The sequence below is a fragment of the Eretmochelys imbricata genome, chromosome 2 (assembly GCF_965152235.1).
Source record: "Eretmochelys imbricata isolate rEreImb1 chromosome 2, rEreImb1.hap1, whole genome shotgun sequence".
In the NCBI taxonomy this organism is placed as follows: Eukaryota; Metazoa; Chordata; order Testudines; family Cheloniidae; genus Eretmochelys; species Eretmochelys imbricata.
The window spans coordinates 221,376,415-221,898,741 of NC_135573.1; the positions used below are offsets into that span (position 1 = coordinate 221,376,415).

The following is a 522,327-nucleotide window of genomic DNA, read 5'->3' on the forward strand; positions in this document are numbered from 1 at the left end:
ATGTTATTCCACTCGCCAAGATGGAGTACCAGCAGCGCTGTAGCCGCGGAGTCAGAGCACTCTACGTGCCTTGCCAGTGTGGACGGGTAGTGAGCTAATGTGCCCGAGGCTCCTTTATTGAGCTGTAACTCGCAAGTGTAGCCAAGCCCTTAGTCTTTCTGTTAAAACACTGGAGTGGGAACCAATTCCTATGTCTGGAATAGCCTTCCTGAATGACCTTTGCTAAACCACTTGATCTTGGTGTGCCTAGGTTCCCTACAGATAAAAACTCTGTGTGGAACCAAGAATAAAAATGTCTGAGTCTCACACTCATGCAGAGTGGGACACCAAATGGTAGTACAAAGGGGTGGAGGGGAACACATCTGCTCTCTGGCAGCTGATTTGCCCTAGATGCTGAAATGAAGAGATTGCAGGAGAATCTTGGCTTCTATTTATTTTTTTTTAAAGTAAATTTCTAGCCCTCATGGTTTCAGAGAAAAGCTGGCAAACATGGAGTGAACCTAAAAGGCTTGGAAACCAAAAGAAAAGGACCCCAATGTTTATTATTTTAAAATCTCATGATTTTTATCTCATGATTTGAGGGAGGCCTGTCTGATGCTTTTTGAATAGTTGCAGGTTAGCAAAACTGGTTGTGCCTGTTTCCCTTGGGGACATGTAGTTTCCCTCATTGCTTTTTAATGGGAAATCTTTGACCATTTCTTATCATTGGAGACAAGGCTAAGATTCCCCCAAAGACTTGGGCACCTAACTGCCACTTTAGCTGCCTAAATTCCAGAATCAGGAATTCACAAATCCCCCACTCAGATGCCACCAAACCTTGTGGGTGCCTAAACTCCCCCAGCACCTCAATTTTTTCAGTAGAAGTTCCCTAGGTGTACGTGTGGTGCCTCAGGCTAGGTGTCTGCCTAAGCCCCGGTCTACACTACAGAATTAGGTAGACGTAAGGCAGCTTAGGTCAACCTAACTCTGTAAGTGTTCACACTAAAATGTAGCTCCTGCCGATGTAACTTGCCCACTACACCGACTTAATAACTCCACCTCTGTGAGGGCATGTCGACACTATGAAATCAGGTCGAATTTATAGAAGTCGGTTTATTAGAAATCATTTTTATATAGTCGATTCTGTGTGTCCCCACACAAAATGCTCAAAGTGCATTAAATGCATTAACTCGGCGGAGTGCTTCCACAGTAACTGAGGCTAGCGTCGACTTCCGGAGTGTTGCACTGTGGGTAGCTATCCCACAGTTCCTGCAGTCTCTGCTGCCCATTGGAATTCTGGGTTGAGATCCCAATGCCTGATGGGGCAAAAAACATTGTTGCGGGTGGTTCTGGGTACATGTCATCAGGCCCTCCCTCCGTCCCTTCCTCTGTGAAAGCACCAGCAGACAATCGTTTAGCACCTTTTTTCCTGAGTTGCCTGTGCAGATGCCATACCATGGCAAACATGGAGCCTGCTCAGCTCACTGTCACCGTATGTCTCCTGGGTGCTGGCAGACGTGGTACTGCATTGCTACACAGCAGCAACAACCCATTGACTTGTGGCAGCAGACGGTGCAATAGGTCTGAAAACCATCCTCATCATGTCTGAGGTGCTCCTGGCCGCCTTGGTAAGGTCGGTAAGAGCGCCTGGGCAGACATGGGCGCAGGGACTAAATTAGGAGTGACTCGACCAGGTCATTCTCTTTAGTCCTGCAGGCAGTCCTATTGTACCATCTTATGGTGAGCAGGCAGGAGATGAGGATGGCTAGTAGTCCTATTGCACCATCTTCTGCCAAGCAGCCAGGAGATGTGGATGGCTTACAGTCCTACTGCACCGTCTGCTGCCAGCCAAAGATGTAAAAGATAGATGGAGTGGATCAAAACAAGAAATAGACCAGATTTGTTTTGTATTCATTTTCTCCCCCTCCCCCTCCTGTGAAATCAATGGCTGACAGTCGTTTTGGTGAGGTCTGTCAGGGGCACCTTGAAAACCTTAATGGAGATTCAGTCCTGCCTGAAATACCAGAGGGATGGATAGCTTAGTGGGTTGAGCATTGGCCTGCTAAACCCAGAGTTTTGAGTTCAATCCTTGAGGGGGCCATTCTGTGTGACAGTTGTTTTTGTTTCTTCTTGATGTAAAGCCACCCCCTTTGTTGATTTTAATTCCCTGTAAGCCAACCCTGTAAGCCATGTCGCCAGTTGCCCCTCCCTACATCAGAGCAACGGCAGACAATCGTTCCGCCCCTTTTTTCTGTGCAGACGCCATACCATGGCAAGCATGGAGCCTGCTCAGATCACTTTGGCAATTAGGAGCACATTAAACACCACGCGCATTATCCAGCAGTATATGCAGCACCAGAACCTGGCAAAGCAAAACCGGGCAAGTAGGCGATGTCAGTGCGGTGACGAGAGCGATGAGGACATGGACACAGACTTCTCTCAAAGCACCGGCCCTGGCAATGTGGACATCATGGTGCTAATGGGGCAGGTTCATGTGGTGGAACGCTGATTCTGGGCCTGGGAAACAAGCACAGACTGGTGGGACCACATAGTGTTGCCGGTCTGGGACGATTCCCTGTGGCTGCAAAACTTTCGCATGCGTAAGCGCACTTTCATGGAACTTTTTGACTTGCTTTCCCCTGCCCTGAAGTGCATGAATACCAAGATGAGAGCAGCCCTCACAGTTGAGAAGCGAGTGGCAATAGCTTGCAATGCCAGACAGCTACCGGTCAGTCGGGAATCAATTTGGAGTGGGCAAATCTACTGTGGGGGCTGCTGTGATGCAAATAGCCAACGGAATCAAAGATCTGCTGATATCAAGGGTAGTGACCCTGGGAAATGTGCAGGTCATAGTGGATGGCTTTGCTGCAATGGGATTCCCTAACTGTGGTGAGGCAATAGATGGAACCCATATCCCTATCTTGGCACCGGAGCACCAAGCCGGTGAGTACATAAACCGCAAAGGGTACCTTTCAATAGTGCTGCAAGCACTGTTGGATCACAAGGGACATTTCACCAACATCAACGTGGAATGGCCGTGAAAGGTACATGACGCTCGCATCTTCAGGAACTCTGGTCTGTTTCAAAAGCTACAGGAAGGGACTTTATTCCCAGACCAGAAAATAACCTCTGGGGATGTTGAAATGCCTATAGTTATCCTTGGGGACCCAGCCTACCCCTTAATGCCATAGCTCATGAAGCTGTACACAGGCAGCCTGGACAGTCATCAGGAACTGTTCAGCTACAGGCTGAGCAAGGGCAGAATGGTGGTAGAATGTGCATTTGGATGTTTAAAAGCGTGCTGGCGCAGTTTACTGACTCGGTTAGACCTCAGCGAAACCAATATTCCCACTGTTATTACTGCTTGCTGTGCGCTCCACAATATCTGTGAGAATAAGGGGGAGACGTTCATGGCGGGGTGGGAGGTTGAGGCAAATCGTTTGGCTGCTGGTTATGCGCAGCCAGACACCAGGGCGGTTAGAAGAGCACAGGAGGGTGCGGTGCACATCAGAGAAGCTTTGAAAACCAGTTTCATGACTGGACAGGCTACGGTGTGAAAGTTCTGTTTGTTCCTCCTTGATGAAACCCCCTGCCCCTTGGTTCACTCTACTTCCCTGTAAGCTAACCACCCTCCCCTCCTCCCTTCGATCACTGCTTGCAGAGGCAATAAAGTCATTGTTGCTTCACATCCATGCATTCTTTATTAATTCATCACACAAATAGGGGGATAACTGCCAAGGTAGCCCGGGAGGGGTGGTGGAGGAGAGAAGCTCCGGGAGGGGTGGTGGAGGAGGGAAGGACAAGGCTACACAGCACTTTAAAAGTTTAAAACTTTAAAACTTACTGAATGCCAGCCTTCTGTTCCTTGGGCAATCCTCTGGGGTGGAGTGGCTGGGTGGCCAGAGGCCCCCCCACCGCGTTCTTGGGCGTCTGGGTGAGGAGGCTATGGAACTTCGGGAGGAGGGTGGTTGGTTACACAGGGGCTGTAGCGGCGGTCTGTGCTCCAGCTGCCTTTCCTGCAGCTCAACCATATGCTGGAGCATATTAGTTTGACCCTCCAGCAGCCTCAGCATTGAATCCTGCCTCCTCTCATCACGTTGCCGCCACCTTTCAGCTTCAGCCCTCTCCTCAGCCCGCCACCTCACCTCCAGGTCATTTTGTGCTTTCCTGCACTCTGACATTGTCTGCCTCCACGCATTTGTCTGTACTCTGTCAGTGTGGGAGGACAGCATGAGCTCAGAGAACATTTCATCACGAGTGCATTTTTTTTGCCTTCTAATCTTCACTAGCCTCTGGGAAGGAGAAGATCCTGTGATCCTTGAAACACATGCAGCTGGTGGAGAAAAAAAGGGACAGTGGTATTTAAAAAGACACATTTTATAGAACAATGGGTACACTCTTTCATGGTAAACCTTGCTGTTAACGTTACATACTTAGCACATGTGCTTTTGTTCCCAGGTTGCATTTTGCCTCCCCCCACCGCGTGGCTAGCAGCTCCCCCTCCCCGTGGCTAACAGCGGGGAACATTTCTGTTCAGCCACAGGCAAACAGCCCAGTAGGAATGGGCACCTCTGAATATCCCCTTAAGAAAAGCACCCTATTTCAACCAAGTGACCATGAATGATGTCACTCTCCTGAGGATAACACAGAGAGATAAAGAACGGATGTTGTTTGAATGCCAGCAAACATACACTGCAATGCTTTGTTGTACAATGATTCCCAAGTATGTGCTACTGGCTGGAGTGGTAAAGTGTCCTACCATGGTGGACGGAATAAGGCTTCCCTCCCCAGAAACCTTTCGCAAAGGCTTTGGGAGTACATCCAGGAGAGCCGCAAATGCCAGGGCAAACTAATCATTAAACATGCTTGTTTTTAAACCATGTATACTATTTTAAAAGGTACATTCACCAGAGATCCCTTCTCCGCCTGGTAGGTCCGAGAAGCAGCCTTGGGTGGGTTGTGGGGATACTGGCTCCAGGTCCAGGGTGAGAAACAGTTCCTGGCTCTCGGGAAAACTGGTTGCTTGCTTGCTGTGAGCTATCTACAACTTCATCATCATCTTCTTCATCCCCAAAACCTGCTTCCGTGTTGCCTGCATCTCCATTGAAGGAGTCAAACAATACGGTGGGGTATTGGTGGCTGAACCCTCTAAAATGGCATGCAGCTCATCATAGAAGCGGCATGTTTGGGGCTCTGACCCGGAGTGGCTGTTTGCCTCTCTGGTTTTCTGGTAGGCTTGCCTCAGCTCCTTCAGTTTCACGCGGCACTACTTCGGGACTGTCAAGGTTCCTTCCCCACTCTGAACTCTAGGGTATAGATGTGGGGACCTGCCTGAAAAACCCCCTAAGCTTATTTTTACCAGCTTAGGTTAAAACTTCCCCAATGTACAAACTATTTTACCTTTTGCCCTTGGACTTTATTGCTGCCACCACCAAGTGCCTAACATGGAAAGAGCCCACTTGGAAACGTCTTCCCACCCCCTCAAAAAAAAAAATCCTCCCAAACCCTACACCCCCTTTCCTGGGGAAGGCTTGATAAAAATCCTCACCAATTTGCATACGTGAACACAGACCCAAACCCTTGGATCTTAAGAACAATGAAAAAGCAATCAGGTTCTTAAAAGAAGAATTTTAATTGAAGAAAAAGTAAAAGAATCAACTCTGTAAAATCAGGATGGTAAATACCTTACAGGATAATCAGATTCAAAACATAGAGAATCCCTCTAGCCAAAACCTTAAGTTACAAAAAGACACAAAAACAGGAATATACATTCCATTCAGCACAACTTATTTTATCAGGCATTTAAACAAAACAGAATCTAACGCATATCTAACTAGATTGCTTATTAGCCCTTTACAGGAGTTCTAACCTGCATTCCTGCTCTGGTCCGGAAAAAAACAACGCACAGACCAAGAGAACCCTTTGTCCCTGTCTCCCGCCCCCCCAGCTTTGAAAGTATCTTGTCTCCTCATTGGTCATTTTGGTTAGGTGCCAGCGAGGTTATCTTTAGCTTCTTAACCCTCTACAGGTGAAAGGGTTTTTTCCTCTGGCCAGGAGGGATATAAAGGTGGTTAGCCTTCCCTTTATATTTATGACAGGGTCCCTTTTATGGCCTCTGTCCTTCATGCCCTGGGAGATTTTGACAAATGTTTTGGCATTTCGAAAACTGGAACGGAGTTCTGATAGCACGGATTCCTCTCCCCATACAGCGATCAGATCCTGTACCTCCCGTTTGGTCCATGCTGGAGCTCTTTTGCAATTCTGGGACTCCATCATAGTCATCTTTGCTGATGAGCTCTGCACTCACCTGCAGCTTGCCACCGCTGGCCAAACAGGAAATTGAAATTAAAAAGTTCGTGGGCCTTTTCCAGTGCATCTGAGTTGAGAGCGCTGTCCAGAGCGGTCACAATGGAGCACTCTGGGATAGCTCCTGGAGGCCAGTACTGTCTAATTGCATCCACAGTACCCCAAATTCGACCCGGCAAGACCGATTTCAGCGCTAATCCCCTTGTCGGGGGTGGAGTAAGGAAACTGATTTTAAGAGCCCTTTAAGTCGAAAAAAAGGGCTTTGTCGTGTGGACGGGTGCAGGGTTAAATCGATTTAACGCTGCTAAATTCGACCTCAACTCCTAGTGTAGACCAGGGCTGAGAGGCGCAGGGCTCAGGTCGATGTAGTTAGGGCGAGGTGGTCCTCAGCGTAGGCACGGCATTGCTTACACCAACTGTTGCTGCCTTTCAGAAGCCGTCCCATAACGTACCATGCCAACAGTGAAATGGGTGCCAGCGCTCCTGGCGAGGACAGACATCGCCGACACCAGGAGCCTAGTCTGGACGTGTAAAAGCGATTCAATTACTGCGGAGGCTGGACGTCGAGTTAATTCTGTAGCGACTTGCCCCAAGTTCCTGTGTGAATCTCGCCCAGGGTCTTTCTCCTGCGGCTGGTGTTTGCTAGGCTGGAGCTAGGAGCGACCCCTCGCCCGTTCTCTCCTGCGGAGCGTCGTCTGTCCCCGTTGCCAGCCCTAGCTCAGGGCTATCCCGGAGGCAGGGAGCTCAGCTCCGGCAGGCTCCCGGGCGGCAGGGCGAGGCGGAGCGAGCGAGCGGCGGGAGGCGGAGTTCCTGCCGCCATTAGCGGCCCCGAGGCTCTCGCAGCTGGGAGGGGAGGATTAGTGGCCGGGGGCGGAGCTCTGGAGACCGTCGCTGCGCTGCAGAGCTCGCTCAAAGGCGGGAGCGCTTGGTCCGCTTTGCGAGGGGGGCAGAGAGCTTCCTCCAGCGCGGAGCCATGGGGAAAGTGTTGGTGCTTGCTCTGGCCGGAATACTTGTAGCCCTCCTCGGGGAGAGGCTAATGGAGTTGCGGTAAGTGGCTCCAGCCCCACCTCAGGGAGCTGGCCCGAGCCGGGGCACCTTCGTCAGCTTTGTCCCATGGAGAGACTGGCGAGCTCTTAGGAGGCACGGGGACGTCCTGGGTCTGTGCGTCTAGCTCGTGCTTTCCTTCCCTAATGGGGGCAGGCGGAGGGGTGTTTCAACAACACAGCGTTCACGGCTTGAAATAGAACGGCCACGGGTGGGGAATCGAATTAGAAGTCACTCCAGTTTAGTGGGAGCTCTTTGGTCCCTCACGTTCTGACGAGCGCACCCCTTATTGCCCAGGGTTCTTTCTCCTTCTGCACGGGGAATGCAGAGCAGAAGTGCCATGAAGAGAAGGCTCGATTGTACATTCCTCCCGTGCCCTCATCGGCTGGCAAAGCTTGCCCGCGGGGTTCAGGCTGAGTGCAAAGCTGGCAGGAGCAAATCGGCTCAGGACGGAAGAGCCTGGCTTTGTAGAGCCTGGATCGCTGAGCAACTGAGATTACATAGCTGTTTAAAAAAGTGGTTGTCTGTCTTCCCAGGGGATTGCAGTTCATCTCGTTGTTTAGCATGGCATGCAGCTTTAGCAAAAGCCTGCACGTACAGAAATGCCACTGAATTTGTCAGAGGAAGAGAGGGGTTAATGAAAACTACCCTATTATCCAGCGGATGTAATCGGAGCGCTTGCTTTGTTTGCTCTTGTATTGGTCGTTCTAAGTCAGGCTTGAAACTAAACTTCAGAAATATTCGCCTCAGATAAATCAGATTTACAGTAGGGTGATGTCGTAGCTGGGTATGTCAAATCCTTTGCTAACTCGAGCTAACAGGGTCTGTGAAGTATGAACTTTAGCTTTGTTTACCTGCCTGTTCCTCTTCCAACAGAGATAACGACTGGGGGTATGTTGACACAGCTTCACACAATTTCACCAATCACTCATTTAAAAAAACCCTGTTTTGTTAAATAACTTCAATTGCAAAAATAAATAACTTTATTTTTTTTTAAGCCAGAACTTGTGAATAAACAGCCACTAGCAAACCAGTTTGTGTACTAGGTGGAACTGGAACCAGTATACTTTCAGTAAGGGAACAGTCAGTTTCAACTTTCAGATGAGTTGTTTTGAATAGTGAGATGAATACTAAAGGGAATCAAACCCTATTAAACCCTAGAAGTAGAGAGTACATATAGAAAGGCTAGTCAATACAATATTACAGAAGTAGCTTCTCTAGAAACATAACCATGTAACTTTAAAAGCGGCAAAGAGTCCTGTGCTCCAATACGCCTATTAGTCTGTAAGGTGCCACAGATCCAGACTAACATGGCTACCCCTCTGATACTTGATAGCATGTAACTTCAGTAACTTTAGACTAGAAAAGTGAATGTGGAATTACTTTGTTAGGCGACAGTGGAGTCATTATGCTGATAATAATGAGTGATGTAAAAATATTTTCAAGACCTCAAAGTAACAACATCGAAATGATTTAAATTTTAGATCTAACATGGCTAATTACAAAAAAACTTTTTACTACTTACTTTTGTACAGGGTAGAGTGCAATACAAGTGTATTAAGAGAAGTATTGTGTTTTGAACTAAATTCAGCTTAGCACTGATCCTACCACTAGTCTGAACACTAATTGGGAAGTTTATTGGCAACAAGAAACTGATACTGTTATGTCTCACAATATAGGGATCTTGATAAAGTTCTAGCATTCTCAGTTTATTTTTTGGGTGAGCTGTTTCAGAGCATAGTAAGTAGCAGGCCCCTGTCAAAAGCTGAATAAACAGGATTGAAATAATATTGAAAACTGGTAAAATAAAATTATATGCTAGAAATAGATCAAACTAAAAGCACTTTGTGAATATTGTATTTTTATAACTTTTTTTCTGGTGTGTGGATGTGCTGCTTTATAAGCCTGCTACATTGCAACCTTGCTAATACATCAGTACTAGTATCTGGAAATGTACAACTTCAGATAAGAGTTGAGATTGGTGTCTAGTTTCCTCTAATGTGTACTGGAAGGAGGAGATTGGAAAGTAAGATTTTTTTTTTCTTGATATCTCTCCACACCTGTCCCCCACTCCAAAAGAAAATGAAAATTAAGAAGTTCTCTATAGCTTTGCTGCTGTTCACATTAATCCCTTGAGTTCTGGCACATTCTGGTCTGGTTATATGATACTGAAAAGGGTCCTGTCAATGTCTGTCTTTTTTTCAAACACATTTAACAGAATTTCTAATATTCCTGGAGGTGAAAAGTGATTAATTTTTTACAAAATTGGTTTATGTATCATATTGTATTGCTAATATCTACAGCAATGGAAGCAGCTTATTCACATCCTATCTCTGCTGTGGGGTCTGAACATAGTAAGAGTTCACAGTATTCATAGACTTTTGCCTCCACTTCTTAAAAGAACAATTCTTGATGTAGCTGAACTGCTATATTTTCAGATATGTGATTGTTAAAGGCATTGACACTCTTCTTCTTTTCCTCTCGTTCTTATTATGCTTTAGTTTTAAAGATTCATAATAATAAGGTCCTGATCCAATGTCCACTGAAAACAATGATAAAGCTTCCACTGACTTCAGGACAAAGTTAGCATCTGCCAGAAGACTTGATGCAGAGAGTGTACTTTGAAAGCTTCTATAGCATTGAAAATGTGTTGTAGTTTTTAAACCATTTTTGTATTCCTCAGATGTAGAAGAAATAGATCTCAAGCAAGAAACTCTTTAAAACCAGTAGAAATGCTGTGATTGTCACACGAGGACGTTCAATGTTGCCCTTTTTGTGTTGATAGTGGTGGGGTAGGGGTTGGCTGGGAGTGTGTCCTAAGTTGTGGTTTTTTGAGAAGTTTCCAAGTGAATTTCCTAAAGAGATGAGGATCAGTTTCTCAGTTATAAATTTTAAGACATTAGTAGAAATGATAATATCCTTGAAGCCCAGGTTGCAAATTTCATGTGTCAACACTAAAGTTTTGCCAGCATTGATTCTAGTATACAACTGTTGACATTAGTGTCGCTAGAACATGTGAAAGCATCGCTGCCTTTGCTGATGCCATGCATCCTCCCTGTGAGAGGTTGCATCAGCAAAACCCACAGAGCAGGAAGCATAGGCATCCACCACACCAATGTTTGTCTCATTTTCTTGCAGGATGTTTTTGCAGTGCATTGTGGGATACCAGCATTCTCAGGGAATTATGGCAACTTGGGGCCAAGTTTCCAAAGTCTTTGTTCCATCTCACAATCTTTTTTCACACTGTTATTAAAATACCCTCTGGTCTTCTCATTGCTTTTCAATTTTCCTGCTATGTCACTGGGAGAAGCATAGATGCTGAAGAGATTAGAGGAGTTTTCATTGTTTTAGAGACTGAGTGAGTAATTCTTCTGTATTCTGAACTTCAGCTACCACCACTAGTAGTCCTACAGCAGAAAAAATGAGAATGACAGTCCCCAGTTGCTTCAGGCATTCGCTGACCAGTTACACACAGTGGAGAAATGCATCTGTACCTGTGAAATGAGAACCAAGTGGTGGGATTGGATAATGATGCAAATCTGGATGATCAGCAGTGGCCAGAGCACTTTTTGGACGTGGAAGGCCATGCTCCTGGAGGTGTGTGCCATCCTTGCCCCAGTCCTCCAGCTCAGGGATACAGAATGGGAGCTGCATTGACAGTGGAGACACGACTGGTGATTGTGCTCTGGAGGCTTGCAACTCTGGGCTGCTATTAGTCAGTAGTCAATCACCTTGGTGCTGGAAAATCTATGGTGAGGGGAAGTCAGTTATCCAGATGTGAAAATCCATTAAGTATATCCTGCTGCACAGGATTGTGACTCTGGGCAATGTGCAGGAAATAATAGAGGAATCTGCTGGAATGGGCTTCCCAAACAGGGGAGAGGGGGCAATATGTGGGACACACTTCCTGATTCTGCACCTCCCACCAGCTTGCTTCTGAGTACATAAATAGAAAGGGGAACTTTTCTATGTTTATGCAAGCATTGGTGGATCACAGGTGGACATTTCATTGGTGGATTCCTGTCCTTCCTGCTCTGTGGGTTTTGCTGATGCAGTCTCTCACAGTGAAGATGCATGGCATCAGCAAAGGCAGCGACGCTTTCACATGTTCTAGCTCAGGGGTGGGCAAACTTTTTGTCCCAAGAGCCATATCTGGGTGGGGAAATTGCATGTAGGGCCATGAATGTAGGGCTAGGGCAGGAGGTTGAGGTGCGGGAAGGAATATGCAGTGTGGGAGTGGGTGCGGCGTGCAAGAAGGGGCTCAGGGCAAGGGGTTGGGGTAGAGGAGGGGTGCGGGATGTATGAGGGGGCTCAGGGAAGGGGGTTGAGGTACAGGAGGGGGCGCACAGTGCGGGAAGGAGCTCAGGGCTGTGGTGCAGGGAGGGGTGTGAGGTGCAGCGGGGGCTCAGGGCAGGGGGTTGGGGTGCAGGAGGTATGTGGGGTGCTGCAGGGGGTTGGGGTGCAGGCAGGGGGCTCAGGGCAGGGAGTTGGGGTGCAGGAGGGGTTTGGGATCCAGCCTGGCGCAGCTTACCTGGAGTGGCTTCGGGATGACAGCGGTGCGCACTGGGGCCAAGGCAGGCTCCCGGCCCCGGCCCCGCACTGCTCTGGAAATTGGCCGGCACCCACGGAATGGGGAACTTCAGCCAATGGGAGCTTTGGGGGAGGTACCCACAGGCAAGGGCAGCGTGCGGAGCCCTCTGTCCCCTCTCCCCAGGGGCCGCAGGGATGTGGTGTCTGCCGCTTCTCATAGCAGTGCGGGGCCCATGGTGCCACAGGAGTGGCAATCCCACAGGCTGGATCCAAAGCCCTGAGGGGCCAGTTCCGGCCCTCGGGCTGTAGTTTGCCCACCCTAGTTCTAGCAACACTAATGTCAACAGCTGTATATTAGAAAAAATGCTGGCAAAACTTTAGTGTTGACCTAGCCTAGCAGATGATGATTGCCACCTGGGCTTCAAGGATATTATCAATTCAATTAGCATCAACGTTGGCTGATCAGAGAAGGTGCATGATGATCACATCTTCAAAAATACTGGACTTTTTTTTGAAAGTTGCAGTCAGGGACACTTTTCTCAGACTGGCGCATACACGTTGGTGGAGTTGAAATGCGAACAGTGATTCTCGGGCACCTCCCCTAACCTTTGTTTCCTTGGCTGGTGAAGCCCTAGATGGAAGCAAGGAAAGATTTAACTCCCACCTGAGCAGGTGCAGGATGACTGTTGAATGTGTGTTTGGTAGATTGAAAGGACGCTGGAGATGCCTCATGATTTGGTGTCATCGTTCTGGGCAACTGCACCCATATTCCCCCTCCATGGTCTATCAAGGGCTACCACTCTAGGCTCCCAACTAATCAGCCATCTCCCCTCTGGGGTAGATACTCACATCTCTCACTTGCCTGACCAAGGTTTTTCCAGGCAGTTCTCTGCCTACACTTTGATATTCCCAGCAAGCTAGGGTGCCTAAAAGGCCAGCTTCTGTGCTTTGCTTTCTCTCCAGAAGCTATAAGCAGTGTAGTTGCCAGCAGTTATAAGTTTGTTTAGAGTTACAAACATTTCAGAGTTATGAACACCTCCATTCCCAAGGTTTGTAACTCTGAGGTTCTACTATAGTCTGCCTGACTAATTACGGGAGCGCTTGCAAGATTTTTCACATTTTCTAATGCTCTGATATCGCATTCAGAATATATTTGTTTAGGTTTGCATTTAATGGATTTATGGTGATGGAAATTCTATCTTGCTACCAAAAGCTGCTGGTTACTAAATGGCTGTGATAGTTTCTTATTTTGCTGTTGACACATTTTTAAAATAAACTGGCTCTGGCAGTTTCAAAAGGGAATTCCTTTATTCTCTGTGCACATTTGGCTGCCATTTTGAAAGGGTCTGGAGGTGGTTTGGGGCCCACAAAGAAAGTAAAGAGAGAGAATTATGCTTTAATATAGCTATCTGAGCTCCTTTATCCATCCTCAATGGATTCTGTGTCTGGGTTGGGTCCATTAGTCTCTTGAACAGCTCTTGGCTCTCTTGGGGAGTCTGTATCCTCCTCATCTTCCTTCTCCACACTCTTGTCATTGTTGCACTGCTGGGGCTCCTTCCTCAGGTTCTCATGAGGCGTCCACTCTTACTTACAGATTGCTGGTGGGATCCCTGCAAGCATTGCATATAAGCATCAAGTATTAGGGGGTAGCCCCAGATCTTCTGTTGGCTTCCCTTCCCCATAGCCCGGCATTGCTGCTCATCACCTTTTTACCCCAGCTTCAGCATCTTCTTTGCAATAACCGAATACACCTCTATATTCCTGTGATTATTCCACAGCTGGGCTTGCACCACACCTCCCCAGAGGCCAAGGAAATCTAGGCCTTCTTTTCTAGACAAGGCAGCAGTGCAAAGCTTACCTGTAGCTTTACATGGAGCCACACCCGTATGCTTACAAAGGTAAGCTATTAGGAAGAACACAGCGGGTATTTTAAAGGAGGTCAGGCTTCTGGTCACTGTAACCCCTGAATAACTGATTTTAGAATTGTGACCAGAGCGGTCATTCTCGGTGGGTCATTGTGGGACTATGGCTGAAGGAAAAGGTAATGCAGCATCCATGAAGACGCTGGTACCAGGCCAATAGAGAGTTTATGCCATTTGGGGACGTGGTTTAACTTGGCTGACACAGAATCAGGGTGTTAGCAGCAGGACTTGGAATTGCACCTGGGTGCATACACAGACGTGCTAAAATAAGGCCAGTGTTACCAGCAAAACTTTGTAGTATAGACCTGGCTTTGGTATGTAGCTAAGTATTGGGAGCTGTATACGGTACAATAACACCCTACAGTCTATTTTCACATTGTCCTTCTGCTCAAGAAAACTGTTGCAAATGGCTGGTGAATCTGGGACATTTTTTTCTCTATCAGACAAGCAATATTAACATATGGCTTGGCTGTTTTGAAAGAGTGCTACATATTTTTGCAAAAAATCCTGGTCTTTCTGAGTTAATGAGACTGAAGTGATGAAGCAGGGGAAAAGTGAGAGCAAGTCAAGAATGCTGACGTTGCTGAAAAGCCGCACAGAATGAAGAAAGAAAATACATTAGTTAAATGACGATTTCTCTGGCCGCTTGTCTGGTGATCCAACATTTGCCTGAATTGCTCTTCAATGAGGATACAGGGAAAAATAATTATGTAAAAGATCGCTATATTCGCTCACTGGTAACTCTGAAGGTCTTACTGATCAAGCTGTATGTTCTGGCAACTCAAGTTTGGACAGTGGGAAGATAAAAGTTGCAGTCACAGGACTGTTTTGAAAACAGTTTTAAGTTTTTGTTTAACTTGAACCTGATCTCTCCCACCCCACCCCCCATCCCCTCTGAGTTCTTAATTTACCTAGGAACCATCTGAGTGAAAATCCACAAACTGATGATAATGCAATATTAGGTTGAGAATGTAAATGAATGCAAGTAAAGAGATTAAAAAATTACGGCTTCCACAGCAATGCTAACTAGGGTTGCCAGGTGTCTAGTTTTTGACCAGAATGGCCGGTCAAAAAGGACCCTGGCGGCTCCAGTCAGCACCACTGACCAGGCCATTAAAAGTCCAGTCAGCAGAGCATTGGGGTAGGCAGGCTTTCATCCCTACCTGGCTCTGCACAGCTCCTGCAAGTGGCAACATGTCCTTCTGGCTGTGGGGGCGGCCAGAGGGCTCTGCGTGCTGCTCCAACCCCGAGTGCTGGCTCCACTGCTCCCATTGGCTGGGAACCGCGGCCAGTGGGAGCTGCTCGGGAAGCACACAGGGCCCCCAGCACCTCCACCTAGGAGCCAGACGTGCTGGCTGCTTCCGGGACCCGTCTGAGGTAAGCGCTGCCCAGAGCCTGCACCCCAACCCTCAGCCGCAGCCCGGAGCCCCCTCCTGCACTCCCAACTGCTTAGCCCCAGCCTGGAGCCCCCTCTTGCACCCCAAACTCCTCATCTCTGGCCCCACCCCAGAGCCTGCACCCTCATCTGGATCCCTCACACCCTCCTGCACCCCAACTCTGTGCCCCAGCCCTGAGCCTCCTCTCACACTCCCAACCCCTCATCCCCGCTGTGATGCCCTGTACCTCAGGGGAATACCCTGCACCCCCCCCCCCCCAGCCATGATCATCCTATAATATGATTTTATATTGTGGTATCCAATGCAAAGTTTGTCGTGTGTCTTCGGAAAGCTCATGATACACTGAGCGTTGTTGTTATAGTAATTGTTTTACAGTAATGTTATAGGTTGTAATTTCATGTATATAGTTCTAAGGTTGAAAGTGTGTCCTCATGGCTTAAAACAGGCCCAAGCAAAACTCTTCAAGAGCAGAGGGGCAGTTCACACCTCATCAGGGCATGTATGGGACAAACCCAGCCCAGCCTCACAGGAATAAAGAACACTGGCCTAGGCAGTAACAAAGGATCTGTTGGCCTCTTGAGTTAGTCACCCCCTCCCCCTTTCCTTTGGTCAGTTTTGGGACTGCAATGAGGTAATGCTCATCTGACTCTGAAGAGGGGGAGGGCAAAGCCAAGAGGGAAGAAAGAACATGATAGAAAGGAGAGATGTTTGCCATGCTCTTCCTCTCTCTTCTACCTCCATCTACAGACATCACCACCAAGCGACTGAAGCATTGGTCAAAGGGGAGAGCCTGGCTGAAGGGCAACCAGCCAGCCTGTGGTGAGAAGCATCTAAGTGTGTAAGGGCATTGAAAGTGTTAAGATCACCTTAGAATGCATTTTGCTTTTATATCATTTGACCAAATCTGACTACTTGTGCTCTGATTTATAATCTTTGTAGTTAATAAATCTGTTTGTTTGTTCTGCCTGAAGCAGTGTGTTTGATTTGAAGCATGTCAGAGACTCCCCTTGGGATAACAAGCCTGGTACATATCAATTTCTGTTTCAATATAAATTTGCAGCATCCAGTGGGCATAACTGGACACTGCAAGATGGAGTTTCCTAGGGTTGTGTCTGGGACTGGAGATATTGTCTGTTGTCATTCGGTTGCACAATCCAAGGAGCAGCTTACATGCCAGAGGCTGTGGATGAACAGCCCAGGAGTGGGGGTTCTCACAGCAGAGCAGGGTAAGGCTGGCTCCCAGAGTCAAGGTTTGGCATGATCTAGCAGATCACTGGTCCGGATAACACCAGGGGAAGTGACACCCAGCCCCATCCCAGAGCTTGCAGTCCCAGCAGGAGCCCTCACCCCCTGTCCCAGCACAGTGAAAATGAGCAAGGGTGGGGGAGAGCGAGCGACGGAGGGCGGGGGCATAGTGTGAGTGGAGGGCAGGGCCTCAGAGAAGAGGCAAGGCAGGGGTGGGGCAAGAGTGTTCGTTTTTTGGCAATCAGAAAGTTGGCAATGCTAATGTCAACGATGTGGCTGTCTTCTAGTGTCTTGAAATGATCCTGCAGTTAAATATATGCCTTGATGTAGAAGTGCAATGCGGCTAGATGTTGCTATGGGATCTTTGATTCTTGAAATTCCTGACTCTTGATCATATACATTCTCAACTTTAATTGGAGGGGGAAGGAGATGGAAATGTTAGTGCAATAATTTCCTTTAAACAGAGAAACATTCTGGAACATTTATTTGACACCGTGCTCCTACTCAGACCCATTTGAATGTGGGGGTTGGGGACCACACCTTCAAACACACGAGTCCTAGTAGGGTGCATTTCATTCAGTGGCCATCTGTTTGTTTCTTACAATGGGAGGTGGGGGTGGTGGAGAAACAAGAGGTGAAGCTTTCTCATGACTAATATCCCCCTGCTGACCAGCATTCTGAAACTAGTTTTAGGGAGATTTGAGGGGGGCCGGAGCATGTGACACTTGCCTCCCTGAAGCTGCTGACTGTGCCTGGTGGACACAGCACCATTTTGGAGGCCATCAACATCCCCCTCCTGCAGCAGAACACAAGTGAGACAGCCTGACTGGCCAGTGCATATACGCACCCACCGGCTGCTTAGAGTTGCCAGGGGTCTGGTTTTTGACAGGAACGCCTGGTTGAAAAGGGACCCTGGCAGCTCTGGTCAGCACCGCTTTTGGCAGCGCAGCGGGGCTGGCTTGGCTCCAAGCGGCTCCCAGAAGCAGTGGCATGTCCGGCTCCTAGGTGCAGGGGCAGCCATGGGGGCTCTGTGCACTCCCACATCTCCAAATGCCGGCTCTGCAGCTCCCATGGCCAGGAAACCTAGCCAGTGGGAGCTGCAGGGGTGGCACCTATGAGCACGGGCAGCACATAGAGCCCCCTTGCCCTCCACCTAGGAGCTGGACATGCTGGCCACTTCGGGAGCCATCTGAGGTAAGCGCAGCCCAGAGCCCAAACCCCCTCCCATGCTCCAACTCCCTGCCCCAGGTTGGAACCCCCTACTGCATCCTAACTCCCTCCCAGAGCCCTCACCCCCTCCTGTACCCCAACTCCCTGCCCCAGCCTTGAGCCCCCTCCTGCACCATGAACTCATCATTTCTGGCTCCACCCCCAGTCAGAGTTCTCTCCCACTCCCGCACCCCAACCCCTTACCCCAGCCCGGTGAAAGTGAGGTGAGGGTGGGGGAGAGTGAGCGATGAAGAGAGAGCAGATGGAGTGAGTAGGGGCAGGGCCTCGGAGGGGGTGGAGCAGGCGTGGGGCCTCGGAAGGCATGGGGCAGAGGGTGAGGCAAGGGTGTTTGGTTTTGTGCAGTTAGAAAGTTGGCAACCATATGGCTACCGCCGGGGGCGGGGACTAGCTGCATGGGCCGCGCACGCACACTGACGCCCAACAAATAGAACATGGAGTACATCTGTCCCTCCCTCTTCCCCCTATAGATCAATTTAAGCCATATCACTGTTACAATATTTGTACTTAATGCATACTTGTGTATATGGTGCATATAATACATATTATTATGATCTATATTTATATGCTAGCCAGCATATATCAGTCAACACTGTTTCAGTTTGTAAAACTCTCTCTGATCTGTTACACTAAACTGTATTCTTTCCTCTTGCAGACGTAAGCTGAATGGCTCCAGAGAGGTGGAACCAGTGGAACTTCCCAACTGCCACCTTATTAAAGGAATTGGTATGTATGTGATAGGACTAAGTACTTTGTATTGGGAGCCTTGCTTTAAAGTCAGCTACTAAAGCCAGGTTTTAAAAAGCTGACTCTGGAAAAAATAATAATTGTGGCCTATAAATACTCTTTTTGCTATTGTGAATCCCCTGAACTCCAGTGGGAAAGAAAAGAGGCAGCAGACAGAAAATTCTGTTGTGAACAGCTGGATGTTCAGAATAGAAGGAAAACTTCAGTTAGTACCGAGATGGGAGGCTGTGTTAGTACATTGTCATTGTTTGTCTTTTCATAACCTTTGTCACAGTACCATGAAGACGGAGAGACCAACTAAAGCTCTGTTGCATATCTGAAATGCACACAGCGAGGTGTGGCCATGCTTATGGGACACGCCTTCAGATGCGTATCTGCTGGTAATACATTTCCTACAGGAGCTTCTGCAACTGTGAAGGCTTTCGGAGATCGCAACAGGCACAGAGTTAACTGGCGTGCTGATAAAAGCAAGCTGGCAAAATGCTGGGCGGAGTTGGTGGTTTTAAGATAAGAGTCCAGTCAAAGTGGATATGGAGAAGTAGAAAAGGAGCTTAGTATATAAGGTACATACAGCAGCATGCTCCCCTTTCTGACGTTATGGATCCCAAAGTTCAATGTAATGCATAATTTAACCTGAATATGCAAGTGAGCTATAACACTTGAAAGACAGAGCGTCCATGCTTGTGACTAGCCAAGTTAGGAAAAGGGGATTGCCATTACTTTCTATCTAGGACATGCCTGAAAATACTAAGCACTGAAGCTATTCTTCTGTGTGTGTTTGTGCAGACCTAAACACAGTCCCATGCAAATTAATTTAAATATGTGACCTGTTTATGAAGAAAACTAAAATGTAAATTTCTTCATCTCCTTTCCTTTCTAGAAACAAATTCAAAATGTTCAATATTTATGTGTAACATTTTGTTCTCTTAATTTAATATTTCTGTTGAGCACAAGGAAAACTGGGATTTATTTTTTAGCTAAATGAACAATTATAAATTCTCATGGCTGTTAGCCACTTAGCTACATGTTCTTTGGTTAAAATATCTCCTTCATATTTGAGATAGTGAGCTCAAGGTTGGCTTTTTTTATTTGTACAAACATTTCACATGTTGAAATCAGCCAGGTCAAAATAGGTTTAGCTGTTTTAAATGTTGAAGTTACCATTAACTTGTTTTCTTCCTATTTCAGAGCACTTATGAGTGGATTTGCTGATTTAAGAATACTAGGTTGCGGGGCGGGGGGGGAAATTAGGCCTATGTCTTGTTTAACAGGATCTTTCTAATGGCTGCTAAAACAAAATTCTAACAGGATTGTACTTATAAATATCTGTATATGGTTGAACTCCCTTGTCTATTTTTTGTGGAATGCTTTGCATCAGTTGGAATTTACAGCTTTTCCTCTGACCTAGCTGAGTCACACTGTTGACTTCACAAATCTCACTTCCTGAATGTTGCAGGGATCAAATGTCTTTCTGAACTCAAAATTATGTAGTTGAAGAAACGCAAGTAGAATTTTTTTTTGTGAGATAGTGGGGAGGGTAGGTCAGTAGAACTTATATTTGAAAACATTTCATTCTTTTGGGCTGAGCCCATATTTGTTAGAGGAAGAGGCAGAATATTAATTTCCCTTGATAATATTTCATGTAAAAGGTATTCTTGAGTTATCCCTTTAAACTGGTGTCTTTGCTCCCATTTGGGAAAAGCAAATGGGTCTTTACAAAACCTTTTGCAAAATACTCATTCTGTTCAGGAAGGTAGAACTCGAAATGGCAAAAACAATTTGATTAACTTCTGAACAAAATAATTAATTGTCCCTCACAAACCTCTTGGGGCCTGGTATTTATATGAAGATTAGCTGAATGCTGACGGCCCTCTTTTGCCCGGAGACTGGGGTTGAGAAATACACAATGTTACAGCTGTCCCCTGTACTCCTGTGTCATAATATTCCCAACCCTAGCTGAGCGCTTTGCTCAGGTGCATTCCTGTCATCTGCTGGTCCTCGGAGCAAAGTCAAAGCAAGAAAACAGACTCAGTGGCTCCAACATATCAGTGGGTGATTATTAATAGTAGCAGTATTCTTAGAACACCTGCAAGCCACAGTCATGGACCAGGACCCCATTGTGCTAGAGGCTGTATAAACACAGAACAAACGAGTAATGTCAAGAAGTTGCTGCAAATTAAAAAGTCAGCATGTTGATATGGCATTGAAAACATCACTCCAAAATTCACTTCACAGGATTGGGGCCCCAAATAATAGTCAGATGGCAGCACCAAGATAGTAGAGGTTGCATCACCACTTATGTTTAAAGATTGACCTTTCTAAGTCCTTTAAAATCAACATGCTTAGTTTGATTCTTTTGAACTGTGGTTTACCTCAGGAGGTGGCAGCACAGAGTTAGTGACCCAAAATTGGGCTCATTTGAGCTAGGAATTGTGGCGATATAAGCCCCCCAAAATGTCCATTTAAAAAAATAGTTTCTAGGTGGGTTCATCTTGCACAGAGCTGGAGATCAATCTATTGTTGTTATGGGGATCTAAAAGGTCTCCATTTTTCAAGTTTTACCCAAGGTAGTGCACGGTGCCCACTGAATCTTTGGGGGACTGAAATTTGGAATGGTGTTTAAGAACATGTTCACTTCTTTGCTTGTGTAGACAGGCAGTCTGGAAGTATTACATTGCACATGAACCAATAAATGTGTGTGTGGGGCGGGAACCATGAAGGCTTTTCTGCAACCACTTTGTTTGCCTGGATTGTTCAAGGGAACTTGCTGGCAACATTGTCCCTGGTGAACACCTTGCCACTGACCTTTCTAGTCTTAATCTTTGTACACCCATGCAATAAAGATTTAATAATTCATGTTGCTTGCTCTATTGTTCTATTATAATGTGTTTTATGGGGAGGTTTAATTGTGAACAAAGCAGAATAGTTAGCAGCTGGTCAAACCAAAACTTGGTGTGTGGGGAGTTGCGGGGAGGGGATGTGGGGGGGAGAGAGAGGGGTTGTGGCTATGGTGGGGGTGGGAAATGAGAATGGGTGGTAGGCTAGTCTAGGATTCGATGTTTGAGAAAATCTGTGTTTTACTAACCTTGGGGAAGTGGCTGCTTCCAGATCTCTGAGCAGATAAATGTGGTGGTTTCCAAAGATGCATAGCATGGAGGTTTGTAACTGACAGGTACCTTGACAACTGAGGAAAAAGAACTTTGTGCACTGACAAAATTGCCATTGTGTGGATTCTGGGTAATTCCTGGCTCATGAGGTTGCAGAAGTTTGCGAGAGAGCAAAGAGTATGCCAGGATATGGAGATTGCTGTTTACTGGCTAATTTGGGAGGGAAATGATCTGCATTGGCATCGTGTTTCACCCACCAGTGACTTATGAGGTTGTGATCTCCTGGATGTTGTGGTGATTTACTGAGGTGGAAATGATCTGGGCCTTATTCCTAGTGTGCACCTCATACAATGTATTAAAGCAGATTTGGATCTGTGGTCAGGAGCTGTGATCGTTTTCACTGATTTGGCTGAGCGTCTGAATAATTGCTACAGTGACAATATGAAAGCTATTAGTAAGCATTGGAAGAATATTAACTGGGAAATCAGAGGGTTCATGGCTGACTAGACAACGTGGACTGTACGGCATAGAAACATTACAAGCTCTGACCTCCTCCACGCTTTCTCAGAGATAGGGTATGTCCATTGGATGGGGTCAGAGGATTTTTCTCTCAAATGTAAAACTGTCGGTATTTTCCAACAGAAATCCTGTGTGTTTATTTCTCTCGCTGGCCCTGCCACAAATTCCACCCTCCAACCATTCTAAAACATGACCAGAAACACCACCCACTGTAACATATTTGTCCTTCCCTCTAGCCACTGCATGAGAGTTGGGTTATAGGTGGGGATGAGGGGAAAGGAATGGCAATCAACACATTTGTATACTAGGGAGTGGAAACTGCAGAGAGATGCATTCCCTGCTTGTGGTTGCAGGGGGGCTGGGTACAGTAGTGGGAGGGGCACAGGTCGGCAGGGTAATGCAGTGAATGGGTCAGGGCGTGGCTGGGGAGGTGTGTCAAAGTAGGGTTGGTGGGGCTCCAGCTGACTGGCTCAGTATGCAAATTGCAGGGCATGATATGTAGAGCTACCTAGATGGTTACTAATTCCTACCAACAACGTATCTTTTTCCTGTTTAAAAATAACCCTAGAAAATTCAATGTCAAAAAATAACATTACCACGGAGTTGAGGTTGCTTGGTGCGCGTGTCATCCCATTGCTGAATGGTGAGTTGAGCAAAACTCACACTTCTTAATTGCTCATGTCCTGCTTTTCAGGTTGTCCATGCAGTTTTAAGTTTGCCCCTTTCAGCAGTGCCCCAATACACCCTGTTAACACACATACCTTTTACTCTGCCGACCATTTTCTTTTCCTTTTGTCCTTTAATAGTGTTAGATGGCATTCTATGAGTGAGTGTGAATGGGCTGTAAAAAGAGGTGAAGAGCTTGTACACTTCAGCAATAGTGAGGCTGGCAGAGTAAAGGTTTTTGTGTTATTGGGGCATTGTTGAAAGAGGGCAGAGTTAAGGTTGCATGGGCAACCTTAACTCTGCATTTCCTAGTTTTCAGAAGTTTGAGTTTAGCTCAACTCATCTTTCTGCAAGGAAATGACATACCACCAACCTCCTCAACTCTACATTAACATAGTTTTTGCCACTGAATTCATAAAGGAAGCCAGGAAATTGAAACACTTCTACCAATCTGAGTAAAATTACTCACTTGTGTGTTTTCTGTTGGACTCAACCTTATATGGTTGCTCATGTGTTTGCAGGATCTGGCCCACAGTAATTACATTTAGGATATTTGCATGTGTATTTCGGTCTTTTTTTTCTTAAAATCCCCTAGTAAAATGTTGTAATATCTGTATTAATCTGCAAAACTAGATTAGTCAGTCTAGCCTCTTGAGTGATTACTTTATTCAGAGCCAAGATAGTCAATTTATCTTAAACTACTCATATTGTACATGGGAGAATGGAACAGCTGTTGATTAGGTTAAAAACCATTCACCAGTGGTGGTAGTTTTCCAAGTTACTGCAGGCTTGGTTTTGCTATCTAGTTCACTTTTGTTTGTTTTTCCACATAGAATTTCCCACTTCATGTTTTTAGACTCTTGTTCACTTTGCTTTCGAACGCCAACTTTAAAAAGAAAAAGTCAGAAATTAAATGTGGTGGAGGGGAAGGTTATTCTCTTAAATAAATTAAAAAAAAGGCAAATGTCTTTCAAGTTGGCATAACTGCACACCTGAATTGCAACCTTCAGTCCAAGGTGATCTTTTTAATTGTTAGAAATATACATCCTGGGTGGTAAAAGGGTACATTCCACTTGTGTTTACAGCTGGGCAAAATCAGGAATTGTTATATAACTGAACCAATTTGTTTTGCTTTTATTTGACCCCTTCTTGATGACCCCTTCATGTCTTTTTTTTATTATTTACAAGAATGTTTGCAGAAAGAAGTTTCATGAAACACTCAAGTGAGTGTTCATGTTGGAAGTGCTCTCATGACTGCCCCAAATCCTCTTCTAGATTTCTCTCCCTCTGTTCAAGAAAGTGCATCAATCAACCAGTGAGCTGAAACGGTGTTATAAGTGGGCCAGTTGTGCAGTGTGAATATCAAATACTTGTAACTAACAGTTTGTGAATAATCCATAGACTAACAAAGCTTAGTTTAAGCAATTCCTTGAACAACTGCAAATAGTGAACACGTTAGTAAAAAATCATGAGTTGTTTGTGTGTATCACAAAGAAAAGTGTACATTTGAATAGGTGATAGTTTGTGAATTGTTCACCTATTCTATTCCTATTACTGTCTCATAATTTGATCTTCATTAAGAATTCATGGAAATAATTATCTGAGGAGTTTCTCCTGATGAACTATCTATTGTTTTGTCTAACTTGTGTACGTTACCCTCAGAAACATGATGGAATTGTATCTCCTATCCTCAAGCAAGTGAATTTGAAGTTTCATTTAATGTAAATTTTGGTGCAAGTACAAAATAATTCCATATCCTGACAGAAGAAGGAAAAAATTACCTTTGTAGTAAATATTTCTAGGGTACTCATCACTGTAGGAAGTAACTGTGACAGTCTGGTCAGGGTTCAGGGGTGCAATCCAGGACCGGGGGGGGTTGTCACCACTTAACCGTAACCCTGGGTGCCTCACAATACTCTGTTGCCATAGCTCCCAACCTGGGCCACTTACAACAAGCTTATAAGCACGTGGGTCACACCCTGAGCGTCTGTGTGCTTACACAGCCCTGGTTCAGCAGCTCTGATCCCAACAGCCTGTCTGCAACCTCACTCTGGCTTCCACCAGCCTTAGTTACAACCAGGCAGATGACTCCAACACATTCCCAGTCCCGAATTTCCCCAAAACTGTGTGCCCTAAACCCCAGTGTTCTTCAAAGTTTGTGTTGCGACACAGTACTGGGTTGCAGCATGTAAGACACTCGGTCGCCTTGCTCGGCACCCAGGGACCCTAGCGGCTTTAGTCAGCACCACTGACAGGGACGTTAAAAGTCCCGTTGGTGATGCTGCCCAGCTAAGGCAGGCTAGTACCTACCTGTTCCGACACCACGCTGCTCCCCGGAAATGGCCAGAAGCAGGTCCAGCTTCTAGGAAGGGGGGGCCACAGGGCTCCGCGTGCTGCCTCCACCCTGAGCACTGGCTCCGCACTCCCACTGGCCGGTTCCCGGTCAATGGGAGCTTGCGGGGGGGCGGTGCCTTGTACGCCTCCGCCTAGGAGCTGGACCTGCTGCTGGCTGCTTCCAGGGCACAGGTAGTCCGCGGTGCCAGGGCAGGCGGGAAGCCTGCCTCTGCACCCTGACTGCCCTGCTGATCGGCTGCTGCCAGAGGTAAGTTTGAGTCCCAACCCCGAGCACCAATCCCCTGCCCCAGCCCTGAGCTCCCCCCAACCTGGAACCCTTTCCTGCCCCCCAACTCCCTCATCCCCGTTCCCACCTCAGAGCCTGCACCCCTAGCCCAGAGCCCTGATCCCCTCCTGCTCCCCAACTGCCTGCCCCAGCCCCGACCTCATCCCAGAGCCTGCACCCTCTCCTGCACCCCAAACCCCTGTCTTAGCCCTGAGCCCCTCCCACACCGCAAACCCCTCATCCCCAGCTCCATTGGGTCGCAGGCATCAACAATTTTCTTAAACTGGGTCCTCAGAAAAAAAGTTTGAAAACCACTGCACTAAAGTGTCCGGTCTTCTCCTGGACAGCTCAGAGAAATAATGTTTGTTGCACCTGTAAAGAGACAAACTGTTTCAGAGATTATTATCTAAACAGCGCACACAGTTGGTTCATCGTGAAAATAAACAAATGTATTAACAATAGGACTTAAGTGGTGTAAGTAAAAGGAACAAAGTTAGAAAGGGTTACAAGCAAATAAAAGTGAAAACACATGTCTAAAAGCGCATGTCTAATGTAACAAGGTGCAGGCTTTGTTCAAAATAGTTTCTCTCACCAGTCAATCATCTCCCAACTTGGCTCTTCTTATTTGCTTTCTCCACACTAGTCATGATTTTATAGACCTCTATCATATCCCCCCTTAGTCATCTCTTTTCCAAGATGAAAAGTCCCAGTCTTTTTAATCTCTCCTCATACGGAAGCGGTTCCATATCCCTAATTATTTCTGTTTCCCTTTTCTGTACCTTTTCTAGTTCCAATATATCTTTTTTTAGAGATGGGGCGACCACATCTACATGCAGTATTCAAGATGTGGGCATACCATGAATTTATATAGAGGCAATATGCTATTTTCTGTCTTATTAGCTAACCTTTTCCTAATGATTTCCTAACATCGTTAGCTTTTTTTGACTGCCACTGCACATTGAGTGGATGTTTTCAGAGAACTATCCACAATGACTTCCAAGATCTTTCTTGAGTGGTAACAGCTAATTTAGACTCCATCATTTTGTATGTATAGTTGGGATTATGTTTTCCAATGTGCATTACTTTGTATTTATGAACATTGAATTTCATCTGCCATTTTGTTGCCCAGTCACCCAGTTTTGTGGGATTCCTTTGTAACCCTTCACAGTCTGCTTTGGACTTAACTATCTTGAGTATCTGCAAATTTGGCCACCTCATTGTTTACTCCTTTTTCTAGATCATTTATGAATATGTTGAACAGTAGTGGTACCAGTACGGATCCCTGGCGGACAACACTATATTTACCTTTCTCCGTTCTGAAAACTGACCATTTATTCCTACCCTTTGTTTCCTTTCTTTTAACCAGATCCATGAGAGGACCTTCCCTCTTATCCCATGACAGCTTACTTTGCTTAAGAGTCTTTGGTGAGGGACCTTGTCAAAGGCTTTCTGAAAATCTAAGTACACTATATCCACTGGATCCCCCTTGTCCACATGCTTGTTGACCCCCTCAAAGAATTCTAATAGATTGGTGAGGCATGATTTCCCTTTACAAAAAACACATTGACTCTTCCCCAACAATAGTTCATGGATTATCATGTGTCTGATAATTCTGTTTACTATAGTTTCAACCAATTTGCCTACACTGAAGTTAGGCTTACCAGCTTTTAATTGCCGGGATCGCTTCTGGAGTAGTCTTCCTTTTTAAAAAAAAAAATTGTGTCACATTAGCTATCCTCCAGTCACCTGGTACAGAAACTGATTTGAATGATATATTACATACTAGTAGTTCTGCAATTTCACATTCGAGTTCCTTCAGAACTCTTTTGTGTGAATACCATCTGGTCCTGCTGACTTATTACTGTTTAATTTATCAGTTTGTTGCAAAACCTCCTCTAATGACACTTCAATCTGGGACAGTTCCTCAGATCTGTCATCTAAAAAGAATGGCTCAGGTTTGGGAATCTCCCTCACATTCTCAACCATGAAGACAGGTGCAAAAAATTCATTTAGTATCTCTGCAATGGCCTTATCTTCCTTGAGTGCTCCTTTAGGATCTTGATCGTCCAGTGGCCCCACTGGTTGTTCAGCAGGCTTCCTGCTTCTGATGTACTTAACATTTTTTAGCTGTTACTTTTTGAGTCTTTGGCTAGCTGTTCTTCCGAATTGTATTTTTTACATTTTTTTTTACAATTTTTCCACAAAAACACAAGGTGCTGGCTTCCCTTGTTGTCTCAGGTGAAAGACCTTTTCCTAGACAGATTTGCTTATCTATAGTTGGTTCCACAGACTTCAAACCCCATCCCCTTGGTTTGAAGGACCCATTTTTCTCAGCTTGCAAGGGCTCTGTTCCCTCATCGGTCTAGTGATGGTTGCCTAAAATGGCTTTCTGTCCTTGCTTCTATCTCCCAAAGTTCAATGACCTTGTTTCAGGAGTCAGGAAGCCCTCCTGTGTGCTCAGCTTCCTGTGCCCACCTGGACGCTGACCTCAGCTGTTCTTCCCTTCCTGTGGGCTTCCCATCTCCCCGGTACATTAAATGCGGTTTCCATTGTTTTGCTTTTACCATGCTTTAATTTACGTAGGAGACTGGATGGGAACAGTTCCTTCCTTTGTTCAGCCACACACATTCAAACATAATATCACTGAGTATTCATAATTCCTCTTATAGTATTAATACATGCCATTTACAATTATATTAATCACCAGTTTGTTACAGGCATTCATAAAATCTTACATGATACGCTAGCATTGTATTCAGTCAGTTGATTAATTTGCTTAAGTGAGGTTTAGACCCCCTGTCTCTCTAGTTCAGATAAACAAAGCTATCAAGCTAACAAGTGGGGAAGAGAGACAGTGGGACCACACCACAGCAAGGAAAATAAACTTTATCTGATATTGTTAGCCGACGGCCAAGGATGTTTGGTGAGGTGCCAGCTATGCCCGTTTATACCATCCGTGACTTTAACCGCTAGGACGCACTGTCCCTTCGCGGCGGGCAGCCCAGGCTAGGCTGACGGATGCCCCAAGGTCCTAACCACCCGTGACTTTAACTGCTAGAGCTCAGAGCTCCTTCGCAGCGGGCAGTCAATACTGACTGACAGGTGCCCCAATGGCAGCACTAAGAGCCTCTCCACACCCGTGACTTTAACTGCTAGAGCTCAGAGCTCCTTCGCAGCGGGCAGCCAGGATTGACTGACAGGTGCCCCAAGAGTTTGCCCCGTGGAGGCGGCACAACTCAACGCTAGGCTCTTAGTACTCTCACCTAATGGCCAGGCTTTAGAGCCAAAACGGCTGAGGTTCTTTAATTGTGTTGGCTGCTTTACAGTAAACCAGAGAAAACAAGTCAGGCTTATGCACAAATGGTTACCAAAATTTATTAAGCTAGATTCTAATCATGTGGTTACAAAATTGCTAGTGCCTACTTATTTAAATGTAGAGATGTTACACACGCAAACAAGTTACAAAACTGAAGCCACAATCCCAAAGAAAGAAAACAAAGTATAGAGCTCTATTTCAAAATATGTGTACACTAAAGATAGGAGATCAGGTGTGGGTGCTTCTTACCCTCCTTGCATCTCTCGATTCCAGCGGTGCCAAGCCAGGATCGGTCACTCAATTCCGCGGAAAGACGAATAAGGGACAAGGCGTAGGGACCCTCTTAGCTGCAGAAGCCTTGGGAGGCTGTCACTTATCTGACCAGCAGATAGATAGTGAAAAGCACTCAAAAATCATGGTGCTGTAGGTCCCCTACTTATACCTCTGTACTCCTTTATTCTCTTTCTCCTTTCTTATGCCAAATTGAGGCTGGTCTGTCTGGGTGACGCCAGCTTTCGCAAGAGTAGTTTACACTTGCAAGGGAGAGAAACAATAAGTGTCGACTACTGGACATTTCTTTTATCAGGGTAAATATTTTCCCAACTAGGATGTTGGTGTGTGTGCATCACGCTAGTTAGTAGGGGCTAAAAGCCATGTCTGTCACAGGGCCTCTGCCTGCTGTGAGCTTAATCGTTGTATCTGCCCCCAGAGGCACACTGTAGCAGCACACCTGTGCTTTCACAGCTTCAAAGGCTGTGCTGGAATATATGTTAAGTGCCCTGTTCCGGCTTCCTCCTGTGTTTCCAGCAATGCTGGTCTGAGGGGGGGGGGCTGGCTGTCTGGCTACAGATATGTGTAAATGCATTCTCATTGTCTTTGAGGCCAGGTCTACACTACAGATCTATATCGATATAACTAGGTCACTCCGGGGTGTGAAAAATCCATATCCCTGAGCGACGTAGTTATGCTGATCCTACATTGCACAATGATGTTAATAACCAGTGAGTTCTGAGCTTTCCAGTGACCTATCGAATGACCGCTTTTAGATCCAGATGATAACAATAGTGAGTTTCAGAGTAACAGCCGTGTTAGTCTGTATTCGCAAAAAGAAAAGGAGTACTTGTGGCACCTTAGAGACTAACCGATTTATTTGTTGGTTTATGAGTTGGTTTACACTGGGCTGGTCAGGCCAGGCCAGCTGAAACTCACTGCTAACTCTCTGGGTTCCTCTTACCCTCTGCCCTTGGACTGGTCTTATTGTGACAGTGACAAATATAGTAATTAAGTTTTATCAATTTTATTTAGATTTAACAATGTAAAAGATGCACAACCATAATGAAGCTCTAACAAATTTCCAATGGCCTCCAACAGCACTAAAAACTAATACATAAATTTAACTCCAGACAACCCCACACTTCCTCATCGAGGATTGCACCCTCCTCCTTCACTCCAGTACCCTGTCAAATCTCATATTGAGATTATACTTCATGCTGGGCAGCAAATGATTTACCTATCCCACAAATATGTTTGAGATTTCAAAATCCTCCCCCCCACCCTGAAATATTGGGATGAAATGTCAAAATCTCAACACACTTTTGCAAACTGGGGGAGAAAAAAAGTTAGTTTTGGACAACTATAATGTTTTGTTCTGATTCTGACCATTTTAATTTTTTTCTTACTATAATTAGCTAAACTTTTGAAACTGAAAGTAATCTCGGACTGGGAAAATGGAACTGTTTCATTTTGAAATGAAACTGACCGTTTTAAAACTTTAAAAATTTTCTTTTTTTTTTCCCCAAGTAAAAGAAATTGCTGAAATAGGCTCTTTCCTCTGAGAGACAAGGCAGGTGAGGTAATAATTTTTTATTTCTGTTGATGAGAGAGGCAAGCTTTCGAGCTTACACAGAGTTCATCTTCAGGTCTGGGAAACGTACTCAGCGTGTCACGGCTAAATACAAGTTGGAACAGATTGCTTAGCATAAGGAGTCAATGAACAGTTTTGGTTTTGAGGAATTGGCATTATCTGATGAAACATTTAGTTGAAAAATTCCAGACCAACTTTAATTACAGTAGTAGACTGCACTCACATTTTCTCCTTTCTGGGTCTGTCTGCTTGTATTGACTGTGGCTTTTAAATATGAGTCTAGGACTGACACTATCTACTTTTTGCTTCCAAAACAAAGCTTCTGTGTATGCTTTAATCATGGCTTGAGATAGTGAAGTTCTAAGCGAGAGAGACACGTCTTGCTGTATGTCTCCATCTCCACAATTGTCTATCTGAAGATAACGTCATCAAATGTCTGTCCAGCATTAATCCATCTTTTGGCTTGATGCTTGCATTTCCTTTTCTTCACATCTTGAATGGGCAGGCAGTGGTGGGAGGACTAAATGGAAGACTCATGATGATCATACACATGTACAGTGTCCCAATATTTGCTGAATTAGTTTTGTGGTTTATCTAGCTTCTGCATAATGCCATCTATGGGATTTTTGGGTGGGTTTTATAATTGCTTGTTTGTTGTGATATCAAACCTACCTTGGCTATGTAAATGCATTTTAGGTATTGTCTGCTTATTAACTTCCTCCATTATTTTTATAATTTCATCTTGTATTTCTGTACATGGAGATCAGTAAGAAGGATGCTTTAGGTTAGTTTTCCACAACCAGTCTTTACTGTAGCTATGAAATTGAATATACACATGAAAAATGGTTTGTGGGTGCTATCATACTCTACTTGCAATGTACATTTATGAGCGGATCTCTTCACAGGTCTTTCAGTGTAATGGTGATTGCAGGTGTATGCAAAGGCTGGACCTATTGATTGGGTTTGCTCATTCTGTACAATGATTTGATTGGTGCTGTGCTATCTCTGTGTATGTCCCAGTGATGGCTCCTAAAAACTGTGATCTCAGATAGTGGGATTGATGCATAGCAACTCTTGTTGGGAATCATACTGAGATCTTGCATGTGAATGCCATTTGTAGATAGTGACAGGAGTGCAGTAGGGATGCCAACTGTCTAATCACACAAAACCGAACACCCTGACCCTGCCCATGCCCCACCCCTTTTCTGAGGCCCTGCCCCACACACGCTCCATCCCCCCTCACTCACTCTCAACGGGCTGGAGCAGGGGGTTGGGGTGTAGGAGGGGGTGTGGGCTCCGGCTGGGAGTGGGATGAGGGGGTTGGGATGCAGGAGGGGACTCTAGGCTGGGGCAGGGAGCTAGGGTGCGGGGGCAGGGGGGGGGTTTGAGGGCTCCCTCTGGGAGTGGGGCTGGGGATGAGGGATTTGGGGTGCAGGAGGGGGCTCGGGGTAGGGGGTTGGGATGGGGGAGTGAGTGCAGGGTCCCGGCGGTGCTTATTGCAGCTCTGAGGAAATGGCTGCCAGGTCCCTGAGGCCTCTAGCTGCAAGGGCAGCCAGGTGGCTCTGTGTGGTGTGCGCTGCCTGCATACCCACAGGCGCTGCCCCAAAGCCTAGGGGCCACAGGGACCTGGCGGCCACTTCTGGGAGCAGCACAGAGCCAGGGAAGGTAGGGAGCCTGTCTTAGCCCCTGCTGCACTGCTGACTGGACTTTTGGCAGCCTGGTCAGCGGTCCCCACTGGACCCACCAGGGTCCCTTTTCTACAGGGCATTCCTGTTGAAAACTGGACACCTGGCAACCCTATTCAGGGCCATGGAACAGCGCACAGCATGGTGAATATATGAGGGCACTTTTCAGTCCCTTTGGCTGTTAGGAGCTGGTGGCCTGGGTAACTTTTGGGATAGTGTAGTAAACACTGCTAAACTTATTACAGGAAGTAGGGGTCCTGGAAAATATATCGCTCCTAAAGGTTCCAAAGGCCAAGAAAAGGCATCCACTTGAGATGGACCCAGGCACCCATGAGCCATATACGACCAGCCCCATGTCCTCCTAGAGCTCATTGTGGTGTGTCCGGCCATGGCAGGAGCAAAAAGGCTGCTCTGGCTAGAAATGTGTGAGCAAAGCTCAAACACTACGTGCTTGAAAAGTTCAGTGAAATTGTGCCAGAGAACAGGAAAGATGTCTGGGTCAAGACAAACTTGCATCACTGCAAGTGGAGGAGGACCAGTGGATTGCTGGCTAGCTTTGTGAAAAGACAAGCCCCCTAAACCAGCCACAAATTGTTCTATCTCTTTCCTGAATCTGACCATAGCAAGTAATTTGTTTTGGACTCAAATATTGTTGGTGGGTGTTTTGTGTTTTTTTTTTTTTTTTTTTTGTTCTCCTGCCAAATCATGTAGTTTGAATGCCAGTTACTGGCTTGCTTGCAAGCACTCTTTTGAATTCTCATTGTGTTTAATTTGAGTTCTTAGGTGTTGGTTCATGTAGCATTCACTCACTGGAAGTAGTTCGTTCTTTTTTTTTTGGTTCTGAATGCATTGAATGTTAGTTGCATTTTGTAATTTTATTTGAATTATTTGCCTGCAGAGGTATGTGCTTTGAATGCATCTAAGGTATTTGCAAAAGTATATATCCTGTTTTCTTTCTATTGATTTTCTTTTTATTTTTTTTTCCGTTGTACTGACAGTGCATGCACTTAAAATAAACAGGCTACTTTAAAACAGAATTCCTTTGCTTCCTTACTATGTGCAGTCAGCTGCCATTTTTTGGAAAGAGGAGGGCAGGGAAGGAAACGGGGACAACGTTTCTCAAGCTATGGAGGAAAAAAGTGCATTAATAGGGGCAGTAAATCACACCAATTAGAGCCCCTGTCCCTTTCCTCAGTGGGTTTTCTCTGGGTTCAGCTTGATCTTGAAGGGGTCTTGGTTGTCTTTGGGTTCTGAATCCTCCATGTCCCCATCCTCAACAAGCTCTTCCTCACTGTACAATTCTAGGGTGCCTTATTCTGGGTGTCACATGGTGTCTGCTGTCACTCACAGGTGTGATTCCCCGCTCAGAATGGCATCTAGCTCTGCATAGTAGAGACAGGTGTGGCGGGACAAACATTTTTTTTAAATTTTTTTAATTTTTTTGCTGCTTGGGCAGCGGAGTTCAAAATGTAGGAAATGCCAAGTTGAGATCTCTACATGCACTGGGTGGCTTAATTTGTGCTGTGATAGCACCTAATCACAGCAGCAGGGAGTTGACTGACAGGAGTGTGACTTCCCTTTCCTCTTCCCCCCCCCCTCCCTTTTATGCCTCTTGTTGTGTAAGGAGCATGTGACAGTGTTAAGAGCAGGATAGAAGCAGTAGTGAGAATAGAACATATTGTGAACTGCAGTGTGTGTGTGTGAACGCACATGTGTATATGCACATTGGGCTGGTGCAGCTCCTTTCTATTGCACCTCTGATGTAGTGGAAAGCCAGTTTAATCGGCCTTTATGTCGGTGTGATCCTGTGGTTGTGCAGAGCTGACATGGCCTCTTACTCACTGGAGCTGATGTTACAGGGGAAAAGAGGGCATGGCAAGATAAGTGTCTAGCTAGGTTGCCTATGTGCTACTCCTATCTTTGGTTACATTTTTGGACCCTGGTAGCTGTTGTAGCCTGGTATAAATTTAGAGAAGCCTGAGGACCGCTTTACCTTGTGACAAGAGGATCTGCCTGAAGGATTGGGAGTGCAAAGATGAACTTCAAGTCCCCTTTACAGCACCCCCCAGTGTGTGCTTTCTGCAGCTGGCTGTAGCTGAGGTTCTAATCTAATAGACATGTGGTTTTCCTATAGCATATAGTGGATGGCTTCCTTCCTTCAGTAAGTAAAGTCCATTCTTGGTCTAATCATGATGGGTGCATATCTTTGTCATCTATGCTCTTTTCTTCCACCCTCCGTGCTCTCTACAAACTTTATTTAATGAATGGTAGAGGCTTCCCCCAGCTCATAAATAGGATTGCCATGATTTCATTAGGATGATGTCCTAAAAATATTAAGACTCTATTGAAAAGTAATTCAGTTACAGTCCTGTATCCCATTATATATGTAATGTAAACATTACTCTGCTTGAACGGCTACAAAAAAGTATTAATACGTTTTCCTCGTTCATGGGCACATGGATAGGAGGGGGGTTTTTCAGCTCATGCTGGTGCTCTGTATGAGAGATACTCATAGCTGTCAGATTCCTCCTCTTTTATGTTACCTGATTTATAAACCTGATTTATGTTACCTGATTTATTCCATACCGTACCCTTGCAGTGAAATTCTGTATTTTGCTGTATAGAACATCTTAATTTTAAAATACTGTGTTCTTAAATCTTACCTCAGTTGGAGAAATGCAGTAATAGTTTTTTCCCAATAGAGGCTGGAGTTTCACTTAGAGAAAGGTCTGGTGAGACTTTTCTGAGGCCTGGAGAAGTGGGTTTTAAGTGCTGAATGCCTTATCCTTCAGAGGTCAGATTAGATGATCACAGTGGTCCCTTCTTTGTAATCTATGGATCTGTCCTCACTATCTGGGACATTTAGCATGTACTTAAACATGAACCTTACAGACATCATAACTTTTAGCATTTTTAGTCTTAATAAAGATTAAATAGTCCTTTCCTGCTGTAGGTACAATTTGAGAACCTCTGTCTTTCATTTCGCAGTTAGAGCTGGTTAGATACCCAGAGTAAAAATCGTTTGATCAATCAACAAGTTCTATTCAAAAGTGCATATATTCTACACCTCTTGGGTAACATCATGACGTTCTAGAGCAACTTTCAAAGATTTCCCCATCTTTGCTCAGCGCTATAAAACCCTATTATTAGTGCAAACATTGACAGCTATGAAATGACAGTGGAGCATTATGTGGCTTTTGTTGGCTGTAGTGAACCAGACCAATCCTCTAATGTAGCATTCACCATATTTAACTGAAAATGTGTCCCCTCCATATGAGCGTGCTAGGGTTCTGGTGGTTTGTTTCTGACCCTTGGCATTATTTCATGAGAGGGGGTTTGTGATCAGGAAAATCCTACTAATGAAGTTCTGCAATGCAAGATAAATGGGAGTAATCTTCAGTGAGCTGTAGTTCAAACACTGGAGAAACGCCTTCAACAAGGACAACTGAATGTAGAAAGCTTTCGTTTCAGTGTTGCCTCTCCCCTTGTAAGACACTAAAGACTAAAAATCTAATTGGTGATTTGAAGTAAGGAAGTTAGAATCCTGTTTTGTAAATCTCTGCTGTCCTAAAATGGTCTTATTCAGGATGGCTCAATGGAGGGTGCAGCACAATGCAAAAGCTTGCTGAACTCCCTCGACGTAGGCTGGACATATTTCTTTCATGGAGAAAGTACCTCTCAGGTACTCTGAGGCATCTTAGAAAGTATTAAAAAATTAAACACACACCTCCGTTCTCTTGCTAACAATTATTAAATCATCTTTTAAAGGCTTCCACCTCCCTCCCCAACTTTCCCACTCCTCATCTTTTTCTTGTGGTGTGACTTCCTTAGGTCTGATCTATGCTAGCGATTTTAAAGACTTCCCACCATTGTTATTATGAGTGAAGCTTCACCAGTGGTAGATGGGGATCTTGACTATCATGCCATCTAAATCTGTTCAGAGCAATAGCAACAATGAAAAACTTTCTGGAAAAAGGCCAAAATAGACACAGGCCTGTAGGAGTGGGATCATTGATCTATAGCTTTAATAATGTCTTCTGTAAAAGAACTACTCCCTCTTGTGCACACATAATGGATGAGGGAGGTTGTTTAGCAAAACTTAATCCAACAAATATTTGAATGGTAGTCACAAGTTTCTTGTCTAACTAGAAGGTAGTTGAGAAATGAATGGTCAATATTTGATTTGTTGTGCAATCTCTAAAAGGTAGTAATGAACACTTTAGTGCGTAGCTTTTTCTCTAGTTTATCTGCTTCATAAACTTGTAATTTAATTTTCCATTCCCAAACTTGGGAAAACTCCTTTGATTTTAGTGGAGATGAAATGATCACAGCTCATGATTTACTTGTTCACAAACCAGCATATTCTGCCAGCACAGTCTGTCTATAGTACTTATATGGCCCCCACCACTGTAGTATTGGAGCATCTCACAACACCCCTGTGAGGTAAGGAAATGCCATTATCCCCATTTTTACAGATGGGGAACTGAGCCACAGAGAGTAAGTGGCTTGGCCAGGGTCACACAGGTTGTTTGTGTTGGAGCAGGAATGGAAAAGCCCTAGTATAGTTTCTTGTCTAACAGCTGCTCTATTGATGAGTCTGCAGAGATTTTCCTCTTTAAGAAATGCAATACTTTCTGCAGGATCTTTAAATTTTCATTTTAAAGAATTGTTTAGAATTCTGTTTTGTGCTGGTCTCCTGAAAAATTGGAAAGGGTCCTGAGAGGAGCTACGAGAATGTGTGGTCTGGAAAAACACCCTTTACAATGAGACTAAAAGAGTTCAGTCTCTTTAGTATATTGAAGAGAAGGCTGAGGAATGACTTAAGGTCTTAAACTACCTACACAGGGAGAAGATCACTGACACCAGAGGATTTGTTATTCTAGCAGGCACAAGTGTTACAATATCCAGTGGCTGGAAGTTGAAGCTGGCAAAGTACAAATTGAAAATGAGACAAATTTTTAACGGTGAGGGCAGTTAACTACTGGAACAGCTTACAGATGTGGTAGATGCTCCATCACTTAGAGTCTTAACGTCAAGATTGGATGTCTGTCTTAATGAGATGCTCCGGCTCAGCCACATGTTATTGGGCTATTGGAACCGCTGGGTGAAATTCTATGGGCTGTTATGTAGACGGTTGGACTAGATAATTGTGTTGGTTCTGGCCTTAAAATCTATGGTCTACACTTGCAGTTAAACAGTGTTCATTGCTGGTTTCGCAGCTGATCTTATTGTCAGAAATGGATAAGTTTTCTAGTATAGACTAGGGTTCAGGTCAGAGGGGACTAGATAGCTAGGACAGAAGTGCACCTGGAGGTCAACCTTTCAAACACAAAATTCAGTGGTGCGGGGAGGAAGCACATGTCTGAGTTGTCAGACAAGCCTAGATCCTAGAGAGGGGGTAAACTTGAACAGTAACTTGGAATTTGTGCACTGTTGTTATTTTCAGTAGCTTCTGAAGGTTCTGCTAATTCTTTAGACACATGGTACGAGTAGCAGAGTAGCTGAAAACAGTATCCATTTGCTATCTCTTGAAAGTGGAATTATGTGAGAGAGAGAGAGGCAGCAAAGATTTGAGTAGAAAACACTTCCTGAATAAACCACTTCTCTGTCTGTCTTTGCAGAAAGAGGTTCAGAAGATATTGACATCCTTCCTGATGGTCTGGCTTTCATTAGCTCTGTAAGTACCTGGGCTCCTACCTCCCCACCCTATGCAGGTGCCTGAGTACTAATTTTTTCTGCACCGGAGTAACACCTGCAAATTGCAGGCTGAACATTTTTCTGTGCACACTGCTTCCTGGGAGTAATGCAGACTTAAGTTAGCTCAAACTATATTTCTTCCTACTTGGGGAAGTTCATTTCTTAACCTTGCAGAGTTGTTGTGGCTATTGTTATACAACCTTTATCATTGGCACATGTGATTTTACATTCTCCTGGTGCATTGCCAACCCAGAGTATTCAGCATTTGAGTCAGCCTCCCCAAATCAGGAGATAGACTTAAAAATCATGATTCCCTCCCCCCTTAAATTAACTTTTGGATTCTTTTTGCTTATTTCCTGGTTATTGAGCCCTTAGGGTTCACATATTCAAGCTTTTCTCCACAGCCATAAACACTAGGAACTGTGTTTTGCTACGTGAATGCTGAGAGTTTCATTCATGTGATTCCAGCAGCTGTCACTACTGGAAAAACAACCAATATTGCAATACGTGTGATAGCATCCATGTCGCCAACTCTCGCGATTTTGCCTAGAGGAACTGTACTAGGTATTAGGCAGTCTCCTTACCCATTCAGGTGCACTTAACTGTGACCATATTTTGTTTACCCATATTCTGAAAACTTTTTGAACAGATAGCCTGGATCAGTTCAGAGATTCCCTGTATTACCTTGCATGGTAGTGATGTTCCAAAGCTGCAGTCATCTGAGCTGTCTGAAAGCTAGGACGCTGTGTCCTGAAGAAATGTTAAACTGGGGGAACATGGAACTGAGAGACAGGAGCCAAAAGGGGTAGAGACAGGATGGATACAGGCCCTTAGAAGTCACTTGAGGTGGGGGGAGAAGAATGGGGGGAGGGAGGCAGGAAAGCTGGGGGGAGAGGTGCTTGTTTTGAAAGGGACCAGCACAGAGTAGCTGGGCACATATTGCAAGTGGGGATCTGCAATGTTGGGGTCAGAAGCCCTGTGTGGGTATGCAGCATTGTCTTGGGATAACCAGCACAGGGAAGGTAGATGCCTGGCGGGGTGGCTAGCGTCACAAGAAACAGGAGTGCTCAGACAGGGTCTGGGCAGAGCAGTAGTGGCTGGTGGCTATTGAGGGGAATTACCAGCAGTGAATGAGGGTGCTGGAGCAGCACTGTGGATGCGGTGGCAGTTTGTGGGGCGGAGTATTCAGAAAAACAATGGGGAAGGGATGTCTCTGGGATGCAGCAAAATGAGGGAGCTTCTTTGTGGAAGGGTGTCGCAGCAGCAGGTGGATGTGGAGAGGCAGTAGCACTGTGAGAATATTTGGTGGTGGTGGGGGCATCAGCAGTATATGGTGCAGAGCATGCACAAATGTGGCTGGGTTGCAACATGAGGAGGATGCAGGCAGCATAGTGAGAGAGTTAAGGAGGGATCAGTTGATTAGGGAGAGCATGACACAAAAAACAACAGGAAAGAGACGGGATTAGTACAGTTGTTGCTGTATCATGAGATGTATCCACAAACCAAAACAAAGAGTTAGTCTTGGCAGCTTTGTCAGGATCCTCTTAACTTTCTTGTTGTGTTTACTTAATCTTAAAGGGTTTAAAATATCCAGGGTTAAATAGCTTTGCTCCAGACAAGCCAGGTGAAATATTTCTGATGGATTTGAATGATGAAAACCCAAGAGCAATAGAACTGAGAATCAGCCGCGGGTTTGATCTGGCATCATTTAACCCTCATGGGATCAGCACGTACATAGACAAAGGTAAGAAGGCTGTTAAATGGAGACAAGAAATCTCAAACTAGAGATTTATTATAATTATTTATTATAGGTAAAACCCTTTGCTATCCCTGTCACCCTCCATGTTTCACCATCAGTAACCTGATACATGGGTGGGAGAAAAAAGTCTGATCCAGCAGGTCTTCGTATATTAAATCAAAAGAGCTGGCTGTTTGAGATTGTACATGTGTTTATATAAACTGACACACTCTGTCGTCTTCAAGATATTCAATATACGGGGCATATTTCTATAACTATGGAGAATGTGGGAAATGTCTGTATTTTTATGCATATTATGTGTGACTCAGTTTGTCCACTCACTTTTGTATTTTGGCCTAGTCCTACTTGGTCTCAAGGGGTTAACTTTTTTCCAGACAGATACATCAGGAGTGAAGGAATAAGCATTGAATGGAGTGGGCATGGGTCACTTATTTATGTCTGGGCTGGCATGAATGAACTATAAACACATGGATAGAGCTACCTTGGAACTCCAGTGGGGAACAGCACCAGACCATTATTTTTTTAATGACACCTGGTGTCTTGGAATATGGGTGGGTGATTACATATGTGACCACAAACTGAACACTGGGAAGGGCAGCACTCATGAAAACACCATCACTGGAACCTGAAACAAAGGACATAAGTGTTAAGGGGCGGGGAGAAGGAACTTGTTCTGCCTGTGGGAGAAGAGTATTCCAGTCTGGGACTGTTGCACAGCTGCAGGCATGCTGTCTGTCTTCCAGGCCAGGGCAAAGAGGGACCCTCCTAACCAAGAAAGGAAGAGCTGCCAGGTTAGGGGGGAGTTGTGTGTTTTAGCCTTTTCTTTACTATTTTAACAGGATGTCCCTGCACACTGGGTTCCTGAGGACTAATAAATGATGTCTTGTTTTGGAAAGGTTGTCTTGTGTCACTGCAAACACATTGGTTGTATAGCTCCCCAGAGGGGAAGCCTCCAAGAAGGGTTCAAGATCATTTGGACCTGCTGGAGGAGCTCCGGTGGGAAACGGGTGCTGAAGGCAGGGACCCAGTCTTTGAGCTGTGGGGCTCCCCCTTGATTAGAGGGGAGACCCATAAGATATCACTAAGGTCGCACTCCCAGAAAAACAGCAAAAGAGTTGGAGGCACAGCATGCCCTGTAATATCACCGCAGCAACCAGTTGCAGGTTTTGAACGCTTTACAGCATGGGTGTTTAGTAAGGGGAGTAGGAGAAGACAACTCAGTGTATGGAAATATAATGCCTCCATCACTGTTCAGATTCTGCAGTTCTGGTGCTATGAGCCTTAACTGAAACTCTGTTGCCCGGCTATAGAGCCTGTGCACAATGAGCATTTCTCTTCTAGCTCACTGCACAGTAGTGACCACAAAGGGAGACTGGCTTGTGGCTGAAATGAAGCGCTGGTTCCGCAGCTTTTTGGTACTGAATGACTGATAGACTGAAGGGTCTTCTACGGACAGAAAGAGCCTTTAGAGGATGCCACGTCTCTATCGGCATCCCCCGCCACCACCTCACAGGGGTGTTGAGTGTAAATACATCAAAAGGCGCTTATATACTACAGCGGTAGAGGTAGATAACATACCAGACACAGACATTTAAGCTGCCGTGTCCTTTTTGTGAAACTCAACAATTTTTCCACATTCTTTCTTTAGATGACTCCGTGTACCTCTTCGTTGTGAATCATCCGGAATTCAAGAGCACAGTTGAGGTGTTTAAATTTGTAGAAGATGAAAATGCTCTTGTACATCTAAAAACTATCCGCCACGAACTTCTGTCGAGGTACTGCATCCAAATCACAGCACCTGTCTCCATTTGGCTAAAGGCTGTTTTTGTTAAAGCTCAATTTATATTCAAGGAAATGTAAACCCTAGAGGACCTTTCCATTTTATGTTTTCCTGCTGCTTTCATCAGTACTTCACATCTGGATACTGCCAAGCTACTATGCTTCTCTCCCGTCTCCTTTGTAAGTTAAGGCGTGGATCCACAAAGGGATGTGGGTGCTTAAAAGCCCAGGTTTAGGTGTCTGTCAGCTTTAGGCACCACGGCAACCCACAAACCCCTGCCTAACAGCACAGGCACTTACATTCACTTGGCACCTACATTTTTGCTGTAAAAGTCCCTTAGTTTCTGCACCTGGGCATTTGGATGCCTAAGCCACTCTGATCGGGGGAAGATAGGTGGGGGGAACGCCTATCGTGCCTGCAAGACCCATTCCAGTAGGTGTGCTCAAAACACCCTTAACCCTATGCAAAACAAATGGGGGGTGGAAGAGACGGCAAACATCCCTTATAGCCTATTAGCCCAGTGGTTAGGGTTCCTACCTGAGATGTAGGAGACCCTAGTCCAAGAGGAGAAGGGATTTGAACAGGGGTCTCCCACCTCTCAAGTGAGTGCACTGGGCAGCGTGATTTTTTACAGTGCCTTGGCCCTATCCGTATTTAATTAAAGTGGAACTGCTTCAACAGGAGAGATTGAGAGAGACCCACATTGGAAAGGTTTCAGAGAAGCAGCCGTGTTAGTCTGTATTCGCAAAAAGAAAAGGAGGACTTGTGGCACCTTAGAGACTAACCAATTTATTTGAGCATGAGCTTTCCTGAGCTACAGCTCACTTCATCAGACATTGCATCCGATGAAGTGAGCTGTAGCTCATGAAAGCTTATGCTCAGAGAAATTGGTTAGTCTCTAAGGTGCCTCAAGTACTCCTTTTTCTTTTTTCCACATTGGAAAGTCTCATAGTTCAGCAGCTATGGCCCTCACCTCAGAGGTGAGGCTGCGCTTTAACATTGGTAGTGCAGACATACCCTAACTCAAGTTTTGTGTATTCCAGTGATTTTTTTCAAGGCTCCTATAAGCTAGGTGTTGCAATGCTAAGTCCCTTTGTGGATCTGGTCCTAAATGACTTCATTCCATATTTGGGAGTAAAATGTCACGAATCCTCCCAAACACTGAACCAACCCTGACCAGTGTGCTCAGGATGATAATGTCCTGCTGTCTGGACTGGATCATGAATGTGGGGTCCGGCCACAGGGCAGGCAGGAAATAGGGCACAAACACCACATTGGTTGTATGCTCTGTAATTAGATTTCACCAACCAAGTAACAAGTGTGAACTCCCCAGCCTTACCATGGAGTGACATACAGTCCCCTTGGGCTATCTTGTTGATCGGGCAAGCCTGCTTCAGTGATGGATGGTTCCTTCTACCAAAAATCACAACAATATTCAGATTGCTCCCATTCCCAGAGGACCAGTCATTTACCCTAAGTCAGTTGTACCCCACATCTCTCACCAAAGGCAACTCTGGTAGCGAGTCCTGTAATAAACTAACGAAAGATTTGTTAACTAGGAAAAGGAAATAAGAGTTAAATACAAGGTTAAAGCAGGTAACATACACGCACAAATGAGTTAGTCTTAGATGACAAAAGGTAATAGAAATTTCTATAATAAGCAAACTCCATATTTCCTTTAGGGCTAACTCAGGCAAAACAGCTGGGGGGGGTCTTCTGTTTGTGCTTAGTGATTCTTGCCCCTTTAGAGTCCAAAGCAAAAAGAACCCTGTTTCTCCGTGGGGGAGAAGAGGGTGACGGGGAGAGAGAGGGTGAGGAGTGCAATTAACAAAGTCTTTTCTTTGTCTCACAATGGCTCATTTGGTTTAAAAGGCAGCCTGTAGGAAGCCAGTTTTTGCATTAGAGAAAGATTCTCTCCTGTTTGAGTTACAGAGGTTTACAATTGAAATGCTCAATATAACTTTATACCCTGGGTTACAGATGTTATAAGTGAGATCAGTAGATGCACATCTGACAAGCATTTCATCAGGTCTAAACACATTCTTAACAACTTAAGATCTAGGTCAGGGATTCTCAAACTGTGGTCGAGACCCCAAAGTGTGTTGTGACCCCATTTTAATGGAGCCACCAGGGCTGGCATTAGACTTGCTGGGGCCTAGGACTGAAGGTAGAAGCCCAAGCACCATCACCTGGGGGCAAAGCCCGAGCCCAACCACCTGGGGCCAAGCCAAAGGGCTTCAGCCCTGGGTGGCAGGACTCAAGTTACAGGCCCCCCACCTGGGGCTGAAGCCCTTGGACTTTGGCTTCCCCGCCCTAGGTAGTGGGGCTTGAGCTTTGGCTTTGCCCTTCCCCTCTGAGCTGGTGGGGCTCGGGTAGGCTCAAACTTTTAATTTTTTTTTTTCCCCCTCCTGGGTTCATAAAGTAATTTTTGTTGTCAGAAGGGGGTTGCAGTGCAATGAAGTTTGAGAGTCCCTGGTCTAGGTTAAAATGCTAACACGCAGGTGAGCCAGACTGGTTTCTACCTATGCATTTGTCAGTGTTCAGTGAGGCCCAGGAGCCTTGGCATGAGCTAGCATCTGGTTTACCAGTGCCTCAGATACCAATTTAAGTTTGTTCAAAGCTGTATATGGCACCTCTCTCTGTTCTCTATTGTAATCCAGTTTCATACATAATTATAATTTTCACTACATGAACACTAATTCTCAAACCTCTGTAAAATTTGTTCACTCCATTTTCTTATTTCAGCTTGAATGATGTTGTGGCTCTGGGACCTGATCACTTCTACGCTACTAATGACCGCTATTTCTCTGACTCCATCTTGATGTACCTGGAGATGTTCTTGGGCTTGACCTGGTCAAATGTTGTCTACTACAGTCCAACAGAAGTTAAAGAGGTAGCCTCTGGGTTTTACTCAGCCAATGGAATTAACATTTCACCAGACAAAAAGTAAGTCTCTTTTGGTCTCCTTATACATTTAATGGACCAAATGATGAAAAGAAACTCAGACAATATTCCTGAATTTTACATGCAAATATTTGCATGTGCAGATTGTGTGGTTAGTCTTCTAAATTGACTTGTGGGTGTACATTTGGTTAGTTGACTGGGTGCTCTTTGTAAAATATGGTTGTAATAAGTAATCTGAAGTGATTATATAACTTTTATATAATTTTATTCAACTATTGGTGGTATTTTATCCAATAATATCAAAGAAATTACATTTTAACCAACCTGATACTTACATTTTTTTAAATGCTTGCAAGAATTAATGGATAATACTCCTCCTAAAATTGTAATAAGGGCAACTGTTCGTTTAACTTGTACAGACTACCACAGCCTGGGAGCCTGTTTCAGAGTGTAAACCATTTGTACAATTTGTGACTGGTATTTTTACAAAATATGTATTTGTGACACTATTGATCGGAGTCCTGGTTGTTACATTAAAAACACCTTGGAACACCAAGTACTTTAGCCATCTGTCTTGAGTTCAGTGTGTGGACAGCTTGGGATTCTTATAAGCATTTCAGAATATCAGTTTAAAGCTTCTAAAAATCAATGCTTACAAATAAAGAATCAATTTACTTTTACTTTTATCTCTGTGTAGACACCTTGTTAATAGACTCTTTCATTTGAAGGTATGTTTATGTTGCTGACCTGCTGGCTCATAGTATCCATGTTATGGAAAAACATGCTAACTGGAGTCTAACTCAATTGAAGGTAAGCAGTTTGCCACTTAGAACAAGAGCCTAATCCATGTTTGAAATGTAGTGTATACCCTTTAGGGAGCCTAGATCTCTCAATCATAGCCTGATTATGGGTAGAGAATGTGTTAATATACATGCAAACAAAACTGCTGGGGGGCTGTGGTTGGCTCTTGTGGTACTGCGGGGAGAGGTATTCCTGTGGAATTTCATGTGAGCCATTATTATTGTTCACTGCAGCCTAATACCAGCAACCCTAAAATGAACCTTGAGTTTGGCCCTGATCACGTTCTCCTTCGAGGCGTTATTGACCTGTTGATGCAGTTAGTGCTCATTCATTAATGCAGCCTGCAAACAGAGCAGCAAGTAGTATCTGACTGGGAAACAGAGGGCAATTTACAGAACATAAATATTCCAATTTTCCTGCCTGGGGATTTGGACATCTCCCTTTTTATGTCAATGGGAGTTACTTCCCTCCTGCCTAGAGATAATTGGTCCCCATAGCATACAAGGCAGGTGTTATGAGATGGTGGTAACACACCTGATATGCTAGGGTAATTATGGCTTGTGGTTGCTGTGGGCCTGTGGAACAGGCTGTAACATGTTTCACACATCTGTATTAGCTGAGGGGCTCCTGTTGTTGGTATTTCTGTAAATTGCCCCAAATGGTTTGGTTACTGTTCCCTGTATAATAATGGGATCTGGGGGTTAACACACAAACTGGGTAAAATTTCAGATCATGAAATAAATGCCTGTAGAGTGAATTAACAGGCGACCGTTCCAGCTAGGAACTCGGATGTTCTGATTTGGGAACCAATTCACCTAGCTATTTCTAATGCCAGCTTTTTAATGTCTCTTCAGCCACTCATGTCTCTTTCCCTCCCCCACACCTTCACAAAGGATCATAGAACCATAGAAACATAGGGCTGGAAGGGACCTCAAGAGATCATATAGTCTACCCTGCTCAGGCAGGATTAACTCTTTAACTCTTCCATATTTTCAATTTACTTTCCTTTCCATGGATTTCTTACTCAGACCTCAGATTCTGGAATTGGTTCTGCTGCATCTTGGTCCCCAGCATAAACCAGAGCAACCTCAGGGCTGCTCTGAAATACCAAGACTGTCAACACTCTTCCAAGGCCATTCCAGCAGCTGGGCATCAGCAGATGTAGAGATGTTCCATTCGCATTCCCTATACCAGGCGCTGAGTTGATGGTTTAGTAGCTGCTGCTATAGGATTTTCCCCGATGGTGGGGAAATTCTCAAGGGGCTGATTACTCCAGCTTTAAGGCTGCTTTAAGCCACTGGAGCAGCACAACCCAGCCAAAGAGGAGAAAGGATCTGGCCCACTATGCAGATGATCTATTTTTAATATTAAATATTTGTACATGATGCCACTGGCATGCATGTCATTGTACGTAGATATTCAAAGACATTGCCTCTGCCCTGAGGAATTTATAAGGAAGAGGCCTTTGTTTGGGTAGTTACCTGGAAATGGGAACATCTGCAGTTACATTGGATAAGATTATTTATGAATAAAAGTTTTGGAAAGGATAGAAACCCCTCTGGACAAGTTTTTCCATAATTGCCCAATTTCGACTTCTTACACTGGGGTTTCGCACTGAAGCATCAGGTGCCTGGCCACTGTTGGTGACAGGATATTGGACAAGAAGAACCATGGGTATGACCCAGTGTGGCAGCTGATAGCATCCCAGCAGATAACTTTCCCAAGGACAGCTTTCCTTTCCACCTGATCTGTGTCTTCTCCTTGCTGGCCCCAAGAGTCAGTCTCCTCTTTTCTTTTTGTTCCATTTTAATTCAGGTTGTCAGTCCTAGCTGGGAGGGACACTGCCAACTTTCATGCCTGTAACTTCCATGCCTGTAATGCACCATGCACACCTATATAAAAACATAAGGCTTGAAGGTGACTAGGGCTAATAATATGCCCCTTCCTTCAGCTCTAGAAGCTGGGAATGAGTTGCTGAAGCAAATATGTAAGTATTTATAATGTCCTCATCACCGTCGTATCTGGGCAGTACAGCAGATGGTGCATGTTGACAAAAGGTGTAGTGAGGGGAAAATCTTATGGTGGTTTCAGTCCAAATTTTTAAGTGTTACTGAAAGGCATAAATACCTTTGAGAAATATGCTGATTATGAATGAATAAAGAGAGGCTATAAATGAAGTTTGTGACTTCGACGTGTGTGTCACTGTGTTGGGTTCTCCCGTGTTTGATAGGTGCTGGAATTGGACACACTAGTCGATAACTTATCTGTTGATCCTTACACTGGGGATATTTGGGGAGGATGTCATCCCAATGGCATGAAGCTGCTCTTCTATGATCCTGAGAATCTTCCTGGTTCTGAGGTTAGTTTGACAGATTCTTTTGGTAAATTAGACCGTGTCTATACTGTAAAACTATATTGTTTTAACTAGAACAATATAACTAAAGTGGTACAACTGCGCCCTCTTCCCCCCCCCCCCGGTGTGGAAGTGTGGATGCAGTTATACAAGTATGAAAGTGTTTATACTGGTACAGATTATTCCGTTACGGGAAGGAGAATCAAATATTCTGGTGTAAGGTACCTTTATACTGGTATGACTGTGTCCACACTTGGGGTTGTACCAGAATAATTATTTCCATTAAAACAAACACATTTATCCCCCCCTCCCGACTCCATATTCCTAACCAAAATAGCTATACTAATACAAAATCTGTGTGTAGACAAGACATTGGAGTGTCTCTTCTAAAACAAAACAGAAGAACAATGCAGAGCTTTAAAGCAATACTTCAGTCTGGTTTCTATGGAATAGTGCTATCAGGCAGAAAAATCCACCATTGACGCTAATCTCTGTAGCATTTAATGGCGCTGAAGGAGAGAAACATTTCAGTTCTATCATATGGTATCTTTAGCCATAACCTCAAGGCACTGGTTATTGTGGATTATGTGAATCCAAGTTTTTTTTTGTTAACATTCCTGAATAAAACTAAATGCATCGGAATCAGGAAATAAGTTAAGCAGAAAGGCCCCTTTGGAAATCTCAGCTGGAGTTAAGCAACTGGCTTCCACTGACTTTCAATGGGAGTCATGGGTGTAATTCATTTAGGTCCCTTAGAAAATCCTAGCTGATATCCCCGATTCACCATTGCGTTACTCTGGACCGAGGCTCGAGTAACTGCACTGATATCTGAGGAGCTATGCTGACATTAACTGGAGTAGCGGTTAATCAGGCTCAGATAGTTCTTGAGAATGGGCACTACTTCAGTAGGTCACCTGAGAGAGCATGCTCCCTCTGGAGCGTAGACTTGCCAAAGCTGTGGTCCTCCTCGCTGCCTTCCCAGCAACATACAAGCAACAAGCCATGCCTTGACTTGCTAAAACACTTAGATACCAAGATGACAGAGATTTAAAGAGCTATCAATATGGAGTTCATCAGATAGTGATAAAACTTACCCAGTGGATGGCAGCTTACAGGACAGAGCAGAGAGTCTGATCTGCCCAGGGCCCCTGCCTTATTGTGGCTACACTCCCACTTTCCCAACAAGTTATGTTCGACATGCTGCACAGCTGTGACCTCTCAGCCACCCTCACTGAAACAATCCCTCCAGCTGCTTGGACCTTGATCCTAAATCCGTGCTGACTTCACCCTGGATTCTATGAACCACAAAGCAGAAAGTGCTTCTTCAGGTAGGGTGGTGGAAGGGCAGGACATATGTACAGTGAAGAAGATTGGGAAGGTGTGGGCTGCGGTCAGAAATAACTTAAAGTAGATGGGTCTGGAAAAAGTCACAGCCCGCTTTGCTTTTTTGACCTGCAAGATGGCAACTGCCCAGAGAGCACAGCTTACAGCCATGGAAAAGGTGATACATGGATGGGTAGGGTGGGATTTCCAAAAGCACTAAATTGAGGTAGGGAGCTCAAGTCCCATGGACTGACTTGTGCTTCTGTGTCATTTCAGTGCTTTTGGAAAATTCCACCCCTTAGCGAACGTTTCATATTAAAAGGAATTACCCATGCATAACCTTTCAGACTCCATTTCCCTCCTAACTAGTGGCTAGACTCCAAATTTACTTTAAGAGCTTGAACTCAGACCATTGTGAGCCTTGCCAGATAACATCTCCTAAAATGTCTCCGTAACCACCAGAAAAAATCTCCATCTGATCGTTCAATCAATTCCAGGCTGCTTTCTCTGCAGCTGCAGTCTAATTAAATGTTGATGAACTACATGTTTGGTGCTAGCTCAGTTTAATTGTATTCGTAAAAGAAATATTGCCTGACAATAGAGCAAGGCTAAATTTGTCCTTGTTCTTTCTCATTTACCCTTTAGATTTTATAATGGCTACTAGGGAGCTGCTTTCTGCAATCCTTGCTCTTGTGTGATTTCAGTGAGAATATACAGTTAAAATACCAACGGGAATACTTGAACAGTATGATGCTACTCAGTGTGAATAAGAGTGGCTGAATCTGGTCCTGTGAGTTTAAACCTTTTTAAAATTTGACAGATTGGAAAGGTTCAGAAAAGCACACCAAAAAGTCCTATCTATTTAGTTTAACAAAGAGATGGTTAAGAGGTGACTTGATCATGGTCTAAAAGTACCTAAAAAAAAGGACGAGTATTTCTGAATTAGGGTTTTTTTAATCTAGCAGACGAAGGTATTGAGCTGAAGCTAGACAAATACAGACTAAAAATGATGTGCACATTTTTAATAGTAAGCTTAAGTAGCTGTAGGAACAACTCACCTTGGGATGTGGTGGATTCTCCGTCACTTGAAGTCTTTTTTTTAAATCAAGACTGGAGAGCTTTCTGAACAGTCTGCTCTAGTTGTGAGCTTAATGCAGCAATCATTTGGTGAAATTCTATGACCTGTGTTATGCGGGAGCACAGATCTTAAGGTCAGAAGGGACCATTACGATGATCTAGCGTAAATTAATATGTCCTGTCTGTGCTGAACTCTGAACATCAGCGACTATAAAAGTAGGACACCTTCTATATTGACTGCCTGTAACTCTTCCCTCTTCAGGTAATCCGGATCCAGAACATTGTTTCTGCAAAACCTACCGTGACCCAGGTGTATGCTGAGAATGGCTCAGTGCTTCAGGGAAGTTCAGTTGCTGCAGTGCATTCTGGGAAACTGCTCATAGGCACAGTGTTCCACAGAGCTCTTTACTGCGAACTATAGTTCACACTGGATAGACTTTGTTAGGGGGGAGGGTTCAGTTTCTTTTAAATTGCTAATTCCAAGCTACATTGCCATAAGTCATGAAAATGTATTCCTCGCCTCAAGGAAATAACATAAGTTCTGTTCAGTAGTGAATGGAAATGGATTTAAAGATAAAAGAATGTGTGTGGGATTAATGTGGAAGATCCCAGGCCAATAACAAAGTGTGGACGTAAATTACAAATTCAACATTAAAAGAAAATAGCTGAAAATGAGTTGGTTCTTGGGTTACCGAGTGGGATCAGACTTCAGGGTTCTGTTTCTCTGGGAGAGTTGATGATCTGCCTAGTGTGTAAAAGAGTGGAGGCAGTGTTGAATAAACACGTCATTTCATGGTTTGGGTCACTAACCCAAGTGCTTTGGGGGGGGGCTCCTTTTCACCCCTCTGCCAATTTTCCCTATGCTGTCAGAAATCATTTGAAACCCATGTGTTGCCTTATCATGAACCTGTTCTCAGACATACTCTTGCCTGCATTGAGAGTATTAGGTGTATGATTTAAATAACCCTTCAAGGAATGAGTTCAAAAATCTCTACTTTCTGAAGAGGTCTGAAATGCCTTAACCAAACAGTGCCTTGGAGCCTGTGGTCTCTGCATACAGCCAGGGGAGGCCTTTAGCACAGAGAATGCAGTTTGTGCAGTATATGTTTAATTACCATGCTGTGTGAAACTGCCACTCACACCAAAGGATTCTACCAAACAAACTATTATAATGCTGTTTGCTTAGAATGACACAATCCACTCTGTGTAATCATTGTGAGGCTCGTATGACCTTTGTCTGCTAGCCAATATGCTACTCCACCTCCTCTAGGCTAAAGCATTCTGCTAATGTTTCTCTGGCAAGAAGAGAGGCAGTATGGTTTTGGAGAGTGAACTCTGGGACAGCTGTGTTGCTAGGGACAGGTTACTTAACCACTGTCTCGCCCTTTCTTCAGCTGTAGAGTGGGGGAGAGAGATGTCAAGGGCACAGAACAGTTATGAGGAATGACTGAAAATGTGAAAGCAGCATCACCTCAGTGCCAGCTGCCTGATCTGCAGTGGGGGAACGCTGTACTGTATCAGGAGCAAGTATCTAGGCAACCTGTCCTAAAGCTCTCTACCCATGGCTGGATGAGGATAGGTGGAGGGACTAGTAATATTCTAAACCAGGGGTAGGCAACCTATGACACGCAAGCTGATGTTCAGTGGCACTCTTACTGCCCGGGTCCTGGCCCCCGGTCCGGGGGGGAGGGGGCTCTGCATTTTAATTTAATTTTAAATGAGGTTCTTAAACATTTTAAAAACCTTATTTACTTTACATACAACAATAGTTTAGTTATCTATTATAGACTGAGAGACACCTTCCAAAAACATTAACATGGCTTACTGGCACGTGAAACCTTAAATCAGTGAATAAATGAAGACTTGGCCCACCACTTCTGAAAGGTGGCCGACCCCTGTTCTAAACCATGAGAGCAAAATGTCAGCCTCCCAGGTAGAATTCTAGCCTAGGGTTAAAAAAGGCCTGATGTATTATCAGCCAAAGAATAGAGAGAGCTGCTCTTGGTTCCCTTCCCTATTGCTACCCCTGCCTCCATGTTCAGGTTAGACTCTGCTTGCTCCAGATCCTCTCTGTGATGTCTGAGCCACTTTTCCAGACATGTCTAGCATCAGTGCTGCTAATGGGGAGAGAGCATTGGGCAAAGTGAGCAACTCGGGTGTGGATGCTACCAGTGAGTTACAAGGGGATAAAACAATTTTTTTTAAAATTTCCTGTACCATTACTAGGCTAGGTTGTTGTGACTTGCCGATCTAAGGAAGCTTTTAATTTCTGCACTACTAGATTACTTTCTAATCACAGCACAGTTTTTGGCAGCAGCAACTCCAGTCAGATGGAGAATGCATTGTTTTTACAGAAACACCTTAGGGCCTGCTGGGGTCTGGCTCAAGGGGGAATACAAAGCAACTGTATGGCCCCTCACTGGCTACTCTAGGGGTCATGCCAGCATGTGCAGAATCAATTCTGCACCCTTTCTCCACCAGTGGGCCCAAGCTCTAGTGGGGGTGGGGAGAGGCATGGCCAAGGCATTCCTGTGACCTGGCTATTTGCTCACTGCTGTAACAGCCCAATGGCTCATGGGAACCAGAGCACAGGTTAGGGCTGCCCCACCTCAACCACCCATGGAAGCTAACTAGAAGCCACATGTGCTTTCCTCAGAGCAGTGAAGAGCCTGGGTCTGGAACAGAGCGGAGGTGCCTTACATCTGGTGCAAACTGCATGTGCTCTGAGGAACTCTGCATCAGTACCAGCATGAACCTAACCCCAAATCCCAGAGAATGCACTGTGTGCTCCTTTGCCTTTATTTTAGGGGGAACAAACTGGCTCCCCCAGAAGCTTCTCTCCCTGCAGCATTTGTTTAATATGAACAGTAGGGAAAGCACAGCTTCCTCCTCCCCAACTTTTTCCAAACAACAAACTGGGCCCTTTTGGGGGAAGTACTAATAGAAAGTCACGTCTTCAAATATACTTCGTTCTGGAATATGCTCTAGTCTTGTGGTTAATTACTGTGTAAACAAAATTCTTATAAGGAAAAACATCACCTGAAATAAATAAAATGTTGATCTTTACAGTATTATGTTTCTGATGAGCAATATATTGATTTTTTTAATTTGAAATTGTGGCATCATAATACTCGGTGGCTCATTATCAACAACATTTAGCTTTACTACTCCCTGTGCTTTTCCTAATTCATTAATTGATGTACAGTGTCTAAAATGTTGTTGATTGTAAACCTGGTAACCATGAATGTTCTCATCTTTATTAAAAGAAATTACACCACAGAGTTCTTATACAAAATCTGATCCATCTTTAGATTTTACCTTCTTCAAATGAATGTAAAATGATTTGGAATCGTCGTTTTGTCCATTATCCTAATTTTTGGTCCTGGGTAAAATAAAGCCTGTATTGATCCTGGTTTTTATTTTAATTGTAGCTGTGTCTCTTCCTCACGGCTGGGGTATGTATGTTCTGCTGTCCGTCATGAATTCTAAGACGTAACAATGGAATGGGGAAAAATTAAATGAATAGCTACAGGCATTTATTTTTATATATATATATAAAGTAGTATCTCACAGTACATTAAAAATCATGCAAACACATTATCTTATGCTTACAAAACTCTTTAGCCTCTGAGGAGCCATGTGTTGTCAGTACCGGGGCCTTATGCTGCTCTGGCCATCTCATCTGGTCTGTCTTTTGTATAGGCACAAGATACGTGTCTGTCTGAACCCTGTAGGGTCCCAGTCACTAACTGTTTGCCCTGCTGTGAGGGGCACAGGGTTCCCTGTAGCTCCTGAGTTTTCTAGGTTAATCACTGGCAGTTGTACACAGCACTACCTTCAATATAGGCCCTGGTAGTGCCGTCTCAAAAAACTTAGTATAGAGTGACCTTTAAACACAGCTTAATTATACAACAGAAACACAGACATTAAACACAACTCTACATGTAAAGTGATTTCTAGCAGAAATCTCTAGCAACAGGACCAAATGACTCAGCCACATTTCAAGCCCGACCTACCGACGGTTCAAGTCTGTGTTTTCTGCATGCCATTTTTCCAGTTTCACTACTTGGCTGTGGCCTGGGCACACAGTCCTCTTACTTGCCTTCTACCCACATGCATTTTCTGCAAAGAACTACAGCACATGAAACTACTTATGTAAAGCTATGGCTGCAATCTGACATACAGCTGCTAAAATACATGGAAGAGGAGGAAGACCAGCCTATGCTTGTAGACAGTAAAACACTTCTACATGCCACCTCCTCCCTTGGGAGACTGAGGTCAGAAATTCCAAGTGATATCTGTCTTTGATCCCCTTTTAAAGCCCCCCTACAGTCCAAGTGGTAGATTTGTGGAACATACAATTTTCAACATAGCATAAGGTACCACTCACCAAACAGGACCAGCAGGAAATACTGATGAAAACTACACAGCAGATAGGAGGCGAGCCATTGCAGGACTATGGAGTAAATTGTATAGAACCCATTTGTGGTGGGGAGTGGCAGGAAGGATGGAGAGAAGCAACTGTGTTGAGGGGAGGTGGGCAGGATTGGAAGAGTGAGTTATACAATGTACCAATAAACAAGAACAGCATTAGTACCTTAGTTAAAATGATCCTTTCACCCTCTTGAGGTGGGGTGACCATGTTGCTGAAACATGACACTTGGTGACACCAGCTATTGGGAACCTTAGAGCCTGAACTCAGAACCTTTTCCATCCAGATTCAATGGTGACTATTTTGGTCCAGATACTGCCAGGAGTAACTCCATTGCAGTGATGGCCGTTACTTCTGCTATATACAGTTATTAAATTTGTGCTGAGCAGGAGAACAGCGCCATAAGGTGGTATGAGAAATGCCCATTACAATTTTCAGTTTGGTCACGAGTGAATTGACACGATACTGTACTTGCCTTACCAAAAGTGATACAGCTCTCTTTAAAAAGTTTTGCCATGGCCCCAACGATTTACGTTGCACTGAACTGCTAGTGGCCTATTTTCTAGGTCCACTTAGGAAGATCATATATGAGCAGATGTGTTACATTTCAAGACTGCATTAAGAAAAATCAGCCATATAATGCCATGGTGGTATGGTTTTTAACGAAATTGTGATGCACTGGGAATATGTCTCTACAATTTATGGCTGATATTGTGAAGTTGTATTATGAAAACAAACGGTCATGAATAACTATGTGTATGTTGTTCCGCCTCTGCTGACAGTTCTGTAGCTGGTACACACCCGACAGGGACAATGGAAAATACTTAAGGTTACTACTAACAGTACTTAGACCTCGGTATACTAAAAAACAGCTGCATCCTTACAAAGCCATTGTTAGCTTGAAGTGGAGACTCATCAGGAGCAGAACAAAGGCAGGGAGGTGACCAAGAGTTGTTTAAATAAGGGAACCCACTGGAACAGGGGTGTCAGTCAGGAAGCGTCAGGCAGGGTAAGGTCACACAAGCTGGGTGAGGGGCTTTGCAGGAGGGGAGAGCTCACCCATCATGTAACACCCTGCCTGCCTTCGTGGACACCAATGATCCCTAAGTACTCCCAACAGAAGACTGAGCCAGGTGGGCTTAGGAGCTCCATTTCCAAGGGGTAACAGACAGCCTCAGGGTCCAGGAAATGTTGCAGAGAGGCCAAGGGAGGAACCACTGTTGCAGCCTGCCAAGGTTCCAAAGGTTTAAACCACCCATGGGGGATCCAGAGCTCAGAGGCTTGGATTCCCTTCCCAGACATCCTAGTGGGTGGCCCACAAGAGGCACTCACTAGGACCTGTGATAAGAATCATGGAGTGTAATAAGATCAAACCTGAATCCTGAATGCTGCACCATTTGTCCTGATCTTCCAGCTAACAGATGAGTTTAAAATCAACTTTAGACTTGCTGGGAAAGGAAGAACGAACAATTATGTGAAAGCCACCACAAGCACAACTAAAGGCTTGCTTACAAGGAGAAATAGCCCAGAATAGCTAGCTTGCCATGTGGACACTTATTCTGCACTAAGAGTGCCTTTCTGTGGCTTAATCTTTTTTGGAATAGCTGTTGTGTTTTAAAGTCACATCCTATCTTATTCTGCAATAGACAGATCCTAACACATGGCAGTAGTTGTCCAAACTGGGTAACATCTTATTAATTCTGGAATGAATAACAGAGGCGTGAAGACTAAATAAAAATTCTTGTAACAAGTTTCAGTAGTTCTCTTTTTATTGCATTCGTTGTCTAACAATAATACTCATTGGCAAGAAATTTATTTACACTAACAAATTAATTTTAATCAAAGGTGATTGGGTTTTTTTAAATCTGTAAGAAAACAAAGGGCCACCATGATGTTTTGCTTTGAATGCCTCCAAATAACCAAATGTAAAGGAATGTTGTTTTTGGAAACTCAACAATCCAGAGAAGTACATATTAACCAAGCACAAGAGAACAAGCTCAGACAGGGCACTATTGTCTCTTCCATGCAGATGATTAGACACCAAGATGTACAAATGAAAAGTCCAGGATTACATGCAATTCATACACATTTGACCTTAAAAAAATTCTGAAGCATAACTATCTCCCTCTCTAAGATAAAAAGAAACAATAAAAGAAGCCAGTTTTTACAGTGGCGCACAGTGCATTTCTGTTTTTTAGCTGCCCAGTCTTTTAGCAATATGTATAACACTTGTTAGTTACCAGTGATTTATAAGTGCAACATCACTGAAAAATACAAAAGCAGGAGTTATGACAGTAAATGAGTCAGGGAAAGCAAATATATTTTGGGGAGGTTCACTGCGCACCATGTCATCTCCATTTGAGGAAGCTTATTTGTTCCTTATCGTCTTTCGTGCCATGTAATTCTTGTTTCTTCTGGACACTTCATCAATATTGTGAGTCTTCCTGCATTTACACCCACGTCTGCTCCCACTGTAGTCAATGGCAAAACTCACACTGAAAACAATAGGAGCAGGATTAGGCCCCTTTTTTTTGCTCAATTTGGGGTTGATCCTGTAAAATGCTAAGCACCTTCCTCCAAAGCCAAACAGTGCTGAAGGCCCTTAACATCGCACAAGATTAAGCCAGATAAACTAGGAGATTTGTGCCTAATAAAGAGTCCAAATTTCTGAAAGAAACAAGCAGCACAAAGAGCTAAAGGCAAAACCTCCCAACAAGACATACACATCCTCCCTTTAGTCATGATTTACTGGCTATAACAGAAGTCCCAGGCCCACTGCCAGGTAGTGAAAGAGGGCCTATCTTAGGGCCAGGAGGGAATCAGAGGGCTCAGTTTCATGACTGTGATATCACAGCTTTCAAATAGGACAGTTTTGAAAATGTAAGAAGATGCAATAAAACATATACAGAGCTTTGATGAAAAGGACTGTGCAACATGCACATGACGTCTAGCTAATGGTGTGATGACTGGATGAGTCACTTCTGACATCACAATCCTGCCCAATAATCAACTGCTCAAAGCTCTCCAAATAGACATCTAAGCTAAGTTTACAAAATGTACAAAAAGTTTTCTTGTAACACTAATTCTAATAAATCAATCCTGGCAAAAGAACACAAGGCCAACATGCAGAGAGATGTACAGAGGAACAGTCTGTATATGATTTTAATAAAAATTTTTGTTTAAAATCTTGTGATCCATCAAGTATATAAAACATAACATGAAAACTGTGAGTGAGGCCAAAAACACATCTGATCTATTATACAACTGGTACAAACTGCTAGAGCTTTGCTCTTATGAGTTTCATGATATTATCAGAATCCTTGATGTGCGTTTTATGTGTATGTAGCCCTAAAACTCACAGTTACCTACACATTAACTAATCTCTTCAATACAGTGTGTATATTTGTGTGTGTATATGTACACACACAAATGCAAAAGTATTTGTTAAAAAGCAAACCACAAGCCCCATCACTTAAACATTTTCATTTCTAGACATGCTCATTTCTTTCTTTCTGAATCATTGATAAAAAAAATTCTCTGTGAACTCTGCCCTTTCATTTGAACTGTTAAAGACTTCCAGGTTGCTCAAATACATGCTGTCTTTTTCAAACAACTTTCTATTTTTCAGAGTTTTGGACCAAGTTACAGGTTTTCTGAGATTTTAAAGCTTACGGAACAAAAGCTATAAACAAGTTTGCCTGCTCTCTGGTTGAGGCACAGCACAGGACTAGGCAAGTGCTATTAAAAGGCTCAATCCTTCCCTCACTGAACTCAATGACAAAACTCCAGTAGGAACAGGATCAGGTCCCAAAACAACAACATTTTGCTTGTCTCCCTCTCTGACACACAATTTTTCTATCCTTTTGAAAACACTGCTAAGGAATTGACACATAAACCTTGTTGTTGAAAACTGTCCTTAAATCCCAGATCTGGCACCCTGTACAAATCGCTCTTTAAGATACTTTTTAAAGAAATATGGCTACGCAAATACAAAACTTTCTTTCTGATTTTCAGTTCCATAGCACAGGATACTAGACTAGAACAGTATATCCCAGCCACACATATGCAAAATGATACCTATGCCTTCTTTGATTTCAAGGAACACAATCAGTACTCCTGCTGCTGAGCTTCTGTGGTGGGCATCATTGCCTCTGGTTGCCTGTCTTTAATGCAGCTGAGTGTGCTCTAACCAGCAACTGCTGATGAGTTAGACACCACACAATTGCACAGATGGCAGCAGGCGCTTGTGCGCGCAGTGGACGTGCGGAGACCCGAGGTTGCCAGATGATAAATATCCAAAATTCCCACTAACATCAATAGGAGTTGAGGACTGATGTGGCTTCTGAGAAATGCTGTTCTAGATCCTGTGAACACTCTTGCTTAGAAATGCAGCATTGTCTCAGCTCCATCATGGCACAATAAATGGTTACTGACATAAAAGCACCTACCCAAGCTGATATATAAACATAACCCAGCTCTGCACAGCTTTTGTTACTTTTTTGCTCCACTATTTAGTTTTACTCCATTAATTGTGATGGGCTTTATGTACATGAACATCACTAGCTCTGCTAAGGCGTCAGATGAAATGCAAAAACCGGTGGACAATACTAATCTGTATTATGCAACATTAAATGGACTGAGTTCCTCATTGCTTTGCACTTGATGTAATCATTTACACTGGTACACAGTGGGTGTCCGACATCCATCACCTAATCAGAATGAGAGCCTTTAGCACTCATTTGCCCAGATGCAAATGGCTCCATAAGGTGCCAGGCAATGGGGAATGAGCCCCATAAATATTTGGCAGTTTGTACAGAATAAACCATGGCCTTTTGTTGCAGAATGGTTTCAATGCTACTGCTGGATTTCAGAGCAGACACTAGCTTTTCGGGGGCTAAGGCTATGAAAGCACTTTTGTATCTTCTATTTCCTACATCTTAAAAATCCCACTCTCTGCCTCCTTCATTCAGTCTTTCACAGTCTTGATCACTAGAAGATGTGCATAAATACATAGACTAGGGCTGCCAAACCTATTGGCACTAGCAGATCCAGAACTTCCAGGACTCAGCTACCACATACAAAACAGGGTGAATGTTAGCTAACCAGCTAGCTGCGAGTGCACCAGCGCAGGAGAATAACTAACTGGGGTAGAGCTGGCGTAGGCTGTATGGCTGGATTAGAGATAATATGGCCAGAGTGCTGATGTGCTCCAGGGACACCAGGCTGCAGAATAGCCCCTAGGAAGCTAGCACACCTTACAGGATACCTGAGACTGCTCTAAATTACACATTGGGACCGGTGACTGGCTGCCCAGGGATCAGTAAGCCACAAAAGTAGCTTAGAGTCACATTTGTGGAAGATACCCTGCCAGCTAGGCTGGGAGCAGAAAATTCATCTATTCATTCAGTACAGGACATTTGTCCATTCTGTTCCTTCTTATGATAGAGGTAACACACTATTCTAAACTAGCATTGTTCTTAGGGGAAGCTTACAATGGGGTGGTTAAAGGCATTCTGAGTTTTTAATTAGATATGTAATGGGCAAACGCATATCATTTCTCAATATGGGAAAGAAAAATTGTGATAAACCTTTTATGGTCTTGTAGAAACAATAACAACTCAAACCATATTGGTCACAAACACTGTGATTGTGACATGATTGTGTGTGCCATACATCAATAACTATCTTTAATTAAACGGAATCTTAAAAACATACCTTACCATAGAAGGAAGATCAGAACTCAGATACTGCTTGGTCCACTTTGTTTTCATTAGTTACTCTGCATTTTATGCTTTTATTTTTAACTGATTAAACCTATTTTTAAAAGTTAGATTTTAAACTCAAATAATTACAAAAAGTTTAAATTCACCATTTAGCTCTGAAGTTTCTATAAAACAGTAAAAACAATAATTACTAGCATATAAATCAAATTAGCTATCTGCAGAATAAGAACCTGATTTACTATGAGGTTAACTACACGCTGTTCTAAACAGCAAGAATGAAAAATCAATGCATAACACACACAGTAGTCTGCCTTGGGTTTTTAAGAAAACAAAGAACATAAATAGAAAAACACACACAGTCTATTATATACAACCACTTAAAACATTACCATCATGTAAACATAATTTAAGGAGAAAATAATCATCTAATGAATTTATCAACATTGTATTTAAAATAGTATATTTCCAGTTTCTTCCAGATAACTTTCTCTTACCTAAATATAACTTCACAAGCTCCTAAAATAACTGAGCACTAGTTTCACCAGGTCGCCATGACACTGTAGTATAATTTGTCTCCTAGAAGGGAGATAGAAAGATTCAACTGAAGAGGTGATTTCTCCCCACAATTATATTTCTCCACTAATGGCCTCTTTTTCTCTCTGGCAGCATTAGGAAACACCAAGACCTACCAGAAATACCAACGCTGTTTTAATAGAGTGTCTTTCACAGCAGTTTCATTACTTTATGTCTGTAGATCAATGAAATATATACCAGAAACATGTAGAAAGTCGATTTGGAACCACAAAGGAAGCCATTACTAAATAGATTTGTCAGATTATTCGTACTGAATGAACTAAGTTGTATCTATTTACAAAGCTTTCTACAGGTAAAAATACTATTATTAAAAATGAAAATTTGACAAATGTTAGATAATATGAGCATAGCATCCCAGTTAAGATATTCTAGAACTCTGAGCTTCAGAAGAGCTTTTTTTTTAAAGGTAAATGTCAAAGTATATGATGGCGGAAAAAATCCCTTTAAAATCATTCAGCATTTGCAGTTAACTTTCAGTCTGCTGAACCTCCAAGTTTTTAATTTTGCATCAACAGCTAACTAAATAAGAGTTAACTGCTGGCATGACTGACTACACAGAGATTACTATTTACTTATTGACTTATGTCAATACCTATGGAATGCATTGAAGGGGACGGATGTTGCTATAACCTACAAATGCTACTACACAGTAAGCATTGACTACAAAGCAATAATGTAATATCTTCGTCTTCCCATTATGTAAGCTTGATCCATTGTCCTCCCATTCATTTGGTGAAATAAAGAAAATTTTAATAGAGGCTGCTAAGAGACTGTAATACCACACAGTGCCAGACTGTACTGTTTGCTTCATTAATAGACATATCTATAGACGAGAAATCTCTGAAGTATATAGCGCAACAGTCAATTTAAGCATTCCAAACATTCTGCCAAGTATGCCTCAAGGCAGAATTTTTAGTGGGGGTGTCCTCTGGACACTCTATTTAAAACAAGCAGTGCATGACAGGTTTGCATTTAGTCACCTTCTTCCATATTGTAACCTATATTAGTTGGCCTTGATATTAGCAAATCTTGTTTTTCTTTCAACAGCCTTATTTTTTTTTTTAAAGTGCACTTCATTGAAAACTGAAAGCCTTTAGCAGACTCAAATTTGGAGATCATTTCAGCAGATAGCAGTTGTGATTAGATCACAGCTCTGCAGGTCAGAGCACAAAGCTCACTGCCCCCAGCACTCAGTGAAGACGGAATCTGAAGATGTGGTGTTTTCCTTAAAAATACAACCCCCTCTAAACACCAGTTTTCTTTTCAGAATCTGTTTAAAAAGGAAGCTTTTAGTGTGTTACAGGAAAGTTTATCTGTACACCCCATGAACACAATGACCAGTGTACTCTAAAGATCTATCTGTTGTGCCAAGGTTAGAAAGTCAGCCTTGCTCAGATATCAGGAGGATAAATGTTACCCTCGGAACCCCTTGTAAACCAGCTTTGCCTCCTTTCTGTGTTAAATTACTGTACAGTTCCCAAGAGTGTCAACCTCCCCTCTTTTGCCCAGAAAGGATAGTGACTCTCCTGTCCTTATCTCCGGCATATAATTACAAGTCACTGAACAATTGCGTTTGCAAAACAGTTGCATTTCAAGGTACTGATGCACGCTGTAGCCTGTTCCAGCAGACAGAACTAAATATCAGTCATGTAAAAGAGCTGAGATTCCAGTTAGAAAGATGAGTCAATGGTAACAGATGTGGGAACAACTCGAGTTACCCAGATTCAAAAATCTCCACTGATCATTGCAATCAACCACCAGGGATCCTGTTCAAAATGTGGTTGTGATGCAATGGACCACATCCCTCTTTGTCACACTGGTTACCAAACAGAACTAGCCCAATACAAAATAGCCATTTGAAAGGAAATCCCCTCAATGTTTCTCCAAAATAGGATACCTAGCTTGCAAGTAACAACAATAAAATAATGGTTTTGGATTGTTCAGCAGATCAAAAATAAGAGCATGTATTGTAACTGCAGGAAAATGTAGTCACACAATATAAACTTCCCTATTCATTCTATTTATAGCATCATATTTGTGTACATATTCCTATGTAATGACCACAAGAAAATGGGAGGGGTACTGTAGACAACTTGAGTTTCTTTGCCTGAAGTGTCTCCACATTAACTAACATGGTAGTAGTTCTGGCTCATCATTGCTCATTAGCGCCCTCTGTTGCATCTGATGAAGACTTGTCTAGTTTCTTTGACTTCCTTTGAAGCCGCTCTTGTTCTTTCTTCCTAAGCTTTTCCCTTTGCTTTTCCATTTTTTCTTGAGCTTTTCGAGCTCTCTCGATGGACACTTTCATTTCCTTTAGCTTTTTTTTAATGATTGTTCTGTCCTGGGAGGATGTCATACCAAGGGCCTAATATTAAAGAAAGAAATACAATAAGAGAATTAAAGAATCCCATACCATTTCATTTATGGCCAAATTATGTAAATTAAATAATAACACAACTAAACTAGAAGACAGTGAAAAATGAACAAAGCTTGAGTTAAAGTCAGGTAGAAAATAGGAGTTCACGACATCAAGTTAGTGCACTGAAAATAATAACGCTTTGCCCTTCTATTGTATGATGCCTTCCACATAAGGAAATCAAACAACTTTATAGAATATTAAAGATTTTGATCAATTGAGAAACACAGGCACACAGAGGTTAAGTGATTTGCCCAGAGTCGCAGAAGTGTGTGGCAGAGCTAGGAACAGACTCGATATTTCCTAAATCCCAGCCTTTACTTTTGCCACAAGACCATTCTTTCTCCCATAAAAAATCCTGGAGATACAGAAAGGTTAAAACCCAAATTTTCAAATAGTTTGTAAATTTTGTGTGTCCAACTGAGACACTAAGGGCCTGAATTTCACATATACTGAGCCCCTATAACTCCAGTTTTTATTTTTTTATCAGCAATATGCTCGTGATTTCATTGCAATAAATTAATGCACACTTTATATATCAAAACTTTTAAACTATGTATCTAGTTCTAATATACTATCCACAGCCAACCCCCTTCCCTGATACATATGATAGACAAATGTGTGGTAGAAAGAGACTGATAAGGAAACATATAAATGGACTGATTAGAAAAGGCAAAGCTGTATAAGGCACTCTCTTCACCAGCAGTCCAATATTTAGGCTTGGAAGGATTTGATTTTTTTAAATCGGTAAATGTCAGTAAACGCTGATTTCACCATACACACACAAACTGGGGGAAAATATTTCCATTGGTAACAACAGGAATTAACAGATAGGCAAATTGAGAAAATGCTGCTTGAGAACTTATCAGAGGTTGATTTAAGGATATTTACTTTGTATATTTTGAAATGTGCTGTTAACAATTTGTGTTTTAACAGTTATAAAGCTTTAACTTCTTGAATCTCAATATATACACTCTCATTAAATAATTATTGTCTGACCCGCCCACCCATAATTTCCTGCAACTATGAAAATTTAAATCAATGCAAACTGGATAAAGTGCTTGACAATAAACAGATACTATTTGCTGAAATTATTTAAAAAACCTGAATTGTACCAAGCCTACCGATATTTTACCTCTACTTCTTGTGTGCTGATATTTACCATCCTACATGACTCGCATTTTTACAAAATGGAATTGGATGAGAAATATGTGCATGCAAATACCACTTAGGCACACAATTATCTGATCTGTACATGCAAATGTGGGTACACTGTGCACCCACATTTTTTGTGAAGCAAAAGGGTCTCAATTTCTTTAAAAAATGGATCTAAATGATTCTAGTAATACTCTGACCCTCTGTACCATATCTGTTATTATAGTCTGTCTTCATTCCATACACCATTCTTTTTTGTACTCCTAAGGAATTCTCTTTTTCTCTAAGAATATCTCCAGTGACAATAAATAACATTTGAAGTTTGTCCCCAAGACAGTCCATTACCTTAAGCTTACTCCCATCCAGCTGAAGGAGATGCTCTCCATTAATGTTTTGGGCGGTGAATTCAGAAACATACTGTTCAAAGTTGAGGCTCATTAACCAGTGGGAAACTTGCTGTATGCTCCATTCCTGAACAGCACGATTCTGACACTGACTGTGTTTAGGAGACTGTCCATCATCAAGGATCTGCGACAAAAATATGATGCAGTATAATTAAAAGGGCAAAACTGACTAGTAATGGCATATTGCTGCACATACTTGCAACGCTACTCTTGAGGTATTTGTACTATTTTCATTACAACACTTCAGTAGGGATACACCAGTATATTACAACACAACCTACCCAGATATCCATAGAGTGTAACAGAAATAGCTTGGTAATTCTAGTTTTCTGTATGCAGGCACAAGAAAAAGGAAGTCACAGACAATGACTGACTAGGGCTAGGTGGCACAATTCACAATGGGAAGATTCACATCCCCTCTCCAGGTTTTAATCTTTTAACATGTTTTTGGACAGAATGTTTTTAAGGATACACTGGAATTTTGTGGTCTACCTTAAAGGTGCATTACGGTATGTTTGGAAAGTTTAAAATATGAAATTCAAAAAATTAGAAAACCACTCCAAAATTCAAGATGATGACAATAAATAGCCGAAGTTATTATCTATGGAAGACTACAAGAAGACACACAGTAACAGTATAGAACAGACAGTGAGCCACATCCTCAGCCCCTGATCTGGCCGCTCTGTGAATGAAACAGCAGGAAAACTATGCTAAAGGAGACAGCGGGGGATTCCTGGGTGATGTAAAGCTGGCATAGCTAGCTCAGTGCCACCTGGTTTCCCTTCCTGTTCTGCATAGAGGGTATGCTCTTGTTGAGCTGGAACACATGATGCTCTGATCCATCCTTGGTCAGTGAAGCAGTTGCTATGGGACTGCTGCAGTTGGTGTTAATTTAGAACAGTCTTTAGACTGGTTTAAATTGCACTGGGGGCTGTTTCAGCCCCCAGCAGGCCCCTTGATTGAGGATGGGGAAAGATGGCATAAACCCTAAACCCTAAGCTTTTGCCTACTCTGCACCAAGCATGAGCTCAGCACAGCAGAGGATTCACTCCAGTGTACTTGTTCTGAAATGCAGCCCCCACAAGATACCTCAACAAACCACAAGGACTATAATTTGCTAAAAGCCTGAAAACTGCAGCAGGAGGGGTGACACCTGATAATAGCTCATCTTAACTAATTAGCCTCTTATAGTTTGTATGGAAACTTCCAACTCCTCTGTACGTATATATATCTTCTTCCTATATGTTCCATTCTATGCATCCGATGAAGTGGGCTGTAGCCCACGAAAGCTTATGCTCTATTAAATTTGTTAGTCTCTAAGGTGCCACAAGTACTCCTGTTCTTTTTGCGGATACAGACTAACACGGCTGCTACTCTGAAACCTGTGGGGTTGTGTTTGTGCTTTGACAGGGAGATTTGCCGCATAATAGAATAAGATCAGAAATGCAAATCTGCACATGAGACAACGCCACGCCACGGTCACACAGTCCACCACAAAGAGCTCACTAGTATCTCACCTCATCATCAATCATATCCAGGCTCTGAGTGAGGGAGCAACAAAGAAATGGGAAAGAAAAGCATTATAGAAACAAAATACAGAACATGTAACAACGTGCGAGAGAGTTCAGGCAAGGGCAGCACCGCGATTTGCAAACAGATCTGGTTATTGAAAAACAGATCACTTTTAAAACTATTTCCAAACCCAGAAAGGTTATGCTAAAAGCTTAACTACAAAGCACTCAATTTCCTAGTAAGAGCCTGTCCTGATCCTGCACCACTGATCAATGGGAGCTTTGCCAATGACTTCAATGGAAGCAGCAAAGACCCTTAATTTCTGGGGTACAAAGTGGAATAAGAATGTGTTCCACCCCTTGCTTATCATTCTTTTGCCTCACAAGTGGTTATGTCATCTCCAGCAAGGAGGTCTGTGGGAGAGGTTTCTAGCAGTGCCGCTAATAACCCCAGATCTGTAGCAGTCAGCAGTGAATGGCTGAAGACTGATCCAAGCAGCATCCCCTACAACAAGGGCTGGGTAGGTGTCCTCTGCAGCACCCACTGGACACACTGACTGATTCAGGAGCTGCTATTTATTATGAAGCAGAGGACGGAGAGGCCATTATTTTATTTTTATAGGCCTGTTGATATTAGATATTGCAGAGACAGCAAAGTTAAAGTATTAGGAGAGAGGGCTGAAAAAGAAAAATGGAAGCATTTTCAAACTTATCATTCGGCGTACTGGATACAGAGTATTATCTACACTAAAATACATAGTACAATAAGAATTATGTGAAATAATAAGAGAGCAAAAATATTTAATAATGTAAGTTTTAGTGAAATGTACTGTCAAAATGGAAAGATCATATAGAATGAATGAGTCTAAATGATCAGATCTTTACAGTTTGAAATTCTCATTAGTACAGACAATTTACACATGTCCACTGCCCAGTACTCTACCGTGGGCATAGTAAACATCTACTCTTAAACAGCAGCAATATTCCTACCATAGTGTCTATAGGACTTTTAGCCTTGCAAACTTAAATTTTGACAACTGTGGCTGTATGGAACAGTCATCTCCCTTTAAACACATGCAGAGCAGGCATTAATATTAATCTGTAATAATATATTAACATATATTAACAACAACAAACGTAAGTGCTCTAAGAATAATAGAAACAGATGTTTTGAAATCAAGCTCTCTAGAGCAAATCCTGGCATGTATCTCACACAAGAAAATATGGAGTTCACCACAACATTTTCAGTGGATTACAGGTTCTGTATTTATAAATAAAGATGCTCATCTGCACCTCATCTGGGTTCACATGTGAACTAGGCACGATCTTCTGCTTAGTGAGTCAGTGGTCCAGATCCTCAGCTAGTGTAAATAACTGTAGCTCCGCAGAAGAGCTGGCCCAGTGACTTTACCAAGCTTGTTTTAGGACCCCATTTTCAAAACACAGCTTCTGTTTGTGACATGTAATTTTGGCACCCAATCCAATGGGCATAATTTTTGCACACTAACACTTGTGCAAAGAAACAAAACAAGACAACCTCTGGTCAAAAAACAGCACAGAATTTAGGTCAACTCTATTGCACATGCACAAACCAAGCACAAATTGAATGCAAATGAAATATGCATGGTATAAAGTTTACACAATATAGACATGTGTAATAGTGTGCAAAAATTGCACAGACAGGTGATTTCTTTTACACATCACACACACAGAGGTTGGGTGGAGGTGCCTTTGAAGTTTCGTCCTTAAAATTCAATCATAAATGGCTTCACCAGCTGGTCTAACTATACCATACCTCTACAACCTAGCTAGCCCACACTCCATATTCCCTCAAAGGCATCCCAGTTATATTTATTTTAACATATGACATTAACAAGCTGTGTATATTGGTCCGTGTGCATGTACTTAAATGTAAATATAGGAAAAATATACAGAAATGAAATGGTGGCAAAGGCTTGGGTGCAGCATGTTTTAGGAATCCAATCGTATTTTGTTATTTCCCTTTTTTATTTCCTATATATACACTGAAGTATGAGAAATACTGTAATAAAAGGCAAATCAGGAATCAAATTCTTCTTTTCCAATTATGTTTTCTAGAAAATAACTATCATTTGAATACTTATTAAGAGAAATCCTATTGGAGAAAGAAATTAACTCTTGCCCGTTGTAAAAATGACAGAGACATACCTCATCTGATGATAATGCTAAGGAATGAGAGAAACCAGGGGTTTTCAGTTCTGCTCCTAAACCACTCAAATCAGCTGAGCTTGTGCTGCTGGGACTGAAATCATCAGTGAATGTGAAATTCTGCAGACAAAAAGATGGGTCAAAGTCAACATAAGATCATACATACACATCTTGTGGGAGACTTGCTTTTTCCCTCCAGGCTGGCATAGTTCAGGAGTGATTTCAATAATTTACTGAACCAATTATTATAAGGATGCCCAATCTTTATTACTGTTAATGTTTTGTGAAATAATATGTAATATGTCTATTACTGTGGTATTAGAGAGACCAACACAGCTACAAAAACAGTGCAAACAACATATTACTGTGGTATGTGTTTAAGAAACATTTTTGCCAGGTTAGTGTCTTAGTAACGAAGATGTGCGAGAGGAATTTCCAGGCTTCCGCTCAGAGATGACACTCCCTGCCCCTTCTGAGGCTGCCAACTTCACTGCTTCTCGTGGCTGATCAATAGCATTTGCAGCCTTCCAGGATGCCTGCCCTCCACACATTTAGGACAAACATAGCACATGCAGTTACGCAATGGGTAGGAGAGGGGGTGGATTATGAGGGAGAAATGAAAGTCACTATTGAAAAGGCAAGGAATCATTCTGTGAATCCATTTTGGACTGAGCCCTAAATAAACTCTTTCAGAAATGAGAGGTTCTTCCCTCTTTGCCTAAACCTTTAGATAAGACAGAAGGTAAAGGAGACCTTCCGATGTTAGGTGCTGCTATTCGCTGCAACAGTAACCACAAAATAGACATTTATTTTCCTTAAAAATGAAATGACAAATATTATACTTTATAGCAAAGGTGAGCAAAATATTACTCCATGATTCATATATATTCCTAGAAATCATAAAAATCACCACTGGGGAATACTACAATTGGCAACAGATCTGCATCAGAGTTTGGAAAACAGTTTAATTTCAAAACAACACAAAATATTAAGGAATTCCTGATGCGCCTGAGGGGCAATAAAAAAACAAGCAGATCCAGACTCCACATCCTTGGTGTTCAAATCCACAGATGAAAGTGCAATAATGTAAAAAGTGTAAGTCAGTGCAAAGAAACAAACAACAACAACAAAACCCACATGTTTTTCAACTAGCTCTTTTAAAAAATATGAAAAATATCAAGTCTTGACCTCCCTTTTTCTGCTGGAAGTCCCTCTGGAGAACTAGTGGGATAATGACATCACATGAAAATTGGGTACACTCATCTACTCTTTGTCCCTTTGAAAATCTCCCCCCACATACACTCAGTGTCACCTTTACGTGCCCTATCTTTGCTCAATCCAAATCAGGTAATCTTGTCTTTCTTTCCACATAACGGTAAGATTTTGTTTCCAGTCAGAGTTCTGCGATCTTGTAGATTCCTATGTAGGCCCTAAGGAATGGTAAATGCCCTTGAAAACTTTGAAAATTGCTACTGCATATGTGAAAAATTAATGTCACTTGGAGTCATGCTCCTGAAAAGGAGGGTCAGAACCACTTCAGTTTCTTTTCCAGCCCAATATAAATAGTGACGTGCACAGGCTATAACAAGGTATATTCTGCTAGAGAAATATTTCCCACAGATGAAAACAGATTAAACAACACAGGAAAGTTATGTACAATACATTTTAGGGCTATCATGCTGAAAGCTTTCATGCACATAGAAAGGAATCACAGAAATATTTTAAATAATTCATGTTTTTTACTTCAAATATCTTCAGAAATGGAATTAAATCTGATATCCAACATGTGCAACAGGCAGATTTGTTATTGTGGAGAAAAGGCAAATAACTGACAGTGAAGTCTGAAAGTGATCTCTTCCACCAACAAAAGTTGGTCCAATAAAAGATATTACCTCACCCACCTTGTCTCTCTAATATCCTGGGACCGACAGAGCTACAAAAACACTGCAAACAGTGTACATTATTGACATTTCTTAGTTTGCAAACATCTCACTTTGAGAGATTAAACAGAGTTTAGATACTCCCTCCCCTCGACAATCAGTCCTGAAAAATGCGGTAAAATATCTGTAATTTAATACACAAATCTAGCATTTGTTCTGTGGATAAAAATGCTATTTTCCACTGCTGCCATTTGGTATGGTGCAGCACATCATACCTATCTTACTCATAACATACATCAAAAGAGAGAGAGAATAAAAAAGGTATATACAATCTGGAATGGTAGTGTTAAAAATGCTGTGTTTTTACTGTACAATGAACACCATGCATTGTTTATTGCAGTATTACCACATTGGCTCTTTATTTCTCCTGAAGCATTGAGCTTCCCACATACTGGGAATAAGGTAGCTTTTGTTTTCTACCTTGGACCCTTTTTTAGCTGGACTTAGATTTTCAGAGGATGGTTCAGTTGAGCTGCTAGATGAAGGCAGGTTGCTGGAAGAATTGGATCCTCTGCCACTCTCTCCATACCATGTGAATGGTATGCTATGGGGGAGAGAGGAGGATCGCTCTGACATAGATGCATTGCTTGTTGAGCTCTCCAGCATCTCTCTAGTGGTCCTGTTTAACAGAAAGGAGCCAGGATCTGTGTTAGATTATAAAACTCAATAAACAAATTAATAATGATTTAAAATAACATAATTACAAAAAGAGCAATTACTTCTAAAAACATGGCTGAACACTAAAATAACTTGTAGGTATTGGTATTCTGAAAACATACCATTAGATAAAGGGAGAAAAGGGTAGTTTTTGAACTCAAGTTCTCTATATGTAATATCAGTATCCTGACATAAATCTTAAAGACTTTTCTATATTAAGTTTTTTTTAGGTAAACCTAATCAAATGATCAGCTTACCTTTGCTAAAACAAAAATAGAATTAATTGATTGTCATCATCGAGGAAAAGCTAACAGTTATAAGACTAAGGGTAAATTATTACCTCTATTGTGTCCAAGTGTGTTAGGTGTTTTATGGACAAGCTATAAAGTCTGGGCCTCTGCCCAAAGAATTTACATTCTAGAATCACTGGGGCTGCTGGGACCTAACTGAGGCCAGAATTTGGCCCACGGGGGTTGGCTATAATTTGAGATACCTTTTGAGCAGGATTTATGATAGCCTGTTTCAGAACTGAATGGTTCTATTGCTTTAAAATACATGTATTTAACTCTGCCCCTGGATCTCACAGCAAAATTCTGTATTTAGTTTCACCAGCATAGGTGCCAGAACTTGGGGTGCAGCAGCACCCCCTGGCTTGAAGTGATTTCCATCACAGAGAGGGTTTACAGTTTGGTTCAATGGCAATCAGCACCGCTACTATACAAATTGTTCCAGCGCCCCTGGCCACCAGTGTAAATCTGGCATAACTCCATTGGAATTAATGGAGTCCCCCGATCTTTATAGTGGTGTCAGAGCAGGATTTTAGCCCTCGTCTTTCTTATGCTTTTTATCTGTATATGCTGGGTATATTCCTAAGGCCTTGACACTTCAAAAGGCTCTTCTTTCATGCATACATATCATTTTAGTTGGTTACCCTAACTTTAGAATAATACAATCTAGATCAAGAGGGCTCATTAGGGCTAAAGAGCAGGCACATGGAGCTAATTATATTTTGTTGGGTGGAGACTTATTTGCGCTAATAAAATTTGGGTGTATTTATGATGATTGTACAGAACCTAGAGCCATATTTATTTTAAAAATTCAATTTCCAAATATCCCCATATATTAGCATGCTGCAGTATTTTTAAGAAGGGGAAGGAATACTTATCACTTCAAGCCTTCAAACTGATTTATAACCATTTACCTACTTACTAATCCTCAGCAGCTCTGTGAAGGAGGAAGTATTGCACCCATTTTACAGATAGAGAAACCGAGGCACAGAGAGGGTAAATGACTACCAAAGCAAGTTGGTGGCAGATGAGAACTGAACAGTGCCTGAGTGTTGTTTTTTCTGACCATACCATATCTCAAAGTACAGGCCATTTATACTAACTGAACTCTGGTACCAACCCAGAGAAATGCTGGACAAATGACCAGGTACATTTTTAAAAACACACAACTTCATATCGTAAAAAAAAGCAGCTTATTTAAAATACAGTAAGCAGAAAATGGATCAGCTGTTCTCTGGCTGGAGCAGACAAGCCTGATTGCTCGAGGCCAAATCTTTCCCATCCCTAGCCTCAACGAGTAGCCAGGTTTGGCATAAGGTCCACCCACAGCGGCAGAGCAGGAATCCCCCTCCCCAGTAAAGATGGCCATACACACAGTGGAAGATCAATCAGCCTCACTCTTGCTCCTCCCTTAAGCTCACCCCAGATCTTTCCCCAAATCTTGCTGTGCAGGGAAGAATACAGGTGTTCTCTACATTGCTGGGATGGATAACATGTAGGCTCATTCTGCTGCATGGGCAGGAGAACTCATGCTTCCTACCTTCATTGCAGAACTGAGGCAGTTCTGATTTATCTATGACCAGTGGTGGCCACGGAGGAGAGTACAATCTGTACAAATGCCAACAATGGCAAAATAGTACATGAAGCATGTATCTGAAAAAAGGATTAATTCTACTTCAATCAGTCACTCTACTGGAAATAAATCATTATAATAGGGATCGGTCTCTTGTGTTCAAAGAGCTTCCTCATCTTTGGATTCTAGGGAAAGCATCCTTCCCTAGAATCCAAAGATCTTGAGAAACAAATTCTTTAGAGTCAGAAACAAAGGAAAGTACAAGCAGTCTTTAAAACGTTACATAGTGATAAAAACGTTCCAGTTTACAGAAGTGTAATGAGAGTTGTAAAAGCTCATGAATTTTGAGAGAGGCAATATCAATCTTTGCCTTCAACAACTGAATCCAAAAGCAGGCATATTCAGCAGTGAAAAATGAAAGGCTAATAGAAATGAATGATCAGGTTATATTTCACTATTTACTGATTCTCAGTCTGCTCTTGACTATTTCTCACAGAAAGGAACAGATATTTTGTACAGTCAAATAAGAAAACAATTCTACTCTAGGGGTTATTTCTCACAGGCAAGGAAAGATTCATTTTTTTCCCTTTGGTTTATCATTCAAATGCTAAATAAACTCACTAAAGATTCTATATCTCTCACAGATACGCATCACTGCATACAGTTTTCTTTTACAAATTTCTCTTTTTCCCCAGAGACATACAGCAATATATAGCACAAGCTATACATAGCCTTAGAGAGGCACACAATGAGTCAGGTCCTCAGATGGTGTAAACAGATGTAGCTCCACTGATTTCAATGGAGCTGCAGTGATTTACCCCAAAATAGGACATGGCTAGCTACTCTCACTGACATCACTGGAAGTTGAGTGCACCAATCCAGAACATTATATTCAGTGCAACAATCCTCCTCTCAGATACAAGGTTAGAACTTTGGCTTAATGCTTGTAAAAAGTTTTAAGCTTATCTGTATGTTGGTTTTTCAGCAAAGTTCCACAAATCACTGTGTACATGCCCAAGTCAAAAAGATATTTCTGCAGAGAATTCACAGTTGGATGAATTTATTTACTTTGATTGTTCATTTATATTATTGTTTTTCTTTTGCATTTGTGTTGCTTTCTGCAAGTTTTGGATCAGGGTTTTTTTTTTATAGTTTTTAGAATGTATTATTCTACCATAACATTTCTGGCATTTAACTAAAAGGCTCACCCTTTCATGCCTGCAGCCATGCTACCTAGGTTTGGGATCTGGTCAGAGCTCCTCAGTACTTGCACAGGAGATCTTCAAGGAAAGTTCGCAAAGAGGTGTGGTGTTGCCACTTCTGGGTTTTTGAGTTTGAGTGAACAGAGGTGCTGAAGATGGTGTCTCATTAAGCAATTAATTCTAATATGTAATTTTCCTATGTATCTTCAAATTGTTATGAAGCTGTTCACTTTCTGAAACAAGCTGTTCTATCCGGCTGCTGCAAAATGTATTTAAGGTCTGCTGTCCTCCAACCCATCAAAGGCTGCTTTTCAGTGTTGTGTGAAACGTGTGTCAAGCTTTTAGGGTAAAGGGCCTCACATATATTTTATAGGGCAGTCGATTAACCACAGTTAACTCCCCAGGATTAACTCAAAAAATTAATTGCAATTAAAAAAGTTAAATCACAATTAATCACAGTTTTAATTGCACCGTTAAATAACAGAATACCAATTGAAATTTATTCAATATTTTTGGATATTATTCTAAATTTTCAAATATATTGATTTCAGTTACAACACAGAATACGTGTACAGTGCTCACTTTATTTTATTACAAATATTTGCACTGTAAAAATGATAAAAGAAATAGTATTTTTCAATGCAAGTAATACAAGTACTGTAATGCAATCTCTTTATCATGAAAGAGCAACTTACAAATGTAGATTTTTTTTGTTACATAACTGCACTCAAACACAAAACAATGTAAAGCTTTAGAGCCTATAAGTCCACTCAGTCCTACTTCTTGTTCAGCCAATCACTAAGACAAACAAGTTTCTTTACATTTACAGGAGATAATGCTGACTGCTTCTTATTTACAGTCACCTGAAAGTGAGAACAGGCATTCACATGGCACTTTTGTAGGCAGTATTGCAAGGTATTTACATGCCAGATATGCTAAACATTCATATGCCTCTTCATGCTTCGGCCACCATTCCAGAGGACATGCTTCCATGCTGATGATGCTCATTAAAAAAATAATACGTTAATTAAATTTGTGACTGAACTCCTTGTAGGAAAATTGTATGTCCCCTGCTCTGTTTTACCCATATTCTGCCATATATTTCATGTTATAGCAGTCTCGGATGATGACCCAGCACATGTTGTTCATTTTAAGAACACTTTCACTGCGGATTTCACAAAACGCAAAGAAGGTACCAATGTGAGATTTCTAAAGATAGCTACAGCACTCGACCCAAGGTTTACAAATCTGAAGTGCCTTGCTAAATCTGAGGGGGCCGAGGTATGGAGCATGCTTTGAGAAGTCTTAAAACTGCAACACTGATGCAGAAACTACAGAACCCGAACCACCAAAAAAGAAAATCGACCTTCTGCTGGTGGCATCTGACTCAGATGATGAAAATGAACATGCATCGGTCTGCACTGCTTTGGATTGTTATTGAGCAGAACCCATCATCAGCACAGGCACACGTCCTCCGGATTGGTGGTTGAAGCATGAAGGGGCATATGAATCTTTAGTGCATCTGGCACACAAATATCTTGCAATGCCGGCTACAATAGTGCCATGTGAGCGCCTGTTCTCACTTTCAGGTGACACTGTAAACAAAAAGTGGGAAGCATTATCTCCTGCATATGTAAACAAACTTATTTGTCTAAGTGATTGGCTGAACAAGAAGTAGGACTGAGTAGACTTGTAGTCTATAAAGTTTTACATTGTTGTATTTTTGAATGCAGTTATTTTTACATAATTACATAATTCTACATTTGTAAATTCAACATTCATGATAAAGAGATTGCACTACAGTATTTGTATTAGGTGAATTGAAAAATACCTTTTCTTTTGTTTTTTTTTTTACAGTGCAAATATTTTTAATCAAAAATAAATATAAAGTGAGCACTATATACTCTGTATTCTGTGTTGTAATTGAAATCAATATATTTGAAAATGTAGAAAACATCCAAAAATATTTAAATAAATGGTATTCTTTTGTTAACAGCGCAATTAATCATGATGAATTTTTTTAATCGCTTGACAGCCCTAATATTTTATATAGGTATGTGTGTGTGAATTATAATAATCTGTGTGTGCAACTTCCATCGTTGTCAATGGGAGCATAGGCCTATCTTGGGCATTATGTGGCTCAATCTATTTTTAGAGTATGAGCACTTATTATTTTGCTATTTGTTAAAATATCCTCTCATCAGTGTCAGTTTCTTCTTAAAAACAACTGGCTATAACAGGGATTCATGAAAGCTGGCCCCACGGGTATTACTTTATTTTAGCAATACACACAGGAAAGGTGGACTATCAGTGGTTTTATCTACTGGATAGCACAGTTTTGCCAAGGATTTTGGGATGAGACGGATTACATCCTTGTTGTTTTACCCATACCTGGTGCCACAGGCCACCCTAATGACTTCTCTCTCTTTCCATTTCTTGCCCTTGTGGGAACTCCTTCTCAAGGGAGCCCTATAACAAGATTACAGACCATCAACAAATGTCATTTGAAACTTAGCTTTCCATCCCCTTCTAATAAAAATCTAGTTTTAAAATAAAAAAATGCTTACCCAAGATCCACAAGCTTTCGCTTTATTTTTTCTGCCTGCCCCATAGTAGGGCTGGTTGCTCTTGATGATTGGGGACCTGTGTGACCACCTACAATATCTTTGTACATGAAAAAAAATATACATTATTATTTTATCTGATATTAAACAGTAACTCCAGAAGAGTTTGTGTACATGTGCATTTGTACATACATACACATTATATAGCTATATAAATAGTGGGGCATGTCATTTAATTAGATGCAACTACAGAAATAACGTCCCTTCTTTGAGAAGAAGTGGTAAAAATGATATAAGTAGTACCTCAATGAACTGCTTGGAAACTTGAGAGAAAGTACTGAGGGGAAAATGGGGGTGGGGGAGACTTATTTTAACTGGGTTTTAATGTAAGAATTTGTACTAAGGCAAGCCACATATAAGGCTAATAAGGAGAAATATGAAAAAAGCGCCATTTTAAAACTCCTGGAGGATCTATCTAATCTCTATTTTTGCAAAGAACAAGCTTTTGGGAGTATACTTTACTGTCAAAAATGGCTGTTGAATATCTGTTCTGAAAGACTCCAGTAGCTTTTGAGAACTGGATAATTTTTATGACAGGAGTGCCAAGAGATAATAAACTATTTTGTTTTCATGACCTGATTAAAGGAGACACTGTCAGCTTGTAATCTAGTCAATTTGTAAAAATGAGTTAAAAATAGCTTCCGTTTCTACACCTGCTCTGAGACCCTGTGGCAATCTCTGCCATTTTACAATCATATCTTTCCTCTCTCTGTTACTGTGTGATAACCCTAAAAAAACAAAACAAAAGGGGAAACAGATAACACAGCCCCTATAGTCAAAACAGTGAAACTGACTATACAAAAGTGCTGTAAAATACTTAAAGCAAACAAAATGAAAAAAATATAGCAGTTAAAAAAATTTCACACAAATGTGGGTGTGACTGAACATGTCTCTAAGTATTCTACAGGGAATGAATGAAGGTCAGCCATTCGTTTCCTTAGGTTTCTTCGTGACTTTTACAGTATAGTCTTACATCCTGATTCTGATCACATTTACACTGGTTCCACACTGGAACAACTCCATTGGCTTCAGTAGATATACTCCTGATTTCACTGGGGTAAATCAAGCTCTCAGAATTAAGAATAAATAAGCAAGCAAGTGTAACCCATACCTGCTTGGTGTGACACACCGTTCCCCTCTAGTGGCAGCTAAACCAGCTCGACATTGATGAGACTGCTACAGCTTTGGCTAAGAGACATGCGTCTTTTAGCTCATGCAGTAGAGGCTCACACGTTAAGATCCTAAGCTCCCAGGGTTTGATCCCGGCCGACGACGACCGGGGTCTGTTGACATTATACAAGCAAAAAACAAACTATCACAAGCACAGCTTTGCTCTCTAAGTCCCCTACCCTGCATGCTACTCATTCAAGGGGCTTTTCAGAGGCACAGGGCTGCACTGGCATGAACAGCTTGCAGAATCACTAAGGGCTTCCTCAAAAATAGTTTGCTGCAGTGCAGCAACTGAGAAACTTAAATATTTTACACTGAAAATAACATTTTGGCATTTTTTGTTCATGAAACCCAATGCACAAGCAACCCATGAGGCAGATGTGGCAGGCCACGAAATACAACACTCTAAAAACAAGTTGTTTTCAGTGACCATGGTTTATGCTTTACATAAGGCATTCATTAAGGTCTGACACCTGGCCTTATGCCAAAACTGAAAACGAGCATCAAATTCCCAAAAGGGGAGCCAAAGACTATACTCCTGGTGGAATTCTGTGCCACTGCGCATGTGCAGAATTCATGTCCCCTGAAGATTTTTTTCTCTGCAGAAAATAGATTCTGCTGGACAGGTACTGCAGTTACACTTTTTGCCAACCAGAGGCTGCTGTGGCACCAGATCAGAGGGCAGGCAGCTGTGGATAGGGAGGAGGAAAGGCTACTTTCCTCACAGCACCCTGCCCACGAGATCAGGTGAGGAGACACAGGATATAGAGGGACGGACAGTGTGGGGTACATGGGGCTGCTGAGTCGGCCCCAGTCACATTGACTGGGGTTCAGAAGTAGGGTAGCCATCTTTCTAATCACACAAAGCCAAACATCCTTGCCTCGCTTCTTCCCTGAGGCTCCAACCCTGTCCTGCTCACACCATCCCCCCTCCCTACATCGCTTGCTCTCCCCTACCCTCACTCACTTTCACCAGGCTGGGGCAGGAGCTTGGGGTATGAGTGGGGGTAAGGGCTCTGGGGTGGGGTCAGGGATGAGGATTTTGGGGTGCAGGAGGGGTGTGGGCTCTGGCTCCAGCAGGAGATGAGGGGTTTGGGATGCAGGAGGGGGCTCTGGGCTGGGGCAGAGGGTTGGGGTGCAGGAGGTGGTGCAGGGTATGGGGTGCGGAAGGGGGCTCAGGGCTGCGGCAGAGGGTTAGGGTGTGGGCTCTTGAAATGAGTTAGGGTATTGGAGAGGGTTCCAATCTGGGGCAGGGGGTACAGAGGAGGGTTCAGGGGGTCTATGACAGGCTCCCTGCCTGCCCTGGCTTTGCACAGCTCCCAGAAGTGGATGGCATGTCCCTACAGCCCTAGGCAGAAGAGCCAGGGGCCTCTATGCGCTGCCCACAGGCACTGCCCCGGAGTTCCCAGCCAATAGGTGCTGCGGAGCCAGCATTCGGGTGGGGGGCAGCACATGGAGCACCTTGGCTGTCTCTGTACCTAGGGACCACAGGTACATGGTGACCACTTCTGGGAGCTGCGCAGAGTCTGCCTTAGCCCCGCTGCACCGCCGACTGGACTTTCAGCAGCCAGGTCAGCAGAATTACCAGGATCCCTTTTTGACCAGCGTTCCAGTCGAAAACTGGAGACATGGCAACCCTATTCAGAAGGGCTAGAGGGAGGGGGGACAGACTGGGGGAGGGACACAGGAGCTAGTGGCGTGACAGCATTGAGCCATGGGCTGTTAAGTGGGGGTGCAGGGCCATATGGGGATAGGGGTTCAGGGACACATGGAGATATGGTGGCTGAATGGGGATGCAGGGCTACATGGGAACAGAGGAGTGGCTGAATGGAGGTGTAGGGACATGGGGACGGAGGGGAGGAGTGGTAGGTGGTAGTGAGGCTGCAGGGATATATGGGGATGGGTGTGCAGGGACACACTGGGACAGGAGCAGATGTGTCTGACTCAATGAGAGAGGCTAGGAGTAACCAGAGTCTGCATGGGGGAGGCTCTCCATCTCCCTAACAATCCCTCTCCTCCCGCTGCCAAAAGCATTCCATACTTCTCCCACCCACACCCAATAACCCCCCCCCAAGTTCACTCCCAGGCTCCTTCCCAGCAATTATTTCCCTCTCCCTCAGTTCTTCCATTACCCCTAACTCCTCCAAGCCTTTCCACTGCTTTTGAGGGGTGTGGGAAATATGGTTCTGTATTGTAGTTTAAATGAATATGACTCAAAGTTCTCTATTAATATGCCTAGTAAGGAATCTATTTGTCAAAAAACATTTCCTGCATCTTTTTTGCTGTCTGCATTGTTACAGACATACTTGCTGACAGGTATTTTGAAATAAATTACAAAAATAATTGAAACTGGCCTGATTATATTGTTATTTTGACAAATAAAATATGCAGAATTTTAAAATATTGGGCATAGAATTTTTAATTTTTTGGAGCAGAATTCCCCCAGGAGTAAGAGTGGTAGTACACAAAGCAGCAAAACACATGCCAAACTCTCTTGAGCAGCAATCCATCCTACAACAAAGGCTGATGAGACTACTATGCAATTTTTACCCCAGTGTACAGAAAATAGTTTTAAGGTGTCTCTTTTGTCTTTACTGTGTATTCTTGTCAGTTAACAGTTTTAAACTTTTCAGATTCTCAGTGAAAAGACTGCTGTGTATCCTTTAGCATTAGGAATTCCCAGACTAGTCCCCTTATTTTATCACTATTATTTAAAATCAGAATAAAATTGAACTGAATGAATCTACAATGTGTGTTGGGTTTGTGACAGGCAGTCAGGAAAGGGACAGAGTGAAAACACCAAAACACCAGCTACAAAACAGGATCAAATCCAGGTTGATATTCAATCCAACATTCACTTTAGTTTGAAATTGTGTCCCGATTTTGAAATGTTTTTTGCTATGTATGGAGAAGCCCAGTTTGTGCATTAGAATATCATCTATATCCATAACTCAAAGCAGAGAAACAAGCTGGGACAGAGATTTTTTGTACATTTTTCATTATTATAACAGAGTGCTTTGAGGATCTACCATGAAGAGAAGACAGTGAAAAAAGAACGAGAGGAAGAAGAGCAGAGCTGAAACGATTGGGGAGACAAACACTATGAAAGTTGTGAAACACACTTCAATTTTTTTAAAATAAAATATTACTAACAACTGAAAAACAAACATGGCTTTGCTGGATTATATATGTTTTGCGGGCAGTCCTGTAAACCCTTATTTATTTCCATAGGAAACAAGACTATTTTGGTGAGTTAGGATCTGCAGATAAGGATTTACACTGGTAATAAATTAATTCTAGATTTTAGAAGGAACTGGTCTTTTCCTAATTTAGAGTATACAAGAAATAGCCCCTTTTCACTCCATCACATATGTGGAGCTTCCCTACCTGCCTCCTGACTTTCAATCTTGCTGCCTGTTCACCTTCCAGAAGGATTCTCCCCCACCCCAGCCAACAGATACAGTTAGGGCCTTGACACAGTTCTATCGATCTGGCACAATTTATTCTGTCAGTGCTTTCTGTGTATACTGAAAACGTGTCTCTTTCTGAGAAAATCAGATGTTTCAGAATAGACTGAACTGGCACATTTTAACAACTTCCCATGTTATCCCTGCCAAAACTACCTGCCCTCCTCCTTGATAATAGGTTCATGAGGGCCTTGCATTCTGAAACTGTGAAATGGACAAGCCTTCTGAATGGAATACAGAAATGAACTGCCTACTTGTGCAATTGTCTGGCTGTCCCTGGCATCATGCAAGAGATATTATAAACTAACTAGTTTGGATATAAACAGATTGACTGAAAAGGATTAGATTGCATGCCATTATCTCCCAATAAATGTGCATGCCTGGATCATAATGCTGGAAGAACGTAAGACTGGACACATTGAGTCAGACCAATGGTCCATCTAGCCCAGTATTCTGTCTTCTGACAGTGACTGATGCCAGATGCTTCAGAGGGAATGAACAGAATAGGGCAATTATCCAGTGATGCATCAGCTGTTGTCCAGTCTCAGCATCTGGCAGTCAGAGGTTTAGGGACATCCAGAGAATGGTTTTGCTTTCCTGACCATATTGGCTAATAGACATAGATGGTCCTTTCCTCCATGAACTTATCTAACACCTTTTTGAACCCAGTTATACTTTTGTCCTTCACAACATCGCCTGGCAACAAGTTCCACAGGTTGACTGTGTGTTGCATGAAGAAATACTTCCTTTTGTTTTAAACCCACTGCCTATTAATTTCATCAGGTGGCCCCCTTGTACTTGTTATGTGAAGGGGCAAACAGCACTTCCTTCTTCACTTTCTCCAGACCATTCATGATTTTATAGGCCACTATCATAACCTCCCTTAGTTGTCTCTTTTCCAAGATGAAAAGTCTGAGTCTTTTTAATCTCTCCTCATATGGAAACTGTTCCATATCCCTAATCATGTTTATTACCATTTTTAATACCTTTTCCAATTCTAATATACATTTTTGAGATGGGGAGACCAGAACTGCACACAGTATTCAAGGGCATACCATGGATTCATATAGTGGCATTATAATATTTACTGTCTTATTATCTAATGCTTTCCTAACGGTTCCTAACATTGTTAGCTTTTTTGATCGCCACTACACATTGAGTGGATGTTTTCAGAGAACTATCCACAATGATCCAAGATCTCTTTCTTGCGTGATAACAGCTAATTTAGACCCGATCATTTTGTATACATCGTTGGAATGATATTTTCCTATATGTATTACTTTGCATTTATCAATATTGAATTTCATCTGTCAGTTTGTTGCCTAGCCACCCAGTTTTGGGAGATTGCTTTGTAGCTCTTTGCAGACAGCTTTGGACTTAACTAACTTGAGTAATTTTGTATCATTTGCAAACTTTGCCACCTCACTGTTTACCTCTTTTTCCAGATAATTTATGACTATGTTGAACAGCACTGGTCCTAGAACAGATGCGTGGGGGACACCACTATTTACCTCTCTCCATTCTGAAAACTATTCATTCCTGTCCTTTGTTTCCTGCCTTTTAACCAGTTACTGATCCATGAGAGGACCTTCCTTCTTACCCTATTATCTACTTACTTTGCTTCAGAGCTTTTGGTGAGGGATCTTGTCAAAGGCTTTCTGAAAGTTCAAGTATACTATGTTCACTGGATCACCCTGGTCCATATGTTTGCTGACCCCCTCAAAAAATTCTACTACATTGGTGAGGCATGATTTTCCTTTACAAAAGCCATGTTCACTCTTTTCATACCAAATCATGTTAATCTATGTGTCTGATAATTCTGTTCTTTACTATATTCCAACCAATTTGCCCGGTACTGAAATTAGGCTAACCAGCCTGTCATTGCCAGGACTGCTTTTGGAACCTTTTTAAAAAAATCGGCGTTATATTAGCTCACCTCTAGTCATCTGATACAGAGGCTTATTTAAGTGGGTTATACACCACAGTTAGTAGTTCTGCAAATTCATGTGTGTGTTTCTTCAGGACTTGTCACTAACTAGAATGCTACACAACATCCATACAGGTGTTTTATTAAACCAATCATACACAAAAAATATATTTGTATAACATTAGATAAATAGCAAATAATATATTAGTAGTTTATGATCAAACAGTGATTTCATAGATGTTTAAGGCCAGAGGAAACCAATATGATAATTTAATCTGACCTTGTGAATAACATCCTGCATATTTTCAAATATCAAAAGACTACATATTGGTCCTGGAAAATTAAGATTTCAATTTGTATTATTTCCTTTATTGTTATAATTAGGGATGTTATTTCTCTGATAGCACAGTAGCACAGAAATCTAATCCAATTAAACAATTATACTACATTTTCTCTTGGTGGCAAAGGAGATATTTCTAAAAATACTGGGGCAAATTTTCTGTGCTCATGATTCTATTTAAGTTATTGGAGATGTGCCATTCCCATAAGTGGTGTAATTGGCCCCAAGGACCGAATGTCTCTTTGATAATCTGTTTTGATCATGTTGTTTGGCTTTTTAGTATTTTGCTTAATTTTTTTAATGTTTTAATCTTACTTTAACTGGGTTTTGGTTGGCTGGTTTTTTAACGCCTAGTCATTTTGAAGGGGGCTGCTTTATAAACAAAAGCCCAGATCTTCAGCTACAGCTGAGCAGTACACAGTGTAATTCAGGGAAAGCACTACTCTAACTCACATCCACAGCTAACAGCACCAAGGAGCTGATCGAGACGCCCAGGCCTAGCTCTTCCCAGAACCACACTTCCGAAGCCAGCAGCAGTAGGGTAGGAGAAGTAGCTTTACAGAACCAGAGGATCCGTCAGTAACCACATCTGCTGTCTTTAGAGTGGGGATGCTGATATTGCTGTACAAAATAGCCACACCCCAAAAGAGAATCTGAGCTAGAACTATTCTAAAAAAAATTAGAAACTTAAACATAACTTTGGAATGTAATCTCTCTCATTATGTTGTAACTGCTTAGAGCTATGGCTTTTCATAACACTTCAGACAAATACTTGAAAGGTGCTATGTTCACTAACCAGAGTATACAGAGCGGTGTGATATTACAGGTTAAGTCGATAGCCACTTACCTACACAGGAGTGTGCATGCACATATGAGTACTCTCAGTCTCTAAAACAAACCCAGCTCAACCCACACCACAAACACAACAAGAGAATCTACTGTGTTTAGTTACTGGCCCATTTCCTGTACAATAAGAATTTTTAAGACTAGTTAACAATCAATTAAATGCTATTATAAAGCAGTCACTGGAACACCGGCTGCGAAACACTTGAGGAAATCGCTGTCCTGGAGAACTTATTAAATGTAAATGTTTCTGACTGAAACTAACTTGTTCTACTTTGATTTTAACATACTCATTAAACTCTAGTTACACACAGAAGCACTGGCTGTTCATATAAAGTTCATAGTGGGAAAAGCATATCACCTCTGTATCAACTAAATATATATTAGTTCCAGGACCTACAATGCAGGGAGAGGGCACTGAGTGGGCTTCAAATCCCCTTGTTACAATTAATGATGTCATTAAACACATCTAAAAAGACAATAGTAAAGAACGAAGGAGGGTTTACCATGCAAGTGCATATTCCACTAGATTTCGAGATCTAAAACCACCAGTTTCAGTCAAGTTTTCATCAAATGTAATTCTGAGGTCATGCAACACTTATGATTTCACCAATGAACATATTTACACAGAACTGCAGTTTTTTATCAGCCGAGATATTGCACTCAAGCTTGGGATTTTATTCCAATTTATCAGCTATCCCACAATTAGAGTACCATACACAAGGATATATCATAGGACTTTCTGGTGTCAAGTTCAGAATGCTGACGTTAGGGTTTATCTTTTCCAAACCCAGTATCTTGGTAAGAACCTGTTGGAGAGGGCCTTACTATCTATCATATTATGAAGGGGGAAAAACTTGACTCCTAATAAAACAATGGCAACATTTTTCAGCAGCAGATCAACAAAACCAGAGTAAGTATTTATTTTTAGTTAATTTAATCCAGTGAGTGTCTTTTATGAAGATGTTAAAGGTCCAGTCCTAAGTCCTTATTGGACAGAATTCCCATTGACATTAATGCTAGTTTTACTTGACTAATGATTAAGGAATGCCCAGATCTAAGTAAACAGAGACATTATAAGTTGAGATGCCTAAATCAGAAACATTGGCACTACACTGGAGTTGGAAAAGGAGTAGTACTTTGTACTATACTGTAGTTTTCAAAGTGCAGCACAACCAAACTAATCTTTGAAACATCTGCGTGAGCTACAAAAAATGCACTGTATCATTATCCCTATTTTACATCTCAGAAAACTGAGTTAGAAAACAGATGACTTGGCCAAAGCTTCGTAAAAAGCAATTAGAAATACTGAGTTTAGAACAGAGGAGTTTCTGGTTTTTGCTCTCTTGCTTAATTCAGAAGACCACATAACCTCTCATCTATTAACAAAACTACAACATCTATGCTATGCTCTTCTCAGGGGTGAAAGTAAGTTAAAGGACTTACCGGTATGCCGGAGTCCTGAGCGGGGGTGTGGCTTCAACCAGAAGAGGGGTAGCCTCAACCGGAAGAGGCAGGGCCTTAAATCCCCGGGCCCTTTAAATCTTGATTTAAAGGACCTGGGGCTCCAGCTGTGGTACTGGCGGTTGGGAGCCCCAGGCCCTTTAAATCATGCCCGAGCTACCAGCTGCAGAGGCGGTTGGGAGCCCCAGAGTTCGGGGGCAATTTAAAGGAACCAGGGTTCCAGCTGTCGCTACTGGAGCAGAGCCCCGGGCCCTTTAAATCACTGAGGAGCCCTGGGGACTCCTGGATGCCACTGCTACCCCGGGGCTCTGGCAGAGCTTTAAAGGGCCTGGGGCTCTGCTGTGGTAGCGGCTGCTGGATTCCTGAGCCCTTTAAATCCCTGCCTGAGCCCTGCTGCCCTAGCCCTGGGGTAGCGGCGGCCGGGCTACGTCGGGAATTTAAAGGGCCCTGGGGCTCCAGCCACTGCTACCACCCCGGCCCTTTAAATCCCCTCCGGAGCCCCGCCGCCGCTACCCTAGGGCTTTGGCACCAGAGCTCCAGCGGGGATTTAAAATGCCGGGGCCGTAGTGGCAGCTGGAGCTCTGGGGCCCTTTAAATCCCCGACAGAGCCCCGCCGCCGCTACCCCAGGGCTCGGGCAGCAGGGCTCAGGCGGGGATTTAAAGGGCCGGGGCAGTAGCAGCGGCTGGAGCTCCAGGGCCCTTTAAATCCCCGACGGAGCGCTGCCGCCGCTATCCCAAGGCTTTAAATTGCCATCTGGGAAAGCCGGTCCCAGAACGGTGCACCGGCTCTTGCCGGTATGCCGTACCAGGGCGTACCGGCTTACTTTCATCTCTGGCTCTTCTACATATAACCTCCACCATGAAACACAAGTACCAATATCCAACCCAAAGATTTTGAGTTAGTAACAGTTTGCACTAGTCTGGTATGCTCTACTCCTTAAGTAAGTGGAGCTGACTGAAACTTTTTGAATTTTGACTGTTTGAATCTCTTACATTTTCAAATTAAAAAAACAATAAACATGTGGGATAAAAATTCAGAAATACTTCTGTGATTTCCTCCTTCCTTTTTTCAACCATCTCAAGGGGAAAAAGAAGAAACAATTCTGGTCTTGACTTAATCTGTGTCCCTTCTACCTACCACCAAATGAAGAGAACTGCTAGCTTCTGACCAAGGTGTCTAAAAGAGGTTTTGAGAATAGGGCGAATTAGAGACTTAAGTGCTAATAAAACAAGAAGAGTGCACCACATAAATGTAAGTGAGCAAAGTGACGCACTGACTCATTTGTAAAAAATAATTATACCTTCGTCTTGTAAAACATTCCTGTTGGTTGGGTGATGCAAAGGAGATGTTTCAGAACTGTGACTGGATTTTGAAGGAGAGGAAAGTGGAGTGTCTCTCCGAGCATAATGGGAAAGCACACCTCCTTTGTGCTGCTGTCCTCCTTCTTGGTTTTCAGCTACGTTGTCAAATGAGAAGGCTGCACTGCTACCCACTGGGGAGAGGGAGGAAGCACCAGAATCTGATGCTGGTGAGGATGCTCTCACACATATGGGCAGAGGTGATTTTGAAATGTGCATGGGACTACTGTAACTGTCTGAAGGCTGTGGGTATAAGAGATTATAAAGCAAGTTATGCCATTTAGCAACCAATCAGAGCAACATTTATTTTGAACATGCAATCCTTTCATTTAACAACAGTTTGTAGAGCCGTCATATTTTTAAGCAATATTCTAGTAAGTCACACTGTTACCTTTTATATCACACATAGGTGTTTCATACTAATAATTTGCTTACAGGTTCAAGAGTCAGGGTCAGCAAAATCCAAGAGTAGATATTAAATTAACTGTCATTCACACAGAGAAACAAACAAATGCAGGATTCAAGTTTGCTTCTCCTCCCACATAAATTAAATGACCCGCTATGCATAGTGCTCGTTGTTAGTTCAAAGGGGGAAAACAATGAAGTGACCTATATAACAATAGCATAATACATGAAAATAAGACAGAAATTCTGCTGTTCCTGTGAGAAAAATGGATGTGCTGCCTCCAAGGCAACAGGACTTGCACACTGTTCAGACTGTTATCCAGAATATGTTGGCCACAGATGAATACATTCTACCTACACTAAAATGAAAGGATGAAGATACAGGATGAAACAAATCATAAGGGTCATCTAGCACATCATCCTATGAATAAGAGAAAGCAAAGGCCTTCTCACCTTTCGTTCAAGGCTGTCCTCTCCATCGGTCGAACTGATACTGTCATAGAGCCTTGTTCTAGTAGGTCTCTGCCGTTTATTCCTTACTGAAAGCTGGGCTCGAGTTTTCAGTGCTTTGGAGTCTAGCCTCTCTGTTTCTGGGACTGCTTCGTTGAAATCTATTTAAACAGGATTCAAAGACATTTAATAACATTCTTTGGATAAAATTAGCAATTTAACTCTTGTCAGATTACACACAGGCCTGATCTGCAAATGTATGTTCAAATGTCATGCACTTTTGCATGCCTTATTTGCATGTGCAATCACTGAAACTGGCCCTACAAATTTATGATATGAATGTAGAAAAAGCCAGGTATTTGCATAAGCTATTAGCAAATCTACAAATGCAATTTCAGTAACTGTGCATGGATATTAGGCACAAAGTTGCACACATTGAAAAATCAGACCCCGTAAATCAGTGCAATATTTTGTAAAGTCGTAACAATCAGTCATACCATAATATAACAGTCATAATACAAAACAATACATCATCCCATGGTGTCAAATACATAAGTGATACGTAATGGGGTGTAAACTAGACCTACTTACACTAACTTAGACTCCCTCATATCCACTCTATCCACATGCAAGGAAGTCCACACCATTGTAATTTACATAACTAAGAACAGCAAGAAGGCGTATATTAAAGTAACCTTCACCCATCTTTAATGTACACCTTCTTCCAGCTCCTTGGCAAATAAATTACACCAATTTAGACTCACAGGGCCAAATTACCTGCCCCTGGCCTGGTCCTTTTTGGCCACTCGAGCACTGCAAAGAGGTTGGAATCTGGCCACAGCTCGTCCATTAATAATTTCTCTGGCAAAGGGAAATTTTCAACTGGCATAAAAGCTCGATTTGCCAGTTGCTCAACCCAGCCACCTAAAGGTAGAGGAGCAGGATGATGGCAGGGCCTGTGCAGCTTAAGAATCAGAAAGCCGTAACAGATGCTGTCCTGTGCCAAGTTGATCTTGGCTCAGGAAAGAAGCTGCTCCCTCATGTGTGGGTGTAAACAGGCTAATGGTATCTGAGCATAAATGACGTCTGAGTGAGTGTAAATGAGTCTAACCTACATATAAAACTTATGAATTGGCCCTTATGTTTAAAAGAAACTCTAAGAAGACATTTCTCCATGTTGCAAACCTTTCCAGGGATTTGGCCAATTGTGTGTGTGTATACACAGTATATCTATGTGTTTGTTCTATAAAATGAGGAATCTGATTCATCAGACTGTTTTTAAATTCCTGCTGGTATGCAATACAATTCTGAGAGTTGCAATTTATTAGTCAAGTCAATAAAAGAAAGGAGGTGGCATGACTGAGGAATCCTGGAAATTGAAGGAGTTTGGTTTCCAGGTTTATGTTATGACAATACAAGCATGGCAATTCCATTCCCAACCCCATCTGCTCTGTGAACAAAAGCATTTTCTTCATGATCATTACCAACCACAGCTGCTGCTTTATGCCTCCCTGCCCCCTTTTGAATTGCTCCTCTCATCACCACACTGGATCTTCCCGTCTTATTCAGAACTCTTCCAAACATCAGAAGCCTTCTAAAGCAAAAAAACCAAATAACCCCCAACCAACCAAAAAACAAAACCAAACCCACCAGCACCCTAAAACCAATAGTCCTAGCACAATGGGGATTTAGGGTTACTGTAATATAAAGACATCCTCATCCTCACGTAGCCATGTGTCATTTGCTTCTTACCTTTCTGTAGTAGGATTCTGGAGAAGCCAGTCTTCACTCTGATCATCCCTTTAGCACAATCTCCTTAGCCACTTACAGGAGTTGACTGTTTCTGACCTTTCCCCCAGTAAAATGACTTCATAAGGTCATCAAGCAAGCGAATGTGACAGCTTTATGGGAAAACCTCAAGAGGTTTGAAATACAATTTCCATGCAAGAAAATGTCAAAGGTATTTCCTGAGTTTTGTCATGACAACACAAATAGAATGAAATGAATCATCTCAGGAGGGCCTATGAAAGGCCCTCTGTACCTTGGAAGCATTGCTTTGGCCTCGTAGGATAGAGGCACAGATGAAATGATCTTACAGGTGTGCCCATATGTGAGATGGAGGGGCATTTTGTGCCCATGTTGAAAAGCTGACAAAGGAGTTGCTGAAGATGGGCCATGAGAAAGACTCCTGGATCTGTCACTATGCTGACCAAGTGGCCCAAAACCCCCATGCAGGGTAGTAGTAGTTGTCCGATCCCACAGAGAGGAACAGCTACCCTAGAGGGCTGAATGCAGGTTGGGGAGGTGAACTCTACCACCCAACCCCTGTCAACCTCTCTGTACAAAGCCTTACCACTTGGGATTTTTACAGGGAGGGGTGAATTTCACCAACAGTCCTTATGAAGAGATTACAGACACATAATTATTAACACAGATAAAAAGAACTGGGTACCAGTACCCTCCCATCTTCCCTCCTCTCTTACACACATGTGAGTGCCTGCCTACCATGAAACTCTGTCAACCTAATTGTCAAATGGAAATGGAAGGTTAGCTCTTTTAGACCTTCTCTCTTCCCTCGACCATGGGCTGACCTACACCATATCTGGAGCACATGCTCAAAAATAACATTTCACAAAAAATGGAACAATGAAAGAACTACATTTTCACAAAAGACAAACCTGGGCTCAAAAGGTGATCCGCCCAAAAATGCCTTATGAACAAAGTGTATTAGTCAGCTTAAACTTAAATACATGACTCTCTCAACAAATTGTGTTAACAAAATTGCACTATTTCTAGAAAGCTTTTTATCTTTCACTTGAAAGAGGCCTGAATATTTTGGGAAAGAGTAATAAGATGCAATCAATCTTTTAAAATTTGTTCTCTTATTGCATGCCAAGAAAGAAAATAAATTCCTTACAGTTTCAATTTTCCCTCTCCCCACTAATCTCTCAAGCACAATCTGTATTAGAACCCACAAGCTTACTATACTCCTATATGTACAGTGCAAGAGTTGTGGTTTTGTCAATTACTGAGATGCTTTCTGGGACAAGTTCCAAGTCTGCATAGCCAAGTTGGTGAATTTCCCAATTTGATCTGCTTATAAAGACAGATAATAACCACAGCATTTATAACACTGTATTTAAATATATATTTCTCGTACAACTAGATAGTAACCAGGTGGAAATCTTGGCTGGGATAAACTGGTTCCTGTTCCAACCACTGCCGATCAGAGATCAGCAGAGGCCAAACTGTGCAATTCTTGAATGAGACACAAATATTTTATATACACAGAACTCAGTATATTAGTCTTTATTGTGTGTGTGTGTGTGTGGCGGGGGAAATGAGCACCTGTATATCTTGCAACTATTAAAGTGGGGTGAGTGTGCGTGTATGGCTTTGGTCAACCCAGTATGGCCATTCTTATGGCAAATCCTAAGGTACTTAATTAATTTTTTCTACTCAGGCACTCTCCTACTGAGATTGATAACAGTTTCCAATCTGACTAAGGACCTCAGGATCTGAGCTACAGTGAATTGCCTCAAAGCTTTTCAATAGATTTTCAGACCTTCTATACTGGGTTACATTGCACTAACCTTCGGATATACCAAAGTTATCAAGTGATCTCAAGTAGATTATCACCTCCTCATTTTCCTATGCTCTATTTAATTGGGCAGGAGAGATGTTATCACTATCCCATAGGGAGGGGTAAAAAGCAATCCTTTGCACCATCAAGTCACACTGAAACTGTAACATTAAGCAAGGTCAGCCGTGTAACTCTTTGTGCATTTCTCTGAAATAAACCACAAAGTGGCTTGGGGTCCTCCTCTTATTATAAGCAAACTTATGAAGCTAGTTGAAAATTTCACCTTCTACAAACACTGGAGTAATATGAAGCACTTACAGAGTCACACAGTCTTGGAAGTGATAATGGGAGCACTATTGATTTCAAGGGTATAAATGAAGGACATGATCCTGCAAACCCTGACTCATATGAGCAGACCCATTGGCGTTGCCTACACTAAAGAAATTTACTTTTCTATATGAACTTTTCTAACCCCCGGGAAAACTTGTAAAATACCTCATACAAAAGTGCTCCAACTGTCTTTAGTTTGCTCCAAAAACCATTTTCATTAGACTCGCTTTCAAGTCTAAGGACCATTTCAATATAAGGGGTTTCAACATGAACTGGTTTAGTGCTAGCATGGAGGGAAACAGCTCAACTAGCGCCTGCTGCAGTTCCTTAGCAGCTGGTTGTCTTTCAACTTCTCCCCAAATCCAGTGTTTCTGCAAGTTGTGTTAGGAAGGAGAGGTTACTTACCTGTACAGTAATGGGAGTTCTTCAAGTTGTTTTGTCCCTATGGATGCTCCACTTTAGGTGTGTGCATGCCCATGTCCTTCTGGTCCGAGACTTTTGTCAGCAATGTCCACAGGAGAGCAGGTGTGCTCTACATCTCCACGTGCTCCAGACTGAGAGCATAAAGGGAGAACCAGACTGCTGCCACTCCAGTTCCCTCTCAACCCTGATGTTCAGCAGGCAGGGATTCCAAAGCAGAGGGGAAAGGAGAGAGGGTAGCAGAGCACTCAGACAAAACATCTCAAAGAACTCTAGTTACTGTATAGGTAAGTAACCTCTCCTTTTTCTTTGCATTATTGTCCCTACGGATCCTGCACTTCAAGTGAATCCCAAGCAAAGCCTCAATTATGGAGGATGGTGCTGAAGAGGTGGATTCAGTATAGTTCAGAGAACAGCCTTCCCCAAGGCTATGTCTGCTCTGGAAGCATGAACGCATAGTCCTGAAAGAAGGTGTGCACAGATGACCAGGTAGCAGCTTTCGGTATGTCCGTGATGGGTATGCTCTTAACTAGAGGTAGAGGCAGACGGTGCCTGGCAGAATGGGCCATCACCTTAGATGAAGGGTGCACCCAAGAAGCTTCATAACAGGCCAACATCCATCCCGATACTGATTTAGATAGTCTTTGCGCAAAAACAGAGGCTCCCTTCTGCAAAGGCAACAAAAAAATCTAGGGGAGGTTCTACGTGGTTTAGGTAGGAAGTGAAGTTAGGGACAAGGAATCACTTTGTCCTGGCAGAATACTATGCATGGAGGACCAGCCGTAAGCATTCCCCATTCCTCAATCCTGCTGGCTGAAGTGATGGCTATGAGAAACGAGGTTTTGAAGAATAAATGGAGAAAGGAACAACTCCCAGTGGGTACAAAGGATGTTTCCCATTAGGTATCAAGAAGTAGAATAAGGTCCCAAAGCAGGGTAGGCTCTCTAACATGAAGGAAAAGATTGTTCAAGCTCTTGATGAGTGTCTCAGTGGTAGGATGAGCAATACTGAAAATCCTCAGAGTGGTAGATGAAAAGCTATAATGGCAACTAGGCTGACTTTAAGAGAGCTCATTGACAAGCCCAGCATTTACAAATTTAGCAGGTAATTGAGTGAGTGAGGTGAGACTCAGATACAGATAATGACCATGGGGTGCACCAGGACTGGAAACATTTCCACTTCTGCAGGTAAGTCTTGTGGCAGGTTTCCTGTTGTTCACCAGCACAGTCTGTAGCTCAAGAGAACAGACTCTCTCTAAGCCCCAGAGTATTGAGGAGCCAGACTTTGAGATGAAGTGAGGAGAGTCTGGAATGGGTTATGGTGCCCAATTCCTATGTCTGCTGTCAGAGGGAGGTGAAAAGGTGACCGGAGAGACAGGTAAATCAGGTCCCAAAACCATACTTGCCTCGGCCAGGCCAGTGATATGAGAACGATTACTGTCTTTTCTTGTCTTAATTTGATGAGGACCCTAAGAAGCAATGGTGTTGGGGGGCAGGCATTCACCAAGGGAAGGTCATGCCTGACTAATCTAATCGCCTTTTATCATGAGATTACTGGTTCTGTGGATGAAGGGAAAGCAGTGGATGTATTGTTTCTTGACTTTAGCAAAGCTTTTGACACGGTCTCCCACAGTATTCTTGTCAGCAAGTTAAGGAAGTATGGGCTGGATGAATGCACTATAGGGTGGGTAGAAAGCTGGCTAGATTGTCGGGCTCAACGGGTAGTGATCAATGGCTCCATGTCTAGTTGGCAGCCGGTGTCAAGTGGAGTGCCCCAGGGGTCGGTCCTGGGGCCGGTTTTGTTCAATATCTTCATAAATGATCTGGAGGATGGTGTGGATTGCACTCTCAGCAAATTTGCGGACCATACTAAACTGGGAGGAGTGGTAGATACGCTGGAGGGGAGGGATAGGATACAGAAGGACCTAGACAAATTGGAGGATTGGGCCAAAAGAAATCTGATGAGGTTCAATAAGGATAAGTGCAGGGTCCTGCACTTAGGACGGAAGAATCCAATGCACCGCTACAGACTAGGGACTGAATGGCTAGGCAGCAGTTCTGCGGAAAAGGACCTAGGGGTGACAGTGGACGAGAAGCTGGATATGAGTCAGCAGTGTGCCCTTGTTGCCAAGAAGGCCAATGGCATTTTGGGATGTATACGTAGGGGCATAGCGAGCAGATCGAGGGACGTGATCGTCCCCCTCTATTCGACATTGGTGAGGCCTCATCTGGAGTACTGTGTCCAGTTTTGGGCCCCACACTACAAGAAGGATGTGGATAAATTGGAGAGAGTCCAGCGAAGGGCAACAAAAATGATTAGGGGTCTGGAACACATAACTTATGAGGAGAGGCTGAGGGAGCTGGGATTGTTTAGCCTGCAGAAGAGAAGAATGAGGGGGGATTTGATAGCTGCTTTCAACTACCTGAAAGGGGGTTCCAAAGAGGATGGCTCTAGACTGTTCTCAATGGTAGCAGATGACAGAACGAGGAGTAATGGCCTCAAGTTGCAGTGGGGGAGGTTTAGATTAGATATTAGGAAAAACTTTTTCACTAAGAGGGTGGTGAAACACTGGAATGCGTTGCCTAAGGAGGTGGTGGAATCTCCTTCCTTGGAAGTTTTTAAGGTCAGGCTTGACAAAGCCCTGGCTGGGATGATTTAACTGGGAATTGGTCCTGCTTCGAGCAGGGGGTTGGACTAGATGACCTTCAGGGGTCCCTTCCAACCCTGATATTCTATGATTCTATGATTCTATATATCAGAGTTCAAGGCCAGGAACGAGGACAGCATCTCCCAAGGACTTGTGACCATGTCCTCCTCTTGAACAGACACACCAGCATTTCATGGTAGGTAGCATCACAAAGAGTTCTCTCCCTGGAATGCCCCAGAAGAGACAAATCTTTTGAACTACCAAAGCGCTCAGCTGCCCTGTGTGGTCCAGGCAGAAATGCCTGCTCAGAGTGTCTGCAATGATGTTTTGCAGACCTGGTAGATAAGCCAATGAGATGTTGACTTGGTGCAATATCAACCAATTCCTAAGTTTTATGGCTTCTGGATTTAAAGGATTGGAATCTTCCTCTTCCTTGGCAGTTTATACAGAACCTAGCTGCTCTGTTGTCCTACCCTACCTTGGGTAGGAAATGATGCCAAGTATTCTGAACTGCCCTGAGATCAAGCAGATTGATGTAAAGTGATGACTCTGGGGGAATCCATTTGCCTTGCACTTTTAAGTCCTGGAAGTCAGTTCTCCAACCTAGCAGGTAGGCATCAGTAGCAACGATCTTTGTAGGGAGTTGACACAAGAATGGAGCTCCCACACAAACCTTGTGAGGGTCCTTCCACCAACTCAGAGAGTCAAGAATTTATCCTCCCTCAGAACATTAAGTTATCCTTAAAGCATGAGTATAGGCAGAAGAGAGACACGGATATGAAAAGAAATATGGAAGCCCACAAACTCTTTTTATATATTTATTTAATTTACAACTGAATTCTTTGTTTTTTTATTGTCAAAACTGCAAACTCAGCCTGGAATCTGAAAATCACGCTGGGTTCTTTCTGTTTTTTTGCATTAGCACAAATAATATGCTGCAGTCAAAATTTAATTGTTTTTCAATAAAAGTTGTACTTAGACTATAATGTTCAAATCTGGGCACCTAAATCCACATCTATCCACACAATAAGTTGTCTAACTATTCAGAAGTGGTGAGCACTACAGCTGATCGTGAATTTTCTAATGGAATGTTCTTCCACTGTAAAATGCTTTTTTGCTTAATATGAAACATTTTGCAGATGTGTCAATTTCAATGAAACAAAAAACCCCAAAGCATTTCAAAATAATGTTGAAAAGTTCCATTTCAGCATTTTCAGAATGGAACATTTCAATTTGTTGTTTCAAAATTATTTTTTTGCTTAGAAATTCCTTAAATTTAAATTATAAAAAGTTAATTTTCTTAATGCTGTAGTTGGAATTGTGATCAGTCCAAAACAAAACAAAAATGTTAAGTTTGTTTTGCAGGAAATTTAAAATTCTCTGTTTTCGTTTTGTACCAAATTCCCCTCCCCCTCCTCAAAATGCAAGTGTGGCATTTCCCATGAAAGGGAAAATCAGATTTCTGCTTAGCTCTACTGAACAGCCCTAGCTCCTATTCTTACCTGCACACTTATTAAGCCCATAGATCTGTGACTGTTCAGCCCTTCTGAAAAGCAAGCACAGTAATTAGGTGCCTGAATATGGAATCAAATGTCTAACTTTCTGTAACCAGTTTTGTTTGCAGTGCTGTAGCCATGTACCTTCCAAAGAGTTTTGGGTAGCTCAAAAGCTTGCCTCTTTTACCAACAGAATTTGGTCCAACCTCAGCAACCAATTTGTAAAACTTTAGCCTTAGTGACTGGTGCTTAGTTACAATGATGGCAAGTGCCTTAGAACAGATTTCAGCTCTGCATCTATGGCTATATTGCTTCTGTAGTAATAACAATTGTAGAGATTCATTTTTTGTCAGCAACATATGCAGCTGTGATGCAGACACACAGAGAGCAAGTATGCTGAATACTTTTCAGAAGAGGATCTTTTTTACACAGCCAGTTTTCTGACCCAAACCACTTTTTAGCCATTTTTGTCAACAGTTGCACTAAAAACATTATTGTAAATATCTGATGCAACATATAAACGTTCTTGTAATGATACGTACATCTGTAAATTTCAGAGATTTCAGTATTATAAATGCTTACTAGAAAGGAACATTCACAAACTCTGATTTATGGGAATGAATTCTGCAATATGGCAGAACAGTTTTAGCAGGACAATCTTTTTTTTCTTATGTTAAATATAATAATTCAGCTTGATTTGCTTGCAGAGAAATATTTAGTTTGTGTTCACACCTGAAGCAATTGTTAAAATATCAATAAAGCGTTCATAAGTCTGCCAAAAATCAACACATCAGGAAATCTAATGCATTCTTCTATGCCAAAGAGGATTTTTGTTTTAACTAGTCTTTATTATTATTTAATATTCATACAGCAGCAGCGCCCTTCATTACACAAAGGTTTCGGGTGCCCCTGTGACCTTTGTAAAATCAAGATTTATCTGTATAATTAATCCCCAGTGGCTCTTAAATGATTATTTGATAAGGAACTTGCATTTCATTCACACATCGCTCAATCCTCAAAAAAAATGAGCACCTTCTGTAAGGATCCTGTGGGCATCAAAAAAGGTTGAGGGTACTCAGAACTTTGCAGGAACTGGTCCAGAACGCACTGCAACTGTTAAGCTACTGTATGGTCTTGGGAAGCCAAGAATAAGGGTTTTCACAAGATTATTTTTGTTTGGGTTGGAAATGACCTTTAGTGGGTCTTTTCCCCTTCTCACCTTCCTATCTGTCAATGCAGGATAGATTTAACTTCTTAAAGTCTTCATGATAGCATCATTAACAAAGAGGACTCGTCAACCTTCCCCGACAGCCTTCTTGACCACTTTACTATGCTTATGGTTAAAGTATTTTATATACTTAAATTTAACACACATTTCCCTTAATGCTGGTTAAGTCCCATTAATTTCTTGCTCTGTCCTTTGGTCATTGATAAGAATTATTATTCTTTGTATTCTTACAACAGTTCTATGTGAGTTTGTAGAAAGTTATCAAGTCTCCATCTCCTCCAGACTGAATATGACCCATGTTTCTATATTTTCTCAGAGGTGTTAGCTGCAAGATCATCTATCATTGCTGAACTGCCTTCACTTTTGTCTACTTTATAAAAAATAAAATGCTGCTCAAACATCAATGGAGAACTCAAACTGACTTAAATGGGAACTGAAGTCCCAAATAACGCCTAGCCAATATTTAATAGAAAGGAGCAACTGCTTCACTGATTTCATTCTGGAGACTCTTGTTAATACAAGAGTATGACACAGTATTGGGCTTTCTGCTACTAATCTGTATTGTTTACTCAAACAATTTATCATCTATTATAATTCTCATGCCATCCTTCTTTGTAGTACTAGTGCCTGGCCAGTCTCCTCCTATTCAATGTGCATTTGATTATTCCTTATTTATTGGGAAATGGGGATAACTAATGTTATACTTTCCAGACCCCCTGTGTCTTAATCTTGTTGGATTATAAAGGAGAAACCTGATAAGTTGCAGTGAAGCTGTAACATTAGAGCCATGAAATGAGATTTTTTTTAAGTGTGAAGAAAAGCGTTGGACTATGACATATTAATCAATATGGAAATGATCATCAACCAACTATATGATGCTGGACTAAGTTACTTCCAGTGCCACCTACCCAGCAACCCAGAAATGAGCTGTCCATAGCTATCTTAAAACAACTGTAAATTATAACAAATATTTTGTTCATTAGAGAAACAACATGGAGAAAAGCAAAGCTTGCATTTTGTGTATGACTTTAATAAAAACACATTTTTCTTGTTAAAATCTTATGATGTTTTTGAATATATAAAACACAAAACAGGAAATCCGTTACTAGGGTCATATAAACACATTTTGGGGCTGATGACATCACAAACCATTTGAACTTCACTTTCATGGTTAAGATGATGTCCTGATATGTCAATGCAACTTTATAATTCAGATGCCTGTGTACTATCTTCCATTTGTGTACACACAGGTGAGTATACATACACACTTATGTGCATACCTATCTATTGCGACAAAGTTCCTCCTCTGCCTTGGTGAGTTCTGCACTTTCTGGCAGATTTGCTCACCTCAGAGGTTCACGGCAGTCCTCAGTTTGGCTCCTTTTGTTAGTGGCACAAACCTGCCGTTTGCTCAACTAACCTCATCACTGGCCAGCATGGTGAAAAGGAGGAGAACAATCCCTGCAGTCTCTGCTGATCCACCTAATGGGTCGGGGGACAGGTCAGAGACCGTCCCCTCTGGTGGGACCCACAATCCATGTCAACTCCTCTTATATCAAATAGAGAGTTGGGGGATGGGGGGAACCCAGGCCTGCCCTCTACTCCAGGTTCCAGCCCAGGGCCCTGTGGATTGCAGCTGTCTCCAGCAACAGTTACGTGACAGTTACAACTCCCTGGGCTACTTCCCCATGGCATCCTCCCAATACCTTTTTTAGCCTCACCACAGGACCTTCCTCCTGATGTCAAAAATGCTTATACTTCTCAGTCCTCCAACAGTACACCTACTCACTCTCAGCTTCTTGCATGCTTCTTGCTCCCAGCTCCTTGCATGGCCTCAATAACTGAAGTGAGGTCCTTTTTAAAACTAGGTGCCCTGATTAACCTGCCTGTCCTAATTGATTCTGGTAGCTTCTTAATTGGCTCCAGGTGTCCTAATTAGCCTGCCTTAATTGTTTCCAGCAACTTCCTGATTGTTCTGGAACAGACCATGATCATACTCAGGGGAAAGGGACCTGCTTAATCTGGGGCTAATGTATCTACCTTCTATCACTCTCCTGTAGCCATCTGGTCTGACCCTGTCACACTATTTATAATATAGATATATTTAGTACCCGTATTCATACACTGTATATACACACAGTTTATTTGTTTATTTTTTGTACAATCAAGAGATTCATTTATAAGACATTTTATTATATTTTTCTCATTTTGGCAATTTTGTTCCTGTTTGATCTTTAGTAAATTTGGTAATTATAGACAGACCTAGAACACAGGAAAAAACACAATCTTGCCTTACTTTATTGAAACAACACAAACATGGATGAAACTTAAATGTTGTAGGCAATTCCACTGAAAATTCATTGATGGTTTAATGAATATATAATGACCTCTGCTTTATTAACAGGCCTCCGTCACTTACACTCACTGATGAATATTCATTTTACAGCTGTTCTGTAGTGCTGCGCTGCCACTAAATAGTATAACACAAAGTGTTTGCTACCAGATACTGCATTTTGGTGAAAATGACAGGATTATGATGATATTCATTTATTCTTTACTATAAATTCTTAAAGTCACAACTGTGATATTCATACACAGCAAATTAGATTAACAGGAGTTTAGGGTTGGTTCAAACAAACCTTGACTTAAGCCATCCAGGCAAGACACTTGCTGTACATCTAGGCTCTCCACTGGATCTCCTCTGGAAACGTCTCCAAAAGATGTTTGCCTTTCAAAAATGTTGTTGTTATTGTTAACCTGGCTCCCATTTTGCTTCAACAGCCTGAAAACTTCCGCTTCCAAGTCTCTAATCTAAGAGAAATACATCCAATTATTAGCCAAAATGAACAACTAGCATTTTTTCCAGGCTATCAGACAGCATTGCCTTATTGTTCACACACTTGAGTGAACATTACTCACACGAGCTTGTAAGCCTTGAACCTCTACAAGGTGCGCTTTCTCCAGTTCTTCTATTTTTTTTCGCTCAGCTTCCTGGCGTTTGATGAAGTCAAGTTCTCTTAAGGGAAAAAAAAACATTTGCTGGTATCAAAGCAATCACAGATTCAAACAGGAAATTAACAAATGTAATGGCACATTAATATACCCGTTTGTTTAAAAAATAATCCTTAGTTAACAGGAGATTTGGTACTAATCCGATAATACTAAACATGCAGCTGCAAGTAGGAGAAAATAACTGAGCAGTTATTATCAACCCAAATGAATAAACTGTAAACATATTGTAGAAAACTAATTAAGGTAAAAATCCCACCTATTCAAACTGTCGACAACAACTGTGTTGAAACTGTGATAAACTAAATTAACCTTTTCATAATTTGTACTTATAAAGCATCATTACTTCAAATTATGTTGAATTTTGCAGTAACAGTTGGGATGGAATCTCTCTGTTAGATATAAGGAGTACTTGTGGCACCTTAGAGACTAACGAATTTATTTGAGCATGAGCTTTCGTGAGCTACAGCTCACTGCATCTGATGAAGTGAGCTGTAGCTCACGAAAGCTCATGCTCAAATAAATTCGTTAGTCTCTAAGGTGCCACAAGTACTCCTTTTCTTTTTGCGAATACAGACTAACACGGCTGTTACTCTGAAATCTGTTAGATATGAAAATGACTGGGCATCAACACTTAATTTACATCTCTAATGCATAAGGTACAAAACTAATTATCCAAAAATTAAAAGTAAATCAGTGAGGTAATTTAGGATTTTGAAGCAGTCAAAAATTATAGGCCAGATCCTCCACTGCTGTAACTCTCGGTAGTACAACTAAAGCAGGTTCACACCAGCTGACGGTTTGGCCCTTCTTCAATTGTCTTGAAAAGCTGAGGCCATTATTGATCCAATGGCACCATTCACAAGAGATGCCAGTTAGTTCTTGTAGGCTGGCAAAATTCCACTGTGGTTAATGACATTTTGTCTATCTAAAATCCTCCTTGCAGTTTCAGTGGGATAGGGTATTCAATTCCTCTGCTAGGAACTGTCTATTGTTACTATATACTGTTAAAACAGCTGAGTTTCATTACAGAAATGGATGATTTCAGTAGCAGATGAAGCAATCCTAGTGTAAAATTTGTAAAATTATTTGGAGAATGAAAAGTGTTGTATAAATGTAAGAAATTATTTCTGAGATGTCAGGAAAGGGGGGATCAGGAGAAACTGACTCCTCCCCCCCCATCCCCCCGCCAACTGCTGAGGTATGCTCTAGTTGATTCAGCTCAATTCAAACATACTCAAGAGCCAGGAAGAAGAAAAATACAGCGTGAGAATGTCTCAACATGATCTGCTGCTTCATGTTGCATCAATACAAAACAATACTTAGTCAAACTGATGCAACATCATCATAACAAACTGCTGCAAATATGGCTCTCTAACACTCCAAAGACGAATACTGCAAATTAATTCATTTATAGTCATTTAAAAATATGCACAATGCCGATATTTTTCAGTAATAAAAATCCCAATGATTTTGATTGGGGTAGCCAACCTGCGCCTGAGAAGGAGCCAGAATTTACCAATGTACATTGTCAAAGAGCCACAGTAACACGTCAGCAGCTCCCCCCAATGCCTGCTGGCAGTCCCATTGATCAGCACCTCCCCCTCCATCCCCGTGCCTCCCACAGTGTGCAGGAGGCTCGGAGGGGGAATGGGAGAAGCAAGGGCAAGGCAGGCTCGGGGGAGGGGGTGGGAAGGGACAGGGCCTTGGAGGAAGGGGTGGAGTGGGGACAGGGCCTGTGGCAGAGCCAGGGGTTGAGCAGTGAGCACCCACTGGCACACTGGAAAGTTGGCACCTGTAGCTCCAGCCCCAGAGTTGGTGCCTGTACAAGGAGCTGCATTTCAACCTCTGAAGAGCAGCATGTGGCTCTGGAGCCACAGGTTGGCCACCCCTGGTTTTGATGGTAGCGAAGTGAAAAATGTTGTTTACCTTACAGGCCTTTAACACTGGGTTTCATATTTCAAGAGAGATGCAGGTATCTGACATAAACATTCCCTATCTGGCCACTATTTCAATTTTTGGCCTGTAGCAGCTGCTTACTTTTGCTGAAAGTCCTTGATCAATTTCTTTGCTTTGTTATATTTCTTCTCCAAAGCCTGATACTGGCTTTGAGTCTCTTTGAGGTGTTCATTCACAGTGTGACACAGGGTTTGGGCCTCAATCCAGTAGCTCTCTAGTTTCATCATCCTTTCCTTATTCTCCTCAATGTTCTGTTGCAGCTGGGTCTTCTCCAGTTCCCATCTCACTTTCTCATTCTCTGCAGCCTGTAGCTGGACACAGCAAATACAGTGGCTTGAGAGTAAATAGCTGCATTAAAAATCAGTAATTCAAGATGCTTTGAAATACTGAGAGGCGTGAATAGCAGTCTCTTAATGATTATAAAGGCTGTGCATTACTAATGCAAAGAGCATTCCTGTACAATGAGAAAAGGAGTACTTGTGGCACCTTAGAGACTAACAAATTTATTTGAGCATAAGCTTTCGTGAGCTACAGCTCACTTCATCGGATGCCGATGAAGTGAGCTATAGCTCACGAAAGCTTATGCTCAAATAAATTTGTTAGTCTCTAAAGTGCCACAAGTACTCCTTTTCTTTTTGCGAATACAGACTAACACGGCTGCTACTCTGAAACCTGTACAATGAGAAATTCTAATACATGTTTGACACGGAAGAATAAATAAACTTAAATTAATTTGAGTCTTTTGCATCTGGCATCCATTGCAGCTTCTATGCTCCCGTTGAATGTAGTAGCATTTTAAGACTTCCAGCTTTCTAATGTTGGTGCATTCTGGTGGTGTGCCTGGGACATAGTGGGGCACTGGGAGTGTATTTTACCTCATGTATCTGAAGCAGGTATGTTAGAAAGCACTATGGACTAAGAAACTCAAGATTTTTTATTATTAGAATTACAAATTGTAACTTCCATATTTGATTTTACCACAAAGCTATTTAGAAAACAATGGAGGAAAAGCTAATTATCTCTTATCTAGCTAACTGCCTTCTTTTTGAAATCAGAAACTCTTTTGAACTTGAAATTTATTGCACCACTTTTCATGCAATGATAATTTCTTAGTCATAATCTGCGTAATTTAGAAAGTTAAAAAGGCAGATTCGTATCTTAATACATTGAGAGAAGTATTAGTAGAGATAATATTAAATTTTAATTTGGAAGGTTTTTTTAATTAAACAAGTTTTAAACCCAATATTTCAACTAATTTTTAAAGCAGTTATAAGAATAGGAAAAATCTGGTTCTAGTTTATAAATCTTAAACTTGGTTTATTTTTTAAATTATCAAAGAGATGATACTGATAGAGAAAGTCCATTATATTTATTGGGGTCTGTCTTGCAAGGGGCTGAACACTCTGTCCATGATCCAGCCAAGCACTTAAGCACCTGATTAACTTTAAGGCTAAGCACAGTGGTGATCCCACTGAGTGAAATCTTAGACCCATTGAAGTGAATGGGAGTCTTTCCATTGGTCCCACAGACAGGATTTTACCCAATAAATTCAGAGTAGTTAATCCTTTTGTATCAATGGAAGAAAAGTGCTAGGTAAAATCTAGATATTATTTATTATTATTAAAACTAACTGCAGGCTTAAGTGCTTGGCTGGATCAGGGCCAGATTTCTCAGCACCTTGCAGATTAAAGTCCATACAATTTACAAAAAGCAAATAATGTTTTATGCACTGCCTATTTATTTATCAACAGCAGTTAACTTGTACTGGCAAATCTGTGAAGATATCATAAACAATGCACACAACAAACAGAGTAACCTATTGTTACTGACTGAACCTATTGTTTTACTGGCAGTTTAACAAAAACCAGCCCTGGCTCTACTAAAAAGTAAGGGACAAATGTGTGGCAAAGAAAAAGACAATGACTCCAATCCTGCCACTGGTTCTGCAGAGATGAATGCCTACGTCCAGGATGTATTACAGGGAAGTCAATGGGGCTGTGCATGGGCACAAAGGTGTACCCATGTAGGTGCAATTGCTGGATCAGAGTCTAAACTGGAAGGACAGAAAGAAATTTCTGGCTTCCTAAAATGAAAGAACAATGAGAGTTCACATAAAATAAAATTACAATTGCCTTTTAACAGTAATCTTAGCTGATCTATTTGATAAACACTAAGCTAATTATATGATGGGTGTGGATGTTTGTAAGAAAAAAATCAGCTGAATCCTTTTTCAATTTTAAAAATTGCTCTTTTGTCTTCCTTTTATTTTCTTCTGTAATGTATATAAAATGTTATTGTAAAACCTATTACTCAACCACTGAATCATTATCAAAAACTGAACTCCTCGTAAAGGTTACATTGGTATTAAAAGGCCAAACATAAGAAAATACATTTTCTGTATATTAATAAATTAAATCTAATTTCTAAGAGCCAAGTGTGAGATAATTTCATCCATCAAATCAATCAGCTTTTGCCTTTTATAACACATTTTAAACTGTATGCAGTAGTTTCTCTTGTATGCAAAAAGCAAATATTGTATCCAAATAAATTAATAGTTAAAGGAAAGGAAAATGCCAAAAGTCATAGGGGGAGAATAAAATAGTTAGTCTTCAGATCTCTACTGATCAGAAAACTATTAAGAAGGCTACAATTATTGAATATAAATATGATTTATGGAATTGTTAAAGAAAATGAATTAGTACAGTATAAAGCTAAAAATCTGTCTTTTAGTCATTATGTTATCCTTCAAAATGCACATTTAATGAAAACTAGATATTTTAGCAATTTCTCAATAGCTATGCTTTAGATTTTACTGAAACGTCTACTGGAAGACTTACACCCAAATAAGCTTAATTTGAGTTTCATTTTAATTAGTCTTTCTTAGTAAGAACTTTGGTTTACATACAGATATGTGTCTTCCATCAGATAAAAGGGAAAAAAATCAGCATGAATTAACTATGTATTGATCCTTACCTTTGTCTTCAGCTTTTGGATCTCAGCCTCTGTAACTGCATGCTTGATTTGCAACTAAAATTAAAAGCACAAAATAAACACGTGAACTAAGAGATTGAGTGCTCCAATATTTTTAAAGCTTGTGCTGCCAGTTGAATACCTTATTACACAGCAGAAGGCCTAGAGAAGTGCTGCAGTGCAGAACATTGTAAATTAAAATGTCTAGCTTGCAAAATGACTCAGTCTGTGCAACCTAATTAAAGACAGCGTTCTGCCTAACCACTCATAATTTCAGATTAGGACACCCAATCTGTCTGGCAAAAAGAAACATCCTGCACTTAAAAAAAAAAAAGAAAGAAAAAGAAAGAGAGATGAAGATAGCTTTTATCTTGCTTGGTTTTGCTCTCCTCTGATTTGAATGTGAAAATATCCCAGTGCACGCTGGAGTTCATAGAAAGTCCCATTGATTGGATTAAGCAGGCATGTCACAGAAAGCAAATACAGAAACAGATGATTTAATAGCTCCAAATGATAGAGAAGCTTGCAGGGAGGATTCCATACATACAGGTATCACATGCAAGGGAGAGGAAAAAGTGGCGATCTTCTCATAGGTCTTGTCTCCACTGCAACAGTTAGCTTGAGTTACTCCACTTGACCTAGACTAATTAGAGTGAGGGCAGCCACACTGCAATACAACACTCGAGCCACACGAAGTGATTGGATTAGCATCTGATGAGCAGTGCTAATCTGAGCTATAGCCTGTAGCTGAGTTCACACTGCATTACTAGCTTGAGCATCAGCAGCACTCGAGCATCAACCTATACTTGATGGAGCATCTAGCTTTAGTTTAAAATGCCACTTAACTAAACTAGAGATTTCTGTGTTTGGAGTCAGGTTAGGGTCAAAACTTGAGTTATAGTTCAAGAGAACAGTGCAATGAAGACAAGCGCTCAGTCTATAGTTTATGCACATTGTAGTTTCACTGGATCATCTGTGACTGTGGGAGTCCCGTGGAGAGGGATTATTTATTTTAATATATATATTTACATTTTCAAAAGACTGCCTATATTTATCCAAATGCAACTTTACCCTAAGGTATCTTAACCTTTATTATTAGGGTCCTAGCAAATTCACAGCAATGAAAAACGTGTCATGGACAGTGAAATCTGTTTTCCCCCCATGACATCTGGTCTTTTGTGTGCTTTTACCCTATACTATATGGATTTCATGGGGAGACAAGTGTTTCTCAAACTGGGGGTCCTGACCCAAAAGGGAGTTGTGGGCGGGGAGGTCACAAGGTTGTTGCAGGGGGTCACAAGGTTATTTATTGCCACCCTTACCCCTGCACTGCCTTCAGAGCTGGGAGGCCAGAGAGCAGCAGCTGTTGGCCAGGTGCCCAGCTCTGAAGGCAGCGCTCTGCCAGCAGCAGTGCAGAAATAAGGGTGGCAATACCATACCATGCCATTCTTTGATTTGCGTTGCTGCTGGCAGCAGCGCTGCCTTCAGAGTTGAGCTCCCGGCCAGCAGCTGCCGCTCTCCAGCTGCCCAGCTCTGAAGGCAGCGCCGCACCAGCAGCAGCACAGAAGTACGGGTAGCAGCACCACAACACCCCCCAACCCCCAAAGTCCTTTTTGGGTCAGGACCTCAACAATTACAACACGGCAAAATGTCAGATTTAAATGCCTGAAATCATGAAATTTACAATTTTTAAAATCCTATGACCGTGAAATTGACTAAAATGGACCGTGAATGTGTTAGGGCCTATTTATTATAGATTATGAAGGCTGAATGGCAGTTACTTCATAGTTAAGGTTGGGGTATAGTTTGTACTTAACGCAGCCAGCCTCTTTCTTTTGTATGAAAAACAGAGTGTGTCTGCTCCAAATGTGCAATGCATAGTCTCTGCATAATGCGTAAATTTTCTGAGGATTTTCAAGTAAATTTTGTTAATTAATTTCCAAATCTAATCAAATCAAAACAAGGTTCAAAAGTTTGTATATAATGAGAGTTTGTACATATATCTAGGGTTATGTAATTATGTTATTAACAAAAAATTATGTTATTCAACACAACTGAAACCTTATGTTATTCAACACAACTGAAACCATGCTTAGCCATTGGACAACATGATTTACATTAACCACTTCCATTTTCTAACAGGGTATGCAGGAGCCTTTTGGACCCATTCAGGAGAGGCGCAAAACCTTTCTGTCACATGCAGTAATGCTCCCTGCAGCTGAAAATGGGGATTAACACAGAGTATGGGCACTGGGTTTTTCCTAGCCCCAGGCCATTTGTGCTATGCTGGAGAAGATTAACTCTGGCAAAAGGAACGACTGCTCTCTTGGAGACCAGGATGTCTATAAAACAGGTCAGTCAGTTCAGGGCCAGAGCTCTTGAGCTGGCTGAATACATTTCAAAGTTAGGATCTGTGGCAAAAGCAACAGCTACGATGATCAATACCAGCATCTTTGTGAAAGTGCCCAGCTGGCTCAGGGGTTCCACTTTCACAACAAGGCACTGGCATGAAGATACTTTGCTTCATAAAAATAATAGCTACTACTTTGTTACAAGTATAACTCTATAAAAGCTGCCAGATTATAAATCCCCACTCCCATCCCCCGCATTAGGCTCTAGCTTTGGCACATTACTAGGGACAAGTGACAATAGTGTTGGTGTGACTGTCCAGAACTGAGCAGAAAGAATAGTAGAAAGCAAATATGGTCTGTATGTGGGGGTGATGACGGTGGTGGTGAGCTTGGTGAAGCAGATGCTGGAAGGAAGACTTCTCTACTGGGGCAGAGATGAAGTTGTGGTGTATATGGATGTTGTGCTAATGGTCAGGTGTGTGTGTCTCTGATGCAAGAGTAAAGGTATGTACAGTTAGGTGCCTTATTTTTCATTTCCTTATTTTGTGCTAAGTATGTTATTTATAGATCAACTTTAACTGACACACAATGTACTGTTTTTGCATATTACTATCGATACTTCCTCCAACAAGAATTCCTCCTTTTTCAAGGCTAGGAGAGGAAAGTTTATGGGCCAGATCCTTGGATGGTATAAATCAGGATACCAGCTATGCAGATTTACACCAGCTGAGGATCTGGATCTATAATTTAAAAAGAGTTTCCCATTATTTGGTGACTCAAAATTTTTCCACACAATTAGATGACTCAACTGTATTTTATAATTAAAAAGAAAGAAAAAATATCTAAGGGAAGCTCTCCTGAGGGCTAAATGCTTATCCAATTGAGTTACAAAAAGCCAATAAAGATGACTCTAAATTATATGCTGTCATCTGCCATTCCTGACCAGGTAAGACTAGCAGAGAGATAAGGATTTCTCTGCATGCACATTGGCCCCAGTTCTGCAATCAACGGAAGTTTCATGCACAGAAGATTGCAGGATTGGGCCTAGAATGTAGAAGGAGGAAGCTGAGCTCTTGCCAATAGTACAGCTCTTTAATGTTCTTGCATATTCCGTTTCCAATCTATGGCTTTGGGGCACTGAGGAAGACAACATCCTGAGAAAGAGAGGATGAGTGCAGGTGGCAAAGAGAATGCTTTTGTGCGTATAGATATTTTTAATATATCTTTTCTTTCATACAATTACAAAGATTGGGAATGAGTCAGATAAAACAGAAACAAGTGCCTTCCTAGCTCCAATAGGAACATATAACTTAGGTTAGTGGTTCACTTAATTCACTTCACCTGCGTAAAAGCCAAGTAGTAAAACGTTATATGGGTGAGATGTGGGGAGATGGGCCAGGGAGACAAACTCTGTTAACTCTAGAGTGGGGTGCACAACTGCCGTGCAGCTTTCGATGGCTGGACCAGCAGTCACAGCTGCTCCTTCACACTGGCACCAGTCCCCACATGGTGCTTAACCAGTGATCCTCACTGCCACAGTACCTCCAAAGAGCTTAAGTGGGCCTTCCACCCTTCGATCACTAGATGTTGGAACTATATCAGGAAAGGAGGAATTTTTGGACTCTTCCTTCTCTGTCCAGATAGGAGTGGAGGATTTGCAAGGAAGATGTTATGTTTAGTATCTACAAGATGCATCCATAATGTGTCAGATTTCTGAGCTCCTTCACACCTGGGTCCCTGCACTGCAAGGCCTGGATCAGGCTGGTAACTGTGAGTGGCTAGAAGAACTATTTTTCCTGCGGGTGGAAGAAGAACAGGAAAAATTAGAAGAGAGCCACCTCAAAAATATGGTGTTTGTGCAAACACCAAACCTTTACTTAAATATGCTATCTCACTGCCTTGCAGTAAGATGAGATGAAGGGGAGGATGGCTGTATTAGACTACGTCCTTTCCAGAGGTAATGATGCAATGGAAAGTTCATGATTTGATGCCGTGGGCCATCTGCTTGCAGCCCCTCTCCATCCCTCCTATAAAAGGTCACAAGCAAACAAACTATATTTAGACTATTATTAAAGAGACTTATATCAAACAAACAAACCCAAAGCTGATGCATAAATTACAATCTGCTCAGGTACAGATGGTTTTATCTGTTATTTTTATGCTTTCTCTTATTAAGTAAAAAATGAATACTGATCATTCAGTCAGATCATTGAATCAGCACATGGTACAGCAGATCCCACTGAGGTAGAAACAGAAGCAGAGACTTTTCTCACAAACATACCAGCGTGTAGACTGGACATTTGGAATGTTTTTGTTTGGACAAAAGGAATTATGTTTTGCAATACAGAGAGCAAATATATGTTTCTCTTTGACTGAAGGTAGAAGTGTAATGGACCTTTTAGTATATTTGTGTTTTAGTACTAAATTAGGTGCTAGGTAAATGGTTTGTCAAGCAAATCTGGATCTTAGATATATCATATGCATGTTCCTTGGGGGGAACGGTCGTGTATGTTTCTTTCTATGTTTTACACAATGCCATGTACATTCTTGGCACACAAACATTATTTCAGATTTTTATATATAGCACCATAAGTTTTTCTAGTGCTATACAGGATCATTGTTAACAATGATACTTTACTTTATGTAAAGTATTTCATCCTCAAAAGTGCTTTACAAATATTAACTAATTTATCCTCTTGACAATGTAAATAGTACTGCCAATATTTTATCAAGAGAAAAAAGGGTTTAAAGTGGTTTGTGTAAGACCACAAAGAGTCTGTTTGCAGATCCAGTGTTACATTTTTGTATTGCAATAGGAAAGAAACTACCTAAAAAAGTCTCTTTTCAAGTTCATTCAAAGTTCAAAGCGTGCTTGGCTGTGTAATTATGTTTTATTTTTGCCTACAAATATGCGTAGGTTACATTAAAAAAATCCAAGAAAATATATGTATGTATTCCAATTTCCTTACTAAAAGAAAATTGTGTGACAAAAGTATAAGGTTCCTAAATAAGAGACATGTCAAACTTATTTGAGCATATTTTTCATCTGCAACAGTTGAATTCAATTCAACTTACTAGGTCACACTGTTATGTTTGAAGATGATGTCCAATCCACTATTATTCAATACTGTCATATAGCTCCATGATAAGAAGAAGAAAGAATAGCTCCTCTCTAACTACAACCCCAGCAAACATCAGCGTGGGTAAGAATAGCACCAGTAGCACATCTAATGTTGAACGAATTCAGGGCAAATGCCATTAAAAACATGAACTAACTCTAAGTCAACAAAACTTAGCTATATCCTGTTAAACGCAGACAGTGAACAAACAACAAGGCTGTGTTCATATTTTGCTTATAACTATGTTGGTTAGCAATCAAAGATTCAGCTGTAATATAAGTAGGACTTATGTGGTTACAATTTCCTTCTCAAGCTCTCTTAGAGCCACCTGGATTTGCAGCTTCCCAACTCCCTGATTCTGATATCATCTACGCTGGGACTTTGAGTTAAGTAAACTAGTTCCATAAACAGTTTAAAGCCAGCTTGGGCATATTCAAACACAGTGTAGCCCAGTCCACACTGGCTGGCCTAACCGTTTAACAGACTTAATGGGAACTATGTTCAAGCACAGATTTCAGGGTAATTCAATTAAAGGCCCACAGCTTGCCCACCACTGCTTTGCACTTTGGATAGCCTTTTATACAGAGAGAACAAAATGGATGTAAACATTACCAGATCAGAATGGAAGCACTTTATTAAGCACTGTGCACTCATATTTCAAACAGTTATCAATGACTACACAAGATGCAAGGTAGTGGAGAATCAGGCCACCAGTGTGGACAGAATTCAACACAGCAGCTCACCATTGTCTATAGTCTGGGATTTTAAAACCGGGGTCTTGAAACCAGCCATCACGATGAGGAGAGTCAATGTCAAAATGTGCTGAAAAACTCCTTCCAGAGAGAAACACTTATGAACAATAAACACCTTAAGGCTGAAGAAGATACCAGCTGAGTGAGGAATGACACAGTGACTGGTTACCCTCTATGTCTAACTCCCAGTGCCAATCATATGTACTTATAGAAAATAAGAGAACTGGCTTTGGGAGGGCAGGGAAAACTGTTTCTTTTACATCTCCCCGCTGGCCCCAGGAGGGTGCTGCCGCTCACCTCCCCCATGAGGCTCCGGCTGCTCTCACCCCTTCCATCTTCACCCTATTTAAAAAAGAAAAATGGACTTTATTGTCACGGTTCTTGGCCCAATCGCTCCAGCCACGTGGGGAGCACTAATTGCAACCGCACATGTCTCACGTCCCCATTGACATCACACTTTGTGGAAGATGAGGCACAAACCATATCAAGAGCTCAGAACCTAAAGTACAGTGGCACTAGAGCTGCTATGTCTGTCATACTTTGTGAGTGATTCACTGACTGCAGCTAACATCGCTGACCCAAGCCAGACTTAGTACTAGCAGGCGCTGTGCGAGCCTCCTCCCCACCCAGCACCATCAAAGCACCTCAACCCCAACCTGCAATGTGCCTGCTTCTCCAAAAAAGGAGCCTTTCTTAAACCAACTGCCAGACGTGTCGCACTGCAGTACTCTTAAGAGTGATTTTGTGATGTGGGTAGAAGGAACTAAGAGAGTCCACTACATTCATTGTCACTGAAGTGTAGCCCATTTGTCTCTCAATGAACTCCAGATTCAAATCTTAAAGTAAACATTTGTTTAGAAAGACAATCGATCCGCCAGCAATGAATTAACTCGCAGCTTCTTCTCCTAGCTGAAAAATTGCAAATAAAGTGCTGAGACATAAAAGGATTTTTTGTTGAAAATTTATTAAACTGTAAATCATTCTAATAAGGAGCAATATTACCGATTCATGCTTTGCAGAGCCTTTGTCAACACAACAGATATCTGGCAACAAATTTTAAAAACAACTGAGAAAACGGGTCTCACTTATTTCAAGCATGACTGCTTGAGCCATTTACAACTATTGACTATACAAATAAGATGGAAATCAATTCTGTTATTCAAAGAGAAATCCAAATAATTGAAGAATGAGATTACTAGAACCAGTTCTGTCTCAGAAATCTCGCCCAGTTGTCCATCTTACCTCTTTGAATTTGTGAGCAAGCTTGGTGGTGTCCAGTTCGGTTGGGGAAAACATGTCATCGTTCTCAGGAAGATCAAACACTTCAATGGCCATGTCACCTCCTGGAAGGACAGGTCCCATGTCTTCATCTTCTTCATCCGTAGCATATTCCCCTGTCTTAATATTATGGAGTTAAAATATTTCAGTTATCCTCTTATTAGACATGGCTTGTTTGCACTGTAATTAAAAAGTTAAATCTGTAACACCTGAACACTTCCATATGCTCACTGAGGTTAGTAAGCATGCACATACAGGATTCTGCATGCAACAAAGGTTATATTCTCTCAGATCTGGCACAAGCAGTTAGGAATCTCAGTAGTAAAAGTACAGCTCAATCATAATGTTTTAGTGCACTGGGTTACAGGAAAACAAAAACATAAGTACTGCAGCATTTTCAGAAAAAATCAGTCTGCCTTTATAAAGCTGTAGTTTAGTGGCTCTCCATCTTTTTAATAGCAAGACCCCTGCCCTCTTCCATTTAACAAAGGTTTAGCTGGGAACTGTTCTCATTTAGCAATATGGAAAGGACAGGGCTGTGCTGACCCCTGGCACTTGTTTATAAGACCACTGGAGATTGTGACCCTTAGGCTGAAAAGCCACAGTGCATTTGAATATCGGGTGGTTTATTCATTATGTCTGAATTCATATAAGCAGCATAAGATCTGCATGAAAAGATACTTTTCTGAAAAAAAAAATCAATGGGGGTGAAAAGCTGGCCCATTGTAGTCAACGGCCAAATTCCCATTGGCTTCAATGGGGATAGGATTTCACCCTGTATGAGCAACCTGATTTCACTGGTTTTGAACAAGAGTGGTGGGTGTTTCTTGGGTTGGTGAAATGTGGTTTGTGGAATGAGCACTCTCTTACAAGATGGAGAGAATGCTGAAAAACTATAAACAATCTTCAAACCATTTCTCAAAAATGGGAAATACAATCTAATGTTAATGAAGAAGAAAATGGCATATCATTATTGCAGAACACTCCCAGGAGTTCTAAACTAACATGTAATAAGGACAACTCCCTTTAAATTAGAATCTTAATTGACATCATGTAAATGTTAATAATATCTGTGATGTGCTGTACTTACAGTTATGCTGTTATGACAGCTGGGATTGGCTGGTCAGAGAGCTAATCTAAAACTTCCTATACTCCAGTGGGTAACAAGGAGAGTGGTGTGGGAGATGTTATGCTGACACTAGGGCATCCAGGTTTCCCCCACTCTGAAGGACTCTTCAGGCAGCCAATTAAAAAGGCATTCCAGCTGCTCTGCATTGCTAGACTGGAGGCCAGAATCAGGCCCTAAGAGTCAAGGTTCCCGAGTTCAATTACCATTTCTGTCACTGACTTGCTATGTAAACTTGGAAAAGTCATTTAACCTCTCACTGCACCACAGCTTCCCCAGTAAAAAAGGGAATAATAATACTTACCCACAGAAGTGTTATGAGGTTTAATTAACATCTGTAAAGTGCTCTCAGACCCTCAGATGAAAGTGCACAGCATTTCAATCACAAATCTATTCTCATCAAGCTCGAAGTAATTGCTAGTGCCATTTTTTATTAATACATTTTAAATATTGGGGGGAGATTTTCAAAGGCACAAACAGCATTTAAGCACCTAACTCTTATTGCCTTTCAATGGAACTCAGATACCTAACTGCCATTTGCACCTTTGCCAAGCAACCCCATTATTTAAACAGTGCTATACAGCATGTTAGGTGTTTTACACACAAGTATGAACAATATTATTGGCAATGAATATATAATAAATATCACCACTTTTCACCTATATAGCAAATCTCACAGGAAATTTTAAGATTTATAGAAAAAGAAACCTTATTTTCAATTTAAGATTACTATAGAGAAGAGTAAAAAAAATGAAAGTTGTAAAATAAAGAACTTGCTAGAATCCTTTCAGTAAAAAGAGGTATTAAAAGAACTTATGTCATCCCTCTGGTATGACCAATCCTCACATATTAGTGTGGATTAGTGAAATGTGAACATTATTCCTATGAGGTCTAATTCAATATACCCATCTGTAATAATGTTATACATTGTGTGTGTGTGTGTGTGTGTGTGTGTGTGTGTGTGTATACACACACAAGTATACACACACACATACAATATATATATTTTACATACTTAGTATATTCTATACATATACATATTTTATACGTATTCAGTGCTGAAACGGGATCTTCAGAACAGTTACATATTCCTTCAAATTATTTTATTTATTTATCCTTCTTTTACTGCTTTTAGTTTTGTATCCTTCACTAGAATATATTCTTAGAGCTCACGTGAGTACCATTGAATTTAAGGAGACTACTCACATAAGCAAAATTATTCATATTCATGTTTGCAGAATCAGGCAGATAGATAGAACAGAAACTTTATTTTCCACCAAATACTGGCCTTTTCCACGTAACAACACATTTATTGTTTTCCTGTTTCTAATGATGCTGGAAATTAGCATAGATTTATTGATTTACTTTCTTGTTAGTGCACCAGTGTTATCAGTGGAAACACCTGGCAAAGGAAACACATGGCACTTGCTCCAACTCCCAAGTCTCTGGGCAGGGCTCCAACAGAAATCTGGGACCAGTATTTGTTAGTGAAATTCTGTGGCAGATGCCAGTAAAGTGAGTTTAAACATTGTTTTGGTTAGGTCTTAATTTCAAACTTGCAATTTAAAAAATAGTATTTTTCATGTGTTGACTATAGGATGCTGAATTTAATTTTGTTTTTACATATACAGACAGATTGTGAAGGATAGTCTCAAATCAGATCATCAAATTTTAAAGGAGGTAAATTTTTGGGAGCCTAAAATACCAAAGTCTCTTAAACCTAAGAAAATGACTATCCTTAGAACTAAATATCAAAGGCACGGATTTTTTCTTCACTAGGTAGCCAGGTTGTCAATGTAGTCTGATGTGAACTTGGTTTTCATTGGGTGGGAAAATTTGTTTTGCTCTGGAGTCTTCAAATACGCAGGCACTGCATTGTATGTTAAGACACTATTTGAAAGGAAACTTTCTGTTTCTATTCATAATAAGCTAGATCACAAACAAATTCAATTCGTGCAATGTCAATTCTGCAGCTGTCGTTCTTGGCAGGTGCCACAACTGACAGCTCCCTCACCTGATGAACCTTCTAAGTTCACCAACTGGAAGTCTTCTCGTTGCCCCACAATTCCTCCCTTTAGGGATGCCCCTCCCAGTATCCCACACCTTCCAAAATTCTCCCCTCTACTAGCCATGATCCCCACAAACATTAGCTGGTGTTAACTGGAAACATCCCTCTCCCCTCCACAGACAGCACTGGCTGAGCCTATAATCTCTCCCTTCTGCCATATACCACATATTCCAAACCTTCCAGACATGGAGGTGTTAGGAGAAGAATAGAGAGCTGACAGGTAACAAGCCATGAGGAACATAGCACAACTGCCATTTTCACCGAGAGGGACCATGTCTGGGGGGCATATTTCTGAAGACCTGTGATGGGCATGGCTAAACGGAGGCAGAGATGGGACCCTCAGCCAGTGAACCGAAGCCTTATCTATGCAGCAGCTCACACAGGTTTAGATAAAGGGGCTTTTAAAAACTGATTTGCTAAACTGGCAAAAAGCCATATGCAGACAGTCTTCATTTGGTTTAAGAGCGGCTTATACTAATTTAGCTTAAGTTGACTTACAAACCATTATTAAATAGAAAGAAGAGTGTTTTTAAACTCATTTAAGTTAAGTTGGGGCAACAGTTTATTGTAGACAGGCTGCAGAGTTTCGCCAGATGAGGGTGCTGTCAAAACTGACTTTCACCCCCTCTGAACAGATAGGTGTAAGGCAGCACTTATGTAGACACAAAGGAAAAATTTACATCAACTGAGGGTGGTTTGTGTGCACCCACACAATAATTTCTGCTTCAGCTGATGGAAAACAATTGTTTGAAGCAAAAACACCTCCGTCCTCTAGTACAGACAAGGCCATAGGCTGGTATTTGAACAAAGTATAGAACATGACAACGGCAGTGCAATATCATTCGTGACAATGGGCCTGTTCATGCCCTCTCTGAAATAAGTGGGAGTTTTGCTAACGACTTCAAAAGAGGCAGAATTATAATTAAGTAACTAAAGAATGCAAAAAATGTGTTTAAAAAAGTACAACATGGCAATTTAAGGGAACACCTGATGTATATGTCATGAACATATACTGACTGATTAATTAAGTCTGCTGCCTGTTATGTCACATAAAACTATTATTAGGTTGTTCAGACCCTGTGTGAAGTTAATAAGCCATACACGAAAATTTAATTAGTGTAAAAGTAGCAGCAAAGCACAGACAAAAGTTATTTGCTTCAAAATAACACACCTTTTTAAGGTAACAATTGTTATTGTTATTGTAGTTGCCTGAGGCTCCTTGAAATTCTCTCTCAGTTTTCTAAAATAGTTGACAACAAAAAATAAAAAAAGAATTCTTCTGTACGGTACCCAAATGAGAAATTATATTATGCACTCTGACGGCAAAAGTTCAGTTCATACTGTCTTCATGATGGCTGAAATTCTCCCCTATACGATTAGGTCAGCGAAAGGCCTATTCAACACTTAAGTTTTAGGGTAAACCAGGCACTTAAGTGGTATATTGGCCTTTTGTTAGCTCTCTATATCAGGGTGGATTTCATTTGATATTATTCAATCAATTTTGCTGTACACTGCAGCAGATAATACCATAAAATGATCTTTTAAAATGTGAATAGTAACTATTGTATTTTTCCATCTTAAATGGAAAACATATTAATTCATATAGCTTAATAGTAATAATAAATAGAGTGGCCCTGACTCTCTTCTCATGTATACTGGGGGAAATCGGGACTAATTGTCCAATGAGCATAATTAAGATCACACTCGGGCTTAATCTTTTGTTTATCTACAAGTCTCAAATAGTGATGAAATGATACTTAATGGACTATGGACATAGTTTAATGCTACCTCTTCAACAATTTTTTCTGACAGCTTGCACTCAGCTCACCACGTGAAAGACACTTGAAGTATACTGGAGTGGTGTCAACTACCACTTTCACAACAACATTTCTAGTTACTACAATTGGAAACACTGGATTTGCTTAACAATTTGCCCCCATTTAAAAACAATCTTTCGGTATTTGGATATTAATGCAAATAACATAATATTTTGCTTCTTCATGTAACTCATGTCATTTTCTAAACTGGTTCTCACGTTACTTTGAACACTGATAAAATAAGGATAAAAACTGAAAACCTATTCAGACCATTGATGTAATTAAAAAAACTAATGATATTTTACTCAGCTGTCAGCAACCCCTCTCCTGGGACCTTACCATCCCCTTCTTCGAATGAGGGGGAACGTAGGCTGTAAAGGAGGGGGGGTTGGGCCCCTGCCATGACAGTCATAGGAGCCCAAACCCCCTTTCCTCTCCTTTCAAAACACCTCCTTTAAATCCTTTACCAAACTATTTATCTGATCACAGTTCCATTCCCCCCAGAGCACTGCACCGGATATCCATCCCACACTTACATAATGAGTTGCAGCATCATAGCCTAACTACCATTCCATGCTCGCCCCAACTAAGCTCCCTGCCCCGCTTTCCCCCGAATCCACTGTAGAGAAAACAAAAAAAACCTCACTCTGCCTTGGCCAATCTGGCAATGAGGGAAAAATTCCTCCCTAGTCCCCCCGATCCAGGAAGGAGTGGCTAGCGCAATGCCCACAGCAGATCCTGATATTTCACCACTTTCAAGGGTAAGAGGGTCTGCTGCCCCGCTTGGTCATGGTGAAAGAAGGCTTTTCCCCTATATAATCTCCCCACTCTTCCAGTTACCTGGGAGATGAGTTAGTGTCCCCTTGATGACCCACTCTGCATTTGCAGCAACGTCCGTGCCTCTCCGTCCTTAAAGAGGTGTATCCCTTTGCCTGGTGAGCCAGACAACCCCCCCCCCCCAACACACACACCCCCCGCTTAAGGTGCAGTGCGGTGATTGTCTTCAATGGTTTATGACAAAATGCAACAGGTGGAATGACTAAAACAGGTTTGGAAGGATTAGATTATTATCAGTAAATATCAGTAAATGGCGATTTCACCGCACACACGTAAACCGATGACGAAATATTTCCATTGATAGTAACAGAAATCTACAGACAGGCAAAGTAAGAAAACTGTTGCTTGAAAGCTTATTAGAACTTGATTTCAGCGTATCTATTTTGTATACCTTGACTTGTGATGTTGACAATTTGTGTTTAAACGGTTATAAAGATTTAACGTTTTGAATCTTGTCTACAGTCATTAAATAATTATTGTCTGATCCCCTCAATTTCTCACAATGGTGAAAATTTAAATCTATAAAAATCTATAAAAAATAAAAAATGCTTAAAACCTATAATTTTGCATATGTATGAAAATTTAAATAGATTAAAAATAGAAAAAATGCTTAAAAATAAACATAAATATTATCCATTGAAATTATAAAATAATAAAAACCAAATTCTGCCAAGCCTAAATAAAACAAAAGAGAGGAGGGAAAGGATAATGACAAAATAACAGTGAGATGAGGCAATTTTGCAGTAGGTCCCACCTGAAAGAAGGCACCTCCAACAACACAGTACTTTCTAACACCATTCTTGGGGCATTAGGTCAGAATTGACTCAAAGGAAACAGTGTCACCAGCTGAATCACCAACAACAACTGTGACCCAGGGATCTCTTGGTGACAACTGGTAGAGGGCACTGAGGTATTTAGGGTTACAATGGATCCCCCACGTCTGGTATCTATGTACTAGCTGGTATCTAGTTCACCAAACAGTCGTATAAGATCTCTACTGAAAGCCTGTGTCACACTGGTCCTCATAATCACTGTTAAATGTATGCACGGGTAATATAAGGAGTTATGTATATACACTGAAAATGATGTTCTTAAGGTCTGTAACTTGGGGCTGGTCACCAAAAGGTGAGAAACAGATTTTTATCATAGAATCATAGACTGGAAGGGACCTCAGTAGGTCATTTAGTTCAGTCCCCTGCACTCAAGGCAGGACTACATAATAACTAGACCATTCCTGACAGGTGTTTGTCTAACCTGTTCTTAAAAAAATCCAATGATGGAGATTCCACGACCTCCCTGGGCAATTTGTTCCAGTGCTTAATCACACTGACAGTTAGGATGTTTTTCCTAAGATCCAATTTAAGCCTCCCTTGCTGCAATTTAAGCCCATTGCTTTTTGTCTTACCATCAGAGGCAGGGAGAGAGGCATTTTAAGGGGTTAGGGAGAAATTAAGGGGATTGTATGGCTAAAGCCTGTTGGTGTCAGAATGAGTATATGTGTACGTTGTGGGTGTTGGGAGATGTAAATATGAGGATGCTGAACATGCACTTCAGTAAAGGCTGTACATGATGTGGGTTAATCTGCATTCTAACTCGTGGGGGTCCATCAGATACCCAAAAAGAAAAAAATAGATTAGATGGAAGTTTCAAAACAACACTTCTTACTAGTTCATTTAATGGAGGCTGAGGATGATAAAGGACAATTGCCCTCACGCATCTCTCTTCAGAAACCCCCAAAATTAATTACTGGAAGATAAAAAATAATCATTTTCCCAGAGAGAGAATAATGCTGCAGTGTATTAGCAAACCAACCTCCTTTCCTTAATATAGACACAGCAGACACCGCCACAAAAGAGCAATGCTTACAGAAGTGTCAATCAACTTGATGTTCACTCTCCTCGAACAAAAGGATTATTTTAAATACATGCTGAAAAACTTAGTGTGACTTTGTTCCTGAAAAAGGACACATGCTAAAATTAGTAAATAAACACTTAGAGTTGGTGGAGAGAGAGAGACAGCAGATCCAAGTGTCTCTTTGTATAGAAAATCTAGACCAGATCTGGCCCTGCACTACTAAGCTGTGCTAATGGGAGCAGAGGATTTAGGAATCTTGTCCTATGCAACAGCAGGACAAGATTCCTACCAGGCATTCATGAGATTCATAGTCATATACACCAGCTGGCTAGTGCATCACTGCCCCAAGTTGAAGCAGTCTTAAAGATCTATATTGATTAAAAAACATATGCACTTCAGTGGGGGCATTGTTACATTTTTGAGCACCATAGGAATATATGTATTAGTAAAAACAGGTGTATGTTTTTACAGGCATGGTACAATAGATTTAGCTTTCATATGAGACTGTTTCCACTCACCATTATCTCAGAGCATGTTAGAAAGAATGAACTGGAAATCGAAAAGGGAACATTACAAAGTAATGAATAGGAGGAATGCTAACAAGTATATTACCTCATCATCATCTGCATCATATTGTGCATAATGCTGTTCCAGGAGCTCTCTCTGGCGACGCTCTTGTTCTAGGGTCTGGCTAATCAGCTGAGCAACCTCACTTACTTGTCCTGGCTTTTCTCTTCCAATTACAAACCTGCATAAAACATTATTGAACAAGATTATTTTTCAGTCCTTTCTCAAGCTATGTTTGATTTTTGGTCAGAGCCAGGTGTACATTAACTGTGCAAAATATCTGATCTGGCTGTGACCATATGCAAACCCCACTATGTAGACTATCCTTGCCAGAGAAAAAACAATATACACCAGACATGGTGTGACCAGGTCACGAAATGACTGTGTTAAAAAAACACCACCACCACTAACAATGCTTGTGAAGTCTGGCTCCAAATTCCCCTTCCACAGTGTGTGAACCCCATGGATTTAGACCCAGAGCAGAGCAAATTTGTTACATACATCATCTACTCCTGAGGGAATTCTGCGCCACTGCGCAATGCAGAATTTACACAGAAATTAATGTTCTGCACAGAATTTCCTTCCCCCCGGCCCCACAGAAATGGGCTGCAGAGCTGCTGGCCACCACTAAGGGCAACTGGACCCTGCACAGCCTGGGTCCCCAGCTTGCAAATAGAAGACACTGCTGGGGGAAAGGAGAAGGGAGCTGGAGGGCTCCCAGCAGCTACAGTTCCCAGCATATTCTAAAGGAAAGAGGCAGCATGCAGGAATCTCCACACAAGTCTGGGACCCAGCATCAGGCTGTTTCTCCCTCTGGATCCCTGGGCTCTGGGGAGTAGGGGATGTGAGAGAGTGGGCTGGGGGGCATCCAGCAGCTAAGTGTTGGGGAGGACAGAGGGTGCAAGTGTGTGTGCTGGGGTACGCCCCCACAGCTGGGGAGCCCCTTAGCTGGGCTCTAGGGGATACGGGGTACGAGTGTCTGGGCTGGGGAGCACCCTACAGCTGGACTCGATGGGGGGGACGAGTGTCTGGGCTGGGGGGACCCTGCAGCTGGGTTCTGGAGGGGAGAGGGTGCCCTGCAGCTGGGCTCTGGAGAGGAGGGGTTGCGAATGTCTGAGCTGGGGGGGGGGGGCCCTGCAGCTGGGCTCTGGGGGAAGAGAGGGTGTGAGTGTCTGGGCTGGGGGGGCCCTGCAGCTGGGCTCTGGAGGGTAGGGGGTGCAGTGTTAGGGCTGGGGGACCCTGCAGCTGGGTTCTGGGAGGAGGTGGTGCAAGTGTTTGGGCTGGGGGGGGCGTGGCTAGCTCTGGAGGAGGAAGGGGTGTGAGTGCCTAGGCTGGAGGGCACAACACGGCTGGGCTCTGGGGGCGGAGAGGCAGAGAAACAGGAACTGGGTTGTTACAAGGGTTTCTTTAACTCTTTACTCCTGGGGGAATTTATTTTGTATCTGTATTGTTACAGACATACAGTAGAACCTCAGAGTTATGGACACCAGTGTTACGAACTGACCAGTCAGCCACACACCTCTTTTGGAACCGGACGTATGCAATCAGGCAGCAGTAGAGACAAAAAAAAAAAAAAAAAAGGAAATACAGTACTGTACTGTTAAACAAAAACTACTAAAAAAAGAAAAAGGAAAGCAGCACTTTTCTTCTCCATAGTAAAGTTTCAACGCTGTATTAAGTCAATGTTCAGTTGTAAGCTTTTGAAAGAACAACCATAACTTTTTGTTCAGATGAACATTTCAGAGTTATGAACAACCTCCATTCCCAAAGTGTTCTTAACTCTGAGGTTCTACTGTATGTCTGTAACAATACAGATACAAAATAAATCAGGTATTTTGAAATAAAATTACCAAAACCAAAAAATTGAAGCTGGCATTATTATATAGTGTTATTTTTGACAAATAAAATATGAAGAATTTTAAAATATTGTGCACAGAATTTTTAATTATTGGCGCAGAATTCCTGAAGGAGTAATCATCACTTCCAATCCAATAACTCTAGCACATTTCCTCCCACAAGCCTGAAAAAAAACAATCACACAGTAGCAGCAGAGAGAGATTTCTGTGGGTTTATGGGGAGAGGAGTGTACTATAGATTCACTGTTCTATCCTCCCCGGCCTGCATTGCATTTCCTGCTTGTTATACACACGTTTGTGGCCCCTATCCCACCCCCACTAAATGTCTCTATGTTTTTGTCCAATCAGTTTGGCTTCTGATTTTAATCTTTTCCCATGGATGCATCTATAGATGATACTAATGCTGTTTTCCTAATTCAAACTGCATTTAAGTTTTCCTGTTATTTCATGAAATTCTATCACTACACTATTCTCCCAAAATTTGTTATTGCTGCAGGTTCGAAACTTATTCTCTTGTTCAGGTTTCCCTTGCTTTGGTTGAAACCCACTGCTTTCAGGTCTAGTTTTTCAGCAATTACGTTTTAGGATCAGCTTTGGTTGTAACACAGATTTTTTCCAGTACATTGGATGTCCTATACTTAGATGCTCGGTGTATTACAGTAGTAAAGACAAATAATCACACTATAATACCAATGTTATAAACAAGTGAGAGACACTTAGGAGTTTAAATTAATCAAAGTTAGAAGAGTACTTTCTCAACATGTTAGAAAGAGGATTAGCTGCTTACAGCTGAAAAACATTATGCAGATCTGTAAAGCAAAATCAGTCCACTGAGACATTCCAAATGATGATTTAGTTGTTTTCTAAACATTTGGGGCAAAAGATGAACATATATAAGACCCTGGAAAGTGCATTATATTCTATGTAAAAGGAAAAATTTGATCTGTATTAGATAGCACTGTGCATTCTTAAAAGTCATTTGGAATTTGGCATCTGTGTAACACAAGGTCCCATGAGCGGATAAACCCATTCCCTCTGCCAAGTAATCTGTCAGTCCAGGGTGGATAAAAAAAAATCAGTGATTTTAAAAAAACAACAGATTTTTTCATTTAAATTGGATTTTGTATTTAAATTAAATATAGCATTATTTTTAAAAAAATAAACCTATTTAAAATTACTCTGAAATTGACAATCTATGTTAAGATCTAAACTTATTATAATCTATTAAATATATAAAATAATATTAAGCAGTATATATTTGATGCCTAATTTTAAAGGAAGTCAACCCACTGAACTGGTGGAAGTCACGGGCTAAGCACCTGGATTCAGGGTTTGTTGAAATGCTAAACCAGCTTTTGACAGCTGTAGCCTTTTCTGCAGGTGCAGAAAGAATATTTTCTTCATTTCAGTTTATTCAGCTAGCTCAGTTCAATGACTAGTCCAGCCAAAGTTCAGAGACCAATTGGGAGTTGAAAAAGCAGGAAAACTTGTTTTCCTCTTCCAATTTATGAATGCAAACTAAGTATGAGAGGGCAAGATCTGCAAGCTCTAAAATCTGGAAGGACATGATGATCGGAAACAATCAGTTCAATTCATTAACTACAAGTCATACTTCCTTTGTGTAAGTGCAAAACATGTTTTGAAAAAACTTGTCTTCTGGTGTATCCAGTGCTTTTAATGTACTTTTATTTAATAACATTTTTACAAAATGTAAAATATGTTTTGTGCATTTTAATCAAATTTGAATTTTCATCCAAATAGACTTTGACAAAAATCACAAGTAAAAAATTAATCATCATCAAGTAAACGATGCATCAGTCACCCTTTTCTAATGCGTTAAAATGTAACTATTAAGAATCTGAACAAATATAAGTTAAGCTATATAACTGCTTAAATAAATAAGTACAGCACAGTGTATCGTCTGGGTTAGCTAAAAAAAGCACCAAATCTAATGAAAGGCTATATCAAGTTGCAAATCAATATGTTTCAGTTGTTACCAACTAATGAAAATCAACCTTTGTTTAGAAAATAATTAAAAAGTACAAATGCAATACACAATTAAAATTCACGATTTAAATCAAGGTTTCTTGCTTGTTGATTTAAATCATGCTTAAAATTGGTGATTTAAATCACTTTGATTTAAACCAATCTACCCATGAAGTCATAGATTAGCAGAAAGGAATACAATCTGGAGATATGCTGCACACCACAGAAGCAAAGTAGCCAAGGATGACTTCCAAAGGGGAAAGAAAGGTGACTAAAATGACCCTGTTTGAATGATAAGGCCAGGAGTCCAAGCTGGAGAACAAAACAAACCATTCACAAAGAACATAGTTAGCTTTCTAATGTCAACAGGAAACATAGGGAGAACCAGAATACAAATCAACATTTTAACCCTCATCAAACCAGTTCTCGAACTGGCACTCTGATCCTGCTGTCACTAAATCTGGCACTGTGACCCGATCATGACAGAGGGATAAAGCATCTCCTTGTGGCCTCTCTGGCCTATCCCTTCCACATATGACATAGCACCAAGCACAGCCTGGTCCTGTCTCTTCTGATCTATAGTTTTAGGGCCTACTCTTCCTCCAAATGAATAAAATGGCCAAACTCTTCAGCGGAAGCAGCACTGGGTCCTTAACATGGTTGTTGTAAGTAAAGATGGAGACCATCCACATTTGTCATGCACTGGACTGTCCTATGAAGCAACAAGTAAAGGGAGAATACAGCAAAAATTAATTCTGGTTTAAACTAACTTAAACAGGTTTTTATTAGATGGATATCACCAAGACATCTGAGATAGATATACATGTGATGGTAATACCCATATGATAAATTGTGGACCCATGTAATACACGGAATTTGTCAGGCACCTCACTGCCCTCTGCTCTGTAATTCCCTTCCTTTGGGATGTAAAACTCCATAACAACTTCACACAGCCATTATGTACATTGTCCGAAGGCCTGGGATGTGCAATATGCAGTCTTGCACCAGCAACAGGTTTAAAATATGATATCTCATGACTTCTTGGGACTAAAAATGGGAGATTTTTTACCACTGAAAAGGGGAGAATTTTATTTTTCCAACCAGAAAGCTCTTGCTTCTAGACCAGGAAGGGTCCTGAATAGGGTTGCCAACTTTCTAATCGCACAAAACCAAACACCGATGCCCTGCCCGCCCCTGCCCCTTCTCTAAGGTCCCACCCCTGGCTCACTCCATCCCCCCCTTCCTCTGTCACTCGCTCTTCCCCTCCCTCACTCACTTGCTCATTTTTACCGGGGTGGGACAGGGGGTTGCGGTACAGGAGGGGTGAGGGCTCTGGCTGGGGGTACAGGCTCCGGGGTGGGGCCAGAAATGAGGGGTTCATGTGGGAGGGGGCTCCACGCTAGGGCAGGAGGTTGGGGTGCAGACTCTGGGGTGGTACCGGGGATGAGGGATTTGGGGTGCAGGAAGGGGCTCCGGGCTGGGGTGTGGAGCTGAGGGGTTAGTAATGTGAGCAGGGGCTCCGAGCTGAGGCGGGGTGTGGGAGGGGATATGGACTCTGGGCTGGGGGTGCAGGTTCTGGGGTGGGGCCAGAAATGAGGGGTTCAGGGTGCAGAAGGGGGCTCCAGGCTGGGACACGGGTGCAGTAAGAAGTGCGGGGTGTGGGCTCTGAGAGGGAGTTTGGGCATGGGAGGGGGCTCCAGGATGGGGCAGGGGATTGGGGTGTGGGAGGGGGTTCAGGCTTTAGGCAGCGCTTATCTCAGGTGGCTCCCCGGAAGTGGCAACATGTCCCTCAGCTCCTAGGTGTCAGGGCGTCCAGGCAGGTCTGCGCAGTGTGCTCTGTCTCCGCACACAAGTGCTGCCCCTGTAGCTCCCATCGGTGGGGACAACGCATGGAGCCTCCCTGGCCACCTCTGCACCTCGGAGCCAGAGGGAGATGTCACCACTTCCAGGAGTTGCATGGAGCCAGGTAGGGAGCTAGACAGCGCTGCCAACCTGACTTTTAATGGCCCAGTCAGCCATTCTGACCAGAGCTGCCAGGGTCCCTTTTTGACCGGGCGTTCTGGTCGAAAACCAGACACCTGGCAATCCTGGTCCTGAAATACTGGAGTTAAATGTCCTGACATTTTTATGGAAGTAGGCTATTTTAAGTTACTGTTAGAGGTTTTAAGATATAATATATTTTTCCTCTCCTTCCGAAGGCACTCATGGTTTATTGTTATATTATTTTCAGGCCTTGAAACAGACACCAAAATTAAGTCTGCTCAATGACACATAAAGGTCTTAGAGTGTATACATAAATAAAACCCTCAAGCAATGACATCAAACCATCTACCAGGTGTTTTCCAAAACAGAAATAGAGCAAGTACTCTACATTCCTACAATTTAAACAGGGGTTTAAGTGAGTTATCTACTGCCATACACACACTGAGGATATGATAGAAAATAAATATTTAGCAGTGTTAAATGTTTTTTTTTCTTGAAATGATATTGTAAATTTCCAAAATACATGTTCAGTTTTTAGTGACTACAGTTTTCAGAACACAAACAAACTAAATAAGGATATTTTAGACCAGTTGCCTTGTTACATTCCCAGTTTTAAAATATCTGCTTAAATGCAATAAAATAAAGACATTTCTATAACTGGCAAAGCAAACAAGGTCACAAAAAGAGAATAAATAACCACACTCTCTAATATACATGAAATAATGGTTTTGATGTATACAGCTTTAATTATCAATAAATGAGTCTATGGGAGAGAGAGTTTTTAAAACGTTTAATGAGATATTCAAACCTAGTCCAGTTCCAAATATGAAGATAGAAAATTTCATAACCAGAAATGTTTAAATATGAAAAGAGAGGCAGAATGTTGTGAATCACTGCCCAGAAAATTAGTCATTGAAGCATAATGTACATACCTAAATAAAAGTGACTAATTATATTTTTTCCATCACTGGTTCACTAGAATTAGGCACATGTAGCTTAGACCTGGCAAGTCAGTCGTAAGAGTCAAAGATGTTATTAAATAGAAGAGAAATGTAAAATCTATGTGCCACAATATCTTTAAGAAGCTGTTTATACAGTAGCCCTGTTTCTGATAAATCAAATTTAACCTTTTAAACTTCTTTGAGACTTCATGATCTTTACAATTCTCTCAATTATAAAAACAGCAATTATACATTATATTACTATAAAATATATCATAAAACACAGCAGCAACATTACTACAGACCATTGCTATATACTAAACATCTGGGCCATTTTCAAATGTCGGTACTTTTGTTGTTGTAAATTGTTTCTAAATTGTTGTAAATTGCCTCCACACCCAGACACCCAAGAACGCAGTGAGGGGGCCACCGGCCAACCGGCCACTCCACCCCAGAGGATTGCCCAAGGAACAGAAGGCTGGCATTCAATAAGTTTTAAAGTTGTAAACTTTTAAAGTGCTGTGTGGCATTTTCCTTCCCTCCTCCACCACCCCTCCTGGGCTACCTTGGTAGTCGTCCCCTATTTGTGTGATGAATGAATAAAGAATGCATGAATGTGAAGCAACAATGACTTTATTGCCTCTGCAAGCAATGATTAAAGGGAGGAGGGGATGGTGGTTAGCTTGCAGGGAAGTAGAGTGAACCAAGGGGCGGGGGGTTTCATCAAGGAGAAAAACAGAACTTTCACACCGTAGCCTGGCCAGTCATGAAACTGGTTTTCAAAGCTTCTCTGATGCGTACCGCGCCCTCCTGTGCTCTTCTAACCGCCCTGGTGTCCGGCTGCGCGAAACCAGCAGCCAGGCGATTTGTCTCAACCTCCCACCCCGCCATAAACGTCTCCCCCTTACTCTCACAGATATTGTGGAGCACACAGCAAGCAGTAACAACAGTGGGAATACTGGTTTCGCTGAGGGCTAAGCGAGTCAGTAAACTGCGCCAGCGCGACTTTAAACGTCCAAATGCACATTCTACCACCATTCTGCACTTGCTCAGCCTGTAGTTGAACAGCTCCTGACTACTATCCAGGCTGCCTGTGTATGGCTTCATGAGCCATGGCATTAAGGGGTAGGCTGGGTCCCCAAGGATACATATAGGCATTTCAACGTCCCCAAAGGTTATTTTCTGGTCTGGGAATAAAGTCCCTTCCTGCAGCTTTTGAAACAGACCAGAGTTCCTGAAGATGCGAGCGTCATGTACCTTTCCCGGCCATCCCATGCTGATGTTGGTGAAACGTCCCTTGTGATCCACCAGAGCTTGCAGCACTATTGAAAAGTACCCCTTGCGGTTTATGTACTCGCCGGCTTGGTGCTCCGGTGCCAAAATAGGGATATGGGTTCCGTCTATGGCCCCACCACAGTTAGGGAATCCCATTTCAGCAAAGCCATCCACTATGACCTGCACATTTCCCAGGGTCACGTCCCTTGATATCAGCAGATCTTTGATTGCGTGGGCTACTTGCATCACAGCAGCCCCCACAGTAGATTTGCGCACTCCAAATTGATTCCCAACTGACCGGTAGCTGTCTGGCATTGCAAGCTTCCACAGGGCTATCGCCACTCGTTTCTCAACTGTGAGGGCTGCTCTCATCTTGGTATTCATGCGCTTCAGGGCAGGGGAAAGCAAGTCACCAAGTTCCATGAAAGTGCCCTTATGCATGCAAAAGTTTCGCAGCCACTGGGAATTGTCCCAGACCTGCAACACTATGTGGTCCCACCAGTCTGTGCTTGTTTCCCGAGCCCAGAATCGGCGTTCCACAGCATGAACCTGCCCCATTAGCACCATGATGCATGCATTGGCAGGGCCCATGCTTTCAGAGAAATCTGTGTCCATGTCCTGACCACTCACGTGACCGCGCTGATGTCGCCTCCTCGCCCGGTATCGATCTGCCAGGTTCTGGTGCTGCATATACTGCTGGATAATGCGTGTGGTGTTTAATGTGCTCCTAATTGCCAAAGTGAGCTGAGCGGCCTCCATGCTTGCCTTGGTATGGTGGCCAAACAGAAAAAAGGCGCGGAACGATTGTCTGCCATTGCTCTGACGGAGGGAGGGGCGACTGACGACATGGCTTACAGGGTTGGCTTCAGGGAACTAAAATCAACAAAGGGGGTGGCTTTACATCAAGGAGTATTTCAGGCAGTATTTCACGGAGGGTTCCAATAAGAAATGGTGCACCTAAGTTACTGTTCTTATTGGAACAAGGAGGTTAGTCTGGCCTCTGATTGATACATGGCTAGATTTACCTCACTGCACCTTCTCTGTGAGTGACTGCAGTGTGACCTACAGGGATGAGTCCCCTAGACAGGGGAGAGGGGGAAGCAAATGAGTACAAAACAAATCTGGTCTATTTCTTGTTTTGATCCACTCCATCTATCTTTTACATCTTTGGCTGGCAGCAGACGGTGCAGAAGGACTACATGCCATCCACATCTCATGGCTGCTTGGCAGAAGATGGTGCAATACAACTGCTATCCATCCTCATCTCTTGCCTGACCGGCAGAAGATGGTACAGTACGACTGCTAGCAATCCGTATCGTCTGCCTGCTCACCATAAGATGGTTCAATAGGACTGACTGCAGGACTAAAGAGAATGACCTGGTCAAGTCACTCCAAATTTAGTCCCTGTGCCCATGTCTGCCCAGGCACTCCTGGCTGACGTGGCCAGGAGCACCTCGGACATGACGATGACGGCTACCAGTCGTATTGCACCGTCTGCTGCCAGAAGGCAATGGGTTGCTGCTACTGTGTAGCAATGCAGTACCGCGTCTGCCAGCACCCAGGAGACATACGGTGACAGTGAGCTGAGCGGGCTCCATGCTTGCTGTGGTATGGCGTCTGCACATGTAACTCAGGAAAAAAGGCGCGAAACAATTGTCTGCCCTTGCTTTCACGGAGGGAGGGAGGGAAGGGGGGCCTGACGATATGTACCCAGAACCACCCGCGACACTGTTTTAGCCCCATCAGGCATTGGGATCTCAACCCAAAATTCCAATGGGCAGCGGAGCCTGTGGGAACTGTGGGATAGCTACCCACAGTGCAACACTCCAGAAGTCGACGCTTGCCTCGGTACTGTGGAAATACTCCGCCGAGTTAATGCACTTAATGAACTTAGAGCATTTTCTGTGGGGACACACACACTCGAATATATAAAACCAATTTCTAAAAAATCGACTTCTATAAATTCGACCTAATTCCATAGTGTAGACATACCCTAAGGGCGGTAGCCAGCCATGGAAGACATGGCCATATGCGCACCCCCCATATGCATCTGAATGTAAACACCCTATGGAGATGAATACATTGCAAAACTATAGCTGTGAGATAAGGTGAACTGCTCCATTCATGTCTGTGAGTGTTCCCATCCCCCCTCACCAGTGTTGGAGAACCTGTGATATGCATCAAGCATGCCTATTCTCAATGCCCCACCTCAGTCTCAGCAGTGTGTTCTTGTAGCATGCTCCCAGTATACTTACTCTAAGCTCCGCACCCAGAGAGGGATGGGTTTCAAACCCCTGTAGAGGGACAAGACCTGCCCCCATCAGATCACTTGGGGAGGGCAAGAAAAGGGGCAAAGATGCCCCTAGAAGGGGAAGTCCCTCAAATCCCAGCTCACATGAGGGAGTCAAAGGGGTATCAGACCCCCTGTAGATGGGTGGGGGGTCCCCAGATCCTGGCACACACACACAGGAGGCAGGTTGAGGGGTTCAGATGCCCCAGAAGAGCAACTCTCCCATATCCTGGCACACATGAAGGGGACACAGATGGAGGGTGTGATGCTGGCAGACCAGGTGCCAGCTCACGCCAAGGCTCCTAGGCCTCACTGAACACTGACAAATAAGTAGCTGGAAACCAGTTTGGCTCACCTGTGTGTTAGCGTTGTTAAAATGCATGTTAAGTTTATAAGAATGTGTTTAGTGTTTGGACTTTATGAAATAATTGTGAGTTGCTGCATGCATTAATTTCACTTATAATATCTGTATTCCATGTCATAAGGTAATAGTTAAGTAAGTGTTTGCTATGCAACGGGAAACCCCCAGAGTCAGGAGAGAAGCATTACCAAGTGTGAAATACTAGTTTACCACCAGAGGTGTCATCTCTTGTCCACCAAAAGAAGGCCTACAGACACCAGATGAACCATTGTGGAACATCAGTGGACAAAAAGACTTTGTTGATTTCTTCCCCCACACCCATGCAGAGGGGATGTGCACAAACCCTCATCCCACCACAGTTTGAACTTTTTGGGAAAGGAATAAAAATCCCTGACCAGAAAGAACTGTATCACTATGTTGCTTGGAGTTCAGAGAGGGCAATATTTCTAAGCATAAGCATGGGATCCCCAAGATACTTAGCTTGGGTTAGCCCTAAAGGACATATACCCTTTGCATATTACAGAAGCTTATATTACTTTTTGAAACTTGAAACTATAATTCATTTGTGTGTATGTGTTTACCTGCTTTAACCTTATAAATAACTATCATTTCTTTTTCCTAGTTAATACATCTTTAATTAGTTTATTACAGGACTGGCTATAAGCTTTGTCTTTGGTGAGAGACTTAAGGTACAAATGACATAGGGTAAGTGACTGGTTCTTTGGGACTGGGAGTAACCTGAATATTGTTGTGATTTTTGGTGTAAGGGACCATCTGTCAAAAAGGCAGGCTTGTCTGGGTGGCATGATAGACTGGAGTGTCTAAGGGGACTGTCTGTGACTCCATGTTAAGGCTGTTATAGTGCCTGAGGAGTTCACGCTTGATACTAGGTTGATGAAATCTAATTATAGAACACACAGCCAGTTTGGGGTTTATGTGCTGGTTTGTAACAGTCTGCCCTAAGGTTGGTGCCCAACTTCATGAACCACTCCAGACAGTGTGACGGAGGGGTTAGAGGCCCCTGGAGGGGGGTCCCCCAGAAACTGACACAAATAAAGGTAGGGAAAGAGGCTCAGACCCCCTAAGACAGGCAGCCCCCCAATCCAGGCAGACAAAGGGAAGGGATATGTAGGGCTGACAGGTGTCTCTGCCCCTATTTTCTCTCAGTCCCCCTATGATTCACTCCCCAAACCTGCTTCCCAGTTGTCTCTACCCTCCCATTCTTCTAAACCCCCACTGTCTCCTACCTATACTCCCCCATTTCATCTCCTCCCCGTGATCATCCCTCCCCTCACTGCAGCTCCAAACCCCTTTCCCCTATTTCCACCTACTCTTCCACCCCAATCACCCTCCCGTTCCAGCAAGCATTTGCATGTGTAATTTACTGTCATTTCAAACATAGTTCAAGCACCTTCTAAATACAGTATGAGCACCTTCTGAATATTCTGCTGTAGTCAGACTACATCACTTCATAATAAAGAAAATCCTTTGACAGAGGATATCTGCCCAGGGCTAGATGTGAACTCACAGTGCCTGGGTAGTGCTCACGTTTGATGCCTATAACATTCCCCTGAAGCAATTAAGTCCTGTGAGCTACAGCTGGCTTTCAACTCCCTTAGCCTCTCTCTCTGCACATGCGGTGTAATCAGCGTGGTGCATGAGCCTTAGAACTGATAGGCACGTGCCTACCTAGAGAACCAAACTTCTTCAAATAACGCTGTATCGTGATTTCCCTCAAAGGGCTAGTGGGTGGTATGGAGTCTGTCAGGTAACCCTTGAATGTCTGAGATCCTGATGCAAGGATCTCAGCCCCGGTTTGAGTCCTATATGTGCACAAAAAAGAAGTTGGAAATGCATCCACCTTCAGAAAAGCTAGGGTTTTTCCCATGGGGTTTGCACAGTTTGTGGGGTTGTAACTCAGGAAGCCTTCAGTCCAATGGCCCCAAATCTGGATCGTTATCCGAACCCTGTGCCCCCATGAGGCATACCAAATTCCAAATCAAACTGAGTAACTGTGCACATTTTAGAGTACTTAGAAGAGTCAGTCTTTTAAACAGGAAGGACTTCCAAACCTTAACTATAGCAGAAATGGCCCTCCACTACACCGAATGGTACTGGTCTGACAGTGTCCTTTATCCCATCCCCAGAAAGATGACAGAAGGATGACACTCAGTGAAACTAAAAGACCATACGCATTTCAAAAAAGAATCCCTCCAGTGTAAAATCAGACTGTGGAATTCACTAATGCAGGATATTAGTGAGCTAAATAGTTCCACAAGACTAAAGAGGACTTCACATTTACATGAATTGAAATAACATTTGTAGTTAGACTTGTCACATTGAAGCTGAATGAATGAAGGATAGCTAATGTGACGCCAATTTTTAAAAAAGGCTCCAGGGGTGATCCTGGCAATTATAGGCCGGTAAACCTAACTTCAGTACCAGACAAACTGGTTGAAACTATAGTAAAAACAGAATTGTCAGATACACAGATGAACATGATTTGTTGGGGAAGAGTCAACATGGTTTTTGTAAAGGGAAATCATGCCTCACCAATCTACTAGAATTCTTTGAGGGGGTCAACAAGCAGATGGAAAAGGGGGATCCAGCGGACATAGTGTACTTAGATTTTCAGAACGCCTTTGACAAGGTACCTCACCAAAGACTCTTAAGCAAAGTAACCAGTCATGGGATAAGAGGGAAGGTCCTCTCATGGTTAAAACTGGTTAAAAGATAGGACACAAAGAGTAGGAATAAATGGTCAGTTTTCAGAATGGAGAAAGGTAAATAGTGATGTCCCCCAGGGGTCTGTACTGGGACCAGTACTATTCAACATATTCATAAATGATCTGGAAAAAGGCATAAACAATGAGGTGGCAAAATTTGCAGATGATACAAAACTACTCAAGATACTTAAGTCCAAAGCAAACTGCAAAGAGTTACAAAGGGATCTCACAAAACTGGATGACTGGACAACAAAATGGCAAATGAAATTCAACATTGATAAATGCAAAGTAATGCAAATTGGAAAACATAATCCCAACTACACTTATAAAATGATGGAATCTAAATTAGCTGTTACTACTCAAGAAAGAGTTCTTGGAGTCATTGTGGATAGTTCTCTGAAAACATCCACTCAATGTGCAGCAGCAGTCAAAAAAGCTAACACAGAATATTGGGAATCATTAGGAAACGGACAGATAATAAGGCAGAAAATAGCATATTGCCTCTATATAAATCCATGGTATGCCCACATCTTGAATACTGAGTGTAGATATGGTCGCCGCATTTCTAAAAAGATATATTGGAATTGGAAAAGGTTAAGAAAAGGGAAACAAAAATTATTAGGGGTATGGAACAGCTTCCGTATGAGGAGAGTTTAATAAGACTGGGACTTTTTCAGCTTGGAAAAGACGACGACTAAGGGGGATTATGACAGAGGTCTATAAAATCATGACTGATGTGGAGAAAGTAAATAAGGAAGTGCTATTTTCTCCTTCTCATAACACAAGAACTAGGGGTCACCAAATAAAATTAATAGGCAGCAGGTTTAAAACAAACAAAAGGAAGTATTTCTTCACACAATGCACAGTCAACCTGTGGAACTTTTTGCTACAGGATGTTGTGAAGGCCAAGACTATAACAGGGTTCAAAAAAGAACTAGATATGTTCATGGAGGATAGATTCATCAATGCCTATTAGCCAGAATGGGCTGGGATGGTGTCCATAGCCTGTGTACGCCAGAAGCTGGGAATGGGCGACAGGGGATGGATCACTTGATGATTATTGGTTCTATTCATTCCCTCTGAAGCACTTGGCATTGGCAACTGTTGGAAGACAAGACTCTCGGCTAGATGGACCTGTGTTCTGACCCAGTATGGCCATTCTTATGTTTTTACAAGGGCTACCAATTCTCATTCTTTAGGTCAGAAATCATTTACCAGCTGGAATTAGGAAATAATTTCCCCTCATCCCTTTCCCTCAGAGTGTAGGTGCTGGAACTAGGAGTGCTACCACATCTCCTGGCTTGAAGTGGTTTCCAATATATACAGGTGTACAGTTTGGTTCAATGGATCTCAGTACGCCCACTATACAAATTGTCCCAGCGTCCCTGTACAGAGTACAGTTGGTGAATGTCTTCCTGTAAAGCATACAGGCTGCTGCCAGATACAGAATGCCAAACTGGTTGGATTAATGGTCTTCTATTCTGGTATGGCAATTCTTCTGAATAGCATAACATTTCAAATAATAGAAACCCCTCAACTCCTTCAAGTTTTTATGTGATTAATTTGCTAGATGTGGGGGGTTATCTTGAACTGGAACAGTTTAAAAGATAGACATCATGGCTTTGTTCTCACTGTCTCTTTACTATGTCAGTTACAGAAGGTTGGTTACTTTTTTCTGGAAGCAATATTGAAGAATCTATTCTAGGTCACTAACCTCCATTGTCATGACTATTCAAAAATGTTTCTAAAACTCAAAGGGGGGAATCACTAAATATCAGCATTATACTAGCTTTCTGAAGCAGCAGTGACCAAATTATTGGTGAGAATTAAGGAAGTAGTTTCAATATCACTCCTTTCATAAATGTATTTCCGCATGATCGATCAAGTATAAACCCCAATGCAAAGGCTAAAATGTATTTTGCTAGACTACTTGAAAAATGGCAGTGTATAATGCTTTGGGCTGTAAGAGGAAGGAATGCTGGAGACACACAGAACTGTGTGCATGCATCATTCCAGAGAGAACATGTGTATATGCAGTATGTGCTGTATTCATGACGTGAAAAAAAAGCTGTGCTCATTAAAGGTTAGGTTGGTTAGTTCACATGCTGTTGCTTGGACAGCGCAGAGGCCACGAAGTGTTCATTAAAGCAATTATGTAAAATTAATTAAGTCAACACTGTAACATATATAGTAATTAAAGCAGAACTTTAATTCCATTAAACAGTACGTGTGTGATCTCTCCCATCAGAGGTGGATTTGCTACAGAGACATCTTTAATAGATAGCATGGGAGTTCTACCTCCACATTTTCTCACCAGTGTGTCTCCAATTGCAGTTTTGTGTGCCTCCCATCTCATTTCCTCCTGAATAGGAGGGGGTAGTAGATCAGTTGCACTGTGCATGGGGCACTAGTGATCCCTGGCAACATGAGAGGCAGAAGGTAGGAATCAGCAATGGTATCGACTCTCTTTACCTGCATGGGAGTCTCAGCACCCAACTTTTCCCTCTTCCCCCCAAGTGATGTGAATCATTATTGGCCACTGCTAAGGAAGTGATGATGCGCAAATGCCAGCATGAACCTTCCCTATACTTACAGCAGCCAGGCACAAATAGCTGTGGAGAGGAGAGGAATCCTGTCCCAAATGATTCTCGTAAGCTCTCCTAAGGCCAGGGAGGATGTGTGGTCCAGAGTGAAAGTGTGTCCATGAAAGAGAGGGGGGATGAGAGATTGTTCTGTAAACCTACTACTGTGTCACGGCAGCTGAAACAGGAGACAGGTTCTGCCATGAAACAGATTTTTTTCCTTTACAACACAGCCAGCATTCATGGCTTCTGCATGTGTAAGAGGGAATAAAAATGACAGCAAAATACGCAATCCTCTTTTATGAATAATGTTTTTAAGAGACCAATATTTGATCCAATTTACTCTATAAGCAAATGTTTATGTTTACGGTAGAGCCACACTTTCAAGCTGGTAGTAACCTTTGGCACCCTGAGATTCACCTGCAAAAGGCATTAAATTAAGAGAGATGTTAGGGGACGATTTCAGGAATGTGTCTAGCTTTGAGTAATTAAAAGCAAACGCAGTACACTGAAGTAAGCAGAACATAAAACAAGGTAACTTGTCAGGGCCTAACAGTACTTGTGTATGATGTCTATGTCACAGACTTCATGATGGAGCTTGGCAAATCTTCTCACTCTACTGATCCCAAGCAGTCTGGCCAATTACATTTCACACATTTCTGGGCTTCCCTGTGAGATGGACCACGGAACTTTGGGACACAATTAGAATTGAGGAAACTTGAGTGTCTTTATCGTACAGTTTTCTTAAATGAAGCAAAATCAGAAAGGGAGTTGTACCAAATTCTACCCCATCCCTTCTCCTCAGCAGATACCTGCATTAGTAGGAAGGGGTGCTAACAGCATAAGCTTTGTGTAAGTGTGCATGTATATGCTTATAAAATATTTTCATTGAAATATGTATATTATTTATTAAAATCTTCTTTATCCAGTTGTGACACTGATGTGTTCAGTCACAACTTTCTGTGAAAACTCAATATTTTAAGCTTACAAATAGCAACAATGTAAAAACTCAAACCTCTCCCGATAAATGAGACCTGTAAGGAGCCAATGATCATAGGATGATAGAAGATTAGGGTTGGAAGAGACCTCAGGAGGTCATCTAGTCCAACCCCCTGCTCAAAGCAGGACCAACCCCAACTAAATCATCCCAGGCAGGGCTTTGTCAAACCAGGCCTTAAAAACCTCTAAGGATGGAGATTCCACCACCTCCCTAGGTAACCCATTCCAGGGCTTCACCACCCTCCTAGTGAAACAGTATTTCCTAATATCCAACCTAGACCTCCCCCACTGCAATTTGGGACCATTGCTTCTTGTTCTATCATCTGCCACCACTGAGAACAGCTGAGCTTCATCCTCTTTGAAACCCCCCTTAGGTAGTAGAAAGCTCCTATCAAATGCCCCCTCTCTCTTCTCTTCTGCAGACTAAATAAGCCCAGTTCCTTCAGCCTCTCCTCATAAGTCATGTGCCCCAGCCCCCAATCATTTTTGTTGTCCTCTGCTGGACTCTCTCCAATTTGTCCACATCCTTTCTGTAGTGGGGGGCCCAAAACTGAATGCAATACTCCAGATGTGGCCTCACCAGTACCAAATAGAGGGGAATAGTCACGTCCCTCAATCTACTGGCAATGCTCCTACTAATGCAGCCCAATATGCTGGTAGCCTTCTTGGCAACAAGGGCACACCGTTGACTCATATCCAGCTTCTCGTCCTCTGTAATTCCTAGCTCCTTTTCTGCAGAACTGCTGCTTAGCCAGTCAGTCCCCAGCCTGTAGCGGGGCATGGGATTCTTTCGTCCTAAGTGCAAGACTCTGCACCTGTCCTTGTTGAACCGCATCTTTTTTTGCCCAATCCTTCATTTGTCTAGGTCACTCTGGACCCTATCGCTATCCTCCAGCGTATCCCCCCAGCTTAGTGTCATCTGTGAACCTGCTGAGGGTGCAATCCACCCCATCCTCCAGATATTTAATGAAGATGTTGAACAAAACTGGCCCCAGAACTGACCCCTGGGGCACTCTGCTTGATACTGGCTGCCAATTAGACATCGAGTCATTGATGACTACCCATTGAGCCCGACGATCTAGCCAGCTTTCTGTCCATCTAATAGTCCATTCATCCAGCCCATACTTCTTTAACTTGCTGGCAAGAATACTGTGGGAGACAGTGTCAAAAGCTTTGCTAAAGTCAAGGTATATCAAGTCCACCATCTTCCCCATATCCACAGAACCAGTTATCTCATCACAGAAGGCAATCAGGTAGGTCAGGCATGCCTTTCCCTTGGTGAATCCATGTTGACTGTTCCTAATCACCTTCCTCTCCTCCAAGTGCTTCAAAATGGATTCTGAGGACCTGATCCTTGTGTATGGAATGTACACTACACTTCAAAATGTGCGCAGAACAGCAACAAAGAAATATCAGTACAATACGATATTTTATGACAAAAGGGTCTATATGGCAACTAGTCAGATTATAATTTAATCCATGATGAAGGACCTAGGGAAAGCTATGTGAAGATCCCCTTGTGTTTTCTCCTTCCTACCCAAACCTGTTATTTTCCATGGAAGTGGGCAATCTGCCCCACAGTACACTGAATAATAATTAAATACATGGAGGACTTTAACCTTACAAAAACTGCGGTGGATTTCAAAGCATAAGGATGTGTTTTGGCAGCAGTACTCTTTGGCATATTCCTCCCTCTGCTGCTTCGCCATGCTTTCTCATCTAGCACTAAGGATGTGAATCTCCTTACAAAATCAGATGGAAAACTCTTCAACATTACACATCTGTAATGTTTTAGGGTTCAATTCAGGCTACTGAGAGATGATGTCACCACTTGTCCTGTAATCCTGCGTGCCTCAAAATGCTCTGCTGCTGTAGCTCCCTGTCTGGATGCTCCCAGCCGGCATACAAGCATGCACTAAGTGTCTGTGTGTTGAGCAGACCTGCTTCAGCACCTCTGACTCTAGCAGCCTGCTTGTTACATCACAGCTCCACTCTGGTCCCCACCAGCCTTAGTTACTACTTGCATGGTGACCCCGACATACCCCCAGTCCCAAATTTTCCCCAAACCAGAGAGGGTTGAAGCATCCAGTCCCCTCCTGGAACACATAGAGAATTAATAAGGTTGGTTGTTCCTTTAAAAGCACAGCATATCACTTTAAGTGATACCAAGTAGAAGGGATAAAGACAAATGGTTACAAGCAAATAAAAGTAAAATATGCTTGCTAGTGTCTAGGGAAAAGTCTACACTACTGCTTAAGTCGATCTAATTTACATCACTCAGGGGTGTGAAAAAGTCCCCCCAAGTGACAAAAGTTTCATGCTGTCCACATCGGCGCTATGTCATCAGGAGACGTTCTCCCGACAACATAGCTTACGCTTCTCTCTAAGGGCAATGGGAGAGTGCTCTCCCACTGGCATGGTGCATCTTCCCCAGATGCGCTATAGTGATGCAGCTGCACTGATGTAGCACTGTAGTGTAGACTTGCCCTAAGACTTAATTCAAACAAGCTACAGCCACAGTTCAAGGTAGATTTCTTAGCAATCATTTTCTTTCCATCCATAGCTGACTCCCTCTCTTAGTCAGGCCCTTCCAAAACAGTACAAAGGACCATCTTCCCTTGATCTTTGCCTAAGCAGGTTTCTCACCTATATTCAGTTCCCAGAGACTTTAACCTCCTTAGCTGAAGGACCCATCTTTGGCAGATTGCAAGAGTTCAGGTGTCTGTCCAGTGATGGAAACCAAGACGGCTTTTTCTCTCTCCTTTTATCTTTCCAAAGTCACTGTTTTGTCTGCACACTCAGGATGACCTCGTGCTGTTTTCCCTTCCTGTGGGCTTCCCCTCCCCCTGATGATTCAAACATAAATGGGGCTTCCATTGTTTTTGGTCACACCTTGCTTAATTTACTACTGGGGGAATTCTGCGCCACTGCGCAATTCAGAATTTTGCAGAAATTAATGTTGTGCGTGCAGAATTTCCTTTCCACCACAGAAATGGGCTGCAGTGCTGTTAGCCACTACTAGGGGCCACTGAACCCAGCAGAACCCAGCTTGCATATAGAAGACACTGCTGGGTGGGAGGGAGAGGGAGCTACAGGGTTCCTGGCAGCTGCAGTTCCCAGCATGCCCTGAGGGAAGGAGAGGGTGGCGTGCAGGAAACTCTGTGCAAGCCTAGGACTGGCATCAGGTTGTTTCTCCCTCTGGATCCCTGGGCTCTGGGTGGGGAGTGGGTGCAGGTATTTGGGCCGGGAAGGCCCCGCGGCTGTGCTCTGGGGGGTGGGGGGAAGGGGTTCGGGTGTATTGGCTGGGGGGTGCAGGTATCTGGGCTGGGGGGGCGTGGCTGAGCTCTGGTGGGGGAGGAGGTTCAGGTGTTTTTGCTGGGGGGGCCTGCAGTTGGGCTCTGGAGGGGGGGAGGGGTTGTGGGTGTCTGGCCCCTGGCTGAGCTCTGGGGGAGAAAGGGGGCAGAGAAGTCACTTGGTTGTCATAGGGGTTTCTTTAACTCTCTACTCCTGGGGGAATTTTTGTGTGTGTCTGTTTTGTTACAGACATACTTGCTGACTGGTATTTTGAAATAAATTACCAAAATAATGGAAACTGACATGATTATGTAGTGTTATTTTAACAAATACAATTTTTAGAATTTTAAATTTTTTGGTACAGAATGCACCCAGGAGCATGAATTTCACTGAAACAGGTAGATAGCTGCAGTCCCTCCCATCTGGGAGAAAACTAGTTTCTCCCTTTGTTTGGTCCCAGACTTTAAATTATAATATCAGTGAGCATTCATAATTCCTCATATAGTGTTACTACACACATTCCCCAATGATATTAATCACCAGTGTGTCATTAGCTTTCATAAAAGATCTCACTTGGTACTCTTTTATAGTACAGTAATATTGTATGAGGCTCAGACCCCTTGTCTTTATATTCTAGTAAACCACTGGAATATAAAGTTATATTCTCAGATAAACAGATAATAGATATTCTCTCTTTATCTATTCTCAAATAAAGTTCTTTTTGTCCATCTGAAGAGATGCCATGTGGTCTGGAGAAGATTTCATGCTGGCTCTTCTCCAGCTGGTGACAGTTGAGTAGTTATCTCTTCCCCTTGCTAGTTCAACGGCTTTGTTTACCTTTTGTATAAATGCACCTTTATTGTCTCTGCCTGATGACCAGACTGGTCAGCCAAGCAAATACACATTCCATTGTCTATAGCAGACTGGGATTATGCATTGCTTGCCAAACACATTTTAATAACATGATTCTAACACATATCCATAACTTTTTGTACATACCTTATAGATACACATGCAAGAACATTAAAGATCAGTGATTTACTAGTTTTCCTATGATATATTACATGCCACATTTTGGGTATATATCATGACAACAGTGTATTAGGAGTAGTGAGTATGTCAGGCCTGACACAAGTTGCTGAGACAGAGTAGTAAACCACCAGTGGGCCTCTGTGTCACAACATCTAAGAGCAAAAAGCAAACTCAAACACACGCTGATAAGAGAACTTCTATTCACCAATAATTCAATCTCGTCGCACATAGTGAATAAGAGCTTCAGCAATTTTTCAATAGCTTTGTGCTAGCTTGTGTTGAATGTGGATTATCAGTCTAAAGAAAACAATAATAGCACAAAGTGTGTTGATTACACCAGGGTTTCAATCACTAACACCATGATAGAAGTTGTGCAGAAATTCTGCTATCTAGGATCAATTGTATCAGATAAACTCGTCATCTGGAGATAAGTTAATTCCCATATCAGAAAGGCAGCTACTACATTAGGCCACCCGACCAAGCATGTGTGGGATAATAGGAAACTAACATTGAACACCAAGATTTGGGTCTACTAGATGTGCATTTTGAGCATAGTGCTTTATTGTGGTGAGACCTGAAACACCTACAGCCGGCATGAAAGAACGCTAAACACCTTTCACACCTGCTGTCCTCACCATATTCTAACTATCAAATAGGAAACCAAAGTTCCTGACACCAAAGTACTAGAGAAAGCAAAATTACCAAGTCTAATCACTATTCTCAAACACAAACATTTCCGTTGGCTTGGTCATCTGCACAGGGTGGATGCATTCTAAGGATTCCCTGTATAGAGAAAATGAGGATGCTCTAGGGCCACTGGGTCAATGTAAGCTCAAGCACTTTTGCAAGAGGGACTTGAAATCTTTCAACATCAACACTGCAAGCTGGGAAGATAGCTAGTGATAGACTACGCTAGAGGGCTGCGCTTTGCCGGAGTCAAAGAGGCTGAAGAGAGGTGGTTGAGAACAAGGAAAGCCAAGAGAGTGAAGAAGAAACTGCATTAGGCCTCAAGCATTAGTAGTGCACCGGATTCATTCTCTAGCCCCCAGCCTTACACCTGAACGATTTGTGGCAAGGACTGTTGCTAGAGAATTGAACGCTTGAGCCACTCGTGATGTTGCAGCATGACACATAATTTCAGAACTGCTTTGGCTCTTCACTTTTCAAGACGGATGATTGCCACCAATTCCCAGTTCCTAAAGTTAAATCTCTGTGGAAGTCTTTGCAGGATTGGGACCCAATTAACATAGCTACAATTGCATATGTTACACAGAAGACTAATACTCTCTTGTAATTAAACTATAATTTTTACAAAATTTATTTTCCTAAATATAAACCATAACAAAAACCCAGCACTCTGCCCATCTGCACAGTCTACTACATTCCCAATGCCAAAGCTAACGTCTTCCTCAAATGTTACTTAAGGATCAGCTGGAAAAGTCTTACTGTCACATGACTACAGCATGTACCCAACACTGCAACTGGAGCGGGCTGACCTTTTTTCCACTGAAACCAATAGTTTTGTCATTGAGTTCAACAAGAATAGGAACCGGCTCCAAATCATATGAATCAGAGGTCAGGTCTATCCTCTGTGCAGCAAATTTTGGGAACTGCAATTAACTGAAGGCAGTTACAGCTTGGATATTAGTTTACAATATGCTACACATTTTCTTTGTTTATTAATTTGTCAAAGTTAAATATTTGTTTTTAAATATTTATTAATTCGTCAAAGTTAAATATTTGCAATTAGCAGGTAGTTTAACAGCATACATGAGCGTATATATTCTATTTATAAAACTGGTAGAACAGTTTAATGGTTAGAAAATGTACATTATTGTATTATGGTTCTTACAAGTATTTTACATTTTTGCATTATGAATTTATATCTTGTATTAAGAAGTTTACTCAGTGAATTTTACAATATTTTCTAACCTGTTCACTATTTTACTGACACTTGCAACAATCCCTTTTTTTACCTTTTACCTAACAGGTACTAATCAAATTAATAACACATTTTATAGCAAGGAAGTAGACAAACTACCTGATATGGGAATAAACCCAGAGCAAGTACTGGGGAGATGGTGGCTCAGTGAATTAATATTAGGATAGTATTGGTAATGATTCTCCTTGAGGTTTCCATTTGACTGACACCTATTTGGTGGCCTATGTGAACAATGGGTCAGAGCCTGGTTTAAATCCTTTGAAAGAAATCAACTTTGACCAAATTACAGCAACTGAGGATCTGACCCTATCTGTGGTTTCAGTCCAACTCTTAATTATCACGTAGTCCCATCACAAAAAATTAATATCATTTATATCATTGCTGGGAGTCCCAGCAGAGATGTTACAGGTTAAAAGGACAGAGAGGTCTCTCCCTTTCCACTTTCTTGTATTGCCCCTACCCCAAGAAATTGATACTCCTAATGGAAGCAACTAGATAATTTGAAATGTTTAGTACCATCAGTATGTTCTTCTTCAAACATAGTTACTCACCTGACATTTCCTTTGGTGTTTCTGAGAACTGTTGCAGCAAAATTCTGTGTAACGCCAACCAGACTGATTCCATCCACTTCTACAATTTGGTCATTTACTTGGATCCTTTCAGAAAAACAAATAAAATCCCTAAATTACTCATCAAAACATAGAAGGAAGCAATAATTGTAGCTTTTAAAAAAGCGTTTGGAGTTACACCAAAATAAAAAGAAACTGAAGTAAATACCATCCATACAACATTATGCAGTCTGTTTGTTATGTGATACAGACCCCAATTTAGGAAAGGGCTGACTTCATTGGCATATGAGCACATGCCTAAACGCATTCCTGAAGTGGGGCAAAGCATGCTTTGCTATTTGGTATTGCTAAATACAGAAGCAACAGCAAAGAAAAAAATACAAAATTATGTCACTGCCTGTGTACAGATACCTCATAATTACAGCTTTAGACAATCTTAGTATTATGAGTAATTACATTCTTCCATATCAGTGGTATTGTAGGTAATCACAGGTAAAACAAATTGCTGAGTCTGGAACATTACAAAATTAAACTCAGACCTGAGCTACACTTAAAAGTTAAAGTGATCTAGCCACATCACTCAGGACTGTGCGCTGTAGTTAGGCCAACCTATTCCATAGTTTAGACCCAGCTAAGTTGACGGAAGAATTTGTCTGTAGACCTGGTTACCAACTCTAGGAGAGGTGGATTAACTACACTGATGGAAAAGCCCCTTCCATTGACGTAGGAAGTGTCAGCTGCAGTACTACAGTGACCCAGCTGAAGCATCAGAGCTACGTTGCTACAGTGGCTGTAGTGTAGACATACCTTGAGATACCTGAATAACTTAAAAAGAACAGGAGGACTTGTGGCACCTTAGAGACTAACAAATTTAATTGAGCACAAGCTTTCGTGAGCTACAGCTCACTTCATCCGAAAGCTTATGCTCACGAAAGCTTATGCTCAAATAAATTTCTTAGTCTCTAAGGTGCCACAAGTCCTCCTTTTCTTTTTGCGGATACAGACTAACATGGCTGGTACTCTGAAACTTGAATAACTTACACATTGTCCTTTTCTAAACAATCCTGAAGAACAATGTAAACTGCAGTTCTAGTATTTCATGCTACTTGAAAACGGAGTATTCTTTAGAGCAAAAGCATATTTTAATAATCTATCATGTACCTAAAGGGCCACTACTCAGTAGATTATGCCTAAACTTCAAATAAATTAGGGTAAATTAGTCTTTAAAATTATCTTTAAGAGGTCTGATCTTGCATCCCCTGCACACCAGGAATTCTCAGTGACTTGAAAGGGAGTCTTGGATGTACAAGGAATGAAGGATAAAGCCTTAAATTGTTTTACCAGGGGAAGAATCTCCTAGATTTTAAACATCTATTTATAATACAACCTACTGCTCCATGTGGCAAAGTTAAAAACAATGAATTGCTACTCTTTTCATTCCGCAATACACACAACTGTAAACCTGTGAATGCATCCCTAGAGCAGAGATAGCATCATCATTTATTAAAGGTACATGGAGGGAAGAGAGACATATCAAATTCAGCTCTGCTAGAAACACACAAATTCCAACAGTTTTCCAAATGAAAAAGCATATAAAAATCGTAAAAGAAACACATTTTCAAACATCTGTATGTGAGCTACTATATCAGATAACACAGACTTAAAAGGAACCAACAGAAATAGAGCAGATGAAAGTTCCTTGTTTTAAGTCAAGATATTTAAAAACGGCACTTTTTCCTGAGCATAAATATCTACTAATGGAAGTTTTCCTCAGGATCTCAGAACCACATGCTCCGGGAATGCAAATTAGAAACTACATTTTGCGAAGGAGTACTAAAAATAATTTCACTCTCAGCTTTGGCATAACACCTCACATTTCTACATGCATTTTGAATAACATCTCTCAACATTCTGAACTATACTGCTGAGCACAAATGGCTCCTTAGAGCTACTTTGGCAGCTTCAAAGTTCATGCTGTCACTGTGGACCAACTGTGGATCAATGGATTATTTCCCATCCAGACACAGCGAATTTTGAAAATATTGCTTTTGTGGAAGCCTACAAACTGCATCTCTGCAACCCCACCTACTCCCTTTTTAGAACTGTATATCATTTTTATACATGTAACTGTTGCCATTACATTGAACATACCTCAATAATATAAAAAGATTGACAGATTATGAGAGTCTTTTTGTCCATTAGCCCACTTTGGTTATTACTTCTCTCTATTTCTTTTCTTTGCGGCTTACTAATTTATTTCCATTTCTTATTTCAGTCTTCTTAGTTCTCCAAATACGTAATATTGCCATCGAAAAGGATATTTTCTATATGATGCCAAGTAAGTATTCCTATATATTCATACATGTAAGAGTAATCACATTTATTTTCCAATCATGTCTTATTCTATGTTTGGAAAGAATCCTTGACCCGGGAGACACTACCAAAATAAGCAATACTAATAAGATTTTCTATGTAATTGAGAACTGATTTGTCAGAAGGCCAATGCATAAAGAAATTAATGTGCATTTTTGCTTGCTAAAACTGCTTTTGCAATTAACATAATTCCAAATGCAAATCTGTTATTTGTGCACAAATGGCCAGTTTGTCAAATAGCTCGTCCTTTGCAAGTCAAAATTCACAATTTGCACATGGAATTGTAGTAACTATGCAGAAATTAGGCAAACGTGTTTACGTATATTAGCATCCATTTTGTATCTGACCTTCTGAAACTCAGGCCTTAATATGTAAAAGTGGAATAAAAGTGCTAATAAAAATGTAGAGGTAACATACAATGTATGTTAAAATTATAGAATAAAATAAAATAATCAGAGTTCCTTTTCAGTAAATTGAATTCTTTCCTCTCTCTTTATCCATCTGGGATTTTGAAGATATAACTGTCAAGATGACTTTTTCGGGTTTGTATTGGATGGTGCACGTAGGCCATTATCTTTACGAAATCAGCATTACATGACAAAGGAGCAGGAGGAAAAATTCCGTCCTAAAACCTTTTTTTAAACAGCGGAATCAACAGCATCCTTTTTTCTAAATATTAAAGGCAATTTGTACAACATATATGAAGATGAAGGATGGTTATTCATTTAAAATATATAATTACACCAGATTATATAATATGTATTATTACACCAGTTACAATTAATTTCCAGACAGTTATTTTCAACCTTTACCCCCCCATTTGATTCTTCCTCCATCCTGTTCCTGACAGTTTTACAGATGTGTTGAATGGCTTGACACCAATCTGAACAACAACATGCTATTTCTCACCAGCTCGTGTGTGTGTGTGTGTGTGTGTGTGTGTGTTTGTTTGTGTGTGTGTGAACAAATTAAGTACCAAATGGGAGAAGGGTTTTCGGGTGACAAAGACTTAAAAAGAAAAAGTTTAACAGTATTTTATTATTAATGAAATTGGTGGTTTCTCTGACTATTATTTTCTAAGGGCCAGTTCTTCAAGCCTCACTTACAGGGAACAGCATATGAACTAATTTAAGTTGCTGGAACAACTTGCCTAATTGCTTCTCAATATCAGAAAGATTGCAGAATTAGGTCCTAAAAATGTGACTTCAAATTTTGAAGAGATATAATTTAGTATACGTTTCAAGTTGTGAATTGTTACACATTCCTCAGCAGCTGTTCTCAGGTAAATTTATTATCAGAAAAATTTTTTCAAATGATGCATCATCCACTACACCTGTGCTGTACTTGAACTGGGAGATTATTTATACAAAGTAGCCATTTACCCTATCACATGTAATGAGAGTATTGGTATTTCATTTTCAGTTTGCCCACTGATTCCTTCGCTTTAAATTACCTCTATCTATCTATCATCCTATGCTTAATTTGGACTGGAGCTTACAGCAACCTCTCTGGTTCAATTGGCCAATGACATTTACCACAGAATGCCCTTTACATGGCAACTACCCAACATCTGCTATGTCTGGAGCAGCATGAATAAGACAGTGGTGCTCAGTCACTCGGAATTCCCTCACTAGTTTCTCATCTTCCCCGAGGGCAAGTAATACCCGGAGTAATCTCCTGACTTTTGCAGAAAGACATGGAAAATTTACTGCAGCTACTGAAGTACAATTCTTATCTGAAAATTACAATATTAGGAATCCCACCCCAATCTTTATTCAATTATTCTAGGATATTTGAGACATCCTCAAATATATTCATATTTATTGCTAAAAGATGGTGTTTTGATTATTATGCTTACTGATTACCATATAAGGATGAGGTGGAAAGAACCTCCAGAGCTGATGCACAATAGATGTTCCATATTCAGGAATAGGGTGCTCCATATTCAGAGAGTTGTGTACACCTGTCTCGAATGAATGAAGTATTTTGGAAAGAACATGAGAGTTCTTTCTCAGCTGCCTGATCATTGGTCAACTGGAGACAAATGTTAAAGGGGCCAAAGCAAAAATGTAGTATGATCTCCCTGATGAGGGACCAACAATAACTTGTGCAGGCTGTGTTTGTTTGGAGTATAAACAGTCCTGAACCAGCCCTCAAAACACCAAAGGAGAAGCCTCATATGTGGTGTCTCAAAGGTGCAGGCTGCCAGATATCCAAGCAATTGAAGACAACTTCTTATCTATGTCTTTGGGCTGATTTGAATCTTTGAGATGAGATCTGCTAACATTGAGAATCTGTTGGAGGGAAGATAAGCCCTGGCTGATATAGTGTCTAAGTAGGCTCCTATGAACTCCACTCTTTGTACCAGGCTCAAAGTGAATTTCTCAATGTTGAGTGTCAATTCTAGCTTGCAGAACTGAGATCTTATCATCTTTATGGTGGCAAAAACCTCATTATACGATTGTCCCTTGAGTAGCCATTCATTGAGGTATAGAAAATTATTATGCCCAGATATCGAAGGTAAGCTGCGACCACTGCCAGCACCTCAAGGAACACTCTTGGCGCAGGCAAGAAGGCCAAACGGGAACACTTGATACTGAAAGTGATCCTGATCTACTGAAAAACACAGGAACTGTTCATGAGCTAGGTGAATTTGTAGAGGGGAGATTTTTGATAGCCCAGAGCCTAGTAACATGCCTAGACCACTGCCAGCAGCTGGAATACCAATTATTATGCTTATTGCTGAAAGCAGGTAAAAAACCAGCTACTGAAACCTTAGCACAACTTACAGGCCAGGAGGGGAGGAGGAAGTGAATGCCCACAAGGAGTAAGCATGGCCATGTGCCCTCCACACTTGAGCTTCTCAAAATTGCTGAAGCATGAGGTTTTACATGATAGGAAGTCTGGCAATATTTTAACTGTTGCTATGTGAAATACATCTGGTTAACTGATGGAAAATTCGCTGGCTGGAAAACTCCACATAACTTCTGCTCATCAGGTTTTTTTGTTTTTATGAACAAGCTATGTAACTGAGTATAAACGGGGGAAGAGGTCTGAGCTCGGTGGACATTTGAATACTTGGGACGCTTCGGACATTTCTGGGATTCCTCTCAAGTTCCCCTGCAGATGGAAGGGTGGCCACCAGAAGTCTACAGAGATACACTCGAGACCTCCTGAAGACCTGGCATAAATATTAATCAGGGGTATATTTGAGGTGCTCTCCTAACCTGTTGCGGACGTGTGTAAGTGCTGGAGACTAAATAAAGTAAAAGCTTTCTGTAAAAGCACTTTTGTTTGTATCAACCATTTATCGGCCGGACGTACCACGTCCCCATTGATTTATTTCCTGACACCACCTTACAAAGAGTAAAGTTACCAAGAGCTGGAATGCCTGTGTGCAATCACTCAAAGAAGAATTTATAATACTGAAGACCATTCTGCATTCGTGATTTTCACAAAGTGCATGTTAAGTGAGAAATGAGGAACTCAAGGGCACACAACTACACAGGGAAAACTAGAAAAATGTTGCTGAGGAACCATTTTTCATAGACACTGACCACCCAAAATTCTCTTTGAAACCAATGGGAGCTGCAGGCACTCACCACCATTCAAAGACTTTATAAATGCTTCAGCACTTCTGATTTTGGACAACCAACCAAATGCAACAGGGGCTTGGTTTTCAGGAAGTTGTGAGCAACCACCATCTGCAAATCTGGCCTTTTTAAAGCATCACAAGTGAGATAATCAACACAACTATCTTCTGAAATTTCAGGTTGCTACTTTTATTTAGAAGCCTACCTTTAGGTATCCAGATTAGAACATTTGGGCCTTAACACTAACTCAAATTTCTAGCTATAAAATTACACACAATTTTTTGCCATATGCAAACAATCAGAAATTATTTTCTACAAAAATCAATATCCATAACAACTACTGTTGAGGAAGATACCAAACACTGAATCTAGTTTACCTGCCATCTCTTTCAGCTGCCCCACCTTCTGTTACTGTTTTGACAAATATTCCCAGTTTTTCAAGGCCTGCATCTGCTCCAACGCCCATTCCAATAATACTGATGCCAAGTCCATCTTCATCTGTGGAGAAGACAAATAAAAGCAGCAATATATGTTTGATTTTAAAGTAATTTGGCATTTAAAATAGTACATTTGCATCTGGCTTTTGTTTTCCTTTGATTTTTTTCATGTGATTAAACCCACTTTTAATTATTTCCTTGGTGAGACTCTTAATTTTCTGCAGTTTTAATAACACACCAAAGATAGATAATACTGCATTTGCCATTTGGAAAAGGTTACTAGATTTAGGCAAGATGGCTAATGTTCCAGAGGAGAATGAAAAGTTAATATGAAAAATCATGTCAATTAATGTGTAAGGTGAACTACAGGAAACAACATTCTTACAGAAATACAGAACTATTGTCCTTGAACTGGTTCCTTAAATAATATTATTTAATATTTTTCAGTCTGAAGGGCCAAGAGATTTGCAACGGTTCCTTGAGAATTAAAGTTATTCCCTCTAAGCAAGTGCAGTAATCCCTTTAAAGATTTGCACATCAGTTTAGAGAAATTGTAAATAGTTCACCGAATGCATACCTTTTTCTAGTTCCACTGGAAAAAGCTCCAGTTTTTCCACACGCTTTTCAAGTTCATATTCAGCTGATGCAGCCACTGGGTCAACTTCATCATTTCTCCGGTCATAGTCTTCATTGGAGTATGTGTTGAAAACCTTTGAAAATATGCCCATATTGATCAACTATCCATTCCAGAAAAGATCGTTAACTTAAGAAAATAACTGCTATATGTATCCATTTTTATGGCTTTTTCTAATACATTGGTTGAAATGGGTTTTTAAGGCAATGTTCCCCTCCTCCCCTCAAAGTTCAGGTTTTTAAATTAGTGCTTTTTTATTCATCAAACAGTCTGCTAAGGACTGAAAACCAATTCTGAATATAACTAATTCATTTTTACCATATGTGGTTATAAATGCAGTACATGTTTTAGAAGGACTGAGTCATTCTACTCCTTTCAATAATTAAACACACAAACATATGGTTCCAATCAAACAGTGCTCCATCTAGATAGTAAAGATCTCCAAATACTTATAAAAGTAGAATACATAGGAACTACTGTGATTAACTGTAACTTGTATCTAATCTCAACTCTGATGTTTCTTTCTGAGGGTCCAATTTGCACACACAAAACCAAAGCTGAAGCTCACTACTGCTAATATGAAAAACCATTTACATATAAAATTAAAGATTATGCTGTACTTTTAAATTTTAAGATTACAGTATGGCATCATTACTGTACAATTAAGACAGATTTAACATTTCAACTCTATTATAGGACATGTTTAATATTTATGTGTATGTGTATACACACACAAACTTTTCAAATGCTACGGTAAGTGCAGTATGTTTGTTGAATTTGTTTACCCGTCAGTCAATATACATATTTATGGCTTTTAAATTAATTAGGGATCACTGAGGCCTTCTGTAGAGTTATAGAGTCAGAAAAATGGAGATAGTTGTTCAGATTATTGATCCTATGCTTTATTTAGATAATCCCTCTGTTCACTTAGTTGCCCCACCGTGGCAGTAGTGAAGAAATATACAGTGCTAGAGATAAATATTGTATCTAAATTCTTCTGTCCTGCATCTATTGTTGCATTTGTTACTTTAAACAAAGAAAACACCACACAACACCCCCACCACAACCACACCACACCCACAATTTCACTCTCTCCCCTTTTCTGTCTTTACAAGTCCTCAACAAGGGAAGGCAGAATTAGGTAGCAAAAGAATATTTACGAACAATTCAATGTGTGCACCAGATCAACACCAAAACAGAGAGGTCACAAGAAGCCTTCCCTGACTGCAACTCTGTTCAGTTGCTAATCAACCATTGCCTACATGAAAGGACTGCTCAAGGCTATCACCCCACAAGAGGCAGGGAAAGCCAACGGCAGGGCTGTGGCTAAACTCACCACGCTCTGACTCTGTAGCTGAGCTGTCCCTTCAGTGTCTAAAAATTCACATTCAACTTTTATGTTTGAATTCTTAATAAAAGTCAGAGAGATCAAATGTAAGAACAAAGGCTGCACCTCATCAGATCTGATGGTAAAGAGATCTTTTACACACTACAAAAAATGTTTGTGCAACAAATATTATTAAATATGCCCTAAATAAAAATGGTAGCAACTGCTTTAAAAATGTCACTGAGTGATATAACTTTTAAGTTTAGCTCCTGAAGATCACGTAAAAGAAAACAATTATAGCTTAAATGGTACTGTTAGTAGAATCTGTGTTGTTCCGACCTAGCAATTTGTCAGCTGAGAGAGCAACATAATTGCTCCACTTCTGTCTAAAACTAGATGCACTCCTGTCATAAATATAAAGGGAAGGGTAACCACCTTTCTGTATACAGTGCTATAAAATTCCTTCCTGGCCAGAGGCAACATCCTGTTACCTGTAATGGGGTAAGAAGCTCAGCTAACCTGGCTGGCACCTGACCCAAAGGACCAATAAGGGGACAAGATACTTTCAAACCTTGCGGGGGTAGGGGACGAAGAGGCTTTTTTTTCTGCTCTTTGTTTGTGTGTTGTTCTCTCTTGGGACTGAGAGAGGCCAGACAGAAATCCATCTTCTCCAACCCATCCTAATCCAAGTCTCCAATATTGCAACCAGTATAGGTAAGTCAGGCAAGGCGGATTAGTTTATCTTTTGTTTTATGTGAATTTTCCCTGTGATAAGAGGGAGGTTTATTTCCGTTTTCTGTAACTTTAAGGTTTTGCCCAGAGGGGGATCCTCTGTGTTTTGAATCTGAATACCCTGTAAAGTATTTTCCATCTTGATTTTATAGAGATGATTTTTACCTTTTTTTTAAAAAAAAAAAATAAAATCCTTCTTTAAAGAACCTGACTGATTTTTCCATTGTTCCAAGATCCAGGGGTTTGGGTCTTTGATGATTTTGTAACCAATTGGTTACGATATTACTCTCAAGCCTCCCCAGGAAAGGGGGTGTGTAGGGCTTGGGGGGATATTTTGGGGGAAGACGTCTCCACGTGGTCTATTTCCCTGTTCTTTGTTTAAAACGCTAGGTGGTGGCAGCATACTGTTCAAGGACAAGGCAAAGTTTGTACCTTGGGGAAGTTTTTAACCTAAGCTGGTAAGAATAAGCTTAGGGGGTCCTTCATGCAGGTCCCCACATCTGTACCCTAGAGTTAAGAGTAGGGAAGGAACCCTGACAACCCTGTGCTTATTTTTTTTAATTACACAAACTGGAGGAAAAAAATCTCCCCAGCTCCCTCTCTCCCCCACATTTAATATATCTTTTTTATTTCTTTGGCCTACTTTCCTCAATTCAACTTTATAACATTTTTGAACTAAGAATAAGAACATAAAAACGGCCAATACTGGGTCAGTATCCCTCTAGCCCAGTATCCTGTCTTCTGACAGTGGCTAGCGCCAGATGCTTCAGAGGGAATGAACAGAACAGGTAATCATCAAGTGATCCATCCCGTCACCCATTCCCAGGTTCTGGCAAGCAGAGGCTATGGACACCATCCCTGCCCATCCTGGCTAATAGCCATTGATGAACCCATCCTCCATGAATTTATCTTGTTCTCTTTTGAACCTTGTTATAGTCTTGGCCCTCAAAACATCCTCTGGCAAGGAGTTTCACAGGTTGACTGTGTGTTGTGTGAAAAAATACTTCCTTTTGTTTTAAATCTGCTGCCTATTAATTTCATTGGGTGACCCCTAGTTCTTGTGTTATGAAAAGGAGTAAATAACACTTCCTTATTTACTTTCTCCACATCAGTCATGATTTCATAGACCTCAATCATATCCTCCCCTAGTCGTCTTTTTTCCAAGCTGAAAAGTCCCAGTTTTATTAATCTCTCCTCATATGGCAGACACGCCGTACCCCTAATCATTTTAGTTGCCCTTTTCTGAACCTTTTCCAATTCCAGTATCTTTTTTGAGATGGGGCGACCACATCTGTACACAGTATTCAAGATGGGGACGTACCATGGATTTATATAGAGGCAATATAATATTATCTGTCTTTGTAAAGAAGTAAAAATAATAAGATTGCAACAATTAAACCCATACTGCAGTCTAGAATGCCTTCTTTGCGTAACAAAATCTCCGTAATCACATCAGAGATGGCTTTTTAGCTTGTAGGCACATTGAGTTTTAGATGGTCTCTTGGCACATTTTTGCTTTGGATTTAAGCCTAGAGTTCACATGCTTCCTCCAAGAAGCTAAACTCATCACGAGTTTTCTTGGCAGAACTCTTCATCACCTTCATATTAGTAGGACTGTCAAGGAAACCTTACAATACCACTGAGAACATGAAGAAAGCAGTCACCACTCAAAGTATTGGTGCTACTGTCCAAGGTAAAAAAATCTTCTCTGCAGTGCTGTGGAAGCAACTTAGTCAGTCACATTAATTCCCCTAAAATAGTAGCCATACTAAGATTATTGTAAAGAAACCAGTAGTACAATACGATATTACTAGTAACAAAGAAATTGTGATAAGATTGTCATGCTCTTTGGAGCGGCTCACAACCGTGAGTACCTGCTTCAGGGCAGATAGTAAGAAAACAGGGCAGGACATAATGAGTACCTGGACTGGACACTCGTCAGAAGGAGGCATCCTCAATTATTTTTAGCTGATAGACGGATTTTATGAAACTGTTTTGGGTATAAATACTCCCTCTCCCCAGTCACCTGGAAGAGCAATGCCTCCCACCTGGTCCAGCCACTTCCTGTTCGTCCTTACTCCATCCAGGTAAACTTTCCATTTCTTCCCTCTCTGCCGCCAACTGCAGAGGCAGCCCTCTACAGAGGCAAAAACTCCTTTTCTTCTGGCCCGCCAGATAAGGACACAGCACATAGTTTTCTTTCAAAAGGCCCTGAATGATCTATTAATTTCTAGATACAATAGAAAGTAAACATAGAATCATAGAATCATAGAATATCAGGGTTGGAAGGGACCCCTGAAGGTCATCTAGTCCAACCCCCTGCTCGAAGCAGGACCAATTCCCAGTTAAATCATCCCAGCCAGGGCTTTGTCAAGCCTGACCTTAAAAACTTCCAAGGAAGGAGATTCCACCACCTCCCTAGGCAACGCATTCCAGTGTTTCACCACCCTCTTAGTGAAAAAGTTTTTCCTAATATCCAATCTAAACCTCCCCCACTGCAACTTGAGGCCATTACTCCTCGTTCTGTCATCTGCTACCATTGAGAACAGTCTAGAGCCATCCTCTTTGGAACCCCCTTTCAGGTAGTTGAAAGCAGCTATCAAATCCCCCCTCATTCTTCTCTTCTGCAGGCTAAACAATCCCAGCTCCCTCAGCCTCTCCTCATAAGTCATGTGTTCTAGACCCCTAATCATTTTTGTTGCCCTTCGCTGGACTCTCTCCAATTTATCCACATCCTTCTTGTAGTGTGGGGCCCAAAACTGGACACAGTACTCCAGATGAGGCCTCACCAATGTCGAATAGAGGGGGACGATCACGTCCCTCGATCTGCTCGCTATGCCCCTACGTATACATCCCAAAATGCCATTGGCCTTCTTGGCAACAAGGGCACACTGCTGACTCATATCCAGCTTCTCGTCCACTGTCACCCCTAGGTCCTTTTCCGCAGAACTGCTGCCTAGCCATTCGGTCCCTAGTCTGTAGCGGTGCATTGGATTCTTCCGTCCTAAGTGCAGGACCCTGCACTTATCCTTATTGAACCTCATCAGATTTCTTTTGGCCCAATCCTCCAATTTGTCTAGGTCCTTCTGTATCCTATCCCTCCCCTCCAGCGTATCTACCACTCCTCCCAGTTTAGTATCGTCCGCAAATTTGCTGAGAGTGCAATCCACACCATCCTCCAGATCATTTATGAAGATATTGAACAAAACCGGCCCCAGGACCGACCCCTGGGGCACTCCACTTGACACCGGCTGCCGACTAGACATGGAGCCATTGATCACTACCCGTTGAGCCCGACAATCTAGCCAGCTTTCTACCCACCCTATAGTGCATTCATCCAGCCCATACTTCCTTAACTTGCTGACAAGAATACTGTGGGAGACCGTGTCAAAAGCTTTGCTAAAGTCAAGAAACAATACATCCACTGCTTTCCCTTCATCCACAGAACCAGTAATCTCATGATAAAAGGCGATTAGATTAGTCAGGCATGACCTTCCCTTGGTGAATCCATGCTGGCTGTTCCTGATCACTTTCCTTTCATGCAAGTACTTCAAGATTGATTCTTTGAGGACCTGCTCCATGATTTTTCCAGGGACTGAGGTGAGGCTGACTGGCCTGTAGTTCCCAGGATCCTCCTTCTTCCCTTTTTTAAAGATTGGCACTACATTAGCCTTTTTCCAGTCATCCGGGACTTCCCCGGTTCGCCACGAGTTTTCAAAGATAATGGCCAATGGCTCTGCAATCACAGCCGCCAATTCCTTCAGCACTCTCGGATGCAACTCGTCCGGCCCCATGGACTTGTGCACGTCCAGCTTTTCTAAATAGTCCCTAACCACCTCTATCTCCACAGAGGGCTGGCCATCTCTTCCCCATTTTGTGATGCCCAGCGTAGCAGTCTGGGAGCTGTCCTTGTTAGTGAAAACAGAGGCAAAAAAAGCATTGAGTACATTAGCTTTTTTCCACATCCTCTGTCACTAGGTTGCCTCCCTCATTCAGTAAGGGTCCCACACTTTCCTTGGCTTTCTTCTTGTTGCCAACATACCTGAAGAAACCCTTCTTGTTACTCTTGACATCTCTCGCTAGCTGCAGCTCCAGGTGCGATTTGGCCCTCCTGATTTCATTCCTACATGCCCGAGCAATATTTTTATACTCTTCCCTGGTCATATGTCCAACCTTCCACTTCTTGTAAGCTTCTTTTTTATGTTTAAGATCCGCTAGGATTTCACCGTTAAGCCAAGCCGGACGCCTGCCATATTTACTATTCTTTCGACTCATCGGGATGGTTTGTCCCTGTAACCTCAACAGGGATTCCTTGAAATACAGCCAGCTCTCCTGGACTCCTTTCCCCTTCAAGTTAGTCCCCCAGGGGATCCTGGCCATCCGTTCCCTGAGGGAGTCGAAGTCTGCTTTCCTGAAGTCCAGGGTCCGTATCCTGCTGCTTACCTTTCTTCCCTGCGTCAGGATCCTGAACTCAACCAACTCATGGTCACTGCCTCCCAGATTCCCATCCACTTTTGCTTCCCCCACTAATTCTACCTGGTTTGTGAACAGCAGGTCAAGAAAAGCGCCCCCCCTAGTTGGCTCCTCTAGCACTTGCACCAGGAAATTGTCCCCTACGCTTTCCAAAAACTTCCTGGATTGTCTATGCACCGCAGTATTGCTCTCCCAGCAGATATCAGGAAAATTAAAGTCACCCATGAGAATCAGGGCATGCGATCTAGTAGCTTCCGTGAGCTGCCAGAAGAAAGCCTCATCTACCTCATCCCCCTGGTCCGGTGGTCTATAGCAGACTCCCACCACTACATCACTCTTGTTGCACACACTTCTAAACTTAATCCAGAGACACTCAGGTTTTTCTACAGTTTCGTACCGGAGCTCTGAGCAGTCATACTGCTCCCTTACATACAGTGCTACTCCCCCACCTTTTCTGCCCTGCCTGTCCTTCCTGAACAGTTTATAACCATCCATGACAGTACTCTAGTCATGTGAGTTATCCCACCAAGTCTCTGTGATTCCAATCACATCATAGTTCCTTGACATTACCAGGACCTCCAGTTCTCCCTGCTTGTTTCCAAGGCTTTGTGCATTCGTATATAAGCACTTGAGATAACCTGTTGATCGCCCCTCATTCCCAGTATGAGGCAGGAGCCCTCCCCTCACAGACATTTCTGCCTGTGCTTCCTCCCGGTATCCCTCTTTCCCACTTACCTCAGGGCTTTGGTCTCCTTCCCCCGGTGAACCTAGTTTAAAGCCCTCCTCACTAGGTTAGCCAGCCTGCTGGCAAAGATGCTCTTCCCTCTCTTCGTAAGATGGAGCCCGTCTCTGCCCAGCACTCCTCCTTCATGGAACACCATCCCATGGTCAAAGAATCCAAAGCCTTCTCTCCGACACCACCTGCGTAGCCATTCGTTGACTTCCACGATTCGACGGTCCCTACCCAGGCCTTTTCCTTCCACGGGGAGGATGGACGAGAAGACCACTTGCGCCTCAAACTCCTTTATCCTTCTTCCCAGAGCCATGTAGTCCGCAGTGATCCGCTCAAGGTCATTCTTGGCAGTATCATTTCAGTAGGTTTCTATCTTTACATGAAACCATTTCAAGCTATAACAGTTTGGCTTGAAAGTTCTGAAAAGATTAATTTTCTTGGGAAGAAATCTTTTGCATAAGACATTGTGACAGGGTCAGGCCAGATGGCTACAGGAGTGTGACAGAAGGAAGATATATTAGCCCCAGGTTAAGTAGGTCCCTTTTCCCTGGGTAAGGTAACAGGGAAGGTTCCAGAACGATCAGGAACTTTCTGGAAACAATTAAGGCAGACAGGCTGATTAGAACACCTGCAGTCAATAAAGAAGCTGCTAGAATCAATTAAGACAGGCAGGCTAATCAGGGCACCTGGGTTTAAAAAGGAGCACACTTCAGTTTGTGGTGTGCATACAAGGAGCTGAGAGCAAGAGGTGCAAGAAGCTGAGAGTGAGAAGGTGTACTGCTGGAAGACTGAGAAGTACAAGCATCATCAGACATCAGGAGGAAGGTCCTGTGGTGAGAATAAAGAAGGCGTTGGGAGGAGGCCATGGGGAAGTAGCCCAGGGAGTTGTAGCTGTCACGCCGCTGTTACAGGAGCCTCTGTAGACAGCTGCAATCCACAGGGCCCTGGGCTGGAACCCGGAGTAGAGGGCGGGCCCAGGTTTCTCCCATCTCTCCACCTCCCTACTTGATACTGGAAGAGTTGACCTGGACTGTGGGTTCCACCAGAGGGGAAGGTCTCTGGCCTGTTTCCTGATCCACTAAGTGAATCAGCAGAAACTGCAGGGATTGTTCTTCTTTCTTTTCCCCATGCTGGCCAGTGACGAGGTTGTCTGAGTGAACGGCAGATTTGAACCACAAAAGTGGCCAAACTGGGGGCTACTGGTGAACCTCTGAGGAGAGCAAATCTGCCAATAAGCGCAGGACCCACCAAGGCAGAGGAGGAACTTTGTCACAGCATCTTTAGTAACTGGTAGATTTGCAAAGGGTTTTTAAAGGTGAGAAATGACTCTTTGATATGGACAGGTCTTTAAAAAGGAGTTCTTTAACTTCAGTAAGAATCTCTCTGTCTTGTAAAGGCTGTCCAAAGAATGATTAGCTTTTCAAGTGGTCTATTGTAAGTTCTAATTAATGAAAGTTAAATAGTATTTTATGCATCAGTGAATAAATATCATCTTTTTTGAATATTTTATCTTATAAGCTCCTTTTGCTAGGAAGACATCATTTTTCAGACATTTTGTAAGTTTCTTACATAAATGTATAATTTTCATTGTTAAATAATATTAACAACATTATTAATAGAGCATGCTCAATATTATTTCAAAGTTCACGTCTTCCCAGATGTGGATTCCAATGGCTGTTAAATTGAGAGTGTGTGGGAATTCACCTTAAAATAATCTTTGCAACCTCTGTTTCAGAAAATTATGTTGCATTTTCCTGTGTGGGTCACAAAATGGGCTTGAACAGATGAATAGGGAGAATCACATAGGCTCTTTTCCCTACAGTCAGCATTCAGCCAGAGGATGACCTACGGATCTAATGATTCCAATCTGTATGCAGTGAAAAGAAAGTAGGTACGGGTCAAAGACCTCCTGATTCAGCCCCATTTATCTTTGTGTCCTGGAATGTATGACTCACAGTCAGTATCTTGACTGTATCTCTGACACTAAGAAGAGTCACATGTCTGAGAACACTCCATCACACAACAGGCAAAGAGATCCTGCCACGGCAGAATGTGTGTGGATTTCACAGCACCAACCCTGATATAAAGTCCCCTACTATTAAATTAATGCATTTGTTGCGTTCTCTGGGAGGTACTGTGGACACTTTGCTGTTATTAGAAATAAAGGTCCTGATTCTGATCTCAGTTAATAGATTCTGTGCTCAGAAGGGAACCGCTACTATCACCTACTTTGGTGTCCTGCATACACAGGCTGGAGAATTTCCCAGACACTGAAGTAATGCTTCTTGAAAGAGATCTAATCTAATTTTAAAGACTCCAAGTGATGGTGAGTCTACCACCTCCCCTGGTAAGTTGTTCCAATGTTTAATTACCCTCACTGGTAAGAAACTGCATCTCATTAAAAGGTTGAATTTCATAGAATCAAAGAACTGGAAGGTACCTCGAGACATCATCTAGTCCAATCCCCTGCACTCAATTTGTCTAACTTCAACTTCCAGACACTGGACCTTTTCATGCCTTCATCTGTAGACTGAAAAGCCCTCATTATCAGGTAGTTTTTCCATGTGTAAGTACTGTGACAAAGCTCTGTCCTTGCCTCCGTGGGTCCCGCGTTTCCTGGAGGATTTTGCTAGCCTCAGAGGCTCACTGTGACCCTCCATGTAACCCTTCTCTCTCTAAAGACAAGGGTCACAGTCTACTTAGCCATTTTCATCATAAGCCAGCAAGCGAGATGAGGAGAAGCTACCCTTCCTTGCACAGCCTCTGTTGTCTCCCAGTCTCAGTGATTAATAAGGGGGCCAAGGGGAGGGGGGGGAGCCCGGGCCCACCCTCTACTCTGGGCTCCAGCCCAGAGACCCTAATAGTATCAGCTATGGTAGCTGACCTTTTAGAAACATGACATGTACAATTCCCTGGGCTACTTCCCCCACAGCAGCCCTCACTTCCTCAAGCTCCACTTCACCCTTACCTCAGAGCCTCCTTCCTTTTGCCTGATATGGTGTGTACTCCACAGCCTCTCCAACAGCGGAACTTCCTCCCACAGCTCCTGACATGCACCCCCACCTGACTAACTGGGAGGCTTTTAACTAGCTTCAGCAAGCCCCTGATTGGCTTCAGGTGTCCCAATCAACCTAGCGTTCTCCCTGCCTTCTGGAAAGTTCTTAATTGGCCCCAGGTGTCTTAATTGACCTGGAGCAGCTGCCATTTCACTTATCCTGGTAGCAGGGATTTGTTTAGCCTGGAGCTAATATATCTATCTCCCGCTACTTTTCTATAGCCATCTGGCCTTGCCCCGTCACAGTACCTATAGAAAGCAATCAAGTCACCTCTCAACCATCTCTTTGATCATTTGAATAGACTGATCTCCTTAAGCTTCATATTGTAAAACATTTTTTTCCAGCTCCTGGATCATTTTTTCAGCTGTCCTTTGAACCATCTCCAGTATTTCCACATCTTTTAAGTGTGGACACCAGAACTGGACATAGTATTCTAGTAGTGGTCTTAACCAGTGCTGTGCATAGAGGTAAGATCACTTCCCTACTTCTGTTTGAGATTCCCTATTCATACATTCAAGGCTTACACCCCATTTTTGAGGCCCCTGGTATTAAGGCTGCTGCTGAGATGACCCATTCAGCACAAAATGGTCCTAGTGAATTGACTATTGATGAAATCCATGGAGCTGAAAAGAAGCTTAAGGGAAATAAAGTGGCAGGAGTCTGTGAAATTCCTGGAGAACTGTTAAAAAGCTCTGGACCAGCTATTCTTTTGTGTCTTTAGGTAAATATAATCTGGAGAACAAAGTCCCTTTAACTGGCAAAGAAGACCTTATTTCACCGCTTTGCAAGTATAAAGGCAGCAAACAAGACTGTTGTAACTACTGTGACATTACTCTTCTATCTGTCTTGGGAATTCAGGTACCCCATTCACATTGCATTTGTAGATATCATGGCTGCATTTGACTCTGTCAACGGGGAATCCTTTTGGCTGATCTTAAAACTGAGAGGCCTCCCTGACCAGCCCTATTGAATGTTCTATCTTCTATATGATGACTACTCAAGATGCATCCTTGTAAATGGGAAAAGAACCGGCTTCTTCCGAATTAAGTTGGGTGTTTGACAAAGATGCATTGCCATCCCAGAACCCTTCAGTGCTGTTGTAGACTCTCTCTTTAGCCAGACACTAAGTAAGTTTAGACAAAAGCCTTGGTGAAAAGAACCTCACCGATTGTTGATTTTCTTTTCATTCATGAACAAGCTCATCAAGAAGATAGTCAAAGGCCAACTACAGGCTCACCTAATTTAAGCTAACATCCTAGACCCAGAACAATTTGGATTCAGGAGAGGACATGGAACTAAAACCACTTCAGTAGCATTGATGGATGATCACCTGCTCTCAATGGCTAGAAGGCAGACCACCACTTTCATCCTCCTGCACCTCTCTGCAGCACTGAACGCTGGTAACCTTAAGATACTGCTGTGTCACCTCACCTGAGACAGGTGGCGGGGATCCAGGGTAAAACCCTAAAAAGGTTTGAGCCTTTTCTGGAAGAACACACCCAATGAGTAGTGATGGGACACTGCACCTCCACACTGTACCCCTCACTTACGTGTCCAATAAGGATCAATTCTCTCTCCAATCCTGTTGAACATATACATGCATCCAATAGGTGAACTGGTCAGATGACATGGACTCCAAGTCTCAGCAAATACAGCTGACACACAGCTCTACCTATCTGTTGCCACATATGACCATGCCATGACCATCAAAATGGTGCAGTGCTTGATGAGATCAGCTCATGGATGAAGAACAAGCAGCTGAAGTTGAACCTAAGCAAAACAGAGGTTGTATGGCGGGTAGAGGAAAACACTTCATAGAATTTCCAGCCACTGTGCATTCTACTTTGGCTGAAGGTACATACCCACAATTAGTCAATTCAGTCCAGAGCCTCAGAGTGCTGCTGGATTCCTCACTGACACTAAACTTTCACATAGTGGCATGCAAGTAACATTTTCTACCATTTCTGGCTGGCTAGGAGACCCTGTCCCCTCCTGAACCACTGGCCTCAGTTATTCATGCCTTTGTCACCTCTCTGTCAGGCACTGCCTCTGATAATCTAGCCTAGTGGTTGGAGCATGGGTTACAGCTGCGTGTAGGGTGGCGCATGGGCCAGGGGTGGCCCTGGAATTGGGATCCAGATACAGGTCAGGGTCAAACAAAGATCAGAGGCCACAGACAAATCAGGGTCAGAACCGTAGCCAAAGTCCAGGTGCAGGCCAGAGGTCAAAGCCGGGTGGTCAGAGTTCAAAGACAAGCCAAGTTGGTACCGAAGTCAGAGTCCAGATACATGCCAAAAATCAAAACCAGGCAGTCAGAATCTGGGAGTTTAGCGGGGATCAGGAAGCAGAGACAGGGCTGGAGCAGTTTGGGTGATGAGGCTGTGAGGTTAGTGCAGGGCTCAGGCAAGGCTGGGGCAGGAGCAAGCTGAGGAGCCAGAGAAGGAACAGGCTGGGAGTCTGGTGCACTGCAAGGCAGGAGCAGGGTTCCTGGAGGGTAGCACTGTTGCTCAGAGTCAGACTGATCTGCAGCTCTGCTGAGTATGTGAAACAAAGGAATGTGGTCCCGCCTGTTTGAATGTGTCTCCATGGTAAATTGAGAGGCATTGGAAAGTCATTTACATAAAAGGTAAATAAAAGCTATCAAGCTGACAAGGAGAGGAGATCACCACTCAGCTCTCAGCAGTGGGGAAGGAACCAGCATGAAGTCTTCACCAGACCACATGGTAGCTCTTCCCAGCAGGATAAAAGGAACTTTATCTGAGAATAGAATTAAAAGATATACTGACCTATAAAGAAAGGGGGAGCGAACTCCTAAGTTATCCTTCACCTGAAGAGACAAAGAAACAGAGCACTTTAAGCTCTGTAAAGAGACCTGCCCAGAGAGTCTGGTCAGCCACGCTGGAAAAGACTTGTTGAGAAACACTTCTTCAAACAAAAAGAAAAGGAGTGCTTGTGGCACCTTAGAGACTAACGAATACAGACTAACGGATACAGACTAACACGGCTGCTACTCTGAAACCTGTCATTCTTCAAACAAGAAACTTAAATTAGGTTTTAATCTTAGATGTGTATTTTTGCTTGTAACCCTTTCTATTTTTATTCCTTACACTTGGTATCATTTAAGCCTATGACTTTTTGTTTAATAAACTTGTTTTACTATAAACCAATTCAATCTGTGATTGAAATAAGAGTGTTTATCAAACCCCTGTTGAATTAATGAGCTGCTGTTTATTGTTTCTTTAAAGTAGCAGCAAATTTAATAACATCTGTGAGCATTCCAGGAGACGGCAAGACACCACAGGGCAGAGAGCTTTGGGGAAATTCGGAAATGGGGTCACTCTGCAAAAGTAATTGGCCAGTGGAAGCCAAGATGTGACCTGCATGCTGGTATGCTGGCTGTTGGTGTCACGGCTGAGTGCCACAGCAGCATACCATTCAAGACAACCGAAGTTGCAGGGCAGGCGGTGACACAACCCCTTCCTGGTCTGGGTTGAACCCCGAAGTCTCCTCAGCAACACTGGTTTCTACAAACACATCATAGAAATGTAGGAGCGGAATGGACCTGAAGAGGTCCACTAGTCCATCCTCCCATGCTAAGGCAGAATTAAGTACACCCAGAATGAATCATCCCTGATGGGTGTTTGTCTAATTGGTTCTTAAAAGCTTCCAATTAAACTTCTTCTCCGCTCCCTACACTGGCTTCCCACAGAATATCAAATCAAGTTGAATATCTTGGCCCTTATCTTCAAGGCACTCGATGGCCTGAGCCCAGAGTATCTAAAAGATCGCCTAAAGCTCTGGCACAGTGGTGCCCACAACTATACACACGTTACATACAGTGTGTACCACTGGAACTGGTGAGGAGCAGCAGCGCTGGCTGCCCCAGTGCCCACTCAGGTTTGGCCCCGCCAGCACTCCGTCATGGCTGGGGGACCATGAGGCCAAACCTGAATGGTGCTGTGACCCCCGTGCACTAGGTCATGGTGCTATTCACCAGATTTTGGGTTTGACCACCCAGCCATGATGCAGGGCCAACAGGGCCAGCACTGCTCTTCCTTGCCACTGCCTTTTGGGCTGGCTCCTAAACCAGGGGTCCTTTCCGGGGGCCTGCCCAGCCTCACTCTCCTACCAGAAGCCCATGTCCTTTTTCAGAGATGGGGAATAAGTAACCCTGCACCTGGGTAAGCCAGGCTGGCAGGCAGGGACTGAGCATAGTGCAGACTCAGTGGGTGAGGCATGGGGCCACTGGCTGCAGAGGGTTGGCTCCACAGAGATTGATGGTGTGTACCATGGGAAAAATTCCTGGAGGCTCCCCTGCTCTGGCACAATGGAACTCTCAATAATAGAGCTTGCCTGCACAAGGGAAAGCTTTCTTAGGGGCCAGCCCAAGACCATAGAGAATGAACTCCCCTAGGAACGAAGGACCATCACAAACCTCCTTACCTTCCCCTCTGAGTGCAATGCACATTTTTTTGACCTTGCCTTATCTAACAAACATATGGCAACATTTGTATAGATATGTCTAACAAAATTCCAGAACAAAAACATAACTTTGCACAAACTTCTACCCCCCAGAAAGAAGATGAGAAAACAAATATGTGACAGATACTAATCACATTACTTAATGCACTGCTGGAAGGCATACATATACCAGAGTGATGAGCACAGTATAAGAACATATGGAGGAGAGAAAGAAGGAGAAAAAAGAAAGGAGAAAGAAGGTGTGGCATTCTCCTGCTTCCAATGATTATCAGGTCTGGTTCTGCCCCCAAGCTGCATCGGATTTCTGGACCTTAGCACAAATAATTCATTCCACGGATATTAATGAAACCATATCCATGAGAGTCTGTTTCTTTTTTTCCCTTAAGGTGTTTTACAAATTTTAAATTGTGTATACATTAAAAGGTCATAATTGTCAAAAGAAGCCTTAGGTGAAATCCAAGATAAACCACCCATCTCTATTAAACACATGAATTAAACTCACTTTGTCACTATCCCTACAAAGACATTTATGCTCCACCTCAAAACAAATAGCAATCACTCCACAGACTTGCAGAACTGAAGTAAAGAGAAATGTGTTAACATTTACTATTCGGTAACATTAAAGTAATTTGCCATTTTCATTAGAATTAATAAAATTACAGGATTTATTTGAATTAGGAGACATTTCAAGGGTCAGTTTGTAGTTATCACAGGACTGATTCTCTCTTTCTCCTCTGTCAACTTATTACCTAATTCACAAAGGCAAATTTCCAAAACTGCTTCCAGCAAATTCCTGTTCCTTTGACATGAATGTTCCCACTGCTCTCTTGCCAATTTCAGCAATTTATCCTGATCTCCAACATCAGTTAATGTGACAATAATGGTGCCAGCAATTTTCTCAGTCCCACATCCTTCCTTGATAAAATCCTGTAACATCTCTTGATGTAGATCGATATTTCGCAGAGATGACAGTTTGGGTCTTAAATGAAAATGTCTGCACCTTCCACTTCTGTAGAAAGACCAATCATCTATATTCTTCTATCTCAGTATTTTTCTTGGCAGTCTCAAATCTGCTGTCTATATGTTCTAGACATTTTTAATCACATCTTTGGTGAAGCTTCATGTAACCTTAGAGTGTTTTTAAAAATGCTTATTTCTCTTAAGCACTTTTAGTAGAATCCATAAGGTTGGTTCCCCAACATTCAAGTGGAGGCCACTCAATCTGTACTATTCCTATTGCTACAGAAGCAGAATTTGTGTAATGATCTGTCCAAATAGCCTTCTCCTGTCAGAAGCATATATATATCACAGCTTTGTGGACAACTGCTGGAGACTTCAGTTAGCAGCTATTGATCATGAACAACAACATGAGGAGAGACACACTTTCATCATATTCTGTTGCTTTCCTCTGCTCCTAACGCTTGGCATGAGATATTTACTTGAAGTTACATCTGGGGACAGGGCATTATATCCACCAGATCTAGCTCTTGCCAGCTGCAGGTGTCATTTCTGGTGTGTACAGGCTACCCATAAGCTAAAAGCTTCATAAAGGGCAGCATGTATAGGTGCAGACCACAGCCATTTGCAGTATAGAATCATAGAATATCAGGGTTGGAAGGGACCTCAGGAGGTCATCTAGTCCAACCCCCTGCTCAAAAGCAGGACCAATCCCCAATTAAATCATCCCAGCCAGGGCTTTGTCAAGCCTGACCTTAAAAACTTCTAAGGAAGGAGATTCCACCACCTCCCTAGGCAACGCATTCCAGTGTTTCACCACCCTCCTAGTGAAAAAGTTTTTCCTAATATCCAACCTAACCCTCCCCCACTGCAACTTGAGACCATTACTCCTTGTCCTGTCCTCTTCTACCACTAAGAATAGTCTACAACCATCCTCTCTGGAACTACCTCTCAGGTAGTTGAAAGCAGCTATCAAATCCCCCCTCATTCTTCTCTTCTGCAGACTAAACAATCCCAGTTCCCTCAGCCTCTCCTCATAAGTAGGAGAAGTGTTAATGACTTAGGGGTGTTTTTCTTCTCTCATGTAGGGAGGAAGACTGGTTTGGGGTGGGACTCATTCTGGGGTAAGCAGCATGTGCTGAAGGATACTGCCCTCTCTCATGCCCTCTCTTTATACTTCAGAATACTCCTCCTGTTCCCATCTCTGTTACCTGTAGCCTGAGCCAGACAGGGGTGAAGATTATGGGCTTGTGGCAACACAAGCGATGAGAAAAGCATGGCTTCTCAATATTTATCCATAGCAGTGGGCTGCAGGAAAACTGTTGATGTTGGGACTTCTTTGGTGGGATTAGGAAGCAGGGTAACAGTATTCTGGGTGAACTGTACGGGATACTGAAGAAATGGACACATGCCTGCTATTCTCTGCTTAACTGTCTGGGGTGCTTTTGTTCCTTCAGTGGCCCCACATCTTAAAGCGGCCAAGAGGGAGTGCAGGAATTCTCAGCACTTAGATGCTTTAAACAGATGGTTTTATGATTTACATATTCTATTTATGTAAGCCAGATTGTGTTTCCACCCGGCGTGCTCGCACAAAGGACTAAGGGGGTATACTCCCTTTTCATGGCTAGTCACGTCCTGGGCAGAGGGAGACGTCTCTGTAGAACCACTACTACCTCTCCCACATTGGTGGATGGAGTCAAGGCAATATTCCCTCCCACGCAAACTTGTCAGGGAACACATGCTCTGACAGGTATAGGAGTGGTGCAGGCTACATCCTCACTGGACCATAGGGAAGCCAAGAGTCAGATTGCTTCCCAAGCTGTTCTTGAGGCAGCACAACAACGTGCTGCCCTATACAAATGGGCTTACAATTTAGCCTTTACGTTGAAGGAAACAGAATTATTTACAGGCAACAGCGCTGAAAGTAAAGAGAGTGATACACAAAGATGTGGCCTCATATATTACTCCTGAGAACTTATTTTACTTGATCATAATTTTGCTGATTTTATAACATTAGAGACACATAAACCCCAACATTATTTTCTAACCTAATTATCTTCAGAAGTAATGGCCTAAAATTATTCTCTACAAACAGAGATTAAAATCTCTTGTAAGTACTGAATTTTAACATTAGCACTATATCCAACCTTGTCCCTTGAGGACTAGAAATAAAACTTTTAGAGTAATAGGAATCTTTGGAAAAGCACTGGAGGACATTTCTCTGTTGGAGGCATCCTATAATGTTTTTATTACGCAATATAAGGGGGTTAATGAAATAATAAGGGATTCTGAGTTTTCTTCATCCATTTTATCTTGGACTCTTTTCCCATTTGTTCTGGAAATCTTCAAGGTTTTTTAAAAGCACATCCAATAATTCAGTGTCTTGCATAAAAGCAGATGGATTCAGAGTAACTGTCTTTCTCCAAAGTCAGTTCTTATTTGATTTGGTGAATCAGCCAGCACAGAATGTATGTGCATTATTGATGACTTCACTGGGAAGAAGACCAGATAACCTTTAATTTATATATAATGTAGTTTCCACTGGTTGAACCCTCTTCTATTTCCTTCATGACAGATAGACCATTGTCCCCAAAATAACAGTCTCCTTGAAATGGAAACTTTCCAGCTACAATCATACATAACCATCTGCTAGCTACGCCCACAATTACTCCCATGCAATACTCCTCTTTCACAGAGTCAGAAACATAAGTTCTCTGTAAAGCAAAGAGCATCAGAGTAATATTTTTAATACAGAATTCCACAGACCAAAACCAACTGAGGTGGAGTTAGCAATTGCATTGTCAGTAACAGCCATTTAAAGAAATAAGAAACAGAGTCCTGTAATATAGCATGAATTATATTCACTCTCATATAAGGCAAACACTGATGAAAAAGGGTTTCTTGTATATTCTGTGTCTGCATTTTTTTAATGATATGAAAAAGACTGCAGTGATTGGATGTAGAGCTTTCTCTACTACATCACCAATTCAAGGGCCTGATGCAAAGCTCACTGAAATAAATGGGAGTCTTTAAATAGATTTCAATGGGCTTGGGATCAAGTCCTAAAATCTTGGCCAGGTCAGCAGAAACCAGATAAATGCTTATTGATAGATGGTTGATAGTGTATGTGAAGAGAGTTTGGTAGTCTCAGTGGAGTTCAAAGTGAAGCAGTGTCTACCATCACAAAACCCTCCATCACCTTTGTTAGCATTCTCAGTTTAGTTTGGGGACTGAATGAGCAATGAGGATTGAACAATCTTCTTTCTCCCCTGAAGTGGGCCCTCAAGTACACAGTTTGGCCATGTTTGTCAAGGGAAGCTTGCATAGATGCTGCCTATTCTGTGCATAGACGGCAGATTTCAGGTTCCAAGGATGCCACCCAGCACCTTTCATGAGCAGTGCAATTTACATAAAACATTGTTTTCTTTTCTGCATAGATCACAAACTAAGACATCTCAGAATGCTGATCATGACAAATCTGGCTCTAAGTCAATATAAGAGATATGTGAGGAAATTTTCCCGTGGCAATCTGAAAAAAAACAAAGAGCACTACACTCAAGATGGTAAATGTTTTGCTATTCAAGCACAGGAAATTCAATATAGTTTCTCTATTACATCTATCCATCATCCATACTTCTAGGGAACCCATTCCTACAGTTTCTGACCACTACATATATTCATGATGGAAGGTAAGCAAACCATTGCCTTAGCAAACTCTTCCATAAAAACTGCTTAATCTGAGGAAGTGGCAAAATGAGAAACTTGATCCCTTCTTTGGAAGGTTCACCCTGGCTCAGAGTTAAAAATGCTTCTGATACTCAAGTGCTGCTCTCTTGGGAATCAGAGTAACAGCCGTGTTAGTCTGTATTCGCAAAAAGAAAAGGAGTACTTGTGGCACCTTAGAGACTAACCAATTTATTTGAGCATAAGCTTTCGTGAGCTACAGCTCACCTCATCAGATGCATGCTGTGGAAAGTGTAGAAGATCTTATTATATACACACAAAAAGCATGAAAAAATACCTCCCCCCACCCCACTCTCCTGCTGGTAATAGCTTATCTAAAGTGATCACTCTCCTTACAATGTGTATGATAATCAAGTTGGGCCATTTCCAGCACAAATCCAGGTTTGTGCCATTTCCAGCACAAATCCAGGTTTTCTCACACACCCCCCCACACAAACTCACTCTCCTGCTGGTAATAGCTTATCCAAAGTGACCACTTATCCATGCATCCGATGAAGTGAGCTGTAGCTCACGAAAGCTTATGCTCAAATAAATTGGTTAGTCTCTAAGGTGCCACAAGTACTCCTTTTCTCTTTGCGAATACAGACTAACACAGCTGCTACTCTGAAATCTGTTAGTACTGGTACTGAGACTTTCTGACAATCATATATACATGGTTAAACTTTCTTCTGAATCTACTGATTAATTACAATTGTGGGAAGGGGAAGGTGCTCTTATTTTTTTATTTTTCCTCTTTCTTATTTTAAATGCATTATTACTGAAAAATACTAAAATGCTTCGACTGGATGTTTATGATAGAAATATATGTAGGAATATGTACATTTCATTGTATAAGCTGAAAATTCTGATAACAGTACCAGTATCACTTAAAGTATTTCTTTTATATTAATGGTGCTACTGAATCAACTACATCATCAGTTTTGAAGAGGTGTTTTCAACTGTGTCTAATTCAAATGCAACTGTTCCTCTATCCTGCACTGACCACTTTTTAAGCCTATCTTTCATTAGTGTAAACTACTGACTAAATATTTACTTTGCAATACTGATAAGACTTTTACCACCTATTTTTACTTCATATTCCAAACTTTGGGCCTTTGTTCAATATTTATTTAAGGAAGATTTCATGTATTTTGGTCATAGCATGTAGAGAGCTATGTGTAAAACATTCAGAGAAACAAACCACTATATGGGTATGTCTCCAGTGCAGTTGGAGGTATAAACTAACTAGCATTGGTATGCCTATTTGACCTGCAATATCACTTCAGTTGCAGTGTTGACCATACTCAATATGTTACATTCCTAGCAGAATATAAAATAAAAAAACAATTGATTGTTCAAAACAACAGCCCCCAGTAAATGAAGGTATAAAGCATGCTATTCTTCAGCAAGCTTTTAGCAATGTCAAACACTTATGGCAGCCTTTTTTCTAAATCTAATACTTCCTTTAGGCTCCCAGAATTTGGAGACTAAGTAGATATGTGATACCACCTACTTCGTAAACTGCAAGCACAGGATAGCTTTTCCCCCTATTACTGACATTATCTGAAACTGAATCAGATTTAAAATTTTTATTAAATCTAATGTTTAAATTATATAAATCACAGATTGAGAAAACAGTCTGTACATCTAGGTATAGTGCTTAGATTATCCACAATACAAAGTCTGTTTCTAAAAGTCATATGGTACATATAGTACATAATCAGCAATAACCCAAATTTAGGTGAATAAATTTAAGAATACAGTTTAGATATTCGCAAAAAGAAAAGGAGTACTTGTGGCACCTTAGAGACGAACCAATTTATTTGAGCATAAGCTTTTGTGAGAAAGCTTATGCTCAAATAAATTGGTTCGTCTCTAAGGTGCTCCTTTTCTTTTTGCGAACACAGACTAACACGGCTGTTACTCTGAAACCTGTCAATTTAGATACTGGCATACAAGTATTCGGGTACATCACTTATGAAAAGCTGTACAGAGATTAGTTTGTGGAAAGCAAAATAAATCAATGAATGAAAATCGTCCCTCAGTAATTGAGAATATAAGGTAGGTTGTCCATTTAGAAAATACAATCTATCAGGGAAGTATTTCAGTTACTTTCCCCACTGCGCTTCTCAACTTCTAAGCTTAGTCTTAGCCAAAAGGCAATCATCAAAGAAATCCAGCCATAAAGAGTAAGTAAACACAGCAAGCACTAGTAAATATTCATGTGATATAATTCTTTCAAAACCAACACTTGTTCATTTATAGACACATCAGAATTCTATATAATGATGGAACATTCCTTATAATTCACAAAATGACTACAAATATCTTTCATTTTAGGTAGTTATGATTGTGTTTTAATACATGCTGCACTGGTATTTAATACATGGTAATATTCATAAAAGTCTCAGAATATATTTCCCGTTTATTTTTACAATAGTAGAATACACTACAGGCTCTTCTAATTGTTCAAATACTTCAGATGCTGAAGAAAGCCACTGCAAAATAATAGCTGCATTTCTTGCCAAAATTATAAAGATTCATATAATTCATATATATCTTTGAATATATTAAGTATTAAAGGCTCGCCTATATTAGATTTTATTTGCACTGTGTCTTCAAAATTCATGGCTGCTTCTGTGAATATATTTAATTTCTGGGGGGTGGGGGGAGCTTTGCTGTAGAAATATCAAAATTCATACCATACCTGAAGCTCTTATGTAACAGTTAAAATATTAACAAATGTATAGAAATATCAACATTAATATCGAGTGCAGCTATAAATGCCTTTATCACTGTTTCAGCAAGCCTTGCTGTTGCCAAGGTAACAGACTAGTATGCTGGAGTGTTTATTTTTAAACTAAGAAACCACCAAAGTAACCCTGCAGAGGAAAAAAAAAACATTTTGTAATAAATTGATTTGACAAATTAATTAGAATAGAGAACAGTATTAACTAGATTGTCCTGGACCTAGCACTTTACTGTCTGAACAAGTCTGAACAGATGGGATGATGTAAGGCAAAATTTCTAATTTCTTTAATTAATCTCTTATTTCTGAAATTGCTACAATATTTTCCCCATGTCCTCACATCATTTACAATTGCCATCATAAGTCATGGTGCTATCTTTCTTCTGCCTAGAAGGGTGAGACGCATGGTTTATCCAAGACTGATATCAATGCGTCCCCATGCACCAATTAGTACAGAGCACTATCTTCCATTCTAACATTTTCCTGCTAGAAATCAACCCCCTCCCCACACTTATAGAAACCAAATGTGATATCGCAACGTATAGTTCAAAACAGAATTAAACCCCACAGACCATCTCAATACTTTGTTTCTATACAAGCTGGAACAATACAAAAAAAATTTAAAATCGCATTTAGCCTTTGCTTTCTTTGACAATTCTAGCAGATAACTTGGTTGTCAGCAAATGTTAAAGAAATAGTCAATTTAAAGCAAATATTCGAGAATACTCACAGAATGAATTGTTTACTTTTTAAATATGAGTTAATTCTAAATAATTACGCTCATCTAGTCAGGAAACAGAAATATATTATGTGACCTATTGTGATGCTGTATGATTGAAATATGACCATTTACAACAATGATATTGCCACTGTTAGACAATTGCAACAAAACACGTACAAAGTATATCACGTAAGGTGTCAATGAAAAAGTTATGATTTGCTAAGTATGATAATCACATTTAAATCCATCTATCATCACTGGATCTGAAGTTATGAACATTGACAGTGTATCTATATCTTAAATGTGTTGTTCCTGAGGTAATTTACATCCAGTTTGGCCAGCACACAGTGGCCAGCACAATGGACTATTCAAGTTTTATGGCTCATTAAAGGACACTTCACTCTAATAATGAGACATTGAAGAAGCTTCTCCCACCCAGTGAGCCTTCCTATGGATGCCCCAGAGAGTAATGGCTGCCCCTGTGAGTCAGTAACATATATAAGGGCATATGACCCTAGACTCCATCTTCTGCCAGTAATTTTCCACAAGCTGAGATGTGAGTTTTCATTTGGGACAGTAAAATTCCAAGCACAAGGCAGAGGGTATAAAAGACCCTTGATTCATCTTCATGTTGCCTCTTTCTTGCTCTGATTCTCTGGGCTGTGGCCTTACAATTAACAGGAAAACATCTGAACTATGGACTGAGGACCTTCCAATCTTTTGGAAGTTACCAGAGACTTTACAAGCCAATAGTCTATAAAATCACTGCTACAAACCTGATATAAGAACATTGCAATTACTGTATGTATAGGATCTATTAACTATTTTAACTCTCTTCTTCTTTCCTCTCATAAACAAACCTTTCAAATTTAGTTTCTAAACAACTGGCAGCAGTGTGATTATTGGATAAGATCTGATTTATATATATTGACTTGGCTATGTGGCTGATCTCTTGAGATCAGAAAAACCCGTTGTTTGATGAAATTAGGGATGTAAAAGTTTAACCGGTTAACCTGTTAACGCATAAGCTTGAACCTTATCAGTTTCTGTTAACAATTAAACTCCGCCCAGGATCCCAGCTGTCAGCCCTGCGGCTGGGGCTCTGCTGCCACCCATGCAGGGCATCCAGGCACGCTCGGCGTCCCGGCTGCCACCGCACGCCCAGGGCTCTGCTGCTACCATGCATAGAGCCCTGGCCATTGGACCAGCAGCCAAGACCCCAGGCACAGGGCTGACATCGGGGATCCCTGGGCATGGGGTGGCAACAGAGCCTTGCCTAAAACGTGGGGGTACTGCAGCACCCCCCGCACTCCTAGTTCCTTGGTTAAGCATTTAACCATGTAACCGATAGAATTTTAATCGGTTACACGGTTGTTTTTACACATTATTTACATCCCTAGATGAAAGTGGTTTTCAACAACCACTCATCATAAAGTCTAGTGTCTGGGTGGTGAGGTAAGGGCTGGGATGCCTAAGGAAACTGCATTTTTGACGTCTTGTTAACCAGTCTGGTGTGACAGAAGTTTACTTTTATTACTGGCTTGGTATAATCTAATGATAGAATTACCACCAGTTTGGGGTGAAACTGGTATTCTTGGCTGTGACCACTGAGGCGCACACCTATGCGTTCAATCAAAAATAAATCAAAATAACTTGAATTTTATATACTGAATACAAAGAATTGCTTGTGAACTATTTACAAACCAAGAATTATTGAGCAAATAATTATGAACAAAACCATTCAACAAAACTTTATCATGGACAATTCACTAGAAAAAGGCAAATCAGTTGAACTATTAGAAGTTATCCATCCAGATCTCTTTTATAAATGTGCTTCTTAAAACACATTTACAATGTATTCTGTAAGTTGAACGAACATTAACACTATTACATTATTGGGAATGCCAGCTAAGCCTTTACTAAAACTCTAAAGAAGATGATAGGCAGTATTTTAGTGAACTGGAAACAGTTTGATTTGGGAACTGAATAACTTAGGAGACTGAGCTTTTCAAATCTACATTACTGGTCCAAATCTTGTCCAGGTTGTTAGTGACAGAATGTCATTATCATTTTCTAAGCTGTTCTTAGACTTCTCTAATATTCAATGGTGTCAATCCTAGTGAATTTCACATTTGGCAATTATTAGAAGTCTTTACCAACAGGGCAAAGATTTAACGAGCTAAAGAGAGTGATCTATTGTTTGACTATTCCCCCAAAAAAGGACAGGAGACCCTGGATATTGTTTAATCAGATGGCAACTTTACTATTTGATATCTGAGACTACCAGGTAGATAACAGTGTAGAGTGCAGGCAACTCCATGATCATTTCAATATCTACCTAGGGGTTTCCACCAGCCCCCCCACCGCACCACCACCTCCTTTTCCATCCTCGTCCTCAGCCAACCCGCTGCTGGGATTTTACCATCCCCACCCTTGAATGAGGATTGAGATAGGCTATAAAGGAAGGGGGGGTGACTCCCTGCTATGCCAGTCATAGTAGCCCTGAACCACCCCCATTCGGCTCCTTTAGCAAGCACCTCTTTTAAGTCCTTTACCAAGCCATTTATCCGGTCACTATCTCTTACCTATGGAGTACCTGCACTAGACATCCGTTGCACACTTATGTAATGAGTTACGACATCATAGCCTAACTCCCGTCCCTAGGCATCATAATAAAGCCCCCCATAAACTCCCTGTGGGGAAGGTGAAAAAAATCCCACTCCACCTTTGCCAATCTGGAGGTGAGGGAAAAATTCTTTCCTAGCCCCCTGAGAAAGGAGTGGCTAGCGTGATGCTCACAGCGGGTTCCAACCAAACCTGGTATTTTGCTACTTCCAAGGGGTGAGAGGGTGAGTGCTGCTCCCCTGGTCCAGGGAAAAGTAACTTCTCCCTCCAGCTTGCCCATTTTCAACTCTCCAGCCCTTCCAGGCCATGAGGGATGGGTTTGCAGCAGCGTATGCGCCTTTCTCTCACCTCCCCCACCCCACCCTTAAAGCGATAAACCCCTTCCCTGGCAAACCAGACAATCTTCCCCCTTCCCCGACTTAAGGTGTGATCCGGTCACTCTCCCACCACAAGAAGTGTTGATCGCTTCATATCAGGATTGAGACACATCAAGTAAAGATGCCTGCACTGCCACACCCTATGACGTACATAACCCATGAATAAAAGGAGGATTTTTGATTCTTTAAAGTTGTCAGATTCACACTTTCTAGAACCACTGATTTCACTTTAAAATACTTTAAAGTAGGATAAATTGAACTACAAATTTTAAAAGAAAAAAGTTTTCTTTTTTTTTTTTTTAACCACAGCTTCTTATTTATTGAGCTCTGTTGGTAATGAAGACTAGGTTAACATAAGAATAAATTTTAATGATCCACAAAGACTATTCCTTTGAAATATGTGAAAATCATCATATGTTATGTTTTATTATGAAAGTACTCGTACTGAGTGAAAATCTTTCTTGTGCAGAAGACCAGGATGTGGGCTATGTATCACTTAAGACAGGGATGGGCAAACTTTTTGGCCCGGGGTCACATCAGGGTTGTGCAACTGTAATCAGAGCCAGGTAGGGAAGGCTGTGCCCTCCAAACAGCCTGGCCCCCGCCCCCATCCACCCGCTCCCACTTCCGGCCCCCCTCAGAACTCCCGACCCATCCAACGGTCCTTGTCCCCTGACCACCCCCTCCCGGGACCCCGGACCCCACCCCATATACAACCCCCCTACCCCGCTCCCTGTCCCCTGACTGCCCCGTGGGACCCCCTGCCCCTTATCCAACCCCCCCGCTCCCCGCCTACTTACCATGCCGGAGCCAGCCACACCACCACGCTGCCCGACAGGAGCGGCAGGCCAGAGCACAGCCTGCGCAATACCATGACTGCAGGGGAGGGGGGACAGTGGGGGAGGGGCCGGGGGCTAGCCTCCCCAGTGGGGAGCTCAGGGGCTGGGCAGGACGGGCCCATGGGCCGGATGTGGCCCGCTGGCCGTAGCTTGCCCACCTCTGACTTAAGACCTAATGAAACCATCAACATAGGGCTCAAATGGGACTTAAATGTGGGTCAGTCATTAGGCTAGCCTCCTGCATGGGGTGAATGTCACCCTCGAGCTATATTTGGCACATATTATAAAGGGTTTATCACCTGGTCTCACAAACAAATGCATACTTTTGTACCCTGACTAAAATGTTTATGGTTAAAAGGGAACGAAAATCTTTGAAACCCTGGAGCTATGTTCACATTAGCGTTAGCATGTATTGATGTAAAAAAGGCCAGTTAATTTAGTGAAACTATTGTGTTCCATTTTCAGCAACAATCAGCCATTTAGCATTTTAGTATCCCCATTTGTATATGAAAATTAACAGACAAATGCTAAGAGGATTAAAAGGAAAAGCTTTTGTAACACCATGAAAGATCTGTTGTATTTTGTAAACATCTTTCAAAATGTAATGCAGCATTCCCAGTGCCAGATCACTACTCACTTACTGCACAGTGTAGATTTAACTTTCCCTTAATTGCAGCTGCAGGCAGAATTCATTTTGGCTGACTGCACTTTTTCTAATTATGGTTTCCCATTCTCACTCTTTTCCTTTTAGCATAATGAATTGCATCCTAGTAAAATGTAAAGCTACCTAGAGTAAGCAAAAGAATGTTTATCTGTTAAGCTTCACACCAAGTGCATTACATTACAGTTAATCACATCAATGCTTCAAAATTCAGACAGCTTTCTGTTTCCAGAGAAATTTAGCCTTCTGCTGCCTCCTAATATGGTATGCAGGGCAACAGAGATTGTGAAACAAGCCAAAAGCAGGGTTTTATCTGGGTGGGCTGCATAACTGGTTCTGAAACACCAGCTGTAAATATAATTCAAAAAATTGTTTTGACCACCTAGCTAAACAGAAGGTTTCAGATGTGTGTGTACATTGTAGCTGTATGAATAGACAAAGAAAAATATGATATGGCTGAACCAGTATTTAAAAAAATAGTAATGACTGATGTAGTTTTAAGTGATAATGATAATGCAGCTGGGTGGGGATTCAGAAAAATAAATTTCATATGCCTAGAGTCAACAGTATCTTTCCATATTTTGCAACTTTGTTTTCTTTGAGAGCATACACACAAGGCCTGATACTAATCCCACTGAAACCAACAGCAAAATCCCTGCTGACTAAGAGTTGAAACAGGATTGGGCCCATCAACAGCTTATTTTATGACCTGCTACTGATCCCCTTATACAGTGATGTGAATGTAGAAGCTATATAAGTTTTTGATAGCATGCAGTCTCTACACAATTCCAATTCAATACACTTGTTCTTTTATCCACCTTTTGTTTACAAGTTCTCTCCATCCATGGTCCAAAAAGAAAACTGTGTTCCCTACACATCAACACTTCTAGGCTGAAGGTGAAATTTTGGAGAGCCAGAGGTAAAGCATTCTCAGAGTTGGGTCCCCCAGACTCTGAAATACCCTGCCAGAAGAAATCAAAACGAGCCCTCATTTAACTGTTTTCAGAGCCCAATGAAACATTTTCTCAGCAACCTACCCACTACAATGAAGGTGAGATAGAGCAGAAGAGAAAATATGAGGAAAGAAAGAAAACATAGCCGTTAAGTAAGCATCTGAACTTTAAAATGGCAAGAGCACAGCCTTCCATTTCAAATAATATTTGTGGGTTTTACAATGTATATTTGGCACTTTCCCCACATATAACAGAGATCAGTTCCCTACATCACTGTTTTACAAACCATGGGTCGCGACCCACTCCTGGATCGTGGCATGTAAGGCACTGGGTTGCCTTACTCTGGTCAGCACCGCCAACCGGGATGTTTAAAGTCCCGTTGTAGGTGCTGCCCAGCTAACGCAGGCTAGTGCCTACCTTTTCCGACACCGTGCTACACCCTGGGAGTGGCCAGCAGTGGGTCCAGCACCTAGGCGGGGGGGGGGAGGGGGGCACAGGGCTCCACGCACTGCCCCGTCCTGAGCACTGGCTCTGCACTCCAATGGCCAATGGGAACTAGGGGAGGGTGCCTGCGGGCAAGAGTCACGTGGAGTTGCTGGCTACTTCCGAGGCACAGCGTGGTTCGCAGTGCCAGGACAGGTGGGAAGCCTCCCTCTGCACCCCAACCTCCCACCCCAATTCCCTGCCCCAGCCCTGAGCCCCCACAAACGTGGAACCCCTTCCTACACCCCAACCCCCTCATCCCTGGCCTCACCCCAGAGCCTGCACCCCCAGCCCTGACCCTCTCCCGCACTCCAACCCTCTGCCCCAGCCCAGAGCCCCCTCACACACCCTTAATCCCTCATTCCCAGCTCTACCCTGCAGCCCTCACCCCTGCACCCCAACCCTCTGCCCCAGCCCTGAGCCCCTCCCACACCCCAAACCCCTCATCCCCAGCTCCGTTGTGTCACAGGCATCAACAATTTTCTTCAAAGTCGGTCCCCAGAAAAAAAGTTTGAAAACCACTGCCCTACACATATCTGAAAAGATGTATTAAAATCTCAGTGGTTCTCAGCCTATTTATCATTGTGGACTGCAAATGCAGCTATGTGTTATGTGGGCCGCATTCATACACTCTATATACTACCTATAAATCTACAAAAGAATAAGGTTTCGGATTTGTTCTATGACAGCAATATGATTCAAATCAACATACTACTTTTCATCTCAACACTGGCAAATGTCTACCAAGAGCATTTTAAATTAGCAAAATAAGAAAAACATTTAACTGTTAAAATTAATTTACTGTAAAGGTGGCATGGCATAGTGTACTGCCAGCCTCACTTCCATGGTGCTGCTGGTGGCACGGCTGGGCTGAGCACCTGGAGAGTACAGCTGTGGAGCCTTCCTGCAAAGATGGGGCACCCCGCCAGCCAGGAACTGCCCCGCATGCACCTAGTGACTGTCCCTGCAGCCAGGGAATGCCCTCTATCACCGCTCCCAGGACTGTTCCCCTAGCATCCAAACACACCCCACACCCCCAACACTGAGCTGGCACATGTGCCTGCCCTTCAGAGACAGGGTGCCCTGTCCAGGGCTGAATGCCCTTTCTAGGGACTGCCCCTTCCAGCATCCAGTCCCCACCCCCATTGACTGCCCCCCCTCCCCCAGTACCTCTCAGCAACTCTCCCCAGCAACAAGCCCTCCCCCAAGGACTGCCGCCCAGCACTCAACCCCCGATCCAGGGACTGTGACCCAGTATCCCCTCCCCCCACCTAGTCTCTCTCTCCCATTCACTGGCTTCACTCCCCTCCTCACGGCCATAGCCCCCTGCACCCGCACCCTACCCCCTGCACTCCTATCCCCATACCGGCTGGTCTCCTACCTTGGCTGCAGAGTAGCTCAGCCATGCAGCCCACCCTGCTCACCTGCTGCTGTGGTCCTAGTGCCAGGGGGCCTGATCCTGCCAGGGTCACTGGAACCATGATTCTGAGGGATGGGGGATGGGTGGGCACACTAAGCACCCTGGCACCTCCTGCCGATGCTGCTGGGCCCGATCCTGCTGGGGGAGAGGGGCTGACATCACTGGGCCTGATCCTGTCAGGAGTGGATACTGGGCCGATCCTGCATAGCACCATTTTTTGCACCACCACCCCCCAGCTTTGCACCCAGAGAAGGTAGCCCTCCTGCCACGCCTTCGTTACAGCCCTGAGGATGTCACATGGGCCACAGCTGTGTGCTGACTGGGCCACAAACTGCTCACAGGCTATGGGTTGAGAACCACTTAGATAGAAGAGTCTTGGAAGTAAGGCGAGAGAGGAAGGGATGTATTTTAGGGATGTTCTGGAGGAAAGGTTTGAGAAGGGTATAGATGCAAGAGGAAGAGAGGCATAAAAATCATTTTCTCTAAGAATAGTAGAATTGCAGAAGTTCAGGTTTAGATAATTGGAAACAGGATGTGTGTTTAGGGGAGCTAATCATTTTTCTCATGGCATGTGAAGGAATTAGATGCAATTTTAACAAGAGGAATACCAATGATGTACAGAAATAAACTGCTACCAGCCATAAAATTACATATGCTACAGTACAACAACAGCAGCTTTAAAAAAAAAAAAGGAACACTGTTATTCTGCTTCTTCCCTCTATTAGCTCAACTTTTCCTACCATGGCAATTTATAGTAATCCTTTTTCAGGCTGTCGCTTAACTGAAAATGCTGGGCTACATACAACTAAGTGTGTATTTCCCCTAAAATACATAAGGGTCCCATAATACCTGACTGCTTTGGAGCATGGCAGCATGTGCATCCCCTGACTCTGGTGTGCCTTAGCTCCCTTTTTTGGGGTCAACCATGAGCTTGAGACACGTGGGCCCACTGCTGTCAGTGTCAGTGCACCCAGGCTGCAACAGCAGTCATAGACACAGATGTGTGACCAAAGGACTCTTAGGCCCCTAACGCCTGTTTCTTTGAGCAGTCTGCCTGCTGGATATATGTCGTTCACCTCCTTGAGGCAGAAACCACTGACATCTGAGAGGCAGCTACCCCCTTACATAAGGAGAAATAATGTCATCAACAGGCTTACTTTCTGTCGCCATTTGCGGATTGGTAGGAACTTCATCCCAGTTGTCTGGACCATAGGCGTGCGCAGCATATTTCATTAGCGTGTGCACCCAGGGACTTTCATTTATTTATTTATTTAAAGGTGAACATTTAGCACACAATTTTCCACACTGAAAAAAACCAGTAACCTAGGTAATAATAATAATAATTATTATTATTAATAATAAAATCAACTCATAGAATTAATGAAAAATGTGTGTATACTGTATATGAGATTATTATATGAGAAATGAAAATGAGCTTGCTTTGGGATTTTACAAGGCACTTATATCATTTAAACACATTTGGTACCCTGAGTAATGATAACACTTCTTGCAAATCACATAAATAGGGATCTCATGGTCCCCTTCCTTCACCCCATTGCAAAGGCGCAGGTGTTATTGCTGCCTGCTCTAGGGCTGCAGAAAACCCTATAGGCAAAATGTATGGAAAGAAGAGGATCAATTTATACAGAGGGCTGAAGGGGAACTCCCATAGTGCATTAATTAACACTTAATAAATACATCAAAATTAAATACATTACAGAGATAAGAACCTGTAATGACAACTTTACTTCATGAGAAGCTCCAGAGAAAGACGACCCAGAGGGAGTTATGGTAGGGAGAATCCCAGGGAGACCAAAGGGGCTGGTAGAGGGAGCAGACAGAGAACAAGGGTAGAGGCAGAGTGGCTGCAGGGTTGGCCCAGTCTTCTGCATCTCCCCTGTGGGTGGAGACACTGATCTCTATCACCATAAGAGGGAACAATAGAATGGAATGCCCAGAAGAATGAATGACTTGAGGACAATTTCCTGAGGGACCCATCCCTTGCAGAGCTTTTCTAGCTCTGACATTTACATTTCTTCATGGTTTGGCCCACAGAAATAAAAATCTGCACATCTACCATGTGTTTTTGGATCAATGGAAAAAAACAGTTACAATTCAAGTGACTTTTAAAATTCCCTACAAAACTGAGTTAACAAAATAAATGAGCTTATGAACAACCAGAAAATATACTTCTCAAGTGTAAAACTATAACTGGACTTCTTTGCAAAGAAATTGTAAGTTTTCTTACAAGAAAAGCCACAAACTGTCTGGAAAGGAAGAGTAGATTAAATTACTTGCCTCAGTGAAGTTAAATATCCAGAGAATTGCTGTGCCTGTGGTGATGATGACCGGGGTTTGCTCACCTGTGGCTCCCCCTCCCTGTGCTGCGGAGGCACAGCCGGGCAGGTCTGCATCTGCAACCATGCACCCTGCCTCAGGTGCAGCTCCCATTGGCCTTGGTGGCCAACAGTCTGGGAGCCTCCTGGCTAATAAGCTAGGGGTGGGAGGGGGAAGGCAAAGGGGGAGATTGTAGGGAGCTTGGGAGCAGGAAAGGCAGAGGGGAGGGGAGCTGTCTCTGGAGGCACAAAGGGTGGGCTCAGGGTTGTGTGGGTCTCTGTGGGGTGGAGGGAAGTGATAGACAGAGACAGCTGCAGCCCGGGTCTGGTCTGTGGGGGAAGGGAGTGTTGCTATACCCCCCCACCCAGGAAGCCCCCTCTGTACTGTGTATTTTATGCCAGCTCCCGGGTGCCCATTGCTGCTCCTTTCTCCTGCCACCGGCTCCATCTGTTTGTCTGCTCCCACAATGCTCCCCCCGCCCCCGGTCTGTGTCTGACAGTGACAGACTCCTGTTGCTCTCTCTGCCTGCAGCTCCCTCCTCCTCCCTGCTGGGGAGGCGTGGTCAGGCAACTCTGGCACAGCCCCCTCAGCTCCCATTGGCCAGATTCCTGGCCAATGGGCTGGGAGCCAAGTCAGCTCTGGGAGGGAGGATGGAGGCAGCATGTGGAGCTGCCCTGCCTCTGCCAAGACTCTCCGCAGCATGCAGGGACATCGGGGAGAGGGGAGCTGCCCCCGAGGGGAGAGCGCCCCAAGCCCAGAGGTGAAAGTAAGCTGGTGCACCGTACCGGGACCGGCTTTCCTAGATGGCAATTTAAAGCCCTGGGGTAGTGGCGGCAGGGCTCCGTCGGGGATTTAAAGGGCCCCGGAGCTTCAGCCACCGCTACTGCCCCGGCCCTTTAAGTCCCCACCGGAGCCCTGCTGCCGAAGCCCTAGGGTAGCGGCGGCAGGGCTCCGGAGGGGATTCAAAGGGCCGGGGCAGTAGTGGCTGCCGGAGTCCCAAGCCATTTAAATCTCCGCCCGAGCCCTGCTGCCCGAGCCCTGGGGTAGCAGCGGCAGGGCTCCGGCAAGGATTTAAAGGGCCCCAGGGCTCCAGCCCCTGCTACCACCCCAGGGCTCTTTAAATCCCCACCTGAGCCCCGCTGCCCAAGCCCTGGGGTAGCGGCGGCAGGGCTCCAGCAGGGATCTAAAGGGCCCCGGAGCTCCAGCCGCCGCTACTGCCCCGGCACTTTAAATCCCCACTGGAACCCTAGTGCCAAAGCCCTAGGGTAGCGGCGGCGGGGCTCCGGAGGGGATTTAAAGGACCCTGGGGCGGTAGCGACGGCTGGAGCTTCAGGGCCCTTTAAATTCCCGACGTAGCCCGGCCGCCGCTACTCCAGGGCTCGGGCAGCAGGGCTCAGGCGGGGATTTAAAGGGCTCAGGGCTCCGGCAGCCGCTACCACAGCGGAGCCCCAGGCCCTTTAAAGCTCTGCCAGAGCCCTGGGGTAGCGGTGGCATCCAGGAGCCCCCAGGGCTCCTCAGTGATTTAAGGGGCCCGGGGCTTGGCTCCAGTGGTGGCAGCTGGAACCCTGGGCCCTTTAAATCGCCCCCAAACCCCAGGGCTCCCAGCCATCTCTGCAGCTGGTAGGTCGGGGGTGATTTAAAGGGCTTGGGGCTCCCAGCCACCACTACCACAGCTGGAGCCCCGGGCCCTTTAAATGAAGATTTAAAGGGCCCAGGGATTTAAGGCCCTGCCTCTTCCGGTTGAAGCCATGCCCCCGCTCAGGACTCCAGTGTACCGATAAGTTCTTTAACTTACTTTCACCCACGTTGCCGAACCATGGAGCATGGGCACCACGGCCCATCTCGCCTCCTATGTATCCAACCCCCCCTGCTCCCTGTCCCCTGACTGCTCCTACCCCTTATCCAACCCCCCAGTCTCCCTAACCATGAGGCTCCTAGCAGCATTTGGCTCAGCGCGGAGCCAGACACGCTGTCCCGTGGGAGTACACAGCCCCGCCCCCCAGAGCTCTGCCCTGCATTAGGGTGTGCCTGGGCATACCCGGCACACCCCATGCACACGACTATGGTCTGGACTAGTGTAGAAGACTGAGGTAAGAAAGCTTTATTTGACATTTGCAAAAATCTGCACTTGTAGGACTACAAAAAGACCTCTCTACACCAGGCTGGCTAGGGTGGAAATTCTGAACATTTAGCATGCTTTAGTTGTTTCACTAGCTGAAGTAGATTACTATGTACAATGGAGTATATAATGCTGTTGCACACAGTTACAGAATTCTGTCTGCAAACAGGTGCACATTTCTATTAAAAGCAGAACAGAAATTGCTTAACATGAACTGGACAGATTCCATGTAACACATTAAAAGAGACATAATCTGTGTATGACATGTTATAAACCCAACATAGTGAGATTTTCAATGGGCTTGGTATTGTTTCAATAGTTACTCTAATCCAAAACGTTCAGTAACACGAATAAACTTAAAGAGACTTCCCCCACCAATTTTATATTTGAATATTTATGATGTAAACTACTGTTTATTGTCATAGTAGTAATAGAAAAATAATTATAATTAACAAGAGAGCAAGAGGGAGAAAACAAACTGATTTAAAAAAAAAAAAACACCATCTTTCCCATGCCAATGTCTCTTCCATTCCAATTCTCTCTGTCATTTGCTGCTGCTTCCATTTGCTCTATGGTGTTGAGACAAACTATTCTGCCCTCCCCTGTGACTCTTGCTTAAAGTAAAATACAGTGGGTTAGCCACTGGTAGAATAACCACACAGAGGAAGCCACCAATCAATTTTGACAAACTTTTGCTACCGCAAATTTAATTTGTTTGCCTATCCCTACTATTTCTTAAAATTTCAGAGTCAGAAAACTGTGTCTTAAAAACAAACATGCTATAATAATTTTTCTTTAACAACAGATAACTGTTATGTTACTGTGTTTTGGTTTCAAGGCATCCTGTCAAGGCTGAAAGGCCGATATTTTTAAAGCTCACTAAAAGCAGAAAAAAAAAACTTTGAAAAAAACTCAAGCCTTTTTTACACAACGTAAGGTAGTAAAACTAAAGGCATACACCTATTTAAAATAATCCTTTGCAAGTCTCCTTTAACTTTACTAACCAAATTAATTATTAACTCAAGAGAAAATTAAAACTACCAGCTACTGTCAGATTATATGTGAGAAAAATGATTGGTACACAGTATTTGTAACTAATGCTGCTATATGCAAATACTTAAACTAATTCTGAATTAATTAATCCATTGTTCTGGATGGAGGAGACGGGGGAAATTTACTGTGCAAAAAGGAAGATTTGTGGGTGAGGTCAAAAAAGTCTGCCAGCGTAGTAAAACTTTAACCGGCAAGTTATCTGTTAAAGACTCAGACTTTAAGAACACTAGAACAAAAGAGAGAAAGGATTTTTTATTTGTAAATAAAATATTTGTAAATCAGTACGAAACCTAGCTAAAACCAAAAGTCTGTCATATTCCAGTGATACACAAGGGGAATGTGCATGGGTAATTCTCATTAACGCTGATTGGAATTACATGCGTAAATTCCCTTAATTAAGAATAGATGTGGTATTTAAAAGGTTATTGGCAGCAACTTTAGCCCAATATTTACATACTAAAGAAAAGATGTACACAATTTATGAAGAGAAATGTTTTCAGGAATCTGAAAAGTAAATTTAAATGAAAAGTGTTTGTTTAAATGTAAACATTTCCTGCAGTTTGTATGATGCAAGATCATGGGGTTAGTCATATGTATAAAGTATTCATGTGCGTAAGTGTTTGCAGGGTCTTCAAGGGCAGTGTTTTTAAAACCATGGGTCGCAACCTACTACTGGGTCCTGGCATGTAAGGTGCTGGGTCACCTTGCTGTGGTCAGCACTGCTGACCGGGATGTTAAAAGCCCCATCGGCGGTGCTGCCCAGCTAAGGCAGGCTATTGTCTACCGTTTCCGACACCGCACTGAGCCTTGGAAGTGGCCAGCAGTGAGTCCGGCTTCTAGGCAGTGGGGCCAAGGGGCTTCGCGCGCTGCCACTCCCCCGAGCACCGACTCCACAATCCCATTGGCTGGCAACTGGCCAATGGGAACTGGGGGGGGGCAGTGCCTGTGGGCAAGAGTCACACAGAGCTGCTTGCACGCCTCCACCTAGGAGCAGGACCCACTGCTGGCTACTTCCGGGGCACAGTGTGGACCGTGGTGCACCCCAGCTACGCCGCTGACCAGGAGCCGCCAGAGGTAAATCCGCGCCCCAACCCCGCGGCCCAATACCCGCCCCAGCCCTGAAACCCCTTCCTTCACCCCAAACCCCTCATCCCCGCCCCACCCCAGAGCCTGCACCCCCAGCCAAGAGCCCCGACTCCTTCCCGCACCCCAACCCCCTGCCCCACACACAAACCTATAACCCTTTCCTGCACTCCAAATCCCCCAGCCCAGAGCCTGCACCCCCAGCCCAGAGCCCCTCCCACACCCCAACCCTCTACCCCAGCCCAGAGCCCCCTCACACACCCTGAACCCCTCATTCCCGGCTCCACCCCACAGTCCTCACCCCCCGCACCCCAACCCTCTGCCCCAGCCCTGAGCCTTCCCACACCCCAAACCCCTCATCCCCAGCTCCGTTGGGTCACAGGCATCAACAATTTTCTTCAACTGGGTCCCCAGAAAAAATGTTTGTAAACCACTGTTCAAAGGCATAAGGGTCTGCTGCCCACATGGATCTGACTGGAGAATAGGTTAGGATTCCTGGTTTTCACCCAGGCGGCCTGGGTTCGACTCCTGGTATAGGAAGTTTCACTTTGGGGGGAGGGATAGCTCAGTGGTTTGAGCTTTGGCCTGCTAAACCCAGGGTTGTGAGTTCAATCCTTGAGAGGGCCATTTAGGGATCTGGGGCAAAAATTGGGGATTGGTCCTGCTTTGAGCAGGGGGTTGGATTAGATGACCTTCTGAGGTCCCTTCTAACCATGATATTCTATGAATAAGGGCCTATAGAAAGTTAGTTCATTTTACTGATCCAAGTTCTTACCTTTTATTGAATTCCTTGGCAAAAAGCGGGAAATGCAAAGAAGAATTTTACTGATCACTGTTGTATATCTATCATCAGCAAACAACATCTCTGGCACTTATTCCAAAACAATATTTAAGATCATAGAATATCAGGGTTGGAAGGAACCTCAGGAGGTCATCTAGTCCAACCCCCTGCTCAAAGCAGGACCAATCCCCAGCTAAATCTAGATGTGCACAGGCATTTGATGTTTAGCCTTGGTGAAGGCGGTGGGGGTTGCTAACCATTATTACTATACCTTTAGAAGCCTAATCCAGGTAGGGGTTCATTTGTAGCTATGCTGCTTTAAGGAGCACATCAGGGAAGAAACTGCGACTCAGAGTCATAATTCCTTCCTGGTACTCTACAGAGGAACTAATCTTCTACTGATTAACCTGAGCAGCGGATTATGTCCCCAGTCCAATGCAGTTGTGCTGGCTAACATACTAGGGGGCGTGGTTGAGGATTCAGTCACTTCCTGGAAGAGGACACAGCAGCCCCAGAAAGGCTGCTCTGCCCCATTGTGCTGGGACCAGCTGGGAACATAGTGACTGCAGGGAAGAGTAAAGGGGGGAGGGGTCATCTTCTGCTCTCTTATTCTCAAGCACACAGGACAAGGGACAATCTTGCTCTTTTATTTCATTAGCACCCAAAGGCCCCAAACACGATTAGGGCCCCACTGCTCTGAGCACTGTACAAACACAAGGTAAGGGACAGTCACCCAACTGGCTTAGAATCTAAAACTTTTTGGCCCGAGGACCACATAAGGGTTGCAAAACTATATGGAGGGCTGTGTCTTCCCAAACAGCCTGGTCCCCGTCCCCTATCTGCCCCCTCCCACTCCTCACCCCTGACTGCCCCCCTCAGAACCCCCAACCCATCCAACCCCGCCCCTTGTCCCCTGACCGCCCCCTCTGGGACCCCCCGTGCCTAACCACCCCCCGGGACCCAACCCCCTATCCAACCCCCCCCGCTCCCTGTCCCCTGACTGCCCCGACACCTATCCACACCCCTGCCCCCTGACAGGCCCCCTCGGGACTGCCATGCCTATCCAACCCCCCTGTTCCCCATCCCCTGACTGCCCCCACCCAGAACCTCCGCCCCATCCAACTGCCCCCTGCTTCCTGTCTCCTGACTGCCCCCCGGGACCCCATGCCCCTTATCCAACACCCCCGATCCCCGCCCCCTTACCATGCCAGAGCCAGCCACACCATCGTGCTGCCCAGCAGGAGCAGCAGGCCAGAGCGCTGGCAGCTCAGTGAGCTGAGGCTGCAGGGGAGGGGGACAACAGGGGAGGGCTGGGGGCTAGCCTCCCCAGCCAGGAGCTCAAGGGCCAGGCAGGTCGGTCCAGTGGGCCGGATGTGGCCCTTGGGCCATAGTTTGCCCACCTCTGATCTAAAAAGACAAGCAGCATACGAAGGATTGGAGGAGACAGGAGCAGTTAAACATATGTAGGTATTTAAAATCAGAACCCTAATACCATACAAACTACAAACTCATTTTACCCAATTTTATCAAACGATATTTCTCCCACTACGGCATATATCAACAGTACAATTTTGTTTTGGGATATGATACATAAGAGTTTATAAGGATTTTGTAATTTTAGAACAATGACACTGCCAATATTTTGAAATGTTGTACATGTATTAAAATCAATTTGTACATGCCCTGTTGTTACCTATTTAACATGAAAGATATAAAACATTTTGCCAAATTAAGTCCTAAATGTTATTGTGCCTTATCTGATTGTGCAGGCCTCATAAAAACTGCCTTAATGGTAATTTTACTTTACCTCTAGTTAGCTTGCAAGCCTGTCCACCTTTCTTAAAGGGCAGCTGTCAAAATCTGTTTATATTCTAGTTTTCAAAATGGAGCATCTAATTTTTCATGGCTTAATTTTAATTTGATGACTGTCAAATCCCTTAACATAACTCATCATCAAAGGCACAATACAAATGTAGGCAGAATTTTTATGCTCTTATCCCCTAAACAAACTGATTTCACTTCAAGGACTACCTAACAGCAAAGAGATTTATGCAAAAGCCTGAATTTTCTCTCTCTTTATTTTGGAAAAGACTTTTGTTTCTTTCATCCACCCAACAGACTTTAAGAGCTACATTTTCAAAACCAGATGCCTGCAAGACGTGCACAGATGTAAAAAAACAGGTATTATTATCATGCTTGCACACCATGCACTTAAGAATACAAAAAGTAGTCCTTCATACTCAAGGTTAGTACTTATCCAAATGCATATTATTTTTGTTGTCATATTTTTCTGTCCAAGGGCTAGATTAATTCCTGATTTACGTTGGCTTCTGCCAATATAAACCATAACTCAGGACACCCAGTAGCATACAGACCTTCCACTATAGAGCTCAAGCAACTGAAAGAATGGGTTAAGTTGACTATGGAGGGCGTGTAGCAAGAGCAGCCAGAGGATGCTTGATTTAGTACATCTTCAGTGCAACCTCTACCAACAGTGCTCCTATGGAGTCCACAGCTGGAATTATTATTAATATGCTCATGGTAGATCTAATGGTGGAATATATTTTGGGGGGCTACAGTTTGCGGTCTTCAAGAGAGAAGGGACCCCCTCCAACACCTAGACAATGGAAAAGCTCCAATCTCACCCGTTTCGCCCATATGCTCAGAGTGCCCCGCAACATTATTCTCTTATTGCCATACATTATAACCAAGCACAAGCCTGTACCTCTGCCAAAGGAGCATTTGGGTGACTGAGTAATGGTGAAACTGGAAGCACCCCTTCATATCTACATAACTGCAAAAGCCAATTTTGGCCAGAGAGTCTGTAGCAGCAACATTTACTATAGAACTAAGTAAAGTTTCTTCCTCTAAAAGCAAAAACACAATTTCAAAAGCCCTTCACTGCCCTTAATTCAAGCAAACCGACTTAAAATGTGTCTCAAGAGATACTAGAAAGGTGAAAAATAACAAGAAAGTGCAGCTAAATTAGTTGGGTATGCAGAAAAGCCAATGTAAACTAAGATTAAAATTTAGCCTGACAGATATTGCACAATGCTTTCCATGCTATGCCACATTTATACACAAAATGACTGGTTTTGTACAGGTAACATATTTAAATGTTATTTCCAAAATAAATTAAATAGTAAACACTGTGTGATCAATTATCCTAGACTGTCTTTACGCTCTTATAAATGACTTGATTCTACTCCCAGGTGCACAGCAGGGAGGAAGGGTGTAAGGAATCTTCCCAACAACATTACATAGCTTACCTAAAGGCCAGATACAGTTGCAGTCCATATGCTCAAGGAAGCCCAAGGACTTCTCGCTCTACTCATACAGGGAAACATGACTTCCCACAGGGGCTTGTGTGCATAGAGTGAAGTAGGATGGCAGCATTCCATAAAGAAGAATATCAGCAAATACATTTCTCTTGCATATCAAGGAATCAGCATCAGGAAGGTATGCCTTCTAGTGCTCCTTGGGGAAGTGCAACTCTGCGTTGCCCCTAACCACTGGTCTGTGCCTTCCAATGCTTATGGAAATCAAACACATTAATTTTGTACTTCTGAACAATCATAAATATAAAACAAACTTAACCTCTGCAAACATTGAGAGAAATACTGTTCCATTTTAATTTGATCCTATTATCAAAAATTCTCTTAACTAAAAATATTGTGACAATCACACAATATGCAAATCACATGCTGCTTTCAAAATGTTTAAATTTCACACTCTGTTATAGGTATGTAACAAAAAACAAGTAATCCATTATGTTAAAAAACAATTAATAACTTGGAAACAAATCCCTACTGAAGGGATTGTTATGAATGATTAAACAGTCAAGCAGATGACACTATCTGAAAGCCCAGATTTGAAAAGGTAGAAGCCTCAGTTTCACTCAAGTTTACAACAATAATTTTGTCTGTCTGACTCATGAAAAAAAACCTTCAGGGCCAGAACAACCAGACATTACTATCTAATCACATTCAGTTGAATGAGAAACACAGAATCTTAGATGTGAACATCAATTTCTAATTTAAATAACACAATCAATTACTTTTATATTCTCCATTTTTTCCAAAGAATGAAATTAGGAGGCATACAACTTTATTACTTGTTTAATGTTCCTCTGTTTCAAATTGAGTTGCAATGAATAAAAGTTTGTTCTGTTTTATTATGCACTAATGTCATGGATGATATCAGCACTGATCTTGGAATAGTTTGCTTCTGCTTGAAAAAGCAGTGTAGGGATCACAAAATGCAAAATGATTTTTGCAGATATCACCAAAATGGTGGGTTTTTAAAAACTTCTCTATTGCTAATGCTAGACTGATATTTTAGGAAAAATAGGTATTTACAACCTATTCTACCACCAGATTATAACATTAAAATAAATTTATTTTGGGGGCTAAACTACTTAATATTTCTTCTCTCTATCCATGAAAGGTCAGAATGGGTCAGAACACAGTGTTCCCTCCACACACCTTTCCTTTCCAAAAATGAAATTCAATGGTCCTAGAAGGGAAAGACTGCAGTTGTAAAGTTATTGTTTTAATTGTTAAACAGGCATTTGAGGACATTACAAATGCCCTTTTATTCTTTCTCAAACACAAATACACAATAATATAAATATATTTTGAATAACTCACTAAAAAATAATTACTGATCTCATAATACCACATGATGAATATGTATTTAGCACCTTTCCATGTGATGTTCAACGGTGTGAAACTTAGTTGATCATTTCTTAGAAAGTGAATTCTTTACATGATAGAGTTGTGACGGACTGTCAGTATGGATGCCACCTAGGCCCACTAATTCCAAGTTTTAAAAATCATTATGTTTCTTGAACACTAAACATTTTAAACTTCTAAAAAAATTAAAATATTTATATAACAAGATTCCAGGATTGTCAGTTTGTGTGTCACTGAGACCTAGAATATCTGTTGAGTCAGACTGTGAAGCAACAGAAACAGCTACAAGCTTGATTGAGAGCTCTTTTTGTTCAGAATTTCACCAGGCTGAATCAGCACTGGGATTTGTGATCTGTTACCATCCAATTTTTAAGTTCTCAGCCATTTAACTTTATCAGTTATACCTGTGCGACAGCAAGGCATGTATCTATGCCATTCCAAGGGTCTGAGACCATTGTGATATCACAATATCAGAGGTAACAACAAATACCATGCTTACTCTACAACGAATTTGTCTGCAATAGTTTAGACCAGGGATCGGCAACCTTTGGCACGCGGCCCGCCAGGGTAAGCCCCCAGCAGGCTGGGCCGGTGTGTTTACCTGCCGCGTCTGCAGGTTCAGCCAGTTGCAGCTCCCACTGGCCATGGTTCGCCACTCCAGGACAATGGGGGCTGCAGGAAGTGGTGCAGGCCAAGGGATGTGCTATCCGCCGCTTCCCTGGTATTTATCCCTCTGATGCATTTATAGAGAGCAACCGTATTTCCCCTCAGCCTTCTTTTGGTTAGGCTAAACATGCCAAGCTCTTTGAGAATTTCCTCTCATAAGGTAGGCTTTCCATTCCTCAGGTCATCCTAGTAGCCCTTCACATCACCTGTTCCCATTTGAATTCCTCTTTCTTAAAGATGACAGACCAGAATTGCACACATTATTCCAGATGAGGTCACACCAGTCCTTGTACAATGGTACTAACACTCCCCTTGGTTGTATGAGGTAGACTGCACAGATGGTGGATTACTTGGCCAACTGCCAGTTATTCAAACCCACCCACATTGCAACACAACCAGCATCCACAATAACTCCAAACACAGATAGCCCTTATGGCAGCACACACCCCTCATTCACTATCCACACAAAACAAGACAAATTTCCCAGAACACCACAACACACTCAAAAATCAACAAACACAACCAGCACACACAATAACCCCAAACATCACTTTGAAGTCTAGAATGTCTGTTGAGTCAGCTGTGTTGTTGTAGCCATGTCGGTCACAGGATATTAGAGTGACAAGGTGGATGAGGTAATATCTTTTATAGGACCAACTTCTGTTGGGGAGACAGCTGTTGAGCTTACATGGAGCTCTTCTTCAGGTCTGGGAAACATAATCAGAGCTAAATACAGGGTGGAACAGATTGTTTAGCAGAAGTAGTTAGCACATATTTCAATGGTCCATTCAAGGTGAAATGGCCTGTTAACAATCATCCAGTCAAAAGGGGGAAAGGGAGTAAAACAGCTGGATGGGATTGTTAGTGGGTTATAGATTGTTGTAATAAGCCATAAATGAAGTGTCTCTATTTAGTCCATGATTTTTAGTGTCTAGCAAAGTTATGAATTTAAGCTCCCAGGCTTGTCTTTCGAAAGTGTAGTACAGATTTCCTTTGAGGATGAGGACTGATCAGTCACTCCATATGTGACCTCTCTGTGAAAAGTATTCTCCCACAGGTAGGGTGACCATACGTCCCATTTTAGCCAGGATACTCCATTTATTAAGACCTGTTCCTGCCATCCTCACTTTTTTTTTTCCCCAAAAGGAGGCATTTGTCCCATTTGCTCTTGCTGACTTGATCAGTTGGCAAGAGCAAACAGGACAAATGACCACTTTTGTAAAAATGTGGGGTGCGGTGCAGAGGGGGCAAGTGGAGATGCCAGCCCGTGGCAGGGTTGGGTGGGGGAAGCAGCATTCCAGCATGTGGCGCCCCCACAGCATTCCAGCGACTAGGCAACAACCTCCTGAGGGGGCCCCCGCAGGGTTCCAGCAATGGGCAACAACATGGGGGGGCCTCAGATGAGCAGCTGTGGGTGTCCCATTTTCTCTTTGGGAAATATGGTCATCCTACCCACAGGTGACAGGGTGTTTATAATTTTCCATTGCAAGTTCATTCAAGAGTCTGGTGATTGTCTGTTTTCACTCACGTAGTTGTTATTGGGGCATTTAGTGCACTGGATGAGGTACACCACATGTTGTGTAGGACCCACAGATCTTGAAAGGTATGTGTGGGGGTGTTGATCATTATAGCAGTGGAGAAATGTCTGCAGGTTTTGCATCTGTTGTTCTAGCAGCGTGTGGTACTGCTTTGAGTTGGTGTGTTCTGGTCTGTGGAGAGCTTGCTTCTGAGGATGAGCTTGGAGAGGCTGGGAGGTTGGTTGATGGCCAGAACAGTGGGCTGAGTCAGGGTGAAGCAAGGGAAACAGTTACAAGCATGGTTGAAAATATTGTTGTTTGGATTATCACCAGGTTCAGTCATCACTGGAATATGCAATCTGTCACCACCCAATTTTTAAATTTGAGCCATTTTTTATTTATAGGTGAGTTGTTGTAGGTGGGTTTGGGGGAGGCATTTTGGACACACAACTTTATGAATTACACCTGTGCGACAGCACGATCTTTTAGCTTCTAGTATATTTGTTAAGGCTTCTAAATATGGGTTAAATCAAAGATGATAAAGGATATAAACAGCTACATATCTATATATCATATACAGTATGTAGTTCATTGGGCCCACATAGTTATAGCAGTCCCAAAAATCAGATGTTCCTAAGTGCCATTACAGTTTGTGCAATAATAGCTATACAAGGAAAATTCATGCCAAAACCAAAAATCTTTGGGTTTCTTTGCCAATTTGTGTCACGATTTACATGTTATTTAAGCAAGAGATGGTATTTAATATTTTTAGTAAGCTGGTACAGTATCCTTTATCACAATCAGATTTCAAACCCACTTCGCTGAAGGCAAAACAATGAATAAATCCAGGGATCTCAGGGAAGATCATAAAACTCTCACACATTCAGCATGGGAGCTGGTTTTGACTGAAGGAGAAAGGATATGTGAATACAGGCAATCACACTTCCAGGCTTACTTGCTCTAATTCTTTTATTTAATTTATTTATTTATCTATCTAAAGAAGTGGTCAGATCATGGCATAACTCTCTTGTAACTCAGATTAAAATAGTGTTCATGTTTCCCCTCCTCCCCAAAACAGACATACAGTAAAACCAAAACATACTTGTAGCCAGCCTACAACTAGAACAAATCAGCATCAAGTATACTCAGTCCCCACGAGGCTTCATGAGTTTGAAAACCCTAGAAAGGATGGGAGCAGGAGGGCTGTTGGTGGTGGGGGGAGGAGTAGAGCACATGGTCTCCTCCGTAGTTCATGTACCCTGAGACAGAATTAATCACTTGGGATACCCTCCATCCTAAAGAACTTCCCAAGAAGGCATCAAGGAGTCCAGTGGCACCTTAAAGACTAACATTTATTTGGGCATAAGCTTTCGTGGGTAAAAAACCACTTCTTCAGATGCAATAGATTAGATCACATAAGTGTAGTCTTACCTAACCACTTATTTTCTCCTAATCCATGTCTATCTCCAGGCAGATACAAGGCAGAACCAGACCAATCAGCTCTTCTGCTGAGGGCTAAACCCCTTAACTACTTGGATCCTTGCCATTTTGGAATATGCTCTAAATTCTAACAAAGTTACTAAATGTTAGATAGTGAATATGAACTCACATAGCACAGCATTTAAAGAGAACTATGCATCTATTCCGAGCAGGAACACAATCTGATTCTGTAACACACACTGTAAAAAAAGTTTGCCAGTCAGCCTGCTTGGAGACAATATTTTCTCTCTATTTTATCAGCGTCTGCCAATCCTAATGTTGGTTTAAAGAGAACTGGATGCCAAAGAAGGAAAATTTTCTGAATAATAAAAAATATATTCACATTTCTTCCTACGAGTCACGGCCTTTTAAAGTCCACGATGTAGCTATTGATCTGGTTAAATGTCCCCTAATGGATTAAGGAATTACTCCCTTAGCTTTGTAAACCCCAAGGGTGCCCACTTTAAGGTATCCAGATATTAATGTTTTATAAGCTTTCTTCCTTTTGACCTTGAAGTGGCAGAGAACAAATAGAGAGATGGTTTTCAGAAAAGATTTTGTTCCTTCGAAAAAAGTTTTGAATGCTTTTTGAACATCAAGAGTGTGCCCACTTCTTTTCCTTTGGAAGTTCATTATTTTAACAAAAAATGGTGGGAGGATATTAAAAAGCCTTTGAAAGAGGATGTTTTATTTAGGAATAAAGGCCAAGTTTAATCTTTAACACTTAATGAAAGATGCAGTACTAAAGACGCTATGGACAGAACCCCTAGTACCAATATTCTATTGTCTCAAAAAAGCTACTTTAATAGAAAGATAACTGAAGAAAATCAGGACATGGGAGAACATAAGAATGGCCATACTGGGTCAGAACAAAGGTCCATCCAGCCCAGTATCCTGTCTACCAACAGTGGTCAATGCTAGGTGCCCCAGAGGGAGTGAACCTAACAGGTAATGATCAAGTGATCTCTCTCCTGCCATCCATCTCCACCCTCTGACAAACAGAGGCTAGGGACACCATTCCTTACGCATCCTGGCTAATAGCCATTAATGGACTTAACCTCCATGAATTTACCCAGTGCTCTTTTAAACCTTGTTATAGTCCTAGCCTTCACAACCTCCTCTGGCAAGAGTTCCACAGGTTGACTGTGCGCTGAGTGAAGAAGAACCTCCTTTTATTTGTTTTAAACCTGCTGCCCATTAATTTCATTTGGTGGCCCCTAGTTCTTATATTATGGGAACAAGTAAATAACTTTTCCTTATTCACTTTCTCCACACCACTCATGATTTTATATAACTCTATCATATCCCCACTTAGTCTCCTCTTTTCCAAGCTGAAAAGTTCTAGCCTCTTTAATCTCTCCTCATATGGGACCCATTCCAAACCCCTAATCATTTTAGTTGCCCTTTTCTGAACCTTTTCTAATGCCAGTATATCTTTTTTGAGATGAGGGGACCACATCTGTATGCAGTATTCAAGATGTGGGCGTACCATGGATTTATATAAGGGCAATAAGATATTCTTCGTCTTATTCTCTATCCCTTTTTTAATGATTCCTAACATCCCGTTTGCTTTTTTGACTGCCGCTGCATTCTGCGTGGACATCTTCAGAGAACTATCCACGATGACTCAAGATCTTTCTCCTGATTAGTTGTAGCTAAATTAACCCCCATCATATTGTATGTATAGTTGGGGTTATTTTTTCCAGTGTGCATTACTTTACATTTATCCACATTAAATTTCATTTGCCATTTTGTTGCCCAATCACTTAGTTTTGTGAAATCTTTTTGAAGTTCTTCACAGTCTGCTTTGGTCTTAACTATCTTGAGCAGTTTAGTATCATCTGCAAACTTTGCCACCTCACTATTTACCCCTTTCTCCAGATCATTTATGAATAAGTTGAATAGGATTGGTCCTAGGACTGACCCTTGAGGAACACCACTAGTTACCCCTCTCCATTCTGAAAATTTACCATTTATTCCTTCCCTTTGTTCCCGGTCTTTTAACCAGTTCTCAATCCATGAAAGGATCTTCCCTCTTATCCCAGTACAACTTAATTTACTTAAGAGCCTTTGGTGAAGGACCTTGTCAAAGGCTTTCTGGAAATCTAAGTACACTATGTCCACTGGATCCCCCTTGTCCGTATGTTTGTTGACCCCCTCAAAGAACTCTAATAGATTAGTTAGACATGATCTCCCTTTACAGAAACCATGTTGACTTTTGCCCAACAATTTATGTTCTTCTATGTGTCTGACAATTTTATTCTTTACTATTGTTTCAATTAATTTGCCCAGTACTGACGTTAGACTTACCAGTCTGTAATTGCCAGGATCACCTCTAGAGCCCTTCTTAAATATTGGCATTACATTAGCTGTCTTCCAGTCATTGGGTACACTAGCTGATTTAAAGGACAGGTTACAAACCATAGTTAATAGTTCCGCAATTTCACAAGAGTTCTGAAAGAACTCAAATGGGTGAATGCCACCTGGTCCTGGTGATTTGTTACTGTTAAGTTTCTCAAGTAATTCCAAAACCTCCTCTAGTGTCACTTCAATCTGTGACAATTCCTCAGATTTGTCACCTACAAAAGACGGCTCAGGTTTGGAAATCTCCCTAACATCCTCAACCGTGAAGACTGAAGCAAATAATTCATTTAGTTTCTCTGGATGACTTTATCGTCTTTAAGTGCTCCTTTTGGGCCCCACGGGTTGTTTAGCAGGTTTCCTGCTTCTGACGTACTTAAAAAACATTTTGTTATTACCTTTTGAGTTTTTGGCTAGCTGTTCTTCAAACTCCTTTTTGGCTTTTCTTATTACATTTTTACACTTAATTTGGCAGTGTTTATTATGCTCCTTTCTATTTACCTCACTAGGATTTGACTTCCGTTTTTTAAAAGGTGCCTTTTTATCTCTCACTGCTTCTTAAACCATGGTGGCTCTGTTTTAGTTCTTTTACTGTGTTTTTTAATTTGGGGTATATATTTAAGTTGAGCCTCTATTATGGTGTCTTTGAAAAGTGTCCATGCAGCTTGCAGGAATTTCACTCTAATCACTGTACCTTTTAATTTCTGTTTAACTAACCTCCTCATTTTTGCATAGTTCCCCTTTCTGAAATTAAATGCCACAGTGTTGGGCTGTTGAGGTGTTCTTCCCACCACAGGAATGTTAAATTTTGTTATATTATGTCACTATTTCCAAGCAGTTTTGTTATAGTTACCTGTTGGACCAGATCCTGTGCTCCACTCAGGACTAGATCGAGAGTTGCCTCTCCCCTTGTGGGTTCCTGTACCAGCTGCTCCAAGAAGCAGTCATTTAAAGTATCGAGAAATTTTGTCTCCGCATTTCGTACTGAGGTGACATGTACCCAGTCAATATGGGGATAATTGAAATCCTCCACTATTACTGAGTACTTTATTTTGATAGTCTCTCTAATATCCCTTAGCATTTCATCGTGACTATCACTGGTCAGGTGGTCAATAATAGATCCCTACTGTTATATTCTTATTAGAGCATGGAATTACTATCCACAGAGATTCTATGGAAAATGTGGATTCATTTAAGATTTTATTTCATTTGATTCTACATTTTCTTTTACATATAGTGCCATTCTCTCCCCAGCCCTCTGACCTGTTCTGTCCTTCTGATATATTTTGTACCCAGGAATGATTGTGTCCCATTGATTGTCCTCACTCCACCAGGTTTGTGTGATGCCTATTATATCAATATCCTCCTTTAACACGAGGCACTCTAGTTCACCCATCTTATTATTTAGACTTCTAGCATTTGTGTACAAGCACTTTAAAAACTTGTCACTGTTTATTTGTCTGCCCTTTTCTGATGTGCCAGATTCTTTATGTGAATGTTTCTCATATGATCTGGACCGTACTTTATCCCCTTCCATCCTCTCCTCCTGACTAAAACCTACAGAATCTCTATCAATAGACTCTCCTCTAAGAGAAATCTCTGTCCAATCCACGTGCGCCTCTGCAGCAATTGGCTTTCCCCCATCTCTTAGTTTAAAAACTGCTCTGCAACCTTTTTAATGTTAAATGCCAGCAGTCTGGGATCCAATTTGGTTTAGGTGGAGCCCATCCTTCCTGTATAGGCTCCCCTATCCCAAAAGTTTCCCCAGTTCCTAATAAATCTAAACCCCTCCTCTCTACACCACTGTCTCATCCACACATTGAGACTCTGAAGCTCTGCCTGACTACCTGGCCCTGCGAGTGGAATTGGAAGCATTTCTGAGAATGCCACCGTAGAGGTCCTGGATTTTAATGTATTTCCTAGCAGCCTAAATTTGGCCTCCAGGACGTCTCTCCTACCCTTCCCTATGTCATTGGTACCTACATGTACCATGACCACCGGCTCCTGCCCAGCACAACACATAAGTCTATCTAGAAGCCTCGAGAGATCCTCACCCTTCGCACCAGGCAGGTAAGTCACCAAACCAATCAAAAACCCAGCTATCTATGTTTCTAATGATCAAATCTCCCATTACTAACACCTGCCTTTTCCTAATGACTGGAGTTCCCTCCCCCAGAGAAGTAACCTCAGTGTGAGCGGATACCCCAACATCATCTGGAAGAAGGAGCTTTGAGGAGTCACTGGGGCACACAATGCAATATTGGGTTTAAGGATGTATCCTATACTGGGCAACGAACTATCCTATCCACCTACTGAAATAAAGGCTGCCCTTCTTGGTTTTCAGCTGCTGTTGACCAAACATTCCTTCCTAATCCATGGTGAGTTTACAAAGACATGCACAAGTCTATGGGTCCAGATCTAAAGTACCTGAGGGGGCTGAGGGAATTGGCTGACGTGACCGCAGCGTCATTGGCCATTATCTTTGAAAACTCGTGGCAAGCGGGGGATGTCCAGGACAACTGGAAAAAGGCAAATGTAGTGCCCATCTTTTAAAAAGGGAAGAAGGGGAACCTGGGGAACTAAAGACCAGTCAGCCTCACCTTACTCCCTGGAAAAATCATGGAGCAGGTCCTCAAGGAAACCATTTTGAAGCAGTTGGAGGAGAGGAAGATGATCAGGAACAGTCAACATGAATTCAACAAGGGCAAGTCAGGCCTGACCAACCTGATTGCCTTCTATGATGAGATAACTGGCTCTGTGGATATGGGGAAAGCAGTGGACGTGATATATCTTGACTTTAGCAAAGCTTTTGATATGGTCTCCCACAGTATTCTTGCCAGAAAGTTAAAGAAGTATGGGCTGGATGAAGGTGGATAGAAAACTGGCTAGATTGTCAGGCTCAACAGGTGGTGATCAATGGCTCCATGTCTAGTTGGCAACTGGTATTAAGAGGAGTGCCCCAAGGGTCAGTCCTGGTGCCGGTTTTGTTCAACATCTTTATTAATGATCTGGAGGATGGAGTGGATTGCACCCTCAGCAAGTTCGCAGATGAAACTAAACTGGGGGGAGAGGTAGATAAACTGGAGGGTAGGGATAGGGTCCAGAGTGACCTAGACAAATTGGAGGATTGTCTGCTGAAGAAATCTGATGCGGTTCAACAAGGACAAGTGCAGAGTCCTGCATTTAGGATGGAAGAATCCCATGCACTGGTACAGGCTGTGGACCAACTGGCTAAGCAGCAGTTCTGCAGAAAAGGTCCTGGGGATTATAGTGGATGAGAAGCTGGATATGAGTCAGCAGTGTGCCCTTGTTGCCAAGAAGGCTACCAGCATACTGGGTTGCATTAGTAGGAGCATTGCCAGCAGACTGAGGAAAGTGATTATTCCCCTCTATTTGGCACTGGTGAGGCCACATCTGGAGTACTGCACCCAGGTTTGGGCCCCCCACTACAGAAGGGATGTGGACAAATTGGAGAGAGTCCAGCAGAGGGCAACAAAAATTATCAGGGGGCTGGGGCATATGACTTACAAGGAGAGGCTGAGGGAACTGGGCTTGTTTAGTCTGCAGAAGAGAAGAGTAAGGGAGGATTTGATAGCAGCCTTCAACTATATGAAGGGGGGTTTCAAAGAGGATGGAGCTTGGCTGTTCTCAGTGGTGGCAGACGACAGAACAAGGAGCAACGGTCTCAAGTTGCAGTGGGGAAGGTCTAGGTTGGATATTAGGAAACACTATTTCACTAGGAGGCTCGTGAAGCACTGGAATGGGTTACCTAGGGAGGTGGTGGAATCTCCATCCTTAGAGGTTTTTAAGGCCTGGCTTGACAAAGCTCTGCCTGGGATGATTTAGTTGGAGTTGGTCCTGCTTTGAGCAGGGGTTTGGACTAAATGACCACTTGAGATCTCTTCCAACCCTAATCTTCTAAGATTCTATTATATAAAGGGCATAAGACTCCCCATGGGAAAAGCCTAATGGGGAAGGTTGCAGTGGTGTAAGGTGTAAGAGGGTGGGACTAAAAGACTGAAACAAAATAACAGTGGCTGGCAAAGGGATATTGCTAGAAAGTATAGGGGATGTGCTGAATTAGCACAATTCTGGGAAGACTCCATCAAAACTCCTGTGAGGCAACTGCTAGACAGGGGTTCTCAAATTGGGGGTCGGGACCCCACAGGGAGTCACAAGGTTATTACATGGGGGGTCGCAAGCTGTCAGCCTCCACCCCAAATCCCGCTTTGCCTCCAGCATTTATAATGATGTTATATATATAAAAAAGTGTTTATTAATTTATAAAGGAGGTTGCACTCAGCGGCTTGCTATGTGAAAGGGGTCACCCGTACACAAGTTTAAGAACCACTGCTCTAGAAACTAAATTTGCCCATTTGCCTGAAGAAACACCAAGGAAAAGCCACAGTGAAAGCACAGCCTGGCCCCTATTAAGGAATGACTGCCCCTGAAATACATCACACTTTGAGGTACAGTGATTCTGGTCCACTGTGTAAACTTTACATTTTCCACTTCTTAGACTGTAAGGTAATAACACTCTAAGGCAAGTTCACTTAAACCTCTTAATAGATAACACCAGCACCTGGACATTTAAAGATGCCGGTAGGTAGTTTAGAATGAGAGATCTTGCCGAACCGTTTGTTGCTCAGTCCTGTCACCTGACACACCTACATAAAGGGATCAGAAAGAGTAAAATTCTCCTGCAATTATGACCAACTCCTAATTCTATAGTTTATTTTAAATGTTTGAATGAAGAGAATGTTTAACAGGATTGGGCAACTGTCCTTTTTGTATGAATATAAGTAAGAAAAAAATTAATTGTTTTATAAACAACTATGTAATTTCCTCCTGCATTGTTTGCCACAAGGAACATTTCATTGTCCTCTTGATCTCCTAACTCTCCTTGTTGGTTATCAATTTTTGTACCACAAATCAAAATACATTTTCCTCATTTTAAAAACAGAAGCTATTATTGTACTTTTAGGTTAGCTGGATAATCTTCCTTTTAATCATTCGAAAAATCTGCATACAGCACACAGTCCATTGAAAACTGGATTTATATTTTAAAACACTGATTTTTCTACTCTGTTCTTTTGCTTTTATTTCACCCCAGATACAAGAACATTACATACAGATGTCTGTGTGACAAGATCCCTAAAAAAGGAGTTTGCAAAGCAGCCAATACAAGTGTTTTGAACTTTGAAAAAGCCATTCAAAATTTATGGTACTGGCTCTCAAAACCATTTGAAAATACAAAGTGTAATTTCAAAAGAACACCTAAAGCCTTGTGCTGAACACATACAATAATTACTTTTCTTGGCTATGTAACTTCTAAACTATTTTTGAGACTAAGCAGCAAATAGCTCTATCACAATGCCATGTACAAGCTAACCTTCAAGAGTGGCTCACGTAGTAAAACCACAGACATTGACCAGCAAGCTATCATAGTGTTTTGGTTCCCCACGTGCTGCTTCACTAATTCTGTGGTTCAAGTAGCTTTGGAAGAAATATTTCAGCTAATGGCTAGTTATCAAGAATTCAATTTAATAAAATGAATCTCCTCCCTGTATCCCACACAGGACACAGACTCAATTTGTATTATGCAAATTATTTTATAGAAATAAATGTCCCAATGAAATATGATCAATTCATTGTGTCTTTTCCAGCTAAATTTTCAAAGACAGATTTTTCTTTAAAAAATGATTAAACATGGCTTTATTACAGAAACATTTGTCTAGTTCTAAAAATGGAAACATTTAGAGATAATTCTAGACATCCCTTGACACATGTTTCTAAAATAGAACATCAGATAAGGAAAAGCTAAAGAGTTTACTGCAATATTAAGACATAGCTGCAAGATTAAGTTAGAGTGTGTAAATAATGCAACTGCTATTAGAAAACTCATCTACAGCATCAAATATTAGTTAATGCTATTATCCCCTAATGAACTGATTAGTTTACTTGGTATGTTAAAAATGCCAGCGGATCTTTTTTAGCTCAGGAATGAGGCTCCAACACTAAAGAGGTTTATTGCTTCATGATTTCTGCTAATGTCTAGATCAGAAAATGTGACTATGATTTTATGTCAAGGATTTATCTCTGACATTTCCTCAACGTAGTTACATTTTGTTTAGAAAGCTGAAGAAGCAAAAAATGACATGCTACAGTAAATGTAAAAGAAAAAATCTACATCTGTAGCACAATGCCTCCATCCAACCTGCCATCAGCATGCAGAACAGCCACGCAGAACATGGCCCATTGAGCCCTAGGATAAACCACAAACGTTTGACTCCTGGAACAAACTTTATTCTAGACATTCCATGTAAGAGGCCCGTGGCAAGTGAATTGGTGCAGTTCATAGGAACACAGGAATGGCCACACTGGATCAGACCCATAGGACTGTTATGCTGCGAGGTGCCAGTGACTGCATGAATTGCAAAGTTCTTTGAAACTGGTGTGAACACAGCCGAACAATTAAAATAACTGTTAGGATGAGTTAATCAGAAGTCTCCTCCTTCCACCCAAGACAGAGAGAGAGGGATTTGGGTTAGGTGTTGGTTTAAGTGGCTTGCAAGTGTAAGCTAAGAAACTCCTCCTTTTGTTCTTGGTTTATTCTTCGTTTGAAGCAGCAGGAGTTCATGCATTCCTTGTAAATAAACAACCCTGCATGAAAGAAATACCGGACACCCTTAAAATTTCTACTTTTAATTGGAACATCCACAGGGCCCTGAACTTTGACTAGCCACTGGGGTCAAAAAGGGGCAACGGTACATAGATGTTGAAGACTATGTACTCCTCCCCCCACCCCCAGCATGAAGACCTCATCCTATTCCATAATAGCTGGAGACACAGTTAACCCCTGATGTATGAAGTCTTACATTCCTTCCAAAGCTTTTGTTATGCCTAAGTATTTTAACGCTGGATATTCCTGTTATCAATAGAAACATTCAATCCCTCTGACTCTTGCTTATGAATCAACTGGCCACGCTCTTGTTCCCAGGCCCATCCACAGTGTCTCCTTCATGCTCCTGCAAAGCAGGCTACTGAAGGCAAGCTCCAATGCTTCTGATGCCCATCTGTCCCCAGCCCTTCAAAATCACAAATGGAAACACAAAAGTTCTACTATTATGTTCTGGACTTCAACAGAATGGAGCCATGATGTTCAGTTATGAGAATTTCTCCCTACATTCATTAATTTTAGCCATCTGTCCAATACTGATCTCCTGTACTATAGGTGTGCCTGCATCAATCCCATTGAGATATGGGACGGCTTGAACTGTGGGGGAAACAAGATCATTAGTCTTGTGTATCTGGCAGAACAACTGTGCCTGCTGGAAGCCGTCTTGATAAAGTTAGGCCTAAGACTCAGTTAATAAAGCAGCTGTAACAAAACAAAAAGCTATATAACTGAACACAGCACAACAAGATTCTTCCACTACTTTCTCCTTCTATAGCAGTTTCTCACCAAATGTACTTCACAACCTTCATCTCTTCCATACATTTTATACACTTTCTATTACAATAAGTAGACTGACAATAGCTTCCATCACCATTTTGCATTTTACCCTCAGCTATAAAGAATATGTAGGAGTTGTGCCAACTCCTGTTTTCCCAGATACAGCAAGTAAAAAGTCAACACTGTCCAACAACAATTAGTTTTCTAAGAACACAAGCTTGAGGAGTTAATTCATCCATCAGCTAATGCTTCACCTAATTCACCCACGTGTTGCCTCTTGTAATGTGTTTGGAACACATTGGCCTTTTACCTTGTGTTTGCAAAATGCCCAGCACAACGAGGCTTTGATCCTGACTGGTTCTGGTAAGACCTACTGCAATGCAAATCATAAATACTTTAAAATAAAATAAAATAATAAGTACAAATAGTGGCACCTAGTTATAAAACAAAACATTCTACTTTAGTGGTTCCCCAAGCATGGACTGCGGACTATCTGTGGTTCATGGTTGTAGTTTTAAGAGAATTGCCTCTTCTCCTTGTTTCTATATCCTATGTCATATAAAAAGACAGCTAAACTATATTAAATATTTTCCTAAAATGTGAGCAATTGCTGTATTTATCATCAAGATACCATATGATCATGGATGGAAGGGGAGCTGGTCCACATATTTGTGAATGAAAAAAGATCTATAACCTATTGAACAGACTTCTGAACTGGGAGCACACTAGGCAAGTCTTCCAGTGCTTACAAAAATCAGGCATGCCTCCATGGGAGATGCCCCAGATAAAGGGTAGCCAAGATTTGTTTAATCAGTATAAGGAGGTTAATTCCTCAGCCTGTGTTGGAAAAGCCTGACTCTTCCTCAAAGAAAATGTTCATCTCCCCCTCCAAGCAATCTGAGGGCTTTATAGAAGACTGCCCCCCATTTTGCGCTTCAAGGTGACATATTATATGAATATCCACAGTCAGTAAATGGCAGGCTGTATAAAAAAATTGTTCCCAGACCAGTATCTACGCTATTCGTGGCCATCAGGACTCCAGATTCAGCTTGTTATGAGAATGTCCCTTCTCCTCCTTCTCCATCCTACAACCCAGTTGCAACAACATTTATCACTCCAGGCTCCTGCATGTTCAAAAGTTCTTCCAGGCATAGGCAGCAGGTATAATAGGCCAGGGGAAGCTAAGCGTCCCCGTGGCATAGCCACCAACCTGCTGCCTCTGAGAGCACAGACGTCTGAGTTGTGGTGGCCCCACTTGTGCTACACCCCCAATGCCCTTTCCCGCTTTTTCCTCATGGACCCACCCGCCCTCTGCCTCTTCCCGTCCCTGTTCCGCCCCTCCGCCGAGGCCCCCACTGCCCATCACTTCTCACCAAGTCCCTCCTCTCCTCCCCCGAGAGGTCTCCACCACCTACAACTCCCTGAGTCCCTTCCCTCCTCCATCCTTCTCCCGCATGACCCTCCCACTCACCAAGACTCGACTCCCTCCTCTTCTCCATCTCCCCACCCTAGGTCCGCACCGCCCTCCACTCACTGAGTGCCTCCACACCCCTCCCCCGTGGTTCCCCCACCACTCAGTGGAGGCAGGGTGGACGGACTCAGCGAGCAGCAGGAAGTGGGGGTCTTGCGGGAGGGGCATAGCATGAGCAAGGGCCTAGGCAGAGTGGGGGTGGGGCCTCAGGGGGAGGGGGCAGAGTGGGGACAGGGCCTTGGGGCAGAGCAGTGGGTAGGACCACGGTCCAATGCTTTGGCCAGCCTCCCCAAATGCCAGAACCACGCGCCGCCCATGCTTCCAGGCAATCTGGACAGAAAGAGGCCTCAGTGCTGATGTCAAGGTTCCTTCCCCACTCTGAACTCTAGGGTACAGATGTGGGGACCTGCATGAAAGACCCCCTAAGCTTATTCTTACCAGCTTAGGTTAAAAACTTCCTCAAGGTACAAACTTTGCCTTGTCCTTGAACCCTATGCTGCAACAACCATGCGTGTTAAACAAAGAACGGGGAAAGAGCCCACTTGGAGACTTCTTCCCCCCAAAATATCCCCCCAAGCACTACACCCCCTTCCCTGGGGAAGGCTTAATAAAAATCCTCACCAATTTGCATAGGTGAACACAGACCCAAACCCTTGGATCTTAAGAACAATGAAAAAGCAATCAGGTTCTTAAAAGAAGAATTTTAATTAAAGAAAAAGTAAAAGAATCACCTCTGTAAAATCAGGATGGTAAATACCTTACAGGGTAATCAGATTCAAAACATAGAGAATCCCTCTAGGCTAAACCTTAAGTTACAAAAAGACACAAAAACAGGAATATACGTTCCATTCAGCACAGCTATTTTACCAGCCATTAAACAAAAGAAAATCTAACGCATTTCTAACTAGATTGCTTACTAACTTTTTACAGGAGTTCTGAAGACCATTCCTGATCTGTTCCCGGCAAAAGCATCACACAGACAGACAGACCCTTTCTCCGCCCCCCCCCCCCCACCCCTCCCTCCAGCTTTGAAAGTATCAATGGTCATTTTGGTCAGGTTCCAGTGAGGTTATCTTAGCTTCTTAACCCTTTACAGGTGAAAGGGTTATGCCTCTGGCCAGGAGGGATTTTATAGTTCTGTATACAGAAAGGTGGTTACCCTTCCCTTTATATTTATGACAGCTGACTTGCAACTATTCCCACAACCACAGGTGTAAATTACCTTCCCTTAGAGTACACAGATACAAAAGGGCAACTAGCAGGCACAAAAACACAAAAACTACTGAAGCTGGCAGAACAAGAAAAGACAGGAGACAACAGTACAGAGGTCTGAGAAATGTTAGTTTGTACGGACTTTGCTAGTGTTTTTTCTGTAGTCTGTTGTAAAACTAGGCAAATATCTAGATGAGTTGATGTATCCACTGGAAGACCTCTGCATACCCCCAGGGGTATGCGTTCCCCTGGTTGAGAACTACTGCTCTAGCTGATTTCCCTCACCAATGCATACTCCTGTAGCTAAGGAGTAGGAGCTGGTGGCTATGTGACTCTCTGGCACACAACAGCACCCTTAGTACTGGTATAAGCATAAGGCCAGTGAGCTAAAATGGTGATGAGGCAAGGAAGAGAACCAGCATGAACTGCCAATTATTAGGCAAACTACTCTCCCGAGGACTTTCAGGGCTGCGTCAGTGAAGCAAGCAATGGAGAAGAAAACACGCTAGGATCCACAGAGTAATCTGTAGTTCTTCTTCCCACTAGAGGATGGAATCTGGCTGCCAGCAAACCCTTTACTACGTAAGGGCAATGACAGCACCAGATGTCTCCACCTGCAGGAAGGAAGGCTATATTATCCACCCTCTGGACTGGCAAAGAACTATAAAAATGAATTTACAATGAAAATGATTGTCCTATCACAAAACCACTACAGCTTTGCTTCAGGATCAAATTAGAGGAAAAGAAGAGTAGTGATGGTGGAAATCTTTATTTAAATATTTGTATTCTTTAATAATTAGCAAACACAGCAAATGAAACAGTAGACCTCCTAAAACGTGTAAGTAATTTATCTGAACATATGATATATTTTAGCATTTTCTGCAGTATAAAGTCCATGTTTAAAAAATTATGTAACATCACCATTTAGGAACTTATTCATAGCTTGGCTATTCACATGAAGCCAAATTCTGATCCCCTGCTCAAAGGCCAAGAGCAAATAGGGCTACCTAGGAAGAAAAAATTCTCCTTGTTAACCTGGTAGCTGAGCACGAACTGTGCCCTTTACATGGGACTTTTGGGCAATGGATCCAGGTAATTTACAGAAGGTAGTATTTGGCCCTATTTGTTTACTGCTGAATGCATGTTATTTCATTAAAGAGTTGTAAATATATGTAACAACTTTCTAAACTGTGTATTATCTAAAACGATGTGAAAAATTAAACAGTGATTTCTACTATTTATATAAATTACTACGAGTCTACTAAAAAATAAAATTCAAGAACACAACAAACATACTGTACACAATAATGTTTGTCCAGGTGGTTGATGCAGAAGGTTGATTACAGCAGTATTTGGACTTATTGAAGCAAGACAGACTGAATTTTTATCCCATAATTCACTGCAATGTAAGCAGATGTTAAAAACTACATACCTGTATTTAACACCATATGTGTTCCGTCAAAGGATGCAATATATCAGGAAAGGACTACCATCCCCTTACTCTACCTGATTAGCATTTAAATGGATTAGCAACATGGTTCTGTTTTAAAAGTGCAATTTTAAACATAATGTACCTATGCATCTTTCACTGTACTTCCTTACACATGACAGGAATCTACAGATGGCCAAAACCTGGATGATTTGTTAATCCACCTATGAAACACAACTAAGAAAGAAATGGATAATCTCTTTGTGAGGTACTTTGGAGAAGATTAACAGATGGCTCTACTGCAAGAACATTAAAGACCAAAAGCTCAACAAAACAAGTGATTTGGTATTATTGTGTTGCTTTTATTTCTCCAATCAAACACCTTGATGCTTCTCGTCTATTCACCAATGATAAAACAATATAAAATGCAAGTGTATTGGCACTTTTTCCTGTCACAATCTCATTAAGAAGCAAGAGATCAAAATTAGCTTCTTGGGCATAGTTCAACTGTTGCTACTCAGGTTAGACATATGCAACCAATGTACATGTTTTATGTGCATTTGTTTAATGCTACTCACATTGGGTCATAAACACTCCTTAAAGTCACAGATTTCACACATCCAGCCAAAGGGAAAATTAAGGCCATAGTTGTCATAACTGTACAGTGAAAGGAAAGACTGAGGTGGCCTCATCGTTATAGATACAGATTTCCCACTTACTTCAATTAATAAACTACCCCCTTTTAACGCTTGGCTGCCTTGAATAACAGAGGTCAGTTCAATTTCTGAGTGATGGAAAGTCTTCCTCCTCTTCCCTTACGACCCCATGAAAATGCACACTGTTTTACTGGCCCACAGAAATAACCGTAACCTTTACAACAAAGCATTGCTCTACTACTACAATCACCCGTTAAACACCATTGACTTTAAGGGCCAGAATTTCATCCAAAGCAGGAAAGTTGTTTCCATAATGTCATTTCCTGTCACCACTGATGTCATCTCTTCCAGCATGAGAGAAAAGAAATGCTACCTTTGGATTGCTTCTCTTAATTTCTCAGAAAACTATTTATAGGCAGAAAAGACAGTTGTAGTATCACCTCAGTCAGGGATGAATAACGTATGCGGCACTGCTTAGTGGCTATAGATAGCAAGGGGAATTTCCTTACAAAAATGGACTTTTTCTTAGAGATTTGATAACACTCAGGAAAAATGATGAAGCATCACTGGGTACCGAAGCAGAGACAGCAAGCAGTACAGTGTGTCACTTTCAGGGTGGCGTTAAAATAGACTGAGTGCCTTCTCTAGTTCTAAGCTGACAATGAAGAACCTTTGAAAGATTGTCCCATTTCAGAAGTATCTTGCAGACAATCTATTCCACCCACATTTGAGGTGAAAGCACAGGCAGCCTTTCAAACACTTTTTGAAGTTGTCAGGGTAAAAAGACTTCATTGCTGAAATATCAGTAATGTGCATTCACCTCCTTCACATACAGTTGACCTGAGACTTGGCACAGCACTTCAGTTCTTCAATATAACTCTCTGAAGCTTTTTCACCTTATACTTCTAAGAGCAAATCACCCCTTGCATGGTGCCTGGTGAAGCAATACATTTAAATCAGGATGCAGAGTGCACAAAGTGCTAGAGTAGATTCTTAAAAGACCCACATTCTCCTTTTGAATCAGTTGATACTTACAGCAAGAACTGTTCATGAGCCATTTTTGTCACGCTATAAAGCGTAGCATTCTTTGTCAAGAAACAGTCCCTGAGCACACACAAAACTTCAAAAAGTTGAAGCAGAGGCGGATTAAGATTAATTGGGGTCCTGGGCACAAAGAGCATTTGAGCCTCCCACACCTTGGGTAGCTGGGCTGCCAGAATCGGAGGGACAGGGGGGCCATGGCTCCCCACACTTTTAAAAGTGGGAGGGCCATGCCTGCCCACTTTTTAAAATGGGCATAGTAGACTCAAGCTGACATGGGGCGGCAGTAACATAGGCACAATGTGCGGAGGCAGGGGAGGCTTGGACCCCCAAACTGCAAACCTCAGGCCAGAGACAACAGGAGGAGTGATGCCGCACATGGTTGCTGCCTGGGGCACAAAGCCCAGGCAGCAGCGGGGACAGCCTGTAACCAGGAGCAGTGAGGGACCCAGCGGGTACAGCCTGGCAGCAGCAGGACCCAGCAGGGGCAGCCTGGGTGCAGCCACTGAGCAAGCCCGGATGGAGCATGGCGGTTGATAAGGCTGGGCCAGTATCAGTGGTAGCTGTGCCGGAGGAGCCCTCCCTCCCCACTCCTCACTGCCTGTGACCTTCCTGGGGCTCCCTGCCACCTCCCAGACAGAGCAGAGCCTCCTCTCCCTGCATAGGGTAGCCAACTTTCTATTTTCACAAAACCAAACACCCTTGCTCTGTCCCTACCCCTTCTCCGAGGCCCACCCCCACTCACTCCATCACCCCTCCCTCCATTGCTCGCTCTCCCCCACCCTCACTCACTCATTCATTTTCACAAGGGGCAAGGGGTTGGGATGTGGGAGGGGGTGACGGCTCTGGCTGGGGATGTGCGCTCTGGGGTGGGGTCAGAGATGAGGGGATTGGGGTGGAAGAGAGGGCTTCAGGCTGGGGCCAAGGGACTCAGAGTGTGGGAGTGGGATCCAGGATGGGGCAGGGGTTGGGGTGTGGGACGGGCTCTGGGCTGGGGGTGTGGGCTCTGGAGTGGGACCAGAAATGAGGGGCTCAAGGTGTGGGACGCGGCTCAGGGCTGGGGTAGAGGGTTGGGTGTGGGAGGGGGTGAGGGCTCCAGCTGGAGGTACAGGCTCTGGGGTGGGGCTGAGGATGAGGGATATTGAGTACAGGAGGGGGCTTTGGGCTGGGGCCAATGGGTTCAGAGTGCAGGAGGGCCTCTGGGCTAGAGTAGGGAGTTGGGATGAGGAGGAGGCTCTGGGCTGGGGCACGGGGCTGGGGTATGGGTGTGGGCTCCAGGAGGGGGCTCAGGACTGGTGCAGGGGCAAGGGTGCTGGGTGCAGACCCCAGGTGGCACTTACCTCAGTTGGCTCCTGAGAAGCTGCCAGCATCTCCCTCTGGCTCCTAGGCACAGGGGCTGCAAGGTGGCGCCGTGCACTGCCCCTGCCTGCAGGTGCTGCCCCCGCAGCTCCCATTGGCTGCAGTTCCTGGCCAATGGGACCTGCGGAGCTGATGCTCAGGGTGGGAGCAGCACACAAAGCCCCTGTGGCTGCCACTGCACCTAGGATTCAGAGGGAGATGCTGGCAGCTTTCCAGGAGCTGCACAGAGCCAGGTAGTACCTTGCTGGCCTGCTGCGGGCAGCCAACTGGACTTTTAACAGCCCAGTCAGCAGTGCTGACTGGAGCAGCCAGGTTCCCTTTTCAACCAGGCATTCTGGTCATAAACCAGATGCCTGGCAATCTTATCCCCACAGAGCATGTCTTCAGGCCCTGGGGAGGGGACAGGTCGCCAGACCAGAGTCCCTCCCCCCTCCCCTGGGTCCCACTGGTGGCAGCATGCCCGGGGGCCAGGGACACAGCCAGGGGCTGCTCTCGAGTACCCCAGCCCCTGTCCAGGGCAGATGGAAGGTCCAAGGAAGCTCTTACCAGTTCCTGGCTCTAGCTTCTGGCCTGGCCAGGAGACGGGGTCTCAGGGAAAGAGGAGGAGCATGGACACAGTTTTGGCACTAGTGGCCCTCCCACTTCTACCCACATTCTGGTGCTCCTGAAGTGGCCCCCATATTGGCCAGGGCCCATCCGTTAATCTGCCACTGAGCTGAAGTTTAGCATTTGGTTAATATTCTTTTTAAGAGAAAACCAAACCTGCTTTCTCTACGTGGAAAGATACACCTACTACCCTATATATACTATGAAATACATTAGAGCATATAGCTTTTAATTATATTTGGCATTTCTGAGCTCGTAGCTGCCTGTGGCAGCCATCATGCCAAACAGAGTACAATGAAATTTCAGGGAGTGTAAATCAGATTCTGTTCTACTAGCTTAATATCAGAAGCATTTTAGAGTTCAATACAAAATATTCTATATGCATACCATTCTTTATATTGCTGAACTATTATTAATGCAGAGTAAAAGCAGGTCTACAATCTCTCACTGGATTTCCCACATCGGGTGTCACAAACTATGGCACTTCTCAGCAATATAATCACCATCAGGGGTTTGAAGTGCATTTTTAGAATGTCAGATTTGGGCAGGTTTCCTTTAAAGGATGGCTGGAACAACTTGCGTCACTTTTAGAAAAGGGTTTTGAGAACAGTAGCAGTAAAAACACCCCACAAACTTCACCTCCAATGCCAAAACTTTAATTTAGCTATGAGTAGATGACAATGCTGAACAAGACTTGTTCTTGTCTAAACTGACTGCAAAATCATGGTCAGCATTGTGTTAATTAACTCAACTGTTCAAGGTCATGCTTTAACATGAAATAATTTTGTAGTGAAGACAAGTCCTGAGACAGGGGTCTGAATGGAGAGGAAAAGTGTCAAGTCCCTTCTTTTACCGGAATATCATCTTGTCTACACTGTGGGGGTAACGCTACCTAAGTTACGCAACTCCAGCTATGTCAATAACAGTTTAGGTCGACTTACTGTGGTGTCTACACTGCACTGCGTCGACAGGAGATGCTTTTCCGTCAACTTACCTTACACTTCTTATTCTGGTGGAGTACCAGAGTCAACGCGAGAGTGATCTGTGGTCAATTTAGCAGGTCTTCACTAGACCCTCTAAATAGACCCCCAGTGCATCTATCACAGCAACATCGATCCCCATGAAGTGTGGACATGCCCTAAGAGGCTGCCAAGAGGGGTTTAGAGACAGGTGAACCATCCAGACTCATCTCTGAAGTGGGATGGAAGGAATAGGCAGGATCTCTGTGTTAGGACCAGCTTCAATACCTTCCTACTTAATGGGTTGCCATCATCAGTCCTCCATCCTCAAAACAGCTCTCCCTCCCAATATAGCTCTTCCTGACACTTCCAATTGGAGCTCCACCCCATCATCTTCTATTTGTGATCATACTTGCAGACACTTGGAAGATGCTTCCATTTCTGTACCACTCACCTTCTCATGGGAGACACAGCCTCAGGAGTGACCTCCACTAATGACATAACTGTACTAGCAGCAGAGGGCACGATTGCCACAGAAAAGGGGAGCAGCATTTATAGGCCTAAAACACAGAGGCCTACATCACTCACTGGACTGGACAGAACAGGAAAGAAAAGGAAAGGAAAGAAAAGGTCAACATTGGGCTATTACTTCCTATCACCTTCACTTTACTACAAAAGCATGGATCAGCCAAAAAATCGTCCTAGGCACACACTAATAGTCAACAAAACCTAGTAGCATAGGATAAAGCAAAAGCTAGGCATATGCAATCTACTATGCAGAAACACGAGATGCTCTAAAAATTAAATCTGAACTGTATATTGCCAGTAAACTAAAGCTGTCTTCTGGTACATTATTAAATGCTTGCAAGCCTCTGAAGGCCTCTTTTTTACCCCATACAATAGTCTACTGTAATTGTCACATGGTAATCAGATCTGTTGAGTATGCAGGAAACTTGCTCCTTTTCAAAATGTTATGCCACTTACAAAGCTTTTTATTCATTAGACAGATTAATAGCTGTACTTTGAACTCTCTTGCCTCTATACAAATGTACACCCACTACAAGTTCCTCCCTGTCTGTAAGAGTGTGACGAGGGATTCAGAAATACTCCTAGGAAAAGAGAGAAAGCTCAACAGAAAGGTCCATTTTTGGGACCACGTGGAAAAGAAATTCCCATGTGAAGATTCACATCTTCATAAAATAAAATCCCCCTTTAACATGGGATTACAATAGTTCATATTATGTCAAAATGAAATTAGAGTTAGATGACACTATGGGACAGGGAGTTCTAGTAATAATCTCTTCCTTTTCTAGCTCTTTCCCCTTCAAGAGCAGAGAAGATCCAGATCATTCAGTTTTTCAGCCTAGTAAAGCTCAAGTAGAGTGAAATGTTTAGATACTATTTGAAAGGTATTACAGAAATCCCTAAGGAAGATAGGTAAGTAAATTTCTTGTTGCGTGATAAGAGTAGATCCTTACTGCAAGTTAATACATCAAGAAAATAACAAAGGAGATATTATACAAGGTGGACACTTAAATCAGGATTCAGGGTAGCAGCCATATTAGTCTGTACCCATAAAAAGAAAAGGAGTACTTGTCGCACCTTAGGGACTAACAAATTTATTAGAGCATAAGGTTTTGTGAGCTACAGCTCACTTCATCGGACGATGGTGTAACTAAAACCATGTGTAACCCTTCTGCCAGGCCAAGTTGATAGCAGCAAGGGCCGGGTTCAGTACACAGGGGTTCCCTCTCATCAAAGCAAATGCAAAACTGGCTCGAGCCCCCACCCAGTGACCTGGGAAAATCTTACACACCCCCTGGGCGCCTCAAAGAGGCAATACTTCCCCTTTCGCAAGCACAGAGTCTCGGTGTAGCAGAGAATCTTTAATAACATGAGGTAAACGACATCAGCATTAAATTGGGGAAACACCACAACTAGTGTTCATTAAACAAACCATGAGCAAAGACCCACCCCAGCAAATTGGGCCACATCCTTTCCCTCGGGTTCTTGAGTCCCAGAACCCAAATGTCTCTTGAGTCCAGCAATGCACAAATCACCCAAAGTCCAAAAAGTCCAGCCCCAGAGTTCAAAAGTTCATCTGCAGAGTGTTACTCCCCAGTCTGGCTAAAATGTGCCTGTGTGTGGGGGAAAGAGGTAAGGGGCACCTTACGTGTCCTGAAGCTGACTGCCCCACAGGGCTCTGCTCCGCTCCGCCATTTCACAAACGGTTCCGCTCCACCACAACCGGCTCCGCTCTGCTCAGCTCGCCGTCTCACGAACGCTCCACTCCGCTGTCTCACGAACAGCTCTGCTCTGCACAGCTCGCCTCGCCGTCTCACGAACGCTCCGCTGTCTCACGAACGGCTCCGCTCTGCACAGCTCATCTCGCCGTCTCACGAACACTCCGCCAGCCTATCCGTGAACAGCACCACTGCACTCTAGGTCTTCTGGCTCCCCACTACTTGACACAGTGCTCAGTGATTCCAGCTCTCAGTGATTTCAGCTCATAGTAGTGGGAGCCTTAGTGCTGGTGCACCATAAGGCCAAAGTGAATTCAGCACAGTACCTGTAGCAAGACTCTTAAAAGACCCAAAATTAGCTCTGACATTCCACAGTGGAGAGAGACAGAGGTGCAGTTGGTGTTTCAGGCCCTCACAAAGGGGCCCACACCACCAGGTACTAATTCCTGTCTCAAGCCTCTCTCTATTCCTCACTAGTCACCCCAGGTGCATCATAAGTTAACCGTTTTACTGGTGTCTTATCACCATGTCTCATCTATTCAGAATCTCTGTTGCCGAGGTAGGGGGAACATCCTCTTGATTGACGGATGGAGAGGCTTCCTTTGAGGGTCCCTTGGCTACTGGCGTAGGCCCCTGCACTCCTAGTTCTAACGCGGGAGGGACCAAGGTGCCCAGGACATCCTCTACCTGTGTGTCTCCACTGTCCAATAACCTGTGTGTGTCATCACATGGGGGTCTCATCAGCGGCACAGGGGTATCAGAAATGGGCCTAAATAATTCCGCCATGGTGTTTAGGGCAGAAGAGGGAGAACTCTCATTTGGTTCAGCTGATCGAGACTGAAATCTTATCTCCATCCCAGGATACACCAGGGTTGTGTCTTCCTCCTCAGACTCACTCTCAGATGTGAAAAATACGGGTAAGTTAGCTGCAGGGGGCCCACTGTCTGTGTTGGATGGCGGCTTTGGTCTAGCACTTCTGTTCTGCCCGGCTGTCCTGTCGTGGCCCATCTCATAAGGGGTGCTTACCAATTCCCCCACAGGGAGCAAAAGGTTTCTATGCACCGTCTTTATTAGCCCTGGACCGTCTTCAGGTTTGATCTTGTAGACCGGCAGATCTCCCAGCTTTTCCATCACAGGTAAGGTATTGCCTTCCATCTGTCAGCTATCTTGTGTTTGCCAGCAATACTCAAATTTCGCAGCAGGACCCTGTCCCCCGGCTGGAGCTCCTGCGAATGCACTCTAGCATCATATCGATGTTTGTTGCGGTCTGCGTTCTTCTGAGCCACAGCAGTAGCTAAGTGATAAACATCCCGGAGCTTTTCTCTTAGTTGGGATACATGTTGCTGATGAGTTTCATAGCTATCTCCATCCTCTGATACACCAAAGCACAAGTCTATGGGTAATCTTGGTTCTCGCCCAAACATCAAGAGATATGGGGTGACTCCCGTAGCATCGTTCTTTGTGGCATTCTAGGTATGCACCAGAAATACGACATGCTGGCTCCAGGTTGCCTTCTGCTCTGGTCGCAAAGTTCCCAACATATCTAATAGGGTTCGGTTGAACCTCTCTGGCTGAGGATCACCTTGGGGGTGATAAGGCGTTGTCCTAGACTTTTTAATTCCTGCTATCTTCAGCACCTCCTTCAGAAGGTGACTCTCAAAATCCCGCCCCTGATCAGAGTGTATCCGAGCCGGGAATCCATAGACTGAGAAATATTTGTCCCACAATACTCGAGCGACGGTGGTGGCCCTCTGATCACGTGTGGGATATGCCTGTGCATACCGTGTAAAATGGTCAGTCACTACTAGAATGTTCCCAACATTCCTCTTGTCTACCTCTACAGACAAGAAATCAATACATACCAATTCCAAAGGTTTGCTGCTGGTGATGTTCTTGAGATATGCAGCCCTCATGGGCAGAGTTTTCCTTTGAACACATCAAGCGCAAGTCTCACATTTCCTGCGAACATCTTCAGCCATTCGGGGCCAATAGAACCTACTACGAATAAGTTCCAGGGTCCTCTCCATCCCTAAATGCCCAAAGTCATCATGCAGGGCCCTCATGGCCAGGGCTCTGTACTTTTTTGGCAGTACTAGTTGTGCTCGTTGCTTTTGTAAAGAGTCGGTGGTCATTGGGTGTAGCACTCCCTGAATCAGTTTTAGTTTGGTCCATTCTCTCAATAGTAGTTTACCCTCCGGGTTAGGTGGGACAACCGCAGCTGGGCTTCGCCCCTCCCTTTTGGCAAGTAGTGTATCACGAATGTCAATATCTTGCCGCTGGGCTTCTTGCCAGTCAGCCGTATTGAGCATGGGCAAAGGAGATTGGTCCAATGCAATATAGTTCACTGAAGCAGAAGGCACGCATTCAGGGGGCAGGCCCAAAGCTTCTGCAACACATCCCTGAAGGCTCTCACGGGCCTCTGGCTCTCGGCAACTCACACTGCAAATAGCTCTCACTCCATCTGTGGGTATCACAGCAACTTCTGGAGCTTGCGGACAGTGGAGCTCATCCTGACTCTGCTTACACATATATTAAAATTTCCCTACTTTTATGCATGTAAAATCTTGGACCATAATGTTACATGAACTTTATTTCTCTTTTTAATTAAAAATAAAATGTAACATAGTGGAACAAACACTGTACTAGCACCAGAGGGCAAATTGTACACACCCACTGATCCAAATGTGAAATTGCACAGATAGGCACAGATATGTTCACTTGTGCATGCACATATGGTAAATACTCCATTTTTAAAGGTATTTAGGCACCTAACTCCCATTGAAATCACTGGGAGTCTCACACCTAAACACCTTCAAAATAATGGACCAAAGTGCACACTTAAATCAATAAGAAAAATTACACTGTGGATGTGCAATATGCCATTTTCACTCTTTCGTAACCTCTTTATTTACCTAACCCCAAAATTACCAAAGCGCATATTCTCAAGTTTGAACATTTAAAACAACCATTTTAACTGACTAGCCATTAAAAAGTGTCTGAAAATATTCTTGAAGTGTGAAACAAATTTATTCAGTTTTAAGTTCAATATATATTTTAACTCATATTTTTAAAAATGTAGCCGAAAGGTTAAAATTTCCAGGAACCTTTTAAAACCTGAAAATGGAGGCTTACTGCAGAATGTAATGCTTACTGTTGACATTTATTTAGCCGATCAGCTTAGTTTATGGACCAAATTTTATAGTCTTTATCCAGGCAAAAGTGACATTGACTTTAGCTAAAGGATTTGGCGCTATATTTTTTATTGAATTTTAGGATGTTTGTGCTCAGTCTGGTAAGACTTGGTAACATTAGCAAGTATTGAGATGTACATGTAGCACATTCACATTAAAGTCTTACTTATTTTATTTCACTTGAATTATGTCAAGAGAAAGAAAACCAAATATTCTTTAATTTTGTGAATTTCTGTCTGATCACTCTCATTCCTGCATAAGTCAAGACCAACTGCTATCTGTGATTTATGAGGTGACATTCATTTAAAATACCTTGAATTCTGTTTACTTCTGTGCTTTTTGGGTATTAATTTTTAGACTCAGGACTAGCTGTTGTCCCTTGAGAAAAGGAGGAGATAAAATAGGTTCTTTTCTTTGGCTTTCAACTGTTCAACCAATCATAGAATGGTTTGTTGTCAGGTTGACACAACACATCCGTTTGTGCTTCTTCAATACTTTTGCAAGAATGATTCCTGACTTTGAAAACAGCATTTTAAAAAGACTTTATAAATTTATACAGTGTATATACTTACCAACTGTTTCACTTTTTATTGTAAAAATCAAACTAACGCCTTTCTGTTTCCTTATCCTGTCACAAACTCAGATTCATTATATGTGGCATGATTAACACATTGAGTATAAAAAAAATGTTTTTTTACCTTTTGTGCCATATTTTCAATTTTGTGCTTCCAGTTTTGCACTTGCATTCATTTGTTCAGAAAAACATTTTTAGGTGCAAATGATAGAATTTCAGTTTCTGTCTACCTGGTTTGATCTGCAAATCAGCTAGGCATTTGAATTCAAATGATTGAGTAGGCATAAATTTAAAGAATGGATAGTTGCCGCTTTTGAAAATATGAAGCTGGTGTAAATGGGCACAGTCCCGCTCACATCAAAGGAGCTATGACAACATATACCAGCTGAAGATCTGGTCCATGGCCTTTAATTTCCCCCAAAGTCTGCGCCAAGTATATCCAAGAAATTCACTCTTTTGAAGAAATACTGCAGGAAATTTAACTCAATTCAACAAGGGCCTGTCCTGCATTTCTTTCTCAGATCTCAATCCCATTGGAAGCCACTGATTTGAACTGAGATTTTGGCCTAAAAACTACAGGACTCTTGTCACTTAATAATTTGCAGCTTTTGTGTACCACCACTTTTAGTCTATTATATTCAACTCTTGGGAATTTACTATGGCAAGTGGCCTAAGCTTCACTAGTCACTATTCCATGTAGTGGTAACACAGTAGCAATTTTGTAGTTATGAGTAGGCAGAAGCAAACTTTTATTTCCACCATTTTAGTTTAAGATTTTTTTTTCAAATGTCAGATCATTACATCCAACCAGTGACCAACACATTTAAGAACTGTGATTACTATTTTATAAAGTTTTAATTTTAGTTTGGTCAGTAAGGGAGCCTATCCCTCCCTACCCTTATATTCTTTCAAAAGGTGTGTGTGGGGGGGGGGGAATGCAAAGGTTAATTTCTGATTTTTGGGAAGGGGTCTGTTACCATTGTTAGGAGGTGGAGAATTCCTTTTGAAAACCAGAAGGCAGGAAGAGAATAAGTCTGTCAAATATGTAGTCTTCTGAGAGCTAGGGGGTTGATCCAGCTCACACTCCAGTCAATGGGAGGCTGGCCATTGATCTGAGTGGGAATTATATTGAGTCTGTACTATGGATTTTTTCTCTTCATGAGTTTGGAGGAAGTGAGGTGGATCCACCAAATTTCCTTCACATCTATGACCTGCTGGGTGTACAGGCTCAAAGACAGTAGTAGTTTTGGGTTTTTTTAATTGATTTGGGCAGTTTGGGAGCAGGGCAGATTAAAGTCATTTCTTTATTGATATTTCAAAACAGAAGAAGATTTAAAAGGAAACGTAAGATATAGTGAACTACTAGTAAACTTGTAAACTGTGTTATCATCCCCTCAAATATATTACCTAAGTATTGTACTGTCAGTTTCAGTTTAGTGGGGAGGGGATCAAATAAATGGTGGTTTTATATTTAGCTGAAAATTCTGGTATAACCCAGAGGTTAAACATGTATCGAGTTAAGAAGAGTCTGCTGTTCTCGCAACATATTTTTAGCATTGCTGTATTGGATTTTACAGAATGTCATAGCTGTCAATAAGATATATTTTCTCTCTCCTCTTTGTCCCTCACTCCCCCTCCTATGATATAGTTTCCTGCCCTTCCTGTCTACGTATACCTTGTGCTCCCTTCTTCAAGGGCACCACCAGGAGAACTGGTGTGTCATGGCACATCCTGTGTTTCAGCACAATGCCTCTTTTCCAGTAGCGTCATTAAAAGCAACGAGAGACTTTTCATGGTTGCAGGGTTAGCTGCACGTCTATCCTCTTCATGGTCTCTGTGAGTGCACCCTCTCAGGTGTTCAGCTTCATGCCTCAACTTGTCAGAGGATGAAATGGAATCACATGATTCTCCAACTCTTAGACCGGGCCTTGGTAAATGAAGTGACCAGACAGCCTTCTTAAACTAAACTAATATTTAATGTTAACAGTAGGAATAAATCATAACATATGAGGAAAAGAATTTTAAAACAACAAACAACCTACATGCATGTAGGGATGACCCAAGTAATTATAGGCCTGTCAGTCTGACATTGATCCCAGACAAGATAATGGAGGAACTGATACAGGACTCGATTAATAAAGAATTAAAGGAGGGTAAGGTAAGTAATGCCAATCAACATGGATTTAGGGAAAACAGATCCTGTCAAACTAATTTGATTTTTTTTTAAATGAAATTGCAAGTTTGGTTGATAAAGGTACTACTGTTGATGTAATACACTTCTGTAAGGCATTTGCTTAAGGTATTGCATGACATTTTGACGAAAAAACTTCCAAGATATAAATTAACATAGCACACATGAAATGGATTAAAAGCTAGCTAACTGATAGATCTCAAAATGTAATTGTAAACGGAAATTATCATTGAATGGGTGTGTTTTTAGTGGGGTCCCACAACGATCAATTCTTAGCCCTACGCTATTTATTTTTATTACTGACCGAGAAGAAAACAAAATCATTACTGATAAAGTGTGCAGCTCCATAAGAAGGACTAGGATTTGGAGTTCTAGTCTGGATACCCTGCATTTCCTTCCTAGTACCAGCCAAGTTAAAAAGTTACTCAAAAAAAGGACATGCCAAAGAAGGGCAGGGTCTGCAATCGTTCTTACAGAGGCAGATAAAAAAAGAATGAGGAAGCGTAACCCATAACAGAAGGAAGCAGGACAGAAAAGACACTCCAAAATCTTTAGCAAAAAGAGGCTATGCTTTCTTTCCCTTAATTTAAAGAGACAACAGGACAAACACCCCGTAAGTTACAAATTGGTGTGCAGAGGGTGAAGAACAGTGATTCCTTAACAAAATTATTTATGCCACAGCAAAATGACTCAGGGGCCTAATTCATAAGCAAGTGCAGTTATGTCATCAAGCAACACAAAATACAAACATCATAAAGGAAAATAATATGTGGTCAGTGATGGATGTCATTAGATTACAGCAATCATGTTAGTATTACTGAACCTAAAATGCAGAATTACAAAATACTCATCAAGATGACCTTAATTCTGTTAAAAAGAATTATTATTCAGGATTTGGATGCTATTTTAGCCCAGTGGTAAAATGAGTTCTATCACAGAGTCTGTTCTGTTAGCACTTCAGTACAAACAATTTCATATCTTCTTTATTAAGTTAGTGAAATCCAAACAAATGAAACAATTTTACAGCTATAAGACAGCTAAATCAATTCTAATTTAAAGGGGATGTGACATTGAATTTGCAGGTCCCCATTAAATTTTACTTTCAAGATCTCCCACACATGGTTTTGGAGATGAATGAATGGTTCTATATTTCCCCAATTAGACAAATACTTTTCTTATTTTGAAAAGATTAAATGAAGGCGATTAACACTGAAAAGAATGACCAATGGCCTTCACTGTCTCATTGTATATAAAATTTCCTATAATCTAATTATACTACTCACTGAACTGTTATTTCCGGTATCCTATTGATTATTCAAATCTCATTTTCAAAGCAAATCAGAATTTACTAATGGCAACTACAATCTAACATATAATGACCTTTTGGTTATGCTTCTTCTACATGTTGTCTTTATTCTTGCTCTGGTGCTTTTCAGAGAATAGGGTTATCTGCTACATTGAAAACAAATCAATTTCCTCCTCTTTCATGGTTTTGTTGAATCCCTATGTCTCATTTAAAGAGCTATACTGAAAACACGGAGAAGTCAGCCATGTCTCCAGGAGGGGGGGACCCAGACAGGAGTAAGGGGGCCGAGGCTGGGGCCATAGCTGGGGGCAGGCACAGGGCTGGTGGCCGGGACTCTCGGGTGTGGGACCGGAAGCCCGCGTGCAGGGCCAGAAGCGGAGGCATGGGGCCAGCAGCCAGGACACATGGGTGCAGGGCCAGAAGTGGAGCCCTGCACAAAACCTGGAGGTGCTGCAGCACTCCCCGCACCCCTAGCTCCCGTGCCTATGCATGAATTACCCTTTCTGTAGCATTTTATTTTATTTTTTCTTTGCTGCTTGTTCATGCCCTAAGCAACATTTGACAGCACAGTTAGGATTCAGGTTCAGATTACCTGTAACAGGACCATGACTCTTATTGCAAATTCACCTGACATTGGATGGTTCTGGCAGACACATTAGAAGAGCCTCCTGATTTGGGGAGCTATAGCCTGGAGGTGGAGGGCCATAGAACAAGCTCCAGCAACTCAGAGGTAGGGATATGCCTCCTCACACAGAATCATAGAATCATAGGTTTCAGAGTAACAGCCGTGTTAGTCTGTATTCACAAAAAGAAAAGGAGTACTTGTAGCACCTTAGAGACTAACCAATTTATTTGAGCATAAGCTTTCGTGAGCATAAGCTCACTTCATCAGATGCATGCAGTGGAAAATACAGTGATTAGGCCCTATGATGGTGTCACCATTAACCCAGGAACCTATCCTTGCAACAAAGCCTGTTGACAACTGTGTCCACATATCTATTCAGGGGACACCATCATAGGGCCTAATCACATCAGCCACATATCAGAGGCTCGTTCACCTGCACATCTACCAATGTGATATATGCCATCATGTGCCAGCAATGCCCCTCTGCCATGTACATTGGTCAAACTGGACAGTCTCTACGTAAAAGAATAAATGGACACAAATCAGACGTCAAGAATTATAACATTCAAAAACCAGTCAGAGAACACTTCAGTCTCTTTGGTCGCTCGATTACAGACCTAAAAGTGGCAATTCTTCAACAAAAAAAACTTCAAAAACAGACTCCAACGAGAGACTGCTGAATTGGAATTAATTTGCAAACTGGATACAATTAACTTAGGCTTGAATGTGTCATTACACAAAGTAAAACTATTTCCCCATGTTTATCTCTCCACCCCCCCCCCACACACACACACCCGTACACACACACCCGTTCCTCACACATTCTTGTCAACTGCTGGAAATGGCCCACCTTGATTATCACTACAAAAGGTTCCCCCCTGCCCCCAGCTCTCCTGCTGGTAATAGCTCACCTTACCTGATCACTCTTGTTACAGTGTGTATGGTAACACCCATTGTTTCATGTTCTCTGTGTATATAAATCTCCACACTGTATTTTCCACTGCATGCATCCGATGAAGTGAGCTGTAGCTCACGAAAGCTTATGCTCAAATAAATTGGTTAGTCTCTAAGGTGCCACAAGTACTCCTTTTCTTTTTGCGGATAACACAGCTGCTACTCTGAAACCTGTCATTAATTTCCTTTGTTATTTAATGATCATTCAAAAGACTAAAAAACAGAGCATAGATTTTCAACTATGTGGTCTATGCCTTTTAAAATAATGTCTTGACATGGAACCAGGACTTCACCAATAAGGTAATATTTTTGTTTGTTCTCTAACCTTGAGTCAGGTGATTCATCCCTCCCATGTCACTTCCCAAATCTGATTCAGCCTCTCTCGAAGCAACAGTTCTCCTCTGGGATTGAGGAAAAGTACAGTTTCTGACTGGATAAACTTTCCTTCTCGTTATTTTCTTGCATCTCTGCCTCTCCTCTGTTCCTGTCTTCTTTTATCTGCTTTTCTATTTCTTCTGTTGTCTGATGGCCTTTCTTGTCCTCCCCTTTCTCCTGTCTCACCCCATGCTCTTGCAACTCTTCTCTGCTGCTTTGCCATTTCCCCATTCTCTTTATACAACATATATATCCCACTCCCATAAGTACTAGTTAAATGTCCTTGCACAAACAGTACTAACTTAAGATGAAAGGCACCAAGGAAGCACGAAGTACAACAACTACTATATAACCTCATTACAATGACGAAGGATCCCACTGAGTAGTCTTCAGTTGCTTCCCACACACTGCCAATGGTGGTACCAAAATTCACAAAGCACTAAAACTTGTTGTCAACAGGCATTTTCTTTCCATCCTGCGAGAGTTTTGTTTTGTTTTGAACAGCAATGTCCATTAGGGCTGCACACACAACTTGTGCCTCCTTGTGCTCCTGTGTGAGGGCATACAGAGCAGAGTGGCCGCAATCCTCCCTCACTTCCCTTGCAGTTCAAAGCCGGTGATAGCGGAGAACTCTGAAAGTGGGGATTGAGGGCAGGTCATGGGTTCCACACTGACAACAGCATCATAAAGATCCACAATTATTGCAGAGTAAGTAACCATTTGTTGTTCTCCAAGTATATGTCAGTGTGGAACTCACAGACTGTATGTAGCTGGAAAGCAGCACCCCCTCGGGAACCAGGTGGGATGATATGCATGACTGGAATGTTAAAATAAATGTTTATAACCTGTTTAACTAGGGTGCGCAGGTGTCCAGTTTTCGACCGGAACATCCAGTCAAAAAGGGACCCCGGCGGCTCCAGTCAGCACCGCGGACTGGGCCGTTGAAAGTCCAGTCGGCGGTGCTGCGGAGGTAAGGCAGGCTAGTCCTCACCTGTCTTGGAGCACTGTGCTGTGCCCCGGAAGTTGCCACTAGGTCCGGCTCCTACACTGGGCGCCCATGGGGCACCACGCACTGACCCTACCCTAAGCACTGTGCTGGGGGGGGGCGGTGCATGCAGGCAAGAGCAGCACACTCCGCAGAGCCTCCTGCCCCCGACCCCCGATAGGAGCCAGACCTGCTGGCCACTTCCAGGATGCAGCACAGAGCCAGGACAGGCAGGCAGCCTACCTTAGCCTCCCCGCTGCACTACTGACTGGGAGCCGCTGGAGGTAAGCCTGCACCCCAACCCCCAGCCCCAGCCCTGAGCCCCATCCCACACCCTGAACCCCTCATCACCGGCTCCACGCCAGAGCCAGCATCCCCAGCTCAGAGCCCTCACACCACAACCACACCACACCACAACCCCCGGCCTCAACCCACAGACCCCTCCCACATTCCAAATCCCTCCCCCTCACCCCCCAGCCTGAAGCCCCCTCCTGTACCCCAAACCCCTCATCCCCAGGCCCACCCCAAAGCCCACACTCCCAGCCAGAGCCCTCACCCCCTCCTGCACCCCCAACTCCCTGCCCCAGCCTGGAGTCCCCTCCCGCACCCTGATCTCCTCATGTCTGGCTCCACCCCGGAGCCGCACCCCCATTTAGAGTCCTCATCCCCTCCCACACCACAACCCCCTGCGCCAGCCCAGTGAAAGTGAGCGAGAGTGGGGGAGAGCGCACCACCGAGGGAGGGAGAATGTAGTGCAAGGGGTGCAGGACCTTGGGGAAGGGGCAGGGCTAGGGTGTTCAGTTTTGTGCCAATAGAAAGTTGGCAACCCTATATTGAGCAAGGATCAAGGGTTCAAAAGAGGAGTGGGAGTGGCACTGTATGTCAAATATGGCATTACCTTTCCCAAGTCACTGACAACTCGGAATGCTTATGGCTCAACGTCCTGGCAGATAAAGCTTGACTGGTAAAGGTAACAGTGTTGATGTAACATACTTAGATTTCCGGAAGGCATTTTACTTGGTACCTGCGAGAGACAAGTTCTTATCCCATCCAGGAAGTGGTTAATAAGCCCCTCTGGGCAAAGTCAAGACTTCTGAATGAATCTTTACAACATGAATACCATGTGGATATCTTCAAAGATTTTTATAGATATAATTCCATTCTAAGGGGGTGTATGCACACATGATATTAAAATAATATGGTTTAGAGAGGATGCCTGTGCTCTAACTTTTCATTGTGGGTGTTAGCACTCCAAATGAGGCCTTATCAATCCCAAGCAAAGTGGAACTGTTTCATTTGTTTCACACAGTACTCCTTCTAATATTATCCAATAAGGCCTTTGCCTCTTTTGTGAGACCACCATATATTTTAATTTACTCAATTTATAATCCGCTATAATCCCCAGATGTTTTTCTATAATGTATTCTACCACCTGTCCTTTCACCTGTTGCATTATTTCTTACTCCTATATATTAATCACTTTACATTTCTTTTTATTAAGTTTAATTTTGTTGGTTGTGGCCAAAGTCTCTAATTTAGTCAAGACATTTCATCCTCCACAACATTACATGAAATATTTCTGGGACTACAATCAATCAAACTCCACAAGATCAAATAGCACATATATAAGAAAAAAACATTTAAGCACTTGCACCTTCATATGTTTCTAATATCTGGAAATTTGAATGGAGATAATATTCCATCATTTAATTTATTCGATAAAAATGTCATTAACACTATGTGGTGATGATTAATTTCCTGCATAAGCTTTCAGATCATTTTCAGCATTAGTTCTAATGTACTTGAACTCCTTCCTGCATGTGTGGGTGCTGAGAAAGCCTAAGTTTGTCACACACAGTGAATCTTTTCTTGAAGGTTTTCAGTCTCACCAGAAAGTTTAGAGTACCAGTCTCCAATATCCAGTAGAATAAGATGTAAATCCACAGTGTAATTTGAGTCTTTAGTTTATTCAGAAAAATATTTCCTAATCATCAAGAGTCACCCACTCTTGCATCCACACCCTTTAAAAAAATGTTCATTATTTTCAAAGAACAACCCTCACAAAATCAAGAATAGGTTAACATTATCAGTAGAAAACCAATGCTAGAAATTCCATCAAAAATGAGAAAAGGCAGGCAAGGGAGAGAGATCCAGTGGAAGATATAATCTTCATATTCTTTTCTAGAGCTGGTCAGAAAAATTTCAAAACAAAAAACAAAAAAGAATTTTGCTTCATTTGAAATATTTTGCAGAAATTGAAAATTTTGGGTATGTTTACACTATAGCTGGAAGGGTTTCTCCCAGTGTGGGTAGAGCACCACACGCTAGCTCTCCTTAAAGCAGCACACTAAAAACAACCAGTGTGGCCGCAGCAGCACAGACAACAGCGAGGTCAGGCTAGTCACCCAAGTACAAACCTACCCAGCCCCTTGGGTATGTACTCGGGCAGCTAACCCAACCCACCGCCCAATGCCACTGTGGCCACACTGCCATTTTTTAGCATACTAGCTTGAGCAGAGTAAGCATGTGTCAGCCTATCTGCCCTGGGTAGCATGCTCCCAGCTGCAGTGTTGGCATACCTTTTCATGGGGGGAGAGAGAAAACAGGAGATTTCAAAGGGAAAATACTTTCGATCACAATTCTCATTTTGAAATAAAGGCCATTTTTCTTCAAAAAACGTTTTTGAACAAGAAAGTTCAACCAGCTCTATTCTTTTCCCTTTTCCCCACTTTGCCTATTGATATGTACTTGCAAAAGAAAAGCCATTTTCCTAATGGGATAAAAGACTGAGATAACAGCCAAACTGGTTTCTAATTGGTTAAAGAATGCTATGTACTCTGAGTATTTCTGCTATTTGAATTATACCTCCTACAAGAACTACACTGCATTTTTTTTAATCCTGGAAAAACTCAGCTGTGAACTTCCATTTATTATACATGACAGCAAATAAGCTCTCCTTCCCCTTCTTTTGAACTCTAGAAAGTATGCAGCATTCAAGCCCAGGAACAACTTTTTACAGCCAGGACTTCAGGGTGACATTGATAATTACAAGCCACAGAATATGTTGTAGTTACAGAACTTTCACAACATAAAAAAAAAAAAAAACCCACATAACCTTCAAATAACAAAAACGTAGAGTCAAACTTTCTCACATATTTTATGGTTAATGTTTAGTACAGTCCATTTTATTCTATCAAATCTAGTGATGACACATGCAAACTATAAATTCATGCAAGTTGAAGAGTTCAGTACAGAGAAACCAGTCATCTGAAAGAAAATATGACCTGCCGAGTCCATCCATAGTCCAATTATTTTTCCCACCAATGTCAGCAACAATGAGCTTGTTTCCCAGAAAGTGCCTGGTTTTGAACCCCTTTCTCTGCAAAGTAAATGTCCACCCTTATAGAAAGAAAAGGAGTACTTGTGGCACCTTAGAGACTAACAAATTTATTTGAGCATAAGCTTTCGTAAGCTACAGCTCACTTCATCAGCTGCACTCAGTGGAAAACACAGTGGGGAGATTTATGTATTTTCCACTGAGTGCAGCTGATGAAGTGAGCTGTAGCTTACGAAAGCTTATGCTCAAATAAATTTGTTAGTCTCTAAGGTGCCACAAGTACTCCTTTTCTTTTTGCTGATACAGACTAACAGGGCTGCTACTCTGAAATCTGTCATCCTTATAGAGGAGCACTTCGCTTCTTATCAGTACTACAGAAGCTAACACTGACAGAGTCTTCCCTACTTAGCTCATTTCCAAGGTGCTTTTGCACAAATGGGCTTCCCATTCTTGGAAAAAGCCTGTGGGCTAGTTGACTTTGCTGAGACCCCAACCTGAGAGATTGGCTTATTTTAAGCCTACTACAAGGAGATGTTTTCATCCTAAATCAATCCCTGGTGGATTTTGACATCTCAATGGCAATAATCAACAGTACTCCTGAAGTCTATGAAAACTGAGAACCTTTTTGAAAGAGAAAATTCTTGGCACTATTTTGACAAGACCCTCTCTTGGAAACCATTAACAACACATTTACTTCAGTTTCCTCTTCAGAATTGTTTCTAAATCCCCCAAGGGATTTTTAAGGGTCAGAAAAGGGCATTTTAACACTTTACCTAAGAATATTCCCATCTAATTATCTTCAATAGAATCTTTTGAGCTTTAAAATGGAATAGCCTTGTGGAACTCTGGGGCCTCCATCAAAGTCTAGAGACAAAAGAGATCGTCAAAAATTTCCACTGTTGAGTTTTCAATTAAGTATGTCATCAAAAATTTGATTTTTTATTACCACCTCCGTTCAAAAATATGTGCTAGAAATTGTATAGCTATTCAAAATTTTGTGACATTTTGGAAAAAAAAATCACATTCCTTTTTACTATTTTTTCAACCAATTCTAAGGAACAGTTCGCTACCACTATGCAAATAAATGTTGCTCAGACACATGTGGAATTCTTAATTTTCCCCCTTTTCCACCACTAATGAACAGAAGCTCATTTTCTCCCTCAGAGAATTAACCATCCTTCACAAACTGAGGCTCATTTGTGGGGGTTTGATGAGCTACTGACAGATCAAGTCATATGAGATTGGTCTCTAAAAAGCTCTGTAACACACTACAGGAGAGAAAAAGCAAGATCTCAGACACAAACAATTTACTGGGAAGACTTACCTTGTGAGGGGATAAATCTGTGTCTCTGGCAGTAGCCCTGTTTCAAGTTTTACCTAATGCTATTTAGAGCTGTACATCTAGCTCTGAGAGCATCTGAAGAGGTCCTTTTCTCATCCTAATAGTCAATGATTCATTCATCGTAAGTGGTGTGGTGTTCAGCATGTAATTTGCTTCATTTTTCTGTCACTTATTTAATTTTTTTAATTTTAATTTCTTCAGGAAATTTTCTTCTTCAGAGCTGTTTTCTACTACCATCCCTATCAGAGTTAGGAGAACAACTAGAATCAGACTGAAAGGAGGGACCAACAGAGGGTGCCAAACATTATTTTTGGCAAATGGTAGTTGCTGCCGCCTGCAGGGAACATGAGGAACTGCTACCAATTTATCCTGACAGTATACTGGAAGTGTAGAAAGAAGGATAACAAGAAAAGAACTTCAGCCATATTATAGTTTAGAAGTCTACGATGATAATGCAGTTCAAAAGTTAAAGAGATAGAAGATAAAGGAAAATATGAACCCTCAGCAATAAACACTCAATCATGTGAAAAGAGCAATTTTGTTTAACTCTTCCAAGGAATAAGCAATAGTCAGGAAAAAAAATAAATGCAATTGCTATAATAGAAATCTTAAGATTAAGTATACCCAATAATTTCTCTTAAATACAGACACATGTTAAGAAAGCCAATTTAATTACACATGTAGCATTCTTTTAAAAAAATGTGGCTAAATTTTACCTAATAAAGTCCTAAAGATGAATAAAATCAGGAATATTATGCAAACAAGTAATTTCTACCCTGCTCTTTCTGCCACCTCAATAATTTAATACTCTTGTACAGCAAACTTCTGAAACACATATACACACGGCACCAATGGATCTCAAACCTGACCAGGATGGACTATCTCCAGTAGTGAAAGAGGAGGTCAGTCTCTACATGGCTGATTTAATCCTTGACTTCTGTGCTGAGCTTGATAAAGGTGCCAGTTACTGCCAATGTGGTAGCTTTGGTTTGTGAGCACCCATTTAATATAAGGTGTAGATCAGTTATCAAATTATAGCCGGACACAAACTACCTGGGTCCTATCTAGCTACACTTTGCACTTCCTCCAAAATGTTATTAAGATGCAGAGTTAAATGCAGTTTTGATAGCAACCAGCTGATTTCACGATCTCGCAACCCACACCTCAGTATTAAGATGAGCAGGAAACATGGCAATGAGCAATAATTGAGTGATAAGCTCCCGAACACCTCTTTAAGCCTTTCTAAAACAACATATTTAACATTCACTAAAAATCATTGCCGCATGAAACTGCAGATACAACTTTCTAGAACCATTATTTTATTCAGGTATTATTTCTTATTAGTATTGCAATAGCACTGCAGACCCACAGTCATAGACCAGGACCCAATGTGCCAAGTGTTGTATAAACACACAAAAAAAGATGGTCCCTACCCCGAAGAGCTTACCCTTGTCATCTACAATCCCTTATCTCCTCAGCTGAAGAAAGAGGGATCCCTTCTGATCTTACACTTAGAAGATTTAGAAGTAGCTCCTTCGACTTCAATGGAGCTACACCAGTTTTTGCCCAAAAAAAGAGACATCAAACTTGGACCCAGCTGATGTGTACAGATGACAGAAATATCGCTAAATTTACCCAGTTCATATGTTTTATGAAGAACATAAGAATGGCCATACTGGGTCAGACCAAAGGTCCACCTAGCCCAGCATCCTGTCTTCCGCCAGGTACCCAAAAGGGAATGAACAGAACAAGTAATCATCAAGTGATCCATCCCCTGTCACCCATTCCCAGCTTCTGGCAAACAGATGCTAGAGACACCATCCCTGCCCATCCTGGCTCAATTGATAGGCCTATCCTCCATGAATTTATCTAGTTCTTTTCTGAACCATGTTGTAGACTTTGCCTTCACAACATCCTTTGGCAAGGAGTTCCACAGGTTGACTATATGTTGTGTGAAAAAATACTTCCTTTTGTTTGTTTTAAACCTGCTACCTATTAATTTCATTTGGTGGCCCCTAGTTCTTGTGTTATGAGAAGGAGTAAATACTTCCTTATTTACTTTCTCCACACCAGTCATAATTTTATAGACCTCTATCATATCCCCCCTTAATCGTCTCTTTTTCAAGCTGATAAGTCCCATTCTTATTAATCTCTCCTCCTACGGCAGCTGTTCCATACCCCTAATAATTTTTGTTGCCCTTTTCTGAACCTTTTCCAATTCCAATGTACCTTTTTTGAGATGGGGCAACCACATCTGCACACAATATTCAAGGTGTGGGCGTACCATGAATTTATATAGAGGCAACATGATATTTTATGTCTTATTATCTATCCCTTTCTTAATGATAATAAATACTCCAGAAATGGATAAAAGTATGTTACTTTGTGCCAGTTTGATTAATGCAGTAAAATACTATGCCTAAAACTACGTAGGTGTATTTTTGCTTGTAGTATATGGATAAAAATGCCACCCACCCACATCAAAGCTGAAAGGGGAAAGTCCCAGCAGCAAGGGAGGGAGATACTCGAAGGACAATAGGTAGCACCTCCCCCTGGGAGTCTCTAGCATCTATTGGACAGCTGGGGGAGAAGGGTGCTGATTGGCAAGCATTCCCCAGTTCCCAGGATTTAGCTGGGTGCAAGGGCCATGTGGTGTTTCTTTCCATTCCGTTCCAGCAAAGAAAAGGTTACTCAGCCGCTTCCAGCAGCAGCGGCCACCCTTGTCCTCCTCCTCAGGATGCAGAGGAAGATGGTAAGGATTCCAGGGCCCCTCTCCCCAGGGGCAGAGGGTGTGCCCAGTGAGGTGGTCCCTCCCTAGCAGGGTGCTCATACTCCTGACCCCCAGCTTTGAGGCTCTGCCCACTATCAGAGCAGGAGCCCCCCTGGGGAGGGATGTCATGCTGGCTTCCTGTCCACCCTCCCTGCTAGAAGGGGGGCAAGGGCCACATGGTGAAGCCGCTGGGGAGGAGAACAAGGTCATGTGGTGCCATTACATTACATGGCTGTGAGGGGACTTGCGTCCCCGGTGGCCCTACCAGAGTGGGGTCCACTGCTTCAGCTCTCCACCTCCCACCACCCCCAGGTTGACAGGAGGAGAAGCCACAGGCATACCACAGCTTCTGCGGGAGCGCACTACTCCTTGCATCCTGCTACCCACCCCCCAATTCCGGCTTCCTGTGGAAGGAGAAGAGGGGCTTGCGGGGCTTCGACAAAACAGACGGCTGGCAGGCCTGCAGATGCCCACTCCAGGAGCTGCTCTGAAGTAGCCAGGCAAGATGCACCCCCCCTTTGGGGTGAGGCAGCAGAGGTCAGGGCATAGGCAGTAGGAGTGCTCTCCCAAAGACATGGGAGGGACGCTGCCTTGCCCTAATGCAGACACTAAGAGTGGTGGCCTCAGATGTGGGCGAGGGCTCATTTGAGCTGCTTTGCCAGTGAACTGCGGGATTGGGATCAAGGCCCCATGGGGAAGGATGTGCTCAGTCTTTCCAGGAATGGAGCTCAGGCAAGGACCAATGGCCTGCAACAGGCGCAGAAGGGGAGTCACAGGTTGAGGAGAGCAATTGGGCAGGAGCCAAGACCTCAGCAGAGACAGTTCATTTTGCAAATGGTAGTGAGTCAGAAGAGTCTGTCCTTCTTGGTTGGGACCCAGAATCCCTCATATAGGAGGTCCACAGGATGGATTCATGGTATGAATTTGAGGATAGTGAGGGTCCGAGCCTCACAGGGGTGGATGAAAATGACAAGGAGTGGGTGAATGCCTGAGCCTGTACCTCACTCCCATAACCCACCAAGAGTCCAGCAGGCATCCTCAGGATGCGGCGGTGGAGTTGTCAGCAGACCTCAGATACTGAAGGAGGTGATTGCGAACCTCGGCGCTCAGGGATCTGGGCAACGGCACAAGTCCTTCCTCCACTGCACGCCCCACCCTCAAGGGACATGGGCTAACCTGGCAAAATCATTGGGTTTGGTGGTCCTTAGGTTGGGCAGCCTCCCTGATAACAGTGGGTCCCCCTCAGACAAGGGGGAGTACTGTCACAGATTTGGGTGGAACTGATATCCCACAAAGGAATACAGAGCCATTAGGGAGGGACCTCTACCCATCCCCTGCATATCAACTGACGACATCATTCCTAATGAAACACAATCAGAAGACACAACAGCTGATGTCCCTAGAGCTTATGAGGATCCGATTGCCCACTCAGGAATCATCTGTCTAAAGTGGTTAAAGAAAACATTTGGAAAGGGGAATACGTGTATTTATTTGCTTTGCTGTTCAGGGAAGGGCAGACAGAGGAAGGGGGCAAAAAACACAAAAACAAGGACAAACCCCACAGACCTAAGGTGCCTCAAACGTTCCAGAACCAGTCCGCAGCCTTTCACAGTTATGTGAGTATAATTTGTGTGAGGAACTCCAAGAAGTGTATTTCCTTAAGTAGGAGGATTTAATAGCAAGGGCATATGCCACAAATGAGGGGTAGCATGGTTAAGGTGTGACGGAGAATTTAAGCAGAGCCGGATTTACCCTGTGGTAAAATAGACCAGGAATTTTGGCTGCAGTTATTGACTCGTTATTGTCCTACCCAGCTGGCATTCACAGACAGTGGGTTACTGGTGCCAAAACTTTGGTTTCAAAATGCAGATATAAAAGCCAATGCGTGCTTTGCATTAACTATGGGAAATGTTTTCGTTCCCATGCAGGTTCAAGCACCACTGTTGGAAGCACGGGGGTCAGCATAGTGCACTCTCCTGTTATGGGAGTAAAGGGCAGTTCCATCAGGGAAGTAGGAAAGGGGGTGGGGATTGGTCCTGCTTTGAGCAGGGGGTTGGACTAGATAACCTCCTGAGGTCCCTTCCAACCCTGATATTCTATGATTCTATGATCCCAGTGCTTTAGGAGATGCTACATGGAACTATGGAAAAGGCTCCTTCCTTCTCCAATAAAAATACAGGTGTTATGGAACTTGTTATTGGACTGCCCTAAAAAAAAAGATGCTGCTTATTATTTATGAAATGGATTTTCAGCTGGTTTTCAAATCCCTTAAGAAAACATGAGGTGTCATTCTAAAGGACTTGAAGTCCATTAAAGACTTTGAGCAAATAGTAAGGGCAAAGATCACCACAGAGTGGCAGCAGGGAGAGTGGCGGGCCCTTTCCAATGCACTCCAGCACTAGAATTGTGCATATCTCACTTGTGTGCGCTACTGAAGAAGGCAAAGGGGGAATACAAGCTTATCCATCACCTATCCTACCTATAGGGCTCATCAGCTGTGTTCAGTGAGATATTCATCACTTGATACTGTGCTAGCCATGAATAGGGAGTGCAGCCCTGTGGTGCTGTTGGCAAAATGCAAAATCAGGTCTGCATTCCAGTTGCTTCCAATGCAATCCCAGGGACTTTAACCTGCTTGGGTTTCAGTTTGAAGGCTGTTACTATTTTGATAAAGCCAGGCCCATGGGGTGCTCTGCATCATGTATCGCTTTTGAAAGATTCTGTGGGCAACTGCATGAGACTGGCCTGAATCACACGGTGCACTCTGTCAAAAACTTCTCATTTGCCAGAAAGGTTAGGGACTGGCAACTGTGATACATGATTCAGGCCTTTCGGAACCTAGCAGTGTGCCTCAGAGTCCCCCTGGCCACAGAAAAAACAAAAGGCCCTACCCAAAGTTTAATGTATCTGAGTATCCAACCGGACAATTTAAATATTTTCTAGGTTACCCGTACAGAAGTTGGAATCGGTCAGGGTACTGATACAGGCTCTCAAAGGAGCAAAGAAAATTACACTGACAGAACAACAGGTGATCAAGGGGCACCTAAAATTTGTATGCCAGGTGGTGGCTCCCAATTGGGCATTTTGTGCCCATCTGGCGTCAGCCTCCTCTGGAGTGCGAAAACCCCACCGCTTTATCAGAATGACAAGGGGGACAAAAGAAGACTTTAAAGCATGGGAAGTATTCCTAGAAGAGTGTAATGGGGTTTCAATATGGTGTTCAAACTGGTGGATCAAAACTGAGCTGCAGGTACAGTCTAACACCTCAGGAGGCACAGGTTTGCGGGGGGTTACTTTCAAGGAGAGTGCTGTGCATAGAGGTGGCCAGAAAGTTTGGTGGCTCAGGGTATTACGCCTTCCTTGAGTTTTTTCCCTAGTCACTAGTTGGAGAGAAAACTTTCAGAACAAAGAAGTCCAAAGTTCTGATGCAAGAACCAATTTGCAGTCCCTATTGTCAACAGACAGTCAGCTAAGGCTGGTGAGGGCCTTCATTTTACACTGCCTCTGGTTTAACATCCTTTTTCATGCAGTGCATGCCCCAGGAGTGGATAAAGGTGATGCTGATGCTCTATCTCAATTTCAGGACGACAGATTCCAGCGACTCTGAGGGCTTATAAGGCCAGCTATTCAGATTTCATGGAATTTAGGACACAGGCAGCGCTACACCGTAGGTGGCCCATATCCACATACAAGACAGTTTGGTGTTTTTGAGCCACTGGGATTTGGCTCCCTTCACTATCTCTGGCCAGCTGATGGGCCTGTCCTACTGGAGTAGGTTGGTGCATTTTCCAGACCCATGTGGGCACTTCATAGTGAGGAAACTCTTAGAAGGGTGATCCAGGAAAGGTGGGCACCAAAGGAACAACAAGCTACCCATTGGGGTGAAAGTAACTTAAAAGTCTTACCGGTACGGGTGCCTGGCTCTGGCCCCCTGGAAGGGGTGGGGCTGGGGGGGTCAGCTTCCCCCAGCCACCCCTTCTGCACTGCCCAGCCCATGCCACACAGGGCTCCAGCATCGATTTAAAGGGCCTGGGGCTCCAGCCACTGCTGCAGTAGCAGCGGCGGCGATTGGGAGCCCTGGGCCCTTCTAAATTGTCAGGCCCCGGGGCAGCTGCCCCTTTAGCTGTCCCCATCAACGGCCCTGGGGAGGGGGGGGAAGGGCAGCGACATTAAAGCACTGCCAAATGTCGGTTGTGTACAGGTCCATACCGTTGGCCACTTCTTACCAGTACGCTGTACCGGCCCACTTTCACCTCAGTTACCCATACCACGGAAACCCTGATGGGATTAGTATAGGCTCTGCTGTGGGTCTACAGCTGTGGGGAATAGGCCATTTTATTTAAGGAGGCATTTGTTGTTGCCTTCTTTGGCACTTTTAGAGTGAGTGAGCTGGTGCCGATGGCAGCTGCAGACAGGTCCCAGGATACAACAGACATGAATCTATCTGCAGGAATGGTGTCCCAGCTCTTAAGGTACTTAAAAACAGACCAGAAAAGAAAGGGGGTTTACGTGGTGTTGAAGGAATATGCAAATGGGCACTTGTGCCCCATAAAGGCAAGAAGAGCCTTGCTAAAAATCCAGAGTCTGCAACCAGGACTGCTGTCCATACACGGTGATGGCAGCTGCCTGATAAAGTACCAATTCAGCGTGGTACTGAGAAAATCCTCCGGCTACTGCGGTTTTGACCCACCAAAATTTGGTAGTCATCTTTCAGGATTGGGCCAGCGACATCAGCAGCTGCAGGGGGATTTGGTCCATAGCAGGTGCAGGCAATAGGTTGTTACAGGACCTTCATCTGCACCACAGAAAAGATGGCAGGGAACGTCAAAACATAACTAACCCAATGTGCTTGTTTGTTCCATAAGCTATGCAGAGCCTATGCATTATCTGGATTTGTGGCACTCTATAGCGCATTAGACCCACAAGAGGCCAGCCAGGATGGCAGCTGGATTTCAGCTGGGCTTCAGGGCCAAAGCAGTTTGCATCAGTAGTTCGGCAAAGAGGGATGCACGGGGATCAGCTCATGCCACTTCTGCACTCAGTGACAAGCAATGCGCACCTACCTCACATCCTGGTTATTCACCTTAGGGAGAATAATCTCGGGGGCTGTACAGGAGTTTACTTAAGTGACAGAATCCAGAGATATGTTAGCTTAATTAGGCAATCATGGCCGGAGATGAGGCATGTCCAGACTTACCTGTGGATCAGTCTAGGAGCTGCAGACCTAGCCCACATGGACAAGGCTAGAAAGACAGTGAAGAGAAGTCACCAAGATATTCCTGGACACAGGAGTTCAGTGATACAGCACAGGGACATCCATTACAATCAGCCAGAAGTTTTCAGGGATGATAGTGTACATATGTCAGATGGGAGTGCTGATATATGGCTATAGTATGTGAGGGAATGGATTGGGCAGGAATTGTGATACCAGGAAATGTGGCTGGGTGTGGGCAGTGAACGAGCTAGTCACTGGCACCCTCTGTAGCTGGTTTCCAGTTAAGAGAATAAAATGAATGTTCCCAGAGATAAAAAAGACATGGGATTTTGGTAATGGGCTTTTGGCTCAAATGATAGGGTGAGACCTTGTGGCATTCACAGGTCAAAGTCCCCACCCTGCTGCACCCACACAGGAGAGCCTATCCTACATAATGGTTATATAATAAGAAGCCCTGTAACCCTGGCATCAGTTACAGATTATATGGTAAGGAGCCACGTAAGCCCTGCACGGGAATCAATTAAATACTTGGTATAGGAGAGCATGGGTGATGAGCAGGTAGCGCCCCTCCCTTGTGTTTAATAAAAGTTGTGGCCTGACACTTAATTCCAAGCACGTGTCCATCCTCATTTTGCCACTGTGTCCACATCAACTGCATTTATCCCATACAAGTTTCAATTTATTCTCCTCTCACTGCAGACAAGTAACTAAGCACATGAAGTGGGGAATATACTCTAGCAGGTTTAATATAAACAATTCTATACTTTCTGATGAATTTTGGATAAAAGGAAATTTTAGAACCAGAAGGTAATAAAAAGCATTTGAACTCAAACCAATCCAGTTTTAAGACTCAAATAAGAGATCTCAATAAAACACAGATTTTTTAACACACTAACATCTGTCTATGAAAATCCCCCAAGTCTCTATTATTCTTGTGCTTTTGAATGAAAGAATCTTTTGTCACTAACAGTCAAAAGTTAATATGGAAAAAACTTCGCTCCACATCTGTACTGATATGTCAGTTCTGTAATACTGCCAGCTTCTGATCTCATGAAGGCTCTCTCTTACTGCAATCTGTTACAGTATTCTCTTTCTCCCTCGGCCCCAGCACAATTTCTTGTTTTGTTTTATTCTTTAAGTCCTGTACTGAAATTTTACACTGAAACATGCATACACATTGCACTCTTTGTTATAACAATTTGCAAATATTCAAGGCACAACAGCATGAAAAATTGTTACAGCTTTAACAAACCTTTGTCCTTTCATTTAAAAAAAGCCTCAGACTGAAATTGTATTCTTCTATGCCATTTGAGACTTTATATTCAGTGAATTCCTGTATTTAGAAATTACATTTTCTCAGTATACAAGTACATAACTTTACTCTGTAGGCTGAAAATCTGGTGGGAAAAAACATTTTTTAAAAATGTTGAGTACTATCCTATTATCATTTTGTGGCAAGTTTGCCGCCTACATTAAAACCCACAGATACTGGACATCAAAAAAGACCTGTGTTAATATACCAGCTTGTTTCCAGAAGAATACAGTTACTCCTTTTGTATTCAATTCAATGGCATTTTCGTCACTCTCAGACTTCAACAATTGAAACTGCAAAGAACCTTGTGTTTAATTGTATTTACTCATGATATATTTAAATCTATAGGCTACAAAAACACAACTTCTATAATTTTTTAGTTCTTATGTGCATTGCAATTTGGAATATAAAGTGTTATATAAGTGCTAAGCTGTAGTGCTAATTTTAGTCAAAAACTAGTGCTTAAATACATTTAAGTACTGTTTGAATTTTTTAAAACTAGGTATGATGTGTCAATCAAATGCTGAAATTTTCCACCAGAAAGTGGGACATATTAAATTAGTTAAAATAATGTTGTTTTCTTCTCTTTAAAGAAACAGGTTAATATAAAGTACACAAAATAATTTTACAACAAACATTTGAAATGGAAAACAATTTTGTTTTAACTGATAGTAATTTCATTTTGAGCCAAATCTGCTTGCTTTACTCACAATAAAAGTCCAATTTGTCTCATGTGAATAAGGCAAAGAACCACCAGATCCTTCATATATAATCAAAATTGGTCAAACTAGGACATACCAACTAATGCAGCAAGTACAACTGACATCTTTGGGACTTTCATTGTAAAAATGACTCCAGCAAACAGATTCAGTAGGGAACAGCTAAGCCACCTCTTCAAGACAATTATAAATGTGAAAGGTTTAAGTAAGTTTTTTAAAACTAAAAAATGAACAATTACCTTGCGTAACTGTATTCACTGTTACTTGCAATTTCAGTTATTCTACTAGGCATATTGTTTTTAAATGACCAGACAGAGAATATTTACTAACAAACACCAAGAAATGGTGAAGAGATACGATTATATTCTTCATTTCATGTGCATGCATACCTCCAATTATGACAAAAAGAGGTTACAAGCCCATATAGAAGGGAGACATTAATTCCAAGAGCATTCATGAGATGTCAAGCCTATCCTGTCCCATAAGAAGGATGGAAAACTTTTCCTTACTATTAAAAATATTGGGGAGGAAGAGAGGATTGTTATTTAAGCCTTTTATTAAGGAGTCGTACAGATGATCAGATCTAGCAACCTCCTCTAGATCTATGTGCCAACTAGATACTCATGACAGGTTATGATTCAGGAAGCCCCAGTAAAAAAAGAAAACTCTATCTTATGATCCACTATTAGCCATATTAATCGTCCCTTCTCTTGCTCATACATCCAGACTAGATGCAGGTCAACTGCCCTTAGTTGAACTATGCATAGTTATATTCTTGGACTCTTTGCATCACAGTTTTTTCTATATTCTATATTTTGTATTTTCCATTTTCTCCATCATTCTAGAGCTCACAACTAAGCTTTTAAGAGGTATCCACACACCAACATGTCTATACAAATACCTCAGTACTTTACAATCTTCCCTATTCTGTTTTTGTAGGTTTAATTTCTGAAAAAATAATAAAATGTTATTAAAATCCTGTGCAGCCCCCAAGGCAAAGTGCATGTAAGTAGCTTACCATTCTTAAATAGATTACTGTGGCCCAGTCTGCATTAAGGAAAGTCTCACTGAGGTGGCTACATAAGTACCTCTAAGGAGAACAGAAATTTGATAAAGGGCTCTTCAATCTAGCAGACAAAGGTATAACAAGACCAATGGCTGAAAGCTGAAGCTAGACAAATTCAGACTACAAATAATTTTAACCATTGGAACAACTTACCAAATGGTTATGATAGATTCTCCGTCCCTGGGAATTTTTATACCAAGACTGGATGTTTTTCTAAAAGATATGCTCCATTCAAACAGTATTAATTCAGGGAAGTCCTATGGCCTGTGTTATATAGGAGGTCAGATGAAATTATCATAATTGTTCCTTCTGGCCTTACATTTTATGAATCTATGAATGTAGTCACTCTGCTGCAATCCCTTAATGTAGGCACACTGCATCAACACAAAGCAGGGTTTACACCGGCATGTTATCAGGTAAAATTGCATCAGCATCAACCCTGTTTTGCACTGGCACATTGAATCTACATTAGGGATTTACATCAATGTACCTTTGACTAGTTACACAGGTGCAAATTTTCTTAATATAGACAGGACCTGTAACAGCTAAGCATTCTGAGACTGGCTTAACTGGAAGCATCCCGACCTCTAGGCATGGCAGTTGTGAAAGTATGCCATCTTTGGATGGAATCTTAAACAGAAGTCCCTTATGCCCATCTGGTGGATGTGCATGTAAAAGTTAATGTTGTGATGTTTCAAAAAGAGTGGAGGATAAACTTGCTGGAATGGCCAACATTCATTCTCTAAGTAAATACACTCAAAATCAGACTACGAATGGACATGATAAAACACATCAAATACAGGTCACGGTTTTCAGAAGTGGCCCTCTGATTTTGGGTGCCTCAGTTTTTGGGTGCATAACTCAAGACACCTAGGGCCTGGTTTTCAGAACAGCTGAACCTACAACTCCAGATAAGATATGGCTGCTCAGTATTTCTGAAAAATCAAACCTTTGATCCAACTGTCATCCTCCCTCTCTCCCCCTTCCTTACAACTAGCTCATCTCTTCTTCCTGGCTACCCTCCCCCAGCCACAGTTCCTACCAACTCTGTCTACTTATGTTTCCCTCTCCACCCAGGCCTCCTCCCTCCTCTTGCCAGCAAAAATACAGGTCCTACATCTCCATCCTCCTGCTCACTGGTGCCATTTGCCTCAACTCTGGCTCCTCCCTTCCGTCTTTGCCTCTCCACCTCCCATACTTTTCTTGCCACCTCCACCATTCCTAACCTCATGCCCATCCGTTGCTTTCCCTGCTCCCTCCTCTTGCTATCTCTGGAATGCCCACTCCATCTCCAAAAAGATCACAGCCCCAACTCTTCATTTCTCATTCCCTACCACTCTTGGCTCTCACAGTGACCCGAATCCCTTCACTGAACACTGCCTCTGCAGCTGCCCTCTCTTATAGAGGCCTCTCTTTCTCTCATACTCCACGCCATGGATCAGACCATTGGGAGAAGGGGGTTGGGATTCTCCCCCATTCCTGCCACTTCCCCTCATCCCCTTCCCACTGTTTCTTCTCATTTGAGCAACAGTGCATCTGACTCTTCTCTCCTCTTCAATGTTGCTGTCATCTAGCGCCCCCCCTTCTCTCCATCAGCCTTCCCCTCTGATTTTGAGTCCGAGCTCTCACTCTTTCTCTTCTGACAATCTCCCCCACTCATCCTCAGAGACTTCAGCTTCCATATCGATGACCCATCTGATCCCTTAGCTGCACACTTCTTTGTCCTCGTGTCTCATTTGACCTGACGTCCTGGTTTAACTCCCCAGCCCATCAAAAGAGCCATTCACTCAGCTTGGTCTTCACCAAGCCCTGCTCTCTCTCTGATCTCTCTGTGAGTTCTCCCTCTCCAACCATGACCTGGTCATTTTCAGAATCGCCCATCAGCATCCCCCACCTCTTACTCTGTCACTCAGCTTTTCCGTGTCTCCAGGCCATCAGCACTGACTACTTTTCGCCTGCTATCAGCCCTTTCCTCCCTGCTCCTCTTCCCTTTCTTCCATTGATATGGTTGGTGAGTCTCTCCATGCCTCATTTGCCTCCACTCTTAATTTTTTGTCCCCCTCTCCCATCACAAAGTTTGCCCTGCCAACCCCCATCCCTGACTCTCCACAACATCCACTTCCTCTGCTCCTGTTCTTGTGCTACAGTGTCTCTGGAGAAAATCCCCTGACCAGGCTGACTTCCTCCACTATAAATCATTCTCTCCTTCTTTGGTTCTGCCATCTTCCTTGCTAAACAACTCTACTTCTGCAATTTAATTGAATCCCCCACTCACAATCCCAGGTGCCTTTCTGGCACCTCTGATTCATTCCACAAACCCTCTCCTTCTCTGCTTCCAATTCTCTCTCTGCAAGATCTCACTGATTTCTTCTAAGAAAAAACTGATAAAATACAAGGCGACCTCTCCACTCCACTCAGCATGCCTTCTCTTCCCAATTCCCCGCCTACATTTCTCCTCTCCTCCTCCTCTGCCACAGACACTGACATTTCTCACTTGCTTTCCTCCTCTCACCCCTCCACTTGCCTCATGATCCCATCCCATTTTGTGATCTCCCTGGGATACACTCTCATCCCCTCCCTTACTCTTCTCCTCTAACCCTTCACTCTCTCTGGCTTTTACCACAGAATGTAAGCATGCTTTAGTCTCTCCCATCTTAAAATACTCCAGCCTTGACCACATTTACCTCTCCATCTCCCATTCCATTTCCCTTTCATCTCTAAGTTTATTGCTGTTCACAAACACTTTTTGGAGTTCCTCTCCTTCAGTTCCATCCTAGTCCTTCTCCAATTCAGCCTCTGCTCCTTGCACTCCACTAAAACTGCTCTTGCCAAAGGTAGTATTTACCTCTTCTTAGTCATATCTCAGAACCAGTATCCATCCTTATCCTCCTTGACCTGTCAGCTATCTTTGACACAACAGATCATCTTCTTCTTCTTGAAATATTGTCCTCCCTTGGCTTCTGTGTCTGCCTTCTCCTGGTTCTCCTCCTACCTCTCCAATTGCTCCTTCAGCATCTCCTTTGGAGGATCCTTCTCATCCACCCTATAGCTTTGTGTCAGGGTTCCACAGGGTTCTGCCCTTCGTTTTCCTTACCTCTGGGTAATCTCATCTGCAAACACAAATTCAACTACCATCTCTATGCAGACAACCCACTAACCTGCCTCCAGACCTCTCTCCTTCTGCCCAACCGAAAATTGCAGCCTGTCTCTTTGACAATTTGTGGGTGCCTAGTCATCAACCAAATTCAACACGGCTAAAAGAGAGCTCTTAATCCATGCCCTCCCCCACTGAAGCCCTTCTCACTGCCTCTTTTCTCAGTCACAGTGGGCAATATCTCTATTCACCCGGTCAATGAAGTCCATAACCTGGGCATTATCTTCAACACAGGCTTCTCTCTAGTTCCTCACATCCAGACTACATCTAAATCATGCAGATTCCTTGTGTCTAAAATCTGTAAGATATTACTTTTCCTATCCATCTACAACAGTGGGGTCGTGATCTTTGACTAGGGGACCCAAGCACTATACAAATACTAATAAAGCAGAGGCCAGTACCAAAAAATGTTGTCAATAAAATAAAATATGATTTTTGTATGGAAGACCAAGTGAAAGAACAGAGGTCAATAAGATGAGAAAAGGGTTAAAACTTTAAGGAAAAAAAAGCTACATGTGATAGACTGGTTTTAGGAACTTCCTATTAACCTAAAATACTTTACACAGACTGTATCTTCTGTCTAGAACCTGGTAATTACAGGCAAGTAAGCCTAACTTCAATACCAAGAAATTTGATTGAAACTATAGTAAACAGGATTATCAGACACACAGATGAACATGATTTGTTGGGGGAAGAGTCAATGCAACTTTTGTAAAGGGAACTCATGCCTCAACATTTTACTAGAATTCTTTGAGGGGGGTCAACAAACATGTGGACAAGGGTGATCCAGTGGCTATAGTATACTTGGATTTTCAGAAAGCCTTTGACAAGATCCCTCACTAAAGGGTCTTAAGCAAAGTAAGCAGTCATGGGATAAGAGAGAAGGTCCTCTCATGGATCTGGTTAAAAAAAAGAAAGGAAACAAAGGGTAGGAATAAATGGTCAGTTTTCACAATGGAGAGAGATAAATAAAGTTGTTCCTCAGGGACCTGTACTGGGACCAGTGCTGTTCAACATATTCATAAATGATCTGGAAATAGGGTAAACAAACAAAGTTTGCAAATGATACAAAATTACTCAAGGTAGTTAGTGCAAAGAGATTGCGAACAGCTACGAACATATCTCACAAACGTGGGTAACTGAGCAAGAAAATGGCAGGTGAAATGCACACTATAAAACAAACAAACAATCTCAACTATCAATACAAAATGATGGAATCTAAATTAGTTGTTACCACTCAGAGATCTTGGAATCATTGTGGATAGTTGACTGAAAACACCTGAACAACATGCAGTGGCAGTAAAAAAAAGCTAAAGGAATCATTTGGAAAGGGATAGATAATAAGATAGAAAATATCATAATGCCACTATATAAATCCACGGTATATGTCCACAACTGAAATATTACGTGCAGTTCTGGTCACCGCATCTCAAAAAAGATATATTTGAAATGGAAAAGGTACAGAGGGAGGCAACAATAATGATTAGAGGTATGGAACAGCTTCCATATGAGAGATTAAAAAATCTGCGACTATTCATTTTAGAAAAGAGATGACTAAAGGGGGGATATGATTGAGGTCTATAAAATCATGACAGGTGTGGAGAAAGTAAGTGTTATTTACCCCTTCACACAACAGAAGAACTCAGGGTCACCCAATGAAATTAATACAGAGCAAATTTAAAACAAACAAAAGTAAATATTTCTTCACACAATGCCACAGTCAACCTGTGGAAATTGTTGCCACGGAATGTTGTGAAGGCTGAAACTATAACTGGATTTAAAAAAGACTTAGATAAGTTCAGGGAGGTTATGACCATCAGTGGCTATTAGCCAAGATGGTCAGGGATACAACTCCATCCTCTGGGTGCCCCTAGGCCTTGGACTGCTAGATGCTGCGACCGGATGACAAGGGATGGATCACTTGAGGACCGCCCTGTTCTGTTAATTCCCTCTGAAGCAGCTGGCATTGGCCACTGTCAGAAGACAGGATACTGAGCTAGACGGATCACTGGTCTGACCCAGAACTGCCATTCTTATGCACTGTATATGTTCAGTATCTCATCACCTGGAGGATTTGCCATAATGTCAAAGACAGGAAGAATGTCTTTCTCAAGTATTTATATTGGATATAAAATATTCTACCAGTAATCAACAAATTGGAAGCATTGAAGCCTTTATGGTACACTCAAAAGCACTTTTTTTGTTAACAAAGCCCTTTGGTAAGAATTTAGATACTCTGTTTTATCTTCTGTAAAATTTATTAATTCTTCATTTTATGTTTAATTTATACTTTGTCTGATCTATTTTAATATAGTAACAAAAAGTTTACATTAAACTGGGTATTTTAGTTCATTTACTTTACTGCTGTGAAGTACTGGTTAATATTTTGTCTGGTATACAAAGCAGTTTTGTAGGCTGCCCCAAGTTAATGTTTTCAGTCAGTAAATTTTGGCAAGTCAATAAATAATGATATGATTTGACTAGAACTGGCATCTAGATCAAGGTCAGGAATTGCAAGGGTGAGCTCACATTCATGCTGTCACACTCTTTAAGTAAATGTCCCATTTTGTTGCTTGGTTAGCTGTGCGGAACTCACTTTCCCCTCACCAAAATTCCAGGACCAACCCCTGTGACTTCCATTGATGCAAGGGTAGAAATATTTCAGGAAATTTCTTCCAATCTGCCCTTTTAGAATTTATATAATCATGTACATTTATTGTACAATATGACCAAGTGTTATACTGAGGCTAAGATGAAGTGTTATAAAGGGATTTGCAGAGACAGAATTGAAGGCCGAGGCACAGATGGCTAACTCTGAACACTTCTCATCCCCCAGGCACAATGTCAGATTTAAGGTACAACCAGGAGAGGAGAATCAGAACATCTTACTATTCCAAAACCATTATTAGAGTTCTGCAAGATAAACTGAACTTAAAGCACTGCAACCTTGTTAACTCTATAGATTTTCAGACCCTCCTACAGATTTGTAGGGCGTTCCTCATCTGACTAGCTGTCCTTCTCTATTGTACCACCTCACCTCCTGGGGGAAGGAGCAGACAATCAAACCTGCTACACACTTGGGGACTAGGGGGGAAACAACACCCTCATCATGCATAGCAGGGAGAGCTCTGCCTAATTCCAGGCTGGGACACTTCCTTGTGCTGACACAGCTAACTAGGGAGCAGGTGCTCCTCCCAGTTCTGTGTCAACTCATTCTCAAACACCCTACATACTCACACTGCACCTGCTACTTCCCTCAGGCCAGGGAAGGGAAGGGAGGATGAAGAGACTGCTGGCAATGTCCCCCCACCCCGCCATCTTGGCCTCAGGTAGCTCAAAATCCTACCACTGCTGCCCACTCCCCAGTTTGGCACAAGGAGAATAAACACTCTCTCAGTTCTTTATGCCCCTGCCCTGAGCTTCTAAAAGTTAGAAATGGAGGGAGAAAAAGAATACTGAAATGCTGAGAGATAGAGGTTGAGAACGAAATGCTGAGTGCTGGGGGTTGAATAGCAAGAATGAATGGCTGAGTCACTTTCCCATGCTCTATATCCCTTTTTCTAGGTCTCGCGGCATAGTTATGCAAATGTCATGGACTTAAGGATATTTACAATCTTTTCCATTTTTCTTTGATGACGTTGGCAGGTATGACTATGTTCAATAGATTAAAAATCTGGAAGTCAGGTGTCCATGTATGAACAGAAATCATGATGATTAACCACTACAACAGTTAGTGAAATCTCAAACTGTGAAGTTTAAAGGCAATTTTGTTTTGACAGTTTAACTTGCCTCATCTCAAACTGAAGCCTTGTGGAGCACCAGTCAAGATGAACAATAAGGAGTAATACACAAAATCACGATGCAAATTAATGGTAATATTACATTGCTTCTGTCCATTTTATTATAAAAAGCATTAATGTAGTACCATAAATGTATATACTGCTTCAGAAACATAGTAAGACATATAACATATAACATAATAAGATAAGCTATTACCAGCAGGAGAGTGAGTTTGTGTGTGTATGGGGGTGGGGGGGTGAGAAAACCTGGATTTGTGCTGGAAATGGCCCACCTTGATTATCATGCACATTGTAGGGAGAGTGGTCACTTTGGATAAGCTATTACCAGCAGGAGAGTGAATTTGTGTGTGTGGTTTTTGGAGGGGAGTGAGGGAGTGAGAGAACCTGGATTTATGCAGGAAATGGCCCACCTTGATTATCATACACATTGTGAAGAGAGTGGTCACTTTGGATGGGCTATTACCAGCAGGAGAGTGAGTTTGTGTGTGTGGGGGCGGAGGGTGAGAAAACCTGGATTTGTGCTGGAAATGGCCCAACTTGATGATCACTTTAGATAAGCTATTACCAGCAGGACAGTGGGGTGGGAGGAGGTATTGTTTCATGGTCTCTGTGTGTATATAATGTCTTCTGCAGTTTCCACAGTATGCATCCGATGAAGTGAGCTGTAGCTCACGAAAGCTCATGCTCAGATAAATTGGTTAGTCTCTAAGGTGCCACAGGTACTCCTTTTCTTTTTGCGAATACAGACTAACACGGCTGTTACTCTGGAACCTGTCATAGTAAGACATGTTTCCAGTCCTGAAGAGCATACAATTAAAGTTAGAAAAAGCAAGCAAAAGAGTCAAACTATATGACAGCAGATCAGGTAAGGGAAAGTATAGAGATGACAGTTCATAAGAAGAAGATAGAAAAGGTATCTGGAAGGAGGAGAGTTTTAAGGAAGGATCTGAAGGTTTGAGGGTGTTTGCTTTTTTAAAACAGATATTTGAGTAGTTGCTCAGGAAGATACATCAGCTACTTCATGCTCCTTGCTTTTCCTGATTCAGAGAAATTGTAGACAACCAGGCTTTAATTATGATGTTAAGGTTTCCCCCAGCTTTCTTCTAGACTGGTAGATTTTAATAATTGCTTCCACCTGTGCTTCACTCACTAAGTTTCTTACATTTCCCAGAATTTGGTTCTCTGGAATCCAACACCTCACATTCCATAAACCCATTTCTACTCTGAGTTTAAATACTACAGCTCGTGGTCAGGAGTACAAAGATTCCCTGTCGTTTTTGCACTTCCTCTCTACTGGTATGTAGGTCCAAGATAGCTTCTTCTGTAATTGAAGTCTCTTGGGAGTCCCTCTGATAAGGACATCAATGCACATTACGCAGTGAGGACCCTTGTTGGGCTTGGCAGACTCAAAGGCGGCTAGAGAGCAGAAGGTGTGTTGCCCTTTTAAGGATGACCAGAAAACCAGAGAGGTACCTGCAACATGGAGGCATCCCCATTCCAGGTCAGCATGTGGACACTGACCCATCCTCACCAGGTGACTGAAAGACAGGGGGACTATTTATGCCCACGTCCAGGCAGTAAAAGCCCTCTTTTAATGGAGTGTCATGGTGGAGAGATGAATGGATACTCAAGGCCGATTTAAAGATCCACTCGGACATTTTGGGAGGTACAGGTTTTGGAGTATTTTACCAAGGTAGGTGGTGTGCCCAGAAATGGCCCTCCAGCTGGATACAAAAGGGATAATGGAGAATGTAACATTCCTCCATCCCCAATTTTGGTGGCAGTGATCATTTGGGGAATGGAGTTTGCTAATAAACAGATGTGTTTCTGGTGTGACAACATAGCGGTTGTATATGTTATCAATCGCCAGTCCTCCAGATCACATAAGGTTATGAAGCTGATGAGGGTGTTTGTACTACAATGTTTAAGCCTTAACATCAGTTTCTCTTCCAAACATGTGCCCAAGGTCGATAATGGCATGGCGGATGAACTGTCTCATTTTCAGATGGACATATTTCAGGAGCTGGCACCAGGAACCAGCAGGGAATCCAAATGGATGCTGCTAACAGTATGGCATATGATAGCTGTCACTGTAATGCATAAACTGGTAGCTCCTCAAACATTTTGGAGCTATGAGAGAAGTTTTAATGATTTTGTGCAATTTCAGGAGCTGGAGAGCCTGTCACTGAAATGACTGCTTACAGAGGATTGGATGCTGCAGTACATGGCGTCATTAGCCACCCACCGACTGGCGTCATCAACCATTTATGCTCACTTATCAGCCTTTATGTTTGTCAGTAGGCTGAATGGTTACCCAGATCTGTGTAGTGGGTTTTTAGGTCGGTGATTTCTAGCAGGGTGGTCTCGAAGCAACAGCCAAAGGGTGGAAACATGTTGTCCTATAATTTCCAATATGCTAAGGGATCTGGTGCAGATCCTAGAGGCCACATGTCATTGTCAGCCAGCAGGAATCTCGTTCGGGGCTGCATTCCTGGTAGTGTTTTTTTGGAGCTTTTAGGATCAGTAAGCTAGTACCTGGGTCCTGTAGGGATTCTTCTGGAAGGGCCTTGGAATTAAGGGATATACACTGGGAGGAGCAATCAATGATATCAACTTTGAGGAGGTAAAAGATAGATCAAGGAGGCCAGGGTGAAGCCCGGTCTGCACTGCGTAGGATCTGACGGCAATCAGGCAAAGAAACGATGGGTCCTCTCTTGAATCACAGGGATTAGAGTCCCCTCACAACTCATCAGTTTGTTACATTGTTCAAATGGGGACTGACCAGCCTGGGGATTCCAGCACATGAATTTGGTTCCCACGCATTCTGGATCAGGACAGCATAGTAGTGGCACAACTCCATTCTTGGGCTGGGACAATTCAGGCAATGGGCATTTGCATTCTGAAGCACATAAAGGTATCAGTAGATGTCAGGGAGCCCAGCTAGGAATGGGAGGAGGCAACCAAGCTAATTGCTGGCACCTCTTTGTGGCAGATGTCCAGTGCAGTACACTGTAGGGAATGGATAGGGTGATCAGATCAAATGGATTGGGAAAGGATTTAAAGGAGGTTTTCTTTAAAGGAGCAGAAACTTTTTGGGACTCCTCTGATGGATATGGTAGTGAATAAACCCCTCCCCCTTCTTTTTAGCCTCCACTTAACCCTCATTTGAGGGTAGGAGTGGAGAGGTCCCAGCAGTGACCTGGAGATCAGAATGGGTAAGGGGGAAGGATAACACCAGCTCCCCACCTATATGAAAAATGATTATGGAATTAGTCAGTGTCAAGGTTCCTTCCCCACTCTGAATGCTAGGGTACAAATGTGGGGACCTGCATGAAAAACCTCCTAAGCTTATCTTTACCAGCTTAGGTCAAAACTTCCCCAAGGTACAAAATATTCCACCCGTTGTCCTTGGATTGGCCACTACCACCACCAAACAAATACTGGTTACTGGGGAAGAGCTGTTTGGAAACGTCTTTCCCCCCAAAATACTTCCCAAAACTTTGCACCCCACTTCCTGGACAAGGTTTGGTAAAAAGCCTCACCAATTTGCCTAGGTGACTACAGACCCAGACCTTTGGATCTTAAGAACAATGAACAATCCTCCCAACACTTGCACCCCCCCTTTCCTGGGAAACGTTGGATAAAAAGCCTCACCAATTTGCATAGGTGACCACAGACCCAAACCCTTGGATCTGAGAACAATGAAAAAGCATTCAGTTTTCTTACAAGAAGACTTTTAATAGAAATAGAAGTAAATAGAAGTAAAGAAATCACCTCTGTAAAATCAGGATGGTAGATAGCTTACAGGGTAATCAGATTCAAAACATAGAGAATCCCTCTAGGCAAAAACTTAAGTTACAAAAAAGACACACAGACAGAAATAGTTATTCTATTCAGCACAATTCTTTTCTCAGCCATTTAAAGAAATCATAATCTAACATGTACCTAGCTAGATTACGTACTAAAAGTTCTAAGACTCCATTCCTGGTCTATCCCTGGCAGAAACAGCATACAGACAGACGGAGACCCTTTGTTTCTCTCCCTCCTCCCAGCTTTTGAAAGTATCTTGTCTCCTCATTGGTCATTTTGGTCAGGTGTCAGCGAGGTTACCTTTAGCTTCTTAACCCTTTACAGGTGAAAGGAGCTTTCCCCTGGCCAGGAGGGATTTCAAAGGGGTTTACCCTTCCCTTTATATTTATGACAGTCAGATTTACAATTTTATCTGCCAGGTACTCCCAGAGACTTAGGAATAAAGTTGTGGCCTAATTAAACCACATCCAGTGTCTCCTGTCCTTCTTCCAGCATAACCGGACAATGTGTATTTGTCTGTATACATTACTCACAAGACAGGAATAATTACATTCCTCCCCTAGATACAAGAAATATAATGGTTCTGTCACAATAGTTGATCTAGATCCTCATTTTTCACTTCTCTCTAGGTCTGATGGTCTGTAAAAAATGCTCACTATTTTCTCCCTTTTGTTTTTCATTCCTTATATTGATATGCAAAGAATTTCATCATCACATTCTTCATTGCTGAAACACAGATCACTGGCATTACCATATATTCAACAAAAATCACTATCCTTCCTTCTCCAGAATTTTCATTCACTGAAAAGGACAATGTTCCTTTAAAGTAACTGAACAGAGGTCAGTTGAAGCATTATTATTATTATTATTACGAATTATGAAATACAGAGTAAAATATTGACGAACTGACAAATCCAATAGAACCTATTATGTAGACAATCTAATCTTTTTTCTGATGAGTCACTTTCATTCACGTCAATGCTACTAAAGAAAACTTCAAATTTGTTGGATTATAAAATTGAGAGAGACTTTTTAAAAAAAATAAATGAATTGTGGTTCTAATGAGTTATTTTACAGTCAGTGATGAATGAGGCCAACAGTACAAAAGACCTTCGCTCACATTTATGAGAAACAATTTTCGTTAGTAAAAAGATACTATGAGTTACCTGAGCTAAAAACAAACTAGGATTTCAGAGTGTGAAAGTAAGATTATGCTCAGTTTACAGTTTACCAATTGAACAAAGAAAAAAAGAAAAAAATAATTCTGTCCTGGCTAATGCCTGAATTCTAGAGCTGGGGTTGTCTATAATGGTGATTCCTTATCCAGCAAGGCTAAAAAAAATTTCCAGCAGTGAAAAGTTCATACTCAAGCTGCTGCAGGAAGCTAAGTGCTATATCAGAATAAAAACAACAAATGATACTGTTGAGATGGCAACAGAGCTCATTTCTGCCAATTTTATGGTTCCTTTAGGCTGCCAGAGCAATGAAAAAATGGTAGCAATATAATAGAGAATCTGACGCAGAATCTTCACGCAAGTTTTGAACAAGGAAAGACATGGAACTTGGGGTGCTGGAATCTGGAAATCATTCCATATAGGGAGCGATGAGGAAGAAAGCAGAAAGATATGAGTGGGAAAAGAAAATGAGAGAGAGTGAAGGGGATGAGGCAAACATGATATAACACCATCTAGTAAACAGGCCAGGTGGAGTTGTGCAAGGCCGAGAGGAGAGTTTGAGATATGTACATTTGGCGCTACAGGCATTTGAAAGATCTCAAGAGAGCAGTCTGTGTAGCCTGATCAACAGGTGAGGGAAATAATGTTAGCAGCTGCATTTAGATGGACTGCAGGGGAGTGTAAGCAGGTGATGTTCCAACTTTACTCAAAATGAAGTATACACATGCGATATAAGACAAAATCCCCTTGCTGGAGTTTGTCTTTACTGGTAATTCAAACAACAACAGGACATACATAAACTCAGCCTAAGCTTTCTCTTCAAGTCTGACTGTTCCTAGGCAGTCCTAGTCTCTGCTCCTGTATGCTTCTAACCAGAGGATCAAGTCCATTTTATAGCCTGTGAACTCTTCAGGACACATATCATCGATTCTTATATGTCTGGAAAGTGACCTAGAAAACTAGAGGTGCTATTGTAAACAAACAATCACCAAAAGTATGCCACACCTGTCACAAAAAGTCAACAGAATCTACTCAGCAGCTTTGGGCAGTCCTGTTAACAAGACTGGTCAACAGAAGAGCCCTCCATCCTTGAGCATGGTCATAGACACTGCCACCCTGTTGCCATGAGTGTTGGGGGAAGCAGGGAGGAGGAGGTAGTCAATGCAGGACACAGCCATGGTATAGACTAACATTTTAGCTGTTGAGTCAGAAAGGAAGATTGAGATATTTTGTGATAATGAACCTTGTGAAAGGATATTTAATATTACTGACTGTCTTACTAAGTATTATGCAGTACAGTTGGTCAGAAAATGGGGTTTGGTTCACAGAATAACTGACAAAAGTTAAAAGAAATTTCAGGGGCCAGGTTCTGTGGCTGGACAACTTTAATCTCCCCTGTTGCTGACCACTGCAGTGCATCATGGAAGTCACATGGCTGTGGTGCATCGTGAGAGATGTAGTCCAGCTGGGGACTCTGGCCCAGAAAGGAGAATGGGGACATAAGGCACCGGAGAGGCTCAAGGGGATGCAGTGAAATGTTTTGGCTTGCTTTGACATTAAAATCTGAGTCACATTGAAACATCTTTCTGACATTTTAGATCAAAATGTAACTTTCCAACATTTCCAAATTAAAAGTTTTAGCTGAAAGTTGGGATTATCTCCCTCTCAAATAAGAGAGCAAATTTTCAGGTGACTGTTTTTTTAAATAAATAGCTGAAATTTTTCACAGAGCAGATATCTTTTGTGAAAAAAAATTCATTTAGTTAAAAGTCCAATTTATTTGTGATCAGCCCTAATATGCAAACACATTACTCCACAAAAATTCAAGGTAAATCAATTGTTTCTTTACTACATAAAGGCCAATATTTTTCTTCAAAAAATAATGTTTCCAGGATAGACTTATTAAAAAAGATTAATACTTTCCTGTATAAAAATTAGAATTAGGGTCACAATTTATAACTAGGCAAAGGTTAAGGTTGTCCAAAAAGGACCCAGATGTCAAGCAGAAGACATGCTTGAAGCAACAGCATCTGGCTGCTTTACAGACTTCACAGGCAATTTTACTGACAGCTCCAAAACTGCCTCTAGGTCTGTCACATCATTAGATTGTTAATGGGTTGTCTAAAAATGTCTTTCCTTTCTGGATGTCCCTGCACTTTGATTTACCTTTGGCTGTATGGAATTTTCAACCTCTTTAAAACTCTAAAAGCAAGGATCTATAATGAACCTTTACTACAGTTTTAATGTAACTTATGTTTCCCTGACCCTTCCAATATCTACGCCTCACATTTTCAGTGAAAAGCTATGCTCATTCTTCATATCCGTTCATAATTCAGTGCCTAAGCATTTACATACAGAAAACACGATAAACAGGAGTAAAACAAATGCAAATTCATGCTAAACCCAAACTTATAAATTCTGCAGAAAAAACAGGTCCTCCTTTCTTTAGTTGTTTTTACAGGGCTCAAATAATTTATACAAAACGGCATAACATCATGAAAATGAAGGAAGTAAAAGATTTGTGACAATTCTCAAGGTAATTATTGCAAAACAAATTAACATATTTTCTTGTTTCCTTTTCAAAAAATCTGTTTCTAAGTCTTAGAACACGCATATATAAAGAATTGTTTGGCTCTTTTGGTGTTGTACTGACCACTGCTACTATTTACTGGAATACAAACATGAGAACACAGATGTTCTCAATATGGTTAGAAAAAGATGTGTGTAAATATATTACATAAAAACTAGGTTTAAAAAATGTTCAAGTTGCAAAGTCTGAAACTCAAAATTTAGAAAATGCCTATGTAACCTTCATTTGGCCCCCCTTGTGCATATGCCTGAGTCTTTAATTACATAAAAAGAAAAGGAGTACTTGTGGCACGTTAGAGACTAACCAATTTATTTGAGCATCAGCTTTCATGAAGTGAGCTGTAGCTCACGAAAGCTTATGCTCAAATAAATTGGTTAGTCTCTAAGGTGCCACAAGTACTCCTTTTCTTTTTGCAAATACAGACTAACACGGCTGTTACTCTGAAACCTTTAATTACATAGTCACATACTTCTTTTCTCCCACAAGTTCCCTGCTTCATTCAGCAAACATGACTGATGGTGCCCAGGGAATGACAGCAATCCATTGTTTCTTTTTAGTCTCATCATTCAACGTGTGGCCCAGCCCTTATTTACTATAAATTACCAATTCTCCACACTGAATATGTAATTTACTTATAGTTTTCTCTGTGGCACTCATTACCAAATCATCTGACTGCCTCTCAAACATAAATTAATATCTTTACAACATCCCCACAATACAGGAAGGCATTATTATCTGCATCTACAAAATGGGAAACTAAAGCACAGAGGGATGAAGGCCAAAATTTGTAAGAGTGCCCCCTAACTCTGGGTGCTTCCATGACTGGATGACTAACTTTAGTCACCTGATTTCTCATTAGTGCTAAACATCCACAGTTCCCGTTTGCTTCAGCTGCAGTAGCAAGTGCTCAACACTTTTGAAAATCAAGTCCTGGATACATTCAGTCAGGCTCACAGAATAGCGGAACACAATGGACATCTTGGAAAGTATTACTTTAAGTGACTTGCCCAGCATCACAGAGCAAGTCTATGGCAGAGCCAGGAATAGAACTTAATTTTTCCAGGTTCCACTAAACTCCCTTAACAACTGTGTGGTTTCACAGCATATAAGCAGTAAAACATTGAACTGAAGGAGTAAATCATATGAACAGTAAGCTGCTGATTCAGGTGTCCTCTAGAGACTGCATTAACTTTCCTGACTGGAGTCCTCCTCCTTGTCTTCCTCTCCAAAAGTAAGACGCTTTGGCACAGACACTCTCACAGCTGAATTCACCTTCCAAAGCGGTATGCAAGTCATCACATTTATCACAATGGGGAGATACAGGTGGAAAATCTGAGTTCTGACACTATGCTCATCACAAAAGTACCTGAAAATAAAACTTAGAATAAGATAAAGATATTTTAGAATTAAATAAAGATAAAGATATTCTAGAATTAAATAAATTAGATAAAGATATTCTAGAATTGGGGGAAACAGAGCAAACTGAAATGGTTAACAATCTGAAGACCAGTGAGTGTCTCAACAGTGCTTTTTTCTACTGTGCTTGCATTCGGAATAGAAACCCAGATGAATACTCTGGTTTAGGACATTGAGTTTTCTAATTAAAAATGGACATAATTCATTCTGATGAGCCTCAGTCTACTTTCCCTTCTATTGGTAAATATGTGAATAATTTGTCATCCTCTGAAGGACTAGTGTCTTCCTGTCCTTGCTCGTGAGATTCTTAAGTTTCTTCTTCTATTATTCAGACTTGTCTGTCGCCTGAGTGGATCAGTTGTGACTGAGCAGTTTAGAGTGTAGAGCTGGTCATTTTTATTTTGTTGGCCACTTTCATTTCACACTAGCCCAGACATCCAGAAGATCAAGCAAGCAGAAATATTCACACTCCTACTTGTCCTCTGAAGCAGTTACTTTGTACTTCTGTCTGCTTGGACCACTACTTCCACATCATAATCCTTGGGTCCTTGAATCAGTTCAGTTATCTGAATGCATATGACAGAAATGGAGCCTAAAAGTCAGTACAGCCCTGATGCAGCTTGCTTAAAGAATGAGGGGGTTAGCTATGCCAAAAAAAAAAAAAAAAACAGAAATACAGTAGAACGTCAAGAGTTACGAGCTGACCGGTCAACCATACACCTCATTTGGAACCGGCAGTACACAATCAGCCAGCAACAGAGACCAAAAAAAAAAAGCAAATACAATACAGTACTGTTAAACGCAAACTACCAAAAAAAGGGGAAAGCAGCATTTTTCTTCTGCATAGTAAAGTTTCAAAGCTGCATAAAGTCAATGCTCAGCTGTAGACTTTTGAAAGAACCACCATTACATTTTGTTCAGAGTTGTTATGAACAACCTCCACTCCCAAGGTGTTGTAACTCTGAAGTTCTGCTGTAGCCTGCTATACTGACTTTACTAGCACTGTACAGCTGGTGCATATTTGTCACTTCATGTCTAACACATTAGAAAAATCCAGAGCTGTTGTGTGGTAATCTGCCAAACTCAAGTGGAAAACGTAATGCCTGCAAATTGATAACTCTTCTCTCTCATTTGTTTAATCCTGCACACATGCAGAAGCTAAGGCAGGATAATTCAGTAACCAGTCTGGTGTGTTGGCAGGAATAAAAGTTTTGGTATCTATTTTCAATGATGAAATGTAAAATGCTGTCACAAATATTCTGTGATACTATTTGTTGTAAAAAAAAAAAAAAGTCTTAAGAAAATGGCATATTCTTAGGGTCAGATCCTCCCCGGTTATATATTGGCATAGCTTCATTAACATTAATGAAGTTATGCCAATTTACACAAGTTGAGATTCTGCCCCTTGGAGGATAAAACTAGTCTTCACACCTAATTTGTTTTTAAAAGATCCCAAAACAATTTTCTATACCTCGATACAGTATAGCACACCATTTAAAATGCAGCAACATACAGGCCTACTTTTTAAGCAACAAAATACAAAGCTAGAATTCACAGGGATTTCTATGCTTGTCCTATTTTTCTTGTCGATTTATTAGGTGTATGCAATCCGGTCAAGCCAAGCTACAGCGTTCTTATCGATGATGTTCAAGGCATGAAGACCTCAGGAAGTTGAGTCATTTTGCAATCCTCAACAATATGTGTCATAGTTGGTGGCTGCCCACATTCACATAGTGGACTGTCTCTAAAATGCCACCGAAATTCCATTGCAGCACAAATTCCAGGTTCAGTACAAAACCAGTTCAGAAGGATCCATTGCCTTTACAGCAAGTCAAACTCAGACTGACACTGAGTGGGGTCCAAGACAAGATAATTATTTGTCATTTTCTCTTCAGACCATGAAGCTCACCATGGTTCCTCTACTATAAATCCCTCACCTGGTAAACTTATCCATAATGGGCAATGTGAGGGCAGACAACCATGTGACAGATTAAACAAGTCTTTAATTAATGGGTATATGTGGCATATTATGCAATTTCATCATGAGCTTTGCTATGCTTTCCTCTTTGTAAACACTGGGTGGAGCAACACTGCAAAGAACTGTAATCATTGTAGAGGAGTAGATTTAAGTGTGCCTGAAATAATACGCATGGTGGAATTAAGCTGTACGTCGATTATCTTTGTGTGAGACGACTGAGCCCATATTAGCAGCATACAATATTCTGCCACTGAGTAACAGAGTGCCAAGTCTGAAATGCATAACGTTTGGGCATTGGCACCCCTTGTTGTTCTGTGTTTTGACCTTAGTCGCTGTCTTTGTAAGATGGTCATAGTATGTGAAAGTTCTGTCCAACGTTACGCCTAGATAAACTGTGTGTGAATCATGCTTTATTCACTGACCATTGAGAACTATGTTCAGCTCTCTGCCCGCTTATTCATGACGTAAGTGGAAGACACTTGACACAGTCTTATTTCCACTTGATATCACGTGCCACCAATGACAATAATCGGCCAGACACCATAACTGTGTTCTGAACACTCTCAAGTATGTCAAAGGAGTGTGATTGAGTGTCAAGGCATATGCATAAACAAACTTGCGAGACCCGCTACGTGGTAGGTCATTCGAATATAAGATGAATAATGTTGGAGATAATACTGATACTTGCAGGAAGTTGTTCTTCTGGTGCCTCCAAGCATTTGTTTTATCACCAATATGCACATGGAAATGGTGATTTCTCAGAAACAGAGCCATTGCACATACTAACCAATTTGGCATACAGGTAAACAATTTCACCAAAAGGCCCATGTGCCAAACTGTATTGTATGCCTTGGCTAGGTCAAGGAAAATTGAACCAGTCTTCAGTTTATCTTGGAATCCATTTTCAATGAAAGTTGTAAATGCCAGGACTTGATAACATGTACTACGATCACTGGTATCAGCATGCCTTCCACAGGTGGTGAATTTCTTTGCAAAATCAGACACTCTAGCATCGTAAAGCAGAAGCTTAGAAGTGAAATTGGTCTGTAGCTCGAAGGCAAGTGTGGGTTTCCCAGGTTTCAGCAAGGCAACGACCCTTGCTTAGGCAGTGTGGAATCCCGCAGAACACTGCTGAAAAACCAGATGACCCATTCCCGAGTGCAAGGACCCAGCTGTTTCATGAATTTCTTGCAGAGATGCATCGCAAAGCACGTGATGATGTACTATGGTAGGCACCACATGCACTCTCCATCCTGTTCTTAACTTCACAAGAGAAACTTTCTTCATTAAACCCCAGTGATCTACAGAAATTCTCTGTGGGAGCCTAAGTCTACATCTTTGGTCCTTACTATTCTTTAGTATCTCAGCAAGGAATCATAAGTAGATATATAAGGCAATGAAATCTGCATTTCATTAAGTTCTTTAAGAGAATAGAGAACAAGAGCATTATAATGTACTCAAACGTGATTTATTTCTCCTAAAGGTTTTTTTCCTTTGTCTGTTTCTTTTAAAAAAATCACAACGCTATTCTAGAAATATTCTGCCTCTAGATAAACCTCAGAGCTTGCCACTTTGTTACCAGAGGTTTGGAATGCACAGATCTAACAACCCTCAAAAGCCTACACAAGCCTAGGGAGATTTTTCAATGGCGTAAATGTGTCCCAAAGAGACATAAGCAGATGCTCATGCAACATCAATGGGGAGAAATGTACATAATAATAGAAATCAACTGTTTACCGTGCCATTATAAATAGAATAATATGTACAACATGTTATTGAACACCTACAATTGATTCCTTAAGATGAATTTAAAGCATTTGAATCATACTTTAAATATCATTAAGGGTACTTGTCCAAAATCTGCGAAATGCTCTAAGATGCTAAAATATAGATAATTCTTGCAGAGAGTGTCTGGACATTGTCCTCTTTGGTAGCATATCAGGGTCTTGGAAGCAGGGGTGGAGGGAGAATAAGTGTGTGCTGTTTATTTTGTTTTTAACGTGAATATTTTACTTTTCGGGTAATGTCATTAGACTCGAGTAAAGAAATTCATACTGAAAATAAGAGAAATCTGTTTTGGTTTTCAAAGTAATACAATAAAATGACTCAGCTGACATGTCATTTTTCTAGATTGTATAGATGAAACAATGTAATTGATTTAATCTTGATATCATTAAAATAAACTATTTTAAACACCAGCAAGACAAGCCAGTGTTTGGGTACTGTGCTCAAATGATCATCACTAAAAACTGGGACCCACATGAAAAGAAAACAATAGAAGTAGTTTAAAGGATGGAAGAATCATAACAGGCAAGGACAGAAAGAACAAGTGGCAAGGGGATGGAGAGCAATGAAGATCATTAACAAGGAAAGAAGAGAAAACCAAACGGGAGAACAGAGAACCAGGTGCAAAAATGACAGACATGTTTTACCCTATCACAAAGGCTGCATGCAACATTTCTGATAAAAAGCACTGCCTTCAAAATAGTCAAGTGTGGAATCAGGAACCCATACAAGTAAACAATAGATGAATCACGTGACTCACCACAAAATTGGGACAATACTCTTGTTCTTGTGTGTTCAATCTCTATTTTCGTCACTGTGGGACACTGTTCCACTTTGAAACATTTCTGAATGAAACCTTAACCCTACTGCTATAGCTACTCTCTCCTAAGGCACTGATTCTAACAACAGCACAAATCCAACCTCATAGATGTATGTCACCTTATATCTTAAAAGAATCATAATTGTACATCTGTGACCACCTTAAAGTGCAAAAGCTTTGCCAAGATACTTTATAATGTGCACGCAGCGTACTGCAGCGTATACTCTGGTTTTAGAATTTTAAATCTTTTTAAACATTGTGCTTATTAGCTCCATGCTCTTTTGTTAGGTGCAGCTATGTTCATATTTCTATAACAGGAGAGATTAACATTTTAAAATTAATGTATTTGTATTTTAAGACTGGAGGAAGCTTTTTTACATTAATTTATTGTGAGTATTAGATGGAGATTGGGTTACACACTCAAGGCAACTAGACCAGGCATGGAGAAGACATTTCACTGATAACTTAAAATATTTAGAAGATATCATGTGTGAAAATAAAAGAGCAGGTTAACCGTGGATTATCAAGGTGAGACCCAGAATTTATTCCAGGGTGCATAAAAATCAATGATTAAAAAAAAAAAACTGATTTTTTTATTTAGATCAGATTTTTTTTTATAAAATGCTTTTTGAGGAAAAAACCTATCTGAAGATAGTTTTCAAGAAGATACATTATACCTTAAAGATATCTCATCATGGAATAGGGATTATAAATTCTAATTCTATAGTATGAGACAATATATTCATGTAATGTTTAAGAAAAGTTATGTAAATGAGTTCCAATAGTTCATGGATTAGGGACCCAATTTTATGAGGTTCCAGGGGCTTCTGTATAGATTATTTAAGTTAATCTTTCTATCTACCCAATGAGACTCAGTGCTCAGTCTAGAAGATACCATCAGAGATGCTTAGTTTTGCAGTTCTCAAACTGTGGATTTGTGTCTCCAGAGAGAACATGCTTGTTAACAGCAAAAATCTTTAAAAATAAATAAATAAATATACAGAGGAGAGAAATAATAGACCTCAACCCTATTGTACCTCTGCAAATTTGTGTACACAGAATCAATCCCTTACCTCTCTCTAAAAGTGCAACATTTCAAAAAGTTCAATGAATAGAAGATTGTTGGGGGCAGACTAGATCTGGACAAGGAGAAGTAGTATGGAGATAAATGTGAGAAGGGAGGGACAGGCAGTAGAAACAAAAGTGAAACTGTTTGAGCAGCATATTCCAGAAGTCTTGAAGGCTTTCTGAGTCAAGCCTTCATTAATTTGAGATCTACCATACCATTCTCTCATTAGAAGGGAAAACCTACATTGGCAGCAGACCATAAAAGAGACCCAGTTTGGGAATATTTTAATGAAGTTCCTCTACCTGTGGGTAAGACAGGCATGCATGCAAAATGAAAACAGTGCAACAAAGAAATGCAAGGCCTGGTTGCCCGAATGCAACATCATGAGAAGTGTTCCTTCTCAGGAGGAAGTTACGCTGAAGATGATGAAAGGAACATGTCTGAACATGCAGGATCTTCAGGTTGGTAAACTTTTTTTATTTCATACTTCTTTCTAAAGGACTGCCTGTCTTCCTTCTGGACTATTCTTGAATTCTCATGTTTCAGCAAAAAATATAGTTGTTACTCTATGGTACTCTCATTTTAGATGCAGCTGTGATAAAAAATAAATAGCTGAAATAGGCAGATCTTCCTTTTACAATTTCACTTTTAAAGTAGTACTGAATGCAATGAGTAATATTAATTAGCAGTATGGTAATAATAATTAAATAACTGAATTGACTTATTTTGTTTAGGAGAATCCATCCTCAACATACAGGATTCTGAAGACTATCCACCTTCAAGAGCACCATAATTTTCTATAGTTTCTGAGTTATCTGCCAAAGATAGTGTTTCAGTCACATCATGTATGTCGCATAGCCAGAGTATATCACCTGTGGCGAAAAGAAAAAAAAATCTCCATCATCCAGAAACAACCATAGATAAATTTGTGATAAGAACCAGCAGATTAGAAAAAGAGGTAATTGATGAAAAAATTGCCTGGTTTGTTTATGCAACAAACTCTCCTTTCCGTATGATTGACAATCCATACTTTATTAACATGGTTCAGTCATTAAGACCAGGATACAGTCCACCCAACAGAGCGGATGGCACAGGCAAATTCCTGGATAAAGTGTATGACAGAGAAATTGAGCAGTGTGCAAAAGGTATAGAGGGTGAAATTGTTAACCTGAGTCTTGATGGGTGGAGCAATGTCCACAATGATCCTGTTGTATGGCTTGTGTGACAACAGAAGAAGGGAATGTCGTCCTTACAGAAACAATTGATATGTCAGGAAATGTACACACAGCAGAATATTTACAAGAAGTAGCAGTAAAAGCTGTAACAAACTGTGGAAGAAAAATCAAATGTCTAGTACGCAGCTTGGTCACAGACAATGCTGCAAATGTATCCAAGATGAGAAGAAATTTAGGAGAGAATGAAGAGAGTCCCAAGTTAATAACATACGGTTGCAGTGCTCATTTGACGCACCTCCTAGCCAAAGACTTCAGTGTTCCAGAAATAAAGGCTAACGTTGTTGAATTTGCAAAATACTTCCGTAACAACCACTTTGCAGCAGCTGCTCTGAAAAAAGTGGGAGGAACTAAGCTAACTCTCCCACAAGACATGCGATGGAACTCAGTAGTGGACTGGTTTGAGCTCTGTATCAGGAACTGGCCTAATCTCATGATAGTTTGTGAATAAAATTGTGAAAAAGTAGATGGCACTGTCACAGCCAAAGTTCTCAACATTGGGCTTAAGAGAAATGTTGAACACATGCTGAGTACCCGGAAGCCTATTTCTGTCGCCTTGAACAAAATGCAGGGAAACAGCTGTTTTATTGCTGACGCTGTTGAAATTTGGAAGGAAACTGAGTGAGATCTTAAAAAGAGAAATATGCAATGACAGAGTTAAATTACAGGCATTAAAAAAACAAATTGGACAAGCGCTGTCTCCAACTCATTTTCTTGCAAATGTTCTCAGTACCAGGGTCAAACCTTAATTGCTGAAGAAGAGGAGTTGCCTATGACATGGACATCCAGCAATCATCCCTCCATAATGCCAACTATAATAAACTTCAGAGCTAAGGGTGACCCATTCAAGAAATATATGTTTGCTGATGACGTTTTAAAGAAAGTCACACCAGTGAACTGGTGGAAGTCACCTAAGCACTTGGATTCAGAGACTGTTGAAGTGATAATCTCACTTTTAACAGCAGTAACTTCTTCTGCCTGTGTAAAAATAAAGTTTTCTTCTTTTGGACTAATTCATTCCAAACTGAGAAATCGCTTGGGACCTGAAAAAGCAGGAAAGCTTGGTTTTCTTTTCCAGATTATGAACAAACAGGAAAATGAAGGTGAAGACAACTGAGTTAGCTGCAGAAGCCAATATTTTAAGTTTCTCATGTTGACCTGGCTGACATAGTCGATTCAATTTTGGGGTTTTTTTTTTAAATATTTCTTTAACTATTTTACTTAAAAATAATTTTAACAAAAACAAACCTGATTTTAAAAAACTTGAATGTTTAACTACATTCAAAAATTCATATGCTTGTTTTGTTAAAATATTATATGTTTGCTGTTGAAGACAAATATCCAGAATAGTTAAATAAAACAATTTTAATGTCTATCTGGTGATGTTCTCCTCCTAATACAGCATGGCAAGAAAATCCTCCAAATATTAATGATTAACCTTTTGAATTGGAGATAGTTCACCTCCCAATGACTTCATAAATATCTGCTTCAATTACCTTTGGTAAATGAAATAACCAAACAATCATTCATTTTCTGATATAGCTGTAAAACTAATCTGAAAAGTTTCCAAAATAAATCACTTTAAAAATGTATCGTGTGTACCTTCTAAAAATGAAACCTACATCTATCTCTGAGTTGTAAAGAATATGTATTAAGGTTATAACAACCAACAAGAACGCACTTTTATATAGAAATCCATGATTAAATCGAGTCTTCCTGACTAGTGATTTAAATCATGATTTAAGTCAATTTCATTTAAATCAAATCCATCCTAATTTATTCACTACTTAATTTTACACAGTGTTGAATGGGATATCTTAGAACAGTGTGGTTGCCAACACTTTGGCTATATCAAGTCATTCAACATAATTCTGAAGAGCCATGCAGCTATAAGAAAAGTACCATGTACAAAAAGGATCAACTGCTATACAGAAAAAGGTAGAGTGTGGGGAGAACAAGTACAAATAAACACACTGGGTCAGATCCTTCATTCCTTGTGTACCCCAAACTTCCACTGAACTCAATGGAAATTTAATGTAAATTGTTGGGCATGACTGGAGCGAGTGAATCATCTGCACTGTTGCAGCATGACTGGGGCTGGTGAATCATTAACATATGGGTAGGTGAGAAGAACCTTTTATGAAGGGATATGGGGATACCAGAAACCTTTGTACATCAGAGGACAGGGCATCCATCCTATGGAAACTCCTATACTTGGTGGGGTTGAAGTTCAGCTCTGCAGCAAGGAAGCTACAGAGCCATAAGCTGCACAAAATCGAAACTCAGCTTTTGAAGTCTAACAGTAAATTCTGCAAGAGTGGCACTTCAGTCAATTAATCCTAGGAGACATAAGCAGCCTTCACTTAAGCAGGCAAAGTGCTACGTTACTGTACCTATTTAAATATCACCAAATAGAGGAGCTTTTATATTTGCACCTTTTGATATTTTTATATACCTAGATACACACACACACACAGCATATTGATTTCAGAAAAGTATCATTAACATTTAAATTGTTTATATAAACAATGTGACTGACACATTAGTATAATAAATAAAATATAAAATGTTATTGTGATATTAACTGAAACAAGCAAAAAATTATGTGGAAATAAGGCCAAAATTAAATTACTGGCTTCAAACAAAGACATCTAGGCATTGTTCACTCTTTGCCTCTCATGCAAATAGCTCTACCAATATCAGATCTGTTTGGACACGCTGACACTAATTAAAACAAGTTGTAAAAAAACCCAGCAGTTTTGGAGATTCTGGTATGTATGTGATCAGACACGCATGCAGACAATGGAAGAAACACAAATAGGAAAGTGTGCAACCTGAAAAAAATGAATTATGAACAAATTTTAAATGAAGAAAACAAAGACATATGACATCAGTTTGAAAAACAACAACATACCAAAGGGACAGAAGAATCCTAAAAGAAAAAAGGATGCTGAAAAATGTAAATGCCTAGGAAATAAAAGGAAAATGACAAATGATGAAGTAAATTCGACATTGGTGAGGCCTCATCTGGAGTAGTGTGTCCAGTTTTGGGCCCCACACTACAAGAAGGATGTGGATAAATTGGAGAGTCCAGCGAAGGGCAACAAAAATGATTAGGGGTCTAGAACACATGACTTATGAGGAGAGGCTGAGGGAGCTCTCTAGGGGCTAGATAGGGTGTTCTGGGTGTATGGCGGGAGGCTTGGTGGGGGTGTCTGGGTATGGGAGGTCCAGATACACAGGGATTCGACGGATGGGGGACCACTTTCCCATATAGTGACCCCTCCCGCACAGCTGAGGGGCGACAGGGGCAGGAAGCAGGGGAGGATGCTGAGCTTCCTGCAGCTGGAGGAGGTTTCTGTGGGTGGGTCTGACACATCCCCAGCCACTCCTTGCAGGGGAAGAGAAAGTCCCATCCTCTCCTGCTTCCAGCCCAGCCAGGACTAGCAGATGATCCTGGCTCAGGGTAGGAGCCACTGGCTGGAGTGTCCCTAGTCCTGCGGTGATTTACCTCACCGCCAGCTGTTCCAGGTGCCTGAAATGATGTAGGGAGTGGTGTGTGACTGCTCTTGCAGCTTCCCTTTACTTCCGTCAGAGTCATTTTTCTGCGGGAAAGCAAATAAATCTGCGGGCAACATGAATTCTGCGCAAGTGCAGTGGCACAGAGTTTCCCCAGGAGTACCATGTGGAGTCCCACTGACTGGAAGTCAGAACGGAATTCAGTGGAACCCTGCCTGAGTGCAGGAATCAACCCAAGTGAGACAGGGCAATTTGCAGAATTGGAGCCATAGTAAACATTTTTTGCATACTCTTGTAGCCAATTTCTTTATTTAATCATTTAATAGAGGATTTACTGTTGTGATTAAGAATAATCAATTTATGAGTGGTAGGTGTGTAACAGTAACATAAGTAAAGTAAGGTTGTAAGCAAGGCCTACAGGCTGAGGCCTGTTAGATTTCAACTTAGCTATACAGGGTATATCTGTGCAGCAACTAGACACCTGAGACTGCCTGTGCCAGCTGACTCAAGCTCGCAGGGCTGTTTCATTGCAGTGTAGATTTCAGGCTCAGGCTGCAGCCCAAGCTCTGGGACCCTCCCACCTCACAGAATCCAAGAGCCTAGGCTCCAGCCCAAGCACAAAAGTCTACACAGCAATGAAACAGCTCCGCAACCCAAGCCCCGCAAGCCCAAGACAGCTGGCACTGGCCAGCCACGGGTGTCTAGGTGCTGTGTAGACACTTACAAAAGCCTCAGGCCTAAAAAAGGTAGACATAAGCAGGTGCCCCAGGAATAACCCTGTTCTGGTAAAGTTACAAGGTTACTGTAAAGAAAGTGACAATAGGTAATGTTCAGAAAAATATGCTACAATGTACCCATGTAGACCACAAGACACCTGATTGTAACATATGGAAAGTTTTGCTCTAACTGCATGTTACCATGGGAACATGTTTATGTAGATGCTAATGAGAACAAAGGGAACTAAGAGGACAACCTATGACAAACAGGGCACCCCAAAGTTTCTGGGGTGTGGCAGCACAGATAAGGAAAGGAGGGTTGGAACCCTCATGCATATGAGTAAGGTGCTAGACGTAGTCATGACCCAAATAAAAAAGGTTCCCAGTTAGGGATAGGGAGGAAAGGCCCCATCAGGAGAACCCCTCACACTCTCCAATGATTACAACCTGTTGAGATGATCCACCCAACTTTATGATATCTTTGGGTATGTGAATAGGAATATATCACTGGCTATTGCATGGACTCTCTCAGGTTTTGTACATGTTTGTGTGATTGTAACAACTTATAATACAGACAAAATTCCTTACTTCTAACTGTGTTTGTGGTCACTATTTGTTCTTCATGTCTCTCCAAACCTAAGAAAATCCCTCAGGGTGACTCTCACCCTGCTGACCTTAAAATTATAGCAACATAGGAGACGGACTCACTCAGGAAGCTGTGGTTTAACACAGACCAGTATAAATAAAGGCTACCCTCTCCTGCAGTATTTCTTGTTAGGCAAAGCAACAGTATATTATCTGCCTTTGTAATATCAATGACTGTGATTCTCTGCACAAATAAAAAGAATACCAAATTATTAGAATTAAATGCTCATATTCCTGTTCTTAGATGCAGAGAGTATTTCAGCTACTTATTTGTAAACATTTATTTGTGCTTTAGCTATCTAATACCTTCATTCAAACACTGTTAATTAACATTCATTTACTCAATGATTATTAGGCAAATTTTTATTATTTAGCAGTAATTAATGTCTGCAATTTATATTTCAGTGTACTTTATATAGCATTGTTCACCTTGACTACAAAGCTTAGCAGGGCTTATCCTTATGAATCAGATCAGGTTCTTCTAAGCAATGAATTAATTCATAGATTAGTTGTACAGTAGCAGTAAGTGTCTTTATATATCAACAAGATAACCTTGAATAAAGACTGGATCTGCCCAAACGTATTTTAAACGCACAATCTTATGTAATACACTCCAAGTGCTAGTAATAAGAACAATCACATTACAAATTGAAAGCATTTAGGAACTGGGAATAAAATTTTCATACACTATCACAGAAAATAATTGCTTTTTAGTTTGGCTAAAAGAAAACTGAAAAAAGGATATGGATCACACTATGTCTACAATAGATGACTGTGTTTCTCAGGCTTTCCACAGTTCCCATTATGCTTCTCTGGGCAGGAAGCACATCAAGAGGGTATTTCTTTAAACTGGGCCAAAGTCAGCCCCAAATGGCCATATAGGGACCGTATAGATATCTTTGATATACTGTACATCAGTCACTTCCCAAATGACTGGAAGTCAACAGGACAAATCTCTTTCTTCAATGGGAGATGCTGCAGCAGATGTACAGTAGAACCTCAGAGCTACAAACACCTCAGGAATGAAGGTTGTCCATAACTCTGAAATGTTCATAATTTTGAACAAAACATAATGGTTATTCTTTCAAAAGTTTACAACTGAACAAGGTCAACAACTGAACAGCTGTCAAGGTTCCTCCCCCACTCTGAACTCTAGGGTACAGATGTGGGGACCTGCATGAAAAACCTCCTAAGCTTATCTTTACCAGCTTAGGTCAAAACTTCCCCAAGGTACAAAATATTCCACCCGTTGTCCTTGGATTGGCCACTACCACCACCAAACTAATACTGGTTACTGGGGAAGAGCTGTTTGGACGCGTCTTTCCCCCCAAAATACTTCCCAACACTTGCAACCCCCCTTTCCTGGGAAATGTTGGATAAAAAGCCTCACCAATTTGCCTAGGTGACCACAGACCGAGACCCTTGGATCTTAAGAACAATGAACAAGCATTCAGTTTCTTACAAGTAGACTTTTAATAAAAATAGAAGTAAATAGAAATAAAGAAATCTCCCCTGTAAAATCAGGATGGTAGATATCTTACAGGGTAATTAGATTCAAAAACATAGAGAACCCCTCTAGGCAAAACCTTAAGTTACAAAAAAGATACACAGACAGAAATAGTTATTCTATTCAGCACAATTCTTTTCTCAGCCATTTAAAGAAATCATAATCTAACACGTACCTAGCTAGATTACTTACTAAAAGTTCTAAGACTCCATTCCTGGTCTATCCCCGGCCAATACAGAATATAGACAGACCCACAGACCCTTTGTTTCTCTCCTTCCTTCCAGCTTTTGAAAGTATCTTGTCTCCTCATTGGTCATTTTGGTCAGGTGCCAGCGAGGTTACCTTTAGCTTCTTAACCCTTTACAGGTGAGAGGAGCTTTCCCCTGGCCAGGAGGAATTTCAAAGGGGTTTACCCTTCCCTTTATATTTATGACAACAGCTTTGAAACTTTACTGTGCAAAATAAAAATGTGGCTTTCCGTTTATTTTTTTAGTAGTTTACGTTTAACACAGTACTTGTACTGTATTTGGGTTTTGGTTTTTTTAATTGGTCTGTGCTGCTGGCTGATCGCCTACTTCTGGTTCCAAATGAGGTGTGTGGTTGACTGGTCAGTTTGTAACTCTGGTGTTTGTAACTCCAAGGTTCTATTGTATAGTGCTTCTAGTGTGGGCTACTTATCAGAACTCGGGAGTAGGACTTAGGCCTCTTGGTTTCTGTTCTGGACTCTGCTACTGATTTGCTCAGGCATCATGGAACAAAAGTCACTTAACATTTCTGTCTCAGCTTCCTCCTGTGTAAAACAGACATAATACATGCCTGCCTACATGTGTCTAACCCCAATTACAGAGAAGCAATCTTTGTTTTTTCAAGATGTTAAGATTCTTACTTAGGCCATATTCTGCCACTGGATCTGAACAGGTGGAACCTTGTGCGCACACAGAGCCCCACTGAAGGATGTGTGGAGGTGCAAGGGTCAGTCCATCAGGATTCAGCTGAAGGATCAGAACCTTAAACAGTAAACTCCTGGAGAAAAGGGTCTTGTCTCCAAACAATCTGGGAACTACATAAATAGAAATAAATATAAATAGTTATAACCTACAGCTGTTTGTAAAATGCTTTGATATCATCAAATAAAGGTGTTACATAAAACAGGAAAGTATTTATTTATTATATTATATCCTTGTGTTAATGTTTGTATGTGAGGAAGGGCAATTCAAGCAGTTATATAAATGATTCTACAGAATCAATATATTACCTGTAAGGTATATCATAACAGTATGAAACTTCAATGCCTAAAACAAAGTTTCAATTGCTGTAGGCACTCTGTTGCTGCAAGGAATATAAATTTAATAGAAATTCCATACTGTCAGCATTTACCATTTGGTTAGGCTCAGTAAGGAGGGGTTATTAATATGACTGGTTGAGTAGTTTTAAAGTAACATTTCAAATAAGATCAAGACAGTTTCTTAATTATTAAATCTCCACTGCTTCCTGGCTGGCTAAGTGGTTTAACATCAAGAAAAGGATGACGGTCTCAGTAATCAGGAGAATCATGATCAGTTTCCTACTTCGCTAAGCCAAGTATACAATTATAACCATGACACCAAAAAGTTTTCAAATAATTATCCAACTACCTGCGGGTTGGCTCCATGAAGAAACTTAGTACCCCCATTATAAAGAATAGGAGATTATAAAGATGTTATAAAAAGATTTCCAGTTTCCCACTTCTTCTCTACATACTTTTCAAGATTAAATGATTCCCCAAATACTTGCTCATGGCAAACCCCTTAGTTTCAATGAGAATCACATCTGAGTAGAATTCTGCCCTAAATGCATTACCCTCTTCTCAGTTTCTTGAAAGTTCATTTCACCAGTACTATAAGGCTGGTGAAATGAGTCGCATATCTGCTTATAAGTACTGGAAAACAGAAAAGGTTTTCTCTATCCTGAATCTAGACAATGAAAAAGGGTAATCTTGTGCTTAAGGAAATTCCAGCAGGTCTGGGTTCAATTCCTGACTTTATCATACACTTCCTGTGTAGCCCTGAACAACTCAGTCTCTGTGCCTCTATAAAAAAGGGGACAGTACTTTCCTTTTTCAACAGGGTATTGTGAGATAAAATCACTAATGTCATGAAATGCCCAGACACCAACAGAAATGCAATTTGGGTTAGTGGAGAGGGGCTGGACTGGGAGTTGGAAGACCTGCATTTTATTACCAGATCAGTCACTGATCTGCTGTGTGATTTTGGATAAGTAATTTCACCTCTTGGTGTCTCAGTTTCTCCTTACACCTTTTCTCTGTCTTGTCTATTTAGACTATATTCTCTGAGTGGGAGGAACTTACTTTTACTGCAGTGTTTAGTACAATGGCATGCTCTGATCTCACTTGAGGCACCTCCAAAACAAAAATAAGTAATAATTACTGAGATAAATGCCATAAGTACCTAGACCTTTGGATTAAACAAGCCTGATTTGTTCATCTATTTTTGATTTATCCATGATTTCCTGAATATTGTTTCTGTTCCATGCTCATGTTTGTAAATGGTCATATAAATAAGTCTTAGTGTTTGTCACCCAGCAAGTGTTTCTTATAAATAAAGATATAAAAGGAGACATGGTTTGCTTTCAGGACACACAACATTACTGTTGCTCCTTTTTGACACCAGCAGCTAGTCAAGTTTCGGGGCCCTGCGGATGTTCAGGTCAGAAGTAGAAATCGATGGAGTCTGGTACTTTCTTTGATGCAGTCTTGTTTATACATAAGGAACGTACAAAGTCCTGCTTCTCAAAACACAGGAGAAACCAAGAACAAAATGAGTAGTTCCTTAGCTTACAGTCCCATGCCTCTTTAGCCAACAACAGACCCAAAAGCTCACTCTCTCTAGCCTTTACCAAGGTCATGCTGTGCTCAAAGGATATTACTTGACTTTCTTGCTTTTTCCTCTCTGCTTCTCTCTCTCTTTCTCTCTTCTGTGTTCTCTGCCCATAAGAGTGTTCACAATTCAAGATAAGCCTGCTAGGAGGGCGTAACAGCCTGCACATCCAAGATCCCTGTTTAAAGGTCTTAATTTTTCTGATTAGTAAGGTTTATTATATTTTAATAGTAAAATATCTCCATGCCCACATGTCTTCTTCAACTCTCAGTGCTTCTAGCCATACAACCATGTGCTCATGTAATGCCACCATATTCAAAAACAGATTAGCAGTGAGTCGATATGACTAAAATTCAATCTTGGCCAAATTATGACCAGTCACCCTGTACAAACTGTACAACGTGGCCCAACAAGCACTCATGCTCCCTTCCCATGCGTCTGATGCCTCAGCAAAATCAGATGGCAAAGGGTACAAGTATAAGGAAAACTGCCCGGAAACATCTGACATGACTGAAGTCTGCTCTCTCATCCAGTAAGGAGGCAAACAGTCAAGAGCAAAAGAGAGAAAGAGTGCAAAGAAAAGAGAAGGAACAGAGACAGGAAGAGCTGTGGAGAGAAGAATAACAAAGAAAACAAAAAGGAGAATGTGTGAGACTGTTCTTCTTAAAACTATGCATTTCATAGGTGGCTGTTTGTCAGTGTCAAACATCTTAAATTAATATTTGGATGTGGTTTACCCTTGCTCATTAATGGAAGTGTAGACCACCTACAGTTAAGCACAGTTAAGTCTTACTTCCACTAGTCAGACTTAAAAAATTCACTTGCTTTTAAAAACATCTATTGATTTGACTGATGTTCCCAAAATGATGTTGGAACCAGAAATAGCTCTAAAAATGAAATAATTTTAAGTGTGACCACTATACTTATTAAAAGCTATTTAGCCATAGAGCTAATGAAACAACAAAAAGATATGCACTAGTAATCAGCAGGACCAGGCAGAAAACTTTCACATTACAGCACAATTATTATATGAGAAGATGGCATTTGTTAAATAACAATTGCTACAACTAGCTGATGATAAAAAGAATGAACATTTTTTCCTCAGATGATAACATTATTTTCTCCTAAGGTTCTGTCTGCCATACTCTGTCTCCAGGCAAACGAGACTAACCATATTGGGCCAGATTTTCAAATGTATTTTAGGCAATTAAAGACATAGGTAGGAGTCCAGTGGGATTTCTAAAAGCATGTAGGCACCTAACTCCCCATTGGATTCATATATGCAATGTGAATAAAACATAATGGTAATTAAGGGGTAATGTGGGCCTTTCTGCATACTATCCCTGTCTGTTAATTCTACTCTCAGATTAAACAGCAGTGAATGGTTCAAGGCGGAATAATTTTCTAATTATACATATTTACATACCCAAACACAGTTTATCATACGAAACATATCCCTTATTGGTCTATAGCAGAACAGTTGATCTGGTCAGATGTTTTAATGTATTTAGGAAGAGTTACACTTTCATCTCCAAAAGCCTCAAAGGTAGGTATAAACTGTGTCACATAGCAATCAGCTTTTTAGATGCTTTCTTTTGTCTGGCTGATGAGTAGTCAACAACGAAAGGAGTTCTTTTGATACAAATGTTGATGGTCTTCTGTGGAAAGTGTTCCCTTCCTTACCCTTTGGATGTTAAGGAACTGAACAGAAAAATCTCTATTTATTATTACTAGAACACCAAAAATGTGCCTGTTACTTTATACACAAATAAAAATGTGTGACTTTGCCTCAAAGAACTCACAAGCTATGTTACACAGGCTCGTAAGCATTGCAGGGCAGGGAGAAATAGGAGAACAAAAGCGTTTTGTTATGCATTTATAAGATTTATAACACAGAAAAGAGAGCCTACTCAACATTCTAGAGTTAAAGCTATAAAATCATACACTCTACTAATCAAATAAAATGTGTCTCGAAGGTTTTGAGAAAAAGAATTAAGATACCATTATTATTAACTAGGGTTAATAGTGCACCAGAAAGAAGGGTATAATACTTGATAGATGTAGTGTTTTAACATTACCTATTAGCTCTGTGTTCTTGGGGAACCAGAGCACAGTATCCAGCCTGTCTGACTCATGAAGGGCCCTCCCTCCCTCCAGCCTCTGCTTGAATCAAAACCAATCAGAAGAAAGACTTACAAAAGCAATGAAAAGGCAGTGGGAGACGCACCTAAACCCCTCCCGACAAGGGTGACAGGATTAAGGCAACTCCCCTAGCCTCATTTGCATCGAAGATGGAACAGGGAGGCACCTTCATTCGCATACAGAATGGAGAACAGAGATTCCAAGGCAACAACCGCACTGAACTCTGGGACCAGAAAAGCAGGGAAGCACTGCCTGATGGGGCATCTCTGCTCCAGATGTTAATGAACCCACGCCTGCACACAGCCAGCTCAGTAGTTACCAGACCAATTCTAGTAATAAATCCTTTATTGGTATCCAAAATATGGACGCTATCTAAGTGCATTGTGAGCTCCCTCAAAGGAACAGCCATAGCCAGGAATGATCAGTTCTTATTGTCTAGCCTGAACAAAACAACTTTGGTATTCTCCCTTGAGCCATAAGTTTACCCACAAACAAATCTAGTGTTCTCCCTTGAACCATTGTTGTTTCCCTACAAAAAAAAAAAAAAACCCTTAACCACGCTCAAGTAAGCGTTCTGATGCCTGGATCCAAAATCTGTATCGGTTCCATTAGGACTTCATCTTCTCCTGACTGATCGTGCTGGGGGCTCTCCCTGTCTCCAGCACTCCGGACCCTCAGCTACCATAACCACCTGCAACCCCAGACCCACTCAAGCTTCACAGAGCGGCAAGAACCCAAATCTCTCTCTTTTTTTTTTTCCTACCATAGGTATAGCTTTCTAACCCTGACTTGTGTGATCAGTTAGTTTTCTAAACCTGACTTCTATAATCAAATTTAAGCTAGATTTAATATTGTAACTGTTTTGTCTGTTTGGCTCTCCTTGTATGGTTATTACCTAGAAATAAATAACCTTTATGATTAAGCTGGTTGCTTCCCTTCCTCCCTCTCTCTCGCTCGCTCTCTCTCTGTCTTGTGTTTTTCGCTTCCCCAGTTGCTCTGCAGCAACACTCCTCAGACCCAAGCTAAAGATCCCTGCAGCGCTCAAAAATCCTGTGTGGTTTGTTCATCAAGTGGGTTACTATCAGAACAATTGTAACGTGAAAGTGGGGAGAGAGACATGGCTGAATCCATGGCATAGAAGGGTGGCAGCTTGGAAGTGCTGCTCAACCCAGCCTGCTGAGTCCAGGGACATATAAGGGTTCAGCGTGGGAGTGCTGATTGACCTGGTCCTCTCAGACGCGCTCTGTTAATGTGTGTGTGTGTGCGTGTGTGTTCGTTCATCTGATTCTGGGGCTGGAGGAACCGAGCCCTGGGGAACTAGGTCCTACAGGATAGCTCCACTGGTCTATTGGGAGGGAACTTACAGAAGGGAGAAGCAGAGCTCCGTATGAGAACACAAGTGACACAAACAGTACATTGACAGAATTACAGAACCCACCTGCAGAAGAGTAACCCTAATAAATGAGAATACCCCAAAGTAACAGGCAAATCTGGTAACCACATCTAACTATCTTAAAGCATAGAGCACAACCAAAGTTAGAAAGGAGGATAAGTATCATATTTCATTTTATAGATCGAGAAACTGAGGCTCACAGATGGAAAAGGTTGAGGCACAGTAAACCACATCAAGAAAGGGCTCCAGGTACTAGGTGGTGCACGGATAATACTTTGAGACCTATGAAAGAACCAGGGAAGAGCAGGCTAACCACGTCCAAGAGACTCTCTTGGTTACTTAGCTTTGCCTTAATTTTGTCATCCAATTTTGAGAGCATGCCTGCTCAAGTGCCATAAAGGAGAGAGAAAACATCCTTATCCAAATTCCCAAGGACAAGCCAAGGAAACCTAATTAAATAGGTTGCCAGTTTTGCTGGTTAGTTGAGGGAAAATAGTGGAGTCACTATATTATTTTAAAGCAACGCAGAATTTGATCCAAAGAGGTGGGGGCTAGCCCTGAGCCAAAGAGAGATCAGCCTAGTTCTAGCCCCCTGTCAGACTGGCAACAGAATGCATTCATGGGAGAAACAGCAGTCATGGAGAAATTGGAGAAATGATTAACAGAAAATCGCATGTAAATATTTACGTTGATCACTAATTAATTTATCCCCCAAAGTGAGACATCTTGTTTGACAGAAATTAATTTGATGAGCAGTCTTATAAGAGACTTATAAAAGAGACTGAGTTATAAATTTTGCCATTAGATTCCAACTAAAGGAAACATTATAAATTATGTAAGTTTTATCTAAAGTGTTTTCACCAAGTAAAATAGCTAACTTGTGATACTAAATGGAGTTTAGGGAATAACCAATTTTAATTAAACAAATAGCCAAAGAAAAAATCTTGCATGTAAGCCATTAACAACAAATGAAATTACCTTCCATTTGAAGTCTAGCCAATTCACCCTCTGACACATGAATATTCATGATTTTATTTCAGTAAATAGTCATAACAAAGATAGAAAATACAGTAGATATTAGACAGAACTAAAACAGCGACAAAAATATGAATTATGTAGTACTTTAAATAGCTATTCCCCTAGGTAAGAGAAAGGAAGGCCTAGTTTAACAAAATAGCAGCTAATCATCACAATAAATAAACTATCAAAATCTAACCACATGTTGAATGTGTAATTGAATTGTCCTTGATAGCCTCACATGGAAGGATGTAAAATACAGTAGTGCTAAACATCTGTCCCAAAATGTTTTATGTAACTTAGTAAGGGCTTCAGAAAATCACTAACATAAAACATACAAGCCCCAATTCTGCAAAGACTACAGCACGTGCTTAAATCTTTGCACAACTGAGGCTTTGACCTCATCAGTTACACCTACGCAGTAAGTGAAGGTGTGATCAGCAAGTGCAGCATGCCATACCTGAGCTTCCTTTAAACTAGCTAGCACAAATAACAACAGTACTGAAGTTTGGCAGTGTGGTGGGCCGCCTGCCCCACACAGCAAGAAGAAGGGGTTAAAAGCAGCACCAAAGAGGTTGCGCAGAACCCAGTAATCAGGAAAGGGCTTACTGAGCCCACTAACAGGGGAAGGCTTGCTGGAGCAGTCAATCAGGGCCAGCGAGGACCATATATAAAGGGCTGCTCAGCAGAACAAAGGGGAGTCTCTCCCTGGAAGGCAAGGGAGGAGGATTGGTTGCCTGAAGAAGTGCTATAGATAGAGCAGTGCTGGACAGGGGCCGCAAAGTACGAGGGTGAGCTGCTGGCTGACCAGTGCCAGGCTGGTACTTGCTACAAGGGCTTAGAGGGTGCTAGGGCTACAGAGGAAGTGGCCCAGGGAAAACAGGCAGCAGGCTGAAGGAGGGCAGAAGGTGGCTGCCGGCTATAGGATCCCTGGATCAGGACCCAGGGTAGAGGGTGGGTCTGGGTCCCCTCCGCACTTGCCAACGAGGAGAGTGGCCAGTATCCAGACTGCAGTTTACCCCTGAGGTGAGGGGCTGGACCGTGGACTGCAGTTGATCGCTGAGGCAAGTGGCAGGAATAAGGACTTTTGGCCCTCATGGAAGCGGGGGGGGGGAGAGCGAAGTGGGGCACAGCCAGAGGGCCATGCCCAGAAGAGGATGTTGCAGTCTGGGGAGCAACATGGGTCCAAAGAGTGGAGACAGCAGTGACAGCAGGTGTGACACCACTATCTGAAGGTGGACTGGAAGGGCTGAGAGCTAATTCCCAGGATGGCCAGCAGGAGGCGCCACAATGGTGAGTTGTGCCCCATCACAGGCAGTACGTACCCTGGTGCAGGCCAACAGCCCAAATATGTACTCAGGTCCCCGGAAGTCTTCAACGGGGGAAGCTGGCTTGCGCTGAAGCATGCAACATGTCCTCACTACCACCGTTCATTGCATGAGCTTGCATAAAGCTAGCACAGGTATGCCTGTGTTGAAATCACACCTTCATCTGCAATGTGCACAAACTAATAGAAAACATGACTACATGACAAAATGAAAAAGGGAGTTAGAGACAGATAATGCCACACCAGAATCTCAGTGAAAAGCATATTAAAAAATAATCAGGTTATATTTTGCCAGTCATCTTCAATTTCTGAAAACTGAAAAATCAGACCAAATTTCTATATATTTACAGTACCATTCAACCTGTTAATGCTTTCTTCAGAGATGCATACGCATAAAAAACAATATTGAAAAATTTAGTGGTAAAGAATTCTGCCATCTTGAAAGTGTAACAGCTTCAGCATATATAGTAATCACAAATCCATATACTGCCATTTAAAAAAAAAAAAGGAAGGAAGTCTGGAAGGAAGGAAACTTTTGTTTTTATAGCACATATATGAATGCCAAAAAGCAGAGTTAGAGGACAAGAAAATACAGAATAAAAATTAGGAAGATGTCGTGGGTCATCACTGGAAACAGTCAGAGACTGGCAAGTGCCCAGAATCAATACAGAGAAAAAACTGTAGGAGAAAGCAACCAGTGACTGCTTGTTTAAAAAAGCTACAATGCACAACACTTACTTTAGATAAGGTCGAGACAAAATAGCAAGTAAAGGACTCAACTGCATATTTAAAGGAAATCTTCAAGGACTTTCCATGCAATGCTACTGATGCACTGCCATACAAGTGCTAAAGAAACAGTCACTGCAATTCCTAAATGCTTAAAATGCAACAGCAATGTGTAATATCTGTAATGCTTTATTAAAGCTAAGATCATTGGGCCAATGGTCAGCTTTCTGTACAGTTATGTGAGATTCTAGAAAAGGAGTGTCCAAACTGTCTCGCAAGCCACGTACGACTCTTTTACCATTGAAGTGCTGCTCGCAGAGCCCCCCACACTCCCACCCCATTTTCCACCTACCAGACTGGGTGTAGGGAGCTCAGGACCTCTGCCTTTCAGTAGGGTAGGGGCTTCTGCCCAGTGGGGAGGAGGGTCTCAGAGCTTCTGTCCAGTGGGAAGGAGGGTCTCAGGGCTTCAGCCCCACTGGGCACACCTGCCGGGGCTTCCGGAGGAGTGGGGCTGAAGCCCCGAACCCCATCAGGCACCTCCCAGTGGACTGAAGCCCAGAGCTCCAGCAGGTGTGTCCCAGTTCTCGAACTTCTGAAGATTGTTGTATGTGGCTCGGAGGGTCACTAAGTTTGGCCACCCCTGCACTACAATTTGACCTGATCTACTGCTCTGTAGGTCCATGTAGACTAAACGTTCTTTCTAGGCAGTGTGCTTACCTTCAATAGGGACAAAACACATCATGTAGATCTGCCAGTGACCTCAGGCCAAACTTAAGAGATTTCATAGACTGGTAGAAGGTAAATCCAGCCTTCCTCAGGTGGTAAATGTTAAGCCATGCCCTTGAAAACCCCACATCACAACAGAGGTTCCCCTCAGGGCTTAAAGAGGGACAGACAACCCTTGGCCATGAAAATAAAGACTTGTATGCATAGTCTTAACAAACCTATTTTTACCACATCAACTTTTAAGTCAAAAGAACACGAGTGTCTTTTCCCCTAAACTTCTTGTTGTCTTTTATTTTAAAACTTTTATGCAAACTGCTATCAAAAACTTTTAACTTGTTAATCATCTCTCCAGTGTATTATGAATTGCTGTTAGTCATCTTTTGAAATTGGCCCTTCTAACAGCAGTTCTTAAGCTATATGCAATTAACAGCGTGCCTGTTTTATATTATTGGAAAGAAGTCCACAGATAAAATGAAACTGTTAGCAATTTGGTACATTATATAGAGTGATTATTTTTAAAATTTGCAATGTAGTACAGGTCAATGTAAAATTATGATAAAAGAATTTGATTTGGATATTTCAGCACGTGGTGTCAACTTGATGTTCAGGGTCCTAACTGTAACTCATTAGTATTACAGAAAAAATTTAAGTGATAAGAATACATATTAACCTATTTCGGCCATAATTAAACTTAAAAGGCAAGAGTCTTTTTGCCTCCATTGTAAATGAATTTGGCCACCCAACAAACGTTATCTTTTCCATAGGTTGTTTTGTATTTTATCTAATCATCTTGGTTATTGATATTTAATTGCTAAGATTTACTTGGATGGATTTTTCCAGGCCCTTCTATTTTTGCATAGCTGAAATCTTATTTTTAAATCTGGGTCAAATTTGTATGCTTTACTACAATCTAAACACATATTAAAAATAAAAACTTCAAACACCTCTTTTTAGATAGCTATTTTGATTATATTAACAGCAGGAAATAGTAGTTTGGCTGGGTTTTCCTAACAGAAAACCTATTAAAAGGATACTGTCAAGGCTGGCAACCCTAAAATTAGACCTACTAGCTTTGTTATGGATCATAGTTGCACACATATATGTGTGCAAGTCATACTATCCCAGCTATATATTTGGGATGTAATTCTGACCTGAGATAGCAAAGCTTCCATTACATCAATAGGGCCAGGATTTCACACCTGTATTCTTCTTGTGAAGTGGCAGAATACTGAACTTTATAGACTCATGAAGTACACAGAAAATGCAAATACAGTAAAATTCAGTATCATATCCACTTGCTAGAATGCAGCAGGCAGGTAATCAGATTTGTTTAATCTGCCACACTGTTGCCCTGTATTTACTTTTGAAGAGTTCCTCAAGAGATTAATTTTAATTAAAGCTAAATTTCAGCTACTGAAAAACAAGTGAAAAAATTAGGCTCCTTCTGCATTTAATTAATTTTTGAGACGTTTTATGCTTCGTGACAACTGATCAACTACAATCCAGCTTTATCCCCTACTTAAAAAAAATAAAAATACCTAACTAACAGATAAAAGAAACATATCCTTAATATGCTAAACTTCTAAACTAAAAAGATACATTTATTTGACTCACCCTTCCCTCTATTAAAAAATAACTCAATCTATGTTTGTAGAGTTCTGTTAAATCTTTAACATTCTCTTTAAAACTTATACATTGCTTAGATAGGGCATATAATTACAAGTATGAAATATTTCATGAAATTGTTATGCTAATTTTGGATCTGTAAAATCAAGTGTTCTTGGATCAAAATTTAGTAACAGATATTACTTAATATGTGTTTTACATAGGAAAAGATGGATATAAATTGTTTTTAAGTGCCATTTAACCATGTACTTTTGCACCCCTTGCTGACGTCCATCATCAACAACATGTCATAAATACAGACCATGCATTACTGGTCAAGGCTCAGCACGCTGAAAGAAAGGCACTTGTATTCAAGTGGTTCTAAGAGGAAAGTCCGCTATCTCAGGCCTACACCCATTAGAGCTGCAGTCTCCTTATGACAGGAAAAATGGACAAAAAAGGCCATTAATCCAGTTTAGTGACATTGTTCTCTCACACAACTGGGGGGACTCAACTATGAAAACTTAAGGATGCATTTTTACAATCAGACTGCCAGTTTAGTAAAAAGGAGATACAACCAATACCTCAGAAAGAAGAAGTAGGTAAAGAGGAGTGGAAACCATAAAAAGTAGGGCTATCGATTAATCACAGTTAACTCATGTGATTAACTCAGAAAAAGTAACTGCGACTAAAAAAAATGAATCATGATTAATCGCAGTTTTAATCGCAGTGTTAAACAATACAATTGAAATGTATTAAAATATTTTGGATGTTTTTCTACATTTTCAAATATATTGACTTCAATTACAACACAGAATATAATATATACAGTGCTCACTTTATATTTTTATTACAAATATTTGCACTGTAGAAATGATAAAAAATAGTATTTTGCAATGCACCTCATAGCAGTACTGTAGTGCAATCTCTATCGTGAAAATGCATCTTATAAATGTATTTTTTGTTACATAACTGCACTCAAACAAAACAATCTAAAACTTGAGAGCCTACAAGTCCACTCAGTCCTATTTCTTGTTCAGCCAATCGCTAAGCCAAACAAGTTTGTATACATTTATGGGAGATAATGCTACCCGCTTCTTATTTACAGTGTCACCTGAAAGTGAGAACAGGCATTCCCATGGCATTTTTTGTAGCCAGCTCTGCAAGGTATTTACATGCCAGATACGGTGAACATTTGTGTGCCCCTTCATCCTTCAGCCACCAATCCAAAGGACATGCTTCCATGCTGACGACGCTCGTTAAAAATAATGTAATTAATTTTGTGACTGAACTCCTTGGGGGAGAGTTGCATGTCTCTTGCTCTATGTTTAACCCGCATTCTGCCATATATTTCATGTTATAGCAGCACTTTCACTGCCGATTTGACAATACCCAAAGAAGGTACCAATGTGAGATGTATAAAGATAGCGACAGCACTCAACCCAAAGTTTAAGAATCTGAAGTGCCTTCCAAAATCTGAGAGGGACGAGGTGTGGAGCATGCTTTCAGAAGTCTTATAAAGAGCAACACTCCCATGCAGAAACTACAGAATCACCAAAAAAGAAAATCAACCTTCTGTTGGTGGCATCTGACTGATATGATGAAAATGAACATATATCAGTCTGCACGCCTTTGGATCATTATTGAGCAGAACCCGTCATCAGCATGAATGCATGACCCCTGGAATGGTGGTTGAAGCACAAAGGGAAATATGAATCTTTAGCGCATCTGGCACGTAAATATCTTGCATTTGACCAGCTACAGCAATGTCATGTGAACGCCTGTTTTCACTTTCAGGTGACATTATAAACAAGAAGTGGGCAGCATTACCTCATGCACATGTAAACAAATTTGTTTGTCTGAGCAATTGGCTGAACAAGTAGTAGGACTAAGTAGACTTGTAGGCTCTAAAGGTTTACATTGTTTTATTTTTGAGTGCAGTTATTTTTTGTGCATAATTATACATTTGTAAATTCAACTTTCATTATAAAGAGATTGCTACAGTACTTGTATTAAGTGAATTGAAAAATACTATTATTTTTACAGTACAAATATTTATAATAAAAAATAAAGTGAACATTGTGCACTTTGTATTCTGTGTTGAAATTGAAATCAATGTATTTGAAAATGTGGAAAACACCCAAAAATATTTAAATAAATGGTATTCTGTTATTGTTTAGCAGTGCGATTAATTGTGATTACTTTTTTTAAATCACTTGACAGCCCTAATAAAAAGCCATGAGGCCTGTTAATCTCCTGCTCTCAGATGCCACAAAATTCCAGAGAAAATGGGAATAAGCACACTCTCTCTACTTATATTTTGTATCTAAGCTTCCTCAACTGTTACATAAATTATTTAAACTAGTTTTCAGTAGTGCCCTTTCAGTGAAATCACTTCTCTATTGTGTTGGGCCTTGTAAATAATGAAAATAAATGCTATATTTATCATTCTCTTTGCAACTGTTTAAAGGAGAGACAATGTGGGTGAGATAATATCTTTTATTGGATCAATTTCTGAGGGTGAAAGAGACAAGCTTTCAAGCTTACACAGAGCTCTTCTTCAGGTCTGAAACAGGTACTCAGAGTGCCTTCTAAAGACTAGTTTCAGAGTAGCAGCCGTGTTAGTCTGTATTCGCAAAAAGAAAAGGAGTACTTGTGGCACCTTAGAGACTAACCAATTTATTTGAGTATAAGCTTTCGTGAGCTACAGCTCACTTCATCGGATGCATGAAAAAGACTAGTTACCAACACTCATCGATTATTAGCAGATCTTATCACTCTTAACAACAAGCAAATGTTTGAATCCCAGCAACTACAGGGTCCTTCTTAAAACTGTTGACAAGCTGATAAGTTTGCATTGTTGTGGTGTAACCTTGGAATGTCTGTTTATGACACTCTGAAAACCTTAGAAGTGAGCCGATATTGGCTGTGGGCTTAGTGACTTGGAGGGAAGTCTGTGACAGTGGCCTTTTAGAACACGCAGATGCTATTGCCTTTCTATAAGCAACATTAGCAGTACATTTGAAATGTAGTCATCTTGACAAGTAAAAAGGCATTGGAAGCACATGGAATCTGGTCTGAATATTAAAAGATCCCCTTTGGACTAACAGCATCATCTCATACAACAAGAAATTATTCACTGGACATATTGGCCATTGTGGTAAATGACAACAGAAGAGTGGAAAATGAAATAACTCCTGATGTGCTTAGCCTAAAGGAACTTTCTGCAGGCACAACTCCCATTGACTTTATACCATGGAAAGATCTAAATGACCTGAACAATCTCTTGACTCTATACCAATGGGTGGAATAAACATCCACTATACTTATAAAATTAAAGAGGTGGGTTACAGAACAATCATTTCCCTGTATCCCATGCTCTATGAAAAATAAAGTTTGGTATTATCTGAAATATAGCATTCCAAAGCAAATTCCATCCTAAAAACACTCAACAGACATTATACCAGAAGATATGGAGTCCTGTTCTCCTAAAGGTACACAAATATGCCTGAATTTTTTTTTGTTTGCTTTTAAAGATTACACTAAAATACATAGGAGTTAAGTACACCCATTCAGCAAAATTCTCTTCTGAGATATATGAATTCCACATGCAGATTTTCATCCAATGACCATGTATAACTCCATTTTATCACAATACATGAAAAATATTAAAAAGACTATGCACAAACATTCAAAACAGACCTCTCTTCCAGTCTGTGATGGGATATACAAACTCCACATTGGGCAACAAGGGGGAAAGGAGCTGCTCTGGCCTCAGCCAGCCCTTCCCTCCAAGAGGTGCACAGACTAGAGGAGTTAAAAGGGAGTAGAAGGTAAGAGAAAGGATCTTTACCTTGCAGCTCCTGAGAAAAGGGCTGAGGGAAGACAGGATCTCTCCATCAACTACTACCTGAAGGTCCCTCCTCGAGGAAAGGAAGGACCTGCTTCTGTTATACCCTGAGAGGGCATTTCCTCCTCTCACTTACTAACTCCGTTTATTTGTGTTGATTCCCCATGGTCTGTTTATGGACTACTCTTGAAAGGGAGAGACTTGTAACTGACCTGACTGGAGGGCTAATGGATAAGCGGAGGCAGCCACCGCCCCAAGAGACAGAGAGCTACCACACCATGCCCAGATGCGAAGAGGTGCCAAGCAGTGAGCTCACACTCTTCACAGCCTCCTGTGACAGAATGCAAACTCTGGACAACAGCAGGTGGTAAGAAATGGCTCAGGGAGGGCAGCCTTAAAGGGCTCCTCACGTGTCAGACCCTTCTGTCACTCTCACAGGGCCCTGCGCTGGAGCACAGTGAAGTACCAGCCCCCATCCCCTAAGCCCTAACCACTATGCAACACTCCCCACAAGTGAAGACCATCTCACGATCCAAAGCTGCAGTTTGTTCTGGAATGCTATATTCCCCAATCATTCTTTACTTATTTTCATCCTTTGTCAGAGAACATTCAGTGTCTGAATACCAGAAACTTAGATTTACAGGGAGCGGATTGTTCCAGTAACCCATGAAGATAAAAAAATAATACTGCTGCCAAGATGAGGAGCCTAATTCTCACTCACATCAGGTTTACACTAGTGTAACTCAGAGAAGAATTAGACCTAGAAGTTTATTACAACCCCCTTTCCACGAGAATAAGGGGCCTACGTTTAGATAATTTAGACCAGTGGTGCCCAAACTTTTCCTGTCCCGCCTTCCTTACCAGTAATGGAATTTGTGTGTGTGCCCCCCCGCACCCCTATTACTGCATAGCCAAGGCTTCCTCAGCAGAGGAGCTTGGGCTGAAGGTGGATTCTGGGAACAGAACTGGGAATGGAGAAGGAGCTGGGGATAGAGGCGGAGCTGGTCCAGGGGGCGGAGTGGAGCTGCGGCTGAGGTCAGAGCTGGAATGAGGACAGCGCGGGGCTAGGAGGTGCTTCCTCCCCACCCCTCCCATGGGTGCTGGCCCAAGCTCCACCACACACCCTCCGAACAATCCTTCTCCTCCCCCCCAGGAGTGTGTCCCACAATTTGCGGACCACTGATTTAGACCTTGCCAATGTTGCATGGATTGATCTGTATTGGAATATTTGATTACTTACATCATGTACAATAATATGCTACCCTTCCTAATACTGTTATGCGGAAGTTTGGGCAATCACAACACCTCACTGAAGCTGCTGGGTGTGACAACCATCTTCTATTCAGGGTAAATAAGGGAACAATTACATGCCCCCTTTATTCAGTGATAGTTGAAATAATAGAAAAATCACAGCCCAGCACACATGCAAGCCTAGGCAATGGCTGGGCCATGCAGTCCAAGGCAGTTTCATGTGGGTCTGATTACAAATACAGGGCAGGGTATTGAAAAGACTGCAGCTGTGTGTCTGGAAGAGAAGCAGCAAAACACACCACAGAAGCACACAAAAAAAGACAGCAAGCGAACACCAGACATAATCAGAGAAGCATTTGTAGTTGCCCCATTTGTAGATGAGTGTGCGTGCTTTTGGGCAGCGCGCTGCTGGAAAGAGGCTTGGATCTGTGAGCAAAAAAACTGTCTCCGGCTGTTTGATTCCTGCTGTGTTCAGGGAAACAGGACTTTGTACTCTTCATAAATAAGCAGGATTGCATCAAAGAAAGACCTGGCTATCATCAATTCCTCCTCCTAACAACCCGCAAGATCCAAATAATGGCTAACCATTTGGGTCAGAAGGGTAACAATACTATCGAAAATGTGTAACCTTGTTTTATGTAATAAAACAAAAAATATTTTAACTACCCTAACATTCTCCATCCAAGCATCTCAAACTGTTTTACAAACATTGATAAATGGAGCTTAACCACACACCTGTGAGGTTTATAACTATTTGCTCCATTTTACAGAAGGAAATAACCAAGGCAGAGGATCAAAGACTTGCTCAAGATGACATGAGAAATCTGTGACAAGCCTTAGAACATCTGATTCCTAGTCTCATGCCTTAACAAAACCGTTCTTCCACCGGTGGAATGAATCAGAGAGGGGTCAAATCAAAACAAAGAGCAATATGCTCATTGACTTCAAAAGCTTAAGATTTGACCTATACTCTATACCTTCATTTTTCCTTGAGCATTCTGAAGTGTGTGGTTCAGCAACATGTGGTTTAGAAAGGTTCTACTGTATTCATTTAACATCTAACACTTCCTCTAGATCTCCCAGTGAGTTCTATCTTATGTGTGTGTTTAAGACATTTCTGCAAAAACACACAACAGGACTCAAGTATGTAAGGTAAGGCAAATGAGTAGACACTAGGATGGGGGTCCTTAGATTGTAAATCACTTGGGGCCAAGCAGTTTTAATTTGTGTCTTCTACAGCACCAACTACACCATCAACACTTAAATAATCTCTAAGGGCTAGTCCACACAGCATCACAGTGTGAACTAGAGGGATGTGAATTACAGAGTACTCTACAATTCACACCTCTCAAGTTCACACTGTGGCACAGTGTAGACAAGTCTAAGTAAACGTGGGATCAGGCAACCAAATATTTTCCTCTTCCACACTATGATTTGCGAATGTTTTAATCCTCATGTAGTAAATAGCAAAATAAATTACAAGTGAAAATGTTTTACAGAGCAAAGATTTGTAAAGCAATTTACAATGTCAGATTGTATTTCAGATTTTTCCCCACCCCTGCCCATTTACATTTCTGGATATGTTCTTGTGAGGTAAACAGTGAATAAGAAATACAAATACTATTTCCACTAACAGAAAGATTTGCACTGAAAATGTACTCCTTGAACTGATTTTTTAAAATGAAGTTTACCACCATTCAATTTATGAGAAATCTGAACATTATTTTATCACACTGTCATTTATACTTTTGTGCTATAGTCTAATCACAACATATCTTGTAAAACATCTTCTCAGAGATTCTATAAAAAGCCTGTAAATCAGGTCTCTTGAAGAAGGCTCTATTTGAACAAGGCCCTTCTAATAGGAAAACACCTGTGCAATGGGTGTATTACTCAGTCATTTTGGAAGGCAGTGAGGGAAACTATAAGGTGAGAACTCAAGTGACCACATCCTCCCTTTCTGGAGAAATATCAGAAGAGGAAAGTCGCTTACAACCCCATCTCACACACACAAGCGTACAGCTCTGTCAGCAGATCCTCCAACATGATTACATGGCATGGAAACTTTCTGGAAGATGGGACAACATAAACTGAGGATTTGTAGGAAATTTAGGACTAAATTCTATGTTTCTCAGTTACCAGACCGCTATCCTCTTAGCAGAATAGTCATTGCACATACTATGCTGCCCTGGCCCTCATATTGCGGCTGCATATTGCTATCCCATCAACATCTATTGTTTTTTTAAATTAATTACTATTATTTATTATTATAGAAAAGGTATTGTGACAGACTGGCAATATTCTGTATAAACTTTATGGAATTAAGATAAACTTTACTGAATTAAGTTAAACCTTACTGAATTAGGGTTTGTTGTATTCAGAATGCAGTTGTGTATGTGTTATTTTGGAATTGTATGCAACTACTCCAGAAGGAGGGGGATGATAATATAATACCTCCAGTTATGAGCCTTTTGGAGCCACCCCCAGAGAAGTATGCAGATACTTGTTCAGAGCAGGTTCCCCAGCAACCAAGGAACAAAAAGGGGGTTTAGATAAATAGTCTGGTTTTAAACAGGCTCCTGGCCCTCTTCCTGATCCAGCAAATGGACAGGACCCCTGGTCCACAGAGGGCCCCAATCCTTAGGAAAGGACTGGGTCTACTGATGCCCCATAAGACTGGGTGCTGGTTCTGAGATGAAGCTGTGATGAACTTGAAAGCACAAGGAAAATCTGTGAGTGGGGTTTTGAAGGACTGCTCCTGCCGGCACCCCTATTAGGGTTGGGGGTGATCTCTAGTAACCTTATCATCATATGTGTAACTTCTTGTATTGTTTTTCATGTTTTCTCTGTAGTGCTTTTACCTTCAGAATAAAATAGACCTGCATAGGAAGTACTGTGTGGTACCTTATAATGGTGGGCAATTACTCGGTTTTTAATCTCTGAAGAGAAAGTAAACAGGTCTGCTTAGGCAGAGTCCCTTGCTGAGATACCGCAGTATAGTCAGGGGACTGTGCAGCCTGAAAATACCCTGGTCGGAAGGAAGGGAGTTGTGTCACCACTGAAGAGAGGTGATGGCCAGGGGAGCCTGAAGCTTAGAGTGGGTGCCCTTGCTGAACCACAGAGGAGGGAATACAGGTCCAGTTGCCCTGAACTGTGCCGTGAGTTACTGAGGAAGAAAAGGGGCAACAAAAATCAAAATGGATAAAAGGAAAATGAAGAAAAAAGACTGAGAAAGAAAAAGAAATGGAAACAGCTGAAGAGACAGAGGGCCTAATACTGGCTTTAATGGTCACAAGCAGGGCTTCAAAAACCCACTAGCCCATGATGAGTAGGAAAAAGGATATTTTTCCATATGAGTGCCATCACCTTCTGAAGAATCTCCCCTTCTCCACACCCAGAAAAAGTCTCTAGCCCTCATGGTTACGTAGATAACCTTACAAATGTGAACAGAGTGTAACTAGCGCACTAATAGCTCCCGACTCTGCACAGAGATAGCTCAGTGCTGTTGTTGCTCAGGCTCCCGGAAGTTATTGTTGGAGGGTGGAGGGGAGGCCCAGTCCCTGCTCCACAGAGCACTTTGGGGAAGTTTGGCTGCCTTCACTGTCAGGGTGGTCGAGGGTACCTGACTGCCACTGTTAGTAGTAGAGCACTGGGGGGGCTGCCACTCCCATCCATTGCAACAGGATTAAGGGGAGGAGGGGGACGCAGTGCAATACATTGATTAACTGGAGAGTAAGTTTTAAATGATCTATAATATACCTATAGCAGTGGAGGCAATGCAAAGCTGATGAGATGGGGAAACGGGAAAATTGTACCAGGGACCTGAGCTCAGGGGGCCCCCAAAATGTCTCTAGCTTGGGTAGGGCCCCAGCAACCATGATGTACTGGGGCCCCAAATTTCTCTCGATGGCCTGGGAGGCATTTACTGGGTGGGAGAACCACCAATAGGAGACCAGGGCTTTTGGACCCTGGCAGGTGAGACAGATCAACCAGGAGGAGACAGGATGGGAGGGGATGTGGCTCAGGAGGGGCCCTGGCCATTAGTATTTCTGCTTCAAAAGTAGGCCTAGTCCTTTAGCTCAGTGGTTCTCAACCAGAAGTACGTGTACAGAAGTCAGGAAAGGTTGAGAACCACTGCTTTAGCTAGTAGGTGTTGGATGTATTTTTCAAGTCCTGGCCAAAAAGTCTGCTCAATTTTGGCAGCATTGTGTAACTGGACACTCTCAAAAGGAAGTAGCAGTGCATGTGCCACATTTGGGCAAGGTCAACACATTGCACAGCTCCTGCTCCTTTTAGTGGGAAAAACACCTTGTGTGCAACTTGTTTTCTTTGCGCCGGAAGTTCTTCAGGACAGGGATCACGTCTTTGAATGAAGAATGAAGCTCCGAACTTGCCTGAAGCCACTAAGTGTGACTGCAATATAAATATTAAAGACTGTCAACAGGTGTATGTCTTGGATAGCACTACACACACCTCAAATTTCAGCCCAGCCTCAAACTTTCCCCATAAATCCTGCCCAGTTGGGAACATAGGGCCAGAACCTTCAGTCCCTTAAAGCTGGTGGGGGGTGGGGGGTGGGGGGGTTGTTCTGTTTTTAAACAAAGTTTGAGCAGTGCAAAGCAGCCTTAACTAGCCTTCCCCCACCAGGAGGCTAACACAGGTGATGTGTCTGTGGTATACCAAACACGCAGCAATCCGCAGTGGTTGAAACGGCCTTTTGAAGCTAAATATCCCTGAAGCTAGTTTAATTTTCACCTGGGAACAGAATGGCAGCCACACAGTTCCAAGACGGGGGAATGCTTTGTGCAGCTCAGGATTTGAGACATAGCGTGCACAGTGCATTTAACTGTACTGGCCAGTTAAACTAGTAGCACACTCTTGTGCACCACGGCAGAATTTCCTTTGGCCTCACACATTGTAAGTGCTACTCTTTGCAGCTCGTTTCTGGCTGTTTGCTGGGTTTCTTCTGCTTTGTGGATGGGCAGCATTTAGTCCTTACCATTTAAATTAGTGAAATTTTACCTACTGATTTTACTTCCTATGTTATAGTATTTCCCAAAAAGCGTGGGGCACGTCCCACTGGGGTGCGACGGACCAGCTAGGGAGCCGCAAACAATCCTCTTAATTGGTTTTTTTTTTTTTAAGTCTATTTACAAGAAGTCTCTTGCTGCTATGGTTGCAAAATTCTTGAAACAGTGACCCAAAGGTACCTAATTCAGCACCTACGTGAACCTGCTGAGACCCTGAATGCCAATGAGGATAGTTTACAACATTGGCCTTTAAAGTATTTAGTTGCTCAACACAACATGAAGGAAAGGAGAGGAAGTATTACACTGTGAAGTTTGACACTATTTACTGTGAGTGACCTCTCATTTGGGGTAGGCCTTTAACATCACATTTCAGGATCGTGGGTGGGATTGGTTTCAGTCTCCTGAATAGAAGCTCAGCTTTCACAGGTTTGGGAAACACTATTATATTTAATTACATTTTCCTGAAAGCTTACCTCAAATCAGTTACGTTGCGGGAGGATGGTGTTAGCAAGGAATACAAGAGGGTGTTAATGAGAATCAAGTCAAATTAATGCTGGCTTTTGGACATTAACTCGTTTATATGCTACCCTCCTACACAAAAATGCCTGGAGTAGAACAATATTAAAATTGTCATTACACAGACTGAGCTACAAGAGTATTATCTGTATTTTAAAGATGTGTAAAGTAATGCACAGAGAGATTACATGCCTTACCCAAGTTCACAAAGCAATCATTGACACAATATAGAGCTCAAGGGTACATCCATACTATGGAGACTATGGTGACATAATACCACAGTGTAGATGCAGTCTACACCAACATAAAGGGTTTTTCTGCTCGTGTAGAAACACCACCTTCCCAAAAAAAGTTAGCTACATCAACAGAAGCACTCTTCCGCTGACACAGCTGCATCTACACTGGGTATTATGTCAGCATAGCTATGACAGTCAGGGGTGTGGTTTTTTCACACCCACGACCAATGTAGCTATGCCAGTATTATCACAATGAGTAGCCCCACAGCCTGAGCATACTCTCTGAGGGAATTACAGTGTGTGCTAGAGGGAAGAAGGGAGAGTAATCAAGCAGCATTTATTTTCCAAAACTTTTACTGCAGTTCTTGCTCTTAGTGAAAAACCTTCCCAAAGATTCACCTCCTTTTTCCACATGGCCAAGAGGCTGCACAATTTTTTGCAGACAGGACAAAAACCAACTACACAGGATTCTCTCAAACCATTTTCTCCTCCACCTTCTCTCCCACTGCAGCTTTTTCCACAATTTTCCTCCTCTCTGCAGTAGGAGATGCTCAGGGCCAAAATAATTAAAACAGTGTCCCTTTCCCTTTGAGTGACAGAAGCTTTTCAGGGAATAGTTTACAGTAACAACACTGGTGATCAGATTAGTAATAAAAACTGAAATATCAGAACAAAGTTTTTAAGGACATCCTGGCCCAATTCTGCTCCCACTGCAGGAGTTTTGCTACTGAATTTCAATGGTCTATGCCCTATTTCTTCAAGGTCAAATCAAACTTTTCCCTTGCTAATTACAGCTCTCATAACAGAGAGCAGAAATTTCAGGTCATTGAAAGCAACTATCAGAGCTCCACTTTCTCAGATACCGCACTAGAGCAACTTGTGAAGTTTAAGGGAGCTTATAGATGTGAGAAAATAGAGACCAAATATAAAAGGGAAAAAATGAAGGATAAAAAGTTTTGTTTTTTAAAAATATCAGTGTCCCTTTTATCACTTACACATATATGACCTTTGAGGATTTGTTTTTTTCTTGATGGGCAGTCAATATTACATAGAAATATGTAATACTACTTGAACATAACTGAAATAAAACTTCTCTTTTACCTTAGGTATATGTATCATTAAGAGTTCAGACAACAAGAAAATTTTTAAAGCAATCATGCTGTTTTGCTCAACTGTATGAGACAATCATTCAGGACCACTGAAGGTTTTATAGCTCACTACTGTTAGAAGATTTTTAAAACAGGAATGGAAAGCATCTAAAGAAAAAAAATTAACAAGTTTAAAAATATAAAAAAAATAGCCTGTGTTAACTTTGAACATGTCCCTTTGTTACTTTTGCTAAATGATTATCTGATTCAGGATAACTGTGATTTGAGGAATAACATTTCCATAATTGGTAGATTTTCCAGGAAACTAAACAAGTCTTACCTATTGGGCTGGATGAATGCACTATAAGGTGGGTAGAAAGTTGGCTAGATTGTCGGGCTCAATGGGTAGTGATCAATGGCTCCATGTCTAGTTGGCAGCCGGTGTCAAGTGGAGTGCCCCAGGGGTCGGTCCTGGGGCCAGTTTTGTTCAATATCTTCATAAATGATCTGGAGGATGGTGTGGATTGCACTCTCAGCAAATTTGCGGATGATACTAAACTGGGAGGAGTGGTAGATACGCTGGAGGGCAGGGATAGGATACAGAGGGACCTAGACAAATTGGAGGATTGGGCCAAAAGAAATCTGATGAGGTTCAATAAGGATAAGTGCAGGGTCCTGCACTTAGGACGGAAGAACCCAATGCACAGCTACAGACTAGGGACCGAATGGCTAGGCAGCAGTTCTGCGGAAAAGGACCTAGGGGTGACAGTGGACGAGAAGCTGGATATGAGTCAGCAGCGTGCCCTTGTTGCCAAGAAGGCCAATGGCATTTTGGGATGTATAAATAGGGGCATAGCGAGCAGATCGAGGGACGTGATCGTCCCCCTCTATTCGACATTGGTGAGGCCTCATCTGGAGTACTGTGTCCAGTTTTGGGCCCCACACTACAAGAAGGATGTGGATAAATTGGAGAGAGTCAAGCGAAGGGCAACAAAAATGATTAGGGGTCTGGAACACATGACTTATGAGGAGAGGCTGAGGGAACTGGGATTGTTTAGTCTGCAGAAGAGAAGAATGAGGGGGGATTTGATAGCTGCTTTCAACTACCTGAGAGGTGGTTCCAGAGAGGATGGTTCTGGACTATTCTCAGTGGTAGAAGAGGACAGGACAAGGAGTAATGGTCTCAAGTTGCTGTGGGGGAGGTTTAGGTTGGATATTAGGAAAAACTTCTTCACTAGGAGGGTGGTGAAACACTGGAATGCATTACCTAGGGAGGTGGTAGAATCTCCTTCCTTAGAAGTTTTTAAGATCAGGCTTGACAAAGCCCTGGCTGGGATGATTTAATTGGGGATTAGTCCTGCTCTGAGCAGGGGGTTGGACTAGATGACCTCCTGAGGTCCCTTCCAACCCTGATATTCTATGATTCTATGATTCTATTAGAACTGCCTGGGGATGTCGGTAAAGAATGCTTCCCAAAAGCCTTTATAGTAGATTACACTCTCTACCTCATTTCTAACAAAGATGGAATAGAATGGGTTAGCTAAATTATGTGAATGATCTACAGGGGTATAATCTCTTGGATTTATGTGTTGAGATTTTGCTCAAAGAATTAAGTGCAAACAAGGTATTTGCAAAGCAAATCCCAGTATTATGTCTTTTAATATTTTGTTTTTAATTAAAGTGACCTTATTCATGGAATGAGGAGTATGAGGTAAAGTTTTCTCTTACATATACAAGGTCAGATTCTACTTGCTTCACTCACAAGTAGTTTCCATAACATCAACATGCTTGACAGGGACATTGCTGATTTAGAACTCATACATTGTAAACAAGTTTCTTTAAATCACATTACTAAACCCTTTCAATTATAAAAAGTGAAATCATTTTTAAAATCCAGTTGTTTTGTTTCTATTTATGTTCTTGTTTACTTTGTGCATCTCTTGCAACTCAGACAATAAAAATCAATGAAGTCAGTTTCACTTTCAGATTCCTAATGCTGCAACGTTTAGGTTTCAACCATGGTAGAGAAATGTTTATTTGTTTAAAACAACAGATTGCACTGGAATTTTTAAAACAAATTTCTGGAAACATTTCTATTGGTCTTATAAATACTTACTTTTATACATTTCAGTTTGGGGAAATTTTTAAAACAATTACTAACACTTCACTGAATTCCATGTTTACTGCCACATAGCGATTTCTAGATCAAATTTGCTACGTCCACAAATAAAAAAGAGACTATTTTTCTACCTGACAGGCTTGCAAATCTATCCAAGGGTGTGAAAATCAAGATGTGTTATTCCTGACTCCTGCATCACCACCAATAATACAAATTCATACAAATTCTGCCCAAATATATATCACAGTTGCCAACTTCCATGCAGTAAATAAGCACCCTGACTTTCACAATAAGCCAAAAATCAAGCTAATCCCATTTCAAAACAAGGCCAAAACAATCCCTAAGAACCCCAACACTCTATATGACTAGATCCCCCCCCAGGGTGCAGTCTGGAACTGTGGTGGGCCTGCTGTGCATCCCTGACTCTCTCCCCCCTTGCCCCTGTTTGCCGAGAGCCAATAAAAAAGAAAAAAAAAAAAAAAAAAAGCAGCAACAAGCTACAAGCCAAACAAGCAACAAGCCAAAAACTAGCCAAGAAGCAATTTACAAGCAAATTAAGCCAAAGACAAGACCAATTTCTGTGCCTTTTTCACAGGTTTGGCATGTCTGATATTTAGCTGTTTAATCTTATTGCTTTCAATGGGATTCAAAGTTCTAATTGCAGAGCCAAATTCTGCCCTCAGTTATATCTGTTTAACCCCTTCAGTCCAACTGAACACGGTCTTCCTTTTTATGTAGTCATTTACACCAGTTAAAAGTGGTCTTAAAATGCTCCTTTTCTAATTTGGTAGTGTTTAGCATCCACTCCGCATAGCTATAAATGACTATACAAGGGGGAAGGTAGCGGAGAATCAGACACATCTTCAATGGGATTGAATAGGTGTAACAGTGGACAGAATTTGGTCCTGTAACAGGAATTTAGTTAACAACTGTGTTGATTATGTGTGAGCTAGAAGAGAATCCAGCTCACTCACGAGCAGCTGGATCCACAGGGATGGGACAAGTTCCAAAATGTTTCTTTTTTGACACTAAATTAAGTAGTTGTCGTCTCAAAATACACAGAGGAAGCAGATGAGTCAAACAAGATGAAATCATTTTTACAGTGTCACTTTTCAAAAAAGAATCTTATTTTTCTCCTAGTCTGCACCAGCCCAGTATTTGACTCTTTAAAGACTGTCACGTGTGCCAAATAGCTTAGTGTTTTTTCAGTGTGGATAAGTGTCCATTGGTAACTACACTGAGATTATCAAATGCACTTCACTTGCAACCTATGAGTAATTCAGCCCTGATTCTGAGTGGTAAAATGCTGCTGTAACAAGTCATTGTGCCCCCTACTCTTTCCCCAACTTAAAACACTTGAAGCAGTCCACATTCTTAGATGTTATTGTTAACAATGTTTTTACATCAAGTATATTTCAGTGGATTGACCTTTAAATTACCTCTAGTATATGTCAATGTACCTAAGAAGCTGAAGCACTTATACTAATACCTACTTTACTTATGCATGAAGAAAGACTAACTGGTGAAGAAGCTAGCAACTAAAGGTTACTGATGCAGATAAGTAAGATTAATGATCCAATAATAGTGGATCACAGTCGCTGTTCAACAGCACATTATACTTCATACCATACAGTATTTCACTCCAGTAACTTTAATTCTTCATAGATGTTCTTTAAAGTAAGAGCAGCTGTTTGGAATGCAGAAGTCATTTTTAAATTTCAAAAATAATGTAAATATGATGGTCACCATATAGACTCCTTTTATATTTCACTATGCTATTTATATATTTATGTTTAAATTACAAAGCCTCACAAACCTGAAGCTCATTCTCAATTTCTGCTGATTTAATCAACCATAAAGTAGACTAGGAAATGAGACAGGGTCATCAGAACTCTTCTCCCTTTAAATCATTTGAAATTATGCTCACTTGCCAGCTGCAATAAAAAAAGTCTCAAGAACCTCTGTAATCTTTTCAGAACCAGATGCAGCTGTCAAAATCTACCCTGAACAAATTTAAGCTCAAATAAGAATCAAAGTTCAGGGGAAGGAATTTACCTTTATTGGAGCACTGCTAAACTTAATTTTTCTGTTTGCTGGGATTTCATCTTCATCTGGCAATCCAATAACTTCAGCATATTCCATATCAGGTTCATAATAGTTGTTGTCATCACTATCGTCTTGATCATCCTGTTCTGTTCCTGTCTCTCCCCAATCAGAATTATACCTCGATCGCACCCTGTAGACATTATAGTCAGAGTGCATATATACATGTGAACTCTGAAAGTTATTCAAGTCTTCCTGGACTTCCTTTCCACTGGCATCATCATAGTGGGATTCAGTAGCATCTGAAGCTACATCTGCTGCAAAATCACCACCTGCTACCAAGTTTCTTGGTATGTCTACAGCTCCAGTACCAACACAGGCGCTCTCTGCATTTTGTGAATGTTCTTTTTGTTGTAAAGAAACTTCTGAATCTATTTTTTCCTTAGTCCTGGTACAGGATTCTTCACGCTTTTCACTGCTAATGATGCTGGCCAATTCTTGTTTAGTTGCTGCACAAACATCAACAGGATCATAACTTGCTTCCTTATTCTTCCTTATTTCTTCATTTGTTTTTGATACTGGCAAAGGGCTTTTAGAAGCTTCTTCTCTTATTGTTGAAGATGTACTGTTTTGCTGAAAGGTCTCAGCAGATACTGAACTTGTAGTCTGTTTGGCTGGTGAAGACCAGGCATTACCATCTTTTAAAGGACTGAATCCATCAAGGTTTGCAACAGTGGAGGAGGATAGATTTGCAACAGTAGAGGACAAGTTAAGTGGGTAGTGACCAGTTACAGAGTATTCTTCATTGTTTTCAGACTTTTCTAAAACAATTACACTATGTGAATCAGTGTTTTCAAACACTGCACTGAGCTGACTCACTGTTGGAGAGACAGTCTCTGTCCTTGAGCTAAGACTGTCCAATGAATCAGTACTGCCTCTATTAGACTTTGAGCTACACCACTCATCTTGGAGTTCATTGGAAACTACTCTCTCTTTCTTTGGGGAATAGCGATTGGAATGACCCATTTCATGAACATTTCGCTCAAACATCTTTCGAGTTTCAGTAAACTTGGAATAGGAAGGACCATCATGCACAGTATCAAATCTACTAATCCTTTCTGAAACTGAAGACTCTAGTTTTACAACTGAGCCATCTGTTTTCTCCACAAATTCTTTGGGCCTAATTCTTTTTTGAGGAGACAGGGGACCACTTTTCGCTCTGGTTTTAGGGGTAACTCCAGTGCTCTCACTGGGCTCCATGCCCATCTGCATAAATAAGTTTTTAATCCTGTTGACATTTGAGCCATATTTCCTCCCCCTGCTCTGCTGAGAGGCCTCTCCTTCATCTTTCGTTTTTTGGTCTCCATCTGATTTAGGTTTGTCAAAGGTGCTTTTTAGGGCCTGGAACTCAGTTCTGTAAGCATTCCTGTGAGGAGAAGCACTTCGGAGGGTTGATCTTTCTCCTGAAGACTCTGTTTTCATCATGTTTACTTAAGGAGTGCAAAACCAATGTACATAATGACTGATATACCACTCTCAGTCTTCTGTTACTAGTGAGATTCTGGTTGAGAAGAAAGTGCCTCTCAGGTGGCACTGGTCTCCATCAGGGCCATATTCAGTTGGTATTCTGACAGATACTATCTAAATATGTGCAAGCAACCATGACAGCAAACAAAGTGGCAAGACTGATGGCTTTCCAGAACAAATGTAGATTTAACCTGCAACAGAAAGTACAACTTTTTGAATCGAGTCACGCATTTTTATTTCTTCAAAACTAAATCAATTACTTCAATTTTAATAAAGTTATTTGAGACAACTGATATTTAGAATAAAAATTATCAAACAAATGCAAGGATTCATCCTTCACACAGCATCATTATCAAAATACACACATATGTATTAAAATTCTACAGCAGACTCAACTTGCTAAAGATTCAACAATTAGACAGTCTGAAAAAGTTTGTATGCTCACATAAAAGTAAATTTCCTTCCAAGTACAAGTTAACATGCCACTATGAGACAATGAAACATAGCAGTTTTATGATGTTCATATGTATGCTACGAACATATTACAACATAAACAAATTTGTCTAGGTGAAACACACAATTACAAAGAATAAAATTACAAGGAAAATGATGTCACCAATGTTTCATTGATGTCAAACTTTTTGACTGGAGATGGTAAAGGACAAAATAAAGAGAACTAAAATCTCAGTGTTATTTATGTCTGGGCACGAAATACTTCATGCAAACATGATGACTGTGCTTCCCTGAGCTGCTAACACTGCGATTCCACATAGCATGTCTCTGAACTACACAACAGTATGCTTTTAATGGTGTTTCTATGCAGAGAACGATCATTCAACAATGAAACAACAGCTCAAAAGAATTAGAAAAATTGCACCCAAAGGTATCATTTAGTGTTGAAAATAGTGGAGTGAAATTTAGTAAGACTTGCCCCTTTCCACTTGCTGTATTATTTTAACATGACAAAGAGCATGGAAGCATTTAGTGAACTGCAAAAAATGGAGCTACAGGCTAAATCTCAATCTTCCAGTTCACATCTGAGCACTCACAGAGTTGCCAAACCAAAAAAGGCTGTGTTTTAAATATAATAAACTGCATTGAAAGTTACATGATCCAACATGATGAATTCAGAGATTCTTAGTGGGGAGGGGGAGAGAGGGAGGCTCTGAGTGGTGTTTAAGGTAAAGGATGAGAACTGGGTTTGATTCCAGCCTGAACATTAGCCCAGAGAATTGCAGGAGAACAACACATGACTAATAGAGAGCAAAATCTCTCTCATTAGCATCCCTCTGTTTCCTTGTCTTTCCTCTAGGCTATAACTTATTGCTGCAAGCCTCAAATGCAATGCCTGTGGGCTGCTGTGCTCCTCACTCATAGGGAGGAATGCTATAGCACTGCAGTCACACCTAGCACTTTAGAGCAGGAAGATTATGGATCAAGTACCTTACATATTTATTCGCCAATCTTTAAGCCTAAGAGGTTACTTTAGACTAAGCAATATTATGCAGCTATTAATGTAAAATCCCCTCATCATCTTCCTGAAACAGAACACTCTTAGATCACCTCCAAACTCAAGCCCAGCTATCCATGCACAAGCAGCAGAGGGTTGCCCACAGCTGTGGCTCAACTGCTGTGCAGGGGCGCTGGAACAATTTGCATAGTGGGGGTGTTGAAAGCCATTGAACCAAACTGTAAACCCGTATATAATAGAAACCACTTCAAACCAGGGGGTGCAGCAGCAGCATCTCTGCTACTGTGGATCAATTTTTAGAAAAGACCAACAATTATGGGGGGGGGCGGTGCAGCAGTTTTTTCTTACCTACCGATCATTTCCCTTTGCCTCCTCCTTTACAGACTCCAGCTGATGTTTCCAACGATTATAAGGAAAAGAAAAAGAAAGGCTAACTTAAGGTAAAAGAATCCTGTCTGGCGTCACTGAGCAAACCCCTCTGAAAGGGGAAGTGCTGCGAAGAACCGGTTTCTCCGAACTGAAAGGCGAGAGGATCCCACACCAGCGTTGGCCCAAGAACCACCTTGCGTACGAGCAGCTGCCCTGGCAATCACGGCAGGGAGCAAAGCTCCGTGGCCGTAAACCCCCCTGGCTCTGGCTACAGTGTCTGGGGAAACAAAAGCTCCCGGGCATGTCTCCCCTTGGCGCGCACACAAGCTGCGCCCTAGTCCTAACTTCAGCCTCTGCTCCCCGGTGCGCGCACGGCCCCTTACCCGGGAGAGGAGCTGCACGCCGGGCTGGGCTCCTTCCACCTCCCGCGGCTCCCTGCGCGCTCAGAGCTGCGGCTCCTCCAGCCCCCGGCTCCGACCCGCCTGTGCGAAGGTAGCGCGCGGCTGCCGCCCCCGGCCTGCCAGCGGGCAGCAGCCTCCGACTCCGCTCCTCAGCGCCATTGCAGGCAGCGACAGGCTCCGCGCACACGGAGCTGGGGGGAGGAGAACGCTCCCGCGCCCCGCCGCAGCCCGCCCAGCGGCTTCCCGGGGGCCGGGCGTGCGGAACGTCGGCCCCGCGCGCGGGGGTGCGCTGCCAGCGGCCGCCGCCGAGCGGAGGCAGAGCGCGGGCGGCGGATGACAGGTGCCTCACCTCCGCGGCGAGCTGCAATGGTTCGTTCCGCCGGGGAGGGGGCGAGCCACGCTCCCGCTGCAGTCCGGCCGCCCAGCGAGCCCGCGGGGAGGGGCGCTGGCCGCTGACCCTGCTACAACCCCCTCCCGGGCGCCTCCTGCCGTGCCGCACTGGGCCCCGAGATCGCCAGACTCCCCCACCCTCCGTCCGGGTCTGCGGGCAGGTCACTTCCTCCCCCTGCGCGCGGGAGAGGCGAGTCCCTCAGCGGTCGTCATGGCACAAGGGCCCCGCGCACTCTGGCCGGGGCGCGGGAACGGGCGCGGGAGCGGCGAGAACCCACCAGCCCGCCACAGAGCAGCCCTTGCGGACTGCGAGCGCAGCCGCGGGCCGCTCCCCCTCTCGGGGCTTCACTGGGCGGCAGAGCCCGAGGAGTTCAGAGCCGGAGGGGAGGGGATAGAGAGGCCCTTCCATGGGCGCGGGCCGTGCACCTGCTGTCACTGGGATCCCTTTGAAAAGGGGCCCCGCTGGCTGCAGGTGAGAATGATGCTCCATCCTTACCCTTCAGTCGGTGCAGACAGGCAGCGTCCTTAGCAGGCCAGACCGAAACCAGCGGGCTTCTTTTGAGGAAGGGCAAAGCTGCACTTAAGCCTCAATTCTGCAATAAGCGCCACGGGAGAATTCATTGCAGGATCAGGACCTTGGACTTCCCGCCCAGTTAATTTCTTTACGTCAAGTGTCTTTGCACAACGTGCAAGCAAATAGTGGAAAAGATAAAAAACTGGAGTTACAATATATACTCATTCATCCCCTTAAATTCCAGCAAATGTATTTTTTTGCTGGGTTGAGCAGATAGGGCTACACTAGTTTCCTGTTTAAGAGCACGCAAACAGTCCAGCCACTACTGGCATTTCTGTGTTGCTAGGTAAATATTGCTAGTGCTCCAACAGTCCCCACAATAATTTCCAGGTTTTGCACAGATGATAAGAAAAATTCCAGAGTAGGAGATCCAGCAATCTCTCCTAAAGTAGTTTGGGAAACTGGCACTCCAGAAGGTAATGATTTTTAAATCATATAGCAACTCACACATAGAGTACATTAATTGAATTGCTTAAGCGTCCAGGAGATGGCTTGAGGATGTCTATAATAAAAAAATGAAAAAACAAAAATACTACATGTACTTCCAGTCACTTGTGTCTTGATTCCATAAAGATTTAGGTAAGTGTGTAACTTTAAACACAAGTTGTCCCATTGTTTTTTTTTTTTTTTTTGGAGGGGGGCCACTAGGGAAAGTGTATAAAGTTACACACTTTCTTAAATGTTTACAGGCTTAAAGCTTTGGTTATCTAGCAAGTATCAAATATACTCAATTCAAAAATCTCTCTGTTTCTGTGACATTCTATATCCAACACATAAATATTGATGGGAAAACCAGTCCCTTTCAAGATTGATTGCCTATATGATAGTGTTCCTTCTTTTTCAAAGTTATTTTAACAAGCTGACATAGTAAGAGACAGAAATAGAAATGAATTTAACAGAATTGGGATTCTTTTCCCAAACACCAATTGTGCCTTTCCAGAAGATGTTTGCTCTTTGTTTAGGAAAAGAAAGTTTCAGCAATCCAAGTCAATTCACTAGAAAAGTTACTAATATTTAGGAACAAATAATTCCCACCCTTGCATAAGCATGGCAGCCTCTATACCATGGGGTCCTGATCCATGACTAGGTCTCCGAGGCCAGCAGATCTCAACCAGGGGTACACATAGGTCTTCCAAGGGGTACATCAATTCATCTAGATATTTGCCTAGTTTTACAACAGGCTACATACAAAGCACTAGCGAAGTCAGTACAAACTAAAATTGCATACAGTCAGTGACTTGTTTATACTACTTTATATACACTGAAACATAGGTACAATATTTATATTCCAATTGATTTATTTTATAATGATATAGTAAAAATGGGAAAGTAAGCAATTTTTCAGTAATAGTGTGCCATGGCATTTTTGTATTTTTATGTCTGATTTTGTAAGCAAGTAGATTTTAAGTAAGGTGTAACTTGGGGATATGCAAGACAAATCAGATTCCTGAAAAGGGTACAGTAGTCTGGAAAGGTTGAAAGCCACTGCCCTACGCCCCGAAAAGCATCAAAACACTCCGTGTATTGCTATGTGGGAGCACAGGCACTTGACAACAGCTAGACTGCGCTGTGCAGAGACCACTGCCTATCGTCCTGACCAATATAGATAGTCTTAATTGTTTATGTGCACTCCCCCATCTGTCAGTATCAATCTGTTGTCTTTTCGCAGTACTATCTCAAGTGAGGTTCCCTGGATCAAGACACAGCAAATAAAATAGGAAAGGCAAGCCAGGCCTTTGGAAGACTTCATTATAGAATACTCAACCAGCACACAATCAAACAGTCAATAAAACTGATGATATCCAATGCAGCAATAGCATTCCTTTTATATGGGTGTGAAACAGGATAGTCTACCACAGACACATTAAGCAACTTGAAAATTTTCACATGCACTCTCCCCTCTCGGGTCTGAAGGTCCACTAGTGAGACAAAGTCTTAAATGTTAACATCCTTGAAAGCGCAAAAACAACCAGCATCGAAGCAATGATCATCAAAGCTCATCTGAGATGGACAAGTCATGTTATCAGAATGGATGATTATACATGTCCAAAAAAGTTTTCTGTGGTGAGCTGAAATTTGGAAAATGCAGAAGGAGCGGGCAATGAAAAACTCTTCAAAGACACCATTAAGCAGAATCTCACCTCATGTGTCATAAATATTGATAACTTCAAAGACATAGTCAAGGACAGACCTGACTGGAGATCAACTATCAGTAAAGGTTGTAAATGCTTTGAGGAAAACAGACTTGAAACATTGATTGAAAAAATGCCAAGTGTCATTCCAAGTCTTCAGCTGGAGCTTGCACATTCCTGTGTGACATCTGTTTGCAGTCTTGCTCCTCACAGATAGGATTATGTAGCCACGTGAGAATACATGTGAAGCCGTCAGGTCCTTGTAAGATATGATAGACAGCAAGGTAGATAGTTTATTAACTTCTTGGGGAGGGACTGTCTTTTTGGTCTGTGTCTGTACAGCACCTAGCACAATGAGATCCTGGTCCATGACTAGGTCTCCTACATACTACAGTAGTGGTTGTCAATTATTTTTTGTCAAGGTCCAAATTTTGTGATTAAGGTATAGTCAAGGTCTGGACTCCAGAGAAAATAATAAAAAAACCCAATGATAATAATAAGTAAATAAAAGATTTTGAAGTCTGTTCAAAAGCATCTGGCAGTCCGGATTTGGCCTATGGTCCACCTATTGACTACCCCTGCACTAGAGTAATACAAATAATAAAGTCACACAGGGAAATTCTGTGTTCCCTGAATGCTGCTGATACTGATATGCCAGAGTTCTCTTTCTAGCAGCATGCAGGGATAGGGTGTGACAGGTGGGTCTGTGTACTAAAAGGACCAAGTGACTGAAGATCAAGTCTAGGGATCATGCCACAAACACTACTACAATTCAGTGGAGCCATGGAATAACTTCTTCCCAGCCTGCTGAGTCAAAGATTCAAACCCTCAGTACAAAACCTAAAAAGGCCATAGTTCATCTTTAAATAGATATTTAAAAACTGCATGTTCCTCATCAGATTCTAGACATCTAAAGGTAAATCAAATTTTGGCCTAAACTGCTTGACAGTGCCATTGTAAAAATCAGTATCAATTTAGAGAAAGTGAGAGTTCTTTGGAAATAAAACCACAAAGAATAACCTCCATAGAGAGTATTGCTTTAACAAAACTGGAAGTCTCCTTTATATGGACCCAACAGAGCGTAGTGATGAATAGAAACTTTAAACAGAAATGTAAATGTCTTATTTATTTTGTGAATACAGAACAAGCATGCAGAGCAGCTAGAAAACAATTTAGCAAGTAAGAGAGAGAGATATCCATGGGAGATTTGACATTCATATTTTATGGTACTGAGAACTGAAATGAATAAACACCTTAACAGGAGATGAAACATGGTTGAAGTGAATTAAAATTTTAAGGAGATTAAATATTGTATTTCATTTTAAAATTTGTACCTGTTACCAGAACTGCATGCTACACATCCACTGTTATAAACATCAAAAATCAGAATTTTTTCTAATTGGATTTTTGCATATAAAACTTTGGGTTCTATTCTTCCATCAGGAATGTGTGTAAATTTTTTTATATTATGTAAATAATATATCAGAGTAACACTACATTACTCTGCCAAATAGTTATACAAAACTGTATATCATACTTCCACAGAGTGAATCTTGAAAGGTTCAGTAATAAATCAAAGAGATCGCATTTCTTACACACTGATGAGATGAGCACACACACAAGAAGCCTGGAACTTCCAGATGGAGAGAGGGAGAGGTTTGTGTATGTGTTGCACCCTTTAAATAAACAGCATGCAAATGGAGATCTGATTTTCAGAGTGCTGGTGGGAAGCACTTTGGGTGGGATTCACGAAAGTGCTTAGGTGCCTAAACCCGAGACTTACATGCCTAAGTCCCACACTGTGATTCACAAATCTCCTACCAAATCCTGTAGGTGCCTAACTCACTCAATGCCTATGTTTTTTGAAGTAAAAATTCCCTAGACGCCAAAGTTTCTGCCTCTGGGCATGTGTACTGCTGCCTCCCTCTAGGCATCCAGATGCCTATCTCCCACCTAAGCCCCAGCGCAATTCATGAAGCAGGGGAAGATAGTTGTTCCACCACCTAATTCACCCAAGAGTGCAGACACAATGTGCATCCGCTGAATACACGTAACACATCAGGCCCCATTCAAAAGCCAGGAGGAGGTGATGGTGCCATCACTTTCCACATTATAACTTTTAGCCCAGTGGTTAAAGCGCTCAACTGAGTAGTGGAAGATCCAACTTCATTTCACAGCTGTGGCACTGTGTGAAGCCACGAGTAGTTGGAGTAGAGGAACTTGTCCCAGGGTCTCCTGGCCACCCACCCCCACATGGGTGCCCTAACTACTGGACTATATAGTCATTCCTTCTTTATCTGGCTCTATGACTCTTTCATTATTTATCCTCAGTGGAAGATCTTCAACAGGAGAGAACCCCACATCAGACTATCCCATAGTTCAGTGGTTAGAACACTCAGAGATGGGAGACCCTTATTCAAATCCTTTTTCCCATCCTGGGAGAGGGGGGAATTGTACCAGGGTGTCCCACACCCAACTGAGTGCTCTAACCACTGGGCTAAAAGTTATTGGCAGGGTAAGATAGGGCAGAGGCACCACCATCCCCTCTTCTTCTGGCCATTTTGTGTGGAGCGAGGCCGTCATCTAACACATTTGCAGAAGAAACTACATAGGCCCCTAGGGCCAGGAGCAGGGTTTCTGTTTGAGGATCGTTTGCAAATATAGGTTCCTCCCTGCAGCCTGGACTTAGGCTGCTATTTCAGAGAAAGGGACAGGGCTTAGCACGAGGGCACCTCCCACAGGTTAGCTGAGGCAAGGAGCTACCTAGCTTTCTAGCTCTTGTGGATCACATTCTAAGGCACCTATCTCTCCCATTCATTTTATAGGGATCCTTAGTGTTACCCAGCTTTGTGGATCACAATGATATCTGTGATTTTCTAGGTGCCTAGAAGTTAAGCGCCCCGATGGTAAGCATTGCAACACGTAGGTTCATTCATGGATTTCACCCTGAAGGTGTCTCAAGTTTGGCACCCAAAGTCACTGGTCTCGTTTGAAAATCTTGTCCTACATCTGGATTTACACAGTACCTGTATTACAGCTACATATACTACAGTACAATGCGTTTTGTGTTGCTTTAAATAAAATGTCACCATATAAAAGATAAGACCTGCAACTGTGAGTGCAGCCATGCACTCAACTATGTAAATCAAGAAAAATAAGGTTCTTTAATTCTTAGTATTACTATGGCAACCCATTTGTTTGACTGGAAGGTGTCTTTATGCACCATTAAAGCATGGCTGACTTTGCTCTAAATTTCTGAGAAATATTAAAATGCTGCACAGAAAACACAAGGGGCCATTTTCTGCTCTCATTGACACCATTGTAAATCCAGAGTCTCTTCACTAAAGCTAATGGAGTTACTCCGGATTTACACTGATTGAAGTGAGAGCAGAATTTCCTGAAGGTGTTATTATGTATAATGGGGTCTGGTTCTCCTTTTGCTAACATCCGTGTAATTCCATTAACTTCAATCAAATTGCTCTTGATTTTTTCAGGTGTCAGAAAAATCAGGCCCAGTATATTTAACTTGACAGTGTCTCTTCAACCTTTTATCAGTGCATGTCCTTCTAACCAGTTTGGATTCAAGGTGCCAAGGCTGATTTATCATTATTTTCCATGTACTGTAGCGTATAAGTGAATTGCATTTGCTTTTAAACATTACTGTTTGGTGTCATGGATACACTGTTTTGAGTGAATTCAGTGGCTATAAAATGACCAGTTTTTGAGACAAGTGTTTTTTTAATTTGCAGAACAGGGGGGTGGGGGATATAGAAGTGGAGGGAACCCAGTTCCGCTTTCTCCCTCCTGTTTAATGTATCCCAATCCTTAGAGGATCACATCTTTGCTTAAGAAGGTAGTTCAATTTCCATGCATGTTCTGATCCTTGACTAGGACAGTCTTCTATCTGGCTACCCCACATAAACACTAACGAAGAGAGGGACTCTCTTTTGCTATGCAGATCTGCACACCATAAAACACAATTTAGTCTTATTTGTTAACAATTGAAATATGTTTGATAATGAACGAATTCACGATAATGAATATGAATTGATTTTATATAAACTAGCATAAATAAAGAGACTGTATTTGAAAAAGGCATTCATTGTTTATCTGGCTAGGAAGATTCAAATTAATGATCATTCTGTACCAACCTAGCACAAGACAAAAATAAATAAGAGGCAGAAGGGTTGCCAACTCATTTGTTTCAAACACCAAGAATCCATGATGCTCAAGATGAAGAAAGCTCATTAGTATCATTCACTTGGAGTATTTTAGAAGGTTGTATTAATTTGATTTAGGACAAGTTAAACTAATTGACAGCTCTGGAATCGTGTCAAAGAGGCCTTTACGTTGCAGTTAGCTAAAAAAAGAACTGCCTCTAATGATAATGAAACTACATGATAAGAGGCCTAGGTCATGCTAATATTTGACTGGCTACAAAGAATAGTAATTGAAGGAAGGTTATTACAATAAGGATATTGTTATATAAATTCAAGAATTTTTACTGATACACAGCTAGTCTGAGATAGCAAAGGGAATTTGTATAGCACAGAGAAAAATTACTGTATATATGTTACAGATTACACACAAAAAGCTATATTAAAAGAATGTTGATTAGGTTGCAAAGACAAACACTTGGAAGTTGGGAAGTGTCATAATTAAGGTTGCTGCTGCAACTTTAATTCTGCCCCACCATGTGTCCATCCTGTGCACCTCATGAGATTAGGGTTTTGTGGGGGTAGGGGGGAAAAAGAGGAGAATCTATACTATAATGTACGCATACAAGGGGGCAGAATTAAGGTAGCAGGAGCAAGCATAAGTCTGGCACTTTCTAATTTTTGAGTGTTAGACTTTGCAAATTAAATGACATTCTTGTACTACAGCTTTTTGAGCATAATTTCCTAGGGGTTGTTTTTTATTAAAAAGGTAAAAACAAATTTTGACACCCCCCCTCGCAACCATGCATCATCAGCAGGGTTTGAACACCCTGTACCTTCAGCACAAACTTCTATCACTGGAGCTACAGGACTAACCGTATCAACAGGCAGCAGGAGATGGCTGTTATCCATGAGTGGAGGAACACCTCACTCTGGAGGGGGTTATTAGAGACAGCCAAGCCTTGCTTTCTCTCCCCCACCCTCTCCCTCTAATGCCAGGCAGTGAGAGAGCTCCTAGCATACATGAGGTAAAAGAGCTAGGCCTCTGGGACCACATGCTTGGTTAGGGATCGGGGAGAGACAGGGACCCAAACCAACTCATCCTCTGCAGCATTCCCAGGCATTCCCAGTGCAATGCTTGCCACCTGACTATTTAGGACATTCGTGTTCAATTATTTTTGGCCTGCTGCCAAAATAATCATTAGAAATACAAGTGAGAGAAAAGAAATGGCAAGTTTCAAAATGTATATCAAACCAAAACCTAGATGGAACTTCATTGGACAAAGAAAGGGCACTCCTTACCAAGGGGCTTTCCTCCTGCCATAGTTCAAAAGCCTACCACAAATAATACAGGTGTTAGAGCTTTTCCAAAACAAGGTCTCAAGATCAGAATGGAACCTAAATATAGGGGTCACAGCTCACTACCAGATTGCCAATGGAATATGTGAAGGGATAAAATTTTCATCAGCATGAACTTTATTAGGCTGTTTTACTCACAAATGGCAAAGCTATGAGTGAGTTATTAACAAGCCTCAGTCATGTATTCTGTATATGTCACACTATGGAAAAGTTTAAATTTGGGAGAGTTTTAAATATATCTGTTGGGATTGTTTCTTATATCCACTTACTTGTGAAGGCAGGTGCCTTAATTACCATGAGTCCAACTGTCTAAGGTTCAACGGGAACCATTGAATTGAAACCTCTAAAAACAATGTAAAAGGATTTCTGTATCTAAGACTGTCACTGCTTTAAAATCCAATCTTTCACGCCTTTGCATGACTAGGAGAGCATGCTGGACCCCTTACAGAGCTGGAAATATCCCCTTCATAATAGCATATAACTCCTGTTCTATCCCTGCCAAGATATAAGACCTCAAGAGTTTAAAGCTATGACATTTTTATGTTCAGAAAAAGCTGTCCATTGATGCAGGGCTGAATCTTTTCCATCCTGGTCCTCAAAGTGGGGTGTTAATTTTGTGGGGAGTTCGATATTTGGGGAAGAAGGAAATATTTTTTCTGGCAGATATATTCGTTTTTTAAATGGCAGCCATTTAGTTGATTGGGATGTTAGAACAAGTGCCAGAGATCTGGATTAGTGAGCAGAGGGCAAGTAAGGTGGTTAAAGGTGAATGATAAATCTATCACAAACCTTTCCAATTTATCACATAGACATATGTGGTGTATATTTCTCACACAAGTGTTGTAAAGGAGGAGAGATTTAGGGTGAGGACACTTATGAATTACTTCCTCTCTGTCAAGTCCGAACAGCTCAAGTTTGTTAAAGAAGAATAAAATCAAATTGCTACTCTGATATAGTATAAACATGGAAGTTAGCAGATTAACTATCATGCAATCTCTGTGTAAAATATAAACAAAAGGGAGGAAAAGGTGAAGGTGGAGTTCAACTGAGGTGAAGATGGTATTGTGTGGTGGAGAGGATGTGTACAAAAAAAGCCCAGAATAAAAAGTCAGTTGTAGGTCAAACAGTTTTATTTGGTACTAAGAGAGTTCCTGCCTGCCTTCAAATTGGAGCTGGGATGGGTGTTTTGAAAATAAAAATAAATGGACTGCCTGGGCTACAGACTGTTGGAGGACAGTAAGAGAGAAACTCCTGGGGGAAAGCATGTGCAGAATTCATGTCTCCCTGTAGATTTTTATTTCTCCTCAGAAAATATATTCTGCTGGAGAGGCACTGCAGTTACACCTTTTGCCCACAAGGGGCTGCTGTGGTGCCAGAACAGAGGGCAGCCAGCCAAAGATAGGGAGGAGGAGAGCCTAAGTGAGGAGACACAGGATATGGGGGGATAGACAGAGCAGGGCACATGGGGCTGCTGGGGGGGTCACATAAACCAGGGTTCAGAAGGATTAGTTGTGGGGACAGACTGGAGTGGGGCACAGGAGCTAGTAGGGTGACAGCATTGAGCCAGGGGCTGAATGGGAGTGGAGGTGCAGGGTCACATTGGGATGGGGGAGTGGCTAAGTGGGAGTGCAGGGCCACATGAGGATGCGAGGAGCAGGTAGCTGAGTGGGGATGCAGGGCCACATGGGGATGGAGGGAAGAGGGTGCAGGGACACATAGGAACGGGGAAGGGTGTGACATTCTATACCTTGGGCAAGCGTTCTGGAACCCCCATATTCCTCATTTTTATATAATCGTGATCTTACATATAAAGCATGCCTTGTAAGGTATCAGGGGAAAGGTTATTATCTGCTGAAAGTTATTTCTCTATCCATATATGTATATCATTAATGCATATGAAGTTATGAAAATTGTGTTGTACAGCGGTCACTAAAAAAATGCTGTAAGTTGGTGAATCAGCCAGATATTAGCTCCCCAGAGGAAATAGCAAGGAAAGTAACCAACACCCAGGCGGGGTGTCAATCAACCCATCAACTGGGCTTCACCTGCATCCTGTCATAGAGGGGTGTGGCTGAGTGGGGGTGCAGGGACACATGGGGATGCGGGGGGTGGCTGAGTGAGGGTACAGGGACACATGGGGATGGGGAACAGGGGTGCAGAGACAAGGGCAGATGTGCCTGCCTGAATGGGAGAAGCTAGGGGTCAGCCAGAGTCTGCATGGGGGAGGTTCCCCAACACCTTAACAATCCCACCCCTACCCACCCCCAAAAACTGTTCTATATTTCTCCCACTTATACCCAGCAACCCTCCCTGTTCAATCCCAGGCTCCATCCCAGCAACTGCTTTCCTCTCCCTTAGCTCCTCTGTTACACCTGTCTCCCCCTTTGCACTGCTTCTGAGGGGTGCAGGAAATACGGTTCTGCCGTGGAGAATGAATTATTACTCAGAGTTCTCTATTAATATGCCTAGAAAGGAATCTATTTGTCAAAAAACATTCCCTGAATCCTTTTCTTTGTCTGTATTGTTGCAGACATACTTTCTGACGGATATTTTAAAATAAATTACCAAAATAATTGAAACTAGCCTGATTATATTCTGTTGTTTTGACAAATAAAACGTGCAGAATTTTGCAGAACTTTAAAGTATTGTGTGCAGAATTTTTATTTTTTTGGCACAGAATTCCCCCAGGAGTAGAGAGATCAATGAGGCATGGCTAGCATTGCATGGCACCTCTCAGGCAGGGAAGTGCTAGTGTGGTGTCTGTTGCCCAGCTCAGTGGTAACAGGCAAGAGAGCTTTTTTTTTAGTTTTGTGGGTGAAAGTGCCCACTGGGCGTGCAGGCTTAAAAGGCTATGGGTATCCGTTGTTTTTACACAAGTGTATACAGTGAGTACAGAGACTTATTTTACCAGATTGGAGGAGGTCTTGTTTCTCCTGTTATCCCACAGCAACATAAACCAAGATGTAAATGGATATGGACAATAGCACTAGGTAGCAGTAAGTCATGCTGCTGCCAGCAGTGCAGCCATGGTGCCATCCAAGTAATCAGGCGATTTAAACATAGTGCACACACAAAAAGTAATTAGAAACAAGGGGGAGGATAATAGAGCCTAAATTCACTAGTGGTATTACTGGGCAATGCAAGGTATTCTATATAGTCTATAAAGAGCCCTGTATAGGCCATCCAAAATATAGATAAATATATTCCTGCCTACTGTTACCTCACTACTATTTTATGAGTTCTGCCAAGCTTAAGTGAAGTTTTCTGTTTTTAATTATGATCATTTTATACCAGAGTCCACACAACTGCATAACTGCCAAGTCCTAGCCTGATGTCTGAGGGAGATTTGTGCACCAGCTGAGGGAGTTTGTAAGGGATGGGAGAGTTTGGCATTTTGTTTCTCCAGTTTTCCTGTCTTTCCCCTTTTCTTACTTGGTCCTTTTGAACCTGTCTTGTTTCCCAGTTCCTCACATCCCTCCAATCCTGCTGATGTGGTGTGAGTTTTGCATACCTTCAAACTGCCAGCCTGCTCCTCTCCTTTAGTCAAACCAGTCATTGGCATATTTCACCACCAGAATCAGATGCAGGGAGTGTTCAGAGGTTAAATGGGGTGATCCTGATCAGCACTTGGTTCCCAAATCTGGTCATGCAATTCAGAAGTGAGAGAGGGAGAGAAATGGACTGAGCAGGTAATGGTGAACTGGAAGAGAATAGAAGAGGACGACACTGAAGTAGGAGAACTGTCCCAAAGGAGGGACTCTCCTTCAGGTGAAAGTCTTGATAGGTCTGCATCTGTACATTAAAACACAGACTCAGCCTGGATGTGGACAGTTAACATGCACACATTCTAGGCTTGCTCTAATTAAAACAGCATATGGCACTATATTTATATTTCATAGATTTTGTTGTTTGTTAAACAATGTTTCCATCAAATATTCTGAATGTCAGACTTTGATGTGAACGTCAGGACAGAGCACATCTGTGATAAGGAGAGAAAGGTTTGCATCTGTGAGTTAAGCATATTGAGCATGAGAAGAACAGAACTGACACAACTGTCACCCAAAAGAAGAAAAAATCATCTTATAAAAGAAAACACACTGGGCCAAATCCTGTAGTCCTTACTAAAGTGAAACTCACCTTGACTCAGGGCACCAAATTCTGCTCTCATTTATATTGGTGTAAAACTATTGACATCATTGAGTTAATCTAGACTTTCACTGGATTCACTGTGCAGTGCCTGGCCCATATTTTTTAATATTGCATTTTGTTAAATTAGAATTGTGAATCTGTCTTGCTAAAACTAAAAACATCCATACATATTCATGGCTGAAATGGGAAAAAACTATCACCCAACTGTAAACAGCACTAGATTATTTGAATGTTAATGTAAACACTATACTGCTACCAGGGAGGGGGAGAAACGCTGATAAAATATGCATAGTTGTGTCATGGAGGCTTACACTCTCAGTCCCAGCCAGCCCTTTTGGTTGCTGTCTGGAGCATTCCCCGTTATTCTCAAATACCTACTACAGAGAAATACGTTTAACTCAAACACTTCCCTTACCACCTTCTCAGAGGCTGATTAATGGAGTGGTGAAAATAAGAAAATCAGTGCGTATCCAGTAGGACTACATTTGAGAGTGGCAGCAGAACAGAAATTTGGAAAGGAATTTTGAGTTGTCTGAACATGGAGGAGAACAAGGGAGTGGCATTGCAAGGAAATAAGAATATCACATTAACAACAGAGATATTGTATCATGTGAGTCTGCACAGTTAAACTGAGTTAATAAAAAGACATCCTCTAGGGAAGGGTGAGAAACCCATTCCGTACAGGGCAGGGCACTGTGCATCTCTCTCCACTATTCAGATGCGCAAGGAGTAAAGCTGAACCATAGTAACTTTTGAGGGCCTGATGCTGCACTTTAAACACAAGTAATCTCTTGTGAGTGAAGTTACTCATGTGAAGGGAATGGGCTCTTGCATTCTTAAAACATCTTAGTAAGTAGGTAGAGTAACAAGCATGTGTTTTCCACAGCAGTTATGCAGTGCATATACATACACTTTTCTTTCCTTGTGAACCAAATCTGAGTACCTGCAATTCCCATTCAGACCATCAGGAGCTGCAGGCATTCAGAATTGCAGGACTTGGTCCTGTGTCTTTTTCTCTGCTTCTTTCACTGCAGCTAATATGAATTGTTCAGACTGTCTTGTCTGGAGAATGAATGACGCTTACTGGTCTGGTCTGGCACTGGGTCAGAGACCAACCCCACAGAAATTGGGATAGCCAATAGAATAGACTTGGCATGGAAAGGTCAAAGACTAAATGCAGGGTCAATTAACTCTTTGCAGAATAAAATGGAGCATAGCAAGCATCAACTTGAAATCCATCTGGAACTTATATCTGTCACTGTTGATTCATGGAAGGTCATTGGGCCCGCTCGGCTCCGTTGCTACACCCAGTTCTGAAATGAAAACTCTCTTTTCCTGTGCCCAGAGTATGCATCGTTATTCATAACACCTTAACTTCTTCAAAAAGGTGAAGAAAGATACTCCTCCCACCCTGATCACCAGGTAGTAATCTTGGAAATCTTGGGTCTGATTCTGCTTACCTATGAAGTCAGAGGCTTGCCATTGTCTTCCATTATTATTACAACACCAAAAAAGTATGCTTGGTGTTTTATAGAACAGATAATAAGACATAGCCACTGGTAAGTAAAAGAGAAAGGAGCCATCAGGAGTGAAGATTTAATTTTAAAAAGGAAAATAGTTTGGGGATCAGAAGGCTCCTACAACTCATAGAGGTATTGGGGCTCTTAGGTCACTTAAAAAATCTGATCCTTGGGGCAGGTCAAGATACTCTCATTCATAGCCACAAAGCAGATTTTATAACACTAAAGCTAGAGTTAATAGTTACAAACTACATAGAATGTTCTAAGAAATAAAAGACATATATTACTTAAAACTATACACGTCCCATGCCTGTGGCCAGTATTTGTTCATATCATGTTTCAGGATAATCCTATTTTATTCAATTTTTTCAAAATGAAATTGACAAAGTAATTCTGTAAATGGTTCAGACCAACATTTTCTAACACCACAAATGTTTTGTGCTTTGGGCCAGGCCACATTGATATGTACACACACTTACACTTTTTGATATCTGGCTTTGCATATTAAAACAAAACAAGATCTGCAATAGGAAATTAGTGATAGTGCTAATATTCAGGTTCGTATTGCTTAGACGAGTCATTGCCCTATAAACAAATAACTGAGTCAAGTATATTCCAGAATCTTCACTGCAGATTTTGAACAGTTCCTCTTTCAGCTTGTTGAAGGGGAAATGGAGACTATCTCAGACCTAGGTCAGCAGTTTCTCAACCTTGGGGCTATGCCAATGTGGGTGGCTGCTGGGTAGCAGCAAAGGCTCCACAAAAATACAAAAGAGTATATCTTGCTTTATAGTAGGTGGTTGTTAGAACTCTCCCGCATCCTCCTACTACTCAGCCCATAACAAATGCTTCAGGGGAAAATGTGCCTACTACTGCATGCTTCATGGGGTGCAGGCTATTCCTCCTGTGCAATGGTCCCACTCTGTGCACTGGTGCGGAAAGAGGTAGAGCTAAGGCACAGCTTCCTATGCCTCCCACTTTGGGGTGCTGTGCTCTTGCAGAGGAGAAGGGAGGAAGCAGTCCCTGTGCTCCCCAAAGTACATGGACTGTAGCTTTGCCTGGCCATACAAGAGATGATAAGGATCCTTGTATTCTTCTTTCATCCCTTCCTGAGCATCCACAGAAGAGTTAGGTAGGATCTGACCCATTAATAGTTTTAGTAAAACACCTTAAAAGAACATGGACCAAATTTTGCTCTCAGTAACATTACTACATTTGGTGTAATTCAACTGAAGTTAAGCATAGCAGTCTGTGGTAAGACACAGCTGTATTACAGAGAGCAGAATTTGGCCCCATTTATTGGGCCAGGTCCTCACCTAGAGTAAATCAGCATAGTTCCACTGACTCCAATGATAACATGCCAAGTTACACCATCTGATCATCTGGCTCTCTGTATTTATTTCCTAGGGGTCTGATTCTGCTCCTGTTGAAGCTGATGGCAAAACTCCCATTGTTTTCAGTGGGTGCAGGAGCAGGTTCTATGACAGATTAACTGGTACTAGACTAGAATATTATCCCAAAAGCCATCTATCCCTAATGTACAGAATCACCACATTTTTTAACTCCACTCCTCTTTTGGGGTGTTTTTCTCCCCAAACTCACCAGTGCTCAATCCTGCTGTTTTCCCTTCTCTCTAACCAACTGTCCTGCCAACTGTCCTGGAACCTTCTGGGCCAACATTCCTTCCCTCTTATAAAAAGGGACTCAAACAAGTTTAATCTCTGACAACACTTATTCAAATGAGGAACCTACATGCTGTACCTCTTTTCAGATACTTTTCTTACTTACTGGTGCTCATACAAAGTCATGAAAGTTATGAGTTTGATGTACTATACACATTGAGAGATGTAGGATATATATATATATTAGGGCTGTCGATTAATGGCAGTTAACTCTCACGATTAATTCAAAAAAATTAATCGTGATTAATCGCAGTTTTAATCTCACTGTTAAACAATAGAATACCAATTGAAATTTATTAAATATATTGGATGTTTTTCTACATTTTCAAATATATTTATTTCAATTACAGCATAGAATACAAAGTCTATAGTACTCACTTTATATTATTTAAGAACATAAGAATGGCCATACTGGGTCAGACCAAAGGTCCATCCAACCCACTATCCTGTCTATCGACAGTGGCCAATGCCAGGTGCCCCAGAGGGAGTGAACCTAACAGGTAATGATCTAGTGATCATTTTCATGATTTTTATTACAAACATTTGCACTGTAAAAATTATTTTAAAAAATAGTATTTTTCAATTCACCTCATACAAGTACCGTAGTGCAATCTCTTTATCATGCAAGTTCAACTTACAAATGTAGAATCATGTACCAAAAAAACTGCATTCAAAAACAAAACAATGTAACATTTAGGGCCTACAAGTCCACTCAGTCCTACTTCTTATTCAGCCAATCGCTAAGAGAAACAAGTTTGTTTACATTTACGGGAGATAATGCTGCTCACTTCTTATTTACAATGTCACCTGAAAATGAAAAGAGATGTTCACATGGCACTTTTGTAGCTGGCATTGCAAGGTATTTACCTGCCAGATGTGCTAAAGATTCATATGTCCCTTCATGCTTCAACCACCATTCCAGAGGACATGCGTCTATGCTGATGATGGGTTCTGCTCGCTAACGATCCAAAGCAGTGCAGACTAATGCATGTTCATTTTCATCATCTGAGTCAGACACCACCAGCAGAAGGTTGATTTTCTTTTATTTGTAAAGTGAAAATATTTATAATAAAAAATAAATATAAAGTGAGCACTGTACACTTTGTATTCTATGTTTTAATTGAAATCAATATATTTGAAAATGTGGAAAACATCCCAAAATATTTTTATAAATAGTATTTTATTATTGTTTAACAGTGATTAATTTTTTTAATTGCACAATTAATTTGATTAATGTTTTTAATTGTTTGACAGCCCTAATATATGTGTGTGTGTGTGTGTGTGAATGGAAAATGGAAAATAATCATTTTCATGCAGAAACATTTGCTTCATAAAATAAATGGGTTATCATAATTCCTGGGGCAAACCACCACTTTATTGCACCATGATTAAATCCCAAGATAGTAAATGTCATTAAACTCTCATTCAAAACTAAGTGTCTGTTTCCTCTGTCTCACGTCCCCCAAGCTTTCAGTTTTACTTTCTACAGACGTAACATCTCCCAAAATACATATTTTGTTACTAAAGATTACTTAATGATCACAGTGCCATTTCCTGCCAAATCATCCAAATCAAAGGCATATCTGAGTGACACAAATTATCTCATCCTGGCATATGTAGGTGGAAGAGGGAGAGGGAAATGGACGTTGGATCCTTTACATAAAGTTTTTCCTTTACTGTATGTGAAATTTTCTCCCTGTCAGACATATTTGACAATGTCACCACAACAATTAGATTTTCCTCCCCCACCATTTATTAGGATCAGACATCCCTTTAAAAAATTAACTCATTTCAAATTCCATGTCCAAATTCAGTATAATTGGATCAGGTTTTCAATGTATGTTGTAATATCTAGTGTCCCTTTATCTTCAGGGACCTCCAAGATTTTTTACAGTTCCCTTCCTAATCTGATTCTCTAAATTCTCTAAATTTTAATGGGTAGAAGATTATTAAAGATCATAGTTTGATTTGACACCTTCCTTTCTTCAAACAGATTCTTAATTTCTAATTACTGAGAGCCAAATTCTTGCCCTACGTACACAGACAAAAACATAATAATTTTGTCTTTAAGTGGGAATTACATACCTATTAACTGAAACCAGAACTTGCCTCTGAGGCTAAGTGTACTGGTGGCAAAAACTCCAGTAATTAAGCTACACCAAGCAAGCTGCACTAGTGCAAACTCCCAGTTTAAACAGTGCATGTGTGCGAATCCTGACTTGCACCAGTGCAATTTACCCTGGTTTCAAATAGGGATAAGCTTGTTGAAAGGTATGGTTTACAGTGATGCACTGAGTTTGCACTAGGGCATTTCTTCTTCTCCTGGTAGGATGGGGGGGGCGGCGAGAAAGGGATTAACAACCAGATGTGACCACACAACCCTTTCCATATGGCTCAGTGGACATGAGGGTGTAGTATGGAAAGAATGAGAACCACTACGCCAATGGTTTGGTCCAATGCAGCTACACTGACATAGTTACACTGCTAGCTAAAAACCCAGTGTAAGACAAGGTCAGAATCTATGGCCTTGTCTTACATTGATAAGAAAGTTACATTTAAGTTTAAATTAGTTTAAAAATCACATCAATCTTAAGTTAATTAGACCAGTGCACAGCCCTTTGTAGGATACTCTTATTTTGGTAACCAAAATAAGCCACCTGTAAACTGAAATAAGAGTGTCCTACACAGGACTTTGCATCAGTCTGACTAAATCAGTTTAACTCATATCTTAAGTTTAAATGGAACTCTCTTGTGTAGGCAAGCCCCCTCCCTTGGTGAATGACCTCAGGGGCGTGTCACCAACATTAATCACATCAGGAGTTATACTTATAGTTCATGACATAACATTTTTCATAAATGTATCACATACAGGATAAAGTCACACCAGGGTGTCATGGGTCAGCTAACCCACACCCACTGAGTAAGAAAGATTTGGGCACCCTGTGATGAAATCTCAAGTGCATTAGTTCGATCCTTTGTTGTACTGTGTTCTGCCAGGTGTTTAGAAATTGCCACCCTCTCCAACACTTGTTTACCTAGTTTTAGTTTTCACTCTTTTCATTTATTTTTCTGTTGCCTCACCATTCAGACCTTTTAAATGAGAAGCAATCCCTGATACTCTTCTCCAAAAAGTAAGGTTTGCTTGAATTTTGTGATTTATGAGAGATAGTCTCCAGCATCTCTCTAATAGAGTCACCTTTTACTGGATCTGCAGTCAGAGATAACATACAGGTCTCACAAAACAGCACAGAAGAGAGATTGGCAACAATGGCTTAAAGATATTGGCCTTCTCGGGCTTGTTCTCTTACTTTATGACAGTGAACAAATCAGTCTACTTGCCAAAAGATGTGGGAAAATGAGGGGCCAGTTTCTTTGTTGGCATAACTCCAGTGAAGTCAATGGAGAATCTGACCCAAAGTCCTCACTCCAAAAAGCTTACAAATCTAGATAAGTATGATACATGGGAGAACAGATACAGGGAGACACTGCTGAGCATTCACAATAAGATTACATGACAGAAGTAGGTCTTTAGGAGAGATATGAAGGAGGAAAGGGAGGGCTCATGGTGCAAGAAAGTGGGGAGCTATTCTAAATCGCAGGGGCAGCATGTAAGAAGGTGTAAGGAGACAAAGGCAACACTCCTCTAGCAACTTGAAGATGGATTAAAGATGGGTCCCCAGGTGACACCTGAAATCAGTTGTGCCTTGTATAATTATTTTATGTCAGATGAACATTCCAGCTGGTGTAGTTCTTAAGAAGAATTGGGAACTTGCCACCATTTACCTGTGCTGGGCACTCCCTGGGTTTGCTTTACTGACTCCACTTCCTGCTTTTGCATTTATACGTGGGATTTCTTTACAACCTCTAATAGGTGAATTTGTTTTTCAGCTGAAAAGTGGATTACAGTTCCACATTGAAGAGTACTTTAAAACCATTGTGTTTCTAGTTAGTAATCCCCCCACACACCTAACTTGAAGCGCCTCCTTATGTCCATCCCCATAAAATTAGTAAACAGATAACAAGCTTCATCTTTTAAAATGCTATAATTGATTGTGTATACATCCTTCTATTTTTCTATCTGTGCTTGTCATATAAAACCAAAACATTACACAAAAATTCAAATAATTGTTTGCAACTCTAGACACTAGAGCACATGGGAAAATTTGGGGATAAAAGGGTTTTACAAGAAACTATTTTAAAAACAATTTCCTCAGCTATTTACCTGCTAAATTTACCTGAGTTCTGGGCTTAGTTTCTCTTGTACCAGTTGTTGCCATCACTCAATTATAAAGCCCTGTAAGCAATGCAGCTCCTTGGTCGGCTTTAGATGATTATTATGACATGGGCATTTATAGGACAACTGGAACTTTTTAGTGAAGTCATTGGGACAACTCTGTTTTCCTTTCTCCTAAGGGGGGGGCGGGGAAGGAAGAGAAATGGCCTTTCCCCACAGATACTGAGGGTCTGAAAGGTTAGGAGTTCTTCTATCCTTCCTCTTCCATGATCCCTCACTGAGAATGGTTTAGAGGAAACTCCATGAATTTCCTCTCTCTCTGACTCCCTCCCCTGGGTTTTCTACGTGTAGTGACAATATGACCAAGAATTATAATAGGAAGCAGGGGTTATATCCTGTTTGCTTTAGTCAGAAGAGTATCTTCATTGACTTCAGTGAGGATTTGGCCCATGTCATTTAACTTCAGGTTATGACTCTTTAATCTTTCCCTCTCTCTTGGTGTCACTGTGGTAAAACAGCCCTTTACGTATGTGGTATTTGGTAATGCTATGTGCACCACAACTTACATGCAAGTGTTTAAGGTGCTTCAGCTGCTGACTCTCAAACTCTAGCACCTATTACTCCCAATAAATACTCGGCTAACAGCCTCTAAAAATCACTTTCCACCCAGGTTTCCCAATCCGTCTCCCTAACCTACTCCTCACCAACTGTCCTCCTAATTACCACAGAACCTTCCCCATTTCAGCTGAACTACAATTGCTCAGCAGATTTATCACAATATTCTCCCCTTTCTTTGATATCACTCTAGAGAACCAAAAGCAATGGAGAATAGGTTGTTTTTATCCTTTAACTCAGCTAATATGTATCTTTCAGGTGTTTTAGACAGACCTGGCCTCCTTCCAGCCTTTCTCTGAAACCACAATAGGCTCCAGAGCCTTCCATTAAACATTACAGAAGTAAATCTTTGCCCAGTGGTAAAAAGCGAAGATTATTATTTGTCTGTTTCAAGACTCATCAGCACACATTCTTTGGTTTCCATGGAAACCATCTCCAGTGAATTTTGAGCAGGGATGTGTTAACAGCTGAAGAATTAACAATAATGGAGAGAATGAAGTTTCCACAGGGGGAACTCTCAAAGTCTTTTTAAATTCTGAAATTATTATATTTTTTACCTAACTCTTAGAAGTGAAATTATGCATTAGTTTCATGTTTACCAACCTAAAGGAAACATAGAAGGAAACATTTTCACCCTGGTGAATTTAATATATGGGTTTTTAAAAAGTTTGAATTTAGTAAATGCAAGTTGTTTTCTTTGAACAGGGGCCAATTAATAAATTTATTATTCTCATGTGAATGCAATAATAAAGATAAGTGATTTTATATTGCTGAGATATGAATCTAAATGCATGGTCCAAATTCTGCCCTCAAAGATACATATGCAACTTCCATTGGAAGAGGTGATGCCATTTAGTTCCTGAAAAAAGAAAAGGAGTACTTGTGGCACCTTAGAGACTAACCAATTTATTTGAGCATGAGCTTTCGTGAGCTACAGCTGGTATAACTCTGGTGAAGTCAATGGAGTTACATCAAAGATTAATTTGGCCCATCTGTTTTGATGGAAGTTACACATACATATGTGTGGGCAGAATTTAACTCGCTTATTTGAAGGAATCATTAAGAAACTGCAGTGGTTTTGTTATAAGAATACTGAAAAACGCTTATAAAACTATTACAGAGCTCTTATTGGTGTTTAATAGCACCTAATTACATTCTGATCATATTAGTGCATGATGAGAACGGAGTAGCTTCAATATATTTGGATTTTAGTAAAGAACGGCTAGTGTTTCATGAACTCTTACTCTTGAAATTAATTCAAATTACCTTTAATAGGAAAAATTATAATGAGGATTGAGATTTGAGAACCAGCTGAATGATTGAAATAAGTGGTGATAATGACCAACAGCGATGTGCAGATGTGGTTGTCAAGTGATGTACCACAGAATCAGGGTTAGTATTGTTTAATTTAATATCTTCATTAATGATTTGGAAGTGGAACAGGAGGAATAATAGTCAAGTGGTTCAGACACTAGTCTAGAACTTATCAGGCCAGCGGTGCTGGAACAATTTTTATAGAGGAGGTGCTGATGCCATACAACCAAACTGTAAACCCTGTATATGATGAAAACCATTTCAAGCCGGGGGTGCTACCGCACCCCCAGCACCCCTAGTTCCAGCATCTAAGAACCAGGCTCAAATTCAATTCCTTGTTCTGCCACAGTCTTCCTGTATGAGCTTGAGGAAGTCACTTAGTTTGTCTGTGCCTTAATTCCCCAACTGCAAAATGCAGATAACAGCACTTTCCTGCCTCACAGGGGAGCTGTGGGGATAAATATATTAAAGACTGTGAGGTGCTCACATACTAGGGTAATGGGGATATATCTAAACCTGACATTTGTACATCTGTAACTTTAGATAGACAGATAGCAAATACAAACAAGGAGAGAGAAATAATATAAAGAGGGCATAGAATGATTAGAACATTGGGCAGAAATTTTTTTAAAAAAGACTTAACTTAGAAAAAGAGCAAGCTGAGGGCTAGATGGTAACATTACCATCTGCCCTCCTTAGTAAGGGGCAGTGTGTAGCTGGGCCATCACAGAAGCAGACAGGGATTCTATTCTTGCACAAGGGAAAAAGGAGGGAGAGCTGGCCAGCAGCAATTACTTACTCCTCCACACCAGTGTAGATCTGCTTACTGGTGAAGTTGGAGAGGGCAAGACCAAACCACTCTGATCATGAGGCAGCTATTTTCTTGTCTCCACCTGCTGGAAGGAAAAAGCTGAGGAGAACTTGGAGAAACTGAACAAACAAATAAGAAATTACCTTTCAACAGTCTATTGACTGTACTTTGTTATGAATTTTGAGACAAAATTATAGCAACTAGGGCAGAGACAGGGGCAGCATAAAATAAGGCAGGGGAAATACTTTGATTTTCTTTGAGCTATGAGGATGGTAGAAATTCTGTTTTGTAAAGGATCGAGTGTTTGAAGTTCACTTTTCTCCAAATTGGAACAAAACCTGAATATTTCAAAATTATTCACTAAAGGAAATTAATTGAAGACAGATCAGAATGTTTTATTTTGACTGACTCTTTCAAAACTGTATAATATATAATGTAATACCAAGTAGAGTCAAAACAAAACAAAAAGTTGTTTTGTTCCCAAAATGTCAAAACAGAATACTTTGACATTGTCAGAACTTTTTTTACCCAGTCCAAAACAAAATTTTGGTGAAATGACAATATTTTGCAAAGAGCTTAGATTTCAATGGAACTGCATTTTTGGAGAAAATGGTTCTGTCAGAGATTTTCTGAGTAGTGCTATTCACCATCTTTAAGTAAAAGCTACCCATGAGAAACAAGAACAAAGGAGAAAAGGGTTACAAAAGATATAAAGGGACTAATCCAGAAAATGGGAAGTATCCAGTAGAAGAGCAAAAGAGGGGCTGGTACAATAGTGTGTTATTACAATAGAATGACTACAATATTACAATTAAAATTATTACAACAGAGTGTAATAAGAGTAGATTGACAGTGCGTTCATGTGCTCTGGAGTGAAGAAAAATGTACAGATATTAATTCTGAAAATTATCAGAAATGTGTGGGATTTTTTAAAATGATAACATTTACCATTTAAAGAGCACTACCTTAAGATGAACAAAAAGAGTAGTCTATAAATAGAATTTCAATAATTCAATAAGCTAAGAGTAATTATTTTTAATTAAAATTCTAAGTTAAACAGTTGCCCTTCCATGAGTTAGGTAGCTAAAACAGTGGCAGTTTATCATTGCCTGGTATGACCAAACTACAGCACGCCCTTTATATATTTACATCTCTTTGGAACAGATTGATTGTGATGGCTTGCTACTGTAGATGACAGAAGTCACATACTGAATCTTAGAGGTAGCAGATGCAAGGTTCCCTCCCCCATCATTAAATCTGGAAAATTGTCCAATTTTGCTATAGATAAAGTCCCTGGTTTATATGTAGGGAAGAGTGGAAGGAGGACTGATTGCAGAACATGAAAAATTAGATCATTTTGCTGAAAGACAGAAATCCCTAGTATACCTAAAATCTTTATACTGTACATTTCTAAGATTTGTACAGCTGTTCAACAGAAAGTCTAATTTGGAAGCATAATGTTGCCACCTTTTGGAATATCATGTGAAGTGTGCAGCTCCAATGCAGTGCCATTTCATGAGGTCAGGAGAGAGTGGTGGCATGTGAACATTAATGGGTATATTGAATATGTAAGTGCAAGTGTATATTGAGACAGACAAGAGTTACAAATATTGTAAAATGTGTGTTTATTTGGAAATACTTTATCCAGTAGTTGCATGAGACTATAGAAGATGTTGTTATAATCATTATGTATATATAGCTGCACAGATACATACATTTATTTGGTGTGCCAGTACAAGAATTGCTCTTCTAGAATTGTTATGGGACTTGATCCTGCTCCTTGACTTCAACTGGAGCAGGCCCTTAGTTTACTGTTATATTAGCATTTGCATTCAAACAAAGATATTACATGAAAACCATTGACACTTTTCAAAGACATAATAAAGGCTCAATTTAAATGTATACCCCAAATTAAAAAACATAGTAAAAGAACCAAAAAAGAGTCACCGTGGTTTAACCACCATGTAAAAGAAGCAATGAGAGATAAAAAGGCATCTTTTAAAAAGTGGAAGTCAAATCCTAGTGAGGTAAATAGAAAGGAGCATAAATACTGCCAAATTAAATGTAAAAATGTAATAAGAAAAGCCAAAAAGGAGTTTGAAGAACAGCTAGCCAAAAACTCAAAAGGTAATAACAAAATGTTTTTTAAGTACACCAGAAGCAGGAAGCCTGCTAAACAACCAGTGAGGCCCCTGGCCGATCAAGATACAAAAGGAGCACTTAAAGACGATAAAGTCATTGCAGAGAAACTAAATGAATTTTAGTCTTCACAGCTAAATGAACTTCAGTCTTCATGGCTGAGGATGTTAGGGATGTTCCAAAACCTGAGCCGTCTTTTGTAGGTGACAAATCTGAGGAATTGTCACAGATTGAATTGTCACTAGAGGAAGTTTTGGAATTAATTGAGAAACTTAACAGTAACAAGTCACCAGGACCTAAATGCTCAACTTTAGGTATCCAAGTCTGAAAATTTTGACTTAAGTGATATTTCCAGAATGACACAGGAAATTTTTTTTGGAGCTGGGAGAGACCCAGGATCTCACCATCTCCCCAGTCCTAGGTTTTAGTCACAAGACATCTTTTTCTTCTTTGGCATGGTATTTTGGCATTTATTTTATCTATTTTCAAGGAATTTTAGATCAGAGAGGAATGTGTATTTATTGTGGTGGCATTATTTAAGTGGGTCAGTGCAAAACAAATAGTGCTTTCTGTGGCTGTTAAAATGAAGCTGTTAGGGGAAGATGTATACACAATACATTCCATCTTGTTAAGATATCCATCCAATATGAAATCAACCAAACCAGAATGACTGTTTACACTAGTAAGCAGATTTTATCTTAGAGGGCCAAAAATACTAAAACTCCACAAACACAATCGAGAGATTAAAGATGAAAGATTCGGATAGCTCCAGCAAATACTCTTGTAGGTGGCAATCATTGTTCAGGCACATGTGTTTGTATGATAAGTTACTTAGTCTGAAGGAATAATGGATAGATGATTTGATAAAGAAACAACCTAACACTGTAAGAGTAAAACAGTAAGAACCAAGGTATTGATGTTAGTAATAAACACAGTTAAATTATCAATATCCTGCCTTTTCAGTTATAGCTTGGGTAACACCGTTAACAGTGAGGAACAGGTCTTTTCTGTTCTGACTAGTTGATCAAAGTGGCACACTACAAATTTACAGCTAATATAGAGCAGGAGAATGAGAGAGAGAACTTTAGTGCTTTGCTGTGAAAGCCAGTCATGCAGAGTGGGAACAAGCGTTTATTATTCTGTGATGACTGCCAAAAGACTTACTCACTCACTTAGTGACGTCCAAAAGCCTGGCCAGAGATTGGAAATATTTTCAGGAATGGATGCTGCAGTGTGTGTGCAAGGTTCAATAGGCACAGCACAAAATTGCTTTGTGGACAATTGTAGTGCTTATCTCCAGGACCTTCTGAAAGAGATAAAACTAGTTTTATGAGGTTCCTACCCAGCTATATTTACAGGAACTTAATGAACATTACACTCCCGAGTTTTGTGTTGTTTTTTGGAGGGGTGGGTGGAGAATACCATATGGCCTGGTTCTGCCAGCCTTGCTCACATTGAGTAGAAACTTATTTGGAAGGGAGTCACAGATTCTACTGGGACTCCTTGCTGAGTAAGGTACTACTCCATTTGACTAAATGTCAAATAGTCAGGCATACAGGGCCAAATCTGGTCTCAGTTACATTTATGTAAATCCAGAGCAACTTCACTGGAGTTACACCAATCAGCAAGAGCAGCTGAGATTGTTACAAAAGTCACATTATGGAATATAATCTACATTCCTTCTCAAAACATCACTTTATCAAACCAACAACTAAAACGTTTCAAGAAAGTTGATATTCAAAGGAGGAAGTGGTAGAATTCTTCCACTCGCTGTTGTCCTCAGACATTCTATGAAGGAACAAACAAGACTTAATTTTATCCATATCTGTTTTCTTTGAATTCAGCTATAAAGGAATGTAAAATGAGTCCATCACACTTGATGAAGGAGATGGAGAACTGCACTCAAGGAAATCAAGTTACTGCTGAAGAAGGTTTGTAAGAGATGCCACTGCTCTAAAATGGCATCAACTTCATAAACTATTATACCACTGGAAGAGATTACAAGAAATTGGAAGTGCATTGCTGATGGCCGATATGTCTTAGACAGCTAGCTGACTTTAAGCTACATCTAGATTACCAGCTAAGGGTTCAGTCTACATTTACGTTGTGAGCTAAGGAATCCCAGAATGTATAGACATACTTGTGCTCACTTTTATTTGAGTTAGTATGCTAATAATACTAGTGTAGCTGGGGGGGAGGGGATAACTTGGGTAGTGGCAGCACCGGCTAGTCATGCTAAGTACATACACACAGGTTTCAAGCTGGTTTGTATTCAGGGTGGCTAGCCCCATGCTACCGCTGCCTGTGCTGCCATGGCTACACTCCTATTTTTAGCATACTAGCTCAAATGAGAGCCAGCATCTATATGTCTACACAAGCTGGGGACTCACACCCTTTACTTGGCATGGTACTTTAAGCTTCCAAAAATCATTTTTAATTACATTGAAAAATAAATGCAGGAACTGAAATGTTTTCCGATGTGTATTTTACATGCTGCTGAAATAGTTAAGGATGGTATTTCATAGGTTTGTTAAGAGGCATTACAGGTTGGAAGGTACAATCTTATGTGATTAAGTGTGTGCCTCAAAAACAAGTTCTGCTGTATTCAGGGGATAGTGCATTCCCTATTTTAACAGCGTTAAGGTAGCTCTAGTTTTGGGTCTAACCTTTTGAACAGTCTCTAACTGCACATGTAAGAGGTGCTAGATAATTGCCCCCCACCAGTCAACACCTTTCCTAAACAGGGAAGATCCACCAGTGACTGCGTGTGCAAGAAAGATGGAATGCTCCAAAACCAAGGAAATCATTCACTTCTGGTACACACTAGCTTAAACATTAGGATCTCTAGTAAGAATGTTCAGCTCCTCTGTTCTATCACCTCAGGCTTGTCTATAAGTCACAGCCATCCTCCCTGATTTAATAGCACCTTTCTGTGCTTTTACAACTCCACCATCCCCATTTCCCAGCACACAACAGCTATAATTTTCTTGTCCATTCTTGCCTCCCACCACATCCAGGCTGTTGCCAAATCCTGTTGCTTCTTCCATTACAACATCTCTAAAATCAATCTTTCCCCCTAATTCCTGTGGCTAGAACCTTTCTCTTTGTTCTTAGTCATCTATCTTGAAGACTACTGGTACCTCCCCCTTGCTGCCTTTCCTAATTCCCAGTCAGCACCTCTGTAGTCAGTGCAAATGGCAGCTGCAAAAATAGTCTCCCCTCCTTTGTAGAACACATCAGCTCTTATTTGAATCACTTCCCCACTTTTTCCTCCCCTCAACTTTAAAATACTTCTCATTTTCACAACTCCACCCTTCTGACATCTCTGATCTCTTTCTACAACTCCAGTAATTCTGCTTCACGGCTGATTGCTTCCTTTGCATCCATACTGCCTCCTATGCCCTTCCTATCCTAGTGCAGCAAATATTTACCCTTTCCTTTTTCAAATCCCACTTCAAAACACATTGCTACCAAGCACCTTGTCATTTTAAATATGTCCTTCTAGGAAGCATTCTTCACTGAAGAAAAGATTCTTTAGTGGTGCTGCTATTTTGCATTGGAATTAACTTAACGCACAGAGAGCTTTGCACTTAAGCCATAAAATAGAGTTTAACTGAGACTGGAATGATGAATAGCCCTTGTTCTGGTCCTCGACACAATGGAAAATTGTCCCTTCAATATCCTATGTATCTAATTTGCTGTGTATTTTAAGGTCTTCCTAGATAGTAAGCTCCTTGGGACAGTCTTTGTCTGTTCCTTACCATCCACAGTGCTGAACACATGGTCCTTACTCAGCAGATAATTATATTAATAATTCTGGATCCTCTCTATTCTCCATGAATATAATGCAGGACACCTCTCCGTCCATTTAAAAATCAACCTCTGGAGAGAAAGTTGAAGTCTACAAACCTATAATTTAGCTAAGCAAGCCCAATCATTAGCTTGCCCTGTGGCAATTATTCTGGCAATCTAGAGCACAAGAAGCATGGTCCACAGATTTACATATGCACAGTTCGATTCAGCTTATCACAGGGTCCAATCATGCAGTCCTTTTATAGGCAAAACTCCCACTGAAGTTAATGGCTATTTTGCTTAGGTAAAAACTTAGAGGGCGCTAGTGTTTATAGAATTTACTGTAAATCCAAATTAAGCCACAGGTTGATCTTCTTGTGCCATAATTAAGTTTGTTGTTTTAAAATTAAGCTGTTGGTAAATTATCCTACAACAAAAATACTACATCTTAAATTTCATAAAAGACAGTGGGCCCAAACTTGCCATTACTGAAGGCTGTGGCAAAGTTCCAGCAGTGTTACAGAATCATGCTTTTTCATACATGCCCCACTGTGGCAGAGAACTGTTTTAGTACAGAGTTTTCTGGGAGGCAGTATTGTTTAGTGGATAGGGCACCAGAGTGGGAGTCAGAAGACAGGTGTTCTATTCTGAGCACTGCCACTGACTTATTATGTAACCTTGGGCAAGTCTAGTCACTTCATCAGTCGCTGCCTCTGTTTCCCCTCCCACCTTATGTTTGTCATGTCATGTGTATACTGCAATGTAAGCCCAGGGTCAGCTGTGATTAGCACACCAAAACCACCAGTAATAAACCAGTGCTAAAACCATTAATAAAACAAAGTGCATACACCAAACATTGAACAGTACAAACAGTGAAAGCAGTGCCAATAAATCAATCCCCTAATGTTGTGTGTTCCCTGGCCCGCATTTTCCTATCCTTTCAGATTTAGCATGCATTTGGCACCATTACACAGGGGATGGAGGCCTGCCAAGTGGTGGAGGACTGTATGAGGGTAGATTTGCCCTGTCCAGCTGGATAAGACACCCAATGATGGAATTATCCAGTGTTCCTGTTAAGCCGCTTCTCAAACAGGTCTTTCTGCTGCACTCTATCTTTTTCCCTCAGCGGATGTTCCTACTCCAGAAACTGCACTGCAAGCCTCTCTTTCCATGCTGCAATTCTATCCTCTAGCTTGGCAGCCTGCCTGTGCCTTTCCACTTGCTGTGAATCCTTCTCCCTCTGGTATTGCTCCTGCTTGTTGGTCCTGCCCGGAATGTCCACCATAAAGTCATCACTGAAATGCATCCGGTTGGACTAGTCCGTGACAGTTCTGAATCCCGGGGGACCTGCTGAAGTGTGCCCACACTACTGAGATGGAAGGATAAGCAGAGGTGGAAGGGGCTAAAAGCAGACTTCAGACAGGGCATTATTGTCTCACTACTTCAAAATAGGTTCAGCGCATCTGTGGGCAAAACTGCCTTGAGGAATCTCAAGGCCAAAAAAGTGATACTTTGTAAAACTGAGCTTTAATATATTCTGAGAGAATGCTTCAGTTCGCGGAAGCTCCATGAACACAACTGAGTTAATCACAGTGAAAAGAGTGCACCAACTGTGGTAAGTAACATTTACTTTTGATTTTCGTTTTAAAATTGCAGACCAGCTGGGCCTTTTTTGGAGGGGATGCATGGCTTACTAGCTAAGCTTTCTCTATCCTTTCACACATTCCACATTCTGAGGACATAACACATTCCAGAGATTTCTGAATGGCAAAGAGGCATTTTATTCCAAGCTGCCAGTGAAAAGCCACAGAGGTTTTCAAACTTCTGGTGGCTAAACAGCACATGTATGAGTGGAGTGGGCTGATGATAAGCCCAGAGGTGATCCTGGAAAATATGCCTGTCCCTGAAATTTGACTATTTATCTGGAGTTCCTAGAAAGGGAAAAGTTTTCAGCTATTATCTCCTGGGATTGGGTCAAAATTAATGGGAGAAAATCAACAGGGTGCTGCTTTAGCATCCAGATGGATTACTGCCTCCCTATGGCTCCCCAGAGCTTCTGATGCAGGATACTCTGAACATATCTACCCGGGAATTACATGCAAACACAAACAATAGTACAAATTCTCAAAGAACTACACACCTAACCCCACTTCCCCAGCACATTACTGATCTATATAAAAACCCCTAGCTGTACTTCAGACATTGATTTTGTCACCTGTGGACTACATTTAATCTTCCCATTCCTCTCCCCCCCCGCCCCCGACAGTTTACTGTTTACAGGTAACTCATTACGTTGTGGCATGGCTGATTTGTGCAGCAGGACACACTAAAAGGGAAGGCATTATACGGTTCTTTCTTTTAATGCCCCTGCTCCCCGCCCATCTTTGTAAGAATGTGCAAGTTTCTAGTAAAAATTTAATTTTAAATGCTTGTTCACACTTCCCAGTCTTCATTTTGAATGCCACGTGATGGTGGTGGGACGATACCAAGGCACTGACATGCAGTCCACCATTAACAGACACATGCTGCTGCAACAGCTTTTAATAAATTTTTCATTGGGTCATAAACCAGAAATCCCTCCCATCCCTATGTTAACAGGAGCCACCATGGAGTCAGAAACTAAACAGGCTGAGGGTCTATTTCTGCCTCTTGTGTTTCTACTGCCTGTTCCACAGCAGGTGGCTCCTCTTGGGCATCAGCAAAAAGCTCCTCGGAGTAGGGACCTAGGATATGCTGCAGCCGCTTTGGTGGCAAAGCCTCCTCAGGGACTGGTGTGAGCACAAGAGAGTCACTTAGGCAGCTTGATCCAGCGCTTGTTGGCTCCCCTCTGGTCTAATACTGGATTCTAGGGTCAGAAAGTCACCATCCCAGCTGACCAGGCTGCGGCTTCATGTTTGGTGAGGTACTCAACACCTGGTGAACCGCCTCATAAAAAGGGCAGGATGACAGCAAATTGCCATAGGTCTGGTTCTCATCCCTGGCTTTTTGGTATCCATTCTTGAGCTACTTAATCTGCTTCTTGCCCTGGTCACCAGTTTGGTGAATCCCCAATGCTGCCAGCTTCTTCTCCATCTCCTGATATATACAGTAATTCCTGGAATTCTTGCCAAAGTTGAACATTTTGCTCACCTTGCACTAGAGATTAACCAAAATCTGACTGTGCTTCCATGACCAGGTAGAAGTGTGCTTGACACAGGACTTCTTTCTGTTGTTGGTCATTGCAAATGCAGGAGAAGGTTCACTCTGTTTGCAGCTCCCAGTCAGAATAAAATGGAAGAGTTAAATGCTGAGCAGCAGTACCTGAACCTGGGGCTGCTCCTGTTTCCAAGCTGTGTCCACAGTGCAAAAATGATGGAGTTTCGATCTGAGTCCCTGCAGGACTCAGACTTGAACCCACCCCCTCTGCAGAATTCTAGAACTGCGCTGGAATCTGATCCCAGGCTTACATTGCAGTATAGACATATCCTAATAGACTGTAAACTCTTCGGGACAGGGACAGTTTTTAGTACATTTGAACAGTGCCTCGTACAATGGGTCCTCAGTCTCAGCTGAGGCCTGTCGGTGCTATGGTAGTACACAAAAACAAAAACACCAAAGTGTAGATAGGCAGAGCACAGCCATGAAATCAACAAGTGCCCTAACACATAGTGACAAGAGTAGCATATAAACTGAAATTAGATGAAACATTGTAGGGATTGACCTAGTCTCTCTTCAGTACAGCTCTACTGGACTGGGGAGCAAGCACAAAACTGAAAGATAGACTCAGATTGTGGCCTCTTACACCCAAATGCATGGTAAAAATACTTGACAATATTTGATTGCTCTCTGTATATTCCTGTAAATAGTTATAGATAAGGTACATGTAGCTAGTACCCAAGAATATGTAGTATAATTCCTGGATTTTCCAGGACCAATATAAATTGTGGTTGTCCATGGCAAACGGACTCCCGTAGCTAAGCTTTATAATATTGTTTTTAGGGTGTGTGGGTTCTCTCATTTGAAAGTTGTAACTTTTTATTTAAACCTCTCCAGACATTACCTTTCCCTGTGCTTCCAGAACATTCTGTTGGAGGCAGATCATTATTTTACTGCCAGCATTTTTTTTCTTTCTGTTATGAAAAGCCCTATATTAATAAGATACATAGAACTGTCATCTGCAGAACTATACATAACTGTGTAGCTATTTTTTTCTTTGAATTCCTTTAATTGGCTAAACACAGAAATAATTAGAGGCTGGTGATATTTTATTTTCCACAGAATCCTATGATTCTGCACAAAAAAATAGCAGTGATATATTACATAAGAAATACACTGACTCTTAGGGGAAAAAAAGTAGTAATTTTTTATGTTGAGTGCTTGTTGTATTTAAAAACAACAACAGGTAGCTGGTTATAGTACCTCACATCATCTCTTCCTTCAATCCATCCAGAGTGCAGCTGCCTCACCTAATGCTCCAACAATTGCCTGCCCTTCCTCAGATTCCTTCGCTGCCTTTGACATAAATATAAAGGGAAGGGTAAACCCCTTTAAAATTCCTCCTAGCCAGAGGAAAAATCCTCTCACCTGTAAAGGGTTAAGAAGCTAAAGGTAACCTCGCTGGCACCTGACCAAAATGACCAATGAGGAGACAAGATACTTTCAAAAGCTGGGAGGAGGGAGAAAATCAAAGGGTCTGTGTCTGTCTGTATGCTGCTTTGGCCGGGGACGGAACAGGAATGGAGTCTTAGAACTTAGTAAGTAATCTAGCTAGGTATGTGTTAGATTATGATTTCTTTAAATGGCTGAGAAAATAGCTGCGCTGAATAGAATGAATATTCCTGTCTGTATGTCTTTTTTGTAACTTAAGGTTTTTGCCTAGAGGCATTCTCTATGTTTTGAATCTGATTACCCTGTAAGGTATCTACCATCCTGATTTTACAGGGGTGATTTCTTTACTTCTATTAAAAGTCTTCTTGTAAGAAAACTGAATGCTTTTTCATTGTTCTAAGATCCAAGGGTTTGGGTCTGTGGTCACCTATGCAAATTGGTGAGGATTTTTACCAAACCTTCCCCAGGAAGTGGGGTGCAAGGGTTGGGAGGATTTTGGCGGGAAAGATGTGTCCAAACTACGTTTCCCAGTAAACCCAGATAAAGTTTGGTGGTGGCAGTGGACATCCAAGGGTAAAATAATTTTGTACCTTGGGGAAGTTTTAACCTAAGCTGGTAAAAGTAAGCTTAGGAGGTTTTCATGCAGGTCCCCACATCTGTACCCTAGAGTTCAGTGTGGGGAAGGAACCTTGACTGCCTTCGTCTCACTTTCTACATAGGATGTAAAATTCTTGTCCTAATCTTCAAGAACCTGCAATAACTGGTCTTCTTTACCCTCATGCCTTTTACTCTCTGCCTTGTTCTCTTTGCTCTACCCACCGAGAACTGCCCCCTTAGCATCCTCCCATTCTCCTCTCCAAGCCATCTTCTCCTATGGCTGGAACACTTCTCCTGACCTAGTATATCCTGACACAGTGTACCATGCTTCCCTCTCCCATAGCCTTTAAAATAAAATTAAAAATATAAACACTCCATGCTTCTGCAAGGCCTAAATACCATAATCTTCCCCTCATAGAAAATAGGTTTATTTTCACATCTGTGGAGAAAGACAATACAGTGGAGGAAGGATGAAAAACAGACCAAACAAATTAACCCTCAAAGTATGTTCCTTGCCTATCATCACTGCAGTTCCATTATTTTATTGCCATAGGCATTGGGCTCTTTTTCCCCTATGTCTACACTGTGATGTAAGATCAGGGTTCAAACTCAGGCTCAAACGTAACTCTCCTTCTGTTTACACACAAATTACATTAATCCAGGGCTCAGACCCTGTGTCTCAGGACCTCATGGGTGTGAAGGGTCCACGCATAAGTCAAGCTGGGACCCAGAATTCAAGCCCTATTACTTTCCAGCATAGACACAGCCCCACTGGATTCATGCTCTGGGAGTCCTCCAGAAGTATCCCACAATCTCACAGGGCAACTTTCTTTGTCCTCTGGATTGTCCACTTTGGTGGCCAGTCAATTTTACACACACTGCACCATAAACAAAGGGCTAGAGTGGACACATTTTGGAACAGTGCTAGGAAGTCTGGAATATGGGTGGTTAGACTTGGGCCCATTATAAAGCAGTGTAGACGCTGGAGCCCCAGGTTAGGACCCGGGGTTCAACAGTTCCTAATCTGCAGTTACAAATGAATATAGATGCTCGAGCAATAGGTTTGCAATAGGTTTGCAATAGGTTTACAAACCCAGGGTCTGCTAACTCGAGTTCAACTAACCCAGGGCTCATACAGTGTAGCGTAGACATAACCTCTGTGGTGTTAAAATTACAATGCAAACCCCTCAGGGTAGGGGCATGTCTACAGCACAACTTTTATAGTTCAATCAACAAAGATCCTACATAATTATTCTTATTCGGTAGTCTGAAAGCAGTGTGGTCAGATTTTCCTGCAACTGAATTCTTACAGTGAGAGCACTCTGGGACTTTAAAATTTTAGATGATGTACTTCCCCAGTCCACTGTGCCTAACACGGCTTCCACATGGTACCGCCTCCTATATCTCTAATCCACCCACCCTCATTCTGTGTGTGTTCACCCTAGTCCTTACCTTTGCTCCAGGTGCCCTCATCTCCTGCCTCTTTAATGTTAAAAGGAAAAATTCACCCAGTTGCACAAGTCCACCATTAGTCCTAAGCACCACTTAAGTACCCTTTCAGCCTATTTGGAAAGCTGCAGTGAGACTTGAATGGTGCTTAGGCCTCAGGCAGAACTTCTGCCCAGGGATGAATTTCACCCTCAAGGCTAATCCCTGTCCCTGCAGTATGCAAAGTCTACTTTCTGCCTTTCCCTGCTGGGGGAACATGGCTGCCCAGCAGCAGTTATTGAGGAAGAGTGGAGTGCAGAGATTAGCTGTGAATTTAAAAAAATTAAAAAAAGAAGCCAGGATGAGGGGAAAGCATTCCTACCCACCCACGAATGGGCTCCTGTGGGGTGGGGGCTTTCAACTTGCAACAGTAAATCTCAAGACTTTGTCTCTGTAAGAAGGGACTCCACCAGAATGAGGAGTAGAGAGAGGAGGGGAAGGACCCACAGTTTTGCATTCTTCCCCCCTGCCCCCCCGCCCCCCAAAAAGGCTTAGGGGAATTGAAAGGTTTGAAGCCACCAACGTGCCTTTTCCACTCTGAGCCTTCTTCACCTTCTGCCTGAGATGAAGTCTTGAGATTAATAGGTCCCTGTTGGCAATTGAAACCCCCATGCCAAAGCAGGCAATTGGTGGCAAAAAAAAAATGCTTTCCCCTCATCCTTTACTGGAAGGTGTGCTGTGCAGGTCTCTCTATGTGAGGGAACACTAATGGCGTAGATTATCACCTTCTCTCTGAACAATCAATAGTTTCCGTAGAACTACAGGCTGGGAAGTTACTGTGTCTCACTATGCCTGGAAATGACAGTTTGAAATACTGCAACAAAATAACGCACCTGGTGGTTGCTGCAAGGTTTGTCATTAACTAGAAGGGGAAGCAGAAGAACAGTACTTTGTTTTATTAAAACTGTAGTTTGTATTAGACATTGAGCATAATACAATGCATACATTACTGAGAAGACGGAAGATGAACCAATAATTCAGAACATATTGCTATTCCTTTAGTACTCCCACAGGGAACAGAACATCAGACAGTGGAGGCAGTGTTCTACTCACAGTGATGCGAGTGAATATTACCCAACTTTAATTTTGTAATTACTCTCTTATTCCATGTTTGCTTTTATTTTCTGCAAGGAAGCTAAACATTTGATTGCTTTTGTAAGTTTCACTGTTTGTTTTTTGTTTTAATTTTTAAAAAATCAGTTACAACTTTTGGAGTACATGACAAATGATTTTTCATCTCCAAGATCAACTGCCACAGACAGCGACACTGATAACAGAAAATGCACCACAGACATTAGAGATAATCAGTTTAACATATTGATAGTCTTTTTTTCTTTCAAATAGAAAGGGTGTGGGGAAGAGGACTATAGCCAGTTCCTTTTTTTATTTTAAACGTGCTGCTTTCACTTCTCTGTGCAAGCAGTTCCCATCCAGCTATTGCCCTGTGTTTGTTATTTCTGTTTTATTTTTCAACTACAGGGTGGTTGATGCTAACTGCAGTAGACAGTATATTGGTAGCAATACAGAAATCCATTCAAGACAAAAATTAAAAAACAAAAAAGAAACTCACATAAATGCTACTTAAAAAGAGGATCGATTTATCCAGTAAGAGTTATAGATCTGCAAAACTTACATCTTAAAATAAGTACTTCTGTGTCTATATCCTATCTGATTTATCAGTCAGCGGTGTGTTGAGGTGAGTTAGATGGATCCAGTCTGGCTCCCCTGAAGCAGCAATGTGAGCATTTAAAAAACCAAAACCAGGAAACACTGCTTTGAGAACCCTTTAAAAATGAGGTCAGCTCATCACTATCAAAGGCCTGTTCAGCAAGCATCAAAGCATCTTTTGAAAATTACAGGAAACCCATGTTCATTCCCCTCAGCCCCTACAAAAAGGCAGCCTTTGATTGGGTAAGATATTATTGAGCAAATCTTTAGTAGAAGAGGCTAGCATTGGGCTGCTCTTCATTAACACGCTATAAAAATGCAACCACAACTCACATGACAAATGTTCATATTCTATTTTAACTGATTGCACTGCTAGTATAATATAAAGTTGTTGACAAAGAGTAGCATCTAAATTCCTCCCCAGAAATGGCTGCTTTTCAGTGATAAAGAGGAACCACTCACCTATGTAGTTTCTAAAAAGCATAGGGTTCCACTGAGGAAAGGCATGTAGAGTTTTACGTGTTGTTGCTTTAACAGTAAAAATATAACACAGGAGAAAAGACAACAAAATCTGACAAAATAATAAATGGTAGATACAATCAGACTTCCCTGTTCTTTAGATATTTGATTCTTGTGCATCTGGATGTGATTGGGCTGCACAGTATTCTTTGAAAAAATATTCCAATGGATAGTCATAGGTCAGCCTGTGAAATGGATTTTGCTTTGAGGTATATCTGAATGTAGAATTCAGTTGTGGTGTGGGAATTATCTTGTATAATTCACAAACATACATGACACATTAGAAAAAGTGATATCCTCACAATGAATCATTTTGGAAAAAAAAAAATCTGTTCTACATTTTAAGAAAGTCAACAAATGGTGGAAACCATCAGATAACTCTGAACTGCTACTTTTCCAAGACACAAAATAGAGAAATTTGAACTTAGACTGGGTAGTGACCATGTAGTTTGGAGTTCTGGTGTATCAAAGGAAACCAGAATTCAATTTACCTGCATCTTCTCTCAATATTTAGGAGTAGGTCTTTGCTGCAGAGTTAGCCCATGCTAACCTAGCCTGGAGAGGTTTTGCGCAGATGGAGCTTCCCCACTGCAAAGCACTACCCACACAACTGTCCAGCGTGGTGTACTAGACAGTGTTCTGGGATGGATTTCTGGTGGGATATCCCATGATTCTTAACAATTCACTAAACTGGGCTGCTGTATGAATTCACTTGCAGAGCTTGCTAGCTCTGTCTCTCACATAGCATGGAGCTGCTGTCTGTGGCCATGACATGAGAACAGTACTTTATGTAAATACAGACAGCTCTGAGAGTGAAAGCAAACCGTATTTGGCAGCAAGAACTTTTAATGGGAATGTCATTAGGGAATTCAGTCTACAAACCACAAAGTGATTTGTAGCACACCTGATTGACTTCTCTACCTCCTTTTGTTTCCTGTCCACTAAATATAAAAATGTCATTTGGGGTACATTTCCCCAAGTTATTTGCCTAACCAATATCACACCACAGCTTTACTAGAAGGCTGGTGGCAGCTTCTGGAAAAATGGGAGGAGAATATCTTGGATGGCATCTCTGTTCAGTACTATGGAATTGCAGCAAAAATGGAGCAGGCAAACGGGGTAAAAATGAAATGCAGAAGAAGGGAGAAGTTAGACAAGAAAGTACAGCCGAGGTGAAATAATGAAATGGGGCTCGACGACTAACATCACCAAGTTTGATTAGCCTGCATTCTCACTGCAAAGGAGGTGGGTTTATCGAGAATTGACTATCATAGTTTAAGACACAGCTGCCAGAGGAACAGCTACAGTACTTAGTTGTTTTATGATACCAACAGTCTTGAAAGGGAAGTCCCTCACAAAAGAGAAGATCTGTGAAATAATATCCAGAAATTCATTGTTGCCCTGAGATGCTCCCAGGGAGGGAAACCCATACACAGATGGAGAGAAAGCGTTTTCCTGTGTTGTCCACATGAGCCAAGCTTTTGAAAGAAAAAAGAAGTTAGAAAAGAAGAGCTAATGTTTGTATCTGAAACGCAGCAGAAACTGTTCAAAAATAGATCAGCCATCTGAAACGGAGCTCTGTAATACTGCCAGTGTCACTGAGATGTCGGGTGATTGGCTACATAAGTGCTGGTTCAGCAAGTTAAAGTTGCCTGTGGGCCATTTTAACTTACAGTGTGTAAAATTTTTTCCAATAATTTTTTAAAGTGCTTGTTTACACCACTTCTATCTTTGGATATATACAGTGTCCTTTTCCTGACCACATGATAAGTTTTCCAAGACAGATGCCAAATTCTAGAGAAAAATGCTACATTACATAACTCAAGCTTTTGTGCTCCACTTCTCCACATCAAGTTACATTAAAACAGAGATATGCAGACTAAATCAGCTCAAGAGAGAACTCAATAATAATCTGTGTTTCTAAAATTAAAATTCAGTAGATAGTATTTATTACAAGGAAGAAATCAGTTGAAACTATTAAGTGAGTGCTTAATATGTCCCCTTTGTTGCATTTTTCTAGTAAAAATTAAAGCTGTTTTAAAGTATGCTGACTAGCTATTTTTAAAAGAAAGATTTTCCAAAAAAATTAATATGCTTTTATATAGCACCACTGCACAGATAAAATGCAGTTAATTAGGGTACAGTGTACAGGACTAGCAGTAAAACGTATTGCACTTATGATTTATCACATTGATATGCTGAGAAGTTTTGAATGTCAGCAGTTAGCAGTGAAGATCAAGGGGTGGGGGAGTCCCAGGAGTGTAATGAAAGTTTTATTGCAAACTGCTCTGACTTTTATTAAATAAAATGGTAATGTGTAACAAGGGTGATGGTAATTCTATTTTTAAATCATATATAATAAAACACACTATCACGGGCATTGCAACTTTTTCTTGGAATCATACACGGATACAAAAATCTTTTCAAACATGGGGCTTGTAGAAATCAAGTTTTCTATAAAATACAGGTTGGGCTCTGTATCTAAAGGTCTCTGCATCCTTTATAGTTTCCTCTTTGTAAAATTCCTTTTTATTAGTTAATTAGACTGGAGAACATACAATCAAAAGGTCAGACACACACAACATCAGATCATATGGAGGAAACAAAAATATTTTAATCCTAGTGCTCACAATTACCGCCAAGAGTGTCTATGTCCAGGGGGAAGAACTCCATAGTCTTATTTTATGAGTCGCAGACAGGACTGATGACCTCATTTGGCTTTACCCCATGCTTCCTGACACTATGGGAGTCCAGTTATTGGGGGGGGAAAAAAAAAAAACCTTTTCTCTATGCGAACATAGCTCTGTCAGATACTGATAATAGATCTACAGTTGTAAAAATGACCATTTATGACAAGTTCTGCTCATATTCTCTAATAAGTCCATAATTAAAATGTATGTCAACTACCATTTCAAGTTTTTAGTCTTCTGAAAAATAATGTATACACATGCACAGTTTGCTAGCACATGCAATTTTCTGATAAACCACAAAAACCTTGAATTCATTTTCAGGAGTCTAGGCAGTGAGCCAGATACGATAAAATATTGGGTCTTCATGTTATTTATGTTGAACCTTTAGATTGCCTTAAAAATAATGCAGATGACAAGTAAACAGAGCCTCAGCATTGCCTTTGGAGCCCTGTCATATCCATGTGAGTAGCCCACATTAGAATCTGCAAAATAAGTACCTTCTGGAATGACATTGTATTTATTGAATAGAGCTGACAAGCTGAAGACTGAATCAAAATGAGCTTGTTCTGATCGAAGATCCTGCTCACTCAGAACTTTGAAGCTTTACAGTGTCAAAGCAAAACACTGACATTGTGCATTCTTATGTTGCCAGTTCATATGGGTGATATGATGTTTAAGATTTCTGAATTGTACTACAGTTATAAAGGTTTCCCCATAGAAAGTAAAGCAGTTCAAGCTGCTGTTTTACAACAAATTAAGAAGATAAAGTTGTACAAGATAACACAACAGTAGATGGTAATTTTTTCCCAGGTCAGAAACATTGTTACTAAGTATTTCAAAAGGTTGCCAAGAGATTTCAGTGACTTTGAAATGGTTTAAACCAGTAGAGGATAACTTCATTTGACAAACTTAATAAATAAGAGTAGAATTTTCAAAAGTGCTGGATTGGCCTAACTCTGCTCCTATGCAAGCTAATAGTAAAATATTCCTGCTGATATGAATAGGGCCAGTTATGACAACACTGTGCACTTTTGATATTTCCACCCTAAACATAGAATAAAATTTATAGGGCTAGATACACAGCTACATATGGGGATTGGAGCAAGGACTCTTCCCTCCTCCCTTTAGTATTATTAGTTTTGTGTGCGTGCATGTCTTGTGTAATGGGCTGACTAATATTGCAGGACTCGTGCTTAGGGCAGCACAGAGGCTGCTAAAAAGTTGTCCCCCCAATGGGAGCAACTGGCAAGGCTGGCCCAGGACCAAATGTCATCCCAGGAAAGGAGCGTCTTTAGCACCTCCCTTCATTTGTTAAACTTTTGAATACCTTATTTTTATTGCATTTGTAGTCCATGTCACAACTTTGATGCATGATTTGCATGCATGATTTATCCCTGTCATATAAGAAGATAAATTTGCATGCTAGGATCTGTAAACCTGTATTTATTCATGCCATATATAAGCAAATAAAAAAATTAATTTCCTCTTATCTTATAGAAACTTCATGTACTAACATGAAGAAATTGCACTGTGCACCAACATTGGGTGGGCCAGTATTAAATAGTGCTACAGTAGGTGACAGCCTTAGAATGTTAACCCTAGTAGTTTAGTTCAAAAGGTCGCTTTTCTCGCCTTTGCCCTTGTGAAATGAAGCAAAGCATCAGAGAGATTCGAAGACTGGCCAGTGGCATTTTCAAGTGATAAAATAGCAAGCAATGTCAGTCTCTCATTGGCCATTGTCAATTGAAGATGTTTTAATGAGCCTGAGCTTCGAAAAGCTGCACTCACCACTTGTGATTGTGACCCGTAGCGTGGGCAGAATCCTCAAAGCTATCCACACATCAGGGAAAGTGTCCTTCAGCTCTGCATCATGAATGAATTGGAGAACTTGGAGTGGAGAGTACTTCCCACGTGGCAAAATGTGACAGATGTTGTCCCATTCGACATAGAGGTCTTTATCACTGATGTCCAAACGTTCCCCTTGTGTCAGTGTCCAGTGCAGGTCTGTACAATTGTTCAAAAGTGTGTTCCTGTCCACCGGCAGCTTACTAAGGTCATACAACAATCCCCAGGTCTTTTTGTGGTGCTTCATTTGTCCAAATCTTTTTTTGATGGACACTTGAGCAGTGTTAATGAGCAAGCAAAAAAAGTCCTCTTGAATTTTATTTCCAAGCTTCCCATTACCCCATCTCTGCCTTCGTAACCAAACTGTTTCTTCTTCAGATGAATATGAGTTTCCTTGAAGACAGGCTCAACTCCTAAGTTTTCCACCATGTCTTTGGCAGCAATGATAGCATCTTCAAATCCACTGTCTCTCTACACCTCAACAAAATCAAGGCAGCTTCTCATCAAAGTAGTCGTGGTCATGATGTCCATTGACTGTGTTTGTAATGCCTTGCTTACAATGTTTACTGGGAACAGGATATCACACCAAACCACAACTGAGACCAGAAATTTGAAGTCAGTGATTTAGTTTGACAGGCTTTGCCCCTCGTATTGAATTCTGGCCTTGGCTTTATTCGACTGCGCCAGTTCCATCAGGCATCTGTGTGGATCTTCCACCTGATAGTTGATACTGAAAACAGGATGAATATCCTTTGCAGTACTCTGAAGAGAGATACTGAATCTAAGGATGACACTGCATCTGACACAACCAGACTGAGGAAATGGCAATCAAAAGGCATGAAGAAAGCTCTTGGATTCAGCACAAGGATCCTTGCCTGGACACCACTGTTTCTTCCCTTCATGTTCATGCTGTTGTTGTAGCCTTGGCAGTCCTGAAGTTTTAGTTTATTCTCATTCAAAACATTCATAAACAGTTCTGTTAGGCCTTTTCCAGTAGAGTCATTCACAGATTGGAAACAGATAGTGTTCCTTTACTTGCATACAGCCATCCTTGTCATCAACAAACATTACTGTAAATGACATCTTTTCACTGTCACTAATGTTGGGAGTGCAGCAATACTGAGGCCGAGTACTTCACTTTGCCAAGCCGCAACAATATGTTATCAAACACCTTCCTTGCCATAAGGTCAATCAATTTGTTTTGAATTGTTTTGCTGCAGTAATGCTCCATAGCTTCTTTACAATGTAGGTGCTCACGTTGATACAAGAGATTTTTCAGCTGCTCTATTTTGTGTAAGGATACTGCACAGCATAATACCAGTAATACAAGCAATACAGGAAAGAGAAGTTTTAATAGCAGGCTAAATAAACCACCAAGCCAAAACGACAAACCCCAGCCTGAAAACAAGGTTTGCAACCAATTGCTCTTTGGGGCAGTATAGGCAACCTGTGCTTCGGCTCGGGCATGGGCCTTAGCCTGTACCACTTTTTTATAGATTTTATAATTGCTATTTTTATATATATATATATATATTGGGGCCCAACAAGGGCACACACTCTTTTTTGGGATGCCAAGAGATGGTTCAAAGCCAGCCTTTGAAGGAGGGGAAATGTTTTGAGCTGCTGTACCTGTTTGTTTGTTGTTTTTACTGCTGATTTTAAATTACTAACCGAGTTTTTTAACTTTAAGGCAATTTTTTTTAAGTACCATTTGCAGCCTTACAGTATAGCGGCCTATGCATGCCATGGCTGGCCCGGTAAACAGTGGCGCTATTTCCAGTACAGAGCACCCTACAAGTTTCTTGGTTGTGAGAGAATTTTTTATATTGCCCTTTAATGCTGTAGTTAGTTGCTGCAGGGTTTTTTTTTTTTTTTTTTGTGACTTAACAGAAGTGTCTTGGGCATTTTTAATTTTGGGCAGTGTGGCAGTTATTGATAGATGAGGAACTTTATGAGCTATATAACAGCTACCTGTCCATTTGGCTGGCAGCACCTTGTAAGCCTTTTGGCCACATACAAAATAGTGACCCTGTAGGGCCCAGTAAGGACTGTTTTTTAAGGGGATTCCTGGGATTTTTAAGGCTGCTTTGGCTGTTCTTTTTAAACAGTTTATATGCCCCTAAGGGGGCATTCCATTTTTTTTGATTGGGTACAAGTGAGGGCGTTTTTAATTGTGCCGTTTAAATTACACTTGCCATAGGGACTATTACAAATCCGCCATTGGCTTGCTACATTGGAGATATTAACTGGACGGCAAGTTATATTCCAAACCCTTTTTTTGTGGTAAGAGTATTTGTAAGAGTTTTTCTAAAAGGGGAGGAACCATTACACCCACACTGTTGGCCTTTTTTTTTTTTTTTGGTTTTTATTTAATACCTATTAGCTCACTGTGTAATAACACAGGAGCTTTTTTTTACAGGACGCTCATAGTGATCAGATTGGTTTCGGGTAAAACATAACACTTTTTTAGTGAGTACTGCAACTGAATACTTCTGGTCCTGATAGGTGGCTTGCTGTAAAGAGGTATTATTCCAGAACGGCGAGTCCGTTCTTTTTTGCTTTTTGGTGGCAGCTAATTCTGCTAGGGTCAAGGGCAGCATGTCAAGGGGCATTCCCGTTTTGGGGGACAGTGGAGTTGGAGCACATACCCAGCAATCAGTCTGGTTTGTTAAAGTAGCAACATGGTGCGCAAGCGAAACAAAGGAGTTATGCTCCCGATATGCACAGTTTGGAAATACCAATACAGAGAATATTAATGTTACCCAATTAATTATTACCAGAGTCTTTTTAACCCAGGGTTTCCAGTACCTGGGTGGGCCCATTTTAGCATTAAGGTGCCCATTATTTATGTTTTTTAAACAGTAGCTTTAGCCCGAGATCGTTACTAGATGAGGAGTCGGCAGGTTGGATGGTCCACTGTTCTGCTGACGAGGGGGAGGGTACTGCCTTCAGACGAGAGTGATGGATTCAGTTTTTGTGTCCCTTGATTTTTGCCACTGTATGGGAGATCAGCAGGATGGTATAGGGTCCTTTCCACTTTTTCTGGAGAGGCTTGTCTTTTCAGGTACGAACAAGCATGGAGTCACCGGGCTGTAAGGAGTGGACAGGAGAGTCCAAGGGGAGAGGCTGGGAATCCTTGGTATACCTGTGAAGAGACAAAAGAACAACAGACAGGGAACACATATACTGTGACAAAAAAACATTACTTAATTTTTATTCCCCTGACAGAACCAGGGTGCTATTCATAGGCCATGCCCTTTTAAACATAGTCCCTTTAAAATTAAGCCCTAATTTACCCTTAGGGAGAACGTGGATATGGAGTAGGACGAGGGGCAAAGCATCAGGCCATTGCAGTGAGGCTTCTTGGCATACTTTTGAGAGATGCCGTTTAAGGATCTGATTGGTACGATCCACTACCCCACTGGCTTGTGGTCATCAGGGCGTATGGAGTTTCCAGGGGATTTGTAAGGCACATGAGATGCTTTGAATGATTTTTGCCGTGAAATGTGTCCCATTGTCAGACTCCATTCACAGGGGGAGTCCAAAGCGAGGAATGATCTTAACAAATTTGAGGGCCACTGTTCTGGCAGTGCAATTACGGCATAGGAAGGCTTCTGGCTATCCGCTGAACCGATCCACTATGACAAGGAGATATCTGAACCCTCGGGTCCGGGGAAACTTAGTAAAGTCTATTTGCCACACTTGTCCAGGGCCCAGAGTGGGATCTAGGGCAGCTGGTGGCACAGGATGTCCCGGTTGGGGGTTATTCTTTTGGCAGACTAAGCCAAACTTGTACCTCGGCAACCAGGGGTTGGAGTCCGGAAGTGATAAAGTATTTTCCCATTAGCTGGATAAGTGCTTCGCTGCCAGCATGAGTGGTTTGATATAGTTTCTGCAGCACTGGTCAGATTAGGCCCTTTGGTAAGAGGACCTTTCCTTCTGGGGAATGGAGCCATCCCTCCTTTTCCCGGAGACCGAGTTTGTCAGTTAGCTGTCTCTCCTCCCCTATGTCTAAGGGACTGGTTCTTCACCGTCGTCCACAGCTGCTTCTCCACTGTATGAGTGCGTTGCACTGTTGTGCCCTCTGGGGTCGATCAAATTGCGTCTCCTCGGAGGCCCCGATGAACTCACCGATGCGCACTGGGCGTCAGTTCTCGCCGCAATCCTCGATCCCCAGGAGGGGTCCGGGCAAGGCTAAATTGCAGCCCCGTCGCCCACCCAGGGACGCCAAAAGCTGTTGCCGGCATCCAATGCTGAGAGGCTAAACAACAGCTGGAGTTGGTTCGCTACTCGGTGTGCTACACTCAATAATTACAACGGGGTGGAGAAGCAGAAAAGTTTATTTGCAGCTGCGAAAACGTACAGGGAGAATAAAATTTCAAATCCTGCACCCAGAGCAGGAAATTACAGGCTTTTATATAATATATATATTTTAGCATATTTATTTAATAGCAAGCTGCCCTAAGTATTTATATAGCCAGCCAATTTAGTTTCCAGCTAGTGCCCTTGTGCTCTGTATTATTTTTTTAAACTCTACATAAAGCTGCTTTATTCAGCATTGTTTTTTTATATTTGCCCTGTTTGGCCTTGCTTAGTTTCAGGCAGTCTGACTCTGCAACATATTGTTGCAGATCCTTAGCATAACTGCTGTGAGTGCCTCCAGGTGGGGGGGCCAAGGACACTTGGGCCTAGTATGCAGAGCTGCTGTGAGTGCCTCCAGGTGGGAGGGGGGGCCACAGGCCTAATGCGAGGGGGCCTAATGCGAGGGGGCTTCATTGACACTCGTGGTCTTCCATCCCCTCGAGTTACCTAGTGGCCATGCCCCAGTGTCCCCAACAATGTGACTGAGTGACTCCACCAGGTGTTTGAATCTGTTAAGATAGGATACCATCATAGCAGTAAATACCAACACTGTCTGGATAAGCAGCATGTGGTTGTAAATAAGACATTGGGCAAATTGCAGATCCACATAGACCCAAAACAATTGCATCAGGCACTAGAGAGATGCAACTACCTACTACCCACAATTGACTATAATCTGCCAGACTCTCTACAGTCTGATATCAGTGGGTTGTGACAGCACAAAGTTGGATGAAGAATCTAATAGGATGATGACACTCAGCTATCTATGATGCTAAGATTATTGGACATAAACCATGAAACCAAGATCTTGCAAAGATTCAACCAGGTACTGGAATAGCTGTATTTTAAAATGCAGATGACTGCCTCATTGTCGGTGAAGGAACAGAGCAAGAAGGCCATGCAGTGGAATTCTAATGATACATTGAGAAGAACAAAGTTAAATCCAGAAAGTGACTCAATCATCATCATCAACTGATAAGACACATGCTCTCATTGGAAGTACTGAAGGCAGTACAGCAAAGTCAAGACCATCAAAGAAATACTGGCTATAGTAGATGCAAATGTGGTGCAACAATTCATAGGGAGGATAAACTTCCATCCAAGTTCTGTCCCCATTTGGTAGCAATAACAAAGTCTCTATGCCAATTTATAAGGCAGAATGAGTGAGACTTTGCTGCACCATAAAACCATTTGACAGAAAAAAAATCGGATTAGATTGCTTTGTCTGGAAATACTACCCGCCACTATACAAGATATACTTCAAAGAAAGGATTGGGTGTAATTCTGTTACAGGGACAGTTTCCTATGCCAGCAGAGCCCTGTTGTTGAATACGCTAAGCGGAAGTAAAAAACAAAACAAAATACTGTTGGTGGTGGTATGAGTAGATCAATTCCTCCAATATGTCTATGGCCACTCTCTACTAGTACAATCTTACCACAAATGACTCAACATTTATTGTTAAGCCTCTTACTACCACCCCACAAAGAAGCAAATGTTGCTTCTTTCTGGTGCTACCAGATACTGTCTTGGGCAGCTACTGGTTTTGAGTGACAAGTGGTTGAGTGGTTTTGGCAAGACGGAGCAAGGTGACCAGGACATTCAGTTGGTAAATATGGTGCCCTTGCTAATTGAAGGTACAAAGCAGCAAGTCAGCATGCTCAGTTGCAGGATTGGGGCCTAACTTCTGGACCATATCCTAAATACCTTCCTTAAAGAAACTCCCATTAAAGTCAATCAGAACCAGTGTAGGTGTTCAACACATTCTAAAAAAAAAAATCAGACATTTATTTAGAGTAACCATAAAATGAGGAACTTGATTTTAGGCACATTAGATATAAGATGTTACTTTCATCATACACCAAGGACTTTGGGATCTGGCCATCTGACTTCTAAATCTGCCCTACATGTTCAATGGACTGCTAGGGAGAAGCTGTGGCAGTTCTCAGCGTATCCAGGACTGAGAGTCACATTGTTATTCCCCTGCCTCCAGTAAAGGAAGAATTCCTTGTGCTTAACTGAGTGTCAGTTCCCTAATACCACCAGCCTGTTAGCCACCCAAACAATCGCCTCTGGACTATGCCAGGCCTTACTTTTGTTTGCAGGTTAACAATAGGTGAACCCCAGCTCCAAGCCCCCTTTGAAGTGTTCCTGTACAGTATCCAGCCTCTTATCTAGTGAACACTCACAGTAATACCAGGTCTGCTGTCCCCCAGGGAACAGTGTACACACAAGCTTGATTGATTCAACTCAGGATGGGGTCCTTGTATAGTGTCTCAGTGTTGTGGTAAACGTATAGTGAAAACAACAAGTTTATTAAAGATTCAAGAGATGAGTAAGGAGAATGTAGCTCTTTTGTTTTCATATAAAACAAAATCATAATGTGATTTTTAGAACTAAACTTAACTGGCTAACCTCCTGTCTAAAGAAGTTTATCTCACTCCATATGTCCTTTGCAGTGCCTCAGCCAAATCTGGTTGAGATCCAGTTTTCACTAATGTAATTACATTGTGTGATTATAGTGTAAGTGTGAGGGGTTCACCCCCAGGGTGCCACCTGAAACTGGGGTACCACTCAGCCCACCTGACCTATCAACCTGGGTTCCCTCTTCACTGTACTGCTGTGACCAGCCTGTCAAGCCCTCTGCCAGGCTCCAGTCTCCACCTTCACTATCACACATACAGGTAGGGACACACCCAGCTCTGCATGGGAAGGCTTTAGCTAAGGAACTGTCCAGTATTCAAATGCACAAACACACACCCTCTGGAGGGTAAGTCCAAAATTAGATAGTCTTGTGCTGCACAGAGAACAGTACAGCGTAAGCTCATGAAATTCACCCTCTCCCTCAATGTGGAGAGGAATATACACAGCTTTCTGCTCCCAGTTATGATTTCCACACACTGGTTTGTGATAAAACAAACAAATTTATTAACTACAGAAGATAAATTTTAAGTGATTATAAAGGATAGCAAACAGATCAAAACAGATTACCTAGCAAAAACACAATCTAAGCTTAATATACTAAAGAGATTGGATATGAAGCAACTTCGCACCCTAAATGATGATTTATGCTGGTTGCAGGGATTCTGAAGGAGCCAGCTGCCCTTGCTTGCAGCTTAAAAACCCCAGGTATTCCTTTCACAGGCTAAAAAAACCCTCTAGTCTGGTCCAACCCTTCTCCCCCAGTCCAGTCCTTGTTCTTCAGGTGTTTCCAAGAGTCTCCTTTGGGCAGGGAGTCAGTGAAGAACTATGATGATATCACTCCCCTGCCTAAATAGCTTTTGCATAGGGCAGAAACCTTTTGTCTCCAAGCTTGGTTCCCATGCTCGGTCAGTGGAAAAACACTGGTTTTCCAGAATGAAGTCCAGAACCAGGTGACTTGGTCACATGTCCCTGTAGGGTCAAAGCAGCCATGACTTGGAGGCTGTTTGTAGCCTCCTCAGGAAGGCTCCCTGGTGGGAGATAAACTTCTTCTAAGGCCTATTGTTCTCCATAATGGCCCTTCCCAGCCAGCCAGCCAGCCAGCCAACTAGACTGATTGCATACTGCCTAGTGGGCATTCCCCAGGTGTAAACACATTTGTAATAGATGCATAGACAATATTCCTAAATTCAGATACCAAAATGATACATGCATACAAATAGGATAATCATATTCGTAAATCATAACTTTTTCAATGATATCTCACATGATCTATCTTGGATAAAATACATCATAGTTATGCCATAATCATTTCATAATATCATCTCTATGAAGAATATGGGGCATACTGTCTCATTAAGTACAGGAGAAAGGGGTGTTTTCCTTGCCTTCTCCTTATATTCCCCAAAACTTATTATCTGGATCTCAGAGTCAGGATTCTCCTCCATAGCTTATTCTCTGATATGCCCCCCTCCCTGTTGATTTCACATTCCCCCCTGCTGACTTCATATGTAAATGACTCCCCACTGTGTCACCTTACAATAAGTGGACCAAGAGAGATAGGTGATAAAAACATGTTTTATCTGGCAGAAGCCTGTTTGTCAACTCTGCCTTCATACAGGCTTTAGGAACATATTTTCATAGTATCTGTACCTACATTTCATGACATTAATGAGCAGCATGACCCTGGCTTTCCTTTAACACCTCACAAGACAGTCTTTGGTGAACCAGAATGGACACACCAGGATCAGGATATTCTTGTAACCACCTTGCCAGCTGGCACTAAGGGGCTCAGGGGTCACAAGAGCACATGCAGGGTTTCTCCTGTACTCACTGCTCATGCTGGACACCGGAAAATGTGGGTGGGCCGGGATGGGGACACCATACAGACACCATGTGGACAGGTGCTAAAGTCACCCCTCCCTCCATTGAGCTGCCTCTTCCCCTTCAGTTTGTGTTGTTGCTACTTGTAAAGGATTGTTTAAAGTCACTGTGGCTCATTTGTCACAGCAAGCATGGGAAGAGTTAGTTGCTCTGTAGCTGAGCACAGGCATGAGCTGAACTAGGGTTGCCAACTTTGTATTTGAAGGAAACCAAACACCCTTGCCCCGTCCCCTGCCCCACCCCTTCTCCAAGGCCATGCCCCGGCTCACTCCAACCCCACTCCCTCTTCCCCCACTTACTCGCTCATTTTCACCAGACTGGGGCAGGGGTTGGGACGTGACCGGGGTAAGGGCTCCAGCTGAGGGTGTGGGCTCTGGGGTGGGGCCAGGATTGAGGAGTTTGGGGTGTGGAAGGAGGCTCTGGGCTAGGGCAGAGGGTTGGGGTGTGGGAGGGCTCCGTCTGAGGGCTGGGGCCAGGGATGAGGGTTTTGGGGTTCAGGAGAAGGCTTCAGGTCGGGGAAGGTGGTTGGGGCTCCAGCTGCGGGCTCAGGGGTAGGGCCAGTAATGAGGGATTTAGGGTGCAGGTGGGGTGAAGGCTCCAGTTGGGGGTGCGGGCTCTGGGGTGGGGCCAGGGTTTGGGGTGCAGGAGGGGGTATGGGCTCTGGGCTTTGGGTGCAGGAGGGGTTTCAGGGTGCAAGCTCTGGGTGGCACTTGCCTCAAGCAGCTCCCAGGAAGCTTCTGGCTTCTCTCTCTGGCTCCTAAGCGGAGGCGCGCCCGCATGATTCTGGGCACTGCCCGTACCTACCGGCACCGCCCCCTCACTCCCATTGGCCACGGTTCCTGACCAATGGGAGCTGCTGAGCTGGCGCTGGCGGTAGAGTGCAGAGCCCCAATAGCTGTCCCAAGAAACCAGCAGCTTCCCAGGAGCCGTGTGGAGCTTGTCCTGCATCGCCAACCGGACTTTTAACAGCCCGGTCGGCAGTGCTGACCGGAGCCGCCAGGGTCCCCTTTCGACCGGGCGTTCCGGTCTAAACCCAGACTCCTGGCAACCCTAAGCTGAACCCAGCCGGGTGCCCGAATCCCTCTGCACCCTGCTGCGGTGGCACGGAGGGGCTGCAGGGCGAGGCAAATCCTGCCCGCTCTGTGCCACTGCAGCAGTGAATGGAAGGAGTCAGTTCAGGGCTCCACCTCAGGGTTAAGTACAGGCCAGAGCCTGCGTGGCCAGGGGCACTTGTGAGACTCCGAAACAGGGCACTGAGTGACTGGGAGGGGGGCTCCCCACCAGCTCCTCTGAGGGCGCTTACTGCCCCTCCCCCAATCCCATGAGCGCCCCCACTGAGAAGCCGCCTCAAGCCGCGAGCCCGGCCCGCGCGCCTCAGGGGCGGGCATTGGCTGGCTCCCAGGCCTGAAGGGAGCCCGGCTCCTCCCAGCATGCCCCGCGGCGGCGACCGACCGGCGCTGCTTGGAGACCGTCACTAGGGGCGGGGGGATGCCGCTGGCTGGTGTCAGGCGGCTGCACGGAGCGGGCGGGCGGAGGATGCAGCGGCGGCGGCGGCTGGAGGAGCGAGGAGCCATGCAGCGCTGTACGCCGGGGTCCCGACCGCAGAGCAGGCGGAGCGGGGGCGCCTTCACCACCCTCCTGCTGACAGGTTGGTCGTAACGGCTCCTTCACTGCATCGAACAGGCGCGGCCCCGCTGTCCCCCCATGAGCCCCTCGCTGGCCGCCCCAAACCCCGACCCGCCTCGCCGGCCACCCCTCAAGCCCCGGCAGCGGCCCCCTCGAGCCCGCCTTGTTCCCTGCGGCCCCCCATTCACTGCCTGCAACAAGGACCCCACTGCCTCCAGGGCAGCGACCCCTCGATACCCCGCAGCAGCGGCAGCGGCAGCGGCTCCCCTTTTAAATCTCCCACCTCCCCTTCAAGTAGCGGCGCCCACAGTCCCCTCCCCGCGAGCAGCTTCGGCCCCTGGAATCCTGCCTGGCCCTAGCAGGCAGCCGCCCCTGCGATCATCAGTTCATTACGGAAAAGAGGAGTCTCTGCAGCAAAGCCGGTCTCAGAGCCTCGGTGTCAGTGCATCGCCCTGTAGGATTGACACAGCCCCAACTGCCCCCTCCCCTAGGCTTGTGCTGACGCTATAAAACAGCCCCCTGACGCTATAAAAATCTACAGCAATGCTAGATGTGATGGCCACCTTCCATGTAACATATTGCTGGCCAGCCCCTCCCCATCCCAACCACTGCACCGGGAGTAACATGCCCATTTTAGGAGTAGTTGTCACTTTAGATATGACGTACGTGGGAGAGAGGTACCCTCATGCCACAGTAATGAATATGGTATGCATGCCTCCATAGATTAACAGGCTCTAGGTAATCATGTCAAGAACAAGAGATGTGATGCATGAAGAGAATTCAATGGCACAGTCATTTAAAAGAGAGCCCTGTACTCAATTCTGGTAGCGAGCATAGAGCTAGTTTTATTGACGGCTACAAAGAGTGTGTTTTTCTGTCACCTCTCATGACCTCATAGGATTTGCAGACGCTTCTTCGAGCTCTGTCTGAAGCAACATACATGTTCTGCCATTGTGCAAATAATTATATACAAGAAAGACTTAAGAATATTATGGTCCCACCAGTGTCAACCACTCAGAAGTTAGAGCGCCAGAATTAAGGTTGTACAGCAACTTTTATTCTGCTCCTTCCTGCATATGTTTGTAACAGTCTTTAATCACATGATCATACTATTTTCAGAGTCCTGTCACAAAAAGTATTGTCTCTTTAAGCAGAGACATTTCGTATGAAGGAAAGTGTTAGGCCACCCTACCAAAAAGGTTAAAGGAGTGCAGCCACTCCCATAAACTTTATCATTAGAGTGCCAGGATTTTGCAGTGAAAAAAAGTATATAGCTGTTTGGCATGGTGGTTTTATCACATAGTTTCTCTGTCCCTTTGTTGTGATCAAAAGTTTATTTGCATTTAATTCTCTCGAACTACGAAGCAGTGGCATTTGGGATCACTTACTTTAACTATGATAAGTACCACATGCATTAAAATATTTAAAAGTATGGGCTCAGTGTGCAGGATATAAGTGGTGTAGTCAATGAAGGGTTAACTTCAGAAGGAATAAATTACATAGAATTAAAACATTAGCATTTGTTTTTGAATCTAGTACTTCTAAAGGTTTTTAGGAGTGGGAATGTGGAAAACTAACCCATTCTAGGCTTTACAGCCTTGCTTTATTCAAAGAGTCTGACAATGTAACCCATGTGAGCAAGGTATAGGACACAGTTGTGGGCAACTATGTGTGGTTTAAAAGACTGCATCATAATAAGAGCTGTATCTTAGCATGCAGATGCCATTTATTTACATTATATCAAACTTGTGTAATACTGTATTTATTGCAGTATTAGCTTCATTTACTTGTTTCTTCAACTTTATAAAAAGGGGTGGCCATACTGTGGCTCATGAGCCACATACAGCTCTGTTACAGTGAAAGTGCAGCTTGTGGTGCCCCCTCACCGCACCCCCATTCTCCACCTACCAGACTGGTGCAGGGGGAGCTCAGGGCATCTGTCCTGCAGCAGCAGGGTGATGGGGCTAGAGACTTCTGCTGAGGAAGGAAGGGGTTCTCAGGGCTTCAACCCCACAGGAGGTGCCTGCTGGTGCTTGGAGCTTCAGCAAGAGCAGGGCTGAAGCCCTGAGCCCCAGCAGGCACGCCCAGCTCTCAAACGTCTGAAGGTTATTGTTTGTGGCTTGGAGGATCAGTTAGTTTGGCCACCCCTATTACAAAATATAGCTATAGATGTCATCCTATGCTCTGAGTTCATACACAAGATACAGAACTGCCCATAAGGTAACCATCCCATACCTCTCCCTCTTTAATAGTTTAAAGGATTTTTGCTGAACCTGAAAGATTAATAAATCTGGCCTCTGGTGACCACTACTCTATGGAGTTCAAAACAGAAGACCCTCAGTTATCAAAGAGACTTTGCCTTAGGATTCTCTGCTGATCTCAACTCAGGTAGCATGTCACAGACGGTTTGTCCTCAGATAACGAGGGCTTATCTCATTCAGGGTTATATATCTGAAGATATTCACTTAATTCTGAATTCTTATTTGCACATCAATCAGGCTTTTGGAAGCCATTCAACATCCCCTAATACTCTGAAGCATTGTTTTGTTTTTAAATTGCTCTTAACCTGTGCATGCAACATCTACTGATACTAGTTGATGGTCTGCATATTGATTAAGGGCATTGCTTGAAGTGTTGTCTTCTGCAAGTTTGGGTCATTAAGATTTTACTCTCTCCTTTAGTTATAGCTGTTGATCTGCAATAGCACAAGTCCAGGCTCTTTTCCTTTTTGCTTCTTTATGATGTACAAATAACAAACATTTAAAAAAAGCTTATTTCAGAAATAAAAGGTCTTATTTACCCTGGAAAAAGCATGTTGACTTGAAGTTATATCATTTGAGACTAAAAGGTGAAAGGGTATGGGATTTTTAGTTACTGTTTCAAGGAGTTTTTTTGTTGACATTTAATTCCACTGGCTAATGAACTTTAAGATTCAGAACCCTCGATTTCTTCATTTGAGATATGAGAGTTAACAGTGGCCATCTGTGACCTCTTCCCCCTGCCCTTGGAAGTCCTCCAACAAAGCCAGGGAAGATGAGACTTGACATTCTTGATATTGTGGTAGAACAAGCTTTAAAAATGTTTGTAATTTCAAAGAACTACTAATTCAATAATTGCTGTTAAAACTAGACTGCATTTTGAAATCATGATTTCAGACATGGGGAAGAGACAGTTTACTAGAGAGTGAGATAAAGACCTCTACATTATCCCAAGATTAAGCCTTATAAAAATTTTCAAAGAGAGAAATCAAGTATAAATCAGTCATATTGCCTTTAGACTCAGATTAAGGGAACCTGGCGCCGTAGGCACACATCCCCTTGTGGCTGTTCCCTTGCAACCTTGTCCCCATTCCACAGCCCTGGCATTCCCCAACCCGCTCTACTTGGAGTGGTGGTGCAGGGGCTTCCTCCCCTCTAGTAGAGGCAGGGATAATAATATGGGTTCTTCGGGAACAGCAAGAAGGGTCCCCTCCCCCTTTGGAGAGGCGGTGGCAGAAACATTAGACCCCCAGTATTTACTCCAGAAGCTGGGGCGTATCTGCTTATGAAACTGGGCTAGACCCACTGCACTCTTCTCTTCCTACCACAGAATGATCACTAGAATAATGTTTGCAGGACCACACAAGCAGTGGACCGGGTCTTGGGAATAACACCCACTGAAAAGAATGGAGTAGTTTGCACTTTCAGAGCTACTGTTTCTGGCCATCTGTAGATTCAGACATCACCACAACAATTAGTTTGTTTCCTTTTTTCAAGGTTTTCTTTGCACCATGAGGGCTAGAAATTTAAGTAGGAGTTCAGATTCTTACTTGCATGACTTAAGGAGGAGCAGCCCTAAGCAACTAGTGCTCATGCCTTAATCCATCCCATATTGTCCTTCCTGCGGACATAACTCATCATAAAAAAAATTGATTGGTATCTCAAGTAGATACAGAAGGGTGAGTCTTTACAATAGTCATCTGGTTGGCTTGACTGCAATTATGGAATAAAGTTTCTTTTGTTTGGGTGGTAGCATAATTTAGATTGAAAAAATTACAGACTATTTTGGATAGTTGAAAGCTGGATTTACAGTTTCTAATCAAACCGAGAAGTGTCATCATATAATTAAAAGACTCTTTTCCCTCAGATACTTGAAGAAAGCATAGATGTCTAAAACTCCCTAGTTACATTTTCTTGCATTTGTTTTTTATCCGTTAGATTTGTCTTTTTCCCCAGTTTGGATAAGTTTACAAAGTTACTATTTTAATTCATTCTCATAAGAATAAAAAAGTAAACTTTGTAGTATAGAAAGAAATATTAATATTTTAGAAGCATATGCAGAAACTAAAGAGCCAGTAACAGATATCCTCCCTGCACCCAATGCCCCTTAAACCAGTTGAATGGTTTCCTCCCATAAAGCATTAGATAAAGGGGATAGGATTGGAGAAAACCTCCTCTTAGCAACCTCAATTTTACCTGGGAGCCCCTGAAGCAAAAGATAATTTAAGGTTATCATAAATTTTCAGTTTGTTTATTTTTACAGTTGACAATATTTACTGTATTATAGCCAGTTACTTGTGCTTGTGTGTGGTTTTTCACATCGCACCAGAGGAGAGGAAACACACATTTTCAGAAGTAGTAAAATGTGAGCATAAAAATCACATGTCATGGTAGAGGAGGTAGGCCAGATGTAGTATGTGAAAGTGGCTAACTTTTTTAAAAATTAGGGAGACTTCAAGTTGATAGTGAACATTTAAAGGCTATTAGTATGTTGTAATTAAACTTCAGAAATTCTTATTTGCTTTTATCATGGGGTAGGCTCTCTCTTTCTGGTAATAAAAAGTTACAAAATAAATAAACTCTTAAATTCTCTCTTTTCCAGGGTATAATCAAAGTCCAAATAAATAGCCTTACCTTTGTAAGATATAAACCAACTCCAAAAAATAACATCCTCTCCTTTGGGGAGAATAACTATCTTAAAAACATAGCTTTTAGTTCTTTCCTTCTAATCTAGCCATGTCTTGTGTCTTCCTTCATTTATACATAGCAGCTGTGCCAGGTAAGTGCATGAGGTCCAGCTGCATGTACTCTTCAGCCACTTAACCATTTCCTGTTTGACTCCACAACCCAGCAGAGTTATCGTGGACACAATATTGATATGCAGAATGTAAATATAAATTGTTCTGAAATTAATGTAATTATAATATTTTTGTGTAATATCAAGCGAGGTATTTGAAGTACCAGTGGGGGTTGGATAGTATATATACCGTGCCCCACTTGAGGATTTAACAATTTTAAGGTGGTATGATTTATTTTAATAATAAAATTAAATGCTCAGGAAAAGTCTGGAGGTACTGTCTTTGAAATGATGTGTTCCATGTTTATTTAGCCATTAGCTTCTTTACTGAGACTTCTCAAATGTGTAATGGTGATTCTGTGAATTGAATATCCACATACAAGAAACTGAAACTAATGAAACTACTTCTTATTGGCCACTGAACAGCTTTCCAATTCTGTCAACTTTTGGTCATCACCAGCTTGGCTGGACTTGAACAAATGATGTAGATGTGAAATGCTTTTATCTTATTTCAAAGTCCTCAGAGACATCCAGTTTCCTTATAATTAAATAAGGGGAGTGAGAGTTAGTGGAGTAAGTGTGTCAAGATGAGAATAACAACAATTTTAAAAAATACACTAATTATGCAGACATTTCTTGACATTAATTGCTTCTGTTGACTTTACTGTGTTTTTATTTAGTCCTTTAAACCCGTTACCATCTTCCAAACCTGAAAATTCTTTGTTTGTTTCTAGTCTAAGAGCTGCTGTAATATAGATCAGCTGGTGATAGTGCCAAGAGGCCATCACCATCTGGGGATTGTTGTCACACAGCCTGCCCTGGCCATACCCTCACCCCTCCCCACCTCTGGATTCCAGAGTGTATGATGGGCAGGAGCCAGTTACATTGGTTTTTATCAGTGTGGGATTAGGGGTTTGTGGGGCCCTGGGCCAGAGCAAGTGGGAGCCCCTTCCCCCCCCCACTTCTGACTGCAGTTGCACTCCTCCCTGGCACTCCTACCGGGGAAATGGGGTCAGGGCACGGGGGCTTGTCCTGCCCCGCCTGCCTGGCACTCCTTCCCCCACACCCTGACCCTGCTCCCCAGCAGCAGCAACATGTGGGCGGACGGAGTGGGGCAAGTCCCCGTGCCCCAATCCCACTCCCTGACAGGAGCACCAGGTGGACAGAGCTAGGCAAGCTCCTGCGCCCTGATCCCATTCCCTGGCAGGAGCGCTGGGCAGAGCGGGTCGGGGCATAGGGGTGCCCAACTGGCCGGGGCCCTTGAGCACAGGCCCCATTGGCCCAGTGGCTAATCTGCAGCTGGTTTTTATACCTGCATGGAAGATCTGACCAGTTTCTTTTCCCTTTTCACTATTAGTAAGTATTAGCTAAGACATTTTAAAACCCTAGTGTAGCCAGCACAAGTAGAATTTAAATGTTAGCACGTTTTTATCCTAGTGTGGCCCACCTTTCCCTCCCATCCTGGACTTTATTCTGGTTCTTCAGTGATGGGGCTAGAATTTACCATTCCCTTCTCCCCTTGTCCCATCCACCCTGCTGCTGCTTTCCATTGGGCTGCTGGAGAGAATGGAGAAAAAGTCATGTGCCAGAAGAGGTTTTGTTTTAAATAAATAAAGGGGGATTTAATGTGTGGGGTTCGGCCCCCTAGCCCATTTACAATCAGTCATCCCTACTCTCACCTTTGGGTCCCAGGCAAGAAGCTACAGCTTGACATTACCTTTAAAAATCAGACAAAAACAGTTTAACTTCATTTCAGAAGATTAATGCTTCTCCTTACCCCCAAACTGAATACATGCAAGGTTGTTGATTGTAACCTACCCATTTCCCATCACATGATGTCCTTCAACTTCTTTAAGACATCCTTTTGTTAGTAAGTTAATGGGCTGGTTTTTAAAAAAATATCAGTGGTAAACATAACGTTGATTTTGCTATCATTCTGAACTAAATGACCTTTCTGGTAGAAATTACATTGATTTTAAGATAAGTGTTTCATACATTTCGAACAACAACAAACATTCCAATAGTAATATATTGTGGTAAACGCTAAATCACACAGACATTTATATTAACTGTCACAGTAAACACTTTGAAATATAGCCTTTATATTTAAATTTTTTTTGCTTACTTGCATAAACATAATCCTCTATTGAACAATGTATTTGAATTTGTTTTATATTTGTTTTTAAATTCTCATATTATACGTGGCGCATTATTACACTGGATGTGATGTGGCGCACACTTAGTCCCATAATGATTCACTTGGTCTTTGGGGGAAATCTAAATTACTTTGTCTTCAGCAAACTGTTAGCCAATTAATAGTGAGTATTAGCGTGAACTGGGGGTGACTTGTTCAACCTCTTATACCTTGTCTGCATTGCAGTTTACTGGTATACGTATACCAGTACATTATATTGTCAAAGCACTCGTAGTTCAGATGCAGTTTGTACTGGCAAAGTTTCACCTTTACCAGTATAGTTTTTTCTACACCCCCATTTCCAGAGCGAAACAAACTATGCTGCTAAAAGTACAATTTTACAGTATAACTGCATTTGCACTATGTGCTTTTGCTGGTATTGCTGTGTTGGTCATAGATCACATACCATCACACTGTGTCTGACATAGGTAGGCTGGCAGAAGTGTAGACCTGGCCTTATTTGGAGATAGCATGCCAAAATGATGACTGCCAGAGGGATATACAAGTCAGCATCATCTATTTTGTTTATTTCTGTTTCTACACTCTGAAGAAAAGTTGAAAACAAAAGCTGTCTTTAAAAGAATCTGATCCCAGCTAATGGCATTTGATCTGTGGGAGTCTGTTAATCTGACATTAATTCTTTTTTTATTTGCATTTATTTTATTTTGAAAAGCTTTTTTGTTAAGCTCTGCTGAAGGGATAAATGGAACAATTAACTGGAAGACTAAGCAACCCAACAGTTATATTATCAGCAGAATAAGGGCTGCTGAAAAGAATGGTGAGTTTAGGTTGTAAATTTAAATCCCATTGTGGGTTCAGTCAACATCCTCTTTCAATATTACCTTTGCTTTTTCAGTGTATGTTTATTAATAAAATGACATCTCAAGGTAAGTAATTTTGAAAAACAATCTTATAGTTCTTTAATTTTCTAAACCGTCAGGAATCTGTATGTCTTTATGTTTAGTTTCCCTCGGGTTTTTTTTGTTGCCTATGGCTTTGCTTAAAATAATGGCTGTGTGTATAACCCAATATTGCATATTTTCTTGTCACTGCTGGTTGCTTAAAAACATCTTTGCAGTGTGCTTAATGCAATAACTTGTTATAACTCTTAAAATAATTCATTCCATGTTTATATGTAGGAAAAACACAATTTTTATTACTTATTTGTAGGAATACACATAGAATATTGTAGCTGAATTTTACTGAGACCAACAGTTATCTGAGAAAATGCCGGTAACTTTTCATGGATCATCTAGCTAGCTAAAGGATCTGGATCTCCCTAGAGCTCTAGCTATGGCCAGGATCACTCTTACCCAGGGAATCTGGAAAAGGAGCTCTGGAGGAAGAAACTTCTATATGGATTCTCTTCTGGAGATCCCCCACATTCGCTATTGAGAAGAATGGGTTTCCTCCCTCACATGCAGAATAGGCTGCAGACCTGTCACCAAACCTGGTTGATCCTCTGAAATCAATGGGAGAGCAGGGTCATCCACACTGAGATCCTGGTCCTCTCTGCTAGCTCTGGCCTCTGACAGCTCTCAGCCTCTAGGCTCTCTGACAATGTGGTTCCAGTGGGGTGATTCCTGGCTATGCCTGTCCCCAGGATCTGTGGAGAAGGTGAAAGTACACTACTCATAAGTGGTAATACAGTCTGAGGCAGTGTTATTTTCCCAGGGGAATCCTTACAGGGCCACAGAAAGACAATTTATGTTCCCTCTCCCCTCTGTTCACAGCCTGTCTACTTATCCCCCAGGCCTGTGCAGCTTCCCTTCCCAGCATGTACATCCCAGGATTCACAGAAAGGCCTTCATGAAGTCAGGGGGGAAAGGAGGAGCAAAAACAGTGCAGTGAAGGTCGATGATGCCCCCTACATGCCTTGAGAGCACCTAAACTGGGACCATATATCATGTATGACCATTAGTAAAGAAATTAAATATCCTTTGGTAGCAGGCACAGAATGCTTCCACAGTAGCCCAAAACTTTCCCCTTCCATGAGGTGGACTCACACAAAAACAAAATATTTGGCAATCTGGCTCATGGAAATGGCACTGGGAGTTAGTAAGAATGTTCAGTTACATCTTCTGCCAAGTTAGGACAGTTGCAGATTTTTCTCCATAATCAGTCAGTCGTAGAAGATTGTTAAAAGGCTGCACAACCTGAAGATAACAGACTATCCATAAATGAGATTTTTTTTGTCAGCTGGAGAGGAAGAGCAAGTGGCATACTGGACCGAAGATTCACCTTCCACTTCCTTTCTCATTTTGAAGAAACATCAGGGGGAGGGAGAGGAAAGGCTGTGAAGGAGAACTTTCCAAATACCAGTCTCCAGAGTTGTGTTATTACAATTCATATGTGATTATAAGATAAATATCTGTAAGGTCAAAATTCATCCTGTACAATGAATAGAATATATCATTCAAAGTGTACTGAATTATACATAAGTAAGAAAGATGGTTTAGTGGATTAGGTTCTGAACTAGGACTTGGGAGACCTAGTGGAAACAATTCCCAGCTCAGCAACAGGCTTTCAGAGTGGCATGTTAATCAATATATAAGATTGTCAGCCCTCCAGGGTTGTCCTGGAGTCTCCAGGATTAAAAGATGAATCTTCAGTGCAAGATTATGTCATGTGATGAAACCTCCAGGAATATGTCCAACCAAAATTGGCAACCCCATCAATGTGCCTTGTGCCTCTGTTGTCCGTCTCTAAAATGGAGATATTTCTGTACCTCACATGAGTGCTATGAGGATAAAATCCATTAATGAGTACAAAGCTTAAATAATATGGTAATGAGGGCATAAGTAAGTAGATAGATAACATGTTAAGATACTAGGGACCAATTAGTGGAACTGGGATAGGAAAATTTAGGGGGTTTATTTTCTCAAAATATTTTAGTTTGCCCTTTAAAGGCAGGGGATTATTGATTAAAACAGAAGGGGAAATGGGATTAATGTGTCTTTTATGGATGCATGTGCTCAATTACATTAGCATTAATGAAGCTAATATATACCCAGAGGGTAGAATTCTACCTTTCAAGGCCCCATCTAGATTAGGAAAATAGAACTGTTTTTTAAAAGATGTTTGCTAACACAGTTTATACACTCTTTTAAACAGGACTTCAACCTTATGGAGAAAGAGCGACTACTGCTTAAATGTGTCAGTTGGTTTTGGTTAACCCAAGACTCCCCCTGGTAACAGTATTAATAATAAAAATGATTATATTAAAATAATTACAATAATACTATAAATTAACTCACAGGGTTATTGTCAGGGTTAACTAATGTCTGTAACGTGCTTTGTAAATTTAAAGCATTGTAACACTGGTAGGCAACTTTTTAAAATAGGACTTTATACTAGGTGCTAATTAGTGTTAAAAACATTAATCCAAACATATCAGTGAACATTTTAAAACACCACTATTTTTTTCAGTAAAGAGAAACCCTATATTCCATTCCAGCTGTGGGCCAAATTCTAAAGCTGCTTTTAGCATATTCAATTTAGTAAGGTCATTTTTAGGATTAATTTGTTCCTCTGAAGCTTATTTTTAACTGTCCACCAACTTCATCTTTTTACATCTGCAGAAAGTCCTCAATGGTACACACTTACCTCAACAACAGAATATGTTCCATTATCAGGAGCACCCATTATAGTGTATGTGGCAATATCCAGTAAACTGCCTAGTTAAGACATGTCAGAGAAATAATTTTTCTGCAGAAATTCCCCACTGTAGTCTCTCTTATTAATTCTTCTGTAAGTATTCTTTATGGAGAAAGTTTACCTTACCTTTTCATTAATTCTCCTTTTTGAAACTGATCTTTGCTGTAGTATTAAAGTCTCAAGGTATAAAACAAAGCATCTGGAACAGAAAAATAAATTTTTCTTTAGGTTTCATCAAGTCAGCATATTTTTCTCGCCTTTTCTGTTCTGTAAATAATCTTATTAATGTTACAAATTGCTTTTTCAGATTTTCTTGATAGATACAATTTCCTATATAATTCTATTTCCTTGATCTATGTATAGTTTATTTACAAAAGCAAGTGCAAGACTTTATTGGGTCACTAAGGCAAGATGGTGGGTGTACTTACCAACTTTGATTATATGCAGCAAATTGCAGCAAATTGTTCTAGGTTAGTTTAGTTAAATGAAATCTGCTTTAAATATATTAACAATAACTGATTTATTAATACAGATTTTTTTCATAAAATGTATTTATATTTCAAGATCTTTTGAATTTATTCTTATTGATAAAATTATTATAAGATGTGGCAGTTTAGTATAATTTAATAAAACCAAATTTACTCTGGGCAAAGGCAACTGGGATAACCAGGATTAATATATAAATACAATTAGAAAAAGATTGATTTCTGGAGCTCAGTAATATATGTGGCAATTGAAGGTAATAGTCTTAGAAAACCAGCTCTTAATATCTGGTGCAAGGAATAGAATGTTTGTTACTAACTGTTGTTCAGCAATGTTTTTTGGGCAAACATCATGCAATAAGTTTGGCCTAAAGAAAAACTGAAAAAAGAAATCTTGACACAACTGGGTGTTATCAGCAATAAAGGCTTGATCCTGGCAGTGGGTTAAGAGGTAGTGCTACCATGTGGTTGGGGATCCACAACAGTACTGAGCACACTGTGGTGATTCTGCCAGTGCAGATCCCCAGTTTTGCCCAGTGCAGAGAGTTAAGCGCATATGGCCACCATGTAATAGAGATGGTCTACACACACCAAGTGCTGAGAGGGCAGAAGGGGCATGGTGATGGATGGAGTTGTGGCGTGGTACCACACCCTGTGAAAATGGGTGATCTAGGTGGCAACAAGGGAGTTCAGAAGTGGGCCCCACACCAAACTTTCCTGTGCCTATTAGCTGCAAGCATAGGGGCCTTCTTCACAGACAGGGAATTATAGAGACCCAGCAGCTTCACCACGGGCACCATGGCCCCAAACACATGTAGCTCTGTTGGAGAAGGAGCATGTCTGAAGGCTGGCCAGCCTGTGGTGGCTCCACTTCAGCTAGCTGGAGGACATGGATTCCCCTTTGCTTATATTGTACTGTTCTTTAAAATAGTGAATTTATTTTAGAAAGCTAGAGAGGCTATTTATGATAGTAAATATAACTCACTTTTAACACACAGTAATACAGTAAATATTGAGGCATATGGCATTGAGCCTGTCTTTATATATTTATAATGGGAATGAACACACAGTTTGGAAGATGCCAAAGAACAGAGTTATTAAATCAAAGATAGCAAACTGGAAACACCAAATTTCAAGCACATCTTGTTTAGCTAATGCTTAAAAGAAAAAGGTTCACTAAAATTTGTTTCAAAAGACCATGCATCTTGAAATTAAATATTACATTAGCAGATCTGCTATTTTTACACGCTCTTCCATAGCACCTATCAGAAAGGTATATTGATACTCATTATCAAATAAACTCTATGCTTGGGGGGGTCTACAGTCTTTGGGGGCAGACCCTCCGCTGGCTACATTCTGTTCAGTGTAGTTATGACAATTTATGAGCTGAGGATTGCCTCTTCATATTTAAAGTGGAGTTTATTTTAATTTTGGTGAAGATGGCATTACATCCTAATGAATCCCAAATTATCAATGAGATAATTAGAAAAAAGTCTTCTAGTATCTGACACTTTTCTTTATCCTTTTTGTGAATGCACTTAATGAGAAATAACTTAAGTCTAGGATGACTATAGAAGATGAAATAATTTAAAAAATTGAGAAAAATCTTCAGCATACCATGCATTTAATAATTTATGACATCAGTCTAGGAGTTGCAGATACTCTGTCCAACCCACTCACCATATTTTGCAGCCTGGCTCATGGGAATGACAACTGGGGACTCAATGAGCAAGTTCATTTTCATCCCCTGATAGCTTAGGACGAATGCACATTCTTCTCCAGATTCAGACAGTTGTAGAAGGTTTTTTGGTGATTTATAATTTTGCCAGCCCATCTTAATGCCATGAAATGCTGCTTAACATGATGTTTTTCAAAGCTTACCCCTGAAAAGGGCACTGAGCGGGTCTCATTTTGATTGCCATCAAAGCTGTTTTTCATGAGAACAAGTTGTTAGTTCTCTAAAAGAAGGGCTCCCACAATTGTAAATCCAGCAGCTGAACAATTTGAGTAAAACATGGAAGGATCCAGATGTGCACAATGTGAATTTGTGAGAATTACATATCATCCCCATCCAACTCTATTTTTTTGTTGTGTGTGCAATCAGATTTTCCCAGTGTACACATTAAAAGCAGTTGTTTCTAAAAGAGTTCAAGTTTATAATTTAAATAGAGAAATAAAAATGGATTGGAATTTTATCTGAGTCCCTTTTTATGTTTGTTGTGAATGATCCTGGTATGTAAAAACTCGTAAAATTCTAGTTTGACAGAATGTGAATCTTCTTCACTTATGGGAAGATGAGGTGTCACACCAATGTATTATGTTATTGTTTAGATTAGTGCCATATATAAAACTAAGCAATTTTATATCCCATATATAGGGCTTGATTTTAAAATTAGGCTCCCATTTTGAATCTGCAAATCGCGGCAAATAAAAATGATGGTATGTCTATTTTTATCTGAATACCTGGTTTGCTGTACCTGCACAATTGTAGGTGAAAAATGGGAGGCTGGATGGAGACTCCTTTAAAATTTAGCTTCTGAAGTTTCCCTTAAGCAACAGAAAGAAATTAAAATTCACATTATGTCTGATATGTCAAATATAACTGTATATAAATAGTTCATATACACTTTTGATAGTAATATGTATTTTTAGAACATGAGATGTAATCAGAAGAGAAAAGCACTCAATTTTTGTAGTAAATACTAAATATTTTTTAAAATGCCACTGAGGAATTATGACATTTTTATTTTACCCTTGGTGTGTGCTGTGATTAATATAATTCATTCTACCCTCAATTTGTGCACAGAACTACCATAGATGTCCATGGGAATCTTGCATGCAGAACAGGAAGAATATTACCCTATGTTCTGAGGCTATTGATAGTGTACAAATACAGAATAACAAAGAACAAGGAAAAATTACAATAAGGTATAATAATGAAGTTCTTGCTTGCACAGCCTTCATCAAGATGTATTTGACTAAATAGTCATATTTAATTACTTTAAAAACAAGTTATTAAGCCAGTATAGTCTACTTTGTTCCTTCTGTTCCTTATTTTTATTGTTAAAAATATGGGGGAAATTTGATTATACACTCATGTGTGTTTTTATTGATATATGGAATGTCACAAATAAACAAGTTTCCAAAAATACTCATTGGCTTCTTCATTATCCATCATTATTATCATTTATTTTAAAAGTAGGTGATTAGCATTTGAAATATCAAAAACTGTCTAATTTTGTTTACTGGAATCTTGGACAGGACTTGGAGGATACATAATGGGCAAAGAGAGGATTTGTTTTGCATTGTATTCTTAAACCCACACAACCTTTTAAAAACTTATTAACAGGTATCTAATGCTTGTTGCTTTCCTTTCCCTTGAAATGAAAATTTCCATAGTAATGCATGCTGTATTGTCTAGAGCATGTCTCACTTTTTACTTTTCTGTCTCTTATCTTTCCTTCTGCTTTTCAGTGTACACGATTCTCTCTAAGGTGCACTCTGATCGGAATGTATACCCTTCTGCTGGAGTTCTTTTTGTTCATGTTTTGGAGAGAGAATACTTTAAGGGGGAGTTTCCTCCTTATCCAAAGCCTGGTATGGGATGCTTAGATCTTCCATGTTATAGAAAAAGATCATTTTTACTTTTAAATTCAAGATCTCAAATGTATCTAGAATACTTTGTGGTACAGTATTGAACATAAATCACTGCAACACTTTTAACTTTGGCTGACTCTTCTATACTGGTAAAGTAAGTGGATAATTTCAAGTGGTTTTAAATCTTAAGGCTTATGAACTACAGGTATGCATTGCTGTGCATCTTGAGAAGCCCAGTTATGGACTTTGAAATGTTCAGTAATGCATGTTATGAATCTAAGATTAGAATCTGGCACTTTTCTTTGCTAACCCATTAAATCTGTAGTTGTACAAGCTTAATTTTAATTTTAAAAAGATTGAGTCGTGGTGTTTTTTGTAAAAAATGCCCCATTTGAGATTGTATCAGTTTCTTACAAAATAAATAATGATATTAACAATTTGTGTCAAAAAGCATCTTATACATTTTATAAAATAACTTTAAATACACAAGGAACATTTAAAATAAAAAATTTAAATGTCTTTAACATAGAGCAGTGATGATTATTTTATTTCAAAGAAAATGAAAGCTCCCTTGGTTTCAATCCTATTTTGTTTCTACATGCAGTAACTTTTTTAAATTGTAAAGCAGTCTTTTGTCATAGAAAGGGCTATATTTTCATAAGTATAGTATTTTGACTTACATCCATGAAGTAAAACTAAAGGAAGGTCATTAGCAAGATAGAAAAGATGTTTTTGAGATGAACTCAACCCTTATATGAAGATAAAGTACATTTCCCCCCACTTTGCTTATAAATTATTTAGCCTTCTAGAAGCAGGTAAAATTGAGAAGTTCTACTTCATTGACAATCTTTTTAATTTTGATTTTGGAAGATGGCACCTTGAAACCACATTGGGTTAAAAATAGCATTTGTTTGAATGTCATATGTTTAAAATATTCTCAAGAGAAAAAATGACTTAATTTATTTGTATTTTCATTAATCTTCTTCTCTAAAGGTGGATGTCTTGACAGACCCTTACTCTTGAGTTTATGCTCCATGTGTGTGACTGCTGGAGCTACACAGTTTTACTGCCAGCCAATAATAGGGTGAAATGTGCCTATCTCAGGCCCAATTTGTCCCCTCCTGAGATAACAACTTTGGGATGTAAATGGAAGGAATTTGAAAGTCCTTTCCTAATTGCAGATTGTCTCTAGAACATTGCTACCTAAATTCCATGTCTGAGGCATGTTACACAGATGCAGTGTGAATCTCTGACTTGTACAGTTGTGACCTCATGATCCATTGAAATTGCCCCACCTGTAGGCATCATGAATACCACATTGATCATCAAGGCTCAACATTTGCAATATAGTCCTTGTTTAAAACCTGTGTATGACAAATCTGTTCTGCCAGATCCTTAGCATCATAGAGCCTTTCCTGGAAAAGGACTTTGAAACAAGCCACATCTCAGACTGTTGATGTATTAAAATTGACTTTGAGGAACAAACTGTGAAATGGGGTAATTTATGATGAACCCTAGCGACTGTAGCACCCTGGTGAGATAATTCCCAGAGAAGTGATGTTGGGAGGGCTTTCTGTGTTGCATGGTAACATGTTTGACTGATGTCTTAGCATATTGCTGCAGTATCGTGGTTGATTCTCAGTTTCCCCTGACACCCCGAGGTTTCATTGATTTTTGAAATTGGTTTGTGTTTAACTCTCCAAGTAAAATGAAGACCATCCATCATCTGGGTTATGAAAGTCCAAATCATACACTTTCTTTGTCCAGTCTCCCACAGTTGCTTCCTGGGTCTCTCTCCTTGAGAGTCTGCACAATCTTTTTCTGATGTTTCTCATTCTAGGTTACAGGTTCTCTTCCTGAAGTGTGTGCAAACTCTCATTCTGTTCATACAGCAAAGTGAATGGGAAGTTCTTCCTGCCTTCTACTGGCAGCTGTACACTTGGGATGAAAAGGAAACAAGTGCGTGGTTCAACCCTCCCCACCCCCCAACCCATGTTTCCTTCTCTGAGGCCTCTTCCTTCACTTGCTTCCACTTGTTCGTTGCCCTTCCCAACATCACCTAATAAAACAGTCTTAAATATCAAGCTTCCTCTTCTGGCACTTCTTCTCCAGCCATCCAGTTCTCTACATGGTACTTTTGATGGCCACAGCCCAGGGTACTTAGAATCATAGAATCATAGAATATCAGGGTTGGAAGGGACCTCAGGAGGTCATCTAGTCCAACCCCCTGCTCAAAAGCAGGACCCATACCCAATTAAATCATCCCAGCCAGGGCTTTGTCAAGCCTGACCTTAAAAACTTCTAAGGAAGGAGATTCCACCACCTCCCTAGGCAACGCATTCCAGTGTTTCACCACCCTCCTAGTGAAAAAGTTTTTCCTAATATCCCCACTGCAACTTGAGACCATTACTCCTTGTCCTGTCCTCTTCCACCACTGAGAATAGTCTAGAACCATCCTCTCTGGAACTACCTCTCAGGTAGTTGAAAGCAGCTATCAAATCCCCCCTCATTCTTCTCTTCTGCAGACTAAACAATCCCAGTTCCCTCAGCCTCTCCTCATAAGTCATGTGTTCCAGACCCCTAATCATTTTTGTTGCCCTTTGCTGGACTCTCTCCAATTTATCCACATCCTTCTTGTAGTGTGGGGCCCAAAACTGGACACAGTACTCCAGATGAGGCCTCACCAATGTCAAATAGAGGGGGACGATCACGTCCCTCGATCTGCTTGCTATGCCCCTACTTATACATCCCAAAATGCCATTGGCCTTCTTGGCAACAAGGGCACACTGCTGGCTCATATCCAGCTTCTCGTCCACTGTCACCCCTAGGTCCTTTTCCACAGAACTTCTGCCTAGCCATTCGGTCCCTAGTCTGTAGCTGTGCATTGGGTTCTTCCGTCCCAAGTGCAGGACTCTGCACTTATCCTTATTGAACCTCATCAGATTTCTTTTGGCCCAATCCTCCAATTTGTCTAGGTCCCTCTGTATCCTATCCCTGCCCTCCAGCGTATCTACCACTCCTCCCAGTTTAGTATCATCCGCAAATTTGCTGAGAGTGCAATCCACACCATCCTCCAGATCATTTATGAAGATATTGAACAAAACTGGCCCCAGGACCGACCCCTGGGGCACTCCACTTGACACCGGCTGCCAACTAGACATGGAGCCATTGATCACTACCCGTTGAGCCCGACAATCTAGCCAGCTTTCTATCCACTTTATAGTCCATTCATCCAGCCCATACTTCCTTAACTTGCTGACAAGAATACTGTGGGAGACCGTGTCAAAAGCTTTGCTAAATTCAAGATACAATACATCCACTGCTTTCCCTTCATCCACAGAACCAGTAATCTCATCATAGAAGGTGATTAGATTAGTCAGGCATGACCTTCCCTTGGTGAATCCATGCTGACTGTTCCTGATCACTTTCCTCTCATGTAAGTGCTTCAGGATTGATTCTTTGAGGACCTGCTCCATGATTTTTCCAGGGACTGAAGTGAGGCTGATTGGCCTGTAGTTCCCAGGATCCTCCTTCTTCCCTTTTTTAAAGATTGGCACTACATTAGCCTTTTTCCAGTCATCCGGGACTTCCCCCGTTCGCCACGAGTTTTCAAAGATAATGGCCAATGGCTCTGCAATCACAGCCGCCAGTTCCTTTAGTACTCTCAGATGCAACTCATCCGGCCCCATGGACTTGTGCATGTCCAGTTTTTCTAAATAGTCCCTAACCACCTCTTTCTCCACAGAGGGCTGGCCATCTATTCCCCATGTTGTGATGCCCAGCACAGCAGTCTGGGAGCTGACCTTGTTCGTGAAGACAGAGGCAAAAAAATCATTGAGTACATTAGCTTTTTCCACATCCTCCGTCACTAGGTTGCCTCCCTCATTCATTAAGGGGCCCACACTTTCCTTGGCTTTCTTCTTGTTGCCAACATACCTGAAGAAACCCTTCTTGTTACTCTTAACATCTCTCGCTAGCTGCAGCTCCAGATGCGATTTGGCCCTCCTAATTTCATTCCTACATGCCCGAGCAATATTTTTATACTCTTCCCTGGTCATATGTCCAACCTTCCACTTCTTGTAAGCTTCTTTTTTATGCTTAAGATCTGCTAGGATTTCACCGTTAAGCCAAGCTGGTCGCCTGCCATATTTACTATTCTTTCGACACATCGGGATGGTTTGTCCCTGTAACCTCAACAGGGATTCCTTGAAATACAGCCAGCTCTCCTGGACTCCTTTCCCCTTCATGTTAGTCCCCCAGGGGATCCTACCCATCCGTTCCCTGAGGGAGTCGAAGTCTGCTTTCCTGAAGTCCAGGGTCCGTATCCTGCTGCTTACCTTTCTTCCCTGTGTCAGGATCCTGAACTCGACCAACTCATGGTCACTGCCTCCCAGATTCCCATCCACTTTTGCTTCCCCTACTAATTCTTCCCGGTTTGTGAGCAGCAGGTCAAGAAAAGCTCCCCCCCTAGTTGGCTCCTCTAGCACTTGCGCCAGGAAATTGTCCCCTACGCTTTCCGAAAACTTCCTGGATTGTCTATGCACCGCTGTACTGCTCTCCCAGCAGATATCAAGAAAATTAAAGTCACCCATGAGAACCAGGGCATGCGATCTAGTAGCTTCTGCGAGCTGCCGGAAGAAAGCCTCATCCACCTCATCCCCCTGGTCCGGTGGTCTATAGCAGACTCCCACCACTACATCACTCCTGTTGCTCCTTCCTGTTGTTACTTTCAAGATACTTCCTGTCCACAGCTCCTACTCATTATCTGCATCCTCCTGCTGTGAGAAAAAAGAGCTGCTTATTTACCTTATTCCCAGAATACCTTGTCTGGAGTCTCAAACTTTCATCACTTTAGGAACTACAGATCACAACATTCCTGGGGTCTGTGCTGAAATCAGGAGCAGAACAGTGTTCAATGAGGAGCTTACCCTTAAAAGGCCAGCACACCATATTTAAGTGTTATTTTACTGGTTAAAAATTGTCTCAGAGAAATCTTGTTGTCCTCCTGTCTTTTAGGCTATCACAAATTTCTTAAAATAAAATCCTTTTCCTTTTCTGTCCTGTGGCACAAGCTTGTTGGCAATGTTTGCCTCTTTCCAATCTTCTGAAACGGGTACATTTGAAAGAGTTTCTCTAAAGCAAATCTGTTGCCCAGTTGTCAGTGTTGAGGACCTGTGTCTTGACATGACCACACATGGTAAGGTGAGGAAAAAAACAGAGTCTCCCTCTGACACTAAGGTCCTCAGAGGTAGACATTGTCTCTAGAGCCTTTAAAAAAATTAAAGGTTTTTGTTGCTTGGAAATACTGGGCTTTTGCTTCTGTTGGTAGGGAGGCTGGATGATTTGGTGTTCTGGGAAACCCAAGCCCCTATGAACCCAGGACCTAGCAATTGATGGGTGGAAGCTGAAGGGGTCATTAGGGCTCTAAGACAGTACAAGCACACTGTACTCTGCTCTTGGCCATACATTTCAAATATGGGATTCCTGCCAATTACACATGCTGAAGCATGGACACAGGAGTGTGGCTCTCTCAAACTGCACTTTTATACTGATAATAAGAAATTAAAATTTTATTATTTCCCTATGGAACTGCAATGATGTGTTACAAAACATTATAGTAATTGTGTTTATATGACAAAACTGAACTCAGAATTATTTAATGGAAACTTCAAAAACAAATTGCATAAACTTCATTTTTTGAAAACATTCTAATATTGTATATCTTATATAGGTGAGATAAGTAATGATCCTATAACATTTAACACCAACTTAATGGGTTACCCTGACAGACCTGGATGGCTACGCTACATTCAGAGGACACCATACAGTGATGGAGTATTGTATGGATCACCAACTATAGAAAATGTGGGCAAACCAACCATCATTGAGGTACTTCCTTTAAAAGCATTAGAAGGTTTTATTTCATTTTTAAATCTTTATCCCTTAATATAAAATAGTGTGCAAAATAACTTCATAAACAATTAAATGAAGAACATCTAAATATTTAACTTTGCACTTTTCTTTCCCTTCAGTGCAAACAAATACAGTTGTTAAATCAATTAACAGAGTTTTTTATTTACTTTTTATCACTTAGTGGTAAATTATTCATGTTTAATAACTAACACCAAATGTTTTCCTATTCTAATCTCCTAATTACTAATGCTGACAAAAATCACTATTTGTTGTATCTATGTCACTAATATGAATATAATTCCAAAATTTTAAAAGTACTAATTATATAGTGAATAGCAGTTGAAAGATAAAAGCTGTATGATTCTCAGTCATGCCTTTGGTCCCACACCACAGATTAGGAAGTCAATGGAGCAACTCTGCAGCTCACAACATTATGAAAAAATTGCTACATTAACTTGCCAGTTCTACCAATTTTGCTTGGACAGCCATATATTTGTGTCAAACTCTTGATTAATTGCTTCTCTTGGTTTTATTAACTTGTTCTTCTCCAAAGATAAAACTGTAAACAGCAGCCTAGGTTCTGATTCTACAAACAGTTCCACATGTGGTTAGTTTTATGTACATGTGTAACGTTCCCCTCTAGTGTTATCTGGACTGGTGATCTGCTAGATCACCCCAATCCTTGACTCTGAGAGCCAGCCTCAGCCTGCTCTGCTGTGAGAACACCCACTCATGCACAGCCTCTGGCATATAAACTGTTCGTTGGATTGTGCAACCAAATGACACTAGCTAATATCTCTGGTCCCAGACACAACTCTAGGAACCTCCGTCTTGTAGCGTCCAGTTATGCCCGCTAGATGCTGCAAACTTATATGAGTTTGTCAATTTAACAAAGAAATTGATGTGTACCAGGCTTGTTATCGCAAGGGGAGTCTCTGACATGCTTCAAACCAAACACACTGCTTCAGGTAGAATAAACAAACAGATTTATTAACTATAAAATAGATTTTAAGTGATTATAAGTCAAAGCATAACAAGTCGGATTTGGTCAAATGAAATAAAAGCAAAACTCATTCTAAGCTGATCTTAACACTTTCAATGCCCTTACAAACTTAGATGCTTCTCACCACAGGCTGTCTGGTTGCTCTTCAGCCAGGCTCTCCCCTTTGATCAGTGCTACAGTCACTTGGTGTGGTGTCTGTAGATGTAAGTGGAAGAGAGAGGAAGAGCATGGCAAACATCTCCTCCTTTTATCATGTTCTTTCTTCCCTTTTGACTTTGCCCTTCCCCCTTCAGGGTCAGGTGAGCATTACCTCATTGCAGTCCCAAACTGGCCAAAGGAAGGGGGATGACTCACTTGAGAGTCCAACAGATCCTTTTGTTGTTGCCTAGGCCAGCATCCTTTGTTCCTGTGAGACTGGGCTCGGTATGTTCCATACCTGCCCTGATGAGGTGTGAACTGCCTCTCTGCTCTTGGAGAGTTTTTACCTGGGCTTATTTTAAGCCATGAGGATACATTTTCAGCCTCATAACTACATACTTTGAAATTATAACCTATAACACTACTGTAACAACAATGATCAGTGCATCATGAGCCTTCTGAAGACACCCAACATGACAAACTTTGCATTGGATACCACACAATCATTTTACAAGGATGAACATGTGGGTGCTATGTGTTCCCCCGAGGTACAGAGCGTTACAATATGGTTAGTCCAATTGATTTCAGTGGCACTAATCACATGCATACTATTAACCATGTGCAGAATAGTCTGCGGGATCAGAACCCTGGATTGCTTAAAGAAACTATTTTTAAAATTGTTCTTTTTTGAGCCGTGTCTGTTTCCAAACCTGCATCAGGATCTGCGAGGATGGATTCTTGCTGCTGTATAGAGTACTACTGAAGTCAGTGTAACTTTGCACAGGTACAAGGATCTTTGCACAGATGCATTAGCAAATCCCAGTATAGTTCTGAAGATTCTACATGAGCACAGAAATATGCTAGTGATACCAATGCATGATTGGGTCCTACATTTTGATGTGAGCTATATATATATATAGTTCACCCATCTCTACTCTTTGACTTTATCATACTTAGGTCAATAAAAGAAGAAAAAAATACAGGAAAAAAAAACAAACTGCTCCCTCTTGTTCCTGAAATGGAGCTGAGAGAGAAAAGAATACAGGACTAGGGTAGGCCAACCACTTGTATGTAAATATATATATATATAGCTCACATCAAAATGTAGATATATATTTTATACAGCTTAGGTTTAAAATAGGTTACTTGTTACCAAAGCTTGATTTTATTTGATTTGATTTACTCCCTAGTAAATAGGTAAATGGTTTTTTGCATCTTTTATAGGAGTTTTAAATATATAGTTTGTGATGTAGGTGTAATAAGTGATTTATCTATCTTTTGGATTTATTGTTAAACTGAAATTACAAATAAAAAAAAAAGAAAGAATGCCACGCTAAATATTAGTGCTTCAGTTAGTTAGTTTTTCAGCAGATTTAATTTTGCAGTGCTAAATTAATTTCTGTTTAAAAGCTCTCAAATTAGAGATTAATTTTCAATTATTTTTTAATTAACTTCTTTTACATAGAGTACGCTATTTTTACAATTTAAGCTTTATTCTCTTCACTTACATAAATTTGCCTGTAACCAATATGCCAGACCACTATCCTCTCCTCATTCCAATCCCTTTCAAGACCCACTTTTACGGGGACACCATCAAGAAGTGAGTTAGTCATTTATTGGTTTATTTTAACTAATGTGCTCCACTATGCTATTCCTACCCTTTCCTGAGAGACTGCATAATTTCATTCACGTAACCACTGTCCTGCCCTCCACCTTCTGATATTTTGTTACCTCCCTTCGTTGAATCACGTCAAGCTAGATTGTGAGATCTTTTGGAAAAAGACCATCTGTTTCTGTTTGTATTATGAGACACCTATATTCTTGAGGGTAATGTGGGGAAAAGAAAGGAGAGGGAAAAATACATAATTCTGATAGACCATATTCCAAAATTCTTATGAGTTCAGTCATGGTATAACTTTTCAACACAGTCAAAGAATAATCACTGCGGACTATGTTTGACCATCAGATGAATACCACAGATCCTTCATGCAAGAAAGGTTCCTTTCTGTGTATTTGTACATAATTACATCAGAGACATATTTTTCCAGAAATAAGGAACATATACTCTGCATCTCCCACTAGCTTTCAAACCACCTAAAGATAAAGACCCTGGCATTCTTATTATTTGTATTATGGTAGTGCCTAGAAGCCCCATTCATGGATCAAGGTCCCATTGTGCTAGGCACTGTACAAATATAAACCTAAAAGATGGTCACCGTCCCAAAGACCTTACAGTGTTTTTTCCTATAAATATCACCAGTTAGGTGAGCTCCACCAGGAGCTAAGCATGAATAGAAACCTTGCAGCCTTCAGGACAAAACACAAAACCCATCTCTACTCTTTGACTTTATCATACTTAGGTCAATAAAACAAGAAAAAAATACGGGAAAAAAAAACGAAACAAACTGCTCCCTCTTGTTCCTGAAATGGAGCTGAGAGAGAAAAGAATACAGGACTAGGGTAGGCTTACCACTTGTACGTAAATATGTTATCCATGTGGCATCTGAGAATATTAGTGCAGTATAAATAACTATATAGACTAGTTTGAAAATCCCAATAAGCTGTCTTTATTTAATACAGTGCTCCATCAAAGCCAGTAGGCCTGCTCATTCATCTTTCATGTTTCTACATTTATAGTCCATAGAAGTTATTTTTTTAGTATTCAAAAATAAAAATAATTACATATATTAGTGAATACTTTTAATTTAAGAAAAACAATACTTTTCTATGCTGAATTAATTAATTTTGGTTTTCATATTTGTACTACCATTTTAGTATCATCTGTTTTTATTCCAGATCACTGCTTATAACAGGCGCACCTTTGAGACTGCAAGGCATAACTTGATCATCAATATAATGTCAGCAGAAGGTATGTACAGAAGAGATTTTGCAGCACTCTAGATTGTATAAGTGATAAATTGTTAAGATTACATGATTTTTAAGATTTGATAAAATACTGTCAAACATTAAGCAGTGTTTCAACTAAAAGCATGAGTGGTGAGGAGGAGGTAAGGGAAACTTCCCTGTCCTCATTCATCCTGTTTGTTATTTTTTGCTAAACCATTTTAACCAGGGCTGATTTATGCCCTGTTCTTAAAAATTCTTCTGAAGAGCTAATTTTTTTGCTTTTGGAACCAGATTGTACCAAACTGTATATTTTCTACACCTATGCCACATACAAGGGATATCGCTCTTCTTCTGCAAAGTATTTGTTTTGAAACCAATAGTAGTGAGAGCTGTATTTGAGAAGTGCATCAAGCCTTTGAAGTTAAAAAGACAAAGAAACATGCAGGGATTTCAGCATTATTTTGCATATCAGTTGGTTAATGAAAGATATATCTAACTCAGGGATCGGCAACCTTTGGCACGCAGCCCGTCAGGGAAATCCGCTGACAGGCTGGGACGGTTTGTTTATCTGCAGCATCCGCATGTTCAGCCGATTGCAACTCCCACTGGCCTGGCACGGAGAACTGCGGCCAGTGGGATCTAGGATCAGCCGAACCTGCGGATGCTGCAGGTAAACAAACCGTCCCAGCCAAACAGAGGATTTCCCTGATGGGCCACGTGCCAAATGTTGCCGATCCCTGATCTAACTGGAGGATTAGACATTTAAAGCATAGAATGAAAAACTTTTTGCAAAGTTAGGGACACTGGGTCAAATTAAGCAGTGACATAATCAAGTACTGCTTCATTGAGGTAAATTGAGTTATACAATTTTGTCATCCGCAATAGTGGATGTTGGATTTTGAAATGGAGGCAGGGAGGCCCAATATGCTTTTTTAATGTCTTTATGAAAGACAATGAATTTCATAATATCAAATGCTTTAGACAAGCAATGACCTTAAAGATTCAGGTTGCCTTGCAAAACAGCTAGTTGCATGTTCTATCAACTGTCATTGATAAAAATTCTCCAAATAAATAGAATGAGCTAAATTCTAATTTCACTTATATTGGTGAAAATCTTGAGCAGCTCTGAAGTCTGTGGAACTGCTCCAGACCTACAGTGTTGTTGAGTTCAGAATCTGGTTCTCTGGGCCACATTCAGCAGAAATGTAGATGAGAGTGCAGGTTAGTCAAAAAAGGAGCATAAGTGGTAAAGAAATGTAATTTGCATTGATTTGGTATTCAATGGATAGGCAAAACAAGTGACATACACAAAAGAAATTGTCCCAAGAGAAGCACATAACAGAATGTTTTATGATAAGGTAAAGGGCTGCATTCTCTTCCACACTTTTCCTGTTATATATTCTCGTTGGCACTCCCTGCCAATAAAAATCCTTACCTACTGCTGCTTTTTCTGGGAGCAGCTTCTCTACATTCTTTTAGTTTATTATGTAAACACATTGGATATGTTATCTCCTATTCCACATACAGAACTCCTATTCTTGTCACTGGCAGCGTAATACTTACATTGAGTAGAGAATATGTCCCATTATCAGAAAAACAGAGGGGTTCCACAAAGCAATAGTCGCTTTTTTCTTCTTCCTTTTCAAATTGTCATAGGGACCAACAGTGTAGTGTGCTGAGCATTTTGGCCTCAATCCAGCAATGCATTTAAGCACATACTTAACTTTATGCACATGGTTAGTTCCATTAACTTTAATGGAACTGCTCATATGCTTAACTTATAGCATGTGCTTAAGTGCATTGCAGAATCAGAACGATGGCTCAGGGCACTGGAATACCAAGCCTTCATTCCGTAGATTTTAAAAGCAACGCACAGGCTTTTAACTTTGATATGCCTCTTGAATTTACTACTTATTTTATTGCTAAATCCCCACAACATATAGAGGTCAATAGCTGATGTATCACCAGAGGAAGAAAATCCCCCACAAATGCATTTAGGTAATTGTGAAATGATTCACTACAGTTATCACTATGTATCTGATGAAGTGAGCTGTAGCTCACGAAAGCTCATGCTCAAATAAATTGGTTAGTCTCTAAGGTGCCACAAGTACTCCTTTTCTTTTTACAGTTAAATCGTAATGCTGAATGTGTGACAATCAATTCCACAGTTATAGACAGATATCGTAAAAACTCAGAAAGAAAACTGGTATGTGATCACAAAGCATCTATCTATTCTAAAAGTAGCAAAAGGAAAAATGCCAGGCAACAATTTTTTGCATACATTTTTTCTCCTCAAATTTTCTGCATTGTGAACATCCCTTTCATCTTCATAATGTTACTATGTTGATTTGTACAAAATACCCTATCATACTTAACTAATATCTGTTTTATCATGAAAGATTGTGAAAGTCCTGTTTTTACTAAATTTAAAAGCCAGTGTAAAACTAAATAAATAAACCAAGTGAAAAAATCAAATATCATCTCCAAGAAGAGTGGAACGGATTTAAAAATGAAGCATATTGATATTCATTTAGGAAAACCTGTGTCCTTCAGTACAGTTTGTAACCCGATTGCAGTATGTAACAGTGTAAGTAAAATATTCAGAAGTCTGTAAAATCAGAAAACAAGACATAAATACATGTAATTTGAGTTAATGAGACCTGTAAAATGAAAATTCCTGTGGTTTTTCTTTAATATTTGAAAAAAGGCTTTTTATTTTATCAGAGCTCTGACCACTACTCCTGGCCTCCTCTCGGTGCTTTTAGAATATCTGTCTATGGAGAAAAAATGAAATGTGCATATTGAATTTATGAGTGTGCACAGGATGCAAATGCACAATGCCACAAAAATAGTGGCACACAAAACTGCAGCACCCAGGTGTAGCGGACAATGTTCTGTGGTAACTTTTACATTTAAAAAAGTAGATGTTTCAGGTTAACCAAGTTGCAAACAAGTCACAGTTCAAAACTGAAAACAATATAAGTCACCTTAAAAATACCAACACCACTGATCTGGCTTAAAAGTAGAACTGGGCAAACTTTTTTAGGCAAATTGAGTTTTCACCAAAAAATCTGTTTTGGTCAACCTGAATCTATGAATTTGACACTCATAATTTTGACGATTCACAAAACAACCAGAGGAAGAGGAGGTGAAGGTTGTGGTGGTAATGGTCATGATGCTGCTGCTTCTGCTACTGCCCTTATAATATTGAGCCCAGTGGTTAGGGCACTCACCTGGGATATGGGAGATAGAGGTTTGAATTCCTGCTCTAAAATATACCTGATATGGAATTTCTCAATTAATTGAAAAGTCAGAAAAAAATCAGATTTGGTTTGACCAAACTGATTCATTTTTTTAACATATTTCAGAACTGCCATCCAGCTGAAAAATCAGTTATTTGCCCAGCTCTCCTTAACATTTAGCAAACCATTCTAATTGTGGGTGTGGACAGTTTGTGCATTTTGAAGTTACTGATTACTTAGACAGGAGGAAACTAAAGTGGGACCTACAATATAGGCTGTCATCACCTTCAGTTTCAACATGGAATTGTGGCCTATTGCATTTACAGGTTCCAGCCTACAATATTTCATCTTGAATGAATCATCTCATGCCACTCAGGTCAGGGTATGAAACATTGCAGGCTGGGACTTGTAGTCATTGCAGGCCACTCCTCTTTGCCCAAGAGTAGGGTAGCTGCAATTTTCTTCACTTAATGCAGATTAAGTGTTGTCTTCAGGGGCAGATCCTGTGCAGATGTAAATTGTCATAGCTTCATTGAAGTCACAGCTCTATGATAATTTACACCAGCTGAGGATCAGCCCTCAGGTTATTTGCAGGTTGCCAATAGCTCCATAAATAGGGCAGAGCTTGAATGTTTCTTTAAAAAATAGTTGGTGCTATTATAAATAAACATAGTTTGATAATTAAACAAGAGTGGCAAGATCAGATTCAGAATATAACTTGATATCATAAAGGATTTTAGGAAGGTGCCTCCTCAGTCTTCTTTCATAAATCAGTAGTGCAGTACTCAACCACCATTTTAGATCTTTTGTAGTAAAGACATAACTCTTTCCTTCACAAACTAGATTTTCCTTTACCATATCAAGCGGAGTTCTTCATAAAGAATATGAATGTAGAAGAAATGTTAGCAAGTGAGGTTCTTGGAGATTTTCTTGGAGCAGTGAAAAATGTGTGGCAACCAGAGCGTTTGAATGCTATAAACATCACCTCAGCTCTAGACAGGGGAGGCAGAGTTCCACTTCCTATTAATGATATGAAAGAGGGGTAAGCACATACATATATATCTATATCTATATATATCTAATCTGTTTATAAGTCTTTAGCATTCAAAATAAGTGTCACTGAAGTGTTTAATGTTCCTTTCAGGCATTCAAGACTTTTTGGAAGTTACTTTTTAAAGAACAAACTTTTGGAAATTGTTATTACATTTACAAATACATAAGTTCCCAGAGGCCCCAGATGGGGGGGATCAAGGTCTTTTGACCTTAGGTGCTGGGAATTTACAATCAAAGAAACATTAACAGTTTTCCCTGCTTACAAAACAGGTGGAAGGAAATAAGACTCTTAATCTACAATTCCAGTTTTATATCCCAGTAACTGCAGAGCGTAATTTTGATTCATGACTCTGAAGTTCTACAACATAGACCTCACAAAACTTAAAATTAGCTCAACTGCATTCTGTTCCAAACATCACAGGCACATTTAAAGCTACATCTTCCAATACAATAGCTCTTAAATTTAGAGTTCACTGATTAATATTGTTTGGGAAGGGGCTCGTGCCTTTGCATTAGAAGTTTTAGGGTTTGGTTTTTTTAATATACAGATAAGAACTTACAGGAGAAATATGCCTTGAGCAAAATTTTCCTTTTTTAGTGTTTTTTTGATGGAGAGGCTTCTTGAAGTCTGTCATTACAGTTGAACAGCAGCTAAAGAAAATCTGGCACCCAACCCCCAAGTAAGGTATCAGTGAAGTTTGTTCATTGAACAATGTCTTCAAGGTCCCTGGATTCTGTGACTTTCTGGTGCAGCAGATTATATTCTGTAATAGTTTCATTTATTCATTTCAATTGAGATAAGTATGAAAATGAATAATAGTATCAGTACAGTAGCCCTTGTTTTATTTACTTTGACACTAAAATCAGTTTGTTTTGTCCCACACTCTGCTTTCAGTATGTTTCAAAATTTTATAATTGACAGTGCATAACTGTATTGTGGAATTTGTTGAGAGAAGCTGGATGTTTTGGCAGGTTGGCATCAATAATAAATTGCAGTTCTAATTTAAAGCATTTTCAAATACATTTTACAATTTATACGTGGGAAGAAGTGAATTTTCAAGAATGCTATGCTGAGCAAAATTCTCTTATATGAAATGGAACTATTTTAACAGAACTTCCTAAAGTACTTTACCAATGATTTATTGCTGTTTTTAACCTCAAAATCCTGAACTTTGAGCTTCATAAATTTTTTTAATGAAAACTGACTACTGCTAGTCATAATCACACAGTACACTCAAGCAGTAGTAGGAATGTAATAAGTAGCTAGAGAAACAGTTTGGTCCCAGTTCATTGTGGCTACATTGGAAAAAGTGATGTCATAGCCTATAAAACACAATTAGCTGTTTTAGAAATGAACTATGGTGATTATTGGAATGCAGAGGACTAGACTGTGTTCATCAGATATTTATTTATTAATGGATATCCTGGTGACACTTTGTCACACATCTTTTTCTGCAGTGTCTATGTTATGGTTGGTGCAGATGTTCCATTCTCCTCATGCTTACGAGAAGTGGAAAATCCACAAAATCAGCTGAGATGCAGCCAAGAAATGGAACCTGTAATAACGTGTGATAAAAAATTTCGTACTCAGTTCAATATTGACTGGTGTAAAATCTCTTTGGTGAGTTACTTTCCTTGCCCTGCATCAGCAGAGTATTTACTGGCAGCAGTTCTTCTTTAGAGCACTTCTTGGATGGCATGTTTCTTGACCCCCTTTTTTGGCAGTGCTTGCAGCAAGAGAAGTGAATAGAAAACTTATTTGCCATCTTTTGATTTATATTTGCCTGCACAATTAAAAGACAAATCACACTTCCAAATTTAAAAAAAATGAAGACTATGTTAAAATGAAGACTGAATTTAACAAAAGCCCCCAGAAAACTTCCAGTTATAAATAAGTTGTGCCAAACAAATTTAATTACCTTGTGAAGTACAAAAGGAATGTTGAAGACCTATACAGCACTTGGACTTCAGTAAGGCATTCATTATAGTGCCACATAAAAACCTGTTTAAACACTGGATACATAGTAATATACCATTAAATGGATTAATTTAAGAGCTGATTCACAGTATCAGGAAGTGTTTATTAATCACAAGACTTTTAACGAAGAACAATGTCATGTGATTCACCATAAAAGGCCAGACATTTAAACCAATGCAACTTTATTTCATTAATGATCTAGATGGATGTAAAATTAACATTCATTGAATATACCAGCAATATCAAAACTGGACATGTAGCAGGAGAATGATGTTACAAAACTGCGAAGTCGCAGGGAAAGATTAGAACAGTCAACTGAATGCAATGAGATGAAATTCAGTAATAATAAAAGTAAAGTTATATTTCTGGTAACAAGCAACTTAGGCCATGCCTACATGACCACTTATGTCAACAAAACTTATGTCGCTCAGGGATGTGAAAAAAAAACACCCCCTGAGCGACATAAGTTTCACTGGCATAAGTGGTAGTATGCACAGTGCTATGTCAGCAGGAAAGCATTTCCCGCCAACATAGCTATCGTCTCTTGTTGAGGGTGGTTTAATTATGTCAACGAGAGCACTCTCTCCGATTGGCATAGAGCGGCTACACAGGCGATCTTACACAGGCGCAGCTGCATTGGTACAGTTGTGCCACTGTAAGGTCTCTAGTGTTGACTTGGCTTTAGATAAAAATTGCTGGTGGGCAAGGAAGCAAACCTCTGTAAACAGTGAATTGATGAAAAATTTGGGAGTGACAGCAGATAAACTAAATATGAATCTCATGATTTAGTGTCATTGGGAGGGAAAAAAGTCATGGCCATTACAATTTGGTATCGATGTGCATTCAGTTCTTTTTCAAGTAGATGTAGCCCCGTATTCCATTTAGGTGCATGTGCACACAGAGCAGAGCCGGAGAATTTTGGCAGCAATACCATTAGAAGGGGTGACACTTGCGCCTCCTGGCCAAAGTCCCTCCCCTGACTATATGAGGCGGTGCCACTACAACCCCCTTCAGTTCCTTCTTACTACCCGTGGCTGGAGTTGGGGTTCTGTATAGTTCCTAACCTCACAATCTCTCTATGTCTTAGTGACTTTTCTAGTTGTGTATAGTTAATTAGTACCCTTAGTACAGTGACAGTTAGATTTAGTTTCAGAGTAACAGCCGTGTTAGTCTGTATTCGCAGAAAGAAAAGGAGTACTTGTGGCACCTTAGAGACTAACGAATTTATTTGAGCATGAGCTTTCGTGAGCTACAGCTCACTTCATCAGATGCATACCGTGGAAACTGCAGCAGACTCTATATATACACAGAGAATATGAAACAATACCTCCTCCCACCCCACTGTCCTGCTGGTAATAGCTTATCTAAAAGAATGAGAAAACCTGGATTTGTGCTGGAAATGGCTTTTAGATAAGCTATTACCAGCAGGACAGTAGGGTGGGAGGAGGTATTGTTTCATATTCTCTGTGTATATATAGAGTCTGCTGCAGTTTCCACGGTATGCATCTGATGAAGTGAGCTGTAGCTCACGAAAGCTCATGCTCAAATAAATTCGTTAGTCTCTAAGGTGCCACAAGTACAGTTAGATTTAGTGTTAGTTAGCTTTAGTTTAACTAGGGTTTAAACATTGTCTGTCATGTGGGGGAGCGATCCCCAACAACAATTTCCATACATGGTGCTTGCTGTGCTTAGGTGAAGCCTATGTCAAGGAGTGGTATTCAATTTGAAAATCATTCACAAAATGGACTTGGGTGGCAAGGGATCTTCATCTAAAGCAGCACTTGCTCAACCAGGCAAGGCGGCCTGCTTCTGCACTGAGGTTGGATTGGAGATTGCCCTTGAGTTCTGAAGGTGCTGCCACTTCAGACTCTGGAGCTGGTGCCTCTCCAAAGAGACAAGGGAGTCGCTTTCAGTCAAGTGCGCCCAGGAAAAGGTCACATAAGACTGATCGAGGTCACTCCAAATCACGTGGGGACTCATCTGCCTCCTCCAGAAGGAGTCTGGACTAGCATGGTGTGAATGCCGCTGCACAGGATGCAGTAGGTCCCATTAACTGCTCCCAGGTACCAAGCAGGAAGGTCAGAGACCCCGTACTGTCAATTCTGGTTCTGGCTCCAGGGCATCCGTTGAGTCCAGTACCAATGAAGGTGATGCCAGCACCAGCTTTTTCTGTGTCAGCATTGTATCGGGCAGCAACTGACTTCCTCTGCCTTTATGTCCTGACCTTTCCCTTGGTCCAGGACTTTGCCAGGCCCGCATAATTTATATCCAGTGAGTGAACCCGTGAGTCTGTCAGCCCTGTACCCCAATGTTTCCCTTCCACAGTAGAAGTCTGGTGGGGGCCGGGATTGGCACAAGGGAACTCCTGGGCACCGGAAACTTCTTTGGCACCCCTGCTGTCAGCGCCACCAATGTGTTACCATGGTGGCACTCACCGCCCTCCACTTCAGCAGTCTTTCACCTTGGTACCAGTGCCAACTTCAGGATTGGCTCTGTTTCTGGCACTGGAAATGATGGAGACATACTTGGTGCCGGCAGCACCATTTCCACCCTCTGCACCTGTTCATTCTGGGCTACGGGTGAGTCAGACTGGTTGCTCTATCCCTCAAGGCTAGCTCCACCTTATCCCTGAAGCCCAGGACTCTTTGGCGTTCAGGTTGAGATCTTTCTCCTCTTGCACTTCATCACCTGACCCTCAGTGGGGGCCATTCATGGGATGGGGCCTACTGATCACCAATGACTTACCCATATCAGTGGCCTCCATGGAATGCATGGGATACGCCTCATGTAGCTCCCACTTCTCGTCTTGCTCTAAGGCAAGATCACTGGGCAGGTCTGTGGTGGTGACCATTGATCTGCCACAGGCCCAAGGTGCACCTTCCTCCTGAAGAGCCTTCAGTATCATCCTATCTAGATCTGTCAGTCCTGTAGCAGGATTTGGCCCTAGCACAGTTAACTGCTTCATCTTCATCCCCAGACGATTCCACAGTGCCTGGCTCTTCCTCTCTGTTGGTACCAGAGGATTTCAAGGTGTACCAGGACCTTCTGTGGTACCTGGCTGCTTTCTTGGATATTCAAGGAGAGTTCTTGAAGGAGAATACCCATAAGTTGTTGGATATCCTGCAGCAGTATGCCCCGGGGAGAGTCGCTGTCCCTATTAATGATGTGCTCCTAGAGCCTGCTAAGGTTCTCTGGAACATGCCAGCTTTGGTATTGCCTACTGTGAAGTGCATGGAGAAATGCTTCTTCATTCTGGTGCAGGAATTTGAGGATTTTTACTCACATCTGGGCCTAGATTCCCTAGATGTAACTGCAGTGAATGATAGAGCCTGGCAGGGCAGATTTAAATCCACTCCCAAGTATAAGGACTAAATGGATGAACATGACAGGTAAGAAGATTTATATCTTCTCTTTCTTGCAAATATGCATTGTTAATCGGAAGGTATTCCTGTCCAAATCTGATTTTGTGAACTGGATGGCTATGTCTAAGTTTGTGGACCAGCTGCCTGAGGAATTTCAGGCATTTATCACTGACGGCTGCTTGGTAGCTAAAACTTTATTGCAGTCCACATTGGATGTCACGGATACATCACCAGAGTGATGGCCTCAGCAGTGACCATGAGAAGGGCAGCCTGGCTGTAAAATTCAGGCATTCTCCCTATGTGCAACCAAGTGCTTTTTTTTGGACAAGATAGATGAGACTCTGCACTCCTTGAGGGACTCTAGTGCAGTGCAGAGGCACCACTACAGTGGTCAACAGTAATAGCATCATTCTCAGTGCACATTTGGGCAGCCTCCCCACCCCCATCCTAAACCCACAACAGTGGGGACTTCCCCAGAAAGGGGCATAGGTCCCAGAGGAGGCAGCATTTGGGACCAGGGTTTGGCCAGTCAACACACCTTCCCCCAGCACCCCTCACCTTTCCTCCCTGTTCTTCTGGACCATTTTGGTCCAGAGCAATATTCCAGTCATCACTGTCTTTTCCCCACCCCTACTGTGAAAGAGATCCAGCCTGTCCTCAAACAATGCTTGGGGTTTGATCACCACTAATAGCTGGGTCCTAAGCACCTTCTTAGGAGAGCTAGGCCCTCCAGTTCCTTTCCAGCCTCCCTGCCACCTATCCTCCCTGTCCCTCTTCAGGGACCCCTCTTATGAGAGCAGGTTCACAAGCTATTGGCTTTGGGGGTTGTGGAGGAGGGTTTGCTGGAACACCAGGGTCAGGGCTTTTATTCCAGTACTTTCTGGTGCCCAAATCCAAGGGAGTGATAAGACCCGTACTTGACCTGTACAGCCTCATGAAATATATCAGCTACATGAGGTTCTGAATAGTCACTCTGTCAACTATCTTCCCTGCATTCTCAGAACAGGTTTGCTGCTCCGGACCTTCAGGATGCCTACTTTCATGTGGTGATTTTGCCAAGCCACAGAAAATGTCTTTGATTCATGATAGCAGAGCACCATTTTCAGTGTATGGTGCTTCCCTTTGGCTTCTCTTCTGCGCTTCAGGTTTTTACCAAATGCATGGTCGTGGGGATGGCATACTTCAGGAAGAAAGGATTCCACATTTTCTCATACCTGGACAACTGGTTACTGAGGAGCAGGCCCATAGAGGAAGTCCTTTCCCATGTTGACACTACACTGTGCTTGCTTGACTGTCTGGGTCTCATCCTAAACACAGAAGAGTCAATTTCCCACTCAGAAAATTGAATACATTGGAGCCCTCATAGACTCTATGAGTTTGAGAGCATTTGTGCCAACTGACCGTTTTCAAGTGATTCACCACCTTTTCCTAAGTCTGCAGTCTCAGCCTTCTATGACAGTCCAGATGTGCCTGAGGCAAGCAGACATGTGGTTCCAGTTTTCATGGTTACACCTTTGCACCCTTAAAATGTAGCTCAGGACAGTTTACTGTACCACTCTTTGGACAGAGTTGTCTGTCTCCTTCCACTGGTCCTGGACTCTTTGCAATGGTGGACACTTCTAGAGAATGTTTGTCAGGGAGTTCCCTTCATCTGGCCCTTATCAACCAGGTCTGTTGTCACAGATGCCTCCCTGATGAGCTGGGAAGCATATCTGGGGTTGCTGTACATTCAAGGTCTGTATTCAGAGCAGGAGTCCTCACTGCATATCAATTTACCGGCGCTTCTGGCCATCTGTGGTGCATGTCACACTTTTCTGAACTGTATCAGGGGCTCAGTGGTTTGTTCACATACATTGCAGTGTTATTGTAAGTATTATGTGAACAGGCAAAGGGGCGCACACTCCAGGATGCTCTGCCAAGAGGCAATCAGGTTGTGGCAGTTCTTCATCGAGGAGAGTATCATGCCAATTGCTGACCACTTGCCCAGGGTCCAGAATCATCTCACAGACCATCTCAGCAGGAATTTTTCCCTGAATCATGAGTGGTCCCTGAAGACAAGTGTGCTCCGGGTTGTCTTTGCGGCTTAGGGCATTCCGATGATCAACTTGTTTGTTACAAGCAACATCAGGAAATGTCATCTGTTCTGCTCTCAAGAGGGCCTCAGACTGGACTCCCTGTTTGACATCTTCTATCTTGGCTCCAGTTAGCACGTCTGTATGCTTTTCCCCCAATCCCAGTCATTCCACAGGTCATCCTCAAGCTGAAGGCTCATTCTCATTGACCCAGTGTGGCTGACACAGTGCTGTTTCTCTGGCCTTCTAGCACTGTCAGTTCAGCCTCCCATACCCTTTCCTCTCTATCCAAACCTACTCACACAGAATCATGGTCACACTTTAAATCCCATACTCAGTTCCCTGCTTCATGGCTAAACAAGGAGGAATTGTGGTGTTCCGTGGCTGTTCAACAGGTCGTACTCAACGGTAGAAATTCCTCTATCAGAATGGCCTATTCACAGAGCCTTGCAAATCTGCAGGTATCTGCTTTGCATCCATGGATGCGGATATCTGTGGATCATTTTTGCGGATTGCAGATCGGATGTGGATACAGATTTTGTATTCATGCAGGGCTCAACCTATTTGGCAAAATGGAAGCAGTTTTTGGTGTGGTTGTTGGCCCGCAGAGTTTAACCAGTGCTGCCTTCTATTCAGGACAACTTTGAGTACTTGCTGCACCTTCAGTCATTGGGCCTTGTGCTTAGCTCATTGAGAGTACATTTGGCGGCAATATCAGCATTTCATCCCTCCTATTCAGGGACGATCAGTCTTGTCCAGTGCCACAGTAGCAAGATTCTTAAAAGGACTTCGTTATCTCCATCCTCCAGTCCGTGATTCCTCTGTGGCACCTTAACACGGTCCTAGCGGTTTTAATGGGACCTTCATTTGAGCCCCTGGTATCTTCTCCCTTTCCGCTTTTGTGTCAGAAGACTGCATTCCTGTTTGTGATAACATCTGCAGGGAGAGTCTGTGAGTTGCAGGCTCTGATGGCAGAACCTTCATGCACACAATTCTCTACCGATAAAGTGACTTTACAATCACACCCTGAAAATTTTGTCTAAAGTGGTTTCTCGGTTTCATTTGAACCAAGTGGTATATTTACCAGTGTTCTTTCCTAAGCTGTATTCATCTCCAGAGGAGCAGCACATTCATACATTAGATGTCAGGTGACGTTTAGCCTTCTGTCTGGACAGGACTAAACAGTTTCCTGCTGTGCCTCAGCTATTTGTGTCATATGCAGATCGTATGAAGGGGCAAGAGTCTCTTCACAGACTCTCTCTAAATGGATATCCTCCTGTATCAAGACTGCATATGAAATGGCTTCAGTGGGTGAGAGCGCAAGCTGTGTCAATAGCGTTCCTCAGTGATGTCCCAACCTTGGACATTTGCAGGGCTGCTACATGGTCATCCATACATACAGTTATGAACCGTTATGCCATTACCGCATCTTCCAGGGCAGATGCAAGCTTTGGTAGGGGGCAGTCCTGCAATCCTTGTTTAGGTGGTCTTGGAGCTCTGCCTCCTGGGGTGCTTGCGAATCACCTAAGTAGAATACTCAGCTGCATCTACTTGAAAAAGAAGTTACAGTTACTTACTGTAAATGTGGTTCTTCAAAATGTGATGCAGATGTGTACCCCATGACTAATCCTCTGTCCCCTCTGTATTGGAGTCTAGTCTTTGGGCACTCGGTGCCAAGGAACTGAGGGGGCTCAGGGCAGTGCTGCCTCATATAGCCAGGGGAGGGACTATGGCCATGAGTGTGAATACCGCCCCTCTATGGGTACTACTAGACAAAATTCTCTGGCTCCAGTGCACTGGGTGCACACACACTTAAGTGGAATACATGGCTTCATCACATCTCAAAGAACCAATTACTGCAAGTAACCATTTCTTGTCCTTTGGGATGGATCTGTACATCCCCGGCAAGCACATACTGCTGAATGCAGTGGCTAGCGCTAGTGGCTGAGAGGCGGGAGCAGACTGTGCCCCCTCAGTACTGTATCCAGGTTCACTTCCTTTGAATACCAACTAGGGGCAAAGGAACAGATAGGAGAGATGTTTTACAACCTTTTTCCAGTCATTCATAACACATTCGTGCAACACAGGGCAGGGTTTACTTTTTGGTATTTAAGAAATGTGCTTAATATATAAATGTATTTATTAAGAAATATATCAATAGCCAATAACCAGATTATTGTAATATAAAAGTAGGTCTTTTGGATTTATTTTATCAAATAACAAAAATTAGTGTTTAATAAAATAAATTGAAAGGACATATTTTTATATTACAGTAATCTGATATTTGCTATTGATCTGTTTCTTAATAAATACATTTATATATTTAATCTTACTTCTGTGACAGGGTCGGGCCGGATGGCTGCAGGAGAGTAATAGAAGGCAGATATATTAGCCCCAGGTTAAGTAGGTCCCTTTTCCCTGGGAAAGGTAACAGGGAAGGTTCCAGAACAATCAGGGACTTTCTGGAGACAATTAAGACAGACAGGCTGATTAGAACACCTGCAGCCAATCAAGATGCTGCTAGAATCAATTAAGGCAGGCTAATCGGGGCACATGGGTTTAAAAAGGAGTTCACTTCAGTTTGTGGTGCGCGTGTAAGGAGCTGGGAGCAAGAGGCGCTAGGAGCTGAGAGTGAGAACACATACTGTTGGATGACTGAGGTGTACAAGCATTATCAGACACCAGGAGGAAGGTCCTATGGTGAGGATAAAGAAGGTGTTGGGAGGAGGCCATGGGGAAGTAGCCCAGGGAGTTCTAGCTGTCGCACAGCTGTTCCAGGAGGCACTCTAGACAGCTGCATTCCACAGGGCCCTGGGCTGGAACCTGGAGTAGAGGGCGGGCCCCCCAAATCCTCCCAACTCCTGGTCAGACACAGGAGGAGTTGACCTGGACTGTGGGTTCACGAAAATGGCCAAATTGAGGGCTGCCGTGAAGTTCCAAGGCGAGCAAATCTGCCAATAAGCGCAAGACCCACCAAGGTAGAGGAGGAACTTTGTCACACTTCCTTATGTAAAATAAAATAATGCAAAATGAGAATGAGTTAGTCGAAGTGTTACTTACAATATATCTGAAGATCAGCAAAATTTCTTTAATTTGGTGAAACCAGAACTTTGAATAGATCCTCTAACTTCATTTATATGGCTGATCAAAAATATCTGTCTTGTGCTATGGCAATGTTTAGAATGAGTCTTCAAAAGTGCTTTTAAAATACCTATTTTTAGTGATGTCAGATTATTTGGAGATAATGGTCTTCTAGTCAACAATTTTTTAAAATTACTATTTTCATTTGTACAACTATTCAGCTACTGAATAAATATTTTAGTAATCTTTTTAATATTTGTCTTTTTAAGTTTTAGTTTGTCACTTTATGCTGATCTTCTAAATTATCCAATAATAGATAAGGCAATATTTCATCTAATGAAATGAATGAGTTTGTTGTTACCTAGATTTAAATGAATGAAAGAAACATTCACCTTATGTATTAATTATATTCTGAAGTCTACTAGTTCATATATGTTACTATATGGAATTATTTTATTTTATATTCAGATTGAATAAGCACAAGCACAACCAGGGCACATAATTAGATTAAAAATCCCTTACGGTGAAGTTAATACTAAATAATTGAGCTTTACTGTTATACAGTAGTTGATTACGTTAATTTCCCCCTTTTAGTGGGGTTTGAAAGTGCTACATTGCTTCTTTCTAGTGACGTACAGTACACTTTGGGAGTGTGAGTGGGATGAATAATTGAACAGACGCAGGATAAATATTACTTTATCAAAAACTGGGGAATTGGATGTCTGAGGGAATTAATAATGGGATATATACACCCTTTCTGCTTTATGTTACAAGAAGAGAAGGGTGAATGATGAGTTTCTTTGGTTCAACGGCAGTTCCAAAAAAAAATTTTCCGCTTGAACCAAAAATGAAACTTTTGAAATTTTCAGCCAATCAAAAAGTTAAAAAAATGAATTGTGTCAGTGTTTCTTTTTATATTTTATTTCTTTTTAGAATCAAAGGAAAATTTGAAATTAGAAGTTATTTCAAATAAAATCAAAACTTTCATTTTGAAAATATCCAAATGAAACATTTCAGGTTTTCAGAATGTTGGGGGTGTTCCCCCCATAAACGATTTGATTAAATTGACACTAATTTGAGTATTGTTTTTGTATCGCTGAATCATCATTTTTCACCAAAAAAAATTTTGACTGTAAAATTTCCCTAGCTCTAGTTAAAAGTACAAAAGCTTGTCCTGGGTGATATTGACCAGAAAATGGTTATTTGGTAGCTTTCTGACTTCGATAATTTTTCAGAGAGTTTATTGTATGCTCATTGACCAATGCTGTTATTTGGTAGCTATTCAGTGTCTTAAATAAAATTAATTGGTGGTCTCAGTCCAGTTCACATAACAAATTGTCACCATTTTGGGGTAGTCACAGCAGTGGTCAATGAGCATTTTCTGTGATTTGGTCTTTAATGGGAATTAAGACAATGGAATACCTTACATGAAAAAGTCTTTGGAAGAATAAATGGAGATGTGAGATTTAATATAATTTGAAATGCTGTGCTGTATAGTGTTGCTTTTTCTGATTTATGGTTGGTTAAAATTCTTTTCATTTTCTACATACATTTGTTAATTGGTTATGTAATTGTCTTTCTTTTGTATCAGGTTGATAAAACAAAACAAGTTTCCACCTATCAGGAAGTGATCCGTGGAGAGGGAATATTACCTGATGGTGGAGAATATAAACCACCGTCTGATACACTGAAAAGCAGAGACTATTACTCGGATTTCCTAATTACACTGGCAGTGCCCTCGGCAGTAGCACTGGTGCTTTTTCTAATACTTGCTTATATCATGTGCTGCCGACGGGAAGGAGTGTGAGTACTTTAATTAGTAATTGTAGATTTTTCTGAGATTATAATTCATATGAAAGCATTCTGTAGAAGTGTCATTCAATTCATAAAAACACTTTTTAAACAGACGAACAGAAATATTTAATATATATTGTACTATTTTCCATCTAAACATGCTTTAAAATTAATAGTAATCTCCAAGAGAATGGATTTAGGGACTGTAGTTCTATTCAAAATGGTTAAATCATCCATGCACAAAAAAAGTAAAATAAAAATAAAGGACCCACCAATTCAGGACAATTATTTAATTGGACTAAAATTTTCATTCACTGAACATTAATTTTAAAGACCCTAACTCTAGTAAAATAAATATTGCTAGGGACCTAAATTGAATTTAGGGTTATAAAAGCCAAACATATGAAACAAAAGCAGCAAGTAACGTAGTTTCTTCCATCTCTTACATGTACCCTGATTTTATTTTGTCATAGTATTTATTTTAGCCAGAAGCTTTTTCCTTAACTTGCATTTTCATTCACTTGTGTGTGGTTGTCTGTCTGTCATCAGTATCAACAGCTCTATGTGTGTGCTCATCCAGTTCTTATCATTAACCTGGTGGCAAATGCTACCAACTTAATTTGGTGGTATCAGTGTCAGCATTTCCACATCATGTACTGTTTCCATCAGCAGATAGATTTAATGTTCCAACTATCAATGCTATTATTTAATTCATAAATTTTGTTTTGTTTTTAGGGAAAAGAGAAACATGCAAACACCAGAGTAAGTGTCTTCTTTCCTGTTATTTTTCTTTCTCATTTAATTTTCATTTCTCAGTAGCTTGTCATGCTTCATACATGTGTCATGCTCTTCTCTCACTCTCCTTGATTCACAGTCTAATTCATATATGTGAAAGCTGCTATAAAACAGAGAGGTGTGGCAAGGCTAGCAGGTCAGAATAAAAAGGGTTTGAAATTAATAAAGATCAGTTTAATGTAAAATTATTTAGAGTAATAATATTATGTGATTAATGTTCATGCATATGTGATGCCCAATCTACATTTTTACAAAGCAATGGACAGATGAAAGAACTTTCATGAAAGGTATCCCGTGCCTACATAATATTCTGCCATAAAATTGAAGCTGCTGTGAGTATTTAGGAATCCAGCACAAGAAACAACAATATAAAAGTTACCAAAACTTTTATGTTTACAGCAGGAAATAAATGGAATATTAACATTAGATTGCATAGTCTAAGATATTTTAGAAAAATACTTCTTCATACAGGATAGTCTGACGGAACAATTCTTTTTTTCAAAATTAAATAACTTAAATATTTGTTTTATACTGAAGCTGTAGTATAATTGTTCTACTGATAGGCTGTAGTATGCATCAAAATCCTTGTATTTTAAAGAAAAAACAATTTTCAGTGGTTTTACAAAACTATCCATATTCTTAGAACCCTTTTTAAGAAAAATATGTATTTTATTTCCTTTTAACATAGTATCCAGTTGGTCCACCACAGTGCTATACAGAAATCCACCAAAGAGCTTCGTGAGATGTCCAAAAATAGAGAGATAGCATGGCCTCTTTCAACACTTCCTGTGTTTCACCCAGTTACTGGTGAGATTATACCACCTCTTCACACAGACAGCTTTGATAATACTAGCATGCCACTAATGCAAACACAGCAGTAAGTATCAATTTAGATCTTTAATGCCTATAATGATTATGATATACAATTTAGCTGTGGAAGCCAGTGTTATTTCTCTGAATATATTCATGTACTATGTATCTCCATAGTTAAAGTTGCTTTGAAATTTGCATTTAAAGCAGAAATGAAATCTTAGTTTCACTAAGATGAACCAACAGAACTATGCAGATATATCAGCTACTTCCATTGCTATCAGCCTTCCTCCCAGACTAGAGGCAAAACATCACTGAAAACCAGAAATGATCATTTCCATTCTTCAAAACTTAGCTTGTCAAAAAAATTAATCTTGCTCTATCCCTGATGCTCTTGTGGTCTTCTGGACATATCTCTACTGAGTCAAGGTGGAAGGTTGGACTCTGGGAAACAGATGGGGCTGTAGAAAGAGTGACCAGGGATGTGAGGCAGTAGCCTGAAAGTAGGGCTTGGAGGATCATGGTTTATACCATGGTTCACTGAGGCAACAATGCTTGGGGAGGCAGGTGCCTCTTCACAAAGGCACTGGCATATCATAGGCTTCTCATGGCACTACTGCCTGGGTCCATTGGAAAGTAGAAGCAGTAATACCGAGGGAGCTCTTTAAGTATTGATACCTTGATGCAGAAACACTACACTACCTCAGCTTCCTTATACAGTTTTGTTCCCCCACCAAAAACCTTTTCACCCCCACATATCCCCAGTCACCACCTTTGCTCCCCTTCTTCCTTAATCAACCACTTTGCTCCTCAGATATTCTGACGCTTCTTCCAATTCCTCATAATGCACCATACAGCAGCGCTATAGGAAACCAAGGAAGGGTGAAGAGCCATGAAGCAGTGGGATGAGGATGCAGGGAAGTGAATAGGGGATATAGGGGTACACAGCAGGGGTATGTTAGGAGAGGATTGGAAAAAAGTGGGACTTCAAGCTGCAAGAGCCACTGACGATAGGAATGGGGAAGAAAAAGCAGCTTGTTAAGAGTATAGCTGCTCCTTCCCAAAAGCCCCTCCTAGCTCAGGTCTGCTGTTTTTCTCTTGCTCTCCACTATAACCTTGTTGTCCCTTTTCTCCATGTGCCTCTTTCCCCGTATCCTCATTTACATGCACATCCTGAGTCTCCCCCTACAGCTTCATATATGCATGTAAATTTCTTCCAAGTTGCTCCTCCACAATGTTGCTTCTCCAGGCCTCCACCTTGAGCAGCCCTATGATCCCCACAGCTCTGTGGGGACCAGCAATACAGGAGGGAGAGCATATTGTGGAGTGGGGCAGTGGGAACAGGTTTGCACAGGTTGACATAGGTGAGGGCAAGTCTGCAGGTTTCAGCACAGGAAATGGGGCTGTGAAATATCCCCACCAAAAAGTTTAGTCAGCTTTGGTTTAAGGTGACCAGTCTGCATATTCCATCACTACAAACTATAAAAAGCAAAGAAATAAGCTGGCAGTTAAGTCATTTAGTAGTCAGTCAACATTTCACTCTAGAGCTGGCCAGAAAATTCTTATGAAAAATTTCACATTTTCGGGGGGGAAACCCATCCCAAATTGGGACAAAAATTTTAACGGGAAGGGAGTTCCAGAAAAATTATGTTTCAAGAGAACCAAAACAAAATCATTAGGTTTGCTGGCTACAAGCTGGGAAGGCACTTGTAAGTGAAACTGAGCTGTCATTTTAATTTTCTGTCAGAAATTTTTTGTGGGGCAAAAATTTGATTATGCAAAAAGGGCACTGTCTGTTGAAAAATTCCTGATCAACACTACTTCACTCATCAATTCCCCTTCTTAACCTATATTTACCTCTCCTCCAGCATCCTCAGTCAAAATATTTTTACCATTACATTTTGTGTAGGATGATAATCAGTGTTGCCAACTCTTGCAATATGGTGTGTTTCTTAAAGCCCTACCTGTGGGAAGTATGTGGTTAGGTGAGCATCTCAGCTTTAGTTTTTATTTAAAATGTGTAGGTTTTATGGTTGCAAAGAGAAGCTTGAAAACATTATCTAGTACACCCTAATGGCACAAAACCCAGTAGCTAAATAAATGTTGGGTTCTTTTTGTTTTATAAAATACATGATTGCTTTGGGGCCTGACTCATAATTTGTAAATGCTTGGCAATACTGTAATAATAGAAATAGAATACTGCAATAATTAGAGAAAATCTATTTTTTCTCTAGTTCTCAAAAAAAAAAATTAATGTTTACATTAGAACTACTTTTGTTGACCTTTCAAATTTCATTGAGTGTTGAAAATCTCAGTAATAATATTGCGCTAATGCAGGAAAACCAGAAAGTGAAATTGAAGTTTCACTATCCAAACTGAGTGAAATACAAAAAGTAAATAAAACAGCAAAAATGATAATACAAAATAATCTTATAATTGGTAACACAAGGAGCTTTTTAAAAAATTGTGTATTACTTTTTATCTCAACAGTGTCTCTTTACTGTCATTGCATTAGAGTATAACATTTTCATTTTAAAGAAGAATTATATGTATCAGTTTAGGACTACCTCTGATTCATATTTCATATAGTACACATATTACTAAAGTGACATTTAGTTAAGAACTGTCATCTTGTTTCATATCTACACTGTATAAATATTAAGACATATTTTGGATACCAACATCATAATAGTGGATTAAACAGAAAGGATTAAAATTCTCTCCACAGTTACTCAGGCAACATTGTTGCAGTCTTGTCTCAACCTGTACTTTTAAATAGATATCTCAATGTAAAAATATATTAGAGAATATGAAATAAATTGGTTTAGAAAAGTATTTTTGTGCTTTCCTCTGCTCTGCTCAAACATGCTTACTCCAGCCCTTTGCAGTCATTTTCAGTTGTTTTTCCTCTGAAGTCAGTGGAAACAAAACAAAAAATAGCCATTTCTGTTGAAGTTTCACAAAAACATTTTCCCATGCACCCTCTGCTGGCTCATCGTAAGCAGTTAGTTGACATTTCCAAGAGCAAGAAGCATTCCTATTTGTGCTTTTAAATAAATAATTTTTGATTTTTGCTGTGATTAATAGACTTAAACATCAAATTCACCTTCACTGATTGGCTTCTGTTTCAGTTATAAAGATGTAATGGAGAATTGGACAAAATTAGTAGGGAACATACAGTAACAACCTGCAAATGCCCAAATGTGGGGAGTAATCTAATGTGAAGGACACAATAAATTTTGTTGTTAATGCAGGGGGGGAAAATAGGATGGAGTTAATTTCTTCAGCATACATAACATTCAGTAAGCTTCTAGTTTAAAATTAGGGCTGCCCCGCATAAATTTTTGAAAGGTATGTTATATTTTCAAATCTGAGAGCATTATAAACAAAGGCAAAGAAACTGCTTATCTTATCTTTATGTGGGGGAAATCAATTCAAGAAAAAATCTGCCATTAATAAGGAAGATGCTGGAGATGAGAAGAATGTGTATGCCCAGCAAGTCCATCTTCCTGCCAAGAGGAGGTTGTTTCTTAAAGTGCTTTCATCAGTCTTTATGGGCCAAATTATGATATCTTTATTCAAGTTGTGTAGTAGCTTACTCCTCTAATTGATTTTGGTGTGACTACTCACCAAATAAGATATAATCAATTTGAATAAGGTTACTAGAATCTGACCCTAATTGTCTCATGTAATGGGGAATTCTGCACCTTTCTTGGGCATTTATTCCACATTCTCACACATCTCTGTTTGATAACTTTTCCTACCATTTAGCTATTACTCCAGTTATTTTACTTATATCCCCATTTACTACTCTAACCACTCTCACTTGTTCAGATCTTACAAATATTTTTAGACAGCAATGTTATTCCCCCACTGTCTATTTAGTTCCTTTCCTTTTTTCTCATTATTCAATGCCTCTGCAGCCCCCTAATTATACTTATTGATTTTCTTGGATATCCCTCCCACTTATCTATCTGTTGGTATTGAGGTACTGAGACTGGTACTGAGACTAAACACAAACTAAACACAACTAAACAAAATGTGGAACATTTTAGGTGTAGTTCCACAATGCAATGGGAATTGAAGGTTGTCCATTCCTCACATTATTGAGTCTACTAAGAGGGACTGTCATGTTCCTGCTCCATGACATAGCACTTTTTGTCTCTGGGGAATATTATTATTTATATTATGGTAATGCTCACAGCCCACAATCAGAATTGTAGCCCATTTGTTCCAGATATAAACACATGCTGAGGAAAAGTGCAAGTGCAAGAGGCCATTATCAAGCTGTGCTATCCTTGCAGTCAAATAGTAAATTTAAAACTATCTTTTTTTACAACTGTTATCCCCTGCCCCACATGACGGTTAATAATTTTTCAAATTGATTCTTACTTTGTGACCACATTTCTGACCTTTCTAGATTTCTTTGTATCGCTCAGTCTCCATGATGTTCACCTCACAATTTGACGTACCTCACTGAGGAACATCTCCGCATCTAGCTCCTTGTTACAAGGATTTTCTCTCCCTATAGATTTGTACTAGCATATTTTAGTTGTTGTTGTAATAAAATTAATACTAGTGACAATACTAATGGGCCAATCCTGCAATTCACTCCTCTGCCCTCTTGAATCCCTGCTGGCTTCAATGAGGGCTCTTTGCAGATGCAGCAGCATGCCTGTATGTAGTGAATTATGGGAGCAGAACCAAAGTCAGTATCATCGTCAAGATGATAGGCTCTTTAGTTCCTCTTCCAGATTATGTATTGTTATCTCTTTTGATCCAGGCACCTAGCCCATTTTCAGGGTCTGGTGGGTTGTTTGCATCTGGTGGAGACATTGATAATGGAATCAGATATTTCTTTGATGCAATCTTGTTTATTTACAAAAAATGCACACAAAATCCCATTTTCCTGAACAGAGTAGGAACCAAACAACAGGAGGCAGTTTCTTTGCTTACAGTTCCAGGCCTGCCTTTCCAGCCAGCACCCTGCTCAAAAAGCATTCTCTCTCTCTCTCAGGACCATGCTCCCTGTGCTTCTGGTGTTAAGACACAAACACCTTCACCAAGCAATACCCAGCCACACACCCCGCACTTGTTTGCATTCATTCTGCAGCAAAACACCTCCATCCATAGCTCAGATTCTCTGACTGCCTTATATGTGGCCTGTGTTTTGGATGGTGGCTCCTATTGGTTCAGCTATTTTGCTTTAATAAGGAGCTTAACTGTTTCTTACATTTATCCTGAATGAAGGGAGTCTCACACCCATCAGCTTCAATGAGGTTTCACCCTATCTCTGTCATAAGCGTTATATGTGGAAACAAGAACTACACTTTTAATTACTCCAAAGTAGTAAAACAAGCAATGTGGATGCTTTGTAAAAATTTAATTTACATCTGAAATGTATTCATAAAATTGGATACAAATAAAGAATGTAGCAAAGATGGAGGTTGTAACATTGTCATGCTGTCCTATATTTCGGAGTGAAGGTTGCTGTGGTTTTTCCATAAAATTTAATATTTTATATTATAAATATCAATTGAATATGTACATTCTTGGTAGTTACATTGAGAATATTTTTTTACTTCAGTGAGGGGAAGTTCCTTCAAGAAAGGACACAACATATTTTCTAGAAGAGAGTAAGTCTGGAATACAATGTTGTCACAGCATAAGGGCTCCTGCTGATAGATGAATGCTAAAGAGAAACTAAGACTTTGCCTCAGTGTTTATTTTTAAAGCAGGAAGCATTGATCCTTTCACAGTATTCTATTACCAAAACAGTTTATTCCCATTATATTTAGTGACTGATGGATTTTGTGGGGTGAACTTACTCTAACATAATTGGAAAACTGTATCCCTATTTGCTCTTTGATATAGTCAGTCAGAAAACAGCTCATCTGTTAAAAAAAAAAAAAAAAAACTTTTAAGATACTGTATTTTGTATGTAAGATGGTTGCTGCCAGCTAAGTTTTTTGTCTTGTAGTTTTACAATTAGGCATGCAGAAATTATGTGGATTTGATTTAGTATACTGAAAATATTAATCGCAGACATGTGTGGCATGTTCTATGCTAGACATACCCTAGCTTCTGCTGACATACTGGATGTTCTCATTTCTCTCCTACCTGGCACAAAGTGTGACTGCTTGCAACAGACCTCAATTAACAGACCAATTAGGCTTTGCATAGTTTGTCCAGGCTTATGTGGCCTTTCCTGTATTTTGAAAGGCAGCTTCTTCTGCACATTAAGTAGCAAGTTGTTAAATTAAAACGTATTTAGTTCTATATTTTGATAAGCACTATCTGTATCATTCCATTTGCTTTTCTAACTAGTATAATCAGAAATTAGAACTGATTAGGTAAGCACATTTATGTATGCTTCTAGTGCATTGAAAACAACTGAAGTTGGGCTGTGAAAATATATTTATGCCCCATATGTTGTGTTAGCCATTTTTAAGGACTTGCCTATATCCATGAGAGGATACTTCCCTGCCTAACTTTATGCACTCAGACCTTGGTCTTTCAAATGCTTATGCACTTGTTTAATTTTACTCAGATGAATAGTTGCTTTGACTTTAGTGGGATTATTCATGTGAGTAAAGTTAAGCATGTGTATTGGTGTTTTCATGACTGGGGCTCTAGTGTTACCCTAAATTTTAGATGCCAATTATGTTACCTACAAATTTGCATGGGCTCTTCGCGCCTTGAGCACAAGCCCACCAGTTATGTTAGCCTATGATAGGGCTTCTAATTTAACAAAAGGGTAACAAGGTTCTGGCCCATCCTAAAGGAATTGCCAGGGTGTTACTGGGGGCCTGTCTACGACCTGCAGAGGGCTCCCCAGAGCAAGCTATTTTAGCTAATCCCTGAAAGGGCACGGATACAGTCTTCCGCTCAAGGATTGACCCACATAAACAGAAATTCTTCAAAAACAAAAGATTTATTTAACAGAAATAAAAAAAAATACAGAGAGTTTAAAGCAAGAAAAGATACATAGGACTTAATAAAACGCAATAGAATTACGTTTAAGAATTATACAATAAAGCAGTGCAACAAAATAAAATACACAGGAGACTTAGACTATGTAGCATTTACAATGTAATAGGCATATGGAGACCCCGCATACACAAAGGCTTTAGTCTTAGTGTTCAAATCTAATACTGTACTTAATACAAGGTAGTATACGCGGCCTCTATATATACATCTGAGAAACCATTACCATATTCACAGATTAAAAATAAAATGTTTACTTAACACTAACATTACCACTTAACACTAACCACTTAACACCTAACATTTAATATCTAATCATATAACATTTAACATACCATGAGCGGTGATCAGCTGGTCGCAAGATGGGTAGGGGAGATCTCATTCTGAAGCACAGGCATCCAGCTTTTGACAGACATACCCAGACACCCTTGAACAGGAGATGGTAAAATCAGACTTACACTCTATCTTCTTAATTCCCTCTGACCCGTCTCAGGGGTCCTTCTGCTCTGTCAGTATCTGGAGATCACGGTGTCAGCACCTGGAGACGATGGTTGCTGCTGCTGCAGGCGTAGCGACAGTTGCTGCTGATTGCGCTTCTATGAAAGTCGTTGCCATGGTGACCTTTAGAATTCTGCTGCTGTTTTTTTGGGTAACTGTTTTCCGGAATCTTCTTAAGATGCTGCTGCAGTTGTCTTAGCCTCTGCTGTTCTGGTTGCTGCTTGAGGCTTCTGATCTTCACAGGCCTCCAAAACCCCACACTTTCAGCCTGGTAGCTGTTGGCCTTATATACTAGTTGCTCTCTTAAGGTCAGCTCATCTCAGCTAATCAGCTTCTAGCTTTTCTAGCACCTCCCCATTATGTCATACCTATTTTTAGATACATAGCTCCTCCCCCTGAGACCATCTTGGGTAGAGCACCTCTCCCTGATGCCATCTTGGGTAGAGCTCCTTCCCCTGTGTTGCTGGAGACTTCTGGAATTTTCCACTCTCTAAATTTAAACTATGTCATCCCCATCACCGCCATTTTGTCTGCCATGTTGGATTCTCTAATTTTACACTATAATTAATTTCTACTTATCTAGAGCCTAAATCTTAGAATTACTGCTTTATGCAAATCAAAGTGTCCTGATACTGTCACCACCTTAACTATGTAAATTGAGAGAAGTGAATTTTAACAGTGTTTTTAAACCTCCTCTGAGGTTTTTCTCTGCTGGTCTCTATCAAGGTGCTGCAACGTTTTTCAAAACAGCTAAAAGCAAAATTTCTTGTTACCCTGGAGCCAAGGATAGATGCTTTTTTTTCTCCTTTTAGTTATAAATGAAATAAATAAATGCAGCTTTAATTGCCTCACCTGCACTCTGACCACTAATCCACATCTGCTAAGACTACTTCTAACAAGAGCTGTCAAGCAATTAAAAAAATTAATTGCAATTAATCATGTGATTAAAAAATTAATTATGATTAATCATGCTGTTAAACAATAATACAATACCATTTATTTAAATATTTGTGGATGTTTTCTACCAATTACAACACACAATACAACGTGTACAGTGCTCAGTTTATATTTATTTTTATAACAAATATTTGCACTGTAAAAAAAGAAAAGAAATATTTTTAAATTCCTGCATTGCAAGTGCCGTAGTGGAATCTCTTTATCACGAAAGTTGAATTTACAAATGTAGAATTATGTAAAAAAAAAACCCTGCATTCAAAAATAAAACAATGTAAAACTTTAGAGCCTGCAAGTCCACTCAGTCCTACTTCTTGTTCAGCCAATTGCTCAGAGAAACAAATGTGTGTATGTTTTCTGGAGATAACACTGCTCGCTTCTTGTTTACAGTGTCACCTGAAAGTGAGAACAGACGTTCACATGGCACTGTTGTAGCCAGTGTCACAAGATATTTAAGTGCCAAATGCCCTAAAGATTCATATGTCCTTTCATCCTTCAGCCACCATTTCAGACGACATGCATCATTCTGCTCGATGACAATCCAAAGCAGTGCGGCCCGACGCATGTTCATTTTCACCATCTGAGTCAGATGCCACCAGCAGAAGATTGATTTTCTTTTTTGGTGATTCAGATTCTGTAGTTTTCACATCAGAGTGTTGCTCTTTTAAGACTTCTGAAAGCATGTTCCACATGTAGTCCCTCTCAGATTTTGGAAGGCACCTCAATTTCTCAAACCTTGGGTCAGATGCTGCCTCTATCTTTAGAAATCTCACATTAGTATCTTCTTTGCATTTTGTCAAATCTGCAGTGAAAGTGTTCTTCAAATGAACAATATGTTCTGGGTCACTATTTGAGACTTCTATAACATGAAATATATGGTGGAATGTGGGTAGAACAGAGCAGGAGACATACAGTTCTCCCCCCAAGAGTTCAGTCACAAATTTAATTAATGCATTTTTTTTAACGAGCATCTTCAGCATGGAAGCATGTCCTCTGGAATGGTGGCCAAAGCATGAAGGGGCATATGAATGTTCAGCATATCTGGCATGTAAATACATTGTAATGCTGGCTACAAAAATGCGAACGCCTGTTCTCACTTACAGGTGACACTGTAAATAATAAGCGGGCAGTATTATCTCCCGTAAATGTAAACAAACTTGTTTGTCTTCGCGATTTGCTGAACAAGAAGGAGGACTGAGTGGACTTGTTGGCTCTAAAGTATTACATTAGTTAGTTTTTGAGTGCAGTTATGGAAAAAAAAATCTACTTTGTAAATTACACTTTCATGATAAAGAGATTGCACTACAGCACTTGTATGAGGTGAATTGAAAAATACGATTTCTTTTGTTTATCATCTTTAAAGTGCACATATTAGTAATCAAATCTAATAATATAAAGTGAGCACTGTACACTTTGTATTCTGTGTTGTAATTGAAATCAATATATTTGAAAATGTAGAAAAACATCTAAAAATATTTAATAAATTTCACTTGGTTTTCTGTTGCTTAACAGTGCAATTAAAACTGCGATTAATTTTTTTGAGTTAATTGCGTGAGTTAACTGTGATTAATTGACAGCCCTACTTCTAACATTCAAAACCTCCTCAAATAGCCACTTTAAAAAAAAAAGGCCAAAAAGTGTTTCTCTTTTCTTCCAAAATAAGAAATTTACCTTTATAGTTACACTGGTCTATCTTTACATTTCTGTATTTCAAGTGTCTACATTTTTAGAATTCAGCTTGCTTCACCTTCCTTCTGTTGTGCTACATTTAAACATTTAAACATGGGTAACATAATGAGACTCATATTACTGTGCTTTAGCAATAATCTAGTTCTTTGCTTATGTTGAACTGCTTAGCCTTTTGGCCACTTGGTTTATCCACCTGGAGAAAACTAGGTTATTGCCTCATAGAAGAATGATGCGTGTACAGTTTAAATACCATGACTGTATTCATAGATGTGTACGTACATAATATACAGATGTTTTAAAGATGTTAAATTATTATTTTTAGGATCCTGCCACATCAGACTCAGATTCCACAGCAGCAGACTGCAGGTCAGTACAAAAAAAATGCTGAAAGTTCAGGTGATAATGGGCAGCACTGAGCACCCAATACTTACTCAACCTTTGGCGTGTGGAAACAATTTCGAAATGTTATAAGATGTTGCGAAATTATAGTTCCAGTTTTCATGGAGAAATCACTGGAAACATTTGGCAGGGGACAGCTTGAGAGTAGGCAGAAAGGTTACAGTGCAAGTGGGACTAGTAACACAGATCCAGTGAAGTTAAAACAGAGATCTTCTTACATAGACTAGCCTCTCACCCCAACAGCTAGCCACATCTAATTTCATCTTGCTACTGTCAAGAACAGTGAGTGATAAAACAGCACTTTTGTCTTGCTTTTACCAGATATAAACAATGGAGATTGGGGAATTTCTGGGCAGAACAATTAAATCCAGGGTGTAGATTTCCATTGGCCTTCGTGAATGAACTCCATCTGTCTAGAGCTCAAAAATGTGAGGTATCATCAGCTGCTTGTCTTCGGTTAGCATCTCTGATTTGAGAGAGAAATCTACATTTGTAGAAAAGAGGATAAGAATCATACTAGGAAAATACAGTGGCCAAAATGGGTGGGTTGTTCAGTGTGTATGCTAAGGACAACCAACTCTGAGATTGCTCTTGGGAGGGAAAGTATCCACAACAACGGAAAAAAGAGTTATACATATCATAATGTGTGTGCACCTCTTAGACAAAGGTTTGTCTTATATGTAAGAAACCCTTGTTTGGTGTTTTCATTCAAAATTCTTCTTCTTCATTACTGCTTTCGGGGATTAAAGGAGAATTTCGTATGACAACATTTCAAAGATTTGAGGCAAGTATATAATAGATGTTTATGCCCTTGTGTTTTTTAGTTATCTAAGAATTAAAAACACATGTATAAAATTTGATAATTCTGCACAATATCATTACATGGCTTTAATTATGTTTTCAGATAATTTTAAGAAAGTGGTAGGTGGCACAGTGGTTCTCTGTCCTGAGACTTAGGGTTTAAATTTAGTGAAGTTCATCCCACAGAGAAAAGTGTTGTTTTGGTCAGTTGTAAAAACACCACACAATTCAGCCTTTTAAAAAACAACAACAAAAATTAGTTTCCACTCAAAAGAAACCAAGTTTTAGACAAGGTCAGATTGAAGTGCATGGTTCTAGACAGAAGAAACTTGCACAGCTTTCACTGTTCTTTTTGAGAGCATTTGAAAATGATGTGTCCCCCTTGTTCAATATTTATGTTACTAGCAACTATACAGTGTTGCTATTTCATGGAAACTTAGTGGCAGATATTCTTTCCAGAAACAGATTTGGAACTATGGATGTGCTGGCAAATAGAAGGAATAGAAATAGTTACTGAAGTTGCTATTCTCACTGTGGATGTCAGGTTCAAGGAGTAATTGGACTAACTGAAGCATCCATGGCCTCTGCACCTAGAAGCTGATAGCACTCCTCACTCTACTTGGCAACTTCTGCCCCATAATTTAGATCTCTAGCAATTGAGGGTAAAATTCCTGTGAAACATTAGTAAATTGTTAGTAAATGGGAATGGTGGTGAAAATCCCAGTCTTTGCTCATTTGAGTGGAAACAAAAGAGGATCAGCAGCAGAAGAGGACATTACAATAGGAATGAAATCTGCCATCATGTCCCCTAGCTTATCTGATCAGAAAGATGTTTCATTTTGCAATTCACGTTAGAGGTTGTTGACCAGATGTTATATGTCCCTTCCTTCCCTTTCTCTCAAATAAGAAGTGTTTGTTCTGACATCCCCAAAGTTAGCTCTCACATGACTGTCTATTTGGGCCAGATGTTCTGGTGTGTTCCATCATGTCTCTTTTATGGAAATAGCCACATCAGACTAGCTACACGTTTTCCTATAGCTTCCAAGAATTTGGCAGTTAAAAACCACACAAAGAAACCCAGGAAAACAGGAGTCCCTACACTCACCGGCTCCCAGGAGAATCAGGCTTTGAGAGCGCCCCAGCCTCCCCTACCCTGCTTTTTACCCCTCCTTGCTAGCTTGTGGCTACTTTGGAGAAAGGGATTTAGGGTCTTTTCTTCTCTACTCCCCATCCCTTGCCAGGGACCTTGGGAGGGAGTTGCCATCATAGCTCAGTGCACATGAAACACACACCCCTACCTCAGCAGCAGTGACATAGCCTTTCCTTCCCCCCCACCCCCACAAGCGCACCACAGCTCCCTACCAGGCCAGGCTGCCAGGGGCTCATTTCAGAACTCGTAGGGACCAACTTCTGTGCCCCAGGACAGGACCATGAACAGGTTTCGCATCCCCACCCTTCCTAAACAGCACCCTTGGCTTATGCCACACTCCCTGAGCCCCACCCTTGGCCTATGCCACACTCCTTATCCCTCCCTGCCAGCACACGGCTTCCTGCAGCATTGAGAGGAGCTCCTGAGAGTTTCAGCTAGAGGGCAGAGTGGGACCCAGGTGCCAGCCATGCTCCTGTCAGAGGCTCTGCTCACCACTGCTTCTCTTCCTACTCCTGCTGGCCCCTGGCACCACAAGAAGCTGCTATGGGTTCTGCCAGGTTGAGGTCCTGAGTTTTGGCTGCTCTCTCAGCCATGTGAGATGCGTGTTAAGTACCAGGTTGCTGCACAGATGCGCAGCTTAAAGGGAACATTGACGGGGACCCTATCCATCTGTGTTTGTCCAGCACCTAGCACCACAATCCAATTGGGGCTTCTGGGCTCCCCCATAATATAACTAATACATAATTATTGGTGTATTTTGCATTACTCATGAATACGTTTTCCAGGAATATATTGCCCCCCCCCCTTTTTTTTAAACAAATATGGGGTGAGAGGGTTTGCGATTAGTAAGGCCACAAAGAATTTGCACAGGATGAGTAAAATCAAATCCTTGTCCGTGGTGTGTACATTAATTGTTATATATACACTCAACACAATGCTACCTACAAGATAGGTACACCTCTGCAACTGTGGTTACTTTCCTCTCTAGCAAGGGTGGGCAAACTATTTGGCCTGAGGGCCACATCGGGGTATGGAAATTGTATGGCGAGCCATGAATGCTCACAAAATTGGGGGTAGGAGTGTGGGCTCTGGCTGGGGGTGCAGGCTCTTGGGTGCGGCCAGAAGGAGTTCAGGGTTCAGGAGGGGGCTCTGGGTTGAGGTGTGGGGGGAGCAGGATGGTTCTGGCTGGGGGTGTGGGCTCTGGGTACAAGAGGGGGCTCTGGGCTGGCATCGACTGGTTTGGAGGGAGGGAGATCAGGGCTATGGCAGGGGAGAGGGGAATGGGGAGGGCAGGGGGGCAGGCTCCAGCCACTTCCTGCAAGCAGCTCCCAGAAGCATGCCCCCCCCCCCCGGCTCTGAGGTGCAGCCAGGCGGCATTGCATGTTGCCCTGTCCGCCTGGCTATGCCTCCATGTACTACGTAGGAGCCGGAGTGGGGGTCATTCCAGCTGCTTTCTGGGAGCCATGCGGAGTGGGACAAGCCCTGGACCACACTCCCAGGCGGGAGCTGAGGTCCAGATGGGGCCCATGGGCCCATACTTTGCCCACCCCTGCTCTATAGGCTGGGACAGGCAGCACTCAGCATCACTTTTCACTGCACGTGGGTGAGTTAGCGCATATATCACTTTTTTCATCTCCAGTTCAAGCACCCTTTGGACCAAGCTCATAGTGATGGAAAAAACAACCCCTTCTCTTGCATTGGTCAGTCCCTTTCTTTCCCTTTTCACTCATTTTATTGGATGATAATTGAACCTCCTTCTATGGTCTGGTTGTACAGGGAAAAGTTGCACCCCATGATATAATGGAAGTACTTCCCTGACATTATGGCACATGGCAGTTGCAAGATGTCTTCTAACTGGAAATCTATCACCTGCATTAGCAGAAGAATGGATTTTTAGTATGTTGTTGACTTTGACTAGGACGTAGGAACTTGAACATTTTACCCAGCGTCATTATCAAATTAGCGTAACTATATTCCACTATTTTCAAATGGAATTTTTACACATACAAAACATTTACAGGTCAGGAAAGTTACAGAAATAGTTTCCCTTTTTGATTTGAAGAGTTAAGAAATTGAATTTCTATCAAAAATATAAATAATATTGTAACTGTTCAACAAAATATAAATAACTGAGCACTTGATTTTAAGAGGCCCCGTAGACACCGCTAATTAGTATTTAATGAGAGGGAGGAGAGAATATGGCTAGTAACTGTCCTTTTTGAATACCCACTAAACAAATTTTCCACTGTATGTGTTACCTCATGAGGACTTCTAAAAGTATGACAACTAGACTAATATTCGCCGACACTGATGTTGTACTTTCAACAAAGGGTGGAATTGTGCCAAGATAAAAACAAGTGCGGAGAGATAAAAACTAGGGCTGTCAAGTGATTAAAAAAATTAATCGCTATTAATCACACTGTTAAACAATAATAGAATACCATTTATTTAAATATTTGTGGATGTTTTCCACATTTTCAAATATATTGAATTCAATTTCAACACAGAATACAAAGTGTACAGTGCTCACTTTATATTTATTTTTATTATAAATATTTGCACTGTAAAAATAGTATTTTTAAATTCACTTAATACAAGTACTGTAGTGCAATTTCTTTGACATGAAAGTTGAACTTACAAATGTAGAATTATGCACAAAAATAACTGCATTCAAAAATACAAATAATGTCAAACTTTAGAGCCTGCAAGTCTACTCAGTCCTACTTCTTGTTCAGGCAATTGCTCAGACAAACAAGTTTGTTTATATGTTTAGGAGACAATGCTGCCCACTGCTTGTTTACAATATCACCTGAAAATGAGAACAGGCATTCTCATGGCACTGTTTTAGCCGGCGTTGCAAGATATTTATGTGCCAGATGCGCTAAAGATTCATATGGCCCTTCATGCTTCAACCACCATTCCAGAGGACATGCGTACATGCTGATGATGGATTCTGCTCAATAACAATCCAAAGCAATGCAGACTGACTTATGTTCATTTTCATCATCTGAGTCAGATGCCACCAGCAGAAAGTTGATTTTCTTTTTTGGTGGTTCGGGTTCTGTAATTTCTGCATTGGAGTGTTGCTCTTTATAAGACTTCTGAAAGCATGCTCCACACCTCGTCCCTCTCAGATTTTGGAAGGCACTTCAAATTCTTAAACCTTGGGTCAAGTGCTCTAGCTATCTTTAGAAATCTCACATTAGTATCTTTTTTGCATTTTGTCAAATCTGCAATGAGTGTGTTCTTAAAATGAACAACATGCTGGGTCATCATATGAAACTGCTATAACATGAAATATATGACAGAATGCAGGTAAAACACATAGCAGGAAACATAGAAGGAGTTCCCCCAAGGAGTTCAGTCACAAATCTAATTAATGCATGATTTATTTAATGAGCGTCATCAGTATGGAGGCATGCCCTCCAGAATGGTGGCCAAAGCATGAAGGGGCATACGAATGTTTAGCATATCTGGCATATAAATACCTTGCAATGCCGGCTACAGAAGTGCCGTGCGAAAGCCTTTTCTCGCTTTCAGGTGACATTGTGAATAAGAAGCGGGCAGCATTACCTCTCGTCAATGTAAACAAACTTGTTTGTCTTATCGATTGGCTGAACAAGAAGTAGGACTGAGTGAACTTGTAGGCTTTGAAGTTTTACATTGTTTTGTTTTTGAGTGCAGTTATGGAACAAAAAAAATCTGCATTTGTAAGTTGCACTTTCACAATAAAGAGATTGCACTACAGTACTTGCATGAGGTGAACTGAAAAATACTACTTTTATCATTTTTACAGTGCAAATATTTGTAATAAAAATAAAGTGAGCACTGTGCACTCCGTATTCTGTGTTGTAAATGAAATCAATATATTTGAAAATGTAGAAAAACATCCAATATATTTAATAAATTTCAATTGGTATTCTGTTGTTTAACAGTGTGATTAAAACGAGTTTAATTTTTAATCGAGTTTAATTTTTTTAATTGTGATTAATTTTTTTGAGTTAATCGCGTGAGTTAACTGCGATTAATCAGCAGCCGTAATTAAACCAAAACGTAGTAAGTCAAAACACTCAGCTAATATATGTGTTGTACTGCTGGGAATTGCAAATAAATTACCAGATGAAGAAGTACATCCCCTGTTAACTATTCCCTTTTATTCCTTAGCCAGCTGGCAAAATCCATGCTACCTACCTTGGGCTGTTGGTTTAACAAAATTATCAGATATTCTTGTAATACAGAAATTGTCTTAAACATAAAGATATGCAGGAATTCCCAATTTGAGTTGTACACTCTCCTCTAGTCAGGCCTCCATTAGTTCTTTAGTAACAAAAAACTGGTTGGAAAACCGTTCCCAGAGAGTAGTTCACAGTCATGCTGGAATGGCATAACAAGTGGAGTTCCGGAGGGATCAGTTCTGGGTCCAGTTCTGTTCAGTATCTTCATCAATGATTTAGATAATGGCATAGAGAGTACACTTATAAAGTTTCAGAGTAACAGCCGTGTTAGTCTGTATTTGCAAAAAGAAAAGGAGTACTTGTGGCACCTTAGAGACTAACCAATTTATTTGAGCATGAGCTTTCGTGAGCTACAGCTCACTTCATCAGATGCATACCGTGGAAACTGCAGCAGACTTTATATATACACAGAGAATATGAAACAATACCTCCTCCCACCCCACTGTCCTGCTGGTAATAGCTTATCTAAAGTAATCGTCAGGTTAGGCCATTTCCAGCACAAATCCAGGTTTTCTCACCCTCCACCCCCCCACACAAATTCACTCTCCTGCTGGTGATAGCCCATCCAAAGTGACAACTCTTTACACAATGTGCATGATAATGAAGTTAGGCCATTTCCTGCACAAATCCAGGTTCTCTCACTCCCTCACCCCCCTCCAACCCCTCAGACAGAGACAAACACCTACAAGATCTCTGTCAAGCTTTCTTACAACTACAGGATTGTCTGGCTATGTAGACTCCCTCCTCAGGCCCTACGCTACCAGCACTCCCAGCTACCTTCGAGACACCACTGACTTCCTGAGGAAACTTCAATCCATCGGTGATCTTCCTGATAACACCATCCTGGCCACTATGGATGTAGAAGCCCTCTACACCAACATTCCACACAAAGATGGACTACAAGCCGTCAGGAACACTATCCCCGATAATGTCACGGCTAACCTGGTGGCTGAACTTTGTGACTTTGTCCTTACCCATAACTATTTCACATTTGGGGACAATGTATACCTTCAGATCAGCGGCACTGCTATGGGTACCCGCATGGCCCCACAGTATGCCAACATTTTTATGGCTGATTTAGAACAACGCTTCCTCAGCTCTCGTCCCCTAAAGCCCCTACTCTACTTGCGCTATATTGATGACATCTTCATCATCTGGACCCATGGAAAAGAAGCCCTTGAGGAATTCCACCATGATTTCAACAATTTCCATCCCACCATCAACCTCAGCCTGGTCCAGTCCACACAAGAGATCCACTTCCTGGACACTACAGTGCTAATAAACAATGGTCACATAAACACCACCCTATACCGGAAACCTACTGACCGCTATTCCTACCTGCATGCCTCCAGCTTTCACCCTGACCACACCACACGATCCATCGTCTACAGCCAAGCTCTGCGATACAACCGCATTTGCTCCAACCCCTCAGACAGAGACAAACACCTACAAGATCTCTGTCAAGCTTTCTTACAACTACAATACCCACCTGCGGAAGTAAAGAAACAGATTGATAGAGCCAGAAGAGTTCCCAGAAGTTACCTACTACAGGACAGGCCTAACAAAGAAAATAACAGAATGCCACTAGCCGTCACCTTCAGCCCCCAACTAAAACCCCTCCAACACATTATTAAGGATCTACAACCTATCCTAAAGGATGACCCAACACTCTCACAAATCTTGGGAGACAGGCCAGTCCTTGCCTACAGACAGCCCCGCAACCTGAAGCAAATACTCACCAACAACCACATACCACACAACAGAACCACTAACCCAGGAACTTATCCTTGCAACAAAGCCCGTTGCCAATTGTGCCCACATATCTATTCAGGGGACACCATCACAGGGCCTAATAACATCAGCCACACTATCAGAGGCTCGTTCACCTGCACATCCACCAATGTGATTTATGCCATCATGTGCCAGCAATGCCCCTCTGCCATGTACATTGGTCAAACTGGACAGTCTCTACGTAAAAGAATAAATGGACACAAATCAGATGTCAAGAATTATAACATTCATAAACCAGTCGGAGAACACTTCAATCTCTCTGGTCACGCAATCACAGACATGAAGGTCGCTATCTTAAAACAAAAAAACTTCAAATCCAGACTCCAGCGAGAAACTGCTGAATTGGAATTCATTTGCAAATTGGATACTATTAATTTAGGCTTAAATAGAGACTGGGAGTGGCTAAGTCATTATGCAAGGTAGCCTATTTCCTCTTGTTTTTTCCTCCCCCCCCCCCCCCCCAGATGTTCTGGTTTAACTTGGATTTAAACTTGGAGAGTGGTCAGTTTGGACGAGCTATTACCAGCAGGAGAGTGAGTCTGTGTGTGTATGGGGGTGGGTTTTTGGAGGGGGGTGAGGGAGTGAGAGAACCTGGATTTGTGCAGGAAATGGCCTAACTTCATTATCATGCACATTGTGTAAAGAGTTGTCACTTTGGATGGGCTATCACCAGCAGGAGAGTGAATTTGTGTGGGGGGGTGGAGGGTGAGAAAACCTGGATTTGTGCTGGAAATGGCCTAACCTGACGATTACTTTAGATAAGCTATTACCAGCAGGACAGTGGGGTGGGAGGAGGTATTGTTTCATATTCTCTGTGTATATATAAAGTCTGCTGCAGTTTCCACGGTATGCATCTGATGAAGTGAGCTGTAGCTCACGAAAGCTCATGCTCAAATAAATTGGTTAGTCTCTAAGGTGCCACAAGTACTCCTTTTCTTTTTGCTTATAAAGTTTGCGGATGATACCAAGCTGGGAGGCGTTGCAAGTGCTTTGGAGGATAGGATTATAATTCAAAATGATCTGGACAAACTGGAGAAATGGTCTGAAGTAAATAGGATGAAATTCAATAAGGACAAATGCAAAGTAGTCCAGTTAGGAAGGAACAATCAGTTGCACACATACAAAATGGGAAATGACTGTCTAGGAAGGAGTACTGCGGAAAAGGTAGTACTGGGGGTCATATTAGACCGCAAGCTAAATATGAGTTAACAGTGTAACACCGTTGCAAAAAAAGCGATCATCATTCTGGGATGTATTAGCAGGAAAAGTAAGCAAGACATGAGAAGTAATTCTTCCGCTCTACTCCGCGCTAATTAGGCCTCAACTGGAGTATTGTGTCCAGTTCTGGGTGCCACATTTCAGGAAAGATGTGGACAAATTGGAGAAAGTCCAGAGAAGAGCAACAAAAATTATTAAAGGTCTAAAAAGCATGACCTATGAGGGATGATTGAAAAAAATTGGGTTTGTTTAGTCTGGAAAAGAGAAGACTGAAAGGGGACATGATAATAGTTTAAGTACATAAAAGGTTGTTACAAGAAGGAGGGAGAAAAATTGTTATTCTTAACCTCTGAGGATAGGACAAAAAGCAATGGGCTTAAATTGCAGCAAGGAAGGTTTAGGTTAGACATTAGGAAAAACTTTTTGTCAGGGTGGGTAAGTGCTGGAATAAATTGCCTAGGGAGGTTGTGGAATCTCCATCATTGGAGATTTTTAAAAGCAGGTTAGACAAACACCTGTCAGGGATGGTCTAGATACTTAGTCCTGCCATGAGTGCAGGGGACTGGACTAGATGATGTCTCGAGGTCCCTTCTACTCCTATGATTCTATAATTCTAGAGGGATAGATTCCCAGTCACATTGATTCTTCCCTTCCCCTCTACCCAAAAATTCTTTGGTCTAGGACAGGGGTGGCCAACCTGAGCCTGAGAAGGAGCCAGAATTTACCAATGTACATTGCCAAAGAGCCACAGTAATATGTCAGTAGTTCCCCATCCGCTCCCCCCCCCAACCCTGTGCCTCCCGCCAGACGGCAGCCCTGCCGATCAGCACCTCCCATTCCCTCCCCGCACCTCCCAATCAGCTGTTTTGTGATGTGCAGGAGGCTCGGGGGGACGGAGGGGTGGAGCGAGGGCACGGGCTCAGGGAGGGCGTGGGACGGGGTGGAGTGGGGACAGGGCTTGAGCAGTGAGCACCCCCCGGCACATTGGAAAGTTGGCGCCTCTAGCTCCAGCCCCAGAGTCGGTGCCTGTACAAGGAGCTGCATTTCAACCTCTGAAGAGCAGCATGGGGCTCTGGAGCCACAGGTTGGCCACCCCTGGTCTAGGAGATGGAAAGTATCTTCAAAGTGAGTGGATTAAATTACTCTCCGTGGATTTCAGATAGTGTGATCATCCTTACATCAAAAGCGTGTTGTTATTCACATCTACCATACTTGCTTACTCCAAACAAGCTAAAAGTTATTCAGGCTTGTCTAAATACAGGAATTCTAAACAGGAAAACATGTTTGAATTTGGATTCGGGTTTGGAAGAATCTGAAAAAAAAAGTCTGAAGTTGGCATTCATTACATCAAACGTGGAAGGTTGGGTGGCCATGGACTTGAGTTGCTGACAGTTCTAATGCATACTTTGAGTTCTGGAGGCATAGGGAAAGGATATGTAATTCCTATTTATAATGGTGAAAATATAGTTCTGTATTCTCAAATGAGCTGTAACCATTAATGGATTATATACATTCTTATTTATTTACAGGTAAATGGTATCCCTGAAGAAAGAAAATTGACAGAAGCAATGAATTTGTAATCAAATAATGCAGTAATCATGTCTTATTTCCTTATTTGTGCAAATAATGCATGCGCTTTTCTGGAGTACAGTGTGCATGCCTACAGTATTAAGTTCTTCAGTGCCAGATTGTACAATCATTCCCATTTAACCAGTGTATCGTATCTTTTTTGTACTTTGGACATTTTTGACAATTTGTAAAACACTGATAACTTTTTATATTTGTTACATTAAGAAAACTATCTTTAAAATAAACATATTAATAAATATCAAACGTTGCACTATTTTTATGATCAACTGAGAATTCTAAGGAAAAAGTGAGTTCTTTCAAAGTAACAGCCAGATTCAAAGATTTTTAGACTCATTTCTATAGAAATATTTGTTTAAATGTTTGATTTAGAGGGAATCAATCTAGGAAATAGTGGAAAAATTAGCTCAAAAATTATGGATCTCTGCTAAGCCAGAAGGTCTGTAGCATTACCATTTGGGGAAGATGCGCTGACATTTTGTTGGTAGGATGGCACACTTGCCTTACCAGCATCACATCTTTGCAAATCAGAAATATAATAATTTCTGACATTTCTAAAGCACTTCCCACATGTAATGCATTATTCCTTCTCACTTTCCTACTTGAGCAGTACTGAAGTTTGTGGGATATATTGAGGCTTTATTAAATGTAAAAGTAGCATTTTTATTATTTAGACACTCAGATACTCTAGTGAAAAGCACGATTATAAAAACCTAGATAACTGTTTTTAAAGGGGCTAAAAATATTAAAAAATTGGTTTCCTACTACTCCACAATACTTTGTTATCATTGTCAAGTTTGTCCGTACACAGGCTTTGCAGGACAAAAGTATTCAACAATCCGGCCATCCACTAATCCATGCATTTTAGAAGAACATAGATAATAGATCACAGCACGCAGAAATCCATTTCTTTAAACAAACAATGTTTAGTCCATGTTGTGCCAAAATTTAAGTATTTTTCTCTTGTATGTATGTATGTTTTTTAACACAAATTGATCATTTTGGTGATGTATTTTCTAATGTAACAATGTAGTTTAAGGCCTAAATGGCTGTATTATATATTCAGTGTGCAGTCTTTTAAAAATAATTTTTTAAAAAAAATCTTAAAATTGACAGAATACCAATACACAATACAACTCAGAGTAACTCAGTTTCTCAAATAATATTTCTGGTAATTAGTATTTCTCTCTAATACTTATTTGCTTTACCTGGTAAAATGTAATGACTTAGAGGCATTCATCCATGCAACAAGGTACTTTTAAAAATCTATGGGTTTGTTAAAAGGATGTAAATTTATGTCTCCGTGCATATAAATATATATTTATCAGAATATCTTCCTAATCTCCTAGGTAACATTTTCCTGAATATTTTATTAATTTCTATGACATTTCTATAGTCTCCATTCAAATATGGTTGACACAAACCTTCAGAACTCCTGCAGTCATCTGGCAAAGGGGTCATCGTAGTGGATCCCCATTGAATTGGCAGGATCATGACGCTGGGGCTGATATTCTGCTTTTAACTCATATTTGTGCTTTGTTTTTCCAGGATCTGTATTTTTGTTTTGCTGTTACACTAGTTAAGGCTACATTTCAACTTTAATAGGACACTTTGAACTTGAGGTACAAAACTGTACATGCTTTAAAATTACTATCATCTGATGGCCAATGTCTTTTGGATTCTGAGCATCTGTATTTCTTTAGTCTATAAGTACAAATTTTAAATAGCCTCCTGAGCTGGTGTGACATATCCAAAACCCAGTGTATTAGTGGCATCTACCGATTTGTGAGAAAGTTGTAACAAGGCCTGCAAACTCAAACTGGTGAGCTCTGGATGGCAGCAAGAGTCTTTTCCTTACAATAGAAGTGTGTTCTCTAAAGCAGTGGCTCTCAACCTTTCCAGACTATTGTACCCCTTTTGGGAGTTTGATTTGTCTTGCATACTCCGAACTTTCACCTCACTTAAAAACAACTTGCTTACAAAATCAGACAAAAGATACAAGTGTCACAGCACACTATTACTGACAAATTGCTTACTTTCTTATTTTTACCATATAATTATAAAATAAATCAATTGGAATATAAATATTGTACTTACATTTCAGTGTACAGTATATAGAGCAGTATAACAAGTCATTGTCTGTATGAAATTTTAGTTTGTACTGACTTCGCTAGTGCTTTTTATGTAGCCTGTTGTAAAAAAAAATAGGCAAATATCTAGATCAGGGATTCTCAACTTTTTTCTTTCTGAGGTCCCTCCAACATGATATAAAAACTCCACAGCCCACCTGTGCCACAACTGGCTTTCTGCATATAAAAGCGAGGGCCAAAGTTAGCAGGTAGCAAGCAGGGCAATTGCCTGGGGCCCCATGCCACAGGGGCCCCCATAAAGCTATGTTGCTCAGGCTTTGGTTTCAGCCCCAGGTGGAAGGGCTCAGGGCCACAGGCTTCAGCCCAATGCAGGGGGTCTTCGGTTTTCTGCCCGGGGCCCCAGCTAGTCTAACGCTGGCCCTGCTCGGAGGACCCCCTAAAACCTGCTCACAGTCCTCCAGGGGGCCACAGAACTCTGGTTAAAAACTCTAGGTGAGTTGCTGTGCCCCTGGGAAGACCTCTGCGTATGCTTAGCAGTACATGTACCCCTGGTTGAGAACCACGGCTCTGTAGAACAAGATGACCAAATGCCACATCCACAAGCATCAATAATATTTCAACTACTAATACTTGGGAAATAAATGATTAAGAATCATGTGATGAAGCAGAGAAACTGCCTGCCAGCACACCAGGGATTAAAGAGAACCTTTGTGCCCAGCTAGCCCTGCCCCGGTATACCTGCAGCCAATTCCAGGCCTGGAGCGGGGAGAACAGGAAGGAACCTGGCTGAGTTTGGGGCTGACTGGTGAAGAGGCAGGAGCCAGCTGCCTCCCTACCTGAGAAGAAAGGTCACAAGCCTGCCAACCAAGGTGGCCACCTGGGCATAAGCACTGTCTCTCCAGCCAAGGGAGACTGCAATGGAGACCTAAGAGCTTCTGACACCTGAGGTAACTGAGTGAAGCCCAGAGACATTTTGGGGCTCGGCCTCACTAACTTGCAGCTGCCCTGCCTGAAGGAGCCTGGGAGCGCAGCAGAGCACAGCCCAACATCCACAAGGGGCGCTATGGAAGGTGAGCCACCCAGTGAACTGGACAAGAGGGGCCACGCCCCAAACTGAAGAGACACTGGCAGGAAGTAGCCCAGGACAGTGGATTTAGACTCCAGGCCTCCTGGCCTTCCAAGCCCCCTGTTACAAACCATTTTACAAATTTCTTCAACTGAGGCTTCCCCTTCTGCTACCTCAGAAATAACCACAACATGAGTTGACAGACTAGCTCTGACATTCACGGATAGAGGCTGAAGAGAAAAAAGTACAATTCAATGCTTTTTATTGCTCTATAAAATAGTTCAGGAAAAGGAGCTGGGTAATAATAAATTAAGGTTGCTTATTTGTAACCAGCGTTCTTCAGGATGACTATATTCATGCTTAGGGGTATTGCACTGCCTGCTGGCGTCAAACAATAGAACCGTCTCCAAGCAGTGCCCACTAGAGTGCACGTGGATCCCCTCCTAATCCTCTCCTCAGCGTTTCCACACATTCAGAGGATGAGGCTACATAAGGGGGTGCTGCACTCTCTACTGCCTCAGTTCGTTCCAATACTAACCCAGAGGCCATAATAGGACTTTGAGAAAGAGGGTAAGGTGGGTGGGAAGTCTGAATATGCAGAGTCATTTTGAAGAACAGCTCCAGGTACAGTAACCAATCTTATTCAGTTCTTTGAGTGGTTCTGGGTAGTCCCACTTATAGCTAGTTTGACAAGCAGTGCTGAAAACCCAGGAGGTGGGAACAGAGTCCTAATTAAATAACGATTGAAGCACTGCTCTGCCAAATGTGGCATCCACTCGTGAAGCTCGATCCAGAGTGTAACATTTAGTGAATATGTGCTCTCACTTCCAAGTAGCAGCTTTGCACGTTTTCCTAATAGGAACATGTTTACGGCAAGTGCAAGATGCTGCTACAGTACTAGTAGAATGATACCATACAACAGAACACATGGGAATTTCTCCTTTGTTTAAACCACCTGGAAATAATCTGAGCAGACTCGCCCACTGACCCCTAGTTTTCTTAGCATGAGAAACAATCCACATGATCTCCTAAACTTTGAGTTCTATTTAAATAATATATAAGAACCCTTCTAGCAGCTAAACCATGTAACACAGACTCTCCTTTTTAGTATGAGGTTTTGGGGGGGGAGGGGGAAGAAACCCTAGTAAATTCAAGAAACAGACCTAGAAATACTTTTTAGTAGACTGTTTTCTAGAAGTCTGCAGTATATTCTGTACCAATAAGGAACATGAGTGTTTAAGACTAGTCAAAGTCCAATAGCCCAAGCAGTCAGATGAAGAAACCGATGATCTGGATAAAGAATGCTTCCTTGTTGCTGTGACAAGAGATTTGGATAGAGAGGAAGATGCATGTAAAAACCATTTGATAGCTGAAGCAGGTCCATATACTGCTGCTGTTTCAGCCCAACTGGGGCAATCAATATAATTTTTGGTTTGTCCTGACTAATCTTTTTAATCACTTTCTGAATTAATGGAAAAGGGGAGGAAGCATACATACAGCTCCTTCCCCAGTGCACAAGGAAGGTGTCTGAGATGGACTGACTATCCCTGCTCGCTCTTGAAGAGAAGAGACGCTTTTTGTTGAACCTTACAGCAAACAGGTCTACATTGGGCCGACCCCAACTGGAAAGGTCTTGTGCTACTTGATCCTTCAGGGACCACTTGTGCACCTGAGAACAGTCCCTACTGAGACAATCTGCAAGCATGTTGCTCTCCCCTGCCAAATGCTGGGCCACTGGATAGATCTCATGAAGAATGCACCAGTTCCATAATCTGACTGTTTTGGCACATGCATGGAAAGAATGAGGACCCTCGTGTTTGTTCACATAATACATAGTTGTACTGTCCATTGCTACCTGAACAACCTTCCCTTTTGTGTGAGGAAGTAAAGAGCTGAGGGCCAAACGAATGGCTTTTAATTCCAATTTAATTTACATGCAAGCTCTTTTCTTGAAAAGCCCAGTGACCCCAGAGTGTAAACCAACTTAAATGGGCTCCCCCATCCACTATTGGCTGCACCTGACATTATTGTGAGCGATGGCGAGGGGGATTGAAGAGGATGTCTCTGAGAACATTGGATCTGTCCGTCCACTGCTATAGTGAATTTAGAACATCTTGTGGCATGGTGACAAATGTTTGAAGACTATCCTGAATGGGTGTTTAGACTTGAGACATCCAATGCTGCATCAGTCTCACTCTGAGACAAGCAAAGGAAGGAGTTCTGTAAGTGAGAGCTGCCATCAAATCCATGAAACCCAGGAAGACGTTCACTTTATAGAATTGGCAGGTTCGAATTGGCAAAACCACTTGCTCAATTTTTAGAAACCTGTTCTCTGGACGAAAAGCTTTCCATGCTACTGAGTCCAATTGAGAACCTATAAATTTTTTTTGAGTTGGACCAATATTTGTTGTTGTTTTTTTGACATTGAGAAGCAGACCCAGATCCAAAAAGCGGGAGATTGTAAACATGATCTGTAGTAACAGATCCTTGGGTTCAGCAGCTTTTAGCAACCAATTGTCCAAATATGGGTACGCAAAAATACCGCGTTTTCTTATATGTGCTGTTACCACAGAAAGGCACTTTGAAAAGACTCTTGGTGCTGTGGACAGTGCAAATGGGAGTACTTGGTACTGGAAATGGCATCCCACCACCATTAAATACGGATATTTTCTACGACTGTGTCAGACAGAGATATGAAAATAAGTATCCTTTAAATAGAGAGTGGAGAACTAATCCATAACTGTAAGCATGGGAGTTACGGAGACCAGAGTTAATATATGTTCAGATGTTCCAGTTTTGTATCTGTTCAATTTTCTTATATTTAAAACATCTTTTTTTTACGGTACCAGGAAGTATCTTAAATAGAACACCTGACCCCACAGAAGTTTTGGTACTTCCTTGACAGCTCCTATCTGGAGCAGCTTGTGTTATTCTGTATGTAGAATAACCTCATGGAGAAGGTTCCCTGAAAAGAGGAGGGGAATTGAACTGAATAGTGTAGCCTCTCTATTAATTCTAGTACCCGTAAGTCCAATGTAATCAGCCTCCATCTGTCAATGAATTGCCTGTCCCCAAATAAAAGGATGGATGAATTTTTCTTGATTGGTCCACAACTCTTGATCATCAGATCAGATCTGAGGCCTGGTGTTCAAGGACGATGAAGAAGGGGAAGCAGATCTGTTCAACTTAGATCTGGATCTGAAAGACCTCTTTTTATGCTGGGTCTGGAATGAAGATGGAGGTTGCTGTTGCTGATGTCTCTGATTTGAGGAAAAAATAAGCAGATGACTGAGGGTAATATTGCCTCTGATATCAAAAAGGAGTAGAAGATTTCTTTCTGATCCAGGGATAATGATAAAGAGAAGGAGCAATGGATCTAGTTTCCTTTAATTTTTCCAACAATGTATCAGTCTTATTGTTGAAAAGACTTTCCCTTCAATGGGGAGATCTTCCACCTTGATTCTAGTGTCAACAGCCAAAGTGTGTCCCCGCTGAAGAGAGCGTGTCATAAGGCCAACACCTCAAACCATCTATGTTGTCTTATAGTTGTTGGCCAGTTGGAAGACTATGTTGGTAATAGTGAGATTGAACTTGGCTCACTGGGAAAGAAGTAGTTGGCTGTTGGAGTTTGACTGTCCAGTGTTGTGGTGGCCTAGCATCCTGCTCCATGTGTTAGAGTCGGCTCTCACACGATCACTGAAGTCTCCCAGGACAGTAAGTTTTTCCTGGTATGGCACCTGTTTAATGGCCTTGCTGAGGTCTTCATAAAAAGCTTCCTTGACCTCATCTCTACGAGTCATTGTCAGCACATAGGCACTGATAACAGCGGCGTACTCTAGACAAGTTTATGAGGAGCAGTATAAGTCGGTCATGGATTCCCTTGGAGAGCGAGTCAAGCTTGTGGGCAATGTCAGACCATATGGTGAAACCTATTCCTGACTGTTTTGGCTTGTCCTTGTCATTCCAGTAGTATATGTAGCCTGCTCTCATGTCCTCAGGGTGGGATTCATCAGCAAGTCCGGTTTCAATAGGAGAATGATGTATTATATCTCTTCAGTGTTTTGGCAATAAAGGCTATTCTTTGTTCTGGTCTTTGGTCATTATCAAAAAAAGTTCTGACATTCCATGACCCAAATGTCAATCTGTGAATCTTTGTTTTATTTTTGTCTGCTAAGTTGGGTGACCAGCCAGGAGCAGTAGCCTGATAGATATGGAAAGGGTAGATTGTGCTTAAGGTTCTTTTTCAGTCCCCTTTTCCCTGGATTGGGGAGAACAGCGCTGTGCCTAAAAAGGCCTGCTTCTGTCACCTCAGGAGGATATTAGCTCCAAGTTCTGTATCTGCCATTCTGCAGTGAACAAACTTCACCCTAAGGCCGCCTTGTATACAGTTGTGACTAAGGACTGCCAGTGGCATCCTCTGCCTGTCCCAGTCACCACTTCCCTATCACCCCAGGACTCTGGTAAGTTGATTGGGTTGAATGAGTTGATGGCTGAACAATGTACTCTTTTTCCAATAACATGGAGCACTGACGGTCAATGGACTTGTAGCTGCATTTGGGCTTCTATGACAAATTTTCAATACATAAAGTGTCAACACAACTGTTATATGGCACAGATTTAATGACTCAAAATTTCTAATTTCCAATTAGATATGAAACTAAATTGAAAAACATTAATAATAGATCTTGTGAAATTAGTTTTTGTTTCTATAACGAAAGTTTCTTTTTTCTATTGATCGTTGAATATTATCAGTTCAACTGAAATAAAAAAATACATTTAGATATAGGAACAAGAAAGCACTGATTATACATAATAGCACTGAGAAATGTAAGTGAATTTCCAAGATTATTACATATCTGTTGTCAGTTGAAGATCACAAATGACAAGTCTATAAAAAAAATGAGCTTTATATAATCTGAAATGGGTCTGGTGATGTTAATGGTTTGGTATCAGCACACCTCTTCACTGTCCTTTTTGTAAAAAGCAACATTGATTTTAGACAAGTTTATTCCATCTCACGTGAACCCGATATTTCATTATTTACATATTACAGATAATTAGAAATATGGACTCAAAACTGTAGCTAAATAAAAATAATTATATTAAATTATATAAATTGAACACCACATTGGGGATAGTTAAAAGTGTTAGCATGTAAATTCACAGCCCTATTTTGACCATATGATTAAGATCCAAGGGGGAAGAACTGAAACTCCATTGTATGATTACAATAAGATTGAAGTGCACCAACTTAAATGAACAGAAGGTTTTCAGGGTTTTCTTTTTTAGATATATGAAACATCAGTTTTTGCAATAAATACACTAGATAAATACTTAATTTACCTACAGGATTTTGGTTGCTGTTTTTATTGGGTCATGATGCCTACATAGATTCCAATGCTATGGTAATTGCTATAGTCAACAATGGATCTCAAAGAAGGTAATGATGCCTCATGTCATAGGTTCAAAGAAACTGAGCTGATCCTGTTGGGTTTTTTTTTTTTTTTGAGTGGAAGAGATGCCCTGGTCGATATTGCAATTAATGGATATAGTTATCTTCCCATTCTAATACTATTAGTTTCAGAAGGCGTTGCCTAGCTCTGCCAACCTGATATGAAGAATATTCCTTTATGCTTTCATTCTGCATTTCATCTGTTTTTAGCTTCTAAACTACCACACACCTGGAAGAGAAATGCTGGGAACTGAGATAAGGGGCCTGCATCCCGTGTATGTTGTGGATCCATGCTCTGCTGGAGTTTCTTTGTACAGCCATAGAAGGAGGTTTTGGGGGTGGGCCTAGTGGATTTACACCAATTCATCAGTTAGGCCTAGAGTTGCCAGGTGTCTAGTTTTCGACTGGAACACCCGGTCGAAAAGACACCCTTGCAGCTCCAGTCAGCACCACTGATTGGGCTGTTAAAAGTCCTGTTGGTAGCACAGTCAGGCTCCCTACCCGATTCTGCGCGGCTCCCAGAAGCGGCTGGCATGTTCCTCCAGCTCCTAAGCATAGGAGTGGCCACGGATGTGCCGCACGCTGCCCCCTCCCCAAGCACTGGCTCCGCAGCTCACATTGATTGGGAACCATGACCAAAGGGAGCTGCAGGGACGTGCTTGAGGGTGGGGGCAGCGCACGCTGCGCAGAGCCCTTGGCCGCTCCTGTGTCTAGGAGCTGGATGGCCATGCCGGTCGCTTCCTGGGAGCCGCCTCAGGTAAGTGTCACCCAGAGCCTGAACCCCTCCCCACCTCCTGCACCCCTGTCCCAGCTCTGAGCCCCCTGCCCAACCTTGAACTCCTCATTTCTGGCCCCACCCCCAAGCCCCCACTCCCAGTGCAGAGCCTGTACCACCTCCCACACCCCAACCCTCTGCTTCAGCCTGGAGCCCCCTCCCACACTCCAAACCCCTCGGCCCCACCCTCCCAGCCTGCAGCTCCGTCCTGCCCCCTAAACCCTTCATCCCTGGCCTCACCCTCGAGCCCTCTCCCCCTCCCCCTGCTGCAGCCTGCTGAAAATGAGAGACTGAGTGAGGGTGGGGGGAGAACAAGCGGCGGAGCGACAGGGAAAAGATTGGGGAGTGAGGTCTCAGAGAAGGGGCGGGGCAGGACAAGGATGTTCAGTTTTCTGCTGTTAGAAAGTTGGCAACCCTAGTTAGGCCCCCGCACATGTGAGGGTTGCTGAATCCCTGAGGCTACAGTAGTGACAATGAAGCAGCCACACTGTGTCACTGGCTTGTTGCGGAGAATTCCTTCTCTCCACCCCACCTTGTAACCACATGCACAGCCCTGTTACTTCTGCTTCTGTTTGCGAGAGTGAACATTTTCCCTTAGAAAAGGATTAGCTGAATTAATGGTGGGTAGGGAATTACTTTGGAGGTGCCCTATAACCTGAACCTCTGCCTTTGGCTAGGCATACTACTAAGTTACCACCGATTTAGGTTTAAACAATAAGAAAAATATAACAAAGAACCCCTAAGTAATTGATGCTCCTTACAGTACAAAAATAAGCATCCACAGCACATTTATTTAATGCTTAAATTACTTCATATTTTCACATAACGTTAAAAGAAAATATATTTTCTCCCACATACAGTAACAGCAAACAAGTGCACTATTTCAAACATTAAAAATAATCTTCATCCAAATCTGTACAACAGATAAATAAAAATTATATCTACAATACTTAGTTTGTGAAGAAGAAAACCAAAAAAATTCCCCCCAAACTCACTTTTTCTTACTTCTAACAATGGTATAGATGTAGGTTGTACATCCTGTCCATAGCAACTATCTTTACAGTGCTCAGCTATACCATGTCTTTCAATAAATCAGATGTACTGATCAGTGGCTAAGGATGACTTCCCAAACATTGGAAATAACGTCCAAAAAGAAAACACAACTGAGAAAATGTTGAGTATCTTTCCACAAGCTTGTTAATAAAACTAGGTGACATGCCCAAGGTTGTTGAATTAATGCATTAAAAGTTTATTCTTGAAACCTGTATTATCTTTTATCTTGCTATCTTCCTCTCATTACTGGTGCCACCGTTCTTACAGAAATTGTTTTCTTTACTGGAACAAAATTTTGCAGCTATTCTTTCACTGTCAGGAAAGTTTTCCAACAGACACAGGTGGCTTTGCAAGTTCGGACTCCACAGTTCAACTGAGATAACATCAGAAAATACATAAATATCAGACCACTTACTGTATAAATTAAGATTCATATAGTTTTTCATTACATATAATTGCACATATGCTGAGAAAACAATTGTCGTATTCATTGAGTGCTAAACAGTAGCCACCAAAAGGAGGACAGAACGAAGATGCACATGAACCTCCAAGCATTATGTAAGCCAAAAAACGGTGAAGACTATTATTATGGTTCAGTGGAACAAAGGATCACCATAGTTCCACTGAATTTGCAGAATTTAAAATTACAACCTACCAGTTCTAATTTGAAGTGCTATTTCTTTCAGTTCTATGCTGTATGCAAAAGAAGGTTACATGATAAAGAAAAAAACCTTTGATTCTTAGTTTGAATCACAGCAACAAAGGAAAGATACTGCTAAACAGGAATGAAAGAATTGGCTCTTCTAAACAATGAACCTCAACCTTATTTCATTGTTATTTTAAAAAGGGACCCATTGTCTGCAGTTGCCCAGAGTGCTAGTGAACCAATCTTTCCCATGCAGGCTGGCTCTCCATACCTTCACTGAAGACATTATTGTAAGATCTAACATGGCTCTAGCTCCCTAGGGAGACCTAGTTCAAGTCATGCATGATCTGGGGGTTCTGACATTGTTGTGCCCCTGCTATGCCCTTCTCTGTAAGATCTGAATACACTAGATGTATGACTGGAAAAGGGTGGGAATTTTCCCAGCTTTTCAATATTCAGCTGAAATATTGTTTATCTTGGTTTTTTCAGTGGGGCTGTATTAATATTGTGAACTACAGAGACTTTGAAAGAGCAATAATAGGAAAATGCTGATGAAAAAGCAAACATACCTGTAGAAAATTCAAAAGAAAATTACTTATGCATTCCTAACAAATCCCGCATTTCCTAAACTGAAGAATATTTCCTGAAAACTGTCTTCAGAAAAAAAAAAAAAATACAAAACACCTATGAAGTACTATGTAAACCTGGCTAGAATGTTACATGGAATCACTTTAAATTGAGAGGGTTTTGTTCAATGCATAAAGGGTTTCATATACTACATATTAGCTACACCCAAAATATTGATCCCTAAACAGTGAGTTAACACTCAGTTTAGAAAAATGACCCTGATTACCAGTAAGATAACTTCATTTTGAAATTAGCAAAAAATGACCATTAGCTAAAGATTACACATCAGGTCTGCTTTGTTGTTACAAAAAGTTTCTTGAGGAGAACAATTAAAGCACGTCTCATGTATACTGAAGTATGCTAGTAAATATCCACGAGTTAGGTGTATCAAGGTAAAGTTAATTCAGTAATCTCCAAATTGTGCTGCCAAGCCACCCATTTCTCTTCTTCATGTTATATTTAAACAGATATGTAAATACATATCCAGTAGAAAAAAAACACTTGTTTTTCACATGCAGTTCTATACAGTGCATTCTTGTTTCTCGGGTTCCTTTGAGAAGAATATTTCCACACAAAATATGTACATTTTCATTATATACACATTCAATAGACTTCATTTAGATGTCCTGCTGCTGCTGCTTAGCACTGTACAAGTATTTTGTATCGCCAGTTAAATATTTTTCTTCAGGCAGACACAAAGTAAGCCTGAAGTAAGTTTTAAGGACTTCTTGAAGTTAATGCCTTGATTGATCTTAAATTGCTGACAAAAAGAGGAGTCCAGAAAAAAACCCAACTATACATAGCAGCCTTCTAAGCAGAGTCGCATTATCTTTAGGAACAACCATCTGTGCCAGATCGTTCGTGATCTGAGAAATTTCATGTGCCACACACACAAATATAAAAGTGCTGACAATTATGTTGAGCGTTGGATTTCCAGGAATGAGCACCAAGATCCCCTTCGTATCTGCTGCCAGCCAGATGTGGTATTGGCAGATGAACAGCTAGAAGGAAAATAGATTCAGTTTACAATTTTAAATATAAATAAGAATATAATCATTACTACTACATTAGCTAACATAGGGCTTACTCCTGTTAAAGGGGTAAACAGTGAGGTGGCAAAGTTTGCAGATGATACAAAATTACTTAAGATAGTTAAGGCCAAAGCAGACCGCGAAGAGTTACAAAGCAAACTCACAAAATTGGGTGACTGGGCAAGACAATGTCAGATGAAATTCAGTGTTGGTAAATGCAAAGTACTGCACACTGGAAAACATAATCCCAACTGGACATACAAAATGATGGAATCTAAATTAGCTGTTACCACTCAACAAAGAGATCTTGAGTCACTGTGGATAGTTCTCTGAAAACATCTGCTCAATGTGCAATGGCTGTAAAAAAGCTAACCAAATGTTAGGTACCATTAAGAAAGAGACAGAAAGTAAGATAGGCAGTATCACAATGCCACTATATAGATCCCTGGAACGCCCACACCTTGAATACTACCTGCAGTTTTGGTTGGAAAAAGTACAGTGAAGGGCAACAAAAATGATTAGGGGTATGAAACAGCTTCTGTATGAGGAGAGATTAAGAAGACTGGGACTGTTCATCTTAGAAAAGAGATAACTAAGGAGAGATATGATAGAGGGCTGTAAAATCATGAATGGTGTAGAGAAAGTGAATAAATAAGTGTTTTAACCCTTCACATAACACAAGAACCAGGGGTCATCCAATGAAATTAACTGGCACCAGATTTAAAACAAGTACTTCTTACAGTCAACCTGTAGAACTTGTTGCCAAATGCTGTGAAGGCCAACAGCATAATCGAGCTAAAAAAAAAGGCTTACATAAGTTCATGGAGGACAGGTCCAGGGATAGCTATTAGCCAAGATGATCAGAGATGCAATCACATGCTTTGGATGTTCCTAAGCCTCTGACTGTCAAAAGCTGGGACTGGATGACAGGGGATGGATCACTCAATCATCCTGTTCTGTTCATTCCCTCTGAAGCATCTGGCACTGACCACTCTCGGAAGACAGGATAGTGGGCTAGATGGACCATTGGTTTGACCCAGTAAGGCCATTCTTACATTCTTATGAGTATCAACTAAATATAAGGTGGGACAGATTATTAAGCATAAGGGGATAAAACATGATGAAAGAATCCATGATAACATGATGAAACTTGCAGCGCTTAAGGGGGTGGTTTTTCACACCCCAAGGGAGAAAGTTGCAGCGCTGTAAAGTGCCAGTGTAGACAAGCCCTAAAATCATAGTCTCAGAGACACTGGTTTATGGCTCATTACAACAAGTGGTAACCAACAACCCTCCTTTGACCTATGACTGAAGAGGTATTGACTGCCCACTTCATTATAAGTGGTTTCTTGCAACATGTTAAATGCTTACACTTAACAATGTCTCCCTAGTATTTAGCTGTGATACTCCGGTTACCTTTTTTACTATTTTACTATGTTTTTACTATTTATTCAGTTACACTACAGCGTATATTATAAACCCACCAGTTATAGATTTCTAAAATGAAACACCCTATTATTGCATTTGTGATCACTCTACTTACCTCTAAAGAAATTCTGCCAAACCAGGCAAAAAATGAACTATATACAGAACGGGCATATCCAGGAATGTTCCTGATGAGCACGAAAGCTAAAATCTAAACAGAAAGAGATTCATGTGTGAAAAGTAATTGAAAATAGATTATGCATTATAACTCAGTAGGAAAATTAATTTAATAAAATATTTTTCCTATATATGTACATATTATAAACTTTAAAAATACATGCAGTATATACGTAATATAAGCACGTGCATAAATGTTTGCAGGATCAGGGCTACACCTTAATGGAGTAGAATCTCAGAGTTACAAACACCTCAGGAATGGAGGTTGTTCGTAACGCTGAACAAAACGTTTTGGTTGTTCTTTCAAAAGTTTACAACAGAACATTGAATTAATGCAGCTCTGAAACTTTACTATGCAGAAGAAAAATGCTACTGTCCCCCCACTTTTTTTTTTTGAGTCGTTTATATTTAACACAGGTCTGTACTATATTTGTTTTTTTGGGGTTTTTTTTTTTTTTGGGGTGGGGGGGTCCTCTGCCGCTCCCTGATTACATACTTCCGGTTCCAAATGAGGTGTGTGGTTGACTGGTCAGTTTGTAACTATGAAATTCTACTGTATATGAATTAGTATTCAGGTACTGTGTATGGCCATGAATGAGTATTTTAATTTTTATATATAAAGATATCTATATTTATTTTACACAAGGGTATATATGTAATGCATATATACATTTATACACACACACACACACACACAAAAACACACACATACACAGATATGCACTACATATATACCCTCGTGTAAAATATATATAGAGATATCTTTATATATAAAAATTAAAATACACATTCATATATCTATGTATGTGAATGTACACACATACTGATATAGCTACACTCTTACATTTATACACAGAATAGAATGAAAATGTGCTGTCACAATAATGTGCTGTAAATAAAATGCTAAATTTTAAACTTTATATTACACAGGTCAAGGAAAAATAACCAGCAATGCAACAAACCCTTTTTTCACATTCATACATGAAAATGATGTTCATCAACTGATGTGAAGTGCTAAAAACATCAGAGACAGACTATATTATATCTTTTTAATAGAATCTAGAGGAAAAGGAGCATAATTACCTGCACCACAGAAACAGAAGGATGCAGTTCATTGCACTCAGTTTTGTTTTTACAGCTACTAGCCCAGATAGAGTAGGTCTACAAGATATAAATATATCATATCAGTTTGATGACTGTGCTTAAGAGATTTTAAAATGTTACAACAGGATAAAACATTTTAAAATATGTTAAAACAGCAGCGGTGTGGTGTGAGGAGTCGATTCTTTACACTTTCTAGTTAGTTATGCATTTCTCAAACACGGTTTTGCAGCTGATGAATGCAATAATTATTTGTACTCTAAAATATAAAAAAGCCCAGTGCTGACAATTGTATTAATCACACTTATACATTAGCTCATTTCTTGACTGTTTATACAGGTCATCTACCACACTATTCTTACTAAGATCATCCAAGATAATCAACTGGAGAAGCTGTAGTATTTAAATCTACAATAGAGTAAAAGGGAGGGAAAAAAAAAAGAGCCCAGTGAAGGTTTAGGATGGGTAGTAGCTATTTATACAAAATAGCGGAAATAAACTTCTGCAACCCAAGACCCTCTCTTATGAAATGTCCACTCATTGCTACACAGGAACTTCTCCAGAAAGCTGACCGTCCTCAGGATGACTGTTTTAAATTTACAAAATTTCAGTTCATATTGTGGACTTACCAAAAAGCAAACTACAGAAATAAATAGTAAAACATTTGAAATTTTGTTGGAGAAGAGATGGTCTCCTTTCCCTTCCGAAAGCACCTGACGTTTTTGTAATGCCAGATAAATAGAAGCAAACAGCATCCCGTGAAAGACTACCTGCAAGAGAAAACTGAGGTAACTACTCACTCGTGGCAGTTAACAAACACAGGTAAAACCACCAAGGTAACAGGGTTGTTAAGACATTTGATCTAGGATGTTACTCCAGACTCCTCCACTAACATCAGGTTATGGTTCAGAGCCCTGCTGCTGCCGCCCGTTTTAAATTTTTTGGTGTTCTGGCACTTTAGAACGTCCCCGGAATGCAATGTACGCTTCACAAACTGCAACACCGGTGAGATTTGGAGCTTTGTTAAGTACACTGCTCTCCCTGGGGCACGCAAAAAATGTAAGCAGTTATTAAAATTGGCAGCAGAGGAAGAAGGTATGCCATTGATTGGTCCCAGACCATGCACTCTGGAGCGGAAAGAAGAATCTGAAGACTGCTGCACCCAACCACAGCAGGCAAGACAATGCTTTTGGGAAGAGGTCAGAGGAAAAGTACGCTCGGGCCTCACATCCTCCCACTAACCAAACAAGATACAGGAGAGAACCGGCAGAAATTTCTCTCTCTACCAGCACACCACACTGTGGAGGAAGAAGAATGCCCTCTCGCAAAGCTATTTTAAAACACAGTATTCAAAACATATTTATAAACAATAAGATAAAAATTGCATCTCTACATAAAAGGTGAAATAAATTCTATATCAAGACCTTCTGATTTTAGCAGCACAGAATATTCAAAAGGAACACTCCCATAGAAATGTCCTTCATTTATAAATTATGTTGTTTGTATTAATTAAAGTTTCTTTGGAGGTTCCTTTGGGTTTTTAAAAAAAGATTTACTATTTATTGCTGCAGTAATGTGAAATTTCAATTTCCTGCAGAATTTAGCCTTGAAGTGCCACAGAATTCAGTTGTCTCCCAGCAAAATTTAAGTCTGGGACAAGACAGAATATGCAGAGCTCTGATTATGGACACTTTATAGGCTCAGCATATAAACAAGTCAGCTTCCATCTTTTCTGCATGGCTTTGACAAATACTTGAAGTAAAAGTGGATGCTCCCTGGCCCTACAACAAACCATTGCCTGGAACTTCAGATTTATTTTTTCCAGGGGAAGAGGGAGAAGTAGATTCTAAAAGTTAAAATATGTTCAGGAATACTTCTTAAAACACAAGACCACAATTAATTTATGAAAGGATTACATACATAGCGGTCTAACTTCCACCTAAACCACCACTCATAGACATTTCCATTCAGCTCAAAACATGTGGACAATGGCCAAAGAGAAAAAATCTTCTCAAATACACCCTGCAAAATACAAACATGGCAAGAATGTTAACATTGACTTCAACCCCATTTCATAAATTTAATTCATTTCATTATATTTTAATACCATCATACCAGTACTAAATCAGTTTAATTGGCCTCACCTAAAAATAAAGTCAACAGGACTTGTGCATACTCTGCCCCTTTCAAGATAAGGCCCAGAATACTTATGTCAGTTAATGTTGGTTTAATAGTTCAATTTTCACATCAATTAATTTTAAAGAAGCTAGGACATTTGTCTACATTGCCTATGTCATGTTCTACCAGATAGAGGCCACAGCCTGAAACAAATTCCTTCCTTAAAAAAACAAAAACAAACAAACAAAAAATCCCTGAAATGAGTGAAGATAAATTTTTGAACGGCAAGAACACTACAGATGTAGAGTTAAGCTGCAGCATGCTTCCCACTCCCTACATTTAATTTAAACACTACATATTCTCAGATATGGAAGAAGTAAAAATGTGTTGTTTCATATTATCTAATTGAATGAAACTATTTTAATAGAAGTGTTAGATATACACATCTGGTACTCACTAGACAATATCCCCAAGTTGCTGCCTGACTCCCTCTTCCTTAAACACAAATTAGAAACACTCACCTTGTTATTCTGTGTGCTTCTGACTGTATCATGATATACTGTACAGTATTTCCTAATCCTCCCTCCCTATCTGTAGTCAGTTCAGTTCTCAGCAGCCAGAAGGAATTAATTCATGGTCTCCTTCTCAGAGATCATTGTTCATACCCCTCCATGAATTAGCTTGCAGAAAGCGTTCCTCCAACTGTGGGGAAGAAGGTGGCCAGCCTACCATTCCTCCAGGAGATTAAAATCTTTACTAATGACCAGAAGTGGTTGAAAAGGAGCAGAATTACCTGAAAGTATTCCTGAATTTTATTTTTCTGATCAACTTAAAGGGTAGTTGAAGTTTTCTGAAAATTCCAAATTTCAACTAAAAATGTGTTAAACATTTTCCCCACATTTTTCAATCAGCTGTATCAGTGAATAATCTTGTTTCAATCATTCTGAGGAGCTGGAGTTTTAAGATTATTCCAATGTTATTGGGACCTATTTTAAATGTGTCAGAGTATGACATATTGTGTTAGATTGCAAGCTCTTTGGAGAAGAGATTGTAATTTTGTTCTCTGTTTCCACAGAACCTAGCTCAGTGGGATCCTGGTCCATGACTTAGGTGCTCTGTTGATACAAATAAATAATAATTTGAATATTTCTGCAGATAGATGTTATTCTCTATGACAGAAGTGCTCTGAAAGGCATCTGATATTTCCCTCTAATTTCCCATTGATAAAAGCATCTACCATCTTTCCTCTCACCACTCCATTTTGCACTCCATTTGTGGGCTTAAACGGAGACAATCAGCTATGTGTTGGGAGACGTAAATGAAAGCTTTACAGAAAAGTTGAGTACTTCAGGGTTTAATACTAATGGGAGTTGGTGGGTTTTTGTTTTTGTTTACTTAGTAAGGAGCAAATTCTGCCCTTCATTCCGTACCCTGTACATGATACACTATGTGATAAGTCATGCATTTGGCATGAAATTCACACGGATACAGAAGATCTACACAAAGCCTATGTATTACTTATGTGCCACTTAAATCTTCAACAATAGATCTTAAGTGGTACATAAATCTTGTCCTGGAAATCCGCACAGGCATGAATTTAAATCCATGAGAAACGGACATCCTCCAAAGAGTGCAAATCTTCCTGTTTCCAAAGTTTCCAATAGACAAATGGCAACCAAAATTAGGCCTTCCATGTAGGGTCATGGGGGCTGGGGAAAAACCCTAACAGAAGTTATATACGTTGGTGTTAATTTTCCAATGACTTCTGTGCCACATTTGCTTGGTTTCTATGTCAAAGTGAGATCTGTCTTTTTAAATTTAGATTTTTATCTATTTTCAATTGTAGGAAATGTAGTGAAGAAAAAGGAAATCTTTCTAAACCTTTCTACTACGTCTCAATCTGGCATCTGAAAGTCAAACTGTTCTTTGATTTATACATCGCTCATCACTGACAAAATTTCTGGCATCAGGATTTAGCTGACAATTTTGCTGAGTTGCATGAGAAAACAGAATGCAGCTTGCTCTTCTGCAACTATACTGGCCGTAAGAGCTAACAGCACAACCTTCCCCCCATCCCCAATAAATTAGCCAGACAGGCCCTGAAAGATAAATATAAAGCTGATCTCTCAATTTACATAACATTTTAGGAAAAAACAATTAATTTTAAAAGTGTTGTGAGAAACAAACAAAAATGTAGGATACTGAAAATTCCAGCCACACATAAAATCAGATATGAAAAGGAGGTATTTAAATATTCAATTTTTTTCCCTGTACTCTCCTATATAGTAACAGAAAACTGGTCATAATGTTCGATTCTGAGTGGCTTTCCAAACTGAATACACAGGCTACTATTAATTCTAAGGATACAAATAAGTATAATTTACAAACCTGAGAATTTGCTAGAAAATATATACACATAAGTAAGGAAATTAGTTTCAGCAGTAAGCCAAAGTGCCAGAAGCAGTTCCCTGTGGGAGAATTGAAAAAATCAATGAGTATCTGGCTGTTATTTTTCAAAACAAAAAATAATGATACATTTAATAAGAAGTCAGTAGCTGTGACACACAGATATCCTTTATAATTTAATATGTATATTGTCCAGGTATTAGCCAGTCACAATTTGCCATTATCCAAACATTTTAATTTGGTGATTTTGCTTTCTTTCATATAAAGTAAAATCCACACTTCAAACATTCACAATAATAAATTCACACCATTTAACCCTACAAAAGCAAACACTGCTTTAAAGACTCAGTTTTGACAGACACTCAGCCTGGGAATTTTTAATTTTAGTTACACGTGAAAAATCTAAGAGCAGTTACATAAAATGAGTGTATATTTAAACTGTAAGTCAGGAGTGAGGTACTAGGAGGCACATCTAATTTTGCTCCTCATAAGCTGAACTGGTCAGTTGAGGAGCGTATCTTGCCAAGGCTAGCCAAAAGGAACAGCTTCCCCAGGCTGCTGGTTGACACTGTTTTGATCCCACAACTCAGCTGTACAGTGGAGAATGGCTCTCACTCCTGCTTCAAAGATTGGAAGTGGGCAACAGGCACAGAGCTGAAGGAAAGTGGTCATTGAAAGGAGCTTTCAGGAAGTAGTGCTGCGAGGTCCACAGTGGGACTTCTGTTGCACAGTGCACAGGAGGAACGAGGAGCTGTTTGTAAGAGAAATATCAGAGTGCTACATATAACCTTGTGAGCTGGTTGTCAGTGCTTTAAAATTAACATTAAACATTCTGGACATCGTGTCAAAGTACAGGCCAATTACCAATTCTGTAGTATGTATTCCAAATATACGTTTAAAGTGCTCCACTATCAAAAATGCAATCTACACAATTGGAATATTACACCATTAATACATGAGGGAAGAAGTTACTCACCTTGTGCAGTAACGATGGTTCTTTGAGATGTGTCCCCCCATGGGTGCTCCACTGTAGGTATATGTGCATCCCTGCGCTTCTGATCAGAGATCTTTGATAGCAGTGTCCATTTGGCCTGCACATGCTCTCTTTTCTCCTTGTGCTCTGCTTCGAGGCTAATTAGTGCTGCGCAGGCCAACCATGCTCAGTTCCTTCTCTACCACGGAGTCCCTATCAAGAGCTCTGAACTAGAGGAGAGGAGGGTGGGTTCCGGAGCACCCAAAGTGGGACACATCGTGAAGAACCATTGTTACTGCACAAGGTGAGTAACTACTTCTTCTTCAAGTAGTGTCCCTATGGGTGCTCCACTGTAGGTGACCCCCGAGCAGTATCCCTAATGGAAGGTTGGGGCTTCGAAGTTGAGTCTGTTATGGATAATACTGCTGAGCCGAAGCTAGCATCAGAAGCAGAGTCCCCAATAATCATACAGTATTCTGCGAAGGTATGTACAGACGCCCAGGTGGCTGGCTCTGCAGATTTCTGAGATAGGGACATTCTTGAAGAAAGCGACAGAGGAAGAAACGGACCTCACGTTGTGTGTGAGAATTCCAGGTGGAGACATTATGTTGCGAACATGATAGCAGAGCTTAATATAGTTTGAGACTCACTTAGAGAGCCTCTGGGGTGATATTTCTATGCCTTTAGACCTTTCCTCAATGGAAAGGAAGAGCTTGGGAGATTTCTTAAAAGTCTTTGTCCTGTCCAGGTTGAAGACCAGAACTCTCCTAACATCTAGCATGTGCACTATGGCCTCTCTGTTATAACAGTGAGGCTTAGGATAAGAGGTTGGGAGATGAACTGGTTGGTTCATGTGAAAAAAATGAGGACAATTTAGGAATAAACTTTGAGTGTGGTCTGAGAATAACCTTGTTGTGAAAGAATTCTGTAAAGGGGGTGTGTGTCGTAAGTGCAGCTATTTCCCCTATTCTCCTAGCTGACATGATGGCCATGAGAAATGCGGTCTTCATTGGGGTAACTGAACAAGCGTGGTTTAATCTTTAAAACTAGATTTAGGTCCCATGCTGGAGTGGGACATCTGGGCTGGGGAAAGAGGTTCGTTATGCCTTTGAGGAATCTCTTTGTGATTGGGTGTGAGAAAACTCTTGTGGATGGAAAATCACTATGGCTGCCACGTGTACCTTGAGCAAACTGAGGGATAGCCTTGTTTTTTTAAAAGTCAGTATGTAATCTAACACCACAGGGAGAGTAGCATGTCAGGATAATTTGCCTGGAATCACAGCAAACCTGAAACCTGGACCACTTCTGCAGGTAAGTATGACGGGTAGCCGATTACCGACTGTAGTAACACTTTCTGTACCTCCTCAGAGCAGGTGCACTCTATGCGTTGGAACCAAGAAAGAGCCAAGCCTTGAGCCGGAGTATCCACAGGTTGGGATGGAGAGTGTCTCCTTTGTTCTGTGAGAGGAAGTAAGTAGTGGGTTGAAGAGAGATGGGTGGACACATCACCAGCTGTGACAGGTACGAATACCATGTCTGTCCCGGCCAGATGGGAGCAATCAGTAGAACTTTTGGTTTTTCTCTTTTTATTTTCAACAGGACCTTCAACAACAGAGGGAACAGGGGAAAGGCAAAAAGAAGGCTGTCATCCCATGGAAGAAGGAAAACGTCCCCTGAGTGCTGTCTGAGGCCGGTCCTAGAGCAGCAGTGTGTGCATTTCCTGTTCAGATAAGTAGCGAACAAGTGTATTGATACTGTCCCCCATTGATTGAATATGCTGTGAAGTACTGCTGGGTTCAGTTCCCACTCGTGGTTGCATGAGAACATGCAATTGAGACTGTCTGCTGTTGTGTTCTGCACTCCCAGTAGGTAGGCTGTTGATATTAGAACATAGTGGCAAATGTTCCACAGCTTTAGTGCTTCTGTGCAGAGAGAGGATGATCTGGCATCTCCCTGATGATTTATGTAGTACACGCATGCAATGTTATTGGTCATGACCTTTCCGTGTGTACTTCTGATCAGTGGGAGAAAGTGAGTGCAAGCATTCCTGACCGCCCTGAGTTTGAAGAGGTTGATGTGGAGAGTCATTTCTACGGGCGACCATTTGCCCTGAGTTGTGAGGTTGTTGAGGTGTGCACCTCAACCCCTGAAGGAAGTGTCCAGAGTGAGAATTGATGTCAGAGGAGGGGAGGAGGCTGAGTGAACAGGACCTCTGTACAAACATTTCCTGCAGCTTTCCACCAATCCAGAAAGTGTTTGACCCTGGAAGGCATTGAGAGAGGTTTGTCTAACCTGTCTCTGTGTGGCCTGTAAACCGAGCTGCACCATGTCTGCAGACACCTCATGTGCAGTCTGGCATGAGATATTACGAACTTACCGGCGACTATGTGCCCCAGAAGCAGGAAGCAATGTCTGGCAGAAGTCTGAAGGCTGGCTTGAACTGTCTCTCTAAGCATGGACAGTCTGTGAAATCTGTGTTGTAGAAAGAGCGCTCTCACTTGCAGCGAGTCAAGGTTGGCTCCCATAAACTCCAGGCGTTGTTCCGGAGTTACGGTCAATGTTTGGATGTTGATTTGCAGGCCCAGGTTTGTGAATACATCCATAGTTCTGTGGGTGGCACACAGAACTTCTTCTAAGAAGTGGGCCCTCAGGAGGCAGTCATCCAAGTATGGGTAGATCATGATCTCCTGGGTATGTAGGTGAGCCACCACTACAGAAAGGATCTTGGACAATACTCTGGAAACCAACAAGAGGCCAAAAAGGAGTACTCTGTACTAGTCCTAACTCAGAGTAAATCTGAGATACTGACCCTACCATCTCACAGATGATTCATGGAAATACGCGTCTTGGTGGTCCAGGGCTGAGAACCAATCTCCCTGTTCCAGAGATGGAATAATCGCTGTTAGCGTGACCATCTTGGATTTTTGGGCCTTGAAGTATTTGTTCAATGCCTTGAGGTCCAGTATGCGTCTCCAACCTCCCTTTTTCTTGGGGACCAGGAAATAGAGTGTAAAACCCTTTGGCATGGAGATGTAGAGGGACAGGTTCTATGGCTCCTGGTTGGAGGAGGTGATCTATCTCCTGTTGCAACGATCTCTCATGAGAAGGATCCCTGAAGAGGGATGGGAAAGGGGATGGAGATGGAGTGGATCGAATACCCATTGGAAATAGCCTCCAAAATCCCTCTGTCGGATGTCATGTGTTTCCAGTTGTGGTGGAACAAAACAAGGCAACGTCCAAAGGGATGCAATGGGTTGGGAAGTGGCAGCTGATGTTGAAGGGAGTAGACTCGAACAGGATGTCAGAACTGATGTTTTGAAGTGACAGACTCCGATGTTGAAGATTGAGGGCCTGACTGTTTGTGTCTCTAGAATCTGGATTTCTTTCTCTGTGGGTTTTAATAGTGTTGTGATGGGAACTGTGATGCACGCAATTTGCGAGAAGACTGAGGACTAAATTTTCTCTTTTGTCTGGTTTTATAGATCTCCAGTGACTGAAGTTTGGCTCTGGAATCCCTAAGTGTCTGGAATGATGCACTGTTCTCCTCAGCAAACAACTCAGAGCCATGGAAGGAGCGGTCTTAAATAGTTGTTTGCACCTCCTTTGGGAAACCTGAAAGCTGCAACCGCGAAGCTCTTTGCATAACAACTGCTTCTGAGATGGACTGGGTCACTGTATCAGCTGTGTCAAGCACTGCCTGGAGTGCTGTTTTGACCACCAACTGTCCTTCATTGATAATGGCTCAAAATTGTTCCCATTATGATTCATTATGAGATGGTCAATAAAGATGTTAAGTTTGGTATAGTTCATGTAATCATATTTTGCTGTTAAGGCCTGGTAGTTTGCAATACTAAATTGTAGAGTAGCAGAAGAGTAGACCTTTCATCCAGATGAGTCGAGGTGCTTCCAATCCCTATGATAAGGGGTGGAGGACTTTGAATGATGTTGCCAGCCGCAGGAGTTCACTGCATCTGTCACAATGGAATTAGGCGGAGAGTGGGGAAAAAGTAAATTCTGTATTCCTGGTGTTGCCCTGAATTTAAGGGGTGTGTATACCCCAGAATGTAATCAGGTTAACTGCAGCCATATTATGTGCATTCAGCCATCCTGAATTAATGAAATAAAACACCACACAGTTATGGGTTAATTTGAAGACAGGGTTTTAGAAGCAAGGTCATATCTAGCTGGCAGTTTCTGCTAATCAGAATAAAAAAGGGGAACAGACAAGTAAACAACTAAAACTAAAAATCTTAATAATTTAAAAAAACAAATTTAAACACCTCTATTATTAAAAATGTATTAAGAATAAAAAAAAACAGTAAAAATCATTATAACCTATGTTTTATAAAAATTAGTTATAAAAAATTACTTAATAAAACGTATTTTAAAACAATCCTCTAAAGCAGTCGTTCACAAATTTGTTCTGCCGCTTGTGCAGGGAAAGCCCCTGCCGGGCCAGGCTGGTTTGTTTACCTGCAATTGTGGCTCCCAGTGGCGGCGGTTTGCTGATCCAGGCCAATGGGAGCCGCTGGAAGCAGCAGCCAGTATGTCCCTCGGTCCATGCCGCTTCCAGCAGCTCCCATTGACCTGGAGCAGCAAACCGCGGCCATTGGGAGCCGCAATCAGCCGAACCTGGGGACGCAGCAGGAAAACAAACCGGCCCGGTAGGGGCTTTCCCTGCACAAGCGGCGGAACAAGTTTGGGAACCACTGCTCTAAAGCCATCTTAAAAAACATTTTTCCTGACTCCCTTTCTCCCTGATGGGTAAACAACTGTCCACAGAAAACCTGCTGTTATTTACTTAATACTATTCCAAATATTAAATATCTAAAATGTTCTAAATCTATTGCTTATGTTTATATGTGCTTAAATCTACTAAACTGCCGTTTTAAAGAAAGCACGTTGCATAAATCTTATCAAACAAAATTGCTGTGTTCCTATTAATTTATTCCTAACACTGCCTAAAATAAAATAATTAAGTTGCCCCTGTCAAAAGCTCTAAAGACACCAGATAACACTGGGAGGTACATAATATCTTTTTATTGGCCCATTTGCATGTTGGTGTGGCCGATACTGGCATCTGCATATAAGCTTAGCTGGGTCCAACAGCATCTCGTTGATGGGGAGCTTTATCCTGGAGAAGGAGGACGACGAGAAGGTATGTAAAATATCCAGCAAATTATGGTGAGTGTTTTTTACCTCCTTGAGAAATATCTGTAAGGTATCCGCCATCCTTTTAGGCCTTGTCTACATCTACACTACACAGTTTTATTGACAAAAGTGAGGTTACAAAAAACACAAACTAGCTAAGAAAGAATGTCTAAAGAGTAAAGTATCCGTGAATGGACTCCTAATTGCTCTGTCTCTAGCCAGGGTGGTTGAGAAGGAACTGAGGGTCATTCGCCCACGCAGAGCTAATTAGCCCCAAGGCAAAGCATGAGGAGGAGAGCGCGCATGTACATGCTGAGCGAACACTGCTACCGACCATCTCTGATCAGAAGTGTAGGGATGCACCTGCACCTACAGTGAAGCAACACTGCTCGAAGAAGAAGGGGTGGAGAATCTAAGTTGTGATCGTACATAGTCTTTACTCTCCAGGTCACTGGGTTCTAATCTAGGTGAGGTAAATGATCTACAAAAACAGTTACCACATGACAGCTCTTCACTGAACTATAGTATGTGAAACAAGCTGGTGGTATCACTTCAAGTTTCTAAAGAACAAGCATCCACATTACAAGAAATAATGCATTTAACACCACTTGACGATCTCAGAAAAGGGATCATACACTGTAGCAGCCAGGAGACCCCTACTGGGTAAGAGATAACAAAACTGATCCCTCAAGAAGAGGGTTGAGGTACATTGGCAGCACAGACTAGGGGAAGTTCGCAATACTGTTGCTCATGCTGTCCGTTTTCTGTGGACAAACTATTTTTCTAGAGGACTAACTTTAGTTTGTAAGGTAGAAAATACACTATGCCATTCCCTCTCAAAGTTCCACAATGACGAATGGTTGGGAATATATAGTTCTGAATTTCATTCCACTTTTTAAAAAGTGAGCTTTTGTAAATAAAAGGAAAAACCATAGACAACATTAAAACTCTGATTTCAGATTCTGAATACAGGTATAGCGATCTAGGAGCAAGTTCATATGGGGTTTTTAGCTTGCATTCAGCAATTGTTTGTTTCTTTCAGTGTTCGCCAAACATAATTTTCAAAACCACAGAAATATAATTCAGATTCCAACCAATTTAAGCAAGGATACAGTTCAAACACTTGATGTGTTTTGTTGAGAACTACAGCAAGTGAAAACTCTCTCTCCAAGTTTAGTGGACAGTGGTTTAACATATTTATAGAATTTACTTCTACATTATTCACATATCCAAATAAAGACAAACATACTAGCTATCAAGTTTTGTATATGATTGTAATTGTGTAGATTATCATGTAAACACCTTTAAAGTAAAAGGAAAGAAACAAAATTTATTTTACCGTTTGCTTTCTTCTGGACTATCTGAGGCCATACAGCTAATGTAGCATAGATGATCATAAACCAGACAGTGACTAGTGGAACAAAGTAGTAAAATTGGTAAGGTCGATCCATCACTATACATAACACCACAACCAGGAAATTGAGACGAAATAAAACCTGTGGGTGGTTGGGATGAGAAGGAAGAGAGAAGTGGTTTTTTTATTTAGGATTACCATCAAACTGGGGTTTTCTTTAACATTATACAAATTATATAAATATTATTCATATCAATTTAAACACCTACAATATTACCTTTCTTGAAATTTGAATGGCTGTCTCAATAAGCAGTTCAATCTTTAGCAAAGAAATAGAGCTGAATGATTGTAGTTTGTTGTTTGAACCAAGATACCACTTGATACCAACAGGGTGAGCCAGTCACATATTTTAAAAATGTATAGTGTGCTCCCTCACATTAACTGGGCAAAAAACGCTACAACACGTTTTCTCCAGTTGTCCTTATATTGGAACAATTGTTATGAACAACAGTGGACTTTGAGATATTCTCTTTTCAAAATGAAACGGTAATTAATAAATCTGGTAGAAGACCTGGCAGAGGTGATAGCTAGGGGCTTGAGACCGGAATGGACATTCCTGGACCAGACCATGAAGTGGAGAGGGTTAAAGGTGCAGTACCCTGAAGCTGTGACAGGGCCGAATAAGCACTCATTTGAGTGAAGCAGCCATTCCACCATCCTTTAGGGGAGCATTAATGATCTCAACTAAAACACCCAATACCTTTCTTTTTTATTTTACTAATGATGAGGGAGGTCATAAGTCCAAAATGCATACAACAGCTTAAAGCTTCCAGAACTTAATTGAATGAAAAGAGCTGTAGTTCAAATCAGAGATGACAGTAGTTTGTCCCATCCAAAGCAAGACCTGCAGTCTTGGAAGCAGGCAATCCAATGTGCTGGAGTGCTGAATTCAATTGCTCTTATCCACAGAGAAAGAAAAACTCCTTAAAACATAAAGGCCCATTGGTGCCAATTGGCAAAGGCTTCACACTGTTCTTTACAAACAACAACTGTCTCAGACCCCACAAACTCACTACACCTAATACCCCACCTTCATGGTAATTATCCATAAAGCGTAGCATGCGAGATCTCTACAACAAGTTTGTAATGTACCAATACTCATTAATGAGACATACTAATTAATGTACTCAATACTCATTGTGAGATCTGTGTACAGGTGTGTGTCACCTGGTACCCCAAAGCAACACCTTGGCACCCCCACATTTACCATGGTGATATAATTATATGTTTTATACAAACTATGCCTTGTGATATATTATTTTAAAAGTTTCAGAGTAACAGCCGTGTTAGTCTGTATTCGCAAAAAGAAAAGGAGTACTTGTGGCACCTTAGAGACTAACCAATTTATTTGAGCATAAGCTTTCATGAGCTACAGCTCACTTCATGCATCCGATGAAGTGAGCTGTAGCTCACGAAAGCTTATGCTCAAATAAATTGGTTAGTCTCTAAGCTGCCACAAGTACTCCTTTTCATTTTAAAAGTATTGATCTGTTGAACATTAATATCCTGTTAGATTGTATGTGCTATAATTTGTATGGGAAGTTATGAAGTTTTATTATGTGTGTTACTGTAATATGTTGTAAGGTTGGGAACACTCATAACCAGCCCTTCAGGTACAACAATGGAGCAGCCAGACACTGATAACGGCCCGTTAAGGGGAATACACATTCACAAGGACTACCCTGGGAATTGTATAAAATGGAGACCTCTCAGAGAGAGCATGTAAACAATGGAGACTGTTTGACTCACATCATAGCAAAAGATCTTTTCAGCAAGCTGGAGGAACCAATAAAGGAGGGGAAGTGACATCATCATTTAGCCTCTCTCCCTCCCCGCCCCCGCAACTCAATCCCTGGAAACACATCTGGAGAACAAAGTCTGATCTGGGGACGTGGTCCCAGGCTGGAAAGGAGGGTCCCAGCTTGTGTATTAAGGAACTATACCATCAGGGTAAGATGCTGTTTGATTTAAATCCTGTCTAGTTTATGGAACTCAGATTATGATTTAATGTTTTATTTCTTAGGTAACCAACTTTTATCTATATTGCTTACTACTTACAATCACTTAAAATCTACTTTTCTGCTTTATATTTTACCTAAAACAGTGGGTTTTGCTTGAAGTGCATGGGAAATCTGCTCAGGAACAAAAACTGGTACATGTCCTCTCCACATTGAGAGAGGGGTGGACTGGGTAATAAACTTACACTGGTCAGGTTTCTGACCAGGGCAAGATGGTACAGCTCTGGGGTCCTGGTCTGGGGAGCTGTGGGGAATTCGCTGGAGCCTTTCTATTGTTGATTCATGAGTGGCTGGCAAAAGCATTCATGCAACTTGGCAGGGCTTGTCCCTGACTGTGGATGTCTGTGTAAGTGCAGTACCTGGAAGGGCTTGCAGCTTGTCACAGCATCACAGTGTGACAGGTAGCCCAGGTTGGTGAGACAGAGGCTAAGGGCTCAGTGGTACCCTGTTTCCAAGCTGCACCGCAGGAAACCCATCACAGGGTGATATTTAAGTAATAATATAAACACACAAAAATTATTCCCTTCTGGTTTTGGAGTGAAAATGAGTCACCAGGAAATATGTCTGGGTGATCACCCGCCCTGGCTAGCTGATTATGGCTAGCTGATTACTCAACTGTGTACCTTTGCACCAACATTGACAAGTCAACGGAAAACCACACAAGACTCACTATAAACATTGAAACCACTTGGAAGTGAAAAGGAACAATATGACAGTGAGGGAACTGCCCTGTCTGTGAATACAGACAAAAAACTTATTTGGTATATCTCAGCGTGGATCCATTCACTGAGGAGGTACCTTGTTAAGTGAGGGAGCTTCATAAAGACTGGGTCCTAGCTCCTTGTTTAAGTGCTGCAAAAGACTGAACTTTAGTAGTTATCTTTCCTATCTAATAATGAGTGTAGGCCCTAGTTCACATTTTACAATTTTATTTTATATGCAACCATTCTATTAGAATGTTATTCTTAAATAAATCTCATTTTTGTTTACTATAATCAAACTCAAGTGCTATGTGTGACACAGGAGTGTTGGTCTAAGGTAAAACTGTTAAACTGGGGTACACTCTTCCTTTGGGAACAGAGGATCTGGGATTTCTGTGGGTATCTAGTGATCAGGGACTGGTTAACATAGGGGGACAATCTGAAGGGATCCATGGACTGGGGTACATCTATTGTCAGCCTGCAGGGCAAATGCAGGACTGGTATAGCTCACAGGAGAGTACTTGAGCGGCTGACAGGCTGTTTGTGTGAGGGAGCTAACACTCAGTTTGCACAGGCAAGAATTCCTCCCACTGGAGGCAGGTGGCAACATGGTGGCTCACAGCCCCGGTTGCTCTAAAAAGCATCACACTCTTCACAGTGAGAAAAATTTGATTTTGTTTCCAGGCAGTACATCCTGGATTCACCAAACATTTATCTATTTGTATAAGAGCCAACAGAAAAATGCTCTAGTAGTATGTAAATAGAATCTCCACATTAAACAGACAAGATGGGGGGATGGGTTGGGGAAAGAAAGATTCAAAATGGATAATTTAGATAAAGTTTGTTTCAGTCTTGCCTTTTCATAATATTACATTGGTTTATGTTCACCACTAGTTATTGTGCCCAATTTCTGATGAAAACATTAAGAATGATTATTTTTCACCTCAGCCACATTCTAATGAGTTACCAGCCTTCCCTCTAAAAATTTTCATTATGTTTGTATTAAATAGACTAGATTGATCAGGCTACATTAAATAGACCAGATTAGAGAGAGACAGAGACAATGATCAGTTTGTTATGAATATCAACCAAAATAATTTTAACCTCAGATAATTTAGTGAGTAGAGAGAGATCTGAACTTGGAAATATTTTTATATACATCAGTGAAAGATTTATTCTTACCTGACACACTCTATACAATCCAAAGTCTCCTTTGAGCCAAAAGTATGAAAAATGCCCATAACCTGTTTGGAACAGATATGCAGCAACCAGAACCCGAACGTGCATATACACAGGCAAAAACTGTTGAGAAAAATAATTTATCTTTTACAGAGGGCCACAGAAGCTCTCTCTCTCTTTTTTTAAACATTATTAATTGCAAATAAGTTTGGAGACAAGAGGACAAAGTTCTGTATTTTAGGCTTGTTGTGTTTCTGTTTCATAAAACTTTGTGTCAATGTAAACCAACTATAACAAAAGAAAGAAATTTTATGACCTACTTACTACTACTTAAAGTGATTCTCTTTTGACCTAGCTTCTCTCAAATTGTAAAATCTGAATAAATTTCTTACAACTGTATCAACAGCTCTACTTTCTTGTGTGTCTATAACGGGATTAAAAGGGAAAAAGAAAGTGTTATTGAGAGTTTGCCCTTTAACAGTTTCAACTCCCAAAACACAAAAAAGCTGTCTCCAGTAACTTTTTGTAATTAAGTTAATACAGTCTTCTACAATGAGAAAATAATTCCCCTTCACTGGATATACCAGGAAACAAAACAAAACAGTATAGCCCCATTGATATCTTAACTTATTGAAGAAAATGATATAAATGAGGCCTCACAACAATTATGTCTTTGAAATTAAAGATTAAACAAGGAGCATAATGTGAACTGTTTATGATACTCAAGTCTAATAAATGCTTGGATATTTTAACTTCTGTATCTTGGCGGTAAATGGCAGAAGCTTATTTTTCCTTTAAGCATTGAATCCAAATCACATTACTTAAAAAAAAATAATAATTCAATTCAAATCACTTACAGTGCTTGCTCCAGAGATATGATAAATCAAAATAACAAGCTGCATCCAGCCTTTCCATTCATCTGTCTGCTCTCTATTTAACATCTTAGTCTATGCAAAACAAAACAAGAATGTTGCTATTCCCACAAGTACAACGAACATCTACAAAATGAGGAGAAAAAGTTCAAAACAATAAACCACTTTATGGGCAGTTGGATCTAAGAAGAAAAACTTCTACACTAATGACATTTATAAAGTTCACTGTGTATTAGATATTGCTCCACAAATCAATGCTCATCTACTAGTTTGAACTAGGATTTGACTCTGATGCATTATAGCCAGTTGATGGATGAACGCTACCAATAGCTGCACCCACAAAAATGCTTTAGCCAATGCACTTGCAAAAATGTCCTTTTGCACCTAATTACCAGTTTGTGTAAAATTACTGAATTACCACATGCAACTATATATTTTGTGAGTGCATCAGCGATATCTTTTTGAAAATTTGACCTGTAATGTTTTAGTAAATAAAAATGAATTCACTTACAATCCTGAACTGGGAAATGACACCAGCATGATCTTTACCTCTTTGGTGTTTTCGGTATAAAATACCCCCAAAACCAGGATGTAGATGATTGGTATGAAGAAAGATGAATGTGTATAAAATTTGTTTTCCTTCATGAATAGATTTGCTCTGTCACACAGATAGAAATAGGCCATGATTAGACCCAGCTTGCAGAAGGAGTGTAACAGCGTCTCGAGTGTAGAAACAGGAGACGTATTGGTGACAGGTTTTTTCTCCTCTCCACTTTCCATATCGGTGCATGGCTTGTTTTTTCGATGATTATTACGATAAATAAAACTGAGAATTAAATATCCAATAATGGACAAAGCAAAAAAGCAAAAAGCTAGCTTCTGTATCAGTGTGAGGGGAGGTTGAGGCTGGCAGCAGGAACCATCAATGGGCTTCAAAATCTTATTGCAGTAGACGTTCATAAGAATCATTGCACTCTGTCAAAGAAACAAGTAACTAGCTATCAAACATTCTCAGCATAAGTTTTCTTCAAATAGCTTTACTAATATTTCGCAGTAGTAAAGATTTCCCCTATCATTTTATATTTAAGCACTTCATATATGAGCACACAGGTAGTTACACACAAATTCCAGGATTAAAATAACCCATATCAAAAGAGCTAAGTCAATATTTTTAAGAGTCCTGATGTAAACAAACAGCTTTAATTTTTATTATTGATTTTGGAAAATCAACAAGAACCAAAATCACGAGCTGGAGCACAACCCAAATAAGTAGACCTGAGAAGGTCTGCTGTGGAGGGTGTGGAAATGTAACACTTCTACCCCAAACTGTGGAATGGCAGCAAAACTGCTTTGCAAACATTACTGCAGACTCAGTGTTGCAGTAACCCATGCAGCTTGCCAGCTGACCTGCACAGACATGGATCCAATAACCCACCTTCTGCCTATCTATTACCCTGCCCCCAAACCACAAACTTCCTCCATGTTGTGCTGCAGGGAGCCTCTACAGAGATTTATATAGGATGATGATCCCCTGAAAGGGTTCTCCACATCCCCCCAGCCTCTGCCATAACAGAATTACAACTAATACGCTGAGGATATTGCACGCTCACAAAAGGCGAGATTTAGGATTTAGCCCTGAGAGCAGCTCTCCAAAAAGCTGCAACTGTCATTCATTCATGCAGAGGAAAGTAACAAATTTGCAGCTTGGATTTCTCAGGATCTGAAGGATCTAGTGATGGTCTCAAATAGTGCTTAACACACAGGAGAAACTACGTTTTTTAAACAGCTACATAGTTACTTACAAAATGGCAAGTAGCATCTTGTAAAATTTGTTTGCAAGGTCCCAAAAGATACAATTTCATCTGCTGGGGTCTTGCAAACAATTTCCTGGAAAACTCTTGTATATCATTTTTAAGACTACAATCATCAAGGGACACCAAAGTTCATACTACCTGCCATTACGAGTACAACATGTTCAATTAAAATCTTGCTCCATTATTAATTCTTTGTTATGTTGACTAATAATGAAAGTACTCACTGTTTCTCTGCTTGATTCTGGGAGATGCAGGCCATCTGAAGATTGCATGATAGTTTCTTGTGCTATGAGCTTAGAAACACTGAACACTTTAACTTTAGCTTTGGAATTTCTGGAGCTGCTGTTCAGAATACTGACTGCAGCTTCATTGTAAGCATCTATTTTCTCATTAGTGATCATTTTCCTACTGTCACTCAACATATCTTCATAAACAGGATCTGAATTTAAAAGAATGTTAAGCTTTATTAAAAAAATCAATCATAATCACTCAAATTCTATAGACTATATTCATCCTAAAAGATTAATCATAATTTTTCAGTGCTACACCATTAATTAACGTTAAAAAATTAACGTTTTACCATTTGTATTATAATCCTTGTTTTTTTTAATGAGGTTTAAGCCCAATAGTTCACTGTAATCTTCAAACTGGCATACAAGAATTTAGTTTGGGAGCAAGTTTTCCTAAAACCTCTCAGAACATGTATTTAGTCATCTGATAAAGAAGAGATTTTCTCTTCTCAAATACTCTTGCACATTCCAATGAACCCACATCAACATTAGTTTGGGATTTTTTTTTTAAAGCCTAACTCTGCTTGTTCAGAATTCGTAATGTTGAATATGTCAACTGAACGTTAGAATGGGCACATCAACCATCAATACAGCTAAGGTTACATAAGTATTTACATTCTAATCTAAAAATCCAGAAACATCAAAATTAAAACAGGACTAGCTACCTTAATTCTGTCCCCTCATATTCATTACATCACTATCTTTAAATTCATGATCAAACACTAGTTCTCAATTCAATACATCACACTACTTTTCCTATAACCTTAAAAACACACTAAAATACTTATATTTTTCATACCTCTATACTTGTGCTATTTTCATAGTCCATTATACCTTTATTGATATTGAATTTTTATACATGTTCTCCAAGTATATATTTTAATGTAATATATCACTTTTTTCCAATTAGCAGCACAGCTGGATGGAGTTCAGGATATGAGGCACTTAACTGAACTAATGTAGATGGCCTTTGTATTTCTGCATAATTTTCACTACTACTTTATGACATACTGAAACTGTAAAATGTTGGGCAAGAATTGGTTATTTTGTATGTTTTCATACAAAAGAAGCAGGTCAGGCACAAGTTGAAGGTTCAAGATTTGAAGGACCCTATTAAGCGTGACCACTTCCAAGCAGTCTTAGAAGAAAAGCTCCCATCAGAGTTTCCAGAAGAAATTGAGGAACATTGGAGCCAGCTGAAAGCAGTAATCATCAATGCCAGTGAGGAAAACGTAGGCTACCAAACCATAAATCATCAGGACTGGTTTGATGAGAATGATGCTGAAATTGAGCAACTCATAAATGAGGAGAATGACATTTCGTCCTTGGCAAAACGACATAAATTGTAATATAAAGAGAGAAGCCCATGCCAAGGTGATGGTGGAAGTACAACATAAAACCAGAGAACTCAAGAACAAATGGTGAACTGAGAAAGCGCAAGAACTCCAACAACTCGCGGACATCCACAATACATGTGGATTCTTTAGTGCCACCAAGGCTGTTTATGGGCCAATTTGTCATGGTATGAATCGTCTTCACTCTAAGGACGGAAGCACACTTCTGAAGGACAACGAAGCCATCAATTCTCGCTGGAAAGAACATTTTGAAGATCTCTTTAACCATAATTCTATGGTTGCAGATTAAGTCCTTGAGCAAATCCCTCAACAATCATTTAGGGATGAGCTCGGAGACCCTCCCAATTTGTAAAAGGTACACAATGCTACCAAGCAGATGAAGAACAACAAGGCAGCAGGTCTAGATAGGATCCCCGCTGAAATCTTTAAAAACGGTGGACCAGAGCTAATTCGGCAGCTTTACCTGCTTATCCTTAAAATCTGGATAAAGAAGGAAACACTCAGTGAAATGAGGGATGCCCTGATTGTCACCCTCTTCAAGAAAGGGGATAAAGTGGATTGTGGAAACTATCGTGGTATCTCCCTCCTAACCATTGCAGGCAAAGTTCTAGCATGGATCCTTGCAACCCGCCTTCTGCCTCTGTCAGAAGAAATTTTACCAGAGTCATAGAGTGGTTTCCGACCATGTTGTGGAACAGCAGATATGATATTCACAACACAGCAGCTGCAAGAAAAGTGTCGGGAGCAAAACCGACTGCTGTACATGGCTTTTATTGATCTAACTAAAGCCTTTCATTCAGTCAATCACCGTGATCTCTGGACTGTACTTTCTAAGATTGGATGTCCTTATAAATATATCAATGTCCTAAAATTGCTTCATAATAACATGAAAGCGACTGTTTTGAGCAGCAATGGCTCCCAGAGTGAACCTTTCAAAATACAAACAGGAGTCAAACAGGGCTGTATCATCGCTCCAACCAAGTTTGCATTTTTTATGGTCATCATTCTTTACCTAATTGCTGAGAAGTTTACAGCTGGCATTGAAACCATTTACAGAATGGTTGGAAAGCTGTTCAGGCTTAGCAGCCTGAAAGCCAAAACTAAGATTTCCACAACATCTACTGTGGAACTTCATTATGCTGATGACAACGCAATCTTTGCCCACTCTGAGAAAGATCTTCAAACTATCTTGAATGTGTCTGCCGATGCTTACGCATGTCTTGGTTTCACTCTTAATATCAAGAAGAGTGAAGTGCTCTATCAGCCCTCTCCAAATGAGGTATTACATGCTCCATCTATCAAAATAAATGGAGTGGCACTAGAGAACACTGATCATTTCCTCTACCTTGGAAGTTATTTCATCCAAGGCAGATATTGATGCAGAAATTCAACATCACCTGAGCTGTGCCAGTGTAGCTTGTTCTCATTTACGGCACAGGGTTTTTGAAGATCACGACATTCGAACAGACATCAAGCTTCTTGTTTATCAAGCCATTATTCTCCCAACCCTGTTGTATGGGTCCGAAACTTGGACAACCTATAGACATCACTTGAAAGTCCTTGAGAGGCACCATCAACGCTACCTTCGTAAGATTCTGAAGATCAAATGGGAAGACAGGTGCACCAATATTAGTGTCCTGGAAGAGGCGAAGACCACCAGTATCGAGGCAATGATCATCCGTCAGCAATTCCACTGGACTGATCACATTGTCCGGATGCCAGACCATCGCCTCCCAAAACAGGTCCTGTTCTCTCAGCTGAAAGAAGGGTACCATAACGTGGGTGGACAATGGAAGCGTTATAAGGACTTGCTGAAGGACAAGCTAAAAAAGTGTAATATTGACAATTGACACTTGGGAGACACTTGCCCAGGATCACTTAAAATGAAGTGAAGTCCTAAGTGATGGTCCCCTGCATTTTGAACTTGCTCACCGTCAAGCTGAAGAGGACAAGAGGCACAGGAAGAAGGAGAGACTGGTTTCCAGTCATGGTCAACAGCCTCCTGTTGAGCCTAAAAACATCTGCCCTCATTGTAATACAACTTGTCGTTCAAGGATTGGCCTTATTAGCCACCTGACGACCCATAACTTCCATGGAAGATGATCATACTTGGTAATGAGTGATAGCCCATCATCATCATCACTCCTCCTGGGGGAATTCTCCACCAAAAAATTAAAAATTCTGCAATAAAAAATTAACAATGCTGTGCACAATAGTTTAAATTTTTTCAGAATTCTGAATATTTTATTTGTCAAAATAACACACTATAATCACACCAGTTTCAATTATTTTTGGTCATTTATTTCAGAATACCTGTAACAATACAGACAACAAAAAAGATTCAGGAAATGTTTTTTGACAAATAGATTCATTACTAGGCATATTAATACAGAATTCTGAGTAATAATTCATTTAAACTATAATACAAAAGCGTATTTCCCACACCCCTCAGAAGCAGTGCAAAGGCTTGGGGGGAGTTAGGGGTAACGAAGGAGCTGAGGAAGGGGGAAATAAATTGCTGGGAAGGAGCCTGGTGTGAACTTGGAAGGTTGTTAGGTATGGACGGGAAAAGTACGGAACAGGTTTTTTTGGGGCAGGCATTGAGGGATTGTTAGGGAGCTTCCCCTATGAAGACTCTGACTGACCCTTAGCCTCTCCCATTCAGTCAGGCACATCTGCTCCTGTCCTCATGTGTCCTTGCACTGCCCCTGTCCATGTGTCCCTCCACCCCACTCAGACACCCACTCTCCCCATCCCCATGTGGCCCTGCACTGCCTCCCCCTGTCCCTATGTGGCTCTGTACCCCTCCCTGTGTGTCTCTGCTCCCACCCAGCCACTCCCCTGTCCCTGTGTCCCTGAAACCCTCCCCGTCGCATGTGTCTGTGCCCTCATTCAGCCATCCTCTGTCGCTCTGCTCTCCCTCCCCGATCACCATGTGGCCCTGCACTTCCCTCCCCTCTGTGGGCCTGTGCCTCCACTCCCCCATTCAGCCCCTGCCCCAGTCTGTCCTCCCCCACTACCCCTTATGAGCTCCTGCCTGGCCCCCCCTCTCCCCAGCATCCCACACCATCTGTCTCCCCATAGTCCCTGTCTCCTGACCTGGCCTGACAGGCGCTGCGAAGAAGGCAGGCTCCTTGTCTTCCCTAGCTGGCCAGGAGCTGCTGCTGTGTTCTATTGCCACAGCGCCCTCTGGTGGGCAAAAGGCAGAACTCAGAAGTTATTTTCTGCTGGGAGATGCTGCTGTTCTTGCGCCACAGCGCCCTCTGGTAGGCAAGAGGCGGAACTGCAGCAACATTTCAGCAGAAGCTTCTTTCTGTGCAAAAAATTAAAAATATGCATGGCTCATTAATTATGTGCACGCAGTAGTGCAGAATTCTCCCAGGAGTAGTTTCATACTAATGACTTTAATGGATTGATGTACAGAATAGTACAGAACACTATCACATGCCCCACCTGTATCTGAGGGCTTAATCCTGCAAAACACTAATGTGCACAGTGCTTCATACCATGAGCAGACCCTCCCAGGTTTCAGACACAGATACTGATTGCTATGGGGCTAATTAGAGTAGTAAGCACTACATTTAATAAGTATGCACAAAATAGGGTCATAAAGTTATAGAAAAATTGCATATGTTTTATTATTTGAGAAATCGTATGTGATCATATAATTAAAAACAAATACAATACATAAAACGTGAAAGAGCTGAGACCACATGTGTAACCTGAACTTTGGCAAAACTTGACTTGTAAACCATTAACTAAGCAAGCTTAACATTTTCTTAAATTTTTCTGCTGTTTTTTATTTAAGTTAAAAATCAGCCATGTTATTAAAATTTGAAAGTATTTTACACCAACAGTCTATTTGATGTATGTAATTAACTATAGTCATGGTTGCATATTGGGTGTGGGTATGCCCAGTCTCAGTGCGCCTCTTTGGAAAATGTATCCCTTTCTGGCTAACGGCTAACTTCATAATAAAAAAATGGAAAGGAGCATTTCTCGTAAGCTTTATCATGGGTTGTTTAAGTCAAGCAATTTGAAGAAGTTTTATTACAGGAATCTTTCAACAAGAGGTCAGTGTTTAGGGGGATTAAGATTTTTCTTTTCAGGAAGAAGAAATCAACTGGTTATGTCTAGATATAACTGTCAACACATGTAATTTCAGATAGCTCTAACTCATGAAGGTAGGAACAGGCCAAATACATGGAATGTACAGTCAAGAGGAAATGGATGGAATCTAACATACCAATATTGACAAAGATCCAAGTCTTCCAGATTGGATATCAAAATTTTCTGAATATTTATGCACACACTAGACTGCGCTGAGGTTGTTCATAAGTAAAGCAAGGCAGTGAAAGATGGTTTAGTCCTCCACAGCCTGCAAAACTGTGATTCATATCAGACAATTACAGCACAAATTATAGTTATCTACTGTATTTTACCTTGTAAGACCCAGTATACATCACTACTCTTTGCTAATTTTTCCAAAAGAGGTGCTATTGAAGTGATATTGATTTTATATTGCATGAGGGCTTCGTTGCTCCCATTGTGAATCTTGATAGACCACTAGAAGATCAAATAAAAAAAAATTCAGTTTCTGTATCTCTAAAGTATATACAATCATAAAACTTTACTGATTCCACTCCATCATTAGCAGCTATTTTCAATACTATTATAGAACCTGTTTATTTCTTAAATATTTTAATAAGCTATGAAGATTTGTGGTGGTATCTATTTAAGTACTACAGTGAAGGGGAACATTTATGTATCCAAGTGCCTCCCAAATATTTAAATAAAAAATTTACAATAACAATCTTTCTCTGTCTTCCTTCCCAGCCTGTAATAGAAATAGTTGAGGAAATTCTTTAAATTATTGTTCTGTGTGTGTCTGTGTTGACATTACAGAGGGAACACAGAGCCAAAAAGATGAGTTTTGTATGAGCCTGAACGTGGTGAGACCTGTAGCCATTGTAATGTTTTGTGGGAGTGAATTACATGATCTAGGTCCATTTCCTATGAAAGGTCTTTTCTTCCACACACTCAAGCCTGTTCCAGCTGGTCAACAGTTTCATTACTTCAGTGGAAAGTAGCTATTGTGAGAGGTCATAATCTTGGAGGGAGAAACAAATTTATTCTGAAACTATGCCCAATCAGATAGAGAATGCTGAATATCAAAACAGATACTTTTGCTAAGCCCAAGAAGGGGCACAATATTCTGGCCAGTCAAAGTCAGAAATGAAAGTTTCTGCTACCATCAGTACTTCAGCATCAAATAGTGCTGAGGAGTCCCATGGACCCAAAGGCTTCAGAACAACTTAATCTGAGGGCAGACATGCTTGGTAGTGGTGTGGGGCATAGGCAGCAGAAATAGGAAAGTGCTTCAGAAACCTGAGTATTACTTCAGTCTTGCACGAGTTCAACTTTGGCCAACTGGAAGATGGTGCTGTTTAGTATGAGATAAAGGACACAGAGAACTGAGTGTCATCTGTGTATAGCTGGCTCATTTTTCTCTTTCATATCCACAAAGAGAAAGGTGATGCCCTTGATTACAGTTAGGTAGAATGGGTCATTTTGGTACTGGACTATCTATAAGCAGTAGTTAGGGAACAATAGTTGAGCTTCACTGGTTCTTCTAGTTCTTGACTGGGTAGTTTTCTGTAAAATATATTTTGGAATTTGATTTTCAGTAGACCATGATGGTGGTTTTTTCATCTTATATCAGAGAGTTTTCATTTCTATGTGGGGTAGGACATGGTGCAATCAGGATTGGGGGGTTATTCTTGAGTTTCTTATGTTAATGTCCAGCCTTAGGCCATGTCTACAATACAGGTGCTATAAAGGCTCACCTACGGCACTGTAGCTATGCTGTTGTAGTACTGCAGCATAACAGTTTCCAAAAATGATGGAAGGGGTTTTTCCGTCGCTGTAGGTAATCCATCTCCGCTAGCGGCAGTAGCTAGGTCAATGGAAGCTTTCTTCCCTCGTTGCTTCTACACCAGGGGTTAGGTCAGCACAGCCATGGCTGAGCAACATAGCTTTGTCAATCTAAATTTTAAGTGTAGATCAGGCCTTACTATTTTGTCTGGGGTACTGGTGGATGTGTGTCTGTGTGTGAAAGAGAGACTTCTAAGAAAACTTATGAGAAACAAAAAGCACAGAGTTCAGATAGGAGTTTTAGGCGATCATCTGTAGGGAAATCTCCCAAGATGGTGTGATACTGGCAGACCAGGTACTAGCTCATGCCAAGACCCCCAAGCCTCACTGAACACTGACAAATGCACAGCTGGAAACCAGTCTGGCCCATCTGTGTGTTAGTATTATTAAAACAGGTAGATTTATAAAAATGTGTTTAGACTGTATAAAATTCTTGTAAGTTGTTGCATGCATTAATCCCACACATAATATCAGTGTCCCATGTTATAAGGTAATATTTAGGTGTTTGCTCTGAAACTATAAAGCCCCACAGTCAGGAGAGATGCATTAACAAGTGTGAAATACTAGTTTACCACAAGAGGCGTCATCTCCTACCCAATGAAACAAGGCCCATAGACATCAGACAAGCTATTATGAAACATAAGGGGACAAAAAACTTTGTTGATTACTCCCCCCAAACCCATGAAGAGAGGAGAGTGCACAAACACTCATCCCATCAGCTTGAGTTTTGGGGGGAAGGGGATAAAAATCCCTGTCAAGAAGAAATTGTTATCTCTATGCTGTTTGAACTCTGAAGGGCAAAGACTACTAAGCATAAGCAAGGGACCCCAAGCTGTTTAGCTTGGGTTAGCCCCAAAGGGTATATAGACCTTGCATATTGCAACAGTTTCTATCATCTTTTGAAACTGAAGACTATAACTCATTTGTGTGTGCATGTTTACCTGCTTTAATTTTTGTAAATAACTCATTTATTTTCCTTATTTAATAATAGTTAATAAATCATTTATTTTTCCTTAGTTAATAAATCTTCAGTTAGTTTATTATAGCATTGGCTACAAGCATTGTTTTTGGTTTGAGCCTTGAGATGCAACTGACTTAAGGAAAGTGACCGGTCATTTGAGCCTGGGAGTAGCCTGAATATCATTTTGATTTTTGGTGTAAGGCACCATCTATCCCAAAGGCAGGCTTGCCTGAAGTGCTAATATAGACTGGAGTACCCAAGGGGACTGTCTGTGACACTACATCAAGTCTGTTATAGTGCTTGAGAAGTTCATGCTTGATACTTACTTAGTTGGTGAAATTTAAGCGCAGAACTCGCAATCAGTTTGGGGTTTGTGTCCTGGTTTCTAATAGTCGGCCTTGATGCTGGTATTCACATTTGTGAGCGATTCCAGACAGCTGACATACAGCTCTTGTGAACTTTTTGACTACATCAGACTACATGAATACATCACCTCTTCTTGGAAACTTTTGGTGTCCAGAGGTTTATAGATTAGCAGGACTCCTAGACAAGTATTGTCTCCAAATTCACAGATCAAATAGCAGCACTCAAAAGATTTTGTTTCCAGTGTGCTACTCCTGAATTTGAGCCAGAGTGGACTGATTTGAACCAAAGTGATTTAAACTGACAAATGTAATCATGATTTCAGTCAGCAAACAGGAAACCGTGATTGAAACTGATTATTTAAATCACGTTTTGCATTTGTACTTTTTAGTTATTTTCCTAAAGAAAGGCTAATTCTTCTTAGTTGGTAATCATTAAAATATGTTGAATTGCAACTAAGTATAGCTTTTACATTAAACTGGGGTATTTTTGCTACCCAGGATGATGTCATTAAAGGTGGGAGATAGTAGAAAGACTAGTCCATATGCTGATACCTGGCATTGGGGGAAGGACCCTACTCCTCTTCCTACTGGAAGTGGGGAGAGAATGAGGACTAGTCTACACTACCACGTAAAACAATGTAACTTACATTGCTCAAGGGTGTCAAAAAAACACCGCCCCCCCCAGTGACGTAAGTTACAGTGACCTAAGCGCTGTCCACACCCGCACTATGTAGGTGGCAGACACTGTCCCATCGGCATAGCGCGTCTTCACCAGATGCACTACAGTGGCGCAGCTGCATCGGTGCTGCTGTGATGATGTAGCACTCTAGTGTAGACTTGCCCTGAGGTTCAGATTCCTGAATCAGGATGTCAAAGCTCACAGTCTCAGGAAGCACAGATACTTAGGTGATTCCTGGTAACAGCAGAAGAGGGTATTCTACAAGTCGACAGAGTACAGAAGACTTTAAATTAAGTAAGAAGAATGGATTCCTGGAAGGAAAACCTTGCAGACAGGACCATCATCAAGGTCAATACTTTTTTGAAAACAATATTCATTAAAAAGTTTATATTCAGTTGGCCAAATTATTCATACAAATATTTAAAACTTTTATGAAGTACTTGGTCTACCTTCTCAGAGGATTTGTTCTACATTTCATCCATTCATCAAGCCAAAACACAATCTTTAACAATGAAACAGTGAGAAAATATTACTGTACATCACACAAGTCTATATACAAATATTACTCTGATATTTTAAAAAGTATTTGTTATAACAAGAACAAGACATTTGGAATAGAAAATTGACAATCAGTGTATGTTTTCCCTTTTGAAATTAAAGTAACTATTTCCTCTTGTAACTTTTCTAGAAACACATGTCTTCTCCTGTAATAATTTCCATACATTCACACCAGAATGCCTACTGGATGAAAAGCTTACCGTAGCAGCTCCTGCTACAATTACATGAGGTTTTGCAATAGAACCCTAAAACACAAAGTAAAAGAGAGATTAGTCTTCTAAATATCTTCACAAATCGCTAAAGCTATTATTCAATTTATTGCACAAGTTATTTAACATCTGTGCCTTGATTTTATCACACCTCCGCTGTCTTGTGAGGCTAAGAATTTGTAAAGCAGTGAGATCCTCAGATGTAAAGTTCTATGTAAGTGCAAAGTATCATTATGTCTCCATATGTTCAAAATCATTTATCGAGCTAGGCAGTATTTAAGTTTGCTCTTTAAAAGCTATCTAGGCATCTACTCATAAGATGTTATGCACTGCTAAATCACACAAACAAGCATTATAGCAGCTGAAATAAATATTCTAAACATTTGTGATCTGGCATGTTCATTGTTATGAAGTGGCCAATGACTGAAGGTATTTGTCTAAATAATTAAGTGACAATTATATTATTATTATTATTTGTAGTATTGTTGTGCCTAAGAGTCCTATACACAGACAGGACCTCACTATGCTACGTGCTGTACTAACACAGAACAAAGAATCCCTGTCCCCAAAGAGTTTACAAGCTAAATATAACACAAGAGACAGATAGAGGCAGACGGGGGGTTACAAGAAAACAATGAAACAATATTAGTCAGCATGATGGGTAGTGGTCTCTGCACACTAGCAACCTAATTGCTGTCAAGCATTTTGTAGCCATCATAGAAAAGGACAATTTTAAAAAGGGTTTTGAAGGAGGATAGAGAGGTAGCTTCACAGATGTTTACAGGGAGCTCACCGAAACCTGAGGAGCAGCATAGGAAAAAGCACAGAGATGTTTGTTTGAAAATTTAAGAAGTGGTGAGTGCTTTAGTGGCATAATGAGCTATTATAGAATCATCAAAGGAAGAAACCCAGAAATGGCAACTATTCTTTAGTAAGAGTCAATTTGTGAACAACTTTACTAATTATCAAGAGAGATACATGTTCAAATTGTTATACTTGTTAAGTATAGTAATTTGAAAGAACACCTAACATGCTGGATAGTAAGAAAACAAGAATATTAGATAGTACGTATAACTAGTGCATAATTTTAAGATCCAGTGCACCCCCCCCAAGTTTGCAAGAGTTCACCAGATACTACAGAGCTGTGGGATTCTTTGTAGACTTTCATTTGACCTCTAAACTTCTGAGTCCACATTGTGAATTTCTGCAGTTTGTGTTAGCTTGTTCTGTGTGGATATATACTGTTGATATAATAGATCTAACACTATATCTTTTTAGAGCTCTTATTGTATAACTTGATTTCAATTTTTTAAATTATTATTCTCCTTTATCTACATCCAGAACTTGTACACAATACGGGTTAAGCACATGGAACAATAGGAGATTAGGTCCCTCAATCTGTTGGTATTTTCTAAAGTCAGTATATTTTTAGAACACACCTCAGCCCAAGATTTGATACATTGCTTCATAGAGCCATTAACTTCTGGATACCATAGGAAATCCTGAAAAAAGAATGTATTAATATCTGTGAGTAAATTTAAGAGTAGTTCATCATTCAGAAAATGCACGTCTATATCAACTGCAAGCAATGCATTTCATACACAGAAAATTACACTGGTCCAAATTTTTCTTCATTTCTTTACTACATTCATGGACCAATCATAGATGAAAGATCGGATGTCTTAATCGGCCAGGAACAAAGGGTAAAATAAATGGGAGTTTTGTCATTTACTTCAATGGAGCCAAGGTTTCACATAGAATCTAAACCTTTAAACGAGTTGGAAGCGAAGAGTCTCAGTTTTCCAATGATATCAAGGACAGAAACAAATGTTTTAAGGTTTACAAAGGATCACATCAGTGTATTCTAGTTAACTTTTTGCTTCATTCCCCACAACTTTTCGCAACAGCTATCTTGCAAATCTCTGCACTTGAAAACCAATTTTCTGAAAGCTTAATATTCCAGGTTTCAAACTATGTTGAGTCCTAACATTTAACACTAGCATTTCACGTTACTGACTTCTTAAAATAGAGCAGAGAGAAACAAAAAGGGCCAATGACTTGCACTTTATTAAAATCATTCCCCTCAATAAAAATAAAATCTCTAAATTAATTCCAAAAGATTTATGTAAAACTTTATATGTACCTCAGCTAATGTTATTCCCTCTCCTAAATAAATCTGAGAGGCCATTTAAGGCCCAGCCTGCTTCTTAACATCATAAGTAGTTTCTGCTTCCACAATCAAGAGGTACTACAGTCTCCTAAAAAACTACAGTGGAGAGTGTCAGATCAAAGGGAAAATACAAAACAAAGAACTACAACAAAACTTTATAATGAAGACAGAAAGACTGTCCTAGCACAAAGTTACACTTCTCCTCTCCTGAATACAACACTGACCATCTTTTTTTAAATCATAGCTCCCTCCAAAGACCTAAGTAATCCACTCAACATGCACTCTCTCGATGAATTATATGGAAAGGAGTGGGAAGAAAGTAATGCTACTGAGGTCTTTGCAGGAAGACCCCACTCCCACACCACTGGGGATGGGGAAGGAGAACAGATTTCTACTTAAAACCTACCCACAACCCACAAGTGTAAGAGAGAGTGTGTGTGTGTGTGTGTTGAAAAACCTTGTACACTGGTGATGCATCTGGCTCACTCTGTTACTGCAATCAAAGTGGACCCAGGGCAGAGAATTGGTTGGGGTGACAAAGAAAGCTCATCTGCATTTACCACATTCCTTGCTCCAAATATCACAAACCACTTTCATTGGAAGGGCCAATTATCAGATCTGATGAGAGGACTAATATTGTATGCCACTCCTATCGAGTTCAAAGCTCCTGTAAGATAATGGAATTGATTTAAAAAAACACCACAACCCAAACACACCTCTAAGGACCTTACTCAGATTTCACTAAATTTTAAGATACAAATCTTCAGGGTGGGTGGGAATCAGACCATAAATGGTGCTGACCACCTGCAATCCTGATTGACTTCTGTTTAATTTGTGACTGACCAGTATCTCTGAAAAGAGGTCCTTAATTGTTTTCACCTGAAGTACAGGGGGAGCATATAAAATTATACATTGATTATTATAGCTTGGAGCTTATTATCATAAAAAACTTACCACTTTAATTGATGCAGATTTGTCTTCAAAAAGAATGTTTCCATGCTGCCAAAATAAAAAACAAGTTAAACTTGTTCTACTGGAAGGTAGTGTATGTTCAAATACTGATCCCTCTCATTTCTAGAACTCTACAAATTGTGGATATCCGTGGACCATTTTTGTGGATCGGGTGCAGATACAAATTTTGTATCCATACAGGGCTCTACTCATCTAAGGCCTCATCTACACCAAAAAGTGTTTGCTAGTACAGCTCCTAGAGGAGACAGTTTATATGAGAAAAATAGTTCTTTTGTCTGCACAGCTTATATCACTTCCTGGAGGAAATAAGATATACTAGCAAAAGTTGTTTGTGGGTTTTTTTGTTGCTGGTGTAACTGATTTTTTCATGCTCCTAACTGATATAGCTATGCTGGCAAAACTTTGAAGTGTAGCTCAGGCATATGGTGCTATGTCCCCAGAGCAGCTCCTGGGAACACCACAGCTTTCTATTACCAAATGATTCAAAAAGTCTGAAATCTTTCCTTTCTAGACATCACTATTTTTCTTAATACTCCTCTCAAAGGACCGAAATAGAAACAAAACATTTTCCTCTCACACTTCCCTGGTCTATACCACTAGTATGCCTACTTTCCTGCTCCCCCTGTACTCTAACAGCTGAACCAATTTTGCTCAAAGTTTCCAGAAAAAAATAAAATCACCACAGGCAGAAATCAAGCCTGGAATATGTAATTCATAACTTATTGACTGAAAACAGGAGATTAGGATGGAATAAGTCAGGCATCCTTAATTACAGTAGACACAGATACTCCTTTAACATTAAACTGAGTTGTATTATTTCAGTTTCAATCCCTGAAACAAAAAGGACAAGTGCACTTTCCCTCCACAAACTGAGCTGAGGTACCGTAGACAAATATACCCATTCTTTCTCCATAAGCCAGTGAGTCCCCCTGCTCAGCCATCCTGAAACTTCCTCAGGATGCATTTAATAGATATCCTCCAATATCTATTAAATGCACTATTACTCCATCAGTTTCAAAAGCATTTGACACAAAGGTCTTCCAGCTCAGAACCAACCAAACTACTCCTCCCCACCAAATTCTCATAATTGCCAAACTACTCCCCACCTCTGGCAAGCAATCCAACACCAACCCCCAGGCTAGGAAAACTCCTGTTATCCAATCAGCCAAACATCTGGCTTTGACAAGTGAAATTTAATTACTTGCTGCCTGCCAGACAGATTGCTATTGTGCATTTAAATACCCCGATTGTATTAAATAATTGAAAAGTGTGATAAATGAAAGGCAGTGGTAGCTCCCTTTTATGGATACCCAGCCAGTCAGCAGCTATAAAATCCCTTAGTAGCTGTTCTCTAATTGCTCTACCTGTAAAGGGTTAAAAAGTCTCACTGCTATGCATAGGTGAAAGGAAGTGAGTGGACACCTGGCCAAAAGACCCAATAGGAAGGCTAGAACTTTCTAAAATTGAAAAATGACTCCCCTTTTGTTGGTCTGTGGTTGTTCTCTGGGGAGAGGCAGACAGGGCTGCAGTTATGCTGTAAGAAGCGTAGTGCCAGATATGAAAAATCCTCAGTATCATATCTGGAAACTACTTTGAACCCCAGATATGTAAGTAGATCAGAAAATGTCTAGGAAGATATAGTTAGGTTTATCTCTTTTTATTTATTTCTGGCTTGTGGACTACTCTGTGCTAACCCTAAGTGTTTTTGTTTTGCTTGTAACCTTTAAGCTGGACCTCAAGAAAGCTATTCTTGATGCTTAATCCTTGTAGTAGGCTGATTTTATTTTTTTTAAATCTAGCAATAGCCTGATTTCCCAGATGTGTTTTTTCTTTTCTTTTTTTAATTAATAAAGTTTACCTTTTTTTAAGAACAGAATTGGATTCTTGTGTCTTAAGAGGTTTGTGCATGTTGTTTAATTAGCTGGTGGCAACAGCTGATTTCCTTCCTCCCCCCCCCGCGGGTGGGGGGAAAGGGCCTGAGGGTACCCCACAGGAAGGAATTCCCAAGTGCGCGTTCCTGGGTTCTCAAAGGGGTTCTGCACTTGGGTGATGGCAGCATCTACCACTCCAAGGTCAGATAAAAGCTGTAACCTTGGAAGTTTAATTCAAGTCTGGAGTGGCCAGTATTAATTTTTAGAGTCCTTGTGGGTCCCCACTTTCTGCACTTGAAGTGCTAGAGTGGGGAATCAGCCTATACAACCAGTCTGACCTGAAGCTGAATACAAACCCTGAACAGCAGAAGAAGTTAATGATTTGGCTGCCTGATAAGCTATATTGCTATAGTCTATCTCTGGCTCCACTTCGCAAGCTGTGCTTCACACTTATCTTCAGAAAATGAACACAGAACTGTTTTTCAGTGGCATTTACAAGAAAGGGAAGGCAGAAAGCTATTTTTAATTTCAGCCCCAATCAGACTCGCATATCAGTCAATGCATCTAGGATTTCAGTGCCGATTAAATCAGCAATTAATCTTTCAAGAAGTGACTTACAACAAGACTTGAATTAATTAATACTGGCTAAAAAAAGACAAAAAAACTTCACTGGCATAGATCAGATTGGGCTCCCTCTGCTGGCAGCTCATCAGCTTGCTATGAGGAGACCCTGCCATTGGTTCCCTGGGTGTTTTAAGCCTCTAACGTCTGAACAGCGCCCACTGTCCCTGTCTTTAGGTCCCTAGGGACATCTCTGGAGCACAGATCTTCTGTCTAGGCTGCAACCATATGGCCCAGCTTCCTAGCCCCTCTGGTCTCACTGCTGACTCTTCAGCCCCCACCCCAGTTTAAACACACCCTTTCCCAGAACTCCAAAGGCGTAGGCCTTCTACTTTCCCCTCTTCAGAGGGCCATTTGATAGGTGTAACATATAACAGATACTAACACGTTATTGCTCTTTACTTAAGCATGACAAATACATAGAGGGTATAGATCATATAGAAAACAATACACATTCTGAACACAATGCCCCTCACTGTAGCTCACTCTTCGCTTGGAGGGCCATCTATGTTCAGATAGGCAGGTTCCTCCTGTCCCAACCTCATCCATTTCTTACAGCTGTCTCCTGCATCTTAAACTGGTGAAAAATTACCAAAGAACTCCCAACAGAGCATCTTTTATAACCTTCCAGTCCCTGTCAGGTGACCTCCTAATCAGCCTCCCCAGGTGACCAGAGCCCAATACCAGATGACTTTGTTACCAAGTGACCCCTCCCCATCTAGCCAGTTCTTGGGGTAGACATTATCTTACTGTATAGGATGTTTATATTTGAAAAGAGGATTATACCAATTTAACAACTGTCTATTGTCAGTCCTGCATCACTATGCCTTGGCATTTCTGTCCAATATAGAGGTAAAGAGATCACAGAGAAGGCACCTTGTCCCCACATTCAAAACAGAGTTTGCCGATTGGTAAAGACACAGAGTTCATATCTCACAGCGAATTCATAAATTGTACAGACAAATTTCCATTTTCTCACCAGAAAAACAAATCTCACTTAGGGCATGGCTACACTCGAAACTTCAAAGCGCTGCCGCAGGAGTGCTCCCACGGCAGCGCTTTGCAGTGCGAGTGTGGTCGCGCGCCAACGCTGGGAGAGAGCTCTCCCAACGCTCCTGGTACTCCACCTCCACGAGCGGATTAGAGCACTGGGAGCATGGCTGGGGCGCTGTTTATACTGGCGCTTTACAGCACTGTAACTTGCTGCGCTCAGTGTTTTTTCACTCCCCTGAGCGAGAAAGTTGCAGCTCTGTAAAGTGCCAGTGTAGCCATAGCCTCAGTTGCCATTGGAGAAGCCACCTTAGTTTTCTTTCCCAGGCTGTTCAACTGTCATCTGCTGAATACTCCCTCTGCAAACTTCCCACTTCACTTCTCAGCATGCCAAACATTCCTGTTATCACCCTCTGACAACTGCTTGGGCCCAATCTCCCGCTCAAGTGCTTGATTAGTTTCTCTGCGGAACTACGCTACGTGGTCCCCTTTCCTGAATGTTAGGACAGTAAGTAGTATTATTTCCCAACAAATGCCCATTCCAGACATCAAAGTCTTTAGAAAAAACCCGGTTTCTGGTGTTTTCAACCTGGAAATTAAGTAAAGTTTTAACAGTGAAGTGACAAATTGGGGGGAAAAAAGACAGTCTTACCTTGTTTCCTTCTTCCTTCACTTGGGGATTTATGAGTTTTACAAAAGAATAAAACAATTGGCGAATTCTGGAATCTCCTATAAATGCAATATGTTTGTCTAGGAGGCAGTTTTTTGCTTCACTGCAAAAAGAAACAGCATTACAAAATTAACATATTACATTATTTAAGGAATCAATTTAATGAAGGAAATTGACAATTCCTTAAAGGAAATCTTGAATGTTATACAGAAAATTCTAAACATTACATCTAACTCTAAAGAAGGGTAAATAGTTTTTTTAAAATACTGAATGCATTACATATAACTAGGAATAAGTATGAAATAAGGAGCCACCCTGACCATTTGATTCTACAAATTACTGCAGGAGTGAAAGGACTCTCTTTCCCATTGGGTGGTGCTGAAAAATCAAAAAGACTGAGTAGTTGTATAACTTTGTTGAGTAACAGAATAATTCTGAGTGATAAAGGTATCTGTCACGGTTTCTATATTAAGTGAATGAAGAAAAAAAGTGATAGGTACTTTTATTTCTCAACATTATTTAGTCCATTTTCTTAAGAAAAAATTCTAAAAAAGGAATATATATTAACTATTTGGGATATTATAACTAAGAATTGTATTTGCCCTTTAAATCACAATTTGAAACCATATATAAAACATGTGATGCACCTTGAGCTATCTTGAAATTCTTCATAATAAACAAAACATGCAGTATAAATTATTACTACCACTCTTATCTATTTATATTTAGTAGCATGATCCTATTATGCTTAGCACCCTAGACACATAATGAAAAGAATATCTGCCACAAAGGACTTACACTAAGTGGCCTTTTCTGATCTCTGATAAATTATGTATTTCACTGTAACCCATTTAAAAACAATCAGATGCAAGCATGAAGACAGCCAAAAGAGATGAGGCTATAGAGACTCAAAAGACCGCAGTCCAGTATACAGATTTCTTACTACTTTCCCCTGTAGAGAATAGAATAAAAATAAAAGAATGTAAGGTGATAGCCTTACCTATTTTTATATTTATGCATCATACAAGTATGGGGCTGCCATACTTTTTCCCCAAGAAATCTCCCACTGGAGAGAAGATATTCACATGTATCATCACCTTAAAAAAATTACACTAGAATTAGAATCCAACTACAAAATGTATCATAACCACCAACTACCTTATTTTTTTTTAAATAAATAGTTGAAGTTTAGACCACACAAAGGTAAGAAATCACTAGCACTGACTAGAACCAAGTATATTGTAAGGACAGGTTTCAGAGTAACAGCCGTGTTAGTCTGTATTCGCAAAAAGAAAAGGAGGACTTGTGGCACCTTAGAGACTAACCAATTTATTTGAGCATAAGCTTTCGTGAACTACAGCTCACTTCATCGGATGCATACTGTGGAATTATATTGTAAGGAGGTCCCATACAAATTTCCCCACGTAATTTTGCCATTTATTACTTCTCACTTCTGTCTGAAAACATTCCTCTGTCCACAGCCAAATGGTGATGATTGCCTAATTTCTACTAAGGAGCAGGTAGTGACCTGAACTAGATTAATACTTGGGCCTCCAGAGTTAAAAGAACAGAGCATCAATCCACTGCACCACCTATCATTCTACAATTATAACAACATAAAGTGAAGTGATTAACATACTAGCACTCTAATGTAATGCTCTTCTGTAAAGATTTAACATATGGTTTAAGCATTTTATATACAATCTAAATCTAAAAAAGAAATGTGCAGGATTATCAGTTTGTATCTGCTTGCTTAAAATGTAATTACCACCTTAAAGCAGGCGGAATTAGATCTCAGTGTTTCAGCAGAAAGAGGTTTGCATAGGAATTCTCTGTAGCCTCTGATTCTGCACTGCAGTCAGCTCCTTCAGTCTAAAAGTTGCAAACTAAGGGTCAGCTACAGAAATGTGATTTTTTTCTTCAAGCTCAAGTAAATGAACATCTTAGGTACGAAACTAATAAGTCCTTTTTAAAATTGTTATGAATACCTGGGCCTGAAGAAAAAGGAAAGATTTTGCTGCTGTTCCCAAGATACTATTTTTCCAATAAATTAACATTGAAAAAGGTATGATTTCTGAACTTTCTCCCAAAAATAAAAAAACAAATGATATTCATGGGCACTAGACCTTCATTCAGAATGATTCCAAAGTGCTTTACAAACTATTTAGGAATCACTGGTTTATAGCCATCTACAAGGTAAAATGCACCCACTGTACAGCAGTTCACAGCAACATTACACACTAGAAAAATGCAGTTATCTGAACTGAAATTTGTTCTGGACAGAAGGAATAGCCATCTTAGTCTTGAGAAGACTATTATGAGATTTTTGGTTATCACTAGCCTAAGCCTCAATTGTGCATCTGATCCAGAAGAGGACACCTTTAACTGTACAGTGTCCCCAAACACTGACTCAAAGAGAAGGCTACCTAATGAATCACCACTACTTCATGAAGAACCTAGGATTTCTTTGCAGGTGTTCTAAGTACTGACCCAACCAAATCCTGCTTAGCTTGAAAAGTATGATGAGATCGCAGCCTCTGCAGTAACAAACAGAATTCTCACATATGTACACCACGCTTTGTTCTAATAGCGTAAACCTTAGACTTGGGTTCCCTGCATGGAAAAATCGTATCGAATTTTTATGTGGAGAACAGAGTTTCAGCAAAGCAAACTGAACACTAGTTTCTTATAGCATGGCACTAGAGAGAAGAAAACTAGAGGGGATATTTATTAATTTTCTATAACTAAGTTACAGGAAATCTGTAGAAAAGAGATACAGTGTGTTGAAATTGCTTAATATGAACTTAAACACAGATCACTTGAGGATCTGCACGAAGACAAGAGGCAGTGGAAGAGAAAGGGAGAAATAAGCACACTGAATAAAGAAAGGTTATTTTCTCGTCAAAGTATTTTACACAGACAGCAGCAGATTCACATGACGATGATGTAGCTGTGGTAGCATACAGAATGGAACCATTTCCTTTTCCTCCCCTGACTAATTTTCATTAGACAGAATTGCTCGGGGTTTGTTTTTAAATTTGATATACTTTCCCCCCAACCTGTATCTTCAGTTTTCCAAGTACAACTTCAAGACAACAACTCATTGGTCCCAATATAGGGTAGTGTTGCTATCACAGCATAGCTGCATGTATTTCAGTGTTGGGTGAAGATATATTAATAAACAAAAACATTAATAACTACAATTGACAGTGTATATAAAAGGAGTCTAACTTACATCCCTCCACCCCAAAAATACACTAGGTTTTCTCAGAATAGCTCTTCTACCTCAAAAATGAATAGTTAAGGCATGCAGCCAAATGATGTCTCATGCTATATATTTCTTCTCTTATCCCATGCAAGTTATATCTCCCACCCAATCTAAACTATTCCCCCTTTTGTTTTGAAATAATATACTGCTTGATATTCTTTGAAAAAATAATATGCCTCACCTGGAGTACTGTGTGCAGTTCTGGTCTCCCATGTTTAAGAAGGATGAATTCAAACTGGAACAGGTACAGAGAAGGGCTACTAGAATGATCCAAGGAATGGAAAACTTGTCTTATGAAAGGAGACTCAGGGAGCTTGGCTTGTTTAGCCTAACTAAAAGAAGGCTGAGGGGAGATATGATTGCTCTCTATAAATATATCAGAGGGATAAATACCAGAGAGGGAGAGGAATTATTTAAACTCAGTACCAATGTGGACACAAGAACAAATGGATATAAACTGGCCACTAGGAAATTTAGATTAGAAATTAGACGAAGGTTTCTAACCATCAGAGGAGTGAAGTTTTGGAATAGCCTTCCGAGGGAAGTAGTGGGGGCAAAAGATCTATCTTGCTTTAAGATTAAACTCGATAAGTTTATGGAGGAGATGGTATGATGGGATAACATGGTTTTGGTAATTAAATATTCATGGTAAATAGGCCCAATGGCCTGTGATGGGTTTTAGATGGGGTAAGATCCAAGTTACCTGGGAAAGAATTTTCTGTAGTATCTGGCTGATGAATCTTGCCCATATGCTCAGGGTTTAGCTGATCGCCATATTTGGGGTCGGGAAGGAATTTTCCTCCAGGGCAGATTGGAAGAGGCCCTGGAGGTTTTTCGCCTTCCTCTGTAGCATGGGGCACGGGTCACTTGCTGGAGGATTCTCTGCTCCTTGAGGTCTTTAAACTACAATTTGAGGACTTCAATAGCACAGATATAGGTGTGAGGTTTTTTTTTGTAGGAGTGGTGGGTGAAATTCTGTGGCCTGCGTTGTGCAGGAGGTCAGACTAGATGATCATAATGGTCCCTTCTGACCTAAATATCTATGAATCTATAAATTAAAACTAAAAAATGTATTTTTGCATTATATTTCCTGGTTGTTGGGAAGACTTGAGATATTTTCACCATTACCTGTCTTCTAATTTAAAAAAAATGTTTTTTTTAATTTAATATTAATGAGATTCTTATATATAAATATGTAAAGGTTATATGACATACAAATTTTAAAAAACATATTTAAGATGCAGAATAATAAAGGAATACAAAGGGACAGAGAAACCTTTAGATTGAACATTTATTAAATTACATTGATTAACTAATAAAATTCTCAGTATATGCACTCTCACATTTGTATAGCCATGACAAAATAAGCGAATTCCTATGGAAGGTAAAACAAAAGTTAAAGTATCAAAGAAAAAGCTCATGTGGGAGAACTCAGCTACAAACAGAAAATTTCTTCCTTGTACCATGAGTTCAAATCATAAGCTGCCACATACCTATTTAATATTGTGAATAGGTAACAAAATGAATTCATGTCTACTTGCTTTAGATGGGGAAATCACGAATATCACAAAATAGCTCAGTCCCCAAAATTTTGCTATATTCTCTGTCATGAATATCCAATATTTCCTGCAAAATGTGAAATCTACAAATGTCATTAATATAATTTTTTAGCAGTGTATTTGTAGCGGTGTTGGTCCCAGAATGCGAGAGAGAGAGGGAGAAAAAGAAAAGGTTGGTGACGTAATATTGTTTATTGGACCAATTTCTTCTGTTGGTGGGAGAGACAAGCTTTTGAGCTTCACAGGGGCTTTCCTTCAGATCTGGGCAAGATAACTAGAGTATAAGCTAAATACAAGTTGGGACAGATTGTTAAGCATAAGGGGTTCACAACTGATACATAGATATTAAGTTCAGAAGGGACCATTATGATCATCTAGTCTGACCTCCTGCACAATGCAGGCCACACACATCTGTAAGACTACTTAACTGTTTAATGTGCACTTCATTTTAACAGGGAGTAGGGTGTGTTACAAATTGTTGTAAAGGACCATACTTAAACCTTGATTTTTAGTGTCTACCAGAGTTATGACTTTAAGTTCCCAGGCTCATCTTTTGAAGGTGTTGTTTTCTTTGAGGACATGGAGTGAGAGGTCAGATATGGAGTGACTGCATTGTGAAAAGTGTTCACCCATGGGTGATATTGATCACAGTAGAAGAGAAGATATGTCTGCAGATTTTGCATCTGTTGTTTTGGCAGAGTCTGGTGCTGCTTTCATTTGGTGTGTCCTTATCTGTGGGAATCTTACTTTTGATGATCAAACAACCCCCCACCCCAAACTTTGCCAAGCTGAAGGCCAGGATAGGGGGATGGGGAAAGATTTCTATCAGAAGTGTTCCCATCAATATGGGTTGTAATTGTTCGATAATACCCCATCAGCATTCTGGCATGGGGCGGTAGATGACACCTATGCAAGTTCAGTCAGTGGGGATTTTTATTTTTAATTTGAAGCAGGTTCTCCTGGGATATCCGGGTGGCTTATTCCATGATGTGATCTGCTTCTCTGGTGGAGTGTTCTTGTTTAGCAAAGGCAGTTTAGTGCATTTTGATGTACTTTCTCTTCGGAGCAAAGTCTATAGTATCTGAGTGCCTGGCTGTAGATAACAGATTTCTTGGTGTGTCTGGGATGGTTGCTAGATCTGTAGAGATAACAATGGTGATTTGTCGGGTTCCTGTATATACAGTAGAACCTGAGAGTTACGAACACCAGAGTTACGAACTGACCTGTCAACTACACACCTCATTTGGAACCGGAAGTACGCAATCAGGCAGCAGTGCAGAGAAGAAGAAAAAAGCAAATACAGTACAGTACTGTGTTAAATGTGAACTAGAAAAAAATAAAGGAAAAGTTTAAAAATTTTTTTGACGAGGTAAGAAAATTTAAATGAAACAAGCACAGGAACAGTTAAGATAGTTAAAAGCGGCATTTTTCTTTTGCATAGTAAAGTTTCAAAGCTGTATTAAGTCAATGTTCAGTTGTAAACTTTTGAAAGAACAACCATAACACCTTGGTTCAGAGTTACAAACATTTCAGAGTCACAAACAAACCTCCATTCCCGAAGTGTTTGTAACTCTCAGGTTCTACTGTAGTTGTTTGTAGGATTTCGTTTGTGATGTGCTCTCCCGGGTGCCACCTGGAATTGGGGTACAACTGAGCCCCCTGACCCACCAGCCTGGGCTCCCTTTCACACTGTATTGTGTAACAAGCTGCAAAACCCTCCAGCCTGCACTTTCACCAGCATTCAGATAGGTAGGGACACACCTAGCTGCAGTTACACAAAGGCTCTCAAGCTACCAGCTTCCCAGCCTAGGACCCCTGAGCAGTACCATCCTGGCCTGGTCAAATATGGCCAGTACATGGGTTTAATACCCGGTCCGCCTCTCCCTCAATGTAAAGAGAACGATGCACACTTGCAGTAACCAAGCAGAGATTTTCCCCATGCACTCCAGTCAAAGCTCACTGGTTTAGATTAAAACAAAACAAGTTTATTAACTATAAAAGATAGATTTTAAGTGATTATAAGGGATAGCAAACAGTTCAAAGCAGATTACCTAGCAAATAAACAAAAAACACTAACTAAGCTTAATATACTAGCTAGACTGTGTATGAATAGCAGATTTTCACCTTAACTGATGGTACAAGCAGACTTGTAAATTCTTAAGACACAAGCTACACTTGCTTTGCAGCTTGGACTCCCCAGGCGTTTCATACACAGGCTAGAAATCCCTTGAACCTGGGTCCAGCACTTTCCCTAGTTCAGTCTTTGTTCCTCAGGTGTGTCCAGGAGTCTTCTTATGTAGGGAGTGAAGAACCACAGATGATGTCACTCCCTGCCTTATATAGCTTTTGCATATGGCGGGAACCCTTTGTTCCAAAGCTTGGTTCCCAGATCAGTCTGTGGAAAAATACTGACATCCCAAGATGAAGTCCAGCATCATGTGGCTTGGTCACATGCCCTTGTAGAGTCATAGCAGCCATCATTCACAGGCTGTCTGTAGCGTTCTCAGGAAGGCTCACCAGGAGGCAGATAAGCTTCTCCTAAGGCCTACTGTTCTCCCATCACAATCAGCTATCTAGACTGAAAGCATCTGTCTAGTGGCCATTACCCAGGTGTAAGTACATTTGAAATACAGATACATAGTCAATATTTATAACTTCAGATATAAAAATGATACATGCATAGAAATAGGATAATCATATTAAGCTAATCATAGCTTTTCTAATGACACCACACATGACTTACCTTGCATAAAATTGCATCGTAATTATGCTATAACCACATCATCATTATGAAGAATATTGGGTGCAGTGGCACACCATTGTTGAATCTGATTATGGTGTCCAGGAAGTTAATGCTGCTTTGGGAGCGTTCTAGAGAGTTTGAGAGAGGGGTTGTGGTTGTTTAAAATTTGTGGTGGAAATCTGTAAGGGAGCTTAGGTCATCTGTCCAGAAGATGAAAATATCGTCTATATATCTCAAGTATATGTTGGTTTTGTGGTGCATTTTTCTAGAAATTCTTCCTCAAGGTGGCCCCTGAAGAGATCAACATATTGGGGAGCCATCCTAATACCCATGGTTGTTCCCATAGTTTGGGCAAAGCATTTGTTATTAAATCTGAAGTTGTTGTGGCTGAGGATGAAATGGATGAGTTTGGCAATATTTGGCAATGTGTTTAGGGTGGATTTCAGAGCACTGTACATTGCAATTATCATAAATATTACTACGAAGAATTAAACTTTGTAGATGCTGAAAACTAACGGGAGATACATCATGAATACGTAAAAAAACAACTGTTAAACTTTTTCTGCTTTTGTATTACTCAATGTGTGCACCTTTCCCAGCCTGCTCTAAACAGTCTACACAGACACACACTAACTTCATAGCATTTGGTTTTATTAGACAGAAATTTAAACACAAGGTAAAAGTTCAACACATGCCTTCTCTCAAGGCGTGGCGCTCCTAAGGTTCCTATAGTTTATCCAGTTCAGATAACAAACCGCCTGCACCACTGATTCAGTAAGACTCAACAACCCCCAGCAGAGTGGATTCACAGACAAACACACGAACTTGTTACACTGAGGAATCCAGCCAGAAATCCTTGCTGTCATAGTTTTTAATCACTCACTGTTGATCCACCTGATTTACACCTAGTTTAGTTGTATGTATCTTAACTCTGTGACCGGTTTAATCATTGCCTAGGAGTGAGAGACAGTGAATGGAAATAGCTGATCTGTGGAACATGGCAGTGCTGAGGTTTTTTTTAAAAAAAACATGCATTATTAACTGCCCAAAACCTTTTATTTATGTATGTTTGAATGTAGCTGAACTCAGTCTATTATTTTTATTTACTATTTGTATTAACACAGCACCTAGAAGCCCTAGTCACGGACCAGGGCCTCATTCTGCTAGGCACTGTACAAATACAGAACAAAAAGATGATCCCTTACCTAAAAAGCTTACATTCTAAGTATGAGACAAGAGACAACAGATACATATAGGCAGAGGAGTAAAAGGACATGAAACAATATTTGGTTATCATGACAGACAGTGGTCCCAGCACACTGGCACCCTAACCAATGTCATGTGTTTTTTGCAGGCATCATGGCAAAGGAAAGTTTTGAGAAGGTTTTGGAAGGAGAATAATAATTAGTTTTGCAGATGTTTATGGGGAGTACTTCCCAAGAATGAGGAATAGCATGGGAGAAACCACAGAGGCATTTGTTTGAAAATGTAACCAAGTGTCTGATGTAGGCTGGCAGAACGGGCGCAGAAAAGCATGAGAAATTCACAACATTAACTCTCCATAAAAAAAGGGTTTTGGGCAGTTAATAATGCATGTTTTTTTAAAAAAAAAAACCTCAGCACTACCATGTTCCACAGATCAGCTATTTCCATTCACTGTCTCTCACTCCTAGGCAATGATTAAACCGGTCACAGAAGGCACTGGATGGATGTTAGTCCTTTCAATGAGTCCCTGTATCATCTGTTCATCCCTCATCTCTCTGCTGGTCCAGCACAGCCCAATCCTCCCTCCCAGCCCTCCTCCCATGAAGGGGTAGGCATCAGTAAAAGCCCTACTGATTGAGGAACTGGACAGAGGATGCAAAAACAGTGCAGGGACGAAGAGTCAGTGGGGCATGTTCTGAAGTGGGGACACAAATGCAGGGTATGGATGTGGGTGGTTTATGCTAGTAAGAGTAGTTTAGGGGTATGCTGGACCCTCAGCACTTGTGCCAGAGTGCAGCCCTAAAGGATGAAGCATGGCAAAGGGCAAGAGCTGTCCCAACCCCCCTCCTCCGCCCCCCCCCCACACTCCCTGCACTGCGCCAACACCCCATATTCCCTAGATTTGCACCAAAAAAGATATAAAAATCTGAAAATGTTATGAGCAACTCAAGTTAAGGATGCTGTGCATCAGTTAACCCCTTGAAAAATAACCCAACTAGCTTTTCTTTGTTCACAATCACTCCCATTGTTCAGGAAACAGCCAAAGACCAAAATGACATATCCTAAGTACTTATTAGCTTTTCATCTTGCCTCTATTAATTAATGCTCATTTCCTTCACAGTATATACTTCTACTTTAGAGCACTTAAAAACATTGGCTCTAAAACCAGAAACTTTGGTTTTGGGGCAAAGCTTCCAAAAACAGCCCCAGCAGAATGCAGGAAGAAAACAGCTTATGTGCATAACACAAATTTATCTGAAAACTGCTCAGGGTAGGGTGAAACTCAGAATGTATGCATATGGCTCAGGTTCAACGATCAGAGCATGTCACCTTGAGCTACCCAGTCAGTATGACAACAGAGCCCTAGTCTTCTTACCTAAACACAATTCACTCTCTTTGGTTCATCAGTTAGGGTCAATCCAATCTGGAGCAGTAAACTTAATTTTCCAATAATTTCTTTAATTTTGCTTCCCCAGGAAGGGGGTAGGGGGAAAGGGGGACAGTGGATACCGAAACAGTGCTGGGATAAATCCTGAGCAGGTAAGATCAGTTCAGGGAAGATAATATCCATAGTTTGAGCTCCAGGTGTTGACAAGTAAATGTTTTAAGAACCAAGTGATTTTGTAAACATGTGATTTGGGGGGACGGGGGTGGGGGGGGGACAGACGACTGTATTTGTGCAATCCCTTGCTCAAATGACTCCTTATTTGGACCACTACCCCCACCTCACAACCCAAAAATGAACAACAAATTTTAAGACAATTGAGTCAGCACCTGGATTTTAGGACATATCTACACAGCAATCAGGATGTGTGATTGCAGCATGCATAAGCATAAGCAGACTAGCTCACTAAGAACAGCAGTGTAGCCACAACGGCATAGGCAGCAGCATGGGCTAGCCCCGAGTACACACCTAGGGTCCCAAGTGGAATTTAACTTGAATGCCTAGACTATACTGCTATTTTTAGTGAGCTAACCAGATCACAACTAGGTCGCCTATGCCTATACATGCTATGATCACACCTCCTGACTGCAGAGTAGACCTACCCATAGAGCACTGAAAAAAGTATTTAAAACAGTAGGCGATTTTGAGGCCAGATCTACACTACAAACCTATCCTGGTGTCACTACATTGCTCAGGGGTGTGAAAAATCCACACCCAAGTGACCTAGTTGTATTGACATAATCCCCGCTGTAGACAGCGCTATGTCGACAGGAGAGCGTCTCCTGTTGACACAGCTGTCGCCTCTGGCAGAGGTGGATGAACTATGCCAACAAGAGAAGCTCTCCCCCTGGCATAGTGAAGTCTTCACTAAAGCACTACAGCAGCACAGCTGCAGCTTTTTAAGTGTACACTTGCCCCGAGCCTTAACTATAACAAAGCTGAGACTCCACTATTATTATATGCAACTGTAACAATCTCCATTCTCACACACATACCAGACATCACCATTAGGATGAATCTCAAATACTCATCACTTCCAAGAGTACATACATACAAAAAATAATCCTTTTAACACAGGGATAATTTCAGACCGTGGGATTACACCTTCAACATACACTACCAACAACTGGGTTTGAATGTTTTAGCTCCTTAGGTCAGCAAGACAGCTTGTTCCAAGGGATCACTAGAAGTGTTCCCAACATCTGATGTCTATCTTCTATCATTAGACATAAGAACTTCTGTTAACATGTAACAATAGAAGATCTTTTGGAGAGATGGGGGAGTTTGGAGGAGGGGGGGAAGGAGAGTGACAAATGAGGAAGCAAAAAGTGACATATTAGTGAAGGAAAGGATATGAATAGGGTAGAAAAGGAAAGAACATGAAGAGAAAGAAATGAGGAGAGAAAATAAGCAGAGTCAGACCACCATAAATTGTGTCTCCAAGAAAAGCCAATATAGGCATTAGGAAGCGCTAGGAGCAACAGAAGACGGATGAATCACTTGACTAACAAAACAAAACGGGCCATGATACTTTCTTTAAAAAAACAAAACAAAATAACTACCCTATCTCTGACCATTTTTAAGAGCAATTCCTTTTACGTGATAATGAGAAGAACCCTAAAAAGTGCCCTGGTATAGCTAAAGTGTAGAAAGTTCTTATTCTTTATTCCCCTCATGTTTTATTTGAAATAGCACAAACAATAAATTAAGTTTAATATTCATAAAATTTCATAAGCACACATACTGCATACAAGCATAGTAACTGACAGAGAACATAATTTAATTCTATTTTGTTAGTTATTCCTTCAATATATCTTTCTACTGAATTCAAGGAATAACAGTCTCCATCCAATGACAAAAACAACACAATCTCATAATAAACAAACTCTGAATCCGAATGGACAAAGAATCTTCCTTATTTTCAGATATGAATTACAACCATGATAGATATTTTGTTGAACGTAAAATAACTTTAAATAGTACTTAACTGCAGAATACTTGGTGATGCATTTAATAAAGAAAAAATGCAAAATTATACATAAAAACCTATCCCCAATAGGATTTCAACACCATACCTTTGACATATATATTACTAAGATGACAAAATACACAATACTAATGCTAAGATTTGAGACATTTTACAAACAATTAGGCAAATGAAGACGCTGGAGCATGTATAGATAGGTTAAAGCTAGTTTTCATACAATTTTGCATAAAGACAGTTTCTCTATCAAAGCTTATAACTAAGTTCTATGTATCCACATCTCATATCATTAGCAGTTAATTTGAAAACTGTATCAAATTTTAGTTTGTCTCTTTATAAGTAGGAAAGCTTCCATTGCTTCCACATACAGGCCACAGTCCCGCACTTACATGATCATTTTTACACTAGTGTATAGTCCCACTGAATTGAATAGATTACTTAGGGCACGTCTTCACTGGCAACGTTAAAGGGCTGCCGCAGCAGCGCTTCAACATTGGCTTGCGTAGTCGCAGTATAGCGCTGGGAGAGAGCTACAAAAAACCACCTCCACAAGGGGCATGGCTCCCAGCCCTGGTACACTGTTTACACTGGCACTTTACAGCGCTGAAACTTGCAGCGCTCGGGGTGCATTTTTTCACACCCCTGAGCGAGAAAGTTGTAGTGCTGTAAGGTGCCAGTGTAGACAAGCCCTTACATCTGTAAGATTACAGCCATGTGCAGTTGCAGGATTAGGGCCAAAATTAGCCAATAAGACCTACAATTTCCCAGCATTTTCCTACTAACTTTTCTTCCAAACATGCAATAAGAGAAATTTTTACCATGTTTCAATAGAAAACAAAACCTAATCAAAAACATTTAGGAAGTACAACATCTCCTCAGTCAACAGCAGAAAAAGACCATTGAGACAATAAAAGCTAAAGCCTTGACCTGCAAACATTTACACACATGCTTTACTCATATGAGTAGTCACATGTGTTTCTGCAGACTAAAACTTAGTCTGCAGACTAAGGCAGTCTTAACCAGGGGTACGCATACCTGTGGGGTTATACAGAAGTCTTCCAGGGGGTACATCAGCTCATCTAGATATTTGCCTAGTTTTACAACAGGTTACATAAAAAGCACTAGCAAAGTCAGTACAAACTAAAATTGCATACAGACAATGGCTTTTTATATTGCTCTATATACTATACACTTAAATGTAAGTACAATATTTATATTCCAATTGATATATTTTATAATTCTATCGTAAAAAAGGGGAAATTAAGCGATTTTTCAGTAATAGTGTAGTATGATACTTTTGTATGTCTGGTTTCACAGGGGCAGTCGTGTTAGTCTGTATCCACAAAAAGAACAGGAGTACTTGTGGCACCTTAGAGACTAACAAATTTATTTGAGCATAAGCTTTCGTGCGCTACAGCCCATAGAATGGAACATACAGTAAGAAGATATGTATATACATACAGAGAACATGAAAAGGTGGAAGTAGCCATACCAACTGTAAGAGGCTAATTAATCAAGATGAGCTATTATCAGCAGGAGAAAAAAACTTTTGTAGTGATAATCAAGATGGCCCATTTAGACAGTTGACAAGAAGGTGTGAGGATACTTAACATGGGGAAATAGATTCAATATGTGTAATGACCCAGCCACTCCAGTCTCTATTGAAACCCAAGTTAATGGTATCTAGTTTGCATATTAAAAGTTTTTTTTTACCAGCAGGATTGTCTGGCTATGTAGACTCCCTCCTCAGGCCCTACGCTACCAGCACTCCCAGCTACCTTTGAGACACCACTGACTTCCTGAGGAAACTTCAATCCATCGGTGATCTTCCTGAAAACACCATCCTGGCCACTATGGATGTAGAAGCCCTCTACACCAACATTCCACACAAAGAGGGACTACAAGCCGTCAAGAACACTATCCCCGATAATGTCACGGCTAACCTGGTGGCTGAACTTTGTGACTTTGTCCTTACCCATAACTATTTTACATTTGGGGACAATGTATACCTTCAGATCAGCGGCACTGCTATGGGTACCCACATGGCCCCACAGTATGCCAACATTTTTATGGCTGATTTAGAACAACGCTTCCTCAGCTCTCGTCCCCTAAAGCCCCTACTCTACTTGCGCTATATTGATGACATCTTCATCATCTGGACCCATGGAAATGAAGCCCTTGAGGAATTCCACCATGATTTCAACAATTTCCATCCCACCATCAACCTCAGCCTGGTCCAGTCCACATAAGAGATCCACTTCCTGGACACTACAGTGCTAATAAACAATGGTCACATAAACACCACCCTATACCGGAAACCTACTGACCGCTATTCCTACCTGCATGCCTCCAGCTTTCACCCTGACCACACCACACGATCCATCGTCTACAGCCAAGCTCTGCGATACAACCACATTTGCTCCAACCCCTCAGACAGAGACAAACAGCTACAAGATCTCTGTCAAGCTTTCTTACAACTACAATACCCACCTGCGGAAGTAAAGAAACAGACTGATAGAGCCAGAAGAGTTCCCAGAAGTTACCTACTACAGGACAGGCCTAACAAAGAAAATAACAGAACGCCACTAGCCGTCACCTTCAGCCCCCAACTAAAACCCCTCCAACGCATTATTAAGGATCTACAACCTATCCTAAAGGATGACCCAACACTCTCACAAATCTTGGGAGACAGGCCAGTCCTTGCCTACAAACAGCCCCGCAACCTGAAGCAAATACTCACCAACAACCACATACCACACAACAGAACCACTAAACCAGGAACTTATCCTTGCAACAAAGCCCATTGCCAACTGTGTCCACATATCTATTCAGGGGACACCATCACAGGGCCTAATAACATCAGCCACACTATCAGAGGCTCGTTCACCTGCACATCCACCAATGTGATATATGCCATCATGTGCCAGCAATGCCCCTCTGCCATTTACATTGGTCAAACTGGACCGTCTCTACGTAAAAGAATAAATGGACACAAATCAGATGTCAAGAATTATAACATTCATAAACCAGTCGGAGAACACTTCAATCTCTCTGGTCACGCAATCACAGACATGAAGGTCGCTATCTTAAAACAAAAAAACTTCAAATCCAGACTCCAGCGAGAAACTGCTGAATTGGAATTCATTTGCAAATTGGATACTATTAATTTAGGCTTAAATAGAGACTGGGAGTGGCTAAGTCATTATGCAAGGTAGCCTATTTCCCCTTGTTTTTTCCTACCCCCCCGCCCCCAGATGTTCTGGATTAACTTGGATTTAAACTTGGAGAGTGGTCAGTTTGGATGAGCTATTACCAGCAGGAGAGTGAGTTTGTGTGTGTATGGGGGTGGGGAGGGTAAGAAAACCTGGATTTGTGCTGGAAATGGCCCACCTTGATTATCATGCACATTGTAGGGAGAGTGGTCACTTTGGGTGAGCTATTACCAGCAGGATAGTGAGTTTGTGTGTGTGGTTTTTGGGAGGGGGGTGAGAGAACCTGGATTTGTGCAGGAAATGGCCCAACTTGATTATCATGCACATTGTGTAGAGAGTTGTCACTTTGGATGGGCTATCACCAGCAGGAGAGTGAATCTGTGTGGGGGGGTGGAGGGTGAGAAAACCTGGATTTGTGCTGGAAATGGCCCAACTTGATGATCACTTTAGATAAGCTATTACCAGCAGGACAGTGGGGTTGGAGGAGGTATTGTTTCATATTCTCTGTGTGTATATGAAGTCTGCTGCAGTTTCTACGGTATGCATCCGATGAAGTGAGCTGTAGCTCACGAAAGCTCATGCTCAAATAAATTGGTTAGTCTCTAAGGTGCCACAAGCATTCTATGGGCTGTAGCCCACGAAAGCTCATGCTCAAATAAATTTGTTAGTCTCTGAGGTGCCACAAGTACTCCTGTTCTTTTTGTATGTCTGATTTTGCAAGCAAGTAGTTTTTGAGTGGGGTGAAACTTGGGGTATGCAAGACAAATCAGACTCCTGAAAGGAGTACAGTAGTCTGGAAAGGTTGAGAGCCACTGGACTAAGGGACAAGGGGGAAAAGGACAGGTTAGCCACCAAAAAATTATATAATATCCAATTAATATTAAAAAAACATTAAAATTATACTAACCTCCACTCCCCTGCCTATTTGGAGAACATGAGATTGTTTAGTAGTAGTGATCACTGTACATTATAATTTCCACCCATCTTCATATGTCTTTACCCATTTTTAGGATTGCCCACTTTTTCATATGGTTTTCTAGTGACCGGCTATTGCCTTTCTTGTCCCTCTCTAATGCTCACTGTTTTAACAGTCCACAATACTAGTCTTTACCATCACAGAGAAAAAGTATGCTATTGACTAATTGTCTCCAGGTGTAGCACTGCACATTTGACTAAGCAAATAATAAAGGTTTTTGTCCCTTGTCTAAAGGATCAGGTAAAGATCATTACTTGATTTAGTAAACAAACCTCAACATACAAAAAGTCTGAGCCAACAATCTAGTCCTATGCTCTTTTAAGTACATAATTAATTTAAAAGTTTGTGTTTTTTAGGTAGCATAGAAGAGGAATAAAACACATTTTTACTGGCTGTGCCAAATTATGAATACACAATCTTCTGATTTCTCTCCAAAAACATATGCAATCTTAAAAGGTTTTATATGATCAACAGTGCTTGGTATTATCTAAAAAGAAAAGGAGTACTTGTGGCACCTTAGAGACTAACCAATTTATTTGAGCATGAGCTTTCGTGAGCTACAGCTCACTTCATCAGATGCATACCGTGGAAACTGCAGCAGACTTTATATATACACAGAGAATATGAAACAATACCTCCTCCCACCCCACTGTCCTGCTGGTAAGGAGGAGGTATTGTTTCATATTCTCTGTGTATATATAAAGTCTGCTGCAGTTTCCACGGTATGCATCTGATGAAGTGAGCTGTAGCTCACGAAAGCTCGTGCTCAAATAAATTGGTTAGTCTCTAAGGTGCCACAAGTACTCCTTTTCTTTTTGCGAATACAGACTAACACGGCTGTTCCTCTGAAACCTGGTATTATCTAAGAAACTCATATCCAGTCCTGTGACAGGGTTCTCTCTTCCTCATACAGTTTCAATGTCACTTTATGCGAAAACTTGAGAAATTAGCAAAGAGTGATTATTCATCAACCTTTTGGAAAAACAACAACAGACATTTTGCTGGTTTTGATTTGTACACAGACCCCCTCTCCACTATCCCTACCCTGCCTCTACCCACATAGGGTGTTCATTAGTCTCTAAGGTGCCACAAGTACTCCTTATCTTATTACATTCCTTGACATCTCTGAAACAGACTGAGCCTATATTGGAAAAATGTGGATGTGTACTACACCATTAGAACAGCTTCACTGGCAGTAACAAGAGTGAAAGGGTTGCATAATATGACAAGCATTTTTACCACTGTTAGCTAACTGTGCACCAACTTCAATTTTTACATGTCCAGTTTTCCTACTGTAGACATGGCCTACAGAACTGTATTGTGGATAAACTTCCTACTGTACCCACAGGACTGTGAAGCAGGGTTGTGTGTGTAAACTAGAAATAGGTGATGAGATCCCTTTAAATTTTTCATTACTGTTTATGGAATATGCTGGATTTGCAGCACTGGAACTGAAATGTTCTAATTATCCACTGAACAGGCAACAGTACAAGTTTCTCTGTACTGTCCTGCCAAAATACCTCGACCTTAAAATGGATCATTTCAAAGGACATAGAAACTGAACTATGTTTGTACTTTCTCATCCCTTGGCTCTTCCACTAAAAAAAAAAATCTACCTACCTAGTTGTGACGTTATCTGATTAAAATATGATCATGTAGATTATTGTTGCTACCACTGTTATATAAGTGCAACAAATCTTGTACAAAGTGTGTCAAGTAAGGTATCTATGGAAAGATTATGATTTGCTGAATATGATTATACTATTTGTATGCATGTATTATTTTTGTATCTGAAGTTATGAATATTAACTATGTACCTGTATTTCAAATGTTTGTCCCTGTGGTAACACCAACAAGGTATTTAGCCTGCACATCTTGAAGGGACTATTCAAGTTAAATGACCCATCAAGAAACACTTAACTTACAATGCACCATGGAAGACGTCCATCCACACCTGATGGACTTTCAAGTGAATGTTCTGAGTAAAGTATGAGTAATGGCCTTGACTAAGCAAAGCATGCATAGACATGTGACTTGCCCATGTGAGTCCAAATACCATCTTATTACCTGTAATTTTCCACAAAGTAGAACAATGGGTTTCCCTTCACTTGGCAGAAGCTATAAAAGGCCCTGGAAACATCTCCATTTTGTCCTCCTCAAACCTCTGGACTATGGACTTGTACTAATGTACTAACCAAGGGACTGAGAACCTTCCAGTGATTTGGAAGCAACCAGAGACAAGCCAGCAGTTTTTTTCATCACTGCTATAAGCCTGATCCAAGAACTTTGTATTTATTGTATGTATTTGATTCCTTTAACCAATTTTCAGTCTCACCTTTCTTATAAATAAACCTTTAGATATTAGATACTAAAGGGTTGGCAAAAGCATGAATACTGAGAAAGATCTGAGTTATATATTGACCTGGGTATGTTGCTGCTCCTTTGGGATCAGAAGAACCCTTTTGTTTGATGAAATTGGTTTTAAAGAACCACTCATCATTAAGTCTTGGTGTTGAACCCATGACTGGAATACCTAAGGAGGCTGCATTTCTGGCTTCTTGTTAGCCAGTGTGGTGAGACAGAAGTTTACTTTTGTTGCTGGATTGGTATATCTCATGGAAGAATAACCACCGGTTTTGGGGCATCTGCTCTTTTTCCAGCAGCTTGTCCTGAATTTGGTACTCTCAATTGTGACCCACGGAGACACACTGACACTACTACCTTATTTGCTTTCATCAAACAGGGCATTTGTGACAGTGATTTTGGGGTTTAGGTCAATTGTTTACATGGAACAAGGGCATATATCAAACAATTAAGATTTTACACTTTTATTACTATTTCAGTCAAGGACCTGATTTTCTTCCAAGCCAAAATAGTTATACTAACATTGTGGATGCCCATATACAGGTCTGAAAGTAGTTATACAGTACAGGCTATTCCCCTTTGAGTATGGGAACAAACAATATTGGTATAAGTACTGTATTTTCACCCATGTACGACGGCATTCACTGGAAGGGGGACTGTACCACTTAAACTATACCAGTATAGTTAAACCAGTACAACTTGCGTGCTTACACAAAGCTGTTGACTTTCGGTCCCAACCAGTGGCCTAGAGGTGAACACCACCACACACAATTGTAAATCCATAGCAGGTTTTGTAATGTTATGGGGGGAGGAGGGGAAATCTGCAAGGTGGTTGAGACCAAGGCACGTTTCTGTTGACTGTCTAATTCAATCTGAACAAAGCCAGGGGCTGGTGTTTAACACGCTGGTGCCATCCACCATTTTAAATAGCATCCATGGGAGCTCGGATTCATTCCCTGTTCTCCAAAACTCGTTCCTCTCCTCCCCAAGCCTTCCCATGCCGGCTCAGCTAGGGCTGTCTATTTGCACTCCCCTGCCTCTTAACTGTTTGCACTGGAGCGTCCTAGACTGCCAGGTCCTCAGGGCAGGGACCTGACTAAACACACCAGCCAATTTCAATTCCCTCCTGCCAGCCCTTCCCCGGGCAAAAGGTGTCCCCGTCCTGCGCTGCCCTAGTAGGTGTCCCCAACAGTCCGTGCGAACAGCTCGGCTCCGGTAACAAGTAACCGCGGGGAGGATAGGAAGATGATGCTCAACTATGGCGAAGTTTAGGAGCCGTCCCCGTCCCCATCCCTCAAAGCGGTGCCGGCCCCTCCGTGCGACACCAGCTTGCGGGCACCAGCCGTGGGGTACCCAGCCACCCTGTCCGGGCCCCGGAGCGCCCGTTCTGCGCGGCGGGAGCCCGGGTCCGTCCCGCGGCTGGTGCCGGGAGCCGCAGCGCCTTTCGCCGGGGACAGCACCCAGGAGCCCCTGCAAGGCAGGAGACGCGGAGGAAGCGCGACCCACAGGATGCCTCCCCCGCGGCTGCGGCGGCGGGTCCCGGCTCCCCCTGCGGACCTCCGCCAGGCTCCCCAATGTCCCGGGGCTCCCCCTCCGCGGGGCTGCCAGCGCCGTACCCTCCCCTCACCTCGGTAGTGGCGGAAGGCGGCGTGGCAGGCGGCGAGCAGCAGGACGGCGCCCAGCGCCAGCGCCTTGGCGCTCCTCACGCTGAAGTAGTGGTTGATCTCCCGCTTGCCCACGGTGTAGGCCAGGGCCGCCATCTTGGCTCCTCCATGACAACAGCGTGCGATGGAGCGGGCGGGCGCAGCGGGGCAGCACTGGGTCTCCCGCGGCGGCGAAGGGGAGCGGAGCCTCCGCTGCTGCCGCCGGCGCCACCAGCGCCGCTGAGCGGGGCCCGACACCCCCGCGGACGGCGAGAGGACGCCCCCGCCCAGCCCAGCGCCGCTTCACTCCAGCCACCAGCAGCGGGCCGTCCCTTCCTTCCCCGCCCCGAGCTGCGCCGCCGCCGCCGCCTGCCTCCCGCTGCGCGACCCCGCCCTGGCCGCTGGGCCCTGCAGCTCCTCCGGGGCATGGACCAGGGGCGGGGCCCGGCGCTCGTGGCTGCTACTGGTGGCTGCGGACAGTTGTCCCTGGGCTGATGTTATTACTCGACCCCTCCTCCGGGGCTCGGTTGGGGCCAAGCGGCGCTTCCTTCCCTGGGCACCTGCCCAGCAGCCAGGCAGGCACCGCACCTGGGGTTGGGCGTCGCTAACACCTTCTGCCCTGTGGCAGGCACGCTGGGGCCCAGCTACTGAAGCCCTTTGGGGACCCTGGGAAGTCGCTCTTGTTAGTCATGTACACGCACTAGGACATCCCCTTGTGCAAGTGGGGCCAGCGAGGGGTTATGTCACCACCTTCTTCCCTGCAAAGGCGGGTTCCTCACGCTGGAGCACCTACCCTGGGCTGGGCCGCTCCCAAAGAGCATGTCCTGAGTGTCTGCAGATAGCTGCAGCCAGAGGTTGGCTTCCACCGTTCCTGGTTACCAGGTGCAGGGTGCTCCTAACACACTCTCAGTCCTAAATTTTCCCCCCAAAACGGTGTGTTCTGCAGTGTGCAGTCCTCTCCTGGGCCGTTCATGTAGTTTAGGTCCACATGGAGCTGTTTGCTGCTTTAATTGAAGTTAGCCAAAGTTGAATGGCTTAGCTTGATTAAAGACTAAAATAAGTTTATTTAACTACAAAGAGATATTTTAAGTCAGTACAAGGCTTAAGATCAAACACTTTCTAGTCCTATCATTTAAACTAAACTTGGTTCAAGAAAATATTCCTACCACACCCTCCCAGCAATAGGGCTGTCCAAATTGCAGGTCAGTATCTCTCCCAAAGTCAAGTAGCTGCTTCCTTTGTTTTCTTAGGGGGAGATACCTTGGGGTGTTTTTGCCCATCGCTTTATAATCTAGTCTTCCTTTCAAATACGTTTTCCTGAGGAGGAAACAAGGAGTCTCCTGCTGGAAGAGTTTCCGTGTTTCTTGCTAAAATATTGATGTTTGTTCTTGTCCTGCTTCCTTGCCAAAGACTGGCCATCTGACAGATGATTGTCCATCTAACTTTGATGACTGCTAGCCAGAGGAATCAGCTTGTCCTTTGTCTTTCAGAAACTGGTTTATTCAGACTTGTCTGGTAAACACATTTCAGACCTAATTTTAGCTTATGTTTATACTTTTACATATAATGTTGCTACAAACATTTCACCATGATATTATCGAACACAGAATTACTAGTTTTCAAATGATACTTCACAAAGCAGATTTTGTACAAAACTTACTAGAATACTGTGTAGAATGTGAATTCAGTCACGCGCACACACTCAATAAACAGAACAAGGACCCTTTCTTTACCTACTGTCAATGCATTTTGCTGAAATTCATAAATAAATCTAGAGGCACAGAGCCAAAAAAAAAAAAAAAAGAGACCTTGTGTAGTGAAACTAAAAAGTGTGTGTGGCCTAAGTGGCATTGCTTAATTTTCAGGGTTGGCAGGTTAGATTTTTGTCAGTAAGTGTCGCTTTCACCCTACGCACGCAAACTGACAAAAACAATTTCCATAGATGATCATCAAAATTTACAGACAGGCACAATAAAAGTGCTTCTTGAGAACTCAGAGTTTAATTTAAAGATATTTATCTTGTGACATAGGATGTTGACAATTTGCATTTGGTTATAAAGCTTTAACTTTTTGAGTCACGCTAATTTATTGTCTGACACTCCCCCATAATTTTGCACTGTGAAAAATTTAATGGATAAAAATCTAAAAAGAGCTTTAAAACCCATCACTATTATCCCTGAAAGTTATAAAAAAAATCAAATTCTGCTAAGCCTGTTTAATTTGTATTATGAGAATCTCCTGTCAGCTATGGAAACAGATACTTTCTCTGTATAAAATAAAGAGAGCATGAGACATTTATTTCTGCAAATGATCAGAAATGGAAAAAAACCCTCTCAATTTAAATGAGATGAGGAAAAGCTGCAAAAGGAGAAAGAGAGAATGTTTCACTATAATAACCTATGAAATAAAAAATAGCAATAGGGACTAAAAGATATATGATAATGCCGCAAACAGACTGTGAAGCCCCATTCTTTGCAGACCCAATATGTTTCCTTTTTATTAAGATCAGTTGAAAATTTATTTTGGGGGCAAAAAAATTATCCTTTAACAAAAAAATTTCATTGTAGTCAAAATCTAAATATTTGACAACTGAAAAACTTCCTTTGTTTCTTTGTCCCCTTCCTTTTTCCAGTGGGGAAAAAGAGAGAGGAAGGAAGAAAAGATCTGAAAAATTGTTTAATTGGAAAAACCAAACATTTTGTATTTCTTTTGAAATTTTTCATGCAAGTTACTTACCATTTTTCAACCAACTCTACATTTTACACTGCCAACTTCTCTGCACTGTAATTTCTCATACATATAAAGTATATTGAATTGAATTGCAGCCACTTCTATGCTGGAGGGCACATCCACTTGGACTGCTGGGACACAGGATCCTAGAAGGGGCAATTTTGACTTATGACATCAAACAAACCCTGACTCTTAGGATCCTGGGCAATAGAAGCAGATGCTTGATCCTGCTTTGGCAGGTCCTGTGCCTGAACATTTCCACAGGGGAAGCCTCAGGTGGTATAGAGCTACCATAGTGACTCCTATGCTATCCCATTCCACTGCATGTCCAGGAGACAAGGGGCAAGACCCTGGCTGCCCAAATGACCTGGAGGCCCTAGGCACAACGGATAGGTAACAGCAGCAGCATTTATGCTATTATAATTTACATGGGATAATAGACTGGTCCCAGGCAGTCCCAGAATTGGAGAAGCGCAAAAGTGGTTTTAGCCACTTCTGATTCTTCTCCCCAGTCTTGCACTGACAGCAGCATGGCCAGATGAGAGTATTGGGGTCATTATGTCCACAGACAGGGCCTTAGTTTTTAAGTTCTCATCCAAAAAAATCCACACAGGGTAATTGCATGGAAACATACATATATGTATATGGTCTCAATTATGTATATTTGGGGCTCAGTTTCCCTAGATACGTCAGGCATCCGCTTCTCCTATTTATCGTGCGTACATGTGTTACCACTCAAAAACTTACTGATTTCAGTGAGAGCAAAAGTAACATCCTGTTTCCATCCATCCTGTTAAATGTGCTTATTGTAATCTTTCACGTGTGGGCATGTAGTCTATGAACTTCTCAACTCAAGTTATTCATGGAAAAAAAACAAAACCCACAAACAAAAACCCCGATGAGATTGCTTTAGTATTTTAAGAATGCTCAACTTCATTGTTTCTCAGAGGGAAAAATTGTCCAGTTAATTCCAGGTGCACATGTTTGCAACTGTTGAAAATTTTCTGAAAGTACAAAACCAAGAATTTTATAGATTATTTTACTTTTGAAACTGAAAAAAATGGCAGAATTACAAATTGACTCTCCTTATTTTTTCATACAATATTAGAAACCTTTGTCCTTTACTATTGCTTCATTTTCCTTGAAATAGCAACAGTAAACACTCTGATAACAGGTTTGAAAGTTTAGCTAGTTTTACAAATTTCTGTAAATACCTCCCTATGATTTACTGAAATATTTTTTCTAGCTTCTCACAGCATTATTTCATCAATGAATCATAACAATATTGTTCTCTTCTAGTACATTCCTACAGCAATAATTCAGGGAAATGGCTTTTTACTACTACCTTGCAACAGGTGCAATCACATATTAGTTCCTACTTTCACTAAAAATGATGGTAATATAGAAAATTCTTGACCGCTGTAGGATTATAAGGACTAAGATTCAGATCCTCTGGCTTGGCTGAACTGTATTTGGTGCAGGACTGGAGATGGACAGAAGTAGCTTTTTACCACCTGTAGTCCCTCTCCCCTTCAAAATCCAGGGACAGGCCATGGGCTGAATATGACCACAGTGCAACATAGAGCAGCCTCAGGGCTGCTGTAAATTGCCCCTAGCTACCAAACCCCCAAAAGGGGAAGTCCAGGAGCCAGGGATTATTGGAATCCACTAGCACTCTGGCTATGCTTCCTTTCCTGTGGTCACCTTTTCGGCTGCTACACCAGCTCTGTGCAATCCATAGATTTCACCCATACACTGGGGGAATGACCCATGTAAACCCTCCTTTAATGGCCCCTTTATGCCATTAGAGTAGTGTAAAGTGTCCACAGTAGGGGACAGAATCTAGTTTATCAAGCTTAGTATCATAAGGATATTAATAAACATTGAGTTCAAAATACCGCACAGTCTCTCCTGATTGCTTTATATTCACATAGAACACCAAGAGCAATAAGATGGAATTCTGTATCTGTGACCTGTTGGGGAAGCTGAGTAATTGACCAACACTGTCATCTGGGAAGAAACAAGCCAGCTGAAAGCTATTCCAACCACCTATTCCCAAGTCCCATAGTCATGTTATGAAGCATCATGGTCAATAGTATCAAAAGGTGCTGATAGTTCTAGCAGTGTCAGTAAGGACAGTTTTTCCTTGTTCATTAGTAGAAGGTCATCATTAAGGCTATGTTTTAGTCACGGGTATTTTTAGTAAAAGTCATGGACAGGTCACGGGCAGTAAACAAAAATTCATGGCCCGTGACCTGTCCATGACGTGTACTGTATACCCCGTCTAAAACTTTGGTGCTCTGTGGGGGAGGGGGCACACCAGGTGCACTGCAGGTGCTCAGGGGGGTAGCCCGGGGGTGCTGCGGGTGCTCGGGGGGGCGTGTGTGTGGCCAGGGGTGCTGCTGCTTCTGGGGGGTGAGGTGCTGGGTGGCAGTACACAGCCTGTACTGTATGCTAGTGCTCGGAAGGGGAGGCTGTCAGGCCCCCTACAAGGCTCCTGGAAGTGGCCGGCATGTCCCTGTGGCCCCTAGGTGGAGGCGCAGCCAGGGGGGCTCTGTGCACTGCCCCCATTTGGAGTGCCCACTCCGCAGTTCCCATTGGCCGGAAATCGCAGCCAATGGGATCTGTGGGAGCAGTGCCTGTGGGTGGAGGCAGTGTGCAGAGCTGCCTGGCTACACTTCCGCCTAGGAGCTGGACATACCAGCTGCTTCCAGGGGTAAGTGTTGCCCAGAGCCCCCATTCCCAATCCTGTGTCCTTACCAGAGAGCCAGACTAACTCCCACTGAATGGGAATCTTTCCATGGGCTTCAGTGGGATTTGGATCGAGATCCAGATACTGAAGCAATTACTCTGCTCCTAACTCCTCTGAAATAAAAAGAGATCACAGTCCTTTTCTCTGATATGTCCCAGTAGCAACTACCCTGCTTAAGTCTCTACAGCTAATTCCAGTTATCTTAAGTGAAATCAGATAACACTGTCATGGTGTAGATAACAGGGAGAAAGGCAGAAAATAAAGAGATAGCGAAACAGAGTTACACCTTATTACTAAATATCACTGGGTGGATGATAACAATATGAAGTTATTATTGCTATACATTGTAACTCTGGTATAGCAGAAAGCACTCATTTATCTCACAGATCAAGGGCTGTTTCAGTTCATTGTCTCAGCAGGCCATTCTGGAAGTCCCCCAAGAAACCATGCATGAGTATTCAGAGGAAAATCTTTTAAGTGTTCTTCTGTCTGTTCACATGGAGATGAGGGGTTTACCCAGGATGGACACAGTCTGCCAGGTACACCAAGAGACCGACTCCAGAAGTGAATTACTATTGATTAGAAGAAACACTGCAATTTCTATAAACTTAGTGCCTTATTTCCCTATTTGCTAGTAAACTTACCAATACTGAGGAGTATGACAGAACTGCTAATAAGTCAAAACTGAGCTTTTGGTTTGTAAATGCTCTTTCTTAGCATTGCTTCTCCTCTACTAACTAGATGAAAATGGTGAAAAACACTGAAGGCAATTATTGATTTTCTAAGGCCCCCCTACACTTCCTCCTTGAACTCAAAGACTTTACAGATTGTCTTTGTCCAGGTCTGTCAAGGAACCATTATTCTGACAATCTATTAATTGTCTGACCAAGTAATATGTTCAGCTTCAATGAGCTTTTGGGATCATCAGTACTATACAGGTCTACTTTAAACAAAATGTTACTCTTGCTCTGACTGTTAACATGGCAACTCAGACTGCTCTTTTAGATAAGCAGTTACCAAAGTGTGGGCCATGAAGCACTTTTGGTGGTCTTTATAGAGCTGATAAGTTATGTAATTCTGTCTCCTCCCTCTTGTCTCCAACCTGTTTCTACAGACACCAGGCTTTCAAAGAAGAGCAGAAAACTTATAAAAGCATCTGGAAACAAGGCAGGTAAAACAGTCTCCCTGCTTCCACATTAAGTTATTACTACCAAAAAAAAAAAAAAAAGGGAGGGGGAGGAGAAATCTCATTGAACAGGAGGCACTATTAGGAGTTGTCAATGGGAGAGGAACATCCAAGGCAGAAGGGAATCAGGTGGCACATCAAGGGCAGCAGGGAAGAAGAGAACTCGGTGTCAGTAAAATATGTACAATAGGAGAAAGTCACCAGGTAGCAGAAAGACATAAACGGGAATGGAGAAGGTCAGAATGAATGGAAGAGCAAAGAGAGACAGTATGATTAAATTTCTTCAAAATGGATAAAATACATGCTAGATTAGACAAATATGTCACTATTTTAGCTTGCACCTTGGATTTCTCAGCACCTATGTCCTATGTCACAGCTAACTCCTCCTATTCCTTGAGGGCCTGATCTCACCCCCCCCCCCCACCATTAAGTCTATAACAAGATTTCCTTTGATTTCAAATATAGGTGGTTTCTTTTAAAGGACACATTTGATTTTGTGCACAATACTAGAAAACCCTCCTTATTTTGGGCTATGTGATGTGTACTTTGAACCCTCAGCATCAGTTGGCTCCTCCAATCCACATTTTCCTGTTCCTCAAGTCTTGCCTATATGAGAATGTTGCACCAGTTTAACTTAAATAATTTTTAAACTTATCTAGTGAAAACAATAAGATCCTTCTTTAGACACTCTTATTTCAGAAAAGGCGTGGCTCATTTCCATTTAGTTTAAATCTATTCTTAATTGAATTTAGATAACTGAAATAATCACTGAACTAAGAACTTCTCCACAAGGGTTTGAATCAATTTAACTCCACTGGTTTAAAAATAAGTTAAACTGGTGCAACTTTCTCATGCAGACAAGACCTAAATTTATAAACAGCAGATATATTCAAAAACCAGTCGGAGAACACTTCATTCTCCCCGGTCACTCAATTACATACTTAAAAGTCGCAATATTACACAAAAAAACCTTCAAAAACAGACTCCAATGAGAGACTGTTGAAGTGGAATTAATTTGCAAACTGGACACCATTAAATTAGGCTTGAATAAAGACTGGGAGTGGATGGGTCATTACACAGAGTAAAACTATTTCCCCATGAAAAAAGAACAGGAGTACTTGTAGCATCTTAGAGACTAACAAATTTATTAGCACATAAGCTTTCGTGGGCTACAGCCCACTTCATCGGATGCATAGAATGGAACATATAGTAAGAAGAGATAGATAGATACAGAGAAGGTGGAAGTTGCCATACAAACTGTAAGAGGCTAATTAATTAAGATGAGCTATTATCAGCAGGAGAAAAAAACTTTTGTAGTGATAATCAAGGTGGCCCATTTAAACAGTTGACAAGAAGGTGTGAGGAGGATACTTAACATAGGGAAATAGATTCAATATGTGTAATGACCCAGCCACTCCCAGTCTCTATTCAAACCCAAGTTAATGGTATCTAGTTTGCATATTAATTCAAGCTCAGCAGTTTCTACCGACTAACACGGCTATTTCTCTGAAACCTGGCTGGAGTCTGTTTTTGAAGCTTTTCTGTTGCAAAATTGTCACCCTTAAATCTTTTACTGGGTGGCCAGAGAGGCTGAAGTGTTCTACTCGTTTTTGAATGTTTTGATTCCTGATGTCAGATTTGTGTCCATTTATTCTTTTGCATAGAGACTGTCTGGTTTGGCCAATGTACATGGTAGAGGGGCATTGCTGGCACATGATGGCATATATCTTGGCCAAACTGGACAGTCTCTACGCAAAAGAATAAATGGACACAAATCAGACATCAGGAATCATAACATTCAAAAACCGGTAGAACACTTCAACCTCAGTAAAAGATTTAAGGGTGGCAATTTTGCAACAGAGGGTGGCAATTCTGCAGAGTTTAAGGCCAACACTGATCACAGATTTTTTAATTTCAGTTTAATCTTCCCATTTTTATACATTTTAATGCTTTAGAAATGCCACAAATACTGCAGGGAAATAGCACAATTTAATAGCATTGAGGAAACGGCATATCAAAGCGCCTGGACCAGCAGCTCGGAACACTCCAGTTTCACATTGCAGCTTTCTAGCAGTATTCTATTTACAATCTTTTCCTTTGCCATCCTCAAATGCTATTGATTTGTTTTGACAATATTTCAGGCAGTGAAATTGTGCGCCTGTAAAATTTACTCCTATTCACTGTAGAACTTGTCATTCAAAAAACATAAAGATCAAAATGACAAAGCAGGGCAAACATATGGGACAAAAACCAGAATGGAAAAAAAAACAAAAATAATTATAAGATGGTTTATTTATGGCTGAAGGCATACCTATCTTTATAACATTTCTTGTCATCTCAGATTTTTCCGCCCAAGTGATGTTTATGCACTTGGATTTATGATTCATTGTATAATTATATCTAATTAAAACATGTAGAAAAGCATAGCCAAGTCAGAAGTGGAAGAAGTCAACACTCTCCTGCTGATAATAGCTCATCTTAAGTGATCACTCTCCTTACAATGTGTATTTTTTCATGGTCTGTGTGTATATAAATCTCCTCACTGTATTTTCCACTTTATGCATCCGATGAAGTGAGCTGTAGCTCACGAAAGCTTATGCTCAAATAAATTGGTTAGTCTCTAAGGTGCCACGAGTACTCCTTTTCTTTTTGCGAATACAGACTAACACGGCTGCTACTCTGAAACCTGTCATTATAAAGATATGCTATCTACAGAGAGTCAATTTAGAGTTACGGCCAACTTCCTGGAACTTTATATGGGCTTTGGAATCTGGTGAGGTAGGGCAGGTTAGAACTAACTCTTCCTTGTTTAACTCATTTAGGGCTTGGTTCTGAACTTTTATTGAAGTCAGTAGAAAAACACCCATTGACTCCAGAGGTGCAGGACACGGCCTTTACAGAGATACAGTATACTAAATTAGCAAGGGACTTCAGCCAACCAAGTTTTTCCCTACTAAATAATAAAATAAAGATGGCTTTATTTATTTCCTGTTCTAAATTTTTGTGTAGAGTTGCTGCATACTGCAGAACAGCTGCTGCATTTAATCCCATAGGCATATGCATTGCAGCAGTGCATGAAGAGATTTCTGTGTGCAATATGTATATCCTTTTCTAAAGTGCTTTAGAATCCTTCAATATGAAAGGTGCTATATAAGGTATAAGACTATTGATGGAGCTTTCATAACTTTGTTTTATTTGCACTTTCTTATGTAGAAAGCACTATGGCACATTAAATACAAAGTGTAATTTATATTTTGTTACTAAAATAGAGAATTAGGTAGGATACAATGCAGGGAAGATACTCTGTAATACTTGGAGCAAGACCACAGGTATGGACACCAGAGAGTCAGCACTCACTACAGAACTGCTATAAGGGATGGGCTGCTTGATAGAAAGCTTTGTTCTTTAAGATAAAGTGGGAGTTATTGAACTTTTTTTCTTGTTTATTTAAGGAGTCTTGTATTGTGGCAGGTTAACCACAAACTCATTTAAGCATTATTCTCCTCCAACACCATCAGTGAATAATAATCCAAAATATTTCTTTGCATCAATTATTATAGATTAGACTTGTATAGTAATCATTTCATTGTAGTATTCATTCACACATCAATCACTAGGGTTGATATTGATCTGTCACTGTGACTATATGGTACTGCTTTGGATTTTTGTAAGTGCTGAGGAAGCTAGGCCTTGTGATGCTCTTTTAAAAAGCTTTTAGGCCTTTTAAGCATCTCTCAAGCCTTGCCAAGATCTGTCACTCTTGCATTCATGGATGGTTGTTCAGCGATGGATTTGCCTAGATTTGTTAAAAAGCATGGTAAGTGGAGTTTGCAGGGCAGCTGTTATTGTTTGTTTTCTATTACTCAATCTGCTACATATTGTACATTTTAAATAAATATTTTAATGGGACAGTAAGTGGGTCTCATCCTTTGTAAGATAATACCACTGTAATATCTATGCTGTTATTAATATTGTTATTAGAGTGGACACTTTGACTCAGTATTGCCAACCCCAAGCATTCAAAAAAAGAGGACTCAGGATCTCAAAGATCATGAGATCAACTTACATCCTGACATTTAAAAAAATAATAAATTGGGGTTCTTTTTTTATTTTTCTGGGTTTTTTTGAGCTTTAAGGGTTCACTTTTTCATTTCAGGGCTAGATAATGAGCTTGTGGAATTTTAAGAAACAGAATCAATGTATGCAGACCTAGTAGGTAAAACATATAAGCTTTGTGCAGCTCTGTAAAATAGCTGCTTCTTGTTTAGTTACATCTAACCTAACTTTTTTTTGTTTGCACATCAGAATAACCTTATTTACTGTTCAGATATCTGATAAATAACATTCAAATGTAGTTTGGCACAACAATTCACACCTTTATTTTATGGCTCCAAGTGTCCATATTATGTTCCTATTTTTTTATGGAAAAGTCCTCTAATAGGATGAAAGCAAACGGGTTCTACAAAAATGAATCAAATCCTTTTGGGCTGGATCCTTGAGTCTGAATGACATTTGTGGGGGAAGAGGAGAGGATGGGGGCAAAGGTGGCTTTGCTATTTTTATGTCTCTCCAGTCTTTAGGCCAATGCAGTTTAGGGCTATTCTGTGACTCCCAGATGACCATTTTGATGAATGAAGATTACTGGAGCATAGAGGTGCTTTGTCCATACACCTTACTTCCCACTCTGGTTCCTGACAGTAGACTAGGATGGGGTTGACATAAAGCCACTCTTTTTCACTTTGGGATTCCCCTTACACAAAAGAAACCCCACATAGCCAGTGAAGTTAGCTTTGCAGCTCATTTGTGTATCCTACTAGGGCCAAGGGTCTGCCTCACAAAATTTAATATAGATTAGTCTTTTTAGAGGGTTAATGTAGCCAGTCTATAGAATTCTATAGCTGGGATATCATTAGATTCTATAGTTTCATAAAGTATCGTATAGAAAGGTTATCTTATAGGACTTTTCCAAAAGGGCCCAAGAGCCAAAGAAAGCCAGCATCGGGACTGAGTTTGATAAAACGTCAGCAAGCACCTGTAAAATCTGCTACCCCCTGGTGCAGAGGGAAATTTTTAATTTGTCAGTTTTTAATTGAGCTGTTACCAAATCAGGCCAGGTCATAGAAAGGTTCACAGACGTTTGAGAATAGACATGGGTGGAGCATACATGTTAGCACGGCAAACATGAAAAATCTGTGGGGTTCATCAAAAATGGGGTAAAATATAGTAGTTTCAGCAGAGTTTGAGTGTGTGAATTTGTTCACACCTGGAACTTCAAGTGAATCACAAGGTTTAGGAATCCATGAGATGTGAAACAGAGAAAGGGCCCAATCCTGGAAGCCCACTGTTATTGTGCTTGGAACTGCCATTAATGTCAATGGGAGATTCATATAGATAGAAACATAGAAATGCAAGGCTGGAATGGTCCTCGTGAGATCATCAAGTTCAGCCCCCTGTGCTGAGGCAGAACCAAGTATACCTAGACTTAAACCTCCAAAGACAGAGATCCTACAACCTCCCTTAAAAGGTATTCCAGGGCCTAGCTATCTTTATAGTCAGAAAGGGTTTTTTAATATCTAACTGTAAAAGGGAACTCACCACCAATGCTACCTAGTGTACAGGGGTGCAGCAGGTTGTCTCCCTTCCTAACATCCCCCCTTTTCAGTTACAATTCTGGTCCCTTTTTTTGTGGCTCAGCCCTCCAGCCAGGATACATGTTCCAGTCCACCCCTTTTGACATATGCCAACTCTACACAACAGTTTAGAGCAGGAAGTAAATAAAGCCATCTCTAGTAGGGAAAAACTTGGTTGGCTGAAGTCCCTTGCTAACTTGGTACTACCACAGAAAAGTCTTTCAGCACCTCCAAGGGCTTCAGGGCTTTCACCTTAAGTTAGGGGACTTTGGTCTAGGCCCTTGAACATTCAGGATATGTCTACGCAGCAAAAGAAAACCCAAACTTGAGCTCCTGGGGCTCAGCCTCGGGCTGGAGTCCAGGCTCTAGGACCCTCCCACTTCATAGGGTCTGTGAAAGTAGAATGAATTATATTGAAATTATAATTCATTAAAGAAATGCTGCTTGAAGGATTTGTTGAAATATAGTTGTCAGGAAGAGAAACATTAAGGAGTGTGAGACAATGGGTCCTCAAACTAATTAACTTAGAGCTCCTACTGAGCTAGGAGATTGGTAAACGTTAGTATGCAAATAAGATATGTATGTATATTTGTCAGTTTCTTCTTCCTTTTGTCTCTTATGTTAAATTGGCTTTCCCTTATCTGTTTAAATAAGTTAGCTTGAGCTTTGGCAGGAGGTCACACATATCTGGATGCATTGGCAAAGCACTTTGCTAATAAACAGAGTGGTCTGACAAATTTGTGAGTTTTGAATCTGACTTTGACAGGTCCTAGAGCCCAGGCCTGAGCCCAGAAGTCTACACAGCACTGAAACAGCCCCACAGCCTGAGCCCTGTGAGCGTGAGCCCGCGTCAGCTGGCAGAGGCCAGCCATGGGTTTTTCTTTGCAGCATAGACAAACCCTCTGGGTCTTCCCCAGCTGGATTCTCCACCCAGGCAAAGGCTCCCATTGTTGTAACACCTTCTGGAGTTGGCAGGGGAGCCCAGCCCCAATCTCTACACCAGGCTCCAATCCGGAGCCCAATGGTGGACAGCTAAATCCTGCACTTTGGGGTGCTAAGCAACTGCCTCCCTGGATCACTTCCTACCTAAGTCCCCTTTTTCTCCCATGGGACAGTGGTGAGCTGGAGTCAGTTCGCACCGGTTCGCTGGAACCTGTTGTCAAATTCAGAAGCCCTTTTAGAACCGGTTGTCCCACAAGGGACAACCGGTTCTAAAAGGGCTTCTAAATTTAACAACTGGCTAAAAGTGGTGCCTTAGGTGCTGACTCTGTGGGTGCTCCGGGGCTGGAGCACCCACAGGGAAAATTTGGTGGGTGCAGAGCACCCACCAGCAGCTCCCTGCCTGGCCCCAGTTCACCTCATCTCACCTCTGCTCCGCCTCCGCCTCTTCCCCTGAATGCACTGCCCCGCTCTGCTTCTCTGCCCCCCCCCACAGCTTCCCGTGAATCAGCTGTTCACGCGGGAAGCCTGGGAGAGCTGAGAAGCAAGTGGCGGCTTCGCGCTCAGGCCCAGGGAGGCGAAGGCGGAGGAGAGGTGAGGTGAGGTGAGCTGGGACCAGGCGGGGAGCTGCCGCAGGGGAACCGCAGGGGCTCACCTCCGCCTCCCTGGGCCTGAGCGCGAAGCCACCACCTGCTTCTCAGCCCTTTGCGACTTCCCGTGTGAACAGCTGATTCACAGGAAACCTGAGGGGTGGGGGTGGGGGCGGAGAAGCAGAGTGGGGTGGCACGTTCAGGGGAGGAGGTGGAGTCAGAGCAGAGGTGAGCTGGGGCCTGGGAGCTGCCGGTGGGTGCTCCGCACCCACCAAATTTTCCCCGTGGGTGCTCCAGCCCTGGAGCACCCAGGGAGTTGGTGCCTAAGGCGCCACTTTTGATGTGATCAGTGGGGGGAGCGGCTGCTCCCCGTGCTCCCCCCTTAGCTATGCTACCCCGCCTCTAGGAGCCAGAGGGACCTGCTGGATGCTTCTTGGGAGCTGCCCCAGGTAAGCACTGCTGGGACTCCTCACCTTGCCCCCTGGCAGGTCCCTCTGGCTCTTAGGGGTGGGGCACGGTGGGCACCCACTACGATGACCCACGAGACCCTCCTGCCCGGGGACAGGGGTGGATGGGGCAGGGGTCCCGGGGGGGCATCAAGGAACACGGGGGGTTGGATGGGACAGGAGTCCTGGGGGACGCGGGCGGGCCACAACCCCCTCGTGGGGTGAGGAGGGAACTGATTGTTAAGATTTTGGCAGCTCATCGCTGCCATGGGGTAAATTAAAGAACCACAAATAAAGTTTCTGATCATCACAATCAGTCACCAGTCTCTCCTTTGCAGGCTTTATCTGTGTTGCCACATCTCAGGTGACAAGAGCATTTACACAGTACTTTCCCAGAGCACAGACAGACCTCCTTCCCCACTACTTCCTCTGAGCAGCTCTGCTTCCCTTTTTAAACTCTGTCTCCAGCTTGTGCAGGTTTTGCAGGTGTGGCTGATAGAGCCCAGAGCTGCTCCTTAACTCCTTGTCCTCCAGTGTGGGGTTTATATTCCCCATCATACTAATCTAAATCTCCCTTACTGCAGATTGAGCCAGTTGCATCTCATCCTACCTCGAGTGGACACCGGGAACAATTGATCACTGTTCTTTTTATAACAGATCTTCTGCTATCTGAAGACTGTTAACAGGTACTCCCTCATTATACAGGTCAGGGTTTGCTGGGTCAGACTCAAAATGATTTGCTTGGATGTCTGTAAATAAAAAACATCGGTTTGCCATAACTCTAGTTTGAAGAGAGTTTCTAATACTTGTGCTGTTACCTGCTCCCAAGACTGATTACAGCATGTGTTGTCAACTTAAAATAAAATGGGGGGTTGTTGCATGACAACATCCTGCATGTCAGCTGAATAGATGTTTGCAGTACCTGCAGCAAACCATTTCTTCTAAAAGAGCTGACCTACTGCAGAATTAGTATTTGTGGTATTCTTGGCCACAAGTAACTCAGAAGGCAGAGGATACATTCAGGCGTCTAGTAGTCATGACAGTGAAAAGGTTCACCTGAATGCAAGCAAAGCTACATAATCTCCAAAGTCCAGTAAAAGCGGACTTGTGGCACCTTAGAGACTAACACATTTATTTGAGCATAAGCTTTCCTGAGCTACAGCAGTAGTTATTTTTTAAGCCAATAGGTGGTGCACTGAAGCTATTCATCTACAGCAGTGGTTCTCAGCCTGTGGCCCAATTAGCATTAGCTCTGGGCAGTGAGGGGGTGGAGGGCACTGGGAACAAGAGTTTTGCTGGGGTGCTGCAGCACGCCCTAGTTTTAAGTGGGGCTCCACTGCTGGGATCGGGTCCGGCTGCCCGGCCCCACACGGCGGGGTCCCTGGGGCCAGCTACCAGCTGCCTGGTCCAGCGCTGCACGGTCCGAGGTCCTGCCACCCGGCCCCACACAGAGTGGTAGCCCACAATGGGTTACATTGGGCTGCAGATTGAGAACCACAGCGCCCCCTGAAAGCCTCCCACAGTCCCCTATGCCCAGCGCCCCTGCCCACAGCGGGGCCAGGAGCAGAGTCCTGGGTGCTGGGCTGGGCAGCCAGGATCCTGACCCTGCAGCGGGGCCAGACACTGGATCCCAAACTTCCCCGTGCGGGGCCGGGTGGCCAGATCCTGGACCCTGCAGCGTACGGCCAGATGCTGGATGGACCCCTGGATCCCACCGCACAGAGCCAGGCAGCCGGACGGACCTGGACCTCGCCACATGGCGCCAGGCAGCCGGACCCGATCCTAGGAGTGGAGCCCCATCTAAAACCTGGGGGTGCTACAGTACCCCGGCAAAACTGTAGCTCTTTTTAGCACACAGCTGGACCACAGCTCTGCGCCAATTGGGCCACAGGTTGAGAGGCACTGATCTACAGTGTTGTAATAAAGCCGCTCTGTTTTACTAATTATGCAAAATAAGCTATATACAAGATTTATATGTTTCATTTCAACCCAAGAAAACGATTTCTATAGCCTGAAAAACAACTAGAGGTGTGGGGGGATGGGTAACATATGTGTTTAAAAGTTAACATAAGGACCCTAGGGTAATTGTGGGAATGCAAACCCTTGAATCTGGAAGTGAATTTAGACGTTAACATTTGTTATATTGTTGCATTTCTGTGCTTGTGTGTTGGCTAATAAGATCTATCTTGTTAAGAATTTAATTGTAGAGTGTGTTTGAAACCAGGAGTAGTGTACAGGATTTTTTTTTCCTATTGCAACTATAGTGATTGCTAGAAAATTGCTAATTTTAGGCAACAGGAGTAATTTATAAAAACCCTATAAAATGTTTACTTAATCCTGTTTCTGTGGAGGATTTTTCTGCATGAGATTGCAACATAGATTGTATTTGTGATTTATGAAGAAACATTACATGAACTCTATGGTCATTTGCTGGCATAAATATCAGTCATCTAAGTTCAAAATGAATTCTATGTTTCTATCAAAATTCGAGATATGACTTATGGCTCACTTTTGATCATTAAACATTTTCAAGGGAACTAGTTTATTCAGTATCAAGTGGATATTTATTTCTATTTCATTGTCCTAATTCTGTATACAGTCCTTACAAATTCATTTCAGATGTCAGCCCTTAATAATGTAAATTCGATTAAATAGCTGCTATGAAAAATGACTTTGATAGGATCCTGATGGCTAAGCAGCAAAACAAAATTTTAAATAATAATAGTACTTTTCAGTGCACTGTGGTGGAAGTGTGTTTGTATTGCCAGGACTGTTGCTTTCTCCACTATTTGAATGAAAGGAAAATTTGTCAATCAATGATTTCTAAAAATTTGTTTTTAAATGGACAGTTACATACATTTAAGGTAATTGTGAGGGGATCATGACTTACTTTTCACTAGAAGATGGTAATTCCATTTTGCGGCAACTTCCAAGGTTTTTATATTTGTAGTTTTTCCACACTGGAGTGAAAACAAAACTCTTAGAACACTTTCACAAAAACAGAATTATGTCAAAATGTCTGTTTCTGTTTTTGAATCAGGGAGAGATGGAGGGTTGTGTTTGTGTGTGTGCACACATCTGTCCGTTCCTCCCCCCTCTTGACTCCCCCGATAGTTAAGGTCCTTGCCTGGAGTGGAGGAGACCCAGGTTTAAGTCCTTGCTGTCAGAGTTTTCCATCCCAAGTCACTCTGAATCAGGCAGAATTTTTCATCTGAACTGCTATGTTTCCATGAAAAAATTTCAGCTTCTTTAAATATGTTTCAACCAGCTCTAGGACTTACCTATTTATAGTCTTTTGTTTACATCCCATATAAGCTCTTAAGACGGAAAAGGTCTTAGTACTTTCACAGCATGTATCTTTGTACAAGAACAGCTCATGTAATTAGAGCCAAAATTATCAAACTTTGGTACCAAAAAATAAAATCAAGCACATAAATCCCTGCTTACCTACCTACAGTAGGTAAATGGCCTGGGTGGAGAGATACTGAGTACCCACAGCTCGGGTGGGTAATCACCACTTATGAAAGCCACCTCACTTATTTGCCTCAATATGAATTTGGATGCCTACCTACCCTTAGGCATTGCATTAATGTCTCTGTGCCTCAGTTTCCTTATCTATAAAATGAGGAAACACATTTCTTTCCTCTTCAGAAAGATGCAATGCATTTTAACGAATGAATTACTATAGTGCTTATTTATTTGAGATCTTAAATTGGAGGCTTCCAATTTAAGACCTCATGTACATAAGCATTATTTAATAAATTTTTATCATAATTGTAAATTGAATCCAGAGGTGAAAGTAACTGAGGCCACTTACCGGTATGGGCTGGCTCCGGCCCCTGGAAGGGGCGGGGCCTTGGCTGGAAGGGGCGGGCCTGGGGGGGGTCAGCGTCCCCCGCCAGTCCTTCCATTCCGGCTGGCCCGCGCCGCCCAGGGTTCCCGTGTTGATTTAAAGGGCCCGGGCCTCCAGATGCCACTGCTGCCATAGTGGCAGCAGTGTCTGGAGCCCCGGGCCCTTTTACATTGCTGGCCCCCGGGCAGCTGCTCCCTTTGCCCCCACCCCCTCCACCTGTCGGCGGCCGGGAGGGCCAAAAGGGGCAGGAACATTAAAGCGCTGCAGGGTCCTTTGCGGCGGGGGGGGCAGCAACATTAAAGCGCCGCCGCAGCAAAGGACCATCCTTAAAGGGGTGCTGTGGCGGCGCTTTAATGCCCCTGCCGGTTTTGCCTCCCCTGGCGGCGGCCCTGGCGGCACGGACCTGACCAGCAGGACCGCCGACAGGGGGAAGGGGCAGTGAAGTTAAAGCACTGCCGTGGCAACGCTTTACTGTGGGCTGGGTATGGGCTGGTGCGGGTTCTTACCGGTACGCAGTACCGGCCCCTACCGGCTCATTTTCACCCCTGATCGTATCTCTTTGGGAGATGTGGCCTCTTTTGTGGATTATCTAATACAATAAGACCTAACTACTTCATTTTAGAAGAACTGATTCCATTCAAGAAACATAGTGTAGTTACTGCTCGTTTATCCAAGGTGTGCCTGTTCTCTTCATCCGTTATAGCATCCATACTCTGAGAAAAGAAATCGGCATTAGCATGAGCCTGGCCCACCCAAAGAAGCACCTGGAATTGGTGTGGCTGGAGGGCCAGGTACCAACGCACGATCCTTGTGCTCATGTCCTTCATTGTGTGTAGCCATCTCCATCTAAGGGATGCCTGGTCAGTAATGAGTGAAAAGGGGCTCCCTAGCAGGTAATAGTACAAGGCGTCTATGGTCCATTTCACAGCCATGGCTTTTTTCTCTATTACGGATTAGGCTCTTGCATGCAAGAACAACTGCAACTTAAGTACCGTATGAGGTGTTCCTCTCCCTTAAAGGTCTGGGAGAGCCCTGCCCCACCTCCCATGTCTGATGCATCTGTCTGAAGTACAACCTCCTTTGAGAATTCTAGGTTGAAGAGCACCGGGTTACGGCACTTTCAGCATTTTAAAGACTGCATCACACTCATCCGACAACTGAACTTTCCGAGGTTTCTCATCTCTTGTCAGGTCCGTAAGGGAGGCTGCAATGATGATGAAGTTAGGGATGAAGCGTCTGTAGTACCCAACCAACCCCGCAAAAATTGTCTGATTTTTTTTTTGGCCGGGGTATTGGGTAGTTGGTCAGGGCCTATAGTTTGTCCACAAATGGGCGTACATGCCCGCCTCCCACCATATATCCCAGGTACACGGTTTCAGTATTTCCAGACCTAAACTTGGCTGGGTTGGCAGTCAGGCCAGCTTCAGCAATTGACTATATCATCATGGTGACGTGGTTGTCCCAGTCTGGGCTATATATGACTATATCATCCAAATAAGCCGTAGCATAGTGTCCATGTGGAAGGCACACCCAATCAATTGAAAGGTTGTCGTCCCCCCCCCATACAGCCCAGATGGCATTGTTAAAAAATGGTACAGTCCAAAAGGTGTGGCAAATGTGGTCTTTTCCCTGGTTTCTGGACTCGAGGGGATCTGCCAATACCCTTTTGTAAGGTCAGTTGTAGATGGGTACTGGCTGCCCCAAGCTTCCTTTCTTTTTCTGAATGCTGCCCCAGAGGGGCATTTGCTTCTTTCACTCATGACTGCTGTTCTGTGCCAGCTATAGTGGCTCTCAACACTCAATTGAAGGGGACAAATAAGCAGACTGGTAGCAGGGCCTGAGTGAGGGAAGGTATCAGCATCTTAAGGGCCTAACTGGCTCCTACTACTTCAGTTGACTGCCTGTCCTCCTCAAGTGGGTTCAGGGAAGCAGCAGGAAACAGGAAGCTCCCTGAGAAGCTGGTGTTAATCAGTCCAGGCTCCTCGGGATGCTAGAGAGGTACATAAGAGGCTCCTCCTCCTCTCTCTCCCTGCAGCTCCTGCTGCTTTCTGTTATTCCCTCTCACCTTTTCTCCTGCCTCCCTGTTATGTCTCTTGTGCCCTCCTTCCTGCAGCACAGCACTCCACCATCTCTGTGCATCTAGAGCAGAGAGAATACATATGCACCAGCAGTAGACACAATTTTCTATACTCTGGGTCCTAGTGGCATCCCTCCCACAGTCTGGTAAGGCCATGGTGAGGCCAGCCCTGTCCCCAGGAGTACTCCAGGGGGTCCACGGGCACTGCTGATCAACTCCTCATCCATCCCTCCTTCCCTCAACTCCTCCCCTTCCCTCCCAGTGCCTCCTTCATGCTGGGGAACAGCTGTTGCCTAGCATGAAGGAGGCACTGGGAGGGAGGGGGAGGAATGGGGACCCCCGGTCCACGCAGCTCCCAGAAGCTGCCAGCTCATTCCTGCAGCCTGCGGTGGGGCAGGAGGTCTCTGTGCACTGCCCCCGGACTGAGCGCCGACTCCGCAGCTCCCATTGACTGGGAACTGCGGCCAATGGAGCTGCGGGGGCAGAGAGGAGGAGGAGCCTCTTATGTACCTCTCTAGCATCCCGAGGGCATCCTGCTGTGGGCAGGGGCAGCAAGCCGAGACTCTCTGGCCCCCCGCCTAGGAGCCCAGCCCAGAGCCCGCATCCCCACCTGCACCCAAACTCCCTCCGAGGGCCCGCACCTCCTCCTGCACCCCAACCCCTTGCCCCACCCTGGTGAAAGTGAATGAAGGAGGGGAAGAGCGAGCGACAGAGAGAGGGGGGATGGAGAGAATGGGGGCATGGCCTCAGGGAAGGGGCAGGGGTGGGGCCTCAGGGAAGAGGGCGGGGCAAGGGCTGAGCAGGGGAGATTGGGGGTCCCTAAAAATCTTAAAATCAAAATGGGGTTCCTCGGGTTGCTAAAGTTTGAGAGCCGCTGCCCTAACTCGAACACTTATAATCACGCTCCTTGGTTGTAGACTGTTGCCTGGCATTTTTGCGACCCCTGTAGGTTCTCACAGGTGAAGGCCCACAACTTTTAAGCTGCTCACGTAACTGGAGGACATATTGGACTAGGTTTTCTGCTTGTGGCCCTTGACTTTCCTAAGACTCCCACAACAAATTGAGGATACCTCTAGGCTGTTAGCCGTATAGCAAGTTGAAAGGGGAGAAACTTGTGGATGCTTGGGGAACCTTCTACATGGCAAAACAGTAATGGGGGCAACAGTTGATCTGAGCGTTTGGGGCCTGTGGTGATGAATTCCCTTAGCATTCTCTTGAGATTTTTATTAAAACATTCCACCAAGTCATCAGTCTGCAGATGGTAGACCAATGTTTTTAACTTGTCTATCTTCAAGAGGCCACATAAGTCCCACGTTAGGTTGGATATAAGGTTGGGCCACTGGTTCATTAAGATTTCCTATGGCAGGCCTCCCTGACAAAGATTTTCATTAACTTGTTTGTTATTGTGCGCGCGTTGGTCGATTGCAGGGGATGGCTTCTGGGTAATGTGTTGCGTAAGCTACCATCACTAACATATATTGATGGCCCGCCGAACTCTTTGCCACGGAGCTGACTAGATCACTCTTGTCCTCTCAAAAGGGGTTTCTACTAGGAATAGTGGAATGAGAAGTGCCTCTTTAATTCCTGAGACCTGGGAGCCTGGACAAGAAATGCAGTAATCTGTGACATCTTGGAACACCCCAGGCCAGTAAAAGTGGGCTGCAAGGAGATCAAAGGTCTTCTTCTTCCCTAGATGCTCCTCACAGGGGACCTCATGGGCCAAGTGGAGTATCTCCTGCATATACATTTTGGGAACTAGCAGCTGGGCCTCAGTTTCCCCAGTCTGTCTCAGTTGTTCTGTGTGATAAAGTTATTCTCACTGTAATTCAAAGTGGGGCTCTTGTTTCTCTCTCTGGGGGTTTACAATTTCCCTGTCTACTACAGCTAATTGTTCATATTTGTGGGAGAGTGTTGGCTCTGCCTGTTGTTCCCTCACAAAATTGGTGTCTCGGATGAGGATATCTGCATGGGTATTACAGGGCTCTGCTTTGAGTTGAGGGTTGATAGGGTCTGTAGGGATGTGGGTTGAACCTTTTGGCTAGATGGTCCCTCGCTGGGGTCATCGACTTTGCTCACCCCCACCCATGCAGGCTCCATGGAGGAGGGCCTTAGGTCCCGAAGTTGAGGTTTCGCTTGCCCCTCCAGGACCTCACTGAGTCATTCCCAGTCCCTGCCCAGTATAACTGGGTAGGCCAACCCAGCTGCTGAGTCCACCCACATGCTTGCTGAGTCCACCCACATGCTCATCCTCCCTCAGCCATACTTGTGTTTGTGCCAAGGGGTAAACTTGTGGGCTTTATGTCTCCGGGACACACTGGAAGAATATCGTTCCCTCTGTGTCCTTCCTCAGATCTACGAGCTGCCGATGCATCAGGGTCTGATTACATCCCAAGTCCACCAGCTCCATTATTTTCTTTCCCTTCGCCCACACTGGGACTATTAGCTTGGCAGGGCTTTTCTTATGGGCCCTTGACTCTGCAAAGTCATATTCCATATAGGGACAGTCCCTACAGAATTGGCCCGCCTGTCCACAGGAGAAGCATTTTCTGCTGGATGGCACAGATGTCGGGGTGTGACATGGCAAGCTGTTGCCCTGTTGGTCTGACTTCTCTGGGGCTTTGCCATAGGTTCTACCATGAGGGATTGTAGGCCCTTTAAAAGCAGCAGGGGGTTCTGCCAAGCTGCTATCCTTCCTCACTGCCCCGGAGTGGGGACCTGGCTTCTTCTCTGCCATCAAGGGTCCTTGTGGGGCCAAGTGGGGCCTTGTATCCCATGCCACTTCTCTTGGCATGTCTCCCTGTCTCTCAGTGACACCCCCGCTAGGCATCTCAGGGGTGTTGCAGGAGGCTAGGTAGTTCTCCATAAGATGCATAGCATTCTTCAGGGTCTCAGGTAGATGCCTTAACATCAGGCCTGTCCTCCCACCAGTAAAATCTGGGTGAATTGTTCTATGAATAAGAGCTCTGCCACCTATACACCCATCTGGCACTCTGGTTTCAACTACAGCCAGCAGTGAGCTTTTAACTTCTGGGCTACCATCCATGGGCATGCACCTAAAGGGCACACCTCCTTGAACTGCCACCGGTGGGTCTCCTCAGTGATGTCTAAATAATCAAGGATTGCCTCTCTTACCTTTGCATAGCCAAAAGTCAAGTTCCTGGTAGGCAGTGTGAGCTGGTCCCAAGAAATGGAGCACCACTAGCATGGCCCAATTTTTCAGGGCTCATCCCGCAGCAGATGCCACCCACTCAAAGGTAGCGCGGAATGCCTCAGGATCATCGTTTGGGCCCATCTTGGCCAGTTTCACTGGGATGGGCGTCGTGCTGGTGGGGGGGTGGGGGAAGTTAGTGTTTGCTGCCACCCCGGTTGCTCCTTGAAGCTGGAGCGCAGCAAGCATCTGCTGTACCAGGTTCTGTTGCTACTCCGGTTGGTGCTTGACTAATTCCCTTCAGCTGCTGAGGCTGTTGTTGCTGTAGGGTGGCTTGCTGCTGCTGATTGTCAGTGACCCATTTTAACAGCTGTTCTAGATCCATCTCTCTTGGGGTTCCTTATGTTTGTTTTAAATCTGCTGCCTATTAATTTCACTTATCTTAAAAAGTGTAACTCAGACGAAAGTTACTTTCTTCTGCAAATGTATGCAGTGAATACCTGATGGTGGAGAAAGGTTTGATCAGCACTCATTTGGGATGACCTGTATAACGTCATTGTCAATTGTGAGTAGTGTGGCTATACTGCATAGAGGCTGTTTTGTAAATATTTCCCCTAATGCTATTTCCATGTGTAATGCACACAATCTCAAAATAAGTTTTTATTTTAGAGGTTACCATTGGTGCATCACAGGATGGGTTAAACAAAAGTTTTATATGTTCTAGCATCCAAGCAGCAGAGGGTGCAATGTGATAGGTTACTTGGAATAGGAGAGAAGCCAGAAGGCAGCTGAGTGGGTAGCAGCTGTCTTTTGTAGTTTGCTTCTTACTCTTAAGTGTTTGTAAGTTATGTGAGCTATTTCACCCAGAAGTAAAGGTTACTTACTCCTGGATGCCCCTATTGTCTTGCCTCTCCCCTACGCTGGATTGCACCTAAGCTTCCCTGCCATGATCTCTAATCATCTCTCACCAACCTGATAGCACCAACTCATGCAAACCTTCCCCAATCTGCCCAGGGCCTGAGACTTTCCTTTGCCCTCCCTGTTTCCAGCCTCCACCATGTCACAACACTTCCTCAAATCCAGGTATAACCCAGACTCCCTACCAACCCTCTTCAGCCCACCCTCATCTTGATTCTTGCCTCAACCCTGTCCAACTCCCCTATAAGTATAGGACTACTCCCCCAGCCATGGCCCCAATGGGGAGTCTAAAATATATAGGGGTCACCATTTCCCTCTTCCCTTAGTTTTCTAATTTTTTTTTGTCTGAGCCTAGCTGAGGCAGAATCCCCTACCAACATCACATTTCACTTCTGCAAAAGTCCATGACAGGGAGAAGTGCAAAGGGTTACATTATGGGTGCATTCAAGGTTTTAGTTTACAAGACTACAGGAACATGGATGTGGGTACGGAGCTCTCACCCACACTACAGGCACATAACTGTCTGAGTAGCTAAGAAATAAGTAGATTAGGTTTTAGAAACACCACCTTAGGGAGTCTGCAAGGATCCCCAGTAGGGATAGGCACTAATGCACTCCAGCACCTTAATGTAGCGAGCAACTAACCCCTTCCTGAACCAGCTCAACAATTATCGGCCTAGAATATTATTTCACAGATATTATGAATTGGGTGCTCAATTCCCTTAGGCCACTTTGAAAATCCCAGCCTTAATCACCTATATTTTAAGCACATAAATGATTGCTGAGCTAGTGTCTTTCTCTTCCCCAAAACACTAAGATGAATAGGGCCAGTGCCCAGTTCTACCAGACACCTTTGCAGCCATCCTAAGGCCTGCAGGTATGCTGGAGGTACTTAGGTGCAGCTAGGGGCACTCGAACATGGGGAAATTTTTATACCCTATTGCGATCCTTTCACTTCTATCTTTGTAGAAACTATTTGGCCTCCAGCTAATCCAGGTGAGCACCAAAACATTTGCAGTTTTAAACACTGTATTTCATACAGCAGTGGGGGAGGGTAGAAAGAATTTTTTTTAAAATAGGAAAATATGGTTGTAGAACTAAAATAAGAAAATGGTTGGTGGGTTGAGGGGCAGGTATAGTAGTTGAGGGGGGGAGGGATAGCTCAGTGGTTTGAGCATTGACCTGCTAAACCCAGGGTTGTGAGTTCAATCCTTGAGGGGGCCATTTAGGGATTGGGGATTGGTCCTGCTTTGAGCAAGGGGGTTGGACTAGATGACCTCCCTTCCAACCCTGATAGTCTATGATAGTACCTGAAACAACTACTCACTTATTTATAAAACCAATTAGAGTTCAAGCTGGCAGTGACCCTTTAGTCATTTCATTCAGATCCTTAGGCTCAAAGGGCCATAATTTCAGCAGCTTGAACTTGGACTCCATTTGTTGACATGTGGACTAATAAAGAACACATTTTGAAGCTTGGGCCTTTAGTCTTCTTCAGCTGTCCAGAAACAAGGCTGGAAAGGGGTTCCTTTTTTTGGTATCAGATTGTGGGGTTACAGCTCTCCGCCCTTCCCCCTCCTCAGCCTGTTCTAGTTTGATCTCTCTCTTTGGATTCCACATTGTTCAGTGAGGCGGCTCACCTTTCCAGTGGTACTTCCACTCTGCTTACAGAAAGCTTTGTTCTGTAAACCTTCTGCAAAGCTACCTTCACACGATAGCTGTTAGCAAAGCCCATCTGACCACTTGCGCTGTCTTCTCTGGTTGTCCTTATGCGTTCTATGCTGCTGTCTGTCTCTGAAACGCCATCCTAATCTCAGACACCCAGAAATGCTAATCCAGTCAGAATTTCAGTCCAGCTCTGTCAGGAAAGTACCGCCATCCACCAAAGACAGTAAATTCCTCGGGGTAGGGACTGTAGCATCTCTTGTGTCTTGTATGGTGCTGAGGGTACTGTTAGTGCTTAACAAAACATTCTCCTCCTAATAATCTAGAGAACAATTTTTTAACTAGTTTCCTGGTTTGACTTCTGCATATGTATTCAAGAAAGTCAAAGCTCCTGCCAATAGCAGATTCAACAGCTTGTAGCCAGCCAGGACACGACGGCCCTTTGGAACCAGGGTAATTGGGTCCTCCGTCTTTTTCCTTCATCAGTGCTCAGCAAAAATCCTATCTGGCTGCTGCTGTCGGATACAGAGAGTGGGCGAGATGCAAATCCCTGTGCTCCCTCCCTACTTTGTGCACCCACTCTACACCAGGTGGCATTCGGCCATGAAGCTCTTTAATATTTTAACAAAAGACAACAATCCATTATTACTTGTTATCAATAGTGTCACACCAGGATGCCTAGTGCTTCTGGATTGTCTGTAGATGTTACAGAACAGAGATGTTGAACTGAAGAGTTGAGTAGGCAAACATATCAATAAGCTATTTCTATATGGTCTTGGAATACAGCAAATAAATATCTCATTGCAACAAACAGGCAAAGACAGACAAATGAAACTATGCAAATGTATTGCATGCTTAGCTCAGAAAGAGAAAGGCAACTTCCTCACTGATTAGACTAAATGCCAGAAAGCGCAGAAAAGACTTTGTGTGTGTGTGTGTGTGTGTGTGTGTGTGTGTGTGTGTGTGTACGCACACACGTGCGCCCAGAGATAAGATAATTTAAAATGCCATTTCATTTCACAGTTGAGTGGGGTGTGCATGATCAAACAATGATGTATTTTGCTATCTGGAGTAAAGAAAATATGATTTTATTTCCTAGATCTAATGTTGCATCTGATTGCATATTCCCATTCTTGTATAATTAATTTAATCCAAGAATTAGCAAAGAAGGACAGACCCTGGGTTATATCACATTTATAGTTTATAGGAAAAGGTGAGCATTAATTGGCGCTTAATGCATTACATTTTGTTTTACTGCTACACCATTAACTGTACTCAAGCAGGCTTCCAATGACTGTTTCAGTGTATTTCTCAAACAGG

General features: G+C 41.7%; 4 protein-coding genes across 14 annotated transcripts; 2 read left to right on the plus strand and 2 right to left on the minus strand.

The window, feature by feature from the left end:
* Positions 1 to 7,155: 7,155 nt before the first annotated feature.
* Positions 7,156 to 53,293, plus strand: LOC144259863 (serum paraoxonase/arylesterase 2-like). Its single transcript, XM_077808074.1, has 9 exons — positions 7,156 to 7,332; positions 18,306 to 18,376; positions 37,796 to 37,851; positions 39,450 to 39,615; positions 41,279 to 41,405; positions 44,156 to 44,356; positions 45,043 to 45,124; positions 47,346 to 47,474; positions 50,131 to 53,293. The coding sequence occupies exons 1-9, from the start codon at positions 7,259 to 7,261 to the stop codon at positions 50,287 to 50,289; spliced, it is 1,065 nt and encodes a 354-aa protein (XP_077664200.1). The 5' UTR covers positions 7,156 to 7,258; the 3' UTR covers positions 50,290 to 53,293.
* Positions 53,294 to 56,068: 2,775 nt separating this feature from the next.
* PPP1R9A (protein phosphatase 1 regulatory subunit 9A) lies at positions 56,069 to 306,489 on the minus strand. Of its 6 annotated transcripts, none has more exons than XM_077808077.1 (21): positions 306,356 to 306,489; positions 302,251 to 303,956; positions 152,226 to 152,358; positions 151,589 to 151,709; positions 145,228 to 145,332; positions 121,455 to 121,590; positions 117,506 to 117,574; positions 113,105 to 113,260; positions 112,160 to 112,204; positions 105,644 to 105,697; positions 102,752 to 102,981; positions 100,622 to 100,718; positions 100,342 to 100,513; positions 88,002 to 88,159; positions 87,086 to 87,386; positions 76,517 to 76,613; positions 76,341 to 76,418; positions 70,651 to 70,849; positions 68,291 to 68,410; positions 64,534 to 64,716; positions 56,069 to 62,982 (listed from the first exon to the last, which is right to left on the minus strand). In XM_077808077.1, the coding sequence occupies exons 2-21, from the start codon at positions 303,721 to 303,723 to the stop codon at positions 62,770 to 62,772; spliced, it is 4,140 nt and encodes a 1,379-aa protein (XP_077664203.1). In that variant the 5' UTR covers positions 303,724 to 303,956; positions 306,356 to 306,489; the 3' UTR covers positions 56,069 to 62,769. The 6 variants fall into 6 exon arrangements, with proteins under 6 accessions (XP_077664203.1, XP_077664201.1, XP_077664204.1 ...); XM_077808075.1 differs by lacking the exon at positions 306,356 to 306,489 and adding an exon at positions 305,989 to 306,135; XM_077808078.1 differs by lacking the exons at positions 112,160 to 112,204; positions 306,356 to 306,489 and adding an exon at positions 305,989 to 306,135.
* A 60,006-nt stretch (positions 306,490 to 366,495) lies between these two features.
* On the plus strand, positions 366,496 to 423,163 carry SGCE (sarcoglycan epsilon). Of its 4 annotated transcripts, none has more exons than XM_077809399.1 (10): positions 366,496 to 366,586; positions 379,276 to 379,433; positions 383,395 to 383,467; positions 387,531 to 387,729; positions 389,199 to 389,361; positions 399,825 to 400,036; positions 400,763 to 400,789; positions 401,511 to 401,699; positions 412,083 to 412,126; positions 415,750 to 415,791. In XM_077809399.1, the coding sequence occupies exons 2-10, from the start codon at positions 379,317 to 379,319 to the stop codon at positions 415,776 to 415,778; spliced, it is 1,053 nt and encodes a 350-aa protein (XP_077665525.1). In that variant the 5' UTR covers positions 366,496 to 366,586; positions 379,276 to 379,316; the 3' UTR covers positions 415,779 to 415,791. The 4 variants fall into 4 exon arrangements, with proteins under 4 accessions (XP_077665525.1, XP_077665526.1, XP_077665524.1 ...); XM_077809398.1 differs by lacking the exon at positions 415,750 to 415,791 and adding an exon at positions 422,884 to 423,163 and having other exon boundaries at positions 366,521 to 366,586; XM_077809397.1 differs by lacking the exon at positions 366,496 to 366,586 and adding an exon at positions 372,720 to 372,875.
* A 9,932-nt stretch (positions 423,164 to 433,095) lies between these two features.
* CASD1 (CAS1 domain sialic acid O acetyltransferase 1) lies at positions 433,096 to 495,411 on the minus strand. Of its 3 annotated transcripts, XM_077808082.1 has the most exons (18): positions 495,059 to 495,411; positions 475,676 to 475,772; positions 474,658 to 474,778; positions 470,506 to 470,550; positions 468,821 to 468,883; positions 467,373 to 467,417; positions 463,118 to 463,241; positions 457,255 to 457,469; positions 455,766 to 456,191; positions 455,202 to 455,291; positions 454,348 to 454,467; positions 450,372 to 450,528; positions 442,891 to 442,970; positions 440,305 to 440,406; positions 439,014 to 439,154; positions 438,367 to 438,444; positions 437,225 to 437,317; positions 433,096 to 435,651 (listed from the first exon to the last, which is right to left on the minus strand). In XM_077808082.1, exons 1-18 carry the CDS (start codon positions 495,189 to 495,191, stop codon positions 435,403 to 435,405), a joined length of 2,379 nt encoding a protein of 792 aa, XP_077664208.1. In that variant the 5' UTR covers positions 495,192 to 495,411; the 3' UTR covers positions 433,096 to 435,402. The 3 variants fall into 3 exon arrangements, with proteins under 3 accessions (XP_077664208.1, XP_077664210.1, XP_077664209.1); XM_077808084.1 differs by lacking the exons at positions 457,255 to 457,469; positions 468,821 to 468,883; positions 470,506 to 470,550; ... (1 more) ...; positions 475,676 to 475,772; positions 495,059 to 495,411; XM_077808083.1 differs by lacking the exons at positions 463,118 to 463,241; positions 467,373 to 467,417; positions 468,821 to 468,883; ... (2 more) ...; positions 475,676 to 475,772; positions 495,059 to 495,411 and adding an exon at positions 461,775 to 463,099.
* Between the last annotated feature and the right edge of the window lie 26,916 nt (positions 495,412 to 522,327).

Bases quoted from the DNA above. Each gene is read 5' to 3' on its own strand.
- LOC144259863 (XM_077808074.1), top strand. From the start codon at position 7,259: ATGGGGAAAGTGTTGGTGCTTGCTCTGGCCGGAATACTTGTAGCCCTC. The intron at 39,616-41,278 runs GTAAGAAGGCTG...TTCTTTCTTTAG, and splicing joins CAGCACGTACATAGACAAAG to ATGACTCCGTGTACCTCTTC. The intron at 45,125-47,345 runs GTAAGCAGTTTG...CGTGTTTGATAG, and splicing joins GGAGTCTAACTCAATTGAAG to GTGCTGGAATTGGACACACT.
- PPP1R9A (XM_077808077.1), bottom strand. From the start codon at position 303,723: ATGATGAAAACAGAGTCTTCAGGAGAAAGATCAACCCTCCGAAGTGCT. The intron at 145,333-151,588 runs GTAAACTAGATT...TTTTTCTGAAAG, and splicing joins GCAGCTGAAAGAGATGGCAG to GATCCAAGTAAATGACCAAA. The intron at 117,575-121,454 runs GTAATATACTTG...CAACTATTTTAG, and splicing joins ATGATGCAGATGATGATGAG to AAAACTGAGAGAGAATTTCA.
- SGCE (XM_077809399.1), top strand. From the start codon at position 379,317: ATGGGTTACCCTGACAGACCTGGATGGCTACGCTACATTCAGAGGACA. The intron at 383,468-387,530 runs GTATGTACAGAA...TTCACAAACTAG, and splicing joins CAATATAATGTCAGCAGAAG to ATTTTCCTTTACCATATCAA. The intron at 400,790-401,510 runs GTAAGTGTCTTC...CTTTTAACATAG, and splicing joins AGAAACATGCAAACACCAGA to TATCCAGTTGGTCCACCACA.
- CASD1 (XM_077808082.1), bottom strand. From the start codon at position 495,191: ATGGCGGCCCTGGCCTACACCGTGGGCAAGCGGGAGATCAACCACTAC. The intron at 438,445-439,013 runs GTAAGTCCACAA...TATATCTTGTAG, and splicing joins TTTCTGTAGTTTGCTTTTTG to ACCTACTCTATCTGGGCTAG. The intron at 435,652-437,224 runs GTAAGTAGAGTG...TTTTCCTTCTAG, and splicing joins TTGGCAGAATTTCTTTAGAG to CTGTTCATCTGCCAATACCA.